Source organism: Rhopalosiphum padi, chromosome 3 (genome assembly GCF_020882245.1).
Source record: "Rhopalosiphum padi isolate XX-2018 chromosome 3, ASM2088224v1, whole genome shotgun sequence".
NCBI classification, from domain to species: Eukaryota; Metazoa; Arthropoda; class Insecta; order Hemiptera; family Aphididae; genus Rhopalosiphum; species Rhopalosiphum padi.
In genome coordinates this window covers 38,191,038-38,747,815 of record NC_083599.1, presented here as the reverse complement: position 1 = coordinate 38,747,815, position 556,778 = coordinate 38,191,038, and the positions used below count along the sequence as shown (strand labels likewise).

At 26.5% G+C, this 556,778-nt stretch overlaps 38 protein-coding genes and 3 long non-coding RNA genes across 99 annotated transcripts; 19 read left to right on the top strand and 22 right to left on the bottom strand.

Annotated features, from left to right (window-relative positions):
- The first annotated feature begins 5,735 nt into the window (after window positions 1-5,735).
- LOC132927286 (probable glucosamine 6-phosphate N-acetyltransferase) lies at window positions 5,736-7,758 on the top strand. Its single transcript, XM_060991798.1, has 5 exons — window positions 5,736-6,549; window positions 6,631-6,693; window positions 6,785-6,915; window positions 6,980-7,041; window positions 7,492-7,758. The coding sequence occupies exons 1-5, from the start codon at window positions 6,405-6,407 to the stop codon at window positions 7,652-7,654; spliced, it is 564 nt and encodes a 187-aa protein (XP_060847781.1). The 5' UTR covers window positions 5,736-6,404; the 3' UTR covers window positions 7,655-7,758.
- A 172-nt stretch (window positions 7,759-7,930) lies between these two features.
- LOC132927280 (serine/threonine-protein kinase phg2-like) lies at window positions 7,931-18,474 on the bottom strand. Of its 2 annotated transcripts, none has more exons than XM_060991785.1 (11): window positions 18,329-18,474; window positions 17,816-18,049; window positions 17,477-17,627; window positions 11,499-11,718; window positions 11,020-11,422; window positions 10,471-10,693; window positions 10,203-10,292; window positions 9,149-9,499; window positions 8,940-9,079; window positions 8,762-8,863; window positions 7,931-8,408 (listed from the first exon to the last, which is right to left on the bottom strand). In XM_060991785.1, the coding sequence occupies exons 3-11, from the start codon at window positions 17,622-17,624 to the stop codon at window positions 8,280-8,282; spliced, it is 1,806 nt and encodes a 601-aa protein (XP_060847768.1). In that variant the 5' UTR covers window positions 17,625-17,627; window positions 17,816-18,049; window positions 18,329-18,474; the 3' UTR covers window positions 7,931-8,279. The 2 variants fall into 2 exon arrangements, with proteins under 2 accessions (XP_060847768.1, XP_060847769.1); XM_060991786.1 differs by lacking the exon at window positions 18,329-18,474 and adding an exon at window positions 18,133-18,263.
- Window positions 18,475-20,427: 1,953 nt separating this feature from the next.
- Window positions 20,428-26,545, bottom strand: LOC132927281 (legumain-like). Of its 3 annotated transcripts, XM_060991787.1 has the most exons (12): window positions 26,178-26,545; window positions 25,915-26,102; window positions 25,723-25,820; window positions 23,418-23,499; window positions 23,217-23,302; window positions 23,006-23,144; window positions 22,869-22,938; window positions 22,669-22,796; window positions 22,377-22,601; window positions 22,188-22,304; window positions 21,922-22,104; window positions 20,428-21,144 (listed from the first exon to the last, which is right to left on the bottom strand). In XM_060991787.1, the coding sequence occupies exons 1-12, from the start codon at window positions 26,203-26,205 to the stop codon at window positions 20,971-20,973; spliced, it is 1,518 nt and encodes a 505-aa protein (XP_060847770.1). In that variant the 5' UTR covers window positions 26,206-26,545; the 3' UTR covers window positions 20,428-20,970. The 3 variants fall into 3 exon arrangements, with proteins under 3 accessions (XP_060847770.1, XP_060847772.1, XP_060847771.1); XM_060991789.1 differs by lacking the exon at window positions 26,178-26,545 and having other exon boundaries at window positions 25,723-25,833; window positions 25,915-26,053; XM_060991788.1 differs by lacking the exon at window positions 26,178-26,545 and having other exon boundaries at window positions 25,723-25,827; window positions 25,915-26,046.
- A 541-nt stretch (window positions 26,546-27,086) lies between these two features.
- Window positions 27,087-36,270, bottom strand: LOC132927285 (uncharacterized). Its single transcript, XM_060991797.1, has 8 exons — window positions 36,095-36,270; window positions 32,507-32,674; window positions 31,276-31,478; window positions 30,528-30,672; window positions 29,494-29,723; window positions 29,305-29,427; window positions 27,541-27,606; window positions 27,087-27,470 (listed from the first exon to the last, which is right to left on the bottom strand). The coding sequence occupies exons 1-8, from the start codon at window positions 36,171-36,173 to the stop codon at window positions 27,297-27,299; spliced, it is 1,188 nt and encodes a 395-aa protein (XP_060847780.1). The 5' UTR covers window positions 36,174-36,270; the 3' UTR covers window positions 27,087-27,296.
- Window positions 36,271-39,535: 3,265 nt separating this feature from the next.
- On the bottom strand, window positions 39,536-49,561 carry LOC132927284 (uncharacterized). Of its 3 annotated transcripts, none has more exons than XM_060991796.1 (8): window positions 49,243-49,561; window positions 45,693-45,863; window positions 44,267-44,469; window positions 42,763-42,907; window positions 41,018-41,247; window positions 40,829-40,951; window positions 39,990-40,055; window positions 39,536-39,919 (listed from the first exon to the last, which is right to left on the bottom strand). In XM_060991796.1, exons 2-8 carry the CDS (start codon window positions 45,742-45,744, stop codon window positions 39,746-39,748), a joined length of 993 nt encoding a protein of 330 aa, XP_060847779.1. In that variant the 5' UTR covers window positions 45,745-45,863; window positions 49,243-49,561; the 3' UTR covers window positions 39,536-39,745. The 3 variants fall into 3 exon arrangements, with proteins under 3 accessions (XP_060847779.1, XP_060847778.1, XP_060847777.1); XM_060991795.1 differs by lacking the exon at window positions 49,243-49,561 and adding an exon at window positions 47,638-48,356; XM_060991794.1 differs by lacking the exon at window positions 49,243-49,561 and adding an exon at window positions 46,595-46,739.
- Window positions 49,562-51,458: 1,897 nt separating this feature from the next.
- Window positions 51,459-63,602, bottom strand: LOC132927283 (uncharacterized). 3 transcript variants are annotated; one of them, XM_060991791.1, is made up of 8 exons: window positions 63,506-63,602; window positions 57,285-57,455; window positions 56,093-56,295; window positions 55,599-55,743; window positions 54,032-54,261; window positions 53,843-53,965; window positions 51,912-51,977; window positions 51,459-51,843 (listed from the first exon to the last, which is right to left on the bottom strand). In XM_060991791.1, exons 1-8 carry the CDS (start codon window positions 63,582-63,584, stop codon window positions 51,670-51,672), a joined length of 1,191 nt encoding a protein of 396 aa, XP_060847774.1. In that variant the 5' UTR covers window positions 63,585-63,602; the 3' UTR covers window positions 51,459-51,669. The 3 variants fall into 3 exon arrangements, with proteins under 3 accessions (XP_060847774.1, XP_060847775.1, XP_060847773.1); XM_060991792.1 differs by lacking the exon at window positions 63,506-63,602 and adding an exon at window positions 60,075-60,191; XM_060991790.1 differs by lacking the exon at window positions 63,506-63,602 and adding an exon at window positions 58,080-58,231.
- A 2,057-nt stretch (window positions 63,603-65,659) lies between these two features.
- Window positions 65,660-73,832, bottom strand: LOC132927138 (uncharacterized). The gene is made up of 8 exons (XM_060991600.1): window positions 73,672-73,832; window positions 70,818-70,988; window positions 69,399-69,601; window positions 68,892-69,036; window positions 67,307-67,560; window positions 67,118-67,240; window positions 66,113-66,178; window positions 65,660-66,044 (listed from the first exon to the last, which is right to left on the bottom strand). The coding sequence occupies exons 1-8, from the start codon at window positions 73,748-73,750 to the stop codon at window positions 65,871-65,873; spliced, it is 1,215 nt and encodes a 404-aa protein (XP_060847583.1). The 5' UTR covers window positions 73,751-73,832; the 3' UTR covers window positions 65,660-65,870.
- Window positions 73,833-78,023: 4,191 nt separating this feature from the next.
- Window positions 78,024-80,329, bottom strand: LOC132927785 (uncharacterized). Its single transcript, XR_009661845.1, has 3 exons — window positions 79,713-80,329; window positions 79,484-79,568; window positions 78,024-79,105 (listed from the first exon to the last, which is right to left on the bottom strand). It is a non-coding gene; the product is annotated as an uncharacterized LOC132927785 (long non-coding RNA).
- A 71-nt stretch (window positions 80,330-80,400) lies between these two features.
- On the bottom strand, window positions 80,401-88,211 carry LOC132927784 (uncharacterized). Of its 4 annotated transcripts, none has more exons than XR_009661842.1 (7): window positions 88,046-88,211; window positions 85,727-85,873; window positions 84,878-85,057; window positions 83,718-83,914; window positions 82,966-83,110; window positions 80,866-80,931; window positions 80,401-80,797 (listed from the first exon to the last, which is right to left on the bottom strand). It is a non-coding gene; the product is annotated as an uncharacterized LOC132927784 (long non-coding RNA). The 4 variants fall into 4 exon arrangements; XR_009661843.1 differs by having other exon boundaries at window positions 85,727-85,867; XR_009661844.1 differs by lacking the exon at window positions 85,727-85,873.
- Window positions 88,212-94,219: 6,008 nt separating this feature from the next.
- LOC132927287 (uncharacterized) lies at window positions 94,220-97,901 on the top strand. 4 transcript variants are annotated; one of them, XR_009661688.1, is made up of 5 exons: window positions 94,220-94,349; window positions 95,654-95,791; window positions 95,891-96,041; window positions 96,627-96,945; window positions 97,692-97,901. It is a non-coding gene; the product is annotated as an uncharacterized LOC132927287 (long non-coding RNA). The 4 variants fall into 4 exon arrangements; XR_009661690.1 differs by having other exon boundaries at window positions 94,224-94,349; window positions 96,627-96,861; XR_009661689.1 differs by lacking the exon at window positions 96,627-96,945 and having other exon boundaries at window positions 94,235-94,349; window positions 95,891-96,134.
- Window positions 97,902-99,541: 1,640 nt separating this feature from the next.
- Window positions 99,542-132,736, top strand: LOC132923698 (AMP deaminase 2). Of its 10 annotated transcripts, none has more exons than XM_060987626.1 (15): window positions 99,542-99,676; window positions 115,103-115,337; window positions 116,778-116,976; window positions 121,506-121,773; window positions 125,049-125,349; window positions 125,681-125,827; window positions 126,837-127,050; window positions 127,744-127,873; window positions 127,988-128,173; window positions 129,782-130,077; window positions 130,276-130,389; window positions 131,081-131,257; window positions 131,526-131,820; window positions 131,993-132,103; window positions 132,166-132,736. In XM_060987626.1, exons 2-15 carry the CDS (start codon window positions 115,142-115,144, stop codon window positions 132,367-132,369), a joined length of 2,838 nt encoding a protein of 945 aa, XP_060843609.1. In that variant the 5' UTR covers window positions 99,542-99,676; window positions 115,103-115,141; the 3' UTR covers window positions 132,370-132,736. The 10 variants fall into 10 exon arrangements, with proteins under 10 accessions (XP_060843609.1, XP_060843606.1, XP_060843607.1 ...); XM_060987623.1 differs by lacking the exon at window positions 99,542-99,676 and adding an exon at window positions 100,312-100,797; XM_060987624.1 differs by lacking the exon at window positions 99,542-99,676 and adding an exon at window positions 114,892-115,018.
- LOC132923700 (uncharacterized) lies at window positions 100,868-106,563 on the bottom strand. The gene is made up of 9 exons (XM_060987631.1): window positions 106,134-106,563; window positions 104,899-105,068; window positions 102,851-103,274; window positions 102,558-102,789; window positions 102,305-102,495; window positions 102,109-102,239; window positions 101,871-102,023; window positions 101,622-101,796; window positions 100,868-101,561 (listed from the first exon to the last, which is right to left on the bottom strand). The coding sequence occupies exons 1-9, from the start codon at window positions 106,147-106,149 to the stop codon at window positions 101,338-101,340; spliced, it is 1,716 nt and encodes a 571-aa protein (XP_060843614.1). The 5' UTR covers window positions 106,150-106,563; the 3' UTR covers window positions 100,868-101,337.
- A 5,020-nt stretch (window positions 132,737-137,756) lies between the features above and the next one.
- Window positions 137,757-154,481, top strand: LOC132927327 (uncharacterized). 2 transcript variants are annotated; one of them, XR_009661694.1, is made up of 8 exons: window positions 137,757-138,081; window positions 138,799-139,099; window positions 144,129-144,583; window positions 146,928-147,076; window positions 148,330-148,648; window positions 151,678-151,971; window positions 152,745-152,891; window positions 153,589-153,726. XR_009661694.1 is itself a non-coding variant. In XM_060991844.1 (8 exons), the coding sequence occupies exons 1-8, from the start codon at window positions 137,950-137,952 to the stop codon at window positions 153,837-153,839; spliced, it is 2,025 nt and encodes a 674-aa protein (XP_060847827.1). In that variant the 5' UTR covers window positions 137,757-137,949; the 3' UTR covers window positions 153,840-154,481. The 2 variants fall into 2 exon arrangements, 1 of the variants encoding a protein (XP_060847827.1); XM_060991844.1 differs by having other exon boundaries at window positions 151,678-151,948; window positions 153,589-154,481.
- Window positions 154,482-179,728: 25,247 nt separating this feature from the next.
- On the top strand, window positions 179,729-202,613 carry LOC132924342 (protein kinase C-binding protein NELL1-like). 9 transcript variants are annotated; one of them, XM_060988580.1, is made up of 18 exons: window positions 179,729-180,307; window positions 181,025-181,243; window positions 183,241-183,524; window positions 190,792-191,043; window positions 191,135-191,285; window positions 191,372-191,654; window positions 191,715-191,870; window positions 191,930-192,076; window positions 192,169-192,262; window positions 192,366-192,560; window positions 194,101-194,226; window positions 194,355-194,618; window positions 194,921-195,226; window positions 196,291-196,422; window positions 196,515-196,783; window positions 197,427-197,915; window positions 199,361-199,413; window positions 200,133-202,613. In XM_060988580.1, the coding sequence occupies exons 3-18, from the start codon at window positions 183,374-183,376 to the stop codon at window positions 200,644-200,646; spliced, it is 3,582 nt and encodes a 1,193-aa protein (XP_060844563.1). In that variant the 5' UTR covers window positions 179,729-180,307; window positions 181,025-181,243; window positions 183,241-183,373; the 3' UTR covers window positions 200,647-202,613. The 9 variants fall into 9 exon arrangements, with proteins under 9 accessions (XP_060844563.1, XP_060844564.1, XP_060844567.1 ...); XM_060988581.1 differs by having other exon boundaries at window positions 180,903-181,243; window positions 183,246-183,524; XM_060988584.1 differs by having other exon boundaries at window positions 180,903-181,243; window positions 199,361-199,384.
- A 6,752-nt stretch (window positions 202,614-209,365) lies between these two features.
- On the bottom strand, window positions 209,366-212,073 carry LOC132927212 (tubulin beta chain-like). 5 transcript variants are annotated; one of them, XM_060991696.1, is made up of 6 exons: window positions 212,017-212,073; window positions 211,799-211,907; window positions 211,011-211,025; window positions 210,541-210,736; window positions 210,316-210,475; window positions 209,366-210,229 (listed from the first exon to the last, which is right to left on the bottom strand). In XM_060991696.1, the coding sequence occupies exons 1-6, from the start codon at window positions 212,071-212,073 to the stop codon at window positions 209,414-209,416; spliced, it is 1,353 nt and encodes a 450-aa protein (XP_060847679.1). In that variant the 3' UTR covers window positions 209,366-209,413. The 5 variants fall into 5 exon arrangements, with proteins under 5 accessions (XP_060847679.1, XP_060847681.1, XP_060847677.1 ...); XM_060991698.1 differs by having other exon boundaries at window positions 211,011-211,013; XM_060991694.1 differs by lacking the exon at window positions 211,011-211,025 and having other exon boundaries at window positions 210,541-210,751; window positions 211,790-211,907.
- Window positions 212,074-225,181: 13,108 nt separating this feature from the next.
- On the top strand, window positions 225,182-251,364 carry LOC132926993 (bestrophin-4-like). Its single transcript, XM_060991431.1, has 10 exons — window positions 225,182-225,760; window positions 240,988-241,098; window positions 242,847-243,018; window positions 243,122-243,251; window positions 243,429-243,670; window positions 245,027-245,299; window positions 245,390-245,605; window positions 246,633-246,867; window positions 250,353-250,480; window positions 250,547-251,364. Exons 1-10 carry the CDS (start codon window positions 225,690-225,692, stop codon window positions 250,937-250,939), a joined length of 1,971 nt encoding a protein of 656 aa, XP_060847414.1. The 5' UTR covers window positions 225,182-225,689; the 3' UTR covers window positions 250,940-251,364.
- Window positions 251,365-252,583: 1,219 nt separating this feature from the next.
- On the bottom strand, window positions 252,584-263,956 carry LOC132926994 (zinc finger protein 507-like). Of its 2 annotated transcripts, none has more exons than XM_060991432.1 (6): window positions 263,743-263,956; window positions 259,587-259,885; window positions 259,246-259,520; window positions 259,110-259,191; window positions 258,669-258,794; window positions 252,584-258,606 (listed from the first exon to the last, which is right to left on the bottom strand). In XM_060991432.1, exons 2-6 carry the CDS (start codon window positions 259,878-259,880, stop codon window positions 258,079-258,081), a joined length of 1,305 nt encoding a protein of 434 aa, XP_060847415.1. In that variant the 5' UTR covers window positions 259,881-259,885; window positions 263,743-263,956; the 3' UTR covers window positions 252,584-258,078. The 2 variants fall into 2 exon arrangements, with proteins under 2 accessions (XP_060847415.1, XP_060847416.1); XM_060991433.1 differs by lacking the exon at window positions 263,743-263,956 and adding an exon at window positions 262,535-262,830.
- A 298-nt stretch (window positions 263,957-264,254) lies between these two features.
- On the top strand, window positions 264,255-269,419 carry LOC132926995 (protein YIF1B). Of its 3 annotated transcripts, none has more exons than XM_060991437.1 (7): window positions 264,255-264,463; window positions 264,676-264,960; window positions 267,304-267,560; window positions 267,958-268,070; window positions 268,135-268,332; window positions 268,449-268,542; window positions 268,612-269,419. In XM_060991437.1, exons 2-7 carry the CDS (start codon window positions 264,678-264,680, stop codon window positions 268,786-268,788), a joined length of 1,122 nt encoding a protein of 373 aa, XP_060847420.1. In that variant the 5' UTR covers window positions 264,255-264,463; window positions 264,676-264,677; the 3' UTR covers window positions 268,789-269,419. The 3 variants fall into 3 exon arrangements, with proteins under 3 accessions (XP_060847420.1, XP_060847418.1, XP_060847419.1); XM_060991435.1 differs by having other exon boundaries at window positions 264,255-264,620; XM_060991436.1 differs by having other exon boundaries at window positions 264,256-264,605.
- Window positions 269,420-271,796: 2,377 nt separating this feature from the next.
- LOC132927460 (probable cleavage and polyadenylation specificity factor subunit 2) lies at window positions 271,797-279,460 on the bottom strand. 2 transcript variants are annotated; one of them, XM_060991999.1, is made up of 14 exons: window positions 279,309-279,460; window positions 277,140-277,299; window positions 276,950-277,055; window positions 275,688-275,933; window positions 275,438-275,625; window positions 275,252-275,374; window positions 274,492-274,592; window positions 274,277-274,429; window positions 273,997-274,170; window positions 273,571-273,937; window positions 273,361-273,499; window positions 273,235-273,284; window positions 273,013-273,153; window positions 271,797-272,117 (listed from the first exon to the last, which is right to left on the bottom strand). In XM_060991999.1, the coding sequence occupies exons 2-14, from the start codon at window positions 277,170-277,172 to the stop codon at window positions 272,025-272,027; spliced, it is 1,914 nt and encodes a 637-aa protein (XP_060847982.1). In that variant the 5' UTR covers window positions 277,173-277,299; window positions 279,309-279,460; the 3' UTR covers window positions 271,797-272,024. The 2 variants fall into 2 exon arrangements, with proteins under 2 accessions (XP_060847982.1, XP_060847981.1); XM_060991998.1 differs by lacking the exon at window positions 279,309-279,460 and adding an exon at window positions 277,358-277,878.
- A 2,224-nt stretch (window positions 279,461-281,684) lies between these two features.
- Window positions 281,685-287,855, top strand: LOC132927114 (mediator of RNA polymerase II transcription subunit 13). 2 transcript variants are annotated; one of them, XM_060991576.1, is made up of 7 exons: window positions 281,685-281,858; window positions 281,949-282,111; window positions 282,190-282,385; window positions 283,691-283,938; window positions 284,009-284,300; window positions 285,066-285,354; window positions 286,975-287,855. In XM_060991576.1, the coding sequence occupies exons 2-7, from the start codon at window positions 282,010-282,012 to the stop codon at window positions 287,195-287,197; spliced, it is 1,350 nt and encodes a 449-aa protein (XP_060847559.1). In that variant the 5' UTR covers window positions 281,685-281,858; window positions 281,949-282,009; the 3' UTR covers window positions 287,198-287,855. The 2 variants fall into 2 exon arrangements, with proteins under 2 accessions (XP_060847559.1, XP_060847557.1); XM_060991574.1 differs by having other exon boundaries at window positions 281,685-282,111.
- A 2,654-nt stretch (window positions 287,856-290,509) lies between these two features.
- LOC132924621 (transcription factor kayak) lies at window positions 290,510-306,314 on the top strand. Of its 3 annotated transcripts, none has more exons than XM_060989031.1 (6): window positions 290,510-290,772; window positions 291,373-291,569; window positions 304,019-304,463; window positions 304,550-304,911; window positions 305,067-305,174; window positions 305,659-306,314. In XM_060989031.1, exons 2-6 carry the CDS (start codon window positions 291,396-291,398, stop codon window positions 306,304-306,306), a joined length of 1,737 nt encoding a protein of 578 aa, XP_060845014.1. In that variant the 5' UTR covers window positions 290,510-290,772; window positions 291,373-291,395; the 3' UTR covers window positions 306,307-306,314. The 3 variants fall into 3 exon arrangements, with proteins under 3 accessions (XP_060845014.1, XP_060845015.1, XP_060845013.1); XM_060989032.1 differs by lacking the exon at window positions 290,510-290,772 and adding an exon at window positions 291,041-291,195; XM_060989030.1 differs by lacking the exons at window positions 290,510-290,772; window positions 291,373-291,569 and adding an exon at window positions 301,642-302,330.
- Window positions 306,315-309,672: 3,358 nt separating this feature from the next.
- On the bottom strand, window positions 309,673-327,173 carry LOC132924587 (neuroendocrine convertase 2). The gene is made up of 13 exons (XM_060988983.1): window positions 327,016-327,173; window positions 326,405-326,793; window positions 319,854-319,958; window positions 317,183-317,495; window positions 316,484-316,521; window positions 316,055-316,220; window positions 315,650-315,825; window positions 314,763-314,975; window positions 314,333-314,433; window positions 313,934-314,167; window positions 313,234-313,398; window positions 312,399-312,516; window positions 309,673-311,288 (listed from the first exon to the last, which is right to left on the bottom strand). The coding sequence occupies exons 2-13, from the start codon at window positions 326,729-326,731 to the stop codon at window positions 310,923-310,925; spliced, it is 2,322 nt and encodes a 773-aa protein (XP_060844966.1). The 5' UTR covers window positions 326,732-326,793; window positions 327,016-327,173; the 3' UTR covers window positions 309,673-310,922.
- Window positions 327,174-337,343: 10,170 nt separating this feature from the next.
- On the bottom strand, window positions 337,344-341,839 carry LOC132926467 (putative RNA polymerase II subunit B1 CTD phosphatase RPAP2 homolog). 2 transcript variants are annotated; one of them, XM_060990827.1, is made up of 6 exons: window positions 341,516-341,839; window positions 341,339-341,456; window positions 340,588-340,752; window positions 339,896-340,005; window positions 338,435-338,543; window positions 337,344-337,536 (listed from the first exon to the last, which is right to left on the bottom strand). In XM_060990827.1, the coding sequence occupies exons 1-6, from the start codon at window positions 341,566-341,568 to the stop codon at window positions 337,483-337,485; spliced, it is 609 nt and encodes a 202-aa protein (XP_060846810.1). In that variant the 5' UTR covers window positions 341,569-341,839; the 3' UTR covers window positions 337,344-337,482. The 2 variants fall into 2 exon arrangements, with proteins under 2 accessions (XP_060846810.1, XP_060846809.1); XM_060990826.1 differs by having other exon boundaries at window positions 339,896-340,008; window positions 341,516-341,835.
- A 6,625-nt stretch (window positions 341,840-348,464) lies between these two features.
- On the top strand, window positions 348,465-354,115 carry LOC132924551 (putative fatty acyl-CoA reductase CG8306). 3 transcript variants are annotated; one of them, XM_060988931.1, is made up of 10 exons: window positions 348,465-348,704; window positions 349,408-349,503; window positions 349,667-349,911; window positions 349,987-350,241; window positions 350,317-350,462; window positions 350,947-351,056; window positions 352,315-352,513; window positions 352,636-352,887; window positions 353,047-353,304; window positions 353,366-354,115. In XM_060988931.1, the coding sequence occupies exons 3-10, from the start codon at window positions 349,717-349,719 to the stop codon at window positions 353,502-353,504; spliced, it is 1,554 nt and encodes a 517-aa protein (XP_060844914.1). In that variant the 5' UTR covers window positions 348,465-348,704; window positions 349,408-349,503; window positions 349,667-349,716; the 3' UTR covers window positions 353,505-354,115. The 3 variants fall into 3 exon arrangements, with proteins under 3 accessions (XP_060844914.1, XP_060844913.1, XP_060844912.1); XM_060988930.1 differs by lacking the exon at window positions 349,408-349,503; XM_060988929.1 differs by lacking the exon at window positions 348,465-348,704 and having other exon boundaries at window positions 349,217-349,503.
- Window positions 354,116-354,776: 661 nt separating this feature from the next.
- Window positions 354,777-356,670, bottom strand: LOC132924552 (riboflavin kinase). Its single transcript, XM_060988932.1, has 4 exons — window positions 356,215-356,670; window positions 355,739-355,890; window positions 355,464-355,566; window positions 354,777-355,394 (listed from the first exon to the last, which is right to left on the bottom strand). Exons 1-4 carry the CDS (start codon window positions 356,318-356,320, stop codon window positions 355,303-355,305), a joined length of 453 nt encoding a protein of 150 aa, XP_060844915.1. The 5' UTR covers window positions 356,321-356,670; the 3' UTR covers window positions 354,777-355,302.
- Window positions 356,671-356,899: 229 nt separating this feature from the next.
- LOC132927315 (protoporphyrinogen oxidase) lies at window positions 356,900-358,866 on the top strand. The gene is given in 2 exon segments (XM_060991828.1): window positions 356,900-357,645; window positions 357,647-358,866. Coding segments are annotated over 2 exon segments (1,464 nt in total). The 5' UTR covers window positions 356,900-357,168; the 3' UTR covers window positions 358,634-358,866.
- Window positions 358,867-364,517: 5,651 nt separating this feature from the next.
- LOC132928077 (uncharacterized) lies at window positions 364,518-370,021 on the top strand. The gene is made up of 2 exons (XM_060992643.1): window positions 364,518-364,678; window positions 368,911-370,021. Exons 1-2 carry the CDS (start codon window positions 364,619-364,621, stop codon window positions 369,679-369,681), a joined length of 831 nt encoding a protein of 276 aa, XP_060848626.1. The 5' UTR covers window positions 364,518-364,618; the 3' UTR covers window positions 369,682-370,021.
- Window positions 370,022-373,379: 3,358 nt separating this feature from the next.
- On the bottom strand, window positions 373,380-384,950 carry LOC132928078 (synaptosomal-associated protein 25). Of its 5 annotated transcripts, none has more exons than XM_060992644.1 (8): window positions 384,698-384,950; window positions 380,194-380,355; window positions 380,063-380,104; window positions 378,260-378,308; window positions 375,494-375,611; window positions 375,288-375,416; window positions 374,930-375,074; window positions 373,380-374,579 (listed from the first exon to the last, which is right to left on the bottom strand). In XM_060992644.1, exons 2-8 carry the CDS (start codon window positions 380,311-380,313, stop codon window positions 374,517-374,519), a joined length of 666 nt encoding a protein of 221 aa, XP_060848627.1. In that variant the 5' UTR covers window positions 380,314-380,355; window positions 384,698-384,950; the 3' UTR covers window positions 373,380-374,516. The 5 variants fall into 5 exon arrangements, with proteins under 5 accessions (XP_060848627.1, XP_060848629.1, XP_060848630.1 ...); XM_060992646.1 differs by lacking the exon at window positions 378,260-378,308 and adding an exon at window positions 377,395-377,443; XM_060992647.1 differs by lacking the exon at window positions 378,260-378,308 and adding an exon at window positions 376,643-376,691.
- A 1,447-nt stretch (window positions 384,951-386,397) lies between these two features.
- On the top strand, window positions 386,398-390,318 carry LOC132928076 (uncharacterized). Its single transcript, XM_060992642.1, has 6 exons — window positions 386,398-386,765; window positions 387,394-387,588; window positions 388,081-388,257; window positions 388,393-389,040; window positions 389,483-389,636; window positions 389,704-390,318. Exons 1-6 carry the CDS (start codon window positions 386,687-386,689, stop codon window positions 389,840-389,842), a joined length of 1,392 nt encoding a protein of 463 aa, XP_060848625.1. The 5' UTR covers window positions 386,398-386,686; the 3' UTR covers window positions 389,843-390,318.
- Window positions 390,319-392,226: 1,908 nt separating this feature from the next.
- Window positions 392,227-405,626, bottom strand: LOC132926682 (modifier of mdg4). Of its 4 annotated transcripts, none has more exons than XM_060991077.1 (8): window positions 405,528-405,626; window positions 397,871-398,127; window positions 397,659-397,808; window positions 397,387-397,590; window positions 397,206-397,325; window positions 396,246-396,348; window positions 395,958-396,177; window positions 392,227-395,899 (listed from the first exon to the last, which is right to left on the bottom strand). In XM_060991077.1, exons 2-8 carry the CDS (start codon window positions 398,039-398,041, stop codon window positions 395,515-395,517), a joined length of 1,353 nt encoding a protein of 450 aa, XP_060847060.1. In that variant the 5' UTR covers window positions 398,042-398,127; window positions 405,528-405,626; the 3' UTR covers window positions 392,227-395,514. The 4 variants fall into 4 exon arrangements, with proteins under 4 accessions (XP_060847060.1, XP_060847061.1, XP_060847063.1 ...); XM_060991078.1 differs by lacking the exon at window positions 405,528-405,626 and adding an exon at window positions 404,830-405,141; XM_060991080.1 differs by lacking the exon at window positions 405,528-405,626 and adding an exon at window positions 404,881-405,141.
- A 5,058-nt stretch (window positions 405,627-410,684) lies between these two features.
- Window positions 410,685-425,013, top strand: LOC132926651 (serine/threonine-protein kinase D1). The gene is given in 18 exon segments (XM_060991025.1): window positions 410,685-410,838; window positions 414,313-414,475; window positions 415,231-415,369; window positions 415,489-415,629; window positions 415,814-415,977; window positions 416,063-416,312; window positions 418,390-418,538; window positions 418,635-418,699; window positions 418,790-418,916; window positions 418,987-419,122; window positions 419,181-419,363; window positions 421,464-421,583; window positions 421,685-421,953; window positions 422,289-422,429; window positions 422,431-422,473; window positions 422,542-422,724; window positions 422,825-422,910; window positions 424,162-425,013. Coding segments are annotated over 17 exon segments (2,448 nt in total). The 5' UTR covers window positions 410,685-410,838; window positions 414,313-414,349; the 3' UTR covers window positions 424,288-425,013.
- A 1,612-nt stretch (window positions 425,014-426,625) lies between these two features.
- Window positions 426,626-433,221, bottom strand: LOC132927162 (WD repeat-containing protein 13-like). Of its 3 annotated transcripts, XM_060991629.1 has the most exons (10): window positions 432,647-433,221; window positions 431,163-431,218; window positions 430,980-431,099; window positions 429,902-430,072; window positions 429,693-429,846; window positions 427,651-427,817; window positions 427,442-427,585; window positions 427,190-427,371; window positions 427,002-427,129; window positions 426,626-426,939 (listed from the first exon to the last, which is right to left on the bottom strand). In XM_060991629.1, the coding sequence occupies exons 1-10, from the start codon at window positions 432,717-432,719 to the stop codon at window positions 426,740-426,742; spliced, it is 1,395 nt and encodes a 464-aa protein (XP_060847612.1). In that variant the 5' UTR covers window positions 432,720-433,221; the 3' UTR covers window positions 426,626-426,739. The 3 variants fall into 3 exon arrangements, with proteins under 3 accessions (XP_060847612.1, XP_060847614.1, XP_060847615.1); XM_060991631.1 differs by lacking the exon at window positions 432,647-433,221 and having other exon boundaries at window positions 431,074-431,099; window positions 431,163-431,215; XM_060991632.1 differs by lacking the exons at window positions 430,980-431,099; window positions 431,163-431,218 and having other exon boundaries at window positions 432,647-433,220.
- A 2,006-nt stretch (window positions 433,222-435,227) lies between these two features.
- Window positions 435,228-441,597, top strand: LOC132926740 (saccharopine dehydrogenase-like oxidoreductase). 2 transcript variants are annotated; one of them, XM_060991129.1, is made up of 10 exons: window positions 435,228-435,421; window positions 436,555-436,826; window positions 437,181-437,371; window positions 437,623-437,752; window positions 437,969-438,030; window positions 438,725-438,855; window positions 439,425-439,677; window positions 440,642-440,779; window positions 440,892-440,986; window positions 441,048-441,597. In XM_060991129.1, exons 2-10 carry the CDS (start codon window positions 436,583-436,585, stop codon window positions 441,154-441,156), a joined length of 1,353 nt encoding a protein of 450 aa, XP_060847112.1. In that variant the 5' UTR covers window positions 435,228-435,421; window positions 436,555-436,582; the 3' UTR covers window positions 441,157-441,597. The 2 variants fall into 2 exon arrangements, with proteins under 2 accessions (XP_060847112.1, XP_060847113.1); XM_060991130.1 differs by lacking the exon at window positions 435,228-435,421 and adding an exon at window positions 435,513-435,646.
- A 2,381-nt stretch (window positions 441,598-443,978) lies between these two features.
- On the top strand, window positions 443,979-485,616 carry LOC132927810 (uncharacterized). 3 transcript variants are annotated; one of them, XM_060992398.1, is made up of 15 exons: window positions 443,979-444,582; window positions 444,709-444,850; window positions 447,523-448,058; window positions 448,155-448,331; window positions 448,447-448,565; window positions 448,626-448,824; window positions 448,963-449,095; window positions 449,958-450,334; window positions 450,423-450,623; window positions 451,414-452,018; window positions 481,177-481,432; window positions 481,528-482,034; window positions 482,114-483,198; window positions 483,489-483,774; window positions 483,865-485,616. In XM_060992398.1, the coding sequence occupies exons 1-15, from the start codon at window positions 444,502-444,504 to the stop codon at window positions 484,012-484,014; spliced, it is 4,854 nt and encodes a 1,617-aa protein (XP_060848381.1). In that variant the 5' UTR covers window positions 443,979-444,501; the 3' UTR covers window positions 484,015-485,616. The 3 variants fall into 3 exon arrangements, with proteins under 3 accessions (XP_060848381.1, XP_060848380.1, XP_060848379.1); XM_060992397.1 differs by having other exon boundaries at window positions 448,617-448,824; XM_060992396.1 differs by having other exon boundaries at window positions 448,447-448,824.
- An 11,117-nt stretch (window positions 485,617-496,733) lies between these two features.
- On the bottom strand, window positions 496,734-499,848 carry LOC132927027 (uncharacterized). 2 transcript variants are annotated; one of them, XM_060991480.1, is made up of 5 exons: window positions 499,669-499,848; window positions 499,300-499,568; window positions 498,891-499,161; window positions 497,243-497,568; window positions 496,734-497,179 (listed from the first exon to the last, which is right to left on the bottom strand). In XM_060991480.1, the coding sequence occupies exons 2-4, from the start codon at window positions 499,533-499,535 to the stop codon at window positions 497,278-497,280; spliced, it is 798 nt and encodes a 265-aa protein (XP_060847463.1). In that variant the 5' UTR covers window positions 499,536-499,568; window positions 499,669-499,848; the 3' UTR covers window positions 496,734-497,179; window positions 497,243-497,277. The 2 variants fall into 2 exon arrangements, with proteins under 2 accessions (XP_060847463.1, XP_060847464.1); XM_060991481.1 differs by having other exon boundaries at window positions 496,734-497,175.
- Window positions 499,849-501,894: 2,046 nt separating this feature from the next.
- Window positions 501,895-503,099, top strand: LOC132927548 (THAP domain-containing protein 2-like). Its single transcript, XM_060992092.1, has 3 exons — window positions 501,895-502,098; window positions 502,183-502,453; window positions 502,582-503,099. The coding sequence occupies exons 1-3, from the start codon at window positions 501,998-502,000 to the stop codon at window positions 502,882-502,884; spliced, it is 675 nt and encodes a 224-aa protein (XP_060848075.1). The 5' UTR covers window positions 501,895-501,997; the 3' UTR covers window positions 502,885-503,099.
- A 3,667-nt stretch (window positions 503,100-506,766) lies between these two features.
- On the bottom strand, window positions 506,767-509,067 carry LOC132926287 (methyltransferase N6AMT1). The gene is made up of 5 exons (XM_060990631.1): window positions 508,925-509,067; window positions 508,774-508,831; window positions 508,320-508,682; window positions 507,979-508,250; window positions 506,767-507,892 (listed from the first exon to the last, which is right to left on the bottom strand). Exons 2-5 carry the CDS (start codon window positions 508,789-508,791, stop codon window positions 507,613-507,615), a joined length of 933 nt encoding a protein of 310 aa, XP_060846614.1. The 5' UTR covers window positions 508,792-508,831; window positions 508,925-509,067; the 3' UTR covers window positions 506,767-507,612.
- On the bottom strand, window positions 508,973-509,251 carry LOC132925034 (antifreeze protein Maxi-like). The gene has a single exon (XM_060989465.1). It carries the CDS (start codon window positions 509,249-509,251, stop codon window positions 508,973-508,975), a length of 279 nt encoding a protein of 92 aa, XP_060845448.1.
- Window positions 509,252-509,831: 580 nt separating this feature from the next.
- Window positions 509,832-511,632, top strand: LOC132926288 (DNA-directed RNA polymerases I, II, and III subunit RPABC5). The gene is made up of 2 exons (XM_060990633.1): window positions 509,832-510,079; window positions 511,454-511,632. Exons 1-2 carry the CDS (start codon window positions 509,985-509,987, stop codon window positions 511,560-511,562), a joined length of 204 nt encoding a protein of 67 aa, XP_060846616.1. The 5' UTR covers window positions 509,832-509,984; the 3' UTR covers window positions 511,563-511,632.
- A 1,768-nt stretch (window positions 511,633-513,400) lies between these two features.
- Window positions 513,401-538,130, bottom strand: LOC132924143 (dedicator of cytokinesis protein 9). Its single transcript, XM_060988268.1, has 34 exons — window positions 538,020-538,130; window positions 536,176-536,292; window positions 535,313-535,429; window positions 535,000-535,175; window positions 534,845-534,914; window positions 534,626-534,771; window positions 534,394-534,496; window positions 534,145-534,313; window positions 532,420-532,610; window positions 532,177-532,335; window positions 531,413-531,610; window positions 530,794-530,963; window positions 530,550-530,711; window positions 530,406-530,485; window positions 529,838-530,082; window positions 529,520-529,761; window positions 529,318-529,405; window positions 528,666-528,854; window positions 527,528-527,713; window positions 526,559-526,756; window positions 525,249-525,767; window positions 524,482-524,612; window positions 524,313-524,398; window positions 523,044-523,452; window positions 521,740-522,008; window positions 521,202-521,477; window positions 520,843-521,127; window positions 518,317-518,525; window positions 517,654-518,073; window positions 516,649-516,795; window positions 516,279-516,501; window positions 516,018-516,190; window positions 514,595-514,713; window positions 513,401-513,917 (listed from the first exon to the last, which is right to left on the bottom strand). The coding sequence occupies exons 2-34, from the start codon at window positions 536,272-536,274 to the stop codon at window positions 513,674-513,676; spliced, it is 6,498 nt and encodes a 2,165-aa protein (XP_060844251.1). The 5' UTR covers window positions 536,275-536,292; window positions 538,020-538,130; the 3' UTR covers window positions 513,401-513,673.
- Window positions 538,131-539,593: 1,463 nt separating this feature from the next.
- On the top strand, window positions 539,594-547,889 carry LOC132927233 (acyl-coenzyme A thioesterase 13-like). Its single transcript, XM_060991727.1, has 3 exons — window positions 539,594-540,010; window positions 541,066-541,274; window positions 542,189-547,889. The coding sequence occupies exons 1-3, from the start codon at window positions 539,924-539,926 to the stop codon at window positions 542,340-542,342; spliced, it is 450 nt and encodes a 149-aa protein (XP_060847710.1). The 5' UTR covers window positions 539,594-539,923; the 3' UTR covers window positions 542,343-547,889.
- The last annotated feature ends 8,889 nt before the right edge of the window (window positions 547,890-556,778 follow it).

Here is a 556,778-nt window from a genome sequence, read left to right as displayed (position 1 = left end):
TATTGGAATAAAAATTGAAAATCCCAAACCAGATCTTATGTTACTAATGTTAAATTAACCTTTTATTAGAATCACCAAGTACCACCGGATAATTGAATTATTTTTAAGAACATTTTTATCGTTTTGATGGTATTTCAAACTTTCACTAAAAAAAAAAAAGAATTGTTTTGAAAAATGTTATATTCAAAAATATATCGAAAACGATACTTTTCAGTTGATCCAAAAGTTATAGGTACAATAAACATATACATTATTATTTATTTATTTTTAAACAATTAAAAATCATGTATAATATACATTATATTAACTGAATATGGATTTTAATTTCAGACTAATATTAAAATGAAATTAGTAGGTTTTCAAGAAAAATTAAAAATAGATAGTTTCTTTACTTTATTTTTAATTTATTTTAATTTAATTTTAAACATACATATAAAATATAAACTCATAAATAAAAAAAATGTTTTATAGAATCAACTACCAGTTAATAGAATCAAAATATGTAATCTGAACCAATGTGGTCACATTAAGCGAATAATTGTAATGATTTTACAATGACATGTTTGTGTGTGTTTCGAGTGTCACAGTACGATAAAAACGTAGTTAGAAAAATGCTTCGATCTTAAACTTTGAAAAATTTATCGCTGGATAAAAATATTTTAAAATTGAACACAAGGTTTCTCATAGCTTATCCATTTATTTATTAAAACATATCATAATAATACGTGATTATAAAAACTTTTTTAAGCATTTAAATTTAAAATCTTTACAACAATTCGTAGAAATCATAAAAATAAATAAATTTAAAAATGTTTTTTTTTATATATTACCTATTGAAGATTTAAAAACGTAACGTAATGTCGTTACTCATATAGGCCGTAACCCATCGCACATCAACCTATTTCATTTCGATCGTAATATATAATAATAATATTATTTGCGTATATAATATAACCATCATTGACGTATTTTAACATGATGTAATTGCTTTAGTGTTAGCACACTCTATGCTGGTACTCTATTTAACATCATTATTCATTGTTTACTTATTTATTAGAAAGTACATCTTTAAAAATTTTAAATGTTCTCTGTAGCATTTACTAATTTGTAGTCTCGTTAAATTATGTCGAAATGGACATAGAGGTCAAGAAAAAACTTGCAGCTAAAAAGAAAATATCAGTTTACTACCTTTTTTTTTTCATTTAGAGAAACTAACAGACACACCGATTCCAAAGATGTTAGTGTTTCGAGTTAGTCATTAACACATTAACGAGCTTAAATCAAAATGCTTTCGTTTAAGGTAGTACTTGAAAAATCTTCCCCATGAATCCATGGACTTGAGTATATCAACCTTACATACTCTAATAAAGGTAGACAAGTTGGAATTTTCTCGAATGTGGAAGTTACTACAAGGATATTCCTTTGCTTAATGGCCACCAATTACAAGGAAGACTGGGGAGAGCGTTCATTTTCACAGCTAAAAAGAATAAAAAATGTATACCATAACGACTATATTACAAAAAAACTAACTAATTTGTCAATCATGTGCATAAAAAGCAATATCCTTTTAAAATTGGACTTTTAGGGCATAAATAAAGATTTTAGAAAATCAGAAATCTCGAAAGAAACATTTAAAATCATCAAAGAAAATAGTTTTACCAATCATTTATAGTTTACATTGCAGTTTAAAAAATAATATTTAAATTAATAACAAAACAATTACACAACTCTAACGGGCTACGTAATAATTTGATTGTGATTTTATTATATGTAAATAAATAAATAATAACAATGTAATAGACAAATATTTTTTTAGATTCTGAGCGGAACCATAAATGTATTGATTTGACAATGATATGTGGTTTTTATTTTGTGTTTGGTATATTTTGAGGGGTAAAAAACTCAAAAGTAAAAATAATTGGGAAAACCAAAAAAACAACCAAGGAAAAAAGGAGATTATTTGCAAATATAATTTTCAACAAAATCGATTTTGTTTTTATGGTGTGACTCAAAAACGAATAACTATAGGTGCTTAAAATGTTCACTAAATGTTTATATTATCAATTTTATTTATGTTAAAATTTAAAAATTATTTCAACTATTTTTGAACTATTTATCTATAATCATGAGACATTTTCAATTTTTTCTAGTTGTTTTTTCAGAAATGTTGATTAAAAATATTCATTGGGTAAAAATATAAAGCTCACAGTAAGTTGTTTATTTCTCAAAAAACTATAATATCAACATTTTGAAAACTTAAAATTAGAATTTTGACAAAATTCATAAAATTGTGAAAATTAGCAAATTATTTTGTTGTTTAAAGATAAATAACGATGTTAATTATTTTTTTAGAATTTAATTTATTTTAAAATGTTGAGTTATATAAATAATAAGTTGATATACTGCAGCTATGGTGTAAATATTTTATTGTTATAATGTTTTTGCAATAATTAAATACATATAATATAATAAACGCAACATTTTCGAAAAACATTTTATTAACCTACTTTATCTAACTCTAAAAACAAAATAAATGACTTACGGCTTTAATAGGTATACATTAAAAAACATATTATTACAAAATAAACTTAGTGATGTAGGCTGACAGATCGTCTCTACTCAGGATCGTTTTTCGTATACTAAATTTATCATCGAATTTAAATCTAACACGTTTTAAGTAACTTTTATAGTATTTTTGTAAAAAATAAAAAAGAAAGTTATGTATAAAAACATGTTTATTTAGATTGATATAAACAATTAATCCTGTCAGTTAAATGGGTCACATATAATATTATGATAATATTATGGAAGCATAAAGCAAATGTTATTTAATATGACCTGTCGAAAACTCGTATAAACACGAACACGAGGGAATATAATATAATATATACATTTATGTACCGGAATGCCGTCGATCAGGTCGTATTATTGCCCTAATATAATATAATAATAATAATATGCCTAATAGAAATTATCTATATTGCATCGGCGTATTTGAATTTTGAATTCGGTCCGAATGACCGTAGCTGCAAATTACTAGAATGTAGATTGTAATTATTTTAATAATTTAAATTATGACTTGAGTTAACAAAACTGTTCCAATTTATAAACGTTTTCGTATATAAGTGTATAATATATAGAATGTAATTCGCCAAACATCTCATAGTCCCGCTTTTCATTTTATTTCTATTAATGTCGATAAAAATGTTTTTTTTGGTCATAACACTCATAACGATTTACAATATTTAATATAAAATCCTACATAAGCTGTTCTTATAGATATAGCTATTTACAAATAATTCAATATTAAAATATAAAAATAAAAATATTATACATTTTTTTTTACACAGTCTATATTTTTATAGACATTTGAGGTTCATATTCATATTTTGATAAAATTCATCGGTATCATTAAGAAAATTTATAATTTATCGTTGAAAATTATGATCATTTTTATATTTTAGTATTAGGTATGTACTATTTACTGATTATTCGATTAAGAATCAACATACCTGTCCTATCGTAAAAAACCGACAAGAGATAACAGATATTTTTCTTACTTTTAAGTTTGATTATAATTTATAAGTTAATTCGCTCTAATGTCTCTAATATTAAAATTCAATACGGAGTCAATTTTACTGAAACCAAATTTATAATACTATGTTGTATTTTTGTTGTACTTTGTAAAACGGAGACAACAAGTCAACACATGCGAATTTAGCATCTTGAATGAGCACTGAGCACCGAATGACCGAATATATTATACATATCACATATCCCTATAATAGAATGTACAATTAAATTTATAAATAGGTACTTGGTACTTGTATTTTAGTTGTATATACCTATTTATTTAATTTATGACACATTCATTTTGAAGTTTTTGAACAGTACCTATATACCAGGGGCGGCTAAACGGTCGATCGCAAATTATTTCAAAGTCGATCGTGTTAGAATTTATTTTGAAGCTACGCACACGAAAATTAATCATTGTGGTAGTTAACAACATTATCGATAAATTCAGGAAGTTGATCTTCAAAGGTGAAGTATATTTTTAGTAGATCGCTGCCAAAACAAGTCCGCCCCTGCTATATACTAATATACTATATTATACGACTTTTTACGTGTATTATTACCTATAACAGTTAAATAGTACCAGTTGTGCAATTAAATACGTTTTACTAACCGATAAAGGCAAGAATATACAATTTTTTACTGGTTTTTTTTTTTATATAATAATTTATACACAGATACATTTATTTACAAAAACATAATTGTGTCAAGTATTATACGTTAGTGAAATAAAATCGATTCAACTTACATGACGTTTTATTCTTTACAGGCTTACAGCACTTGTTAACGCAATTCGCCTTTTTAAATAATGCATGGACATTGGTCAAGCTTTGAACTGATGATCAGATAATTGGACGTAATACTTAGCTTGTTTTAACTTATTATCTATTTAAGAACGCAACTGTACTCAACTAGGTAGTTACTCATGTATAGAGCGACATTTGATGATAGCTAAAGGTTAATATGGAGAAAAATATTAACTTAACTCAGTTTGAAAAAAATTAATCTATTTTTTTAATTAGTATGTAAATCACATAAAGAGTGAATGTGTCTTTCTAGTTTCTTATTTATAAATTATAAAAAACAATTTTATTGAACTTTTATCATAATGTACACTGATATACCCTTTTACTTTTACTTTACTAATACTTACTAATTAAAACTATACAAAATTATGTTATCAAGAAAAAGAACGGAAATGTTTCTGTTATTGTAGTATTGGATTATTTTTATTTTATACTTATATAGTAATATTTACATATAAATGAAAAAATTCAAAATATTTTTAACTTGATGGATTTTTTTTAAATCAACTGAGAAAAGCTAAGTTACTTCAACTGTAAATTAAACTAGTTAAGCTCATAAGTTGATTAGAAAATAAACTAACTAGTTAATGCCCACCTTTGATGATAGCTGTATATAAATACATAATGGACTTAGATCGGAACCGAAGGAAATGTTTCAATCGAAATTCGAAACCGGAACGAATTTTGTACATATAGGTATATCAGAATAATTTGAACTTAAGTTTAATGGATTTACTAGGAAGTTTTAGTTTTTGGTTTGTTGTTGTATTGTGTAATTGTGTGATTCGTGTACGTAGAGTGGTACCGCAAAGGTACTCCAGTATAGAGGGTAGCTAAAGTATCCACTTACCAATGTCTTATAATTTATAATTTATATTATAACTTCTATCAGTTAGTAATGTAAACGAAAACATTTAAAAAAAGTGTTTTTTTTTAACAATCACAACTTTAAATTTAAATTATTTTTGCATAACGAGTGAATCACTATTCACAGTGAGCGGGTGAATATCATCTAAAACTTTAACTACAGATTAGAACCATCAGGTGCATAAAAAACGTACGATTGTCTTAGAATTCGTTAAAATATTGTCCGAGTGTCCGACATTAAATTCGATTCGATTTCGAAGTCCCTACAGGCCACAAACAATACCTATACGCTGTACATTTTTGACATTCGTTTTCATTCCGAACTAGTATGCGTGTGCGCGTGCGTAACTACTGGTGAAGTGGTTACAAACGTGCGACAATAATAATAATATTATGAATTAATATCGATCACTGTTATCAATATTGTATGATTACAGACGAGTAATAAGTCAGCTTAGTCAGCGCAAGTTGCTGCTGACGGGACGTGACGACCACAAACCAACTAATCATAAGAATCGCCGCCGCGAGGCTGGTCTGAGCTGTACGCTGTTTCTGTGCTGCAGCCGTAGTTGTCATGCGGGAGCACGCGCAAGCGCAGCTCTGTGAACAAATCACTGCGACTCGCGGCCCAATAAATTGACGCGTACGCGTTTCCGAACCACTTTGCCACATCGCACCGCCAATAATCTGTACACAATTGCATCAGCAGCAGAGCAGGCTGCACCGCCGCCAAGCCCGCCCCTGACAGAACATAATCATTATTATTATCATTATCATTATGTTCTAAATGTTCGTGATAACTGATAACCTGTTAGTATTAGTGGTGAAAGCAAAACACGGCCTCCAAGACATGAAATATAGTTATAATAAAACATACGAATATGAGGCCGAGTTTCGAGGAATGCGCCGCTCGCATAGCGATTTCGCGTTCGAGTAGTGTTGGTGTGGAGGTACAAGAGCCGTTTCTCGCGCGCGTTTCATCACAGACAATCCGTCATCATCGTCGTCGTCGATCTCCGTCAACGACGGGACGAACGATTGTTGTCACTGATCAGGTCTAAACGCGATACGTTCACGTCTCGCAACGAACACGTGTTGCCTAGGTAGCCCGAGGCCACCGTTTTTTTTTTTCCTATTGCTCATCTCGTCCCCACAACGATGGCCGTCGACTACTTGTTCGATCCACGCACGTTGGCCGCCGCCACAGCCGCCGACGACGCGACCAGAGCCGACCAACTGTCGGTCGACGACGCTGGCTGTAAATACCGATTGCGACCCCTGTGCTTGACGGACTACGGGCGCGGTACATGACTAGTGTTTTCTAATTGAACACCACGTTCTGCTTTCAAGCATACTTATTTTTTTTTTCTTCATTCTGTCATAGGATACTTGGACCTGTTGTCTCAACTGACTGTGACAGGAAACGTCACTCAGCAGATGTATTTGAGTCAGTATGATTGTTAATTATCAATACTTTATTTGTTGTGTTCTTCTCTCACTATTAACCATTGACATTTCATTGTTTTTTTTTTTTTTAGATACTTTCGATGCGATGAAGAACAACAGCGGTACATATTACATAATCGTTGTTGAAGATACTGAAGAAAACTGCATTGTTGCTTCTGGTTCGCTGACTATCGAAAAAAAATTCATACACCTCTGTGGACAAGTTAGACATAATTGTGGTATCTGACTTATAAGATATGTTATTAATCTATGTATTTAAATTGCAGCGCGGTAGAATTGAAGACATTGTTGTCGACTCTAACTGCAGAGGAAAACGTTTTGGAAAAATGTAAGTAGTTTTAACAATTTTTTCATCCGATAAATATTTGAATCAACTAGAACTTTTATACTAATATTAGAATAAATCTAGATATATTATGATTAATAGGTTACAAACATTTAGACCGAGTTGTCAGATTTTATCTTGATAAGGCTCAACTTATTTAACTATTTATTTATACTTGGGAGACGTTTGAATAATAACATAAATAGATAACACACTGTCGTTTATGAATTTAGACTTAATATATTTCATACACCAATCCCATACTTCACATAACATGTAACGATATTTTTTTCTAAATTGCCATCCAAATTCAGAATTAATGTCAGCTGTAAAAGCTCATAAGATATGTTTATTAAATAATGCAAATATTTCATGTATGAGACTCTATATATTATATCATGTCTAAACTTTTAAATTACCTGGTTGCTAACTTTAATAAACTGTTTATTACAGTGTTGTTCAACGTCTGATTGCTCTGTCACGCGTCCTAAATTGTTACAAGATTTCATTGGAATGCAAAGATAGTAACGTGAATTGGTATAGCTCAATGGGTTTTGTAAGAGAACCGGGAAATTCAAATTATATGCAGATAAGGTTTGAGCAATCATCGCATTAAACTTTGTTATTTATTTTAAACTGAAATGATTGTGTTTAATGTATGATGTGTAATGTTAATTTTTGAAAAATACAATTTACAAAATGTTTTACAATATTTAAAAAGCATGAATTTACAATTAATTTATTTTATAGATCTTACCTATTCCAATTGATTACATTTTGTTATTCCTGTATTCCAACATGCAATGTAAATTAATATATGTACTTTCTAAATTTGAATGTTTTTAAGAATGTATTAGATTTTAATCCAAATAAAAATAAAAATAGTGTCATATAACCAAATTAAACAATGAGTTTATTAAATAATTTAATCAGTTTTACAATTGAAATATTTAAACTATATCAAGAGTTATAATTAAAAATCATTTTTATACATACAAATGTCAATATTATAATTGAATACCCTCGCGTATATAAAACAACTTAAAAAAGTATGTGTCATTAAATTTACAAAGTACAAAAAAATATATATATAATTGTAATAATATTGTATAACACCGCAGTATTATTCATACATAGTGTTTAAAAAAGTATTAAAACTAAGCAATACATTAATGTACACTAAATTTCATTTAATATAGGTACTTCTCGTCAACTATCAAGATTTAATTTTGATACAAATATTATTCATGTCTAGACATTGGTGTTTGTGATGGTTGTTGATATCTAGGAATGTCGGCAGTTGAAGCAGCAGTGGCAGGCGGTTTATTTGAATACCCTGTGACTGAACTTGTCGGAACAGTATATGAGGCCTGTAAATAACAAAACAAATGTCATTTGACATTTTATCCATGGCATAGAAAAACATTGAACCACACACACACACATATATATATATATGTTTATAAAATTATAATTTAAAAATAACATATCAAAGAAGTCGCGATGTTAATGTAATTTAATTTATCGTCAGTTGCTACAAACAAAAATTCGGATTAAAAAATAATAATAATAATAATAAAACAGAGTACGCGGTCTAGTGCAAAATTGATACAGCAAAATCATAAGAAAAATTAATTTATATCGAGCCTAAAAACATACTATGTATAAAATTATAGAATAAATAGTATAGTATTTTTAGTATAAAATATATTGATTAACTCACGTGTTGAGACGACTGAATGATTGCTGGAGATAGTTGGGAAGCTGGAGATGCAGCTGTTGGATGTCGCATAGGATAACCAATATTGTGCGGTTTTTGATTTTGCTTAAAAATAATAATACTATAAAAACCAGAATTCTTGCGTGTTTATTTTAGGATGAACTAAATTAAAACTACATACCATCTGATGTGGTTGTGACGTGACAGTCGTGGTATTTGACAAATGAATATTTCTACTGCCTTGTTGTTGATAAAAATTAGATTGCGGAGGAGGTCCCAATTTATCGTCTGGGTAGACACTATGAGGTGGTTTTGGGTGATCTGATAAAAACAAAACAACCATTAGAATGCCCGTCTACTTAAACAAATTTATGTTCACAATAAACATACATGTGTGATTACTAGTTTGGTTTCGAATGCCTGGGCTCATGTACATAGGTGGATGGGAGTGTGCATGGTGATGAGGTTGATGGTGTTGATGAGAAGAAAGAGGCTTTGGTATTTGCTGAGCTCCATGATCACCAGCTGTACTCACAATTAAATTGCCACTATTAGACGATTCTGTTCGTGGTGGTGGTGGAGGCGGTGGCGGTGGTGGCCCAGAATAACTATATACTGTATTTACTGAAGATAATGATGGAGCTGAAGACAACATGCCATTATTGACACAATAATTAACTGCAGTAGTAGAATTAGGTTGGTAGAATGATCCATAATTACTGACATTTGGTTGTGTGTTTTCTATAAACAAAAAATTGTTACACCTAATTTATTTATTTTTAATATAGTAAGAATATTAATGGGATTGGTACACATGTCGTTTGCTATGTATGCATTATCTCATTCTATTTTCTATATGAGATCTTGTTACAATTGTATTTTCAAATGATAGCACTTCGTCGACTAGTATATGTTTTCAAATTGGTTCAATCTATGTAAAAATGTTGTGGTTCAAGAACTTCATAAATCTACATACAGGTGCTTAAACAATTGGGTTTATGGTCATGTAAAATTAAAATGTAATATAAAGTCTCGTGGAGCAACAAACCGTTTTAAAAGGTAATTCAGTCAATCTGATCAGATCAATGTCTTAGAAAGTTTTTAACGGTATATCAGACACATTTGTGAAAGATGATTATATTTTCAATGAATGAAAAACAATTATAAAACAATAATATCCAATAAAACTACGGAAAAGAATATTTTTTTTGTCCATAGATAGCATGTAACACAAGTTCTGTAGAGTTAACATACATAAACATACAGCTCAAAACCAAAAATTTAATTGTGACAAAAAAATAAAGAAAAAGAATAGCAACAAATATGGAAAGGCAAATAAAATATACCTAAATTAAATAGTTTAAACATTAAACTAAAAAAAATAATTGCATAAACTAAAATAGGAAACTACGAGGTAAATATATGTAATATAATATCTTCTTACTGTTAGTATTGTTGCTGTTGTTTATCCAAACATTTCTATTAAATGACTGTGTAGTGTCTTCTCTGTTCCCACGTCTATTTGAGTTTTCAACTAAATTAAAGTATATTAAAAAAATTATAATAAAACATATAGGTATCATACAGTTTTAGATTTTCTTCAAATGGCGAATATGGTAGAATTAGTATTACATCATATAGAAAAAGATGGATATAAAAACATCTACATAGTATAATGTATACAAAAATGTTTTTATTTCATAAAAACTTACTAGGATAATTGCTATTGGTTCCAGAAGCTAACGATTGATTTATGCTATTTACTACAGAAGCTGGAGCAGTAGAATTTAAATTATTTGTAGTGCTACCACTATTATTCATTGACTTATATGGAGGGAAAGGTACAACAATTTGTGGCTGTTGATAGTTTTGCTGCTGCATAGTTTGGGGTTGTGGCGATGGCGTTCTACCCATTTTGTTACTGGTTCCAACGTTCTAAAAAAATAAAAAAATAAATTTGAATTTAAATTACACTGATAATAAGTATAAACCATAAATTTTTAATATTAAAAGTGAAATATTAAAGAGGAAGTTAGTAGGTAGTTTTTAAAATTTATTTTGTAGTAATTCGAGTTAATGTCAGCCATAAAGTAAGTAGTGAATAGAGAGGAAAAATAGTTTGGAAATATAATATGTAATACAATCAATAACACAATGCTTGAATTGTGTGCCAAGAAGTCTGTTAGGGTTATAATGTAGTAGTTTAGAAAGAAACTTACATTGTTAATATATTTAAATGAAATTCAATTTTTTTAATTTACCGGCGCTAATAAATGAGTGGTACTACTGCTATACAGCGGCGGAAATTTTGTAAAACTCATTGTGCTAGATAAAGAAGCTGGTAATGGCATAGTAGAACGAGTCACATTATTGTTCTGATTGTTTGCAGCATTTATTGTGGCTGGCGAACAAACCAATAATGTTTGGTTACTACCTCCAGTGTTACTGGTACTGGAATTGTGCATCATCAAAGACTGTTGTGCCAATGGACTTAATCCGCTACCTGCAGCAGGAGATCCTGCACCAGACTGTGAATTTACTACTGTAGTTTGTTGTCTATATATATGTTGTTGTTGTTGTTGAAGTAAAGGGGTTGGCCGATGATTTGTAACAACAGCATTATTGATATTGTTAGTCACTACAGTCTTATTGTTGATAGGTTCACTGCAAAACACAAATAAATAAACAAATATAATTAAATTAAAAAAAAAAAAAAAACACATTTGATTGTTATTAATACCAATTAGATTCAGATTTAGGCACTACTAAAGCAGTTGCCATACTATCATCAGTAGCTTGTGACTGATTCAAGAGTGCACGTTTTTCTTCTTCAAGTTCATCACGTTTATCTCGTAGTTGAGTTAAACGGCCATTGATCTGTGCTAATGACAATTTGTTTTCTTGCATTTTTTGATATTCCACACATTTTTTTTTTCTTAGCACCTCAGCATCAACTTCAGCTATTAATTAAAATATATTTTAAATACTGATAAATAAATTGTATGTAATAAGTTATTACTAATAAGTAATAACTATTAATTTGTAATACATATCATGTTTGCAATGCTGTGTTCTTTTAGTATTTTCAGTACAGATTTTATTTTTATCATATATAATTCAAGGCAGTGGAAAGTGTTATAAATGTTATAATATATATTATTCATTGTCTCATTGATTAAATATATCTAAACTAGAGAACTTTTTTTTTCTTACCATATGTTTTATTATTTTATTTTTGTCCATCCCTTCAGTCACATACCCATGTATCAATAATGACTTTCAACAACTATTCAAAGTTATGAATATTAGTTCCCATTATTGGATTGCAAAATTACTGACTAGCACTAGCAAATCTCTTAACATTAATAATAATCATGAACAATATTGGGAAATAATCTCAAATATTGTATTTAAAAAAAATCTATAAATGTATAATTAATAATTAATACATGATAAATTTAAAATATAAGATAATAATATAATTAAAGAAATAATATAAGAAATTGTATACATTTTCTAATATATGTGATGTTTACTTTTTCAATATTTCAACTTGTTTAAAATTGTCAAACTTGATTGATGGAATATATAAAAATGTTTATAAACGTTTATAGAAAAATATGAAAGTTATATCATGTCTTGGAAATACTAATGTATGGTAAATATCTCAAGTCTCTACAGTTATTCATTTTTTAATTAAAAAATTTGTCAATTTATTGAAACCTGACTATTTACAATACAAGACAATTTTTCAGATTATACAAGTATTTGAATTATTAACGTATTAATGTATTCTTACATCCTTAAATACTCGTAATACATTTTTTGATTATTTTCCAAAAGATTAACTATTTTTTATATTCCATAATAATAGTAAATATTATTTCATTTATTGAATTAGCATATTTTTTCTGTCACCGGTAGTTTTAAAAAAATCGATTAAAAAATATAGAAAATTAAAATTAAAAAAATCCCAAAAATTTACGTAAAATCGATGTTTTTTATGCAATTTCTAATTTAAGAACTGTAGAGACCGGCATTTTTCACCCAATATCATAATTACTTTTTATAAATATAACATAAATTTATTATGGCTCATATATAGTGCTATTTATAGACATTTGAATGTTTCAATTCATTTTAAAGTTGTTTTTCAATTTATGTATTTTTGTTTGTGAGTAAAAAAAGGTAAATATAGGTTAAATATATTAAAAATCCATTTTAAATTTCTTATAAAAGCGTTTAAAATTAAATATATCTTTATAATCTTTACAAAATTCGACGTAATCACGAAAATATGTAAATAATTTTGTAATTAAAAATTCATTAATTATTTTACTATGACAACATTTTAAATCAAGATTCTATATGTTATTATATTGAAATTAAAAAAAAAAGTTCAGCATAAAATTATTTACAATTTGTAAAACCGATTAAACTTTAAATTTTGATTATAAAATTATTTGTAAAAATAACGTCAAACGTTTTTTGTTAAATATTAATCATAGAATCAATAGAAACACGAAACATCCCACTGTTACTTCAGTTATTATTTTTGATATCTACTCAATGCAATTTTTAAATTTAAATTTTCCAATAATTTTTAAGTTATTTTTTTCAACTTTGTATTATTTGGCCAAGAACCATACAAGTTTTTCTTAAAACGATATCAAATTATTAAAAAAAAGGTACCTTTTTAATGAGCGTTATATTTGATAAAATTGGATACTTATTTATTATTTAAATTGAAAAATACGATTTTTATATTATAGTTAAGTTGTAATAATCTAACACATATAATACTGCCGGATTATAAAAAAAAATTAGAAATTTTAAAAGAAATCGAGTAAAATATTATATATTTATGTTCACATTCTGTTATTACTTATTTGTACATACAATTAAAAATATTAACACTCAAATTATAAAATATGAATGTACGACAAAATTTTTTTCTAAAACACGCATATAAGAAGACTAAAAATATTAACTTAATCGAAGTATGTACATACATAATATAAAACTATATATGTAAGGTTCTATCGATAAATAATTTCATGAAAAGGTCTAATTTATTGGGGTAGATAAATTATTATCAACGACAAGCTTAAAATTTTATCGTTATTGAAATTCCAATATTTATCATCTAAAAATAAAAATATAGCATCACAATATGCTGGATTATTAAGAATCTACTGTAATATAAAAATAAGTAACTGATTATAATGTATATAAGTATAAATTATATTTAATATCATAATTCCTAAGATTATAACAGGCTGATAGATCGCATCCACTAAGAATTTATTATTTATTTATTGTTAATTTATTTTCCGGTTTTTTTTTTTGCAGTTTTAACTTGTGACCTATTCAGTAATTACATATGTAGTATTGAACTCTTGATTATCCATGATTTTCCGTAGAATTATGGATGTACAAAAATAGTGTTTGATATGAAATCATTAGTTCCCACAATCGGTTTAATTGGGATGCGATAACCCGATACCATGATTTGTACGTCAATTGCATTTGATTATCAATCGTTAATCGTGTAACAGAATAATATAAAATTTATCAAGTGTCGAAAATACATTGAACGAGTAGCTTTTGATTTGGCTAATATTGTAAAATCTATTTTTGATGGAGAGAATGTTGATGAAGATAAAATCGAATGGTGGATTAATTGTAATATCTATGATCCAGGCATAAAGCATCTTATTTATGAACAAATAGTTAATAATGGTTTCAGAAAGTGAAAAATTATGAGATACGATATGAAACATTAAACAGCTCCAAGACATATTATTGAATTCATTAAATATTTTGAAAACAAGGCGATGCAACGCTTTAGTTAAAAAAATACTTCAATCATAAGACATAAAGACAGTGTTGTGAAACAAAACAAGTCACTGATTTTTTTTAAATACTATTTAATATTACATACTGTATTTTTTTTTTAATATAATAAAAGCATTTTTGATTGATTTGTATTTTGTGGATTAACTGCAGAATTTGCTTATTCATAGTTAACGAGTAACCCTATTCCAAGGACAATCGGATAATCAAGAGTTAACTGTATTATACCTAAAGTGAAATATAACAAACAATTATTTTTAGAAAATAAAATGTTGGTATTAAACAAGTAAAAATTGTTTTAATAGGTATAGATGAGGGATCTGGTACAATAAAATAATATTGTGTTTAACAGCTTAAATTTAAACGAACACGTGATTAATGTTTTATGGCTACACAGCCTATGTGACTGAATATTAATTATAATAATCTGTTTATACTGTAAATGTAAAATAAGGCTCCAAGTTCTATAGGAAAAAATTACTACTATCAATCTTATGATTTTATTTTTAAAACCTAATTGTTACAAAAATAACGGATACAAAAGTATTTTTTATTTGTATTATCTTGTAAAAAAATTAATTAAATAAATTATAAAAACAATCATATGTAGGTGCCACCAATAAAATTGTAAGGAACAACATTTGAATAACCCTACTAAAATAAAAACATTAAACCAATCTATTAACTAAAAAAAAAAAAATTAAAATATTCAAGAAAAGAAAGCTAAGTTAAAAACATAATAAAAATTATAATTAGAGTAACAGTGGCCTCTTTCCGTAAATATGTCTAAAAGAATAAAAAAGAAAAATAATTTAATTTAGTCAATAATGAACAGAATAATTAAAATTAATTCTAAAAATATATTTTTTTACAACTTGCAGGTAATAAATTATTAGTCAAAATAGATAAAATGTTTATTAAATAATATGTCCATTATCTAGTTTATCTGCATTTATATTTTGAATGAGGAATATAATATAAATGATATGTTTAGGTATAATAGCTATGCACTTAATAACATTTAATATTACATTTTTTCTTCGCATTATTTTGTGTGAATGGAACTAGTAAACATAGTTACAGTTATCATATTTTTAAATATTCTATAAATCAAAATACTGCTATTATTTATAAGTTCACTTTATCAAAATAATGTATTAAACAAATTGATCATGATAATTATTGACATATAATTAAATTATTTATACCACTTTATAACATTTTTGTAATTGTTCGCCATGAACTCCTGCCCTTTAATTATTATTTTTAATCTCGGGAATAGAGTTAACACCAATTTGTAGATGGTTGATTGATTGTATATATTTTTAAGTTACAATTTGATAACCAGCTTAGCAACAGTTTTTTTATACCCTTATATTGTAGAAGATTTTTACAGAATTCAATATTCATCAGGTAAAATAATAATAACCTTATTAATCCAGAAATCATTAGACCAAACTTGGCTTAATCCAAATAGCTGATTAAGGCTGTTTTCACACTTATTTCATTTTAAAATACAAGTTATAGCAAGTTCCACAAGTTTTCTGCATGTTATTGTAATTAAATACCAATTAAATATTGTCATTCATGTTTACCTTTATTCGTCTAATACTATGTATATCTTGTTGATAATAATAGGTACATATACGTATTTTGGTTAATTTGTTTAATTTGGACTTTTATGAAAACAGATCATCTAGAGCCTTAATAATTAGTCCGATCGAATGAGGCTTTACTCTTTTACTGTACTTTATTCATTAAATAGATTAAATAAATTTAAAAAGAGTTTCAGTCAAAAATTCGGATTAAGTGAAGATAATGGAAAAAAAAAATATTATAATTGATGTTAAACCATGAAGAAATAAATCAGCACTATTCTGAAGCAAAAACTAATTTTATGAAAAATAAATACAAGGGCAATTTTATTTAATTCAGGAACATTTTATTAATATCTACAGTGAGTTCCGCTTAATGTGATCACAATGGTTCAGATAATTGTGATTCTATTAACTGGTTGATTCCATAAAACATTTTTTTTTTATTGACAAGTTAATATTTATATGTATGTTTAAAATTAGATTTGAAAAAAAATTAATTTAAAATAAAGTGAAGAAACTATTTATTTTTGATTGTATTTGAGAATCTACTAATTTTGTTTTCATATCAACTTGAAAATCCATATTCAGTTAATATAATATATACATGATTTTTAATTATTTAAAAATAAATAAATAATAATGTACCTATAACTTTTGGAACAACTGAAAAGTATCGTTTTAGACATATTTTTGAATAGCTCTTTTTAACTTTTTCAAAACAATACTTGTTTCTTTTTAGTGAAAGTTTGAAACACCATTAAAACAATAAGAATGTTATTAAAAATGATTCAATTATACGGCACTTGGTGATTCTAATAAAAGGTTAATTTAACATTAGTAAGATAAGAACTGGTTTGGGATTTTGAATTTTGATTCTATAAACCAGTGATCACGTTGAGCGGAACTCACTGTATTTAAAAAAAATAAGCTAGGAAATGAATGCTTTTTTTGTCCATCGAATTTAATCGCATTATCATACAAAACAATAATTCACTCAGGCAACTGATTTTATGCCATACATAGGTTAGGTTATAGGGTATAGGGTATTTTGAATGTTTTATGTTCGTCGCTAGTTTTGGACAGATTTTGATTTTTTTCATTTGCCGTCATCGTCTACAAACTAGGCTGTGCAGTGGGATTTTGTTTGCACGGCATGCACGCGCCCACCAGAAAACACCTACCCGACTGACAATAAAAAGCCTACCTACCGAACACAACGCAGAATAATAACATGGTGTATGGACAAAAGCCGCGGAAAACGTACCTTGTTTGTTCTTCTCGCGGCGAGACAAAATGTGTGTCCGCAACGATTTCCATATAATTTTATCTTGAACTTTGCAGTTGTGTTTGTTCGACATGTTGCCGGCGACTTCTTCTTCTATCAACATGATTGCGTTGTTGATATATGTCATGCTCTGAAAGATTATTATTATTATTATTATTATTATTATTACTATTACTATTATTATTATTATTCGTCAGCGAGTCGTCGTAGATAAAACACACGAACACGTTTGGGCGATTAGGAAACCGGGATAGTGGGATAATCCCCACATTCCCCGGTAACCGACGGCCCGGGTGCAAACAAACGTCAAACACTCACATGCAAACACACGCACACACCAGCGGTGTTCGACGCGCCACACTCGTCTCGTTGGGCCCGGCGACGATTAACGCGTTCGGGCTTGGGCCATTTTTACTCGGCCGTACTTTGACGGGCGGGCGGTCGCGCGTCCGCCGGCGCGGACACGACTGTGACGTTGTACTTAGACGTTCAACATCAACGACGACAACGGCGCGGACAGAGACGACGACGACAACGACAACGACGATAATACTGTGGAAAAATTATTCGAGTTTACAATCGATTATGGAAATATGAACACACACGCGCGCGCGCGCGCATTAACACACACTCACACATTTTAATATTTCATATACGATAATATGTAATGTGTATGTGTGTATATATATAATATGCCATATATATATATACACACATATTCATACATATAATCCACGTCTACGTAGGTGCAACGTTACGAAATCACATAGGTGTACGTGTGTGTGTGTGTTTATCACATCGTTGCGATTAATAATAATAACTGTTATGAACCGAAATTGTCATGATTTGGTGGTGGGGCGGTGGCGTGGAGTTCTTTGATTCCCGTGTTGGCGTGTAGCTCCGACCATGGAAGAAGAAACGATTACGGCGGGCGGTGTCGGTGTGCAGTCGGCCTCGTCGAACGTAACGCACCGGCCGACCACTCGTCGTTTTGAGCAGCTGCTGCTCTCGGCACGACCGTGATTCCGGATTTTTAGAGATCGCAGCGATAGCCGATAGCTGATTCCTTCTCGCTTTCGTCATACGCCGTCGACCGCGGGTCTCGGCCGATCGAACTCGGAAATAATAATAATAATAATAACGATAATGTTATGTATTCATGACGATCGAAAGGGGTTCCGAAATCGTCGACGTTCGAGATAATGAATGGACCATTGTTGTGTCTTGTGTGTATGATGTATGTATGTGTATGTGTGACGTGTGCGGAAGAAAGTAAATTCCCAATTAGCCACGATAAGCGTTGGTTATACAGTGTCGCCACACGCGTAATCATTATCACCGTTTATTATCCATTATGACTGATAATCGGTGGAATGCAGTTCAATGCACAGAAGCACAGGGTTGAGGCCGGTGTAGACCATAGACATTATAGACGTAATGTCTATGGTGTAGACTAATAGATTATACTAAATAGAAATTAGAATAGTCAATAGTATTAATTTCTATTTAATTTTCTATTTTATGATTTTCCATACCGTCTTACAGTCTATACTTTTTATTACTTATAAAGTTATAAATAAAGTAGTGTACATTTATATGAGTATAACATTACGTTTTATATATACATGGTTATTTGTTACTTTGTCGGTTTGTCAGTTATTAGACTATGTGTGTTATGTAAGTAATATTGATCAACGCCATAAATATTGTAGTATTTAAGCAAACTGCAAACTTAAAAGACTAACATGATAAATTTAAAGATAAATTGGAAATTTATAACTAATTTCACACAGTTGAATTCAGTACATTAAATAATCTAATCATATTAATAAAAATGATAAATTAATTTTAAAGATTTTTTTTTTATCACAAAAATCTCTATGTTTTGTAATTTAATGTTAAACTGTGATGACAATTGTATGACTGTCTACCTGTTCAATTAATATTTAGTCTTTTTGATGATAGATTGGTATATCTTTTATAATATTATTTCCTATCAATTTTTGTAGTATGTGGTTTAAACCTTGGCTATATATTATTATATATTTATATAATATATAAATTTAGTTAGTATCTAATTATACGTTTAATTAATGAAACACTTTACATTTGAACAAATGGGTTTTTAAATTTGTATTTTTAACTTAAAAAAAACTAGCATCTAACATCAGTTATTATTTTTTCCAACCAACTTTTAAAAAAAATTACTTACTAGCCCAGTTTTGCATATAAGTCTGTGTTGTATGAGTATTACTTTATTTGTTATAATTATGTATATTACAAAATGTTAATCTACTTTTAATGTCTAATGGTATTTATTAATTGACATTTGATGTATACAATTTACAAGTAATAATGTTACAAACTCTAGTAACTGATAGTATAAATATAAGTATGAGCATCATCAACTATAATTTCTAATATATATTATTAATTATTAATCAACCGAATACTAACAGACAATCAATAGTTTTATATATTTTCAATTGTGTGTTTTATATTTGTTATTTACTTATTTACGTATATATGTCTGATTAGTAATTACATCACATCATTGATTAATTTTCATTCTGAATCCTAATTTTCATGTATAAGTACCTACAAATCTTCAATAGTTGTAATTTTCTGAGACATGAAAAATTTGGTTGAATACTGTAATAGCCCAAATGTGTATCCAATAAATATTGTTGACACAAAAATCAATTTATATTAATAGGTATCTCAAAATTGGCTAATTTCATTTTAATAACAATTAATTTGTATATTGTTGTTAAGTATTTTGTCGTTACACGGGATATTTTGTTTTAGTCCTTTAAGTTATTTTTTAATTAATTAAATAATATAATTTAATTTGATAATAAAATTATCTCTTATACACTATCATGATTAATAGTAAAATACATTAATTAAAGACAGTATACTGCTTAATATAAATTTTTTTATTTTTTTACTAAAAAATGTATTGATTTTCTAAAAACTTAATGAGTTACAAAAATTGTACTTATTTCACTCAATAAAATTATTTAAAAAAATTAATGGTAATAAATTAACACAATGTCAAGATATTGACAAAAATTACAACATTATAGTATTATTTAATTTACTAATAGTCTTCAGCGAGTTAATTAAAATTATATGATATAACAATTCAAATTTAACTTAATTAGTTTGAATTTACCTCTAAATAGTAAATTGTATTAAAACAATTATAACAAATAAGTCATTGTGTATTATTCTAATCTAGGTCTAAGCTGTTCTGCGGTTCATTTATTACTAGATACATAACTCAAAACCTATTAATAATATCTACATTTATAATATTATGTTACATAGTAATACTTTCATGAAATACAATATAATGTTAAACAGTAAAATATAATTAGAATTGTATGTACATTTAAATTAAAAATCTAATATTTATACTATCTCAATGTATTGTGATTTCATATTGAGTATTGACTAAAACAATTTTATTAATAAATATCAATCATTTTAAGTAAATTGGAAAATGTTGATGAATTTTTTGAACAGACATTATGCACAACTTGTTCAAATAAAACATAAAACTCTTCAGATTTCCATTCGCTGTCTATAACTCTTGTACATAGATTGAAAAATACGTGCACTTCATTAAGTGAGTATGTATTCTACATATTTCAAACAATATAAATATTAGTAAGTAAAAACAATTATTTTAGCATAAAATAACGGTAGCTATTTCTGAAAAGTTTTAAATAAATTTAAATTGTTTGAAATGTTCAAAAGTTCTAGAATATAAGTCATATATTTTTATTTGTTATAAATTAGTTATCAAAATAAAACCTTTAATTTTGAAAGAAATATTATTTTTTGTGTACTATTTCTTCTCAAATATTTGTATATTTAATGCATTTATGAATATTATTAATTAATTAAATGTTAAAATAATTTATATAGTGAAACTTCCGTATAATGAAGTCGCATTAGGAATAAAAAAAATTTGTAATATAGAGGAATTCGTTAAATAGAATCACATTTTTTTTTTTTACATAATTACATATTTCATATTCTATAGGTATTGTATTAAAAAAAAAAAAAATAATAATAATAAAAATTATTAAAAAATAAACATCATCATATTATAAATCGTATTATCTTATTACATATTTATCTATTTAATTTAATATTAAGTAATAATTAGTGAGTTTCGTTTATTTATTATTTTTATAAATTGTACTTTATATTTATACTTTGTACGCATAATTAACAATGAAGGTCATAGTTCTCAAAAATAATTCGTTATATCATGGAAGTTATACTGTATAAAATGTATTCATAGTATTTTCCACTATCTCAGTAAAATACATTTTTATCTTAAAAATATTTAAACTTTTGTAGCTAGACCTAAATAATTGAATTATAGAAATAATTATGTTTAATTTTACCTTGGGTAGGGAAAAACAGTTTGTTGTGATGTAATCTAAAGTTTGTCTGTAACATGGAAATACATTTAATTGCAAATTACTAGGGAGATCTTTAAGATCATCAACATGTTCAACAAATCCCGGTAATTGTTTTATAACATTTTGTAGAATTGTACTGAATACTCTATCCATAATTTTTCTCATCTATAAAATGTTTCATAAAATTAAAAAATATGTGTTTTCAATAATTATTAGTTATTACCTTAATATAAATTAGAAATACATACAATACTATTGTAAATAGTGCTTTGTTTCTTTGAATTATTTTTTCCATTATATTGTTGCTTTATATGATATGGCTTATATGTATTTTTTAAAAATTTAGAACTTGACATAATTGTATCCTATTAAAAAGTAAAGTATATACATACAGGAAGATAATATTTAATTTGATTATGCAAGTATAATACACATACATTATGTTTAATAAATGATAAACCACCATTATTATGATATGGATTTTTGGAAAATACTTCAGGTGATTTGCCAATATATGCTGATAATTTGTTTTGACCAACACTGAAGTCTCCGTAGGGCATCACATTACTTAGTTTAACTGAAGTTCTGATGTAATTAAAATGATTGAGAACAGTTCTTTTTTCAACCAATTCATTCACTTGTAATGGATATAATTTACCCAGCTTTGTAAAAATAATACATTAAGTATTAATGTTATTAAAATGGTATAGATAATAAAATAAAAATTACATTTGCTTGATCTTCAATCCATGTACAGCTGAATTCATCACCCAAGCAAACATCAGGTATTTCATCTTCTCCAATGCAATATATGGACCATGAACTTTCTCTAGGTCCAGCTGCAGTTACAGCAAATACTAATACAATGAAAGATAATTAAAGTTAAATTGTTAAGACTATTACAGTAGTAATTTTCTTAGAATACTTACTACTGTTAGATTCACTTAATATTCCATCAAATAAGGAACCTGCTCTACATGATTCTATATATAAGAGCATCTAAAAGTAATATTGTAAAAATTAAACATATTGTTTATTCATTGATAAATATAATTTTAAACCATACACTATAAAATTTACGGTCACTATACATTGATTGTAATGTATTATTTAGTTCATCAGCATATAAGTAATTTTCTGGAAATGCTAATATGCCAGTTGTTCCATGACCAACAAAATACACAAAAATATTATCTCTATGTTTACTATAAAATAATATAAATACATAGTTTACTAAAATTTGAAAATTGATTAAGCCTCACTTAAAAATATCTTACCTTTCAATAACACGACCTGATCCAAGGTTTGTCATAGCTGCTTTATTACCATTTAAAACATTCAGAAAATGTTCACTGCTTACCTCCTTAAAAAAAGAATCATAAATAATTATTATAGTTTATTTATTTTTCTTATACTTTATACAAACAATTATTATTGAATAATAACTTTATCCTAATAACTTATGAGTAATTACTTACCTCACCTTTATAGTCAACTTGTACGCCTTGATAAACATCCGAGCCATTAGGATGATTAAATAATTCACCACGATATGGATTTCTATGTGTTAAAGATTAAAATCAATAAAAAGTATAATTATTTATTGTTTTTATATATAAATAGTAATATTAGTTTGGTATTGAAAAATATATTTTGATAGTATTTTATATTTTTATGATTTAATAAATTAATTATTATAGTATTTAAGAAAAATTTTATTTTTTGAAAAAAATTTTAGGATAATTTTATCTAACAATAATCTTAACTTAAATAAATTGTCAAGTATGTCGATAAAATTGAAATTTATGATTTTTTTAAATTCATAATAATTATATTCTGAGACAGGTGCTTTTGGTAAAAATATCCTAACCTGTATTCTTTAGATATTATTACTTGGTACTTGTAAATCCTTTACTACTTTTAATTTTTAATAAATCTTTAAGACAAGAGATTACTTTCCCGATATTGTAGAAAAATTATTTGTTATGTCAATTCATAAAATTGGTAATAAACATATTGTTTATAATCTTAGGCTAATTTAAAAATGTCTTATTCCTAAAATGTTTTAAAATAATTAAAATTTATTTCATCTAATTATATCTTTGATATTTGTTATAAATCATAACAAGGGCGGATACAGTGGTTCTAAATGGGGGAGGGGGAAAATTTGTTAGTTATCAACTAAAAAAAGGTCATCATCTATTTAAAAAAAACTTTGTAGTTTGTTGGAATATATGATACTTTTTTTGTGAACGGAAGGATGGGAGGGTAATTGCCTCTCTTTGTATCCCCACTTTTGAATCATAAAAAATATAGATTTAAAACAAGAATATTGATTTTTACTAGGTATTTAAAAATACTCTAAAACATTTAAGTTAGCATCAACTCAATTTCTAAAAACTTTAAATCAATTTTCTATAAAGTTAATATTCCTCATGAAATTAGCTTCTTTCAACATAAATCTGGGTTTATTGTTTATTGTTTATTTTATAAATGAATAAAGCCTTATTTAACTTTTTGTACTCAAGAAATAAAGTTATATTGTAGTCTTTCTAAAGATTTTATTGTATTATCAAATGCACTAAAATATTAACTATTTCTAATTTATTTTGTTTATTAACATTTTACTTATTATATATTATGATTAGTGATTACTCAGTAAACATAAGTACTATTATTTTCAGTAATTGAATCACTAATCAAATCTGCACAAATTTGTAATCTACAGACCGAATAATCAAAATTAATTGCCATTTCCAATTAAATATTATTATGTGTATCTACATAAATACATAAACCTGTTATTACTTATTCATCTTTAATAATAATATTTTTTTTAAATAGTTAATACTTTAAAATGTAGTACTATATTACTATTGATTTGATAAATGATAATTTCTTTTATTTGAGATTTTATTTAAATATAAGATGTGTTTTTCATTAATTACAAATAAATAAATTGTTCAAAATCTTGGTATTCATTAACATATATACTAGTATTTTAATTTTTTTTAAATATTTTTCACTTGTTTGGTTTTACCTAAAATTCAAATCAATAGTCACCAAGTTATGCTGCATTTCGAAAATATTTAGTACAAAATATTCAAATAAATTGTTTTAACAAAAGTTAAGTCTGAGGCTCACAAGTTTTCTCTGTTGGTAATATTGGGATTGAATAATAAATTGATGAGGAAAGTTGCTATTATCATGTTCTTGTAGGACGTACTTAAAACAACTTAAAAAGTGATAGGTTCCCCTTTGTTACTCTCAAACTAATCAATTTTTAATGTTTTAATATAACTGTAGAGAATTTGTTCCAGATTTAATTTTACAATAATAACAATAGTTTAACATAATTTTCCACCATAATTCTTTCATTAGCAAGTACAATTTCTAACATTATTATTATTTTATTTTAATTTGTTTGCCTTTTTCATAAATTTTTAAATATTTTCATCAGGTTAAACATAAATTAAATAATAAATCATTTGTTGATGTTCAATTAATATATTATATATTTATTTATTTAAAAACAAGACAACACATACCTCTATAATTATTTAAATAGTAGCAAGTACCTATAAATTATTTCTGATTGTTATTAATCAAATAATAATAAACATATGATTTGTATAAAATAAAAGGATGTTTTAAATTATTTATATTTGTGCAAATTTGGTGAGATTCATCATTTAAAAATATTAAGATATATTTTTTTTAGGCCACAATTATTACTTTTTATTGTTTTGAAACTGTATTAATAATATATATAATAAATCTTACTTTGAATCAAAGGCTACGTCGTCTGTCATCATTACAATTATACGATCAACTGGTATACCATTATTCAACAATGTTTGGTATGCATGTGAAACATCAGCCTAAAAACTAGTACTACAATTAGTTTAATTATTTTTCATATTGAAAAAAATAAAATATTTGTATTAATGTATGGTTTTTATAAAATTTTTATACCTGATGTCTATAATTATCCCATCCTTTTGAACCAGCTACTAGGAACACCCAGGTTTGTTTTGTGCCACCACCAACGAGTTCTAGACATTCATCGATAAAATCACTAGGACCAACAATAATTACTTTTACCGTGGCAAATATAATTAGCACACACAGTACACATAACAAACAGTAAACCCATACGCTTTCTATAAATGTTTATCAATTATTTTTTATTAATGCATTATTATAGGTATATTATGAAAAATTAATATTAAACTTACTTTTTTTAAACAGATTGTTGTTCAACATTTTTGTAAAAAAAAAAGTGCAAAATGTTCTTAAATGACCAAAAACAAATAGCTTAACCCTCAGAATAGCTAACTTCTATATCATTACTTATGCTACTACCATTTATTAAATATTTATAATGCTACTACATAATTTAAGATAAAACATTTTAAGTGCCTCTTGACGTTATATTATGACATAATTTTTTAAAACTACTTTCATATCTATTAAGATGTTTGATGTTTACACATCTTATCGTAGGTAAGTTCCCATTAAAAATGATTCACTAAATATTTATTAATAAAACTAATTGTTTAACCAACATAGGTATATTATTTAATATTTATACAGCTTTGTGTAGCATACCAATAAGCTTTATAAAAAAACCCAAGATACCTATCTATATAAATCAATGATCAACTAAATTAATTTTTTAAGTCTTATTAACACGAATAATTCAAAAGGCTTATAACACATTGCGGGAGGAGGGTTCCAAAATGTCCTTAAACGACTCAGCCAAAGTAAAAAAATTCCCAGACATACTGTAAATTTAGTTTAAAAATAAATCTCAAAATGTGTTGTCAAATATGATGTCCAAAGTGATTTGAAAAAATTAATTTCATATTTGTAAATTTGATAAAAACATTAAAATAACTACAATTAAAATACTAAAACAGTGGGCTATTTTTTTTAAGTCAAAGGATGTTAAAACATGGAAGATATACTTCCCCAACATTATAAAATTTAAAATTGGTAGGTACCTACCTACCTGGCAAAAATATGATTTCTATATAAACGATAATAGTTTTTGAGGTAGTTACTATAATGGTAATCACTGTTCAAATAATTGTAGTTTATCTTATCTTATAGTATTATTATAAGAGAATTAATAAAAACGAACGTTTAGTAAATTATTAAATATTTATTTTTTTTAATTTTTTAATAATAAAATTGATTAAATTTAGTAAACAAAATGTGAACAATGTTAAATAATATCATCATAATCTAAACCAAGACTGTAACTGAAAATTAAAAATCATTTTAGTTAAACAATACTAAATGATCTAATATGAGGTAATGCATATTGTCCAAAACTTGTTTAGCTATATTTTCTAAGATCTATTTAATAAAGCACATTCCTTTGTGGTATTAACACTTTTACCATTAAAACCATCTAGAATAGCGTTAAACCAAGGATATGGTTTACACTTACAATTATTTTCAGGATCATTTAATTCTATAAAAGTAACCATAAATCCTGCACCATTATCTTTTGCAAATTGACCCTAAAAAATTTAATTATTTAAAATAGTTAGGTAAATACATCAAATATTTTTGTTTATTAAAAAATATTACTTTGGCATTAAACGAGTCTAAATTTTCGTAACACCAAGAACTTGAATCAGTTTCATTTGAACAAATCTATAAAAACGTTTAGTTAGATAAAATAAATACTTTTTTAATGCAAAAAGTTTTCGACATATTCGTCTAGTTTATTGTATTTCATTTTTCAAACTGATACTGCACATACCATATAAAAACACATAATTTTTAAAATATGATAGTACCTACAAGTTACAACATTCTTTCTTATATTGTTTTATATCTGAACCTGTTTTCTTAATCGTAAAATTGCTAAATAGTAAATTTTTTATTCGGCAAAACCAGTCTTAGCTAATAACGATCAATATTAAAATTAAATAACAATATTAAACCTAACAGTCACGACATTATCCGGCTATTAAGCCATTAAGGTTTGGGTTTTACAATACTTTAATTTAAAAACGAGTTTTGTGTATTTTTTTAAATATTAACTAGTTATAATAAGTACTCGTGACTTGATTAATAATTACTAAATTAGTATACCTACCGTAAAAAACGAACGAAAGAACACCGATATTCATACTTTTAAGCATAATAATTTTGGTCTAAAAATTTTAATCTTAAATTTTAGACTAACACATCTTAGAACTGAATGTAAATAATTTTAATGTTTTATCTATTAGTAATATAAAAACAACATTAGATGAATACATTAATTCCAATAAAAATAATAATGCTTTAAAATGCGAATCGTATCTACAGGCTAGGTGCGAAAATGAACAAAGAAACTGTTTTATGAACCTCTTATTCGTTAATTATTTTAATATTTTAATCATGATGACAATCCGTAATGTTATTTGATCGGTTAAGTGTTATAAATTTACAATAGTTCGTTCATAAGAGTTGGTAATGTTTTCTTGCGCACAACCTAATACATGTCCTTAGCTAGTTGTTAATAGGCAATAGCAACATTCTTAACTATTATTCTCATGCGACATACCTAGTGTATGATCATTGATCATATTAATAACTTAAATTATTAACTAATCATATATATATATACGGGGTGTCACACGAAGATCTGACAAATGAAATAACTTTTGTTCTATTCAATGTTTTAAAAAAAAATTATTTTAAATATAATTCATAGACACTTGCACTACATTTTTAGTATACATTTTTTATTTTTTAATACTGCAAATAAAAAACTAAAAATTGATAAAAAAAATTCCAAAATATTCGTAAAATAGCCAATTTAATATAAAAAAAAATTTAGATGGTAAAAACATTTATTTAAGTCCAGTGGCTGATTTTTTACAATTTTTTTAAATATCATTATTCTCGTTAAGTAAATCACGATCCAGTTTATGTAAAACAATAAAAATATAGTTAGATTTTAACATGCACCTATTTAAAAATGTTTGTATAAAATTATATTTTTTGAAATTATACTGTTTCTAACATAAACTAGATCGTAATTTACCTGACAAGAATATTGATATTTAAATAAATTTTAAAAAATCAGCCACTGGACTTAAATAAATATTTTTACCATCTAAATTTTATTTGGCTATTTTGAATATTTTCGTAATTTTTTTAATCAATTTTTAAGTTTTTTATTTTCTTTTTTAAAAAATAAAAAATGTTTACTAAAAATTTAGCGCAAGTGCCTAAGAATTATATTTAAAAGAAATTTTATAAAAATATTGATTAGAACAAAAGTTATTTCATTATTTAATTTGACAGATCTTCGTGGGACACTATGTATATTTATATATTGATGTTGAATTTGTATACCTGGGCAAGAGTCGAGTTACACGTTGATATTGAGTCATCTGGTGTTAATGGGTGCATTCTATATCTATAATATGTTTTATTTTGTGGAATAGATAGGTCCGCTAAAATATCTTTTAAATTACTCTAGAAAAATACAATTATTTAGGAGATCCAACTCAGCAAAATTTGTTAATAATAATGTTTCAATACCAATGTATAATTTGTAACTGGCATTGTTAAATTCGTTGAACCTGTACTTGATGAATTCGTTGAAACTGTACTTGACGAATTTGAATGTCCTAAACTTGTAGTATTTAATGAATTCGATAATCCTATTGGAGCTGTTCCAAGAAGTCTGAATTCATCAGTACAATCATTAAAGGTTACTACAGAAATAACGTAGGAATCTACGGACTGATCTATTATTGTGAAATTCAACCCTATATAAAAAAATTGAAATAAGTATAACATTTTAAATAACGATAACTTATATCTGTGAACAAAACACTATATTAGTCTTTTTATGTTTCGTTGTTTTTTAAAGATTGATAATTTATTATAATGGATATTACTCAAAACAAAATATTAATAATATCCGTCTTTTTTTTATTTACTTACTCTTTTTTCATGCCAATTAAAAATTTCTTAGAATTAAAGTTGTGATACGAACAAAATCGATTTTATCTTTTTTATTTTTTCAGCTATTTTTTTTAATAAATTATGATATTGTTTATTTTTCTGAAAATATTGATGCTCATCAACCTATACAATTATGAATTATGGTGAGTTAATATTACCTAATACCTTTCCTAACCAAAAATCTTTTATTATTATGATATAATTTATCATACCCTGCTGTATAATTTTAAAGGTACTCAAGATTCTGAAGCATGTTTGCAATCAATTTAAATTGTTAGCGACTTTAGACTTAGGAACTCTAACAGTCTAATGTTGCCTACTTCGCAATTGGAGTTTGCTACAATGTTAGAAACTTTTGTAAAATAAAAAAACTATGTTAAATATAATATGGTCCTTTCTTTTTGAATTTTATCAGATTTTCGCTATACGTTTTAAAACAATATGAAATTAAATTTAGCTATTGTAAATGGTATTTATTTCAAATATTTGAGTATAACAATAAAAATACACTTTGTTTTTGAACGTATCAATACCTCTCAAATTATTTTAAATATATAAACATTGAACATAGGTACATAGATAAAGATCATAAATAATATACTCACAAGTTAATTTTGGGTTGGTATACTGATCTACTATAAATTTTCCGATTAAAAAAAGACCAATAGCCAAATCAGGAAAATTCGACCTCATCGTATCAAGATAAACTTTGAAATTTTCAGAGTATTCGGGAAAATCTACGGAGTTTTCCTTTCAAAACAAAATAGGTTTTATTAAAATATTGTTAAATATTTATATGAACTATTATACATTTTAATAATTTGAAAAAGTGAACTGGTTCTAATCATTTCATATTAAATATATAAATAATGAAAAATAAAGTATACAAAATTAACATAAGTTAAATTTCTTAAGTACATCCAAATTAAAATCAAAAAAATGTATACAAGAATTTTAAGTTGTTAGTTACAAAATGTTTACTGTATTAACTATAAATATCGAATGTAAAAAAAAAAAATATAATAATCAAAATATAATTCTGTTATATGATAAACTAACAAAAAACCTACATTGAAATAAATGATATAATAGTTTTGTAAATATAATTTAAAAATACATTTTTTTATCATATATTTGTAAATGGAATTCTATCCAAGTTTAAATCATTTATAATAATATTATAGGATTAATTTTATTTAAATTAATGCGTATAATTTGTAACAATTGTGAAATTAAACTTAATTATTCAATTAAATATACATTTAAATACATTTCTAGGTTGATCAGCCTACTAGAACCATTTAAAAATAATGATTTTATTAATTTAAAAATTAAAAGTAAATTAGTCCTTACATCAAGTTCTAAATTTGTAATAAGTAGACCTTTTATCCCCGGACGCTGGTCCAAAAAATATTTTAAGCCTTTCATTTCATTCTGTGAGTTTGTTCCATTATTACATGCTTCACAAGCAAGTACTTGAGTCCATTCTTCTTGAGTTGCGTGACCATACACTACAAATACATCCTTAGAACTTTTCAATATTACGTCTAATTTATCTATATAAATTATAAAACATATAATTACATGTTATATTAAAATGTTTAATAATAAGAAATAGAATTATTTTAATTCTATTATTTATATTCTGTATTCTAGAGCAGGGATCACCAACTGGCCTACCTCGGCCAGTTGGGTAAGTTTCAAAACGGACATCCATAGAAGTTAGTTTGTGACCTTCGCTCTAGAGTCTAATTCAGTGACTATACATCAAGTTATTTAAATCTGATTAACTATTAACTATACGTATGCTTACGTTACTATACAAAAGTAAGTACTGCACATTTTGAACTAAATTAATGTTTTAGATATTTAGTTAATTGATAATAACGTATAAACAGTGCTTTGCCGTAACCACTTAAGCTGTTGAAGCTTTAATACAGCCTAAAAGTTATAACTCTTAATGAAAAATTTTGAAAATTTTGTAAAAGAAAATTTGCCTAATATTAATATATTATCCAATATAAACATGAGATTAGGGTTCTAAATTTGAAATATTTCACTTAAATGTTTCAATGAAATTTTGAATAATATTTTCTTCTTTTTTTAAACGTGTTAGATTATAAATTATAATTGATTAGAAATAATACATTGATTATACACAGAAAATATTGATAGTAAATAATATGCACTATAAATGTTTGCTATTTTTTTCGTAGTGACTGGGAAAAGATTTTTAGCTTACTAAGCAATAAATCAAATAGTCAAATAAATAAATAATGAAAAAATATAGAGATTCGCAACCACTTATGAACAAAAATATCTTGTGATGGATTGTTTTATTTGAGTTCATTTTTAAAACCAAATTTACATAATATCAATATGTATCATAATTAATTATAAATTGATTTTGTGAAATCAATATTTTGTATTTACAACTTAAGTGTATTTAAATAAATAAAGTTATAAATATATAATTTTAATTATAATTTATGTATATTTTAAATATTATACTATAATTTTATTTATTATGATTATTATTTATTAATATTAATTTATGGATTAATATAAACATATTAAATATTACCAAATGAATCATCTCCGCTAGCTTTATTAACATTGTTGGTTAAATCCATATAAAGTCCATCAAAAATTATAGCTGTGCACCCATATGGTATATCCGCAATACTGACATCCGGTATACCGCACTCTGCTTGGAGACCACCAATATAACTACATGATGATATTCCAAGGCCTGAAAACCAATTAATAAATTAATATTTTCATTTTCATTTATAACACGATGATGCATTGTCTAAAAATAAATTAAACATAAAAAACTGTATCCAAATAAAAACCTAACCTTTTCTGGTTTTCTGCCACGGTAATGTGACAGTAAATTTTATGTGAAACACTCGTTAGTCGTCCAACATCCATTGAGTACCTCCTTCTAGTTTTTTTTCTAAATCAAACACTGTCTATACCTATTGACTCTTTTTGCGTTATTTATAGACAATATACATTTTCAACATTTATAATTTGTTATTCTAATTATTTATGAAAATATTTTCGTTTAAAATTAAATAATTTGATAATTTAATACACTAACTGCAGGAATTAAAAAATATCAAAAACACAAAATTATATTAGGTATACCTATACAAACATTCGAATTTCAACTTTTGATAGGTGTTCAAATTTTCACGATATAGATATTTGTTGAATGTATAACCATAGATTAATACAAATAAACTATGGAAAGCCAACGTAAATGCAATTATTTACTGTAAATTATTTTAATTTGGGTTCGTTTTCACTAGAGGCTCGTTTTGTTAAGAAGCAGTGGGAAACTACTCGCGTCTTGCTATCATACACTCACTTGTAAGTGGAATCCAAATTAAAATAATGTGTTTTATTGTTTTATGGTTTAATGTATAAACGCAATAATTGTATAATGTACTCAAAGTCTCAAACAATATTTGTTATTTTGATATAATTTAAATACATATACTGTAGAAATTTGAAACATTCCTGCACCGTTATCTTACTTGAATAATTAGCAATTCTTATTAGTAATTAGTAATTACTAAGGCACGAACACATTTTAAAAGTAATTTTTACGAGTTATAAAATATGTCATCAATCAAAAAGGTTGAAAATTTAATACGAAATTACGAAATCACCTACAAAGAATTTTTTGGCAATAACTTACAATTTATTTTATATTATATAATATAAATATGGGAGTATAAAAGTATTAAGAGGATGTAGTACCCGCGTGTATTATCTCCGTCTTACACACGCCCGACATATCAAATTTTCGTTCACCAGTTTCAATATTGTGCTATTAGATTTGATATTAGAGTGAATTGACCTATTATAAAATTCAAATATAAGATTATTATCCAGGGCCCCTCGTAGCCTTTTATTAATATTGTTATTTTTAATTAAATTATGATCATTTTAAAATGTACAGTTTCAAAAAGATCATAACTTACTTAACGGTGTTAAGTGGTGAACGAAAATTTGCTATGTCGCACGTGTGTAAGACAGAGACAACATAATATTATGCGAGTTCTACGTCCTCTTTAGTTAATTTACTAAAACTAATGAAATCCTACATTAAATATCGACTAATGTATGTTAGGTATAGTATAATACTTACATTTTCGTAAATATTTAATCATTATTATTATTATTTTCGAATAATTTGTTCTATTTGAGTAAACCATGTAAAAGGTTTTTATAATAAACTAATTTGTTATATATTCCGGCATTTATTTATTATTAATTAAATAATATACATTTTATTGATGTATATTATGTTTACATTAAAGCTGTTTGCAAAGTAAATATCGAAAAATAAATTTGTTTGCATATATTTAATCAATTAAAAAAATAGTGTTATGGACCATAATGTTGTGGGTTTTGTGGGAAACCTACATTTTGAAAACTAAGCGTATATGCGCCGTCGAGCTCTGTTGTTGAGTAATATAAGACTAGGATAATTGCAAAAGGGAATGATCGAATATTCGGTATTGATTTTGATGACAGATTTAGTCCCATAGTAGATTCATATTAGCTACCTATATCAACCTTAGAAAAATTATAACTTTTAAAATTTAACAGTATAACATTTTTCGTATATAATGGAGATATTTGAACGGAGAAATTTGTTTGAGACAACCCGAACGATGATACAAAAAAAGTATGGAGATTCCATTTTAGTTTGTATGTTATAAATCAATCACAAACGATCTTGTAATATAAAGTTCAAAACTTTTTTAGCATATTCTGGTGTTATACAAATGTAGGAGAAAATAATTTGTTACTATATACTTTATTATTGATCGACAGTCTGGTAGCTACATCAAATAAGGATTTAAATGCAATGATTAAACATTTAACAGAACGTTTTTGACAGTCGATCGTGTAGAACATGTTTACCTTTTCGCGAGTGCGCATTTTATAGTTTCTGATTGGCGTCTGTGAAGTTGCTCCCTCACTTTAACCCAGGAAATTCAAACCTCTTTAGAAAAATTGATATTAATTTTGCTAGAATTTGCAATGGAATTTTTAGAATTTGCAAGATTTCGGTTTTCCCAGAAAAATAATTTTTCCTGATAGCACACCACTGCTGGACACACACGTACATTACATGGGTAATATAATTGTATTATATAATTACCCACCTTATTACATAATGAGAAACGTTAATAAGACGGTCAGACCGTCTTTTATTGTCGGTCATTAGAATACCGATATAGACTGAACTTTCAAATAAAACAAATTCAATACAAATTACCAAGCCTAAAAAACATCTACTACACAATCCACTCTACCTCGTCATACAAATAATACGTCCATAACTACTTCCTCTACCTACACTCCTCACGCACCTACTCCGTCTTCATCAGCACCATCACCTTCGGTGACTTTCACGAGTATAGATGTCAAATAATACCACACAAAACACTACTCGTAATTGCGCCTCCACGGCAGCTATTGATAACTCTCTCAGTCGCGAACAGCCACTTGTATTCAATTCAATAGACGGTATACCTCAAAGAGACAATATCCTCGCCATAAGAAAAATAATATCACCAAAAAACATTGTTTTCGTCTCCCGTATTTCAAATAATCGTTTTTGTACTTTCCTATCAAGGAAGAAAATACTTGACTCATTTTAAGAATTTAATCAAATTATTACAATTATAATATATATAATATATAATTATACCTATAATATAATTACTGAACGTACCACCAAAGCTCAACTCACCAGACTATACCCAACTTTTTATTCCAAGCTTTACCACCAACTCAAGACAACTAAGTTTTCCTACAACCATATGTAGCTAAACCATAACACTTCTATCACCAAATGAACTGTTCACAATCTATCAATAAATAAATACAAATTTGTAAATAAAAATAAATATGACAGCTACCATTATACAATGGAATATAAATGGCCTACAAAATTACAAGTTAAAATACAGTTATTGCTGTCTCTATACACCTTAAAACTTCCTTATGATGTCCTTACAGAATACAGCACCAGCGACCATTGGCCATAAAAATCTTCAACCAACCAACCAACCAAAATTCACTCACCTAATTGAGTGAAAATTCAAATTTATTTTAAGATAATTTTTTTTTAATAAAAACTCACTTGATCGATTTTCTGATTGTGTGTGTACTGTTACAATTAAAATATTACTAAGTAAAAGTAAAGATTCGTAAAAGAACATTTTTTTAGTTTTATGTAATACTAAGTAGATCTTTATTCACACGAATCACCGGTTTATTAATTTTTATTTGAGTAAACTATATAAAAATGTTTTTATAATAAACTAATTTATGTTATATATTTTGATTAAATAATAAAATAATATAGACTGTATTGATGTTTAATATTTACATTAAAGCCTTTTGTAAAATACATGTCAAGTGTATTTTAAAACAATTGCGCATACATAAATATATGTTACACGTATAACCTTTTTTTTTTAATATAAACCTGACTTTTTGTAATTTTTAGTTTGTAATTAATAACTATAGTTTGAATATTTATGACTCAAAAGCAGCATGCATTTAGTGGAATTTTTGAATTATTCGTGATTAATGTTTTATACATCTAATTAAAATAAATAAAATTGCTACCATCTAACCGCTCGAATAGTAATAATAAAAATCGATTTCGTCTGTGTTTTATACCAAAATCGTTTACCATATTCCAATTTTATTGTATGATATATGTTTATGTTCTATCCATCATCGCTCATCACATTTTGTGCAATCTACTGTTTTGATTTTTAACTTTGGATGTGATTTAGTAATTGACAAAATCGATTAGTTTTTGTTGTTGTGTGAGGTGTGACTAAAAACAAATTGCTATAGATACTTTAAATGTTCTAAAGAAATTAAATTTTTTTTTTACACTAGTTCCTATAATAATTTGTTTAATATTTTTACCATTAATGCCAGTGCCGCAACTACCGGGTGTGCAAGGTGTGCATTGCACATCGGCCCCAAACCAATGTGGTATATATAGGCCCCCAAATCGATTTGTTAAAATTAGTTTGTAGATTATAGATGTAATAATAATTCTTAGAACAAAAAAACAGTTCAAATATAATAAAATATCATTGTTTACCATGTAAAATAAAAATACTTGCAGGTCCGTGGTCTACGCGATCGGGAGACGAACCACTAGGAACACATTTAATCGTACATTTATAAAAATAGATTATTGATAAACATACAAATGTGAAATGTTCCTTGGGTTTTTACTTTTTGTATGTACGAATCGTACGATATTGGAATATTCAATTACGTATTACGTAATTTTATGATTTTATTGTTGATTTTTGTACGTTATTCGTCTGTCCGTGGCTTCATTGGTTATTTCTATTTAGTGTAAATACTGAATACTAATAGTATACCGTATACTTTGTAGTTTGTACGAATTGTTAATAACCATTTCAGGAATTATTTTTTTTTATTTTGAAAGTGATTTGTGGATTTATTTTTTTCTGATATAATATTTTCAATACTTATTAATTATTATAATAATTTGTTAAAAATGTCAAAACGTATATGCATGAGTGGTTGGGATAAGCACAAAAAAAAAATGAAACAACAGAACGAAAATCAAAATGCAGCAAATGCTATGAAATTGTGGATTAAAAAATCAGGTTAATATTTTTAAATTATATCTATCTTAATGATTTTTTAGATTTGTTCAATTGTACTGTATTTCATATTTAGAAATAAAAGAACCATATAGTCAGGGATGTTGTCACACGATATCCAGTTATAACTTAGATATTTTGATTTATTCATAAATTATTTATATAAAAAAAATAAAAATGTAATTACGTTATTAGAACATAATTAAATTAAATAATTTTCAGTTGTATCCAATACTTCAACTATTATTGAAAATCATCAAGAAAATGCAACTATAAAAAAGAATGATAGCTCAGAAGGTACATTTGTTATTAATCTTAAATTTTAAATTAAAAAATTAATTTAACATTAATTTAATGCTATACATTTTATATTTTCGTTGTAATATAAAACCAAAACATACTATTGAAATTCCAAACTACAATCTTCTAAATATTTTGACTCTTTTGGGGTACTTATTTATAAATATTTTCAATATTTTTAATTTTTTCTAAGATTGGTCATAAAAGTGATCAACCACTGGGCCAATGTTCTTGAAAAGTTAATACAAGAGCCCACATAGGTTAATCTTGTATCTATATAAAAATATTAAAAATACATCACCAAGATTTTTATATTAAGTTCACATTCTTCAAAATTTCTAACATTTGTTTGAATTATACTCTAATCTTTCAAAATCCTATCTTTAAATTTTAATAATATTGAAATAAACGTGTTTAAGAATGTAAGATAAACATTATCGACTTAATTTTATAACGAGTTCAAATATATTTTCATATATTCTATTGGATACATAGATTAGTTAATGCGATTGACGATATACTAATACTTCGGAAAAAGCTAATCATTTTTTTAATGTAGTGCGTTGTTGACATGTATATGCATGTGGGGGATTATTCCGTTGTTTTTAAAATCAGTTTTAACTAATAACGCTCAATATTAAAATGAAATAACAATATTAAACCTAAAAGTCACGACATTATCCAGTTATTAGGCCATTAAGGTTTGGGTTTTACAATACTTTAATTTAAAAACGAGTTTTGAGTATTTTTTTAAATATTAACTAGTTATAATAAGTACTCGTGACTTGATTAATAATTACTAAATTAGTATACTTACCGTAAAAAACGAACGAAAGAACACAGATATTCATACTTTTAAGTATAATAATTTCGGTCTAAAAATTTTAATCTTAAATTTTAAGCTAACACATCGTGGAACTGAATGCAAATAATTTTAATGTTTTATGCGTTAGTTATATAAAAACAATATTAGATGAATACATTATGAATACATTAATTTCAATAAAAATAATAATACTTTAAAATGCGAATCGTATCTACAGGCTAGGTGCGAAAATAAACAAAGAAACTGTTTTATGAACCTCTAATTCGTTATTTATATTTATATTTTAATCATGATAACAATCCGTAATGTTATTTGATCGGTTAAATATTATAAATATACAATAGTTCGTTCATAAGAGCGACATTCATAACTATTATTCTCATGCGACATACCTGGTGTATGATCATTGTTTATATTAATAACTTAAATTATAAACTAGTCATAAATATATACTGGGTGTCAGACGAAGATCTGACAAATGAAATAACTTTTGTGTTATTTAATATTAAAAAAAAAAGTTCTTTTAAATATAATTCATAGACACTTGTGCTACATTTTTAGTATACCTACATTTTTTATTGGGTTATTTTTTTTTTTTTGAAATCGGAGAATGCAATGATGTGGATGATATACCTACCGCCTCCATCATACAATTTAATGTTGGTATCTGATAAAAGTATAATTTCTAGTAGTTTCTGAGGTAATTATAATATATTAGCAGCAATCCCTGTTAATATAATCGTACTTTATCTTATATTATATTGTATTATAAGAGAATCAATAAAAACAAAAATGTAGTAAATTATTAAATATATATTTTTGAAATTTTCTAATATAACAAAATTGATTAAATTTAATAAACAAAATGTGAACAATGTTAAATAATACCATAATAGTCTAAATCAAGACCCTAAATGAAAATTATAAAATCATTTTAGTTAAACAATACAAAATCACCATATTAGGTGATGCATATCGTCCAAAAATTGTTTAACTATATCTTCTAAGATCTCTTTAATAAAGCACATTCTTTTGTGGTATTAGCACTATTACCATTATAACCATTCAGAATAGCGTTAAACGAAGGGTATGGTCCACACTTACAAACATTATCAGGATCATTTATTTCTATATAATTAACTATAAATCCTGCTCCATTTTCTTTGGCAAATTGACCCTAAAAAATATAAATATTTAAAATAGTTAGGTAAATACATAAAATATATTTGTTTATTAAAAAATATTACTTTTTCATTAAACGATTCTATAGTTTCGTAACACCAAGAACTTGAATCAGTTCCATTTGAGCACATCTATAAAAACGTTTAGTTAGACAAAATTATACATTTTAATGCAAATAGTTTTCGATAAATTCGTCTAGTTCGTTATTGTACTTCATTTTTCAAACTGGAATTTCACGTCTGCACCTACCATATATGAAGACATATTCTTAAAATGCTATAATTCCTACAACATTCTTTCTCATATTGTTTTATATCTAAACCTGTTTTCTTAAACGTACAATTACTAAATAGTAATCTTTTTATTCGGCAGAACCAATTTTAGCTTATAACACTCAATATTAAAATTAATTAACAATATCAAACCTAAAAGTCACGACATTATCCGGCAAGTGCTTTGATTTTTGATATCAGCCCCTCTTTGAAAAGGAAAATAATTCTAGTTGTGTACTTCGGTGGGACGAATGTAAAAAGTTTAAAATTCATAAATTTCCTTTCGATTGCCCAAGCCTTCCTTATGTGACCACCCAGCTTCTCTATCGCGATAAAATGCTACTAGCCTAATCCAATCAACAGGGACCTACTTGTTTTCCATAAGTTTTGCTTCAAATAAATGTAAAAGAAAATTCTAGCGTCTATATAGAAATCTTATGAGTGTATGAAATTTATTTTTTTATTTTTTTACGAACTGGCGTAAAATAACGATACATCCAATTTCAATAATAATATAATATATCATAGGCTAAAAAATCGTCTTCGTTCAGAATCCTCTTTCGTATACGATGATACCAGTCTTTGCTTAACTAATCATAAGTCATTTATTAATAAATGTTGAATTTGTATACCTCGGCAACGGTCGTGTTACACAGTAATAATGAAACATCCTGTGGCAATGGGTTCAATCTATATCTATAATATGTTTTATTTTGTGGAATAGATAGGTCCGCTAAAATATCTTTTAAATTACTCTAGAAAAATACAATTATTTAGGAGATCAAACTCAGCAAACTTTGTTAATAATATTGTTTCAATACCAATGTATAATTTGTAACTGGCATCGTTACATTTGTTGAACCTGTACTTGATGAATTCGATGAACCTGTACATGACGAATTTGAATGTCCTAAACTTGTAGTATTTAATGATTTCGATAATCCTATTGGAGCTGTTCCAAGGAGTTTGAATTCATCAGTACAATCATTAAAAGTCACTACAGAAATACTGTAGAAATCTACGGATGAATCTATTATTGTGAAATTCAACCCTATTTAAAAAAATTAAAATAAGTATTACATTTTTAATAACGATAACTCTTAAAACTTATATGCGTGAACAAGACACTATATTAGTCTTTACTATGTTTCGTTGTTTTTTTAAAGATTTATAATTTAATATAATGGATATTACCTAAAACAAAATATTAATTTTATCCGTTTCCTTTTTTTCACGTACCCTTTTTTCATGCCAATTAAAAATCTCTTAGAAAAAAAGTTGTGTTACCAACAAAATCAACTTAAGCTTTTTTATTTTTTCTGTTTTATTTTTATAATATATTCTAATACTTATTTTTCTGAAAATATTGATACTCATTGACCCATAAAATTACTAATTATGTTGAGATAATATTACCTAATACCTTTTTAATCAAAAATCTTTTATTATTTAGAAATAATTTACCCGATCCTATTGTAAAATTTTAAAGGCACTCTAGATTCAGAAGCAGATTAGCAGCGAATTTAAATTGCTAGCGGCCCTAAAAGTCTTATGTTGCCTAATTCGATTTTAAAGTTTGCTATCGTAATATAGGACCCACATGACCCACAAAGTAGAAATGATAAAAAAAAAGGCTTGTATGAGTTTAATGAAAGTTTTTTAGTTTTACCGATTTACTGCTTAAGCTTACTGCTACTTAAGTATAGCTGACCTCATGACTTTATTGATCAGTATTGAATAGATTAAGTTTAATTCATTTACAATATTTGATATTATGATATTTAATTCTAGTGTAACTTTAAGATTGTTATTTAATTTACAAAGTTTTAGAATGCTGGAAACTTTTGTAAACAGAAAAACTATGATGATATGGTTCTTTCTTTTTGTATTTTATCGGGTTTCCATTGTAATACGTTTTAAAAAGATGACATTTGCTATAGCTGTAGTAAATGGTATTAATTTCAAGTATTTAAAATATAACTAGATTGACTAATATACCGAGTTAAATGATCTATATAACACCACTATAGGTGTACCCAGTGGCGTAACAGGAAAAAAAATCTAGGGGGGGCAATGTATAATGAATGTAATATATTTATTATTATCAAAACCCTGGCACCCCTCCCCCCGGTTAAAATATATACCATAAGCTTTCAAAAAATTGTTAGGGGGGGGAGCAAGTGCCCCTCTTGACCCTCCTCCACAATTACGCCACCTGGTGTATCAATATTGATGATTACAACATATTTCAGAAATATACAATTTACCAACAACAATATATTAGCCGTTAACATTTTACAAAAAAAGTCGATTTTGTTGTTACAACTGCAATCTTAATAAATTTGACATCACTATAAAAGAATATCACTTGAAAAATTTACTATTACCTAATGTAATTTTTCATTCTATAGTAACAATATTCTATCGGCTAGTAAGAATAAGTATCTTCGAGTATAACAACAAAAATACTACCTGTTTCTGAAAATATTAATATTTCTCAAATACTTATTAATACATAAACAATAAACATTGGTACATAGATAAAGATAGTACATAAAATACTCACAAGTTAATTTTGGGTTGGTATGCTGATCTACTATAAATTTTCCCTCTAAAAAAAGACCAATAGTCAAATCAGGAAAATTCGATCTCATCGTATCAAGATAAACCTTGAAATTTTCAGAGTATTCGGGAAAATCTACGGAGTTTTCCTTTAAAAACAAAATAGGTTTTATTAAAATATTGTTAAATATTTATATGAATTATTATACATTTTAATAATTGGAAAAGTGAACTGGTTCAAATCATTTCATATTAAAAATATTAATAATGAAAAATAAAGTATACATAATTAACATAAGTTAAAAATTGTTAAGTACGTCCAAATTAAAATCAATAAAATGTATATAAGAATTTTAAGTTGTTAGTTTTTTCCGTTTTCACTGTATTAACTATAAATATCGAATGTAATAAAAAAAAAAGTGGGCAAGTGGGTATCGCTTTGCTGTATAGTAGAGATGGAGAGTAGGTCACTGGTCGTGTGGATGTGTTAAATTTGAATGCAATGACGGGTATCATTGTATACGAAAAACGATTCTGAACGGAGATGATTTGTCACTTTGTCAGTCAATGATAATTAGTTAGATATATTATATTTTTATTACTTATATTTAAATTGTAATATATCGTTATTTTACGCAATTTCGTAAAAAATTAAATTTCATACGCTCATAAAATGTTTTCTATATTGACGCTGGAATTTTTTTTTAAAATTACTTAAAGGAAAACTTATGGATAACCTTGTATTGGATTTTTGAGCTTTAAGTATAAATCACAAAAATTTTATGAATTTTCAACTTCAAAATTCCTTGCAAATTTTCGCGATTTTGATATATTTCGTAAATATTTTAACTTAAATGCTTATAAACAAAAATTGTGAATAACGATTTTTGATTTTTTTTTTACTACGATAATTACAACTTATAATAAATTTTGTATTAAATTTTAAAGATTTTTAAATAGCCAAATATTTTTAATTGACATTTTAAGAAAAAAAACTTAGAAAAGTTTCAATTGTCTATAAGTAGTTTAAAAAAGGTCAAAATATTTTGAAAATTTAATCGTAAATAGATAACCATTATATAAACATTTGTTGAAAATTTCATGTATTTACAATAATTCGTTTTTGAGTTACAGCAAAATCAAAAATTCGATTTTGTCTAAAAGTGGTTATGCGTAAAAATTACCATTTTTCCGTAACTTTTTCAGGGTTTTTTCCGACGATTTTGAAAACAGTGGAAAAATCTTTACTTTTGACACCCCAATGTATCAACTAGATGAATTTTCCTTTTCAAAGAGGGGCTGAAGTCAAAAATCGAAGCATTATTACTACTCCAAAAAGTGATGACAGACACGAAAAATAAAAATAAAAAACACACATCTTTGTAAAATCGATACATTCATCACTCCGTTCAGAATCTAAAATGAGTTATGTTCTTTTAATCATTGTGACCTCAATGATATAATAAATATAATATAATTCTGTTTTATGATAGCAAATTAGTCCTTACATCAAGTTCTAAATTTGTAATTAGTAGACCTTTTATCCCCGGATGTTGATCCAAAAATGATTTTAAGCCTTTCATTTCATTCTGTGAGTTTGTTCCATTATTACATGCTTCACAAGCAAGTACTTGAGTCCATCTTTCTTGAGTTGTGTGACCATACAATATAAATACATTCTTAGAACTTTTCAATATTACGTCTAATGTAGCTATATAAATTATAAAACATATAATTACATGTTATATTATAATGTTTAATAATAAGGAATAGAATTTTTTAATTCTATTATTTATATTCCATATTCTTGAGCAGGGGTCACCATGTTAGTTATATATAAATTATAAAACATATAATTACATTTACCTATTACATTAAAAGGTATAGTATTAATTATTTTTATTCAATTATTTATATTCTATATTCTAGAGCAAAGGTCACCAACTGGCGAACCGCGAATACTTTTTTTACGTACCCTTATCCGCGTAGTAGAATTTAACATTTTTATAAATAAAAACTATAAGTATGTCATACAAAGTTTATATAATGATAAAAAATTATTTGAATAATGGAAATTAGTCTGTATTTCACTAATCATTAAATGTTATGGACCGCGACCATTTTGGTAAGTTTCAAAACGGACATCCATAGAAGTTAGTTTATGAGCGCTGCCTTAGAGTCTAATTTAGTGACTATACATCAGGTTGTTTAAATCTGATTAACTATTAACTATACGTGCTTACGGTACTATACAAAAGGAAGTACTGCACATTTTGAACTAAGTTAATTTTTAAGATGTTTAATAAATTAATAATAACGTATAAACAATGCTTTGCCATAACCACTTAAGCTATTGAAGGGCTTAAAAAAGGATAAGAGCTATAACTCTTGATGGCAAACTTTCGAAAGTTTGTAGAAAAATATTGTTCGAAATTATCTAATATAAACATAGGATTATAGGAGATATTTAAATGGTCGCGACTAGTAATAGGATACGTAACAATAGTTTTAATTATTAATATTTTACTATGTATTTCTTTGGCTGTAATATTTTTATTTATGGAATCAAATACAATATAGATACATAATTAAAATATATAATACAAAATACAAACATTTTAAACTTCCCTATAAGCAAATATATCTTGTGATGGAGAGTTTTATTTGAGTTTATATTTAAAACTAAATTTACATAGTATGCATAATAATTAATAATAAATTGATTTTATGAAATCAATATTTTGTATTTACAACTAAAGTGTATTTATAATTTAAGTAAATAAAGTTATAACTATATTATTTTAGTTATCATTTATATATATATATAAAACATTATACTTATATACTTTAATTATATTCAATATGATTATTATTTATTAATATTAAATTATGGATTAATATACATATATTAAATATTAATTTTACTAATATTACCTAATACATAATCTGCATCGGAAGGTACTACAACATTGTTTGTTAATGCCATATAAAATCCATCAAAAATTATAGCCGTGCACCCATATGGTATATCCGCAATACTGACATCCTTTAAACCACATTGTGATAGGAGTTCACCATCATAACTACATGATGATATTCCAAGGCCTGAAAACGAATTAATAAATTCAAATTTTCATTTTCATTTATAACATGATTTTGCATTGTCTAAAACAAAAATTAAACTAATAAAAGTAGGAGTTTTAGCAAAATCAGTTTTTGAAAAAATCAACATATTTTTTTTTTTTTTTTTTTCGTTATTAAAATATTAATAATGTTGTGCTTTATTTAAAATTGTTTTAAGGTGATAATTGAGTTTCATACAGTACATTCAGATCAACATCCCAATTATATCAAAAAGTTAAAATTTAAAATGATGCTCTTATGAACACTGTATACGCATTAACGTTACTCTAATATGAGACTATGAAACTTTAATTTTTCTTCAAATATATGTGTATAAAAATTGTTTATACCTATTCACTCTTTTGCGTTATTTATTGACAATAAACATTTTCAACATTTATAATTTGTTTTTTTAATTCTTTATAAAACTATTTTAGTTTGCAAGGAAATAATTTGAGAAATTAATACAGGTATTAACTGCAGGAATTAAAAAAAATATCAATAAAACATGTAGTCAAAATTATATTTTATACCTACAAACATTTGAATTTTAACTTTTGATAGGTGTTCAAATTTTTACGATATAGATATTTGTTGAATGTATAACCATAGATTAGTACAAATAAACTATGTATATATAGTATTAATATATTACACTATGAGTGAAAATTCAAATTTATTTTTAGATAATTTTTTTTTTAATAAAAACTCACTTGCTCGACTTTCAGATTGAGTGTGTACTGCTACAATTAAAATATTACTAAGTAAAAGTAATGAATCGTAAAAGAACATTTTTTTAGTTTTATGTAATACTAAGTAGATCTTTATTCACACGAATCACCGAAGTTATTAATTTTTATTTGAGTAAACTATATAAAAATGTTATTATAATAAACTAATTTATGTTGTATATTTTGATATTTATTTGTTTTTGATTAAATAATATAAACTGTATTGATGTTTAATATTTACATTAAGCTGTTTGTAAAATACATGTCAAGTGTGTTTTAAAACAATTGCGCATACATAAATATATGTTACAGGTATAACAATTTTTTTTTTAATATAAACCTGCCATTTTGTAAACTTTAGTTCGTAATTAATAACTATAGTTATATAATATTTATGATTCAAAAGCAGCACGAATTAAGTGGAATTTTTGAATTATTCGTGATTTATGTTTTATGCATCAAATTAAAATAAATAAAATAGCTACCATCTAACCGCACGAATAGTAATAATAAAAATCGATTTTGTCTGTGTTTTATACCAAAATCGTTATACCATATTCCAATTTTATTGTATGATATATGTTTCTATCTGTCATCGCTAATCACATTTTGTGCAATCTACTGTTTAGAATTTTAACTTTGGATGTGATTTCTGGTGAAAAATTACATTTAGTTGTTGTTATTTAAGAGGATCAAAAAGGAAAAATCCTAGTATTTTTCAAAATAATTAGGATAAAAAAAAAAATAAACATTGAATTTTAATATTAAATAAATAAAAATGTTATGCAAAATTAGTAATTGACAAAATCGATTATAAGTATTATTAAGATATTACGGTCGGTAACCGTTTGGTATAATATATATATCAAATATTACAATATGCGGGCGCCCAAAACAATAATAAAATACACGCAAATAATATTTACATATATATATATAAACAAATTACTTGGTATCACCAAATTTAAATATAATAAACAGTAGGCATAAAAAAAAAATAATAAATAATAATAGATGCTACTGGCCTGGGAGCAGAGCTCGTTGGTGTAGTCTACAAATGAATGACACTGCAGACTGTAGACGTTGGACGGCAGCACACTGGACACGTCTGGTACGGATATCAGAGTATGTGTAGATCTCTGGAGCCGGTGGGTCGACAAAGCGGCCACACAGGACACGAAAAGCTGAGGAGCTTAAACACGTGGTTTATATAATAACGAAAGGGCACGCACACGCGAAAAATTACCGTTTTACGGCTCAACAAAAAAAAAACGGCACGCCCGGCAAGAATTGTGATGACCACAACAACACAAAACGCACAGCGATAATAGTTACAAGCTTAAAAGCTACGAGTGAAGAAAAACCACGAGGTTTACAATGGCGGGCGGCACAAGACGGACGCCTGTCCGGTTCGACCGTTGGAAAAAGAAGACAACGTAGACTTGCGAAAGCCGGGCTGGCCATCGGCTAGCGAATTGTCACCGGACAGTGGAGAGGGGAGCTTTGTCGGACACTTTATCTCCTTGCCGGACATCTTATCTCCACCACACCTGTGCTAACCCGAGCACATAAAAATAGGTGGCCAGAAAAACCGTTCAGCGATCGAACAGTAATATAAAACCAAAACATACTATTGAAATTACAAACTACAATCTTCTAAATATTTTGACTGTTTTGGGGTACTTATTTATAAATATTTTCATTTTTTTCAATTTTTTCTAAGATTGGTCATAATAGAGATCATCCACTGGGCCAATGTTCTTGAAAAGTTAATACAAGAGCCCACATAGGTTAATCTTGTATCTATATAAAAATATTAAAAATACATCGCCACGATTTTTATATTAAGTTCACATTCTTCAAAATTTCTCACATTTGTTTAAATTATACTCTAACCTTTCAAAATCCTATCTTTAAATTTTAATAATATTGAAACAAATCTGTTTAAGAATGTAAGTTAAACATTATCGACTTAATTTTATAACGATTTCAAATATATTTTCATACATTCTATTGGATAAATAGATTAGTTAGCGATTGACGATATACTGATACTTTGGAAAAAGAAAATCATTTTTTTAATGTAGTGCGTTGTTGACATGTGTATGCATGTGGGGGATTATTCCGCTGTTTTTTTTACACACAGTCACAGTCACACATTGATAATTTGTTATTTCGATCATATTTGCATGATCCAAACGCACACACCCCTAGAATATTAAACTGGTATTAACTCTTTAAAAATGGTCATTGGCGATAATCCTCACAATTTTTCTTTTAAATTTACATCGAAATTTGATTTTTAAAGAGTTTATAGTTATATATAATTTGATATAGTCTGAGGCTCATAGGTTTGCAAGTTTTTTTATTGGATATATTAGGATCGACTAATAAACTGATGTTGTAAGTTGCTATTATTATGTTCTTTTAAGACTTATTTAAATCAACTTAAAAAGAAATAGATTCCCTTTAGTTACACTCAAAATAATCAAGTTTAATGTTTTAATATAATTGTACAATTTGTTCCACGTTACATTTTACAATGATAACTAAGATATATTCTTTTAGGCCACAATTATTACTTTTTATTGTTTTGAATTTGTATTAATAATAAGTACAATATATCTTACTTTGAATTGAAAGCTACGTCGTCTGTCATCATACAATTATACGATCATCTTGTATACCATTATTCAACAATGTTTGGTATGCATGTGAAACATCAGCCTAAAAACTAGTACTACAATTAGTTTAACTATTTTTCACATTGAAAAAGATAAAATATAAATTTGATAAACACATTATAATAGCTACAATTAAAATACTAGTACATTGGCCTAATTTTTATTTTTGAAATCGGATAATGCTAAGATGTGGTGGATATACTTCTCCCAACATCATAAAATTTAAAATTGGTAGGTACCTACCTAATAAAAATATAATTTCTATATAAACGTTAATAGTTTTTGAGGTAATTATCATAATAGCAAACACTGTTCAAATAATTGTAGTTTATTTTATCTTATAGTATATTATTACAGAATTAATAAAAACGAACGTTTAGTAAATTATTAAATATTTATTTTTTTAAATTTTTTAATAATAATATTCATTAAATTTAGTAAACAAAATGTGAACAATGTTAAATAATATCCTCATAATCTAAAAAAAGACCGTAACGGAAAATTAAAAATCATTTTAGTTAAACAATACAAAATAATCTAATATGAGGTACCTAACGCATATCGTCCAAAACTTGTATAGCTATATTTTCTAAGATTTATTTAATAAAGCACATACCTTTGTGCTATTAGCACTATAACAATTAAAACCATCTAGAATAGCGTTAAACCAAGGGTATTGTTTACACTTACAATAATCAGGATCATTTAATTCTATTAAAGTAACCATAAATCCTGCTCCATTGTCTTTGGCAAATTGACCCTAAAAAAATTTAATTATTTAAAATAGTTAGGTAAATACATCAAATATTTTTGTTTATTAAAAAAATTACTTTTGCATTAAACGAGTCTATAATAGTTTCGAAACACCAAGAACTTGAATTAGTAGTTGAATTTAAACAAATCTATAAAAACGTTTAGTTAGACAAAATAAATACTTTTTTAATGCAAAAAGCTTTCAACATATTCGTCTAGTTTATTGTATTTCATTTTTCAAACTGATACTGCACATACCATATAAAAACACATAATTTTTAAAATATGATAGTACCTACAAGTTACAACATTCTTTCTTATATTGTTTTATATCTGAACCTGTTTTTTTAATCGTACAATTTCTAAATAGTAAATTTTTTATTCGGCAAAACCAGTCTTAGCTATAATAACGATCGATATTAAAATTAAATAACAATATTAAACCTAATAGTCACGACATTAACCGGCTATTAAGCTATTGAGGTTTGGGTTTTACAATACTTTTTAAATATTAACTAGTTAAAATATAAGTACTCGTGACTTGATTAATAATTACTAAATTAGTATACCTACCGTAAAAAACGAACGAAAGAACACCGATATTCATACTTTTAAGCATAATAATTTTGGTCTAAAAATTTTAATCTTAAATTTTAGACTAACACATCTTAGAACTGAATGTAAATAATTTTAATGTTTTATCTATTAGTAATATAAAAACAACATTAGATGAATACATTAATTCCAATAAAAATAATAATGCTTTAAAATGCGAATCGTATCTACAGGCTAGGTGCGAAAATGAACAAAGAAACTGTTTTATGAACCTCTAATTCGTTAATTATTTTAATATTTTAATTATGATGACAATCCGTAATGTTATTTGATCGGTTAAGTGTTATAAATTTACAATAGTTCGTTCATAAGAGTTGGTAATGGTTTGTTGCGCACAACCTAATACATGTCCTTAGCTAGTTGTTAATAGGCAATAGCAACATTCTTAACTATTATTCTCATGCGACATACCTAGTGTATGATCATTGATCATATTAATAACTTAAATTATTAACTAATCATATATATATATACGGGGTGTCACACGAAGTTCTGACAAATGAAATAACTTTTGTTCTATTCAATGTTTAAAAAAAAAATTCTTTTAAATATAATTCATAGACACTTGCGCTACATTTTTTATTGGGCTATTTTTTTTTTTTGAAATCGAACAATGCTAAGATGTGGATGATATACCTACCGCCTCGATCATACAATTTAATGTTGGTATCTGATAAAAGTATAATTTCTAGTAGTTTCTGAGGTAATTAATATATTAGCAGCAATCCCTGTTAAAATAATCGTAGTTTATCTTATATTATATTGTATTATAAGAGAATCAATAAAAACAAAAATGTAGTAAATTATTAAATATATATTTTTGAAATTTTCTAGTATAACAAAATTGATTAAATTTAATAAACAAAATGTGAACAATGTTAAATAATATCATCATAATCTAAACAAAGACCGTAACGGAAAATTAAAAATCATTTTAGTTAAACAATACAAAATGATCTAATATGAGGTGATGCATATCTTCCAAAAATTGTTTAGCTATATCTTCTAAGATCTCTTTAATAAAGCACATTCTTTTGAGGTATTAGCACTAATACCATTATAACCATCTAAAATAGCGTTAAACGAAGGGTATGGTCCACACTTACAAACATTTTCAGGATCATTTAATTCGATATAATTAACTATAAATCCTGCTCCATTTTCTTTGGAAAATTGACCCTAAAAATTAATTATTTAAAATAGTTAGGTAAATACATCAAATATTTTTGTTTATTAAAAACTATTACTTTGGCATTAAACGAGTCTAAATTTTCATAACACCAAGAACTTGAATCAGTTCCATTTGAACAAATCTATAAAAACGTTTAGTTAGACAAAATTAATACATTTTTAATGCAAATAGTTTTCGATAAAGTAACTGTCATAATGTTTTTTTAAGTAGTAATAGTGCTTTGATTTTTGATATCAGCCCCTCTTTGAAAAGGAAAATAAATCTAGTTGGTACTTTGGTGGGTCGAATGTAAAAAGTTTAAAATTCATAAATTTCCTTTCGATTACTCAAGCCTTCCATATGTGACCATCAACCTCCTCTATTTGCTCGTCCGACAATAACATGATACTTTAAATATATACCAAAATTAATTATTATGAAGCCACTCTAACTACGCTCTGCTACCAATTGATATCGACTGCAGCCAATTTTATATTATTAAAATATAATAATATTATATATAAATATATATTGTTCTATTGTAACATATAATATTATACACTTGTTTATATTTCGTTTCGATACGTTTGAAATAATATAAAAAATGACTATGATCCTGACACTGTTGTCCCGGTTGTAGTTAAACGGGTGATACGATCACTGGAGTCTTCATTATAATATGTATAATAATACAATAATACGACGAAACAGAAAGAAAGATAAATTAACCAAAAGGGCGAACATTATAATATGCATAATATATATCACCTATGACATTGTAATAGCATACCGACTGGCCTTGGACTTGTCGCGATAAAATGCTACTAGCCTAATGCAATCAACAGGGACCTACTCGTTTTTCATAAGTTTTGCTTCAAATAAATGTAAAAGAAAATTCTAGCGTCTATATAGAAGAAATCTTATGAGTGTATGAAATTTATTTTTTTACGAACTCGCGTAAAATAACGATACATACACTTTAAATATAGCTAATAATATAATATATCATAGGCTAACAAATCATCTCCGTTCAAAATCCTCTTTCGTATAATATGATAACAGTCTTTGCATTCAAATTTAACACATGCATTAAAGTGAGCTACTCTCCATTTCTACTATACAGCAGAGCATACCCACTTACCTCCCCAACATATTAACTAATTTGGCTGGAACACGATTGAGCACGATTGACCTTTTTCACAACACGATTGAGCACGGTTACGATAAAACAATAGGAACCCCAAAAAACCCCAAAAACAACACGATTGAGCATGAAAATAGGCGCGACGTTGCCATCTTGATACCGTAGAATATTATTATTAAAAAATAAAATACATTTTAATAAAAAATAGTTGCAAAGTTTCACTCATATACATATAAAAAAAAAAGTAAAAATTCAAATTTCTTTCCCTAAATACTTATTTCCGACTTTTAATAAGTATTTAAGTAGATTGTCAGCATTTTTAGATTTAGAATACTCCTGATAAGCCTTTATAGTGAAGTTAATTTTTTGGTTTTCGAATACTAAGTCGTAACCGATATTTTCACGTATTTTATTAAAACCACCGTTTATTCCTACAAAGTACCTATACCTATTAATTCATTTATAATATAATATAATATACCCAGTAATTCATTTATAATATAATATAATCGAAACTATAAAAACAATGAAAATATAATATATACATTAAATCATACGATCAATAAAAAAGTGAAAATCTGACAACGTTCTACACAATATTTATATTTTTTATCGTGCTCAATCGGGTCGTCAAAAAGGTCGGCCAAAAACAACCGTGCTCAATCGGGTATCACCGACTAATTTCGTTTATAGTAGTAAACGGTTTGTTGCGCACAACGTAATATAAGTCCTTAGTAAGTCTCTAATAGCAACATTCATTACTATTAAGCTCATGACACATACTTAGTGTATGATCATATTAATAACTTAAATTATTAACTAATCATAAGTCATTTATTATAATTGATGTTGAATTTTTTTACCTCGGCAACGGTATCGTTACACTGTGATAATGAATCATCCTGTGACAATGGGCTCAATCTATATCTATAATATATTTTATTTAGTGGAACAGAAAGGTCCGCTAAAATATCTTTTAAATTACTCTAGAAAAATACAATTATTTAGGAGATTCAACTCAGCAAACTTTGTAAATAATAATGTTTCAATACCAATGTATAATTTGTATCTGGCATCGTTAAATTCGTTAAACCTGTACTTGATGAATTCGTTGAATTTGTACTTGACGAATTTGAATGTCCTAAACTTGTAGTATTTAATGAATTCGATAATCCTATTGGAGCTGTTCCAAGGAGTTTGAATTCATCAGTACAATCATTAAAAGTCACTACAGAAATACTGTAGAAATCTACGGATGAATCTATTATTGTGAAATTCAACCCTATTTAAAAAAATTAAAATAAGTATTAAATTTTTAATAACGATAACTCATAAAACTGATATGCGTGAACAAGACACTATATTAGTCTTTACTATGTTTCGTTGTTTTTTTAAAGATTTATAATTTAATATAATGGATATTACCTAAAACAAAATATTAATTTTATCCGTTTCCTTTTTTTCACGTACCCTTTTTTCATGCCAATTAAAAATCTCTTAGAAATAAAGTTGTGTTACCAACAAAATCAACTTAAGCTTTTTTATTTTTTCTGTTTTTTTTTTTATAATATATTCTAATACTTATTTTTCTAAAAATATTGATACTCATTGACCCATAAAATTACTAATTATGTTGAGATAATATTACCTGATACCTTTTTAATCAAAAATCTTTTATTATTTAGAAATAATTTACCCGATCCTATTGTAAAATTTTAAAGGCACTCTAGATTCAGAAGCAGGTTAGCAGCGAATTTAAATTGCTAGCGGCCCTAAAAGTCTTATGTTGCCTAATTCGATTTTAAAGTTTGCTATCGTAATATAGGACCCACATGACCCACAAAGTAGAAATGATAAAAAAAAAGGCTTGAATGAGTTTAATGAAAGTTTTTTAGTTTTACCGATTTACTGCTTAAGCTTACTGCTAATTAGGTATAGCTGACCTCATGACTATATTGATCAGTATTGAATTGATTGAGTTTAATTAATTTATAACATTTGATATTATGATATTTAATTCCAGTGTAACTTTAAACTTGTTATTTAATTTATAAAGTTTTAGAATGCTGGAAACTTTTGTAAACAGAAAAACTATGATGATATGGTTCTTTCTTTTTGTATTTTATCGGGTTTCCATTGTAATACGTTTTAAAAAGATGACATTTGCTATAGCTGTAGTAAATGGTATTAATTTCAAGTATTTAAAATATAAGTAATTTGACTAATATACCGAATGAGATGATCTATATAACACCACTATAGGTGTACCAATATTAATGATTACAACATAATGTTTTCAGAAATATATAATTTACCAACATCAATATATTAGCCATTAACATTTAACAAAGTCGATTTTGTTGTTACAACTGCAATCTTAATAAATTTGACATCACTATAAAAGAATATCACTTGAAAAATTTACTATTACCTAATTTAATTTTTCATTCTATAGTAACAATATTCTATCGGCTAGTAAGAATAACTAATAAGTATCTACGAATATAAAAACAAAAATACTACCTGTTCCTGAAAATATCCATACTTCTCAAATTCTTATTAATACATAAACATTAAACATATAGATAAATAGATAAATATAATACATAATATACTAACAAGTTGATTTTGGGTTGGTATGCTGATCTACTATAAATGTTCCTATTAAATAAAGGCCAATAGCCAAATCTGGAAAATTCGATCTCATTGTATCAAGATACACTTTGAAATTTTCAGAGTATTCGGGAAAATCTACGGAGTTGTCCTTTAAAAACAAAATAAATTTTATTAAAATATTGTTAAATATTTATATGAACTATTATACATTTTAATAATTTGGAAAAGTTAACTGGTTCTAATCATTTCATATTAAAAATATAAATAATGAAAAATAAAGAATACAAAATTAACATAAGTTAAATTTGTTAAGTACATCCAAATTAAAATGTGTACAAGAATTTTAAGTTGTTATAGCTACAACGCTATCACTGTATGAACTATAAAAATCAAATGTAATACAAATAAATGAGTTATTATGTTTTTTAATCATTGTGACCTCAATGATATAATAAATATAATATAATTCTGTTTTATGATAGTAAATTAGTTCTTACATCAAGTTCTAAATTTGTAATTAGTAGACCTTTTATCCCCGGATGTTGATCCAAAAATGATTTTAAGCCTTTCATTTCATTCTGTGAGTTTGTTCCATTATTACATGCTTCACAAGCAAGTACTTGAGTCCATTCTTGTTGAGTTGCGTGACCATACAATACAAATACATCCTTAGAATCTTTCAATATTTCGTCTAATTTAGCTATATAAATTATAAAAATTATAATTAAATTTACCTGTTACGTTAAAAGGTTTAGTATTAATTATTTTTATTCTATTATTTATATTCTATATTCTAGAGCAAAGGTCACCAACTGGTGAACCGCGAATACTTTTTTTACTTACCCTTTTCCGCGTAGTAGAATTTAACATTTTTATAAATAAAAACTATAAGTATGTCATATAAAGTTTATATAATGATAAAAAATTATTTGAATAATGGAAATTAGTCTGTATTTCACTAATCATTAAATGTTAGGGACCGCGACCATTTTGGTAAGTTTCAAAACGGACATCCATAGAAGTTAGTTTATGAGCGCTGCCTTAGAGTCTAATTTAGTGACTATACATAAGGTTGTTTAAATCTGATTAACTATTAACTATACGTGCTTACGGTACTATACAAAAGGAAGTACTGCACATTTTGAACTAAGTTAATTATTAAGATATTTAATAAATTAATAATAACGTATAAACAATACTTTGCCATGACCACTTAAGCTATTGAAGGGCTTAATAAAATATAGGTAAGAGCTATAACTCTTGATCTAAATTTTTCGAAAGTTGGTAGAAAAATATTGTTCGAAATTATCTAATATAAACATATGATTATAGGAGATATTTAAAACGGTAGCGACTAGTAAATACAAAGATTTGAAACTTCCCTATAAACAATTATAGGTACCTTGTGACCGAGAATTTTAGTTGTGTTTGTATTAAAAATTTACATAGTATGCATCATAATTAATTCTAAATTGATATTGTGAAATCAATATTTTGTAATTACAACTAATGTGTATTTAAAATTTCAATAAATAAAGTTATAAATATATAATTTTAATTATAATTTATGTATATTTTAAATATTATTCTTATATATTATAATTTTATTCATAATGAATATTATTTATTAATTTTAATTTATGGATTAATATATACATATTGAATATTCTTTTTAGTAATATTACCTACCTAAATAATCATCTCCTCCGCACGATACATAAACATTGTTTGTTAAATCCATATAAATTCCATCAAAAATTATAGCTGTGCACCCATGTGGTATATCCGCAATACTGACATCCTCTAAACCACATTCTGCTTTGAGATTACCAGCATAACTACATGATGATATTCCAGGGCCTGAAAACGAATTAATATATTCATATTTTTATTTTCATTTTCATTTATAACATGATTTTGCATTTTCTAAAAATAAATTAAACATGACTAATGCACGAAGACATTTTAAAAGTATTTTTTACGAGTTACAAAATATATCATCGATCAAAAAGGTTGAAAATTTAATACGAAATTATGAAATCACCTACAAAAAATTTAATGGCAATAACCTATAATTTCCTTTGATTATATAATATAAATATGGGAGTATAATATGAGAGATATTGATTTTAATATTTTATTCATTTTATTTATCTTGACCTCCCCTATCCATGTCCGTATTTGTCAGGTTGTTAGTGTAGTTGAAAGAACTTATATTTTGTAAAACGGCTCTGACTACTGTTATTTCCTGTAAGGCGTGTTCTGATATTGTGTAGTCCTGATAAGAACTTTTTTTAGTGAGTGATGTACTGTTACAATCGATAGTCTGGTAGCTACATAAATAAGGATTTAAATGCACTAATTATATATTTAAGAACGCATGTCAATATGACTAAAGAAGAATCGAATCAGATTACACAGGAACAGTAATTGAGTGAAAATTAAAATTTATTTTTAGATAATTTTTTTTTAATAAAAACTCACTTGCTCGACTTTCAGATTGTGTGTGTACTGCTACAATTACAATATTACTAAGTAAAAGTAATGAATCGTAAAAGAACATTTTTTTAGTTTTATGTAATACTAAGTAGATCTTTATTCACACGAATCACCGAAGTTATTAATTTTTATTTGACTAAACTATATAAAAAAGTTATTTAAATAAACTAATTTATGTTGTATATTTTGATATTTATTTGTTTTTGATTAAATAATATAAACTGTAATATTTACATTAAAGCTGTTTGTAAAATACATGTCAAGTGTGTTTTAAAACAATTGCGCATACATAAATATATGTTACAGGTATAACATTTTTTTTTTTAATATAAACCTGCCATTTTGTAAACTTTAGTTCGTAATTAATAACTATAGTTATATAATATTTATGATTCAAAAGCAGCACGAATTAAGTGGAATTTTTGAATTATTCGTGATTTATGTTTTATGCATCAAATTAAAATAAATAAAATAGCTACCATCTAACCGCTCGAATAGTAATAATAAAAATCGATTTTGTCTGTGTATTATACCAAAATCGTTATACCATATTCCAATTTTATTGTATGATATATGTTTCTATCTGTCATCGCTAATCACATTTTGTGCAATCTACTGTTTAGAATTTTAACTTTGGATGTGATTTCTGGTGAAAAATTACATTTAGTTGTTGTTATTTAAGAGGATCAAAAAGGAAAAATCCTAGTATTTTTCAAAATAATTGGGATAAAAAAAAAAAACATTGAATCTTAATATTAAATAAATAAAAATGTTATGCAAAATTAGTAATTGACAATTACTATATATATATATATAGTTTATATATCTATTAGTTTTTTTGGTTGTGTGACTAAAATCAAATTGCTATAGATACTTCATATTCAAAAGGAATATAAGGTTTTTTACACTAGTTCTTATAATAATATGTTGAATATTTTTATATTAATGTTACACATTTTATATTTTCGTTGTTATAAAAAACCAAAACATACTATTGAGATTACAAACTACAATTTTCTAAATATTTTGACTCTTTTGGGGTACTTATTTATAAATATTTTCAATTTCTTTTATTTTTTTCTAAGATTTGTCATAAAAGAGATCATCCACTGGGCCAATGTTCTTGAAAAGTTAATACAAGAGCCAACATATGTATCTATATAAAAATATAAAAAATACATCGTTACGATTTTTATATTAAGTTCACATTCTTCAAAATATCTGACATTTGTTTATATTATACTCTAACCTTTCAAAATCCTATCTTTAAATTTTAATAATATTGAAACAAATGTGTTTAAGAATGTAAAAAAACATTATCGACTTACATAACCAATTCAAATATAGTTTCATACATTCTATTGGATAAATAGATTAGTTAATGCGATTGAAGATATACTGATACTTTTGAAAAAGAAAATCATTTTTTTAATGTAGTGCGTTGTTGACATGTGTATGCATGTGGGGGATTATTCCGCTGTTTTTTTTACACACAGTCACAGTCACACATTGATAATTTGTTATTTCGATCACATTTACATGATCCAAACGCACACACCCCTAGAATATTAAACTGGTATTAACTTTTTAAAAATGGTCAGTGGCGATTATCCTCACAATTTTTCTTTAAAATTTACATCGAAATTTGATTTTTAAATAGTTTATAGTTATATATAATTTGATATAGTCTTAGGCTCATAGGTTTGCAAGTTTTTGTAATGGTTATATTAGGACTGACTAATAAATTGATGCGGTGAGTTGCTATTATTATGTTCTTTTAAGACTTATTTAAATCAACTTAAAAAGAAATAGATTCCCTTTAGTTACACTCAAAATAATCAAGTTTAATGTTTTAATATAATTGTACAATTTGTTCCACGTTACATTTTACAATGATAACTAAGATATATTCTTTTATGCCACAATTATTACTTTTTATTATTTTGAATTTGTATTAATAATAAGTACAATATATCTTACTTTGAATTGCAGGTTACGTCGTCTGTCATCATACAATTATACGATCATCTTGTATACCATTATTCAACAATGTTTGTTATGCATGTGAAACATCAGCTTAAAAACTAGTACTACAATTAGTTTAACTATTTTTCATATTGAAAAAGATAAAATATTTGTATTAATGTATGGTTTTTTATAAATTTTCTATACCTGATGTTTATAATTATCCCAGACTTTTGAAGCAGCCATCAGTTCATCGATAAAGTCACTTGGAGCAACAATCATTACCTTTACTATGGCATATGCTTTAAAACTTTTTAAATTAAGAAATTTGTTTGAGACATTCCGAATGATGGTACAAAAAAAGTATGAAGATTCAATTTTAGTTTGTATGTTATAAATCAATCACAAACGATCTTGTAACATAAAGTTCAAAACTTTTTTAGCATATTCTGGTGTTATAAAATTGTAGAAGAAAATAACAATGTATTATTTGTTACTATATACTTTATTATTGATTGATAATTTTATATAATTGATTGAATTTTTAGAATTTGCAAGATTTCGGTTTTCCCAGAAAAATAATTTTTCCTGATAGCACACCACTGCTGGACACACACGTACATTACATGGGTAATATAATTGTATTATTTAATTACCCACCTTATCACATAATGAGAAACGTTAATAGACGGGCAGACCGTCTTTTATTGTCGATCATTAGAATACCGATATCGACTGAACTTTCAAATAAAACAAATTCAATACAAATTACCAAGCCTAAAAACATCTACTACACAATCCACTCTACCTCGTCATACAAATAATACATCTATAACCACTTCCTCTACTTAAGCTTCCGCCGCCAATTTTTTATCAAACATGTAGACACACCAAATCTTCCAGAATGTTTATCACTACTTCACAACCAGACCGATTTCAGAGTATTCTTAACCGATGACAGAATCACATGTGTAAATCCCCCGCCACACCTCTAACAATACGCAACCTCTTTCTGTGGAAGACCCCTCTGTGAAAAAACTTTAATAGAAGAACCTTCCGTACACTTCCTCGCAGACATCGACACCAAAGATATGGCCATACACACCCCTACAATAAAAACCCCAATCTTACATTCACATTCCCTCAAATAATGAAAGGGATCACAGAAGATTATCAGATCAACCAAATTCTCCAGTCTCTGTCTCCAAACCAAATTCATAAAAACCTTGAATCATTACACCTCACTTAATGAACTACATCAAAGGCCTCTTTCTGACGCCACATATCTAGTAACATTATCATCACCGCCTCCGGTAAACCTATCAACCAACGAAGCTAACGATATACTAACATTGATAGAAGTAGAAATACCGCAAAAAACGCTAAAGAACACTATATCCAGATCTAACTCCTCATCTAAGACAGGTGATAAATTATCTGCTGGTCTCAAACCAGCCGAGGACCTCTTCTCTTACAACCCATCCATCTCTCTATGCCAATTCAAATATGTAATAGAAAACTATACCAAAAAAAATATAAACACCACCTTTCCCATGCAAGGATATAATGGATTTTTCAAAAATCGCTAATCATACCACCGTGCAAGCGGTGGAGTTGCTATTACCTCTTTGAAAGCACTGAAATTCATATTCATTCCCCACTTGAAGTTATTGCTGTCTCTATACACCTTAAAACTTCCTTATGTGTCTGTAACATTTACCTACCGAATAGCACCAATCTGTTACCTAATGACCTTAATGATATCATTAAACAACTACCCTAGCCTTTTATTTTTCTCGGCGATTTTAACAGCTGAAACTAAATTTGGGGATTTGACTACACCGATGCCAGAGGCAGAACGATGGAAAAATTATTAGAAAATAGTCAAATAACATTACTAAACTCCGGGGAATACATACACCACAATGTGGCTCACAACTTTTTCTCGGCCATTGATCTCACAATATTAAATAGTGCTTTCGCTCCTATAACCGAATGAAATGTCCTTACAGAATACAGCACCAGCGACCATTGGCCATAAAAATCTTCTACCAACCAACCAAAACTCACTCATTTTCCCGATGGCGCTTTAAAAATCCAAATTGGAATCTATACAGCGATATTATTACACAAAATCTTAATGACAAAACAATGAATCTTGAACTCATAACGAATCAAATTAAAATCATTTTAATTATTGATCATTTTTGTAACATTATATTAGAAGTTGTCAATAAGACCATTGACAGAACTAATACTCAATTAGAAAGAAAAACAGTTCCCTGGTGGAATAAAGATTCTAATGATGCAATAAAATTATATAAAAAAGCATTAAACAGATTTAAAAAAAACAAACTAGCTGACGAGCATTTAAACCTAAATAAAGCACGTGCTCAAGCAAGATTCATAACAAAAAAAAGCAAAACAGAATCATGTACAAAAATGTACCAGCTTAATAAAACCCAACATATCCCCAACGAAAATGTGGAATAAGATAAAATCTATTAAGGGGATAAACTACCAACCACTTCCCCTTAATCTACATTATGATAACAATAACCTCTCACTGCCTTCAGAATATTCGAAGCTTTTGCGCAAAATTTAAAAAAAAAAAAACAGTAACTGCTCACCTAGATTTTATAAATTTCAAAAATACTGTTAAAGATAATATCAGAAACGAACTAGTAACCAATTTCCACCAAGATGATAACCACCTGAATACGCCTTTTAGCCTAAATTAATTATATAAGCCCTTATCCAGATGCAAATGTAAAAGCTCTGGCCCTGATGGGATATCGTTTTCTTTTATTCAAAACCTACCCACATGGGCTATGATATTGTCCTACAAATATTCAACATAATTTGGGACAATGGCATATACCCTGATCAGTGGCACAATGCGATTATAATACCAATCCCTAAACCCAATAAAAACAAATTCAATATTATTAACTATTGACCTATTTCACTTATTAATACTCTAAAAAAAATCGTAGAAAAAATGATCAATTAACGATTTATTTGGCACTTAGAAACATTAACCTTTCAGTCCAACACATCTTCCTTGATTGCACCAAAAACCCAGGACATAAGAAAAAACTTATCAATACCACCGAATATGGATGAGGCACTCAACAAAACAACATTCCCAAAACTATTTCATTTTTAACCAAAATTAATCTCATAAACAAACCGTAGTCTTTAAGTCAAAATAAATTTTGTATATTTACCTTTTTTCTATTACTATTTCTAATCTAATTGTAATTTAAACTAGGCTAACGACCTGTGATGTTGAAGCCTTACTTTTAATAATAAAAAAAATATATATAAATTTAAGAAGGCATGTCAAAATGACTAAAAGAGAATTTAATTAATTTACACAGAAACAGTAATTCAGTGAAAATTCAAATTTATTTTTAGATAATTTTTTTTTAATAAAAACTCACTTGATCGACTTTCAGATTGTGTGTGTACTGCTACAATTACAATATTACTAAGTAAAAGTAATGAATCGTAAAAGAACATTTTTTTAGTTTTATGTAATACTAAGTAGATCTTTATTCACAGGAATCACCGAAGTTATTAATTTTTATTTGACTAAACTATATAAAAATGTTATTATAATAAACTAATTTATGTTGTATATTTTGATATTTATTTGTTATATAAATAATATAAACTGTATTGATGTTTAATATTTACATTAAAGATGTTTGTAAAATACATGTCAGGTGTGTTTTAAACAATTGCGCATACGCCATACATAAATATATGTTACAGGTATAACAATTTTTTTTTAGAATAAAAAAAAAACATTGAATTTTAATATTAAATAAATAAAAATGTTATGCAAAATTAGTAATTGACAAATCGATTAGTTGTTGTTGTTGTGTGACTAAAATCAAATTGCTATAGATATTTGAAATGTTCAAAAGGAATATAAGGTTTTTTACACTAGTTCTTATAATAATATGTTGAATATTTTTACCATTAATGCTATACATTTTATATTTTCGTTGTAATAAAAAACCAAAATATACTATTGAGATTACAAACTACAATTTTCTAAATATTTTGACTCTTTTGGGGTACTTATTTATAAATATTTTCAATTTATTTTATTTTTTTCTAAGATTGGTCATAAAAGAGATCATCCACTGGGCCAATGTTCTTGAAAAGTTAATACAAGAGCCCACATATGTATCTATATAAAAATATAAAAAATACATCGTCACGATTTTTATATTAAGTTCACATTCTTCAAAATATCTGACATTTGTTTAAATTATACTCTAACCTTTCAAAATCTTATCTTTAAATTTTAATAATATTGAAACAAATGTGTTTAATAATGTAAAAAAACATTATCGACTTACATAACCAAATCATATATAGTTTCATACATTCTATTGGATAAATAGATTAGTTAATGCGATTGAAGATATACTGATACTTTTGAAAAAGAAAATCATTTTTTTAATTTAGTGCGTTGTTGACATGTGTATGCATGTGGGGATTATTTCGCTGTTTTTAAAATCAGTTTTAATTAATAACGCTCAATATTAAAATTAAATAACAATATTAAACCTAACAGTCACGACATTATCCGGCTATTAAGCCATTAAGGTTTGGGTTTTACAATACTTTAATTTAAAAACGAGTTTTGTGTATTTTTTTAAATATTAACTAGTTATAATAAGTACTCGTGACTTGATTAATAATTACTAAATTAGTATACCTACCGTAAAAAACGAACGAATGAACACAGATATTCATACTTTTATGTATAATAATTTCGGTCTAAAAATTTCAATCTTAAACTTTAAGCTAACACATATTGGAACTGATAATAAAAATTTTTAACGTGTTATGCGTTAGTTATATAAAAACAACATTAGATGAATACATCATGAATACATTAATTCCAATAAAAATAATAATACTTTAAAATGCGAATCGTATCCACAGGCTAGGTACGAAAATAAACAAAGAAACTGTTTTATGAACCTCTAATTCGTTAATTATATTTATATTTTAATCATGATGACAATCCGGTATGTTATTTGATCGGTAAAGTATTATAGATTTACAATAGTTTTTTCATAAGAGTTGGTATTGGTTTTTTGCGCACAACCTAATGCATGTCCTTATCCAGTTGCTAATAGCATCATTCTTAACTATTATTCTCATGCGACATAGGTACCTGGTGTATGATTATATTAATAACATAAATTATTAACTAATCATAAATATATACGGGTTGTTAAACGAAGATCTGACAAATGAAATAACTTATGTTCTATTCAATATTTAAACAAAAAATTCTTTTAAATATAATTCAGACACTTGCGCTACATTTTTAGTATACATTTTTTATTGGGCTATTTTTTTTTTTTGAAATCGAAGAATGCTAAAATGTGGATGATATGCCAACCGCATCCATCATACGAGTACAATTTAAAGTTGGTAATTGGTATCTGATAAAGTATAATTTCTAGTCATTTTAGAGGTAATTAATATATTAGTAGCAATCCCTGTTAAAATAATCCTACTTTATCTTATAGTATATTGTAGTATAACACAATCAATAAAAACAAAAATTTAGTAAATTGTTAAATATATATTTTTTAAATTTTCTAATATAACAAAATTATTTAAATTTAATAAACATAATGTGAACAATCTTAAATAATATCATAATAGTCTAAATCAAGACCGTAACTGAAAATTAAAAATCATTTTAGTTAAACAATACAAAATGATCTAAAATGAGGTGATGCATATCCTCCAAAAATTGTTTAGCTATATCTTCTAAGATCTCTTTAATAAAGCACATTCTTTTGAGGTATTAGCACTAATACCATTATAACCATCTAAAATAGCGTTAAACGATGGATATGGTCCACACTTACAAACATTATCAGGATCATTTAAATCGATAATATTAACTATAAATCCTGCTCCATTTTCTTTGGCAAATTGACCCTAAAAATTAATTATTTAAAATAGTTAGGTAAATACATCAAATATTTTTGTTTATTAAAAAATATTACTTTTTCATTAAACGATTCTATAGTATCGAAACACCAAGAACTTGAACCAGTTGCATTTGAACAAAACTATAAAAACGTTTAGTTAGACAAAATTAATATTTTTTTAATGCAAATAGTTTTCGATAAATTCGTCTAGTTCATTATTGTACTTCATTTTTCAAACTGGAACTTCACGTCTGCACCTACCATATATGAAGACATATTCTTAAAATACTATAGTTCCTACAACATTCTTTCTTATATCGTTTTATGTCTGAACCTGTTTTCTTAATCGTACAATTGGTAAATAGTAAACTTTTTATTCGGCAGAACCAATTTTAGCTAATAACACTTAATATTAAAATTAATTAACAATATCAAACCTAAAAGTCACGACATTATCCGGCTATTAAGATTTGGGTTATGTAATACTTATTTTTGTAAACGAGTTATGATTTTTTTTTAGATTCTGGACGGAGTGATGAATATATTGATTTTACAATGATGTATTATTATTTTTTTATTTTTTATTTTTGTAAATGTCATAATGTTTTTTTGAGTAGTAATAGTGCTTTGATTTTTGATATCAGCCCCTCTTTGAAAAGGAAAATAAATCTAGTTGAGTACTTCGGTGGGTCGAATGTAAAAAGTTTAAAATTCATAAATTTCCTTTCGATTGCCCAAGCCTTTCTTATGTGACCACCCAGCTCCTCTATTTGCTTGTGCAATAATAACATGATACTTTAAATATATACCAAAAATAACTATAATAAAGCCACTATAAATACGCTTTGCTACCAATTTATGTTGACCGCAGCCAATTTTGTATTATTAAAATATAATAATATTATATACATAAATATATAAATATATTCTATTCTATTCTAACATATGTTATTATCTATTATACATAATATATATCACCTATGACATTGTGATAGCATACCTAGTGTATGATCATATTAATAACTTAAATTATTAACTAATCATAAGTCATTTATTATAATTGATGTTGAATTTTTTTACCTCGGCAACGGTATCGTTACACAGTGATAATGTATCATCCGATGACAAAGGGCTCAATCTATATCTATAATATGTTTTATTTTGTGGAATAGATATGTCTGCTAAAATATCTTTTAAATTACTCTAGAAAAATACAATTATTTAGGAGATCCAACTCAGCAAACTTTGTTAATAATATTGTTTCAATACCAATGTATAATTTGTAACTGGCATCGTTACATTTGTTGAACCTGTACTTGATGAATTCGATGAACCTGTACTTGATGAATTCGATGAACCTGTACTTGACGAATTTGAATGTCCTAAACTTGTAGTATTTAATGATTTCGATAATCCTATTGGAGCTGTTCCAAGAAGTTTGAATTCATCAGTACAATCATTAAAAGTCACTACAGAAATACTGTAGAAATCTACGGATGAATCTATTATTGTGAAATTCAACCCTATTTAAAAAAATTAAAATAAGTATTACATTTTTAATAACGATAACTCTTAAAACTTATATGCGTGAACAAGACACTATATTAGTCTTTACTATGTTTCGTTGTTTTTTTAAAGATTTATAATTTAATATAATGGGTATTACCTAAAACAAAATATTAATTTTATCGGTTTCCTTTTTTTCACATACCCTTTTTTCATGCCAATTAAAAATCTCTTAGAAAAAAAGTTGTGTTACCAACAAAATCAACTTAAGCTTTTTTATTTTTTCTGTTTTTTTTTTTTATAATATATTCTAATACTTATTTTTCTGAAAATATTGATACTCATTGACCCATAAAATTACTAATTATGTTGAGATAATATTACCTAATACCTTTTTAATCAAAAATCTTTTATTATTTAGAAATAATTTACCCGATCCTATTGTAAAATTTTAAAGGCACTCTAGATTCAGAAGCAGGTTAGCAGCGAATTTAAATTGCTAGCGGCCCTAAAAGTCTTATATTGCCTAATTCGATTTTAAAGTTTGCTATCGTAATATAGGACCCACATGACCCACAAAGTAGAAATGATAAAAAAAAAGGCTTGAATGAGTTTAATGAAAGTTTTTTAGTTTTACCGATTTACTGCTTAAGCTTACTGCTAATTAGATATAGCTGACCTCATGACTATATTGATCAGTATTGAATTGATTGAGTTTAATTAATTTATAACATTTGATATTATGATATTTAATTCCAGTGTAACTTTAAACTTGTTATTTAATTTATAAAGTTTTCGCATGCTAGAAACTTTTGTAAACAGATATGATGATATGGTTCTTTCTTTTTGTATTTTATCGGGTTTCCATTGTAATACGTTTTAAAAAGATGACATTTGCTATAGCTATAGTAAATGGTATTAATTTCAAATATTTAAAATATAACTAATTTGACTAATATACCGAATGAGATGATCTATATAACACCACTATAGGTGTACCAATATTAATGATTACAACATAATGTTTTCAGAAATATATAATTTACCAACATCAATATATTAGCCGTTAACATTTAACAAAGTCGATTTTGTTGTTACAACTGCAATCTTAATAAATTTGACATCACTATAAAAGAATATCACTTGAAAAATTTACTATTACCTAATGTAATTTTTCATTCTATAGTAACAATATTCTATCGGCTAGTAAGAATAAGTATCTTCGAGTATAACAACAAAAATACTACCTGTTTCTGAAAATATTAATACTTCTCAAATTCTTATTTATACATAAAGAATAAACATAGGTACATAGATAAAGAATAAAGATAATACATAATATACTCACAAGTTGATTTTGGGTGGGTATACTGATCTACTATAAATTTTCCGACTAAATAAAGGCCAATAGCCAAATCAGGAAAAGTCGATCTCATTGTATCAAGATAAACTTTTAAATTTTCAGAGTATTCGGGAAAATCTACGGAGTTGTCCTTTAAAAACAAAATAAATTTTATTAAAATATTGTTAAATATTTATATGAACTATTATACATTTTAATAATTTGGAAAAGTTAACTGGTTCTAATCATTTCTTATTAAAAATATAAATAATGAAAAATAAAGAATACAAAATTAACATAAGTTAAATTTGTTAAGTACATCCAAATTAAAATCAATAAAATGTGTACAAGGATTTTAAGTTGTTATAGCTACAACGCTTCCACTGTATGAACTATAAATACGAGTATCAAATGTAATAAAAATAAATGAGTTATGTTCTTTTAATCATTGTGACCTCAATGATATAATAAATATAATATAATTCTGTTTTATGATAGTAAATTAGTTCTTACATCAAGTTCTAAATTTGTAATTAGTAGACCTTTTATCCCCGGATGTTGATCCAAAAATGATTTTAAGCCTTTCATTTCATCCTGTGAGTTTGTTCCATTATTACATACTTCACAAGCAAGTACTTGAGACCATTCTTCTTGAGTTGAGTGACCATACAATACAAATACATTCTTAGAACTTTTCAACATCATGTCTAATTTAGCTATATAAATTATAAAACATATAATTACATGTTATATTATAATGTTTAATAATAAGGAATAGAATTTTTTAATTCTATTATTTATATTCCATATTCTTGAGCAGAGGTCACAATGTTAGTTATGTATAAATTATAAAACATATAATTACATTTACCTATTACATTAAAAGGTATAGTATTAATTATTTTTATTCAATTATTTATATTCTATATTCTAGAGCAAAGGTCACCAACTGGCGAACCTCGAATAATTTTTTTACGTACCCCTATCCGCGTAGTAGAATTTAACATTTTTATAAATAAAAACTATAAGTATGTCATATTAAGTTTATATTATGATAAAAAATTATTTGAGTAATGGAAATTAGTTGGTATTTCACTAATCATTAAATGTTAGGGACCGCGACCATTTTGGTAAGTTTCAAAACGGACATCCATAGAAGTTAGTTTATGAGCGCTGCCTTAGAGTCTAATTTAGTGACTATACATCAGGTTGTTTAAATCTGATTAACTATTAACTATACGTGCTTACGGTACTATACAAAAGGAAGTACTGCACATTTTGAACTAAGTTAATTTTTAAGATATTTAATAAATTAATAATAACATATAAACAATGCTTTTCCATAACCACTTAAGCTATTGAAGGGCTTAAAAAAGGATAAGAGCTATAACTCTTGATGGCAAACTTTCGAAAGTTTTTAGAAAAATATTGTTCGAAATTATCTAATATAAACATAGGATTATAGGAGATATTTAAAACGGTAGCGACTAGTAATAGGATAAGTATTATATATATTATATATAGTAATTATTAACATAATACTATGTAATTATTTGGCTGTAATAATTTTATTTAGCAAATCAAATACAATATAAATACATAATTAAAATAAATAATAAGATTTGAAACTTTCCTCTAAACAATTATTACTTGTGACGAAGAGTTTTGATTGAGTTCATATTAAAAAGTTACATAGTATGCATCATAATGAATTATAAACTGATCTTGTTAAATCAATATTTTCTAATTACAACTAATGTGTATTTAAAATTTCAATAAATAAAGTTATAAATACATAATTTTAATTATAATTTATGTATATTTTAAATATTATTCTTATATACTATAATTTTATTCATAATGATTATTATTTATTAATTTTAATTTATGGATTAATATATACATATTAAATATTCATTTTAGTAATATTACCCAATAAATCATCTCCTCCGCAAGGTGCATAAGCATTGTATGCTAAATCCATATAAATTCCATCAAAGATTACAGCCGTGCACGCTAATGGTATATCCGCAATACTGACATCCTCTAAATCACATTCTGCTTTGAGATTACCAGAATAACTACATGATGAATTTCCAAGGCCTGAAAACCAATTAATAAATTCATATTTTCATTTTCATTTATAACATGATTTTGCATTTTCTAAAAATAAATTAAACATAAAAAACTTTAACAAACTAAAAAGTTATAACAATTATGTGAACAACTTTATACTATTTTATTTCCGGGGTTAATAAAAATAAAAATTACATTTTTGTGTTAGTAAGAATTTAAAAATATGTTCTTGTTTAATAAGAACCTATAATATTATATAAAAAGTGACAATAGAATACAAATTATTTTTCCAATTGTCAAATGATATTCGTTATTCGTTTTAAGTATGGTATAAGGTAAACAAAGAGCAATGCGTTCATTATAGGTTTTCCCGACCCAAGTGCAACTCTAAGAATATTAATAAAATTTGAGGTTTCACAGTAAATTGGCATCGCTGTAAATTGTTTTAAAAAGTAAATATTAAAAAGAAAAATCGAGAAAAACAAAAAATAAACTAAAAAAAGGAGTTTTAGCCAAATCAGTTTTTGAAAAAACCAACGTATTTTTATTTATTTTTTGTTGTTATTCAAATATTAATAATGTTGTGTTTCTTTTAAAATTGTTTTAAGGTGATAATCGAGTTTCGTACAGTACATTCAGATCAACATCCTAATTAAGTATATCAAAAAGTTAAAATTTAAAATGATGCTCTTGTGAACACTGTGCACGCATTAGCGTTACTCTAATATGAAACAATGAAACTTTAATTTTTCTTCAAATATATGACGTGTATAAAAATTGTTTATACCTATCCACTCTTTTGCGTTATTTATTGACAATATACATTTTCAACATTTATAATTTGTTTTTCTAACTATTTATAAAACTATTTTTGTTTGCAAGTAGCTAAATAATTTGATAAATTAATGCGGGTACTAACTGCAGGAATTAAAAAAAATATCCAAAAAACACTCGTGTCTTGCTAACATACACCCACTTGTAAGTTGAATCCAAATTAAAATAATGTGTTTTATTGTTTTATGGTTTAATGTATAAACGCAATAATTGTATAATGTACTAAAAATCTCAAACAATATTTGTTATTTTGCAGTTATAATTTAAATACATATACTGTCGAAATTTGAAACATTCCTGCACCATTATCTTACTTGAATAATTAGAAATTCTAATTACAATGCACAGAGACATTTTAAAAGTATTTTTTACGAGTTATTAAATATATCATCGATCAAAAAGTTTGACAATTTAATACGAAATTATTAAATCACCTATAAAGAATTTTTTGGCAATAATTTATAATTTCCTTTGATTATATAATATAAATATTATAAATATGAGAGTATAAAAAGGATAAAGTAAATTTACTAAAACTAATGAAATCCTAAATTATATATCGGCTAATGTATGTCAGGAATAGTATATAATACTTACATATTCGTAAATATTTAAGAGGATGCTATACCTGCATGTTTCGTCTCTGTCTATGTACATCATAACAAAATTTCGTTCAGCAGAATACATTTTGTGATGTTAACTTTAATATTTCAATAAATTTAAATGTATGATTATTATTTAGACAATGACATATGCTTTTAATGATATTATTATTTTAAAATGAGTTACAGCTATGTAAAATATTGCAATTTTAAAATGTTCATAACTCACTTTAAAATAATAATATCAATAAAATCATGAATCATTGTCCAGATAAAATTCTTAACTTTAAATTTTATGATAGGTAAATTTACTATAATATTAAAGCTAACATCGCAAAATGTATTCTGCTGAACTAAATGTTGCTATGATGTATGTCACTATGTCAATAAAACAGAGACAACACACGCGGGTATGGCGTCCTCTTAATCTTTATTATTATTTTCGAATAATTTTTATTATTTGAGTAAACCATATAAAATGTTTTTATAATAAACTAATTTATGTTACATATTCCGGCATTTATTTATTATTAATTAAATAATATACATTTTATTGATGTATATTATGTTTACATTAAAGCTGTTTGCAAAGCAAATATCGAAAAATAAATTTGTTTGCATATATTTAATCAATTAAAACAATAGTGTCATGGACCATAATGTTGTGGGTTTTGTGGGGAGCCTACATTTTGAAAACTAAGCGTATATGCGCTGTCGAACTCTGTTGTTGAGTAATATAAGACTAAGATAATTGCAAAAGGGAATGATCGAACATTCGGTATTGATTTTGATGATAGATTTATAGTCCCATAGGCCATAGTAGATTCATATTAGCTACATATATCAACCTTAGAAAAATTATAACTTTTAAAATTTGACAGTATAAAATTTTTTGTATATAATGGAGATATTTGAATGGAGAAATTTATTTGAGACAACCCGAATGATGGCACAAAAAAAGTATGGAGATTCCATTTTAGTTTGTATGTTATAAATCAATCAAAAACGATCTTGTAACATAAAGTTCAAAACTTTTTTAACAAATTCTTGTGTTATAACAATGTAGGAGAAAATAACAATGTATTAATTGTTACTATATACTTTATTGATCGATAGTCTGGTAGCTACATCGATAAGGATTTAAATGCATTAATTATATATTTAAGAACGCATGTCAATATGACTAAAAGAGAATTGAATGAATTTACACAGAAAAGTAATTCAGTGAAAATTCAAATTAATTTTTAGATAATTTTTTTTTAATAAAAACTCACTTGCTCGACTTTCAGATTGAGTGTGTACTGCTACAATTAAAATATTACTAAGTAAAAGTAATGAATTGTAAAAGAACATTTTTTTAGTTTTATGTAATACTAAGTAGATCTTTATTCACACGAATCACCGAAGTTATTAATTTTTATTTGACTAAACTATATAAAAATGTTATTATAATAAACTAATTTATGTTGTATATTTTGATATTTATTTGTTTTTGATTAAATAATATAAACTGTATTGATGTTTAATATTTACATTAAAGCTGTTTGTAAAATACATGTCAGGTGTGTTTTAAACAATTGCGCATACATAAATATATGTTACAGGTATATCCATTTTTTTTTTTAATATAAACCTGCCATTTTGTAAACTTTAGTTCGTAATTAATAACTATAGTTATATAATATTTATGACTCAAAAGCAGCATGAATTAAGTGGAATTTTTGAATTATTCGTGATTTATGTTTTATGCATCAAATTAAAATAAATAAAATAGCTATAGATTTTGTCTGTGTTTTTTACCAAAATCGTTTTACCATATTCCAATGTTATTGTATGATATATGTTTATGTCCTATCTATCATCGCTCATCACATTTTGTGCAATCTACTGTTTTGAATTTTAATTTTGGATGTGATTTCTGGTGAAAAATTACATTTAGTTGTTATTTAAGTGGATCAAAAAGGAAAAATCCCTAGTATTTTTCAATATAATTTGGATAAAAAAAATAAACTTTGAATTTTAATATTAAATAAATAAAAATTTTATGCAAAATTAATAATTGACAAAATCAATTATTTTTTTTTTGTGTGACTAAAAACAATAAATTGCTATAGATACTTGAAATTTAATGTTTTTTACACTAGTTCCTAATGTTCCTATAATAATTTGTTGAATATTTTTATGCAATTTTTTTAACATTAATGCTATACATTTTATATTTTCGTTGTAATATAAAACCAAAACATACTATTGAAATTACAAACTACAATCTTCTAAATATTTTGACTCTTTTGGGGTACTTATTTATAAATATTTTCATTTTTTTTCTATTTTTTTCTAAGATTGGTCATAAAAGAGATCATCCACTGGGCCAATGTTCTTGAAAAGTTAATACAAGGGCCCACATATGTATGTATATAAAAATATTAAAAATACATCGCCACGATTTTTATATTAAATTCACTTTCTTCAAAATTCCTCACATTTGTTTAAATTATACTCTAACCTTTCAAAATCTTATCTTTAAATTTTTATAATATTGAAACAAATATGTTTAAGAATGTAAGATAAACATTATCGACATAATTTTATAACGATTTCAAATATATTTTCATACATTCTATTGGATAAATGGATTAGTTAATGCGATTGACGATATACTGATACTTTTGAAAAAGAAAATCATTTTTTTAATGTAGTGCGTTGTTGACATGTGTATGCATGTGAGGGATTATTCCGCTTTTTTTTTACACACAGTCACAGTGACACATTGATAATTTGTTATTTCGATCACATTTACATGATGCAAACGCACACACCCCTAGAATATTAAACTGGTATTAACTTTTTAAAAATGGTCAGTGGCGATTATCCTCACAATTTTTCTTTTAAATTTACATCGAAATTTGATTTTTAAATAGTTTATAGTTATATATAATTTGATATATTCTGAGGCTCATTGGTTTGCAAATTTTTTTATTGGATATATTAGGACCGACTAATAAATTGATGTTGTAAGTTGCTTTTATTATGTTCTTTTAAGACTTATTTAAATCAACTTAAAAAGAAATGATTTCCTTAAGTTACACTCAAAATAATTAAGTTTTAATGTTTTAATTTAACTGTACAATTTGTTCCACGATAAATTTTACAATGATGACAATAGTTCCACATAATTTTTCATCATAATTCTTTCATTAGAAAATACAATTTTTAATATTATTATTATTTTATTTTAATTTGTTTACCTTTTTTTATAAATTTGTACGCATTTTCAGCAGGTTAAACATAAATTATTAAAAACCAGCAATATAAATAATAAATTATTTGTTGATTTTTAATATATATATTTTACATTTATTTATTTAAAAACAAAACATTCACATACCTATATAATTATTCAAATAGTAGCGAGTATCTATAAATAATTTAATAGTCATTAATCAAATAATACTGATCATTTGATTTGTATTAAATAAAAAGATGTTTAAAAATATTTATATCAGTGCAAATTTGATAGGATTCACCATTTAAAGATATTAAAATATATTTTTTTTAGGCCACAATTATTACTTTTTATTATTTTGAAATTGTATTAATAATATAATATATAATATATCTTACTTTGAATCAAAGGATACTTCGTCTGTCATCATTACAATTATACGATCAACTGGTATACCATTATTCAACAATGTTTGGTATGCATGTGAAACATCAGCCTAAAAACTAGTACTACAATTAGTTTAATTATTTTTCATATTGAAAAAAATAAAATATTTGTATTAATGTATGGTTTTTATAAAATTTTTATACCTGATGTCTATAATTATCCCATCCTTTTGAACCAGCAACTAGGAACACCCAGGTTTGTTTTGTGCCACCACCAACGAGTTCTAGACATTCATTGATAAAATCACTTGTACCACCAATAATTACCTTTACTATGGTAAATGCTTACAACTAATTTCGTGGGTGGGGGGCAGTGGCGGATCCAGAGTTGAATTTTGGGGGGGCCTCCTAAAAAATTGCATCTGAGGCATACCTATATAGTACATAAAAATGTTTGTTGTTTCTAAAAATACAAAAGAAATGGTAAAGTGAACGTTATTAATTTGATTATGGTTGGATTAGGAATCATTTATGTTAATTAATAATTAGGCACTTATAATAATTATACTATTATAAATTTTAATTATTTCATTTTAAAAATAACTACAGTACAAAATCTAATTTTTTTTTTTAGAAGCAAAATTGTTAATAATCGTTTCACTTATATTACATAAATTTAAATCTCTATGTACATTTAAAAGACATAAATCATTTAATCTTTCCTGACTTATGGTAGTATAGAGCCATGTTTTGACTCGCTTCAAAGTAGAAAAACTTCTCTCAGCAGTAGCAGTACTAACAGGCAATGTTGCTAATATTTTTAATAATGAAAAAATTATAAGAACATATCTTTAGAACAAACTATCAGTGAAGATATAGCAGTGCTTGGTATTTTTATTTCTATGTTGTCGGATTGATTTTGCCACATGTTTAACCATAAGTCATATTCTCCTAAAATTAAATCATAGATATATTATAAGTTATAACATAAAACATTTTAATATAAATATTTTACAAACTAATACATCTTTGGTATAGTCATCATTTTGCCATAAGTAATTAAACTTAGGCACAGTTTTTAGTATCCTTTGTTGCAATATTTGTTTTGTGATATTTTTGTCTGAAGCCATAATAGTCAAAAGTACTTTTGGTATTAGTAACCGCAAATCAAATAACTCCAATGTATTGGGGTTTAAACGAGTCTTGAGATCTATATAAATTCCATCAAGTAATGCTATATGTATGGAACAATGATAGTAATTTTCTATTGCTTTATTTCCTTCTCCTTCAGTAGGATAATTTGCTCTGTGATTCATTGTTTTAACTAAACGAGGTAATTTAATTTCAAAGCCTAATTAAGTCGCCATTTTTTGTGCTTCAGAAAATATATGTTTAAATTCTTGATTACAACTATTTCTTTTTTCTCCTCCCAATAACTCTAAAATACTTTGAGTAGCTTGTGTTGCATTTTATAGATCAAGTGAATCTGATTGTAGAAGACGACTGACAACTAGTGAATGTTTTAATACATCAATCAGAGAGTATAAAGAAATCAAAAATTCACTAGTACAAATAGTAGAAACAAGCAAAAGTTCTTTTGATGATGATGCTTTATCTATCCAACTCTTAATTTCAACTAACAATTCTACAATCTGAAATAAATGTAAAAAAATTATAGGTAATATCAATTCTAACTAAATGTATAATTGTTTGTTTATATTTACCTTTGAAAGAGATGATTTAAATTGTAACACACCATCATGCATTTCAATCCAACGTGTTTGACATAGTTTTTTTAAATTGTGTTTCAAAATATTTTTGAAAACAACTTGTCGCTTGTGGCAGAACTATTAAAAATGCAATTACTTCTTTTAGTATACTAACAGTATTTCTAATAGAAACCACTTTTGATGACTGAGAAAGAGAAATGTTTAATGCATGGTTGAAACATGGACATCGAACAGCCATAGGACAAGTTTTCAAAATAGTAGTAACAGCACCAATATCATTTGAAGTCATCACGCTGCATCCATCAGTACCAACACCTACACATAGTTTTGAATCTAATCGAGGTTTTCTAATATATATTGAATACAATATGACCAATTGCATGACCAGTTAATTTTAATTCTCCTGATACAATATCATTGTCATTTATACATTTATATGCATCAACAAATTGAATAAAGCGCTCATCATACACATATCGAAATGATAAACTGAGTTGTTCGATATGCGACATGTCTGTTGTTTCATCGAATATAATAGCATAAATTCCAACTTTTTTAATTTGATCAACAATCAAAGACTTAAATTCATCACCTATACAATGCAATAATTTATTTTGGGTTTCTTTGCTTATGTATGTAGCACTTGACGATGAACTTTCTAAATGTTTCTTTAAAATCATATCTCCTGATTGCACTCTATATCTTAAAAGTTAAAATTTCATGAAAATTGCCATCATTTTTTAAAATTTGGGGATTTGAATTTAGAAGTTCTCCATCATCATCGTCCTTTCAAAGGTATGTTTTGTTTTCCACATAAAATCAAAGTTTCAATTATTGGTTTTAATCGTTCACGATTTCCTGTTACTTGTTTGAATCGAAATGAATTAACTTGGTTTATGACACTATTATTTCGATTTTCATAAGCAAGCAAAAACTGTTGGTCTGATTGAAGTGTATCACGGTGATATTTGTTTCTATTATGAACTTCAAGATATCCATTTTTTCCAGTAAGCTTACAGAAATTAAGCAATGGCTTTTTCACAAGAGTTTTAAGCTCAACATTACTAACATTAGTTGATGCAAATAGAAAGCAATATTTACAAAAAAGTCCTTTACAAACATTTGATAAAACTAACCAAGTATAGTTGTCTAAATGTTTCTTTGAAGGCTTTCTTTTTTTAGTTCCACCTGCTCGTATGTGTTCAGATCATGGATACTCATAATTGGGAGGAGGAATCCAATGATTTCTAAGAATTGAATATTTTATGTAGGCATCCAAATTAAGTTTATCAACAAAATTTCCAATATCCATACAGCCAATATAACTCTTTATTGCAACAGGTTTTGTCTGATTTGATGTCAAATTCTGTAAAAGTTAAATAAATAATATAAGTTATTACAGGTGAAAATTATAATATTAATATTTAAAAAATTCCTTCTTAAATAAATAAAAATAGACACCAAATACAAATTTTTAAATGTAAAATATTTGTATCACCATATTACTATAAAAATTAAACAGTAAAATACTATTTTCAATAATTTTCAAAAAATGATAAGTTTTTTCCCAAATAACATTCAACATAATAATAACTGCTATATATTAATAATCATTATAACTGAAAATATTAAGATATTACATATAATATGGAAATATATGATAATAATTCATATTTAAAAATGTCAATAAATAATAATTATATAATGTCTATGTAATGATACTATATAGAATATATGTAGATACATACATTGTCTTTAATTGAAGTAGTTGTTGGTACAGTTTCCCTGATTTCTTGGTCATAAATTGCATTATTAGTATTATGAGGTACCTAAAATATAAAATACTTTCAATAAGTAAATTTAATTGAAAATTATGTTATGCATAATTGCATTATTGCATTCATTTTAAATAATTATTTATCTATTCAAACACTTAAACAAAATATTTTAAATAAATAAATGTAGATACTTACATTAATTTCAGATCTGAAGGTGTAATTGTTAAGTTTTTGTTTCACTCTGGTAATAAAATCCATAATTATAAAGTTAATACATTAAAAAGTAAAAACACAAAATACCAACATGGTTTCAAGATTTAATGAAACGCGTTCACACTGTTCACAGTGACACGGTCCCGAAAATAATAACCCGATAAGGCGATAACGTGTTTTTAGTCGAATCTCGAAAACAACCAAATAAGTTCTAAAAATAGTAATTTTATCTGTTTTCATTCCAGTAACGGCAATAACGCCAATAACATTCCCACTTCCCAGTGGTTTCAAAAATATATATTATGTAATCAATTATAATGTGTTATTACCACAGTCTAAAATATTTATATTAGTAAAACGACAGTTGTAGTGGTCTGGTCTGGGGGGGGGGGATGTACCCAAAATATTTTTAAATGACACAGCAAAAGTAAAACAATTCCTAGATATACTGTAAATTTAGTTTAAAAATAAATTATGTCAAAAGTGATTTGAAAAAATTTATTTCATATTTGTAAATTTGATAAAAACATTAAAATAGCTACAATTAAAATACTAATACAGTGGGCTATTTTTTTTTTAAGTCAGAGGATGTTAAGACATGGAAGATATACTTCCCCCAACATCATAAAATTTTAAGTTGGTATCTGATAAAAGTATAATTTCTATTATAGTAGTTTTTGAGGTAATTAATATATTAGTAGCATTCCCTAAAAAATAATCGTACTTTATCTTATATTACATTAGAGAATCAATAAAAACAAACACTTAGTAAATTATTAAATATTTATTTTTGAATTTTTTTATTAATAAAATTGATTAAATTTTAGTTAAACAATACAAAATGATCTAATAGTTTAATACGAAGTAATGCATATAGTCCAAAACTGGTTTAGCTATATCCTCTACGATCTGTTGAATGAAGCACATTCCTTTGAGGTATTAGCATTAAAACCATCTAAAATAGCGTTAAACGATGGATATGGTTCACACTCACAATGATTTTGAGGATCATCTAAATCGATAATATTAGCTATAAATCCTGCTCCATTTTCTTTGGCAAATTGACCCTAAAAATTAATTATTTAAAATAGTTAGGTAAATACATCAAATATTTTTGTTTATTAAAAAATATTACTTTTTCATTAAACGATTCTATAGTATCGAAACACCAAGAACTTGAACCAGTTGCATTTGAACAAAACTATAAAAACGTTTAGTTAGACAAAATTAATATTTTTTTAATGCAAATAGTTTTCGATAAATTCGTCTAGTTCGTTATTGTATTTCATTTTTTAAACTGGAACTTCACGTCTGCACCTACCATATATGAAGACATATTCTTAAAATACTATAGTTCCTACAACATTATTTCTTATATTGTTTTATGTCTGAACCTGTTTTCTTAATCGTACAATTAGTAAATAGTAAACTTTTTATTCGGCAGAACCAATTTTAGCTAATAATACTCAATATTAATGATGAATATATTGATTTTATAATAATATGTATTATGTATTTATTTTTTTTATTTTTGTAACTGTCATCACGTTTTTGATTAGTAATAGTGCTTTGATTTTTGATATCAGCCCCTCTTTGAACTTTGAAAAGGAAAATAAATCTAGTTGGTACTTCGGTGGGTCGAAAGTATAAAATTTCCAGTTTTCAAAAGCGTCAAGAAAAACCCTAAAAAAGTAACGGAAAACAAGAATTTTTACTCATAACCAGTTTTTGACAAAATCGATTTTTTCATTTTGCTATAACTCAAAAACGGATCAACCAAATTTTTATTTTAGTGTTATCTATTTGTGATTAAATTTTTAAAATATTTTAATTTTTCTAAGTTTTTTTTTTTGAAATGCCGATAAAAAAAATTTTGCAATCCAAAAAATCTTTAAAATTTAATACAACCCTATTTAAAAAAATTAAAATAAGTATTACATTTTTAATAACGATAACTCATAAAACTTTTATGTGTGAACAAGACACTTTATTAGTCGTTACTATGTTTCGTTGTTTTTTAAAGATTGATAATTTAATATAATGGATATAACCAAAAACAAAATATTAATAATATCCGTTTCTTTTTTTTTACGTACCCTTTTTTCATGCCAAATAAAAATCTCTTAGAAATAAAGTTGTGTTTAACTTTCAACTTTAGATTTTTATTTTTCAGCTATTTTTTTTATAATATATGCTAATGTTTATTTTTCTGAAAATAGTGATACTCATCGACCCATAAAATTACGAATTATGTTGAGATAATATTACATAATACCTTATTAACCAAAAATCTTCTATTATTTAGAAATAATTCACCCGATCATATTGTAAAATTTTAAAGGCACTCTGGGTTCAGAAGCGGGTTAGCAATGAATTTAAATTGCCAGCGTCCCTAAAGTCTTATGTTACCTAATTCGATTTTGGAGTTAGCTATCATTGTCTAGGACCCACATGACCCACATAGTAGGAATGATAAAAAACAGCTTGAAAAAGTTAAATGAAAGTTTTTAGTTTTGCAGCTTTACTGCTTAAGATTACTGAAAATTAAGTATAGCTGACTTCATGACTATATTGATCAGTATTAAATAGATTAAGTTTATAATTAATTTATAACATTTGATGTTATAATATTTAATTCTAGTGTAACTTTAAGATTGTTATTTAATTTATAAAGTTTTAGAATGTTGGAAACTTTTGTAAAAAGAAAAACTATGATGATATGATTCTTTCATTTTGTATTTTATCAGGTTTCCATTGTAATATGTTTTAAAATGATAAAATTTGCTATAGCTATAGTAAATGGTATTAATTTCAAATATTTAAAATATAACTAATTTGACTAATATACCGAATGAGATGATCTATATAACACCACTATAGGTGTACCAATATTAATGATTACAACATAATGTTTTCAGAAATATATAATTTACCAACATCAATATATTAGCCGTTAACATTTAACAAAGTCGATTTTGTTGTTACAACTGCAATCTTAATAAATTTGACATCACTATAAAAGAATATCACTTGAAAAATTTACTATTACCTAATGTAATTTTTCATTCTATAGTAACAATATTCTATCGGCTAGTAAGAATAAGTATCTTCGAGTATAACAACAAAAATACTACCTGTTTCTGAAAATATTAATACTTCTCAAATTCTTATTTATACATAAACAATAAACATAGGTACATAGATAAAGAATAAAGATAATACATAATATACTCACAAGTTGATTTTGGGTGGGTATACTGATCTACTATAAATTTTCCGACTAAATAAAGGCCAATAGCCAAATCAGGAAAAGTCGATCTCATTGTATCAAGATAAACTTTTAAATTTTCAGAGTATTCGGGAAAATCTACGGAGTTGTCCTTTAAAAACAAAATAAATTTTATTAAAATATTGTTAAATATTTATATGAACTATTATACATTTTAATAATTTGGAAAAGTTAACTGGTTCTAATCATTTCTTATTAAAAATATAAATAATGAAAAATAAAGAATACAAAATTAACATAAGTTAAATTTGTTAAGTACATCCAAATTAAAATCAATAAAATGTGTACAAGGATTTTAAGTTGTTATAGCTACAACGCTTCCACTGTATGAACTATAAATACGAGTATCAAATGTAATAAAAATAAATGAGTTGTACATTTTTAACCATTGTGATATCAAAGCTTACACTAAAATAAATGTCACCATATCGAAAATATAATTTAAAAATGCTTTTTTTTTATCATACATTTGTAAATGGAATTCTATCCAAGTTTGAAACATTTATAATAATGCTATTCAATTAATTTTATTTAAAATGCAAAAGAATCTGTCACAATTGTGAAATTAAACTTAATTATACAATTAAATCAATTAAATATAAATTTAAATACATTTCTCGGCTTGAATAGCCCATTAGAACTATTTTAAAATAATAATTTTATTCATTTATAAATTAAAAGTAAATTATAGTCCTTACATCAAATTCTAAATTTGTTATAAGTAGACCTTTATTCCTTGATGTTTGTCAAAAAAAGATTTTTAATCCATTCATTTCGTCCTGTGAGTTTTTTGCAATATCGTCACAAGCAAGTACTTAATTCCATTCTTCTTGAGTTACGTGACCATACAATACAAATACATTCTCAGCATTTTTCAATATTTCCTCTAAATTATCTATATAAATTATAATATACAAAAATGCATTATATGTTAAAATCTGTAATGTTGAGTAATAGAATCATTTTCATTCTATTATCTATATATTCTATAGTCTAGACTCTAGAGCATGGGTCACCAACTTGTGAACCACGAACACTTTTTTTACTGACTCTTATCCGCGTAGTAGAATTTAAAATTGTTATAATATAAATAAATATAAACTATAAGTATGTCATATAAAATTAATGTTACGACAAAAATATTATTTGAGTGACTGTTAGGGACCGCGTCCAGTTTGGTAAGTTTCAAAACGTACCTCCATAGAAAATAGTAAATGGCCCTTGCTCTAGATTTTTACTCTAATTCAGTGACCATTTATCAAGTTGTTCAAAGCTAGATAACCACCAAGCACGTACTTACGGTACTATAAAAAGAAAGTACTGCAAATTTTGAGCTAAATTAATTTTTTAGAAATTTAATAAATTGATAATAACGTATAAACTGTTTTGGCTTAACCACTTAAGTTATTGAAGGGCTTAAAAAGGATAAGAGCTATAACTCTTGATAGCAAATTTTGAAACTACAATTTTGTAGAACAATATTTCTCGAAATTATCTAATATAAACATAGGATTATAGAAATATTTAAAGCTGTAACGACCAGTGATAAGATACGTAATAATAGTAATAATAGTTTTAATTTTAAACATTTTACTTCATAATTTTTCGGCTGTAATAATTTTATTTATCGAATCAAATACAATATAGATAGGTACATAGTTAAAATAAATACTGAAAAAAATACAATGATTTGCAACTTATTTAATTATATATTTATTTATATTTTTATATTTATATTATATTTATATATTTTAAATATAATACAAAAATTATAATCATTATGATTATGATTACTACTTATTTATATTAAATTATAAATTTATATTTAAATATTACACATTTATTTTAGTAATATTACCAATTGTATTATGATTTGTATCACAAGAAAGCTGATTAACATTATTGTGATTTGAATCCACATAAAATCCATCAACAATTATAGCCGTGCACGTCTTTGGTATATCTTTAATATTGACATCCGGTAAACCATAATCTTTTTTGACATCACCAATAAAACTACATGATGATATTCCAAGACCTGAAAACCAATCAATAAATTCATATTTTCATTCATTTATAATATGATAAATGATGTCGTATTGTTTTAAAAAAAATTAAACATAAAAATTGTAGCAAACTAAAAAGTTATAACCAGGGCTCGAGACTTAAAGCATTTGCTTATTTTTATGGTTTGACTTAAATTGTAGCAGAGTGCTATGGAAGTGTATGTCATGTTACAAAACGTTCAATTATGAAATTTGAGTGCTTTTTTCAACAATTTTTTAAAAAGATTATTTCCAGTTTTCTGATTATTTTTGCTTTTTTAACCAGTTTTTCTACTTTTTATAGTTTTTTCAGAAAATCCCTCGGGAAATCTATAATGTCTCGAAAGTGAAGTTTGATTTTTTTATAATATAAAGATTTATTTTTTTTTCATTTTTTAGTAATATTTAATTATATTATTTTTAGCACAGTTACAAATTATGTATATTACCTACTTTATCATGTAAAAAATTGAATTCAATATTTTTGCTCAAATTTAAGTTTTTTAAATGCTTATTTAAGTGATTATAATGATGTTTTAAGCGCCCATTTTAATGATTTTAAGTACTATAAGTTCCAAGCCCAGGTTATAACAATCTGCAGGTGTAATATTTAATGTTTATTTAGAATTTGATAGTATCTATGTTTTTTGTTTAATAAATACCTATATTATGCAAAAGGTGACAATAGTATACTAATTATTTTTCCGATTGTCGACTGACTTTTGTCATTCGTTTTTTTTAAATTTAGGTATAAACATAAACAGAGAGGAATCCGTTCATCGTTCATTATACGTTTTTCTGACCTGCAACTATAAAATATTAGCAAAATTTGACGTTACACAGTAATTTGGTGTCATTTTAAATCGTTTTCAAAAGTAAATATTCAAAAAACTCGAGTAAACAGTAAAACAAAAAAAAAATAATGTTGTGCTTCATTTAAAATTTTTTTTTAGGTGATAATCGAGTTTCATCCAGTATATTCAGATCAACATCTTGATTATTATATCAAAAAATTAATTTACTGTTTAAAATGTTCGACGATAACTTACGAATACAGATGATAAAAATATATTTGACGCTTTATTGTGCTAAAATGCTTTAATTTTAGTACAATACAAGCTTTGTAGTTGTTTGGAATGTTTGAATACTAATGACGCTCTTGCGAACACTGGGCACACATTAACGTTAGGTACTATAGAATATGAGATTAATTAATGATTTTAATTTTTCATAAAAAATTTATACAAAAATTGTCTATTTTGACACTTTTTGCGCTATTTATAGACAATATACGTTTTCAACATTTATATTTTGTTTTTCTAATTATTTATTAAATTATTTTTGTTTGCAAGTAAATAATTTGAATTAAAAAAATATCGAAAAAACATAGTCAAAATTATATTTTACACCTACAAACATTTGAATTTCAAATTTTAACTAAAGTCGTAAAAATCATGAAAATGTACAAATTATTTTGTATTTTAAAATGAATAATCTATTAATCTTAATAACCAACATTTGAAATTTAATACAAGGTCCATCATAATTTTTTTTTACTGAAATATTAAGCGTTAAGCCTTTACACATTTTTTATGATTTAGATATTTGTTTAAAGTATAACCATAGATTAATAGAAATAAACTATAGAAAGGCAACGTAAATGTAATTATTTATTGTTAATAATTTTAATTTGAGTTCGTTTTCACTAATTCACACTTCATTTTATTTTGGCAGTAGGCATAGACAGTGGGAAACCAATCGTATTTTTCTATCATACACTTGTAAGTTGAATCCAAATTAAAATAATGAAAAATTATTATATTGACGTATCGTACTATATGATAATATTTAAAATTAGGTAAGTTTAGACCACGGTTGTACATTTAACTACTAATAATTATTACAAATTAAAATTATGATTTGAAGATATACAGGATATTGGTAAACAGATAATATTAAAATAGAATTTATTCTATAAATAGAATTCGGCAGTCCAAATTGATAGGGTTGTGATTTACGAGTATGTACGGTATAAACTATAAACACAGAATAGATTAAATTTAATATGTTAAATATATTAAATTGTGGTTCAGACATTAGACGTTTATATTATTTCGAAAAATGTGGCACCATCTCTACCTATCGTGGTTCGGATCGGCGGTTTAAAGTTTCGAGTCGGACTTGTCGTACTGATGGCTCGGTCGAACGTCGTGATCAAAGAGGCCGAGCTTTACGTCGCGATCGGCGTCGTAGCCTTCGTTGGACGATTTGAGCGCGGAGTGGGGGACGCGATCGCTGCGTCGCGTCGATATATACATTTATAAAATTCACAAAATGAAAAAGTTGTGCACTACTGGTCTTCAGAAACAAAATGTATTACAAAAACAAAACCGAAAACCACCCAACTGAAAAGCTATATCTCGATAACGAATTGACGATAAAAAGTAATTTGAATATTAAAATCCATAAAAAATATAGCTTTACTATTTTGTGACATCTTAAACATAAGTTGCCATCTGAAAATCAAAAGTTGGTAGTGATTTAACTATAAAATATAAAGATGAAAAAAATATTATATAGTTTTAGTAAAGCATGAAACTAAATATTTTGAAAAAAAAAGTCAACACTTTTTGAAATAATGAGTGTACAATGAAAAAGAATCACCCTAAATAATGTTTACATTAAAGCTGTTTGCAAAGTAAATATCGGAAAATAAATTTGTTTGCATATATTTAAACAATTAAAAACCATAGTGTCATGGACCAATGTAATGTTGTAGGTTTTGTGACCTTGTGGGTACTCTATACATTTTGAAAGCTTGTTGTATATGTTTCACCAAGCTTTGCTATTGATTCATATAAAACTAGTATAGTGGCAAAAGGGTATTGATATTTTGATTACAAATTTACTCCCTTTGTAGATTCATATTAGCTACCTATAATAACTTTAGAAAAAATAAAATTTTTTTAACAAAAACTCACTTGGTCGACTTTGAGATTCTTTGTGGTGTGCTGCTAACATTAAAATATTACCAAGTAAAACAAAATAACCGTAAAAATACATTTTTTTTAGTTTTATGTAATACTACTATGTCGATCTTTATTTACACGTGCAGCTGAAGTTACTAATATAGTAATATGTATTTGAGTAAACTGTATAAATGGGTTTTATAATAAACTAACTTAATATGATACATATTTTGATATTTATTTGTTTTTGATTATATAATATAAATTGTATTAATATTTAATATTTACATTAAAGTTGTTTGTAAAATACATGTCAAGTGTGTTTTTAAACAACTGTGCATACATAAATACACGTTATACAGGTACAAAAATATTTTTTTCAATATAAACCTGATTTTTTGTAAACTGTAGTTCGTAATTAATAACTATAGTTAGAAATTAGAATATTTATTACTCAAAAACAGCATGAATTTAGTGGAAGTTTTGAATTATACGCGATTATTTTTTTTTTTTCATCAAATTAAAATATATAAAAAAATTACTCTTGAACCTCTCGAATATTTATAATAATAATAATTATTATTATTATTATTTTCGAGAGGTTATTGATCACGTCTGTCATTTACATCAAGATTGATTAACCATATTCAAATTGTGTCGACTATATACATCCAATCTGTAAAAATAGCTTATGGAAAAATATTTTAATTATTCTTCAGTTTACAAGAAAACAATTTTTAGATTTTGAGTAGTAAGATGAATGATAAACTGATTGTAAAATATATTGCATGTTTTTTTCTGTCTGTCATCGCTAATTACATTTTGTGTAATCCAATCTTTTAATTTTTACTTTGGATGTGTTTTCTGGTAAAAAAAATTAGATTTAGTTGTTATTTTGGTAGATTAAAGGGAAAAATTCTTAGTACTTTTCAAAATAATTGGGAAAAAAACACATACGGACATTTATTAAATTATATTATAAAAATACATAAGAATTTTATACAAAATTAGTAATAGAAAAAATCGGTTTATTATTTTTTTTTCGTAACAAGACGAATTGCTATTGGTAAATGGTAATTATACCAATATATATTAAAATGGTTTGAGCGGGAAACTCCTCCTTAAACTTTTAAAATCTCCCTGTCCAAAAGTGCTCAGAACATACAAATACATACGACTACTATCTAGTCAGAGCAAAGGAATGGGATTGGTTTTTTTCTATTAATATATCGGCAGGGCTTCGCGCATGATAACGCGCGGCGTCGACGGACTAAGCTAGGACACGCTAGGATTATTCATTATACTTATTTAATATGAATCTTACGTTACATGTTTTTACATTTTAAGATAATATATAAAATGTACAAATAACTATTTGTAAATAAATAAATAAATAAATAGGTAAATATTAATATGAAAATTGTATAAATTAATTTACAACATTTTATTATAATAATGTCAATTTTGTTTTTGTTAAGGTATTTAAACCATTAAACCTAAAAAAACATTGTGGACTGGACTTTCGCATTCGTATATTAATCAGTTTCATCTACTAGTAGGTATACTGAAATTAAAATTAATATATAGACAGTAAAATTATTAAAAACTAGTGGGCGTTACCAGATCTTTATCTGAGCAATTTAGTTTTTTGCAAGGGGTAATCCACTAGTCAATTTTTTGTACACCAGACTGTCCAGACTTCCAACTATGTATACTTCCACGTACTTCCACGTAATTCCATGTACTTCCTTTTACTTCCATGTACTTCTACGTACTTCCTTGTACTTCCATGTACTTCCTCATATTTGTACACCTACTTCCGCTTGTGGTTTACCCCCCAGTTTTTTGTTTATTTTTTTTCGATAAAAAAAAATATTTTTATTCATTTATATTCAGGATGTATACTTAAATTGTCTAATATTTTGATTCAATATTAAGATTGTAATACCATATTATAATAATTTCCATTTGAATTGTGAAAAAAAAAAAAAATTTTCAACAGGAAATATATTACCAATAATGAAAGAAAAAAAGATCAGCTATAATTCTGTTCAAAATAACCACAGAAAAAAATTAAAAATCCAAAAAGTTTTTCTAGAACTCTTGGTTTTCTAAGGAGTCAGCTGAGAACTGTGAGCATTGTAACTTTGTAAGTTTAGTATGATACGATTTCAGCTAAGCACTGATATATTAATACATCGAATTTTAAATTAATCAGTTGAGTTCAAGAGAACATTATTCTTTTCCATCAAAAATCGATCACTCAATTTTATTATATTATAGATATATTTTTATCCATGTGTATATCGTTATATAGAAATCAACATTAAGTTGAAATTCTATTCCTAATGATAACAATAATAATGTACCTAAAGTTAATTGGATTTTTTTTATGATTGTTCATAGTTTTTAGGGCAACCTCAACATTGACTGTTTGACTCATAAATATCATAACTATATAGTAATTAATTATGAACTACAGTTTACAAAAAGTTAGGTTTATATTGAAAAAAAAATGTTAATATTTGTATACGAGTATTCTCAGTGGGGCCCAGTATTTCATTATATGAAATTAAAATTAAATAAATATCGCATATGTATTTACATATGCATAGTTGTATAAAAAACACACTTGATATTTATTTTACAAGCAGCTTTAAACATTAAAAATAAATAAAATTTATACTATTTAATTAAAAACAAAAAAATTGTCGAAATAGGTATAATATAAATTACAATTTATTATAAAAATCTTTTATATAGTTTAAGCTTGCTGTTTAAAAAAAACTACAAGGATTGGAGAGGACAATGGAATAATTAAAAAAAGTGAATTGTGCCAATCCCTTTATTAAAACCTGATGGTAGCATACGATTATGTGCAGATAACAAAGCAACTTTAAACCGTTGTATCAAAGATATCCACTACCCATTTCCAAGGATAGAGCAATAGTACATGAAGGACAAACATTTTCTAAACTATATTTCAGTAACCCTTTATAATTAGTTGAAAGTTAACAGTGAAACTAGAAAGTTATTAAACTGGAGAACTCATAAAGGTATTTATGAAATTTCAAGACTTCCGTATAGCATTAAACACGCCACAGCTATAATTAATTGCGAAGTAGAAAACATTTCTAAGTATTGTGCTTTTTGCTGCAAATTTATTAGATAACATTGTAGTAAATGGCAGGAAGGATTAGGAACACTTTAAAAATATTACTGAAGTTTTTAAAAGATGTAAAAAGCTGGTTTCCAATTTAATCGTATTAAATGTCAGTTTTTTTAGTCAAGTATGATATATTTGGGACACATTAAAGATAAAAATTGTCTAAGAAAACTGAAAAGGTCCAGAAAAATAAAATTGTATTTCCAAAATTTCCAGACCTCAAATTGTAACTGAATTAAAATCTTTCTTGGAGATGATAAATTACTATGGTAAGTTTAAAAAGGCTCTTGCAAAAATGTTAGGATCACTCTATGACCTATTCAAAAAAAAAAAAAAATACATTTATATAGTTTAAGATATGTAATAAAGCAATTAATAGAATAAAAACCATTTTGAATGAAAAATGGCTTGAGCGGGAAACTCCTCCTTAAACTTTTAAAATCTCCCTGCCCAAAAGTGCTCAGAACATACAAATACATACTACTGATATAGTCATCAAGAACGCCTATCCTCAAATTCAAATCTATGATTGTACGCCATCATCGCATGGAGTAGAGCGCCCATGATTGTTCCCCCGGCTGATACGCCGAGTGGGCAGAGACGATGAGTGACGTGGTGTTCGTGTTTTTTGTTCTTGTAAATATATGTAATTTTATATCCGGCTGGTATGAAAGTACTATACTTTTCTACATTATTATAATGATTATACATGATGAATTATGGTAGTAATGTGTACCCTCGACGTCTACGAGATAAAAGATGAAAATATACTTATCTAAATAAATTTATTTAATTAAAACACAATACTAAAAATGATATAACAACGATAAATATGGGACGTATATTAATTTTAATTATTACCTATACATTTTGTTTCGTAATTATCAGGCTATGATAATTTTATTCGCTGAATCCAATACAATATAGATACAGTTAAAATAAATAATGAAAAAATACAAAGGTTCACAACTCTCCTGCAGGCATACCTTGTGATGGGGAGTTTTATTTGAGAACATTTTTTAAGAAAATAAAACTAAATTTACATACCTATTAAGTATACATTATAATTTATAAAAATTAAATATTATATTAATATTAAATTATGTACCTATTTAATATTTTAATATACATATAAATTTTAGTAATATTACCTAATAATTCATCTTCTCCACAATATTACCAACTTTGTAACTTAAATCCACAAAAAATCTATCAAAAATTATAGACGTGCACAAATGAAGTGCGTTCGAAACTTCGGCATCCGGTAAACCACAATCGTCTGCGATACTACCGATATAACTACATGATGATATTCCAGGGCCTAAAAACTAATCATTAAATTAATATTTTATTTTTCATTTATAACATTATCTAGAATATAAATTAAACATAAAGAACAACACCAAACTAAAAAGTTATAACAATTGGGTGTAAAAACTTTATCTTATTTTATTTTCTTAATTAATAAGAATTAATAATACATATTTGTGTTAGTAAGAACTTAAAATTGTGTTTCTTGTTAAATAAATACGTATAATATACTTATATATGTATAAGACAATAGCTAGTATACTCATTACTTTTCCAATCGTCGACTGACATTCATCATTATTATAGATATAAGGTATTAATATATATAATACATATTATAAAGGTATTAATCGGAAAATCGGAATGAGTGAGATTATTCGAATATTACCTTTTTTTAAATTGAGAGAGCAATTCGATCATTATACCTTAAATATTAATTAGAATTAAACTAAATATTAGTGTAATTGACGATCACAGTAAATTGCTATCGGTGTAAATCTTTTTTAAAAGTAAATATTAATGACAGATAATCATTTCGATAATTCTAAATACCAGTTAATGTATGTCAGGAATTGAGGAATAGCATAATATAATACTTACAAAAATTTGATCGTAAATATTTAATCGTTAATTGACGTTATCATTATTATTATTTTTAAATTATTTATTTTATAAAAAAAAACTCACGTGTTGCATTTTGAGATTTTGTATGTACCTACTTCATATTTATCTACACAATCGTATTAATTATTATTATCCTCAACATACGACACTATCGATATCCAAAACTATTTTAATTTATCCTCATAATTTAGGTAAAAATTTGTAACAGAGCCGTTTATTTGGTCAAATTAAAAAAAAAGGATTAAATTAATACAGTAAAATGTAATAATGTAAATATATAAAAAAAAATACAAACAGTATAGAAAAAAATATAATCATCTATATATCTATCAAATTAATCTGATCAATTCATCAATCGAATATACTCTTTGAAAATTGAAAAAGTTAATATCTGTGAAAATGTCAGCATAATAGTAACAATATTGAATATTATCATGAATAACTTTAGCGACGTCTATAATAAAAATAAAATTATATACAGGTTTTAATTTTATGTATGAGTGGGTAGCTTCAATATTTGCCCTTGTTTTTCTAACTAATAACTACTGCGTTATACATTATTTTGATATAGTTAATTCTGTAATACAATTGGTAAAAAAAAAACTTTATTTATAGTAGGTATACAATATAGGTAGGTACATAAATATGTATAGTATAATACTCATATTAGTCATATTAAATGTAACAACAAATAGGTATCTTATAATAAATTAATCTTATTTAATTACTAGAATTATTAGAAAAATTACTAAGCTACAATAAATAACAACTGTCAATAAATTACAATACTATTATAAAAAATATATTTAAATATACTTGTGTAAAACATACTAGGTATTATTAATGTTAATAATTGATCTGTATACACTTAGATCATAATATTATGATAATATGATCTAAGAGTACACACTAGTACACTACAATCCACAGCGTCCATAGCAATAGAAACTATAATACAATATACATATATCATTGACTTATTAACAAGTTAATGGATAGTATGTGGTCTATAATATGGCAGATTATGCTACAGTCGTTACCGTGGTAATCACTATCATCACAGATTATCTGTACTATCATTATCAAGGGCCCAGTGGTAGGATGTGATGATTGATAACATAAACAGTTTCAGCCATGGGTTTCAGATAATCAGATTCAAGCGTTTTAGGTCGGACGTGTGATTAATTAATTGTTGGTAAATATGACAAATAATATGTAAGTACTAAATAACTAGCCACTGCGCATATGCGCAATTAGACTAATATTATGGGAGAGTGCACAATAAGAGAAAAGCTCACAGATGGTTGGGAACATAATAAGTACTTATTTTTCTCAGTTGTTATACAGTACAGTAAAAATATTTTAATTAATGATAATTCGTTAGAAATTCCACACTTTGTGCAATGGCCAATGAATACAAAATGTATGTTTTGTATTTTAAAATGAGCTGACAGAAGTGTTTTTATTGTTTTACCTCATTCAAAAATGAGTTATCTAAAATAACTACTTGAAAGTATTTTTTATATATTATATAATATTACCTACAGCTATATATATATATATATATATATTTATGTTGAATTAATAGTGAGAAAATATTTATTAATGTGTCATATTATACTTATATGTTTAAAATTAAAACTTATTTTTTTATTATCATAAACTCATAATTTAATGATTGTATTATTTTTGGAAATTGAATTACTATGATTTGGTTAGTTTATTCATAATATATTTAATAAATATTTCAATTTTAAATTAGTTTTATTATTAAATTAATATAATGTAAATAGTAGGTAGGTACCTATAATAATGGACAATCGAGTGTCCTACAATATCATGAACTTTTAGCTATATAATTCATTGCGATTGCAACATACAGTTACCATATTTCTATTATTAGCATGATTAGGCTCCTACAAAAACTATTTTAAATGAATCTATTAGTCATTCTTATTAATTGTATAATTAGTAAATATTTTAGTAATGATACTACTTTGGTTTTGAAATAATTTAGGAAATTAAAAATAATAATTTTAAAATACACTAGGTATTGTAAAAAAACGAGTATTATGTTTATGATGATGATGTCATGTACTATACTTACTATTTGTTAGAGGATTTTTTTTTAATTTATTAGTACATTATTTTCCTGATATTTGGATGGTTCTACAGAACAATTCAAATAAGTTTTCTCATTTCTAAAAAAGTTAAATTATTATAAAAAATTAACTTAGTTTATTAAAAAAATAAACAATATTTTGTACAAATACTATTTATTTTATTTTTGAACTGAAAGCTAATTAAAAAAATATAAATGCTTGTTTCTTCTAAATGGTGGATAGTGTAGATATCCACACACACCCTCTAACTATTGTCTATTTTTTATGCAAATGTTCATTAATTATGAAATAAAATTAAAAATAGATTAACAAAAAGAAAAAAAAGAAATATTAAGTATTTAAAAACATTTTTCATGACTAGATAATATTAATTTCATGATTATTAATTTTTTTTAGACTGGTCAATTTGCTACTGACTAGCTTGTAGTTGATAGTCATCAAGGTCCAGTTTGATATCCTGATAATAATAATCTAGCAGTTCTGAAGAAAGTATTATAAAAAGGTTTAGAACATTTCAGATGGTGGAGTCATACAGTATGTGTTTATTTTATTTTATAAAATCGTAGAATGGTATGTGGGCCACCTTTTGCCCATCCCTGGTATAATGTATTGTTATTATTTATCTGTTTATAGGAACCAATAATTAAGTAATAATCTGGAGCATTGATGATTACTAAACATTTATTATTATAAACAGCCATTATTGATCTTTATCCAGGTACAGATTTTAGCGCTTTCTGGATTTGTTATGGAACTCAATAATTGACTACATTTTAAGATAAAAGTTTGTATATTAAATAACACAATTATTAAGTTTATCCAAGAGAACAAGGGCGTAATTGAGGGGCATGAAGAGGGAATTCACTCTCCCATCGCTGTAATTTTTTCTTTATAATACATTAATTATTAATTTATTTAAAAAATTTTACGTTTGATAAAAATCATAAATCTTAATGATATCATATTGAACATAATAAAAATTTTATGCCTATTTAGGTAATCAACTTTAAATTATTGTTAGTTTGTATAGAAGAAAAATTAATTCCCCTCCGCCCTATGGTCACAACTCAAATACGCCCTTGCAAGAGAAAGTAAATTAATAAACTTAAAAACAAAATTTTGAGAGAAAATATTCATTGATATTCAAAATAAATCATTTAGTAATTTTGAACATTTTTAGATTTAATTTAAGCTATTGCCTATTTACATGCTATATTAATATATTCACGCTGTTTTATGCTGTCTGTATTGACTTAACTGAAGATTTAATAATAATAATAATATACGATACAAATATCATATACTTAAATGATAAATAGACATTAATTATTTGATAAATTCAATGTATTCTTATTTCTTAATAATTTAGGCTGATGAGTGATGAACTTGCTGCACATTAAGCGCATAACCAGACAGCCGCCGATTTTGCATTTAGTTCATTACACGCAGTCAGTTTCTGATTGGTTTTCCAAATTCTTATCCACCGTCTACTATGCCGTGTGGCACAGTTAATTGATTATGATGATATTAAAGTTGAAAAAATGTTGGTTCAGAATTTGGATCAGGAGCAATTATACCAGTATCATCTGAAAAAGTGTGAAGAGGTGTGGTGCCGTTGAGTGGGATATCTAAAGTATAAATGCTATACATGCAAGGATATTTTTAGAAACTCCATCATTAATAGGATGGTATTTAAAATGAGCATCACTACATAATACTTAAAAGATTGAATGATTTTTTCCAGAATAAGGGAAAATACAAGTCTCAGAGTAATGTTATAAAATTGTGTTAAAATAATATTGCTTTTTTGGAAGGGTTTTTATCATATTATTATCCCCAGATGCTATTTTTTTAATTTCATAAGGGTTAGGAGAAAAATATTGGAAGAGAATGGTTTACCAAATGTCATCATGGCCTTATATGCCTTTATGGCTTGAGAACGTTAATACTGTTTATGTTGGTGTGTAGTCAGAAGTTTTCTTCTAGTTATACATTTATAAGATTAGTTTTTTCTTGATTGGATATAGCAAAAAATTATCTATATTTCCTAATGTGAGAATAGTTTGACAATAGTCTAAAATTCTAAAGAGTATTAGGTAATTGATTAATTTTTTTTTTTTCACTTGGCATTCTTGTTCTTTGTCAATAATGTTGTTTTTGTTTAGAGCATTTTTATTTTTAATACTTAATAGATATGATGAGAATGGTTTTTTCTTAATGGCTAGGGTAGATTCTAGAAATAAATAATGCAGCATTTAGAATTATTTCTATGAATGAATGTTTGCATTATCAATTTCAACATTAGATTTATTTTAGTTACCAGTAATTTGTTTAAATAAATTCATGTTAGGATATTATATTATATTATTTTATGGGATATTTTACATTTAAATTATAATTGTATTGTTATACATTAAAACATTTATATTTTTAGGTATTTTAAGAAGATTTCTAATCAGTAACTGGATTGTAAAATATACTGGATGATTGGAATTGGATGCATCAACAGTAACTAATATAATATAGTAAAGTTCTAGAAATTAATGAAACTGAATTTAATTTTAAAACAAACCAAAATTTCTCAAGAGTAAAATAATTATGTATTTCAATTTTACTTTTTGAATAAAGAATAAAAGTAAATGAAGTTTATTTAATAATTTGAAAAATTTGTATTGTTCATTTGTATAGGACTAGATTAAAAAATTAAACCTAGATTAAGCTTTTATTAATAACTGAGATGTGTTATCTCAAATTTTATAATTTTATAGAACTAAATATTGTCTATAAACTTTAAAAATAAGAAACTATTATCAGTTATCACATTTTAGTGATATGAAATGAAACATTTTATTATTATCATTAAAATTTCAAAAAAACATTCCTCAACAATCAACATTATAATGTATGATAAATGTAGAAATATTATTTTCTGATGAAGAACACAGTACCTAATACCATTGATTATAAACACAATTTATAATCAATGCTAATACTACCTATATTTAATATTTATTCTGTGCATAGTGAGAATTTTTTATACAGATTTAAACTATATAAAATAGCTTCCCTAATAGAAATTATATCAAATGAAATTTAGAATAATAGGGCAACAAGCATTAAATATGATGGTTTAGGACTATGGTCCCTAGATTCCTAGACCTGTGATAATAAGCTCAGTACCTACCTATGACTGGAAATTGCACTAACGTGTTTTAGTAATTACTGTACCTACTTAATCCACACAATGCAGTTTATCAAATGTATAGTCACTTAAAAAACCATTATCTGCCGTTACTCATTAATCATTATAAATCTAAATTCAAATTAAGTATGTGAATTTATTCCTAAATTACATTTTTAATAAAAACATTTTTGTTATATTTGAAGTAAATTATTTGGTTATAATTTGGTACCTAGAATCTAGATACATGATCTATTTAGCAATTTACCTATAATCCTGAAAATTATCAAAATATACTATGTGTTTATGTATGATTTACCTACTACCTACCTATATATTTTGATGGCCCAATTTATATGATAAAACAATATTAATTATCAATCAATTCAATTAAAATAGATGTTGAGCGTACCACCGTGTTTGTATTTTTTCAAACTATATGAAAATATTACTTATTCTAAATTGATTATAATAAACTCAAAACTTGGACATTTTTATCGAATAAAAAGATTAATTTTTAGACAATTTATATTATTTATGATGAAGTGATACAAAAGTTGTTTACTACAAATTTATCAATGATACGAACGTAGGGTTAAAACTTAAAAGCACTTAGTATACTTGCAGTCTTGCAGACAGTCCTCTGATAAACTAAAGGGATTTGAAAACTGATAAAATGGTGAGGTACCTATCTACCTAAGAAAGTCATGGTCCACGGTTAATATGCATATAAGTTGATGCGATTGTTCGACGAACTAAGACAACTCAACTGATTATTTGATTTTACATTAAGTTTTAAGTCGATAAAATGAATTAGGTAGTGGTCAGCAGTAGCGCAACTATAGTTCTGTGGAGGTATTAGTGTATAGTAAGCACGAAGCACCTCCAAAAATCAATATTGAATTTAGCATTTTCCAGTCACATAAATTAAAATTACATAAAGAAATGTACTTATATTTATAATAATTTATCAGTTTACGTTTTGTTCTTATCCTATATTCCGCTCACATATCTATCATAATCATATTGGTTAAAAATTGTTCGTACGATCGTACGTCTGTGCATTATTATTTATTAGTGTTATTACGTATTATATTTTTAATAGGTAGTGTATTACAGACTCATTTCGTCATTTGAAAAAATGAGATTAGAATAGTACTTCCGGGATTACTGTTGAAAATTTTACAATTTTGTGAAAAATGATAATTATCAACCCTTTTTATTAACCATTATATAAGGTAAGTACAGCATAACGTTACATAAATAATTAAATAATATGACGTATCTATCAAATGAACAAAATGTGTTTTGATCATTTGTAAATTAATGCATTTTCTTTGTATTTGCTAATATTCGTAATTACGCCTAAAAATTAAACTCAAGAGAGTGATTCTTGATCGTCAACCACGATTCGGTCGATCACAGTTCATTCGCAGTTCTATACTTTTCAGTGAATATAATAATAAAATCATCAGCATTCGATATGTTAATTTTTTTTTAAACGTGAAAATCCACGTATTCGAGAAAGTATCGACCGGTTTTGTGTTTACGACAAAAATAATATAATCATATCGCATAGCAATAATATTATCACATTGTTATAACATATTATTATATTATATTTCTTGTCGTCTCGTCGTGATCAAAATATTTTCGCGACACCTAAGCCGCCGCCGCCGCCGCCGCAACAAGCCGACAGAGACAGTAACGATTTTATCATCTACGGCAACGGCAGCTGCAGCTGTATCGCTCGAAAACACTCGACGCTGCTTGCACACGAGTGGTAGTGGTGCACAACCGCTGTCGTACTCGATAAAAATATATTATTGGCGGATTCGCTCGGACAAGGAATTGAATAGTATTGAACGTAAAATTGCCGCGGTGTGTGCGAACGGCATTATACACATATCTCGTAGCCGTCGGCGCCGCAGTGGTTGTACCGTTGTAGTAGTAGTAGTAGTTGTTGTCGTCAACTTGTCGCGACAGGACGTCTGTAGTTCCGCTCACCAGTGTAGTAAGTTGTGGTCCCGCGAACGTTCGGTATATAATATCAACGACCGATACGGCAACGACAACGACAGCCGCACTATCAACATATTATTATTATTATTATTATTATGACGTCCCGTTGATTATCGTAGTCGAACCATCGGAACAGGCGCGTCGACAACACCATCACATTGTGTACGGGGACGGAATCCTATTCTAGTGGCTACGCGTTAAACAAAAGATTATAAGCGTACGACGGAAAAAGGTCTTATCTGTATGGTTATTATTGTCTCGGTCATAACGTTTGTTCACGTTGTCGAACAGTAATTAGTAGGTACCCATACCACAGACCAAGACCATTGTCTCGAAGGTAAATTTTAAAAATAAAATTTAACAGCTAAATGCTAAATATTATAATGTGTACATATTTTATATTGCATCGGGTATGATGTATAAAAAAAAAAAAAAGGAAAGTTTTAATGGAAAAATCTTTTTTTTAATAACATAAAATTATTATAACTACAATACCTAGTGCTCTATTATGTTGTTATTATTTATGATTCAATATTATTTGTTCAATGAATTAAATGGCGAGACCATCAAACAAGTATATTGGGTTAAACATCATATCATTAAGTACTTACATAATTTGTGTAACATAATATCGGTACAACAAAAAGATGATCATACCCTATGGTATTTCAAATATAAATTGATAGAACAAAAGTAAAAAAAAAAACTAAAAATCTCTAGACTCTAGTATAAGTAAAAAAATTTATAAAATTATTTCAGATTACTATTACTTTTTTAAATTATCAGGACAATTTGTTAACTATAAATAAATAAATGTTTTAAATAATTTTCATATAACTAATATAAATTTTCAATTACAACTGCTTAATTTAAATGTTTACAATACATTTACAATTTTCTCTTCCTCATTATTATTTAAATTTATGGTGGCTGGTTTAGTAAAGAGCAACATTGCTTTAAATGTCTGTAGTATAGATTTAGCAGCTTCTTCTGCTGCTATATCTGCAGTGGCTCCATATCCAGTTGTAACGGTCACTGGTAAAGAAGTTACTTGTACCAATACAGCATACTTTTCATCTTGGCCGATACTATTATTAATATCTGTCAACAATGATTTTTTATTTATTTTAATTCTAAATAAAAAATATGTTTAAAATATACCTTCTTTTTTTTGAACTCCTAGACACACATAAATTGCCTGGAACCCTAGTTCCTTGCATAAAGTATCTAATTTATTAACATTGCTTGCATTTGGATCATAATTTTCAATATATTGTTCGATTTCCGTTGTATATAGTTCTAGCTGTTGATCCATTTGTGTTGGATTATCCTTATTCTAAAAATGTTATAATTTATTATTCACATTTAAGTTAATTATATTTTAATATATTTTTGTTTTGTAATATGAACCTCAATTAAAGGAATTATTGTTCCATCGTTCTTTTTTGTTCTGGCAGCGATTGCTTCTGTAAAATATGATCGAAAACAATATGCTGAAAACCATTTATTTGATAGATTTTGATTTTCTTCATTATATATATTGCTTTTATTTTGTTCATCATCCTTAAAATCACATACATTATTAATTTAATTTTCTTTTTTATTTAAATTAGATACCAAATAGGTAAAAACATTTAAATCACGTTACTTCAGTTGGTAACAGTGTTATTGGATATGAAGATTTTAATTCATTTAATTTGTCTGCGCCAATATCGAAAATCTTTTCAAACATTAAACGTGCAGCTTTACGTTTAGCTTCTTTTTTGACACTAGCAGTTCCTAAAAGTATTGTATATAAAAATTGTGACAAAAAAATTAATTTAACTTTAATGATTATTAAGTACCCATTGTTTGTAAATGAAAAACTTCACAAATAACTTTATATAATACTGTTTTATATTCCCTTTGATTTTTGTTTAATATGTCAAAACAGTAAGATGGAGGTATCCATTTATAGGTAGTGCATAACTCTTGCAAGGCTCCAACAGGGTTCATATCACAATATGCAATTTGTACTTCTTCATTTTTAAATTGTCTAAAAATAAATAAATAAAATATTTAAAAAAATTAGTTTTTTAAGTAGATAATTTATCTTACAATTCTTCATCGCCCATATCTGAATCAGTTTCATCTATAATTTGTGATCCTTCATTACTACTTAAAAATGTAACATTTTCATTAACTTCAAAGTTATCTGTAGTAGTAGTAGTAGATGTTATAATTTTATCATTGTCGTTCAAAAAGTCAATTTTAAAATCAAAATATTTTTCACACATCTGGGCAGCAGCATTTTGTTTTGCTTCCTTTTTAGATTTCCCTTCTCCTAAAGCTTACTCAACAAAACAATAATACATATTTATTTAAATTAGATAAAACAAATATAAAACTACCTTTAATATTGTCTATTTGACACATATATGTAAATATTGGCTTATGTGCATGTCCAGTAATAGCCATGAGCGCATACGATACAACAAATGGTTTTGTTCCATCACCTCGCATAGCCCATTCATTTAATAAAGAAATAGCTGTTTTATTTTTTTGTGTTTTGGCAATCATTGTTTTAGACTCATGTTCACTATCATCAATGTTTGTATTTTCTAAATTGTATATATTATTTTTTATTTGGTCCTCATTTTTAGGCATATCATATTTTGGCGATGATTGTTCTGATACTAAATTATTATCACAAATATATTTTGTATTAAAATAGTATTGATCATTTGTGTGTTTTCTATATTTATAGCCTTTAACTAGTGTTGGTTTACTTTGATGGTATTGCTGGGGTGATAATTGTGTATCCAATTTATTTATCTATAAGAAAAGTAAATTAATTTTCATAATAGGTAATTCACAAAACAATAGTATATAATAATATATACTTAGTTTTTAATCTAGCAAGCTTCTAAAAACCTATGTATTTTATAAAATATAAAACATGTATAAAAAATGATGGTGTGTAAATACTAAATATATATAATGACTAATGACTAATGTTTGATTGAATACCTTAGAAAATCTATTATGTACAAAATAGTTAAACAAAATGTTTTTACTCTAGTAATTATATTAAATGTTAAATACATTATATATTAAATCAAAGAAATTTCAGTTTAATTCAATTCATTCTGATACAAAAAAATAATATAATTGTTTTTAGACACAAACAATATTGAAGTAAAATATTAATGTTTATAAATTTACCATTTTAATAAAATATCGTTTACTTTTTCGAAACATAAGGTTGGCAATAAACTAACATATATTAATAGGGATATATAATTTATATAAATTATAATATTTAAAAATATATATTATATATTAATATATAAGTTTAGGTAAATTAATTTTATATTTAATAAAAATATAAATATATTTGTTGCTGTGTTGGTTGACAAGGTTTACATTGTTTATATTATCTTTTAATTTTTTATTGAATAATATTATATTTATAATTTCTGATACTATTATAATATTTTACTTATTAAGCAATAAACAAAAATTATTTATACATTTATTAATTATCATGTTTAATGTTTTGCTAGTAATCAAATTATTTTTTAAAAATTATTTATTACTCATCAATAATATTATCATTAGTTTAAATAATATATCATATCTATCAATGTACTACAAAAGGTTTCAATATAGATATTTAACATTTAGTCAAATAATAGGAAAATATTATTGGAGATGATTGCATTGGTTTTATAATGATATTTATAGATATTATAGAATGCTTACATTTTTACTTTTACATGGTTTTGGATAGAAAATTGAGTATTACCAGGTTATCTCGACTACCGAAATAATTAAATAAAAATGTACATAGATATTTGTATTATATTGTTGATATTTAATTAAAATTAAGCTATTCCAGGGGTATTAGGTTATTAGGTAGTAAAAAATCAGGTATAAATAATTTATAAGCAAAAAAAAACATTTGAAAATTTTCAAAAAAAGGTTGATGATCTAATGGCCATGTATGTGGATAGCAAATTGTACAAAACAAAATTAAATTAATGATACAAATTACAAAAATGAATGTAAAGTTATAAATAGATTCATAATTTTATTATTTGTTATCGGTTTCTTTAAACAAAAAAGTCAATATAACCAGGAAGTACTGAAAATTGAATCTAGTTTCTACTTCAGAAAGATCAAAATTAAAAATTCCCAATACTTTTTTTTTATATTAAGGAAAAACAAGAATTTTTATGTAAATTCAATATTATTAGTAAAATAATTGTTTTGTTACAATCATCAAGCAAGACCCACTTCCTTATCTTTTTTATTTTTTATAAACATTTGCAGATTATCCCACAGAGAACCTGGTAGATACTAAAATAATTAGGAATTTCATGTTTTCTTTAATTTAATAAGTATTTAAGTTACTTAATATGCACAATAGATATATTATTAACATTTAGATATTTACATTTGTATTCACTTCATTCATTGTAATGGAATTTTGATTTTCATAATTTTGTTTATTTGATACAACTCTTCTCCATTTATTAGTTATTATTATTTCTTTATTGTCATGATGATCATTACAGCTTTTCTTTATAATACATTCAACATCTTCAGTGACTGGAATTATGGTATCTAAATAATTAAATATTCATATAATTTATTATTGTAAAATTTAATTCTGTAGTAGTAAATTATTTTTTTGTAAATAGCTCAGTCAATAAATATATTTAGTATAAGCATATTATATTTAAACCCGGATAATTTGGTGAGGTGTTAATTTTATTATACAATATTAGTTATTCTAAAAATAATAGTTTTAGTCTTATGTATTTAAAATCTTAACAAGTTTAAAATTATAAACATAATATTCTATAGCTAAAAATAAATGACGACATATCAGAAATTTGAGTACCTTAATTTATGTTGCTTATTTTGTTGTTATTAAAAAAGAATGATTCTCAGAGAACTAATATATTTTTTAAATTTGTATTATTGTGTAATGTATTTCAAATAACGAAATGTATTTCAACTAAAATTGACCTTTTCAAATTGAATACAGAATTGTAAAAATTTATTATTCTTTTTCAGTTTGGATCTAGTGGATCTCTATTACTCAATTTAAAAATTTTACTTTTTAGACTTAAAAATGTATATTTGGTTAACTACATATTATATTATTAGTTATTTTAAATATTACTATGAAAATCTTAAAAATGTAGTTTTTATTATAGCTTATTAAGAAAAAAAATAATACATTTAAACTACTGACTGGTACTAATAAATCTAAAAATGAATATTATGAATAAATGATAAACAAAATATATTACAACAGTTATGATGATAAGAAATTAAGAAATTTTTTTTTTTTGGCATTAAATATGTAATTTCTTTTACTACAGAATTTTTAGCTTTGATATTTTAGTATAAGATTAGCCATACTTTATTACTATATTCAATAGTTTTTGTAATTCTTTAATATTTAAACTGAATTGAATTTCCTAGTAAAAATTTTTAAGATTAAATAAAATAGTAATGATTAAAATATATTAAGTAAATAATAGAATTAGATGCAAAACAAGTATTTACTTATAAGTTATAATATGTTATATTGACTGTACTTATTACTTATAAGTGTTTGTCTTCTTTATAGTTAAACGTAATATAAATTACTATAGTATAATCTCATTAGGTACCTACCTTTATTCTTTATCATTTTGAATATTAATTCGATACTTATTAATCAAGAAAAATCATTACTATACTTTCGAACAAAAATTAAATCATACAAATCACACTACACTACTACGAACATTTAATAGTTAATACTCTGATCGAATAGATAATTAATAAAATGAATCAGTTCAATTCAGTTCCGTGCATTAGAATTCCGCGTTCATACTCGGGCGCGTGTTTCCTGTTATACCTACAACCTACCTAACCTGTCCTATTAGATATCTCAATACCTAATAAAACTCAATTGTATACAATTTTTCGGTGGATATTGAAGATAACGGCGGGAGCGACACACATCCAAACATAGCATATTATATACACATAGGTATTTTATGTTTATTTATAAATTATCCAAATAATATTATGATAAAAGCGACAGTCAAACAGCCGATCGATTTATTTATATTTTGCCGGTGCCTCGGATCCTAGAACATGTTTTAAGAGGCCGTTCTGGTAGCGAAAAATCGACCGTAAAAACATGCTTTCGTACTTCCCATTTTCCTCAGCTCTCAATAGTCGTAGAAACATGATTTATACACCAAAATAAACTTGAGAAGTTCCTCTAGATGATCTCGTTCCAGATTTTTGAATTTTTTTTTCAAACCGGAGATATTTGCATTTGAAATTTTCAAAATTTTTAACATTTTTAAAAAATCATATAAAATAGAAAAAAAAAGATATCAAAAATCTGGAACGAGATCATCTAGAAGAACTTCTCAAGTTTATTTTGGTGTATAAATCATGTTTCTAAGATTTCTGAGAGCTGAGGAAAATGGGAAGTACGAAAACATGTTTTTGGTTAAAAAATCATAAATTTACAGTCGTCATGTGCTGCTCTGCTAAGTATAGCGGCAGCGTTCGAGAACAGTGTTCATGCCACCACCCCGCGCGCGACTGCAGCCGTACCGCACCATAGGTTTAAACTGGTTTTCATATCGCAGTTTATAAATAAATATTGTCAATACGATAACAATTATGTTGGTGACCGAATAATATTTTAACCGATATTGAATTTTATATTTCGTGTATTATTATTCTGCACGCCGTATTAAAGATCTCACGTTATCATAAAATTATTATAATTTGTTTAATAAAAGTACGATTTGAATAATTATTTTTTTAATCTTGAAGAGAATTTGATGATTTAGTTAATATTATTTACGCTGAACCACATATGAAAAAAAAAATATGAAATTTAAATCGATATAACAAAAAAACACCTTAGGTACCTACAATCTGCACGGTTACATATGAATAAATAATAGCCTGTTGAATAAAGTGACAAATGTAATTAATGTACTTACGATATAACTCGATAACTTATAATAGTCTAAATAATAAGTGATTTAAATCCCTAATTATATTAATTATTTACATAAATCAGTCAAATACTGTAATTATTTTTAATTAGTAGGTACGTCTATTACAGATTATTTATTTATTAAATTTAATAATAACAAATAAACAAATTTAAGCCAATTCAAAATATGACAAAACTAGTTGACACCAATATACATTTTTTTTTTAAAATTATTAATTAAATAAATATATTTACAACCAATATAATATACTATAAGTACATTTGATACGAGAATGAGAAGCACTCGAGTACAAAATAAATCGTCAAATCGTATAAAATATTAAAATAATAAAGCTATGTAGTTATAATATATCAGAATATTATATGTATATCATAATATGATAATATATAGTAGTAATTACTAATTATTGTTATAATATATTTTTTTTTTTAAATATTAGAAACGGTTTTATTTATTTTTCATTTATTACTTTCATTTTTTAATTTTCTTTTTTTTTGTTTTTATATTTCCAAAATATGTTGAGGATCTAAAATTTTGAAAATTACCAAAAAATGTGTATTTAGATATTACCTATCTCCTCCCAAAAACTCCATACCAATCTGAAGTCACTGGACTTATAAAAAGAAACACAATGTCATATTGTAATTCACATTGACTTATTTTATTGGCTTTTGGTAATTTTTTTTTAGAGTAATAATAGGTATCACATATGAAAATTTAGTTAGGTACAAACTAAAAATTCTTCGAAAACCAAATACAATATACAAATTAAACTTCATAGAAAAAATAAACAAGTTAATTTGGCATATTTAACTGTGCAATCAATATAAATTGATTAAATTAAAATTGAATTACTTTTTACAAAATATTAATAATCATACAATTTATTATAAAAAAATACTTAGACACAATTTTTTTTTTAATATGTATTTGAAGTTAAGCTCTACACAGGGCCGTTTTCAGCCTTTTTGAGGCCCTGGTCAGTGAATTTATTTAATTTAATTTAAAACAATGCTCTTTATAAGTTATTTATTTCTCAATTACGAAATATCGAAAAATGTATTTTCAGAATTTTTTTACTAGTGTTTTAAGTTAGTATTTTGATAAAATTCATTAAAATCTCAAAAATATATAAACTATATAATAAGAAATTTATAAAAATGTCTTCACAAACAATTTTGATATTTTGTAATACTCATTTTTTAAAATAAATAATACTCGTAAATAAATAAAATAACAGTAGGTACCTATTATATGTATACTTGAAATTTTCACCAAATGTTTATATTATTATTTTTATTATAAAATACAATTTTCAAAATTCTTTAACTCTTTTTGAACTACTTATATAGGCGTGACAAATATTCATCTATTTAATTTTTTTTCTTCCATAAATGGTTCAACATTTTTAAACATTTAATACAAGATCCTAAATAACTTAATTTTTTATGTGTATAAAAATATAAAATACATAAGCGCAATTTTTTATAAATGCATTTGAAGTTTAAGCTTCATTTTAGTCCCTTTAATTGTGTTTATGCATTTAATCGACTTAAATACTAAATAATCCTAAAAATATTTAAAGTTTACCTAATTGTTTCCCATGATGAACGCACGATAGTTAATTATTAGCACCAGTCACTATTTTTTTGTAAATTTTGCTACTACACACTTTTTTTTTTTTATTTGCTTATCTAGACAATATCAGGGTTATCACTAGTAAAGATAAACTTTTTTTCGTCTATTTGTCATTTGTTATTGCACACAAAGATAAGGGCTGATCAGCACCTAAGAAAAAGGTTCTACAACAGGTTTGATTATACCACAGAAAATTCTTTAATCTATTCTGTGATTATACCTTGGAATTGTGCCTTGAGGATTGAATTAAAATAAAAACGAATTAAATTATATAATCCTTATTTAATTATTAAAAAAAATATTCGTGTTTTATAAAAATATTGTTTTGGATACGAATTGCTAAAATGTCCTCATTCAAGAACTCTGATTTTTTTTTTTGATATCGGTTTTTGTTTTTAATATATTCATTTTACGTACGGAGATGATTTGTCAGTCTATAGGATAATTAGTATAGGATATATTATATGATAACTTATATTTAAATAATTGTGATGTACAATATTTTACTTGATTTCGTAAACAAATTAATTTCATATGCTCATAAAAATTTTTCTATATTGATGCTGGAATTTTTTTATAGTCATTTGAAAAAAAAGTTATGGATAACCTTTTGTTGTGTTTTTTAACCTTAGATATAAATTATTACAAAAATTTTATGAATTTTCAACTTCAAAATGCCTTGCAAATGTTCGCAATTTTGATATATTTTGTAAACATTTGAACTTTTAATGCTTATAAGCAAAAAATGTGACTAACGATTTTTGATTTTTTTTTTTTACTACCATAAGAACAACTTATAATAAACCTTATATTAAATTTTAAAGATTTTTTGAAAGCCGAATTTGTTTTATCGATATTTCAAGAAAAAAATTCCCGTTTTTTCCGTTACTTTTTCAAGGTTTTTCCTGACGCTTTTGAAAACTACTACACAGCATATTTTACTTTTGACCACAAAGTACCAACTAGATTCAATTTCCTTTTCAAAGAGGGACTGAAGTCAAAAATCAAAGCACTATTACTACTCTAAAACGTGATGACAGACACAAAAATAAAAATAATAAAAACATTCATATACGTACGTAAACATAATAAAATAAAAATTTAATGAGAAAATAAGTGTGACAAAATTAAATTAGTATACCTAACAGTGGTTCGTGTTTACTTGCTTACACGTACATACCTACTTAGATTTATAACTGTAAATAAATAAAACGACAAACATAATCGTAATACGACATTTTATTTTGAATTTTTTGCATATTTTTCAATAATTTTATCGTTTAGTGTATATAATAGGTAATCTATTTTTCAGCAATTACAATAAATTTTTGTTACCAAATTTCGATAGATAATGAAAAAATAAATATTTTTTTTTAAATAGGATTTGATATATTCTAAATACACACCAATTTCGTCTATTGGTATCTAATATTTGAGATAAATTTATGAATACATATAGTACATTCATTTATATTATTTTATACATTTTTTATTCAACTATAATATGTTTAGTTTTTTTTTTAAATGTACGAGGTAAAAAGTATAAAATTGTCAAATGTGTATATTATTATATTGCATTTTAAATAAACATAAATTGAAAGTAAAATCGTATTATTTAAAAGGTATTTTTTTTTTAATTCGATTCGATATCTATATTTATTAAAGACATATTATCTACATGTTTTGACGATTTTAAGTGTGTATTAGTGCATGCTTTTTTAACTAATTTTTAATACATGAATTTCCGGGTCATATATTTATAAATAAAATGTATTTTCTTAGGTTAGTATCAGAGAATACCAAGGTATTCAATTTAAATATTTGATAGACAAAAACATTTTTGGAAAAATGGTGGAAGACAAATTTTTTAAATTATGGGGTTGATTTACGGCGTGTTGGGGCTAATGATGGGGATATTCTTCGTTGCAATAGTTATATTAACTATACTTGTGGACACATTTATGTATCAAACTTTTTGGCAAGACTTTTTTCTAGCATTACCTACCCATATAATTTAATACTTCGGTCTCATAAACACAGCTATAGGTACTTGTACATTAAAAATCAAGAGTTTGATGCGTTGGAAATAATAAACTTTCAGTGTCATAAAAAAAAAAAACAATAATTATCCGAATTTGTAGTATGAAATGGTTTAAAACCATCAAAATTAATAATGTATGTATTTATTTATATGAATGAATGTAGTGATTAATATATTGATTTGTTTAATTTGTATGTACATTTATTATATTTATAACTATAAATTAAATTGTAATTATATTTTATTCATAACGTTATATTAATCGATGGCAATAATTTATAAATTATTAGTATTATTAAATTGTTACTGATAGTTTTTTAAATAATAACTATATGTTGTAAAATAGCTTTTATAATTTAATTTAAGTATTTCCATACATATTTAGGAAACAGAAACTTCAATCAATAATACGATAAATAATATCGTAAAATTAGTTTATGAACGCGCAAGCGAGCGCGCGCTTATCAAATTCAAATTTCAAATTACCCCAGTAATATAAATACAAAATAGCATTGACGCGAAACGTTCTAGACGGCGGTCCGAGAAATAATAATGTGCCGCTCCTGAGACTATTGCGCGTAGCCCCTCTTTGGTAAAAGTGGGCGTGGTTACGGGTGACCGCCGCCGCGGCGATATGAAATTCAACGCCATCTCTTGAGCGTTGTATACGTTTCACTTTTACCAGAACGGCCTCTTAATACGGATTTTAAATTACGATAGTGCGATACAGTTACATCATTATGCCGAGCCTATGTTCTATGAAATTATCTGAATAACTAAAATAAGCTAAACCGATTATTGGTCGGCGAGTTTTGTTACGTAACCTTTATCCAAAGGTATCTGCTACTATAGTTTAACCTATGGAATAATAAAGGTAATTAATTAATACTCGGTTTCCTATGATTTTCGTATAAACCATAAGGCCTTTCCGAGTTGTATCTTAATAAAAATATCGTCGCAAGAGCATCAAATAGTTCACAACACGAAAGTTAAGTTCTTGATACGTATTGAATACCTACGTATTTCTCCTTTTTAAATTATGAGTAAAAGTCGTTTATATTCTTTTTATAACTAATTCATTAATTTCTATGAACCACTAACTAGTTAGACGGATTTCACCACATCCTACTCTATATTTATAATAATATTGTAATTGACTAAAACAGTACAAACTCAATCAAAATTTATAAATTTAATCATAATTATTAATAAATAATAATAATTTAGTATATCAAAATTGTCATAGTAAAAAATTATATTTTCATTTGACGTATGTACGTATAAGACTTTAAACTAGCTGGAATCACTAGTGCACTACACAATAGATTTCGTGAATCGTGATGATCAAATTTTATATTTATCTTACGAATTACATTTTAATTACTAATTAGTATAATATTTTATATGTACAATATAAATAGTTAAAATAGAAAATATATTTATAGAGTTTAGATCAAACCAATAGGTATCCCATTAAATTTCAAATTTAAAAATAAGTAGGTACTTCATTGTAATCCATACTATATCAAATTAATTAATTTTCATTTTCATTTGCTGGCTTGCGCAAATTAGAGACTTAAAATAAAAACAACATTCGTATTATTGCTTTACATGTAAGTTACAAATAACTACAACAATTATTCTAAGCAAGAAACTAGATCCCTATTTTAAAATAAATAAAAAAATTACTTGTAGAGTACATCTACAGAGTAGTTGTTTAATAATATATTTGTAATTATTCATTTAACCAATGGAATATTAATTAAAATAAAAGTTACATTTAAATCAGATTTAAAAATTGTTTAGGTGTTTTTACACGGCCATTATTAATAAAAATAAACAATAGGCTTAGCCCCCTCCCCCAAGTATTTCAATAGACCCCCCAAAGAAAATCGAATATAATATGTTATACTTGTGTATAGAAAAGGGGTACGGGGTCACTTTACATTGGATTATTATAGCCCCCCTAATTTAACTAAATGTCCGTCCATGGGCGCATTTCGTTTTCTTAGCGACAGAAAGTTTTTCCACCGCGCGACATTATACCATATTAAATTCGATAAGACGTGTACATTTGTACATAAACATATAGTATAGGTAAGTAAGCATAGTATTCAAATATATTCCATAGTTCACCTAGATATTTTTATATTGTTTTTTTATTTAAAAAAGTCACACACACACACACACACAGACAGATATATATATATATATATGAGTAAATTCAGATTAATATTAAATTAATAAGAGTTAGTTTAATACCTACTAAATTATTATTTAAAATAACGTATATTTGTTAGCAATGCATATACTAATTTTACATAATATTTTTGAATTTATAAATTATAATAATATGTTGTTTTATACTTCTTCATTTCTTCAATAAACATTTATTTAGTTTTTACCGTTAGCTACTTATTCGTGAAGTGATAAACTTTGTGTGTTAATAACTTACTATCGATCGATTCAATCGTACAAATACAAATTAGTGACTCGGCATATTAGATGCCAACTAAGTAATAAATAATAATTTACATTTTGACCTAAAATAGACAAGGATAAGGTGATCAAGAAAGTGATCAGGTTTGTTTGTCTCATATAATTGTTTATCTTTATTTATTCCTGTATATATTTTTAGTATTTATTTAAAATTTTAAATACGTATGATATATTAATCATATATTCTTATACATTATGGTGTACCTAATATTGATTGAGGAGTAGTGTTCACATCATTTTAAAAATAGGTATTCTCGATTTCCAAGACAATATTTGTATGATGTGATATTCATATTTTTTGCCTAATTTAATATACGAATACATACCTGAATAAAATATTATTTTTATAATACATTTTTTTATTTTTTCAACCGTTTGCTTTGTTCGAAACGAAATTTAATTATAGAGCTGCAACAATGAAGTATAATTTATTGGACATTATAAAATATACAATCTAATAAGACATTGAACGATTTTTCCATTTTATTTATTCGTATTATTTTTTTTTTATCGGCAGTTTTAACTATTATTCCAATTCTTTGTTATGATTGTCCACCACTTAACTTCATGTGACAGTAGCATGATGCATTAGTATTAAATAGCGATCTATTGTTAGTGTAGGGTTGCATAATGATCGTGCCATGTGTTTTTAGAGTTCAGGGTTACGTGCGTATAATATGTAACGTATATACCTTCATAATCTCATGATAAATTAAGTTTAATTTCAAATATTAGTGCTGGTATACTTATTATTTAATCGATAATATCTTTAATACCTATATATAAAGTGATTATTTTTATTGTGATTATTGACCAAAGTAAATACGATATAATTTTTTATCTTTTAAAGACACTATATTCTACATATTTTCAAAATTTAAATATATTTACCTTAAAAGTAAAATAAAATAGTATAAATGCCCAATTCATGGTAAAAAAAAATAACAGCTTGAATATTAATTATGAATTATGATTGTTTATTAAATCGATAGTATTAACTTTTAATTTATACTAATATGTTCTTAGTTATTAATACTATTTCAATAATTTATTGTATTCATTTCCAATTAAAATGCGTGTCATTTGTGTCAAACATTTTTTCTATAGCCTAATGGTGTAATCTCTACGCATAGTTTATAATTGTTATCGTTATCTTAAAAACAATTATTAATATCTTAATTGATAAAAGAAAATAATATGTGTGGCATATTGTTAACTGTTCAGCATAAAGTATTATAGATTAGTTCAAGTTGTATGGTGTACATTACATACACTTGAATATTTGAACTGTATTCGACTTTAAAACTATAACACTGCATTATAGTAAGTGATACGACACAAAAATTACGGTATTATTTTTAATTGTATTAATATGTATTTCCAATTTTGTTTTTCCTCTATAAATTATTTATTTTCAATTTAATTTTGTTTAGAAATTACTTCTGTTGTGGTCGTGCGCCGTTTTAATTAAAATGTCCATGTTAACTGCGACCAAGAAGACGAATATAGAAGATGATTCTGCACTTCTATCTACAGTAACTACCAACATCATGTTAAATCAATTAAGAACAGATTCCGATTACGACGAAGAAGATGACGAATTAACAACAAGACCTACACCTACTGGTAGTCCTCCTCCAGTATCTGTGACGACTGCTAATTCTGCTGGTATAAATAAATTATTTTTAATATACAATGAATCAATCGTATTTAATTTTACACAATTGAAAAAAAATGTATGGTTAATATTATATTATTTTTGTTGGTATTGTATAATATAGTGTAACGATTAATCACAATTTTAATTATTAAATTACCGTGTCGACGCATATAGTTGGTTATGCGCCCACGTAGGTACAAAAAGTAATAAATTTACGCTATAGTGTAGGTACTTAACAGAAGTGTCTTCTGTGTGATATTAGCGGGTAGGTTACGAAAAAATACTACGATGAGCCTTTGGTAGTTCTATTTTTAAAAACCATGACAAAATATTGTTTTTTTGCCAACTATTAAAATGGTGGTCGGTGACATGAATAAATAACAATTACTGTATAGTCTGTTCTCGTTTGTGATGTTGGTATTTGTAATATTAGTGCTACCGTAACCATACTATTTAACTTTTAAGTATATTTATCGTGTATTTTTTATAAATATACATTATAAATAAATCTGTTTTTTCTTTTATAAAATATTATTTTGTACTTTTTATAAAAGTAAAGTTATCTTTTAATGAGTAATGATGGATTAGACAATACGGCCCAGGCCGCTACGTCAATTATAATCGATTCACTATCTTCTTCCAACATTTCATCAAATACCGCAGTTTACTTGAAACCTAATAAGCCTTTAAGGCGTTTAAAATATTGCAAATCTCCTACAACTGTTATGGCGTGTTCAGATTCAGATTCAGATCAAGAATATCCACGCAGGTGGAAGGACCTTACAGATTATTCGGACGATGGTGAAATATAAAAATTAATCAACAATTTTAAATTATATTGGTTTAACTAATTTAAAACGCCTTGATAGTGTTTAATTAATCGTTCTAAACAAATTATGTTTATATTATGTACTATGTACGATTATTTATTTTCGTATCTTAGATTAGGTAAATTTGTTTATCGTTATTCTTTAATATACACATGTACCTGCAATCTACACATTATTATGTGTTTCAAGTATAATGTACTTATTGTGGAACGTGTGTACGTACACGTGATGATGGTACAAGGTGACCCAGTACCGTACGTAAGCCTTCAACAGGTTCAACTGATAGATACCCATTTTACATTTACACAATCATATAAAGTAACCTACGTTATCGCGTATAAACACCAGTTATCACACATATTTGAATCGATGTGTATTGTACACATTTGCTAGTATACGTTTGATGTCATATTTTTATCATATTTGTTGTATATGTATTTTTTTAATATTATTTTTTTTTCTATAAAAGTAAGCACTTTTTAAATATATATAATACGTATATGTCTGCTCATTGACATAGGTATAGAATAGGTATGTTACTAATGTAGCAATTTAAATTATATCAAAATATATTATGTGTAGGTATAGAATTATCTAATAATTTTTATCTGCCCTCAGACAGTGACGACGATGAAATAATGGCTTCATCTCCGCCTCCACAATCTTCCTCTGCAGGTTTACCTGGCGGTAATATGACTCCAGCAACTGGTGCACCACCAGCGGCTGATCTAGCATCTGGCGGTGGTACGTCGTCGTATCATATACCACAGTTTCCCATCGAACGCATAGAAAGCAAAATGGCAGCCATTAGTAGCAGGTTAGAATTGAGTGACTTAATTAATTATTTTTAAACACAACACTAGTTTACTGAATTTATATTTGAACGTTCTTATTATAGTATAAGCGTTATATTATAGTGAATCTACTATTAATAATATGGTATTTGCTTATGAGGATTTCAGTGTGCACTAATAAAAATGTGCATAGTTGCTTTCTCTCTCTAACTCAAGCATAATATGGTAAATTTTTGTTCAGCAAAACCAACCTTGTGTTATTATTAATATTACAGTGAACTGATTTGTCATCAAATTTAAAGGTAAGAACATTTGCTGTGTTCTTGAGTGGCTTTTTTACGATATTTAAATTTTAAAACATGATTGTCGAATTTTAAATTGTAACATTTTACCATTCTCATAACTTTTAGGAGAATGTGTTGTCTCCGTCATACAAATATACAATACACAAAATTTGTATTCAGCAGAATCCATTTTGTGCTGTTAGTTTTAATACTACAGTAAATGTTAGAATGTAACTGTTATACAATTAAGAGGTAAAAATCTTTTCTGTGGTTTCTCGTCACTTTTTTTTAAAAATATATTTAAAGCGAGTTATATTTAACTAAATATTATGATTTAAAAATTCTCTTTATAATTTAATTAAAAAAAGTATCAATGATAAAACACGGATTTTAGCTTTAAATTTGATGATAGGGAAATAACTGTAAAATCAAAACTGACATTTAAAAAAAATTATTTCTAATGAATATAAATTTTCTATGTGTATAGAAGTTTATAAGACGAAGACTACACATCGGGTATTAATACACGACACACGTCCTCGATTTAAGTTGGAATTAAAAATAGTTTCAAATATTATACATGGTTATTATAGTTTTTAAATACCTTTTTCCTATTTCAATTGACATACCCTTTCTGTTTGACTTAATAACCAATCGTTTCAATGTCATCTTTGTTTCCAAAATTATTTTCGTCGTTGTAGGTAATTTATTTTTTATTATTGTTGTTGTATATTGATACTAAGGTATCGCGCACTAGTATTAGTAAGTGCAGTGGTGCATTTGTAAGTTTTCTTTTCATACAACGCCACGCCAATGTATACCGCACCGTTTAATATAATTACGATTTAAGGTGCCACGTTGGTAACTGCCTTGAAAATTGAATCAGTATTGGGAGACGGTTGTCGCATAAGTTCACTGTGTACAGTAGCCTTCCAATCGCCATATCGTAGCATAACGTTTATACTTACACGTCTCAGCGTCTCCAGTGTTGCTGGTGCAAATACTTTCCGTTCGTTTTCAGTTTAGTACAATGGCATTTTTGTAGTTCAAAACGTTTGTGCAAAACAATATTTAGACTCGAGTATTGATTGGGCTTAATAATATGTTTGCTAATACGGACCAACAGCAAATTTGGTGCCAGGAACGATTATTTTATGTCGGGTAGGTTTTTTAGAATCATTAATACGATTTTGTAGTATTATTATTGTTTCGTCTCTACAGAATTAAAGGTTAATTGTACTTAGTTTTTAGTGATAGTTTTCTTAAGTAAGATGCTATTAGATAGTTATATAATTCTCATTTGGTTTTTTAACGTATATGCACATCATTTACAACAAATTTAAATTATTGTAAGCTACGGTTGTATCGGAACTACGTTATATCAGTTAAAGTGTATATGAATACTGATAAAATCAGAATATTAAATAGCTTGTTAAGAACTTTTCTTCGACTATATTGATCATTAGGACTCATATTATGTTATTTTATATATTTTCGAAACAGCTAATTTTTTTTTTAATACGACATGTACACTGATTATAATATAAAATGATTTATATTATAATTGTTAATATTAGCTAATGCTAAAAATGTATTTTAAATAAATAATTAATAAAGTTATTTTATGTTTAATTAATCAATGGTCAAATGTATGAAAAAAAATGGTATACATTTTTTGTCAAAGTGTTATACTTATTTTTATTCTCTTTAGACTTCAATAGCGTTTAATGTTATTTAAAATAACGATAAGCAAATAAATATTTTAATCGCCAATAACTACTAATTATAAACATAAAAATGTATGTAATTGTAATATGTCTACAAAATGTAATTTAAATATTTGATTTTTTCGATTCATGTAAAATGTATTTAGGTATTTAATGTTGACACATAGGTAGTGCTTATTTTAATGCATTTAATTTCGATTAAATATCTTTGTTATGTATTGTATATTAATTGTATAATTTTATGTTTAGTGATTTTCGAAAACCTCTTTTTGAAGTATATAAATAATAAAAAAAAATACGATTTGCCATATAATTATTTATGTAGGTATCATGATAATACTTGCAGCATCTGTATGAATCTAACATGGGTAGATATGAAAAAATGATCTAAGTGACCAATAAATGTACCTAATCGATGTAAAAATAATTTATCTTATTTTTAAATATTGTTTTATTAGTTGTCTTATTTCACATAACTTATTAGTTTTCACAGCTAATGATACAATTGTGTATTTGTCTAAATTGTATACCAATAGAATTAAGTAATTATTTATGTCTTTCTTATATTCTTAAATTTTTATAAACAATTAAATAATAATTTAAATTTTCTTTGTCAGTTTTATTTTTTGAATTGAACTTTTAAAGTTTTTATTTAACTTCTTGGATGTTATTATTTAATATTTATTATATTATTGTCATGTTAGTAATATTAGGTTCCAATTCATTTTTAATTTTTTTTTGCAGTAGAAAAACCAATTTATACATAATGATTTTCATGTAGTATAAGTTATAAGCAATAGTTGGTTATTAGTATGTATTATTAATTATTTATTAAACTAATTTTAGATTGTAAAAATTGTATTAAAAAAAAATTGAAATTATACAGGTTAGCTGGTTTTATATATTAATATTCTTATAAATTGTTTCCAATAATAACAGTAATAAATTTTAACTGCCATTGCTATTGCCAATAAATATTTAAAAACTTGAAAGAACTTAAAATACATTTAAACGTCATACAAAGAAGGTGGTACAGGAGGGGATGTTTATTTATTTAAATTTCTTATTTTATCCTTGAATTGCTGTTACATCGACATACGTGCCGATTTATTTGCCATTATACCACATTCTTTTATACTAGAATACAGAATAACTCTAACTTCCTATTATCAGCTTGTTTTCAATTATTTTATCGTGATTAATGAACACGTGTTATGTAGTATACTTGTCTATCTTATTATCTTATATATAACTAGTGGCAAACCTACAGATTTGTAGCAATCATGCAGTTATAAATAGTTTTAATAAAGATCTGAAAAATACGGTTTAATTTTAAATTTAATATTTGGAAAATATAATAGATACGAATATACGATAAGTCGATAACTTAATTTACGACATATTATGTATAACTGCATTGGTATATTATAATTTTATCATTATTATGACTTATTGATGTAAATAATTCAAAAAGTATACAATATTATATTGTAATATAATTCAAAACATGTATATTATAGTATAGGTATGCATTATTTTGCTTTGTTACATATTTAAAATAATCTATTCCATAATAAGTATAATATTTTTCTTAGGGTTAGTTAAACAATGTAACTTTTAAGTATCTACATTATTATTTTTTAGTAATATTTCTATTCTAACACTACAATAAGCCGTTCAGCCGTGGGCTCAGTCTCCAATAATGAGAGGAGTTAATTAAAAAATCTTTAATGTACAGAGTGATTTATCATTAACCAACTTTTAAAACATGCTCACCCCCTTATATATATATATATATATATATATATATATATTAAATTTTGGTTTTGCGGGTTTTTAAGATAACTAAGGTCTAATACCATATTTTCTAATATTAAGATTTTTTCATCATTTAAGTACTGTGATATATTCTTTTTCTTGATATTGATGAATATTCATTTCTTCTGTAAATTGATAAACAGATGAGTTTTGAAAATGTTGATACATATAAATCGAAATTTGAATGAGTAATTTTTGATTTATTAATCTGAATGTACAAGGACAAAGAGAATTTATTTATTGTTTTCATCAAATGACTAGACCATTAAATACAAAATGGTACTTTAGAGTAAGAGTGATTATTGATTTTGTTATTTTATATTATGTTTAATCACTAATCACATAAATTATTATTTAACAAAATACAAAAATAAGTGTTGTTTTAAAGAATATTGAAATTAGGTATCGAATGTAAATGACTATCGGATAATAATTTATTTATTGTGGTCTTTGACCGCCAGCTTATAATTATTATGTTTTATTGTCATCTTAATACTCGAGTTCGATGGTTCAATCAGATAAAATTAATTATGGTTTAGAAAATAACTTTTCATAATACATATGTTAATGTTTCCTTTTTGAGTTCGTTTTTGTTGCTAAACTTCTGTAATCGTCGATACTGCCAGAATTGGCTATATTTATTTATTTTTAAACAGTGTTAAAAAAAAATTCAACAAATAATTAATTATGTTTTAATTTTTTCAATTACTTTGAACTATATAGTCTGGCAAAAGAAATGGACGAAAAACGAGCTGCTGCGGCAGCTTTAGGATACCCACAGTCAACTATGAACAAAGACGACCGGCAATTGTATGGAGATGGTACAACAGTTTCATCAGCGCCATCGTCAACCACTGCAGGAATCGAGAAACAACTACCATCATCCGCTGGTGGACAGTGGCCACAAAATCTAACAGAAGACAACGAAGGGCAATACGATTTCGTGCCACATTTTCAACGAGTTAGCATTGGTGGAGAAGATAACAATGGGGTAATTATTTAACGGACAAATCGTATGTACTTGATATATTAAGTTGAACAATTTTACTGTATAGTTGATTATTAACTTTATTAACTTACATATAAATAATATACAACATAATGTATATTATTATTTTTCAAACACTAGTATCTATTCGATAATATCGTATGCGTTTGAAGACAATATTTTCTTTCAAAATATACACTAAAAATATTATAAATTACAGGTGACATTGATAGCTCTCCTTTATTTTTTAAAACTATCATTAATTGTAAACTAATATAATATAATTTAAATACTATTACATTATTTATCCATTTAAAAAAATTAATAATATGTTATCATATACCTTGAGTTGTTTTAAATTGAGTAGGTAGTTTAATTAGTTTATATATAACTGAAAGTATTTCAACATAAAAAAGATTATTTAGCATTGTGGTGTTTAGTTTTTATTATTCATTTTATTTCTTCCTTTTTTCCTTAAATTTTTATTTTATTTTACCATTTTAATTAGCAATTTAAATTTATTAAAATAGCTTATATAATTTCTTCTACTAAGAATAAAAATCTTGAATAAGAAATTGTCATTTGTATCACACATAACACTATTCATTGCATTTTTTAAGATAAATAAAATATTATACAATGGTTGTACATAATACGATCTATGTAATTTAAAATAGCTAAATAAGTATGTTACCATATAAACAAAAACCAACGATTTGAAACACACTTCTTTTTCAAACGTCTGTAAAAACTGTAATAACTAAACTTATATTTACACACAAAAATGGTTTTGTAATCAGTTAATTACAATTGTAAATTATAAAAACAATTTACAGTTAATAATTAAAAATTAACATGATGATTATTGATTAATACTTAGGAAAGTAATTTTTGGTTTTAGTAAAATAATAATAAAATATTAACTTGTATTCTTACTTAAAATAACATACTTTTTACTTACACCTACCTACTGTTTATAATGTTTAGGACGTTTAGGTATATTATATTATTAGCTATATTAATTACATTATATATTTATATCACGTTAATACAATATTGGTATAACTATATCTATAGATAAACATTAAATTACGTCATATTATAATATCAATAAAATATAATACCTATATTAATTCCACAGGGAAACGAATTAAACTATTTTTTGAAAATTAAACGATTAAAAGATCCATTGTAGTATTAACTAGCTTTAGTGGACAGTTAATTTAAAGAAGACTTAAAACAATAAAAAATAAACCTCTTTGAACCTATATATACGGTTCCTGAACGATATTGATTATTATTATTATAATAATTGGTAATTAATAGTTATGAATCATAACAATTATAATATAAATTATTTTATTATTTTATGAGATGTTTAGCAAATCTTTTATTCTTTAATAACAAAAATGGTCTTAATACGATAATATAATCATAACTGTTATAATCATATGATACGTAATTTTATGAACTCTCTTTTATAGAATTTATTTATAATAATAAATTGATACCTGTCAATAAGTATATGTATTTCGTGTTATATTATTTTTATATAGCTATTGAAGTCATTTATTTTACTTTTAATATTACAGTAGGTTGATAACTGTTCATAAAATAAACATTAGTCATTTTCAGAGTAAATACCTATTATAATATGTTAGACCAGTGCTCAAAATGTATAATTGTTTAATTGTAAATGTATAATTTTACGAACCGGCACATTCGTAAAATGAATATGACATATGCCTATTGTACATTGTCAGTTATAACAATCAAAATTATTAGTCATTTATAATATGTAAATATTGTAAATACAAATACTCGATGGACAAAGTTTTCTGAATATGTTATCGATAGCTATTGTGATAAAGGGTTTAATTGTTGGTATGTGCTTGCATTTTCGAAAATTTTATTTTCTATAAAAATAATTATTAATAATTTTAATTCTCTTGATTGTGAACCTACCAGAAACGTATTATTTTTTTTTAAATATTTACTTGATATTTTTCCAATCCGGAACCTTTAAATTATAATTCCAGAACTGACGCAAAAGCTAATATTACGAATCGGAACGCCGTTCTAGAGCGTTTTTGTCTATTTCGAGCACTACTGTGTTCAATTCAAATAATAAAATTATAAAATAAAACGCGAGAATATAAAATATTATATTAGTAAATACTTCCAAAGATCAAAAATAAATTAATCAGTTATGTATTTATTATTTTAAATTTAAATCATAAAACATTTACGTGAGATGATCTATATACCTAATTGTTTGTACAATAGATTTTTGCTTATAGCTTACTTTTCTGGAAACTGCTATTTCCACATGCATATTATTGTCTTTTCATCAGTCACCGACAAAAAGAGAATTTTGACTCCTTTATCCCAGCAGTGTATAGTACTATAATATAATATATAATGTATATTATAATATTTGTTTGTCGTAATGCATAGTGAAATTTATTCTAAAAAACAATGATTGATTATTCGAACAGTTGTATATAGCTGTAAAAAATCTACCGACAAAAAATAATAACTGTTTTAATAACATGGTGACGTTAGGTAATTTGATTATAATAATATGATGGCAACGACTGTGCCACGTACAATGCAATGTCCCGTGAGGATTTACCCATTGCAATATCTCCTGAAATAGTGGAGATATCATAATTATGTTTTTTTTAAAGACTAACAAGGATAATGACTACAAACATTTCATAGTTCAATTTAATTTAATGTTTTGGTAAAAAGTTAAAAAAATAACGTTTTAACATTTTATTTTCATTAGCATCATGGGTTATAATATTTTTTTTTTAAGAATATTTTTGTATTATTATATACGGTCACGATCCGCGGGACACATGTTTGATAACACTGGCACTTGTATGGTGTTAAATAATTCACAAATTTTCTCAAAACTAGAAAAAATATTAAAAATCATGAGATTAATGAAAATAAAATGTTGAAACGTCAACATTTTCAGAAAAATAAACTCTACAAAATGTCTATTTTCGATTTTTTTTTAACTTTTTTACCAAAATATTAAATTTAATTGAAATATGAAATATTTGTAGCCCTTGCCTCCGCGAGTATCGTAAAAGGAACAAAATTATTATATCTCCATTACTTCAGGGGATATCGCAATGCGTAAATCCTCACAGGACACTGTATATTTATGATTTTAATTAAAGTATTTTTTTACCCTTATCGTAACCAATCTTATTCCGGTGTCATTGTTGTTTCTAAGATTGTGTCCTTTAAATTTTCTTACGCAGGTCCCTTTAGAAGATTTGCACTGGTCATCGCAACAACTCATGGAAGCGTTACACATTAGAGAACGTTATATGCGAGTGTCTCATCAATCTTTCCCAAACATTACGTCGAAGTTTTTCCACAAAAAGCACCCCAAGACGCAAGGAGATCCATCATCACCGTCGTCGGGCAACGCTTCAGCGCTTCATTCGGCAGACAGCGTTACTGACATGTCCGCTGGCGGCGATTCGAACAAATCGGAAATCAGACAGCCTTATCCCAGCGCCCGAGTGATCAAGCACGAAGACCGTCAATCTATCGCCGGTAGGTTCTGTGACCACTGTGAAATTTAGCATAGTGGAAATTTATTTAATATCAACTGCAATTAATATACCTAATCAATGTCTGTAGGTATCTATTTACAACAGAATAAAATATTATACATATACCTAGGTGCCGTCGGGCGTGTGAGAAAGTGAGATTACCATACTACCAGTTATAAATATTTATATTATATTAGAATATTATTTACTACGGTTTTCCAATTGCGCGTACCTATGCACACATTGACACATTACCAGCTATATGTGCATATGATAATTTATTACAATTTAAATATTATGTGTGTTTGTGTTGTGTGTGTATATGTGTACAGATATCCGGAAACGAGACTCTGTTTCTGATCTAGGAACGACACAATCTAGGAAATCGTCGTATAACCCGTGGGCTGACCGACGAAGTTCGACCATGGACGACGCGTTTACCGACCAACTATTATTCGACATTGCGTACGGCCAATACGGTGCGTGCGTGCGTGTTTGATGGACGATCTGATATTATATAATAATATACATATATTATACATATATATATTGTAAAGAATCGTCCTATTTGTGTATTATGTGTGTTGGTGTGCTTGTGCAACAATTTGTTTATTATACCTACTCTGATGCATTAACATAATATAAACGCGATTAAAAAAAAAAAAAAAAAAATCATAATGGCTCTAATTAAAAAAATTGTAAGACGAGTAGTATTAGTAATTTTTGTTTTTGTATTTTTTTTTTTTTTTTATTGAACACTAGAATATTATACATGTCGCCGCCTATAATACATAGATCAGTAATACTAAATTATGTTTTTTTTTTTTACTTAAGCATATCACACTGCCACCGCGTGTAGTGAAAACATAGTTTCGTGTATAATATATTACATAACACCGCAGCCGCCGCATAATTATTTTGTATATCAACAAAATACATGCGAATAATTTCCGCACGCTCGTAGTAATTAAACTGTTCGTTAATAGTTCAAAATTATTGTTTTTAACGAAACTTCATATTTAATACATGTACAATGATAATAGAATAATGAGGTGAGGACTGCTCTTCGAATTTTTTTCTAACAATGTATGTTTTTATTTAAAGTAACATCATCAGTAATCAGTGTATTATATGTATGCATATATAATAGTATATGTATATTATATATATCAACGAACCAACAGCATACATTGTCTAGTGGTATATATAATATACCATAGAAATTATACTAAATTGGTTTGTCTTAGAGTCTAAGACTTAGACTTTTGTGGCTTAGTATAAGGTCTATGATATTATATACATACGTATACATATACGTGTATCTCGCACGCTCTAAATTACAATTTATTGTTTGTTTTGTTCACCGAATAATTTTTATTTTGTCTACAACTACTTTATATACAGGACATTGTTAATAACTGCATACCTATATTATCTCTATTCAATTTAATTTGCAAAACATATACGAGCGTTTATTTTGTGTAACAGACCATCCGGTACATCCGCCAGCTAGCGTTGGCGACCCGTGGCAGTGCGATTTTCCTCCATCGCTAGGCTTTACAATCCGCGCGCGGGACGGAGTATTTCAAATGTACAGCAGTCCCGACTCTGAAATTCCAGTTCAAGGATTCCCGTATCCTAATTTGGAGACATTTTGTCGGGACATGCAACGGCTTTGCACAATGATATCTGACGGACCACTGTAAGTAACAACAACGATATGTTCCAACTACTCCAAACCCGACTTATAGACGACGCATTAGTGAATATATATATTTTGTTTAACACGCGTAGAAAATATTAATAAAAGCCACTTTTTGTATTTCACTTATTGTGATTATAATACAAACAGTCAAAACATAATTTTGCACTCTACATGCTAGTATATTGGCCGCGAGACAATATAATTTAATAACATTAGTTAAGCATTTTGTTCAGTATAAGACTTAATTGTTTGAACTTAATTCATATTTAGTCCGCAAATCATTTTAGCTTTTATATTTACATTATTCTTTTAATTCACTACTTAAAATATATATTTTATATTTTATAAATTATAATTATTATCAAATAAAAATAAAATAAAAAATCATAATTGACGTCTAACAGAACTGAGATAACGTTTTTATCATTATAAATTCAAAATATAAACTAAATAAATTAGACATAATATGACCATTGACCAATCTATACGATATATAATCTATGGAATACGGAAATATATTTTTAAAAATAAGAAAACCGATAAATGATAATAATTTAATATATGTATGAGATAATTTATAAATTTAAAAAATAATGTAGTTAAAATATTTTTAGTTTTTTGATTTTTATATTTTACTTCCTAGAAATCGTTATCATTGCATTCCCTTAATACGTATTTTTTTAACTATAGAAAATCATTTTGTTATCGTCGGTTGTCTTATTTGTCATCGAAATTCCAATTGCATGTGCTACTAAACGAATTGAGAGAACTTGCTTCACAGAAAGCTATTCCGCATCGTGATTTCTACAATATCAGAAAGGTACTTATTAAACAAACATTTGATCATATAAAATTTGTTTTAAAATCTATTTTCAATATAAATGTATTTATTCATTTTTTAAAATATTTATAAATATTGTTAATTTTATAAAAGGTCGATACTCATATACATGCTGCATCGTGCATGAATCAAAAACATTTATTAAGATTCATTAAGAAAACTTTAAAAAATCATTCTGATGAAGTGGTATCTGCTGGTGGTATGACACTTAAACAGGTTTTTGAATCAATGAAATTGACATCGTATGATTTGACCGTCGATATGTTGGATGTACATGCTGTGAGTAAATTATAATATAAAAAGAAAAATATAATTAATTTTTTGGTAAGAATACTATAAAATGAACAAATTAGTTAACTTCTAAAACGCTCTTAAAATATTTTAATGGAAACAAATCAAGAGATTGCGTTATATAGCATTTTCTAGTTAACGCTAGTCATTACAAAATAATATGTATAATATGTTACATAGTAATGACTCATTCTAATTTTTAAACCATTATAAATTTACAATCTATTTATTTTTGTTGTATTATTTTATCACAAGATTATAATATAATGCTTTAACTTATTACATTTGTTTTAAATAATGTTTTAATTATATCCGATAATTATCTATTTTTTTCCGATTAAAATTATTGTTATTTATTATTAATTATTATCAAAATAATAATTTAGTTACAAATGTTACAATATAAATTTCAGCTTAATATATATATATATAGTATAATTAATAAAAATATAAAATAGAACTGATATTAAATAAAGAATTAAAGTATAATATTAAATTACAAACTTATTTATTTAGTAAAAACTAAGAAGTTTTAACAAAAATATAGGGTTTTAATTTTTTTTTTTAGTTTTAGCGCATGCACAAAAAGCTATAAGTTGATAGATATTATTATGATAAAGAAATAATATATATGCTTATTTTTTATTGGAATCTCTTGAATTAGTAAAATTAAAAAACTGCATCTAGTTTTTATGATTTATGTTCAGTAATTTTTAAGAAAATATTTGATTTTTTAAACTTTATTTCTGTTGAATTCGTCATAAAATCTTAAATCCTAAAACATTTTTTTTTTTATGAACCAACTATTAACCAATCATGGAAAATATCATTTTATTGGAAATTTTTACTATCTACGCAAACTGTAGAATATAGATTGTAGTAGATAGCTTATAAGAACTAATGCAATAGTCTTATGTATAAATGTTATCGCTGGCGTAACTAGAGATGAAATGTAAAATGTGTTAAAAAAATATCATTGTTAAAAAGCTATCAGAAAGTAAATAATAATTATTTAGTTTTATTATTTGTGTAATATCTCGACGTTTTAAATTATTTATGTATTATGTATACGTAAAGTTATGTTAACTGGGTCCAAAATCTTTTTATTTTGAACAATCGCTTAGCAATATCAAGTTGACATATCGAAGTTAACCATTACCACTACCTTGCAAAAATATTTTGTTTTAAATATTTTACAAAATTATTTATGAGAATTTCTATTACAATTAAGTAATTAGTATTTTTTTTTTTCGAAATAATAAATGTAACTAAAAAATTATATATTTTGTGACATTACTTTATCCTAGTTTAATTTATATAAGTAAGCAATACTTACTAGGTTCATTTATGAATATTTTAACTATCATATTTTTCTTTAGTTTTGTAACTTGCTATTCCTTCAACTTTTGACTCTGTAGTTTGTACACGATATGATACATTTTGTTTTTTCTATAGGTTAAATTGAATCATATAGTCATATAATATTAAATACGTATATGCTATTATAAAAATTATCATTAAATTACACAGAAAAAAATTCTAGTTTACTTTGTCTTTGGTAATAATTGATTATTTTTTTATAAATTTATTTTACAGGACCGCAACACGTTTCATAGGTTTGATAAATTTAATTCCAAATATAACCCTATTGGAGAATCTCGTCTTAGAGAAGTATTCTTGAAAACGGATAATTATACTGGTGGTAAATATTTTGCTCGGGTAATTAATGAAGTGGCGTCTGACTTAGAAGAGTCAAAATATCAAAATGCCGAACTCCGTTTGTCAATTTACGGAAAGAGTCGTGATGAATGGGACAAACTAGCCAAATGGGCTATTTCTAATAGAGTATATTCTGACAACGTTCGATGGCTAGTTCAGATTCCACGATTGTTGTGAGTATATATAAATAATTATGTATTTTATTTTTATTTTTTTACGCACAGATTTGACTATTTAGGTCATTAATTTATTTTTACTTTTAAATATTTAGTATTTGTACATTATTTTATTAGTATAACCTATAAATATTTTTGAATTATTATTATTGAAATAATAAAAATATAAATTATAAAAATTGATTTTTGTTACAGTGACATATTTAAATCAAACAATATTTTAGATAATTTCCAGCAGTTGTTGGACAACGTATTTTTGCCACTTTTTGAAGCAACTAATGATCCTAATTCACATCCAGATCTCCATAGGTAACAGATTTTTTACTTATTAATGTATTAAAGTATTAATATATTTTAAATTAGAAAAGTTATTTAAAATATAAAATTAGAATATATTTTTTTATAATATACTTATTTTGTGGCTTTATAATCACAAGCATACTTTTTTTATTAAATTGTATAGGGACTTATTTGTTAACTTTATTTTCAATCAGCTTATAAAATATTTAATTATCATATTTATTTAATATTTATATTCTAAAAATCTAGACAAATAATGATAGGTACTGAAGATCTTTATAAAAAAAGTATCTATCTAAAAGTATTTGAATTTTTTTTATTTATTTATTTATTTTTGAATTGCTACATTTTAAAATAATTTTGTTTGTGGTTCAATATGTTATTTACGATCATGTATTTAGTTATTTATGTTGTTTATAACTGCATTTATTTTTAAAATTAATCTAATATAACATAATAATAAAATACAAGATATTTAGTTCTCTAAAAATAATTGGCATCTCAATAAAAAATTTAAAATAACACTACTATTATATTTATTTAGTAGGTATATTAATAATTCAAGTAATAATTTTAAATATTTAAAATATATTATCCATAACATATTTTTATTTGTATAGAACAAATGACATAAGTTTTTAGCAAATATTATAAATATATACAATAGCTACTATTTTTTTATTCATTTTTTTTTTTTTAGATTTTTACAACATGTAGTTGGGTTTGATAGTGTTGATGATGAGTCAAAACCAGAAAATCCATTTGTTGATCGAGATGTTCCCAAACCAGCACAATGGAGAGAAACTGATAATCCACCTTATGCATATTATCAGTACTATATGTATGCTAACATGACTGTACTCAATCATCTCAGAATGTAAGCTATAAAAAAATCAAATATATAATAATGTAAACAAAAAATGGAATTTAATAAAAAAAATCATAAAACGTATGAATAAGAAATTATCTTTCATTTAAATTTTTAATTTTATAAATTATATTGTAAAGTATGTATTACTTTTAAAAGTAATTCAGATATTACTGTTTTAACAACATACTAAAGATTTATTTTATATTTGTTGCAATTTTACTTTTATAAATATTTATATATATGCAATAATATTGTCTGTTTTTGTTTTTATTAGCAAACAAGGTTTCAACACATTTGTGCTAAGACCCCATTGTGGTGAAGCAGGAGCTGTACAACATTTGGTATGTGGTTTTATGATGGCTGAAAATATATCACACGGACTGCTCTTAAGAAAAGTGCCTGTACTTCAATATTTGTATTACGTTGCCCAAATTGGTATAGCCATGTCACCTTTGTCAAACAATTCGTTGTTTTTGAATTATCATCGGAATCCATTACCAGAATATTTGGCTCGTGGTTTGGTTATCAGTCTGTCGACAGATGACCCGCTGCAGTTTCATTTTACCAAGGTTAAAATAATTTATTTTTCAATTGCATTTACATTTACTTGAAGTTTTATTTTTAAAACAATGGATATCAACACAATATTATAATGTTTAAAATGATTTTATTTTACGATCTAGTCTACCCTGTATTTTATTTGATAATATGCATCATACATAAATTACTTTGTTGTTTTAGGAACCATTAATGGAAGAATACTCGATTGCTGCGCAAGTATGGAAATTATCAGCGTGTGACATGAGCGAGTTGGCTCGAAACTCTGTATTGATGTCTGGATTCCCTCATAGGGTTCGTTGCTTATCAGTACATATAAAAAATAATTTATTAACATTTATGTGATTACCATGCAGATCAAGCAATACTGGTTGGGACCCAATTACACGAAAGAGGGTGTGGCAGGAAATGACATATCGAGAACCAACGTCCCGGACATACGAGTAGCATACCGCAATGAAACCCTATTAGACGAGTTAGCAGTTATATTTGGTTCCATTCCGACAAATTCGACAGCGAATTCAAATAACAGTGCAACATCTCCAGTGGCTAGTTCATAGATCTATATACATGTTAGTTGTATTAGATAGAAATGACATACATTATATTCTATATTCTAAGACATTGTATTCCATGATTTGTTTGTATTAACAGACTTAAATCATATTATTTTTATTATTATTATCTTTATATTATTAATTTTTTTTTTTGTGACTATTGAATTTAAATTTATTAGGCAAGTCTAGCTATATTTACATTTTTATGATCCAGGCAGATCATTTTTATTATTCAATTATTTTATTGTGTGTTACAATTATTTACGAATATACTTTATTTCAATGAGTACCAATAATAATTCTATTCTATCTGTATCCGTAAAGTATGACTATAATATTTACAAATAATAAAGGGCTATATATATAAATATTAATTGTTAAATGCAATTTATCCCTACTTAGTTATTTTGTCCTTTAGTCTTTTGTAAAAAAAATAATAATAATAAATTATTCTTAGTTTTCTTTGTAATATTGTGAATATAATACATACTTATAAAACACAGTAGCACACATACAATATGACTATAACTACTACTCGAAATTGTACCTTTTAAAAATTCTTCATTTAATCAGAATAAATGTTATTTATACATTTTGATAATGTATACATATTTGATTTAAGCTGTCTAGAGATTTATAATACATCAACACATCTTATGTTTCTTTGATTCTTCCAACTTGTAGATAATTATTAATAAAATCGAGAGTTATAACATATACGAGTAAATAGAATATTTATTATGAAAATTAAAAATACTGTCAAGTATCCTTTTAAACTAACACGACAATTGGTCAAATTTAAACTATGAATCGGTAAGTATATTGGTTGAAAACAACAATAATTATCGTCCTTCTCATTCCCTGAAATAGTACAAATCATTCGTCAACTCTTTAATGAAATATGCAGGAGTTCTACCTCTTCAAATAATAAACAATTATAACATGCATCCCTGTTGCTGAGTGAATTCCCATAACGCGAGTGTAAATTTTTCACATTTTATTTCAACATAATATAATATTATTATCATACTTATTGGTTTCGCATTCGCATATAATGTAAATACGAATAATAAACGCTATTTTTAAAACAAAGTGTTTTAATTAATTATTCGTTCAACGCGTCTTGCCTAGTGTTCAGGGCATTATATTTATTTATAATAATTGCCAACAATTATAGTTTAAAACAATTTATTGTATTATTATCATAATAATATAATAATATATAGTAGGATTTTATTCACACGGCGTCCTAGATATGCTATTTGGCTACACCAATGCCATGAATTAATTTTTCGAGTATTTATAAGTTATTATTTTATAATTTATTTTAGGTGTAGTACCTACACTGACACTATTATTATGCTCAAATTTTCATTAAAATGCATACTATTAATTGCGCCGATTTATAGCAAAAATGTTTACGGAAAATCCGAATTTAATTAATGGGGGCCTGAAAACGTTTACCCACCACACGGCATAACATAAATTTAATTATTATTATAGTAACTATTTTATTTTTATTTTTAAATTTAAATATACCATTAATTATACTCGTACCATATTTTGTAGTATATATCTTGCCACCTTGGTTTTGTTATCGTATTTTCTTATAGGATTTTGTGGAATTATGTTCATTGCTGATTTATATCTTCGCTTTATTCAATAAAGTATGTGTTCATTTAATATGTTTACTGACAAGTGGTAGGTAAGTACTCGAGTACCTATATATTCAAATTTTTCAACTATTAAAAAATAAATGTTAAAAATTATTTAATTTTTTAAATACTTGCCATGTATACTAAATATATGTATGTATTAAAATGTTATAATTTATATAAATATTTAAAGAATAGATGTAGGAATTATTAGACAATCAAATACAATAACTGTTTACTCTGTTTTAGTTCGTTAACTTATTAGGTACCTATTTAATATTTTTTTTATTTATCTCATTTAATAGCTTATTTGATTTAAAATAAAACATAATAAATTAAAAGTATTCATATCAATTATTATAACATTTTGACATAAACAGATTTATTGAAACTTTAATAAAAACTTTTTTATGTTTAAGCACCTGTATAGGCGAATTAAAGTACTAAAATAATGGAAGATTACATTTATATGTTATTTTTTTTTTTAAACGACAGGTAGTGTAGGTGCTCATCAAAAAAAGGTATGAAGTTTACGTAATAATAAGTAAAGATAAATAATAAAGTAGTATAAAAAGTAATATTATAATATTATCTTTTACACCGTTGAATTAATAATGAAAGTTAAAGCATTAAACTAAAAGTTCCAATTCGGCAATATACAGTATAGGTACAATCGTAAGAAATAATGATCCTATTAATAAATATAATTTGCTATAAAATTAAAATATACGTTATACGTCGATGAATAAATTGACCATAATTGATTCATAAAATATGTGTAATTTATATAAAATGTTTTGAAATTATTTATAAAAATATATTTTAATAGATAATAATAAATTATGTTATTATGCTATTTACAAACAATTTACAATTTAAATGAGATAAAAGGATAATAAAAAAAGGAAAAAATTCAAAGTATTTTTAAAAATAAACGTTGGGAAAAAATTAGAATTTTTATGCAAAACCAGTACTTGAAAAAAGCGATTTTTTATAACTCAAAAATTAACCTTAAATAATTTAAATTTTATCCGAATTTTGTATTAGCATTTTCTGTTTATGATTATATTTTCAAAATATTTTGATATTCTTTTTTTGTTAATTAAAATTGACACTTTTATTTTTTTTTTAAATGTTTGATATGTAAAAAAGCTTGAACATTTAATACTCAAATAAAGTTTTTCATAATTTTTTATTAATGGAAATAGAAAAAAATTGGCCGTAAATTTAGAATAATTTTTATAAGCATTTACAAAATTGGATATTCACTAGTAAAATAACGATTTTTTATAAAATGATTTTTTTCATTTTGTTGTAATTGATAAACGAATAACCATAAATTGAAATATTTATCACATTTTTATATTATCATTTTTATACATAATAAATGGTTTTATTATAATCATACAAACAAAAAGTAATATAGATTTATTAAAAACTGGGTTTGTGTAAAAATTCCGGTTTTTACAATTTTTTTTCTCCCAATTTTAATGTACTGGAATTTTTTTGAAAGTTCATACCAATTATATTTTAATAAATACTTGATCAAATTTTATATAATTAAAACAATCACTCTTGAATTTTAAAATCGAAACATTTCTGCTATAATAAGGTCAATAAGGATCTTTAATCATTAAAGTCTAAATCAATAATAATAAAAATAAACTCTTACATCATTGTAAAACTAATAAATGCATCGCTCATCCGCCCAGAATTTTAAATGTAACAAATTGTACATAAAATTAACTATTAAGTATATAATTTTTTTGCTAACTATAATATGTACTTAAATTATATTTCAAAAATCAATTAACATTATTACTTTTGATATAATATAAATAATTTTCCATAAAGGATTTCAAAATTAAAAAATGCCAACAACTTTTCATATACATAGTAAAAACTAAAAAAAAAATATACAGAAAACGGGAATATTTACGAAATCATTTAAAATATTTCTTAAAAATGTATATTTCTTATTATTTATTAGCAAATTAATTTTAATTATAAGTTTTATAAGATTTAGTTTTAAATATAAGTTGAAACATCTTGGAATTTTATACTTCTATATATTTTATAGGTATTTTTAAAATATTTGTTTCATATTTGTTTAATGTTTATATGCCATAAAACTTGACAATTTAATAAATGGTTTATCATAAGTATTTTTACAGAAATGTATAATATACACTATTTTTATACTAAAAAGGCGCTTCAGAATAAATTTCAATTTCAATTTCAATTAATGTAATTTTATCGCATAAATCTAACAAATTTAGGTTAATATTTATAAATTATAAGTTTTTGTTCTATATTATTAAAAACGGGCAAGTGGTAATCATTCTTCTGTATTGCAGGTATCGAATGTATACGTTTGCATTGAGTTTAACACTGTTACATAATGGATGTGTTAAATTTGAATTAAAATCGAATACAAACGTTGTATACAAAAAATGATTCTGAGCAGACGATATTAATTGAAAAAAAAATTTCAAATTTCAAATAATACTATATTTATGTTGTAGCCACTTCGTGAAATCGATCTTAAAATACTAATATAAATATTTGATAAAATAATTAAATAAGTATTTATCAATACGATTATTGATTTTTGACTTTTTGAGTTACAACGAAATAAGAAAATTGTTTAATAAGAAATTGTTATTTTACTCGTAAATATCCAATTTTGACAAAATGAATAGGTAGATACTTCAGACGCTCGTAAAAAATATTTACACTCAACTACACTCAAATTTTCATTATAGAAAATATTGTGTGCATTATTATAGATTTTAAACTTTAGACATCGTTGAAGTCGACGTCGCTTATTATTCTATATCATCACAGTACTATAAAATTATTATTTATCATAACATTTATAACATAATAATATGATATTATGTGTGTATTACTTTTTACTAAGCACAGCGCAGGATTAGTCGGCTGTCTAGTTGTAATACTCGTATTGTACATATGTGGTATATTTTAATCGGCTGCATAATATTAATTATTAATATATTATACCTAATGATAATATGTTTAATATGTATCCAATGAGTTACCATTGGCTATTGCGCAACTGAAAATCCCTATGTAGGTATTTCGATATTCGTATAATTATCATCGCGTTTATCCACGAAATCCAACATTCCGTCTTACGGTTGAACGTGTAATTATATGATTACGAAAAGTTTCACGGGCCTGTTAATGTAAAATATCGTTACCGTCCGATAATAGACATAGATAAATACGACGCTTTAAAGCCGATATTAATGACGACTGTAATTAATGAGCAACGATATTATTCCTATTATATGCACACCGTTATCATTGTTTTTATGACCATTAAAGATATTATATATTATTATTAATCGTATTGTAAAATGCACACACACACTAACCAGCGTGCCCGCGCGGGTCTTTATCGGACGTGCAGTAAGTCGAAACATATGATATAGTTTAACGATCTGAATACAATTTGAATACCGCACGTCGTTAATAATGTTTTCAATAGGGTAAACCGTATTCTAATCTCACGATTATCGGGTCCCCTCCTCGCAGCGTGCCCGTATACGGATACAGATGTAGCCATATATATTAATATGTACACGCGTTTGTGTATACGAGTGGTGGTAATATACGTAATGATATAACGACGTCATGATAATAATAATAATAATAATAATAATAATAGCAATATGCACTAATATATTTATTAAAAATATTTTTCCCGTAGTAATGTTTACGCCGACGACGTGAATACAAACCCAATAAACTGTCGCTAGTCCGTACGCTATAACCACCGCGCAGTCTATAGTATATTATTGCCCGTCCTCTATATTATACTGTGTGTGGCGCACGTCAAACATTACATGTCTATCGACGACTATTCATTATAATTATTATTTTTAATATTTTTTTTGGCGTCATGTTCAAATACAGCCAAGGCAGAGACCGATTCGTGCCCGATCGACATCGCAGCCCGTATTCGTTTTATTCTCTACACCACATCACCGTAGATCACCAATACGATTGCGTGTCCAACTGCGGCGAAGAATCCGTAAGTATTAATTATACACCTGCCGGCTCGTCGTCGTACGTAGATACCTAATATTACCTATATGCGCGTGTTTTTGTTTTCGATTATACAGACATTTTAAAGCCGACACAAAGACACCGCGAGTGATGTACATATATTTTATACGTTGCTATCTATACCTTTAAATACCGATAAATTGATAACGACCGTGTTAATAATTAACAACTTCATCACGTCTGACGAACGTCGAGTCCGTTTCCTGATTGTTGGTCGCCATAATATACTCATATTATTGCAACGTTCCACGATGACAGTATACGCCCACGGAGTCTATAGAATGATATTATTAATATCTGCGACACCTTCTAATTATTGTCCATCAGCCAGTACGCTCCAGTATATTATATTATTATAGGGCAGAGATATATAGTACATATAATGCGCACTAACCCGATATGGTATAAAAATCACGGCGATTGCGGGCATTTTGTATATCTCGACGATCTGCAGCTGTCGAACGCCGCCGTTTATTTGTCTTGTTAACCCGCTACTTTGGGCGTAATAATGGGGCACAGCGGTTTAATATGGTTTCGGAAAAGTAAATACTGTACACGACCGTGACGGGAATACGTTTGTTTGGATTTGTGTTTTCATTCGATCGATATAGGTGCTCGAAATCGTAAGCGACAAAAACGCTTACTATATGATTATATTGATATTGGCCCAATGTTTGGATAGGATTTCCTGGAGCCGTTCGAGTGCGAACGGCAGCAAGAACAACAGCACCGAGCTTTCCGCCAACTTCAGTCACACATGTCACTGGAGTCCATTGGCGGACACTTGTTGCGGCACGTGCTCAACCAACGTAACAACGGTTCGGATAAGATAGACCTTTCCACCGTATACCGGGACGTTGACTTGACGTGGCCCATTCGGATGGTTGGCCAGAGACGTTTGGCCCGGAAATCCAATCACGCTACCAACAAATCACTGGTAGCCGATCTGCTGTTGGACATGCCGAATCTGTCCAACGACTGGAGTAAGTATAACCATTAACAATCTAAACGCATATATCAGCGTGTCATATAAATATATAATATAGTTTACCCAGAAGAGTGTTGATGATTTTTTTTTTTTTTTTAGAACGGCCACAGTGCCAAAATTATAAGGTCGAGTGTTCAATAATTGAACAATATATTCAATAATTATATGTGTACTAATTTTCTAAGACTAGCGAGACCAGAGATATATTTTATATTGTAATATTAAAATAATTGCATGATTAAAGTTTTTTTTTTAAAGTTAGACGAAAATTGGAATACGTAATAATTAATTATATTAGTTAAAATATAATATTACTATAACACGTAAAATATATTATATGAACACGTTCTCTAATGACCATGATGGACGTACATAAGCGCTGTGCTACGAGATCGTTATCTATGACTACATTGACTGCATATTATTGTGTATTTGTGAATGTGCGAAGGGGGGTACTATGCGAGCAAAGCGAACGATTTTGGTAAATAGATACATTTAAATCTTACTAAACTTGAGTGGTATGTTCAAATCTTCGCTCCTCGAGTAAACTAGTTCAACACACCAAAGAGTTTATCTATTAACACTAAAACTCAATTTTAGATTATTATATGCGTGTTTAAGAATATTAATATAAGAACTACATATAATTATACAATCATAAGGGATTTACAATAATATACGATGTATAATAATTATTAATCAATAGATGGGCACTAATTAAACTGAAATATGTAGTAAAAATGACAAAATATACGTAAAAAACACCTTATTATAATTTGAGATTAATTTTTGTGTATACTTTTATCTACAAAAATACTAAGAAGAGATAATTCCGCGAGTTAAGTGTAGGTATACCCACCACGTATATCTAATACGCGATTATTAATTAATATAAGACATCGTTGGTGATTAAGATAAATAAATATCAACGAATAAAACGTATAAAAAGTTAATTTTAAAGCTTGGTATTGTACAATGTACTATGTACATATCTTATTATAAGATTACAAATTTACAAATTTACACGCGAATGACTAATCGTTAAGATAAAAAAAAATACATCGAAAAAAACCAAATAATGTAAACATTAAAAAAAACCACTAAATTTAATAAGGAATGCAAAATGAAATGTAAAATTTCTCTTATTTTTTATAACAAACTATATTTTTAACTTATTCTACAATATTTCTTTTTATTTTAATAAAATATACGAATACTAGAAAATCCGTTTTTCAAATAATACATAATAAAAACGAATATAATACTGATTATAATAATTTATTGCCTAGTATACATATTATCAATAGTTTTGAAAATTTTACTTCAAGGATACGGTACCTATTATTATGGTATAATAAATATATTATATTAGTGATAGACACATTTATAATCTGCTTAAATGTCTTCCAATTTACATAAATTCATAATTTTTATTTTGAATGATCTTTTAAATGTTATCGAATGTATGTATGATAGTTGATAAGATATAGACAGGGTGAAGTATACTATATGAATATAATAAATTATGTATACAAAGTAAGTAAGTACTTAATTTAATTTATATAGTAATACACTATAAGATGGTAGATTTACTAATATATTTTATACTATTATATACATAATATGTGTGTTGTATTATGACTTTTCACTTTTAGGTAATTATGTAGAAATGATCACATGCGTGAACTGGGCATTTTATATTTTTATACAACTATAAATTACCAAGATAGCAGGAAATATAATTGATATGAAAATATGAAATTAATCAATTATTTTTATTTTTAATGATTAATAAAAATATATTACCAATATAATCCTCATAGGTTAGCTAACGTAACCTATACTTTACCTTTTTGAATATACGTATCATAAATAATATTGTATTTGTATAAAAATAGTTTCTGTTTGATAAATAAAAATCTAACACCAAATAATAATAATAATACGTTTTTTATAAAAAAAATATGATATAAACATAAAACAAACATTTATTTAAATATAAGAATTCATATAATTAGAATTTATGAAGTTATTAAAATATTTAATACAAATAATGAAGACATTATCACTAAATAAATCGTAAATAAAATAAAATAAAATATAAAAACAATGATATTATGTCATATTAACGCTATGCCACTATAATATATCAATAATTTCTAATAAAAAAATATCTAAATGACCACGATAAAGTATGTATTCTAATATATTCCAATTGAATTTTTAAACTTTGTTGAAAATTTCAAATTTATATGATAATATGTAAATTCTGAACGGAGTGATTTTACAGGTATACCGCAACAGATAAAAATCAATCGATAGCGCGGCAATTGTAGATAGTGTACCTACGGCATTTTCAAATTATTTTATTCTTATTGAATATTGAGTTATAATTTATTTGGTTTAACAATTTATAAAAAGTAAATGAGACATCGATTTTTTTTGCCGATGCCAAAAACTTGTACATCAACGTACAATGATGTGTGTTTTATTTCTGTCAGTCGTCAGTACGTTTTGGAGCAGTAACAAATATTTCGATTTTCAAATTTGATATTTGAAAATGATTTATGGTATCAAATTGGATCTTCTTGGACTAATTACCAGTATTTTACTGAAAAGGAACAATATTATGATTTAAATATAGATAAAAATATTATATTATATTATCCTACTAATTATCTTAGACTGACAAATCATCTCCGTTCAGAATCGTTTTTCATATACAATGATACCTGTCATTGCAGCATTCAAATTTAACACATCCATTATAGTCACTAGCTACTCTCCATCTCTAGAGCGACACCCACTTGCCCACCATTTTTATAATTTATAAACGATTAACGAATAGTCGTAAATACTTGAATTTTTACTAAATGTTTGTATTAGTGTATATTTTAAATATTTACCGTTTTTGTACTGTTTATAGACACACATTTGGATGTAATTAGATAGTCAAACTAGGGCTCTCGGTTTGGTACACGTGTACACGTAGTTCGTACATTAAAAAAATAATAAAATACACGAATACCCGTGTGGCCGTGTATTTAATTACACGTGTTTTTAAAGTCCGTTAGGTTAGGTTTGGGAAAATACTTCCGTCTTATTTTGACGTATGCTATTAACCTTTTATGGTTCACTATCGTCCGAAAACTTTTATTTAGTATTTACAGATAGGTAAACCCAATATGGAAAACCTATGGTATAAGGTCTACGGAAAAACCGGACATAATCTAAAGATGATTTTCAATTATTTTATTTATTGTTTGTTTCTAAATCATTGTTTATGTTTTAAAGTCTGAGAAATTATTTTTGTAATTATTTTGCAATTAACATTTAAAGAAAAACATTTATAATTCGTTTTGTGTATGAACTATAAATGTAATTTAACATTAAAATAATTGATTTAGTTTTGTAGTGTTTATCGAAAATTTTGTTTTACATGTAGATTGATATTGGTCATATAGAATATTTGAAATCTATAAACCTGCAGATAACTCAGATACCTAAACACATATTAATAGTTTTTTTTGAAAAAAAGTTACAGATATAAAAAATAAAACTATAGGATTATAAGTATTCGTTTTTATAACAAATTTATAGTACATGCTCCTTTACCCCATTCTTGTATGTGCCACTGATCACGGTGTACGGACTTCTATTACACTTGTACACGGGTACTCGGACTCTAAATACACGTATGTATACGAATTGGTGGGGTGCGTAGGAGGACGGAGCTCCCTACTATTTATTTATTTTTTTGCGTACCCCAACTTGATTTTTTTCACAGGAACCCCCCTGACGGCAAAAACTTATGCCCAAAATAATTTTTATTAAAATGTGGATTTCAATTTATAATATAATGAATTTTACAATTTTTAGTATCAAAATTATATTTGATAATGGTTTATTTATTTATTGTTATTATTATCACTTCTATGGCCCTATTTATTTTTCTTGCAGTTTGTTTATTAATTAATTATAATATCACACTGTTCTTTGCCTATAATTTATTGGACATATCTATTCTGTGGACTAGTATGAAGGTAGAATTAAAATATTTGTGTATTTGAAAAGTGGTATTCAAAATATAAGTAAGGTTGATAAGGGGGTGTGGGGGCAAAGTCCCCCACGGGTCAGTGTTAAGTAATTGTGCACTTGGAAAGCATGTTTTTAAATCGTTAGATTGAGTTCCTCTACTTAATTTTTCCCAATTCGGGCACTGCGTATACACGTGTATTTAATTACACGCACTTTAGCACTGTTTTCATATTAACACGTACGTCCGTGTTCTCAAATAGAAGCACATGAAATAGAGACCACTCATACAAACGAAAAATTAAAATTATAATTATTTTTTTATAATACAAAAACATTATTTTTATATAGACTTATATTGTACGCGTATTATTATATTTTATTTATGTACAGAAATATGCGATATTTTCGGTAAAAAATAATTGAACCTACTGTATTACTTATAATAAAATAAATTACTATATTATTGTATAATGACAGAAATATCAATATATATATCATAAAATATTCTTATTACTAGAAACACACGCAGTATCCGTTCAGAATCGTTGTTGGTGTTCAATTATTTTATATATACGTTTGAATTCAAATTTGACCCATCCGTTAAAGTTATCTACTCAATAATTAGGCACACTCACACCTATAATGTGTACAGCAGAACGATTATCTATAGATTTTTTTTTCGTTTTTACCAATTATTTTTTATACATTTCCATCTTTGACCCTTCATTTAGTTTTTCTGAAAACGTGAATTGTCGAATCATTACTTTATTAACTATATCTACGGCTTAGTGCAGTATGTCCACCAATAGCTCGGTTAAAACAACACTCTATTAAGTCTATTATACTTATTCGCGCGTTGGGTCAAAAAAACATCACGTTTTTATTTTTATCTTTTTTTTTTGAAATTCCATCTCTATAACTGCAGCGCAGCAGAATGTAATAACCACGACGATGTAAATAATGATATTTTTTATTAAACCGTGCAGTGACCAAGATACTGGACTGGAGTTCGACGGGCTACTTGACGGCGGCCATACAATCGTCGATACACTTGTGGTCGTGCCAAACCCAGAGCGTCCGGTACACGATCGTTGCGGTGATGGACACCGACGGCCCGACGGAGGCCGACGACGGGGCTGCGGTGAAAACGGTCATCGGCTGTCTGAAATGGGACGCACAGGGTGAAAAACTGGGATATTCGTTCACGGTGGAACGGGGCGAAGTGCCGTCGTCCGACACGTCGGGCGAAGCGTGGGACGACGGCGGTGGCGGCGGCGGCCCGTTTCCGTACACTCTCTTGGAACGGATGAACGCGTTCGCGGCACGTGATCGGCGATCCGCGGAGAGTGATGACGCGGACGTGACGTACCGGTCTCCGTCCATGAACGCGTCAGTCGACGAAACGTCGCGAAACGCGGCGAAGAGCACCGGGTACATAAAGGTGCGTGGCCTTTTTCAGTTCAATTCCGGGTCGATTGTTAAAAAGACCCCTTTTTAAAAATTACATACATATTGTGACAGAAATGCGGAAGGTCACGCGTTGACGGGGTGAGTGGGGGATCGTTCACCCCCAGGGTTACTTAACCTAAGGGTATGGAAACAAATAGGCGCAGTAGATTATTATGATGTCATCGTTAGTATAATATATATTACTACTTCCCAGCATTTTTTATATCATAACAAACTGTTGTCAAGAGCAGTATTAGCAAAGCTGAATATTTTTAGAGATGAAAAAACGCTAGCGATTTCCCCTTGAGTTAGCACAGCGTTTATTATGAGTTACGACTTCTGAAAATTGAGTGTTTTTTCAATTGAAGTCAAACGTGACATGCACAAACTCTTTATCGTTTTTAAATATAATACAATTTTACATTTCAGTATCTTTATAATTATAAATATGTAACTGTATTTTTTGCATTATTTTTGTTAGATTTTCTTATACATATACAACTCACATGTCAAAGCTTAGCGTTGAGTGCAAATACAAAGAGGGCATTTTATAACTGTTCTGTCATTTTATATTTTTAGTTAATTTCAAAATAAAAATTATGTCTGTCATTACGTTTTGCCCGTTTTGGAGTAGAAAATTCGAATCAGTTTTTAACTTTGGGGGTAGATTCTGGTAGAAACGTTGGTATCGTTGGAAAAGCCTAGTACTCTTAATAATTCAGAAAATACACAGAAACCTACGAGAGAACGAGAATTTTTACGCAACTCAAGTTTTTAATAAAATCAATTTAGTATTATAGATTCAGAGCGAAGAGATTTATTGATTTTACAATTATATGTGATTTTATTTTATATTTTTGTGTCTGCAGTCATCAATTTTGAAGCAATAAAAATACTTGGATTTTCAGCTTCAATCATTTTTCTGGTAGTAAAGTAATTTTAGACCTTAGTTAGTATTTAAGGGGGTAAAAAATATAAAAATGTTTAGTGATTTTATTAATAATTGGGAAAAGCAAACAAAAAACAAATAGAAAACTAAATTTTCACGTAAAATCAATTTTCTTATTTTGTTCTAATTAAAAACATATAATCGTATATAGATATTTTAAATTTTAAACAAATGTTTAAATTATTATTTACTATACATGGTAAATTTTTAAAATGTTTCAATCGAAATATTGTTTCAAAAAATCTGAAATATATTAGCAAACTTTTTTTAGACATTTAGAGTTTAAATTTGGTTATTTAAACAAAGAGCAACGTTTTACAAGTGACTCAAAAGTATTATCCATGGTGACTTTTATGTATATTATTATATTTTATGTACATAATGACATTTTCAAAACATTTGAATAAAATTAATCAAAGATTAGTTTTATTCTATTACCTATTTTTTCCACGAACCTATTCGATCATAATTTATACATTTATAGCAATTAGCAGTAATAAATTATAAATAATAATAGATAATTATGGTATGTATAGTATAGTTATTAATAAAGGCTAAGGCTAAACAGGTGAACAGTGTTCACTCAGGATCGTTTTTTGTGTTTTGTATGCAATGATTTATCATAGAATCCAAATTTAACACATGAATTATAGAGAATTACTCAATGATGATATTATATAATATTACAATAATTGATACATTATACGACTTATTACTGTACATCACATATTGTACGAGTGGTTGCGTACTTTCGTACTTTCCCTCTTTTTTTGTTTTAAATCAGAAAAGAATATTTATTTATAGCTCATAATTCGTGATCATTAGATATTATTTATATTAGCATTTTCTAAACGTGTTATAATTTTAAAAGTATTTTACTTTATTTGTCCTATTTATAAAAATTTGAATATTTCTAATTTTTTTGATTTATTTTTATAAAATTTTTGTTTCTGAGTAGAAAGACTTGAATTTAATACGAGGTTACTTACAAATTGTTCTTACAGCAATTAAAATTATTGAAAATACATAATCACATTTGCTTATAACTGTTTAAACTGAAAATATAAAATAGCGACTTACTCAAACATATTGTAGTATTATAATATATCACTGTAATTAAAAAATAGATAATAAAGAGAAACACTATTCAAAAATCAAAACCTACTGTACTGTAAAGCAAATTCCCTGTTTTTTAACATCAGTTTTTATTATTACCATTATACACCACATATTATGTGTTTTATGTTTCATATAATATTACCAACATGACGAATGATTATGATAAAGTTGTAATAATAATTATTAATTTCTTTTTTATTATTATTATATTCCTATGATTATACAATTTTAAATTTATCATAATATTGTTATCATATTTTGCCCACAGGTTTGGTTATTAAACGCACCGAATGACAACTCAAATTATGAACAAAAATCATCTAATTGTGGTTGTATAACCGATGATACATGCCAACGGTTCAATGGATGCAAAATTATTGTCATGGATTGGTTAGCCAACGGTCGTGTTTTAGTGACGTTAGTTATAATATGATAAATATATAATATATGATTTGAAATAGTAAACTGATGTCAGAAATAAAATGTATTGTAGAATAGCGCAGATAACATTACCTGTATAGACTTAACATAAATATAAATGTTAGCCAATTATCAATATTACTATGAGTCTATATAATTTTTTCTTTATATTATGTTATGCCTTTATGGAAATGTTAAGTTTTAACAAAATTCATATGTTAAATTACAAGTAGTATTAAATTACACGTTATAACAATAATTTAAAATTTTCATATTTTTATCATGGAATCAATTTAAATCTATGTCAATTTTTTTTAAAAATATTTTCATCGTCTAATTTGACTGTTGTACAGTATGTCGATTTGTATACTAGTGTATATTTATACCCACTAGTTGCTACCCACTTGGCTTAATATAATATCATTATCATACAATTTTATTCTAAATATACGTGACCTATACATGATATAATTATTTTATTAAATATACGTTTCTATAGCATTATAACAACTTAAAATATTATCCACGTGTAATTTAATAAGAAATTGTTTTATAATAAATTATTTTAAATTATAGCTCTACCTACACACATGTATAAAAAAATAAAGTTTTAAGGGGATTTGATACCGACTGTTTTTAAGGAGTTAAATATAGGCAATTGTATGCGTGCATGCTGATTATGTAAATGTGTACGTAGTGAGTGATGTTTAGCGTGTGTAAAAGAAATAGCTCCCGCACATGACACTAATGCACTAATGTTAATATTATTTTGTTTATTTTTTACAAAAGTATCAATCTAAACCTAACCTATTTATTCTATGCAATTTCTAAAATGTATTAGTATTCTACATGAAATTGCATGAAAAAAGTATTTCTTATATATTTTTTTAATTTAATTTTTTAGTCCAATATAATTAACATTTTAAAATTCTTAATATTCAAAATTTTAAATCTAATTTCAAAGGTTTTAAGAGTTCAATTTAAAAAAAAAAATAGAAAGTTTTTAAGTTAACTTCATAACGAATCCAAACACTTTACCTGATGACTACGATAGTCTGTACAACTGGTATAACATAATAATAATATGTAGACCTATTTTAATATATAACGTAGACGGGATCGAATTTTCTCCGATGTAATTATTTAATACTATACTTCGTTGTACACTGACACTGTGTTAGGTTAGTGATACTTTGTTAACTCGAGTTATAAAACAATCATCTTATTTCTATATGTTGTGTGTATTTCAGAGGATGTACGAGGGCCACAGTGACATTTTTCAGATACGATTTCGCCCAAAAGAAATTGATCACTACGCGCATTATACACAAGATGAACCAAAATACGCTAATTACCTGTCTGCACGTGTCGCAGGACAAATGGAGTCGTCACTTGGCCGTGGCCACCTATTCGCAACGAGTGTGTGTGTTGAAAGTTTGGCGTATTGAAGACCCGCTGGAGTTATGCCCACATCGCGATCGGTGTTCTGATTCGAGTATCAACGTGACCCAAACCTTGACCGACCGATACAACAGTAAACAGCGTGGCGATTCTAACTGGCTGATAAAGGTTTAAATTATAATATTATTATTGCATGACGTTTGTGATTTGTCGTATGCGTACTTTATTTTAACACTATTATCCATTATTATACGTTAGCGAATCCGAAACTTTATTTTTTTGTGCGTTTATGGTATTTTTAAAGGAATAGTAAATTATTGTTTAACTATATATGAAACTTTCAAATACCGGCCAAATAGGGTGACTTAGGATTTAATTTGAAAAGATGCTGACGGTATTATACTATTTTTGAAACATTATAATCAGAAATTCAAGTTTCATGCATTTGTATATCGATTGCGATAATCTGTATTGAATTAAAACGACTTTGAAATAAATTAATACAGGATTAAATATTTTATTTTAATTTGACATATTCATTCGTTTTTTAAATTTAAAGCATCTTATTTTGGGCGCATACTATAGTTGCACAACGAACTCAAAAAACTTAATTATTTTTATACCAAACGCTCTCCAATTTTATGTAAATTGCATATCGACTACTCCATTACATACGAGTGGCCTACCAATAAATATTTTAAAGTAAACGAAAACGGTTTATAGTACTAGTTACCTCTCAATGGGAAAGTAATAAATATATAAGTGGTTCATAAACGATTAAAACAGCATATATTCCTATATTATAATATATTTATATTAATAATATTGAATATTAATATCATAATATATATATATAATTATAATTTTACTTATATTATCAAAATATGTTTTTTTTTTTAATAGTAAGTTGTTCATTACTATATCTTATACCTCAGACTGATGTACTTAATCGTACTATACAATTCTTAATATCTAAAAACGTGTTTAAGAAGTTTAGTATGAAGTTCTTTCTTGACTTAAAATAAGCTACGATGTTGACTATAATAAAATAGAAAATCATCTACATAACTACATATTTTAATGGAGATTTTGAACCACCGGGTACTATGTTTTTAACCTACTTATAGATTTTGGCACAAATAGTACATAGTTTGTTTAATAAGAGTACCTATTATAGAAACATAAAAACAAAATTTATTTGTTCAAGTGGTTAACAACTAACGTAAATTTAATAAGGTACAACAATGTGGGTTACAACTTATATTATGTGGTTTTAGAATTTGATAAGAGCGATGAATGTATTGATTTTACAATGAGGTATTTTTTTACATTACATATTATATTATACTTTATAGTACACAATAATTTTTCGATTTTTAATTTTGACAGTAGTTTTAAATTGAAAATTGGATTTAATTTGTAGGTAATTTAAAGAAATCAAAACTAAAAATTCTCAGTATTTTATTTTTATTTTTTATAATTGATAAAAACAAACAAAAAAATAAGGAAAATGGGAATTTTTGCGTTAAAACTGATTTTGACTAAATTGATTTCATTATTTTGTTATAGTTCAAAAACGAATAACCATAGAAACTTAAAATTTACGCCAAATATTTATATTATTATTTAAATATGGTATAATTTTTAAAATATGTTGACCAATTACCAATTCCAAAAAGGAAATATACGTGAACAAGTTCTTTTATAGAAATAGTTTAAAAATATAATAATATTGTTCATATTCGTAACAAAAAAAAAAGTAGTTATTACATTAAATATTTTATATAATTAAAATAATAATTATATATTATAATATACATAGTGACAATATATGAATTTGATATTGTACAATTATAATAGGTATTCTATCTATATAGCATTATAATATATTATATTATTATTATACGCAAGATCAAAGATATAGAAAATATTACATATAATAATAATAAATTATATATTATATTTAATCTCATTATTACTTATTAAACCGAGTGCATACAAAAATAGTAAAACTCGACAGTTTAAATGGTAACAGATAATATAAATTTATGTTGAAGAGACTGTTAATGCTAGAAGCCAAGGACAATGTAATAGTTTCTGTTATAATGGCATGAATCGTGATAGGTATATCTATCACAGTATCGCACTATCAGACGTGCATGTTAGTTAACAGTAAAGTTAGAGTGCTTTAGTCTCACCTAAAATTATTTTTTCATTCATTAATGACTTCTTCTTTTTAAGGTGTTATACCTTAAAATAACTTTTATTGTACATTTAATTATATGAATTAAGCGTCTTCCACTGGTTCCCCTTTCTATACAAAAGTATGAATACGCTATATGCCCTTGGCCTAAAGAAGAAACCAATATTTTTTCAAATAAATTCATCTAAAAGGTTATAATCGAACTATTTGTTTTCTCTATCTGGCTCTCCCTCAATTTGTTATCTAATTATTTACTTTCTGTTATTTGTTAAACGTTTACACTTTATTATTGACTGTCATTTTTTGTTAAAATTGTATATACCAATATCCTTAATCTATGCTATTATCTACCTATAAATTAATTTTTATATGTTTTCAATAACCTCCCAAATTACCGTATTTCGTTAGTAAATTTAATTCAATTAAACATAGGTAAAATTCATAACGCAAAATAATTTATTTTTCTTATGTTTTTTATAGTGAGTTAAACCATACATTACAATATTGATAAAGAAAAATATTTTTGAAGGTATGACATATCGATTGTCTGAGAATTGTCATTAAAAAATTTAATATAAATTTATATTTATAACAATTTAATTTATTTTTTAAGTCAAATTAAAAAAAAAATAAAAAGCCAATATGTCAAGCACTTAAACATATCATTCTTTATAATTTAAGTGATATGTAACTTTATTCTAAGTTCATTTAAAAATCGCGAAAGACGATTTGCACGAATGCGTTTTTTCGTATATTATAATGCGCCTGAGAGAAAAAAAATACTGCACTGACATCTTCTTAACTATAATAGATGATTGGGAGGTTCATCCTTGCAGCGCTTGCCCCTATAAGTATTACGTCCTGTCTCCCATATGGCCGATAATCGATTATCGCTATTTATATACTATATAACCGTTACAATCCTCGAACACATTACATTATATATAACATGAGTCTATATAATCGTTACACAGTATTATGTTCAAATAAATAGGCCTTCGCTTGGCACCCGTGGAAACACGCTTTGATGTGTTACGCTGTCACATCGACCCCACAAGACGGGATGCAGATGTACGTCAATCGCAAGTGTCCGTCGTGGTTGGTGTTGGCGAATGCGTGCAAGGGACAAGTGTTGAAGCGCATCGAACAGACCGCAAGCAACTGCTGCCCGACGATGAACATACTGCACGTGAACACGCACTCGATGACGTTCAGCCGACTGACTGGCGAACTTCTGTTGTCGGCCACGACCGTGTATAGTGTCAGTGAGTACATCGAGATAACAATAGTTAGTATACAACATAATTCGAACGCATGTCGCCCTCGTGCAGTCGTGCGCAAGTATGGGTTATGTTAGATTGAGTAATCGAATTTTTACTTTTTTCAATTCCGAATTTAACATTTTTAAGATGTTTTGTATCAAGCAATTTTTAGAAGATTTTAAGAAAAATATAAATTTTAATTATATTTAAATACCTAATAGATGCTATATATACTTTTAATACTAGTTCAAAGTAACTTATAAGTAACTCAATAGTGGCCATATTCTACTGGCCACTGTTGATACTTGATAGTCATTATGCAATTATTACGAAATCGGAAATTATACTGAAAAACATGTTCACACGGTAAAAAACCAAGAAACAGTGGTATTAACGATACTATTGATACATGAATCTTATAGGTATCTAGGTACTTTATTGTATTTATAATAGACATCCGTATCTAAATACAATGTTATATCATGTTTCTTAATTGAAGTATTTAAGATATTTTTTAACGTACGATGAACTCCATATTTTTTTAATAAAAATTAACTTAGAATATGAATTTTTCAGGTAGTCGGGCGAATAATACTCATTATCTTCTTTATATTTACCTATTAAAATTAAACCTATAATTTTATTTTATTTTGTCAAACTATATGATGTTATATAACATATAGACTCATCGTATGTAATTTCCGTATATTTTATTCGACGTTTCGATTTTTTTATAAATTGTTCGATAAATTTCTTAATTTATACCATGATTCTAATTGATTTTTTTTCTGTTGAACAGGAGATAATGCATATTCCAGTCCCATTTTAATAGAAAAACACAGCGTCGTAGTGATGCATGCCCTAGACCGAATCGTCGAGACATTGAGTAGTAGCCATACGGATCGAGGACTGTTTTTCGCGTGGAGCCCAGACGGAAAACGTATAGGTATATGATACATTTTGTGTTAATTACATCGCATAATCACGTTCACTGACCTCACGTTAAATAAAATTAAAAATCAACAGTTATATTAATAGAGTAAGAAGTTTAAAATAACCTGTAAGCAACTAAAAATATACCCAACCATAAGAAAAAAAATGTTGTTAAATCTTAATTCGATGACATTTTCATAATTTTTTTTAATAAGTAAACATTTTTAGTTATTTAAATTTACAAGTACTAATATTTTGTTTTTGTTTTACACTATTATACTGAGCGCCAAATAATAATAAAAAAAATAATTATCCACCTCTAAATCTAAAAAAAAATCCATGTATAGTTGAATTGTCTTTGACCGTTTATTTCACAGTATCTAAATACATTTCTGTTCGTAATTAACTGTTGATAATCGTCAACAGATTCCGAGATAATAGAATTTCTTTGTAATATGAATAATATGATAAACAGATTGGACTAGAATAGCATACTATTTATGAGTTTTGTTTTGAGACTGATTTAATAAATAAACAATAATATATGAGTAGGTATACACAACGACCACATACTATATTATATTATGGTCATCGAACGCTGTGGGTTGTAGTAATATATATTATATATACAATGCAGGGTCATACACTTCGTCGATTTCTTTGATAGATACATAAAAAAAAATCGTAAACATTTTCGTTTTGATGTGTAGCATTGACGAGTTCCGACGAGTCATTGAGAATATGGAACTTCTGGCCGTCCGGTAACTTCCAACAAAAAACCAACAACTGTCCGCCGCACGTTTACACCGCGAGTTCGACTTCCACGGTTACTTCGGGCCGTCTCACGGAAGACGGAGGCCTAAACAACAACAACTACCGATTTATGCACAATCAGAGCTCTCAAAACAGCCATTCGGCGATGTCTGAGCTATCGTTGGATGCGGCTCGCATAATAAAATGATAGCCGTTAAGACGTGCGTTTTGTTTGAATTATGCGTCACGCGATGATAAGCGTGACAATAATAATTAAGCATTTTATAAAAGATTTTCGATTCAATTAATATTAAGCAACTATAAGAGGTTACATTTTGTTAACCGTTACACTTGGCCCAAGGTTAGAAAACACCTACTTAACTTGTGGCAACTTTTGTACTAATATCACGGATATATTACAATTGTATCGTTGCTTTCTTTATCTTTCTCTATACATATTTATATATATATATTTATATTATAACTTCGACTTCCGTAATCTATAATTCTATTTTTCTTTTTTCAGTAATTATTTTACGAATTTTTACACGGTGGTTACGTTTTTCTCGGTTTTATTATATAAATTTAATTTTAATTTTGTATTTTTATACTTTTTTTATTACTTATTATTATTGTTAAACATATAATTACCATTATCATTAGTATAGAGTTTTATGGGTGGTATTCGAGATTTGCAAATGCTGTACAATTTAATTTTTACACACTCTGCATTATGTGTTATATTATAGTACGTCTTATTATTATTATATTAAGTTTACTACAGTGTACTAATGGCCATGATGCTGAACAATAAATTTAAATACCATGTAGTCGTATTATGCTACCTAAATCTTTATTATTATTACTACGCTACAAATAATTAATATAGTAGTTGGACGATCAGTATACGTTATACAGAGTGATTCTATAAGCATGCTCATCCTCCCTGTTCTTAATTCTTTTATCGTTTGATAATGCGTTTATTAAAATTCTATTTTTTGGAATTTTTAAGCATACCTTCCTTAGACGTTTCAATGAAACACTCCATTTTTCGCAAATCATTCTATTTAATCTTGACTATTCCCAATCCTCCTGCAGCCGGTCTCAATGCTGCATGGTATTAGTTATTACTTATTAATTATATAGTGTTATTTATAATATTACTTAATACTTTTCTTTTAGTTTCCTAGGTTTTGAAAATTTAATATAAGATTCCTCATAAATATAGTTCATACTGAAACTATAAAATCTAAACAATGTATAAAGACAAAAATTCTTTTTTTTTTTTAGACATTTTTAGTTGACATTTGGACGAAATTACTTATTTAAACAATAAATATGCGAATTATTTTATTATAATTTAACATTATTCGTGGGTGTTTAATATTTTTATATATGTTAAATTATTATGAATTTTACTATATAAAATGACATTTTTAATTTATTTCAAGACATTATTCAATTATACTATGCATTTATTTTTACTTTTTTTATGGTATTTACAGAAAGATCAAAGATGTCATTTCATTTTGAATTAAAATCATCAACCTACTGTAGTACTAAAAGTAAGATAAACTAACTAACTTGACTTTAATAACTATATCAAAAAACAAACATATCATGATATATATTTAGTGATATAGGCTGACAGATCGTCTCCGTTCAAAATTGTTTTTTCATACATGCAATGATATATCATCATTGGATTGAAATTGAATACACCAATATTAGTGTCACACCCGACGTCCATAAAACTCAATGATATTATGTTGAATTTAACGTACTGATCTGTTTTTTTTTTAAAAAAAACAAACATATTTACATATACCAAATGGAGCATATAGTATCTATATAATATACAATTAAATTGTAAGAAATATATCATCATTTTTCTAGTTTATTAATATTTTTATAAAATAAAGTGTTGAAAATATTAGTTTATTTTTTAAATATTACATAATTAGAAACGTTTAGTTACATTTAGGGGAATGTTCAACGATCAGAGAACTTAAAAGTTTCTATCCAAGTGTCAAAACCATTTTTCAACTACAACCGCACTTTCGTTACCCTTCACATCCCATTAGCTTTCAAATATAAAAAATATAAAATATTAAGTTTAAATCGTATTTTATATGTTTATAATATATTTTTGTATTCAAAAAATAAAATCTCAGTGACTTCGAAACGTTGCATATTGTTAAAAACATTTAGGAGGTCAAAATATAGAATATACAGAGCGATTATTTTAATAGTATACATTCAGTATTTCAAAAAGTATTAAGTAATGTTTTTATTGCTTTTTTTAAACATACTCTGAACTTTAAAGTGACTCAGGTTATAATGAAACAAAATTTTAAAAAATTATATTAAATTTTTTTTTGTCGTTATCTTCCTTATGCTTGTTATTTTAGAAGACAATACTAATTTTCATTCTATATTCTGAAGCAAAATACTTCTCTTAAATTTGTAAGTGTATCTATAAACAATGAATATTGAACACTCAATCAATTAGTTATAAGTTATAATTTATAAAAATTCAACTTTTTAATAGCGTATAGCATAGTTGAACAGTATTTTAAAAGTGAAAGATTTCTGCATTTTTCAAAATAATCGTGAAAAAAAATTCCATTCTACCTTTCGTCGGTATTCATTTATAAGTTAATAACAATAATATATTATATAATATTCTATATGTGATGATTTAAATAAATATTAACTGAACATACTACTAATAATAATATACCTAGATAAATTATAAAATATCCTTTTGAAATGAGACATACTCGTACATACTATCTCCGCTCAGAATCGTTTTTCTGTTTTCAATGATTATTAGTTTATTACTTATTAGCATTGAATAAAATTTAACACGTCATCCAGTGACTTTTTCAATGACGAAATACACTCGAAATTTACGTACAAACAAATACTACCAACATAGTCACTTTCTCGTTGTTTTATATTTACGATTAAATAGTTATTGTGTTTTTATACGACCATTAAAGAATTTTAATTTAAACGTACGTACACCCTCATATACAAAAAATATTACTTTTAGTTTTTACCTTTTAGTATTCTTAAGTTTTTAATATAGAACTTACTGTTTTGTTTATTATTTCCCATAGTTCTACATTAAAGTAACTAACATATAGTGTAGGTACGTATTTTTTTTTTAATATACGGTTTTTATTACAATATTTTATAGCTAAAATTAATTAGTATTCGGGGTTATTTTTTTTAATTTACGGTAGTAAAATAAACTGATAAAAAATAATCAAAACAATTTTAAGATTGAAAAATAAATATTAAATAATAAATAATGTCTTTGTTTAAAATACCTCGATGTTGAAGTAGAAAATTTGACAAACTTTGAATGCTTGCATATTACATATCAGTTATCAGCTTTTATAAACCAAAAACAATGACCCTAGATATAACATTTCAACTCTTATTTAATATTAAAAATCAAGGTTTGAAAAAAACTAAATATATTGTCATTTTATAAATCAATTATCATTATCATAATGATGACATATTTAATTGAAATTTACGCTTACTGCATTATTTTACTCAAAATTATAATTTAATTATTTTATTTTGTTTAATTCACTATCACTTTATTTTTAAATGTTCAATAAACTGGGTGTGTAATAAGTATTTTACAATCGATATGGAAATAAAAAAAGCGTATGATTTTAAATCTTTTTAATCGTTATCAGCCATTAGTAAAAATTAAATCAAGTTCATAATATTATAATATATTTAATATTGTCTGCGTAAATTACAATTTTAAATAAATAAAAAAAAAAGAATACTTCAAAAATATAAGAGCATCTCGATTTCAGTATTTAAGGCCATAATAATTATGGTTGTAATTAGAAAAAAGATAAATCTTCAAAGCCTCTATAAACAGTTTTAATAAATATTATCAACACGAGTGTTGCTATAAGTGGTTTTGATACTTTAATATAATGCATAGACAGGACTCTGGTATTTATCATCTTCTGAGAGTTGAATTATGTGTATAAATATATAAGCATTAAAAATACTAAAGTAAACACTTCTTAATTTTGTATAGGTATTTGGTACAACAAAATCTAAATACGCATTATAAACAGCTATTATATGAGCGAGAAAATGAGTTTGTTTTTGACTAAATATGTGAAACATACTTATTATTTTTTCCCATGAAAATACACAATCATTAAACTTACTAAATAATTAACCTATGTTGAAAATTATTTAGAAAAAATAATTTAAACAATTGAACAACTAACAATGATTAATCCTTATTTTTGAGGATTTTAAAATTTGATTGATTTTTGAATTTATACAAAAACATTTTTAATGAATTTTCATTTTTTTAAGAATAATTATATAATTGAATATATATTATTATATACATGCAAGTATATTATAATTATTTATCATTAATAATACATTAATAATTCCTCATTTTTGATATTTTTACTATTTTTATTCTTGTGTGTATACAAAAAAGCTTTTAATAATTATCTATTCTTTAAAAATAAAGAAAAGCACTCATTTTCAATATATATTTTAAATATTTTAACTCATCATGGTTGTAATTAAAATCTAATAATGATCACGAACTATTTTTTGTTGAATCAGATTTTGTATGTAATTATAATAATCACTTTTATATTATGCAAACACATGTTGTACTAATCATCGCCAAAACCTGCAATAGGCCATTAGCAAAACCATGTACTTACATATTGTTATGTTAATATTAATAATAAATCAAATATCAATCATGGTTATATTAAATATAATCGAGTAAGTAGATTATAGGTATATCAGTGTTTTTAATATTTAATTGTATTAATCGGCATCATTTTAAAAGTGATATTTTTTTCGTCTTTATTAATATTACTTAGTAATAAATTGAATACTTAAAAGAAAAAAAAAGAAAACCAATTCATAAAATATTTCATTATTTATACAAATTAAATTTTTTTTTTTTTACATTTAATAATGTTCTATACGGATACATAGTTTTTGTTTTTGTCTTCGTCGTAAATGTTCAGAATAACTAAATAATTTAATACAAAATTAATTAAAACAATTTTTAACTTAAAGTTAATTACAGAAACGATCGTGATGAATTAGAATTTTAGAACGCAGACAAAATTCTCGTAACCACGGTCGGTATAAAATATATTGATTAATCATCGTTAATAAATTATGTATACTAATTACTAGTTTACTATTAAGTTTATAAAATGTATTTTATAAGGAACCAAATTGTTATGATTTCAAATGTGTATGATCAATAATACTAGTAATACAATTATAAAATGAAACTAATTTACTATTTTATTTAATATTAAGTTTTTATACCTTATAGCATTATACAAATTTTTATAGGTAATCTGTATAAAATTTCCCGCGATTTACATTGCAGGTATTGAGTCATATTCAAAAGCACATATTTCACACGAATTTATAGATTCATAAGTTCGAGAAAAAAAAATGACTTTCTTTAAAAGTAAAAGCACTTTAATTTCACTTAAACTTCACATTAATTTCGATAATTTACCACGTCCAATGACTTGCGCCGGTTTACACGCAATGGCGGTACGCAAATTACTCGTCTGCAATGCAAATTGCCTATAGTCTACTCATCGCGGCGGCGAATAATAATTCAAAATATAATAATAATAATAATTTTCGAAATATACTAAAGCTAATTTATTAATTGCCGCGAACGACTTATTTACGGCAGCATAATTAATTTACGGTTCCCCCATATTCAATGCTACCGATGGTATCTCCGTCAATACGTCATATCCATTATAGGCGTGCGCAAGATTGTTCAGCGGAATGCCCGGAATCATTTTAATAATAAGGGTTAACTCATCCTTGATTTACCAGCCATACACGATGGTGATTGATGAGTTATTGGTTTAAAATGTATAAAAAAATAATATACATATTTTTATATTACATATATTTTACACGCAATTAAAAATTAATTATAACATTTTTTTTTTTAAACAAATCAAATATTTAAAGATTTTATGAATTTTGCACGATATGCATCTGCGCACCATGTTAATTAACCTGTACACACGTCTTATAGTTATATCTTATGTATATAGGTGTATGCGTTTTTCGGTGATTTTTTAATGATAATATTATTGTAATTTAGATTGTATGTTGTATAACTGGCCAAAACAACGCTATTGTACGTATAATAATAAATACCGAGCAGAGGTTATACAAGATCGGAATTTACCCCGATGATTTCATTTAATTATAATAGATATTATAAAAAAATACTCGATAATTTTTGAACTACTTTAAATTGTTCATGATTTCATTTGTTTTTAAAATATTTCTGAAGACCAGCTCTGAATATAGGGATTTACTTCTTACTGTACAATAATTTTTTATAACTTAATGAACGGTTAACCAATATTTTTATAAATACAAAACTCATAGTTCAAATACACACACACAATAGGTATATTATGTCTAATTCTCGTTTTTATTTTCTTACAGAATTCATACATCAACAAGATTCGCATAAAATTATAAATAAAAAGGAGATTCGTTATTTTTAAAACAACCGTGTCCATTCATTTCGGGGACTGTTGCGTCTACTATTAATAAATGTGATCCTTGCAGCTTTATCTAGAAAGGGGGTTTTTCGATTAGGTAGATAGAAAGGGTGTTCACTGCTTAGATTACATCTATTTTTGGGGCACATCCATCAAGTAAGGTTAGGGGGGGAGAGGAGATTGACATTTTTAGAAAAACGGAGACCTTACACTGTAATAAAAGACATTATAATATAACATTACCGTTAAATCAAATGTGTTTTCACTTTTAAGTGGAACGTTTAAAACCATTTATTCAGTCGGAAAAATTATAATTAGAAACTTTGTACGTCGTTTATCTGCACGTGACAACTGACAAGCACTTAAAACGCTTAAAACCCTGGGTTATGGGATTTGTATTTCTCTGAGAAGTACAGCATTACGTAGATATATAATTTGCCAGTATAGTTTTAGCTTATATATTATTTGTAAGTCCAACTGCAGAAACAAAATGTCGTTTTCCATTAGTTTTTATTCCAGATTAAAACATTAAAGTAGTTTAGCGATTTCACTGTTGGGCTATTATATTGTATATGATTGCAATATAGCATATGATTGTTAAAAATAATATGTACAAATATTATATATACGTATATACAAATACATATTTTTATAGGTAAGACGTATTTTTTTCCACGTACTTGCACCACGCGCATCATAATGTTCATGGACGTTTTTGTGTATTATGTTATGTCATAGGTACACAATATCATCATGTTTGTATACATTATCCAGTATCCACGCTCTTATTCTGCACATACGAATATATTATAATAGAGTAGAGTCGCGTATAATTTCTGCTTTTGTTCCAAAGTTAAATTCGACATCGTCAGCTCCGCGTTGTTTACAACACGACGCATTATCATCATATGGATACACCCCTACTATATTTATTCTTAGTGTATACATACATCAATGAGTCGTGAAAAATACTGTGCGTAAAATATAAAATTTACCGCGTAAAAAAAAAAATCGACATATATTTTATATTCTCTATTGGTCAACCGACACGACTCGTTTTACTGGTTAAATAAGCAATTGGCGATAACGTGGCATAAGCGAAAATCTGCAGGTGTTACGGAGCTTGCAGGGTCAGAGTTTATAAATTATATATTGGAACAATGCCAAATACACGTCGGATATAGACCCTCCTCTCGCCGCAAGAAATTCAATCAAAATATTCACTAGAAAAAAATAACCGTTTGTGTAGTCTTTGATCGCACGACGAAAAATATGGATTTTTATATAGGTACTTGTAGTTAATAACTATACTAACAACAGGTCTGTGACATCGCCAGATTTACGCCGAACTAATGTCGCTAAAGTCAGTAAAACCCACGTATGTGGTAACTGGTAAGTACGTATACCTAATATATTAATTAGATTTGTCGAGGCTAAAAATATATTATAAAATGTATTTGTATTATATACTGTATACTATGAATAGTATGATATCGCCCATCATTTGAGCATATAATTGTTTTATTCAGTTTAACGGAGAGGTCGAAGATTAAACTCTGTCATCTGTTAATAAACACCACTGCATTGTGCCGTTGTCAATGTAATATTACTACAAATATAATAGCAATAACGAACGATCGACTACTATATATAAGCGAAAAATATGACGACTTATATTCGGTCGACGGTTTTCAATCTATAATACAAACGAGTTTGTATTCCCTTTCAATGTATCAATTTTTCAAACCGAATTATTTGCATAGTTGATTTTTTTAACGACAAACATTCGAGACGTATAATAACTATTGTGATATTGTCTGTCAACATGCGCGCACTTCATCAGTCTTCAGTCAGTCGAGTGTGATGTATACATAATACAGCATATTATTATAAATAATCTGATAGATATATAGAACTGTATACTTCCGGATGAATTACATAATCTTTGACTTGGATCGCCCTGATTCGACAATATTTGACGTGGACGCATTTGGCATGATTCAAAAACCAATAATATGCGTTTTGATAAGTAAGACAAACAATTATTGACGCAGGCGTGTTCACTATTTAGAAACCTACAATAGCAGCGCAGACGCGCGGTATATAATATGTTATTTAAATATTTAATAGGTAGTTCCCTTTTATAATTAATTTAAAAATAAATAATAAGGTTAGGTCATCACTCATCAGATACGAAGAAGAATACATTAAGAAGTTGTAAGCAAAGAGATGACGAATATTATAACATATACAAGACTGCGGTTAAAATGCGCAAATCGTCAGCGATAACTGAGCTCAGTTTATTTATTTATATATATGTGTACACTTTACAGGTACAACTACGTCAATCGCCATGTATACACACTGCGATTTTCGAACCATTATAAGCTTGAACAATAGGTACCTATATATGTTTGCCCATTGCATAAACGTAGTATTATACGTTTATATGCATTTATATATTATAGAAGAAAAATACGTCAATTTGATTGTGGACGCACAGCGATGTACTGTAAATATCATAATATTATATTATATTGGAGTTACACAAGTCGTAAAAAGTTGCGTGCACAGGATGGGTACTTGAAGCGAAAACCATTTGATAAAAAACCTATTGCAGAGGGTTTTGTGAGAAGACGTCCTTATAATGTTAAGAATGGCGCAGTCGTATATTATACATAATAAAAATATGTACGTATAATATAACACAACTATGTTTGATAGTAACTAAATCCTGAGATTTAGTTAGTTTTATAGTGATAATAAAACATCTTAATATGTAGTACTGTAGCTAGTAATATAATATACCTATATATATAATATATATAATGTATATAATATATATTATACGTTATATTAAATATTTTTTTTAAATATTTAAAATGTACTTTAGTATCTCACTTTTCTAACTGATATAGCTAGTAGCTAAACTGATAAAATCTTATTTTGATTAAATTTTTATCAAATAAGTATTTATTTTGTTAACTTTTTATTTTTTTATTATGTTTATTATGTACTAAATAATAATATTATACCTATATTTTGTTATTATATAGATATAAATTTGTATTATGTATCGTTTTATATACAATTTAAATGTTAAAAGTATATGTTGCATTATTTTTAAGTATATAAATCATAATAAAAGAAGCTCATGATTTATGAAGAAAATTAATTTGAAAAATTAAATTTTACGTCTGTCAGAGTATAAAGATTTTTTATACTCAGTCATTTTTCAATATTTTTATAAATCACTAAAAATACAATATGCAGTTACATCAATGAAATATAAATACACAATATTTTAATATATTATTTTGATGGAAATTTCATTTTTCAATTATAGCTAATAAATTGTTATAATATGTATTTGATATTTTATTGACGTTTAATTTCAAGTGGAAAATTCAATTTATCTAATAGAATTCGATAAAGGAAAACTGTTTGTGCATTTAAATTTTAATAAATATAATAATGTAAGAAAACGTAAAGATGGGTAGATTAATTATACAGTAAAAACGTGTCACTAGCGCTTATATAATTTCAGTTATAATTATATTTCAAATATTCTTGTCTGAATAAATTCGAATTTAAATAGATTTTTAATTTATTAGTGTTTGCCGTCTGGTGACGCATATACCGAATTTTGATGTAAAAAATGAACAACAGTTATTGCGGAGAAATTCTAAAAACCAAACAGTGGACAGACTTTAAAGGCAACTAATCAAAATGATTAGTAAAGAACTAAAAGATCTATGAATAATGTTAGTTAAGATTTAGAAATAAAATGCATTATTTCCATTCGAAAAGCGTTCAAAAGTTTATGAAAAGAAAAAAAACTTATTTATTAATTCCAAGTTCTTTAAATTATACCATGATATGTCAGTTACAATTTTACAAAATATAAATTTGTATTAAAATTTGTATTTTAAAAACTTTATTAAAAAAAAATGATTTTTTTAATTTTATAATTATTTATTCTTATTATATTTATTAATATATTATCATTGATAATATTTTAATTTTTCTAATTTTGAAAGAAATTATTGTAATTGATATTTATAAAGTATATAGAGTAATTATTAAATTTGACAACGTTGCATGAACGATTTCATACACAACCTATTGGTTATATTTTATTCTTTGATCCGCCGACCAACTAACTGTTTTACCAAATAAATAAAAAATATAACCAATCGTACTATTTCTTTTAATATTTTTTTAAATTATAAAATAAATAAAATCGTTTGTGAAAAACTCGTTATTTATTAATTTAAACATGAAATTTGTCGAAATTAGAACTTTGACTTTGAAAAAAAAGTTTTTCGTAATAATATTATATGTATTGGCGAATTCTGTCAAAATATAAAAAAAATATTATTCCCATTCCTACTTCCGATATTTTTGAAATTTCTATAAAAACAACAACTTATAAGGAACTTTGTACTTAATGAATTTTTAAGCTTTTTGACCGAGAAAAATAAATTATTTATGAAATAAATTATAGAAAAGTTCAAATAACTTTTATATATAAAAATTAATAACATAATAATATAATATTTTAAAATGTATTGGACATTCAAAGCTCCAATAAGAATTTAAAACAATGACAAAGGTTTTAGAAATTTTAAATTAATTGTAATTTTAATATAATTTTATGAATGAAAGAAAGTATTACAATTACAGTTTCTATAATTGAAATAGTCAAATTTCGGTTTTTTTAAAATACATGGAAATGTAATACAACGTTTTTTATAATTTATAGTTGTTCAGTGTTCTTGTAGTTCTTAGTTGAAAAAATACTGTGTATTTACATTACTTACTACTTAGTAATGTTTGTGTGCTCAACATATAAGAAGGTAACTAATTGATTTGTAGAACTAAGTGTCAAACTCAGATCGACGCTTTTAGAATAAAATAAACATTGTTGATTTTAAAATATAACAGTTATGTAAATTCTAATAAAAGTACCTAGTGGTGTTCCAATTGAATTTTTTAAGAGTATACTCCGCACAATTTTAACAATTTTTAACTGAAATTTTTAAAATGTTAAAAAAATGATTTTCATTATATACCATTATACGTAATATACAAAATAATAATAATTTTATGATAAAAATATATTTGGTCTTCAGTTCAACGTCGTCACTACAACATTGAATATACATTTTTATAATTATTACTATCGCGGTATATCCAGTTAATTAATATTATGTTATTGTCGATTCTATTCGACGAAAAACAACGAAGCCTTCATAGTGCACACATTTTACCAGCGGAAAATAATTTCTATATCCTAAAAATATATTTTATTTGGTTTTCAATAAGGAATTAAATCGTATACTATAGAAACAATAACTATTTTTTTGCATATTCGTGAGACTTAGAGTAAACGCGATTTACCTACTCATGATTTTGTAGAAAAAAAATCTTGAGTAAACCCTACGGGAATACCACTGTTAGGACCAATAGTACTTATATAAATTATAATCAATGATTCTATATAGTAAATGATATTAATATTAAATAATATACTAATATAAGTTTATTTTTAGGAATGTTGATAAAATGCTTTCATTCACTGTTTATCTATGTTATTCTCACCTTAAATTAACAATGTTTACACCTTATGTACATTTATTGATCTGTATTCATAATGATTCGATAGAAAGAAAAATAAGGATTCCATGTACCATATAATGTAATTTATACAAAATAATAATTTTGTGAAAAAAATTCATTTCCATCACTCATTTCCTATTTTTAGTCCACTACAATAATATAATTACACCATATTATTACAGATTCAATTACTTTAATAAAAATAAGAATAATATTTATTGTTTTTATTTTTAATACGCAAAAATAGCGTTGTGTTATTCACGGAGAAAGTTATTAAATTGATGTAAATATATATAATTTATTTTTATAGGTGCCATTATAAACTTTTATACCAACAACTTTAATTTTCTTGTAATTTAATGATGCTAATAGAGACTATGTTCCTGCTGAATGTGCAGATACAACCAACTGATAACAACCGTTAATTTAATGGGGGTAGTGGTGTATTCATAGTTTTAAGTCAGTTTTTATACCCCTCATAAACATATATTGTTTGTATCTATAGGACTAACGGTAGAACTATAGAGGGTTTTTCGTGTAATGAAAAATATTTAAAGTTTAAAAATAATAAACATATTATTTTTATCTTGAAAAGGAAAATTAAAAATTTCAGTATAATATCAGCCCAACATCAGTCCTTATTAACTATACATTTATTTAAATTAAAACGAAAATAAACTTAAATTATATAGGTACTGGTTATTTTTTTTTTTTTTAAATTAAAATAATGAATTTCATTGTGTAGCGTGTGAAATAGCATCGAACACGAACTGTTTTGGAAAAGAGGATAATCTCAAGCTAATTCATTGTGGGCATGTGGACTGTGTTAAATTGATAAACATTTAATTCAATTTCTTCCTCCGATAAATTTTGTTAGAATCATATTATGTTGGTATGCCATTAATAAATTAATGGACTTTGTTTCAATATGGTTAATACAATTTTTTAAAATAGCATTTGTACTCTCTTAAAAGTAGAGTATTTAACTTAAAATTAATAACTAAGCAATTTAATAAAAGATTATAAAATTTGTAATTTCAGATATTTTTATTTTAACAAACTTATATTGAATTGGAATAATTTAAAATTTATAGACAAAACATAATTATTTTTAATATTTAAACAAACTATATTTAAAAAAAAAAACCACCAATAATAGACCCGTTGATTTAATAAAAAATTCGTATCTTTTGTATGGAAATATTATATTTTTTTTTTATTTTAATTTTAATATCGTTCCAAAACCGACCATTTTGATTACACAGAACGTATTATACGTTTGATATATTACGGTTACCCGCCGCGCACCACATATATGATGAACGAAAACAACAAATCTGTGCTGTATTGCGGTCTCTTAATGTTGTAAACAGACTTAAACACTATACCTACTTGACATATGTATATGGCCATTTAAATGATTATTTTAGATAGATAAGTAACGAAGATAAGAAGAATAAATAACATTATTTTCAATAGAATAATAATATTATATTGTATAACTACCATCGTGTGTTAAACATTTTTTTTGCTGTCGTATACAGAGGTAATGATTGTTTATCGACTGAATTCAAATAGTTGTACTCTAATGGAGTCCAGAAATGACCCAAAAATCGTATATGTTTACAACAAATAAAGTAACTTATTGAAATACGCGCGTTTTGTATCCTGCGAAGAGACGGAGATTTAATAATATATAATATATCGGTACAAATAAAAAGCAACCTTGAACGATTTTGTCCTTTTTGAATATGTTTCAATAGAGATATATGTATATTATATAGGATGTAGGCATGTCAACCATTAGTGGTGTTATGTGTAAATATATTTAGGTTATTTTTTTTTTATGGATGTATTGTGTCAACGAAATATATTATATATATATATATGGTTTCAGACTTCTAAACTTACAATATACGTGTGAAACTGTAAATGTGTTTCTGTACGATTCTCCAGGATAAAACGGAATAGTACCAGGCACCATATGTGTCACGTACTCGCACTATTGTGTTTAATGCAGTCATTTCTTTTTTCACGAGTCTTTTATTGAACGGTGCTTACTTTACGATGCTCTTATAAAAAACTAGTTTGCTATAGAAAGTTACATAATACTCAATTCAAATTTTCGCATTTTTAAAATTGTTATATATTTATCTTTCTTTTTTTTTTTTTTTAATATAAATAAATTTGTAATTACGTAAGTAATACTAAGTATAGACAGTATAGTGTATATAAATAGTTATTTATTTTTAAATATTAATTAGTCTTTGTGAAATATATCCCAAAATAAATTTAATTACATTTGACTGCATATATAATTGACTTTATCACGAAGGACAAATTAATGCTATTTTGTTTTTAAAGTAAATAAATCAATCATAAAATATTTTCATTTACCGAATATGTCTAACGTCATTCATTCTATAATAATAAATATAACCAAATTCTGATTTTATGTAAATAGGTACATACAGTTATTTTTATTTGATTATAACAATTCAGTTGAAAAGGGTTGTTTTAAATTTAAAAAAAAGAAATCTTGTACTATCATAGGATTGAAAAGACACTATTATTAAATGATAATAAAAATGTTAAGTATTTGAAAATATTAACTCTCAATGTATTATTTAAAAAAAATCCCTTAAATCAAAATTTTAAATGTATTTTTAAATGAATCGTGGATGAGTCATTCAGTATATTACATTTATAATAATTGTTAATATACATTTAAAACGATTTATTAATTTATTACTATATCTGTATACTAATGCAATTCTATTCAGATTTCATATAGATAATTCAATGATCCAAACCTTCTAAATCAAAGGTTTCATTTATTTTTATTTTACCCTCTAAAGAACAAATATTATTTATATTTTTAAAATGTAGCTTGTTAGTTTTAAATATTTATTTTTAATATATTTTATAATTATAATTCATATCTTGTATCGATATATGGTTTTGTAACTGTCCAATCCTTATCCTATAACTGTATTATAATTAAAAATGATTAAGAACAATTTGAATTGTATAGAGACCACATGTACATGGATTTGTCGTTGAAAGAAGATTAACATTTTTTTAATTTAAAATAATCTTTTCAAATTTAATTGAAATTTAATAGAAATAAACTATATTATATACAATATACTACAATAGTAACTATATATTATAGTCTATAGTATTGTAAAATATAATATAAAATTTATTGTATTTTTTTTTTCAATGGACCTATTATGGTTAAAATTAAATTTTATGTATAACAAGCCTTTTTATATTAAGATTTAAAATTCATATATTATATCATATATAATATGCAAAATTTATCACCACGTTTATTCTCATATGTAGATACATACCACCAGACTTTTATAGTTTTATATTTTATCCGTTAATTCTTCTCCTATCTATCTTTTCAAACTTATATTAATACTTTGTAAGTATTCACATAAATCAATAATTTTTTCACGAGCTTTTATGGAACATTAATCTTTATAATGCCATCAGATATTATATTTTAATTATCTTGTGAGGTCTGGCTCACTATTATTTATTATGATAATATTATTTATTTTAGTTTTTTATCGCTCATTATTGACCACAAATAATTTTTTATCCTTTTCAAAGCAATAAGCACTATTTTCGGTGTATAATATGGGATTAATAACATAAAAAAGTTCACTAACAAAGTTAGTAAATTAATTAAAAAAATTAGTAACAATTAAACAAAGATTAATTTAATATGTTTTATAACTTACAAAGCAAATATACCTATATAAAAAAATACCACCCAAGGCGATCACCACTTCACCCGCTCCCTATTTATACGTCTTGCCTAGGTAAATAATTTTATGCTACTCCAATAACAGTGCAAGACCGTTTCGTAAATAAGATGAGTGTAATGATTAATGCGGTTGAAGATAAATTATTTTAATAATCGTGAACAATTTAATCAAAAAATACAATTTGTATTTTACTTAATTGTTATTTCGACAAATTATGTATGCTACATTAAACCGAAAACCCAGTGATGGGTAAAATGTGTCAAGTTTCCGGTTTCCATCGACTACATCCGTAATTTGAGTACAAAAACGATATACCAATAATAATTTACTAACGTTAATATTTCCTATAATTGAATTTGATGCGTTCATATTATTATAATATAACACGTATGTCGTATAATAATACATGTATCACTATATAAAGTGTTGCGTGCAAAACACGTCCAAATGACACGCGCGATATCTAAATATACTGGCTGCTATACATGATAATGCGATCATCTATATAATAATAATATAATGGTATAGACGGGTACGAAATATAGTCGTAGACGGTTTAATTAAATATTCAATATCATCGATGGAACAACATGCGTTTAATTATATACATTACAAATATTATATAATAGTATAATACCACCCCTCTGTATATATATACAGGGTGATTCAAAATTTATTGTACAGCCATTTTATCATAATTATTATTATAAAACCTATACTTTTTATTTAAAAGGGTAGGTTTCTATTTGGATTTCCAAATAAAGTTGACCCACAAAACCCTCCCAAAAATACTGTAAAAAAATATAAAAATTAATAATCATTTTAGGTATTTTTAAATAAAAAAAACTTTTGTATTAAATATTTCTCTCTATTATGAATATTTTTAATTTATATAATAAAATAGCTGTATATTACATTTCGAATCACCTTGCATATATTATTGTAGTATGTTAAAATCGATATTATTAATTTCGTTTATGAATACGAGTTGGTATGCGCCAACCTCGATCGTCGCGATATTATAAATTGCGCTGCAGCAAACAAGAGTAGCTATAGGGTTGCAACAGAAGTGGAGACGGTCACAACTAGCACACATATAAGGCGTTCAACAAACGTATATAATATTATTATTATTTATTATTATAAAATGTATACGAATATGTAAAGTTGAAAATGGCACATTTATTAAAGACGGTGGCGCCATACTACATTATATATATGTACAGAGTGATCAAGTCTGTTCACTCCTCATTTTTTCAATATAGCAGTATTCCACATCTAATTTTTTTAATTATTTAATGTATTTTAAGACCACATTTTAAAATTCTTGATTTTTTTCTGTACTATAGTGTCCTGTGGAGAATGGAGATACAAATTTATGTTTATCAAATTAGTATATACTATACTATATTTAAATATAATTATATAGTAAGCTATAGATATTGACTATTGGATAACTTTTTTGAAAATTTTGGCTATAGAAATTAAAATTCGAATAAGTAGTTTTTGAGTTATTTAACTTAGTATTCTACATAAAAATTATAGATCCGCGATAATAGGTTTGAAAGATATAGTAGTGGCTATGGTAAATTGAACATTTTAGTATAATTAATAATAATTAATCATTATTTATTTTTGTAATATAAAACAAATATTTGTAATTTTTTAGGTCATTTTTTAAGGACATTTTTTGTCATTTTTATGTCATATTTGTATTTTATAAGGTCATCAACTTCCGAGCACTATAATAAATAATAAATCATATATTACATCTATTCTATATTGTTGTAAAACCATTTTTAAGAAAATGTTTTAATAATAAAGAAACAACTCATTCGAATTTTGAATTAGGTAACTTTTTAAAAAAAAAAACATATTCACCAAATAATTTACAGTAAAGAAGCAGAAGTTTGTATTGCCACAGGACACCAGAATTAAGCAATAAAAAATATCTATAATCTCAAGAATTTGAAAATATAGTGTTGTTTAAAAGTGTATTCAAAAATTCCAAAAATAAGAATTTGAATAAACTCATTAAGTATTAAATGAGAAATGGGGGATGAACCTGCTTGGTGCATCACTTTGTATATAATATGTATACCTAACGCAGTGTCTGCGGTTAAAATATCTCATTGCATCTGTGTGCACACCTGTATAATGACCGATAAATGATAATAGGTTTAATTAATGACTTGTTAAGACGTATACATATATATATATAATACATTTAATATTATATTCGTTTTCCGCGTCCATGATACGACCGTGTAACTTTTATGAAATGTACGTTTGAAATCCATCGGTTATCGATGTATAATGAAAAATTAGGTACTTGCCAACGGGAAGAATGTTAGCAACTTACACAGTTTGTCAAAATTTTGATTATTTAGTATTACCTATTAATTTATTATTTTTTTCTTTATTGTCTCTCCCGTTTGGAATATATACCTATATGTGTATAGTAAAAATGAGTTCACCTGCAGTAATAGAATTATAATGAATTTATAGATAACTATACGTATTATTATAACGTAAACTATGAATTTATATAAAAATAATATTTTCGAGGACATTGCATAGCGTCATTCGTATAAGTCCTTCCTGTTTGAATGTAATAAGCAAGGAATAGGTAGTGCATAAAACGATTAATGTTGTGAGATAGCTACATGTTTTGATATAATGAAATGTCTCGTAATATACGGTATCATAATAATATTATAGTATTGAAAGAGATAAACATCGTTTTCAATTAAATGAAATAAATGATTTATCTCTAAAATTATTATATTTGTCCAATTGCGATAAACTTGTTTGTATTATAATTCATAACCCACGAGTGCAGAGAAACGGAGATAATACCAGCTTATAGGTGCGGCATCATCCCTTATTAAATACGCTCCGGTTTTCAAAACCCGTGTTCACAGTTCTAAGAAATATGTTACAAATTATAAAATAAAAATAACAACATAAGGAAAAACATAAAAGGATTATTTTGTATCATATCTGAAAGATATTTCTCAAAATCGTGAAATATAATGTAAAGTATACAAAGACAGTAAATACTAATGTATAGCGCCACACAACGCCCAACATTCGAATGTTATTTTTTTATTTTCCAACCTTACTTAACACAACACCCATTGTGTAGGTACCAATTTATAATGCAATATTATGTACTTAGTTACTATTTTCTAATTAAATACGAGTAATAAAAGCGCAATAACTGCAGTGTTTATATACGTAATATTATGTAACAATATAAAAATATAAAGTAGATATCGCCGTATAATTTTTACACTTTGAGTCTAGAGATTTCGATCCTTTATAACCAATTATATATCATAAATAGTATTAAAAATTACACGATAATTTCATGAACGAGTTATATCTTAAACAACAATTGTTAACAATCTATATCTATAACAATACACACGCATCTAATATGTTTAATATTGCGGCATTATCATTAAATACATAATATTTTAACATTTAATATGTAAGTAATATAATTACCTTGGTTAATTAAATGCTACATCTAAAAAAAATCCGACTATATGCATTGATTTGTCGGTGATGGTTCTCGAGAATTCATTTTTTAGTACTTAGATAATGATTATTCGCCGAAAATAGTGTCGACACTTTCCATTGCCACACTAACACGACCCAATACGATCTGTACAAACGTATAAAATGTCATAACTCATAGCATATGTATGTCAAGGGGGTAAGTGCTACACATTCTTTTAAAAACTTATAGAGATTTTTTTGGTCAAACTATAATCAATATTTTTTTCAAAATAGTGCCTACTATAACATATTATGGGCAATTGAAAATCGTCTATTATGATTTATATTGCGGTTTATTGGTGACAAGACTATCATCGGGATCACAATTGTTTAAATAACCGACAGTGATAGTAGTGATACCTGGACTCATTTTATATTATGAATTTATGAATTTAATTAATTATTTAATTCGATAAACGCTTGTCCTATTTTAACCTGTATGCGGTTTAATTCCGTGCGTTTTTCCGTCATTTGTGCGGCAATGAGCGATGCCACCATTGCGTTTTGTCTTCCTTAAAATGAATAGAAACATATACAATACATGGGTAACAGTGGATACCCATAATATTACACTACTATTTGTTATTATACTAATCTACATTGAAATGTATATAATTATTCACTTATAACTGTTTACTTGAAATTAAATACATGATAAAAGTATATGAAAAATATGAATATAATAGTGTAGGCTGTAGATTAAGATAATAATAATTTATTAATTTACAACAGAGGTTCACGGCAAACAGAAAATTCAAATATAAGGTGCGATAATATTATTATATCTAAATTTAAAAAAACCATTTATTGTTTTACGACTTGTAAAAATAAAAATACTGCAACATATACTGTAGATATCACTATGCGTATATACAGCGTTAATCAAACTACATAATATACATTATATATGTATTATTCGATTAATCAGTATATTTATTTCTAGTTTCTTTCATGAATACAATTTATGAATGACGTTTTATTAAGGCATGTAAGTTATATTGTTTTTCACTCCCCACTAGCTGTGCTTTGTGTTTACTGAATCGTAACAGAATAAAACAACAACAGCAGGTGACAACAAACTGTCATATAGATGTTTTAGGGGGGTTACAATGATTATTAGCTGGTTGCTAATGTACACAGATAGAAAAAAATAGGTTTACACTAAAGCAATATTTTATAGGTACTCGAGAGATATACCTGTAAAACAAAAATGTACAAAAAAAAAAAAAATATTTTTCGAGTGCTTGAAAATACAATGGTTAATAAATGAATATAATAAGTACTAAATTGATATTACAAAAAAATTAATACTATATTGTTAATGAAGATTGTATATCATCTACTACAATAGTGCAATTTAAAATTCGTTAAATGAAGATGATAATGTGATTATACTGTATGTGGGTAGTGTGTTGTGTTGTTATATTATAATTTATAATTTATCATTTAATATGTTTATGTTGCTAAATTGCTTATGTGTACGTGTGTGCGTGTGTGTGGCTCGTGCCCCATAACGTTGATATAAATGTATTCTAAGAAACTTGAAAAATAAAACGTGGCAACATTTCTTTATTATTTTCTATAATACACAAACATTTTTAATACATTTATATGAATTTATTTTAGTCGGACAATTTTTATTGATATTTTTACGAAAAAAGCTGGTTGGATTTGTTCGGAATAATAAATATAAAAACAATTTTTTTTATTTATCTAAAATTAAAAATGTTTAGTTATTACAGTAGTCAGTAATACGCGTATATTAATATAGTCAGGAACAAAAAGGACGTATTCATCGAGTACAAATTGTATTTGAGCCAGCAACACAGTTTTTTATTTAACATTTATGTCGTTGGTTTTTATATTAAAAGAGGGATCATGTGTGGTATAATATACTGAGACTCTGGGGAAGAGAGAAAACCATAAATGTAAATACGCCTCTGCTTATTATTATATAATCTCATTGAATAATTTAAAATCGAGTCTCAGTAATTTAAAATAGCACAATTTTGGTACTAATATAACGCGTTTATAAATAAATGAGTATACGCGCTTATTCAAATGGGCCTTTTATTCGAATTTCGTATCCAAGCTTAAAATGAAAGGGACGATCACCATAATATTTTTCGCTTTCCAACATGAATAACAAATAGCAAAACGAGAAAACAGAAGGGCCCCGACCACTATAATTATTTATACCTTTAACAATTTGTCATTTATTATCTTTTGTTCATTCATATTATTCTTAATATTGTTGAAAATGAATACAATACATGACAAAGATAAGAAATTTTAAAAGTAATTTATTTTATAAAATTAATTACATATTCAAAATTTATATAATATATCATATCTTAATGTTTCAATAAAGCCTTTTAAAAGCATTTTTCCTAAATAAATGTTGATTTTGTTTTTACTTTTGGATATTATTTCCCCGCGTATATTTTATACTGGACATTTTTGCTCAAAGTATTATAATTTTTACCTAGGTATTTTTATCGTGTAATGTTGAGAATGTCTACGAAAATAATAAGTATATTGGTTTACTATAAAATATACAAGATTTTAGGCACCCCTAGTCAATTGAACTCGTGGCATTTGCATTTTTTCATAATTTGATAAAATATTATACACGGCAGTACAATAATAACGCCACTCATTAGTAATTATTATATGTTATTAACTTAAAATAAACTCTATACAGTAATCTTCGTGTTTATATTATAACGTCTCGTAAACAAATATTAGACATTTTAGTTTTTATTTTTCAAAACTATTTGAACAATATATTCCACTGTGAGTAGTTGTGCTTGTGACCCATAAATCTGTTGAAGTGGAAATAGAATATTAATTTCTTTGCCTGGGCATTAAGATGTTCAAAGTAACGATAAATGTTGAAGAAAAATAAAATATAAAGTAACGTTTTTTGTAAAAAATATAATAGTCCATCATTCATCAGATAGTATGTATATACTATATATATTATATACATTATACATAATGGGCCTTTTAAAACATAAATTACGTGTTTATTCTAAACATTATACAACAATCGAGGCGTAATATTAATAATACAATTTATAACACACACCCTTAGTAAACGCTGGATTCGAAATGGTCGCACATGATAAATGATAATGATATATTTTATATATATATATATTATATATGCATCGCGCAGAAATAATGTAGGTATAATGCAATTTCGAAATAGGATTTCACTAAGGTTTAGCTTATTTTACGTCACGTACGAGATAATGACCCACATAATAAATATGTTTGTGCTATAGAGATGTAACTATATTGTATATATACAATGTACATATATTGTAGGTATATATTATGCAAATGTATATATACTATACACGCACACATATCATATCGGTACTGTAATACGCGCATTATTATTTACGTTTCAAGACGTAATAAAAAATAAAAACCACTATAAACCGTAAAACTGTTATAAAATTATAAAATATAATAATATACTGTGTATCGACAAACGCATCATCATACATGTCGTATGATGATAAATTATGTCAATTTCATAATAGCGTGTCTTGGTCACCGCCGCTATACAATGATAACGATTATTGTCATTTTATCGGCTAAAATACCGAGGATGTTGTATACAATATAATAATATAAAGAAGACTGATGTAGTGATGTACAACAGCTATGGCTCTATGTGACCACGCGTGGCTCGTGCTCGTCCCAAAACGTCATCTGCCCCGGGTATTAGTGACGACGTGTGGGTTCAATGTGTAAACAATATCATCATCAAATTAATGAAATCGGAAATGCACGCACACACAGAAATGTATTATTCGGACGATTACAATATCAATCGCGTCTCGAGCGTGGGCGCTAACGGCAATCGGTTTTAAACAATAACGCCAAATCATCACATTATTATAATATATAGCTGTATTTATCGGTCTGACGGTCTACGCAATACACGTGCGTCAAGTGCCTAAAACATCAAAAATTGCACACGACACATAATATTTGGCTGTACAGTGTACACCCACTTCCAGGAGCGGATTAACACCTTGCCACCCCTATGCCAAATAAAATTCACCACCCCTATTCTGAAAAAATTACTTTTATATTAATAAATCCGTGAATAAATTTATTTTCATCGTAATAATGTGTAATTATTTTTTCATTTAAATTGAGTTAAAAAAAAAAACGTCCTGATTCAAGTATAATATCTGCTAATGGTTTTTATAAATTAAAAATGTATACAAGAAAAACATAATTTAATAAATATAATAAATAATGATACTACTAACAATATAGGTGTTTAATGCCAACTATTCATAGATTTTATTTTTTTACAGATTTCATTCTTAAAAGTCATCAATAATATCTTCATATACTCTAATGATGACGTTAAGTCACTTTCTATAGTTATTAATATGGCTAAGGAATTTAATCTTTCTTACAAAATAGTCGATCGTAAATAATTATCATTCTTTTTAAATCGAAAAACGAACGTTCAGTGGTACATGTAAGTTTATTACATATAAAAACAAAATAAATATTCAATACGATTTTGTCGCCCTATGCGGCTGTAAGGTTCGTAGTGCCTTAAATCCGCCCCTGCCTACTCCTCCAAGTATTACTCATATTTCATAACAATTCGATCAAACCATACACATGGTTAATACTTCCAAGCCAGGTTACTAAACTTATATTAATAAAATTTACTAGAATTAAAATCATAATTTTCATAAATTAATAATTATTGTAATAAGCATAATTTATTTATTTATTATTAATTAACACCCGTTAGGGAAATTTTACAAAGGTAGATTTACGAAAGAAACATACATAATATTATTATTATTACAATACAGTTTACACATAATTGTTTACAAAATAATACACAGAATATAGTATAATTTGGATTAACAATGTCGGTGCTTTGGGGTTAAATTATGAATAATATGAATAATATTTTAAAACGACTGTACTTTTTAATCATATAAGAAGAAAGATTAGATTTTTTACCCAAACGCCGTGAAAAAAATCATTACTGTGTTTTACATTCAGCTTCAGAACAACAATACAGCATATACAATTATTATACCTACAATTTTAAACTGTGAACTGCATACGTATGTAACATACTACGTGCAATTTATGCTCTAAAACAGAGCATTTTAAGTACCGGGCGCGTTTATATAACACAATATTATAATATATTAATATATCGAGTGCGTTGATAAACAGCTAGGATTTTTGTTTTTGTTTTTCGTCCAAGCAAAAGGGGTATAGGTGCGCATTGCAGGCATCCGCCTGCAACTTATTTCCGGAACTTTTTTTGGGGGATGGCCGACCCGCCAAGTTCGCAGCGGGGTGATTCGAATTTTTTCCAATACAATTTATTTTTAATATTACTATAGCCTGGAGACGTCGCCATAAGTTATATGTTGGGCATTAAAAATCAATGGTATTTAAATTGTCCGCATAGCCCGCACGACCGCCGACGCAATCGATACACAATCGAAAATGTATCACGAATCGCCCTATGCGCCACGGTAAATGTACGAAAAACGTTTGCAAAAGGTCCTCCGGCCACCGCCGCAGGCCGGTCACAAATCACAATATTATAATAATAATACGCGCGGTGACCGCGTGCATATAATATATTATGTATTGTGTGTGTATGTGTGGCGGTGGGCTCTCTCTACACTATATATACAAAACATATATATATATGCAAAGACTGAAGCGCATGCGAGACGGTCGCCGATAACGGCGGCGTACAGAGACAAGCCGCCGCCGCCACCACTCGCCTCCACCAGCACCACCGTCACCACTGCTCCCTCTGTGCGTGGAAAACGTGAGGTGGCGGTGGCGACAGCGGCGGCGGCGAGAGTGAGTTTGTCCCTGCAGCGGGGCGCGCATGTGTTTTGTAACGATTTAGGGGGGAGGGTGGTGGACGGGTAGGTGTCGCGCGCACCGTGCGCGGTGGCGGCGGCGGCAGCGGCGGCGGTAGAAGAGCGTGGACGGACGGACGGACGGACGGATGGATGGACGATAGCGCGTATGGTGTATATACGCGCGAGCGACAAAGCGGGGCGGACTGGCGGCGGCGGTGTCGGTGTGGTGGCGGTGGTGGTGTCAACGGTCCGTGTCGATGGCAGAGCGGAGGGATTATACACCATCCCCACCTCCCCTACGTAACCTCGCCGCCCCTTACCGCCGTAGACGTCGTTGGCAGCCGCCGTCGGACGGGTGCGCGCGTATGTACAGCTGTGCGCGCGACCGCCGGCTCCGGGTCGGCCGGTACGGTGGCGGGGGTGGCGGTGGCGGTGGTGGAGATGACGGTGTGTGTGTGTGAGTGTGTGACGGGGAAGGGGAGGGACAACCGTGGCGGGGGTGTGACGGGGTGGTGGAGGGATCCCCGCCGCACAATAATCGTTTCAGTTTTTTTTTCCTTTTTTTCTCTCTTTTTTATTTTTTTTTTTTATTTTTTTTTATTTTTTTTTTTTTGGCACACGCCGCCGGTGTACGAACCAAGTCGAGTAGCCTGACGGTGGTGGCGGCGACGGCAGTGTCGTCTCGACCACGATCACGATCACGACCACGGCGACGATCACGGCGACCACGACGACGACAGCGACAGCGACGACGACGACGACAGCGGCGACGGCAGCACCCAACACCGGCACCACACACCGGCGACGGCACGCAACGCGCGCACACATACGAACACACGCGCGCATAGACGCAGCAGACATCGGAGAGTCGAGAGAGTGAAAAAATTATTATTTAAATTTTTTTTTTTCATCTAAACGAGTCGCGTAAGCGTTTTCATTTTTCGCACACACACTCACAAGTACACACGTATATATAAACATATATTAATTTTTGTGCGTGTGCGTATCTCTTCCTCGGCACTACGACGACGATATATTATTGAGTCCACCACCGCGGCGGCAAAATAATTACACGCGCATATAGGCGTTCGCGCGCGTGCCACACTCGTTTTCCATTCGGCTCGGTCGGTCACAGTCAGTCAGTCAGTCAGTCAGTCAGTCAGTCCGCCGACCACTGCTCGCGAGCACGGGTGCAGTATCGCGACGTCGACCTGAAGCAACGGGGTGACTATATTAAATTATAATATCATAATAATATCATATCATATTATACGCGTATATGTATACATTTTTTTCTACGTAAATAAAATATTATATACGACGACGGACGGCCGTGTCGTGCGGTCATTGTATAATATTATTAAATTGCATTTACTGCGTCTCGTTTTCCGTTTTTCTCGGCCACATTAAAATCGTTATTTTTAAATTGGACATTACACGCGAATTAATAGCGTACGCGCACAATTGATATACGGCTGCTTTACCGTGTCTACGGCTGTTTCTACTGCTCCTGTACCGCAGTTGTCCGTCCGAACCATATAGCACCGCAGTCGCGCTAAATACTGCTGCAGCTAATTATTGTACGGACCGAGTATTCTACGCGCGCGTGTGTGTGTAAATTATATGCGCTTTGGTCGCGACAGTAATAATCATCAAGACGTGGCCGCGTCATCTCGCGTCTTTACGAATTTTATTTTTTTATGCCATTCGAAATCGCCGCAGTTCATTTCGTCGGGTCTCGTTGTGTATCTACCTATACAAAATCCACAATACAATAATAATATACGCATATCTATAATATTATAATATTATATTGTAGCGAATAGCGAATTATCGGTTTGTTCGTGTGAAAAGTTCGCGAGCGGCGGCAGCGGCAGCGGCGGCGGCGGTGCATCGCCGAAAGGTGTAACACAGCGCGATATATAACGCATATATATATAGATCGCGTGCACCACTGCGGCCTGCATTCTCGATTGGTGCTATGTGTACGGCAATACGCATGGACTGCTCGGATCGGGTCGGACGGTTAAGACGGCATTGGCTGCAGCACGTGGTGTCTTCCGGATCGATAGTTACGGCGGTGATAAAAATGCGCCAGCACCAGCAACACCACCCGATGCATCAGTCGTTATCGTGCAGTTGCTGATAACAACAGAAAAAGTAATTATTGCATCCGATTCCGTTTTTCGCCCGTACGTATACACGATATCATAATATTATGTTGTTGTTATTCATTGTTATTGTGTATACCTACCTACCGATTTTATATTGTTTTGGATATTATATTATTATTATTATTATTATTATAACGACATGATAATATTATGTTACGCTGTATGATGTATAATAAAACACCTATAATGTCACTCGTCGTCGACCACTTCGGCGGTGCGCTAAAAAATATTACAACATCACGTTATAGTAGTATTATTATGTCGTCGGTACCCGCGCGTTTCATATATCGTTTCTCCGACAAAATACTTCGATACGGCTCTCTCGATGTGTAGGTACACGCGATTACCATATATACACACGACTAATCCAATATTATGTATATATATATATATATATATATAACGACGGTGGCCAGGTATATAATAATATAATAATATATATGTATATTATTACACAGTTGTTGTTTGTAATGCCCGCCGGGACGACTGTGTCGCCGCTCGCCGTAATACGCATAATACTCGTACATCGCGCGTACTAAACTCCGCTCTGATATAATATTATAACATACGCGCGTCCCCCTGTGCCAATATTATAATTCCACCGCCCGACACGCACACACATGTTATTATTATTAATATTACACAGGTGCCCGCGGTGGGTGAAAATCACATAACCCGGTGTTTGTGGGTACACTTTTGTGTTCGGTGTCGACTGTTATAGTATTTTGACACCGTGTTTAGGCGTGATGTTTACGGATTATTATGACGGTCGAGGGTACCTTTTATAATATTTCGATCGTGCAGCCTGCCGCAGGGACAAGAGCGTAATGTGAAATTGCGTTTTGTATACTTTTTTACCGTTTTATTCAATCGCCACCATGTACGTATACTGAAAGATGGAGTTACACCAAAACCCTATTCAAAATGTTAAAATTTGAAAATATTCATCGCTATCACCATTTTTGTTTTCTATAATTCCAAAAGTTCATAGCAGGTATAATATTCGATTTATTTTTATTATCATTATTCCATACGTCTATTAAATGCATTATAATATAATACACAATATAATACACATAATATATTACATTTTCATTGTAGCACTTCCAATGATTTTCATTAAACTCGTTTATACTAGGTATGCAGTAATAAAAAGTTACCGCCGATAAAATAATTAAATGGGTTCCATTTCTGACAGAGTTTAGTCGTTATTATTCAATAACAATTTGCAAATTAAATTTTTTTTAATATTTATTACAAGTTTGAATTAGATAGTTTATTCGCATATATAATTTATTCACGAATTCGTAATGCATTTGTTAAAGTTTTTAGGCTATTGGTTTTCTATATTAGTTATACGATGGTTTTCGATTCCTGAAAGCTGTATTTATGGCCCATGAACATGCAATGAAAACATTAATCGCAAGTAGATACGTTATTACATATTTGTTTCTAATAAGCTAGTATACGTCCCACCGTGATTTATGAACCCAAAAACCAATAATATTTCAGAGTGCTCGTTTGATATAATATATTGGATATGAAAAAATACTAGAAAACCCCTGCAAACAACATTCTAGTTTAAACGTAATTAATGAAAAAAAAAATCAATTACTCCTGTAAAATTATTTTTATATACGAAATTGTTTAGAGGGTATCTTAAGGGGTAGAAGGTGATGTCGCGGAACGGTCGCCGGTCGGTCGTTAAGCTATATAACGACGGTGGCGGTAATGGCCTACCCGAATCGATGTGGCGGCTGCGGTCGTCGAGCATTAATATCATATTTTATTTGGAAATTAGCCGTTACTTCCGACTGTCGTCCATTAACCGAAAAGTTAATATAACACAATTATTACAGTTATAGCATTTGTTGCACAGTTGTGCGGTTGCGCGATATTGTTACGAAAATTTATAGTATTATGTAAAAACGAAAAAAGAACACCTGATATTGACGGTGGAAATTTGTTTTTGTGTTTTTCCAGTACAGATTGCTGTCAAAGAATCAAAACTCAGTGGTAGCCACCCACTATCACTCTCAATCAATGATTGATCGTTAGTAGCATAAAAAAACATACACACACAAAACAGCAACATTTTTGCGGCCGCTGCGATATTATGCTATATACCTGCAGACGGGTGCAGTGGCGACGGCGGCCTACTACGGTAGTGGCGGCTGTGTTGTTGGCGCTCGCGGTATTAACACCACGGATATCGACAGCACAGAAGCTATTACAAGCACCAATGAAAGGCGGATTATCTCCTTCAGGTAATCTTTTATTTGAGTGAATAGTATGAGAGCGAAAAAAATCAAAATTATCGTGTTTGAATTGTCGAATTAACGTTAATTATTTGGAACCATATGCAATCGATTATTACTGTACGGCCGAGTGCTAAAATGTGTATTTAGGTATCACATTTACGATTAATGTGAATTAAATATTATATTTAGTTAAACGAAAAAAATTTGCGTCACCATTTGCCAAGGCATGTATATTTCAATAAGCCACTATGTCGTCCGCAGACGTCACTGTTTATTTTTTTTTACACGATACAAACGTTGAATTAAAAAAATACATAAATAAAAGAAATACTCCACCATCATTATCATAAAATTAACGTGTATCTACAATTAATCTACAATCCATTCTCGTTTTCTATTGCATATTTTACAATAAGTACATGTGTGGATTTTTAGTTTATATCTTTCATCATGGTTATTTTCATAAAATATTGTTTGGGTAGTAAGAAAGTCCTAAAATGTTTTATATTTCAACTCTACGAGTATATAGATTGAAAATCCAATAGATACGGATGATACTCGTAGTTTGTTTAAAGAGGTCGTAAAAGCCATAACTTTTACAGAAAGCATCAAGCGTTTTGGAGAAAATTGTGACTAAAATAAAATAATAATGAAAAAGTATAAACTATCGCATTTTGGTAAAACTGTTTAGAGACGTTTTTTATTTAAACTTCATTTTCTAAAGACTCACATTACAGCGACCCCCCCTAACTCAGCTTCTATATTATTTTTAATTTATTTTTCTTAATCTCGATAATCTTTAAGAATGATAACTAATACCGTTTTATTTACAATAATTTAAGTAAAACACTTCTCATTTTTTCATTTTTTCTTATATAACAGAAGTATCCTAAACTACTCAGAGGATGAGGTCAAACCAAAATGTATACATATTTTATGTTAATTTGTCTTGATTTTACTCAGCGACCATCTGATACTAATTATTACTGCTACGTCTGTAATATAATTTTTACTATGAGTACGAGCGATGGCAGTGAATAATATAACCGCTGACACATTACTGTAGTGGTACATGTATTATAACATATTAGCATCGTCTGTCGCCGTAATAATATAAAATTTAATGTCTCACACTTACATGCACTACGTAGGATACGTATACTATTCTTTTTTGTTTTTGTGTCCTTTATATTTTTAATTTTAAACAAACGGAAAATGAAAATGTTTTTTAAAAGATAAATCCTACGTTAGACATATTATACAACCATGTTATCGAAATAGAAATGTCATTTATAAACATCCTTGTAGACGTAATAAATTTCATAAATAAATAACGTTTAACGTTTCAAAAATTACTTTATTATCTTAATATTGGTGAGTATTTGGTTCGTTGCCATTACTGATCGTTATGAACACACACACTATCGTGTGTCACCGACTGACCAGCTGTTAATTTACCGTGTCTCTTCGCACCATCATAATATCACATCTCAATGCACATGAATGCACACACATTGCCTTCTTTTCTTTATACCTCTCACAGACCATTTCTTCTACGCCACTTGACGGTAATAATAATTAAAGACACGTGCTGTACTGCTGTCAACGTTGGTCAGCCGTGTGAAACCCCCCAAAAGTACATATTTAATGTTATTTTCCCGTTTTTGGTAACGCGATACGAGTATGTGTGTGTCTAGTGCCTGAAGTATCATTAATTGTCATTATATAGTACACATGTCGTCGTTATTATACACCAACAGTTGTGCTGTGGTGTGGTTGTGGTACATGTGGCACGCGAACAAGACATAGAAATATATATTTTTGTTTAACAGATAATAAACTATTTTTAAGTAGTGTGGATTATACAATTTGGCTGTAACTTGGCGTCGATGATGTCGCGCGATAGAATTTATTGATGAATGAGATATTAATAATTTAAAAAATTTCATAAAGATAAAATATTATTTATTTTAAGATTATAACCAAAAGCATTTTATTTATTTTTAATTATAATATATAATAACTTTGGTAAAATATTAGTCAAAAAAAGTTCTTGGCCTGCCAATCAGTATTATTTCATTTAATCGTCACTGAAATTACAATTACGTTTTAGCTTGTTTTTTAAAAAAAAATAAATTGATTTATCATCAGGCTCTCCGATATAGATACATTTAAAATTATTTGCATAAAAATCAAAATAATGTATACCTATCCTATATATTCATTTATACCAATATTTTATTGATTATTCAGTATTATATATATTAATATATATTATAATTAATAATGATACTTAAATATTCACTAAAATTAGGTTAATTTTTTATTAATCACCACTTACGTGTCAAAAACTCTACATTTATTACGTAACATCTATGACATATTTAAGTGAGTGTGAGAAAAGGTGAGAGCCTAAAATTGAGCCACGCGCCGTTTTATATAATATTTACAAATGCTGCGATTTTGACTGGGCTAAACGCTGCTGATGACGACATTCATTTCTCGAAAACATAATATAAATTAATAATCGACTGCGATTTTTTTCACTATAGGATAATACTGCGAATTATTCAATCCTAATAAAAAAAAAAATATGCGTAGCTCATCATGAGTTCGATAAACTTTTATATAATGACAACAATGACGATATACACGTGCGTTATTACTAATTATTATTATACTTGTACCCACTTTTAAGAATTATTTTCATGTTTTACACATGTTCATATCTCACGTATAGTAAAAATAAAAATAAAAGTTGGTTCCTCCGAGACAATATAATATAGAAAAAAAGGGGTGTATTTGAAGAATACGAGGGTGCAAGGATTGATTAATAGCTAAAATAATACTCGACAAAATGGTACCGAATGGTACGATATTTTATATCTGATGGCCAATAAATTATTATAATACCATTAAAGTGATAGTGATGATAGAACATGCGGGTTATCTAAATATTAAGTCGTACTAGTGATGATGTTTTACTCAGTTTTAGTGCTTTCTTGCGTGTATCTTTCAGAGCTTCTTAGCGATGCATATAACAGATATTAGTATTTTTCTTTATAGGTTAGTACCTCGAATTTCCTAAATCGTAAAAATTCTACTGACAATTAACATAATTAATTTTGAGAAAATGGTTTCCATGATAAAAAAAAAAATTAAAGACATGACTTGTATTTTTAAAGATTTAGAGTACTATATACACTTTTATATTATTAAAATATAATAAGTATTTAAGTATATGTATAACACACATAAGGAGAGTTTTTTTTAAAAATATAGGTACCTAACTATAAATCATATAATAAGGGACATTGAACCCAAAATATTCCGCTGATTCCTAAGTACGATCAATGTTCATATATTATATTAAAATGCATTTACCACATTTTGGATTCAATCACAAACAATAAAACCATTAGTCTGTAATGTAATATTACGATTACTTTGTTAATAAATAATGATGATGATCGTACAACAGATTGAACAGAATTAGAATATATATTACCTTTAATAAATATTAAAACTGTACATATTATGTATAATATATTTATTATACATATATACTGTATATATACTGTGTATATATATATATATATATATTTATTTATCTTAACCCATATTATATTTATTAGGTACTCATACACAAAGGTGATGTTATAAACTAAATATGCTTACTAATTCAATTAAAATTAACAACCAAAATTAATTATCAATTACTATTAAACAAAATTAATATATTTTATTAATATGTCATAATTTTTAAATTTATGACCAGCCTACCGCATGTAACAATTATTTATGTTTATCGTACAGCGGTGGTGCTATAGGGTGTAATCTCCTGCTTCCATTACTAACTCATCCCTACATATATATTATAATATTATTATTGCTTTTAAAGATGGCATAGACCATTTTCAAATTATACGGATTTATACTGTGTACTTAATGTTTTATTCATTATAATCAATACATATTTGTCGTATAAAATATTAGTTATTTAGTTAAGGTTCTTATACAATAGAAAATAATATGTTTTAATTATTTCTTTTTGACGTAAGGTTTTTTTTATTTATACAACACAGTATAATAATGTCTACTGCTATAAAAAACAGATTTTTAATTTGTGCATTCGTGTGATCAAATCGTAGAAATAATACATAGAAAACAATTTTATTATTGAGTAGTTAGTCTTAAAAACTGAAAATTGATATCAGTACCTACTCAATAAACAATAGATAAACGAAATTATTTTGTAAGGACTAAGTGTAAAAGATAACACACATTAGTCAATAACTTATTATTTTATTTGTATATAATATTCTTGTTATGTAAGCTAATAAGCTTCAATGATATAATAGTCATAAACAATACTATACTATATACTAGTTTATTTCCATATGTTTAATAAAATGCCACATTAAAATTAAAAATAAAATTATTTGTCTTAGTCTAACATCCTTATAACTTCCATATAATTGTAGATTTGTAATTTATTTGAAAATGATCTACTATACATATACTATTAAATCATAGCTATATAATATAGCTTATTATGGTTTTTTTATTTGACTAGGTTCAAAAATATTTATAATCGCTAATAACTACGTAGCTAGAGCTGAAAAATAAATAGTAACACTGATAAAAAATTGATAATATTGTACTATTTTCAATAGGTATTATCTGTTTGCAAGATAAGAAATTGTGGACTATAATGCAATACCTTCTTGAAATAAATAATTTACTTAATGTTACATTTAGTGTATTATGCATTTACACATTTATGAACTAATTAGTTTATATTATTCATATATATATTAGGTGTATTATATTGTGGTATACCACAATATATATATATATATATATATATATATAAACACCATATCCGCAGGTGTTGTCGTCTTCTTATAAACGTAAAAATATTTTGTCTTCGATGTAGCCAATTTTGTTTTGTTAGCTTGAGATTAAAGTGAACTGACCTGTAGTTAAACGAATTAGGTATGTCAAATTTCAAAATATAAAAATTATCATAACTCCCTTAAAAATTAAAATATCCTGAAAAATCAAAAAATAATATTCTTACTTTTAAGCTGCAGTAATTTATGAATTCGCTCTAATATTAATAAAGCTAACAGCACAAGATTGGTTCTTTGTTTATTTCGTATAATATGTTCTACGTTTATACGAAGGATATAACACATGCTGTGGGTATAGTGTATTTTTAATGACTAGATGAAACTTATAACACCTACTACAATTACTACAATTGTCTATTAGGAACCTAATGAAGTACTATTTTAATTGTATTACACTTTATAAAATTTACACTAAATAATAATAGGAAAAATATTATTACAGATAGATAAAGCTAAATTTTACAGTAGATACTGAAGTCATACTATCAGTATATTATTTTTATATTTATTGTTTTTTTGTATTTATATGTTATAGTTAAATATGTAGTGGAGTATAAATTGTATTGGAAATCCAACTTTTCTTTGAATTATTTGTCTTACTGTTTATTTTAATTTATTATTATACACATTTTGACATTTTGTATGAAATATAAATACCAAAATCTAATAGCATTTTAAAAAAAACCATAAACTCTATTAAAATTTTATTTTTATTTATTTATTCAGCATAAAATTAAATATATTGCTTTAAATAATATGGTATTACTATAAATATTAACTATTCAATGATGTCTATAAATAACTATATAGATTATCTTATCTGAAGAGTATAATTTTGAATCATAACAGTTTCTATACATAAGAACTTTTAATTTGTAATAAAATGTATTAGAAAACACACGTAAAGACAAAAACTGAACTTAAAACTTTAACTTTAAAAAAATTTAAATTTATTTAAAAATAGTTTTTATGTTTAAAATAGAACTAGGAAACTATATATTTCGCAATAATGTAGTTTTGAATACATTTTAGAATAGTAAAAATGTTCTTAAAGTTTTTTGTATAGTTATTCTTTTATTACTAAAGTTATATATTATACAGTTTATGTATACATGAATTTTAGATTTTTATGTATTCCAAACTACATTATACATCCATTAAATACATAAATTTACTAAAGAATAGTCACTAATTAATTTATTGATCATAATAATTTATACTTTACTGAACTATTAATAAAACTAAAATAAAACTATAATTATGAAGATTAGAATTTTCTATAAAATTTACTTTATCCAAACTATAAAAAAACATAATGATAATAAAATAAATACGTTTATATTTTTAAATTTACAAATTCCTATCCATTTTTTTTTTTAAAAACTTTATATATTAAATAAATAAGTATAAAAATATATTTTAACGCTATTATGCTTGCAATTGTTTTTAAGATTAAATGAAGATTATTAATTCCGTTAAAATGTGTGATAATTATATATCGTCAAAATCCATTCAAGCAAATCTCTATTTAACACTAAGAAAATACTTTTATGTTCATAAAATTATTGTTTTTATCATACATGTTAAATAATTAATTAATTATATTTTTGTAGAACACATTCAGCATATCAAATTTATTTTTATTTTTTTCGACTTTAAAAAGCACAATTAACATTTGGACACTTTTTTTTTTTGATTATACATATTACCCTTTTTTATCATTATTTGTCTAAAATCAAATATAGAGTTATACATACATATTAATTATACAGTAGAAACAATATTTAATTTTTATTTATCTCAACAGTAAATTTATCAGCAAATGTTAATATATTTGTAATATTAACAAGCTTTATTTAGACCAATCATAACTTTAAATTCCCATGTTAGACTCTAACTTTGACTAAAGGTCTTTTATTTTCTGAATTTTTAAGATATTTTCGATTAAAAATATCTATTTTAAATACATACTTATCAAATAACTATATAAGAATAGTATTTTTAACTTACCTTATTATATAACTAATAATTTTACATACAAAATGGTATTGCTATACATTGCATAAAGAAACATTTTAAATTTAAATATTATGTTTCACCTTCACTTAAGTGAAGTTTATGGTATCAACATTCCAGACATAATAGTATTAATTATAATCCAAACCAAACTTTAACTTGAAGTTACTTTGAGTATCCGGGTAAGCGAGTTTAGGAACTATGAGTATAACGATTGCAAACCTTATAAATTAAATTGACAGAATAATTATATCATATACGTTATGTGTTATGTCCATTGTCCATTATATATGCTATACATATTATTTATTATGGTTTTTTTTTTTTTTTTATAAAAATAGCTTCAACACTTACCCAAAATAATATCAATTATTTCGCCGTGAACGAAGTTAATTCACCGTTGGCCATTTTGGATTTGCTTGAAGCTACTATGCAAATATACCACAATTATCAACATCATTATAGCGGTAGTAATAAAAGTGATACTACTAGTTTTACATTGGGAGTCCTACTTGTGACTGTATCAGAAGATGAATTTTCTAATCCCTATGTTTTTCCTCCTAACCGGTTAAGACCAGCATATAGTATGCAAGGTATATCTATAATAAATTGATTAAAAATTAAATAATAAATCAACAAACTATTTGAGCTATTTAAATGATTCATACTATTTAAACAAATTAGGTGCACTGAGACAGTTAAAAGTTCCTGACATTGTTTACAAACGTGCAATTCAATTGTTACGAGGTGCGGACGAATTGACTATAGCGGCAGTAGTACGGCAAGAACGTGCAAATACTGGTTCTATAGTATCTTTTTCTCTCGACTCCAACAGGTATCACCAATACAAATATTAAAAATAATTAATAAATAGAATGAAAAAAATCAATATTGACATTAATTACGCTGGTGTGGTTAAAGATACTTGGAATTAGAATCGAGCGGACGTAAAGACGAGGTGAGATTACACTATGTTTCTCAAAGTAGCCGTCGTGTTCATACTGAAGTGTTTGCATATGCCCTGGCTGATGGCCATTGGCATGCTGTGGCCGTAACACTGAGCGGTACCCAAGCACGCCTGTTCATAGACTGCCGGCTCGTATACACGCGAACTTTGGCCGCCGGACCAGCTGACACTAGTTTTCTAGGATCGCCAGATCTGTACGTAGGCCAACGCAACAGAGGAGTACATTCAATTTTCAAGGTATTGTAAAATAATTAAAAATGTTTGAAAATGAACACGAGATAAACCTATCGTTAATAGGGAATTTTACAAGACGTCCGGTTGATTAGAGGGGCAGATGGACAACGTGTGCAGTGCCCTAACCTGGATACATCATGTCCAACGTGCGGTCAATTCATCGCCATGCAAAAAACAATGGAAAACTTGAACAAAATTGTACATTTGTTGAGTGACAAAGTACGTAAAAGTCAAAAGTTAAAAGTTGGAAAAAACTTATCAATGTGTTTTACATATAGCTTGAAGCGGCCGAAACGAGAATCGCCGAATTGGAAACGTGTGAATGTCGAAAACCATGCGTACAGTACGACGAACGAAGTAATAATACAGTAATGAAAGTCGACGGATCAGTGTGGCAACATGAATGCGAAACGTGTACATGTGTGGTAAGTACCAACTACCAATGTGGTGCCATTAACATGATCCATATGAAATAATAAATCAGTTAAAGAATAAAATGTACACATCATATTTTCAGCGTGGTCAAGTAGAATGTTCACCGGTTAGATGTCCCAATGTTAATTGCAAATTTCCAATACGAAATTCTGGTGAATGTTGCGACACTTGTCAAAGTATGTTAGCACAATATTTATTATTTATAAAATTATTACAATTTATACGTGTATCATAAGTCATAAGTATTACACTATAATGTAATGTAACTATTATTTTTAGAATCATGCCGAACCAAAGGTAATATTCTATTCGAACATGGTGAAACTGTCAATTTGGAACCATGCTTGACCTGCATTTGTCTCAATGGAGTTGTTAAGTGTGACAAAGTAGACGCACAAACTCAATGTCCAGTCTTAGAATGTGATATATCTGAACAATTTTCCGTACCTGATCAATGTTGCAAATTTTGTCCAGGTAAGATTGTATAACAATATCATTCAGTTTTTATCGAGTGTTGTTAAATATTGACAAATTTTCCTTAATCAATGTCCAAACAAATTCAATATCTTCATAAATGTTTGTTAAAAAAACATGGCTATAAAATGATACTTATACTGACTACTTACTATTTTACTTCATTGTAAAAAATAGTCAAAACAATAAAATTTAAAATCAATTATATACCTATAGAATAGTAGAATCACTAGAAATTTAAATTAATTCATAAAATACAATATGATAGTTGAATAGTTAGGTATTCAAATAATTATATAAGAGAGAATGATATATAAATAATATATTAAGGTTTATTTCTTTTTGATTGTATCAATTATATGCTGACTCAAAATTAAATGCAATTTAAACAGTATATTTAAATTTTATGCCTTTTACATTAGAACAATAAAAAATAATAGAAAATATAAGTTTATAAAAATAAAATTATTAGAAAGGGATAAAGATAATTAGATAATTTAAAGAATATACCATATTGTTGTGGTAAAATGTCAATATTCTATTTTATACGTATACCTATGTATAAACCTACTATAATATACGTAATATAACTTTTAACTATTACAAAATACTTTTCCCCTATATTCGTGACTTACAAAGAAATAAGATACGTTTAAGTATATAACCTTCTTAGTAACACATGTCTTAAAACATGTGCATTTAATCTTACACATATGTCACATATGCCAACAGTTTAAAATTATTAGGGGTTCGGAAGTAAATATTGCTTTCAATACGTTGCCAACTTGAGTATGAAGTACCCATTAACTGAAGTTATCTATGCACACTATTAATAGGCAATAACTAAATAATAACCACTGGTTGTTAAAAAATATTTTTCTTAAAAAAATTATTTTAAACATGGACATTATAATAAGTTTATAAGTTATAACAGTGTTTGTCTCGATATGTTTTCAAAACCCTCAATATTTTACCGTAATTCTGTAACCATGTGTAAAAATTAACAACACATGTTGTAATAAAATAATAAATACTTTTTGAAAATGTAAACAAGACATTGATAAAAAAATCATCGAAATGTTACTGTTACTAAGTATTAGTATTATTTTAGTATGAAATAATAGATATTATTATTTACTAAGTACTAACAGTTACAATTTAACAAACATTTAAACTCGCATGTTACTTTTTGAATGTTGTTTTTATTATAACAATTTGTATTTAAATAATTATTTACAATAGTCAATGAGAGTTTAGACCATTTGGAAATCTTAATCTTCCAGGTGGTTTACGAGTACAATTGTAAATAATGTGTTTGTTGTATTAATTAATCATTTTTAAAATACTAAAAAAAAAAAAATAACAAAAAATACAATTACTATATTATAGTAAATTTTAAGGAAAAATGTTTTCAAAAAATGGGGGAAATGTGTCCTGGGGATTGGAAAATGACCTTGATCAATTATTGTATTTATAACGCCTTTTATTAATTTGATTTTAATCTTGTATGTGTGTGTATTGTATGCAAACGCTTATGCAGGCGTCGATTATTGTGCACGAGGTGGACGTGACTCGTGTGATCCGAACGCTATTTGTATCAATCTAAAAACCACACACAAATGTGCGTGCGCTGTTGGGTACGCCGGTACCGGTTTACAGTGTGATGGTAACTAACAGTATTAATAAATTCAGCTTGTTAACTTGCGTTATTACATTAATAATAACGCGTCTTAATAGCGTTATGTGCATATAATTAGATTTGATACTAACATGAATCGAATTCATAATATTCAGATGTGGACGAATGCTCGAGCGTCGGCGGCCAAAACGGACATCACTGCGACGTGAACACGACGATTTGCGTAAACACACCTGGATCGTATTCGTGCAAGTGTAACGCCGGATATGCACATCTCAATAGGTTCGAATGTGTGGACATCGACGAGTGCAGCAGTGCAGAACCACCGTGTCACGTACATGCTATTTGTGCCAACTCTCCGGGCAGTTACAGCTGCAAGTGCGCGGACGGTTACGAAGGGGATGGATACACTTGCAGACGTGAGTGTACATAGTTTTAATAACATAGTGGTCCGTATTTTATTAATTAGTTTCTCTTATATAACGTAAACCCTTCATTGGTTCAGCTTATACTGATAATAGACATTTTTATGAATAATTATTGTTGTTAGCGTTACTTACGAAAGTTATAAAGAAGTATTTACTTAAAGTATTCAATATAAAACTTATATTTATAATATATATATTTAAACTTATTTTTTCTAATAATATTATACGGATCTAACCAATTGGTCACATTTTATATTAAATCCAACTATTTGTATGATATACGTATTTTACAGCTGTGTGCCAGCAAAAGTGCTTAAACGGCGGCGTATGCTCACGGCCGGACGTGTGCTCGTGCCCAAACGCGTTTGAAGGGCCTGCTTGCGAGTTGGACGTAGATGAGTGTACCACCGGGGCGCATGGATGTCTAGGCCCTTCGTCCCGTTGTGTCAATATGGCTGGGTGGTATTACTGTGCATGTAGCCCGGGCTATCAAAACGTGGTTATGTATCCTACTTCGGCCGACATCGCCACCACAGCTACTAGTGATTTAAATGCCATGGAATCGACCTGGTCGTCTTCGTTAGGCACAATGTGTCAAGGTAAGAGCATTATTTATAGTTAATATATGAAAACGGTGCTCGTAGGGTAAACATGAGAGTATCAAATAACTAAAATTGTCATAGGAAAAATCGTTTTTTCTTTTAAATGCCTATTTTTAACTAAAACAAAAATAAAGATCGAAAACATCCAATGTCTATAAACTATAAAATATTTGGTAAAAGTTTAAGTTTATGGTTATTCTTTTTTGAATTCCAACAAAATAATAAAATTGATTATGTTTAAAACTGGTGACACGTAAATATTTCCGATTTCCACTGTTAGTTAACATTTAGTTAGTTTTTCCCAATTATTCAATTATTATAAAAGTACTAGCATTTTATAATTTGACACTCTCCTTCTCAAGAACCAATTAGGTACAATTTGATATCAAAAATCATCCTCCAAGTTAAAAATGTTTATGGAATTTAATTTTAAAAATAACTAAATTTTTAATCTTATTTTTTTAAATAAATAAAAATATATCGAAATATGTTAAATATAACAAAAAACTAATTGTATTTGTCTGAATCACTTTTGATTATTATTCGTAATTTTTATGATAATCCATAAAAACATCGATAAAAACAAATCAATCTATCAGCAGTGCTTTCGATTTTATTTTAAGTTATTTAATTTTTTAAAAACCAGTAGATTTATTTATCTCTGTCGTAAAACATTTTGAAGTAATTTTTTTTTTCATTACAATGACTTACATTGCTTTACTAAATTTAATTTTTTTTTAATTGTTAGAAAAAATATATATACCTAGTCGTGTATTGTTTTTTTATCCATTCTATTAAAATTAAATTGGATTATAGAAAACTTTTGAAAAACCCTATTAAAAATCTACATAAAATTACTTATTAATTAAATAGATTTATTTATTTTGGTGATGCTTACTCGTACATTAGTTATTGGTGCGCCATAACATGTTATACTTTAGGATATACCTAACCTACTGTACATACTTTTCATAGTCCTATGACTATGATGTATATAAGAAATAATTAGTATACCTATATTTTAATGTATGATATCTTTTTGATTTGTTAATAATGTTTAGACATCGACGAATGCGCGATTAATAACCATACTTGTCATTCAACGGCTACATGCGTGAATACCATAGGTTCTTATGAATGCAAATGTCCAACAACCAACACCAATGTCGGTTTATCTTCGGAATGTAAATCAAGTAAGTTGATATAATATCATAACATGTGCGATTAACCGCATTGTCGAATTAAAACTCAGGTGTTGTTATATATTTTTTTCTACGTTGTGTAGGCTGTTTGTATAAGGACGGCAGTAATGTGGTGACAGAAGTGAATGACGGCGCCTGGTTCATACCAAAAGAATGCACTAACTGCACGTGCACAAGTGGACGCTTACATTGCGCACGAATTGAGTGCGATTGCACAAATAACGATCATGTACAATCGATTTGTTGCGCCCATTGTAACGCACAAGCGTCATGTGTTCATCAGGAATTGACAAACGTAAGGTTCCGGAGTGGCCAACAATGGATATACCAATGTCAGACGTGCGAGTGTTTAGTGAGTAAATAAAAAAATTAAATGATGTTTTTATTATAATTATGTACCTGTGTATGTGTGTACATATGAGGGCTCGGATATAATATATGTAAAATACATGTTATAAAATGTTTTCCATAGTAGGTAGAAAGGTAAAAAAAGGTACAATTGAATCAAATCAGCAATAATTATTATTTGTTTTTTTTTTAATGAAATTATTCCATATATGTAGTATATTTTATTCAATATAATACATTGAATGAATTTTTGAATGTTTATGAAATATACAAATGTATACCCCATCTCCACAGAAAGTATTAAAACATTTTTAAACAGAAAAGTTAGATGCAACGATTACAAGTATGTCAGGAAGGTTCCAATCACAACATTAAAAAAAAAAAGTATCCAGATGATATTGATCCGTCAGTAGAGTCAATAAAATAATCAAATTACCACAAATATCATAATATGGCTAAACTAGGATACATAAATTATGGTATATTTATATATATTATTATATTATATGGGTACCTATATGGGTTTTTCAAACACACATTTAAAATCTGATACCCATGCCATGGCACACATCATAATTAATGTATGATAATATCTTAATTACATAATATAATGTTGATAACCGCCATAAACCGTTCTTGTTGTATAGATGGGACAAGTAGATTGCTGGCCAATGCAGTGTCCACCGATGTTGCCCGCTGGCGCGGGCAGCTGTAAAGACTCCGCGGCAGCAACGTTTGCTGAATATAACAACCCAGTAGCCGATTGCTGCGCACCGAGATGCGATTCCAAACCCACTTTGTCGGCTTCATCGGCAGCGACGACTATGACTGCGATAACCGCTGCTGATCCATGTCTTCACCAGCAGCAGCAACAGCTACAGCAACTAGACTGGCACCGCGGTGGTGAAGTAAACGACGACGACAATGACGACGACGACGACGACAACGGCGGCGAATACCACTATCACAGCGATAAGGGCAACAATAACAGCAAAAACAACGACGACAACAGAAATAACAACAATAGCACTACGCCGCCGTCCGCGGGCCAACCGTGTTTTTACGGTGAACGAGCCTATCAGTCTGGAGCCCGTTGGGATGATCCGGTGGATATGTGCACAACGTGCGATTGTAAGGTAAAAGAAAACGAAAAAACGAAACGCTATTCTTAGTCATAAAATCAATTTACATATTATTATATTAATATAATATATGCATATATATACTTATTGTACAAAACGTGTAACAACTGTAATATAATATAGGTATTAGCGAGTATTATAATATTGTCATTGGTTCGATTTTTTTAACTCGGGACATGATTCATAATGTTTTGACGGGCAATAAACTCATTTATAAAATATCATAGTACATGCCTACCATACAATATTAGGGTATCCATTTAATGTAAGACACTCTTTGTTTAAAAAATTATTATTGTTTTTTAAAATATGAATTGCATTATATTATTTTAGGTTTAAATCGTTATTATGTTGTACATTTTTTTTTTAAAACAACATGCATTATTAATTTCTTATTCAAAAAATACGATATGTTTTGAGTACTCGATACATAAAAATCAAATTTTGGAAAAGTATCTTAAAATGAGTCATAAGTATTTAAGGTTTAGATAACTGATTACTCCAATGGTTTTGTGCGGTGGTATCTCACAAAAAATAGTCTTTATATTCGCTTGTCAAGACTTTAAATATTTATAAATATTATAAATAACTAAGCAACTACTAGTCGAAAATTTGATTTTTTAGATCGAAATACTCAGAACAATATTTTGTTTCAAAATATTAAATTAAAAATGTATGTTGGCATTCAAATAAGTAAAAAAAAATATAACTTTTTTCCAAAAATGTTATTTTTTAACGTTTAAAATTAAACAAATAAATGTTTTCAAAAACTGATAAGTGTCTTCGTTAAATGAATCACTCCGTATAGGTAGATAACATTTCTGAGAAAATCATTCATGCTATATGGTGTAAACATACATTATACATATACGTACTGTTAAAGTAATGCAAAAAAAATAATACAAAATATATACATTTTATGTACGCGCACGGCTCGTATTTTGAATATACAATATTAATATTGTTATTATCTATTTTATAGCCGACGCGTGTTAGGCCGCTTAGAAATCTTATTATATTATGTATATATATATGCCTCTAAATATATATATTTGTAATTCGGTATCTTTGTCGTGCATGCATATAGTGTGTGTATATTGTATAATGTATATGAATGTGTGCGCGTGTTAATAACGCTGACTGGCTGATTTACATAATAATATTAATATAAATTGTTATTACGTTCAATAAAATTAGTAAATAATATTATAGATGCGTCGCGCAATAACATTTTTTTGCAATTAATACCTTTGGAGATCTTAACAAAATATGTTGTTTTTACAAGTCCAATATTTAATTTAAGAACCAAATCTGTAACGGAAAACAAAGTACTTTTGTTTTACACAACTAACTATATATTTCTTATCATATATTTTCGATTTTATTTTCTCTATTAGATTGTGTGTGTGTTAATATACATTTTGTGTGTTTCCATTCAGGTGCCGCCGTACTGCGCCCAATCGGTGAGCAATATCGCGTGTTGTGTGCATCGGTAAACTCTCACATCTTTTTTTTATCCAATATAACCTTTATATATTTCGGCTTTCTCTACTGCTATTATAATGTATTACATCAATTTATTACCTTTTCTACTGTACGATATTTATCAGCTTTTTATAGATTTTTTTCTTAACCCTTTCATCGTAAATCATATTTCCGATGTCGATCTACAGTTCGATGTTTCAGCGTTTAAGCGCGTTGCAATCGTTGCATATTATATCGACCATCAAAAACACCGCCACCACGCATGCACATCTAAAAATTTAGTTTGCACGAATTTATCTGGTAGCACGTAATATAGTCTTGAGTAATTTGTTACTCTCGTTTAAGTTTTTACACTCATGAATAATTGTTGTAATGTTCATAAAATCACGCACGCATGCACTCACATTCACTCTCTTGTTTTTTTTATTAATCATTCGTGGTTACTAAGTGGGATAAAAATAAAACCTTGCAGTAAAAAATAGTTGTGTATGATGCTCCTTGCAAACATTACTAGACAGCGCACAATTTTTTTTTTATTATACATACCTATATATATATATATATATATATATAAATATAATATATATATACTTAGTTTCCGCCGACAGAAGATTTTTATTTTGGTTGCATACGGTGTCATCCATGACGACAAAATAACGAGCATCTGTCGGCGACGTCCAACTTGCATTTTGTCGTTTGTGAATAATAAACAATGTTTATTTTTAGGACGGAGTACTATGTTGTTCTTACAACGTGCATCACTGCAATAATAGTGCTCTTGCCAGTGCATCAAATCAATCATCAAGTACAGACGTCAACTATAATGTGTCTACTTATCAGCCTCATCATATTTCTAACGAAAACATCAGTGGTCAATCTACCGATACGAAATTACGGCAAGATGTTACTAAACGGAGTCTTAGGCGTCGAAGACAAGCAAAAGTGGTTAACAATGATGACAATAATAATAGGGATACTGTGGATATTACTTCTCTTGAATATAGTAATAATAACAATAATAGCTTTAACAAAAAAGACTGGTGGTGGAGGAAAACAAGACGACGAAAAAGAAGAAGGACTCAAGATACGAGTAGCCGTCAGAACCAAATTAATAGTGTTAGTAGTGAAAAACATTTTAACAGTAATAATAAGTTTATCAATAATCTTGGCATTAATAGTAAAAATGAAGACAATAATATTAATAATAATAACGATAACCACCACGATAGAATTGTTGTAAAGACTGTTGTTGTTACTTAAAGTAGATTTTATTTATTGTGTTTGATGAGTGATGACGAGTCGAGAGAAAGATAACTGCAAGCAACACCGGCGGCGACAATATAAAATTTAACTTAAATAACACAATTTAAGTATTTATTAAGAATAGAAACCAAATTTACTAAACATAGGTAACATAAAATAGGTAGATGACATTAATATATTACCTACTTTCTTGATTTTAATTTAAAAATCAGTTTTATACTCGTTAAAAATCGTTGCCACCGCTGTTTGCTATTTCCGCTGTGATAATATATAATACAAATAATTTTAATGCTATTAGTATAATATGTATAGTGTATACAATATACATATATTATCATATAATACATGTGTTTGTAATATGTATGTATATATAAAATACATTATAGACAAACAGCCTATATCTACCCTCCCTCCTCTCCGCTATCTATTTGTTATATTTTGTAATTTTAAAATGTACTATTATAATTATTAGATAAGTTTTATTATTATTATTTATTTATTTATTTATTTTATTATTATTATTATTATTATTTTTTTTTTTTTTTTGATTGAATTACTAATAAATTAGATAATCAGCTGTGCAGGGTGTATTCAACAAACGATAATAATATTATATAATAATTATTATAAATCTATATAATCTTGCAAATTGTTGAAGTGTTGGCTTTGTTGGTATTAAGAAATATACTACTATTATTAGAAATTTATTATGTTATGAATAATGTTCATTTTGAACTAAAATACAAGACTGCTGGTCAACAAATGTAAAATATAGATGCGTTTAAAATATAAATAAATATAATATATACAATAATAATAAGTGTGTGTATTATAATTAATATTTAAATTATTTAAAATAATTAATATACCAACACCGCCGCACTAACGAATGCTCTTTTCCTATAAATTTAATTGGCAGCAGACAATAAACATATTAAACGATGATAATAATAATTATATATATATATTATAAAGTTAATAACCATGTCTATGTATATATATACATTACTATTAATATTATAGAATAATTTTTCATTGTTAAATTAGTTATACTATTGTTTTGTTGTAACTCATAAGTTACGACATGGATTTGCTCTCTTTCTTTCTGTCTTGTTAAAAGGTGTTGTAATTAATTAAAACATTTTGCAAATCAATTATAACGATACTGATTTTTAAAATAAGATAAAATAATCAGTGCTCGGAAAAGACACATATCCACTCCGAAACGCTGTTTTGGTGAATCATTATAATATTATATTTGAATGTTTTTTTTCTTATAAATGTATGAAATACTATCAATTTTTATTCTATAAACTGAAAATGAAATTATTTTACCATAATGAATAACATTGTAAATTATTGAATTCAATTTTATTATATTTATTTTAAAAAGTATTAACTAATATTTGTTGTAACATATCTACTCAATATTTAATAATAATTAATAAATAATAATTATTAATCATTAAAATTATTAAGTAAGATATTTGGTTAAAAAATTAAACTACTTTTCTCTTTCATGAACTCATTTTTATTTTTTAGTTATATATTTAAAGCGTTTCGGTATAGAATTATTTGTTATTTCGAGCACTGAAAATGAAAAGCCTATACTGTTCCTATAAAAACCAAGTCGTATTAATTATTTATTTGTTTAAAATAGAAGTTTAATACTATTATGTTGAATATGTATGGATGTTTAACACTACCGTATACTACGATATACTATATGATATGTAATACACATAAAACATATATTTTTCAGTGTAAACAAAATAATTAATCACTGTGACAATGCGTAACATACAGTCACAAATACACATGTATACACTTATTCACTCACATACATATACGATATACACCTACTGTATAACAATTGTATAATAATAATTGATAATGACAATGTTGATAATGATAAATATAGAGATGAAAATTTTAAAAATGTGATGAGGATTTATTTTTTATAATCCTAATATTTTTAATGAGAATCTTTAAAACTATTAACGCACAAAATATATAATATTATCTGCATTATTTGAATTGTTCACCTATTATTTTCAGTTTCTTTTGAAGAGCAGCTTCATAAGTATAAAAGTAAAGGTAAGATAAACTTTTACCGGACTCTCACCAAGTAATAAAATGTTTTAAAAATATTTGAGTTAATTTCCAAAATACTAGATAGGTAGTCAAATAAGTACACAGATATAAATATAGGTTATTAGGCTTAATGAAAAAATAAAATAATACTGTCATATTATGAAAAGGACTATAGAGACGCATACGTTTTAATTATTGAAGATGATATTAGCGTAACTTTTATGAATATGAATTATCATTATTTATTATACCTAATAATCAATTCAACGTGATTAAGGATGAGCCCTATACTTTGTATTTAAAATCATATGTAATAGCAAAGTAGAAGCATTTTGTAATTTTTAATGGATATTCTTCATTAGCTTTCAACTTAGATGTATCGTAATTCCTAGATAGCCTAGCCATAGGTATGTAGTGTTATAAATAAACATTTAAGGATGAAAATAATTTTAAAATTTTAATTATAATAGTATAAATAATTTTGAGTTTAAAAAAAGTAGGAAATTTTGTACCACTCTGTTGTAAAATTTGAATTAAATAATATATCATTGTATACGAAAAACAATTCTGAGCGCAGACGATCCGTCAGCTTGTATCATTAAGTAAATTTTATTATATATTTTTTAATATTATACTATTACAGTAGTTTATTTTACAATTAGTATAACAGTAAGTTGATTACATTTTTGGCGAAAACATTTTAGGTATTTATTGTATTATTAGTAGGTATTTAATTATTATAATAAAATATATTTAATATTTTTACCATATTATATTATTATATTAATTGAAAGTCTACTGTAAATACCATAAAACAGTTTTGAAAATATTATATTCATAATATTATAAATAGACAAAATCTTTAAATTAATTAATATACATGATAAACATAAGTATCTAAACGTAAAAGTTTAACGCAATTGAATTATGTTTTTCATTTAGGTATAACAAAATAATTAATATCGATATTTTTTGTTAAAATACGTAATCTCGTCCAATTGTCCAAATGTATGTTAAAAATAATTGATTTTGTGTATTTTTTAGTTTCAATATCAACATTACTTAAACTAGTGTTACTCAATCTTTTTTAAGTTACCACCCCTTTGAGTGTCAATCAATTTTTAACGCCCCCCCTCCCATATGTGAGAATTTTATAATTAAAGGTATGGGGAGAGAGATAGGAAAGGAGTTGATGATTTGGAAAATTTAAAAAAAAAATTGAAATTGAAAACTAATATAACTCATGTTTTCATTTATGTTTTATATTTTTATTTATAGTAAGTACTAGTAATAAGCAAATGAATTAAATTAAACATTTGAAAAAAAACTTAATAATATTATCAATTTATAATAATAAAATACATTTTTTAGTTTATTAAAAAAAATATCGCTATGCTTATTTGCTTTTGTAGACATGATTTTTGATTGTTGTATAAAAAATTAACTTTAGTGAGATAATTGAACTTGATGGTTTTTTAGCAAGTTTTTTGACATTAAGTTCGATATTAATAAAGATAATATTTTTGTCAACAATCAAAGATAAGTTATTGTGCATTGCTCAACATAGTACCCTATTAGTGACTGATACTTATGGCTATAATAGAATATATATAATTATAGAAGTATACTCGTATATATATACCCATCCTTTTTTATGTATATTAAATATAAGTTTATAAGTTAGAAATCATATATTATAAACGTGAGTTAAAATTAAAAAGCTATAATACTGTTTACGTGAATTTGTGAACTTTAACAATGTTGTAAATCGAAAAACTTTGTATGCTTACCTAATTTACACGTGAATGTAATATGAGACTTCCTACGATAATAATGTGGACTATAATCTGCAATAAAATGGGACTACAGAGAATATCAAAAATCTATACGAAATGTTCAAACTTTTTTTTAATTTTTATAATAATACTTTATTATTAATTTTATTGGTTACCAAATAAATTTTGTAAACCTAATACATTTTTCACGTTTTTTGAATAAATTGTCAATAGTATTATTTCACTTTTTAGAAATTATATGATGTTTTAATATTTTTTAAGTTGTAAGCGAAGAAAATATTTCAATACATTTTAAATTAATATTATGGTACAAAATATATTCTTTTACTTCTAACTTATTGATCTCCAAGCTTAAACACAATATTAATTTATTTTATGAGACTTAACATAAACTCTATTAAATGTTCAATGTTATTAAGTAGATATATTAGAGATTCAAACAGTGTCGTATCCAGGGGGGCTTTTACTAAAAGCCTTTTAGGCTTAAGCCCACCCCGAAAACTTTTGTTTTAAATAGTATGAGAATATATATGTTTTTAAATTATTTCCTATTTTCTTATAAAGTTAAGTATGAATGTTTAAGATCCCCCCCCCTCGAAAACAAATCCTGGGTACGGCACTAGATTCAAATATTATAGTCCTTTTAAAAAAGTCTTGGTTTTAACTCAGCTAATAAACATGCTACGTCACTAACTAAATAATATGTGACATTTCACATTATGCATAATGTACTACACAGCACTCACTAAACAATGCATAATAAATAATAATATATAAAATACAAAAATAATATAGTTAATAATTTAATATATTTAATATATTAAATATTATGTTATAGCTAGGTACTAAAAAAAATCGTTATACGTCACAACGCAACTATTTAACAAGTTTTTTTTATCGGTATTGGCGGTATTAAATACTTTTGTACACACATATGACGCATCAATACATTATATAATATGTAAATGCAATAGTCAATAATGAATCATATTTGTAAGTTATATGTTTTATTACGATTAAGCTAAAACTCTGCAGTAGGTATATTAGCTCTATTTCTACAAGAAACAAAATGTGCATCTTACCTTGACACAATGACACCTCACCAGGCACGCAATCCTCTTAAAACAGAAGTTGAGGTGATAAAGCTCGCAAATATACGTATAGCTCGTAGGTACAAGTAATCGGTCTGAGGTTTTGCGACGATTAAAGTAGACATTGCATTGATCACCATTATTATAATATTACATACAGACATACAGTATACACTCTTTCGAAAACAGTCTGATGAAGAACTGTTGTAAATCGGACATTGATATACAACGAAAATAACCCGCCCGTCAGCTTATGGTGCAAATATTGGTTACCAGTCGTTACCGCTGTACTATTTTTACGAGGCGCTTGCACCATGGTTGTATTTTGCTGGCTGGTAAACCGTGATTTCAAACCTTACCGTAACCAGAGTCCTAAAGTTGTTACCACGAGTGTAGAAGTTTATACAGTAACAGATTGATCGCCGTCAATACCTAACATCATAGTGCGCTCTCAGTGGATTTATATAATAACTAATCAAATGTAAATTACTTTTTAGTAGATAATATTATATAGATTTCGATTTTCGATATTGCATTAAGTATATTAAAACTGAAAAGTTTAATAAATAAACTGATTTATGACGCTACATTAATTCAAGCAAAATCAGCTGGTTTCCGGAAAACATTGGTAAGTCCAAAAAGTCCTAATATAAATGTTATACACAGTACGGCTTACCATACTTTTTCTCATTTTTAACGGATAGAACGTGCATGACGTAGAGTTATCATAACAAAATAATATTCAGCGAAAATATATCATATTTTATTATTAATGTTATTATACTATTAATTATTTTACGTATGATTGTATGATGCACGTCCGCGTGTTCCGTTCTCTGAGAATGTTATTCATAATTAATTCTGACTATGGTTTGACAACAGTAGTTTAAAATGTTTGATATTCATAGATTATAAAATAATACCTTCAAGTTTAACGATAAACCTTTGATTTAAAAACTAGGTAAACACTCGATTTAATTAATTAATATTTAAAGCATATAATGAAACACTAAACTATTTTTTAATTTTTATCCTAAACCTAGAGTAGTAGGTAATACTTATGATTTATTCGTAATGATTTTTATGAACAATAAAAATAATACTTAATATATCATTTTAAAAACAGATTGTTGTTAATAGAATTAATTCATTTTGAAAATGTATTATATTAATTGTAAATCAAGTTTCAATAAAAACGATTACAAATTTTAACCGAAAAAAACCTTTTTTTATTATTATTAATAAATAACTATTTTGTATTATATGAGTAGTTCACATACAAAGAATCAACAATAAATATTTATTGTCCAAGTTCTGTAAGTCACAGACAATCAAAAACTAATCTATTATATGAAAGAAAATATTTAAATATTATTTTAGATTCCGGACGAAATGAGGAATGTATTAATTTTACAGTGATATATGTTTTTTTTATTTTTGTGTCTGTCATCACGTTTTGGAGTAGAAATAATGATTTAATTTTTGACTTCAGACCCTCTTTGAAAGGGAAAATTAATCTATAATTGGTACTTTGTGGGGTCAAAAGTAAACAATTCCCAGTACATTTCAAAAACTTTATCTATTTACGATTAAATTTTCAAAATATTTTGACCTTTTTTAAGCTACTTATAGACAATTGAAATTTTCGACTTTTCTAATTTTTTTTACTTGAAATGCCTGTAAAAAAAAATTCTAGCGTTAAACTTTATGAGCGTATAAAATTTAATTTTTTACGAAATTGCGTAAAATAATGATATATTACAATTTAAATATAGGTAATAATATAATATATCTTACTAATTATCTTAGACTGACAAATTAACTCCGTTCAGAATCGTTTTTCGTATACAACAATACCTGTCATTGCATTCAAATTTAACACATTCATTATGGTAACCTTAAACCTACTCTCCATCTCTACTATACGCAGCAGAGCGATACCCACTTGCCCACCCTTTTTTTACAATTAAATTATCTAGGTACTAGTTTAATACTTTTTCCAAGTTGTTCCGTTTAAAATTGAAGACAAAACCCCTTCATTATTTTATTATGTTTGTTTTAAAACTGCATCCAGTTTTTGTGTTTATATATATTAATACATTTTTTTTTTTTTGAACAAATTGTAGGTTCTGAATAATTGATATTATTTGCATTTCTTTCGCTATTTTTGTGATTTAAGAATAATTTGAAGCCAACTACATTTTGTAATTTTGCAATTCTTTCATTAAATCTAATATATAATCGAGTTCTCCATGTAAAAAAAAATCCATACGTTATATTTTATAATGTATATTTATTAATTTAAAAAATTATACTACTTTCAAATTAAATTCATATAATTAGGCAGGCTCACAAATTAACTGAGCCTCTATATAATACTCTATTCTGTGGATCCAAAGAACCACTGCTCTCATAATAATTTATAATGTATCTACATTAATATTATATAATAATATTTAAATATCATAATTTTTTGACAATATGTAGTTTGATATTTAAAATATATAGGTTAATATTTAATACACGTATACTATATAAAAACATTAGAAACCTATAGATTTTACACAATTTCAACTGTAAATAGTGTTATATTGATATTTTTCTTAAAGCAAGCTATTAACTACTATATTAGTCATTTTAAATATCATATATCTATGTAGTATGTTATGTATACTGCAGTATAGTAGATTAAAATAAATTATTAGTTATTACTATTAAGTAATAAGTAGTAAGTAACGACTAGTTAGTGTAGTATTATCATTGATTTTAGAATATACTATATATTAAAACCAATGGTATTATTCATAACTACTGCGTAGTAATAAAAAACAATAATAATAATAATATAAAATTTAAAAAAATATATTTACATTTGATTTGTATGTTTATTATTTTATAAAAATCATGCATTGTTAAAATTAAATTATTATTGTATCAAATTATGTTATGATTTTTGTTGAATTACGTCATACATGACATATATTTAAAAATAGCTGAATTAATATTATTATTATATTATATTAATATGTTAGTTTACTATACTAAATATTTAGTATTTATTTATAACTTATTTATTTTGATATGTAATAATTTATAGTTATACTTTAAGCTAAACAAAATAGCATTGCTACTAACTTTATACAATTAACTTAAAATACGCTAAAATATTTTTTTTAAGAATTTGAATATATCTACTAGCTAGGTATAATAAATATAATGCCCCCTTTTCTATGTACAAAAAAATTTTTTTTATGAATTGGATCATTATTGGGTCACTTTTTAAATATTTTGCAATTTTAACAGATCTTAATTAGGTTAGGTTAGGTTAGTAGTTGTAGCTATATATATGACAACTTAATCCTTTTTCCAATGTTACTCCACTACAAGGGCGGATACAAGGGGGCAATAACCCCCCCTCCCCGTTCACTAAAAAGTATCATAATATATTCTAACAAATTTTTTTTTTAAATAGATGATGACCTTTTTTTAGTTGTTAACTAACAAATTGCCCCCCCCTCCCTGCTTAGGACCACTGTATCCGCCCTTGCTCCACTAAAATATTCAGTGCTCATTATGTTCTTCAAGAATTAATAAAAATAGGAATACACCTGTACTGCAGCGATAACTAGTTTTCCTATTAATACATGTCAAAGAACAAAACTTGAAATGTTCAAATTAGTTAATTTATAAACATAAATTTGATGTATTATAAATATCGTTTTATTTCTCAAATTATATGTTATTGAATATAAACGAATAGGATTTACGCTTCGGCGTCCTCATCCTCGTCATCTCCTTCGCCATCCTCGTCTACAGTCGCGTCCTGATACTGTTGGTATTCGGATACTAAATCGTTCATGTTTGACTCAGCCTCGGTGAATTCCATCTCATCCATGCCCTCTCCGGTGTACCAATGCAAAAACGCCTTACGTCGAAACATTGATGTGAACTGTTCGGACACGCGCTTGAACATTTCCTGGATAGCTGTTGTGTTTCCTATGAATGTGGCCGACATCTTAAGGCCCCTGGGTGGGATATCACACACCGCTGTCTTTGTGTTGTTTGGTATCCACTCAACGAAGTAGCTGGAGTTCTTGGTCTGTATATTAAGCATCTGCTCGTCGACCTCTTTCATGGACATACGTCCCCGAAATATGCTCGCAGCCGTCAGGTACCGACCGTGCCGAGGGTCGCATGCAGCCATCATGTTCTTGGCGTCAAACATCTGTTGCACCAATTCAGGGACAGTGAGCGCACGGTACTGCTGGCTTCCACGGGACGTAAGCGGCGCGAAGCCAGTGATGAAGAAATGCAGCCGTGGGAATGGTACCATGTTCACAGCCAGCTTACGGAGGTCTGAGTTGAGCTGCCCGGGAAACCGAAAACACGTAGTCACGCCGCAAATCGCCGCTGACACCAAGTGGTTCAGGTCACCGTACGTAGGAGTGGTGAGCTTTAACGTCCGGAAGCATATGTCATACAACGCTTCGTTGTCAATACAAAATGTTTTATCGGTGTTTTCTACCAACTGATGTACGGATAACGTGGAATTGTATGGTTCCACGACTGTGTCAGATACCTGTACCGGATAAGATAGATTAGGTTAGGAGAACTAATATATTTATGCAGTTCAAAAGCTTTAAAGGCTTTAAATGATGATTATACCTTCGGTGAAGGGACAATACTGTATGTAGTCATAATTCTGTCCGGGTATTCTTCGCGAATTTTCGATATCAAAAGTGTACCCATACCGGAGCCAGTTCCACCACCCAGCGAATGGGTCAATTGAAATCCTTGTAGACAATCACAACTCTCTGCCTCTTTCCTGAAATATTATATGGTTTACGTTATAATAAGTTAAATAATATAATTTTTATTATATTTATATACCTGACAACGTCTAGCACTGAATCCACTAATTCAGCACCTTCCGTATAATGTCCTTTAGCCCAATTATTTCCTGCGCCAGATTGTCCAAAAACAAAGTTATCTGGTCGGAATATTTGACCAAAAGGTCCAGATCTTACAGAATCCATAGTTCCTGGTTCCAAATCCACAAGCACTGCTCGAGGTACGTACTTACCACCTAATATATTAAAATGTTAAATTTAAATATATATATATATATTTTTTAATCTACGTTTTAATTTATTAAAATATTAGATCATAAAAATTATTCTTAAGTCGGGTTGCATGAAAAAATTGGTTAATTTAATTGTTCATTAAAATTTAATGAACTGATCACATACCACTAAATAATATTTAAAAGACCATTAGCTCACTATTGTTTCATTAAATGTCTATTGATTGATCATGTGACCAAACATTACAATTATATTCAACTTAAACATTTAATATACCACCTATACGATATGCTTAAATTAATTAAATTTTATTTATTGTGTCAAGTATAAATACAACCATTATTAATTTTGCGTATGTATCTATCTAGTTTTTTTAGTACATACATAATAATTATTATTATAAAACAAATTATATTAATTTAATAATTATAGTTATAAATAATAAAGTTGTATAATTAAATAACGATGTACTAAAAATAATTAAAAATAATAAACTAGGTGTATAGTTTTTTTTTACAATTATTATTCTTGCAAACAAAAATATAATATGAAATTTTTCTAAAATGTCAATATAATGTTACTATATTTAAAAACCAAAGAGCTTATATATAATCAAAAATAATATTTTATCATATATAATATGTTTTTGGCTGGATACATTTTTTTCTGGCTATTACTGTTACCATCTCAATCTAACAACAACTACAATTATATCGATTAATCGTTCTTAGGTTATATCGACTAATGGTTGTTTGATTAATTTCTTAACGATTTCACGTAACCTATTTCGCATTATAGTTGCAAATGCAACCAAATATTAACAAATAAATACATAGTATTTTGTTAATCGATTTTGCATTACGCAGTCTGCAACCGTATTTATCATTATATTAGAACTTGTTTACACTAAATTTATTACATTATTTGAACAGCAACCACCAAAAACATTTAATATAATTCAACATTATTCCGTGTAGTAGAAAAATATAATTTTTATCATTAAATTAATCAAAATTTAATGCAAATTTTTATAAAAATTGTATTAGGTTATTAAATATTTTTACCAAGTGCTTCGGTATAATAGACATTGATTCTTTCCAACTGTAGATCGGAATCTCCGTGATATGATCCAGTTGGATCAATGCCATGTTCATCGGATATTACTTCCCAAAACTAAACAGTTATTTAAATTAGTAGTCGTAGCATAAAATAATTATGCAATTCTTCATATTTATGGTAATATATACAACTCGAGTTGCATAATATAATACGAGTATATTACCTTTGCGCCAATCTGATTTCCACATTGGCCAGCTTGCAAGTGACAAATTTCACGCATGATTATTAATTATTCAAATTCAAATTAATAAATAAGTAATAATAAGTTATTTAATAACTCAAATAAGAACGTCAAATAGCACAGACGAAAACTACACAACAATATAATACAATTATCTATGTGTTTGAATGTAAACAAAATATTAACTGTAATAAAATTAAAATAGCCAGCACTACTTAGGAAATTCAATAACACAATTTGTAATAAAAATTAAAGTTTATTATAAATATATTATTATATGGTAATAATGATGTGATTTAACTGACGAAAACTGATGAGAGTAAAATAGTGAATATATTATATGAATTAAATTTAAAAGATGGAAAACTGGGAACTGGATGGTAAAGTGGTAAGAGTGGCTTTTTATAAAGGTAGAGAGTGTAGTGTAAAGATTCTAGTATTTAGGTATAAGAAAATTAAATTTAAAAACTGGTTTAATTAACTATCATAAATTAATGAAGGGGCAACGCGGATACAAATGGTGGTTGTGGCTTGTGGTCTGTTCAAAGATGCCACGAAGTGTGTTGTAGCTAATGTGTAACACGTATTAATCAATGTGAATATATGTAGAATATTATATAATATATATATATATATATATATAAGACATAACAAGATTATAGACTGTAGAATAGGGGGCATCAGATAATTACCCTTGGACGACCTTTATCCTGCCCTAAGACAAACAATTTAGTTTTTCTTTATTTAGACACACAATTAATTACTATTATTAAATTTAATTTATCTCTGGACTTTTCGTATAATTAAACCGTATATACATATGTATCTACAAGATTTACCTAATTTTTTAATTTTTTTTTATAACTGATTATTTTTAATTCGTTTCAAAATCAAAAATATTCAAAGCCACTTAAGAAAGTGATGAAAAGGAGCCTTTATGTACTAAATGATACTCGAAGCATACTTAATAGTGAAACTACAGTCAACGATTTTTGAATTAAACATTTATGCCTAGCTCAAAACATTTATATGACCTACCCAACCCTTTTATAAGACAATTTTTTAAGACATTTACAGGTAATTGTTTTTGTTTTTGCAATTAAAAATAATAAATATTAAAATTAATTATAGGTATTTCAATAAATATAAATATATTTATATTATGTATATATTATAATATATGTAATATTTTTTTCTATTTAACTTGTAACTTTTACAAAAAGTTGTTAAATTTTATTGAACAAAATATTAAAATATTTTAAATAATTAACTATATAGAAAAATAAATAACCGATTAGTTCATTATTGATTATAAAGTTTAACCCTTGTAAAATTTTTCCAATTTAAACTATGCCCATCATGCGAATGAGAATGTATTTTGGTATGTATAAATTATTTTTATGGAATATATAAATAACTTAATCTACCTTATTATTACTACAACTTCTTTCGAAAAATAATAGTACTAAATAAGGTCGTTAGTCGTTTTTACTGTATATTTTGCTCAATTGGATTTATTAATGAAAGATTTGTGAAATCAAATAATCTGAGATTGTCATGTATAATATATCAATAAAAAAGTATTCGAGTATATATTAATGCATGTACGATTAAATTAGGCTTATAAACTTGTAAACTTCGGAACCAATTATAACAAGTTTTGCACACATATTCCTTGAGATTTTGGGAGTGCTTATAGATTCGTTTTTTAATCCCTATAAGTTTCCATAGTGTAAAACACATGAATGTATTTTTTTTATATGTGTGGCTGTTATTGGTTGCAGATCTATAATTTTGAAAAAAAATTGGTATAGACCGACCCACCGTATGATTTATTTTCATTATGAAGAAATAATAATTACATATTATGTAATTTGCTATTTATTGTTATTTGTTATTCAAAGTCAATGTTTATATATTTGTAGCTTATATCAAACACTAATAAACCAGACTTAGACAGAAATTTCAGATACTTTTTTTAAATTAGTTAAATTAATTTGAACCACATTCATACAATTTACGATAACAAAGTCCATGTATTTTTTGACAGTACTCAGGTGGACTATAGTATTAGGATTAATATTGTTTCCCCTTATATCAACTAGGATAATTTTATGCTCTTACAAATTGACCAGCCATCTAATTATTTTATTAGATATATTATAATGATAATCATTAATAAAAGCTTTTTTACTTACTTGAATACGCTGTCCATCTACTATAAAAAATACAGAATACTTTTGAATTTTGGTTTTTCTTTTCCTTCTTTTGTTTCTATTCATTTTCGTTTTCTTATAATTAATTTTATTTCTATTGTTCTTTGAGATAAATGTCTTGTTTATTTTTAGAATGCAGCTCATAAAACATTTTCATTATATCTTCAAGTATTTCTAGTTGAATGTTTTTGAGACATTTTTTTGAACAGCTTAAAATAGAAAAAATGAATGTAATAATATAAAACAGGCCTAGTTATTAAAAGTGAACAAAACTAACTAAATATGACTTAATAATAACTCACCATTCTTTTAGGATTACTAAAAGATCATTCTTTGCAGCTACTATTTTTCCAATCCAATTTAAATATTTTTCCTTCAATTTTTTCTTGCTTTTTAACATTTCTTTTATATTTTTCATTATTAGTAACACCTTTTCTTCTTTTAAGAAGACTAATACACTCGTCATCTGAACTCATATTAGTCATATTTTAAAAGTTATACACGTTATGAATGTTTATACACAACTACTGTAATGATTCCACCAATATAATCTTTACTTACTGATGAACAATTTTACAACTTTAAATCTATAAAAAGAACAATATCTTGTGTCATATAATAATAAAATCATATTTAATGCAGAAAAGGCACTTGTCCCAGACATAGGTATGCCTTTTCAGTTTTCTGCAACTAACGAAATTTTAAATTATTTTTAACAAGGATCTATTTAATAGGACATATTAATGTCTGCACAAAACCATGCATTTATCAATATTTTCTATTCGATTATGTAATAAAGTTATTTTTGTAAAATACTGGATATGTGCCCTTTCTGCATTTAGCGATTCAAATATACCAAGTACATATATACATTCTACAACCACACGTGGATTGCTCATTTCGGTCAAATTAATTTGCAACACGAGGAACTATGATGCTAATTTATCATAAAAACGAGATACATCAATACAGTATCTATCATATTTTATATTTGTACATTATTTCCAGGACAAAGTCAGTATATAAAACTAGTCTTATATAAAATGATTTTGATTAAGCTATCGTATTTCCATAACTAATATAAGTACATAGTAAATATCTAGTTTTACATCGAATTTATGGGAAAAAAAGTACTGAAATAATAGGTACTTGACAACCTCACAAATAATTTTAGATAAATTCTCAGTATTTTTATTAATAATTTGGAAAAGCAAAAAATTAAATTATGAAAAAGCGAGAATTTTTATACAAGATCAGATTTTAACTAAATACCTATATAGAAATTCAATTAATAATTACGTATTAGGTTTTAATATAATATTAATAAATGTATAAATTCACTGATATATTATTAAATAACTAACTTTTTTTTATCTACATATTAAACATTTCTTCAGTTTTCTAAATAATAACCCATTGCACGATACATAATATGTGTAATAACATTGAGTACATAATACATATTATTGTATTATTATATATATTTTTTTTTTACAATTCATACTCAATGTTAATAAGGTATTAGGTAAATGTTTGTACATATGTATGCGATTATTTAAATATATAATATTATGTATATTATGTAACAGAACTCTATTCTCAATTTGTTCATAGAAGATGTGCTATATATAAAATGTTCTTAAATTATATTATTATGTAATCGTAGTTTATGAATACAGTTAATAATTATGATTGTATATTTGTATCTACTATTTTAATACTTAATTAGTTGAAAACGTACACTAAATAAAACTATACATAAATTAATTATTTAGACAAATGTAGGCTCTATCACTTATTTCAAACAATGTTCAAAAATATTAAAATTTCATTTTTAGTTATTTACATCTATATTAAATTTTTTCAGTTTGTTTGAAATCGAGGGAGCAACTATGTAACTATATCTACATATTTACTATTTAGTATTTAGAATTTATTGTTTATTTTATTTTCAGTTTTAAGGCTAGTACAATATAAGTAAATTAAAATGTTAACACGTAACTCGTTAGTGTGACATAGTGTATGGCAACTGACAAGACAAGTTAAATACACATCAGTGTTTGTCAAGCAGATCTGTCATCATTATCATTCAACGATTTCCATAAAGTGTACAATGTTTTAACTAATTATAAGCTATTTATAGGCGTAAGACAATATTTTTTTGTAGATCTACTGCCATTTATTCGCTGGAGATAATTATAATAGTATATTTATAATAAATTAATATTATATTATCGTTAAAAAAAATAAAAAATATTATGAATTAGTTTTTCGTCCATTATAATAAAATATTTTTATGAAGATTACGAAGCAAATTCACGCTTATTTTAGTATTCTTCAGGTGGTTACAAATAATAAATGCCTACAATGTATTCCTAAAAGCATAACTTGATACTTGAAATTTAAGAGGAAAAATAACGAATCAATATTGTAAAACAGTTGTAATATAATGGTGTAAGGATATAGCACAGCCAGTTGTATCAGCCGTTGGCGCCTACCTGTTGGTCGGTGGAACGAGAATCTGGTATTAGGGGTTCAGAAGTTGTTTGTCAGAGAAAACGAAAAATTGAAAAACTATTGAATCGTCTGTTTGAAGTCAAAATTATTCTTATTTCTACAACCCAGTTTTTCAGATTAATTCGACCTCCCAAAAAATATATTACACAATATCACAATACGTACTAGTAATACTAGCTATATAGCAATATTAGGTTAGGTTAGCAGGACAGGTATACTATTATATTACATGATATTTATGTACCTACATACTACATATAGTAAATGTATTAGTACCACATTATATTATCACATACGCGTCTAACAACTACAATGTACCTAAGTATACTCTATTATTTTTATATATATATTTATATATATACCATTTTAATATCACCATATAAACCATATAGGTTTATCATCTACTTGAGCGTTAAAATAATTATTTATTATTATAATTGTATAAGTAACGACTGTTACAAGTTACAACCTTCAAATCATTCTATAACGCTAATAGTTTTAATTATTGTTTACTGTAAAACACAGATTGACTTATAAGTAGAAATTTAATTGTAAAAAAAGGGTGGGCAAGTGGGAATCGCTCTGCTGTATAGCAGAGATGGAGAGTATAAGTTTTTTTTTTTTTTTGTTTTTTTCATCAATTGGTTTAAGGTTACCATAATGAATGTGTTAAATTTGAATGCAATGACAGGTATTGTTGTATACGAAAAACGATTCTGAACGGAGTTAATTTGTCAGTCTAGGATAATTAGTAAGATATATTATATTATTACCTATATTTAAATTGTAATATATCATTATTTTACGCATTTCGTAAAAAATTAAATTTTATATGCCCATAAAGTTTAACGCTAAAATTTTTTTTTACAGTTAATTGAAGTAAAACTTATGGATATAACCTTGTATTGGGTTTTTTAACTTTAGGTATAAATCACAAAAATGTTTTCAATTTAATAAATTTTCATGTCTTTGCATATTTTTATATACGAGTATTTAATTGGTTAAGGCTTATAAATGAACGATTTCATTAATTCTTTTTTTCTTATTTTAATAATATAATTTTCTAATGTTTGAAATGTCTTAATCCTTTAAATAAAACATTCCGTAAAAAAACTATATGAAGTAACATAAAAACAAATTTAATTTAAGAATTGTATAATAGTACCTAATTAGTGATACCTATAAAATACCCACATTAAATAATTATATAATATAATATTTTACGTTTTTAAATTAATATTTAAATTTGAATTTGTATAGTAGTTTAGAACATAAATCATAATTGTTTAAAATTAGTTAGGTACATTATTTTCTTTATTAATTTTATATATTATAATAGAACAAACCATATTTATATATTCTATGGCATTAATAAATTAAATATAATATATATATATATATATTATATTATATAATTAAATAAAAGTGTCACTACTTATTATAATTAATATAATAATAGAGGTACATTTTAAACAATAATTATTATGTTTTCCCTAATACTATAAACTATTATTATTATGTTCATTACACATATTATGACTTTAAAGTTATTTAATTTCTGAAAAACATTTTTAGTAAATCTGTATCTATAAACTTAATAAGTTGTATTATTAAAATTATTAAAATTATTTATTTATTTTTAAATTTATTATTAAGTAATAGTTTAAAATAATTTATAACGTAATACAAATATATATATAGGTTTTGTTTTATTTTTCTTATACACCATAATGTTTGGTTTATAGTTGTGCAGTTGTTCTCTAACGATTTTAATAGGCTGGTTTATTATTATGCTGTACCTGGTGGCTGGTATTATTAAATTTTGCATACACTTATTTTCAACAAAGTGAACAAATACATTCTTTACTGGGTACTTGCAACGGCTGTCGACCATAAGCACAAAATATGATTCAAGGTCAATCTAATAAGGCGCACAAAAATTACCTTTTTAACAACCCGCATATTATACGTAAATAAATTATTACCTACAAATGTTTAATGATGTGATCTGAACAATTAGTTCCAAAATAATAATAAAAAAAATTAAGTATAGTCTAAAAACAAATTGTAATTTTACAACAATCTCAATATAAAAAATAGAAATAGAAATAATCATGTAATATTATTTAGAAATGATAGATTGACCTTGAGAGTTGATTGACTGACTACCTAATAAATATCATTACACGTAACAATAAATTAAATTTTAAATCATTTTAATGAATGCCCACAAATAACATACGCCATCAACTATAGAGTAGTACGAAAACATCAAGTAATACATAAGTACTAAAGCATTTCTAACTGTAAGTCTGTAAATATAAGTAAGTACCTCAAGTTCCCAATTCTCAAGGATAAAAGAAAAAATACTGTTCTAAATTGTTCAGTACCATTTTGGTCCGAGGTGTGTGTGACCTGTATGTTTAAAAAAAATACATATTTTTTTATATAATTAATATAACTAGCCTGCATTACTAAACAAGTATTAAAACGTTATCGGAAAAACCGAAATCACGCGTAAATTGTTCTCCGAACTCCAAAACCCAAAAAGTCTGTTACGCTGGAAGGTTATATTTTTCTAAAATATTAAAGAAATAATAATATATTGTAGACCGACTAATCATCGTCGTACACTCGTACTAAATAAAACTGGTTATGTTACTGATGTGTGTGTGTGTGTGCATATATCGTAGTATTCATAATGCGTATTTAAATGGTTCAACGCTCCTCGGCATGTTGGAGGGGAGATTTGTGCACGGTACCGCAGAACAACCTAACGACAGATCAAACACGATAGACAACTACTGATCGCCCAGTATCGACCGCAGTCCACGGCCAACAGGCGTCTCGAAAGTCTGAAATTAATAACTTAATTTCATTTAGAGCATAATGACTTTCAATTTTTTAATATACCGATTCAAATGTTGAGAACAAATTTAATAGCGTTACGGCTCCTGACAGGATTTAATTCCACGTCCGAATTCTGATAAAGTTTATTTTTATTTTTATCACTGTTAAAATTATATTTTTCTATTTTATTTATAATATAATTCTTTCTATATTTATTGAGACAATAAAATTATTGTGATAAGCATAAGCCTTAATTTTGCCAAAAAAGGTTTTTGTTGGATTTAAATCATTATTAACTATAAATACAGCAGATATAATATTAATATAAAATAAAATCGAGATGAGGATAATACAGAAATTTGGTTGTCTACCGGCAAAAAATAAACAGCTCTAAATCCCTGTTATTTTCAAAATAATGATGAGTAACTCAATCTAAAAAATTGATGTAATAAACTTATACCCTAGCCCTAGATACTTATTACTATCAATATTATAATATTACGATTAACTCAGTGGCGTAGCCATAAGGGGCAGTGATCCACGCCCCCCTCCCATCGGCTGTATCAACTTAATATAAGAATGAACTGTTATTGTTAATTTTTGATTATGTTTTTATAGTATTTTGGGTTCCTCCCCCCATTTTAAAATCCTGGCTACGGCACTGGATTAACTGACTAATGAATTAATCATAAGTTAGTTACTTTGTCAAATCGTAGTTTAAAGACTAAAATAAGAAATTATGTGATACTGGTTTATGACGAATTTCCAATATTTATTTTGTAACTTCCTGGAACAAAAATCTCAAACAACTTCATTAAAATGCAATTTGTGTTAAATTTCCAATTGTTTTATATTATTGCAACATGTAATTATTATAGAAGCGATATTCAATAATTCATAATAAAATGTATGGATATTTCATAATTGAATTTTTAAAAGACAAATAGTTTTGTTACTTAAAAATAATAAATAAATAATAATGTAAGTCTAAGAATATATTCACCCAATATAAATATTATTTAATACATTAATTCAATATTGTCTTTTAATAAACAGACATTTCTAATATTAATATAAAATTGTCAAATCACATCATATTATATTATTATATAATTATCTACACACTCTAAGATGAGACATACTCACACTTTACACTATGCAATGATACATCGACATAAGAATTACATATTGTGATCTATCATCTACCTCTTAACTGTTAATTGCATCTTCAGATCTTCCATTTATTAATCATAAATTAAATCATACAAATAAATAATGACTAATTATAAATATGAGCTAATAGAGCATTTTCAGTGGATCATAGTAAAAAAGGTGCGTATTTTTAGAACCCCGCCCTCTCTCAAAAAAAAGTGGAAACTTGACATCCAAAAATGGTATCGAAAAAGTATTTGGTACAATTAGGCTAGTTATAATTACTAACTACCAATTACAATAATTGTATTATATTATGTTTAATACATAATTGTATTAGTATCACATATTCTCCATAATGAATAATTTTAATTATAATGATATTTTATAAAGAACACAGTACATCACTAAAACTTATTTAATTTGTTTGTACTTAAATAAAAATCGAATTTAGAATTGATATAGTAGGAACTAGGAAGGTATTTAAAATTAAAATAAGTACTCAATTTAACTGGCGACAGAAAAAATGTTTTGATTATATTTAAAAATACTGTTAAACAATCATAATATGTTGCGTTTATGTAAAATTAATAGGTATAGTTTTAAATTAATATAATATAGGTACTTCAGATAATGGAAAACAAACTATTTTACTGTTTTACTATTTTTGTATTTCACAAACATACGTTTTTTCAACCAATCCTTTATTTATTATAATATTTATTATTTAATACATACTCCATAGCTTCATGACTTGTTAAGTACTCTATATAGTCTATAATACAGTATAAAATTAACAATTCATAGTTATTGTAGTTGTCGTATGTATTATTATATATCCGATATTTATACTGACGTACAAGTTTTATGTCAATGACATATTTTATTAGCTGACATGTAACAATTGATCGTGTATCAATATGTTATTTACTTGGTAACGAGTAGTTATAACGACCATCACTATTTAGTGATAATAATAATAAATGTTAACGTATTATTATTTTTAAATAACAATATTAAAACTTTGTTTCTCGCAATTATACGATCGCACCTATAATATGACCATGAAACAATATCCATGTCCTTATTATCGTAGTCCACGGCCTGTGTAGGTTCGAACGTTCGGCTTACCTCCTTCAAAGATTTTATTAACGAATAAATGATTTAGAGAACGTCACTTGAAACTCGTATAATATGTATTATATATTACCATTTTAATGCACAATATGCTTAAACTAAATGTCAAATTTCCCTTCGTAACCAAAACTGTATAAACTTGAAACCAGTGGCACCGAAGTTATATATTATACATGTTCTATATAGATATATGTTACGCCGAATTTATGAAATTGCCGATTTCATGAAATCAGCAACGTTGTCACCGAATACGTGAAATCGGCAACTTAAAAAGCATAATACTGTCGATTGCGTGAAATCGGCAAGACCCTCCTTAAAAAATTATAAAACATAATTTAATTTAAATAAATGTATAAAACGCCAGAAATATAATAAAATCAAATTGTAATAATAAATATTATATGTATATAAAAAATAGTTTAAAAGTTAAAAAAAAGTTAAAAAAGTTAAGTTAACAAATCTTGTTAAGTTATTGAATGTTAAATGTAATATTATTAGTTTATATTCATAAAAAATAATATTCTTTATTGATTAAAAAATTCCAAATAAATAGAAAATACTAATTTCCATAAATAATATCCTATTTTAACCAAAAAATATTGATACCAGTTACCACCTAACAAACGTTGCTAATTGGCTGCTAAATGATGGTTCAAGAAAAATTTGAAAATATGATTTCAATGATATTGGTGGGGCTGGGGAAATGTGTCTCCAGCCCCACCCTACGTTTTTTTATTTTTTCCATGATTTAGGACATGTACGTGCAATAAAAAGACCTCAATGACCAAGATAAAATGCTTGTACGTATCATAGCATCTATCATCATAGGTAATAAAGATTACGGCGTGGTAATGCCGATCAGCACGCGTGCAATTATTGTTTATTTATAATCCACTATTGATAATTATGTCATAATAATATGTTACCGAATTCATGCAATCGGCAGAAAAAAGTCTGCCTAATTTACGAAATCGGCAATCAAAATTTGCCGATTACGTGAATTTGGTAGCCAAATTGCCGATTTCACGTATTCGGCGACAACGTTGCTGATTTCATGAATTCGGCGTAACATATATATATATATATTAAAAACGAACTGATAAAGCGATTATTGCTTCATGTACCTAATAATTTTAGTCATAGCATAAAACCTGGATAGATTGATAAACCAATATATATATTTAAAGTTACAATATCGTTAAAATTAAACTAAACTACCATTGATTACAATTAATGATATTGGGTTGTGAATGGTGACATATATTGATGGTTTAACAAATAAATAATATAAATAAATAGTTTAGAAGTCATTAGAATAACTAGGTGTGATTTAAATTTTTAATAATTTTAATTTATAGCATTTATTTTTTAATATTATTCATTAAATTTTTACATATTTCATGCGATGCACAGTATATGTAGTATATTTATTTAATAAATTCATACTTATAATTGTCTTATTATTATAAGTTATAATAGAAAAATTCAAATATTTCTTTCATTAGACATTTTGATCGATTTTTAAAATCAACAAAATAATAGAAAAAAATATTAGATAATATTAACTGTGTAGGTATAATTGGTATAAAGACATTATAATATATTCTTAATAGCTGCAGACGATTAATGTATAAATGATGTATAAATTGATAAAACCCAACTTGTTGATCGAAACTAAAAAATAATAATAATAAGTTTATTTTTCCAATACCACATTATAGTTTAACAAAAACAAAAAGTACATAGGAAAGTAATAATTTAAAACAAGTAAAATAGTATAATATAACAGATAGATTTAAACTATATTGGCTAACTTCTAAAAAGCTAAAAGCTTGTGCTAAGAAGTGAGAGTTTCTTATAACATTTAGTATATAAACGATAAACTTAGAATTGTATAACAACATAATAAAAACTAATTAAATAGGAAAAATAAAACAAAAGAATAAAAGAAAGGGAAAGATTTATAAATCATAATTAAGTGTAACATTATCAAACTGGTTAAGCTTAATATATAATTTTAATGAGTTAATATTATAAAAGTTAAAAAGATTTAAATTTAATTTACGCCACAACAATGTACATTTGTAAATAGGACTCTGAGATGTTACAGTCTTATAAAATTGAATAGAATTTAGATTAGAATGACATTTATTTCTAGTATTATAATTATGATCTATGGTATTATTGGTATTCAAACAATATCTGTATTAATACAATTATATACAAGTAAAAGTAAAGATTTATAATATAATATTGAGAAGCGTTGTACATTGAAGTCAATATATAACTGATTTGTTGGGTATAAAAATGGCTTCGAGTTAATAATTTTTATTAAACTGTTAATAGTTGTATTTAACGGAGTCAAATAATCTTTATACTCTTCTAGGGACCACCCCAAAAAGGCAATCCTTAGTAAACTAAAGACTAAACTAAAGATATATATATAATTCTCAGATATTTAATATCTAAAACATATTTTAAGCTTTTAAAATTATAAAATAGTTTTCTGATAGTATACTTACCAATTTATCTACATGATAATTCCATTTTAGTTTTTCATCGAATATTAATCCTAAATATTTAATATGATTTACTCTTTGTAAATGTTTAAATGTATTTATAAAAAACAATATTCTAACTTAAAACAGTTAAAACTTAGTCAAATCAACCCATTCTTAATTTATAAATTGAAACTACATAATATGTACTTGATTGGTTTAGTTGATTATTATAAACATAACGCACACATAATCTCTTCAATACTCAACAATTTGGATGTTTTCTTAATCATAAAACGTCATTTACGTTTACAAAAATTATACAATCGGCAACCGCAACGTTACGTGTTAATGCCAATCGTAAACAACAACGATGACGTGATTCGAAACAAAACGTATTTTCCAAATATACATGTCGAACCCGTGGTTATAGGTGTACCAATTTACCCGTGAGTAGTATGATAGCCGTGTATAATGTATAATATGCGGATAAATTTGGTGTACCTATGTGATTAACCCACCCGTACACTGTTATTACATAGGTTTTTTTTTGTTACTGTACGGCATGATAAAAACACCACGCGATGTATTATTATTGTTATTATTATATGTTTATGATTTTAAAGTTCATTTGCGTGTGGAATCGTGAGTAAAAACCAAAGTCGCAAGTCGCCCGGCTGGCGCGTCGACCTCGTGGATATAGGTATACTTGGTGGCGACGGTGGTGGCGGCGACTCGTAGTCAATGCGCGCTATATAATACTAAATATGAATTAGTTTGTGCACATGCCGCCGCAGTGTCGTGCCGACGTTCGCGCGAACAACTGCAATGGTGATCGCTACGCGTTGGGATGTCGTCGGACACCGGCGCCAGTAGATTAGTCGCTCTCGCGTCCGAGTAATTTTTTTTTCGTTTTACTCAGCGCCCCCCCGTGTGCCGGCGGTCAGAAATTCAACCACTATATTGGTTAAAAATAAGTGCATTTATCATGTTTTGCGCTTTATCGTGACGATGTCATAAACTATTATAAATACGTATATAGCTTACGCGCGCGCGTTACGATAACGATTATACCGTCAAATTTCCGTCCGTCTGCTAACGTATCGCGAAATCGGTGACAAAATTATTAGAGTTATTAGTTAATACACTATAGTTGGGAATTTTTTTCTCGCGCGTCGTCAGCTACAGCGGTATCCTTAGCGCAGTATTACACCGGTGTTGTAATAATACATAATAATTGTACATAATATCGACGACGACGGCGTGACGACAATATCGTACAACAATGACTGTTACTTATACAGCAGAGGTGGCCACGTGCAGAGGTTTTGGATGTTTTCTCAAACTACTCTTGAGGTAAGGTTATAATTTACAACACATTTAATATGTTCAGATATTGTATAGGTACCCGCAAACACGCGACCATTATTGGATAACTCCAATAAATCGTCACGTTAGGTTAGGTTAATCGTAATATTATAGATTGTCGTGTATATTAATATTATTAATTACCTGTGATTAATTGGTTTGTATTAATAAAACGCCATACAATACACTATTGTTTTATACCCACTACCCTTCATTATGTACTAATTTGTTGTATAATAGGCACATTTATAGTATGTTTGTATTTGTTCAATGCTATACATATGCGGTTAGGTCTTATTGGTATATATACTCGCTGTTATGCAGTGCACCACCGTCGTTTGTTATAAACGTCTCATTTTCTAATTTATTGCTATATTTGTTAAGTATAAGTGACCTATGGTTGGTCAAATACTACCAACCATTTAACTCATTACGCATATATTATATGTGTGACCGTCATAGACATTTGCATTTCTTACATAGTTACTTTTAACATCTTACTTATCGTATCAAACAATATTATATTAATTTTAAGAAGAAACCATATCCGATATAAAAAATTTGCATTCAGCAGATCCAATTATAAGTTGATAGTTTTAATATAAGAAATTGACCTAAGACTTAGTAAAAATACTATTAGTTTTTATTTGTTATTTTAATTTGTTTAAGCAATCGTATAGAATAAACTCATTATAGTCATAATACGACAAATAGGACAATTCAAAATGCTTATGTTTCACTTAAAAGTTAAAAAAAATTGATATTAAGTCAATTCATTCTAATATTTAAATTAAAAACTTTAAATTGGAATTGCTAAATGAAAAATTGCTTCATTGCATGTTTATGTAAAACAAACATCCTTTTAAAATTCTCCGTATTTTACTTATTATGATAACATTATTGAAATTCAAATACAATTACCTATTATATTATAGCAATAATAAAGGATAATGTTATCTGTTTTTTTAAGATTTTTAGTATAATAATTTTTAGAAAAATTTTAGTATTTAATTAAATTTAGATTCTTAACGGATGATTTTACAATGATGTGTACTTTTTTGTGAATTTTGTTTGTCATCATACTTGGGATGATTTTTGGTAAAAATTTGGATCTAGTTGGCACTTTAGGGAAGTCAAAAGTAAAAATTTATCAGTACGTTTCTTATAATAATCGAGTAAAAAAAAAATAAGGGAAATGAAAATTTCCACGCTAAACCAGTTTTTAACAAAATTGATTTTTTTTATTTCGTTATTATTTAAAAACAAATAACCATAGAAACTTGAAACATTTTTCGGTGTTTATATAATCATTTCCTATACATGATATAATTTTCAATATAGTTTGACTCCTTTATAACTATAAATAAATAATTAAAACTTTAGCGGTTTTCTATAAAATTGTATCAATAAAACATTTTTCACTTGGTCTAAAACCTTGAAAAATTAATATGTTCTTCATAAGTACTTTATACTGGAACCAAAAAATCTAAAAACACAATTATTTTTTATAGATATTTGAAATTCAGATTTAGAGAAAATTACATATTTAAATGATAAATTAATTAATTATTGATGTTTATTATTTTGTTATAATTCAAAATTACAAAAAAAAATATTTGTGATGACTAAAGTTTTACTTTTACGTATATCAAAAATTTATTACACACTATGATAACTTTCAAGATATTACGTATTTATACCTATTTACGCTGTTTTACAGTAATGTATAATATTGACTCAATATTTTAAACCAATAATACAATTTTTTTGCATTAAGTCTGCCGTATTACTATTGCCAAAAAAATTATTCCAATATCACACATCCATTACAGTGACCCACTCGACATCTAATGTACATCAGAGTGGTACCCACTTATTGTCTACCTTTTTTAGTTTTTTTTTTTTATATTAATACACTTGTAAAAAATAAAAATATTAAGTAAGACTTTTAACAAAACACAGATAATATTATCCTTTATAGTAGGTATTATAAAACCTTAATTTTAACAACGTAATTACAAAGAGTGGAAATAAATACGGAGAAAGGTTTTAACAATATTTTTTCATTGTAGACAAAAAAAAATATACTTTTAGGCCTCTTAAGTAGATAGTTAATTATACATTTATAATACAACGTTATAGAATCGTATAACTCTAATAGAATGTATTATTCCTATTTATGTTTTTTTTTTACATAAATTTTAATAGAAGAAAATGAAAAAGAAAAAATTAAATCCGTATACTGTATGTCTGTATAGGTTAGGTATCTACTCCTCCACAATAATAGCTCTCAAATATACTAATGGTTTTTCATAATTTTATAAAATACCATAGTAAAATCAATAATTGTGATTTGCTTTAAAAACTGGAAAAGTCCAATATAGGTACAATTAATAGATACACAAAATATACTTTATAAAGTATAGTATACTCTATAAATTATGACACGTGGATAAGTTTTTACTTGGACCGTTAAGTGCAGGAAATAATCCAAAAACGAACTATTCATAGGTATATTATCATTTTGACTATTTTTTCTTATTTAAATATTTTATGAATTACAATGTTTTTATTATAGTTCTATATTCAATATATAAAACATTAACTACTACAATAAATTATTTGGAGTATGTCCATACACGATTAAAATATATACGTTAGTCAATAAATTTAAATATCTTAATACTTTTCTAAACAACAGTATGCCGTAACAACGATCAACTTGCACTTATTTATTATTTTTATAAGTTCATTGCATTTCTATAACACTAAAAATTCTAAATGTTTTTACACATGTTTTGTCCCGTAAAAAGTTTTGCTATTCCATAATGACTGCCAAATAACAATTTTGGAGACCCATGATATGGCCATATATTAGAGTATTAGACTATACTATTCTCTAAGGTATAGACTATAGCCAGTTGTGCCCTGTTTACGGGCCTCTCTATATAAAAAAAAAAATACTGTATCACAAATTATTATTATTATTTTACTCGATCATTGGCCGATACGAAGGACCATGTGATTTAATGTAATAATATAATGATAATAGCTTTGTTCGAGCCGCATTTTTTGTTAGTATGCGTGTTCGACCTTGTACTGGGGAAGTGACTGATCAAACACCGGTTTTTAAATATTTTTGCTATAGTTACTATTATCAAAAACATCGAATGTTTTATTTTGTAAATTTCAAAATACTGACATTAAAATAAATTAAATTATCTTGAGTTCAATTCATGATTGTGCACAATCACAGTACATATAAACAAAGCACTTGCAGTTTTCAATTATAATACTGAAAAATATTCATAATTTTTTACGTACCTATATATTGGCTATATTACATTTTTAATTATTATTATTTCTTTTTTTTTATTAGACTTTATCTAAACCAATAGTCTCAACAATTATATATAAATATATATATAAGTATAGTTAGTTTTCAATATAAAATTTAAGTCAACAATTAAAATAATTAGATAAATATAGCTAGGTAATTGCACAAGTGCCGTTTTAACAAATTTGTTTACTGGACAAATTTAATTATTTATACAACAAATACTTAATCAATTTATCACAAGACGTTAGTAGACAGTAATATATCAAATATGCATTGTCTCTGACAATTATTAATTGGTTTCTGTGATTTTTTTTATTTAACAAATATGATAAATATATAATAAATATAATGTAAATATTTAAAATTGTAGATTATTGTATTTTCTTATAGAATTTGAACCTTTTTTTTACACACAAATATAATAATTACAAACTTTATACTTCAATGTTTGAAACTTGTAACTTCAAATTGTTATGATGGAGCTTTGATATCATTATCTTTAAAAAAAAAAATAATAATCAAGGTCGGTTAAATCATTAAGATGGATAGGAGAACATGTATTTAATTTTCTCAATCATAAATCATAACACTTCCCTATGATGACTACTATTGTCTATTATTGATTAAATATATTGTTTATGTTTTGAGGATCATGTTATTTTTATATGAGTTCATGATACGAATTCATAATATAAAATATTGTATCATAGTTATTAACTTATGAACAAAGACAATAATTGTAAATGTGCTAATAATAATAATAGTACATGTATATAGATAGCTAAAACTTGTAATACAGTAAAAGATAAAAAAAAAGTTTAAAAATAATTGCAGAATGTAATGTTATTGTTGTAACTTTTAAGGTATGTTAGTTAATAATTAGATACATACTTTAAAACATTTTATGAATAGAATCGTTAATATAATATTAACTACGTATTTATCGTAATTTGTGATAGTCATAAATATGTAGATATAGAATTATCAAATCATTATTAGGTACATCTACACTATTTTAAAAAGTAAACTTTAATTAAGTTATTATGTATATATAATGTATTTATTATTCTCTAAAAGATTAGGTAAGTGTTTAAAATAAAAAATATGTTGATAAAAGCTTATAATGTATTATATACAATATACTTGACAATAATTATTTACCACATAAGTCTAAAGATGTTAAAAATAAAATGAACTAATTATCTATTGTATGATGACAAAAATGTACAGACATTTTTTTCTTAATTATAATTAAATATGTTTGTGTTGTATAATTATGCTGTAACTTTTTTGAACACAATGTAGTTCCACACTTCACGACGTTTATTGCATTGAAATTCTAACTGTGCATCGTTTGCGCATTACTATTGGTAATTTCAATATTCTTGTAACTTGTAAGCCAATTACGCATCTTTTAATAATTGAGTTATGCTTCATTTGCGTATCAGCATAATATACACACAATATAACTGTGAAAATTTAAAACGTCAAAAATTCAAGTTATTCACTAATTTTCAACGAAAAATTTTACATTCGAGATACTCAATTTTCAATTATTCACTAGTTATTTTTGTTTAAAAATATAAACGGATAGTTCAAAAACATTAATTAGTAACTACAACTAACCTACAGATTTTTATAGTAATATGAACCTATATTTTGAATTTTCTATTATAATCATAACTATTATTTAGAATTTAATTGAATTAGTCAATTTTTTTTTTAATTATACATGTTCATATAGACAGGTATTTGTTATATTACCAATGTGAATTTATAAAAATAATTGTTGAATTTTCAAGTTTAATCAGAATTTATTATTAAATATTTTTTTTAATATGTGATAACATTGATAAACGACTTAAATACTTAATTACTTTTTAAATTACTTTTATACCTTTCTGGCTTCTATATATTGTTCAATATTATTTTGATGCGCAAACATGTACCCACGATATTTTGGCACAGATAGAAAGACGATGCGCAAACGATAACCGACAAAGATTTTATATTTCGAATTCCGACTTCAATTTTTGTTTTAAGCTATTGACCCAATATTTTTCTTTTCTTTTCAATTAATTTGATGATAATCTAAAATAATTTTTTGCAAATCATATCGTATAAAATACAATTTTAAGAGCAAATATACTATAAAATATTTCACTCAGTGTAGTGTATGAGATTATTGTCCAATGTCAATTACGTACAACAACGATCACTTTCTAAGTGATTTACTAAAATCAAAATTATTATTACTTAGTGATAATCGGCTGCTACGTATAATGAACCACCAAATTCAATAATTTATTTTTATTTATAATAAGAATTAGAGATGTACAAGTTAATCGATTAATTTTTACGAATTATATTAAAAGTGACGAGATGCTATAATTTAAAAATCTGTAACTGGTTACAGATATAGTAGGTAGTTACTTAATTACGTTTAAAGTTAAAGTTATAGTTGATTTTTTTTTTTAAATACCTACTAAATATTTGCGTGTATGCGAGGTTAATAAGAAAAAGTATTATGTACGTAAGTTTGAACTAAAAATTAAAAATATTAATATTTAAACTTATTACCTATTAAAAGATTGGCTACAAAATATTACAAAATGTAACTATGTTACACAGGTAACTAGGATGTATGGTAAGTGAGAGAATATTGCACAATATATAAAATTATAAACATTAAAATGATTAAAACTATAATACCTATAGGCTATATTATTATGTTGGCATGAAATATGGATGTAGATATACACATATATGGATAGTAACTTATACACCTGAAATACTACAAATCATCTATATGTAATATAAAAATGATTTAATTTAACAACGTTAAAATTGAGCATGCTCAATTAAAAATATTGCACTAATAAGAATCGTGCTCAATCGTAATTTACATTTTTACCCCAATTTATTTTACAAATTACAGCAATATACTAGATTTATTAAATAAAATATGATAAATGTTTGTATATTATTAAGTAGGTACCTATATCATTTTACAAATTTCCGTCTTTACATAATTAACGAATTTTGAAAAAATCCGAAAGTAGGAGTTCGTAATGTTCGTATATTTACATGCATACCTATCATTAAATAATAATAGATTAGATATAATATTAATCCGTCCTTCCCAAATAGATAGGTGCAGCATTAATATTATTTCTATTTCCTTGTTATTTATAACTTAAGTTACCATAATTTTTGTACATTAATTGAACAAATATATTGTTAATTTTATTACTAACTAATATCATTTTGGGCTTTTCAATAATTTTTTTTTTTAAATCGAGGTATTTTTTCTTATTAAAAATAACCGTACCTATGTACAAATAATTATATCTTATTATTAATAGGTATTATTTTTGCTATTCATATTTATTTGCCACCCTGCCCATCCTAACTCAATATATTGTTAAATTAAACTCAATATCATTAGTAATAAATAATAATAGTATATCATTATTATACATAGCACGTTGATTAATAAAATTAGAAAAATAATTTTAAAAAATAGGTACAGTTGTTAACATTTTTTAATTTTCACAAATAATAGTAATTTTTTAATACGTTGCATATTATTGCGATGTTAACATTTTAAATATTTATCAATGATAAATTATCATTGAGTGAATTAAATTTTGTATGTTAATGGTATACATGACTTAAAACGAAGGATAAAAAAATGTATTTGTCATAAAAACTAATCTAAATTTTACCGTGTATCTACTATCATAGTATATTTTTGGTGTTTGATTGCATATTATAAATTAATTGTGGTATATGATACTTTTAGTCAAGGACGGATTTAGCGAGGCCCTTAAATTAAAAAAAAAGTGTAATCAATCTCGTATGAGTGATAGTTAAACCTAATGATATTTAGACGTTAAAAATTAAAATTAAATACTTATAAATATAATGTTCAAATTAAATAATAATATAAGTATAAATGAATATTTTTATACTACAATAATTACTAAAAAAGGTACTTCATTAATTTCTTTGAATAAAATAATACACTATATATTTATAAAATCAATAAAAAATTTAATATTTTGACTGAATTAAATTGTAATTTAATTATTGAATGAAATATCAGCTATCCAATATCAATTAATTTGTTCACCTAATTAAACAATTTAACTTCAGTATCATACTATCATAGCCCTTAAGTCAAATATAGTTGTACATATTGCTTTGTTTAAAAATGTAATTTCCTCAAAAATTTAAACTAAACAAACTGTCTACAAGAAAATAAATTGATTTTATGCATCTTTGATATTTCATTTATATTTATAGAAAAGAATTAAAAAATTCAAATGTCTATAAACAACTTAAATATAAAGTCAAAATAATTAGGAAATCATGTATGAAACTAGGAAATTATAGCATAAAAATATTTAATGAAAATTTCAAAGGTCTACGCTTATTTGTTTTTGAATTATAAAAAATATCAAAATCGATTGAGGATAAATAGTTAATTTACGGGTTAAATATTAAATGTCATGAAAATTGTATTTTCAAATGTCCATGTCACTTCCCGGGAGGCCGAGAAATTTTTTTTTTTTATCATACAAAGAAAAACTTATGAGGAATCTTGTTTTAAATATTCAAATCTTAAATATAAAAATACAAATTTATAAATTTCTAACTAAAAAATAATTTGTAAATTTTTATCAAAATTCTAACTTAAACACTAATAGAAATTAAATATTAAGACTATGTATTTCATTTTATATTTTATTTAATTGATAAATGAACAACTTATGAGGATTGTATCAATTTTTTTACACTTTTTAATCTAGCTAAGACAACTTTATAGATTATACAACTTTCGAAATATTTTATAGAAAAGAAAAATTAAAAATTTCAAATACCTATACATAGTTTAAAAACAATCAAAATATTTTGATAATTTTTTCATCTATAAAAATTCAAATGTAAACATTGAATAAAAATTTCAAATATCACAAGTAACATCATATTAGTGATATATACAGTTAGTTTTTGAGTTACAAAAAAAAAAAAAACAAAATCAGTTTTGTCAAATACTATAGTTTTGAGTAAGAAACCCCATTTTTATTTGATTATTTATTTAATTTTTGTTTTTTTTTTCCCAGTTTTTAAAAAGTGCTGGAATTTTTCACTTTTGATCCCTCTAAGTACCAACTAGATCCAATTTACTACTTTAAATCACTCTCAAACGTGAAGCATTTTTGGTGTTTTGTAATGTAGTTACAAATATAAAAACAAAGAAATAAAAAAATACACATCATTGTTATATCAGTATGTCATCACTCGTTACACAACTTAAAATATCATATTTTATCAAAGAAAAATTATAACTTTAAAATTATGCATAGTATAATAATCGATGAATTATAAATTCAATATATATTACCAATGTTTAGATACATATAATACCTACTAAATATTTTAATATTTTTAGATTTTCTGTAAGTTGTCTATTTCAGATTTAGTAAATGTATAATTGGTTGAGTCAGAAATAAATATTATAAATTATATAGTGTTTTCAAACGTCCTAATAAACCATGAACATACTTATGAAGTTAAAACAATTAGTTTGTATAAATTAAATTTTTTAATAATATGCACTATGCAGCCATAACAACATTTCCTAGTTCTGTATTATGATATAGGAAATATTAAAATACATAAGTCTGACACTATAAGCTTCATAATAGTACTAGGTATTCAATACTCAATAACTTTTTTTACCATTTATGGAATTGTATACAAAAGATGATCCATTTGAAAGTCAACACTCGTTATTTCAAATAGTTAGTTCTAGTAAGTAATGAGTTAAGAAGTTAAGATACTTAAAATGTAAATGAATCACCTTATAGATACTTTATATTTTCTATAAAGTAAAAATGGTAAAAGTGTATCAAGTAAAAGTAAAGTATTATTAGCTGCAAAATAAATATATTTTAATTAGAATTAAAATTTTATTTTTAAAGAAAAATATAAGAAACTATAACAAAGTCGTCGTCATAGTAATAAAAAACCTTCAATACTTCCGAAGATAATGATTAATTGCATTTAAGGTTATTCGCTACAATTGTATGATAATAATAAATCATAAAACAAATCAACACCTAAATAACACCAACATATTATTACGTGTTTACTATAGTACGCCTACTTACAAGTATTTTGTTTGTATAAAATATCATAATAGCATCTTACAATAAATTAATTGTTTTGAAACGAATACTGTTGTGTTCAAATAATGTTCAATACCGACAATCAAATCACCGATATTTTTTAATTTGTGTGTAACTATAATAGGCTGTTATAGTACATTAAAATGGTATAATATGGGTTTTATACTTTCATATTACAATTTCAGTGAGAATTTTTAGTTTATATTATAATATCTAGTAGTTCTAGTTATCTCCCGCGAAAATTAAAAATAATATTTTTTTTTTAATTTCCATGCTATAGATCCCCGTCTCATAAAAATGATTAGGTATATTCAAACACAACAATTATTTTTTGTTTTATTGTTTATACCTAGTGATTAGTATATTATATTATTAATATCTAAATTACATAATATATTATAAGTTTATTTATTGTTTATCATTGGTCTACTGATACGAGTACATTAATTTCAATATGTATACGTCAACTGACAACATTATCTGGTTTCTCCCACTTGTCATGCGTCTGTCACAATTGAGTGTTAAACCTAAATTCCACAAAAACAAAAAAAATTATTATGTCCCTCTTCTACTAATAAGTTAATTAATATTAAGTAAAAGGCGTAGTCACACGGAAGAGTATCATATAAACATTTTAAAATTATTTAAAAAAAACTTTACTTGAAAATGGATTGAAACAAATATAAGTCTCTTTAATATCTGTACAATCTAATCTAATCTAATATGTAATCTATAGTGATATAATCTAAAACCCAACAGTAATAACTATTATAAATGTATAAATACACTAATTAAATATAAAGGTGACCAGTAATTACAGAAAATTATAAAAAAAATACACATTTCAAGATTTTCAATATCATACCAAATATTAAAATACAAAACTTTAGTTTTATTTTTGTTTAATTAAAAATAAATAATAGTAAATATGTTAAATTAAACCAAATTAAACTACGAACCAAATAAAATAACTTAATTAAATACTTAACTATTAACTGTAAACTATAATTTTTATTAATTGCCCATTATTTGTGGAAACAATATCGACTTTTGATTTTAAAATACTAACAATCATTAAATCATTTTAGTTTATTAAATCAGAGTTTATTAATGTTATCAAAACATAAATAATAAAAAAATGAAAATCTATAATTTTTTTTATTTTTTAAGGCCAAAATGTAGCTCACTGAACATATTCCTGGAGGCGTCAGTTGACAGTCACAATTGTCAATTTGTAATAAAATATTTAAAATGTATGTTACATAAGATGATAATTATATTGAAAACTATTCAAAGTACGATCCAAAATACGATCCAAACTCAAAAGTATATATTTTTTTTTACATCGATTAGATAACAAAATTATAATATTTGTATTAACTTACACATCTAGAAATATCAAAAAAATATTTATAGAATTGGTCAAATAATGCGAAACTAAGCTAATAAAATTGAAGTAATAATTATTAAATTTATAATTATATACAGTTAATGGTTTATTATATAGCTATATTTATTGATCTTACGGCTTACATTACCTAGGAATAATTTTATTTTCATAAATCTTTAAAGGACAAAATATGAGCCCATAGGCTAGTTGCACCTACAATATCATATATTATATTTTGGGACCAAGTGTTGCGCTCTATATATTTTATGGCAAGTAAACCAATATTTGCTCTCACGTCTCAATTTTACCTTCAGGTATAAAAAAATTGTTTTTATCCAATCTAATTCCATCGAAATTAAAATATTATGCGTTATACATCAACTAAGTATGTTTATTAAAATAGTTTAAAATTAAAAAATTAAATTGATAATTTGATAACTGAATGATTGGTTAAAAATTTTTTGTTTTTGAAAAAAAGTATTCTTACACTTAAAATATTATTAGTTGATTTGCAGCTAATATTCTATAACGTCTTTAAAATCAACATACACAAGTAGGAATTTGAGTACTTAATATACACTGATATATGAATAATGTATATATATATATACAAAATCAAGTTTTCATTGTTGCAAGTTACTTATAAGTTCGTTGCACTGCATAATACTGTTTGATTTATACTATGGAGTAATTATGATAAATGATAATTATTGATAGTTTTAAATACTTTTATAATTATTATACAATTTTATTACATTTATAATAAGTAGATACCTATAAGTGTTAATTATTCTATTATTTCTATTATTTTGTTTAAGTATAGTCACTAAAGTTTTACTGAATATAAATAATTTTTATTTTATTTAGTGCAATAATTAATTTATTAATCTTGAAAATGACTATGGGCGCAATTGATACATAAAAGTTATTTTAAACGCAATTGGTAAAATCCCTTTTGGAAAAATTACTGTGTTTAATGACAACACATATAATTGATACATTATAGATTTTTTTAACCTAAACAGTGTGTAGACTATATTATGTTAATTTTCTATGCATGGTTAATACAATGATATTTGATAATTTTCTAGAATTGTATGTGTATCAATTACTTAATTTTAAAACTGAAATTATTTTTGATAATGTTAAGTACCTAAAGAAGCTTTGTAGAATATTTTTTTAGTGATACAGTGATCTATTCATTTTGATGTACAAGTTTATTTTGTGTGAGATTTTGAATCATGTTTTAGAATCTAAAATTTAGATAATAATCTATCTTAATATAATGATTATAATAGCTACTTATTAATTTAGTTATAGTTTATAATAATTTTAAAATGGTGACTTATAGTAAAAATAGTAGGTACTTATATAGTAGTATTACTTAACACTTAAACACATTATTGATACCTATTTATAATTATGAATTTGTAATTACACTATTCCAATCTAATCTAAAATAATTTTAATTATTAAGCCAACATTCAACTTACATAATTGAATAGTTTTCACTCTATTATTGCACGTAGGTGTCACGATTTTTCTAAGAATCTTAAGTGAATAATTGCCTCTGAAAAAAGAGAACATTAGGTATTTTTAAATTAAATGTTTGTATTTGATAAAATAATATTATTGCAACTTGGTGATTAATTACATACTTATTAGACCGTTTTTTTCGATGATGTGTGCTTAATATTTGATTACACCTGATATATACTTTGTAAAACCGTTATTGTTCGTCGGGTAACTTGTGTGGTCTCACTTGTCTGTGTCTTAGGTATATAAAGTATATACGTGTAGCACAACAAATACCAAATTCTTACTGTTACTATAATTTATATTTTATAATTAATATTAAAACAAATTTATTATTATTATCGAATTTTTAGAGACTATAAACTGTGTTCGAGAAATTAATTTTTCCATGTTTATTTTTTTGAATGGTTTACATTTTTAACTATTTGCCTTATTTTTTACGCATGTGCAAGACAAAAATGAAACATACGGGTACAACGCCCTCTTAATCAGTCTTAAACAACAACATTCTTTTTATTTTTTTTAATGTGCTCTGTTATATACCTCATTATTTGTATTAATCTTGTTTAAATATTTGTTAAAATAATAAGTATTAAATATAATAGTAGTACCTAGTATAGAACTTTTAATAGAAGTAGAACTATCCACTAATACACTAATTTTTGTCTTTCATGTAGTAGTTCTTTAAGCAATTGATTATTCAGTAAATAAATTTTTAGAAATCTATAAGACCTGCATAGCAAGGTCAATTTGTGAGCCTGTACAATATACTGTATTTTTTTGAGTTTATCAATGACTATGTAAAAAAAAAAAAATGTTTTATAAAATCAATATAGATGTACAATAGTTGTCGCCAAATAACTTGGCTTAGTGGCCATTGCACAACAATGGTTCTCAAATTTTTTTTAAGTTTAAAATATCTTTATAGGAAGTCGTGGTCGTTTGCAAACTGATTAATTTTATATTTTAAATAATGCACGACATATTATCGATTTACGTCGTCTAAATATGTGATTGAAAACCATAGTTCATTATTTTTTGTTAAATTATAGTTCTCGTCTGTATCACGTGTATTCATTCTAAATTCAATAATTCGTTATATTAATATAAGCGTTCCGGTATTTCTGAAAGTGATAATTTTTCAATCATATTAGGACTATTAGGTATACTAAATTTTTGTATAAATAAAAATAAACCAAATTTTATACCACTTGACATAAACGACTGTGTACAATAGATTTTCGTCTATCGATTTCACCAAAATAATAACATTTGATAGTTGCTACCCGACCGAGCACATTTTAAATTGTTGTAACTTTTCTACAAACACGGCGTGAGCCAGATGGGATCCAGTTTGAGAACAATTGCCGCCAAAAAAAAAAAAAAGGCGCAAACGCTCTGCCAAATTAACCGCACTGCAGTCCCTCCGATTGAATTGTACGCATACCTACACTATTGTAACGCATTGGATATAAAATATTAGGTACGATTATAAAAAATATAACAATCTCTCGTTGAACATAATCAAACAGCGTGTTTCGACCATCTATTCAACTATTTAAATCAGATATAAACGAAATGTATACGCACATTTCACACTCCGACAACCCACAAGTCAATTACAATAATCAACAAACCGATGAAATAAGTCAACAAGTGTTTACGTCAATAGGTCAGTCATTCCATTTCGGCCGGCTGATTATATCCACGTTTATCATTGATTTTATGTATAAATAAAAACCAATATATCTTTATATAAATTATTCATTTTATCAAATAATGCTGTGAACTATTTTCAAAACAATTTTCTCATTCTTAATACCTACACGGGTCCTCTTTTTACAGATATATCGTAATTGTCTAAACGTATATATAAATGTAATGTTTTATCTTCGTTGTTACTAATACATTTTTTTCATTAAGAAAATATACCTACATTGCATAATAGCTTTATTTAATAACACCAGTGGTTACTTACCACAGTACTTTTTTTTTTTTGACTAAATTCGGCCATGATGCCCTGTCATGAAAACCAAGATAACACTATTAATAACAAATCAATCCCAATTTTCATTGATAATCAGTTTTTATACCTAATTTTACTAAATAAAATACAATACATATAAGTATTGTATAAGCATACAGTCGATTAAAAATCAATACACTTTTATATTTGAAAAAATAATGAAAAATATTAAAAAAAGAAAAATAATTATAAACATAAATATAATAATATTACTAATGAGAAGTGTGTAGCTGCTAAAGATGGCAAAGTTTGATTTTATTTTTGACAACTGGAAACTGAAGTCGAAGGAACTTTACCCATATATGGCTGTATCTACGTATATTAATATTATAATAATTAACGCTGAATTTAAGAAATCATGTGTATAATGTTATCTGAATTTATGTGGCTATTATAGGGTCCGAATGGGAATACACAAAATAATTTTTTTTTTTATTAGATTCGATTTTAAATTAAAAAAGATTTCAATAAATTATAAATATATTTTTATAATAGGTCTCATACGAACCACGGTTCCTCTGGAAAGTGCTCGCGGTGCACAATTTACAGGAAACTGCTGAATAAGATATATCTAATTTAAAATTTGGGATTTTAATTTGTATGTAGCCACAAAACAAATAAAATACTAATATCAATACCTGTAAAATACCAGCGTGGCTTTTTTTAAATGAGTTATACCTTTATTGGTTTTTTAAAAGTAAAATATTGGTTTTTATTGTTTTTTAGGTGGCGAGGAAGTATATACAAGTTAGTGTGGCCTGACTTGGCTGCATTCCTTTTTTGTTATTATACTCTGAATTTGACTTATCGCTTTGTGTTAAATCAACAGCAAAAAAGGTAAGTGTTCTTTGTTTATAATATTTTTAAATTGTTTAGGGCCAATAAAATATTAAAGAAATTTAAATTGTACGTCTAAAACAAATAGAAAGTTACTAAAAATAAAGTTTACAACATATTTTTGTTTACTTTACAAAAAAAACAGCTCGTATAACATTACAATATAAATCAGATAGGTGTACTTTTATTTCTACTTTTAAATTTACATTTAATAAGTTAAACGACTATTTAATACCAAATATATTAAAAATGTTTTTATCTTATTTCAAAAATTATATAATAATTTTAAAATAATGAATTCTTTACTTGCATCTACTTAATAAACTATTGGACACAGTGAATTAGTAACTATTGATTGCTTACAGAATATAATTGATGAATTGATCGATAAATAACAACTTTTTTAAAATTTTTTTTGTTATTACATTATACTATTTTATTATTTCGTATATAAATTACACACTGCACAAATATAAAAAATGAGTCTGTTCAGCAATTTTTTTCTATACAAATTATTTAAAATATAAAATTATATAAATATTACAATCAATTAAATTTAAAAATATAAGATATTAATTAAAGTTGAAGTTGGAAATTATCAGTTATCTCTTTTAAACAGCTAGTCTACTTTATTTATCTTATTATCATGGACGACATAGACATCACATACTTTAGTACTTAATTAATTTTTTGTACTATTGTATCTCTGTAACCGCATAATAAGACTTCCTCATTTTTTAATAAGTTTATTAATCTCCGCATAGTTAAGAAGGATGCATATAAAGTACAAAGCTATTATGGCATATCCTTCAAAACGGAGTTGTCGATAGTACCCATATATAGACATAGATTAAATTATATATTATGATGATCATATTAAAGTTATTACCTACCATGCTATCACTATTCAGTAGTGCTTAGTTATATATTATTAATGACTACTTTGTAATCATCATTTATACATATATATATCATAATTATTATATTAAGATAAATACAGAATTTAAATAGCTTACTGTGAAATTCAGAGAAGTCCGTTTTTTTAAACCTTTCAGAATGATCAAAAACATCTTTTATGATGTGAATTATTTTTGAAAATTATACAATTATACTTGTTTACAATTTTGAGCATGGGTGGATATTGGGGGGTGCTTGGGAGTACTTAGCTCCCCTCCCCTAAAAAAAAGATCGAAAGCCAAGTCACGTGGCCGGCCGGACGTCGTACTTATTTTACAAAAATTGCCAAAATCTTGGAACTTCACAAAATATTTTTTTTCCCCGAAATGTTGTCAATATAATAAAAAAAACCCAATACAAAGTTCTCCATAACTTTATCTTCAAATAACTGTAAAAATAAATTCTAGCGTTAATACAGAAAAAATTTTATGAGCGTATGAAATTTAATTTTTACGAAATAGCATAAAATAACGATATATTAAAATGTAAATATAGGCAATAATATAATATATCCTAGACTGACAAATCGTCTCTGTTCAGAATCGTTTTTCGTATACAATACCGGTCATTGAGTCATTGCATTTAAATTTAACATATCCATATAGTGACCTACTCTCCACCTCTACTATACAGCAGCAGAGCAATTCCCATTTGCCCACCCTTTTTTTAAACTCTTTTTTTGGTTTAATGTTGAACTTTTTTTAAAAATAAAATTATACAAATAGGCATAGGCAGGGTTGCATTAACAATCACTTAACATTTAAAACCGTGTGAATTATATTTTATTCAAGAATATTTGAAAGCATATCGGAGTATTGCGAAACATACAGCGACTTGATACCGTTGTCTTTTGTGCTGGGATTTTACATATCCATAATAATGCAACGGTGGTGGGACCAATATTGTTCGATTCCGTGGCCTGATCCTATAGCAGTTTACGTCAGTTCGCATATTCACGGACAGGTATGAACAATTTTTACAACAACACTGCGTGTATAAATCACGCTACATCCATCTGCATACCGGTATACTTACTGTTAAACTAATATCCGTTAAAAACCCGTAGGACGAAAGAGGGAGATTGATGAGACGAACAATCATGCGGTACGTCTGTCTGGGTCTGACTATGGTGTTCTCTAATATCAGCCCTAGAGTAAAGAAGCGTTTTCCTACACTGGATCATTTCGTTGAAGCGGGTACGTATAATTGGACTCGTTACTACCTATATGGTATATTGCCTTTGTCTAGTATCCAAGTAATAGTTTTTAAAAGTGACAAATATATTCTAATAATTATTACCTATATAATAATATAATGTACGTTTTATAATATTCAAAATACACAATGATGGATCGCTATTGTTTGTTGTATAGGATTATTGTTGGAAAACGAAAAAACGATCGTATTGGATTTAAATGACAAATTTCCTAGACACTCCAAACACTGGTTGCCGGTCGTGTGGGCGGCGAGTATAGTGACTCGCGCCAGAAAAGAAGGTCGTATCCGCGATGACTTTGCGGTAAAAACGATTATTGACGAGTTGAATAAATTTCGCGGTCAATGTGGTTTGTTGCTCAATTACGATTCAATAAGCGTACCACTGGTTTATACGCAGGTAAATTTGATATTATAATGAATTATTCATTGTATTATCGATTTAAACCATTTTAATACCACGTAAAAATCTGCAAAAAGTTTACTTTTTGATTTCTCGTTTTGTGAAATGTATATAATCTGAGTTTATATAGTAACACAATTGTGTAATACCTAACCCTAATGTGAGGAAAAAAATTTTATTAACACGACTTCCTTTCATTTTCGAACATATTATTTATTACGCCTATTAGATATATATCTATGTATTTCAAATTCGACATTTTTTTCGCATAATGAATTTATAGTTCATCCTTTAATTTTTATAATCATTGTAAAATTATTTGTATTTAATCGGTATATCTATAATTGTCCTACTAAAATTGACCTACTATATTGACCATTACTCATTACATATTTATAATAGTGACTGACAATTGTTTTTAATTTATAATTTTAGTATCAAGTCTATATATTTAAATAGATATAGTTATAAACTAGATTATAGGGAAAATACTAAATTGTATAGTAAATTTTATTAAAATTTTACATTCTATCAATTGATAATTATTTTTTTTTAATTGCGTGATTTTTATCACTCGCCACTCGGGAAATCTTCTAATAAATATTCAGCAAAAAATTTAAACAAAAGAACAGTAAATTTAATGGAACAAAAATAATCATTACACTTATGAAAATAAAAATTTATATTTTATTTTAAATTAAAAATAATTTTGTTATAATTACATACAATTAATAATTTTTAAATTATTGATATTATGGCCTTATATGTTTAGATATTTATCATTAGTTTTTAATTTCAAAAAAATTGTAATGGCTAATAAACAATATTTATTCTGCAGTTTCATTTAACCACTTATGGCTGCTATAGTAAGTATAGTCACTAAGTATTAAATATCATGTATCCAGAATTACTTGTAAGAGTTTTAAAGCCCGCCTGGGACTATTTTCTATTACATTCCTACATTTTCCGATAGTAATCTTAATTTAATTTAGAATTAATATTTTTTTTAAAAATCTAAAAGACCAGCGTCCTTATTTTAACGTTCTAATAATGCGCACCCAGGGCTATAATTTCTTCAGCCTCTATAATGTTAAGTCAGAGCTGAATATAACTTATGGATCTATAAATAATATTAAATAATATTATAAAATATTTAATAAAATAGTACCTAAGGAAATTACTTAACGAAACTATAAAAAAAAAATGTACAGTTTTACATAAATTCTACATTTCTATGTTAACGTAATATTTTATTTTTATTTTTACCAAACATTTAATCACGAATAAATAATATATACCTACCTACTCATAATGACTATTTATTTATTAATGAATGTTTATTATTTCTTATAGGTTGTGACTTTGGCCGTATATTCATTTTTCATTACAACTGTAATGGGAAGACAATGGCTAGATAAACCAGTGGCGCCATTAGCAAATCTTAAACATCAAACGGAATCTAATCCGGCAAATTATAACTATATCGATTTGTATTTTCCGGTATTTACTACTTTACAGTTCTTCTTTTACATGGGGTGGCTAAAAGTGGCTGAATCGTTGATAAATCCATTTGGAGAGGACGATGATGATTTTGAAGTCAATTGGATCATTGATCGTAATGTCCAAGTATATATAACGATTAAAAATATATCAATAACCCATCGGAATTTTCATCGAAGCCTATATTATTAAATTATATATAATTTGACCTCTTAGGTTTCATATCTTATAGTGGACGAAATGCATCACGAACATCCGGAGTTAATCAGAGATCAGTATTGGGATCAGGTGTTCCCAACAGAGTTGCCATATACCGTAGCTGCCGGAGAACGTGAACGGCATCCCGAACCATCGACAGCCAATATAGCTGTATCAGATGCAGACGCGGAATATTCAATGCCACCCAAGTGCTGTGATGACGGACAAACCATAGTAAATATAATATAATTTGTATCATACCCATATATCATGTTGTAGACACATTTTTATTTAAGCCCTAAAATTATTCTCATTTAATGAATTAGGTATACATTTTTCTAATTATAAGTTCGTATAATAAAAATTAATTCCGATTGTTTGTAAATTTTTTTTTTATGAACAGTTTTTAATTATGAACATTTTTAACTTTATTTCTTAGTTTTTCTTGTTAACCTCGTATAGTATTGAATAGTATCCCGGGAATCGACAAATTACTTACTACTTATTCAATTGTATAGCCTTTATTAGGTTTCTAGAGAATTAAACATTTTTAACGACATTATTGCGCAACTATTTTAAAGCAGTGATTTTTCGATTTCTTTTTGAAACTATAGCACATTTTATCCTTCACAATTTTGTCACGGCAACCAAGTCACACTGGCGTACAACGACGTTGTACTAAGGATACCTCATAATATAGTAAAATGCTTATCTTAATATAATTCGTCACCTACTGCTGATAGATTTTACAATTCGAACAAATACTACGCACAGTGGACACGTATACCTATCAAGTTAAACACAAACACGATGCGGTCGTGCCGGGTCCACCAACTGCCAGGTATCGATAAGTCAAAACGGCGTATATAGTGTGGCGGGCATAATGTCGTTTATTCGCATAACTCTTATTTTCCCGTACATATACATTACCCACATATTATAGGTATAACTGGTATAAGTATAACGCGCGTATAAGTGTATAACAAATAATAATATGAAATTGTAACAACACGATAGTCGTTAATCATATGCGATAGTCAGTCAGTCAGTGGCGCATATAGAAATTAATTTCAAGGGGGGTTAAAAAATATTTCCATTCTTAAATTCCAATTAATTATACAATCAAAATCAATGCCTGTACCAACCATACATTTTGGAAGGGGTTTGAACCTCTAAACCTCCCTATATACGCCACTGGATATAGTTCGTAACGCATTTCGACAACGAACCAACACGTTTTGATCTCACGTTCTTGCTGCAGGACGACGACGACGCGAACAGCGGCATACATTTCGTGGCGACAGGAGGCAGCTACAAGAGATCAAACAGTCAACTGCGCGGCCGTCCCATATCGTCGCACAGCTCCAACGATCACCATCACCATCTTAACAACCAGAGCGTGGCCAGTTCGCTAAACCGCGTCGGTTCGGTCACTTCCATATTGAAAAATCTGTTCAAGCGCACTGGCGGTACTTCCGCCCAGTTGTCTGGCGACGGTGAGTGACGTTATATTTCTTCGTGGATGCGCCATGTTATAATTTATTCCTGGCGGTGAGGTGGAGAGGTGCACGGGCACAACAATGATTTACACAAGTTTCAGCCAAGTGGCCTGAACCAGTCAAAAGCCATTATTTAAAGGTTCCAAGAACCCGGGCTACCTTCATTTCGTCCCTGATTTATACTATAATATATATATTTATACTATACGGCATTAAAATTTAAAATGTTAGTTCCAATAGAAGCGTATAGGTTAGTAAGAAGATAAAGGTTCTCCCAAATAATAAATATATATTGAATAATAAATCACGGAAACAGTTGAAGTACGCAAAAAAAGTAGTAGTTCTCTATCCCCCTATACGTATCTATATTTTTACGAATAGATAGTACTTATTCCCTATATAATGATAAACATAAAAATAAAATCTCTAATATATGGTATAATAATATTTTATAATAATCATTTAAATTTATAATTAAAATTTGATATTTTGGTATAGTTATCAAATTAATTACAACTACTGCCTATGCTATTATTGCATTCTGTTCACTCTGATTGATTCCGATACGAAATCAACACATAACATTTTTGACAATCATCGTAGTAAACCATCACTAAACCATTAAAATTATAAATTTGTCGTTTTTTTCATTCCCCCCCTCCTTATTGTAGACATATATTTTTCATTATTTATCTTTATAAAGTTAACTGGATACGTCCCTACATTCTACAGTTTATGTGCTAGATCAAATTTAAGACGTGGGTGCAACAACCAGACATCTCCATATTATGAAAATATTCGGCGCAACAACTAGTCATCTCCGGAGAAGTCTTATTATTGCAGAAAAAAAAATAAAACAGAAATTTCCATTCGTACCATGTCTCCGTATCTAACGATCAGATTTGTCTGATTGTTGCACCAATTAACGGACATTTTTTTTCTATTGGAATATACAAAAAAATAATTTTTGAAATAAAATGGAATCAATTATTTTATTTTGACGAGATTCGATCCTGTATGTGTTAACTGCCAAAATAGAACTATAGCTGTATACATAAATACATTATCTTATGCCAATATTATACCTAACTATCGTACTCATCAAATAAAAGTTTTGGAAATATGTTTGAATTCGTCATTAAACCTAGTTTTAAAATGAAAATTCCATTTATGTGAAATTAAACTCAGGAAATTCTTCAAAATAGATTTTTTAATTTTTAATATTAAGAATTTTAAAGCTTTATAATAATATTGAAGTGAAAAAATAAATTAAAAATATGAGGAGGTTGTTTTAAAATACATTTTTTGACGAATACAAAAATTGTATTGGATAAATATAGGTTAATTTAGTCAATAAAATTGTTAAAAAAATAGGTATATTTACAAAAACATAAAAAAAATGTAATTTAATACTCTGTTAATGCGTTCACGTACGGCGAGAGCGCTCAGCTATTTATTTTCAACACGAATGATCAATTACTACACACATATTTGCACAACTCATATATTTACATGCACGCAATTATAAAATTGCCTTAATTGAACTCCTTCAGTACAGTCTATATTATATCCCAAATAATTATAACAATCGTCAATCATTAAAATAAAAAACTGTAATGTAGCGATTGTTGCGAATCTGAGGTAAGCAACTTATTTTATACGTGAATGTCTATATTATGTGCAGCAGCCTGCAGTTACAAAACTCAGCGCCACAACAATACTACACCTGTAACAATATGATATAAAAATAAATAATAGAGTGACCAGCAAAAGTTTGAATGAACAACAACTAAAATAGAAAATATTTTAATGGACAATATTTGGAATGCATTTGTTAAAATTTCGTTTCAATTGAAACTAATTTTTTTTTTTTTTTACGCACTTATGTCAGAGGTATCACTAAACTGTTAAATTGAGCCTACTGTATTCTTAATAATAAAATACCTAATTACTAATAGTAAAAATATATTTGGTACTAATATAGGATATCTCCGCTCCAAATCATTTTTTGTATGTAATTTATTGCAATTAGAAATAGTTTCCGATGGTATTTTAATAATTACAGTGAATTGTCATTATTCTATTAAGTAGAAAAATGATTTAAGGACTAAGAGACCGCGTATTATTTTTTTATATTTTAATTTTGAAATAAATTATGAGCATTTTAAAATGTACAAAACATGATTCTTTTTTTTAAATGCTCATTTAATTTTACTTCAAAATCAAAAAAAGCTTCTAGTAGCCTAGATAAATATAATTTATTTATTATGTACCTATATTATGATATTAAATTCTGCACTGTTTTATAAATGCTCTATAAAGGTACCTTTATTTCGTTATTATATATTTACTAATAATACTTATACAAATGATTAAGTACCAACATTTTAATTTTTAAACTCTACTACATTTAATTATTTTCTGTTCTGTGTAAATTAATCTATAATGTTGAACCTTGAAATATGTATGTACCTTGGGCTTCACAAGTCTTAAGAAATTAACCCCATCCCATTGATAAATAACAGATTTAATTCTTAGTATTTATCAGACTTCAAGCGCAGTTTAAAAAAAATTATCTACTATACATAGGTACTTATTTTAGAAATAAATCTACTATCAATCTAATTTTCATCTCTGTTATCAATACTTAAACTTTGGATATATCAAAGTATATACCCCTCCCCCCATAAAAAAATTCTTAACATACAAGTTTTCTTTTTCTATGCTTAATCTAAACTAAAACAATTAAAAATGTTTACTAATTATATGAAGTAAACATTATTTTGGAGTCATTGCTAGTTTTCTTTTATTGAAAAATAAGATTTATTATGTGTAATACACTTACACAATTCTTAAACCAAAAATTACAAGTATTTTAAATTAAATAATAGACATAATAGGTAAGTTAGGTATTCAGTGTACTTACTTTTTATGATTTTGATCTTTAGTAGAGAGTACTTAATATTTTGTAAAATCAAGATTTTTTACTTGCCCATACCGGTTTTTATAGTGCCTAATTTATGTAAATCACCAGGCCCACATAAAATAAAAAAATATAATGGTCTAATTTAGAAACTTTATAGAAATAACAAGTAAATAAAAAATAAAAAAATATTTACTATTTTTTAGAAACTAAATAATTTAATGTCATTAAATTATTATAACAGTTTCTAATGATCTTTGAGTACTGGCTACACCATTACGTTATCAAGATATAATCTTTACTACCTTAAAAACACATTAATAATGACCAACACTTTGCCGGTGGGCTGAAAACAAACCAAGTTTTCGCTCCACTTAAAATCTAAAATTATCGTCTGTACAAATCTGTACAAGTCTATAGGCAAGCAATCAAGACAAAAAAAACATATTTAAATAATTTTAATATTAATAACCATACTACCAGCCCAACATTTTCATAATTTGGTAATTAATATAATATATTGTTTTTTATTTTGAAATTGTTAACTCATTTCGTACAGGACTTTTATCAAGAGTATCAAGCAGCAACAGATTGCCAGGCAGTAGCTGGCAGAGTCAAGATAGTTTACAAAGTAGCAGTAGTAAATTACTACAGCAACAGTTTGGCAGTGTACGAATCGCCGATCAGGTATTGTTAAAAAAATAAATAACAATCACAACAATAATTTAAAATATATTTTATTGTTTTGATTAGGTGATCGAGGAACTAGATGAACAAATGACGATCACAGCGGGGGGTCGGCTAGAGAGGCGTAGCGAGAAACCAAACGTGCGCACCGTATTTCCACCTCAACCACCATTGCCGAACGACTCTGCATCATCAAATTTATCAAATATTACTTACACAGAAGTATTATCAGCTAACGACGATTTTGGCTATCAAGATGGAAAACAAGAAGATACATTGATGCGCAGTGATAGTGACAGCAGTAACCACCACACGCCTAGTACATCTAGTTTGTTGTTTGTTGTCGAACCAGTGGTAGACCAATCTGCTGCTATAAACAACGATGCACCTAACAGTAGGACTTCGTCAGTCACTTATGATTATGAAACATCTAGACGGACACCCGACCATCATGACTAGAATTTTATTGATTATGTTAATTTAAATTTTATTTAGGATGTATACACTATTTTAAACCAATAAACAGATAATTTCAAAAGGTTAGAGTAAAGTATTTTTAAGAAATGTAATAAGATGTATAATACAATATTACAAGCTACCTAATATTATTTGTCAACTAGTTACAAACTAGATTACTAACAATATATACTTTAAAATTTGCTTAATGATAAAAAAGGTTTTACAACTAAGTAAAAACTGAAAATGGGCAAATTGTTATTGTTACCAAACACTTGAAACTAACTGATTTATGTACCATAATAAGCTCATAATCATCAAAATGTAAAAATATAATAATAACCATTTGCAATGTATTTACAAATCTAAAGACTTAAACAGTAAGTTATATATTGAATTTTACAAATATATTTTTCTTTTTCACACTACTAATGAAAATTTCTTAATTATTAATTTTATTTATAAAATTACAAACTTCATCTATTATATTGTAGGGAAACATAAATAAAAAAAAAGATTATAAACACCATGATCAAGACTCATGCATAAAACTAGGGCTAGGATTTCTATGCAATAAAAATTTGTAAAATATGCAAAAAAATTTTTTTTATTAGTTACTATTATATTACATGCTATTAAATAGAAAATTTATATTAGCTGAAATTCCTTTCCACATCACACGATATTGACGGAGCATTTTTGAATGACGTGATTTGTCCTGGATTTAAAGTAATATTAACATATTTTTCTTCCGTTTTATATTCACCGTTTATAATGTTACACATTTTGAGAAATGTTTTAAATCCCTTATTCTTCTTTAATATTAAGCCCATTTTAGTTTGATAGATAGTATATTTACGACAATTCGATAAATAAACCAATAATTATAGTCGTTCCTTAAATGAATACCATTTAAAATGAACAAGATTCTCAACAATTTATATAATATATATATATATATATATATATATATATATATGCAATTATATACATTATGTTTAAAATATGCATAAAAAAATTGTACTATTTAATCAAGAATAAGCCAATATTCGGGATATGTCTGACAACCAATCAATTTGGACTTAAAAAAAAAAACATACAAATGCATAGAAATCCTAGCCCTACATAAAACTTACTATGAACTTGACTTATATATAATTATGAGTTTAAATCAGATATACTTACATACAAAGAATCTTATATTAGCATATGAATGTAACAGTAAGTGGCTAATTTCTTTTTATACGAAATATATACTTATTTTATTGAAATATATTATACTTTTATTGCAGCGTATAAATTTTGATTAATTACCACAGTTCATAAAAGTAAAATTATAAACTATACCCAAAAAATTCATGTTTAGATACTAATTAACTAATTCTTTAAAAATATTACTAGTATATTAAATCATTATCATGAATATAATTATCCATTATTAAGTTACACATTTCAAATATCATAACTTTCAAATGTTGTAAAAAGATAATTAATAACTAGCTACTAATAAATATAGTTTTTATTTGAACTACCATTTTTTTTTTTTTATGATACTACAACTATTGATTTGGCTGATGCTACAAAAATATATGACAACAAATCATACATATTTATATACTTCTAAAAGGAAAAGTAAAATAAAAGAACTTTACACCAAAATATTTTTTTTATTATTAAATATAGACACTATTTTATAAATTTAGAATACAATATCTTAAAAAATAATAATAATAAATGAATAACTACTACTTACAATACAATAAACTAGTCCATACAATAATGTTTTGGTTTTTGTGAGTACAATCAACAACTGAATATTATTATGTTATATTCACTTATACATTTAGAATTTCATAAATTACAAAAAATAAACTAAAATTAAAAACTTATGAAGGTACTTCAAAAAAAAATTTTTTTTGGATTTTACTTTTTAAATTTATTTTTCTATTTTAAGATATACTAAGTTAGTCTAATGTTAATATTATAATTGATTAAACAAAAATACTTAAAACTATGACAGAGATTCTGGCAATAAATGCCCCTGAACTTGTCCTTAAAATAATGAGTAAAGTCAACAACTGCATATTACAATGTAATAGTCACTTATGGATTTAGGATTTCATAAATTACAAAATATAAACTAAAATTAATAACTTATGAGGGTACTACAAAATAATTATATTTTTGAATTTTACTTTTTAAATTTTTTTTTTAGATACTTTTTGAAATTTATTTTTCTATTTTAAGATATACTAAGTTAGTCTAATGTTAATATTATAATTGATTAAACAAAAATACTTAAAACTACGACAGAGATTCTGGCAATAAATGCCCCTGAACTTGTCCTTAAAATAATGAGTAAAGTCAACAACTGCATATTACAATGTAATATTCACTTATACATGTAGGATTTCATAAATTACAAAATATAAACTAAAATTAATAACTTATGAGGGTACTACAAAATAATTATATTTTTGAATTTTACTTTTTAAAATTTTTTTTAGATACTTTTTGAAATTTATTTTTCTATTTTAAGATATACTAAGTTAGTCTTATGTTAATATTATAATTGATTAAACAAAAATACTTAAAACTATGACAGAGATTCTGGCAATAAATGCCCCTGAACTTGTCCTTAAAATAATGAACATAATCAACAACCACATATTACAATGTAATATTCACTTATACATTTAGGAATTCATATATTACAAAAAATAAACTAAAATTAAAAACTTATGAAGATACTACAATATAATTTTTTTTATAGTTTCTTTTTGAATTTTCTTTTTCTATTTTACAGTATGTTAAGTTAGTCTAATATTAACATAATTATTAATTAAACAAAAATAATTAAAGTATGACAGAGATTCTGGCAATAAAGGCCTCTGAACTTGTCCTTAAAATAATAATTTGTTAATTGTTAACATGTCTGCATATTACTTTGTAATAGTCACTTAATCCAGGATTTCATAAAATATAAAAATAAACTAAAACTAATAACCTATGAAGGTACTACAGAATAATTATTTTTTTGGATTTTACTTTTTAAAATTTTTTTAAAGACTTTTTGATTTGATTTTTCTATTTTACGATATATCAAGTTAGTCTAATGTTTATATTAATATTGGTTAAACAAAAATAATTAAAACTATGACAGAGATTCTGGCATTAAATGCCTCTGAACTTGTCCTTAAAATAATAATTTGTTAATTGTTTAAACCTCTGCATATTACTATGTAATAGTCACTTATGGCTTTAGGATTTTAAAAATTACAAAACTAAACTAAAATTAATAACCTATAAAGGTACTACAAAATAATTATTTTTTTTGAATTTAATTTTTATATTTTTCGATATACTAAGTTAATTTAATGTTAATATTATTATTAATTAAAAAATAATAATTAAAACTATGACAGAGATTCTGGCATTAAATGCCTCTGAACTTGTCCTTAAAATAATGATTTGAATATAATAAACAACTGAATATTACTATGTAATATTCACCTATGGATTTAGGATTTCATAAAATATAAAAATAAACTAGAATTAATAACCTATGAAGGTAATACAAAATAATAATTTTTTTGGGTTTTACTTTTTAAATTTTTTTTAAAGATTAATTTTGAATTTTATTTTTCTATTTTACGATATACTAAGTTAGTCTAATGTTAATATTAATATTGATTAAACAAAAATAATTAAAACTATGACAGAGATTCTGGCTTTAAATGCTTCTGAACTTGTCCTTAAAATAATGATTTGAATATAATAAACAACTGAATATTACCATGTAATATTCACCTATGGATTTAGGATTTCATAAAATATAAAAATAAACTAGAATTAATAACCTATGAAGGTACTACAAAATAATAATTTTTTTGGGTTTTACTTTTTAAATTTTTTTTAAAGATTAATTTTGAATTTTATTTTTCTATTTTACGATATACTAAGTTAGTCTAATGTTAATATTAATATTGATTAAACAAAAATAATTAAAACTATGACAGAGATTCTGGCTTTAAATGCCTCTGAACTTGTCCTTAAAATAATGATTGTTGAATTGTTAACATCTCTGCATATTACTATGTAATATTCACCTATGAATTTAGGATTTCATAAAATATAAAAATAAACTAGAATTAATAACCTATGAAGGTACTACAAAATAATAATTTTTTTGGGTTTTACTTTTTAAATTTTTTTTAAAGATTAATTTTGAATTTTATTTTTCTATTTTACGATATACTAAGTTAGTCTAATGTTAATATTAATATTGATTAAACAAAAATAATTAAAACTATGACAGAGATTCTGGCTTTAAATGCCTCTGAACTTGTCCTTAAAATAATGATTGTTGAATTGTTAACATCTCTGCATATTACTATGTAATATTCACCTATGGATTTAGGATTTCATAAAATATAAAAATAAACTAGAATTAATAACCTATGAAGGTACTACAAAATAATAATTTTTTTGGGTTTTACTTTTTAAATTTTTTTTAAAGATTAATTTTGAATTTTATTTTTCTATTTTACGATATACTAAGTTAGTCTAATGTTAATATTAATATTGATTAAACAAAAATAATTAAAACTATGACAGAGATTCTGGCTTTAAATGCCTCTGAACTTGTCCTTAAAATAATAATTTGTTAATTGTTTAAATCTCCGCATATTACTATGTAATATTCACCTATGGATTTAGGATTTCATAAAATATAAAAATAAACTAGAATTAATAACCTATGAAGGTACTACAAAATAATAATTTTTTTGGGTTTTACTTTTTAAATTTTTTTTAAAGATTAGTTTTGAATTTTATTTTTCTATTTTACGATATACTAAGTTAGTCTAATGTTAATATTAATATTGATTAAACAAAAATAATTAAAACTATGACAGAGATTCTGGCTTTAAATGCCTCTGAACTTGTCCTTAAAATAATAATTTGTTAATTGTTTAAATCTCCGCATATTACTATGTAATAGTCACTTATGGCTTTAGGATTTTATAAATTACAAAAATAAACTAAAATTAATAACCTATGAAGGTACTACAAAATAATAATTTTTTTTTTAATTTAATTTTTATATTTTTCGATATACTAAGTTAATTTAATGTTAATATTATTATTAATTAAAAAATAATAATTAAAACTATGACAGAGATTCTGGCATTAAATGCCTCTGAACTTGTCCTTAAAATAATGATTTGAATATAATAAACAACTGAATATTACTATGTAATATTCACCTATGGATTTAGGATTTCATAAAATATAAAAATAAACTAGAATTAATAACCTATGAAGGTACTACAAAATAATAATTTTTTTGGGTTTTACTTTTTAAATTTTTTTTTAAAGATTAATTTTGAATTTTATTTTTCTATTTTACGATATACTAAGTTAGTCTAATGTTAATATTAATATTGATTAAACAAAAATAATTAAAACTATGACAGAGATTCTGGCTTTAAATGCCTCTGAACTTGTCCTTAAAATAATAATTTGTTAATTGTTTAAATCTCCGCATATTACTATGTAATAGTCACTTATGGCTTTAGGATTTTATAAATTACAAAAATAAACTAAAATTAATAACCTATGAAGGTACTACAAAATAATTATTTTTTTTTGAATTTAATTTTTATATTTTTCGATATACTAAGTTAATTTAATGTTAATATTATTATTAATTAAAACAAAAATAATTAAAACTATGACAGAGATTCTGGCACTAAATGCCTCTGAACTTGTCCTTAAAATAATGATAGTTGAATTGTTAACATCTCTGCATATTACTATGTAATATTCACTTATACATTTAGGATTTCATAAAATATAAAAATAAACTAGAATTAATAACCTATGAAGGTACTACAAAATAATAATTTTTTTGGGTTTTACTTTTTAAATTTTTTTTAAAGATTAATTTTGAATTTTATTTTTCTATTTTACGATATACTAAGTTAGTCTAATGTTAATATTAATATTGATTAAACAAAAATAATTAAAACTATGACAGAGATTCTGGCTTTAAATGCCTCTGAACTTGTCCTTAAAATTATAATTGTGAATTGTTAACATCTCTGCATATTACTATGTAATAGTCACTTATACATTTAGGAGTTCATATATTACAAAAAATAAACTAAAATTAATACCTTTGAAAATACTACAAACTAATAATTACTTTTTAAAATTTCTTTATAGATTCTTTTTTAATTTTATTTTTTATTTTACAGTATGCTAAGTTAGTCTAATATTAATATAATTATTGATTTTAACATAAATTATTAAAACTATCACAAGGAATCTTTTATGTTTAAATGCCAGCCAATGAGCTTGTCCTAAAAATAATTTTTGGGTTTTGTGTGTAACGTTTAAAATTGAATATTGTTATGTAATATTAACTTATACATTGAGGATTTAATTGATTAGAAATAATTAAGTAAAATGTATAACTACTATAGATTCTAATAAATAAATATTATTTTTTATATACTATTATTTCAGTTTGTTTTGTTTTTTGTTTCATAGAATGATAAACATTTGTCCTATTATTGATTTAGGTAATGTTATTAAAACTATTACAAATATTCATACATAATTATATGCTTTTGAACTTATCTTAAAAGTAAAACGAGGGTTGGTGTCCATATTAGTATTTACTATTTTACCTATTGAGGGTAACTCAATAATTTCTTTTAAAAATAACCTTAATCACAAATATCAGACAATAATACTTGTTATAGTAATAGAAACCAGTGGTTTTTGAAATTTTATTTTATAATTAAGCAGCACAAGATTTAAATTTTAATAGTTATTGTTTTATCTGCAAATGAAATTGATTTTTATTCAAAAGCTATGAATCATTTTTGAGTGTTTTTTTTTTTAATTGTACTTCTTATTTTAGTCATTTCAGTATATATATATATATATGTGCATATATATAAAATTAATTTGGTTAAGTCTATTAATAAAATAAATAGTATAGTCTCCTAAACTAAGTTCCTTAAAAATAGTTATTGTAAAAATATAATAAAACCCTAAGAGAATAATAAATTATTAATTTAATCCTTTATATTCAAAACTGATTTCTAACTTTTAAATAAGTTGTAAAAACCTTAAACTTTGTTTTCTGAATCCTCGCTGTTTGTAGGATTATCATTATGAATTGCGGCTAACATGGATTCTATGTCTAAGTCTCCTGTCTTGTTCTCTGCATTCGCACTGTCTTCATCAACATCTTTCTCAACACTGTCCGGAATTTCTTGATCTGGTTCTTCTTGTTCAGGCACAGCTGTATCTTCTTCATCCCCTTCTTCTTCTCCTGTGGCTTCTTCTTGCCCAGATTCAGATTTTTTTATGGATTTACCTTCTTTTACTGTCTTATTGTCCTGAGAGTTTTCAGTTTCTTCTTCTTCGCCTGCATTTTCAGTTTCTTCTTCTTGTTCGTTATCTGCAGATCCTTCAGTAGGGACATTGTCATTCAACATCATATCCGTATCTACAGTTCCTTGTTTGTGACCTCTTTGATTATCGTCTACATCCATAGGAGTCTCCGCTTGTTGATTATTTTCTTGAGTCTTGGATGGTTCCGGCTTGGTTGCTTTAGTTGTAGTAACCGGACGAGAATCTTCAGTTTCTCTTTCCTAAAAATAAGATAAATTAGTTAAAATATGAGAAGATTTGTTGAAATTTAATTTTTCATTACCCCATTAGACGTTGATGCAGTTGGTTGATTATGGTCTTTCTGAATGTGATCAAGACAATTCATTCGACTGTCAAATGATTTGGAACATACTTGACACCTATAGAGTCGTTTTTTTTGTTGTGGTACCTAAATTAAATTTAAATATTTAATATATTTAAATTTATATCAACTAAGGAATCAAATTGTATTTCAAATTATTAACTGTAGTCTTTCACTGCAATAATAGTCAATGAGATATATTATAGTACCATAATAAATATTTTAAAACTATTATTGCATGAAACAAAATACAATTTAAGTTATGTAATTAAGTAAATATATGCAAATGAATGAGTTGTAAATGTCAAATAAAGGTGTTCTAACAGCAAAATTAAAACGTGGACTACAAAAGCATTAATTGATTTTAAACTAAATTTATATAGTAATAGCATATTTTCTTACCGGAGTTAATGCTTTAGCCGCTGATTGATTAAGAATAGGTTTTTCGGGTTCTTTTTTATTCATATGAGTGCGCATATGAAATCTATAATAAAAGCATAAATAAAATCTTTAAAACAATATTAAATAATGTACATACCTAACATGTCCAAGTTCTTTTGATTGAAATGTACAAAAACCGCATTTGTATATTTTCATTTTGTTAGCACCATCTTGTTGTGGTGATTGTTGTTGATGATGTTGTGGTTGGTGTTGCTGCTGCTGCTGTGGTGTTTTTAACATTTTTAATGGGGTTTGAACTGAACTAGCGGCAGCAGTAGTCACAGTGGGAGAAACTCCTACTGTTAGACCACTAGGTACTTTACGCTGACCCTGTTCTAGTTGCTCTTCTGCCTTTAAGTGTCCATTGACAATCTAAATAAAAGATAAAAATATGTTTTCCATAAAAATGTAACTTGTTTAAGTAGGCAATATTCTTACCTCAACACCCTTAACAGCCTGATCAGGAGGCAATATTCCATATTTCTTCTGTATATATGACAACATTGCATTTTTAACAAGTTTCAAATCATTTTCCAACTTGTCCATATGAGTCAAAAGTGATGTGCATTTTTTGCACATGTGATCAGCAGGGGTAACAATAACAACAAATTCATCTCCAAGAAGTTCAACTATCTTTTCTGGATACGGTACATTACTATGAGGTGTAATGCTTGAACAGACTCGTGTACGTTCACCAAACAATTTTGCATCACAAAGAAAACAGAGACCCATTTTATCTATAAAAAAAATTTTTTCTAATTTATAACTATACATAACTATAAAGTTTAATTTATAATAGATATTTGCTATGTTAAATTATACATTAAAAATCTACTATCAAAGTAATGACTAAGGCAGAGGACTTGTAGCATTTGTATATTTGTTTTGCAATCACAAAATTAGTAGAGTGCAAAATAAATGCATTTCATACTTTCACAAAGCTAGTTTTAAAATTTTATTTTGGATATAAATGCATATTTTTTCCATTTTATTCCTTTGAAGACATATTTTAACTCAATTAATAATTTTATCAATATTTCTATACCAATGTTTTCATTTTAACAATACAACCAAAACATAAATTTATATTTAATTTTTGTCATATAATATGATTTTTAACTGTTTGGGGAGCACACATTTTTCTTAGAAGTGCTTGAAGATCGTTAATAAGATGATATAATTAATTTGCAATATATTACTTTTATTAATATATACTAGATAGTATAGACCAGGGGTCAGGTCACCAACTAATTTCTATGGAGGTCCATTTTGAAACTTACTATACTGGCTGCGGACCCTAACCAGTTTTAATAATTTGTACACGTTAAGAAATACATTTTTTTAGTATTTATATTGATTTATTTATGCATTTGTTCAATAAAAATTAATTTAATTTTTTTGTCGTAATAATATAAATTTTATATGACATACTTATAATTTTTATTTATTTATATTATGCAAATTTTAAAATCTATTCCACGGATAAGGGTCCGTAAAAAAGTGTTTTCGGTCTGTCAGTTGGTGACCTCTGGTAGGTATAGATAATCATTGACGATATGATGTCGTATTACTGGTAATTTAATACTTAAAGTTGTAACATGTATTACAACTAAATTTTAACTAAAATAATTAATTCAGTTAACCAATTAAATAAAATACAAAAATAAATAAAAAATATTCTTGTTTTAATCTTAAAAACGCATATTTTAGAAATATTTTTTATTTTACATATAAATGAATATTTTGGGTATTCACATTTGATGATTTATAATGGCTACAAGTCCTCTACCTAGTAACGACTGAGGAATAAACAAAATTATAAACCTAAATAGAAACAACTAGGTAGATACTTTAATATAAGATAGATTGTTACAAATAGAGTTGTTGAAATCAGTACTTGATTAAAATTTAAATAGTATCAAAAAATTAAAGATTTAGTGGAAATTAATTTCTAAAAATGCCTTAGAACTTTAAGAAATTCAATAGGTCAAAGTTATATGGAAATTAATAACTATACAAATCTATAAGTAATCTATACAAACATTTCAAGCAAAATTAAAATCAACAATATATACATAAACCATGTAATTTACAATGTTATCAATACTTGTCAATAGACTACACATTTTTATGTATAAGAGTATTGTAATTGACTATAGTTATGCAAAAAAAAGTATATAATTATTAATTACAGTATTAGATAAAAATTAATTAAACTTAAATAAGTACTGAATGCAAAAAAAAAAAATTGTTTTAATGAAATTGCTTAATAAACCTATGGACAAGAAGTTTACTTCCTTTAAAAAACAATAAATTTGTTGTAAACAAAATGTATTATTACAATTTCCTACTCATGCAAAATACTATGTTATACCTTTATTAGATTTTGAAAGCCATCTGAAATTTAATTAAAAACCAATAGGTATGCATACAATTTATATAGGTAAAAATAATCCAAAAAATAAAAAGGAAAAAAATGTATTGTTACATAAAAATGTGTAATCTACTCATTAACAGTATTAACTGAAGAAGATACTACACCAGCATTTGTTGTGTCCGTCTTACAAGTGCTGAGCATACCAAATCTATTCAATAGTTCACATTTAACTTTGTTATTTTTAACCCGTCATTAGTCGGGTCTTTTTTTTGTACTTCTTTGGTCGCGCGGTGAGAGATTCTCTCAGCTTCTTTAAATGTCATATAATATGTTTTAAACTACCAAAACACATTTATTATATAAATGAGCATTTAAAAATATATACATTACACATAACAATTTAAATAATCGTGCATTAACATATTATTGTTAATACTAAAAAAAAGGGAAAAAAATATTTTATTCTTGAATTTGCTTATTACATATACAGGAGTCGCAGTTTTAGCATATTTTGCTACTGTTTTTATACCAAATTTTAGTATTACAAAATTTCTTTATGGAGTTCTAACATTACGAGGAGTATTTGATAAGGTATAGTATAACTAATAGTCAATAAACTAATATCAAAGACAGTGGTAAAAAAAAATGATAGATATAAGAGAATATGATAGAATATGAGAGATTTTCTCACCATGTGACTAATGACGGGTTAATATTAGAGTAAATTTACTTAGTATGAAATTTATCTATATTTGAATGATGTTATTTTATGATAATTCAAATTTTAATATTGTATATACCTATACCTACTAGGAATTATTTAATGTAGAAAATAAACAGATATTACATTTTAATTTATAATAGTTAAACAATAAATGGACAGAGCTAGTCGATATATTTTATCACTTAATACTATGATAAATGCTTATTAAAACCATCACTATGAATAAATAAATGTGAATGTATCAAATAATATAAAATATAATTAATAAAAAAAACGAATAATTACTTGTGAAGTAAAGAAAATTTGAGTTTTAAACAAAACGATGATGCACTACTCAAAACAATTCAGTTACAGATAACAAAAAAAAAAAAATAAAAAACGCGCGCAGTCAAATTACATGAACAAGCGGATCGTGAGACGGCGGCCATTGCGTAACAAACAAATGAACGACGCCGTTGCGACTGCGACCGCTGTTAAAAATTAAAATATTAACAAATAACGACACACACTACAGAGGGGAAAACATTAATAAAAAACAACACCGGAAGACAAACAAACGCGGGACTGGCTTGACTACAATAGTACAACTGACGAACCGGAGTTATTAGTTATTACTTGGTAGTTTGTACCCCACACTTGGCAAAATATGGCGTCCGGTCGTTACTGGTGTACCTATATACCACACCGGGTGGTACTCGTGTATCGACCGACGCCGCGTTACCGGTGAACAGCGCCGCGTACTCTACTCCTCTGAGCTGTTTGTGCGACGAATTTTTGAGTGACGAAAAACCGGCGTCGGCACATCGCCGACAACCGTGCGCGGGAATTTACTAATACTTTCGACTAGGCGCGGGCTGTTTAAAATAATATATCGAAACGAAAGATCCCATGTCCAAAAACAAAAAACAATTTATTCATGATGAATTGAATAACGACGGCAAAAAATCGAATATTTAACGACGATAGGGAGATAGTCAATAGATAGATAGTATAGCTCTGACATTCGACCAAGTCAATCTGTAGTCGACGCCATAATAATAGTAATCACGGTGAAGTGAATACGACTTGCCCGAAAATACAACACTTTCTGAGCAATGGCTTAAAAGTCTGTCCCAAACGCTAAATTTGCAACAAATACTGATAAAACCACGAAGGATGTTAAATGTATTTACAATGAATAAAATAACGACGGAAAATGATCGAGTATTGCACGATGGTAGATATATTGTACAAGACGCGAATAAAAATGGCGTCATTACATTCCTCGTGTAGCCTCAACGAATATGATTTACCAAAGAACACAACACTTTGGTATAGCCGATTAGCGATCGTCGCTTCCTATTTACTACAATTTTAAATCAAAATAAAACAATTCTATTTCGAACGGGTCCGCAATTTATAAATTGTCGCGAGAACGAATAACCAAGGATGAGAACGCGTTAATTAAATTTCACAATTGTCAGCGATTAGAAATTATATAAATTAATGCTTACCTTTTGGTTCGACGGCGTGTACGTCGTACGAACCAAAAAACGAATCCTCTTTTGCTAGAACCAGCTCTCTTTACTGAAGGAACACTTCAACAGTTTAATGAGTAGTTACAACTTAAAACGGAAAAATTGAGAATGGTAAACACAAAACAATAATGACTGTCGAGCCGTGTGACTCGTATGAGTGTGACTCGCGTAGTCGTGTGAGTGAGCCACTGTGCTGATGCTGAGACGCCGTGTAGAAGCGAGGGGTGAAGGGAATAGGCTAATATAGGTGATCAAGCCGACAACCGATCGAAATGACTGGTACTTGGTCACTAATGTCTAATATACTGAGGAACAAGTAACGTATTGAAGTACGATACGAGTGAGATGAGAGACGCCCGTTGGCTGTAAAACATAACCGATGATTACTCCATGTAGTGGTAAGTGCGGCACCACAATATACCAATACCCTGGTTCACATCTCTACAATATCAAAGATGACAATTTATTCTTCATTATCAGTTTATTTGTCGTTTACGCGGCCACTGGTCTGGAATCTGGAATCTGGAACGAGTGTAACGTGTTTAGTGATAATGAATAGCGATACTGCGATAATGCTATAGAAAATTATAGTATTATACCTTAATTTAATATTTCATTCGTGAACCGAACTAAAATGTATATGACGAGACTTTATTTGTAAGTCGTTTTACTTGCATTTTTCAGATTATTTTCATTGGTACGGTATTTGTTTTGAATATTATTTAATTATTCATAATCGCATGCGCTTCGTATCATATCCTCTGCCATTTTATAAAGTAATTCAATATTGCTAACTTTAATTGATAGTATAATGAATTATAACGACAGCACATTCAACAGTGAGTCATATATATGTTAGTATTCTATATTATAGTAAGCTCTTTTGTATACTTTTTTTTTCTTGATTAGCTATGCCTGGTAACAGCGGCAACAAACGTCTAACACGACGACCTATGGAAACACCGGGTTTAGATGTGAATAGTATACCTGCACAACAAGTACAGTACAACTATGCCCAACCAATGTACTCTCCATCACAAGAACCTCAAACTATGCCATCTCAACAACAATTCTATTACAACGATTTTACATCAATTCCATCACAACCACAACAAGGATATGGAAATAATGATTTTGGATATATGGGATCAATGCCAACAGATAATATAAATCATCGACAACACTATACACCAAGTAATTAGTAGCTATCATTAATGATTTGTATCGATAAAAATATAGCCATTTTAAAGTTTGTTATGTCTGGTTATATTTGAGAATAGTAATATGAAGCTATTCATGGTAGAAATTGTATGCGAATAAATAAAGATATAGAGATTATCCATACTATAAAATATAAATGATTACAAATATAATATTTGCAGCTAATAATAATAATATGTTTATAGAATAGATATAATATATATTATGAGTAACTGCTCGTATTAAATATTAATACAATCTCATAAAATGATATTTACCCGCCTAATTAAAAATTTAGTTTTAAATTGAATTATAAATATTTTATTGATAACATTGATCATTTACTTAAATTTCATAAATCCTCAAAAATTAATTTTTATTAACATCAGCAGCATATTGTGTTACAATTGTCTATCAAGCTTTTTATATTCATTATTTCCACCAGTAACAGTTTTTCATATCTAACTATAAAAAAAATTAGGAACTATCAGTGCCAGATCTAGGGGGGAAATGAGTATCCCTGCCCCTAGCATTGTTGGTATAAGAGCGTTTTTAAGTATATGAAAAATATTGACCCCTGTAGCTAATATGTGTATTATGTTAGGTTAGGTTAGTTATGAATTTTAATTTCTTGCTTCTTATTGTTTCTTTATAATTATATTTTATTTTTCATATTTTCCTTATAAAATACTGTACTATTTATTAGTGTTATGTGTATTTTCCTATAAATAACCGTTCTTCCGTCTAATGCTTTATTATCAAAATTAATATAATTTAAGTTTAATATGGAATCAAATGTATAATGCACTAATTGTGTCATGATTTATTGAGACAATAATATTTCCTAAATTAAAACTTTCCTAAAAAATAGGATCATGGTTATTATTTTACTGTTTCATTCTTTCCCAAGTTAATAATATTATAAAATATGACTTAATGTAATTTACAAACATTTTAATCCGGTACAATACCATTTCTTCTTCTTTTAAATTATTATTTTTAAATACATTACCTTCGTAGGACTTAAATTCTATTTTATTGAAAAATGCAATCTAACTAAACCTAACCTATCTTGAATAGCTTAATATAGTTATGCAATTTCAAAATACAATAAAACTTTATCAAGTATATTATTTATTTTACAACTGAATGCAATTGCTAATTATATATTATGTAATGTATAAAATAAAAGTATGATATGCATACAACTCACGCTCCTCAGATTATAACAATTATGTTATTGATCCGAATGTAGCTATGTAGGTTTTAACTAAAATGACTACTAATTGTGGCCATAATAAAATCTATGAATCACTTTAATGAATTATATTAGAATTATTTATTGGACATCAGTCTCAGGTTACCCTACAAGCAAAGTAATCAAGTGATTATAGCGGCAAATTTGACGCACTTAAAAAATAAAATGTATTTATATTATATTATAATTTGATACAGCAGCAAATGTCCTGCTTGTAGGTGGCAAATTGGCATGTTTTTGTACGGTATTTTCGCTGGTGTGGCGTCCTCTTAATTAATATATGTTCATTACTTAGATATTTAATGTTAAAATCTTTTAAACGAGCAATTACAGTGAAATCTCCCTTAACCGACAACTCTCATTAATAAATGATTTCTTGGAGACAGGGACTTTTTCATTACTTTTCAATATAAAAACCTCCAAATAGTAGACATTTATTTTTAAAAAGAAATTAAAAATAATGGAAATTTTTATATTTTCATATTTTATTTGACTAATTTGTCAATTATTAAAATATTATACTAAAATGTAACATAGTGCATATTTTTTCCTTTAAAACATTTACTTTAATATGAATTTCAAAAATGTACCCTCTCTGAATAGTAGACAAAATTTTGGTGACCGAGAGTGTCTGCTATTCAGAAGTTTCACTGCATTAGGTTTCATTTATTCAAATTTAAAATATTATATTATTGTTTTTATCATGTTATAAATTATATTTCTGAAAATTCTACCTACATTATGATACTTATAAATAGATCCTAGAACTTGTTTTATTCACATTTATGTTTTTAACTTAAGTATGAAAGATAGCTAATTTTCATTTCATACTTCATAGTTATTAATTTGTAAAGATATTTAACATTTAAACTTTTTTAAGAATTAAATAATTTTTATCTATAAGTTGTTATTATCTTTTTTTGTGCTTTAATAATTATTGTTAATATTATATAGGTTATTTTAAAACAATAATTTTTTACAAATTATATATAATCCACATGATTTCTCTTACCATTTAAATATTATTATTTGTATTATGTTTTTAATTAGATACTTAATAATTAAATTTATAATTTTAGGTCCTGGTCCAAATCCTCAACAAACTCAACCAACAATGTTTAACCCTTCAAATAATTTAGTTGATGCATTTGGAAGTAATCCTCTTTTAGCAGGAGTTACTGTGCGATATGGTCAGAAAATTTTGGGACAAGTAGTTGATGAAAATGTCGGAAAATATACAAGCGGAATAAGTTCAGAAATAAAACGTTATTTTGCTGTAGACACCCGTTATGTGATCACTAAACTTGGTTTATTATTATTTCCATTTGCTCATACAGTAAGTTAACAAGTTAACCGTTGTGTGTACCAATTTTTGGTATAAGGTTTATCTGCCATTTGAGCTAACTTAAAAAGCAGCCTTGTTTTCTAATACATTATTTAAAATTATTGTTGTTTTTTTTATAAATTTTTTTTACATAAAAAATTATAAAATATCAAAAGGCTGATTAAAAATGTATTTGCCTGGTTGGCTACGAAATATTTTCTTGTGTTTAAATTGTATTTACGTGTACTATAGTAGGTACACATAACACTTTTTTGTAAAGACCCGTGTACCAACAATGGTACATGTAGCTCTCCAGGCATTGTACCAAAAAATTAAATATTCAAAAAAAATAAGTCATTGATTTTAAATGTATTGAATAATAAAGTTAACTTATTTTATTGCTTTTAAGGATTGGTCAATTATGTTGGAATCAACAGGACAAACTGATGATCGTCGACGAGCAAGACCAAAAACAGATGTCAATGCACCAGATCTTTATATTCCTACTGTAGCTTTTGTAACGTAAGACTAACATAACTATTTTATTTATTTTTCTATCATAAATAAATTATTGATTATTTTACAGATATTTACTGTTTTTGGGTCTCATACTTGGTAAACATGGACAATTTAGCCCAGAACTTTTAAGTGTACAAGCTTCTCGTGTTCTTGCCTGGGAAGTAATAGTGGTTTTAGTAGAAATATTGGCTCTATATGTTACAAATATACAAAGTTCACTACGTGCTTTTGATCTAACAGCTTATTCAGGATACAAATATTTTGGGTATGTTTTTGAAATATATACCTTCTTACTATTTTTATAAAAACTATCTTTATTATACTTTCTATTTAATATATTTTAACTCAAATAATATATTAATATTTTTTTATTATTTACAGAATTATAAGCTGTATTCCAATTGGGTTACTTTTAGGTGAAACTGCATTTTATTTTGCCTTACTATACATTGGAATTGCATTTATATATTTTTTGGTAATATATTTTTAAATTACTCTTAAGACAAACTATTGAAATAACATGTATAAATGTTTTCATCTTTAGTTATTTTCAATGAGATGGCAGTTGAATTCAATTGCAACAGTTGCTAATGTTGGTCAACCAGTAGTAATGGTTGAGTATAAGCGCAAGAGGACATTATACTTCCTGATTTTAGCAGTGGCTATTCAACCAATAACTACATGGTACCTAATATCATATTTAACATTTACTATGAGATGAATACAAATGGAATACTTAACAATAAAATTATTTTTTCCATGAAGCAATTCAATATATGTTATTAAAAACTGTATATATAATATTATACATATTTTTGTTTATATGTTTTAATCGTCTTTGTTGGTATGATACCTTTTAAAACTACATTTTTAGCAATGTATCACGCTACACATTCTGAAATATGTATAGACAGTTAATTTTTATTTATTTAATAGTATAATCAATATAACTTTGTGCTTCTTAAATAAAAAATGTAATCCATACATATAAATTGTATTAATAGATAAAAAATATCACATAATATACAGTTTGTGTAATATTTTTACTAATTTATATTGTTAAAATTCATCTTAGTAACATGCATTTTTGTAAAGCTGGATATGTATTTTCTATGTAATAGCTCGTATAAATTATTATTTATAATTAACGTGCATTTAATTTAAATTGAATCTTAATATAAATTTGAATTGTATTTTTAAAGTTACAATTACTTATTTATTTATCATTTCATTAAATGTACTAGAGAATTAAATAAAATATCTAATCTAGTGCTTCTTTAAAAGTTGTATTATGGATAAATTGTGATAATTATTTAAAATTATACCTTAAATTATATTTTTCAAACATGTAATCATTGTTATAGCTTTTATTTCTCCCTTGTTATTATCTTTAATTAGAGAATGATATATTTAGTGCCTAAACTTAAAAATTATTTCAAATTAATTAATTATAATTTTAGGATATTTTATGTAACATAACTAGGGCTTGGAAGACCTTATAAACATTAAAAAATGGCCTAAAAAAATTATAAATATTTGTTTTAAATTAATAAAAATATATTATTTTTAATTTGTATTCTATTTTACTATAAAAATCTATTTACTTTTATCAAAGCTTACAAATTACTCAAAATATGACATAAAATGTCCTTAAGAATTAAATTAAAAAATACAAATATAGTAGACGTTTTATATATGTTATTGGCTTAATGGTCGACAAAGAAACAATAAGAAGTGAAATAAAGTGAAATTAGTAAAAGTGACTAAAAATGTGAGAAAATGACCAAAAAAGTAATAAATACCAAAAAATGCAAAATAAAAATTAGTTGTTCAAATTTACATACTAATGAAACACATTTTTGGCCAAGAGAACATCGTCTAAAAAGTTCCAAAAAAAAATGCAAAATGCATCAACTTCCAAGCCCTAAACATAACTGTAAATTAATTGAAGTTAAAATTTTATTCTACATCATGGTAATACTAATTTTTAGGGTAATATTATTATACTTTTATTTATTTATAATTTTTATAATATATGTTACATGTTTGAGGTGTACAAATCATGATGATCCAAATTTTCCATTTAATCTAATTGTCATTGGAATTTTAAATTTTATCAAAATTGAATTAGATTAATCAAAATATGCAATCTGTGGCATGATAAACATGTTTCAAATCCTAAGAAAAGTATTCAAACAATGACCTACCTATTACTCCCCAACAACATAATTTATAAAACTATATGCTAATTTAGAATTGTTGTTATCGAACATAGGCCATCGACAATTAAATATAAAAAAGAAATACTGTGATAATTAATTTTACACAATATCCAAACAAATCTTAATTTTTAAATTCAAGATATATTTTGGGGCTAAACAATTGCATTAGTCGTTCACCATACCACTGTATGCAATTGGTAATTGTCAATGATACGTAAAATGATTTACTTTAAAATACATTTTATATTAATAATTAATATTTTTTAATTAACAAAATTTTTATATTTTAAAGATTAATGTATTAATGTATAACTCCCAATTATCTTGCAAACATGTTTTTTTTTTAAACCCTGGTAGAGTAATGCATTATCTCTGACAAACTTACCTCAAATTAATATTAATCTTAATTTCGCATTTTTATAATATTAAATATGTAAATTAGTAATTATAATGCTATTTTTAAGAACAATGAGTTAGTTTTAAATTGAATTACATTATCTATTATCTATATTATATTACATAGACATTTTGAGTAATGTATGCTATACCCTCAAATCAAACTGTTGTAAACAAATGTAATATTATGATGTTTAATATGAAATAATTATTGCAGTTTAAAATATTATTTTAAGTTTACTAAGATGAAATAATTATTAATATATGTGTGTTTTTGTTTTTTAACAAATACGTGTCAACACAGCATAAAAAAACTCTTTAGATAAAAGAATAAAAACTGATAATTTTACAAATATAGTACTATATGTCATATTACTACATTATCTTTATCAAGAAGAATTGAAAGTTTTTAAAACCACATACATTTGAACAATTGAAAAATTATGAAAATATGAAAATCTCGGTGTTTGTGTTGGAGAAAGGGAGAGGATAAAAGTCTATACAAGCCAACTAATGTAACATTTTATAATATGAAATTTTGAATTTTAAATCCAGACAATTTAATAATTTTAAAAAGATTAAATATTTATATCCTTACATAAAAGTTTTGAATTTAACAATTTGTTATATCTCTTATAAATTCATATTTGTTATTTTTTTAGTAAAATAGTATACATATTAAGTTATAACTTCATAATCAATTTTAATAGTGGTATATTAAATACAATTTAATTGTCTCTTAATGTTAAGGCTAATTTTTTTTTAAATTGGTTTGTTTTAAATTTTTTTAGAAGTGGTTTACCTACCAGCAACTAGTAACATAAAAAAATAGTGAATGAACATTCTCAAACTTTAAAATAATAAAAAATATTTAAGATGCATTCAAAAACAAAAATGTCTCATTGACTTTGTAATTGCGACCATCAAAGCCAATAACGCAGAAAAGTATACATAAAAAAACTTATAGAAATGTTTGCTAAAAAAAAAAGGAAATGAAGGAATGTAATGAGAAAATGTAAATGATAAACAGGACATATAATTAAAAATAATACATTGTCACTAAATAATACATTAAATCTTAAGTTGTGTTCTATGAAAAAATGAAGTACAATTATTATATTATGTGTATTTATATTTATAAACTATACAAACATTAGACCATTCTAAAAAATAGCTCAATTATGAATAAAATAAACATAGAATTTAAAAAAAGTAACAAGATATACATAAAAATAAATACATAGTAAATTTAAATATTAATCAAATAAGAATAAATAATATTAAGAAGTACAATATTATATTCATAATACTAATTTCAGCATTAATTGTGAGAGTTATGTTAAATTATAATAAACTGGTTGTATAATAAACTACGTATGTAATAGTATTGACGACTAATAATTCCTTCCATCAAAACTTTTCCAGAAGAATTCTACAAGAACAAAAATATTAAAATAAATACACATTAACCTAAATCGTTTAACATATATATAATATTTATAATTAATAATATAAACATTAAATTTAAATAATTGGAAAGAAATAATTACTAATTTAATTTAAATTAAAACTCAATAACTCAATAGCATTATTGAGCTCATTTTCAAAAAATAATTTTTTCTCCATAATAATAGCTTTTGTATCAACCATGCATAATGAGTTGTCTCTGTCTACTAATGTATTACACAGTATATTTTCATTCAGCACAAACAATTTTGAGTTGTTAGCTATATTATTAGAATTAATTGGTCAATTATTAAACTTAAATGTAGGATTTTATTGATATTTAAGTGAATTATAACTATGCAAAGTATTAAAAGTTTAAAATGTTCATAATTATTTACAATTTAAATATCAATAAAAATGCATGACATGCTCTAGACAATATTATTCCCTTTAAGTTTGATAACAAGTCAATTGATTCTAATTTTAAATAAAGAAAAGTTATATTTGAAACTATGAACATAAAATTGGTTTTGCTGAACACAAATTTGTTGAATATTGAAATAAGACAGAGATAACAAATGAGGCTAAAAATATGAAAAATTAATATCGTACTATTGTAAAATGAGAATTAGTGGTGTCATTTCAATGTTTTATTTTAATACGCATGACGTATAGAACAGGCCATTTTAAGCGCAAGCAACTACCAATTATTCAGGCCAATCAATTTATAAAGTGGGCCAAATAACTATAATATTGGATTTTAAATATGCAAATGTATACCCTGTGTGGTCCAAATAACACCACTGATGAGAATAAGAAATTTATGTTAATAAGAATATAATTTAATACATAATATAATATACAATATACATTTAACTCACTCTACGAACACAAACTGTACGATTACAGCACCACAGAACACCTTTGGAAAGTTCACAAGGTATATTATGTTTGGATAAAATTTGTTTAAAATCTGATAGTTTTAATCGATTAATAAATACAGTTTTGCGAGGACGAATTTCCTACAATTCAAATATTGATATTATATTATTATACTCCAATAATTATTTTTAAAAATATAAATTATTGTTTGTATAACTTACATGATCTGCTAAAGGTTCTAGTGTAAACATTTGATCATCTATTCTTTGTGCTATAAATACATATAGAAAATAATAGAAAAATGTCCTAATTTGTATATTTAAATAAATAAAAAAACAAATAATTACTCTTTTCAGGTACAACATTGTCAATTTTCATAGCATGATCACAATTTATTAATTTTAACTTAGCATTCAAGTAAGCTAAATCACCATTTGGTCCTTTTTTTAAATTAATCGTGGAAAGAAGTGCATCTGTTAAACGTACCTAAAATCATAATTTTATTAAATTGTATATAAAAAAAAAAAACATCTTATACGATAAAGATTTATTTATACTTGGTAAATATGAGATTCTGTTGTTACGTTCAAGCATTGTCCAATTCTAGGTGTAAAAACTTTACTATCTATAAATACTTTAGCAAAGTTGTAAACAACTTTAGTACTATATGGGTTGCCTCTTACTAATATTAAACGTCTAGGTTTTAATGCAAGTATAATTTGTTTTATTGACTCTCCGTCTGAGCGACCTTCAAAATCAATATGTACAATTTTTGCTGCCACATAAATGGTCTGCTCATACTCCACACACTTTGATGGAAGATCATATAAATCTGCTTCTTCGCCTTCGTCACTTATTTGATTTTGTTCGCTTGCACTTAGTTCATCTCCTGAGGTTGTTTCAAATTTAATAAAATTGTCTTGTCTAAAATTAAATATAAATTTAAATAATCATTTTTTAATAAATATAACAAAAAACTATACTTTATTATTTCACCATATGGATCAAATTTAAATTTTTCTTCATAATAAGGAAACATAGGCGGCAATTCTTTTTTTGAAGATTTTTTGGAGCTTGATAAATCAGCATCTACTAGTAAATCATGCATGCCTCTCATAGCCTCTTGTTCTTCTTCAGAATCAGAACTTTCTGGATCACTAATAACATTTAAACATTTTAAATATACTTTAATGTAAGTAATTATTATATACTAATACATGCATATATAAAATACATATTTAGAATTTGTAAAAGAAAAATTACATTTTACTGGCTTCCGTTTTTTCTGCATTATGTTTGTAATTATATTCTTCCAACTCATTTTCGTCTAATGGTACGCGTTTCTTAATTATCAATTTAATATTTCTATCACCCCCTTCATCAATTAAATCGCGGGCTAATGTACCTGGAGCAGTTCTGTAATAATGATGAAAGAATTAACATGGTAATTTATAATAAATAGTATACTTTTAAAGTACCTATCTGCAAGAATAATACTGTTTTTTGGTTTTGAAGCCCACATAATAAAAATTTCTCTTGAAAATCCACTTTCAAGATCTCCATTGCTAGCTAATACAACCTTAATTTTTAAAAATTAAATAATTATGTGTTTATTTACTAAATTACAATATCAGAAAAATATTTAATTTTTTATAGAAAAAACTCTAATATCTCATTTTTAAATACAAATGATCCATTGTTAAAAGAATACTTTTTATGCCTAATAATTTTAAATCAGTAAGATAACTTTGTTGACATCATAAAATCAATTAACAAACTTGTTTAATAAAATATGATAAAATCAGTGAATAAGTTGTATGAAGTGTTTCAAAATAAAATAAATGCATAAAAAAATTAAAAAAAATTAATATTCTGTTTTAAATTGTTTAAAATATTAATTTTTTTTATAATTATAACAAAAAAATCTAATGACACCAGGTTAAGTATGCAAAATTTTATCCTAAAATCATGTCATAATTGTGCTCAGTACTGCTGAAAAATATCAAAAAAATATTAGATTTAATATTTCTAGTAATTCGCATATTGTTATTATTTTCTTTATATTCAGTGTTTAAAGTTATTACAATTATTTTTTTTATAGAAGTATTTAATGCCTAAATTTCTTTTAAATACAATCAAAATAGCTATATTATATAATTATTTACTTAATTTCTTTATCGTTATATATATTATTGTAATTTATACTTAATGTATAATATAACATGAAATATGACATACTTTTGGTTCGGAGACTTTGTTAAAATCATTCATGTTATGACATAATTTTACATGCTTGAAAAAAAATGGATTATTCCTCGCACCTTCAAAACTTTTCATTAACTTATCACTCATCCACTCAATCTATAAATTAATTTTATCAAAATCAGATTAAAATTATAAAAACCAATTCAAGTGGAAATTTACTTGAGACTTTGCGAATTCCACTGTATTGTAGCTAACATTAGTTAAAAATACTAATGAGTATACAGCAAGACCAGATTCTTTATTATGCCATAATTGGTCCAGCATATGCATTAGTTCTAAAACACGTCCTGCTGTATCAATTGCTAATAAAACATTACCTTTGACACGAAGTGTTGTCAATATACAAGCTGTAAAAACAAACATATTTTTAATATTTTGTGCATTATAATAGGTTAAGCATTGAACTAACTCATTAAAGCTTCATCACGAGATCTACGCCTGGGCTGCGAATAAGCAGCATTAAAACAATCCAATATTAATAATGACGGTCTTCCAAGTCTTTCCAAGTCACTGCCATTCAAATGTCTTTCTTTTTTATGATTAAAATCTACAGCATACACAATATCCTCTTCTCCGACCTTAGATATTCTCCAAATTGTACCACCAACCATATGGCCAGCAGGCAATGCTACTATTCTTAAACCAATTCCTTTACCTAAATTAAATAATATAAAAAATCATAATAAAAAGTAAGAAACCACTCTGTTGTACAGAAGAAGACGTGTATACCTAATCATTAAGCACTACTGCAAGGCCGTAACTGGAAATTAATTTCGGGGGGGGGGGGGGGGGGTTAAGCTAAGAATATTGTGTTTTGATTAAAACAGAGATTGAAATAGTTATTTTACTACCATATAATAAAACACGAAAAACTTTTGGGGGGGGGATTGAACTACTGCGATGGATGTTTAAAATTTGAATCAAATGTAAAACATTATTTGTCTTCAAAATGCTAATTATATACAATTAAAAAACGATTTTGAGAGTAATAAAGTCTAATGTTTTGGTAACGAAGAGAATTAACAATTATTTCAATATTAATATTAAAATTTTCAAAAATTCTCATATTTTTTTTTAGTTTTTTCTAATTATTTTAAAAAGAACTGAGAATTTACAATAATAATAACCTTAATAAAGTACCAATTAACTACAAGAAACTTGTATACAAGTTGATGAAAAGAGTAATTTTTCTAATAGAAAAAGAGTTTTCAGACACAAAGATAAAAAAAAATAAAAATGCATCATTGTAAAATCAATACATTTATTGTTACTCAAAATCCAATACATATAATTGATGTAACTAACTTTATTAACAATATACAAAAAATAAAATAGTAGTATACTATTTATTAAGATTTTATTTTATAATATAAAAAAATTTAAAAAATATAAATATTAAGTCAAATTATTAAATTTAATAAATTTTCAAATATAAAATAGCCAATGGGTAAAAATTTCCATGCAAGTACCTAGTATATTTAAATATTAATTTAAATTATTATTATTAAAATATAATAATCTAAATGTATAAAATCTTGGGTTTGGTTATAAGTAAATTGATTATCTAATGTGATGTGTACATTCAAAGGACTACCTGGCCCTTTTGTTTTTATCTACAGGCCATTTTATACTTAGATATTTCTATCTATAAGCCAATTTAAATGTACATACCTTTTAATGAAACAATTTGATTATATTTCACTTGTATGACTTTATCAAAAGCAGCATCTATATCATCTAAGTTAAATAGATTAAAATCTTCTACATTGCATAAAGACTATAAGACAAAAAATTCATGATTACATTGAAATGTTTAATACATAACAACAATATTATTAGAAAGACCAATTTAAAACCGTACTTGATGTAAATCATACATAAACATTTGGCCCATTTGGTAAACAGGTATGGTAGCATAGACAGGGCAGTTTAAACCACATTTTCCAACGAGGTACGGTAAAATTCCAAGATGAAAACGGTCTGGATGAGATAATAAAACCGCATCTATTTGATGAATATACCTACAAACAGATGATACATTACACATTTTTAAATTTTAAAAAAAACGGTTTAATCAACCTTTTTAACTTATTCACAACACCCATGTTAAAATTTTCATCCCATCCACAATCCAACAAGAATTTAAACTCATCGATTTGTAATAAATAGCAGGGTGGCGATTCATCATGCGCACCCGACAAAGTATAAAACTTTATTATTGACGTCATTTTATTGAAGGCATAAAAATCAATGGAATATTAATATAATTCGATTTTCAATTCGGTAATTAAAAATGGCTGCGCCAGGCAACGAATAGCGACTACTGAATAATGAATAGTGAGTAGTGACTCAGAAGTCGGTTATAAGTTGTCAGTGTCCAAGTAGTTACTTAACGCTGTCTACAGACATGGTTAAAAGAATAGATAATTAAGAAAATAATAAGTAAGGGAAATCAGCACATCGCTATCGGCATTCGGCATACAATAGAAATAATAGAATAGATATCTTATATTGTTAAAATGTTAATTGATATAGGATTTATACACGTTATCAAAAACTCAAAGCTAATACAAAATAATATGTACACGCACAATCACAGATCACAGTCCACTACGCCCACGAGATGTTGAACAAGTCTGTGTAGTCGTAGTGTGTAATATAATTTTAGGAAATAATGAGCGAAATGAGAAATATAATAATATAGAAATGTAAAATTATAAAAAAATATTAATATTAATTTCAATACCATAAAGTTACGTGGGCACACAAATTTGTCGTTTCCACTATACCTACTGCTAGAAAGCAGACGCGGGTAGGCAACCGCTATTTTTTGTAATTGCCATGACAAAATATATTTATATTTGAGACGATAAATACCTACTTATTAAATAATCAATATTGACAATATTCGTTATAATAAATAATAAGATGTGGATTTCGATGAAGACGTGATTTCCAAGTCTCACATCTCACTGCAGATATACAATGCAATTAGTTTAATAAGAACTTCATACATTATAGTGTATATAATGTCCAAATATTCCAAGTGATTATTAAAATTTTTAATATGTTTTATTTTAGATTGCTGATAAAAATATCACCAGACATATTTCGTGCTATTTAGTAATATAGATGGTTCATATAAATAAATAGAGTTCGGATTTGATGGTAATATTAAAAAAATATATTTGTAATTTGTAAACTTATCTATATATAAAAATCAATTGAGAAATAGGTTTAAACATTATTTATCATTTAATTTGTTTTAAAAAAATTTAACAAACGCATTAACTTCATCACTGTATTCTGTAAAACGTTGTAGATTTTGACATAAGATATTTTTATAAATAGATAATGACTTCTAAACGTCCACCGAAGTTATTGGGAGTTTGGGACGAGTATTGAATATATAAATATTTGTCTAGTGCAGCCCCCTAACTAGTTTTTAAACTATAATTTTCATCAAATACGTCGTGTCTTTGTATTTTTAATTAATATTTGTTCATGGTTGATACGTTTGATATTTTCTTATTCTTTATTTATGGTATTATGGATATAACTTGATAATTATTGTGCTCAATTTATAATTAAACAGTAAACGCAAAATATAAAAAAAGAGTAGAAATAAAACATGTACCTAATTTTATAGAAAAGAAATCATTTTTCTATCTTCATTCAAAATAAAAAGAAACAAATCCAAATCCTAGCTATAAGTATAAGGAAATCCCTTTATAAAATTCAATCTATATAGTACCTATATATATCAGTATTCAATAGACATCATAATTACTACTCTATTATTCTTTAAAATATTTATGATGCTCAAAAAAATATATTGATCTTTTCATTAGTGTCGCTGGTAAAATGCAATGTGGCTTACCCTTTGGAAAAGTAATATTAAACGGTATTAAACGTTTAAATATTATAGTTATCTTATTAGTTATTTCTTGTCGGACGTCGGTAAAATAGCTTTAATAAAAATCATTCCAACACAAGAGTTATAGAAAACACTTTTGCTTGTTTTACTCACCTTAAAAGTTGTTTCTTGCGATTCGCATTAACAAAAAAGATATCAAATTTTTACTGGCTTCTTGTAAGTTACCCACTGGTCATCATAATTCATAGTTTTATAAAATTTCCCAATGATTCTGGTGACCGTGATCCACTAAAAACGGATATTAATTTTTTAGTTACCTATATAAAAAAAAACAATAGTTGGGATTTTTTATTTTTGACCTCCCAAGACCCAAATTACCAACTAATTCTATAGAACCAACTTGGAACCAGTTATCATACTCTAAGATAAAAAATAATCTATTTACTAAAAAAACACACACACACACACACACACGTTTTTTATGGTAAAATGTATATTATAACATTTTAAATGCATTTTAACCGTCTATAACATTTTGCTTCAATTTGATTATTTTTTTTATATTATATACATTTTTTAATTACCGAGGCTAGGCACTATAAAATAACAAAATTTGTTTCAGAAGAAATTATTATTTTACAAGTAAAAATACAATAATGTAAAATTGCAATCGCCCATACAATATGTAGGTACTTGAATTAATGCTAAACTTTTGAAGAATTTATATTCATTATTCAAGCCTTTTTTTCTTGATTTTTTTCTTAAAATAGTGTTGTGAATTATTATTTTATAACTAATATTTTTTAGATTTTCTTGTTTGTAAAAATTACGTAGGTAGATATGGAAAATATTAAAAAGTACCAACTAGATTCAATATATGTCACCAGAAACCTAAGAAACTATAGTAAATACTCTTAAAGTTGATATTTTAAGCATCTTCACTATTTTTATAGTATACCTTTAAGTGACGTTAGACACAAAAGTAAATAAAAAACGCTTTTTAATTATCATCGTAAATTTGTAAATAGCCAATATATAATTTATCGACCCCCATATATTACTATCTCACTTGTCTTACCCAGTTACCCACAAAGGCACAAAACCGCTATTTACTGCTATAGATATATAATTTTCAAAATGTTCTAGCTATTTTTGTACTGTTTATAAATATTTTAATTATTTAGAAAATTTTTTTTAAATGTATATATTATATAATTTAATTTTGTTTTTGATAAAATAACCTCGACAAGTTGATAGGTATAAGATTTCCAATAAGAAGTATTCTCAACTCTCAGCAAATACAATCTTTTGAAAATACTAGTTGCGGAGTTATACAATTGAGAACGATTTTTTGAGCGACGTTGTCATTTATCTAAATTTTATCAAGCATTTTCCTACATATATATGTAGTTATTTCTGTTTTGAATGAAACTGAAACAAAAAACCGTATTATATACTACAATCGTTTTATTTCTTCATTTAATTCTTACTAAAAGCTTAAATAAACTAAAGATATCATGCGGTATCTAAAATTAACTGGAAATAAGTACTTGGAAAAAAAATTTAAATTGTATCTTAAACTGACAAATAATTGATATTTGTATATTTTTTAAATTTCAAAAACATCTATATTAAATATTAATAATATACCTAATATACATAAAATCTCATGCCTATAAACGTATTTTTAATATTTTTAAATTTTTAGAAGAATGACTATAGTTACCAAAAGTATTAGTACTTTTATACTAATTATATATATAATTTAATAACAGTAGTCAGCAACCAATAACCGTTCTCAAAGCTGTAGTATTTTCTCTTATATAGTTATATATAAGTATGTAAACAAGTACACAACTCAGACAAAATAATACATATACATACACTATGAGAGATATATTTTAAGGATGCTGCTACATCATCGCTCCGCTTAGAATCATAAATTCAAAATACTAGTCCGAAAATACAATTATTCAATAAGGTATTCAATTCAAAAAATTAAAATATTGGTTTTATGTGCTTATTAAATATTAATGATTAATTATAATATTATAAATTATACTTAATAGTATTAATTATAATTATGTAACAAAATTAAATACCTATTTATTTTAATTACCTAGGTAGGTAGGTATTATTAAATTAAAATTTTTTTAAATTGAATAATTTGCCGATTAATTCCTGAACTTTTTGTCCAACTTGAAAATTGAAATACGTGCTCGGTTTTTTTTCTGACAATAAAAACACGGATCTGCACTTTTTGTCCAACTTTATTAAAAGTAGATATTTTGTCATTTTGACCGACTACTCTATAGTCTATGGTGCAAATGGTGCACTACTAAACTATGCAACATAAAATATTTATCATATTATTATTTTGTCTGTTATCGGTTTGGATTTCAGCAAAAAATTGATATGTTGTTATCATCGTTATTGAGCCGAACCCATTTACATGAGTGTACACTGACTACACTGTACAAAAGTATAAAACGCCTAAACAGTAATCTTTTAGTATACTTGTCAATAGTAATCACTAATCATAGTAATCAATAATCATATTTCATTACATTTTACATCATTAATTAATAATTATAATAATAAATACTATGACTATCTCTTAAAAATATTTAATTCAATTTCTATTTCTTTACGTTTAATGTTATATTGATTTCGTTTCGTCCCAATCTCCCGATTACATTTCAGGTTTTATCATTGTTATTATAAATTCGTACAGATCATTTAATTTATTAATTAATTATATGTATTTTTCCGTAAAATATTATGTGCATTTAGGTGAGATTTACTAATTTAATATTAACATTCAACCGCTTTCATAGTAGTATTATCTTAAGAAATGGGTCTTTGCAAATGTCCAAAGCGCAAAACTACGAGTCATTTTTGTTTTCATCATTGTGTCAATGTTTGTGAGCATTGCATCGTTAACAACCATACTACAGTAATTAATCATAAAAAATATAATCATGATTTTTCTGGTTATTTCACGTCATAATTTTTAATAACAACCATGTTTTAGTGTACAGTTAAATCATATACCACCTGGTTGAAAGAAGCCAGTGGTGGCATATCGTCATCATCAGCTACAGCGGCTGCATTATGTGCGGTTTGCCAAAAACAATTTGTTTTAACATCAAAAGAAATTGACAGTTCAACAGTTCATTTCAATGGTTCTAGAAGTAATACAAAAACTCCTATACGTCTTTTATGTTATCGTAAGTATACAATAAGAATATTAAAGGCATATAACTTTTCATGTCATAAATAGTGCATATTATAATCTAAGTCAACAGATCCCCAGTTTCCCCACCCATGGGCTACAGGTAATGCAGTACTGGTTCGTGGTCCAAGGGTAGGCAAATTTTATATTGTATTAGAAAAATATATATATATCCATATTTATTTTTATTAAGTTTGTCTATATTGCCACAATTAATACCCCAATTAATTTTTACCTGTATATTACTGCAATAAGTTAATTTTCAACACTTTTTTACAAAATTAGTAATCTGCACAACAAAAAAGTTTTAGAATCATTGATATATATTTTTTTTTTTTTTTTTTTTATTTAGAACTTTCAGTATATAACTATTATAGTTCGACAGTTATTACAATATATAATATATATATAAAAGATTTACAATAAATAGAATCTTAATTATAGCATAATTTAGATAATTTGGTGATAAGATAACAATATAAAATGAAATGATACAATATATTATTGATATATATTAAAATGTATTATTAAATTCTTAGAATAATCCTATGTCATTTGATTATTGAAAAATATATCATTTTTAAATTAAAACTATCCTAAGACCTCATTCATTTGGACTTGTTTAATCTGGACAGCCAATAAAACTTATTATTAGTATTATTGTAAATGAACCTCAAAAATCGGCAATTTCTTCAAACTAGTAAGCTTGTCAAGTGTAAAAATGTGCCTTAATTTCCATGTTCTAAGTTCGTACTGTACTAGTTATTCTATTTTTTTATAGGACTTCATACTGTTTTGCATTAGATTTTTTTTATTTTAACATGTTCATATAAATGTAATATGGGTGGTTCTTAAGATAGATTGATCACGTGTATAAGACATGGTTATTATTATTTTCATACTGGATTTATTGAAATTAATTAATATTAATAAATATTCAGTTCCTATGATTTATGTTAACATTATTTGTTATATTTGGCTTAAATTTTGGCTAGCAGAAAGAATTATTATAGGTATATTATCGGTTATTTATTGTATCCCATGGTTTATTCAAAATTATTTGTGTTTCTTAAATTTAAAATACATATTCTTTTTACTAAACAAAGTATTCAAGTACCTATCTTGGCTCATTTCATAGGTTATTTTGTTTAATCTGAACTTTTAATTATTTAGACAACACAGAGCCCCAATTAATCTAGATTAATGAGATTGTTCTACTGCTTTGACAATAATACAAAAATTATTTATGATAAACTAACAATTATTTTATAAATGATTTTATTCAATTTATAATCAACAGATGTAGTGCATACACGTTGTTTATCATCTTATGTTAAGAAGCAATTTAAAGAAAGAAACATTTTGAAATGTCCATCATGTGATCGGGAATTATGGATACAACAACAAGAGCAACAAGAGCAATCACAAGTTACTAATGATAACTCAGGAGTTGATTCCAATGATTTAACACCTGTTGCATCACTGTTGTACAAACATTTATTGGATAATGGCAGTTGGTGGGGCCAGGCAATAATTACAAATGAAAATGTACGTAATAAATAATAATGTGACATTTAAATGTAAATTAAATAAAAAAATTATAATTGTTTTTTAAAAGGTGAATAATATTGAAAAATATTTACTCGAAAATGAACTTCATGAACCTGAAGAAGAATCTGATGAAGAAATACAACAATTTGAAGACTATACATCTCAAACAAATATTATTTCAGACAATAAATCTCCAATCACACTAGCTGAAAAAATGCATTTAGCTGATAGTAACATTGATTATTACAATCATTATGAACTAGCTCATACAGTACCAGATGTAACAACTATAAACTACCGTAATAATACAAATCAAATATATCAGCCAATCCATCATCGGCACTTTAACAATAACTATGGTAAATAATATAAAATAATAAAATGAAACACATAATTTTGAAGTTTATGTTATATCTATTATAATTATATAATGTTTCTGAATTATGATAAGCTAGCTAACTTTTTTTTTTATTAGGAGTAAATAAAACGTATTATTTTCTTATGGAATGTTAAAGATAATAATAGGTTATGAATTAATAAAATATGTTTTTATTTTGTTTTAATTATGAAGTATTATTTTATTACAAAAATAATAATCTAATGCATAATAATCTTTTATAATGTGAAAGCATTAACTTAATTTTTAAGAAACAAATATTGCTGTAGATGACACATTAAAAATATAAAATTGTTATTGTTTTGTCCAGACAACCACAAAAATGTTTCTTGATGTTAAGGTGGTAATAAAAATTATTATATCCCTACCATAATTTTTTTGTTTTAATAATTTTAATTTCAAGTTATGATTTATGATATTATAAAATAAAAAATGTTATGTTGAAAATATTGGTATATTTATTTTTGGATTAAATATAAGTATAAAAAATGTTAGTTTAAGATATAATCTTAAATTTAAAATATTTAACAATAGACATAAGTAAAACATAATAATTAGACTTAACATGCACTATTATATAATATAGATGTGCAAAACTTAAAACTTTAATTCAATAAAACTTTGGTTTGAATATTGCCAATAGGAATTTATTTGCGATTAAAATTATGTAATTTTAAAGGTTCTTAAAAATGTTTATATTAAAAAATAAGTAATCAATTTTTTTTAGGTCAAGATTCAGCATTAACATTACAGCAGCTGCAACATCATCAACAACAACAACAACAACAACAGCTACTACAGCAAAAACAATGTTCATCTGTTAATATGACAACAATTGCACAAAGTTCTGATTTGAATAATAGACATGTAATAACGTCCATTACTCCATTATTAAATAATGAAAATAATTTGAATCATGATGAACACCAGGATCCTAGTGGCAAATATAGACCTAAAAAGTTTAATAATCAGTCTTGGTCTTTAAGTTACCAACGGCTATTGCAATATTTTCGTGGGTAAGATAAATAAGGAACTTTTTTTACAGTAGTCAGTACAAATGTCTGACTTTTAATTTTATACAAAAGTTATAGTAAATAATATTTTAATATTTTATATCCTGAATTCTCTTAAAAGGACGTAACATCCACATGTGTTGTCTCCATCTTACAAATGTACAATATGGCAAATCTATGCTCAGCAGATCACGTTTGGCTCTATTAGTTTAAAAATTAGAGTGGATTGCCCTATTATGAAACTTGATGGTAAGAACATTATCGGTGTTTGTATGTTGTTTTTTTACAATTATTCAGTTTTTAAGTGAGTTATGAGCATTTTTAATTTACGCTATATTTTATACGCATAACTTGCTTAAAAATTTAACTTTCGTAAAAAACCAACATACAAACTCAAAATATGTTCTTACCATCAAGTTTCATAGTAGATCAATTTACTAATGTTTAAACTAACAAAGCTAAATGTGATCTACTGAGCGTAAATTTTCCATGTTACGTACTTGTAAGACGGAGACAACACATGCGGGTGTGACACCCTCTTAATTGTGATTATCTTAGGAATTTAAGTGTAATAATTGTTGACTAAATAAAAAAAAACGATAAATTAAAAATAAATATATAATATTTCAATTTTTAGATTACTCTAATATTTCTTTTGTGATTTAAAAATCTATGTAACATTTAATTGATATATAGTAGTTTATGAAATTAAATGTTCAAAGGTAATAATTAACATAAGTAATAATATTAATAAAAAATTATTTAGAAATTCAAAACATTAAAGTAAGGAATAAAGAAGAAAATGATTAAGTAATATATTTATTGTTTTATACATAAAAAAAAAGATATTTAATAACAAACAAATTATCCAAGAATAATATTCAGTGCTTAAGCAAGTTGAAAAAACAATAATTTTATTAATGTTGAAATTCAAAAGTACTTTTCCTTACGATTATTTTTACATTACTATTAATATTTCATATGTTTAATGACAAAAAAGATTGAATGTTTTATTACAGTAGAAACACATTAATTGTCATCATTATAATTTTATTAAACAAACATATCTGGGTAGTTAAATATTAAAAAAAAAAAAATATTTTATTGTCTATACTGATTTATCTAACAATTTGTATGATTTATACAATTTAGTATTACATGTATTATTGTATGCCCCGATCTATGAATTACAGTTAAAAAGAAGGTACTAATACTTTTAAGTATTTATAATTAACCTACCTTAATAAGAAACGTTAATTTATTACTTCATTCCCAATATTTATTTAAATTATTTATGAACATTTTGTCCAATTACAGTAATTTAATTTATTCTGGATCAAAATATTTCTCATAACATATAACTTGTCATGTATATGCATACATAGTACAGCATATACCCATGATTATAATTCATTAATTTATTAGCTTTTTATTAAGCAAATTTATTAATCTATGAAAAATAAAATAATATACTAGTTTACATGTTTAAACATTTAAAAATCTACATTAATAATTAATATATAAAACATAAGTGCTACTATACATTATTATTCTATTAATAAATTTTAGCTTGTATATTATAATAAATTATTAAAAATACTATTATATATTTTTTGTTTTTAGTACAAACAACAAAGCAGAAGATAATAGTACTACAAGAATTGTCACAGTAATTCTTTTTTGTTTATTAATCATTGTGGTTTTACTAGTAGCTATTACTAGTTATACACGTTCCAATAATGAGCCATTTGATAATAATAGCATAGATTATGCCGGAGATGATATTGAGAACAATGTCGGTAGTGCAGCAACAAATTTAAAAAGTTTCAATGTCAACAACTTGTAACACTTGTAATTTTATCAATTTTACTAAAAACCTTGATGTATTGTTTCAGATTAGACTAAAAGTTAAATATGTTATTGTTAAAGTTGTGAATTATTTTAAAATCACATCAATCATGATATTTTATTTTGAGGTTTTCACTCAATTATTTTATTAATTACAAAAATATTACATTCAAATTGTATCAAGTATAGTATTTTCCACATAAACCTAGAATTTAAATGAAAAGTTTATTTTTATATTATACTTATTTTATTTGTAAATCTGAAAGTAAAAAAATTGATTATTTTTTTTTCAATAAGTACATTTATTTGACATTTAAACACTTATTACACTGGCAATAATTTATTGTTAATGATTTTTTTAAACATTACTATTAAAGAACAGTGTTACAATATTATAAGTATATAATCCTTTCTTTAAAATAAATATTTTAATGGTGTTCAAAAGACTTATTGTAATATCTAAATCTCTTCTAATCTTTTTTTTTTTTTTTTTTTTGTGATATTACGTCTTGGTAATAAATTATTAAATTATATAGCTGTTTAAAGTCATATTTGTTTATATATTATATTATATATATGTGTGATTATATAAATGTGCAATTTGCTATTATTATTGAAATAAATATGTGATTTTATTAATTCCTTATTAAAATTGATTTTATGTATGTGTATGTTTTTAATTAAATAATAATGTTTAAAAATTCAAAAGTATTAACATACGTCCCATTGGCTTTCATTAAAATAAGTCTTAAAACAAGACATGATTCTCCAAACGCGGATTTTTTAAGAATTTGTATAAGAGCTTTAAGATATGATTTACTGAATCAAGAACTTTATTGAATTCAGCATATATTATACATAAACCTAAGATCAACACTATACTAAATCAAAAATATAATTTCAACAAGAGATTGCTTGTAGTACTATAATATGGGTTATATCTATATACATTATATATATTACATCTATACTTTACACAACAATGTAACTCATAAATTTTTTGTTATCCATAAGATACTTAAGAAATTCCTAAATTTGGCTGTTGCATAGTTAATATTTATGAATTTTATTGCTATGAAAAGTTTTATGAAAATAAATTGTTTTTTATAACAGTGTCTTTTATAATTTACTCTATATTATATATTCAAATATAAATAAATAATAGATTATAACTATGATCTGTTATTTTCTGAGTTCTGACTTCCTGCATTAACTATTAGTTATATTTTGGAATGTAAATTCCAATCAGATCCAATCCAAAAATAAATAAAACAGAAGATTTTGAAAATTTAAAACAAAGCATTATTTTGATTTCTCAACTAAAAATTATCAAAAAATGTCACAATATATTTTGTATGTAAGCGTTAAAATTAAAATTTTAACAAAATTTGTCAACATCTAAAAAATGTACAAATTATTTAGTAGTTAAAAATGCATGAAATTTTTTGTTTTTATACTTAACAAATTAAAATTCAACAAGATGTTCTTTTTTAGTATACATATTAGTAACCTATATATGAAAAAAAAATTCTACTGAAAAGCTTAATTAATTTTTTTGGGGAATTTGAAGTTTTGACGACATCAAACATTGTTTATCATTAAACAATTATTGATATTTTATTTATCAAAAAAATTTAATACAAGAATCCTCATAAGTAGTTCATCCTTAAATCATAAAATAAAAAAAAGGTGGGTTAGTGGGTATAGTTCTGCTGTATAGTAGAGATGGAGAGTATGTAATGGATACTATAATGGATGTGTTAAATTTGAATGCAATGACAGGTATCATTGTATATGAAAAACGATTCTGAACGGAGTTGATTTGTCAATCTAGGAAAATTAGCAAGATATATTATATTATTACCTATATTTAAATTGTGATATTATATCGTTGTTTTACACAATTTCGTTAAAAATTAAATTTTATACGCTCATAAAATTTTTTCTGTATTGACGCTAGAATTTTTTTTTACAGTTACTTGAAGGAAAACTTATGGGTAACCTTGTATTGGGTTTTTTAACCTTAAGTATAAATCACAAAAAATTTATGAATTTTCAACTTTTTGATATATTTCGTAAACATTTTATCTTTAAATGCTTATAAACAAAAATTGTGACTAACGATTTTTGATTTTTTTTTTACTACGATAAATACAACTTATAATAAGCCTTGTATTAAACTTGGAAAGCCAAATATTTTTTATAGTCATTTAAAAAAAAAAACTTAAAAAAATCGAAAATTTCAATCGTCTATAAATAGCTTAAGAAAGGTCAAAATATTTTGAAAATTTAATCGTAAATAGATAACGCTAATATAAACATTTGGTAAAAATTTCAAATATTTACAATGATTCGTAATTAAGTATATATATACTTAGACTTTGTCCGAAGGTAAAATAATGAGTCCGGATACCAGGAACTTCAGCAAATAAAACTAATGAGTAATGAGCTTTACTAACTTAAATGTTAAAAGTTTAGTTAGGTTAAATAAAATATTGAGTATGATAAGTACTAAGTGTCTAAGTTGATTATTACTTATTAGGTAGTTATTATAGATGTATCATGAATGTATCAAAAACACAAGTAAATCGTATAATCTTTATTATACAACAACTACAATAATTTATAATAACGGATTATTGTAATATTTTATATTGCAGATGTGAGACAAATATACATACACATGTACAATAGGTTCCTACTATATTATTATATATTTATACATGTTCAAAAGAAACAATAACAATATTAATAATATATTATTCATATAGGCCTATGATGGGCATACGTTTACATCATGTATGTAGAATTTAGACGGGTAAGTATAGTGATGTATACCCACGGGTTATTGAATGTTATACTTTAAAGTACCTACTAAATAAATTGTATTAAAAATTAAAATAATAGATATTATATTATTGACATATCACGTGTAGGTTAGGTTAGATATTATATACGTTTTAATTTTACGATATTTTGATTGTCGGCCACTCGACTCAGACTCGTTTAAGTAGTCGCCTACCTATTTTATTTTTCGTTTACAGCTAACAAGCTAACAAACGCGACTATACAATACTCTACTTTGTAGATTCGCGCGTCCCCTCTGGTCGTCATTTTATCGTCACTCCTCTCCGTCATATTATTGCGCGGGCCATGACGCATATAGCCATCAATACTACAACTACTACTACTACTACTACTACTACTACTACTACTACTACTACTACCACTATACTAGTACTGCTACTATACTATTTCTATTACTACTATATACAACAACAATACTCGTTGCCCGTTGTACCACTCCAACACGTCGCTCTCACCCCACTTATCCTAATGCCGTTCACAACAGCTGCCACCCAAAAAATCGTTGCCCCACTACGTAGTGCCGGGCAATGAGTCATCAGGAAAACATCTCGTACGCGCAATACTATTATCGCGTTTTCTGTTCGGTTCAGATTTTTTTTTTTTCATAAATTTTTGTGAACGTCAAATTTTTTTTACCACTGACTCGTTTGATTTTGTCGGCGCCTCAAAACGCGGTATCAAATCGCTGGGCACCAGAGTACGCCCGTAAGTCAACACTGTGCAATTATTTTTTTCAATTTTTTGACAAAAGTCGTACTTAAGTATAGTATACACTTATCTTATTATTTTGACGAATGAATCATTTTTCTTATCCGTGCATTCACAAGTGTTTGAACTTAATTTCTGATTAAATATTTGAGCCTATATTTTGTATCGGAGTTTATTTATATTAAATACGTAGGTACTTGCCACACGGTACATGATATACATGATATTATAATGTTATTATATTAGAGTAATGTAATTTGCTAGCCTTAACTCTGTTATTTATTTTTTTAAATTGATAATACTTATAAATACAATACATGTATAATAATTAAATAAACATTAAAATTTAAAATGTTATCGTGATAACACGATCGCCGTTCGTTATCAATTGAGAAATAACTCCAATAGTTCAATTATTAGGTAAATAGGTAAACGACAGACGTATAGTATACACTATCATTTTATTTTTATTTTTTAATATTTATCTATTGAAAAAATTATTATTCGAAGTTGTTTTATTAAAATTAATTAAGCATACTTTGTGTTCTATAAAATAATTTTATAAGTACTTATCTTACATATTTTTTTTTATTTTAGTTTAACTTACAAGGCCATCAACAATGTTTTCAAATCGACAACTACAAAATTCTTCAAATTTGTTACATCAAACAATTTCATCATCATCTGGTTCAATTGTTCTGCCTCCTCCACCACCTGCAATTCCTATTTCTTCAATTACGTTACACAGTAATAATAATTTAGCTGTTTCGTCAGTGGCTACCACCATTTTAGCCGTAAGTAATGTACTAAAATATTACTTATAAATATATTATCATATTAAAAAAAATAATTGTAATGCTAATAAACCTATTATGTTTATTATACAATAAGTTTTAGTTTATTATAATTTAATAAATATAAAATTTGTTAGGTATTTTTATTATTATTCCTATTATCAGTTAAATTAAGGAAATAGAGTTCTTATAGTCATATTCCAAAAATAAACTTAAGGAATGGAAATATACTTAATACCATTTATTTAAAACAGGGCCAGATTGGTTTAGCGAGTGACCGAGTAAAACTTGATAGGCTACTCCAAATTTAGGCTGGTTATGAGTGTTTGATTAATATTTTTTTTTTTATAATAATGATAAATTAATATTAGTAGAACATGTAATTGAATCGTAGTAATAAACTGTACAGTAGCTGTAGCTGTAATCAAACATTAGATATCCTAAAAATTGGTAAGCCTAACTGATTTAAAAAAGAAAATCAATGATGTTATATGACCATTGTCTAGTTTTGATACAGTATATCAGTGATTGATAAATATTAAATGGAGAACACAAAATTATTTTAAAATTTAACAAGATATTTATAGTGGTATAGATTATTTAACTTATATTAAAATAAACTAATAATATAATATTTAACTATACCAGCGGTTCCCAAGCTTTTTTTCCACGGTGCCTTTTTTTGGACCCAATTTAGCCATGGTGCCCTGCTGTGAATAATACAAAAGACAGAACAAAAAAAATACTCATTGATAACCAATTTTACGTAGACTGCAGTGCCCTTAAAAAGTGCTCACGGTGCACAGTTTGAGAACCGCTGAATTATACTATTATATGATGGCAGAAAACAATATATGAAACTAGAAATGAAACAAAACTACTTTATCGTTCATATTTGTCACAGCTTAATGAATTATTTGTATTATTATACTTTTAAAAAAGTTATCAAAAATAGTTTAATGTGGTAGGTAAGACTAAGTCATAATATAGTATAAAATAAATGTTAGGTAATATAATTTATCTTTATGTGTGTATTTATATCTACTTATTTTAAAATGGTGTAAAGTATCTGTTTTAGTGAATATACCTTTCAATAAATTGCATTTAATTTTAAAACTATTCATAAAAATATTGACACATAAACTGATTTGAGCAAATCTTAGCTTATTAAATTGTCTTACTTAAATAAAATGTCAACTTAAATCAAACATAAAAAAAAACTGGGTTTTCTTGAAGGATAACTTTTTTTATTGGTGTGTTCTTTATTCTATATATAATTTTTTATGATTTTTTCTTTGACTCTTTTCCTGGCCTTTTTTGTGATTTTAGAAAATCATATCAAGTACTAAATAGTATGATATAAATTCAAGTTTAGAAAAACAATATTTCAAATTATATAAGTATAATTATATATAGGTATGTTAAATTATTATTAATTATTATATAATATTGATAAAAACCAAATTCTCAATAAATTGTTAATAGGTAATTTTGAAATTAAATAACACTGCATTTTCATTTTTATTTTCTTAACTTCTATTTAATTATATATTAAAATAATAAATTTTATAAGTTCAATAAGCATAATTTATTTTATTGGTCACATATTCATCTTTATTCATAAAATTAAGTCTAAATAAATATATTGGGAAAATGAAATTAATCTCTATTTTTTTGTTTCTTCCAATTTCTAGGGTTTTTATTTGTGCTTAGAATTAAATTGTAGTTGTTATCAATTGATCATGAATAAATAAAACTGTTGAAAAGCTTACAAATATTCATTGTTTTAATTAAATATGTTTAGTGTTACTAGAAAGTATATTATTTTTTATTAATATTTCTTAAAAAAAAAAAACATAGGTACAAGTTAACTTATATTGAATGAATATATTATCCTAGAATAATTAGTTTACTTTTAATATTCTTTGTAGGGTGGTATTAAACATGTTGATTTATATTATCCTAAACTTGTTGCCAGTGTTGGTCTGGCTCATGACTGGACCTCTGGCTAACTAATTTCGAATGGGCCCCCCTACAAACTTAATTTTAACTTAAACGAAAAAAAATTTAACTTTCATTTAATAAAATATTAAGACTATTTTATATATAATTAATAATTAGGTCGTTTTTTTCAATGCCTTTGTCAATATAATTATAAATATAAAAATGTAAACCAACATTGTTACTTAACAATTTTACAAATAAAATACAAAATTTGAATTAAAAATTAACATTAAATAATTAAATTATTAAAAAGTAATTTTTTTAATTCATTGCTTGACAATCCTAACATATCAATAATTTTATCTTTGTTTATAAATTGAATTATATCATCTTCAACAAATAAACAAGTTAAAGGATCCAAATATTGCAGGCTTAATGAAGATCTAAGTTTTGTTTTTAAAATTTTTAGTTTTGAAAACACTCGTTCACACTTAACTCGTGTGCACGGGAGTATAAGAACATATTTTAATGCTATTTACAGTGCATTAAATAAACCCGTTTTGGTTGTAAGTTCAAAAAGAATTTATCCCGTAGACAAGTAATCAAGCTAAATACTGCGTTTATCCTTATCACCAGACCACAATAATTACCATTTATCTATATTCAATGTTTACATATTTATAAGAGTTGTATCCAATTAGAATTTTAAACACATACATATTTTTTTATTACGTTTACGATTGGCTATGGGCCCCTAATATTGAAAAATATCGAAGGGCCCCCAGCGATCACCGGGTAGCCAGGTGGTTCAGACCAACACTGCTTGTTGCTAATTAAATATCTTAAATCTTACTAATTTACTCTTATTTTATTCTTTAATATTTTTTTAAATATTTAATTTAATTAATAGCTATTTGTTGTATCATTTACAATATATATTTAAAACATTATAATGAAAATTTTTTTAATTAACAAGTCAACTTACTGTTAATATATTATTTTTTAAATGTGTAAATTGGAGGACTATTACTAAAAAAATTCAAGGTGAAAATTATTTGATCAGCCCTAAAAATGTATTTTTCCTTGTTATATTTTTAACTAAATAAAAACAGAATATAATATTAAATAAAAAAATTATGTATATTCATAACTATGTATACTATAAAATATGTATTAATACAAGGGTTTATCTAATAATATAAATATCTATAAATATACTTTTATTTTTAATATTATTAATAATGTCTTAAACATCAATATTATTTAATATATTTTTCTCTACGGCCATATGCAGAATTATACAACAATTATTATTTATATGAACATCCCATTGCCCACCAGCAGCAGTCTATTGGTCCAAATATCTTATCGATATAAACCACCACTGCTTGGGTTAACATGTATTTATTTAACACAATATTTGAAATAGAAGTTTTAAAATGATTATTTATAACATACCTAAAAATTTTAAAAATAAATAATAAATGTGTTAGAAAAAAAATTGCGTTTTAAAAGAAAATATTAAATTAGTCAAAAATGTTATTAATTATAATTTCTTAGTTGTATTACCTATCTTGCTATTGTTTTAAATAAACTTTGTGGTTTACTCAAAGCGGGCTTTAAGGTGGAGGTAAATTTTTTCAGACAAGACCTCAAAATTTCATTTTTATTAATGCGAAGTCGAGGGCAGGAGCTTCGCTGTCCCCTGCCTAAGGTTAGCTCTGGGCAGAGACACAGCCAGGATTTTTTTATGGGGGGGGGCTTAATACTTTTAACTTGAGTTATTGAAAATCAAAAAAAAAAGAAAACTAAAATACTGATAACATAATATTAACGTTGATTTGCCCTTAACGTAATTATTATTTTAAATAATTAAAATTTGTAAGACAATTTCTATATTTAAATTTAAATATTTCAAAAATAAATGTAAAATACCCGTTAAGGGGGCGGGTTATTTTAAATATGAATTAAAAAACAAAAATAATTAGTACATTTTAATTAATACCTATTATCTATTCATTTTTTTAGAAATCATATTTAGATAAAATGATAATGTGTCATTATATCAAAAATATTATTTTCTATACATTTTGTGTTTAAGGTGATTTCGCTCTAAGCTTATTCAAAACTTAAAAAAATATAAAAGTTTTTTCAATGCTATTGTGTTTGGGTCAGAGAGAAAAAACAAATAGTGTGCTGATATCCTCTTAAAAATAAACGCTATAATAATATAATCCGTAGTATTTTAAGTAATTTCTTAGTATTAAATAGTTGAATTTAATTTCAAAAATATGTGGTTAACTATTTTTTTGTTTATTAATTTAAAATTTAAATATTCTTTTAAAAACATAATACAAAGTTGACCCTGTAATGTTAATATAAGTAGTTATATTATTTAAATTTACGAAATACTGATATTGGTGGGAGAGAAGTCGCATGACGTCAATAATGAATTCGTCATAATGGTATTTCCCGTCACCAATGCCACTGGCTAATGGGTATCACAAAAACTTTCTCTATGAGTTTAACTGACCACTCTACTCTGACATAACTGTTTCTATCAAATTTATTTAGTAGATTTTATGTAAAACTTTAAAAATTAATTATACGTTGTATCTTATTTCGATTTATTGTTTTATTGTTATTGCAGAAAGACTGCTTGTAGTATTTTTAAATAAAAAATGTAATTTATTTTATCAAAAATTTCTTCTGAAACTAACTCGATATCTTAGACTTAAATTAAGTTAATTTTTTATTACTTATTATAATATATATGATTTATTTTATTGTTTTAATCTTAATATGAATTTAAAATAAATAAAAAGGACGTCTACTTAATTAACAAATATTTTCATTTTTTCATTATAGAATTACTATTAAAAAAGTGAACAAGTAGTTAACTGCTCTGTTGTAAAATAAGTATTGAGTGCGTCTCAACATTGATTTGGTCATTGTAATAATGGATATGTTAAATTTAAATTTTAAATTTGATAATATATCGTTGCGTACGAAAATCGATTCTGAGCAGAGACGGTTTGTCAGAATTATTAGTTATTACATACTACTATGGTATATATTTTACATTTATATCGCTACTATAGTAATTCATATCTCTACAATCAAAGTTGTATTACTTATTAATTCAGTAGGTTGAATTAATTATTGCCAAAAATATCACATTTATTAAATTATTAATTATTTTAATAGTATATATATTTAATACTAATATAAATTATGTGTAAACGTTTAAATTCTCAAGTCTCCCCACAAATAATATTTTTGAACCATAAGTTATTTTTTGTTTAATTATTTAATTTCGTCAAAAGAAATTAACATTTTAAATTAACGTCATTAGAAAAATATTTTTGGGTATCAGTAAGAACTATTTATGAGGATCCTCGAATTAAATTTTTAAGCTTTAACTATATAATAATATTTTATAAATTGTTATAGCTACAAAATAATTTGTACCTTTTTTAATAAATTGTTGGATTTTATCATAACTTTAATTTCAAATGCTTATAAAAAATCACATTGTGCCTATATTTTTTAATATTTTTAGGTTTCTCTAGAACGACTTGTGTAGGATTTTGTTTTCATTTTTCTAGCTTTTTAACAGAACATAAATATTTTTATCAGCACTTAAAAATAGACGAAATTCAGATAATTATAAATATCTCCGAGTCAAAATATTTTGTAATTGTACCTTGTACCTAGAAAATGAAAACACATAATTAAATATTGGAGAAATTCAGAAATGTCTAGTATGTATTCGTGTTTAAATCAATGCTATAAAAAAGAAAATCGATTTTGTCAAAAACCGAAAAAAAAATTTTAAATTTAAAATTTAATTTAATTATTCTATTATTTCTACCAATTGTTCGGAAAAATATCAGAAATGGTAAAATAATTTTTTTATACCCCCCCCCCCCCTCATACATTTACAAATAAAATTAAAAAAAGGGAAAAGGGGACTACTAGATTCACTTTCTTATCAGAAAAGATACTGAAGTTGAAATTTAAAAAATACACATTATCGCAGTCCTCATTTTTGTGTACAGTAGCAAATGACAAGTAGACGAAAAATTTTATATTTACTAGTTTTAACCCTTAGAAGATGTTTGTCTAGATATGCTAAAAAAAAAAAAAAAAAAATGGTAAAGTGTGTAATAGCGAAATTTACAAAAAATAGGGACTGCATTATTGTAATGCATGAGTCTTGTATTATATTTATATTTAACTATCACTAGTATATTGACAATTATCATAAATCATTATTCTGTCAGATATATGTTTAATATGTCGTTAATCGTATTAGAGTTAATGTTGTAATAAATTAGATAAGATTGGTAACAATTTTTGATATCACCATATAAGTTGTACAATATACTGCTCTAGTAACTAATAATTATTATTAGTTTATTTTTCTCTTCATGATTTTTGTTTTTTATAAAATTAAAATTTTAAAAATTAACATATTAAAAAAAACTTTTAGTTACATATTTTTTATTTTTATTCCTTAAAAATTTGCTCCCAAGTCATAAATTATCAAAGGAATTTTAAGGAAATCTTATTACTTATTTTGTTAATATAAATTTTATTGTTGGTTATTTCAACCAATTTGTGAATTTCCTGAATTGTTCGAATACCCGGAATACCTTATATTATTGATTATGGTACTTAGTTTTGTTAATTCATTACTAGTATGTTCATTGTTGACATAGTTAAAAAATCTGTGTTCTATTAAGCATTTATATTTCTTGTTTTTAATTACCCATGAGTAAACATTAACGTCACAAAATGCATTAAAATGTTTCTTTTTTGAGCGTTTTACCACCTAAAATTAAACACGCGCGTTTAGAAGTGTCGACCGCTGCCGAACACGTACCGTTCCGCAATAATGTAACGCTCGTATGCAAATCATATAGTTTTATTTTTCGGCGTTTAAAAGCATCGTTTTTAAAACGTATACGCAACGTCTAAGACGTGTAGTGTGTAAACAGCTTTATTTCGAAGACATAAATACTAAATAAAACATGATTTAGATTGGTAGATTAACGCTTTGTAATATCTGATGCTTTTACATGCCAGTAATTAAAACTTTGAAAATGTACCATAATTTTTTTTATTTACTCAAGTTGATTAAATAGTACAATCTTTAACTAAAAACATAATTCTTATATGTATTATAAGAAAGTATTTTTATGTCTTTTGTTATCTTTTGCTGAGAGTCTTAAGTTCTATATTAGTTGTGTTTTTCATAAATTTACAAAAAAGCGTTTAACTAAAATATAAAATTTAATTTAAAACATCATAATTTGGTACCCGGCTATATAAGCATACATAACACACCCGATATTAGTAATATAATATAATATGTAATTGCAAAATTAACGATAATTTGTTTATTATATTATTAAGTACTTATTTTAATTTTAATTTATTTTATTAGCTCTAAATTATTAAAAATATATTATATATATTTCACTACGTACATTTTATTATTACAATAATATTTAGTTTTAATTTATTTCATATTTGTTTGAAGATCAATACACAAAAGTTTATAGAACATTATTTTTGGCCAGAATATAAAAATGATTGATATTTAATTTTTACCACCTACCTATTTGTTGAACCTAGGAAAATTATAGTTATATGTTTAAATGTTTGAATATTTTCTTAACAAATTAATTTTGTGTGTTCATGTATATTACATTTTATTACTATTTTAACAATTAAGTCACGAGTTCATGATATTGTTTTAATATAAAAGTATATATATATATATATTCAGTAAATTGGTATTTTCACTGCGAAGAGATAACTTTATCATTGGTCATAAATTATGATAAACTAATTAACAAAATTACGATAATGTCTCACATTAAATAATCAACATAATACAAAAAAGCTATGGATTGGTAACTCTAATTAATTACATATATTTTGATAATATTTAAATATATTTTTAACTATGTTGAGCCGATACTGTTATATATCAAATAGGTACCCACAATTTATTATATTATTATTATATATTTATACTAGAAATTATTCGATAACATAATCCAAAGTATACAATGTACATGAAAATAATCAATTGTTGTTTTTAATTAATAGGTTTATATTAGTTTATAAGAACAAATTTACAATACAATTGATGTTTTTACATATTAAAAATAGTATTTTTGACTTAATTTTTGTTTTAAATGAAATCATAATTAAATATTCGTTTACTCGTTTTTAATTATTATATAACTATTACTTTTAAAATTTCAAGATGTTGATAAAAATCTTACCGTGATTATATCTTAGATTTTGAGCGAAGCGATAAATTTATTGATTTTACAATGAAGTGTATTTTTTTCATTGTTTTTTAACCTTATACGTCAGTAAAAAAACTTAAATTTTAAACTTTGGAGGTAATTTTTATATTAGAAATTTGTTCTAGTTGGAACTTTGGTTGGAGAGGGTATGTCAAACGTATGTAGAATTTTTTTACTACTTCATACTTGCTTTTCAAAATAACTGGGAAAAAAGACGTAACACCTGTTCTAGATAAAATTGATTTTTTTTTTTATTATAATTCAAAAATGATTAACTGTATAATTTAGATTTGAAATATTTATTAAATATTTTTGTTTAAGCATTTACTAGGAATAATATAATTTTCAAAATGTTTTAGCTTCTTTTTTTTGTTATTTATAGATGTTGAAATGATTGAAGTTTATTATATTTTGTTTAGTTGATATTTAGTTTCCTTCATACGTATTGATGATAGAAACCTCCAATAATTTTCGTTATTTTTTCCAGACACCCAAGAGTACCTACTCTCAATGTTTTATTACCTTTTAAATTTATGTCATAATTTGTATACTAATACTTACAAAGTTACAAGACGTTTAATTTTTCAAATACCTTATCTGCAGGACTTGTTTCCGAGATTCTGAGAGTAAGTCCTCCCAAAATCCCAAATATGAAATTAATCCTCCATATATTTAATTATAATTTTTAGTAAAAGTATAATATATACCTAAATATACTTTATTCATATAAATAATAAAGCTACTGCATCAACTTCTCTAATTAAGTTTATTAACCTCCACTCATGACTCTTGAGTCACTTCCAATATTCTATAGATAATCACTAAGTTAATAAGGTTAATCACATCATGTTTGAATGTTTCCTCCGGTATTTTTTTTTGTTCGTATATTTTAAACAAAATACTAACAAATAGGAAATATCAAAATATTTTTAATGACTGACTTATACTTATTGTCATATGATCCTAAATCCTTATATTTTATCCGAAATTACAGGCTCAACATTTTGAGTATAATAATTTAAATTTAAATAGATCGAAAGTCTATGTATGAACACGAATAAAAAAGTCTTAAACTATTGGTAACTATTGCACTATTGCAGTAATGTTAAACTTGATAAATATATATATTATTAAAAGACTTATCAAAATAGTGTATTGTCCCGTGTCCGTTAAAATTCGATCAGTCCTAACGATATTATAAAACGAACCATGTTATGAATTTTATAGGCACATACGAGTACCTATACGTATTTCGCGTACGTGATTTAAAAAAAACTGATCAAAAATAAAGTTACATATTGTTATGTAAGTATAAAATTAATAGTGTTGTGTAATCATTTAAAAAAATGTATGTATATAATATTATATTAATATTATGTACTTAAATTTTAAACTATTAAATTTATTGTTGATCGTGTTATTATCATTATTCTTACTACTGGTTTATCGTGTACGCTACTCGCGGTGGTATTGCATACGCATTACTATTATGTATACTCATATAATACTAATAATTATCTACCACTGAGGCATTGAGTACTGACTCATACACGATTCCGAGGATATTGGGGAAAAAAATATTGTTGCCGACTATGCGTGAGTTCGTGGCTTCGAATACCCGTATTTTAAAATAATAATAACAATATATATTATATATATAATATAATATATGTTAATGCGCGTATCTGCGGAACAAGATGACGAGCGATCGCGGATCGTGTCGTCGTGACGTAAATCCGTTTGCCGGTGAGTCATGCAGTTGCGGTTGTCCCGATTTACTGGGCGCGTCATCGGCGGCGGTACCGTTGAATATACATCGGTGTTATAGTGGTGGTAGTGTGTACGCAAAGTTCCATTCACCGGTACACCGCCACCACCTATATACTGTGCGTATGTGCCCCCTCAACGGTTCGTGAAATGTCGCCGTCGTACAAGCCCACTTTACGGTTTTCCCACTCCGTCCGAAGTATCTCGTTTTGCCTGCATCCGTCTTCTCCACCCGCCGCGTAGCAACGATAACACTATACTTATACTACGCGCGAAGTTTTCAGTCATTCAGTGTACTCTCATCTCAACAGTCGACCGCCGTAGCTTTATCGTCTTCCGCATCGACACTGGTGTGCGCGATCGTAACGCGGTTTCTCCGTCCGTCATATTTGACAGCGTTTGCCGATAATAATTTACCTTGCGACACGTGTGTGTTTGCGTACTGTGTTTACTTGACGATCGAAGAACGGACACGGATATCTGTCGATCAGTTTTTGACAATATTATGCTTCAACCCGCGCAAATGGTACCTTCGTCTGATATCTACAACGATTCGAGCTCGTCCGTTTGCCGCGATTGTCTGGACCCTGTAGGCTTGTGCACTTGTAGCTGGCAAATCATGCAGTTGGACGCCAGCTACAGCATTTATACTACGCTAAACGATGACACGACCAAACGGCCACCCTCCACGACGTCTTCATTCTTTAGCGACTTGCAAAAGGTTGATATAATAAGTTTTAAATGCTGAAATTATTTATTGTATTACTGTTAAAGCGGTTCACGTGTTCGCCAACAAAGACCGGGAACATAAAGCTGTAATAGTGTAATAGTCCCGCACACGGGGGGGGGGGGCATTAAGTTGAATAAAGTACAATTTATCGCGTATATTGAATTTGAATTCATAGTGACATTTCATATACATAGGCGTAACTAGTATTTTAAGTTAGGCTAGATTCCTAAAAATGTTTTATAGCAATTTTAATTTAATTAGATTATTATTTATTGTTTCTATTGATATTTACAACTGACTTGAATAATTATTCGTTTATATGAAACATTATATTTTTTTTATATTGTAGGTAAAAATAAATTTAATACTAATATGTTTATAAGTAAATACATTTACCTAAAAATTCTGGGGAGGCTGAACTGGCTGAAGCCCACCCAAGCCGCCCCCCTAGTTACGCCTATGCGTATATATAACTAAGAATAATTTAATAAAAACATTAAATACATTTTCCTACCCTCTCTAAGTTTCGTTAATTTATAGTAAACATGATATTATATCGATAGGTAGGTTACCTATCATAGTTAGTAACTAGTAGGTATATATATAATAAGTATAATATATTTGTTTATTATGATTTGTGACTAATAGTGTGTTTGGGTAATATATTTTTTCGAAAATTATAAGTGATTTAGGTGAGTAGGAATTTTACTATTTATCAGTAATATTAAATTCGAAAAATATACATTTTTCGGAAATTAAAAAATTAATAAATAGTATAATGTCCTTTATCAAAAAATCATGGTTAAAAAATGTCATGATTTTTAAATACTTATTTTAAAATGTCACCTATATATTTTATTAGTATAATATAGTTGTAAAACAAATAGATAACTGAAAACTCTAAATATTATCAACTTTTAATCATATTTGAATTATTTACACCGGTTGTTTTATATAATAGGGAAAAATATATTTTATCTATATATAGTATATCTGTAATTGCAGCACAGTATTAACTACGCAATTTTCATCTTATCAGAACCAGTAATCTATAAAATCTTTTTTTTTTAATGGATATACTTATTTTTATTTTCCTCCTTTTAAAACATATTTAACTATTTAAGTATAAATACTCAAAATTAACCTTAAATTTCAGTTGTTTAAAATTTTTAAAATGGTTAGATAAATAATTACTATATAATTAATTTAAAAAAAAACCCCCCATAATAATAAAAAGACTTAACAATATATATCTTTATATCCCCGTGCACAAACAATAAACATAATGAGTTTAAATCTTCTAAACTTCAAAATTGAGATATTAAATTATTGAGTAGGTACCTATTTGTATAATATTTTAATTACTTAAATAAATGATATTAATAAGGATAACAATACATTTAAATTGTAAATGATATTTTTTTAATGGAAATAAAGAAGTTTTATTTAATTAGATTTGGGTACAGAATTATTTAACAAAATTTGAATAAAACATTGCTTACCATGATTTTGTTAGAGTATAAAATTGTGGCTTAAATTTGATTTCTAAATTCAGTTGTGTATAATATAAATTAATTGCATTACACCAATAATTAGTAATTAGCATAAACAAACACATGTGTAATTTATACTACTTTTGTTATATTATCTTTTAAATAAAAATAATTTTTTTTTTCTAGTTGGATGGTCTCAATTGTGGTGGTATACCTACACGTACAACACCAACTTTAACACCAACTACACTTCGTACCATAGCTGCTGATATAGCTAGTTTGTCACCTGGTCCACCTGAAAATTTTGCAACAGCAGCATCCGACCTGCATCACCTTGTGTCGTCTTCGTGTTCTACTATAAACACATCAACTTTAGGAGCTTCAGATCGTACTGATTTACAAGAACATGTTACTATACAGAATTTAAGCAATCAAACAATTAGTCTTCAAAGCCTTAATAATCAACATATTAATCTAAATAATGTACAAAACCATCCAAATAGTTTAAACCAACAACAGCGTAATGAGTATAATAATTCTTTTTCAACGGCTGCATCAAGGCAGGCTGGTTTTGTGCCACCACTAGTATTGCAAATCAATTCCAGTAACCCTAGTGCTCAACAATCATCAGGTAAATGATCTCACAAAAATATTTTATTTATATTCGTTAATAATTACTTCATTTATTAGTGAACTAATACATTTTTCTTTACATAGGTTCAACAATTTTATTAAATAATAACAGTTCTGGTGCAAGCTCTATATTTAGTGCAAAAGGTTCATCTACTTCAGCATCATCTTCACACTGGCAAGGAGTTGTAGTTACCCAAAGGCCTCAGAATAGAGCCCGTAGTGTAACAAAACGACAATTTACAGATGATGAAGAAGGTGATGATGATTATGATTCTGCTGCTGATGATGGAACAGATAGTAGTGATACAACTTCTGGTAAAATGACACGCAAACAAAATACTAAAAATAACAAATCAAATTCAAAGAATAGTATTAAAAGTGAATTCAAGAATAATACAGCCAGTTCAGGAGGTGGCCGTCGTACAAATAATAAAGACAATAAAACGGTGAGTTAAAATTTTATTTATTTAATTTTTTAAATTATATTGCTTATATTATTTGGTTATAACATAATATTAGGTATTTTTTTTAAAAAACATTTCATAGCTTCATTTTATATTTTGTGCAATTAGATTATTTATTTTTGCTTTTTATTTTCTAGATGTCAGCTGAAGAAGAACAACGTCGCCAGGTCCGAAGAGAACGTAATAAGCTGGCGGCAGCTCGTTGTCGTAAACGCAGAATGGATCATACAAATGAACTTTTAGAGGTATACTTCAAAATATTATGTTTTAAATATGACAAATCTTGTTTATTTTTTATGTAAAGTTAAAATGGAAACAGTTTGGTTCTAAGTTAATATTGAAACTTAATTCATGTTTAAAATATTATAAAAACATAATTTAATATTCAACATTTTTCAATGTTTTTATTTTGAAAGTAATAAAATGGAAATACAACCATAGTTCCATCTAAAATGTTTAATTGTTTGAGTTTATTCGTTTTCATATTGACAAACTAGAAACATCAATAAGTAATATACGAGTATGTGTGATATCCCTGTTATTTATAAGAACATTTTTAATAGTGATTATTATGTTCATTTTCAGATTCCTAAAATATTTCTATTTCTATGATAGGTATATTTTCCACCGTCAACTATTTTTGGCTTAAAAATAACTTTTTCTATACATTTATAATGGTATTGTATTGTATACCCTTTATTAACTTTATCATATTTTATGTTTGTTTAGGAAACTGGACAGTTAGAAGATAAAAGGATGAGATTGCAAGTTGAAATTGAAGGCCTTCGTCAACAAAAAACAGATTTACAACAGATGTTAGCACAGCACAAATGTGCTGTAAATATGAACAATGTACAGTTGTCAAATTCCATTACATCTGTAAATCAAGCTACAATATTAGATTCAAATGAAATTTCTGAAACAAAACCCATTGTATTAAGTAATCATTTATCATCAATTAAGGGAATTCCATTACAACAAAATATTAGTACAAACATAGTGATCAGTGATAATGATAGTAATAATGTTGATGATATTATAATAAAGCATGAAGATAATTCTATTATACAAACTGAAATTGATTCAAAGGATTCCATAAATATTATTCCTACTTCTGTAATGCAACAGTCTCATAGAAGACGGCCCACTACTTTATTGCAACTTAACAATGGTAATTTTGGTAATAATAAAAAAATATCTGAAAATGGCTCAACTGGTGTAGTAGTATTGAATTTTGATTCACTCATGGATGGTGGCACGGGATTAACACCTGTCGCATCTAGTGGCGGAAGTGTTCAAAACCATCATCAACAAGTTCAACATAGTAGCACAGGGAATGGTGGTGTAAATACTGACAATAACAGTGTTTTATCATAAAAACAAAAGTCATCATTAGTCAATTAAATTAGTCAACTAGAATTAGTCAGTCAATAAAATATCATCAGAGTTGGGCATAAGGCATAGCAATACATTTTAAAAGTAATTTAAAAAATAAAATACAATTTTTTAGTAAATTTTAAGTACAGGGTAGTTTTTAATGAAATAAAATCATGATCATAATTTATCTAGTCAAATATATTTATTGTAACCATGATAATTTATAAATTATATGAAAATAATTATAATTATTTCTGTTAAAATAAAAATGTAAGTATTTATGGAACTACCAAAGAATATCAAAAAATGTAAGACCTGAGTTTAATTTTTCCTACATTCTTATGGAAAGCTTTTACTAACTTAAAATCTATTTTTATTTCGCCCTGGTTTTAATTTGTGCAAATTCTATTAAATTTAAAATCTTGATACATTTTAAACTTCATAGTTACTAAGACTTAGTTAACATGAATAATAATTACCATTCCAATGTAACACTAGTTCAAGTGAACCCTGATTTTTTGCCCTACATGCTGTTATATCTTTTTATGTAAATCAAATTTTAAAATTTTCTTGTATCTATTTTAATTGAGTAAAATATATTCTATTAATAATATTGATGACATTTTATAAGCATATATCTACCCAACTCTGAATACTAATTTTTATTTTTATTTTATTTAATGTTTATTTTATAAATATTTTATAGAGTATATTTGGTACATTTATTTATTTTAGTAAATCAAATTTTATTAAATTTTGTATGTTATGTACTTTTGTATATTTAAATATTTCCAAATTAATTAAAATCATGTCCAAAGAGGGAAACTTCAAAAGTAAATTAGTTATATTTTTAAATAATATCATTGTAAATTATTTTGTTTATTATGATTTGATTATTTGTTCTTTCTAACGCAATTTTATATAATATAAATGTAGATATACTTGTAATATCTGTATAGACATATAAGATATATTTTTATTTAATAATAATTTTACTCTTTAATTATTAAACTTTATGTATACTAAAGTGTATTTTAGTTTAAAGATGTGAGTAATCTAACATTGATAATACACTTAAAAATATTTAACATACAAAAACAAAGTGATATTTTTACATTCATTATTTTAAAGTGTCATAGTTGATTTTAAATACCTACTTAAGCATAATATTGTATACATTTAAATATTACATTGATTCCATAAATCAATTGTACATTTTAATTGTTTTTTTTTTAATCATTTATTGTAATCGATATTTAATTAACGAAGAAAAAATAAAGAAAAAAAGACAAATTAAATGTGTTTTCTGTCACTAATGTGTTTTAATGTATTTTATATTAGCAATAATTTAACAAAATTGATTTTAATTTCAATTTATTAGTACTCTGTATATTATTTTAAGATTTAGAATATACAGCTGGTCTTCTAAAAGTGCATTACCATTAAAAAACAATGAAAAACTTAAATATGTTATAAGTTAATAAATGGGTCAAAATTATTTGAATTTGTTAGAACAATAGAATTATTGTATGAATTGTAATGCTAAATGGTAAAAAAACAATTATTTATTGGTGAAACTGGTAACCTTGTATATTATTAACCAAATATTATAGTTTATTTGTTATTTCTTTTATTACTCCTACACCTGTACCTATACTCTATAGGCTATAGATTTCTATAGTTATGTTTTAACTGTTAACTTGCTTTGTAAGTGTATAGGTATTAGGCGATAATTTAAATGTGTATATTGTATAGTTATTATTAAATTTATTTATAATGGTCAATGGAGTTCATAATGATGAACAATTAAGGATAAAACATTCATAAATTGAAAACGGGGGAAATACATCAAAGTATACAATAAAAATACTCAATGGAATTCTGATTCAGCTTTTGCATATATAAAAAAAATTCTGAATTACATTCTGTTTAGTATTATATTAATTTAAAATTTCATAATTTTTTCGATTTGATATTGAATAATTCAAAAATATGATGTCAGGTAAACATTAAATTAATAAATATTTTCATATTAAATAATATAAGTAAGTAAGTAATAAGGTACCTGTAATACATATTATTGTATGTATAATTATATTTATATTTTGATTTTGATTATATAATACTTCTTTTAGGCCTGTAAAAATAATTATTTTATCAACTCCTGTCTGGGAGGTATTGAAATAAATAATTATTGAATAATATGGTAAATAGTATCTAATTAATGTAAATTGAAGGATGAACGTTTTCATAGGAAAACGTTCATCCTTCAATTATATATTAGTAATATAGATGGATATATAATATTATAAGATGGAGTACATTACAGCGTGAATCTCATATTGTACTTAGTCATATTTATATAGTTTTTGGTTATTGGGTTGTGGGTATAAATTGTAGGTAGGCACCTATGTATGTCTAGTGATCAGTGTTAAACCTTCCATATCCAAAGTTAGGTCTATTTTTATTATTTAAAAACACAAATTACTGTATTTGTGATTGAAGTGTTAATAATATAATTTTTGTTCTTAAAATTATAATAATTTTTTTTTTATGTCTAAATAGTAAAATATATTGATTTTATGAGCATATCAACTTTAAAATAAGCAATCATATACATTTATATGAGAATATGTGAAAAAAAATGTTTAATTGAGAATAAACCAAAATTTAAGCATAATTGATAAAGTAATAACTAAATAAGTTAAAATAAAAGAAAAAAACGTAGAAATCCTAGATTAGGGTTCAGGTATTTATGAAATTGCTTTTTTTATATCTATTTATGCAATTATATACTAATCTAGGTACTAATTTTATTCATGTTCTACTGAATAAAATTACATCATTTTGATATACTTTTGCATATTTTTATATTTTTAGAACATTTATGCATACTAAAGTGCATTTTAATATTTTTTACTTTAAAATATTAATAAAATATATAAAATTAAAACCAAATTTTTAACATACTTAAATAATAAAAGTTAATTTTTTGTTGTATTTATACACTTATAACTATTGTGTTTGTTCCAAATTTAGATAATAGTGTAGTCAATAGTCACTATAGGATTTTCTTGTTTAAAATGCATACCTACCATAATAAGTAATTACATATTTACATATATCTAAATATATAATATATCTTAGGTGTAATAATTACATGATTATTGTATTCTAATACTAGTAATACGGAATTTAAAATATTGAATTCTGATTTAATTTATCAAAAATTTGATCATTTAAAAAAGAGTACCCAGTTAGGTAATAATTTTAATTGTTTTAATTACAATTAAGTTTTTAAATTTTTTAAATACTTAACTAGTTTGGTGTTCATATTTTAGGGATAATTTTAGTTAAAAGTGCATATTTATCGTTTTAAATGTAAATAATGTATTCATAATATCCAAGTAATTTTAATCGAATTAACATCTGCCGAGTTCTATTCATCACTCATCAGAGTAGGTACCTTTACTATTTTTTTCCAAGTCAAGCGCTGACACTGCAATGTAATCGACCAATGAATCAACACGGCACAATTTTGTAATAATTACATAGTTCAACCATTTAAATCATTTTAAATTGTTGTTTTTACTAAAATTAAAAACTAATGATAAAATATAATAGGTAGGTACATATTATAGTGTTAAAGTGTTAATTATTTAGTTGAAAAATTGTCAAGATATTATTTAACAATAAATCTTTCGTAATCATATAGTGAAATACTGAAATAGATACAACAATGAATAATAATTATTAATTCTGCTATTGTGATAAGTACGTAGTATTAGTATAATAAATACTTCATATATGTATATATATAATACGAGTATACTTGTTTTTGAAATAAATGGAACTGGTGAAGTTGTTTACTTTATAAAATAAAAAGACTTAGACACTCGATTGGTCCAATGTCTATACTTAAAAGTAGGTATCTATAATATAATATATAATATAGTACCTAAAATATAAATATGTATAATACTATTATGAATGGGATAGTACCTATAAGGATAACAAAAACAAATATAATATACCGTGTATATTGATAGGCATTAGCTACCTATCTATAGGTAGGTACTTATAATAATACGATAATATTTACTTCCTAAAAATATATTCTAAATTATACATATATATATATTATTTATTATATATGTATAATTACATTAATACTTATTTGGCGTTATCTCAGACTAGAATTACTGAGGCTATAATATATACGTATATTTCGATGAAAATTATATAGTGTGATATAGTAGGACAATTGTTAATAATAATCTAATGATAAATATATATATATATTATTATTTTTTTTAAATCGGAGTAAATAATTTGAAGATAAAATCAAATATAATATAATATGGGAATAGATTCTTTGAAAAATATAACATAATATAATATATAATACGTCTACGCGTCACAGTGACAATATAATATAATATCGGGGACTGTGGTTGGGGGAGTCGTAATAATATAATATAATATAATATATATGTATGTATATATCATAGTAATAGATTAATAATTATAGGTATATTATGTTTGTAAACGACAATCGCGATAGTTCCATATAGTGATAATTATTCATTGGTGTTTTAATTTCCGCTTCTTTAAATCTAATATGCGCTCTGCTTCTGCGGAGATCCTGTAGTGTCAGGCCCAGCTATGGTGTGCGCTTTCTTGACGATTGCCAGTTTGGAATGTGGATCTCGGACGGACAGTTGGCTGTACGGCGGTTCCCGGGTACCATGCAGCATTAGGGTCCATTCCTTCAGGAAACCCGTGTGCACCGTTTCATAATCGTTGCCGTCTCCCTCTTCTTCGCCCGTATCACGATCTGCCGATGACCCGTCCCCGTTTGCTTCCGAATCATTAGCTGCCATCGTGGAATCCGTCTTAGACCCCTGTACAGAGTTCGTCTGTGTCCCGCCGCCGCCGTTAGCGGATTGCTGCGAAAACTGATTCGGTGTGTTGAATTTCGCCTGCAAATAGATACATCATAGCATACGTCATGATTAATTACATATTACTATGCGCGTTTGTCATAATAATATAAATCTTAATTTCGTATAGGTAATAGGTACACTTTAATAGACCGTCAGTGTTCCCAAATAATTTTTTGCCTGATCATTGATCAAAAATTTTGTAAATTTAATGTACAAGGATCCTCATGTATTTTCATAGCTATTTAAAAATATACATAGTCAATATTTTTTTTGATAAACATTTTAAATTCACAATTTGAAAAAATGTCGTCAAAATCATAAAAGTTTGGAAATTATTTTATAATTAAAAATGTATAAAAGATTTATTTTTGTAGCTTATAGGCTTAACAAGGTTCCGCTTAAGTATAGTTCATACTATAATCAAAAAAATTTAAACAATTTATAAGTATACATTTTTTTATTGACTATTTAAGTTTAAATTTAGATGAAATTAGATATTTAAACGAAGAATAACGATTTTAGTTATTTTGTTGTGATAATCTTATTCGTATTATCATTCTAAACTTTTAGTCACTTATTTAATTATACATAATGATATTTTCAAAATATTTAGACTATATTTTTATGCATATTTGTCTATATTTAGAGCTATATTATGTATCTTTAAAAATATTATTGGAAAAAGCCTAATAGCTAAAATAATGTTAACATTTGTAGTATGTGTAATGTGTATCTATACTTCATGGATACTGTTGTACAGAGTTAATAGTACCTTAGGTTTGATGGCACCAACATCCTCTTAATAAATATATTTACATTATTACTTCATGAAATAATATTATAAACATTCTTATTCTTTTTTAACATTGTACACATTTAGTAATTTACATATCTACTACAAAAGGCTTCTTTCATACTTTTATCAGTCGAAGAAAATAGTATTGAAAAATATTTTCATGAGTGCTTTTTCAATAACTAAGAAAATTCAGCTTTGACTTTGAAATACTTATTGCCTATTACTTTTAAAGTTTATAAAAGTATTACTGTAAATTATGTTAATAATAATTTTATATAAATTCCATATTTTTAAGAATTTAAGATCTATATAAAAGTATTTTAAGGTTTAATAATTTTAAATATAATTACCTCAAGTATCCATTCACCCCACGGATATTCACCCCATGTATGTGTTGTCATAAATGGCCATTTTGTAAATCCATCTCTACGGTCATCATCATTAGGCCTTCTACTTAATATCATCGACCTACAAACATACACATGTATTAAAAATGTATAGTAATTTCTTATATATATATGTACTATAATTGTAAATTAAAATTTTTCTACTTAATAAATTAATTGGGTACCTTGTAACTTTTTAAATATTTATAATTCATTATAAGTGTAAGTTCGTTTAATATTTCAGTAGCCTTAATTAGACAAGAACAGTATTTTTAAAATGGTACTTAAGTACTTTATTGTACTACTTAACCAGTCCCTATTCTTATGTGCATTAGCAGTCTAGCACACACAGTGTGCAGTTGCAGTGGCAATTGACAAATAGATGAAAAAAAATTCATGTTTACTAATTAAAAGTTAAAACCCTTTAAAGATATTTGTCTAAAAAAAAAATAGTAAAGTGTGTAGAAGCAAAATTTACAAAAAAAAAAATAGGAACTGTACTTAACTAACCTAATTATATAGGTTATATGTTATCATAGAAACGAAATATTTGATATTTTATACATTTTAGAAATGTATTTAATAATTATTATTATTCTACAGTCCAACGTAGATTATCAATGATATTATCATGATATATAAAATTATAAATATTAATTTTTTTATATTCAAAAATATAAATAATTTCAGATAGTTTTTTTTAAATTGGTATGTTAAATTATTCATAGGTCAGTTACCTAATTTAGTTTTAATTTTATAAATTTATTGATGAAAGATATTTGATTAATTAAATACTAACCTTGTACCCATTGGAGATGTCAAAAAAAGTTCAACATCACCACGTCTTGTAGAATTGAGTGTAATTACAGCCTGTACGTGTTCCAGGTATTTGACATGGGTATCGGTTCCACGGCATGCATCAGTGTTCAATTTCAATATAATGCCTGACTTAGATGTAAATTTCCTTTAATAAAAATACAATTTTAATTTTTGATTTGACCAAATATTTTAAAATAGTTAATTATTAATGTGCTAAATTAAAAATATCTTATACTAAATGAAATTTAAGTTAACTTATTAGTTATTTCTAATAAGTAATAAATAATACTTTCTTATATGTATCATACAAGTATATTAATCAATTATTTCATTCGTATATCATCATAGTACTTTAAATTTTAAAATATAGGTATTTTCAACTATAATCATATTTTTTATTTGTCAATTTGACATAATATTGTAATAATATCAATAACAGAAGGAAATTATTAATTAAAAAGTACTTATACCCACATATTAAATTCTATTTATTTTATAATTTAATATGTATATCAAGGTAATTGTATCTAAAATAATATTATATTATATTATATTATTTATTACTTCTAAGGTTCCAAACTAAATTATAAAACAATAGTATAGGTTGAGTCATTAATATTTAATATATTATATGACAAAATTTGTTATGCAATAACAATTTCAACAATTTTATTAGGTACCTGATTTTTGTATGTGATCCTCCTTGACAATGATATCTAGCGGGTACAGTATGCCACTGTCGAGCAAGGGAGACCATTCCTCCAGCGTCAAGAACTCCAAATCCAAACAAATGATTAAATTCTAAGCCAACACCGTTCATTGTCCATTGAAATCTATGCTTGGCATCAAATAAAGAATTTCGTTTTGAAGTCAATACGGTCAAATGTTGTATATCTCTCCAAGTCAAATCGGGGCTGTTAAATGTTCGTATAACAATGATGGTGTATATAATAAAATAAAATAAAAGTGTAAGTATAAATAAATGCAATAAGTATAATATTAATTGGATATATTATAATAATTGAGATAAAATTAGTACGTGAAATACTATATACTCTATGTCTATAGTATATACATACTTTGCTTCCAAGGCTAAAGCGAACACGCCTGCAGCTTCTGGTGCAGCAGCTGATGTGCCACTGTGAGATTTAGTACATTTGCCATACAAGTCTGTAGTTGCCTAAAAAAATATATTTAAAAGTATCAATTTAGTAGAATATAATAAGTATATTGTTTAATAACTTGATTTTAATTTTATAATTATTTATTGTGTATAATTTACATTACACACGCTGAAACACTGCAATAATAACATTTGATTTAAAATATTAATAAATAATATTACTAATTTTCTTTTTATGTATAAAAATTATTTATTTAATTTACCTATATATTTTAATAAACTTTAGACTTTAAGCGATACACATAATTATTGTGAACGTAACTTAACTTGTGGATTCATATCGAAGATTATTATTTAGTACGAGATGTGCATTGCAGAATACTTACTACTCCAGTATTAGGATCTTTTGCTCCATTGCTAAATGTTGAAGCCAGTGTGCTTGAACAACTTTCGTCATAATGAGCATTCTGTCCATCGTTTATAGCTGAATTTATTGATATCGTCCACATACTAGCAGCATATCCATCACAATTACAGTCATCAGCCTCTCCACCATCACCACTTGCCCATACGTATATATTACCCTTTCCACGACGACCCTTAAATACATATTTATCGTTAAATATGTATATCGGATAATTAATAAAAAATAATATAAGAGACTGTAGAATTGGTAAAAATATTTTAAGTTGTATATAATATTGTGATGTTAATTATAGTCTTTAAGACTTTAAATATTGACTATGGTAATCGTTTTATAAATGCAATGATTCGTCGTTATTTTAGATTTTTAATGCATTGATTTTACAATGATGTGTGCTATATTTTATTTTTGAATCTATGTATCATCACATTTTTGATGAAGAAAAATGTTAGGCGGGCTGCACACCAGAGAAATTATAAACACGAAACTTATAACATGAAACACGAAACTATAATTGCATGAAACCGTCAAATATATTTTTTATAGGGAATCACACATCGAGTTTCAAGCAAATATTTTAATTTTTAATTTTTATAAAATCAATAACACGAAATTTGTTGTTCTAGTTTCATTGTTTTAGTTTCTTGAAAATTTCGCACGGAAATTTAAGTCTTCAACTATTTAAGGATAATTTCTAGTAAAAAAATAGACATAGTTGGTATAAACATTTTTGAGGAGTGAAAGGTAAAAATATTTTTATAATATATCATATATTATGTTTTTAAAGTTTTTTTTTCACACTAATTTGTATAATTGTATATTATTTGATTTTATCCATGCATAACTCACTTCATTGACACCCCGGACTATAGCTCGCATAGTAGCGTTACGTGGCCCGTCAACTGTTCGTCCATCGTCTGTTGGTCCCCAAGAAGCACTATAAATATCAATTAAATCCGGTTCGTGTCCCATGCTATTCGCTTCTATAAGATCTGTCATGTATGGTTGGTCCAGCATCCGGATCCCTGCAATAGGATGTATGGCATAAGCAATTATTTTATTAAAAATAGAAATTCGTATCAGCAACTGTTTACTATATATATACAATAATCACGACGTCTATCATTAACTTGAAAATGTATAGATGTATCTACATTTTTCGTACACAATTAAAATTAGGAAGTAATATGAAGATGTTTATATAAAATACATATTGCGTGTTGTTTTATAAATCCAGCTAATCCAAACACTTACCGGCAATTTTTGAGTCATATGCCACACCGGTACCACAAACACCATTATCACGTGCAGCTGCCACTTCCCCGGCACAACGTGTACCATGGCTGTTGAACCAATCATCGGTATACCTCGGATATGGATATGGATCATTAGAACTGAAATCGTAACTAGCCCGTGCGTTCTAAACAATATAGTATTAAATATTAATAAATTAGAAGCAAAACCTGCAAAACATAAGATGTGATTTGTGATTGTTGAATGTATGAAAATACTAAAATAGGTGACAGATATAAATTGGACTATCGTTGTACCTACATACCAATGAGACTAAAAGTTGGTCATGTACAAGAAGATGTACAATTTTACATAAATCTCATTTTAATATAAAAATGTAGGTACTATAAAAAGGTACATGCAATGTAGATTATTTTTTATGTTACTCACGTAATTATATTTCAGATCTTCGTGTGTGTAATCCACTCCTGTACATAAATAAAAAAAAATTAATTAAGTGTTCATTCTAACATGATTTTTATTTTTTATAGTTTTATGACTATTAATTAACATTAAATTAATCTACACGTTTATATAAAACAGTATAGCATTAAAAAAATAAAATAGTATATTCTCTTTCAGTATAAATTTAGTAAAATAAATGTTTAAAATACAATAGAAATTATAAATTAAATCGAAATGAAATGTAAATTTATATTTGTTATAAGTTTTCAATCATATTAAATTTGACTATTGGCATTAGTACAACGCTGAAACTCTGTAAGTTTAATTTATTCCTAATTTTTATTAAACATATAAATATTATAAATTGACTTTAAAAGATAATACATTTTCCGGTTTTTCTGTGCTCATTTAAATTTTAAATTTTGGTTTGAAATAAATATACCTATATATATTATATATGTTGAATATGTATGTAATATTTATGAGAAACTAAGAATGTGTAAAAATGTTCAAGTATGAAATTCAATTTTTAGAAAAACTTACACATTTACTAGTCGATTTATATGTATCTATTTGTTTAAATAAAAGTTAAGTTGTTGCGGATATTATAGTATTTATATTATAATATTAATTTATATTTATATAAATATATCACATAATTTAGACATTTAGACATTTTCTCACCGTCGTCCATTATAGCCGTAGTTACGTTCTTGCCTGATACTCCTTGAGCCCAAGCGGCTCGTACATTCAAATCCAACTTTGGTTTACCACCATTTTGTCCTGTATTCCTTAGATACCATTGCTCCTTGAATAATGGATCCATTGGTAGTTTACCATAACGATCCAGATCATCATCAATTTCAATTGGTTTACCAGCATATTCTCTATATTGACTTGCAATAAATTCTTCTCTACTCAAGTATAAGGGTGGAATAAATGGTTTGTATCCACGTTTCACTCTCTTAAATCCTGGTTGTTGATGAACAGACTTAACCTGAAATTTTTTATATACTTGTTTAAATGTATAAGATATAAATGTATTTTCACTAGTTTATTTATTTAAAAATTAATGCCATTAAGAGTTTTTAAAATTTCATGTTAATTATATTATAATTGCGAAGAAATTAACAAGATTTTCTTTAAATTTAGTGAGAGCAAAAAAAACTGTTCGGTCTTTACATATTTTGATACTTTGTAATGCCAAATCTCAACTAAATTTTCAAATAAGGTTCTTTAGTATTTTATAGAAGTATTCTATAACGTGTATCTGATCATTATACGCTATATACCTAAAAACTATACAATAAGTTGTATATATTTATTAATTATGTTATATTTAGTAATAATTTGCTTACTTACAGCTACATAGTATTAATATAAGTAATTAATAACAAATTTATCATGGTTAGAAGAACTAAATTTTTTTTATTAATCTATATTTTTTTAAATTACTAAGATATAGTATACATTTATTATTTATACAGTTATCATTATAAAGACAATATAAGTTTAACAACTTGTTTAATTTTGATTTTTTTTTAAAGTTATTATCTACATATTTTATCCTGTTTTAATATGTTATTGGGTTATACATAAAGCACGAGTGATGAACAAGAGTAAATTGATTTTTAACTATTCTATTTAAATAAAATAAAAAGGCGATCATGCCCCCCTTGCCTCCCTTAATTCGGGCTTGGGACAGAAAGGTCATAGATAATAAAGAATACGGTTATCATATTCGTTTTGATTACTGGTCAATATTTGGTAAATCAATATTTGTTCTACGATTATTAAAGTTAGCACTTTTTAGAAGTTATAAAATATGATTCTATTATTATATATTTTTAAAAACATCGATGAATACAAAAATATTTGGATGAGCAACACTGCTGTACTTTGCATTAAAATGTTTTAGCTATTAGTAGTTGTTGTTATTTTTTAAATGAGCAGCGATTATATTATAGGTATTAATTTATATATGAAAGACATAGACACACCTTAAAATGATAAATTTTAATCAAACTTCAATTTGAGTATAACGTACAAAAGCCCGAGCGTACAAAAACCCACAATTAAGATTAAATATTTATTTGCGCATAAATATCTTTAGAACGCAACTAATATGAAATCTATGAAATAACACAAAATATGTGTAATCTGAATCAAATTAAGATTTATAATAGAAAATATTGGGGTGTTATAAAAAAAAGTCCCAGGACCCTAAAACTTTTGATCTGACTGTGACTGACACCTAATTAGGGAAATGTCAATAAACCTATGTATATCCAATATCCGACATCATGTTATTAATATATTAATGTATGAAATGGTAATGGTGGTTAATATTTAATAATATAAATTATTAATTAATCAGCATATTTAACAAATATTGATAATCAATAGTAGACATTAAAGATATAATATATCAATTTAATGTGTTTAAGTTGTAACTAAGTACGTATCATACGTAGAATATATTATTTTGTGTTTAATAACTAAAACGCAGTATTAAAAACATTAAAATGAAAACACTATTTTTTTCAGTTTTATCAAAAGGATATTAACTATATAAAATTATATCAACAGGTTAAATAATAAAAAAATCTTGATTATGAGTTAAGTTAAGATTGATAAATGAAAACTTAGAAGTACTAAAAAGAGTAATCCAGGATGACTTATTCATTATTACAGATATTTGTTGTACCTACACAAATTACAGAAAGCAAAAAAAATAAAAATATTTTTATTTTTATAAGACGGCGCCTTGTATATGCAATATGTATACAACATCTGTTAACGGTTTTAATTTTGTGTTTCAGTTTAAGAAAACTAAAAAATTATAAGTTATTATAATAAAATTGTGAATTTTTAATACATAATTAATTTTCTAACATCATTTTTCAAAGATTTTATTTGAAAAAAAGTTATAAATGAAAGTACTTGATATATTAATATGTTGTATGATCGATTTTTGTTAGAGTGGTTTTATATTATTCATAATACTCGTAGATATACTTAAATAGATATGTTTATATTATGTTATCATGTTTTTTTTATGTTTAAGTTTCATGATATGTTTATCGTGAAAACAAAAAAAATAGAATTGTATTTAATGTATTTAAATCATATTTGTATTAATATCCATTTTTGTTTATTGTTTTTTTTTTAATTTAAAAGAGTTTGGAAAACTCCCAAGAGCGATATAAATCATTTTATGTAGATTTTGTTTTAAATAATACACTAATAAATATTATACATTTTAGTTTCAAATGAAAATATAAAATAAACGCTATACAATATTATTAACATTGATTATTAATAGTAGGTATTAAAATTAAACTTATATACTTACAGATGGATCCTTCTTTAAAAGTAGAACTGAAGGTATAGAACGGCGGCCACGTATTTTTGGTAATCCATGATGCACGAATTGGAATTCGTCCTTAGTACCACGAATCTATAATATATTATTGAATAGATTTTTAACAAGTTTAGACAACATTTAATTTAAAATAACAATACTTATAAAAATAACCATCTCTATCAATCTATCAAATTTTCAACTTCAAATAAAGTATAAAATTATAAACTTTGAGTTTAAACGGTGACCATCATATATTTAAACTGTTTTAAATATTTTTTTGGATTAGATTGTATTAAATCAATACTATATTGAGAGCGTATGCGATTAAATTGCTCTCAGCCAAAATACGTAGAACCATAAATATTACAACAAAGATGGGTAAGTGGATACCACTCTGTTGTACAGTAAGTGTCGAGTAGGCCAATGATATGAATGAGTTAAATTTTAATTCAACGATAAACTGTTTACAAACTTGACACTGAGCAGAGACGATCAATTAGTCTATATCCCAAAGTATATTTCATGTCATGTTTTTAGATATTACTATTAAGTATTAGGTAAAGTAATTTATTTTATTATTAGTAATCCAGTAGTTTGAAATAATTGTTGAAAAAACATTGCATTTGAAAACATCATTGTGTGATTAAAATATAATAATATATGTAAACGTTTTATATTTGAGCTATCTCCATGAACAATATTTTTGAATATAATAAAATAAATTTATTTATTATTCTTCGTTTAAGTAACTAATTTAATCCAAATTTAAATTTAAAATGTCTATAAAAATAACTGTGATTATTTATTTTTAGACTTTATGGTTTCAGTATGAACTCTTATGAAAATGAGGAACTGTATTAAATTTTCAACTACAGAAGTATTACCAATTATTCGATATTTTAAATATCTATGTGAACAACTTATGTAAGATTTTAAATTAAATGTTCAATCATGTTTATCAGCAGTAACACTCAGAAACGATAAATTTATTTGGCTATTTTATGTAGTTTATGAGTTTATATTTTTATTTTCGTATCAGTAAGGATAACTAAGCCGAATCACGACACGAGCGCCTTTAAGTCTTCTTAACGGGTTTCCAGGAATGTTTACTGAGATAATTACAAGAATAAGTGGATCTGGTGGTTTGTAATACGAGTCAAACGCCCATAAAAAAATTAATTTGATGTTCTGGTAAAAATTTTTTTTTTAACATAGGTTAAAAAACTTGTGAGGAATTTTGTATTAAATTTTCAAATCTTCTAAAAAAAAAGTTTTTTATGAATTTAACTAAAACAAAAAATTCTTTAAAAATTGTCAATATTTATAAATTTCATTAAAATTCTAAATTTATTTATAAAAAATATTTTGACGATGTATTTTCAATATTTTTCAATTATCATAGAAATAACTTATAAATTGAAAATTATGAAAGACATTGTATTAAATTTTCAAACATTATTATTCAGAGAATAATTTTTTATTGACATTTATAAAATAATAGGAAATCTAAAATGAGTAAAATTTATCTAAATAACTCAAATAGAGTCAAAATATTTTGTAAATTATATTATGTATTTTTATGTATTTATGTACAAAAATTATTTTATAAACATTTATTGTAATTTTCAAGTGTACGGTTATTTGTTTTCGAGTTACGTCAAAAAAAAAATTGGTTTAATAGTACAGGATTTGTATAAAAATTGTCCTTAATTTTAAATTCTGAGTGGAGCGATGAATGTATTGATTTTATGAAAATGTGTATTTTGTTTCTGTGTATATGATAAGTAGTCGATTTTTAAACTTTGAGGGTGGTTTTAGATAACAAATTGGATTTAGAAAAATTTGTTCTTTAGAAAGATCAACATTAAAAATCCCCAGTAGTTTTTTTAAATTAGAAAAAACTGGAATATTTATGCAAATCCAATATTATTATAACGATTGTTATGTAACCATGGTTACCTTAAAACTTTTCAAATTTAATCTTTACCTAGCTTAATGTGGTTCGTATAGCCAAAGTTTTTGAATCATAAGAACAATAAAAACAACGATAGCAGTCATATGTATATGTATTTCCGTTTTACGCAGTATCTACCTACTTACAGTACTTATATGAATATAATTTACTTATTTAAAAAATTAAAGAGTGTAAGAGCACCAATTTTTAATAATTGTTTTTATATAATAAATAACATACATTTTATTATTATTCATATAAAATTATTAATTATTTTAATTAATGACTAACATACCATTTATAGCTACATTAAAAAAATATACTTATGAAAAATACTTAGTAATATAGCTATATAGGCTAACAGACCGTTTCCACAAAGTTTCGTTTTTCATAATATACAATTATATATCATTGAATTCGAATTTAATACACGCATAATAGTTGCCCACTGGTCACTTGACACTTAATGTACACCAGAGCAATACCCACTTGCCTACCTTTTTTATTTATCTTGATTAGGTAGTTATTTTGGAAATACTGAAAAATTTTAATTTAGATCTCTTTAAAATACAAGCTAGATCCAATTTGTGACCTTAAAAGTTGAAAATCGAAGATTTTTTTGACTACACAAATAAAAATAATAAAACACGTCATTGTAAACTCATTATATTTATCGGTTGGCTCAAAATTAAAAATAAAATATTTTTTATTAAAGTTGGTTTATAAAATAATTTAATAATTTAAATATTGTTTAATATTTCAATTTTTATATGGTAATATTTAAAATATTTAATAATAAATAAATATTTTCAATAAAAGGGTATTCGTTTAAATTGTTATTTGAAAAATCTTATATATAATATATTTAACAAATAATATAATAACCTAACCAAACCAGAAATGTTTTAAGAATAATTTCGGTACATGATAGTTTATATAATTAATTTTTAATCATCGTACGGTTTTCACATATGTTATCCTCACGAGCTGCCTGGGCCCCGCCCCTCTATTTTGAATTACTTTTTTTTGTGATTATTATTTGTACTCAATTTCTGTAAATTTCTATCCAGGATTTTAATATCCCAATTCTGTTCGTTTTCCAGAAAAGTCAAATTTCCACCAACTGCAGGGTGTGGTTTAATATGTTCATTCGCCTTACAGTTAAAATCAATTATTCACCTTATTTTTAAGTCCACAGAATTTGTAATATTTATTCTTTTATTCCTAATGATGGATTTTAAATTTTTAAGCTTTTACTGTATCAATTTTTAGCACTCCATCATCATTAATGGACGATTATCTGTTAAATTTGCTAACCTTTGTTCAACTAATTTAGATTTATATAATGTTTTATATGTAAGTATATAAATATAAGTAAGATACCTTCTACGTTTGGATGATTTTTATTTATGAATTTGATAAGAATATCAAAATAATGTATCATATTTTCCATGACAGACAAGTTAGAATAATTTTCACATAATATGAATATAAACACGATATCTGTAAATTTGTCTGATTGGTTCAAATAATGTACTAATATTTTTTAAATGAGCCTCAAATAATTGTAAATGATTTCTAAAATTCTAAAAACTTCCAACTCTAAACTTCTGACTATAATCTTAGACCTAAGTACATTTAGTACAAAGTTCAAAAACTCGAATTTAATTACATTAATATTTTCAAAAACTCATCTAATTAACAATTTATATGAAAAAAAAACGATTGTTATTTAAAAAAATAAGTTGCTTTTTTCCATATGTCGCTCATTAAATGGTTTAAAAATTCAAATTAGAAAATATAGCCCTTATAAATATAGGTACTTTAAATTTCAATACCTACATAAAATTATAATAAATTAGGGGTAAGCACGTTTGATGAATTACTCTGTGTATTGTATAATATACTATTATTAGTTATCATCATGATATATATTTTTATGTACATAATTCATGTGACACGGTATAGTGTAAGTGCTTATAACATTTAAAATTCCGGAGAAGACTAAAATATTCATACATTTGAATTTTAAATAGCTCGAAGGAGGTATATTGATTTTACATTACCCGTAATTTAAGTGTTTATTATTTTTCATTTGCATTTTTTTTTATTCGACAAGTTAAAAGAGTTAAAAATTTACATAACATTTAATTCTAAATTAGTATAAACTAAGATGAAAGGTTAGTTTTTAATAATACCAAGCCAACCGATTAATGGATTAACCAAAAAAGTCTGAAATTTAAGTGTTTTTTTTTTTAATGTTTTAACAAACTAAAACTTTTTAAATACGAAACTTGTTATTTAAAATCATTATAATATACAATAAATACTAACTACAAACATTATTTCACTACTAAATTTATATTATATTTTATTTTTTCATTTTATAAAGTTTAATCAATATCTTTATAGGCTATGAGTGCTATTACATAAGTACGGAAATTTTTCAAATGAAAATAATAATGACGTACCTATAATACGTATTTATAGCAAAATAGAAATAAACATAAAATTCTTTAAGTACAGATATGTATTTTCTTGACACTGATACTTTTGTAAAGTTTTAAAACCCCTTTTTTAATTGTTTTGTTACAATACAGTATAATAGTGTTTTTAATATGTATGTTAATTTCCAATCACACATCACGTTTGATATAAATATAACTTGTTGTAATTTCTGCATAATATTATATTTAGGTATAGTTCATGGCAATAAATAATATAAAATAATACTTCTAATGTTATAATATTATAAAGCTTGTACACATATAGTAAATATTGTATATATGTATAAATATATAATACAAGGAACAGAGGTTATTCTTCCGAAAAAGTTTAAAAATTTACATTTACTAATTACTTTTAAAAACACATTAAAAATAAATACCCTATTATATACCTATCCCGTACTTAAATCATGGAGTAATAGTTTTCTATAATATATTTTATATATAACAAAAAGTTTAAAAATTTACATTTACTAATTACTTTTAAAAACACATTAAAAATAAATACCCTATTATATACCTATCCCGTACTTAAATCATGGAGTAATAGTTTTCTATAATATATTTTATATATAACATAATACATTTTAGAATCGAGTGAATATTTAGTCGCAAACATTCAATTAATTTATGTCAACCCCTTTTCAACTAAACAACTTGAACCTTCTGTCATCTAATAAAAGCTTTCGCTACAGCCATTAAAATATATACCATCATCATCACTTATATTTGTTTTGACGTGTTCCGACCCACACGTCCATCAATCAATATCGTAAAACTCTGACCATCACCAGTACCCAACCGCCATCTAATATGTACACACGATGAGTGTGTGTGTACATAAAAATAATAAGGGTTGATATTTTGCTTTTCAAAAACCAACACTGATCCTATAATTGAATCAAATCTAAAACGCAGACCATGATATAAATTATATTGGATATAATTAATAATTATAGACGTATCGTGCATCTAAACATAAAAGTGTAGGAGTGTATAATGTATTTAATCGTAACGTAATAATATAGAAATTCCTATCTACAAATTGAACATGTCTGCCGTCTATAACGGGATTATACATTTATAAATAAAAAAAACACGATGCTTTGAAATTGAATAAAATATAAATCACATCGCGGGTGCAATGACGTCAGTAGGACTATAGCGTCAGCCGCGTTAAACTCCCAGTCCCTCTGCACCGCTATACACGGTCCCCGCCCTATCTACACCTACTCGTATAATTTTCCGAAAACTCTCGACCCACTCTGTGTTCCACTCAAACCACCTCAGCCACCAGCGGTCGATATATTATTATGATATATACCGCTATCTCTACACCCGCCCGCCCAAATGTTACCCTTAACCTCCACCACAGTATTTAATTAAAATACACCTGATGCTCGCCCAAAGCGGCAAAGCCGCGCGATATCGTCGTCGCAAGCAGATGGTACTGAAAATTTGATTCCCATCGGATTCAGATGGAAATATTGTATTTATATTATACCTATACCAACGATTATTGTGTGATTTCCTTCAATCGCGGCTTATTCTCGTGTGGTACCATGTGCTACAGCAAAATTCCTATATTTTCCGCCGAGCGCTAAAATATACAATAATTTTATCGACCGACGTGCACCCCCCCCCCCCCATATCTATACGGCAATATAATATAACTGTTTGATAATCCATAACCTAACGATTTAATAGCACTGTAACAGACGTCAGTTATTAACGGGGCGTAGGAGGTAGGTACCCGCAGCTACACATCGAGTCAGACAAAACCTATGCAGCCGCCGCCGTACACCCACCGCGGGGTGCCCATAACATACAACATTGCACCCACCTAAACCGCAAAGTACACATACACACACACACATACATATTGATGGTGATACCCGGCGAGCTGGTAGAGTACTCGTGTGTGTGTGTGTGTGTGTGAGTGTGTGGTGTTTAATTATATATAATATCAAAACACTGTACGACTGCACAATATTATATTTCATACCGTCTAGATAATGTTATAAGTGCATTATTATTGCTATATGTAAGTATACTTCCGTATATAATATGCGATATACCTTGCCGATGTTTTCGAATCCGCTGCCAGCCCTCTTAGCGACCCTGTGGGCCACCGCCTCGTCTACGTGCCCGTTACCGTCGCGGACGTCGCCGTGCAGCCTCACCGAGAACGTGTTGGTGTACAGCTGGGCGCCGGCCACGACGCGCGGCTGCGGCACGAAAGCGGCGAACATGGCACACCACAGCAGCGTCGCGGCCGCGGAGGTCAGCAACGCCCCGGCGGAGAGCTTGTCGCGGCGACGGACGACCCATCCGTCGCCGTCGTCGCTCACCCCGGCGCCGGCATTGTCAGAATCGCCGTTGTTGTCGTCCGACCCGGTCATCATGGTCGTGGCCGTCGCGATCTGGTCGCCGGTCGGCCTGATGATGCCGCGTGCCGTGGATATGCCTAAACATTGTCGTATCATATGGGTATATACAGTATTGCGACAGTGTATACGATAATATTATACATAATTATATACATCGCGGTAATATAATAATAATAATATGTGCGTTGCGTGCGGACGGACCGTGTACGTCATTCGCGACGAGCGGACCGCCGCCAAAGTAAAATAAACTTACAACACAACAATGTTATAATATGACAATAATATGGTATAATAATCACCTGTAGCGACGGTCTGTGTGTGTGCGAGTGCGAGCGCGCGTGTGTATTATATCACACTTCCTGGTCCACAGCGGTAGCGCGACACACTGGAGAGCCGCCGACTGCTGGAGCAGAATATCGCGGCGGTGCGATGAAAATAATATCGTTGTTCGCGTCGAGGACTTTGCGAGGTGGCGCTTGCGGCGGCCGTGGCGGCGGGTGTGGACGAGGCGGCTACGTCCGTCGCGCTGGCGGCAGGTGGGCTGGCTGTCGACGGGGGTAGCTTTTATCTGCGTGGGGCGCCGGCGCCGTGCAGAGCGTAGATACACGACAACCGCCGCCGCCGTCGACGACACGCGCGTGTCCAATATTCAATGATAATATTATTACATATTTTATAACATAAGATAAATGTACATTGTACATTACACACACACAAGACGTGTATTATCACAATATCATTTTAAAATCTATTATTATTGTTGCGAAAAACATAATACGATTGACGGTAGGTAGATGTACCTCGCAGATAACCTACATCTACTCGATCAAAATCGACTAATACTGTTTTCCACTGATATTTATTGATAGAACAGTGACAAATCGAATACTAGTAGTGTGCATTTCAGTGAATATTTGAAGGAAAATCATATATGTAGAAATTTAATTTTGTTTTTGGAAAAAAAAAATAACAAAATACTACATCATTTTAATTGATTTGTTCGAAATGTATACTTACAAAATACATGTTTTATTATAATCAATTTTCACAAAAGCTGCATAAATTAAATTTGATTAAAAATTAAAATAATATAATAGTGACACTTAAAAAATCAATTTGGCGTGGTTTTAGTTAATAATAAGTAATTATAAAACTAATTAAAATGTCGTAAACTATACAACCCAAAATACATTCATGTCCTCGTTGGCTTTAATATGTATTTTGTGTGCATTTTTAGTATTTTTAGTACTTTTTCGATTTATACATTGTTATAACAATATAAAAATAATTAATAGAGTACAGACCAAAGACAAATATATCTCTGGCTTGAACTTAATATTTCTTTAAAATCCATCAACAACTATAAACATTGCATAATAGCAAAAATGTCTTTAAAATGTTTTAAGTAAAAACATTTTTTTTCAAGTAAAAAGATTACTGATTAATATTAACTTATAAGTAAAAATATATAATATACTGTCATTATTATAATCTTATTTGGATCGTAAAATTTATAATTACTATGTTTATGCTAATTAAAAACTATCTATATAATAATAATAGGCCATGGATGTGGTATAGGCAGGTGTATATAAAAATATAATAGTATTCATCATACAATACGGGCTAGTAACAAGAATAATGATGAGGAATATGCACAACGTTAAATGAACATTTACAGTAAAATATATTTAACATGAACATCTATAACATGTATAATGTTATGTATGAATATCACAATATAATGTATTTATGTATCAAAACAAACATTAAATATTACATACGTACATTTTGTGTACTTATAATATAATATTATAATAAACACTATACTTACTCCTTAGTCCTTTATAATAAAATAATACTTATTTATACTTATTATTTTATAATTTATTGTTATTACTCATTAAATTCACTTATGTGATACTTATGAGGTATCATAAAAAAAATGAAACTACAGCAATAATGAAAATTATTTCTGGATGTAATTATAGTATTATAACATTTTAATAATGACATTTAGCGGGAAAAAATCTCATACTTAAGATACTGGAAATAGACCCAATATGGTTAACCAGTTCTGGTTCGAAAAACTTATTTTTATTGACTGATATATAAACCAGTTATAACTTATAAACCAAAACACCGAACAAAATTTATTCATATGAATCACTTCTTCTTCTTCTCTGGCTTTTTACAGGCCTTTTAGGTCCATTGCCGCAACAACATACTGTCTCCATTCTTCTCTGTTTTGTGCCGTTTCTTCAGCATTCCTTACTCCCAACATCTTTAGGTCTTCTTTTATTCTATCAACCCATCTCTGTCTAGGACGTCCTCTGGGCCTCTTTGCGTTTGGTTTCCATGCGGTTATTTGTCCGATTAGTCCTTTTGATCTCCATACATGCCCAGCCCATCCTATTCGTGCGCTTTTCAAGATCCCAGTAATATTGGGTTCGTTATATAATTCCTCTAAATTTTTATTGCTACGTATTTCATATTCTCCTTCACTGTTTTTGTTTGGGCCAAATATCTTTCTCAATATCTTTCTCTCAAATACTTCTAACTTTTTTTCATCTGACTTTGTCGTCGCCCAAGTACTGCTTGCATACAAAGCTATTGGTCTGACTAGAACTTTATATAATGTTACTTTGGATTTCCTTGATAATAGTTTTGATTTGAACAATGGTAATAGTCCATAGTAGCATCTGTTTGCTGCAATGAGCCGTCTTTTCACTTCTTCGTGGCTATTAGCATCCTCATTAATATCTGCACCTAAGTATTTAAAATTTCCTACCCTTTCAAATGTGTACTCATTTACTTTCAAGGAATCCGATCTGTGGTTTTGTCTAGATACTATCATGTATTTTGTCTTTGTCTCATTAATTTTCAGGCCAATTTTTTTCCCCTCCTTCAGCAATATATCTGTTGTGTACTTTAGGTCGTCAACTGTTTCGGCTAATAGTACTATATCATCCGCGTAAGCGACTGCCGTTAGATGTCGATTGTCTTTTATTTCTATGCCCTTAGATTGGGATATAACTGTCCTCATAACTGATTCTAGGGCGATGTTGAACAGTGCAGGTGATAAAGCGTCACCTTGTCTAAGGCCAGTCGTTACCTGAAACTCCTCTGATAATTCTCCTCCAAAACTAATTTTACTTTTTGAGTTATATGTACACGATATGAACGATACGTCATATGAATCACAGTTATACTAATCATATTATAAATAATACCTACTACCTATATCATGTATCTTATCAAATTATGATCATTGAAACTAAAACAACTGAGGAAATCACTCTGCTGTATAGAAGACATCGAGAGCATATTATCATTAGGTATATATAGTAGGGCACTATACAATTTAGGTTAAATAATTAAATGTGAATTTAAATAATTGAATGATCCTACGTAATATTTGTTTTGTATTAATTGTGACTCGGGTTTTTCTTGAGCACGTCTGATTTGCATCCCAATTACCTGTGATATCTAAAATGTTCAAAGATAAAATTATTTTAGTATTATCAAGATTTAGTATGAACGATTATGTTTAAACTTTAATCATTTTCTTTAGTGTTACGTTATGTAGACTACACTGTAAACAAATAATTATTATTGCAGTGCAGTGTTAACGATTCACTACCTTACGTGTATTACATTCTTTTAAACCAAGTTTTTAACTTTGATTATTACAAGTGAATGAAAAGTGAAAACCATGTACAGCGAAAAACAACTCAATTTATTAATGGGTACAAATTCTAATTTCATAAGTACTTAAAAAATAATATTTAACAGTGGTGTTGTTGTAAGAAAACTTAGATATAATAAATCTATATATAAATCTCTATAAATCTTATATTCAATTAAACTCTGATAATTATATAGTCAAAAAAGTTATTGAGCATAACCATGATGAAGAAAACGAAATATTATACCATCAATTCATAAAATATGCACTATGCACGAACGTCTAATTACCAAATTACCTGCAACAAATCAAACTTTTTGTTGGTAAATGATAAAGATTCGAATATTTTATTATTTTTTCTACTAAAAGTTACTTACATTTTTAAGCAATGTTGAAACAATTTTTATTGATAGAACTTTCAAAAGTTGATCTGTCGGGCGGTACTACTGAGTAGGTACCTTACCACTATATAATTCCCCGTTATTTTAAACTGTTATAAAAATTACTTATTACACAAACATTAATTTATAGATTGTAAAATTACACTTTTTAATAATAAATACCTAAATAAAAAATTTCAAAAGTTTAGTAAACCTTTTTACAGTATATGACTTATAAAATAGTAAATATATTCCACTATTATTTTAATATCGAAATCTAATTTCCTGTCATTATTATAGGCAGAATAATCGGCTACTACTTGCGAACTACTAATAGTTGTGACGTTTTTCAGTTTAAGCTCAACGCGATGTTTTATTATTCCCATACAGGCCATACAACATTTTTCAATCCATTAATTCTCCAAAGAGTTTAAAAACTAGTATTTATACAAAAAACAAAGCACTCACTTAAAGAACTATAACCACCCAAATTAATAAAGAACATTTTTTAAGATCGGCGAAGCGGACAAGCAATAACTGATTTTCTGTCAACACATATTAACAGATTATTAACAGCTATCTTTTAAATTTTTACTGGTACAGTATTATTTTTTATTAATTACAACTACAGAGTATATGCAATAAAACAATACTTATATAAAAAACAAAACAATATTTTTAACTTATTTGTAGGTAGTACTATAATAGTTATTACTACAGACAAATCTAAGTCTGTATAAAAATGGAAAGGGAAATATTGTTTAGTTTTTATATTTTACGAAACGCAATTGTATGCTTCCGCGATACTAGATACTTGATACTTAAATTTTACTTAGATTCGATACTCAATACATTAAAATAATCCAAGTCACAGCATTTTTAAAATGTATACATACCTATAATATATTTTAAAAATTCAAAATCTTTAATAATATATAATCATAGACATTATTCTACGACACAATTAATAATTATTCTTTTTATACATTTTTATATCTAAAAAAGTAGTAGTTATAAAACTATAAACTACAGTCAATAAATTAATAATAATAAATGCTGGACTATATGCAGGTATTACAAAAATAACTAGGTATTAGGTACTATTATTATAATATATTATATATATATATATATATATATAACTATTTTGAGTATTAAAACATATTTTGTTGTAAGTATTTTAGATCATTATTTAAAATACACTTGAATTATATAAAAATAGTAAAAACATATATAAATCTTTATATTAATTAAGTATTAACATATAATTATGTTAACATTTTTAATTTTTATTAAATTAAATGTAATAAAATTTGCTAACATAGTTTTGGTGAGATAAAAACCATATGATAATTAATTTTGCTATATTAAATTTAAGATTAGAATATCATTATTTACAAATCCTAAGTATTAGGGTACCATTCGTCCATTGACCATTGCCAATTACATTGATTACCGTTATCTCTCCTGTTCCTACTTCGTCATAAATCATAATTTACCGTAATATACGTATGTATGTGTTAAATTTTAAATCAATGATAAATTATTAGATGCAAAAACGATTATGAGCAAAGGCTGTCTGTCAGCCAATGTTAGTCTTAATGTTACATGAACAATGAACATCACTAAACATTTAAATATTTAATGGATCAATAGTGAGCTAGTGGTCCCTTTTACATAATCTAATGGCCCATGATTGGTCCATTATATGTTATTTATCCATTCAATTATTTAAGTTATTCAATTTTTCATGCAATCGAAATGTTTTGAAAATGTCATTGTTTATAATAAACATACAATTTTCAAGGCCCCGTAAATTTTTTTAAATTACAACAAAATAATTATAATAGTTTTTCGACGTATTTAAATATCTATTTTCATCCAAATCTGAATTTGAAATATCGATAAAAATAAATCGTGCTTTTGTATTTTTTAAATTTATTGCTTTAAGAATAAAATTAATACTAACAAAGAATATTGAATTAAATTTTTAAGAAAAATTATTTTTATAAAGTGCACGGGTACAGCTATAAAGGTATAAAAAGAACGCTTAGTTGCCATTAAATGGCAGTATTACCTAAATGACAAATTGAATAATGTTTGAACCACATGAGGGGTTTCGTTTTAATGGACAACAAAGTGCGCGTGGAAAGCTAGTGATTTATATATTATGTCATACATTACATATTTATAAGCTATTGTGAAATATTTTTAAAATTGTTTCTTGTCCAATTTTAAATTATAGGTTAATATAGGTACTAAACCACTAAGCTACTCCAATTATTAATCACAGACTATTCTCAGTATTTTATCCTCAAGTACTATTATAGTATTATAGTATGATAATTATAACAGTGAAAAACATAATTTCGGATTATTATAATTACAATAAATTACAACAAGATGTTATTTCTATATAAAAATGAAATAGTAGGTAACTATTTTTCAATAGTATTATTAGTTGTTTTAATTATATTTTCAATGTAATTGGTCACTTGTATACTAATAATGATCCCAGTGCTTTTTGCCAATCGTGCCACCCTATTGTAATGCCACTGTCGCCTGTCGCCACTAATATTATCATTTATCACTTAAGGGTTAAGAACCAATATTTATGCATTTGTAAAAACTAAATGTTTTTCTCAGTAAAAGTAATAGGGTAGAATGGAAATTTATTGTGTAATCTTTACAACACTAAGATAAATTTATATGTTGCATATTTCATATTCTATACTGCTTTAATTTAAAACCTCATTTTGTTATATTGATGCAAATTCAATGGAATTTTGCTTTAATTATTTCTTGCTACACAAAGGCGTATAACAAATACCAGGATCGAGTTACACTTCTTTACATTATCCTTTTTTTTTTGTAGTGCATATTTTTTAATTGTTTAATACATTTAGACCATCTATTGATCCATTGAAAATCACATATGAAAATTTTAATTTTGAATAACTGGACCATTATATTTTAAACTTATTATATAAAAAAAAACTTATGACTAAAATATATTATTAACATAATTTGTTATACATGCTATGCTGGATGATCTATTAACCTTAATGAAAATATTTTTATTCAATAATTGTAATTTGTTTCAATGCAACTTTTATCTTAATTATTTTTAAAATCATGCATTTTGAATTTCTTACTCTAAAGTAGAATATTTTTGACATTTTTCTACACAAATAGTAGAACAATTAATTTGTGAGTTATAAGTTATAACTGTTATAAGTATTTAAAGTTTAGATGAGTGAACTAGAGTCTATAATCGAATGACATAGTGGTAAAATTGTATACTCTGCAAAATGTTAATCTACTACTCTGAAAATTTTATTTTTAATGGTCAAAGATTCCAAATAATAATTTATGTTGAAATATGACATATGAAATATATGTTGTCATTCAAAATAGTAAAAACTTAAAAATTATTTATATTTAAAAAATAGAAAAAATAGAATTTATTCCCAAAAATGTTGTTATGTAACAACTTACAATTATGTAAAACAAAATCCTTAGTATTTTTTGAAATAAAATGTGTTAAATTAAATCAATCCATAAATACATTTATTTTTTATTCTTAAACTAAACAAGTTGATAATACAATTACAAAATTATTTATGAAAATGCAAAATATGAGACTTAATATTTTTACAATGTATGTTCAAAAAATATAGATTATAAAAAATTATTATTTTAGTATTGTTTTAGTTTTTATAAGTCAGATATTATATAACATTAATAAATGCTTATATTATTAATTCAAATAGTTTCTATTTATACATAATATACAAAAATAATAAATTATATTACATATCTAGGAAAAAAAATACTTAACTATTCTATAAATAGTAAAAATATTACATATTTAATGAGAAGTAATATCTGTTTTTAAATGTATGCAAGATTTTCTGATACTTTTGTACTTCTAGCTCTAATTTTGTTATTTTTTTTATGTTTGTATACTATCATTTTTTAGAAAGTACATTCATATTCTCTTTTTCTTTAATTTTTATACTGGAATGTTTAATTTACAAATTGAAACTTCAAAAGTGTATACAGGATGAATCTTTAATACTTATTAATTCAAGATCTATTAATGTTTTTGGAAATATCTTTCTTACATAATTTACAGTCAAGATAAAACAACATTTTGGGCGGGCAGTTTTTAAATTATAAGAATATACGGTTTAGGTGAGCAAAATAGTAGGCCAACATTTAGTGAGGTATCCTTGTAACACTCTACTCTGCTAACCTAAACTATAATTACTTATAACCCAAAAACTACTGATCCGAATTATTGATTTAAATGTATCGAAGTACTTAAAATAATATTCTGATAATATAATACAGTAAGTTCCCATACAACGAACTCCAAGGGACCGAATTTTTTTTCGTTATAACGAAAATTTCGAATAAACAAAATTTTAAAACATTATGTAATTCAAGTACAAATAAATAATTCAAATATAAATAATTTGTGAAAAAAAATGTATTACAGATAATCGACAATTTTTTTTTGAACAGGGTCTGCTGTTTTAATAGAAAGTAAATAATTTTGTAGTTTGTGAATGTTTGTAAATATGAAGTCCGGTACATCACTTTGTGATGTAATGAATGTTCGCATTACTTCCAAACTTGATAAGGCTTCTGATGAAGTGACATTGCGCACATCATCTAACATCACAGCTTCTTCATCTTCACTACTTTCGTCGGTGACATCGTCTTTACTGTCTTTAATAGATTGAATGATGTCTACTTCGGTTAGTTCATAACATGTTGAAACGTTGTAATCTGCACTGAGATAATCTTCTAAATTCACATCGTCAGGAAGCGACATTTTCTTTTTCGCAGTGATCCAAATTTGCTCTAACTCAGTTTGTTGGGTGTCATGCGTATTTGATTCATCATATTCGGCCACTTCTGAAACAGAAGTGGCGTCTTTGGTTGTGGTTGCATGTTTCCAACAATTAGTTATTGTTGATTTACTGATATCATCCCAAGCTCCGCATATCCATTCGATAGCTTCCTTCACATTGCATTTTCTTTGGATATTTTTCTCTAAATCACATAAAATTTGACGTAACAAAAAAGTTCTGTAGCGTGATTTTACAGCTCTGATGATACCTTGGTCAAGAGGTTGAAGTACAGCTGTGCAGTTAGGTGGGAAATATTCCACACGAATGTTATCCAATTTTGGTGGTTCATTATGTGGAGTACAGTTGTCGATAAGAAGAAGAATTGTCCTGTTCTTCTTTTTCATTTCTTTGTCAAAATCTATCAACCAGTCATTAAAAATTATTTGAGTCATCCATGCTTTGTTGTTAAATTTATAGATGCATGGCAATGATTTACAGTTTTTAAAACAACGAGGTTTTGCTGATTTTCCGATGATGAGAATTTTTCGTTTCTCCGTTCCCGATTTGTTACAACAGAACAGAGCGGTGATGCGTTGTTTGGAAGCTTCACCCCCTACACACTTGTCTCCTTTCTGGGCTAATGTCCTTTTTGGTTCAAGCTGAAAAAACACTCCAGCTTCATCCGCATTAAAGACATCGTTCGGGCTGTATTTATTAATGAGTGCTGCAACTTCTCCATTTCGCCATTCGTTAACAGTATTTATTGGCACGTCACTCGCCTCTCCAGAAATGCATTTGGTCACCACGCCATACCGCTCTCGGAAACGATTTAACCATCCGACACTTGCTCTGAAATTCTCAACTTCGAGCATTTTGGCAAATTCTAAGGCTTTTCCTCGAATTAAAGGACCTGTCAGAGGAACGTTTCTGGAACGAACATCTTGAAACCATTTGTAAACCGCCGTATCAACGTCTTCATATTGCGCCATACGCATCCTTTTTCTACTCGGGACAAAAACAGAAGTCTGCAGTTGTTTCAAGATGCTTTCTCGGTCCTTCAAAATGGTTGACAATGTTGATGGAGATATGCCATACTTTTTTGCCACCTCACCTTTCTTCAATCCTTTGTCTACTTCAGAAATTATGATTTTCTTCTCTTCCAACGAAAATTGCTTTCTTTTCGCTGTAGGACCCATCACTTGCATATGTACAATAAAGAACGAGCGTAAAATACGAAAAATGACTAACGAGTGAGCTTTATGAAGATATACACCCAACTAATTGTGTTACGTTATCGATTGACGCGGAATAACACGGTCACACATAACGATAATTTAATGGCATTATAATTTCATTAAATTGTATGCTTGTTATCTTTAGATTAAATTAAAAAGAAAAAATATATTTTAATCTGTAAAAATAGTTCGTTGTATTGGGATTTTTAAAAATCAAATATTTCGTTATATTGAGATTCATTTAACATTGTAAAAATAGCTTTTCGGTAGGGGACTTCTATGAATTTCGTTATAACGGGATTTTTTGTTGTAACGGTATTCGTTGTAACGAGAACTTACTGTATTATTCAATAACGTAAAAAACATTAGAAAAGAATTATAACAATAAAAAATTTGTTTTATTTGACTGTAATAAAATTATTTTCAAAAACATTAATAGATTTTGAAATAATGAATATTCAATGATAAAAAAATCACCTTTTATTGTATTTATAAGTTATTAAAATATATAATAAACAGAATTATATAATTTTTAATGTATACACTGATATAAATTTCTGATAGGTAGTATCTTCTTGATATTCTCTATATTAATTGAATTTCAATTATTAGTTTTCAACGTTAATACATTTTTAAATTGTTCTTCAAGTTCAGTCTGTAAATATAACAAAAACAGATACTTTATATATAATAAATATTTATTTTCTACATAATAAATTTTATTTAAGACATAACTTATTAAAATTAATAAATGTCAATAATTTTCAATTTTCATTCATTTATTATTTTTAATTTTGTTGTACAATAATTATTTATTTATTATAATAATAATAATTAATTATATTTTATTATAAATAAATTATTAACACTATACATATGTCTTATTATAACCATGGGCGGAACTATGGCTAATTGGCTTCGTATTAATGTATACATTTGCTAAGAACATATTATTTTAAATGTAATACAATAAATTACTTATGTTATACATTTGTATTATAATAAAAAAACATTGGTATTCACTATCGCCCTCCACCCTTTCCTTTGGATATGATAGGTGCAAAATGACTCTCATGAGTGACCCAGTTTAATGAAAATATCTAGTTCCACCTATGGTCATATCAATATCAAATAATATATTTAATACAAATTTTAAAATATGATATGACTATATTGTTTTCTAAAAGCATATATAATATTTGAATGAATTTTTCTAAAATATATTGATTTCTGTACATTTTGTTTATTTTTGAATCAAGATCAATATAAAATTGAATATTTTAATTAAAAAAACCAAAAATTTAGACCACATAAACATATTATTCTGACTTTAAAATAACTTAATCATTTTTTAATGAAATACTTTAAACGCACTATGATTTTTCATTAACCGTATTTTATTGTATTGTTAATTTATTAAAGTATTTGTAAAAGATAACTAAGAATTTAAATTACAAAAATAAAAAAATACATCATATAACATCAAAAACTTAATCCAAGTATAATGAAATATGAATAATTTTTTAAATCAATAAACATTTTGTTTTAATTACCTTGGTATCATTTGTGAAAATAGGTGAAGAAACAGTAGTTGTTGGTGTTGATAATTTTGTGTCCCCATCTAGTACTGAGTCTGATGTAGTTTCTTTTTCCGTACATATTCTACAAAGAATAGTTTTTGTATTTATAATTATAATTTGTAATTGTATATATTTGTGATTTACTAATTTACAAGCACTTAGTGTTCTTTTTCATCTAAGTTCATTCTAGGTTTCCATATTGTTCCTAAATTTGTATTTTGTTCCTTTAACCATCAGACTATTAAATTATAGGAATCAAAAATTATATAAAAATTGTAGAGGTTTTTACAATTCTTAAAGCTCATTTAAACTATTCTTATAACTAGGGAACAGATTTTAATTTAGTAAAAAATCAAAAATATTTAAGTATACATTTGTTTATTACTTCATAAATATTTATTTATAATATTGAAATATTTAAATTTGAAATAAGATAGAATTCACTATAATTTATAAATAATATATAATACAAATTTAAAATTTTTATTCTGAATCATCCAAATAATCTTCATGAGGGAATGGGGGAAACAGTTAGAAAAAAGATATAATTTGAGATTTTCAAATTTAATATTATGGCTTTTCGTTCTTAGTATTACTTCATAACGGCTAAATGACCTCTCCACATCAACAGAAGTGATAAGTGCATATTTCATAAACGTTAATTCTTTTGGATAGTATTCTATTTCTAAATTGTATTTTAGAGTTTTGTTTAATAGTATACCCCTTATCAATATTATGACGTTAAATCCTGGGTTTTTTTTCCATATAGAATTGGTTAAAACTACAATTTCTCCAGGAAATTCTAAATAATACAGATTACGTATATTTATTTGAAAATATTTAAAAAAAAATTAGCATCAGCTTATTCAAAATTAAATGAAACGTACACATATGTCAAAAACTTTCCGATATTAAAACGATATAAAAATATTTATTTAAAATAAAATCCATTCCCTACTTATAACAATAATAGAAAAATAAATTCAGCAAATATCGTCTTATTATAAAATTGGGTTTATGCTTGAAATCTAACATTAAAATATTTAACCTTAATCATGTTCTTAGTAACATTTAGGTTTTATTTTATGTTATGCAAGTTGAAAAAATGTACCACAATGGTTCTTTTTTGGCTCACTTTTTTAGTACTTTCCTTTCACTTTAGAGAATAAAGTATTTTTTATTTTTGTCGTAATAATATAACATCTAATTTACCAATTAATAAAATCAAGCGATATATTAGTTCTGTAGACCTATTTTTTATTTCTCCTTTTTCAAATCATACATTTAAACAAAGAACTTGATTTTTAACTAACTGTTATAATTTATTTTGTGTACAACCCGATACCACTACTATTGCAGTGACCACAGTACCACAGATATTATGTCCATGTACTTTGTCTGTTTACACCACAATAATATTGATTGTTTACATACTTCAATAATTTAAATGTTGGTACTGTATCTGTATCACGTAACCACAGTGGTGTGGTTAATAGTTGTTTTTGCAAATATTTTGAACTTTTATAGCATATATTGGAGCAAAACTTCTAAAACAAACAAAAATTATTACTTATAGTAAACTTATTTTAATAATTTTTAGTTAATCAGGGAATACAAAGATTTTTAACAGTTTCAACACCATTAACCAAATTAAAATTCAAATGCACATTACAAAACAATATTATTGGTTATTCCTATGTCACAATTATTACTTAAATCAATATATTCAAGCACAAAATTAATTGCACCATAAAATTTAAAATGGGATAAAATATATTCAATAAGAAAAAGAAACTGATGACTTATTTTTTAAATATCCTATAACATATATCATTGTATTATAGTATATATATTAATTCTACAATTAATACAATAACTACACATTAGTATAGATTTTAATATAAGTTTAATTATTTTATTATATTTAAACTCCATTTAATACTTAACTAATTATAGATACTAAAAATTAACTAATGTACCTACAAAGTACATTAAACAAAGGTTAAACAGAAAAATGTTGAAAATTACAAGTGTTTGTTTGTCAGAAACATGAGAATAACAAATAATAATAATAATAAAATAAAGCAACTATTAAAATTTAACATTAATTAATATTGTATAAATACCTTCCTTTCTGTGATGTCAAACACCTTTGTAAGGGCTAATGATATTTTATACTTTTGATTTGGTATGTCCGTCAACGTTTTATCACACATAACATATCCACATTGTTTTAAAATAAATCTTTCCTCTACTACATCTTCATAGTGACAAGCATTAATTGAATACAACTAGAAAAATAAAATAATAAGCAAATATATATTTAAGTTAAATTAATTTAAATTGTTATATCAGTAAAAGACATAAGTACATACTATATCTATGAAGTATTTAATTAAAAAATATGCAATTATATGAAATACAAAAATTAGTAGTTTTACTAAGTATCACAAATTTGTTAACAGTATTGTTTTCATTTATTTTAATAAACCATAGAGCATTAGATACCATTAAACTTGAAATTATGTGTAAAGAATAATCACAATACTTGTACTGTCCTGTTGAAAAAATGACGTAGTTAAAAAAAAAAAATAATAATAAAGATAATACATGTAATATTTAAAAATTTGCGCAATTTTCATTAGTAAATATGACGTAATTATAGTTTATTCAACAAAAATGTATCCTTATAAAAAAGAAAAATTGGAATTAAATATTATCGATACTTAGTAAAAACATAGTAATCACCATTGATTAAGAAAGGGTGTCGTAAGTTTTATTTTAAATTGAGATTAGATTACCTATATAAAATAACTTTTACAAACATTAGGTACAACATTAATTAATCATCAATTCTATATAATATCATAATTTTACCTTATTTAACAAGACATGTTCTTCCAATCCACCATCGATTAGCTCAACTACAATATCCAATGCTTTTTTCTCGCATTCCTTTTTTATTTTTAAAGTTTCGAGTAATTTTTTTGATGACCTATATACATGATAAAATATAGAATAATAAATCATTTAAATTAGTTTTAACAAACTTACTGCACTCTTTTCTTTTTTGAATTTGTAATATTTGGTTTTTTGAAATAATCCATATTGGAAAAGGTGTAGCGATACAGCGCGTTATCACCACTCACAAACAGTCCGTTATCAACACAAATTATTTTATTTTGTATTCTTCACGTCTATGATATTATGCTTAGTGCTTACTAATGTTTTAGTACATTCTATGCTTATGTATAATACACAAAAATGGTAAACACTATACACAGATATATAGTATATATTATATACAGATATATTTGAGGAAGTTTAATATAATAAGAATAGTTATACAACCGTTATCAAAAGTATAGAAATCTGTGGCGAAGAACAATAAATAAAGATAATATAATATGTTATTATCATTTGATAAGTCCATATAATCAAAAAGATAACAATATAAAATGAATTATAATATTCTAAAAAATTAGTTGTCATAAAATATAATATATATATATATATATCGTTAATATACGTTTTAATAACCAATGTCGTCTAAATTTGAACTTCAAATGTTTATAAAAATACATATGATTTTAAAGTAATCATTTTTTTAATTGCAATAAGAGGAATTTATGAGGAACCTTCAACCTTGTATTAAATTTCAAACTGTTTTAGATAAAATCAAAAATGATATAAACATAAATTGAAAAAAGTCACACTTCATAATATATGAGTAGGTCCTAGGTAAAACAATTTTACATAAATAACTAAAATATTTTTAAAACAATTCCATATTTATTAAAAGCTAATACAGTCGAGATAATTCGAACCGCGATAACTCGAAAAACTAGACAACTTGAATTTTTTTTTTATTCCCCTAGAAATATAAATTAATTCAAATTCGAGTTAGATAGCTCGAATAAATAATAATACATATCTTGAAGCGATTTTTTATCTCCCTTAACTTCGAGTTATCGCGACTCGGCTGTAAATATTTTGGACATTTTAAGTCTATACGGATATCTATTCATTTTTTCATTACCTACAAGGCTACAACAAAAAACAAATCAGTTTGGTCAAATATTTATTTTTGTTTTCCCAATTATTTTTAAAAATAGTGTGCATTTTTTATTTCGACTTTTTTGAGTAACGAAATCCAATTTAAGAAACACCCTCTAAACATTTTTTTCTATTTTCTATAAAAAGTCCTAAATCCTAATCATACATAAAAACAAATTATTATTGCATAAGCCCTATAGCATAAAACTTATGCATCGTTTCGATTAGAATTTAAATTATAAGGGAAAACATTAATATAATATATTAAATAGTATATGTATATTATATACTTTTTATAATAGGTATACTCATATTGTCATATTTTTATTTCTGAATTGTCAATTTTTAGAGGAAGACAAGTTTCCAATAAAATCAATTTTACTTTTTTATTGTAATTTAAAAATGAATAACCGTTGAGACTTCAATAATTCAATAATAGATATAAATTAATTTTCAAAATATTTTAGTTCTTTATTATAATAAGCTAAAGATAATAGAAATTATTTTTTATTTATTCATTCTAAAATTTTTGTTTATAAGTAAAAATCCTTGAAAATGTAATACAAGGTTCCTCATAAGTTATTCTTACAGCAAATAAAAAATACCGAATATATGTATACATAATTATTTTTATAAGCACGAAAAATTGCAAAATTATTTTGTAGTTTAAAATTCATATAATTTGTAATTTTTGTCATCTATTGTTTGAAAATGTTATAATACATTCTTCGTAATAATTGAAAATTGAAAAAATTAAATTAACGAAATATCATAATAATTTTTTTATAAGTGTGCGAAATTTGAAGTTTTAACGACATAGTATATTTAAATGTATAGGTAACAATGATTTATTTAAACCAATTTATGTTCAAAAACAATATGATTATTGAATTACAATTTATGTAATTACAGCAATAACATACTCTACTATTCTTCATTAACTAAAGAAACACTCCAGAAATTATACAGCAAGTAGCGGAGCCAAGATCAATGTAGGTAATTTTCTTAATACGTAAGTGCATGTGTACTGTTTGAATGTTTGTATAGTAAGTACCAAGTGGTTATTAGTGTGTGACATGTATTACTGTATTGTAAAAGAAAAGGTGCAGTTAAAAGTTTAAGACTTCTCAACACAGTCGCCCACAAAACGAATACCCAAAAGGTATTATACTATTATATTTATTTTGTTTTTTTATTATCCTAATGACGTATTAATCTTTTGTCAATTGTATTGACTAACTTGGTACTATTTCTAAAATTAAATTTTAATTTATCATGAACTTTATTTAAAAATAACATTTTACATTTTTAAGTTAATTTTATGTATATAATATTACTTATCAACATACTAAAATTCAATTTTGAAGGAATTAATCAAATCAAAAAAGGTTGAAAAGTAAACTTCATGACGTATTTTAATAAGTTTTCATTAGTTATTTAACTTATATCCGAATAATAAAATATGGTTACTAGTTAGTAGTTAGTAGGTACCTACAATAAGTAAGTATATACAATATACGTATAATTTAGTAGAAAGTACAGGCTGTTGGCTGTGTGAGTGTGATAACAGAATTGATATCACTTAAAAGACAAAGAAACATTATTTAGCATTATTAAATTGTAATATTTTACATAGGTACTCTTAACTTGATTAAAAATTAAAATATTGTAAAAAGTCAACGAAATAACACAGATAATGTTCTTACTTTTAAGTTTAATAATAAGTCAATTCATTCTAATATTTAAATTAACAAGTAGAACACAAAACTAAAACTGATGAATCTATATTCTATACACATATTTCATATTTTTATATTATTAAGATATGGAGACAATATATGTGGGTTGGGTATGACGTCCTTTTAAATAAATAAAAAATAACCAAATTATTTGAAAATATATAATATCTCAGAAATAATAAAATATATCGAAAATTTAAATATTTTGTAACAATGTCAAGTGTCTATGAATATTCAATTGATGATCACTTTTTGAGCAAAAAAAAAAATACAGTACCTGTATCTATTATACTTATAAATTATAATAGACACAGACCAGTGGCGTCAAAGTTCATTTCAAATCATTTTACGAAATTATACATTTTTATATGGACACCCACCACCTAAATTTGTTTTATAGATCTACATATATGTAACATCTTCAATCTTCATTATTTACTAATTATAGCTAGATGGACTACATTGCTAGAACTGTTGACCTTGGTTTGTATGGTATTGCTTTAGATTTTGGAGTATTAGCCATTTATATAAGTGTAATGTATTTATGTATTTATATTTTATGATAATTTGAATTCAACAAATATGTACTTTATTTGGACACTAGGTATTATCATTAAGTCCAGCATCAAAAATAAGCCAACGGAACCACCACCCACCCAAAAAGTACCGTAAAAATCGAGTGTACAGAGTGATGTGCACCGCACAAGGGCCACAGGCCTCATACTATATTGCAGGGTTTCAAAAAAATGTTTAATACGGCCACACAGGGCCTCAAGTAGTCTAGTTACGGCACTGCTAGAAACACTTGGATACTTGGGGCCACTGACACAGACACACAGTTGTCTGTTGATATCTTTTTTTCTAACACTGTACCTATACAAAATATACATTTTTTCAGTATTTTTATTACTTTATATATATGATATGTACAATATATCTAACGTATTCATTACTTTTTAGTTTTTACTAGCCAACTTCGCCCCATTATGAAAAATCACTCTTGATACCCTTTAGTATTCAGTCTAGACGTCTAGTTAAGTATTCGAATACTTGTATTTCTATACTTTTAGACTAATGTATTTTTGAAATACTCAAAATTATTTTTTATTTGTATTTTTATTCTAGAATACTAAATATTTTTTTTTCATTCTAGTTTTTACTCCAAATTCCAATTACCAATATTTAAAAAGCGTTGGACCACCCCAAAATTTTTTTTCAGTTACGGCCTTGTGAGAAATACTGCATTACTGCATAAGTAATAATCGAATATCTTGTACCTATTAATGTATTATATTTATTAACTTAAACATTTATAAATAAGTTTAAATACCTATCTATTTACAAATAATGTTAATTATTTATTAATTATTAATAAAAATAAATATTTAAATATAAAATTTATTTAACTAAAAAAAGAAGGTATTTGTAATGATGTATTTTAAATTTTTAAATACAAATAACACCAAGTATTTAAATATGTATTCTAAATACATTTGAAAAGTATTTCATAACAAGACTGTGAGTATTATTATTAGGTCTTATATACATATACTTATATCCATGTACAGTCTAACTAGTCTAAGTATTAAACACATATGTGTAAAATAATATAATATAAGAATAAAATCAAAATTTATAATAACTACATAAAACAGCAAAATCAAGTTTCCACATGTTTTGAGTATTATTTTAGAAATATTTAATTTTAACACCTGTATTTATTTAACAAATAATTTATCTGTCCTCGCATTTAAAAAAATTGAGTATCATATAATCGATGACTGAGAAGTAAGTAAACAATAGATTAGGTAATTATTGTCCTGACTTGTATATGAGTTATTAATTTATAGTTATATATATGCATTACCTAATGGCTAATTTAATTATAATAACATATTAACGTACCTAGACACGCGGTATGAGTAGGTATCTAAATCATTATGAAATAATTACTTGTATTTGAGAATAAATGATTTTATTAAATTGTTTTTGGGTTATATAAGTGAATCATAATTAATGTAATCTCATCATAATCAAAATAATGTACACATTTAAGTCAACGTGGTAGGGCGGAAGGTACCTACGACCTTCCTATAGAATTTGATGCATTGAGGCACGGTGAGAAATAGTAATTATAAGGTATAGGCCATTCAATTTGTTGAGCGTATATACTTAGCGTCAGCACTCAGCACAATTTAACAATTTAAATTGAAAACATTAGGATGCTAAAAAAAATAATTTAAATGTATCATATGACGTGATTTCTGTACCCAAAAAATAAATTTTATTCGGTTTTAAATAAAAATATAATAATCGCTCTTTACAAAAACAATAATTATTTTTTCTCAAATTTATCGAGATTTGAGTATTTGACAGTATACGTAGTATAGTGCGTCTACCCATGGTTTTATAAAAAAATCTTGATAGTAAATTGCGTATTATATGAAGTATAAGTACCTAAAGTACCTTATGAGTTATGGGGACACCACTGAGTATAAGTGAAGTTAGAAGGTAGCTGTAGAGGTTTAAATACGTCATACAAGAAAAACAAATTTAATAACTCGTACTTTTCAAATAATTTTAGTTAACTATTCGTTAATTTCTATGTAAAACAATTGATTATTATGATAAATTGATAAACAATCAATATTGACCAAGTACTGAAAGTCTAAAAACGGGAACAATCGTTGGCGGTGTTTTCCAATATGATTATATAAGTAGAAATATAGAATTGGTAGATAATAGAATAGAGTATAGACTAAGCCACTAAGGTATTTAATATTTTAAATGATTAGCTATATAAACACAATAATATAAATATATCTAACAATGTATCAAAACTATTTTGAATCTGCTGGGCTATAATTCTCTACTGGCGTCACCACTGCCCAGTGATATAGTGATATAAAATGTTATTAGATACCTACTTACCAATATTATCTTCAACGACTTCAACTACCTATCCACTACAACTTACAAGGCTGCGGCTGTAACAAGTAGTTAGTTACTAACTACGTGTCTACGTATTAGGAAAAACTGTGTTATATGATAATAATTATGACTTACGAAACTTATGTGCGAGTATGATAATTTGAGGTCATAATAATCAGCATTGAAATTACCTAATCATTTTTTATTCGTATATATATTAGGTAACACCTTGAAACCTAGTAAAAAGGAAATTTTCATATTTTTAATACCTATTAACAAATTATTGCAAAAAAAGAAAGAAATATAAAAGCACACAGTCAATATTCAGTGGCCAGTGCCCACTAAACGTACTTAATGTTTTTAATTATTGTCATACCTACTCGTATACCCACATTCCACGAACACAGCGTGTACTATGCTTATTACAAGATAGAAGTCGAAATATTTCAATAGAACGCCCATCATATAACGGGTACCTATAATACAGGCAGCTCTTTCCCATTGGGCACTTTGGACGCGTGCCCAAGACCCCGTGACCGAGGGGGCCCCTAGCTCCTGTCAGATCATCAACCGATAATCGATATTTATATTACCGATAAACAAATTTATTTCAAGAAAAATCAAAGAATAATCGCTAATGGATAATAATATGTACCTACCTAACAATAATGCTAATAATAAAAAAATAAAAATAATTTATAGTTAAATTAATCTGGACTTTTTGTTATCTCCCACCACCCTTCTGGGCCACTTACCCATTTCAATATAAACTGGTACTTTGTCCAAGTCGTAGGAGCCCCATTATACCACTGCCCAGGGCGTCAAAAAGGTTAGAGACTGCTCTGGGTGCCTAACATGCCGAACACCTTAGTCCTGTACCATAAAAATATCAGACATCATTACTATTCACTATTCATTACCTACACGCTACACAATATGTCAATATTTCTAAACTCCAGGTACATAATAATAATATACATTATATTGTACACGACTAATAGTACATCTATTCTGTAGTTCAGTTCTGTACGTATTTCCTACTGCTAGTGAACAGTTTGGTTCGCTAGGATATTGATATATAGCCTGCAAGAACGTATATTTGATAATAATATTAGGTACAGCACTACGGCTTATATAAATAAGGTTGTATGTGTGATCAAATAGGTGACTATGTGAGCAGCGCGCGCGCGCGTCACAGATTTCTATATCTATATAATATTATATAGAAGTCTGTGACGTGCGTACACGGTTTCACTTAATTTCTCCTGTGAAATTTGGCAGTGGCTTATCGATTCCGTTTTCGTTGTCGTTATCGTATAGGCATAGGCGTTATCATCGCGGAGTGCGGAGTGCGGACTGCGGACTCAGTCTCAGTGTATTGTTGATAGGGAGATTGACGTACGTATACGGCGGATACGGCACACACTTGCGGATTTACTTGTTACTTGTTAAATATTACTAGTAAACTTGCAATTCCGCATTTGACATTCGTTACTTTGCACGCAGCCCGCTGCCATGTAAGTATATTGTATATTACACCTTTCCGTCTGTTTCGACTCTCCAAATGTATTTGTACAAAATCATCTCACTCAATTCGGCGTTCGCTCGCAGTTAGACAGTCTACATTCCCCCCGCCGGAATTCGACCGGTCTACGCGATACAGAAATGTATGCGTGTCCGCGTGACTAAAAATCTCGGTACACAACAGTAGAATACTAGTTGTTATCAAAATAATAAATTGTATGTCATAAAATCGAACCCTTTGAAATCGAATTGCGATTACACCTTTTTGAAATTTACCAATGCTTTTGATGTTTTATGCTGCACAAATATTTGTGCGCCGGACTCGCTTCCATAAATGATAATAATCATAATAATAATGACAGCCGACAACGGGTGCCTGCCCGTCTAATTATTACAAACCAAGACCGCGGCTGACCTATACCGCTCTTCCAGCGCCCCACCACCACGCCCAACACTACACGCATTTTCTCGTAGCAGTAGGCAGATGAAAGTACGATTTATGTTTCGACGGTGATGTTCTTATTACACTAGAAATACCGGATACGAGTTGTCTTTATCCTATTGACCCTAAATTACACCGTAAAAACCGGTTTTATTTTTGTTTTTGTTTTTATCGTTGTTTTAGCCATAATAATAATATTCGTCTTTTTTTTTTGTCATATTTATTTGGTTAATGCTGTTAATGGTTCTACTCAGTATTAGTATATTGTAACATCTATTGCTGTTGGCTTTTATTCAATCATCTACCGTTGACATACCAGTGTCAAATTATTGATATTGTGCTATACATCCGTAAGTGGCTTAACAGTATATAGGTACAATACTTAATGACTTAAATCAGTTTAGAGTTTTATGTCTGATTATCGTAGAAATCATAACTAAATTTTTTACATAATTTAGTAATGACTTACACATTTAAAATATCCATGTTATTATCAGTATTATTTTTTTCTAGTAAATTTTGAACTTCATATTTGATTAGAAGAAACATTTCTATCTGACATAATGACATACCAAACAATTAAAACTTTTCATTCAAAAAAAAATATATTTCTAACGGGTGGTTCCGGATTTGTCGGAGTTTCTTACATGGAAAAAGTACTCAGAACCATGCCGGATGTTGGGAATATATATGTTTTACTTCGTCCAAGGAAAGCTCAAGGCATCCAAGAAAGATGGGAATCTATTAAACACAATTCGGTAAAATTGAATTGATAAATATAATTTTTTATTTATATCGAGTATATTTCACATTTTTTATTATTATGTTATTAGGTGTTTGATGTTATGAGAACTTCTGAGGATTTTGATGCATTATACGATAAAATAAAGCCTGTAAGTGGAGATATTTCTGAGGAAAAGTTGGGATTATCTGATGACGATTCTAAAATGTTATGTGACAATGTAAATATTGTAGTGCATTGTGCAGCCACATTAGATTTTGAAACTGATCTCAAAACAGCTGTAAATATCAACTTATTGGGTACCAAACGTGTAGTAGAACTATGCAAACAAATAAAAAACCTTCAAGTAAATATAACATTTTATTATTGAATACTAATAAATAATATTGAAAAAGATGTTTTACTGATTTTCTTTTTTTAGTGTTTATTGCATGTGTCTAGTGCCTATGTTAACAGTAATAAAAATTATGCAATGGAAAAAATTTATGATGCACCAGCAAACTATAATGATATCATTAATTATGCTCAAACTATGGACGACGAACAATTCAACAGTACTGCTGAAAAGTTAGTAATTAAGTTAATAATCTATAAAATTAAAGTCAAATATTATAAATTCAATATTTAACAGGTATATCATAAACTAAAGTTTTTTAACACCTTAATGCAAATCGTGATTTTTGAAAAAATTTAAAAGCTATAATGATTTATACTCTATTCAAAATGAGATCAGACCTCGGCAGCCAACTTATGTGCTTGGGCGTGGCTTTACTACACAGCAGGCATACAGATAGTTAACGCGGTACGGTTGACAAACAAGTGTCATCTGACTGCCAGCCGATAAAAACTAATCGTCTGATTTCATTCTGAATAGAGAGTATACAGTTATACATAATGGCTATAATATTTATTTTTTCACATAAATATGAATATCTTTCAGATTATGATTATGTGATTTTCTTGTGCACTAACTATTTATGCTAAGTATTATTTCAAGAAGATTTTTTTTTTTTCTTATTTTTTAACTTGTATTTAATTTTTATATGTTTAGGATCTTGGGAGATCATATCAATACTTATACATTCACTAAAGCTTTAGCTGAGCATGTTGTTAATGATGCTAAAAATATTATTCGTACCTGTATAGTACGGCCCAGCATGAGTAAGTAAAATTGTAAAATGCGGACAAATATGAAAATTTAGCTGAACAAAATTATATTATAGTTATTACACAGATTTAAGGGTTAATATTTTGTATTGTTATAAGAAAAGTGTTTAAAATCACAAGTTTATTGAAATTAAATAACTATTATTATTTAACTATAAGCACTTGAAAAACTCAACATTTTTTTTAAAATTCATTTAAATTCAATGATTTTTTTTTTTATTGATTTCAAATTAATGGTAAAAATAGTACTATGTTATCTGAAACATGGAGCATATTGGTAGTCAACTACTATAAAGATTTTATTATTTTATTTGTCTTTATTATGACCTTATGCACAATGATCTAAATTAGAAGTCAGCAACCTTTTTACCTACACGGGCCATAATTTTTTCAGTTTTTATTTGAGGGCCGCATACAAAATTAAAATATTAAAAAATATAAATTTAACATGTAACACTAATATATTTACAGATATTAACACAATCATATGATGAGTTTAACATTGTGGTTGTCCTTATTAATTAATTTTTAGTTAAATACATTAGTAGAGAAAATTTAAGCTTAAAAATAATTATTAATTAATTCTTGAGTACATAAAAGTGTATAAATATTTAGTTTCTAGTGTGATTTTTGAGGTTGAATTTTTTCAATTTGTTTATATCCTCTTTTATATTTGATGTTGATATCCTTACAACAGCATTCAAGTGTTCATCGCTTAATCATGAGCAATATTTATTTTATAATTTAAGTATTGAAAATGTCTACTCACAAATATAAGTCCTACCGAAAGCAGTCATCATTTTTTTAGCAAAACTTGTAATGCCTTTAAAATCTATTTCAGAAAGACTTGAATAAAATACTTTTAGGTCATTACTTTCTTTAACATATTGTTATATAATTAATAGTCATGATTAAATTTTATTTACATAAATTTAAGATATAAAATTAAAATTTTAAACACCATGAAATATATATTGAGAGCCGCGAGTTGGTGGTGCCTGATCTAAATGTTAATGTAAATTAAAATGACTTATTATTTCATAATTTCTTATCAAGATGTAATATTGTATGTTATGTTTATATAAAATGGAATTTTTAGTAAAATCTTTTTTAGGCTAATACTATTATAAAATGTCTAGTTATTAATTAAAGTATATTGTGACTGAAAAAAAGTACTATAATTGTGTGTATTATACTATATAAAATACTTACTAATTATTCATTTAAATAATAAAAATAATTTATTTCATAGTTGTTGCTGCATGGAAAGAACCTGTTGAAGGCTGGACAATATCAAAAAATGGCCCTCAAGGATTTATAATGGGTGCTTTAAAGGGTGTAGTTAGGCGTTTACCAGTAAGCCAGTCTTTAATATATGATTATATACCAGTAGATGTGGTAATAAATACAATTATTGCTGCTACATGGTTTAGTGCTCAATTGCCAGAGAGGTAATTATACATGACAACAATATAATATTTTAATATTTTATTGTACAAAATTATAATTTAATTATTTATTTAAAAAAAATGTAATTTCCACTAATATATGTTATTATCTTATTTGATTGTAGTACACCAACTGTAGATGGACAAACGCCGGTATTTCATTGCACAACTAGCACATGTAATCCATTCCATTGGAAAGATCTTTCATCAATATTATCAGATACTTTACATAAGTATCCCATTTATGGTTCTGTGTGGTATCCAAACATAAAATTTTTGCCCAATTTAAACATGTATTGGATTTCTTCAGCTATTTATCATTTCATTCCAGCTTATATATTAGATTCTATTACCAAATTAGCAGGTAGAAGACCAGTGTGAGTATATTCTATTCAATACAATTAAGTATATAATTAATATACTACCTATTTTATATTAATTTAAATGTGTGAATATTTATTTGTCTAATTTATTTTACATTTCACCATACATACTTCATAGTTTTAAATTGTTATATTTTGTTTTTAATTTATTAGCCTTATACGATTACATCAAAATGTGAACCGATCACTTAGTAAACTTTCACCGTTTATATTTAACGAATGGAAATTTGATAATGCTCGTACACTTCGTCTACAAGAAGAACTGAGTGTGGATGATAAATCTGTATTTAACATTGATCCTACATCCTTAAATTGGACTTCGTTTTTTATAAATCTGACAATGGGTGTACGAACATATTTACACAGAGAAGATGAAAGTACAATGGAGATAGCATTAAAGAAAGACTTCAAGTAAGTACTTAAGTTTTATATTTTATTTTATTTTATTTTCACTTAACATTTTATTATACAGATTATTTATAGCAAACAGCGGACTCAAGTTATTTTTAGTGATTGGAATATGGTATTTATCTTCATTCATAACTGGTACACCAATGTTAGCCAATTTTTGGGTTGCATTAATGGTTATTATTTTTGGATATTTTTTTTAAGTTCTCTAATTGAAATAATAGTAATTAATAGTTTTTAATATGAATTGGCATTGGTTTGTAATTTGAAAATTTTGCTATATAAGTATTTAATGAATTACTTTTTATATTTATTTATAGTTATTATATTAATTAATTCAGTATTATATTATTAATTTTTTTTTTTTTATAATACTAATATTTTAAATTATATTATTCTCCTTATATTCAGTATTCTTGAAGTATTAAATTTAAGCTGGTTTTTTTGTTATTTTTATTATTAAACTAAAATAAACATTTAATAAGAACAAGTTGTATGTTTTCCATCTATTTATATTTCATTTTAATGATATGTAATGAAGATATTTTCGCTATATTTAATAGTATGTTTAGATATTTAAATATTTTTTAGAAATGGAGAAGATACTTTAAAAACAATTCTTATCCTGTTCAAATACTTGACTACTAACTTTTTTTTAAATATCTAAAAGTGGTCCTGGTTAATGATGATGCTAATAGAGCAAGTCATTGGAAATCTGTCTGTATCCTATTAAGCTAGGCTCCATGGTATTTATCCTTGTATTAACTATTTTATTGAAAAAATAAATGTCTCGATTCCAATATGGTTTGGATTTTACAAAATCAGATTGAAAATAATGAGTACAATTTTTATTTAATTATTTCATTTTTCTCTGTATCTACTTGATAAATGAGCATGTAAATAATATATATATATTTATATTATGACAGTATTATGTCAATTTCCTTATGTATTAAACATTTTAAAATATGACTGGTGGTTAGGTTTAGTAAAATATTGAAGCTAAACTTGTTTTTCTGATAAAACAAATAGAAATTCACAAGTATATTATAATACTCTTATAAACTATATATATAAATAAATATGTTTGTGGCTTATAATTTCAAAAACTATTAGATGAATTTTGACAAAAAGTTTAGAGAAGAGTTTTAAACATAATTCTAATAATTATTTTATCTTGGTCAAATTAGTTTACAAAGCAAAGTATGTCGATAAAAACTTGTCTGTGAACTGAGGAATGCTACAGTTGAGATATTTATTCATTTTTTCAGGGCAAAGTCTTACCATACAGTTACTACTAATAATTAACAAATAATAACTAGTAATAATTTTTTGAATAAAAAAATAATATTTATATCCTTACTTAGTAAATGTGAATTTTTATTTCAACAAATAATATTATAATAAAGTTTATTGAGTGAGTACCAATATAATTGTATAATTTTAATCTTGTTACTAATAAAAAGATTGAACAATAATTATGTATTCTTTTATTTTACACATATCAACAAAATAATGTGATGGTACAATTTTATAAAACGCAAAGGAACATATTTTGTCATATACAGTTTACTCTCGATTATCCGCTGTCTTCCACGGAATCATCTACATACCTATATGTATACAAAAAAATATATACGTATTGTATCTTTCCATTATAAATCATTATAGGTATGTTATTTAAAAAACTTCAATCACAAGTTAAAAAGAAAAGTTTTCAAACAAAGAAACAACAACTTGTGACTGATTTTTTTGAACATAAATAATTTATAATTTTTTATTAAATTTTCATTATACATGTACATATATACATTCTTTTTCAATAATACATATGTAATAATAATTTTCAATTTCAATTTCTAATTTAGTTTTTATTATAAAATTTAATTTTGCGGATTATCCGTAGATGTCCTGCCACCCTATTCCACGGATAATCGGGAGTAAACTGTACTTATATTCATAAAATGGAATAATAAATTTTAATTGCCTTATAATTTTTAATTATAAATCAAAGTATTCATCCATTTTTTCATTTTCATCTAGATTTTGTTTAGCATATTCAATGTCAGAATGAATAGTATTGACTAGTTCATCTATAAAAAAATACAATATAACTTTAATGATATAAATTTATGTTGTATGATTTTAATAATTAAACTTACCGACGGAGTTGAAATTTAATTCTGGTCGAATAAAACCGACAACCTTAACTTTTAAATTAGATCCATAAAAATCTTCATCAAATTGTTTAAGAATATGGATTTCCTATAAAACAAAGTAATTCAATAGTATGACCTACTTTCAAAAAGATAAGTTTTGCTTACATTTACAAGTTATTAGCAATAAAACAGTTTAGTTTTATTTCCAAATATTATTTTATTTATGAAACTAAACTAGATAACTATATTAAGTAGTCTACAAATACATTTTAACTTACCATGGACTTTTCTATATTGTTATAGAACGGATTCCAACCAATACTCATAACCATCATGTAAACTGGTGATTTTTCAACTTGTGTCCATCCATAATATACTCCAGTGCTTATATTTTTAGGTAAATCTTGTATTACATCACGACTAAAATTAGCTATAAAACAAAAAAGGAACCTAATTAAAACTTAAAAATTACATTTAAAGTAATTATTAAATATTTAACAGTAATAATGTTTTCAAACTTATTATAATTTAAGTATGAATAATATTACATTTGATAAATATTTTGGAATTTTAAGTCATTTTCATAATTTTGTGTGCAACCAAATTTTTGTTTTTTAAAGAATTATTATATCATCATAAGACTACAAAAAATCCTTTGTGCAGATATTAAAATTAATAAATAAGATATTTTAAATTTATCATGAATATTGAATATTAACAATTTTTCTATTATGTTTCAATGTATTATACTAACCAGTAGGAATACCCAAATCCTTTGATCCTCGGCCAAATCCTTTAACAACTAGACCACTTGCATAAAATGGTAATCCATTTTCTTTTGTTGGTTCTGTATGACTCATGGCTTGAGAGTAAATTTATTAATTCAATTAATTTTGTCTTGGATATATTTCACTGTTTATAACTTATTACTTAAATATATTATAAAAATTAGCACGAAAACTATGCTATATAATAAATATGATGAAAAAATCAATTGTACACCTAAAGAAGTTTAGAAATAGGAATTATCTAATTGAATTAGGTTAATTAAAAGTATATAACGAGATAATATACCGAGTATAATAACTCAATAGTAAATTATCTAATATTGCATTACCTATCTACTTATTGCATAATATATTATATATAAATGATATGATGTTCACATAAACATTTTTCTAGTTAATTATGCATAGTATACAATTACACGCAATAGGTTTATTATAAAATTAAAAAACAAATTTATGATAATCAAAATTATATGAAAGGCTAGTAAAATGTTATTAATAATTCTAACATAATCTAATCGTAATAAATTAAGCATATAATAATTTATACACAAAATTATAGAGATACACGAAAAAGTGATAAGTGATAATAAATAAATAATCGTTATCATGTTATCTCGTTACTAAAAATTTGCTCACGTTATCTATGTAAAAAATCTAAATTTTTAATTATTAATTGTAAATATTAAGTATTAAATAACATTATTTAAATCAATAATCATGACAAATTTGTCATGATTAAAATGTAAGCTTTTAAAATCTAATTAAATTGTTTGAAGTTTGAAGTTTTTATGTCAATATAATAGTTCTCAAAATTATAATAGTAGTGTACTTGGTTGCTCATAATACTATTTCTAGGTACCTGCTGGTACTAATTGTAATTGATATTTATATTTGAGTAAATTCTTAATTCAATCATCATGACTATAGCCATTTTAGGCGGTGGTCTCGCTGGTCTAAGCGCTGCATATTATCTGAAACGAGAAGGAGGAATTAACAAAAATCAATCAATACAAATTATTGAAGCCGGCAATCAAACAGGTGGCTGGATCCAGTCGTGGAAAGATGAAAACACTAATGTTATTAGTGAGCTTGGACCGCGGACGATTAGAGGTCGTGGAAAATCTGCCAACAATACGTATAGTTTAATAAAAGATTTAGGTATTGAGAATTTAGTGCGGAATGTAGGTATTGATGCTTCTGCAAGATATATATTTGCAAATGGAAAGATACATCAATTACCCATGAGTGTCTGGAAAGCTTTGTTTACAGTAAATCAACCATTCACTAAACCATGGATTTATTATGTTTTACGTGAGTGTTTTTCATCAAATAATAGTAAAGCTAATTTACCAGACATTCAAAATAATGATGAAAGTGCATATGATTTTTTTTTGTCGTACATTCGGACAAGAATTTGCTGATTACTTGATTTCACCATTATTGTGTGGAGTATGTGGTGGAAACGCTAAGCAAATGAGTGTTAAGTTTATGTTTGGTGCCTTATATGAAGCAGAACGTAAACATGGGACCGTTGGATTAGGGTTATTAAAAGAGAAATTAAGTTCTATTTTGAATCGTGAAAAAATAAAAGATACAAAAGGGACCAATATTGATAAACCTCCACCACCAGTTTATTATTTGGATGGAGGCCTACAACGTTTAATCCATGCTTTAGATATTAATAATGAGTCTCAAGGAATTCATACAAATTTAAACACTCAGTGTACACAATTACATTTTCACGAAAACAGAAAAGGTGCCAGAATTGTGTTTTCTAATGGCAAAGAATTAGAATGTTCACATGTTATCAGTGCTTTACCTGCTTATAAGTTAGCTTCACTCTTTTGTGTTAAATCTCAACATTCAACATTGACACAGCTATTAAAATCTATACCCATGGTATCTATAGCAACAGTTAATTTAACATACAATGATCCTAAAGTGATGGGTCCTTACAAAGGTTTTGGAGTTCTTTCTTCACCACTTGAAAAATTGTCTCTGTTGGGTATAATATTTAATAACTATATTTATGGACATAGTGGTCGAGTTGATCTTACAGTTATGATGGGTGGATATGGTTTTAAAGAACATTTTGTCAAAAACTCTCAATGTCTGTCTGAAGAAAAACTTGCTGATACAGCTGTAGGTCATGTCAAACGTGTCCTTAATATTCAATCATTACCAAATACGTATAGTACACAAATATTAAATGATTGCATTCCACAATATACAGTTGGACATTATGAACGTGTAAACAAAATTCAAGAATATATTAATGTTAGACGTTTACCGTTGACATTGGTTGGTTCGTCATATGCTGGAATTAGTGTTAATGATGTTATATTTGCATCAATGACTGCAATGCGAAAATTATGCAAATAATAGCAAATCGAAAATATACGTTCTTAAATTATTCTAGAAACTTGTTCTCGGAAATCAAATATTATTATTTTTTGTTTTATTTTACACACATTTATTTGTGACAGTTGTTATTATTTTTACAGTATTAAATCTTGTTTCTAATCAAGTTTTGTTGATTAGATAATTCAATAACTACTTAAAAATATACATCAGCGAATATTTTGTGTTATAAATACAATTATTATTTAAACAAATTGTTGTTCATCAATTTATTTATATTGATAAAATACTTTTATGGTGACTTAAAGCAAAATGCTAATATATTTGTATTAAATATAACAAAAGTAAATTAAAAAAATATTAAATAATTATTACAATTAAAATATTTTTATATTTCTGATTGAATAAATATTCTTTTGTACTATTTTCAAAATTATACAAAATTGATAATTTCACGTTTTTCATACAAACCCAGAATACTTAGAGGATGACTAGTGATTACAAAATGACTAAAATGTTGAGGATAAATTGTTTAATTATTTTTTGATTTTGTAAGAAGATTATTATTTTCCTTTTAACTGACAGCAGTAGAAGATTTGTACAAACATTACTACTTTACTGCTGCCATCATTTATTATTAACATTAATTCATAATACACTTTAATGTGATGAGTAATAACTGATGGTGTTCAGTTAAGTTTTCCACTAAATCCCCTTACAAAATTCATAAATTAGTCATAAACAGTTAATAGCCAGCATACTGTCCTAGTTACCTACATCTCTGTCAATCAGAGTAGCTCCTATGCTCCAAAGAAAAATGTCCTGATGAGAATATTTAGTATCTCAATTACGCAAAGGTTATTATAGATCAAGAATAGTTCACTTATTCCTAAATATTGGAAATATATTATACTAATTCTTAAAAAATAAAACTGTTTAAGTCACACAACAGTTTCAAGTCAATCAGATGACTATGTTTACGGTGTAAATAAATAATAAATAACTATCTGATAAATTGTTTACAGAAAAAACAAAGTTATAATTTTAGTACTCACCTAATAGATTATAAATTATAATTAATATTATAGTTAATATTTGATAACAATATTAACAATTTGATTTATAGGTATTTTAAATTTATTGATTTTAAGACATAGTATGAACTATTAATTATTATTATTAAATAAATAAATTTATAAATTATAAAATTTCCAAAGGTTGAGAGGGTAAAGTTCCGAAATGTCCATAACAATATATTGTTATTTTAATATGTTCTTTACACTCATACAATTGGAATTATTAAATTTATAAAATAAGAAAGAACAAGTCCGTTTAAAATAATTAAATTAGTAACTAAATTTTTTATTATAGGGAAATTCGATGATTAGAAGTACTAAATAGGTACAACGTACATACATCAAACATATCAAATTCTTAGCGGATGATGTGTTTCTGTTTTTTTTGCGTATAAAAAAGATACCTACTTTGTCCTTTAACTTTGGTGGAAGTTTCTAAATTTCTAATAATTGATATCAAACTAGATAAGTTTTTACTATGGACAACATTTAAAATTCCTGCAATTGTTTTTCAAAATAATCGTGGAAAAAATGCGAGTGAGTACCGAGTACCGATGTAAAGCAAGTGTCCGGTGTCTATGATCGAGCGAAAACATTTTTATTAACATTTATAGATTATAAAAATAAATCTAAAAATAATTTCAAACTAAGTTTAAAAGATACTCAAATAGTTTAAATAACTATAAATAATTCAAATAGAATCGAAATATTTGGTCATGTATGGACGTATGTGATGATCATTAGATGAACATTTCAAGTATCTACTGGAAATTGTTTATTTTTTTATTTACAACAAAATATCAAAAATTGTTTGAGCATTTGAAGATCAATTTTATATGACATTGCATATTTACTGCCAATTTATACAAGTATAAATCTAATGTTCTACCGTAAGTTGGCGGTGACTAAAAAGTTAATTTATGAAATAAGAATTGAATATGTATACTTTTAATATATATACCTAATACATAATGGTTTCGGCAAAAATAATTCAACTACTATATTATTAGTAAAATAAATTACGTTAGTAGCAACTAGTAATATAAATTATAAATATTTCATACTAGTAGATACTAAGTATACTTACCTACCTACTTAGTAATTAGTAATTTAAGCCGACAGACGATTTTCGTGTGTAATGATTTACCATTAAATTTAAATTTAACACATATATTACAGTCACTTTACTCTTCAATGTCATTCGTACATCTCAACTACATTCGACATATATTACTGTACAACAGAATAATTATTTGTTTATTATCATATAGGTGTTATAATAATTACATTTTATTTAAACTAACTGTATTTGCTAATCTTCATTAAAAATTTAATTTTAATCAAAATAATTTGTTTTGTTTGCTTATAATTATTTTTTTTATTCGTAGTTTATTAAAAAAAATTCTATTTTATTAATTTTTATAAAAATATCATCGAGAATAATGGAATACCTATTTACTTGTTGCATTAATACAGGGTGTAACAGATAGACTAAAAAAAAAAAATTCTACTTAAACGTATGACAAAAATTGTAAATATTATATGATGAGTAAATAATTTAAGAAATATACTCAATACTCATGTCTGCAAATTCTCAGAAATCATATTTTTAAAAAAATTTTTACGTTCCAAATTAATTTAATCAAAAAATATTGATATTTTACATAATTTTCTCCAAGCTTTCGACACCTTAAAGTTTCAATTCCATAAATTAATTGTTATTTTATGTAACAATATTCGAAATAACTTTGTTTAAGATAAGATTTATCTAATACACTTTAGATCCTGGTCTATTGGTTTTGTAGCTTACTTGTACTCGGTCTCAGTCGAAAATCTATAAAGTATAGGCGCGATTTGAGTTTTAAATTTTTTTTTTTTTGGAGGGGGCTATTATAATTTGTATGTATGTACTTTAGTGTATGCTCTCTGAGATAATTGCGCTTATGCTATAAAGGTATCTACAAAACTACCTAATAGATTTTAACTTTGCAGATAATAAAGAAAATCTAGGATGTTCCCCCCCGTGCCTTTTCACTCCGATTCATTGTTCCGTTTCCCCCAAACGGAACAATTTTCCCCGGACTAATAATTAAAAGCAAAAATATTAAACAATAATATACAATGCAAATCAATAATTCGCCATAATAATACTATTGCCAATATAAAATTCACTAATATAAATATTTAAAATATTAGAGACCTAAAAGCAATATGTTTAGTTTAAATAAGTAATTTGTGTTGGGTTTATCAATCATTACCCATTAAAAATTAAAATATATTTATATAATAAATACACAACGCGAATGATGATAGTCGATAGATGTCCGGACATCGTGTCCGTATATTTCGGGTAAAACCTTAGATTTTAGAACCTATTTTCCAACCTATTATTATATGCAAAAAAAATATATATCGATTCAGGGGGGAACTGTCTCAGTCCCGGTATTGGGGGGGGGGGCTTCCAGAACCGCAAAAATCAACGGGGGGATTCACAGGGAGAAAACGTCAAAATACCTAATACAGTACGAAGGTGAGCAGTAAGTATAATTATTAACAATTATATTAATATCTTTTAACCTTTATCTGGTTAACTTTTCAAAATTGTTTAATTATGTCATCCATGCCTTTTTATTAAACTCATTATTTGTTTCAAGTAGGTATCTAAGAAATTTATTCCTATATGAGGCTCATCTGCAACACTTTAGTTTTTTCTTTTTTCAATGATGAGAAGTTTTTGTTTTTCTGTTCTAGTCATATTTTTAGAATTATTATTTGTTATTTTTTTACTAACATAGGCAAGTACTCAATAACCTCATCAATATTGGCATAATTTATTATTTAATATAGGTGCAAGTAATTAATTTAAGAATAACTATGTCAATTTCTTTATTAGTACATATTTTGAACTTTAAATCGTTTTTTATTTATGAGGGTATTATTTAATTCTACTTGCCTAAATTATATTTTCACAGTTTTTTGATATGGCTGAAAAACAGCTTATCGTAATACCATATACCCATAATACCTATCAACAATGTGTATACCTATATTATTTAATACCTTTATCGAACATAACAAAGATTAAATTTGTCAACAACTAAAGATTTATGTAATTTTTGACATTTTTTTATTTGAAAAATGAGAGATGTCAAGTCCACGTCAATATTCAAACTGCACTACTGCAGTAATACTATGTAGGTAGTTGGAATCTAATGTCTATTTATCTATCGACCTATCGTAGTAAAATTAACCAGTTTAATATTTCCACTTTCCTATAGGAACCGTTAGTAGGATACTGATGGTATCTTATCTATACATGACTACATAAAAATATTATGACTAAAGTTATATTTTTGAAACAATAATTATTTTTAATTAATTATGTAATACTTTATAATTATTATGATAAAAAGTAAAAAGTAAAGTAAAGTTTATTGTACAATTTAAGATTACATACAACTGTCAATTATTAATGATATATTATTAATAACTCTTGCGGGTAAATACAAGAATATATATATTTTTTTGTTCCAATATGGCGTGAAAATAGCAAAAAATGCATATCTCCCACCTCATTTAAAAAGCTGAGCACGCTTCTGAGTCATATTAGGAACGTTTATACTTGTTAATATTATTATTTATCTAAATATGCAATTAATAACAGATCTTTATTTAAACTGTTTTACTCAGAATCTAGAACAATAGTAGTATAAATATGTTATATTGTAGGTACTTTTTGGTATTTCAGTATATTGGTATATAGGTATTAAAATCATTTAAATAAGTAATTATGCATTTTTAAACAAATTATTAACATAATATGACGTTTAAAACGTCTACAACAGAGGTAAGTACCAATTCAACTGTATAATAAATTATTATATATATATAATAATTTATTATAATATTGGTATAATTATAGAATTAATCAATTTTCAAAACTAATTCAATAATGATAACAATTAAAATCCATTTAAAAAAATCTAAAATACAAAAATAAAAAACATTATGTAAACAAAATACATCCAAATTTAAATAGCATGTAAGTTATAAAATATATATTATACAAAGGAATTAATGCCTTTGTTGCTGAAGTTGTATCTTGGTCTTGGTTTGGATAAATACATATAATGATTTTTATTTTACATTATTGTTATCACCAATGAAATAAATTTGATTAAAACTTTTAATTTATTTTTATTTTAAATACCATTTAGATATTATTTTTATAATGTAGTTAAAATAAATTTTAATTTTAAATATATATACCATGTATTATTGTATTATAAATATTAATATACCTATATAAAATGTACCTACATAGATTGTTTTAATATTTTGTCTTAAAAGTGTTTATCATTTAAAGGAGAAACAACATTTAAATATAATAATTATAGGTCCCTCAATTTTTTAGAATTAGTAGAATTATAATTCATATAACTATCAATAATGAACATGTGAATATGTATAATATGATATTTGTTTAATCATTATCTACTCACATTGTATTTATTATTATGTAATTACAGACAAAAAGTGATGTACAGTTTTTAAAAATATACTTTTCTAGAGTATAAATTCATTTAGTTATTTGTATAATTGTCGTTAACAGGTGGCATTCAGTATTTTCTCTTAAAAAAACATTGGTAATTATTAGTGTATAACAAATGCCTATAGTAATGAGGTTATGCATTGAGTATGTCAATATGAATACTATTATTCAAATATACTAGGAAAAAAACAATGAACGTTTTATGTAAAAATAAGAGCATGCACATATTTTTTGGAACGTTTATTTCTATGCAATTATCTTCATATATGCGATACCATATAAAAGTATGTGTTGTTGATGAAACGAAAATATTGTATCAAGAGTTTTTATATTAGTGAGTAAAAATATTTATAACAAATTTACACCGGACTTGACAAGATGAAATTGAACACATCACTTTTTATATGTTTATTTTTTTCTGCTATAGTTGCCATTAAGGTAAATATTAATACGTTGTCATTGTTTATATGAAGATATGGACTTAAACATTATACATATAATTGGTATATTGCATATTATACATATCATATTTTAATCGTTTCTAAACTATATGGGCCATTAAAAAAAATAATAATAGGTACCTATTGAATCTTATTGTACAGGTGTGCAGGATATATAATATTATGTGTATCTACTGACTAGTGACTACATGTGTAGGTAGGTATATCAATATGTTACTACTAGGCGTAGATCCATTTTTGAAATTTGTAAAATCCACAAATTTCAAATATACATAAAGAATATTGTTAATATTGTTATCAAATCTTATATGTTATGTTACATATAATCTATTATAACTTATTAAAATATAGGTAGGTAATATAGCCAGGTAGGTATTAGTTATTAGTATTATTTCTGAAAAAATGTAGCCCTTTCCTCGTCGCAATTTCTGATTTCTAGATCCGTGCCTGGTTATTGCGAATGTCCGCAATTGGGGAATTTTGACATCCATCACCACTCACCAGTAACTAATAATAATTATGTCATCGTTTGCCAAAATTAATGTTGACAAATTATTGATTAAACATGTACTATTTGTGAGCTAATCACTAGTGATTAATGAATGTTGATATTTACGTAACGGTATTTGTGAATTTTGGTATAATGCTGATATTGTTCAATATTCAGGATATCGGGATAACGAGAAAGTCATAATAATAAATTAATAATATAATTCAACTTGTGACGGGTAAGGGTGTAGGTACGCGATACAAATATGCAAAAACAAAAATTAATGCAATTAGGTAGATAATACAACTGATTTCTATAAGACGTATAAGTTACAATTATATGGCTGTTTATATATTACGCCATATTTTCCATTTTTTTTTTAAATAATAATTTTTGTAAAATAAAATAGTTATAATTTAAATTAATAATAAAAATATATCCTGCAATTATTATTCTAATAATAATAATTCAATGATTAAATAAAAATTATTGTAGTATATATCATATATTATCTATAGTCTACTTTAATCGTCACATATGAATGTTAACATTAACCACAACCGTATTGTGTAATTGTGTATGTCTATAGTCTATACACATTGGTCAAGATCATCATATAAATTCAACATTCACTAGTACCTAAATGTCCAAATTTTTTAATTTGACAAAATGTACTAATTTAGGATGTGTATGTGATTGTCAACATTCACTAGCCACTGGATGACTGTTAGCATTCACAAGTTCAGACACTAGATAGTAGATATTCACAGTGACGGCACGTTTATATTTATACTGACATTGACCTAGATATCAAATTAATCAAACCACACTGCTTAAAAATTCAAAGTTAATGTCAAGGTGTTAGCAAGGTTAGGTAGATAATTTAATTTAAGAATAAATAGTTATAATTAATATTATCGTTTAATGAACCTAAGTACTTTCGAATACTAATTATATAATAATAATACTATAAAAGTATAGTATAAATATAAAAGATATCTTTAAGTAATAAATTAATTATGATACTGAAAAATAAATACAAGTGATTTTTTTGTTTTATTTATCACTTTAAAATTTATATTAAATATTAGGTCTTCTTTCTAACAAAGATCTTAGTAAAAAATTAATGTTTATGATAATTTAAAATACTATTGATAATTGCAATTTTTTGGCTGTAGTATTTTTTATTAAATTGTCATACGTATTGCTATGTTTTTGTTAAACAAAGATAACGTTAGGTTAGGTTACTACATTTCTGTAGTTTGCTTTGAAATAAAAATCGATGGTTGTAAATTATAATACCTACCTATGATAGTATGATCGGTACAACGTACAACTATTGATTATAAAAAGTTGTATAGTATATTTTACTGTGTTAAATATATAAGTATTTGGATCTTAGTGATACGATTTATTAGGTCAGTAGATTGGTACAGGTGTCTTTGACATTTTCAATGGCGGTGAAGCGTGCAGTTGGCGCTTTCCATTCCTTATAGCTTTTTTTGTTAATTTTTCTGTATTAAACAATTTCTGATTACATTAATATTAATAAAATTGTGTATGAAGATCAATTAATGTTTATTGATACTAATTAAGTACTAATAATAATGGTTACATTTTAATACATTTAGGTGCCTATATGGCTATATTATTATACTACGACCTATTGTTTCTATTATGCGATTAAAATTGTTTATCTATAATTTCTTGAGAACATCGCACCCATATTAAAAATAACAGAGTAAAATTGACTATTGAATTATTCTGAACCTAAAATTTGCAATGTTATACATTAGTAAAACAGTGACAACTCATGTGAGAACGCTGTTCTTAAAACATATTGGTTTATAAAAATAAATATTATATTTTGTAATATGCAATTTCAAATTATAGTATACAAAGATCGTGACCATACCCATAAGTTTTCGCCCCTCTTGTCAAATGGGTTTAGAAACGCACCTAAGTCTAAAGTGGGCAAATACTGAAACTCTTCAAATAAGAAGCCTTGAAAAAACAAGTTCATGTATGAGGAGTATTATTTTATTTTATGACATTATACTATGTAATAACTAATAGAATGTGATGTATAGGACACTGTTATAAGGCTTTTAAAATTACTTAGATGGGAATTAATTTTTATTTTGGTCTAATTTTTAAATCAATAGTTTTAACTTTTAATTATTGTCCTAGACCCATCTATTGTGATTTGTGGAAATTAAAACATTTTATTTTAAATAGATTTTTAATTTTTTACTGATATAGAAATATTCTAAAAGTCAATGTTTTCTTGACTTACCTACACTTATATGTACTTATATTATTACTATTATTTTAAGTGGAGTGACAAATTAATTTTAGAACAGTGTGTGTGAATTTTTTATTTATTTATTTTGAGTTTGTGTGTGAAGACTTTTTATAGTTGAAAAAAAGCTAAAATCTTCAACTTCTGTATCTTTTCTAATAGGAAAGTAAATAAAGTTTGCACTTTGAATAGTCAAAAGTAAAATAATCACTTTTTTTAAATTATTATAGGAAAATGAATAATACAAATATAGAAAAATAGAACTTTAGCGAAAACCAATTCTTGATTAAATCAATTTTCACATTTATTGTAGTTAAAAAGTGAATAACCGTTGGTAGATATATTAATTGTTCATTTTGAATTAGTGAAACTAATTTTAAACTATTGATATTATCGATTTTCTTTTTTTTAAATTTAAATGTTGATGAAAAATGTAATGCAAAGTACCTAATAAGTTTTTATTAATAGGAAAAAAAATTGAGAGGATTTCACGATAATTTTTATGAATTTAAATTTTTACAAAATTAGATATTCACTCGTTAAACAACGATTTATTTTAAACAATTTTAGTTGTAATTCAAAAAGCATTAATCATAAAAACTTGAAATATACCACTGTTAATTAAATTATAATAAATATATATTTTATATTTTATTATATTTTCATAAAAATTTGAAATTTTTGTTTTATTTTAAAAAATTTGGAAAAATGTATAAGTTCTAATAACAAGTTGAATATTTAAAACAATATCCTACAGAAGTTGTTCATATTAGAATTTTAAATTATTAAAAATGCATGTAGGTACAATTTTTTATTAGCTTTTAAAGTTTAAATTTTATTAAAATTTGGAAAAATTATGAAATTTTACAAATTCCTTTGTAGTAGTTCAAAATGTAATATGTATAATACATGTTCAATTTTTATAGCTAAGACTTGAAAATGTAACATAAGGTCCCTCAAAACTTATGAGTTATAAGAAGTTTATACTGAAATCTAAGTCTTAAAGATATATTAGTATACCTATATATTTTTTAAAATTTTAATTCCAGTTTTTCATGGAATTGAATATTTTAACGAAGAATAATAATTTTAGTTATTTTTTATTTTTAAATATTACTTTTGTGTACTTAAATATACTTTAAAATATTTATATTAATTTAAGCTATCATCTATTATTTATACTTTGAACTGTTTTGTAGAGTCAGTATTGACTAAATACTTAATTAAGAACATTAATATGTTTAATGTTATATATTAATACTATATACTATGTATACTATAAAGTATAGACACTTGTCTTTTTTTTTTTTGGGGGGGGGGGGGAAATAGCCCCCCAAGTCCCCTCAAATTGCGCTTATGAACCACATATGACGCTCCATGCACTTGATCAGTATAATCAATCGCTTATGATTTATAGGCAGCAAACGATTATGAAGAATACAATGAAGAGTACGAAAACAGCGAGAATACTGTTGACGGGATGCCCGAAGAGGAGTATTCATTAGCGGAGGAGGAGGAACAGGACGTCCAAGAAGAAGCCGACTACCAGCAGCAAGTGCCCCAAGAGATCGAATTTCAGTACATGCCCAGCAAGCGACTGGAAGAGATGGAGAATAATCTGCCGAGTAGTGCTCAGGCGTTCATCCCGGACGGCAAAGTGAAGGAGACCATTATCAACACGTTCAATAGCGCGATGGCCACGGATTTGGCTAGAACCGGATACGGCAATGTCCAAAGCCAGTGGCAGGAGCTCATAAATGGCCCGGAAGCGCCCCGAGTGGTCGGCACGTTCGGCCAGAACTTCAACAAAATCTTCACGTCCCCCGACGGCTCGGACATGATCAACATGCTGGCCACCACCACGCACGTGCTGCTGTCCAAGTCCGGCGAGGAGAAGATGAGCGCCGGACTCGCCGACCTCGTTTCGTTGACGTATTCGCTGTTGACGTCCGACTTGATGCCCGACATCATCAACAAGACCGGCGGGCTGGTCATCACGGCCGTGAACAAACCCAGGGCCACGTTGTTCGCCAGGACGTACTGGGACGGGATTAGGAGACTGTATAGCGAGAGGAACCTCATCGAAAAAATGAATAAGTATTTCACCAACATAATGTCTATGATGAAGTCTATGAGCGGAATCATGCAGGGCGGCAGGCAGCTGAGACGTAAACGCAGTTTCGCGTAATAATAAAATGATATAATACAATTATATATAATACATCATTCACACGCATGCAATTATAATATAGGTACGTTTACAAACGGTATATGCTTACTTACACACACATATATATATAGGCATATATAATTATAAATTTATAATACAGTGTGATGTATATATATATACATATATCATTTACACACACTGCAGTAAGTCATCGCCGTTTGTACTTTATTGTTATGTTAATAATATGAAATTATAATTATTGTTATTATTATTATTACTATTATTGTTATATGCTTTATAAAAAAAATATAACATAAGCTATTATACATATATTTATATATATGTATATAAATACATATTTATTTAATTATTTATTTAATGATTTTTACGACCGTGGGGAGCAAGATAGAGTACATATTATTATATACATTTAAATAGGTACCTACCTCATAATTCATATTAACAGATATATCTATATATATATTAAGTAATATTAAACGCACATCTGTGGTGTTACTACAGTTTTTTAATTATTGGTGCCAAAATAATGTCTTCAGACCATTTTTAAATCATCACCTGGCCATAATGTTATATCGTCTACTTATTATATTTCATTAACTAATTAAGTTTTACGAGATAAAAATCAACCTTATGTACCAAATCATGCTTTTATAAAATAAAACAATAACATTAGTACCTAATCAGAAAATAAGTTACTTAAAAGAGAATTATTATTGTACCTAACTTAAATTTCTTGTTTTGACTTGTTTGGATTTATATTAAGTCTATTCATTATGTTTCTTGTCACATGGTTGCAATAATTATATATAGTATAATTATGTATAGTATACAAACACTATAAAAATCACGGTTGTATAGACACAACAGCCAGTTCCTATAATCGTCATTATGGTTGTATCAACGTCACTGATAATAGTACTTACCCTATAGGCTATAAGGCTATAAACTAGGCCACTAGGGTATGTAGGTATCTGTTTAAAAGTAAAAAAAAATATAAATATATAATATTCAATATTAAATTTTAAAAGACATATCAGTGGGTACTTTCGTTTTATTTTGGCAAGAAAAAAATGCATTTTATAAAATAAATGGTGTGAATACCGGAATACACACCATCATGCCCCATAATATACTCCCTCATATTTTACGCACAAATAGATATTATATGGTACCTATATCACTATATGTATACTATGGACAATATGGTGCCTATATGTCTACGTGTATTGTTACTTTATACGATATACATACGTAGGTATATAAAATAAAATAACTATGGGCCTATGGCGTAAACGTAGACTGAATTACCGAGCCATTTAGGTTAAATAGTATTTTTAATTTTTTTTATAAATGATTCAGTTTTCAGAAATTAAACCAGAAGATGCTCAAAGTTTATACAATTTTTTTTTTATTTCTGCCTATTTTATTTATGTTCAAGATATAAGAAACGTCAATGGTTTTAATTATCCGTTATTCGTTAAATTGCCTATATTGTATTATTTGTATCAGATTTTAATGCATTATCCTCATTCCTCAATTATACACTATTTGCTCATTTATAGGCTGATAATAGTCAATATTTCCATATTATCTATTCTATGATTTATACACAAGTCACAAAGAATACATCAAGTCTAGGTTTTAATGAGATCATATTACCTACATTGACGCACAACCTTATAAAATATATGATGACCGACTAAATTAATTTTATACGTCATTTGATACCTATTGTACAGCTGAACTTAATATATTTTCACCCTTTTTTTTTATAGTTTTTGAAAATACAAATTAAATATCTAGATCTAAGTTGCTATTAAAAACCATCCTCAAAGTTGAAGCATTTTTACTAAGGTGTACAAAAAACAGAAAAAAAGTGTAGGTACATCATTCTTGAACCAATACATTCAACGCTCAATAAAACTTTCCATTTAGCTTGATCACATTAATTATGATAATGAATAATGATATACCAAGGTTTAGTTGCGATAATTAGTTGTCGCTGGAAGAAGAGGGGAAATATTTATACTCTTAAGGTACCTATTGATTATGAATAGGTAACATTTTTATGCCACCCAAATCTGCCTCCCGTAGGCCTGTCCCAAAAATGGCAAAAACGTATAATACACTTAAATTTTTAAGCAATAGTACAAGCTAAAGAAAAATATGTAAATGCTATACAAATAGATTGCTTTATAATTATGATAATAATGAAATATTACCTACATTTGTATTCATGCATACTATATGGGTTCATGGAAGTATGTTAATTCATTAATTGTGTGTATTTTTTTTTTTTATAAAAAAACCAACAAATTAAAATTTATAACACAATAAAATAATGTAATTAATTTAAGATTACATGCATACTGCATAGTATATGTAGATAATGAATATAAGATATTGAAGTTATTACACACTCAAAGATAAATAGATAATAGATATTAGTATATAGTTTACAAACGAAAGTTTCATAATAGTATAATAATATAATATTACACATCTAATAATAATTGTTTTAAATAATATTTTACAGGTGTATTTAGATAAAAAGATTATAATAATATTTGTTTTATAATATATACTTATTAAAAAATACAATCAAACATATCAGTGCCCTAACATTGATGATGAAAATTATATAATAATGTGTGAAATAAAATATTCTTTTGATATAAGTAAGTATATGTATATTTAATATAATATTAAATTACATTTGTAAACAATAGGTATACAACAACAATGCAAATAATACTAAATACTATTTATTTAAACTTTAATGCAATCAACTCATTTTATGAAATAATTTGTGAAATGATAACTTTTAAATACCAGTAGAAGAAAAATTGTGTACATAATAGTTATACATTCACAACTTGTACCAGAATTGTAATATTATAAGTTTTAGTCTACATTCACCACAAGTATCAAAAACTTTATTTTTCTAATAGAACTAATAAATACCTACATTTGTAACTATAAGTTGTTTTTGTAAAATGTAATTGATACTCATTTAAGTATATTCAGATTTTTTAATAAGTTGATTTACCACTTAAGACGTGAATAAATATTTTTAAATATGATATTATTTTAAGTTTTTATAAAGTGAGATATATATATATATATATATATATGTATGAATGTATATATAAGAATTTAAAAATAAATACTAACAAAAATATTAAAAGACTTTAACGTATAACGGTACAACAAAGCATGTTAAGTGTAAGGTACAACAACTAGTATCAATAGATACTATCAAAACATAGTATCAATAATACATGGGAAAATAATATTTTAAGCATATTAACTTTATTCTTACAGTAATATTTTGAAATTAGGGGGTAAAATGTACACTGCACTTAATATATACTAATATTAAAAACAAAATTAAATAACAGTACAAATAATAAAGAAGTAATACATGTTATTGAATGCCTATTGTTTTTTTTTAACTAATAGACATTAATTTCATGTAAATGAAGATATGTTCATGAATATATTTTATAAGGAATTTGATGTATATTAAATGTTTATTCTTAAAAGTTATGATAATCAGTTTTCATAAAATATAATCAACATTTTTAATAATATATATATATTGTAGATGAAATAATTGAAGAGAAAAGTTTGTAAAAATCAATAATTAATTTAATGGAAATTAATTAATAGGTTCAACAATAAAAAAAATTAAATTTAGTCTAATTTATTATCACTTTTATTGTAAAGAAAAATTACACTAACAATTATCAAATCTAATTAAATATTATTTATACAAAATAACAATGTTTTAAACCATATTATCATAACTGTGTTATAACAATCGCGCACACCAATAACCCAAAACTCAATAATTATTGAACTAAGAATTAATTTTAATAACAATGCACATTTAGCGCAATGTGGTAATATTTTGAGCTATGACAAAAGTATAAAATAAGTATTGCACTTTTCTAAGGTAATAGTTATAACGATAATACGCAAGTGCACTTTCATTATGCAGTCTAATGTAAACAATAAATATTATACTATATGTATTATTTTAGTAATAAAATACACAAAAATGTTATATAATATAAATATGCGAAAAAAATATTTCATTGTTTTAATAATATATCAATAATAATTTGGTGTATAATTATGTATTATATTATGTAGAGAATAGGCAACAAATATTACTGTTTTTTCCACAAATTAATTTTATATCACGCTATGAATTAATGGTTTGATATTTGCTTCAAGAATCAACAATATTAAATATTAAATTTATAAATATCATTAATAAAAAATAATAATAATATTTTGGTTAATTGTTTTAATACCTTAAAAATTTAAATGTTTACATATAATATGATGATAAGTTTAATGAGAATTACCAAGGTATTTTGGATCTTTCTAAATATTATTGCTGTATTTAATCCTAATAATAGTATTAATATCAATGATGGTTAAACTAAAAAAAATTTAACAGTAAATGAAAATTTAATTGTTGGACCACATAACACAGCTATTTATCTCTGTTACCAAAATTTGCTGCCAGCCTTTTATTCTTAAACAATATTAACAATAGTAAAAAAAAGCTAAAAATTATTAAACTAACTAATTTTATATTTATCAATAAGACATAAAAATGTATGTAAAATATTTATAGCTATAATAATACATAACAATAATTCACGATAAATAAATTATATATATTTTTTATAAATACAATTTAAAGAATTATCAAATAAAAAAAAAAAGTTATATTTCTGATAGCTGTAGCAATAAATTAAAACAAATAGCCGTAGTAGTATAATAGCTGTTGTCCTAGCCATATTTTGCATATCAAATTATTTGAGCAGTTCATGTGCTCGTTGATTTGCCACTGAAATTCTTGTTTCATTAGATCCAGCCTAAACAAATACAAATTGTAAAAATAAAATAAAATATTAATAACATGAATACTTTATATGATTTTATTTATAAATAAATCGTATTAGTTTGGAAAATTTTGAAGAAGGAAATTTAAAAATTGTATCTTAATAATTTATAAATTATTCTATAGTAGTGTTCTAACGTGTATCAATAATAAATTAATAAAATCTTATGTTAAAAATATTTTTTTCTAAGTATTAAGTAATTTTATATTAATTTAATTTAATATTCAATATGAATAATGAATGTGTACAAATATTTCCAGACTTCCAGTAGTTTTTAGTTTAAAAATTATGTTAATTCCAAATATTAAAAATCAAAAAAATACCTTCATGTTTATTCGTGAAACTTGTCTATTCTGATTCTCCAATTCGCTTCCCATATCCAATGCCATATTACGAAGATTTCCAATCATAGTATTAACTTGACCCATATTTTCTTCCATTTCATTTTCTCGAGCATCATTTGTTATTCTAAAAAATAGACCATAGAAACATAAAATATTTCCAGCCTAGTTACAGCCATTGGTAATTTATTTATTTATTTAAACTAAACATGTTTACATTTATAAACAACAAGCTAGTGTATTATAATTATATGGTTTAACGAAAGTAATTGTGCTAGTAAACAAATTAAAACTTAAAATTTTTTTTAATAATTTCCACCAATATTATAAAAATTCATACTTTGCTATATAACCTCCTTGGGCACCCATTCCATTACGTTCATCCATTACACGCTGTGGTTGGTTGTTAACCACTTTACCATCATCATTACCTCGCCACGTACCTTCATCTTCTTTAAATGAAGCTGATCTTTAAAGCATACATTTATATGATTATACAAATAAGTCAATATACACAAAAATATGAAATTTAATTGTTTAACATACTTGTTACAAGGCAGCACACATATTCCACAACATTTTTCCATGCCAGTCAGGTTCTTTTCTGCCTCTTTCATGTCAGCATTAATCTGATCCATACCTTCTTCAATCCTGTCCAATTGTTCTATGGTTTTTGAAATTTTCACACACACATACATACATGCGTAGCACACACACACAAATAAAAAAAATATATTAGATACAAAACATAATATTTAATTTGATTAATAGAGTTGTACTAAAGTGTATATATTTATTGTTTTTGTGTGTAGTGATTTCTCCTATAAATGTGATAATTAGACTCTGAACTAAACGCGCAATGCTTACATAAATAAAATGTTAAAGAATATTAAGTTGAAATTGTTATTAAAATTTATGAATAAATAATAATCGGTTATAAAAAAAATAGAATGTTCATATCAAAGAACATTACCGGCAGTATCATATCATTAGATAATTATTATTTTGTTTTAATTTTGCATTTAAAACGTTTCCTCAGATTCGCATTTGTATTTAGTTAATACATTTTTTTATTTTGTACAAATTATGTTGTTGTTTCGTTAATTTTTGACATCAATAGATTATAGTAGTAGCTCAGTGACGTACGTGATGTTTAATTTAATATATTTAATTTTATTGATTTTTAACAATAAACATTAATTACCTTCAAACTATTTATGTTAATTTTTTTTTATCTTACATTTAAACATAATAAAAGTACTGTTTTTAAGTTATAATATAATTTGCAAATCATGCTTTAGATTAATTAATTCTAAATTATTTTTAGCAATTTCCAAAATATATCCATGTCATAGGTCCTAATACGCCACTGAAAAAATTTAATTAAAGCTATTATACATTTAATTCTCAATAAAATAATGAAATCTAGTAGTGAAATGTAAATAGCCTTAAATGTTCTATTAGATATTAGCAATTAACTATTTATTAAAGTGTATCGTAAATTAAAATTGTTTATTATTTTTATTCCATCGGCTATATTTAATTATATTTAAGAATGATATGAAAATTACAAATATTTCTAGAATAATAAAATCCAACTCGATAGCATTTATCGCGTTTCAGATTTTAACATTAATATCATTGTTTTTATAATTTGTTTGTAACTCGTTTTTTTTTTTATTTCATAGCTCTTACCCCCTTGTTCATCCAACATCACAAGAGATTTCATCCCGACTTCATGGCTCTACACAAAAAAAAAAAACAACAACAACAATAATCACCGACAACAAAGCCTTTGTCGTAATGATCAAGATAGTGTGTCGATGTATATTTTATATTTAATGTCTTCTATCTAAATATATATATAAAAAATATGTATAAATATTAAATGTATTTTAAACTTCTACAGGGATTTATATCTATCTATTATTTTTATAATATTATGTCTAAGACGATTGAATTAAAATGATATACAATATGAATTAGGTAATTTAACTATAACAGGACAAATAATAATCAACATTAAACAGTTAAAGGTTTTATAAACAAACAAAAATAATTATGCCGAATTCATACAACAACAACAAGTCAACAATAATAACAACACAACAACTTAATTACTACTATGATATGCTATGCAAAACGAGGAAAAACGTTAAATATTTAAAATTTAAGGAATGAAATATACAGAGGTGAAATATTGAAAATAGTTGTTTGTAGTTCAAACTTCTACAAACAGTTAAATACATAACTTAGATTTATTGATTTATGATTTAAAAATCCCCGAATAATATTTTTATTTTCAAGTTACAAATGCTATCAAAGTATTATTTGCCTTTAAGGAATATTAAATATATTCTATCAACTATAATGTCACAATTAGGGGAATTTATGCAGGATAAAATTAAAAGCAATTTAATAAAATAACCTTAGGCAACATGTCTTACCGCCTTGTATGTGCAAAGTTTCTACGGTTTTTGTGCCAACATCTACACTCTACAAATAAAATATAAAAATCAAAATAATAATTATCAGTGCTAAATAAATATTGTGGAATAAAATAAAAATTAATAGTAGTGTATAGAAGCAAAATAAAAAAATGTTATTATAGCAACAAATAAATGACCATTTTTAATGTCTATTACTATCAATAATTATTAATCACCAAACAACATAAATATTACCATAGTATCTATGAAAACAAAAATTATTCTGTATCTAATAAAATCAAGCTTGTAAGACATAATTATAAAAGGTAACTTTATTAAGCAAATACACATTGTATTGAACTATACAAAAAAATCACTGATCAGCGCCCCTGCTTTTGTATATGATTAAAAGCCCATGAATGCAACATTTTTCCTTTCATCTTTTCATATATTGGTGTTATTACTTATTAGTGTTTGTGTAGTGATGTTGTGATTAATGATATATATATATATTAACAATTATAAATATATTAGTTATGTTATTTCATTAATATCTGTGAATCTGTGATTTTTGTGCTTAGTGAAACACGGACGGTGGATAGACAAAAATTACCACCGCCGGTAATGCTCATAATTATTTATCATCAATAAGTTTATTTTTAATAACTTAAAAATAAAAACAAGTTGACACACAATGTGAGTAGCGCGCGTGCACTTTGAAGTGAACCATTATGATATATGTATGTGTACACTGTATATTTAGGTGTATGGGTGTTTATATTGTATGTATATATGTATGTGAGTATATGAGTGTGTGTCCTTTAAAAGTAGACAAGATTCCGTAGTAACGGCAACGGCAGCAGCAACAAGAACATCAACTCACCTCCCTGGTCATCGAGTGCAACTAATGTCCTTATTCCAGCCTCCTTGCTCTATGATTGTAGTATTTGAAAGTAGAAGAGTGGTAGTAGTGATGGTGGTGGTAGGTGGTGGTGATCGTGTGGTGTGCGTGTGACAGAAAAAAAACCAATAATAATAACATTATATGAGAGATAGTGTAACCTATTCATTTATGTATACATAAATTCTGGTGTGTATTATTTTTAATAATATTTAAAATTTTAAAAGTATATTCATATACTTTTTATTTGCTTGTGTATAATTAAGTTTTTATTAGTTTATTTCTGTTAAATAATGTGTGTAAATTGGTTCTTACAATAATTATCTGTATTCATACTCGCTAATTGATAGTTTAGAAAACTAAATAGTCCAAAATGGAAAGTTGATACTTATTTTTCTTATAAATATACATAAAACAGTATATAATGAACATTATAACTTAGATAAACATTTATGATAAAAATATTATTTTTGTGTGCAATAATATTAGAAACAAAATATTAAATTTATAAGTACAAACTAAAATAACTTTTTTTTATACATTAATTTTAAGAATACATTTATTTTAATTTATTTATCTTTGAAACAATGTTTATTATATGACACTGTATAAAGTATCTAAATAAATGATTTTATACTATATATATATATATATATATACACAGGTGTCAGTCAAGTATCAATAACTCAGATTGCCGACATAAAGTGCTAACATAGTGGTCACTTATTAGTCTTGTCAAGTGTTATACAATTAACAATTGCTGCTGAAGAGAAGCCACTATTTAATAGCTGCTATTTTTCGTCATTTTTTTGGTACCTGTTGTATAGAATTTTTACCATACATCAAAGATATTTTAAATTGTATTTCAATCGAAAAACACTTGTTACAAATTATTTTTAAAAATAATAAATTGATCAATGTAACTTGTAAAGACGAATAAAAAAAAAAAAAATAAATAAATGTATTTGAATATGAAATTATTTAAATTATTTAATGATTAATTCATAAATAGTTTACAAAAATGTTTTTATATTTTATCCAAAAATGTGCACAAATTTTTTTTCTGTAGACTTCTGAGTTATTGAAACTTTGTATTATACTTGTTGAGAAATATATGTTTGTTTCAATAAACTTTTGAAGTAATATTATTTTACATTTTATATATTAGTATGTATTTGTATGAGTTGGCATTTTGTGAACTTGTATTTTACTGAATATTATTGTTTTATAAACAAATAATTCACATGTGTTTGAAAATTGAAGAACGAATCTTATCAATTTTTAATTTGAGAATGTAACAAGCAATTAATGCACAAGACAAACACACACCGACATGCAGCAGCAGCAGCAGTAAGCAGCACCAGTAGCTTTATTATTATACAATAATATAATATATGTTATATTTTACACTCACACCTATAAACATAATTTTATTTATAATTATGTTAATATCGGATTTAATGAAAGAAAATATACGAGAACAATATTTATCATACTACCCTCGTAATTTAGTCAACATATTGTTTATTATTAAAATATATTTTATTGCAGTACTATAAAATTCAAAAATAGTAAATATTTTTTGTCAAAAATATTTTTGTCTTGGACAATTAAGCATTATAATTCAATATAAATATTTACACTTCTGAATTTTTTAGGTTCCCACAAGTTAGAATTAAGAATAAAATAATGATAAATGCACAATATATATTTTAAATAATTATTAAGTTAAAATAAAGGTTCATTAAATATATTATACTGAATATTTTTTAAATAATATCTTACCTCTTCACATAGAGCTAACATTCTCCTGGTGCTTTCGAGTGACTAAAGTTATAAATGGTAAAAAAAAAAATTATTTAAGTATATTTCTAATGATATTAGACTTAGGAATAGACTAAAGAAACTTAACTCACTTCATCTGTTACTTCGCCAGCTTTCATTTGCAGTTCTTGAAGTTCAGTTTTTGGTACAGCAGGTTGTGGTGCTCCACCATCTGGTGACATCGCTGCGTTTGATTTTGTTGGAGCAGGCATGGTTGAATTTTTTGATATACTTCTTTTTTAGTTTTGCTTCAGCTATATAAACATACAATACATTTTGTCATACTACTTTCTATTTTAAATACAATTTATAGTTCCTTAATAAATTAAATTAAATGAGTATATATTATATTAAATATCTAAATGATTTCCCAAACTACAAGGTAATTGGTGAATTAGTACAATTGGATTCATTGTGATTTTTTTAAATAATAAAATGTATTGATAAATGTATAAATGTCACCATTTAAATATTTTAATTACCGTCATTAAATTTCTAGTTGGTAAATAAACACTGAAGTAATTTAGTAATTATTAATTAATATTAATACATCAATAATGGAAACGTCATCGTATAAACACGGCCATTATTCTGTGTTCTGACACAACCACTCACTCAGCACGGTCTTAGTACACAAAAAAAAAATAGGATAACTACCTACCTAGTATGATAGATTGATAGCTATCGCAGTATCGCTGATACCACTATTGTATGATAACGATATAACCGATTAATGAATAATAATTTTCAATTAGTAAATTTGTATAATGAAAATATCAGTTATAGTTTATATGGTTCGTATTGTTTGTAATAAAATGTAAATAAAATAATCGAAATGTAGAAAAAAGGCGACGTTTTAGATTTATACAATTCTATAATTTATATAATTTATAGTTATAAGTTACTTATAACATTATGTGGGGAATTATAGAAAGTTAGTACGTAAATATTAAATTTAAAACGTATGTTTTCAATTACTTTCATTTAAAAACTATGTAACTACGTAAGAATACCAAAGTGAAATAAGATAGACCTCATTCTCAGTTAAAATATACGTATGCAGTGTAAGAATTGCTTACGGATAAATACTCCAATAAAAAATACCTACGAGGATACGAATAAAACTTAATTGAATTAAAGTTTAAGTATACAATTAATTTTAACTATTATGGTATTCGAATTAATAGTACCTATTAAACATATCTGTAGACAATAAATGGAACAAAAATTTGTTTTCGTGTTTTAAGAATATAAATAAAAAATATAAACTCGAAGGTTGATTTGCAAAATCGTACTATACAAATATTTGGTAAAAAAATCTGTGCCGAATTTTTGTATCTGTTAGTCCCCTCCAAAAAAGTTACATTTGTTCTGGTCATATAACATTATGATGGTTGAAGGTTAACACTTGCACACATTGTTCAGCTTAGAACGCCAAAAAATATTTCGTTCTATTAGTTATGATTTATGAATAACATTCATTCCGAAATAAACTAATTTTTTGGCTGTTTTTATAATCGATAGCCATATTATAGTAATTGTGATTTTAATAGGTACATAATATATATTATATATCGTAACATTATATACTATAAGACGTAGGTAAAGTTATATTATTATTAGCAAAACAAATTTTATTTGAAATTTTTACATGACTAAAGGTCTATATAATTATTTGAATACTTTGATAATTCGATTAGGTAATTATTAATTAACTACTCCAGCAGATGAGCATAGGGATAGGATAAAAGTATATTGATGTATTTAATTTTAAATCAATTATTTTATAGATACCTACCTCTATAATTCAAGTAGGTACTTTACAGTCGGGAAGAACTCGTATTTAAATAGAGGAAGAGGAGGGTGGAAGAATAAATAAAATGGCAAAAATATCGGTCCACTTTAAAAACAAAATAATATTAGATCCGAGCTTTTGCCGTATTAAAAAAACGTCACAGTATACCTAGTTTAAGTGCAAGAAAATGTTTTATTAGCGGGATCGATTCCGATCTTCTTATAGTAGCTTAGTCCCTTGATAAAGCTATTATAAATGGCCGGTGTGCGAGGTATACTACGGTGTACACTAAGCGGTGGTGGCGGCGGGGGCGTCGCGCAACCTTGACCCATAACCGTCGCCGCACCCTTCTATGTTTGTAAGTATCTATATTGCACGTTATTGTTGCATTACGTCGTCTGGATAATGAAAACGGGAAATATAAACGAAAACAAATTGAGAGACATTCACAATAATTAATACAGACGCCTACTCCGATGTAATAATGAGAAATGACTAATGATTGCAGCTTTATCTTCAACGTTTCCGGATGAGTAGAATATCCACGCAGTTATACGCATAATATAGTAATAATATGAATACTTTACAGATTTAACTCAAATGATAGTGAAATCGGAGAAGAATATTTAGATAAAATTGTATTAATATTGGCCTCAGTGAAACTACAAAAAAATATTTATCTAATGCATATTAGTAGTATGTTTATATTGTTCAAAAAACATTTTTAAACTATAATTATTTGAGTATCATGTTGTTAGATATACGCATATTGTACATATCTAACTATTTATATCAGATAATTAAGTAAATAAAAAATTACAATTACAATTAAAAAACTCAATAATATACCATTTAAGATATTTGTAATTGTCATCATTATAATTTGTACTTATGACAACATTATAAGCAGTAAAAGTAAAACTAAAAAAAGTAAGTACCTACATAATATCTAATTTAATCGTTTGTTTATAAACATGAATAAATTCAAGATAATAAATATATGCACAATGTGACATCAGTATTGGTGTTTATTAATAACATTTAAATATCATTATAATCTATATTAAAAACTAAACAGACAATATAATAATAATACAGTGGGTATGTTTATTATAGAATTTTAAAATATAATGTCCTCAGTAAATAAATCGCAGATGACTACTCCATAGCTATGCGGGAGCGCTAATTAAAATTAATAAACCTAAATGAATTATGAGAATTGGCTGAAAAACCCAACGTATTCAACGGGCGTTTTTAACATGTCCAATAGCCTAACAAGGCCCAAAGATCTGGATTCTGAAGACGAAGATAAAGATATTGGTGAAGTTTTCTATATTATATTATATTATGCGCCTATGAGAGAAATAAAATGTGTTCGGTCGGATTCACGAAAATGCGAAACGGTAGTGGCTAGTCTGAAGCCATTGAGTCTGCTGCCACTAATGACATTTTTAGAAGATATACGTGTATAATATGAATAGCATGAACAATTTTACACGCTGGATGGCGGTTACGTCATAAGTTTACAACAATATGTTATCAATATTATACTTTCTCATTACCTGTCTATTTTGTATTCGGTATTTAATATTATTATAATATACCTACAATTTACACCGCACAGAGAAATTCATCACAGTTTACGCAATGCGTATCTATCTGGTAATTTTTTATAAACGCGACGGTGGCACGTAATCGAAAGAATAATTTGTTCGGTATCTACGTATATAGCACGTTTCGCCCGCCATCGAGATAATGCAGTATTCACCGAGGAACGGGAATAGAACAACAAAAGAAACAATAAACAGAAATTTCCATCCACGGACCGCTGCCTACGCGCGCCAGATGTATAAAATTAATAATGACAACGATAATAATATAATATTATCGTATACAGGACGTTACGGCGACGGTGATACATACTACAGGGTGTATTCGGAGGGTTCGACAATAATTTTTATAAATCAACAAATATAAAATAATACTACTGCTGTGTAACGACTAAAAGCAATCGTAAAAACGTACACTCTATATACTCTATATACTCTATATAACGCACAGTGCAGGACGCGCACGTGTACACCGAATAAACCATTTAAAACCATCGCTGTCGCATATTATTATATAATGTACAATATATTATATTTTTTACAGACTCGACGCAATTAACGGGGTCCGTACAATTAGGCACAATTGGCAATTGCGTAGGTATATCGTATGATACAATTATAGGTAGGTATTGTGGTGTAAACGACGCGTAATATACAATAATTTAATTATAATTACGAACGCGAGAACGCGGAAAAAACGAAACTACTAAAATAATAATAAAACGTACTTAACACGAAAGCCCCAAAATAGCATACATCGTTATTGATATTATGTTTACATTCCGTCCCCGCGCACGCGGATAGAGACTATACCTACGCTAACGCAGCGATATTTCGATGTTTATTAATTTCTTATGGCAACATTCTACCGCGAACCGCGTTACGCACCGTCGTGTACCAGCGGTACAACCTGTTCGCGGTAGAGTTTCGATGTATCGTATTACGATAAATGCACAACAATGTAAGTATTGTTACGCGTAAGTGGGCACAGAGTATTACAAAGACGGGTTGGCGTGCAAAAGGCCCTAAACGAATTTCCTTTAAAAGCGCTGAAACCGCGACGTCCGCTTCACGCGAATCAAATCTACACATTACAATATCAATACGTGTGCATCGCGAGAATGGACGAGGCGTTTGGCCGAATCAATTATTTAAAATCTACGAAATGTTTCTGCACAAAGTTTTTGTTACCTACGACGGCGACGACGTAGTTATCTGTCTTTCCGCTGCGACACCGCCGCTGACTGCTGCCCGAGTCGAGTAGACTTGAGTGTAGTGAGTACGACAGAGATGGGTACTAAAAACGTACGGACCGCCGAAACGATTTGACAGTATTTGCGTGCGCGAGAGATGTAAAAGTTACCGTCCGGCGCCCGTCTGAGTATAGCGAAAGACTACCTCGGTCGGTCGTCGCCCAATCGTACTGGCTGGTGGCTGGTGCCTCCCGCGCTAAGCTCATAAATCACGGGCGGCCGTCTGGCGCGTGCGCCGCCTCCAGCCGGCGGTGGCGGCGGCGTACGGCGTCGGCGGTTTATCGCCATGCGCCGCGGACGCGCATCAATATTCGGCCACCGCCGCCGCCGCCACCGCCACCGACGCCGTCTTCGTTCAATATTATCCCAGTATCCCACATTCCCAGTTCCCACGCCCGCCGGGCCGTGTCGTACGGCGTACGGTTGGCGTGGCGGTAACGTCGTTGTCCTTTCGCCACTCCACTTGCCCCCCCCCCCCCCCGGACACCGATGTTTTGCGCGTATTCCCACATCTGCGTGCCCTACCCGATTTCCCTCCGATAGTAGCACGACCGTACAATAATAATTGCCCGAACGTACCATAATAATCGCGCGCGCGCGCGTATACATAATAATATTGTACCGTTCACGGGCGTCGGGCACTCGGCAGTCAGCTGCAGTTTAGCACTTCAGGCACTTCAGCAAACGCACAGCAGACTTGCCAGATGGCAGTTTAGTTAATAGTTGCCAGTTGGCATTTGCTGATTAAGGGGTTCGGAACCGGTGATTTTCTGTCTTTGTCTAACTCGCTCGCAACATATAAAATTATAGACGTGTTCTATTTCCAATGTATTATGTATACATACCGATTGATATAATAATACGATAATAATTCTGAAAACAGATTCGAATTTATCGTCGTCAAGTCTACTTGAAATCGAATTTCCTACATTTTTGATTTTATCCCTCCAAAATCCAAAAAACGTTATATTAAAAAAAAAATAGTAATTAAAAAATTGACATATTTCAATTTTTGAAGAAGTAAAAAAAAAAAAAATGTAGGAAAGTCGATCTCTTGACGCCAAATTCAAATTATTTTCAGAATTCTTATTGCTTCACTAGATCAGATATTAAACGGTACGTTGAAAAATGAAAATTAGTTTTCGCATAACGTTTTAAACTGCAGAAGCAGTTCATACAGTGGCTTGTGCGTGGGCTCACTGCCCAAAGTGATTCTCACTTTCTACAATGATTGCCTCTAAATTCTAAGATCACTTACGTGCTAATAGCACGAATTAAGATTGCTATATTAATTCGTGTAACTAGTAAAATGTAATTTAAATATATACATGGAGATAGCGAAATAGCGGAGCAACTACGTGACATGAACTGGCGAATAAAAATATATTTAAAATATAGCATGCCCTAGCTTGCTCTCTTGTATATAGGTACTACACTATGCATTTTTACTAGCAGATAATTGTGATGCTTGATAAATTATTGCTTGTGTAGTTGTATAAAAGAGCATTATGTAAACGACCCTTCATATGCGTGGAGGTAGATGCGCGTGTGGAGTATTCGACCACCGCGTATCGCCGCATCGCTGAACGAGCGTCAGCGGTACATCCCACCTATGCACGCACACGCGCGTCCTCACCAACACATTTTTTATACGCTCACTGCTCAGTTTTGTAACGGACCGTTGTAGACGCCACCCGGCGTAGCCTGTACTGCCTGTAGGTTACCATAATATTGCTATGGCGGTCGATCCGTCAAACACGTTTTTTTTGTTACTTGTTCGTTTGTTTATGATTAAAAGTTTGAACGGCATTTTTTCCTTTCAAATCCTATAGATTTAAAGAGTCGTTGTTTCTATTGCTTTCATCATTATTAGAGTATTGTTATTTCTGGTTTTTCGGTATAAGCGTAACGCATTTACAAACAAGAAATGGAGACACCGAAAAAGTCGCAGCCGTCGCCCGACGTAAACGAAAAAAATGAGGCTACAACATCTAGCCCGCCGAGAGGTATGTTCTGAACGCATATTACTAAAGGCAACGTCCTTTTTTTGTCATCTCTGTTCACACCGACCAGTCTTGCGAGGCAAAAATTCAAATATTATATTTCTAGAAATGCAAACTTTTTTTATAGACTAATTATTAACAAATAAAATAAGTAATACTTAGATATTTTTTTCCTGAATTTAAAATAAATATACAAGTTTCTTTACAACTCGAGGTCCACTTCACTAAAGCCGGATTGGTGTGGCGAACTACCGAGTAAAATCGGTGGGCCGCTCAAAATATGGGCCGGTTTTGAGTGTTTGGTCGTATTTATTTTTAATTTTTGTGATAAATTAGTACAAACTTTGGTAAAAAATATAATTGATTTGAATTATTTAAACCGTACCCAGTAGCTATAGCTGTAATCAAACGTTAAAAATTCTAAAACTTTGTAAGCTGATATCTTACCAATCCGGCGCTACACTTCACCCAGAGCTAATTGTGCCTTGGTACACAATAACTGATTTCTGAGCATTACAAGAAAATATTTTATTGCTATTTTATGTCTGATGTCAGATAACTAAGATGGTCTTTTATTTTATTTATTGTACTTTTATCTAACATATGTCTTTTAATTTGCTGTGTTGATTAGCCTTACCCAGTCCAAGGACACCAGTCCGATCAACATTTTACAGTGATGACGACGATTCAGATGAAATGGAAAGCCCTAAATTTCCACATCTTATCCCAGTTTGTAGGAGGACTCCTGATGAATATGATTTGGGAGGTGTGCGTATTGGTTGGGACGACGGATATGGCAGTCCTTGTTTTCAAGACTATGATTATGGTAAGAATAATGTATAGGTAATATCTAATTTGAAATAACTTGTAGATATAAATAGTGTTATAGTCTATAAACAATACTCAACTTATTCTTTTTGAAACTTAAATTACATTTAATGATAGAATAAAAATAATAATAATATTTATTAAGTTATTATCTTTATTTTATTACACATAAGTGTTAATATAAAAACAGAATATACAAATTTGATACTGATGTTTTTATTATTAAATCAAACATCAATTAGTACACATTCAATCATTATGAATAAATACAATACTTTACATTTTAGATTTATACCTACCATATTTAAGCATAGCATGTGATAAAGCTAGAGTTAATATTATAACAACTTTAATTAACGATAATATAACATAATATTATTATCATTTTAGATTTCAAAACATTTTTTGAAATGCTATCTATTAAAATTTTATTTTTTTTATTTTAAAGGAATTATTTTATTTTAATTTTAAATCTAATTTAATTGTTTAGTTAATGAAAGGAGGTCAAGAAGGAGGAAACAAAGCCGATTATTCTCTGAACGCCATCATCGGTCTTTCTTTAGAACAAAGACTGATTCACCTTCTCCAAGGAGTTGCGCAAGCCCAAATAATACTGCTCTTCACGAAGAGCTGAATAATTATCTTGAGTGTATATTGAATTGTCTTAGTAAGTAATAAGGTAGTGACCTTAAGCTCTCATTAAGCTCTACATTTTGTCTGAATAAGTTATTTTTTTAATTCTTAAAATTGCATTAAATAGTAAATAATATATGATACAAATTCTGATTATGTTGTATTATAGGTGCTAAAAAGAAAAAACGACAGTTAATGAAAGCTAAAATGGAAGCTAGTTCTTCTGCAAATAGTTCAACAGAAAATAATAATGTTGGTTATTTATTAGATGACTCTGCTGATGACGAATTGATGATGTTGTGTAGTCAAGCTTTTGAACAAAAAATAGCAGCTGATGCTAGTATTAGTAATAGTACTATAAATAAACCTACTAAATTAATTGCATCAAATTCTCTGTCAATTAATGGTATAAGTCCATTGAAAGATACCAACAACTCAACAAATAATAATGTATATTACCATGCTTCCAAAAAGTTCAAACCAGTACAGAGCAAACTATTTGGCGAAGAACATGAAGACAATTGTAAACCACGTAAATCACCGTGTCACACAATAACTTCAAGTGCAGCAAGTAAATCAGAAAATAATTGTTCATCTTCGGCTTCTACATCTGTTGCGAATTGTAAGAAAGATGATTCCTCATCATCACTATTAGACAATTTTGCCAATGACGATGAATTTTTTATGGGTATCGATTTTTTGGAAATCGAGCAACAAATTATGGCTGATGCTAAAAAAGAAACTACTGTACCAGCAACTCAGAATTGTTATAAACAGCCAAACGCAAATGTTGATAAGCAATTGGAAAATAAACCAGGTATTATGTTTATTATACAAATTATTACAAACCATCATATATTTTTAAATTAAGGTTTTGAATCAATTCTTAAATTCAAATGTAAACAATAACTTAAACTATGTTATTAATTAAAAACTTGATTGTTATATTTTTGTTGGCTAGTTAGTATTTTAAGTTAATTACAAACTGACTTACCTCACTTTACCCTATTGAATGTTATTATAGTACCTTTATTAGCAACTAGAGTGAATATAATTTAGATGCATGCTAAAAATTAATCAAAAGTAGTTAAAATTTAGAGTTTGAGCTTGGAAGCTAATTAGTTAGTGCATGTCAAGTTTATAGTGATTAACTTGAATGTTAACTCATTTAGAATGAATATAAATAGTTCAATTTTCATCTTTTAAAATATATTAATGTATTATATAAATTGTAAACAATCTCATATTTTGTTTTTTAGCTATAAACAATCGTGCATCTACCAGTAATTTAAGTTCTAGCTCTGTACTTTGGCGTAGATCTACTTCAACATCATCAATTGTTAACAAGCAACAAAATTGTATACAACAACCTAAAAAATTCAGTGGTGTTATTGGAACAACAAATAATTCTAGGTAATAACTTTATGTCCATTTGGCTTAAATAAATTGTTTCATATTGTTTTTTTTATATATATTTTAGTGATAGTAGTGGCAATGCCAAAGCTACAACTACAACTACTACCAGATATTGCACACCAGCTGAAATAGAGGCAAAACGAGAACGCGCTCGACGTACACTTTTACTCAAGTTCAAATCAAAAAATAGAAGTGTTTCATAAATTACTATTACTATTAGAAAATGTACAGTACTTCTTATTGAGTTTATAATATCTTTTGATCTATGTATTAATTTAGTATTGAATAATAATATTTTTTTTCTTGTTTGTATATCAGATTCAATATTATTTTTATATTAATATCTGATTCATAAAAACTAAAATTATGTGAAATTGCTGATTTATTTCATGTTTACACTTTATACATACATTGTAACCATTGAAATCTCATATTTGTATTTTCACAAAAAATGTTGAATAGAAATAATATTAAAATTGACCAATTAACTTAATTGAAGTCCAAAAGAAAAACTTGTATAAGTTTAAAATACATTTTGATTATTGATGTAAGTTTTATTTTAGCATAATAAGTTTTAAGGAATACTTACTAAGTAAACATCAGTATTCAAAATATAGATTCATAAGAAAACAATTGTTTTTTTTTTCTACTTGTGATAATAAACAGTTAATTTTAACAAGTGTGTGGTATATTCAATGAGTTGAGTAGAATAAATCATTTTAGCACTAATTAATCTTTTTTTAACGCATTAGTATTGTGTTTATTCATGGGCCACATGAATGACATTATTTGAGTGACAACAATTTTTTGTTATCTGTAGAATAATTTAAAAATCTATTGGTTATCTGAAATTAATTTGAAATTCAGATTGACTCTCGTTCTAAGAGAACCTTTGTACTTCATAAAATATTTTATATTTTGCCTACATTTTAAGCAGTTATAATATAATACTTATGTACTTATTAAAACAGAGCATTAGTTTCAATCTTTATTTTTGACTATATTTTATGAGATCATCAAATTGACAATTACCTTTACACGGTTAGGTTAGATATAAACATAGACAACAAACCAAGATCTTAGTTTGTGATGTATAGTGAACTTGATTACAAGGTTTGTTGGTATAAGAATTAATTGTGGTTTATTTACTATAAATTAATAAATTTTTTGTTTTTGCAATTGCAACAACTCGTTTTAATGAGTTATTAAAATTTTCTATCCTCGAGTAATAAAACTAAATATATTAAAAATATGTACATAATTTTAGTTTTAAGAATGTTGGAGTCAAATTAACAAATATAGACTTTTTTTTATTAAAATTCATTCTCTGTTGGTCTTTACTATCGGCCAATATCCTGTAGGTTAGGTTAGGTTCTTATTATAGTTGGACTTATTTCAACAACTGTGTGTATAGTTTAAAAAACATAAACACGATATAGAGCTATATATTTCATTGTACAATTTATATTGAAGATGTAAAAAATATTTTACTAAGAATATTTTATCTCTCATTAGTACAACCGTATCAATATGGTATCATTTTGAGAATATACTCATTATTTATATTTTATTGTATATTATAATTTATAATTTAAATGATTTATTTAAACAAATGGAAAACAATTAATGTGTTATGTCGACGTCGACATATGGTTTTAAATGTATTGCAAAATTTATCACTAAAATCTCTCGTTTGATAGTTGCCGACTCACCATGCACTGTCAGAAATACACCACATTTTATAGTTGCGGCCAGAAGCTATATGATTTTTTGAACATATACAAACAATATTATGATACCATTCGTCATTTTTTATTTTTTAAATAATATGTTGACTGTAGATAGTTCAGAACTGTTTCACATAAAAATAATTCAACATTTTTTAATCCTGAATTGTTTAATAATTATGTAATATTTGTATTATTATGAAAATTACATATCTGCTCATTTGTATGTGTAAATATTTATTATTATATTTTATGTAATGCATAGCTTGAGCAGAAAATCAATAAGTTTTAAATTTATTTTAATTCCTAAATTAAATCTGTTATCCATGATTAGTTCAATTATTATTTCTTAATTTGTATACTTAATTTTAATTTTAAATAAATGTGTGTACAAGCCCAGAATAGGTAGGCAAAAGTAACCTAGAAAATCTCAGTGGGTGGTTTAATATAGAAGTTAATTGTGAATGATTGGTAATAATTTTTTTTTTGTGATCATAATAAATAAGTACAAGCATTATAATATTATAAGTATATAATTTAATCAAATTATTAAATCAGATAGCAGCTGTAACTAAATGTTAGTGCTAAAAATCAGTGGGGCAATAGTGCAATACCTATCTGATAATAATGAATAAAAATTGTTACAGAATTTTTTTTATACATAGCACTAGGGCTAAGAGTAGTTATAATGCCTACATTGGTTGCCCATTTCTCAAGATGCTTAATGCTTATTTAGACAGTTTAGGTTTCTACCATACCTAGTTGAAAAATAATCAACTAATATTCAAATATTATTATAAACTATTTTTGGAGTAATTTGATTTGGTCGATAGAATCAACCAGCATATATTACTAATAAATTATAATTTAATTCCGTTTATTTTTTAACTTCATAAGAACATATCAATAGATTTATAAAATTATAAATATCTTGCATACAAGTTACAGTTGAAAACGAGTTTCACATAACATTTTAATTTATAGGTACAAAAAAAATTCTTATACAATATCATTAAATGAAGTTGCAAATATTGAATTATAACTTAGATATATTATGCAGTATTCAAATATATAATGCATCTGTATTGTATTATAAATTTTTAATTTCAATTATTTCTGTTGAAGATGTGCGTAATAGAATAAGTTGTTGGTAAATTGTAATTTTATAATGTCATAAAAATTAATTTATGATTATGGTAATGTATAGCTTTGAAATAACATAATTAATTAAAAAAAAAAAATAAAATAACCAAAATATCTATTTTATAAGTAGTGAATTATAGACATGACAAATATAAACAAATATTTGAATACATTTAAAATATAAACAATTATAACATAGGTACATATAAAATTAGATGTTCAGACTATTCCACTGAAAAAAGTAATTATTATTATTTATTGAAAATTAATATAAAATAACCCAATTATTGAAATTAAATATTTTTAAATAAATAAAGAAAAAATGATTAAAACATACCTGACACTTACAAAAGTTGCTAAGTGTTGTCTTACTGTTTACTTGTCAGTTTAAAAAAAAAAGAATAAATAATAATAAAATAAAAATAAATAGTAAAAAAAAAATCACACCTTAAATAACAATATTTTTGAAACAATATAAAACATAAATAAGTTAACTAAAGAATGCAGCTGAATAAAATCTTTTTTCTCGATATAATAAATATTAAGTAATAGTCTGATAAAATTTGCATAGTTTTATGAAAATAGATTATTTATTTAGTGTGAAAATGTGATTATATTCAGCCACATAGTTAATTATTCCACAATAAGTTTATTTTAACAAAATAATAATAATTAAATTCTAGGAACGCGTAAAACAATAAAAAAAAATCTTTATATGCATGTATTGTGTATAATGTTGCAAATATGGTTGTGATTAATTAAAAATAAAAGTGCAAAAAGTAAAAGGCTTTGTTAAATTATGTAGTATGATTATTTATAACAAATTTAGGCGAACCCAAAGTCTATTATAAATAAGTAAATATATATACACAATATATTTAAATTGCTTAAATATGTATTTTATAGTACCATTGTACCATGGAACAGTATCAATAAAATAAGTAAATAAATTAGTGTATAAATATAGATATCTAGATAGTACATTTTCAGCTAGTCTTGGGGTTTCAAGTCTTCAATAAGATATATATTTCTTTAAATTACATATATTTTAATTAATATTAAATATAGTATTTTACGATAATAAACATTGATACTGTTAATATTACGGTAATAATTATAATTGTAATACATAATATATTTACAGTAATAATTGTAATAATAATAATTATTATAATTATAAAAAACATATATTAATATTCTCGCTAATATGTATATAATATATTTATATATTCTTGATCAGACTTAATAACTATTATTTAGGACTATGATTGATATTGCACAATAAAATTCCTAGAATATTTTTGTCCATTAATATTATGTTCTTTTCTATTAAGTTACATGTATAAAATTCTCGGCATTGATATATTCACTATAAATTAACATTACATAAAAAATTTAATTGATTTTTTTAAAAAAATGATATTTTTTATTGGACATCACAATGATAAAATCCAAATGATGAAACAATGTTAGCATAAATACAATCTATTAAATTATTTTAAAATAGCTTTATAAATTTTTATTTACAAATTTGAAAATATTTTAGTGTTAATAATTGCACAATTAAAAGCAATATCTAAGGTTAACTAAGGCTTAGTTTTGCAATAAATAAATATTTCATGTATAGAACAGTAAAAAAGAAAAATAATTAATATGTGTTAAATAAACATTATATGCAGAAAACAACACGACATATCAATTTTTTCAATGTAAATTACGATGTATATTTAACACATTATTATAAATTATTAAAATATTAAAACAAAATATTATGATATTATAATTCAAAACCGAGAATTTCATATCATTCATTCAATAATATAAACAATGTATCTTTTTGCCAATAAATACATAAAATATTCAATTTATTTATAGTTTTATAAACTATATATTCCAGTATTTTTTAAACATACTTGATTTTATTAGGAGTATTGATTTTAAAATTAATTATAAATAATAAATAAATAATTAATTTTCACAATTATAAACACTAAAGCCCACGTTACATTATATACGTTAACTAGTTTCTAATAAAACATCTTAAATGTTATTTCCGTGTTTGATCAATATTTATTGTAGTGTAAAAAAAATAATAATAATGTTACAAACATAGTTCGAAAATATTTTATCTAGGATGTATCTATGTATATTTTAATTTCTTATTGAATACTTGAATTATATCAGAACATAAATGATACATATACATAAAAAGAACTAACACATTTCATTTAGTTCTATAATAAACACCCAATAAAATCACAATATATATATAATAATAATATTAATATCAATAATATCAAATTTATAATTGCATATTTATAAAGATTTTAGTTAATATAATAACTACTATCTAATAGCTATTTGTTCAAACTTAAAATATTACTCTTAAACTCCAATCTTTTATTTAATTACACAAACAATAATATGTTTACTATAATAACATTCGTGAATATGACTAAAAATTGTAAGGATTGAATTATAATCGTGATTGGCAAATCACCCACCAGACATTAAAAACTAGTTTTTTGAAAATAAAGAAAATAAGGAATAAAATTGATATTTCTATAAACTTAAACATTTTTATAGGCAAACAACATAAATAAAATATTTAATAATAAAAATTTAAAAAAAAAAATTAATTTTAATAGAAAAGTTTGACACTAGAGAGCTAAATGGAAGAATGCATTATAGATTAGCACCAATTTGAGTAATATTGTAACTTATTTTCAGTAACAACAGTACTATTATCAGTAAATTTAGAGTAAATATTTTCTAACAGCGGTCCGAATGTTAAGAAAATAAATAAACTAATCATGTGTATATAAGTATTTATGAATAAAAACAATAGATAAATAATAAAAATAAAAATAATAAAATAAAACAAACAAAACAAAACAAAAACAAAAATAAAGAAAAAATTGTCAATAGAACCGCCGTTATAATTATAATTTAGAACAAGTTTAAGGATTTCTACTTCCTAACCAATAATTTATTTAGGTGTAGCATTAGTTACCATTTAGATTGTTCACTTTAGATATTGAACCTGGCGATGTTACAAAAGTGATGTCTGGTTTATTTTGTTGAGATTGAGTGGTACTACTTGTTATAATATTATCAATTTCATCATTGTCATCTTCATCTTCATCAGAACCTTCTTCTCTATCACTTTCAGACAAAACATCTACTCTAAATGTTGATTTATCAGTAGCACTTACAGTAGCATTGGCAACAGTAAGTGAATTATCTCCTTGTCTCATTGTTGACAAGTAGTTTGCCAATGTGGTTACTGTGACATTTAGTATTTCTGCTGCTCGAAATAGAGTTAATTCTTTTCTTTGCAATTTAGCTAATACATCGGCTGGACCTTGTTCCAACCAAAAATCTCGAACTCTGTAAAATATTATTCCATTCAATGACTTTAAATAAAAGAATAATATTACTACTATACCTGTACGGATGTTTTAAGCAACCATAAGCATCTCGATATCTACCATAAAGGGTTCCATAAGATACTCCCATTAACTCTGCGGCCACTTTCATTTCTAGTTCTTTATTTTTTATTGCTTCCATAAGTCTTTTAGTAAAAGGTTCTTCCCAAAATTGTGGACGGCGTCCACCTGATTCTAGATAGTCATTCATTTTCATAACATCAGAAAATTGGCTTAAATCTATTGACATAAAAATAATTAAGTATAAATATAAATAGTGTAACAACAATTATAATTGTGGATTATACCAGGAACATGTGCTGGTTGTTCACTAAATCCTTGGCTAACATTGGTGACACTACTTGCTCTTTCTTCTTCGGATGGAAAAGTTGTTACATTTACTGTACCAGTCTAAAAAAGTCATACATTTTAGGTGCTATTACATTTTATATATGTTATACATGTATTTATAAACATTTAAATATCAAAGACAAAATTTTACTTTTTTATTAGAAAAATGATGAACCTTTTATTACATATTGTATTGTATGTGACACATACGGGATTTTTATTATATGTCGAAACTAATAAATTGGATATTTTAAAACTGCATGTATGGCCAGATTTGGCACGAAGAGGTACATAAAAACTATATAAGGTGCTGCGCTCTAGGATTAAAATGGCACGCGTTATTACAAATTATTATATTGATATAAGAATTATCATGATGTTATCAGTTGTGTTGTTGATTTCAAATAATATTAAGTCATTTTTAAACGTACGAATTTCTTTAAAAAAACTTCCAATTCATTCAAAATGTCATGGTTTATATACTTATGGAAAGTACATAATCAAATATTTGTTAAGATACATTAAAATTTGTTTTAAGTGCCAATTTGGGAAATCATGCCTTTATGATTTTATAAATTATGTTATATCTACTATCTAGTATTCGAAATATTCATAAAGTTAAGTGAAAATTAATTTTGTCCTGTATTTATTATTGGTACCTACATAATTATAATATAAATTAATTTAAATTTTTCAAAAAAAATGTGTTACAAAAAAAAAATATATTTTAAAGGTTGATAATGTATGTGTCAAATATGGTACACAATAATTTTTTTCTTATAACTTCTAAATTTTTTACATCATTTTTTTTTTTATTATTTTTCTTTAATCTGTGAAATATTCTATTGAAGTACATTTGTTTCCAGACTAAAATTAAAATCATGCAGAAAAGAGTTTTAAACAAGACATTTACTCACTGTTGGTTTAGGTAATTCTACGTTATCAGTATCAACAACATGTTGCATTTCTGGTTCCCAGATGGACTGATCAGGTTCAGACTCATCTTCTACATCTGCTCCATCCATATCATCATTTTCCTAAAAATTATAATTATAATTAAATAACAATATTGAACACTCCTATCCCAATAACATTTACTTGGTGTTTATCTGTAAATTCTTTTTTTATATTAGCAGTAGTTGCCAAAGTTGAATCTAATTTTCTCTTCTTGCTAATATTTGATTCATCAGCAGTTACATTAAAACTTTGATTTTGCTGTTCTTGATCTGATCGCCAGGATACTTCAGCCAAGCCTTTAATCTTGAGTTCTTCTGCAGTTTTTAACAAAGAAGAAAGCTCAGTCTGAAAGACAAATGGGTAATATAAAATATGACTAATATTTATGATAAAATGTAAGCCTCAATACTTACATTTTCAACATTAATTTCTCCTTTATACATAAAACTGACTAGGGCTTGAATATCAGAGAACTTAACATCTTTGAGAATAACTATTGCTTTATTCTCATCATGCTGTGATAATATAGTATCAAAGTAAGTACTACAAGCAGAAAGCATAACCTGAAAATATATATAAGTATAATTTATGTAGACATGTTAAGTAAATTCTATATAATACATACCTTATGAGCTCTAAGGGTTTTTCCCTCGCAAGCCAATGTAACATCACAATAACTCTCCCGTTCTAAAAGTTGGGAAAACATTGCTTGTAAATTTGAGTGATGATACTTCCACCGTAAACAATATTGTTGTGGTGCTAATGAGTTCATATTGTCCTCAGTTGTGGGCCGCATTGATATTCTCAAAAATGTCTGGTTTGAGAACAACCTGACAAAATATTTTAATCTACCATAACCCTATAAATACAAAAGGTAGAAACCTGAAAAATTAAATATATATTTACTTATTATTGGTTGAATATTTTGATCAGTGGCGCCGAAGTCCAAAATTTTACCTATGACATTGGAAACCTCTACATAAAATGTTGATACCCGCCTAGGTTAGGTTAATGTAAATTTGTACACTCAATGACAGAGGTGATCCCCTACCAATTAAATTCACTTATAACAGTTTATTGTCATAGGTAAATATATATTTTGGCACCACTGATTTTGATTTAAATAAATCATTCATAAATTAAAATTTTATTTTTACATAAAGGCTGTGTCTATATTAATTATCAAAAAGATATAAACATATTATTAATTTTCTGACCTATATGTAACATGACAAAGTTTACTTTTATTTGAACCAATCTTGTGTTTTTAGTATAAATATAAATGACAATCAAATTGAGGTTAAAAAAACTATATGTATAGGCACATTAGCTTGTTTTACAATATTCCAATTTGTATCTAAGTTATGACTGTATAAAATATTAAGATTTAAAAATACATGATAAAAATTGAAATATCATAAAAAACAAACATGCAAATATAGATAATTATTAATGCACAAAAATATTAAATTAATTGAAATAAATAATAATCATAGCATATTGTACAATAACAGGGTTATAAAAATGTTTTATATTGTGTTATATTTATAAGATGATATAAAACGGATTATTCTTTTTTCATTGATATGAGTCGATACTTAATATACATATATTTACATTTTAATAATCCTAATTAGAAATAAAATGCTGTATCTTTAATATTGTTAAATGTATCAATTTATTCCAAGCCTAATTGGTTATATCTCAAGTAGATAAGATAATTTTTAAAATTAAAATATACATTTACTTATTAACCTTTTATTAAATAGGCAAATGGCTTATATCAAAACTCAAACATATTGGTCGTAAAGACCAAACTAAATAGTAAATAGTACGAAATAATGATAGATATCAACATATAGGGATTACAAATTATAACTTAAATAAAAAACATTTGTTACATATAGACATAGAGTATCTAATATTATACTAGTATTATAATGTAAAATGTTTAAACAACAATATAGATTCCTGATAATTTTGGTGAAAATCAATCTCAAAAATAAATATGTTAAATAATATAAAAATGAATTTATGTAATTAAAAAAAAAAATTAAAAATGTAATGAAGGAGACAAGAGTGCTAAAGGTATTAAATGTGTGAAAATATTACAAAAATTAATGCTATACAATTTTAACAGTAAAATAATTTATTTAATTTACTTTTTAATGAAAAAGAAAGACTGTAGTTTATGAACTAATGAGTCATAAGAATTTGCCTTACATAGTTACATAGCTCTTGCCTCTCATATTAATATGTATTAGATTAATTAATAATCTCATTGCAATGGTAAATTATCATATTGTAAAACTAATTAGGCAAAGATATATTTCTGATATACCAACCAACTCGAGCAAAGATTTATGACATCGAATTTAGTTACATTCTAACCTTATCTGATAAGATTTTATTGTGAAATGATTGATGGATAAATTAAGGTATTGAAAAATAAATATGAGTAGTGCATACTACTCATTTAAACAAAAAAAAAGAGATAAAGATTAACTAAAAAAATAATATAAAAATGTTTAAGATATCACTTATACCAATACTTGCATTGCATCAATCGGCAATTAAAAATCATATTATGAACAAACCTACCTTCAGTGCTGTAAAAAAATACTCTAAAAATACTCTGTAAATAATATTTTTGTATTAAATCTAAATTTTAAACATTATTCAAATACTTTTAAAAACACATTAGTTGTAAATTTTCATTAATTAGTAAGTTATAAAAATACAAACAGATTTTTTTATTATTTCCTAATTATAGATATCAATCAAGCTTTATTTGAAACTTTTTTTTTGACAACAAAACTTAAATTATTTACAAAATAATAATTAAATAAAATTATTAATTAACTAAAATAATCTTACAATATAAGTTATACTCAAATTTAAAATGATTATCAATATGAACATATTTTATTCAAGAAAGTTTTATTATTTAAGATGAATTAAAATTATTACATATCATAATATCAACTTTACAATATAATTAATGTTTGTTATAATTCAAAAACATTGTTCAACATTAGCAAGTTATATTAGTAGTGTATATAAATATAAGACTGGCGGTGGTTGTTAATTTTTACAATTTAAAATATTTTAAATTAAGTTTGAAAAAATTTATTTGAGGGAGTATTCAATACAGTTACATAATACTAGACATTTTTTGAATACTAATATTCAAGTACTTTACAAACGGTGATACTTTTAACAATTAAATAATAATTATTCCTAAAGATTAACTTAAGTTTGAGATAATACATAATATTATTACATTGCAAATAAATGTTTTTTTCTAATCTTTTATGATTACTAAAATATATATTTAAAAAGATTTCTAAAGATGTCAAATCATAAAATTCTCATATTATCTTCATTAATAATGTAATAAATTTTGTTTAATAGTTAAATAACAGTAAGCTTATCAATATTAGATTGTTTGTTAATGTGCACAGTATTTAAAAAAAATTATTAGTATTTGGAAACACTTACTTCAAGCAAATATTTAATAAGATATGAAATATAATATAACCATGATTTTATACTTGAGAGTAATAATCAGGAATATGAAAGAAAAATGACTTAATACATTTATTTGTAATTTTAGATATAAAATATGATTCTTCGATGATGATATAAGAAGATAGATTACGATAAAAAACTTTTTTGTCAATTTTCATTCAGTAGTTTGGTTCATGATTAATTTATCTTTCAAGAATGTCATTACAATGTATACAAAAATGATTATTAAAAAAACAAAAAAAATAATATAAAAATTATCAATTATAAAGTCCTATAAAGTCGATAAAGAAAATAGGATGGCCCACCTTGTATATAATAAAAATTATCATTAAGATAATTTAATTTTCAAAGATACCTAACGTTATATTAACAATATTTCAAAAAAAAAAAAAATGTGTGTTTTACTACCAGTATAAAATATTTATATCACAGCTTAAAAAGCTTACTAGGTACTAATAATAAAAATGTGTGTAATGTATACCTAGTAAATAAAATTTTTGTTTAATATGAGATATAAAGAAATAGCAGTTTCTAATATCAGCAACAAATAGTTCATAGTTTAAAAACTGTAATATACAATTATTTGTTTGTATTTAAATGTAACAAAATCATATTTAATCATTTTATAATAATTAATTATATCATTTTTCTAGTTACAAGATTATATTAAAACATTTAAAGGTTTTAACAAAAAACAAATATTAGTATTCACACGTCTTTGCAATTTTTCTTCTCATTTTACAAGCCTTGAAATCTGTTATCTTATTTATAGAAGTTCTGTTTACCATACAAATAATGTGTTTTACTAATCAACATATTATTACACAAACTTTAATTTATCAGCTGTGTCAACATTATGCTAGATACTTTGATTAAATATATACTGTGTAGTATATACTTAATCATAACTAACTATTTTACATTGATGCATCTTACATTTAAATTCCGTCTATTAACATCATAAATAGATAATATATCTGATCCATTTGTAAAATATGCATTACCTATCTATTTAATAGAGGGTAAAATACTAAATTAGTACAATTTTAACCTCAAAATAAAAAATACTCGTTTTTCTACATAGGTAGTTTTCCATACAATAATTAATTGATACATTGATATTAATAACACATATATTGAACAATGTGTATAATAATAAGTTAATGGTTATGCCACTAACACCTCTTGAAAAGCAACTTAAATAATAATAAAAAAATGTTTAGTTTCTTCAGCATCCCTAAATCTGTTGTTATAGATACATCTTATGATAAATACCTGCAAACTTAACCAGATTTCTCCAAATAATTAACTAAATTGTGTTTATAAATTAATTTATTTGAAAATGAAATTATTTTTCCTACAAATTGCCAAATTTAAAATGAACTTTTTTTGATAATACTCGGGAGGTTTGTTTAATTTTTTAATTGTTAAATAATGAATTGTATTTATAAAGGGAAAAACAATTAAAATTTGTAAAGCGAATAAAAAAAAGTTAAGTGCATTTATTAGTTATTTATTTATATTATCATATTAGTAGAAATATAAATTAATAAGACAGTAATGAATAGTTTTTATAATACACAAGTACTGTCATAATTAAGATTGTGATTGTTTAGAAAAATTACTATATTTACGATATAATATTAAAAACATACCTTTTTTACTACTAAATTATAAATCATACATAAATGTCTTCAATTTGTAATATTCTAGTCAATTGTTACTTTAATAGGTAATTGAGTATAATTGAACAAAATAAGATAAATGGCTTTATTAACTTTAAAAATTTGATTTTAATACAAATTTAATGATTAATTTTAAAGAATAATATATATTAATCATCAATATACATTTATAATATTTTTAAGGTGTTAAAATGTTTTAATTTCTTTGTATTACAATTTCATATCTAATTAAAGTTATTTTAAGTTTATTTATTGTTTTATTTAATTTTTCTTTTGAACACCAACAATAAATTACTGATTAACTGTCATAAATATTTCCAGTAACCACATTTATTCATAAAATTAATTTAATTATCTAATCCAAAAATATATCTACCTGATATAATGAATAAAATTTAATATTTTATACTTCTTTTACAATAATTTTTTTTTAACTAAAAAGTTCATGTTATTTAAATGTTTTTAATAAAATAAAAATGTATTATTAGCTGTATCCAATTTAAAATGAAAACAGCTTATAAACTATCCTAAACATTACAAAATGTTGAACAAAAATGCTGATATTATGTGTTTATAGTTCAAAAAAATTTCAAGATAGATAATTCAGATATTATTTTTAAGATCTAATAACTTTCATTTTCATACAAATATCTATATATAATTTGGCTGCAAAATATTTCATTCAAAGAGCTATACAATATTAAATTTTTGTATGTACATTTATATCTAAGTAATTTTGTAAAATACAAATTTTAATAATGTACACATTTTTATATACTAAGTTTACTAAGGAAAGTTATTAAATGTCTAAAATATTCATACCTACGTTCTATGAGTATTAAAAAATAAGTATACATTTATAATTTATAAAAAGTGTTATCTTAAAAGGGAAATTAAAAAAATATATACCTAACTACTGTTCTACTGTTCTATATTTTATGATTTTACATTATTAAAAATATTATATTTAATTAATTTGTAAGATTGAGTAGGCTTAGAACCTTCAAAGAATTAATTATTGTCTAATCAACTAAACTTTACAATAATTACCGCTAACAATATTCCATTAAACTTTCAAAATTAAGACAAATATGTAAAGTTCATTATGAATATTTTAATATTTCATACATTTTCCTGTTATGTTTTAGTATGCAATAATATACTTACAATTTAGAAATAAGAAAAATAATGCAAGGTTATTAAAACCAAATTGAATAACTGGTTATTAAAATATTCACACACGATACTTAAAAATTTAAATTTAATGTTTCTGTAAAATGCACATGGAATTTGATTTGAGTTATATTTCAAAAATAAAAGTAAATAAATAGTTTTCTGATGTTTGATTGGAAAATAAAATTATAATTTACTATCAATTATATCATTTAAGAAATAAGTGTATTAATTAAAATAAGTACAGCTATTAATATTAATGATATGATGTAATAGTTCTAACATTCAGGCTTTTAAATTTAGTGTATTATACAATAATTATTGGTTAAATTAATTAAATGAATACATATAAATTATAAATATAATTGACTCAACTATTAAAAACTTCCTAAGGTTTACCAAATATATTTTAATAAAATCTTATGAGATACCTATTAAGTCAAGAATATAATATTTTAATTGTGATTTAATATGTACAAAGAACTAAAGAATATAAATACTTAATATCTTTAGTTCTAATAGTAACCTATTGTAATATGTATAAATTTATTGTAATTATAGACATTTTTAGAATTTAATGAAATTACATTTAAAAGAAAAAATTTCAGAGAATATTAAAAATTAATTATCTAATATATTTGCACGCCTATTTTACATATAATTTATTTACTTTTTTTTATGGATATATGTCAAATTAAAAAAAGATATAAGAAAATTGTTATGTTAAATTTCATAAAATTGCATGATTTACTAGTAAAAATCAATAAGATCGAATACATTAATATAAATAATTTAGTAATTTCTAATGAAAAATCTTGTTAACATTTACAAATGCAGTCAATAAAAATGTCCATTTTAACAACAGATATGGGTAGCTTACCAGCTTTTTTCGGTTTTTAGTGGTTTGATGTTTCTTCGATGTCACTCCAATCACGAAATAACAATTAATAGTTAATGTAAGATGTAACAAACACAAAATTAAGAAAAACCCTCTATTAAAATGATAAATTGAGCGATAAGAATAATGCGGGGATAAGTAATTAATGACTACTCTATACTCAAAACTCGATACACACCACGGTAAATATTAGAAAAACAAAAAAAATAATAGAACATAGTTATCATAAAAAAAAAACAAATTGAAAATAGATATCAATAAGGTCATTAAACTGTAAAACGCAAAACGCTAGTGTACCGTGTTAATAACATTTATTCGGTATAATATACTTCTCCGCAATTTTCATACTATCATATTATTTGCAAGTGCAATTTGATTCTGATAACTGCAGACTGATTCATACGTTGAACAACGGGATAGAGTAATTTTTTTCAAAATTTTTTCGCTCAGAAAAAAAAACCAAAAAAAAATTGTAGAATCGCCAGAATGTGTAATAAAATAATAAATGTTAATTATCAAGACGAACGGGAATATTTCTGAACATCGTCCGAAAGAAAAACGTTTTGTATACCCATTCCCCGGAACATCGGCGAGTGCACCACCCAGTCCAAGGAACCAACAGTGGCAGCGGAATAGTGGGAAAAACTAAGACGTGCAGCAATTTGTCCCGATGTCAACTGCGTCAGTCGTCCGTTTTGTACACTGCGGTCTATTGTATACACAGACACACAGTCACACAGATATATATATTATATAATAACGTATATCTGTGAATGTATAAACTACCTATTAAATAGTCTATAGATAATATTATATTATATACGCGCGGTTACTGCATTAATGTATATTTAAATTATATTTTTGTCATTGTCATTACGAGTTATAACAACTGACAAGTTATAACTCGCGGCTTTACCTATTTCTATATAAATTAGAATTACTAAATATCAATTACAAAATTAGCTATATTATATATATATAATAATAATACATACAGTTTTCTCGGAACGAACAGGCTGGTGGCATCTTATTATTTATTATTACCTACTATATAGCTAAAATTATAATACCTATACCTAATGTCGTATGTTATATAACCAATGCCACACCACACATACCATTGGCGTACACGAACATTTTCAGTATGGAGGGGCAGTGGCGTAATTTGGAGTTATTTTATTTTTTGGGGGAGGGAGCAAAATATGAATAACATTTTTTAGTTATCGACTGAAAGTATAGTGGGAGTGAAGGTGACGCCCTTATACCCCTCATATAATTTACCAATAATAAACCTATATACGTGAATGTATCAAAGAGCGGTCCATAACATTTAGCAGAATTATAAAATTAGTGAAAATAAAATAAATAACAAGTTATAGGTAGGTATTACAGTTCAGCTATTTTCCTATTTACTAATCCGCATTATAATATGTTTAACTGGAAATAGATCTATTAGAAAAAATGGTATTTAACAATAGTTAAAAAGTTTAATTTTTTAATCTTTAAACCTAAGTAAGTTCTTAAATAAAACATGAACTGTTTATTATAATAACTGCTTTTTTCAGTTAATTTAAAAATAATAGGTTATTATTATATAGGTACCTCCTAACTTAAATATTAAAATATTTAATTAAAAACAAATCTAGGTGTAAAATTGATACCTAACTATAGTTGAAATAACATTGTATACTTTTTTGTGGAAAATTATTTTAAACAAAATAAGTAAACAAATAAAACATGTTTGATTCGATAATTTAGTAGGCATAAATTTTTAATTTTGCTTAAACCACTACACAGTAGGTTACATACTGTAAGAAAAAGGAATATTTGATTGAATTAATACGAAATGGTTAGATATAGTTATTTAAAAAAAAAAATGAATTTGTATAATTACTTTAATCATAAACAAAAATGTGGAGCTAGGAGAATATCTCAAAAAAAATTAATTTAGTCCCTGCAGTTGTTTATTATATTTATGTTTCACCTAATAATAGTTTCTAAAATATATACAGCTTCTGTGATCTTATGAATATATATATAAACATATCATGGTTATCTATTAAATATTTAGCGTTTAAAGTTTTCTCTTTGAATCACGCGTAATATACTAACAATGTAAATTTGAGTTCTTCAAAACCAATTTTCTGTTTTCAGCTTTAATATTATAGTTATTTGTTACATATTAAACATATAAGGTACGAGTATTATCTATGTTTGTACGTTGACTTTTTCCGATATTTCAATTTGTATGCTAACTATGACTTATAAGGTATGTAAAACATTACAATTTAAAAATTATCATTATATCGTACATTTATTTGCGATAGAAAAGTTCTAAAAATATAACGTATAAACACAGTTACCGTTCTTATCTTGAAGTTTGATATAGGTCAATTCACTCTAATATTAAAGCTTACAATACGAAATTGGTTCTGTTGAACATATATTTATTTGTTGTGATGCGTGTGTTAGACTGGTCAGAGTTATAAAATAAAATATAGTACCTATTCCAGTGACTCGGGTATTTTCTTGATATAATATTATCTTCATTCATGGTACCTATCATCCATTGTCGATTATTAACTTTTTGATTTTAGCTACCACTATTTCCTTATGGTGAATGATTTGGTAGGTAATTTCTGTTGTTGTGTGATAACAAAACCAATCACGGGAAATAAACACAAAAATAAAAACCAAAATATAAAAAACAAGAAACAGAAAAAAAGCCATGAAAATAAAAATCAAATTTGTATATTTAGCTATTATGTCATATTTTATTAGAAATATGTTAATATATGTATATACATAATACATTCAGTAATATTAAAATAAAAACAATTGAAATTTTTTAACAATTATATTGCAAAATATTATTTATTGGATCATTTTACTTTTTTATCGTTTTTTTATGTTAAAAGTGTAGTAAAATATAATTTTATTTGATAGTCAAAAGGAGCTTTGAACATTTTAGTAGCTATAGGTACCTACTAAAATATCATGCTGAATATTAAACAAATAAACAGTAAATTATATATCTTACAAGAAAACACAGTATACATTGTGTAATTATGGCATTATTTATCTTAAATATTATATTAAATTAACTGATTTAAAATTGAATGACAATATTTTTTAACTATTTTAGTTTAAAGTTTTATAATTCAATAAAATACACAGATTTCAATGAGGTTGTTCCAAACTTTGATGAAGTATAGTTTTGATTAGTCAGAATTGATATGAAAATATGTATATGATAAATACTGCCTTTTAAAATTGTAATTATAATCATTTTTGATCATCAAAAACGCAGTATCTTCAATATCTTAATATTTTCAAAAAAATAATTAATTTATCAAAAGGATGGATTTTAGGTATAATTTACTATAATAACGATTAATATAATATTATAGAATTATTTTTTCATCATGCAAAACCAATTTTTTCGATATTTAAATGTTTTAGATATTGCTTCCACTATGGCCGAATAATAAACGGGTAAGTAGTAGCTCGTAGATATGGTAGATTAAATGTGGAGGAGAAATTCAATTAACCTTATATTAGTTATATTTATATAATAAAATAAAAATGTATTTATTATTATAGGAGATAATGGATCGATTTAGGGTCAATTATACTTTTGTAAAACCGGTCGAAAAAATTTTGGAACGTAGTAATATTGACTATTTTTTTCCATATAAATTGTTGTTTTTACTTATGACGAAAACAAAAAAACATTAAAAATCATTAATCGTCGAATACCGCGTTCTCAATACCTTCTTACGTTTAAAATATATATTTTATATGATTATTTACGCAATCGCACTTATACATACGATTAAGGAATTATTTATTGTGTTAAATCTTAGTGTGTTACTTATAGTATAGTTATATTAATAAATAGGTAGTAATATACGTTTATATGTCATATTATAGCCGCCATATGTATGCCAATCGACTAAGTACCGTTATACATGTAAATAGGTGAAAAGTAGTAAAAAATAGAAACGTCTAATAGTACTTCGGTATTATTTACGATATTTTTATAAAGATTAACGAAACCAAATTTTTTAAGAAATAATATAGGTATAGCTTTGCATAAATGTAAATTAATCATTTTTCGAAAACGAACTGTAAATTATGTTAAATTAATCAGTTATATATTATAAGTTCTATAACTAATTACGTATGTATTAAGAATTGAGAATATAGGTATCTACTAGCTACTGCAGTATCGTTAAAACCAATAAATATTTGATTTTCTGTGTGATTGTTTATAATATTTAATTTTCGCCTTTTTTATTTATTAGCATAGGTATTATTATTTAAATATTTATGAGTCACCTATTTTAATCAATTCAATTTTATTAATTAATAATCTTAACAAAAACAAATATCTATTTACAATTTTAATTATTATGGTTAACCTTGTTGGTAAAAATTATGTAATGTTATGAACATTCGTTATTTCGTATAACTAGTTAATTTCGTTGCAGTTTGAAAAAATATTTATTTACATTTATTAGTATCAATATTAAATATACTAGACTAGTAGTATACTAAACTATAATATTATTATGGAAAAATAGATATAATTTTATTAATTGTACACACACCTCTGTGGCTCTGTCCCATCAACTAAGATATATATAAATATATCTTAGTTTTGCTGTTCTATCTGAGACTGAAGCTAAAAAAGAGGTATAATTATACTTTATTGGACACCTACTCTTTTGTGGCCATTTTTTTTTTTTTTTTGAAACATTTAGCTAAATATACCGAAAATGGTGGTGAAATCAAAATTTAGATAGACTTAGTTTCGAAGCCACAACACTATATGTTATTTAACCTAATACACCTTCGAGGAATAGTTGATTTTTAGTGAAAAAGAGCACGAATCTCGATTTTCAGCACGGTTCATTACTAAAATCTCTCAATATAATTTATTAAATATATATTTGTCATTTGTATGGGTTGTTAACGACAAAATACGTTTACGAATTGTGCATTTATATTTATAAATTAAATTTTCTTAGGTTTGTTTCCTTAGTTTATAGATATGACCTAAAATATAATTACAGTATACCAAAATATATTATTTACATACGGTTATTATTAGATAATATAATTAGATTTTTAATCTAACAAAAAAAATATTACATACCTATTAGTATATTTTTGGTGGTGCAAATCGAAAAATGCAGTTAGGTAGCAAATATTGAAATATAATACCAATGCATTTAATTGTTTGTTTAAATTTCGACGCAGACACGCAGTCAACAGTTGGTTAAATAGGGTATTGACGCGTACGCATAGGTATCTATATAAATGTAGTTCACATTTAAAAATTCGAATTTAGATATTCGGTAGGGCGCAATAGTTACACTGATCAAAAATCTCTCGCATACAGCTAGGCAATCATTATATTTTATCCACCTGCATGTTATATAATCACAAATTTCTCAACATTTTCTCAATGACCATACGCCGCGCTTCTGTTCTACAATAATTATTGTCTGACGCACGAAATTTATACGATAAATCGATGAATAAATTACCGTGTCGGTATCTACGGATAAACGTCGTATATGTATATATTTAAACGTATTAAACTACACTTGCGCCGCCGTGACAGACTGAAAATTATGAATCCGGGTTCATTTAAAAACGTTGGTTTTAAATTTTAAAACAGTACCGTGACGTGTTTGGTTGAGTCGGGCGTCCATCATGAGCATCACAATTAAAAGTTTTTGGACATTTTCATTTGTAATCTACGTTTAATAATGGGAAAATGTTTAAATATTAAGATTTGAAAATCGTTGCAGGACGAAAATATAATCGACACGATATAATTACGATATCGATGTATCGTTTATAGCGTCCTCGTCTTCGATTGTACGTAATTTTTATCCAGTTGCATCGGGCGACTGAGAATCGCTAAAATTAGTCCCGAATAGAAACATAGATGACGACGCCTTCCGGAATCATCCTGCCCCAACAAATAGCAAATTCAGATGGTCAAGAATAAATTTGACTTTACGGCCGTCCCGGGACGACGTCATCTCTTCCTATTATGTACAGACGTACAGTATATAGATATAGAAGATAAAAAGACCAAGTGATAAGATGATATTTGTCCTTATCATTTGTTTCGATTGAAATTGATTCATACTTGGGTGAAAGTTGTCCTTAATACTTCTATTTCTCTGTAAGAAATATGGCGAAACGAGTAAAATACAGTTTACGTTGTAATTATTGTGTTTGTGAATAATCGTATTGACACTATACATTAAGATTGTTGCTAACCAGGTACGTTAACTTTAAGAACAAGAATTATATAAGTATTTTCTTTTTGGTTTATGAAATTTAGTCAAATTGAAAATGGATACATTAATAAATACCTATTACCTATTTAATCGTCATTGATTTTATTGACTTAAACATATTAGGTACTGGGTACACATTTTACCTTGTATTACCAATATGCAACAGAAGCTATAAAAATGATAAATGATAATTTTTATTAATAAATTAATTTGTCTTATTCAAATGTAATTTATAAGAAATATTGTTAAAAATTCAATGCATTCAGCATTCAGCATTTTTTTTTTTGTACAATTTATTCATCATTTTTCTAAAAGTAAATTAATATGTTCACTTACTAAATTACACTTAGTATTTTAAGTCACAAATAAATATTAGTCAATAGGTTAAACATAAATTAAATTTAAAACATTGGTAAAATCTACATTATAATGTTCCAAAATAAACTATAAAGATAATCTTAGGTTAGTAGATACCTATCACAAGACAATTAAATCATTGATAGAGATATAAATGTAAACATTTATGTCATTTTTTAAAAATTTCATATAAAAATAGTATTCATTGGAAAAATCTTTTATAATTAATATTAATTTTTTAATAAATGGTAACATGTATTTTATTAAAACTGATTTAAATTTATAATTTATATTTATTTGCGTATTTAGATTATTTGCAATTCAAAAATAAAGACTACCTACTAGAAAAAGTATTTCATATACAACGGCTAAATATTTGTCAAATATTAAAAACTAAAAAAATAAATTTTACATAAGTACTGCTATCTTGTCGTATGCTCTCTACTGGCAACATTGTGACTGCAGTTGTGCTTTACTGTATTTTATCATTACCACTCAACAACTATATTTAGTTTTTAGACAATAATATATTCTCGTAATAAATGGGCGATGTAAAAGTGGTTTTAATGACAAACACCAGTTCTTATAAATTAGTAATATATTATTAAAAATAATTTTATATTATCATTATGTGTTGTCGTCTAGTCATTCATTTCATTATCATTGATAATTATAAATATTAAAATAAATATTAAAATACTTGTGCCATGTCTCTTAGAAATTTGTTAAATTTGTTCATAATAAAGATATAAATTGGATAGTAGAGCGCATATGACAAATGTTCCATAATTGTAGGTAGACTGTAATCTGTGGTAGAGCGTATATGACAAGATAGTCATAGGTACTTCTCATTTTCTTAATCACAATATACAAATTTGAAGTTTATTATTTGAATTTTTATTTTAATCTTTGGTTGTAGATTAATTTGCTTTCAATTTAGGAGTTTAAAATTTCAGTGGAAATAAATATAACAACATTGGCTATTACATTAGCATTGATAAAGTAACTCAAATATGTTAGTCTAGAATATTTTCCTACTATTTTAATGTTAATATATATAGTAATAGTGATTAAAATAAAATGGCAAAACAGATTAAATGTCTAATTACTATGGCTTAATAATATAATAATTATTTTTACGTGATAGGGTATAATTTATTAGTTATTCATTTGATAAAATTTAATTATTTAGGCAATAATAATTTAGATAATACGACTGATTTATCACTGTTTTTATTTGAAATTGGTTTAGTCCGTTTGTTGGCAAAAAATAAAGAGAAATTTATTAAAAATTAAAAGAAAAAAAATTCCATATTATATGATATTTATGTTTATTTTTTATTGTTATTGTACATACTTATTGTTGATCACTAATTTTTATTATTATATTCATTATGATATACGTTAATGTATAATTATCATTAAAATAAAATAAATGTTGATGTAACCAAAATATTGGTTCCTATTTTTTCAAAGCTAGTAATTTTTATTATAGGTACAGAATGTGCAATTATTTTATTAAATAATATAGATTATTTTGAATTCTATTAATGTTTTTTAAAAAAATTTTAAAAGAAATTTAATATTTTTTATCATTATAATTTCTAAGTTATTACTTTTTTGAATGACAACATATATTTTTAATTTCATATTCTAAAGTAAAATATTTTTTGGAGTTTTTTGATACATTAAAATCAAACTTCGGATATGTAGCCTATGAGTTATGAGAATTTAAAGTTTAGGTATATGGAGTAGTAGACCAATATTTGACCGAGTATCCACATATTTTACCATTCCGTTCAACTATATTTATCTATTTTAAATATTTCATTTGTTTATTTAGATTTTGAAATAAAAATTTGTATAATAAAATAATTGGCTTGTGTAATAAAAGTTACTAGAAAAAAGTTACTTGAAAAAATAGAAACTAACATTTTGGTTACATGATAATTATTTAAATCATAAATTACACATTTACATATCATAATGAATATTAGGTAATAAATGATAATAATTTATGTGTACACAATAACAATTTATTTATGTAATGTGGATTGTTTTTTTTATTTCGACATATTTTTCTTTTTTTATAATATTTTTAATTTTTTTTTATTTTGACTGGAAATTATGTAAAAAAATATTTTCAATACATTAATAGATTTTGAAATAATGAGCATTGTTTGATAAAAGAATCATACAGAACCTAACCAATATTTTTTGGTCCTTTTAAATTGTTAAAATCAATTTTTTCCATATTTTTTTATATTTATTTAGTAATCTTTTATGAAACTCTTATTATCTAACACAAACTATGTTTGACACAGTGAATTAGTTTAAGTATTTATAGATTTAAATTTTATTTAAACATTTGGTCAATCTAAGAAATTCTTTATCATTTTATTATTTTATTTTGAAGCCAATAAATTAAATGTTTAATGGTTAAATAGTTTTAGTACCAAAATATTCCTTTAAATTGACTTAAGTATTTCCTTGTTTCCTTACTCTTATTAAGTTAGCATTTATATATTCAGTATTAATTATAATAAGGAAGCAAATTAAAATCAAGGTTAATAAAATGTTTTTTTTTAATCATACTGTGTTTGAGTTCTGTCTTAATATATTATTTTTTATAATCTAATGAATTCATTTTTGTAAAAATCTAAAACTGTTATACTTTTAAAGAAATTCATTTTCAATGTTATATATTTCAACCTATTTAATCTTTAAGTGAAAAATTAATATTAAGTTACTGACAATAAATAATACCCAATTTTTAATAAGTGTCAGTAATATATCTATATAATAATAATAGGCAATGAAATAATGTTTTGTAAATTGTCCATTCATTTTTGTTTATTGTGCATGCTTAGTAATAATACTGCATACTTGTGATGAATATTAAAAATAATTTATGATATAAAATTAATATATTTATTCAATTGATTTTATTATTGCTATTTTTAGTCTTAATTTATGTTTAAAATTGAAAATAAATAATAATAATCATACAATATTGAATCTATTAATTTAATTTAATTATTATTATTTGCCCATTATTTAAATAAATAAAATTATATCTGATATATGCAATTTCTTTCAGTTTTAATGTTTGAACAATTTAATAAACATTCAGTGACATGGAAGAAAAAGATGTAACATTCATTTTGCAACTTGGGTTGATTCGTGACTCTGTAACATTGAATGCATCTTCTTTTACTTTAAGAACTTTAAAAGAAGCAGCATGTGATTTTGTAAACATAAAAGTAAGTAGTAATAATGTTTATTACAGTACTTAATAACGATAAATTATTTTAATATCCCACCACATAGAAAACATTTTTGAATAATATTATGTGTGTAAAACTATTTAAAATTATATTAAAAAGAACTGGATGTTAGACATCTCTAATATTTTCTTTAATTTGTTTTCTTCTCTCTCTATACATTTTTCTCTACTATATTTTAGTGGATTATTCTAGAATCTATTACCTAGATTTCAGATAGTATAATAAATATAAGGCATTGTTGTAAATAGATTCTGCATTTTGTTTATTATTTATTTGTAATGTAAATTAATAATTGCATTGATTTACATAGTAAGTTATGAGGACAATAGAGTTTGTTCTACATTTATGTAATTTTTATTATTAACAAAACATCTGAGCAATAAAAAAAACTCAACACTTTTGATGTAGCATTAGTTCTATTAACTAATAGTTTTACCATAGATTATTATTTAGATGGGTAAGATTTTAATGTAATTATTTAGAATTTTGTAAAAATTATAAAGACATTAACAATTTATAAAATATTAATGGTTCTTTAAAATGAATCAAGTATTAGAAATTGTCTATCAATTAAATAATTTTATATTTATCAAACTAGTATGATTCATATTCTATATCTTATCTCTTTGTTTGTAAATTGTAAAAATTGAAATTATGTCCACCTAGATAATTATTAATAATGTAAATAATGTTGTTTTATTAAAACTTTTTGATTTGTTATTTATTCATAGTGTCCTGATCATAGCCTTACTCGATTAGCAGAGAGGATTTTACTGTTCCGTCATAATTATTCATGTGATCAAATTCTTGTACCTGTCAATAATGTTATTGATATAAGTGATGAAACTATAATTGAAATAATTCTGTCAGGTAATTATACATTTATTATAGTTCTATAATATGTTTATATGTATTCAACAATTTATACATTAGTGTACTTATGTAATTTTGTACCTTTATTAATTAATATTTATTTAAATTATATTTAGGTCAATCATTATCCGAGGAATATGAGAGCTCAGTTATTAAACCACATTCTTTAGCAGTACATTCATATAAAACTCCGACATTTTGTGATTATTGTGGTCAAATGCTATTTGGGATAGTACGTCAAGGTTTAAAATGTTCAGGTATTTAACATAAAAAAATAATTGATTTAACTCAGACAATTATAGAGCAAGTAATAAAATATAAATTTTAATTTATTAAGTTTTTGCTCCATAACTGTATGCGTATATATTAATTTCCATGTTTTGTTATAAATATATTAAGTACACTTATACATATTTTTTTAATTGTTATTACTGTTATTAGGTTGTAATTTAAATTACCATAAAAGATGTGTAGTTAAACTGCTCAATGATTGCGGAGGTGGTAGCAGACATAAAAATAGACATAAAACAAGTTCTTCTAATTTAAGTGTTTCAACTCGTAGTCCATCAAATGTTTCATTGATATCTGCAGTATCAGATGAATCAGTATGTTAAACTTATAAGTTCAATTAATTTTGTAATTATTCTTAAAATCTTCAGTTATTATATTTAATTTCTTTTTCATTTTTAGGGAATTAGTGGAAATTTATTGAATGTACCCATGAAAAGCAAAAGCCGATCACCCTCTCCTGTCAAAATACCACACACATTTGTTATACATTCATATACTAGACCTACAATTTGTCAACATTGTAAAAAATTGCTTAAAGGAATTTATAAACAAGGAGTACAGTGCAAAGATTGCCATTATAATGTGCATAAAAAGTGTATGGACGATGTGCCAAAAGATTGCATTAGTGATTATCCAATTGATTTAAATGGTTAGTAGCAACCACTATTATTTATACCAGTATTATTTTTTTTATAATCTCATTTAAAAATTTTAAGTACATACTTTTATGAACAATATCACTTGGAATTTCAATTAAGCATTTCTATTCGTAAATTTAAAAAAAAAACAAAAAATGCGGGTTAAGGTTTAATATTAATTGTAGTTCTAAAATAAAAAAATAACCCAAAATAATTAACATTACTGTAATATAGACATATTTTAAACTTCAGAAGTATTGTAAAACCCTAACTACCAAGACGTGTACACTAGTTTGACAGTACCTTCAATTTTTTTTTTTAATAATGAAATATCCATTTGAATCATGTATAATATACTTTTCAATAAGTTGCAATTTCAACTTTGCATTGTTCAATTACCTAACAATTGATTACAATTTTAACATTTTGATTGGTTTGAAAAAAATACAGTTTATTTAGTTTATATTGTTGGGTAATAAGAGTATACTCAGTATACAAAATTGATTTATTATTTGTATTTTTTTTTTTTAAGAAAATCAAACATATTACAAAATAGATATTATTAAATTACAATTTATGATTGATTTATAACCTTTAAGCTTAGCTTCTGTTGGAGATAGGAAGTTATCAATTACTAATTAATAATTAAATATTAGAATAATAAAATAAATATAACATAAACAAATATAAGAGCATCAAATAAAGTATAAACTAGAATAAATTACATCAAAAAAATATGTGAGAGATGAAACCAAAAACAGAATAAATTGATTCAACATTTTTATTTAATTATGTCTAGCATAGAATATAGTTAACCAACTATTGTTTTCAATATTTTTTACATTTAATCCTTGGGTGTTTAAATTTAGAAAATACTTGTATAATTAAAATACAGTTTTATTTGTCTCTATACCTAATTTATTACTCTACTCAGAATTTCAATATACCACGTGTCTACAGAAACACAGTACACTTTATCACTCATTAACATGTAAATATTTTTCAATTCTGTTTGTGGAATGTTAAACTAAAGGGATCATAAATTCTTATAACTTACACAATTTATTTAACCCATGCATTTTGTGCAACACAAAACAACTTTATTTTTTTTTAATGGCAAACCTTATTTAATTGTAATTTCCGATTCGAATTAATCAATTTTTTAAGTGATTTTTATCTATCAACTTGTATTCTAAACCCAAAATTTGCTCTATTAGTTAAGTTTAATATCCCGCACACAAAATTGAAAAATATTTACTCTATTTTTCACGGACACGGTATAAGGTCATTCATATTTAAAAAATTATAAAAATTCTTTGATTAGTTTATTTTTGTATAACTATCATTGTGTTCATCTTATCTAACTAATTTTATTAATAATTTGAGTTAAAAATGTTTGTCTAACAAAAGTCTATAATTTTAAAACAATGTGACTATACCTTGATAGCGTGATCCAATATTGTTAAATAACTGTAGTATTTATACAACTAATGAGTATCATGTATTTTTTCAAAACTTATTATGTAAAGAGAATTATATTGTTAAAAATATTTATAAACTTTTTGCATATAATATGAAACTGTTATTAATTTAAATTTCACTATTTAACTTATTATTTATTGCAAAAATAAGAAAAGTGTTATACTTTACTAAAATGTATATCATTAAAATAATTTTAGGTTGGAATTGACTTAGATAATTACTTATCAGTAAATAAATATACATATTTACATAAGTTAAATGAAAAACCAATTAACACACATAAAATAATCAAAATGATAAGAATATTTCTTTGCTATTTATGACTCATACTCTTTATCTTTAATGATATAAAAGTTATTATGAGTCACTTATCAAGATATCCCTAATAATTTTTAAATTTATAAATGTAACAAATTTTAGATTATAACTATTTTGATATAATTAACAAAATCAACTGGAACAGTACAAATTATTTTATATAGTATTCACTTATTTATTTTAAATACTATTCACTTTATTATTGATTAAGATAAAATGTATTTTTATTTTTATTTTTTTACTTTTAAGTATTTTTATCTAAATAATAATATAACATTAATTATTTAGAAAGTGGCGTAGGCAGTGAATCCGAGCATGAAGGGTCTGGTAGCAAAGGTGAAGATGATAGTGATGGTGAAAATAATACACCATCACCTCCTTATGTTGTTCCATCAATGGTAACTAATTCTCAAAACGGACAAAGTTCTTGTAATCTGGTAAGAGAAATGAATTATTTCTACTGATTCCTTCAAAAATTAATTTTTGTTATATACATAGATATATTTATTCAGTGTGAATTATTATTGTCTTAGGAGACTGTTGGACATTTTACAGATAATATAAATCATACTCCTCAAGATGATTTAAATTTTGTTGGGTAAAGTATTAACCTTATTTTTTTTACTAATCTATAATAATTAATTAAATTAATTATGTTATAATTGTAAACAAAATTTTATTTTTTCAGTTCTACATCTAGTAATAATATCCCATTGATGCGAATAGTTCAATCTATCAAACATACTAAGAGACGATGTGGTTCAAAAGTCATAAAAGAGGGTTGGTTAGTTCATTTTACTAACAAAGACAAACAGGTATGTGTTTCCTAATAAATATTATTAAATATAATATTTATATGATAAGCATAAATCTTTCTTCCCATAGAGAAAAAGTCATTATTGGAGGTTGGATTCAAAAGCTATTACACTATTTGTTAATGACAAAACATCAAAGTATTACAAAGAAATTCCTTTGTCCGAAATACTTTACATTGATAGTGCAATTGTTCCTCGAGCTCCTGGTAATACTCAAATGTATTAAATTATATATTTTATTTTTATTTAAAATAATTGTTTCAGGTCCAATGCATTGTTTTGAACTTAAAACTACTAACCTTGAATATTATGTTGGTGGTGAAGAACAAAACTTATCTGGAGGGACAAATGTCGAAGATAAATGTAGTGATGCTTGGACCAAGGGAGAGAAAGACTGGGAGAGTATAATTCAACAGGCACTAATGCCTGTACCATCCAATTCTACAAGTTAGTAGTCTTATAATTAACCAGGGCTGTTCGCTAAGCTACTTGCCATATTTTTGCCTAACAATTTTTCTCCCTAATTAACAATAACTCTAAGAAATGTAATATTAATTAAAAATAATATTTTGTTTTATTCCTTGAATTGTACCGCCGATGTGCAATGTCTTATCTTGTTTATATTTTAGTGACTGCCCCGAAAGTATTATTTGTTTATAAAACTACTTAGCTTGTGTTCTCATATCATTATGTTTGTGTGTTTTGTGTTACATGTTATAGTAATAATAAACAATAATAACATAATAAGCTGCACTTGTGTATATTAAATCAATAAAATGAATTGTATATTATTTAGAAATAATTTACTCAAAACATGGTATATTTTAATTACACTTTTAATTCTAACACTATATTATAACACTGTCGGTATGCCACTGTATTTTTACACAAACGCATGAATGTGCTTAAATGAAAACATCATAATATCAACTGTATATTACCTTTTATTCTAAAAATAAGATTTATTTAAAACTAATCGTTACTTATAAACTATAATTTATGATTTATGTCATAAATATTTTATATTAAAAATAGAACCACATGTAGAAAAAAACAGCAAAAAAAATATTTTGACACAATATTTTTTATAGCTTACATAATATAATAGTTTTTAATCTACTTAATATATTTTATTAATATTGTTAATAGTATAATGATAATTAACATATAATACTTAAAAGAAGTTAGATTTATAACATATGGTAAGTTACAATTGACCTCACTGTTAACTGATATTTTCATGACAAAAAAAATGTAGTTAAGTTTTATAATTATTATTATGTTCAAATATATTTATTTTATGTGTTATTAACTATGATGGATAATAAAACCACCAGGAAATGGGATGGTTCAAAGAGGCCTAAATAAGTAGAATAAAGCGACTAGCACTATTTATATAAATTATTCAGTTTTTTGACTAATAGTTATTTGTGTTTTACCCTTTTTGTTTTTCAAAACTGATAATTATAGAAAATCTCATACTAATATCATATTCAGAAATGACAAAAGTGGAATGGACAATTAAAAAATAATGTTTACCTAACTGCCTGTATTACGCAGGTTTTCAAACTGCATGATACCAGTTTTCGTATTTCTGAATATTGTAAAATTATTCAATACATTTTTATTAAAATATTGTTAATACTTATGTGGGGGGGGGGGGATTATAACTCCTATCCATCCACCTCTAGATACTCTATTGCCTTATATATACATTATATTATGGAACATTTATATTCAAAATAACTTCACTTTATAATTTCAATGTTTGAAAGTTATTTTATAATGCTGTTCATTTATATTAATATTTCTATAATTGTTATGTATTTAGTGATGAATATGTTTGTCAAATAAGCATGTTTTATACTTTTTCACCATCATTCAGCTACTTAATTTACTTTTTTTTTTTATTAATTCTTATTGAGATAAACATATATATGCATTTAATTTAATTTTTATTTAAATATACCTAATACTTTAAATTAAGGCTTATTATTATTTTTTTTTTAAAGAAGTTTCATTAAATCATAATTATGTATTTGAAAATTGAATTAATTGTGCATACGATTATAAATTATAGATATCTAAAAATACCTTGTTGAATTAAACATAAACTAAAATGTATTATCATTTTTTTCTAGCAAAAAAAAAAAAAAATTATATAGTATTTCAAATAGAACACAACATCCAAAAAATTATCTGTGCTGCTTGATGAAAATTTATTTTGGACTTGTAAGTTATATTTGTGTTTGAATAACGAAAGTATTTATTTTGTATAGGTTTTCAAGTTGTTAAATTAAAATATAACCAATATTAATGTTGATTTAAATTAAATATTTACAATTATAACTAAAATATAACACACACACAAACATAATATTGGTACATTTGCTAGTAGATTATATTAGATAATAAATTAAACATACTTATAATAGTTGAATTTAATTATTTTTATAAATGTGTTCTATAATTTTAATCATTAAATAGAAGTTTGTGGGATTTGTAATTGTAATTGAACTTTTAAATAATATGTATATATTAATATAGTGTCACGTTCAGTTAATGAGACTAATGAGCAACAACAAAGTGTGACGGATATGAGCCAATTGTATCAAATATTTCCTGACGAAGTGTTGGGTTCTGGTCAATTTGGAATTGTGTATGGTGGTATGTCCTTGATCATTTCTATATTCTACTTATAGAATATTAACATTGTTTGTTTAATTTAATTTAAAGATATTTTGATGTATTTCATTGAATTATTTCAGGTAAACATAGAAAATCAGGTAAAACTGTTGCTATTAAAGTAATAGATAAACTAAGATTTCCTACTAAACAAGAAGCTGCTTTAAAGAATGAAGTAGCCATTCTTGGAAAATTAGAACACCCTGGTGTGGTGAACCTTGATTGTATGTTTGAGACAACAGAGCGTATTTTTGTAGTCATGGAAAAATTGAGAGGAGATATGTTGGAAATGATATTATCCAGTGAACGCAGACGATTATCAGAACGTATTACCAAGTTTTTGATTACCCAAGTGAGTTAAGTTATTATATAAATACATCTTAATATTATTTAGATAGTGATTGTATATATAAAAATATATTTAGAAAACTACTACTAAAAATAATGAATTACGTAATTTAAAAAAATTCATAACTTACGTATTCTATATTGTTGTTATACATAGGTAATGTATAATGTATATAATGTATATATATAAATGTAGATGCGTAATTGAGTTTTATTAATAAAATAATAGACTTATTGTTAAAAAAAGTTACAACTATTAATTAAATTATCAAATATCTCTCAAAAACACTATGCATTTTGTCAAAATAATAGAACATTGATGCAATTTTGTTTTTTTAGATATTAATAGCACTTAAGCATTTACATAGCAAAAACATAGTTCATTGTGATCTAAAACCAGAAAATGTTCTTCTTAGTTCAAATTCTGATTTCCCACAAGTCAAGTTGTGTGATTTTGGATTTGCTCGAATAATTGGTGAAAAAATCGTTTCGTCGATCAGTAGTTGGAACTCCTGCTTATCTTGGTTAGTATAAGTTCTTTAGTATAAGTTTCAACTTGTACCTTTTTTATGTATGAATAATATGATTTCAGCACCTGAAGTTTTACGAAATAAAGGATATAATAGATCTTTAGATATGTGGAGTGTTGGAGTTATAGTTTATGTCAGCCTAAGTGGAACGTTTCCTTTTAATGAAGATGAAGATATTAATGATCAAATACAAAATGCTGCTTTTATGTATCCAAGAAATCCATGGAAAGAAATTTCACATGATGGTATTATTATTTATAATTTAGTATAAGTTATATATTGATATAATAATTTTCTTATGTTTATGCTATTTTAATATATCTAAAATCTATTTTAATTTTCCAGCTATTGATCTTATAACTAATTTGTTACAAGTAAAGCAAAGAAAACGATTTACTGTTGACAAATCATTAGTACACGTTTGGTTACAGGTAAATATTTTGCATAATGTTTTTTTTATTTTGCTAGTACTTTCATAATACTTTTTTACATAATTTTGTTTACGAAATAAACAATTATTATTTGAATTTACATATTATTATATGTATATTTATTAGTTTATTACTAAGTTTAGGAACTTATAACATTTGCATATTGCTTTTGGATAGTAAAATAAAATTCTATTTGGGATATAAGGTATATGTTTTGGCTTATTAGTGACAAGGCACTATTTTTGCATATTTTTTAGTGTTTTTTTTATTAATAAAAAAAAATATAATCTAATAATTTAAATACCTATATTATACCAGCATTATATAATTATGTGTACTCTCCGTGTGATAAGTTTTACACTCCTCTCTATTAATGAACATTTTTATGTATTGATTTATAATTTTATTTTTTGTTTTTATAAAATTGTACGGCTTCGATTTTGAAGCTATACATTATAATTATCTGAAAAGAGAAATATTAAGAACATAAATAATTAAAATTCAGTTGACATTTTAAATTTTGAGCAAATGATTTTACAATAGTGTGTTATTTTATATGTATGTACAATATTTTATAGTAGAAAAATAATTTTATATTTCAACTTTAAGAGTGGTTTCTGGTGAAAAATTAATATTTAGGCTTTTACATTTTAGTTGTAATTTTAAAAGTATTAATTGTAGAAATTATATTGTTACTTTAATGTTAATAAAAAATGTTAAGCCTAGTCAAAAAGTTTGAAAAATGTATGTATGATCCCACATTAGTTGTTCTTTTAACTATATAAAAATATTAATAAGATATTGGTAAAATTATAGTATAAGTATAATATTTGGGTATAAATAGTAATACTTAAATACAATTAGTAATGATATCATTGAATTAACATTTTAAATATCCATTATATTGACTTCCAACACTTACTATACTGTGGAGTAATATCCACTTTCCCATTTTCTTGATCGTTTTAATATACATATATTTTATATTTTTTTACACAATGCTTCATTTTAATGCCTATTTGATAGTATTGTGGTACATATTTTTAATTTTTTAGGCCTTAAAAATCCTTAGCATATATTATTAAAATTATAAGAATTTAATAGTCAGCAGTTAGAATGACTTTAAATGTATTATTTGTGTAAATAAATTATATTGACGTTACGAAATAGCCATATTAACCTTATTTACAATGGTATTATTGTTCAAATTAATATGATTCTTAATTTACACATTTTTATTTAATTATTTAGGATTATCAAACATGGTGTGATTTAAGAGAACTCGAAAAATCAACAGGAAATGGTACTCGATTTTTAACACACGAATCTGATGATGCCCGTTGGGAAACGTTTCAAAGGCATTCAAGGTTTTTATGAAAATAATCGATTTAAATGCAAGAAGATTTCAGCTAAACATTCCTTCTATATGAATATATCTCTTTTTAATTCATTCAATTTTAAGTATAAAAAATAAAATATGCAATAGATGTTTTATTTTATAAAGCATATATTTCAGATGATTTCAATAACTTATATTATATTATAATTGTTTAATACATTTTTGGTTATCTACCAAAAATATACTATTTTTTAAGAAATTTGCTTGTTTTTTTATCTTAAAAATTAATCTTAGTTCTTAATTGTTAATATTCAGTATTGTCAAATAATTTTTCTATACGATTTTTTTAAATTCATAGGAACAGCTTTATAATTATAATTAACAAAACCTCTTGTTTTATATTTATAATAATATCTAGTATTATATAATTAAGTTTTTTTATACCTTTTATTTGATTACTATGTTTTAGTTATATATTTGTTAAATCATGTATAAAACATTAAAGTATTATTCTATTATTAATAATATTTTTCTTAAAATCTGACAGCTAATAATTTTAATAAAATGTTGGTGCTTTAATGTAATGCCAAATTTGTAATAATTAGTAATTACTAATTATTGAGTTAGCTTATATTTTAATTAAGACTTGATGAAGTGCTAAACATGTCAATTTAAATTAATAAATGCTTGATTTTTACTAAATTAGTGTGAAAACTATGTTTTATATACATAAAGTATTTCAATAGAAGTAACTAATATTTTAATTTTAATTTGTCAATTCGTTAATCTTGTAAAATATTAATAGTGTTTTTACTTAATTGTACGAGTATATTATAGTTTTTGACCATATAAAGTATTTATTTGATGAGATTTTAAGTATGATTTGTATACATTTTACGCATTTAATCTTTTCTTAAAGTAAAATATGACTAACAAAACAAAATGCTGTTGTGGTCATTTATTCTTGATACAATACTTAATTAATTTTAATATTTGTAAAATGGAACAGTTTTATTAGAAGTTAACATTTTAGGATACTGGTAATATTGTATATAAACTGCTACCTATATTATATAATAATTAACTAGACTTGAAATTGCATCTTCTGTATGGAAAATATATTTGTAATATAATTTTTTTTTTAATTTTTAAAATTTATATTTTTTCAAAAGTTAATTAATATTCTTAATTAATTGGGTTAAAAGCTGTTTTAGATTGTAAAATTTTTAAAATTTTAATTTCTTTCTAAATTGATATTTACTTCTATTTAAAACATTAAAGAGACTTCACGCATACATATTTATTTATTACTTTTTAATATGTTAATAGATTTTTCTATCTGGTAAATTGTTCATGCTTGTGTTTTTAATTTATTAAAATATTATATTTGTATTATTAAAACTCAAATATGATGTGACATGATACTATTATTTAAATTATTAAAAATATCTAGCCAAAATAAATTGTATATTTAATGAATAGAAGAAAGAGCACTTAAATATATAGTACAACAAAATATTTGAATGAAATATTATTCTTTTATATCCTATATTGGTATTTATTGTACATAAATATTTTGCTTTAAATGAAATTTTTTAAAAATAGATTTTACAAAATGTCCAACTTCTTTCTTTAAACTCCTAGGTTTTTTGAAGTTCTTTCCTTAATTTTTATTACAATTGATTTATTGAGCATGAGTAACTATTTCAGTATACATTAAATTGTATTTCCTTATTAACATAATTAGTGTCTTATCAAATTAAAATAGTAAATACTCTCGTATTTTATGGTTATTCTTGGTATTTATCTGCCATTGATATACTGTTTTAAAATTACTGCCACTTAATATTTATTAAGTTTATGTTTCAATTATATATGAGTAAAAATTTTTATTTTCAATAATTATTATTGAATTTGTAGACTTTTACATAAGAATATTAATTATGGTTTAACATTTTTTGTATTTTATGTTTTAAAACTATATATTTAATATTAATAATCAAAAATAATTATGTGTAAATGGATAAAGTGAAGAGAAGCACATTTTTTAGTACAAAAAGATGCTATAGAGATTAAAGTAGAATTTATAAATCAGTTGTAAGGCTAGTCATATTATACACATGATATATTTGAATATTGTGTAGTAAATGATAAAATAGAACACAGGTTCATTGTAGTGCAGAGATGAGAATGATAAGGTGAACATGTGAATTGACGGGAAGGATAAAATAAGAAAAGACAAAATGAGGGGAATAGGCTAAGATGGTTCACTCATGTTATCATAGGAGGTGACTTGGACACTAGAGGATAGCTATAGAAATTAATACAGAAGGAAAGAGAGATGGAGGAAGACTGAAGAAAAGAATAAAACTATACTTTACAAAAATACTGTTATTATTAGTTATAAACTTTTTCATACTGTTAAATCAGTTTCTAAATGTTGAATTTAAAATAAAAATAAAAATAAGTATATAATATTGTTCAAAATTATTACAATGGTTGTTGCTTTTGACATTGTCGAGACCAGATAATAATTATTCCTTGTACATCACTAGTCGCTAATATAGTCTCATCATAGTTAAATGTAACGCCTAAAGTCACACAAGCATGCCCTTGCAATTTATTGACTGCATAATTAGATTCCCTTTCTACGTCTACAAAATAAACGCAAGAATCTTCACTGCTTGTAACTGTAAAATTAAAATATTAAATTACTCATTTCTGACAATATAATATGAAAACTAACACATACCAACACAAGCACCCTGTCTAAATGACATAATAGGACAGAATGTCGAGCGTAATAAGTTATTACTAAGAGCGTGATGAACCAAAAACTTTCTTTTTAAATATAACGAACCACCATCATTTTCAGAAACTCTATAACATAATGATAATATTAATATTTAGTTAATTTCAAATTAATTTTATAAGACAAACTTGTAAAGACATAATATATTATTTGCACAATTTGCCAGCAACATTGGATCCCTAGCTTCTCGGCTAATCCATGATCTCCAGCTCAAACATGTAATTGCACCACGATTTGGAGATATTAAAATTCGATGACACTTAGTAAGAATACTATCACTGCTATTTAATTTGAGAGATACAATTTCACTCTATATGTAGATTAAATTAATATATTAATTACTTAATCAAACAGTAATATACTTTTATGAATATTATTACCTTATCATTTCCAACCCATATTATTTGTCCACTATTATTAACTGCAAGAGATAAAATTTGACCTCCAATTTTGTGTTTTCCGCCTTTTGGGTACATACCCGTTGATACATTTAATACACACACAAATCCAGCTTTGTTGCCAGTCTACAGTTATAAATTAAATTATAGTATATAACTCATATCTAATAATAAATATATAAATACCATACAATGAGAATATTGTTGTTGATAGGATTAAATAAACAGACCAAGACAGATGAATAAAAAGGATCACTAACACATCTTAGACAACAATGTCGAATTGCATCCCAAAAGCAAATAGTTGCATCAGTAGAACAACTAGCAATTAATTCATCCGAAGCAGACCAATCACAACCTAAAATATATAATTTTATTACTAATTCATATTGAACATATTTGAAATTGGAAATTATCATGAATAAATATAAGTATATATTAGGTTTAATATGCACTTTACTATAATTACAACATCTACTTTTGACCAGACATGTCCTGCCTATTGCCTATTTAATTCATTTACTCTTCATTATTACCACTATATCCAGTGGCGTGTCCAGAACTTTTTTTGTGGATGAGCCACACAAGTTAAGTTCAGAATGGTTTTACTCCCTCCTCATATTATAATTTGATCTATTTAAATTTAGTATTTTTAATTCTAAATGACTAATTTTTATATTTTTATAATAAATGGCAGCTTACCTTTTATTAAAACATAAACTCTTTAAATATTCAAATCTTTCATTTTTATTAAAATACCTAATCTAATCAAAACTAATTTTTTTTCTAACTATAAATAATATTTTCATTTTTCATTTAGCATCAAACTTATACTAGTCTAGTACTTATATAAAAATGTGGGTAGGCTCTTGCCTACCAGGCCCATTCCCTAAACACGCCACTGACTATATTTGATTGATTGTATAACCTATGGAGATCAATGGTCATTGGTTTTTAACTTATACTATTTGGCTTTTACAGCCAAAACTTTGTCTAAGCATTTTTCTATTTTTTTTATTGGCTTTTGTTTAAGGCCATGTTTCATGGGAATAAAATGCAATAGGTTTGAAAAGATTTTCATGTATTGTTATTTTAGATATTTTTAAAAAATAATACAATTCTAAATTCTACATTTCTATTTATTTTTAAATAATACAATTTTATACAAATAGAAAAGTGAACTCAACATTCTCAAAATATTTTCTGCATTTAATCTTCATTACATATCCTCATTAACAACACTACTGGTTATAATCCAACTGAAGATATCACCCTGTTAAATCTCATTTCTCCTACTATTAATTTCATTTTTTTGTAAGTGTATTTTCAATGATATTATGAACTTTGTTTTGATTTCATTAATTACTAATCCCATGTCTTTGTTGTTTTCTGTTAGATCCAATTTTGTTACTTAGGTTTACTTCTGTCTTCGTATGTCAAAATATATGTACTGATATAATAATTTATAATATTTTTTAAATTTTTACCTTGTTCAAAACTAACCTTTTCAATACCTCCTAAAAATAAAGTTTTTGATTACTCATATAACTACTTTAAATCAATTTGTCTTATTTTTTGCTATTATAAAGAGTACATAATTATTAGAGCTCAAATTTTTATATTATACCTATTTTTTTTAGAGTAATCAGAATTATACCAAAATTTGACTTAAATTTTATTCATTAAGTCTAAATTTCAAATTTAAATACCTATTTTACATTTAGTGATAATTTTTCGATTTAATAGAATATTTCTTATTTTCAAATTAGAAATAATTAAAATTGTTTAATTTTATCAATATTACTTTAAACATTTACAAGAAAAATTAATGATAATATTATTATCATTTAACGTGTAAATCAGTTATGCAAATTTATATTTAAGACATACACAGCCCAGCAGGTTTTACCAATTATTAAGTAGGTATGATGAGTAAAATAAATGCTCTTTAGTTATACAACATTTTCCCATTTTAATTTATTATATATTTTATATATTTATTTATATTATTTTAATCTAAAAAATACATTATTTTGAGTTTAAAATTATATTTATCCTTTTTTTACATAGACTTGTGGAAAAATAATCAATTATCATAAATCATATTTAATACATTTGATTTGAAGGCATATAATTGCAAATTAAAACATTTTTAAAGGCGTATTTTAATAAATTGATGGTCATTAAAATTCTAACACTAATAATAATAAATGCATAATATTATATGTCTCACCAGTTACTGGGCCCGTATGACATCTTAGTATAGCTTTTACACATGGCGGTGAAGTCAAAACATCACAAATACTAAGAGTTCCATCATTTGATGCACAACATAATTTTGATTTATCATTATTAGCAAACTTCAACATTGTTACTGCATCTGAATGCTAAATCCACAAAAAAATAATAAATAAAAAAAATTATATAAAATAAGATATGTACCTGATCATAGATGTGATGAACATTATTGAATGCATAATTTTCTTCCATAGTACTATTTCCAACAATAGCTTTGGAAGCTTGAGCATGAGTGGTTGGAATAGGTGATGATAAAAAATCATACTTTCGAGGTAATAAATCTATTTCTAATTGCTTGTCTTTATTTAAACTCATCTGTTAAAAGTTAAAACTAAGTAATAATTAAAATAGTTCAATTAATTTGAAATGTATTTTATACATCAGTGTATCTTAAACATATCCACTAAGAGACTACTTAGAAATACAAATATTACATTGTACAGGGCCGTATTCAGAGCCGGGCAAAAGGGCGTGGGCCAGAGACACAAATTTCAATAGTAGTTATAAGTTTTACATCAGTATATAATAATTTTTTCACGTAATATATATTTACTATAACAACTTACTACAGTAATCTTGCTCTATTTTTATTGTATAAAAATTATTTATGTTAAGGTTGTTAGAGCACAAAATTTTAAATATTGACAATTCATTATGTATGGAATATCTTAGTATCTATATATGATGCGTATAATTGATATGTGTGCTAATATTCTCGTAAAATATGTAGGCGTGTATGTATTTATAACATAACTGTATTTATACAAAATGTACATGACTTTTCATGCATATTTCCTACTGGGGGGGGAGGGCCAAAATTAAATGGTTCACCAGGGACGCCACCACATCTCAATACAGTCCTGCATTGGTATTATAATTTATATTTCAATTTTTAAATATAACAATATCTTTATCACTACATTTAGTAAGTTATTTGAAATTATTATTTAAATATATCAAGATTAATTTGCTGACCTCTTCAGATATACTTGGAGACTACAATTTAGAAAACGCTTCAATAGATTATGAGTTTCATATAAACTACAAAATTGATATAAACTATACTCTAAACCTATATTAACTATAAAAATGCCCAAATTGTGTTTAACTTTCAATTTATTGAAGCGCATTATGAAATTTGTTGTATTCTTTTATTGCCTTAAAATGTTATATAACATTTCATTGACAAACCAATATATTGTGTCTATATTTGTGTATTTACCAAACTAGTACTTTGACTACAGGCACTGTTAGACTGCATATCAAAATTTATATTGTATCTGTTTTGTAAAATTGCTGATCTAATACGTAAATACCTTCTTCTCATACCTGGAATCATATCCTTAAAAAGAAAAATCATAAATAGATATGTACTCAAAGCTATACTATTAATATTAAAATTTACATCTTGTTTAGATTTTTCTCTGAGAAGTTGACTTCTTCTTCTAATGTAAAGTGTTCCTAAACAAAAATGGACACATCAAAATTAAAAATATTTTTATTATTCCCTACTTGATAAAATCAGGTATAATATTATTATTTAAAATAGATAAAAGTAATAAGTTAAAAAAATAAAGGCTTTTACTAGGGAAAGAAAGAAATTGATGCATTTTTATTTATTTATTTTTTTGTTAAATTAAAGTCTGTAATTAAAAAAATACTGAATTTAAAATTATATTAACAATTTCAAAAATTCTAATTGGTGAAGAAGCTTTAAGTTAGTAGTGTTCTGATGACTTCAACGCTGAAGATTTGGCTCGTTTAAAATTTGCTCCAATCACTTCAGTAGACACAAAAAAAAGTTTTTCTAAATATAAATATTTACTATTCGATAATCATGGTTCATTTAATTTTTGCAACATAAAATATACTCTAATAGTACAACGCAATAAATTTAGTTTTTTGAAAGCTTTTTTAGGTCATATTTACAGTTTTTGGCCATTCTTTTTTCTATTTTAAGGTCATTAACTTCCGTACCTAAGTTATTACTAATAACTTAAGGTATTTAAAGTAATATTCATAGGATACTTATATTATTCTTGAATAATATTTTTTATGATTTAAATATTTATGTTATGGCTACTATATTTTGCAATGGAATTTTCATAAATTTAATAGATACATATTTTATTAATGCATATTTACATAAAAGTAAATTGTTTGTGAAAATTGTTTTGTTCAAATAAGAACAATTTAGGTTACAGTCATATTTAGAGAACCAAATGTATTCACAGTAACTTACAAGTAATCTCATGGCTATATCATTGTTGGTTTATAATTATTAGATTATCTTATACTAAAACCATTTTACATAAAAAAGAACTACTTATGGTTCAATCATATTTAAGGAACCAAATTTATATGTATTGCACTATTGTATCGTGGCAGTTTTATTTTTATTATCGATTATATGAAAATGTATTTGTTAAAAAAAAAACATAAAAAAAATGAGTTTTAAGAGAGTAGTAACATTTTTGTATAAATAATATAAATAAAATAAAAATACTACAACACGGTAAATATTATCTCCTGTATGTTGTACAAATTTAGTTCTTTATATTTAACTAAATCATAAGTGGTTCTCTTTTGTGCAAAATTATTTTATTATAACATCTCATAGGTGATGTGAAATTATTTTTAAGTTAGTTATTTTGAATAACCTAACATTTAATTAAATTTTTATCAAAATAATATTTTTATATTCTATATCAATTTTTAAAACATAAGTGTGAGTTGTCCTTATAATTATACAAATAATATGATTTTAAATTATGTAAAAAGTATTCATGATTACTAAATTTATTGCTAGAACTTAAAATTGAACTGATCCAATTTTATTTCATTATTATATACCTTATTCAATTTATTTAATTACAATGCTAAACTTACTAAAGTTTGGGTGATTTGAAGTTCTATAGGCGTTAAATTTGGAATCCAAAACAAAAGCTTGTTGTTGCCACATTTTGTTGTCAAAAATCCAAATTACTCAAATAACAATTGATGTAAACACACCAGAGTATATAAGGTTCGATTATGTAGTTGAGATTCAGATTAGGATGATTAATAAAATTATTTTCCTGCTATAGAGTACAGTCACAATGTGATGAAGTTCCATTTGATTAAATGCCTCATGAATATTGGAATCCTGTTTATTCAGAAGTCTACGTAAAAACATATAACACCATAGGGTGTTATTTAGGTAGAGAACTACAATTGTATAGGTAATAAGTTAATAAAGTGATCCACCATTAATCTGTGGACCGTTAAAATTAATATAAAAAATTAACTATTTTCATATAGTCTGTATAAATATATTGTATAATATATTACGCTAAGTTTAGGCGAATCTCCGAGAAAACCAAATAGTAATAGTAATTGTCTAATAAATAGTATTGAATAATAAATATCAATCAATAGCATCTAATGTATTATACTCATAGAAAAGAGATCATATTATTATAGAATTATGCTATTATCTATGCAACGACCGTGTTGTTATCGTAGCGATAAGACGTCAATATGGAATCAGCTGTAATGACAAATGACACGTCGTGATCATATTACTCTATGGTCATGATCGATGTTTTTGTTTGTGATGTCGAAATTAAAAACTATTATGGAAGAAAAGCAACACCTCGAAGAAAAGTTACAGAAAATGATTATTAATTTGTTTGAACGTCTTCAGTGGTTAAAATAGCTATTGTGCTGAAATATTTGCGACTGCCCATCTAAAGCAATGCTACCGGTTCTCTGCTTCTGCTGATGATATGTCAATCGAATATCATTCAGGATTAAGTCCAAATGTTAACTGCCTAATGAGCACACAATATTATTGATACATCATTTTACCGATTCAATAAACCATTAAATTGCTTTATCATTGATTAAATATTTAAATATATTGACTATATTTAAGCAATGCCCATTGGTATTATATAAAAGTAAAATCTGCATAGACTTTTCGACTTTATTTTTTACGACAAAAACCCAGCATATAGGTCAATAGTCGATAATTTCTATTACTGGTTTACACACTCGTATGAGTATAAGTAGGTATAAGGAAATCATTTCCCGATGACTACTGTTGAAACTTGCTTTAATCATTATTATCAATGCTATAGCTTCTGGATTATTATATTTAGATATCTAAAGAAATAATTAATTTTTTTTAAAAATTCAATAAAATATTGTAGAAAATATAGAATAATTAACGTTTTTTCGTACTTTTCGTTGGCAAGAATTGAACGAATTAAACATTTTAATTCTCAAGTGAGCTCATAAAACGTTGGAGTACCTACCTAAATAGGATCAATAAACATAAAATCAATCATATCTATTGAAAAAAAAACAATAAATGATGAGTAAATTAAGTTTTAACGAATAACGATTCTATGTCAAAATTTACCTATAAGTAGGTATTCGAAAATAGATATAAATTAGAATTTTGTACTCCCTAAGTGAAACAATAGCACAACGCGAAAAAGTATATTTTACAAAAAAAAAATTAAGCATATCGATTATCGATATTGGTTTAGACGATTTAGTAAAAAATTCAATAAATTAATAGAATAAATTGAATACTATTGAAACGGTTTACGGTGCTTAATAAGCAGTGCTTATAATGCACGAAATTATCGAAGAGAACAATACAAATTATGAAAATTGTTGAACAACTTACGTCAGATTTTAAATTAAAAATGTTTATAAACTATCCAATACGAATATTATCTACTTCTATCCTTGTATCTTAAAAATTTCCTCATTAAACAATTTTCAAAATATTTTGTAGTCAAATTTCTTACCATTTTTAATATTCATACCACGATTTGAAAACAAATTAGTATTATTCCTCAAATATTTTTTATGATTGTGAAGTTTAAATTTAGAAAAATATAAATTTATAATGAAAGCCGAGCCGACAAGTATAAGACTGACATACCGTTTGTTTATCGTATGATAATCATTTAATAATTTATGATTGAGTTATTTCCAAAATTTACATAAATGTAATATATAATGTATAAATTGTTAATGAAATTATGAACTTGAATGAATCTAAAGATATTAATATAAATAATTATTTACAAAACCGGATAGAATTAAACGGACATACAATTTTTACATAGTTTATATAATTTTTGTGAACATAATATAAAATAATAATAAATATTTTTTCGTTTTCCTTAAAATAATGTAGCTTAAATTTTTAATTATACTACATAATGAATAATAAATAATAAATTTAAGTTATTATTTAATACTTAAAATGATCTATTGTTCATAGACCATAGTTCATTAAAATTAAAATTAGTCAAATTAAATTAAAATTTCAAATAATACTTTCTGATATAACTACCTCCATAAGTTTCTTGTATTATCATTTATAGTACTTGATAACAGATTAGCTGGTTATTATTATTATTATTATTTATACTCGCCGATTGGTGTTAGTGAGCGGGAAGGGGGACGCCAACTAGCGTCATTTCCGTCAAAAACAACATGCGCAATATGCACTACTCAACAACTTGTAGTTTTTCTGCGTGTTGTTTCATTTTTTAACGTGTCGCTTTCGTTTGACATTTCAATTTCGATCGATTTCCCCTTAAGTCTTATATTGACGCAGACGTGTTCTATGATAGTTGTTTTTCTGACTTAGCATCTAAGGTGAGTACCACATGATTAGACCATTAGCCACTTAAAATGAGTTGTTCTGGTAAGATACGAATAGGTACGTCATCATACACGGTTTATCGAGAGCGTCCGGTCTTTGTGCGTGACTATTATTCACATAGAGAGATCCATGATGTTCTTGAACAATATGTACGAAATGACGAAGTAAAATGTCAGCATATCAGAATTAATTGTGTAACCAGTGTATCTTAAGCCGTGGTAATGATAAATAGATTATTTTTTATTTTTTTTGGACTCGTGCTAAATGTGGGTGATGAAATTCGTAGCAATCACCTCTCTCTCACCTGCTTGTGTGCAATCGTTGTAATTAAAAGTTATCCCTTCAATTTAATCTATGTGATCAATGTCTTACTATCCATTAAATTATATAAATATTGTTTAAATAAATTGATTTTAATGATAATTAACAACTACCTAGCCACACATTGAAATAGTTAAATAATTTAAATAATTTGGTATATTATAGTAATACATCTACTAACATGTTAATCACATGGTTAACATAGTAGGTAGCGGTATAGTACCTTAGACCTTTATATTCAACTATTGGTACTGGTTTGTCATAGCCCCACCGCAGTGAGTGAAAACTTTATTGTCCTACCACTTAGGTTTTTTATCTCTCTGCCATCCTATAAATACAAAATAATGAGTATTTATTAATATATATTAATCTAATAATTCTAATAATCTAATAATAAATTAAAAAATGTATAAAAATGTTTTTTTCGTGATTCCCAAAATTCTGCTACTTCTTTTAAAATCTTTTTCAAACGGATTACTATTATTTGTTTTTGATCGCCTCATAAATTCTACCATGTATGAGTAAAATATGTTCCTCTACGTTTTTTATCGTCCTATTTGGCTGAACCCCACATTCTCTCTACATTTTGTGTGGAAGCTCTTGAGTTTGCGTACACGAAATTGTACCCATGATTAAATTGATTATGTTTAAACCCATCTATTTATTATACAAACCTAAGTGATGGAGCTACAAGTTTTCATTCGCTACGGTGAGGCTATAACAAACCAGTACCCAACTATTATCAGAATCTCGGTATCTGCTTATAATATCGCTAATCTAAATAATAATTAATGTATATATTTAGATTACCAACATAGAACTTAGTAGCAAAAATGGAAAGTAAAATACTCGACCAGGAAACCATTGTTGAACACAATCTGGCCAATGAACAAATTGCTAATTTAAAATCAAAACGCAAATACGATATAATTGTTTTTGGCGCCTCAGGATTCACTGGACAATTTGTTGTTATGGAAATGGGTCACTTTTCTCAAATCTACAATTTGACTTGGGCTATTGCTGGGCGTAACACTGATAAATTACAAGATGTATTAGATAAAATGTATAAAACTATTGGTAAGTTCTTTGTTTTACTATAATAATTACTGTAAAATAATTAATTAATTTAGAATCTACAGATAACAGCTTTCATTTTTTAAGGAACGTTAAAAACCATTGTGTATATGTTTAAATTCTTAACTTTTAAAACAACAATGGTGTTTTTCGTTTCTATAAATGATGTTAAGCACTGTCTTCAGCAATAAAGTTATTTTAATGAAAATAAAAATCAATTGTATCCTTTTTTTAGTTTATATAAAATATTTTATTGTTCAAAGTAAGATTAACGATAAACAATAGGGTGTAGAAAGAACTATAGGTATTAATACTTATCTTTAGAAACTTTTAATATATTTATCAAATATTATATAGATGGTTATGAAGATAATAAAATTGATATTATTTATGCCGATGTACAAGATATTAAAACTATAATGAGAATGTCTCAAACAACTTCCGTGGTTATAAATTGTACTGGACCGTACTATATCTATGGAGAAGTTGTAGTCAAATCTTGTGTTTTGACATCTACTCATTATGTAGATGTAACTGGTGAATCATTAGTAAGTGATATATAGGTTGTTAAAATTTAGATTAATTGATGTTTTTATTTCGGGATCTTTAAGTATCTACAAATACATTATACCATAGTATTTTAAAAAGCATGTTAAATATTTATATTAGTTACAGATATATTGCATTTTTGTTTTATGATTATTGTATGATTGAGAACTGACAAATATAATGAAATTATGCTTGGAAAATGTTATTATTTTAATATCTATTCAATTATATAACACATTTCTAATTATAGTTTATGGAGAAAATGGTGTATATTTATAATAAACAAGCTGAAGAAAACAATTCAATAATTGTTAGTGCACTTGGTATGGAGAGTGTGCCTGCTGACCTCGGTGTGGAATATTTATACAAAAATTTTAGTGGTATTTCAACAGTTTATAGATATTGAGTAAATAATATTTACTCCGGCCCACGAGAGATCAGTATATTCACGCGCATGTAAAATGGCCGACAGCGTCACTGTCGGTGGATAAATGAGTGAGGTATGCGCGGAATCGGACGAGTTTTGGTCGAAATGCGGTACTGATCTCTCTTGGGCCGGAGTATAGTTGCCTGAATTAATTATGTTTTATTTTCAGGTGAATTGAAGAATGTTGACATATACATGAAACTTTATAGCAGTTCGTATGTATTAACTAATGTGAGTAATATATTTTTATTCGTATATTATTATAATAACTAATAAGTAGTATAAAGTATCACTAGTATGGCCAGACTAATAGATAACACAATCTCCATATTATGATAGTGATTTTAATTATACTATAGCCCATAATAGAATAAAACCATATTCCACGAATCGAATAGTTAGCGATAATGACAATCGTAAGTATTGGCAGGCTAATTTTCTCCTACCATAGTTCTATTCTTATACAAATGTTAACTTTTCATCTCAATGATTGTTTTGACCAGTTTAGATAATCAAGTTTTTATGGTTGTTCTCTCGTGGGTACTAGTATACACAAGTGCTAGAAAATGACACTATAAGTTTTAAAGGTGTGAAAAATGACAAAATACCGTGTACATCTGTGTGATATAATATTAATATCTGAATATATGGTACAATAATTAAATAATATTGATACATTTTGTAATAATTATTGATAAATAATACTATTGTATTTCCTTTATGTTTTATTACATAAAATGTAACTTAAAGTTTTATCAAGATCAATATACTAAGATTGTATGTGTATATTTTTATTTTTAAATTAGAAATATTAGTCATTGGTATGTTATTTTATTATATAATTTTAAAATTTTCCTAGATAAAGGCTTATATAATATATTGATTATTTTATTCCAAACCCTAATAACCTATGATTGTATTTTAGAGTGCATTGATACACGATGGTACTTGGATAAGTGCTATATTACATTTGGCTACTAAAAAACAACGATTATACTACCGAAATCTATTAGATGAATTAATGGGAATAACTAGAGTAAAACCGAATGTTTCCAAGTATGTATTATTCTATAATGCATTTGTTTTAAAATTACATCACTAAATTAAAAAAGAAATGCATCTAGGTTCTAGTTAATTATTCTAGCATAACATTATTTTCATATGTCAAAAATATAAAAATGAACCTTATTTTTACATTTTAAATGTTTTTTAAAAAAACAGTAGAATATACAAAATATTTTTTAATATAACTATTAACTTAGATAATATTTGTATTATATTGTATCCAAGTGTGGTCTTAGGTCATATTCTTATCATTTAATTTTATAATAGATCAATCAATATTTTATCAATAGATTAATCAAATTTATTTTGTTAAGTGTTTGTAATATGAAAATAATGTGTCATGGAGGTATATGACATCTTAAAAATTTCCCTTAATCATGGTACATAGACTATCGTAAAATATAATCATTCAAAGTTGTGATACTTTTTTAACGCTATCATAGAAATATGCATTGTCTCAATCAACTGTGAAAATATTATGTTCTCTATATATGAGAATAATTATTGAATAATAAATTTAAATTTATTATATTTAAAAACTAATTCATTTTAAATTTTAGGATATTACATAGACGGAAAATCAGTATGCAAGTTGACTCCAAAGAATGGTGTTTGGCTTTCCCAGAACCAGATCAAGCTGTTATTGCTAGATCAGTGCATCATGCCAAAACTATAGATAATTTGCCTTATAATTTTAATGTTCGAAACTATATGGTTTTTGGTAGTTTAATATCAGCTATTATTGGTTTATTCATATTTGTACTGTTATCAATCATGGCTGCATTTGAACCAATTAGAATTCTCCTTGTTCGGGTAGGATAATCCAGTCATTATTAGCAGAGCAGTCTTAAGGTTTTGTAAATCTAAAATATTTCTAAGCCTTCAACTTCAATATACAATTTTGATATCTTTATTTCTTAACACTTATTTATATTACACTTATTAATATTATATTAGTTATAATTAAATACTTATGGTAGTTTTTTTTTAACAAAAAGTGTAATACATAATATATTAAAAATTGTTAAACATTTATGTTCTATAAAAATCTATCATTTTAAAATTGATTATATAAAATGTATGTACTGCAGTGGCGCCAAAGTTTTTAAAATGTGGTGAGTAATTTAAAAACTTCACAGCGTAAAAAAAAAATAAATACTCAATTGGTGAGGCGGGGATGTAAAAATATAAAATTACTCATATTAAAGTTAGGAGGTTAATTTAATGTGGCCTACCTACCCTGTCATAAGGGTACTAAAACGTTTACTAGGGTTAGCAGGTTATAGATTACTGGTATTGGAGTACTTTAAATAGAATAGAACTATTTATATAAAATTAGTCTACTACATTCAATTAAAAACAATAAATAAATGATTAAATATATTTTAAAAATACTTAAATATGAATACCCTGTTAGGAATAAGAACCTACCCAGGCAATAGACCAAAAATCTTTGCTATTCTACATAGACCATAAATTTATTATTAATATTCTGAATAGATTGTAATTAGTTGATTATTTATAATTTAATAAAAAACGGGTTGATTAAAAATTAATTTACCTCCATTAAATTAATTAAATATTACACTTATATTGAATTGAAGATGAAATGTAAATTTATCAGTTCTATAAAATTAAAAATTAAATTTATAATATTATTTAATAAATTGGAATTTATTAGATTTCCTTAGAATTTCTGGGGTCATGCCTTAAGACTGCTTTAATAATTAATAGTAGTATTTTATAAAACCAATGAATATTATTTATACAAAATTAGTATCCAAAATGGTTTTCATTCGGGATTGCTACAAAAACAGGTCCAAATGAAAAACTCTTGGAAAATTCACGCATGTCATTAACTTTGATTGGTCAAGGAACAACATCTAATACTTCTACAAGACAAACTGTTATTAAGGTAATTTTTATTATTACTAATTGCTCACTATAAATTTGATATATCATAGACAAATCAATAATATATATTAACAATTTTGATTGACTTATCTTTGAAGTTTTTATGTTTATAGGTCAAAGCTAAAAACCCAGGTTATGGATTCACTAGTAAAGCTGTTGTCTTGGGAGCTATAACTATAATAAAAGATCAAATTAATATTCCTAAAGGGTATACAATATTTTTTTAAATGACACAGATTAAAATATTATTAAAATATTATGTTGTATAGGGGAGTTTTAACACCGGCTTCTGCATTCCGTAATACACAATTTGTGAAACGTTTAATGGATCACGATGCTGCAGATTTTGAAATTGAATCTGATTTAGTTACTCACTGAGAACAACAAGAATTATTTTAAGTCTAGTCTATTGTTACATCTAGCTGTTTTCTGTCTTTCATTATATTCAAAATTTATTCCATTAAAATTTTCTTTAGAAATGTTAAAATAAAATTGTTTTTGTTTTTTTTTATTTTATTTTAATATTTTATATTGTGATTGTTTAACCTAGTTTTCCATAATATTATGTAACTCTTTATCTAACAAAATTTAAAATGTTTTATTGTTTTTGTTATTTTATGTTTATAAATCATACTGTATCTTATGACATACGAGTACACCTACATTCCGAAAAAGATTATATACAGAAAGTAGTATAGTTTTATGACTGATTGTTATTTTATACAACTGATATAAATATTAACCGATTTACCAATTGGTTAATATGTAAATGTATAATCAAATAAAACCTAAAAAAATTAAGAATTGTATGTATTCATATTTTATGGTCTTTTCATAAGTATGACTTATGACATTTTATTTAAAAATATTATATTGTAAAAGATTTTTTAACATTGTCTGCAGCATTCCATAATCCTCAATTTTTAATTCATTTACAAATAACGTGATATTCTACTATCAAAAATAATTTCATTCTATTGTTATCTTGTTAATTGTATTTTTTTATGTCTCATAATATTCAAAAAATATTCAGTATAGTCTTTAATTAAACACTCAATTATAAAAAGTAATATAAATAAATTTTTACCAAAAAAAATTTAGTATTGTTAACATTAAGATTATTGTTAATTTTTCTCCTATAAACATAAATGTTAGGATATTATCTAGATCATTTATATAGACTTTTATTGAAATTTCAATTTATACCAATTCTAACTATGCACAATTTAAATTTAGATTTTATTTTATTGTAAGACAACACATACAGGTATTACACTCACTTATAATTATTAATTTTAAAACCCATTTCTATTTGTCAAATATACTTAAATCACATATTTTTAAATTTTATTTTGTTTTTACACATAAACACTGTATGACTTCTTAACAAGTTAAAATTAAATTAATACTTACCTAAATAAAAAAAATCATTTGTATTCGTGTTATTTTATAACAAATAATTCACAATTTAAAATTTTATAAAATAATTAGTTTGCTGTGATATAAATTTAAAAGTATAAAATTTATTTTTATACTTAAGCAAATATTATAAATGTACCTATATCAATCATACAGTCATACTTAATAATTGATTTGTATTCTTGTATGATGACTATTATACTTGAATTTTCTGATTTCAAGACACTTGGTGAAAACTGAATGAAACGTCAACTAAAATGGTTATAATTATAACATTTGAAATGCCTACATTGGCTATATTTTTACAATGATATAATAATGTAATGGTATGAGTTTGCATTATGGCAGTGTAGGTTAGTAATGTAGGTATCTGTGTACAACAACCACAACATTAGGTACTTTGTAAGAATTGTTTTTAAACTTCAAGTAACATAAATGTAATAAAAATATTTTTTTTGTCATGTCTGCCCAAAAAAGTTGATTTTACAATGTTGACAATGTTGACATGAAGAGTAAAACTTAAAAATAATTCTAGACGGAATACGTGGATATAATCTTAACCATGACTAGATAAACTAAATAATTATTTAGTCATGATCTTAACCTTAATATATGTAAATACATACTACACAATACATTGAAAATATTATATGTATATATTTTTGATTACTTAATATTATCCTAAGTAAGTCCTAACTTATAAACTTTCAATATTTATATTTTTAAAAAATTAATTTAGTTTAGAAGACACACGGACACACGTATAGCATTTGTTTGCTACAGGCTTCAGCAAATTACAAGCTTTGGTAAAAAATTACTAAATCAAAGAGGCCTTCAAGTCAATGACAATATTATGACCAAAAGGTATTGAACGTTATAAAAGAGTTGTCATTATTAAAATATTAAGTATTGATATAATAGATAACTGTTCCATTTTATAGCATATTCTTTTGATTAGCTGATGGTACTATTCAACTATTGGTATCACTTATTGCTAAGATCAAGTTGTGTAAGGTTAGTAATCTATAGCAGAAATTTTATTGTTTTATATATTTTTATAAAATGTTGAAAACGAATATTTTGGTTTTTAAAAATTCTTACGTGGAATGACGTTTCAAAAATCTAAAATAAACACTAGTAATTCGTTATAAAGATCAATTTTAACATTTTTTTTTAGTTTTGGGACTGATAATCGTAGGATAATCAATGTGGTACACATAAGCGGAAATTTGGTGAAATTACTTGGGGGGGGCTGTGCACTATAATATATGCTCATTACACCTATATAATGCTAAGACCTGTACTTTAAGCTTCTGGAGAGGCTTAGTCCCCTCGAGCACCCCCCCCCCCCCCCGATTCCCGCCTATAGTGGTACGCTTAAATTAAAATAATGATAATTTTTATTTGACAACTAAAAAATATTTACACAGATAATTAACTTATTATCTATATCTGTGAATATTATTATTTAATATCAACAATCATGATAATTGACAATTTTGAATTCAGTTATTTTACCGGACATATTTTAGTATTGAAGTTAGATTGGTGGGATTTTTTTCTTTTCTTATTTCATTTGGTACCTAATTGGGAATTTGAAAATTTCCGAATTTGATTTTTTTTTTTATATATTTTCATCTTTCATTACTTCAGTAGAATTAGGGTATCACTGCGGACAACCATCTGTTGTTGACACTGTTATGGTGAACACTGATACCGACAACGGCGACAACAGTATGATGATACGAGACCGTGTTCAAACAGCAACAGTATATTATATTCGATATATTACTATAACCCAATATTTTTCTTGTGTTGGTTGGCTATGGAGGTGCAAGATAGATAACATATACGTCCGCCGTCCGCCGTTCCATAGTTTTGACTTATATACAGTATAATACGCGTCTGTGCGTGCGCGATCGACTCTACTCAGCATAAGTTTTTGTTTTGCGCGCGCGTGTTTGTGTGCGTGTGCGTCTATGGGTGTGTGTGTGTGTGTTTTTCTCATCAAAACGTCTATTGATCTATGAGGCGAAGGCAATCATCGTAGTCGTCATTCGACAGCGGCGACAGGTGTTCCCTCAAACGACGGTGATTTCCATCTCGTTTACTGTTTAGTGTTAGATCGTTGTTGTGGTATCTGTTGATTTGCATATAACCGATGATTAGTGGATTACCGTTCGCTGATTGAAAATTTGTCGAACATTCGTTCGTTGCTGAACTGCTACAGTAAAGTAGCATGGTGGCTTGGACGGTAGCGAACAATTACGACATTCCCGGTGGTGTCTAATTTGAACTTTTGCGATGTCAGTAGTGTGCCCGACATTGTTGAATCTCGTAGGATCTCGTGTCATACGTGGTCCCAGCTGGAAATGGAACAAACAGGTAATTTCAAATCGAATTTTCGCTAATTTGCTTATTATTTGATTATAATAAAGGTTTTCATATGGATGGCTGGCAGTAACGATAAAGTTTTGCAATTTAATATTATTGTTGTATTGCTTATATTAGGATGGAGGAGAAGGCTTTTTAGGAACAGTCAGGAGTTTTGAATCTCATGAAGAAGTTGTTGTAGTCTGGGACAATGGAATAGCAGCCAATTACAGATGTTCCGGTCAATATGATTTGCGTGTTTACGACAGTGGACCAACCGGTAAGACATTGTGCTTATTAAATATACTTTAAATTTCAGACATCTGCTTGCTTTTTAGTCATTAATATCTATTAGAAATAATCAATATTAATATTGATAATATTCAGTTTGATTTAGGTAAAAGATAGTTTTACATTTTTTATGATAAAAACATTACATAGGTATGTAAATTTTAAGTAATTGTTATTATTAACTAATATTGTAAAAGTAATACAATTTAATAAATTAAAAACAAACTTGCTACTAACCTAATAATAATATATAGTTATATACTAAAAGAAATTTGCAGTTTTAGAAAAGTTATATTTAAATTGTTTTAACTTAGATTTTGATTTATTTCATTAGATTTTTCTGATTATATTCTCATACTATTTTAAAAATAAAATTATTTGTTATTTGTGTCTAATATAGGGTGATTTTTTTTTTATGAAACAATACTCATTATTTCAAAATCTATTAATATTTTTTATATAATTTCCTGTCAAAATAAAACAACTAATAAATAATTTTTTGAAAAGCATATTTTTATCATTATACATTTTAAATATTTTACTATTTTTAATTACAACATACACTTTTAATTTCATGTTTAGAATATTTTTGGGAGTATTTTGATACATGAAAATCTAAATTTGGATGAGTTATTAGTAGAGTTCTGGACTTCTAGCATTAAAAATACTAAAATATGTACTTACATATGACTCGGTCAACTTAAAATATGCACTTAAAAAATAAAGTATCAGAACCAAATTCTGTTATAACAATTTTAAATGACCACATACTGATTGTTTTCCCTTTGACATTTTTATTATTCAATTTTAAAATTAAAACAATGAAACGCACAGGCAAACTATGAACTGAACTCTTAAATAATAACAACAAGCTATAATTGTGGCAACAATTGTGACATATTAGTGCAGTTTATTGATCACTAGAGTCTGGATTTATATTCTGTTAAAACGTTTGAAATATGATGCTTATATGCAGCTAAAATTGATTAAATATTCCCAAAAATATTCTGAAAAATGTTGATAATACTAACTAATAAGTAAAAAAATAAAAAAGCAATATGATTATTGATTATGATTATGAATTTATAATTTATCATTATTTATATAATTATATCTTATGTTACATTATTGTCTTATATATGATGAATATTCTTCAATATAATCCAATATTATGGAAATATGCTAAAATATTCTATAATATGTACCATGTACTAAAATATTCTGAAATATTCTCTGAAGTCAAAATATGCACTAATATGCAAAAAAAACTTTTTTTGATAGATTCTACAGGTTATTAAATGCAAACATTTCTTACTCCCATCAAACAGCATATGCTTGTTAAAAATATGTTTTTGCATAAAAATCCAGACTCTATTGATCACACAATAAATTAGATTATTTTCTTCACTTCCCGAGTGTTAACAAATGTAGCCTGTTGATAAGTAGTACGCATATCCTACGTCTTTCAATAAACCAACTCAAATAAGTACGATGTGTATGTGTTTGATCGTTTCAAATTGCTTCTGCTGAGTATCTATAAATTATGTTAATGTGCAACATTGTTGTAACAGATATACAAATAATCGTACTATACTCAAAACAAAAATTTTGTAATTAATCGTTCAACATTTTTTAACTAATATATTTTGAGCAATAATATTTTCCATAAATTGTTAATAATCATTGAACATAAATAATAATAAATAATCATTGTGTCAATATAGCAAAAAAATTTTAAAAAGTGCAAAATAAAATTTTATACTTGAATTATCCCTACTCTAAAACATATTTGTATATCACCCTGTTATGTTTTACTCAGTGCCTCGACTTGGTGAGGGACCCAAAGGGATGGAGTACTCCAACTAATTTTTCAGAAATTTTAGCGTATCCCTACTATTATTTTTAAGGGAAAAGCACGGGACGCTTCATAATTTTTCTTTTTTATCAAAATGCACGAAATACCATCATAATTTTTCTTATGGATTATTTAAAAATCATGCATCTATAAAAATAAATAGTTAAAAATCTATTTTTTTTTTATAACATTTATGATGGATATGCAAATGCTATAAATCCTGAACCCGGGTTATAATTATTTATAGCTTGGGTAAGTGGTGTTATTTTCACTAAAATTTCCTCAAAATGTTGGTCTACTACTTTGTTCACCTAAATTTTAATAAAATATTTTCAAAAAGTTTATAGATTTTGAAATAATAAGTGTTGTTTGGTAAAAGAATCATTCAGTATAATATAGTATATCAAAATAACTACATATCTTATTTTATAGCTAAATTTTCAAGTTGTACATAGATGCTAATCATATGTTTTTAGTTAAACTCTTTCAGCATCTTTATTTATTTAGTATTTTTAAGTTTTATAATAAAAAAATTTAATGAATTAATAATTTATATATGAAAAAACCTATGTATGGTATTAGTTTAACATTTCCTTATTCATTTTTTAATTGGTTATGATTCATAACTTATGAATATTTTAGTTAGAAAATGAAACAAAGTTTAAACTAACATCATTAAGGTGTAATAATTATCTGGAACATATATTTAAAAACCAAATTTTGTTTACAATTTCTGTTTCTATTTTGTTTTTGTTTTTTATTGTTGTATCAAAAATATTCACGGTTTGAATTTTCATTTTTCATAGGACATAGTAAACATGAAGGAGTTGTTTGCAATTCATGTAAACAGTCACCTATCATTGGACATCGTTGGAAATGCATGAACTGTCCTGGAAATGAGGTTTCAAGTGATAGTTCTGTCGATTTGTGCTTTATGTGTTATCATAGTGATAAACACAATGTTCGACATAGGTTTATATTGATCCAACAGCCTGTGCCAAAAGAATTATTAAAAGACCCCCGTAGTCTTGGTGAAAATCCAGTTATATTAGACCAAAGGAAAAAATCTAAAAAAATAACATTGCGTGGTATATTCCCTGGTTCACGGGTTGTGCGTGGTGTTGACTGGCAATGGGATGATCAAGATGGAGGATCTGTTAACCAAAGGGGTTTGAACAATGCTGTTTCACAAACAATTGTTAAACGTGGTAAAGTGTGTGAAATTCAAGACTGGTCTGCTGTAACGGGTAGTGTTCGCTCAGCCGCCTATGTCCAATGGGATATTAATGGTAATACAGCTGGGTGCGTCAAGAACTTGTATCGTGTTGGATTTGAAGGAATGGTATGTAATTATTAGTTAATTACACATCATAAATTGTATCTGTTTTATAAACAGTATTTTGATAAATTCATATATTTCATGTTTTTTGTTCATTAGTCTGACTTGAAATGTGTATCTCCATCTAAAGGATCAACAACTGTATATCGAGACCATCTGCCATTGTTAGGCCAACACCAGCACCAACAGCGGAATGACCAGCATAAGCCAGGAGTGTTAAGTTTAAATCATCTACACAATCATCTACAATATCAACAATTAGAGATCGGTGATAGGGTAAGAAGAACTTTTTCCACCTTTCTTTTTTAGTATTTTTTTTTTTTCTGTACTTGTTTAATGTACAAAAAAGTTTAATTTATTATAATATGTAATAATAAATTGTTTTTATTAGGTAAGAGTGGATTTGGAATTGGACGTTGTACGAGCTATGCAACAAGATCATGGAGGCTGGACAGATGGCATGTATGATGAATGTTTGGGAGGCGGAGTTCTAGAAAATGCTTCTATTGGGTCAGTGGTTGGTATTGATGAAGATCATGACGTTGTTGTTTTATATCCAAGTGGCAACAGGTGGACGTTTAATGCGGCTGTACTTACAAAAGTGGCAGGACTTGGTGATCCAGTGGCAGGCAGTTCAAATTCAGCTGAAAGTACATCACATGATGGACAGATTATTAGAGTAGGATCAACTGTAAAGATTTCTAATGATGTGGAATATGTGCGTCGTTTGCAAAAAGGCCACGGTGAATGGGCTGATGCTATGTCTATGGTAAGATTTAGTAATGTAGTAAATTCTGTGTTTAATTAAATCAACTTATTTATTTTATGATACTTTGTTGAAGATGTCATCTAATTTTAATATTAATTTTCGTTTAACATAATTTAAAATAATTGTTTTATTTTTTAGACTTTGGGTGAAATTGGCTATGTGCAACAAGTATATGATGATGGTGATCTCAAGATAGTTGTATGCAATACATCTTGGACTTATAATCCACGAGCAGTTACCCTACTAAGTACAAATAATAATGGAGCGGAAGGTGTGTGTGATAATGGAATTGATAAATTTAAAATATATAGTGCAAAACCAAATTATAAAAATTTAACCAAAATACAATAAAAATAGTTTATGATATATTTTAATAAACATGAATACTATAAAAAAATTTATAAATATGGGGGTTAAACAAAATAAACTAAATAATTACTTTGTAACTAATATTCCTAATGCATAAAAGTTGGAATAAACCATAGTAAAATTATCATTAAATAATATTATCTGGTTTATTTAACTATTAGCTGTAAGTTATTATAATATATAAAAATATAAACTAATATAATATAATTTACGATACATATGAATTGTATTTTATTTTTTGGAAGATTAAATAAAAATAAAAAAAAATAATTAATTGTTAATATGACAGATAAAATGTGAAATATTAAAATTATAAATTTTATGGTTTGGATACTTTTTAAGTTAAACTTGAGATGATTAATAATTGATTTCAAACCTATATTTTTTTCTGATAAAATATATTTATTTATCAAAAGGTAGGATCACTATAGTCTTTCCAGCGAGAGAATGCGCCGATTCTGTGCTGCCCTCCAAGTCACCATGCTATCAAAACTGGTTCGCTTATGGCTGGGTATCATTTGGGAATGCGTGTTCTCTTGCTGGATAGTGTATAGTTGGCATTGGTTACATAATTTTGGTGTAGAAGCTTGATTTTATTTTTATTTTTGTATAATAATGATTAGTATTTTACATCAATCTAAAAATGTGTGCTTGTCTTCTTATTAAATAGTACCAGTTTTTAACTGTAATTGAAAATTAATTTAGTTAATTTATTCTTATATTTTTAATTAAAAAGTTTTTTTATTATTTAATATTTTAATTAGGGAATCGGGACGAAACTCAAAACGATAGACGGCTTAGATTAGCTCGTGAAAGGGATGTAATAGGACGTGAGCTGGTGACATCGGCAGCCAATGGTGATGCCCAAAATTGTCGTAGAATTTTGGAGAAAGAAAGACAAATTAAAATGAGTCAAATGAACCAAAAACCATCTGAAGAGCCGATGACAGTTAGTTATGTTCTCACGCCAAGACAAGCTGCAATGTGTTGTAATTACACACGTCCACCCACTGCTGAGGAGTTGATACTGACAAATTTTGTGAGTAGTGGCCATACGTCTCTGCAGGCTGCTGCTCAAAACGGCCATGTCAATGTTTGCCGGGTGTTAATAGGAGAGTTTAACGCTGATGTTGAATTTCAGGTACAGAAATTATTTAATTGTTATTTAATTTTAGCAATTAAAATATTCTTCCATAATACATAACATATTGTATTTAAATTTTTTGCAGGATAAAGATGGTGATCGTGCTATTCATCATGCTGCATTTGGCAACCAGCCACAAGTGGTGCATGTACTGTGTGCTGCTTTTGATGCTGATATAAATGCGCGCAATAAACGAGGACAAACTGCTCTGCACATTGCTGTTAATCGTGGGTATGCTGATGTATGCCGTATCCTGTTACGTCTCAATTGCTTACCAAACTTGCAGGTTATTATTAATTAATTTTAATATTATACAATTAACAATTATTTTATATTTGTATGGATAATAAATTAAAAGATAACTTACTTATAAGGAATTAGCTTTTTTTTTTTCATAATAGCCATAAAATAATACGTTTATTTTAAAGTTAAATAAATATGTTTAAATTGTTTAATATTACAGAAATTTTAAATGATAACCATGTCACACATTGTATAGGATTTAGTTTCATTATTTGTACCCACAGCCGGATTGACAAGCTATCAGCCTACCGAGTTTTAGTAATTTCTAACGTTTGATTACAGCTACAGCTACTGTACAGTTAAAATAATTCAAATCAATTATATTTTCTACCAATGTTTGTACTAATTTTTCACAAACATAAAAAATAAATAAGACCAAACACTTAAAACTAGCCCATATTTTGAGCAGTCCGTTGAGTTTTCCTTGGTAACTCGCCAGACCAATCCGGCCCAGCTTGTACCCTTTATGTTATAGGGTTCTATTGATACTCGTTTCATTTTAAAACTAAAATATGGAAAAGACTGTAGATTAGATTCAATTATTTTTCCACATTTAGACAAAATATATTATTGCTTAATCCCCCAGAAATACAGAAAATGTTTTTTATATTGCCCTTTAGAATAGACATTTATGATAAATCTTAGTGTAGTATTCTTTAAATTGTCTATTTAATAATGTGGAAATTATAAATCATTATTGTTTATTAAATGAAAACCAAGACTTCACAATGATATATTTTTATTAACTATATTTATTTCTGTTATGTCAAAAGGACAACGAGGGTGATACACCACTACATGATGCCATATCCCGTAGACGAGATGATATCGTAGCCATGTTAATGGAAGGAGGAGGTGGAAGCATTGTCACTAGTAATATACCTTCGAGTGCTGTTGCTGCCAATGTTTTGAGTGGATGCGAACGTGCATACGACCGCTTACCGCCTGTGCCAGTGTCTATAGGGCGAGCTATGACAAGTTCTGCCTTGAGGGATAATTCAAATGTATCAGATACTGTCTTAACAACCAATGTTGCTGCCAATGCTTGTGCAACACTTAAGGACGATAATGTTGCAAATGCTGCTATAACCGAAGTGCAAAACGAAAAAAGTGGATCTTCTGTAATTAGTAATCAAGAAGAGGGTGCTGCTGGATGTTCTACTGCCACTGCATGCTCTTCTGCCATTGCATGTTCTTCTGGGGAAACTGCAAAATCCATAGAAACAAGTGAAAATGCTGTAGCAGCAGTTGAAAATCAAGTTACTACTGCTACAGAACTCGGATTTCCTGCTATAGGATCACCATCAGCTGATCTCATGGTAGTTAACACAAATGGTTTCAACCCGTTGCAACATGCAGCACTACGTGGTAATCCAGGGTGAGTAATAAATTCATTTATACTACTAGCTTAAACTTTTACGGTTAATTATAATATTAAGAATTGAGTTAGAACAGAATAAGTGAAACACTTGAAGAATTGCATTTAATTTATGTTGTTAAATAAACTCTGTAGATTTTGCAATAGGGTAATAGGGGTCTAATATACGATTTACAAAACGAAGTTGTCTTCATAAAATCATCATATAAATGGTAGTGGTACAATTCATGTGATTTGACCGTTTATTATTATTTTTTATACCTTGTTTAACTCTGATAAAACTATTAAACATTGTAATAGTCGACTTCCTATAATTTTGAATAATTCGTGTTAATGTGTTTCAAGTATCCATGATTTTTGACTAAGTGGCAAACAATTAATTAATATTATATATTAGATAATATAAATAGTTTTTTTATATATTTTGTGGATCGTATGTTGGATTAAATAAGTTTTGGCATATTGAATATTAATCCGCTATCGGCAATAGGGATTTTTAGTTGTAGTTGGAATATTCACGAATTAATTGATTTTATTTTCCCAAGCTAGTTATTTTTTAACCAAACAATAATAAATTGTTTTTCCAATGCTATCAGATATCAACATAATGTCACTGACTGTCTAAGAGTATTTCTGACTATTCTCTATCTGACTTATTTTGTTATTTATTAATGTGATGAGTTCAAAATTATTTTTAGAAATTGAGAATATTTTAATGCATCATAGGAGTGATCCTAGTTAAACTTAAGCTTATAAATTAAAAATTTAAATCTTGATTAATGATCAAACGTTTTGAATTTAAAAATTTGATTGTAATGAAAATTAAATTTATTATACTAACAAAAAATAATAATTTTTTTAAAGTTCTGGATTAAATAAGTAATATAAATAGTCTTTTTTTTACAATATGTTAAGTTTTATTGGTTTTCTGTCCACTTAACAAACAAAATAAGTAAGTTGTTTTCCAAATTTACGTTTTTTTTTAATCTGCAATTCATATTATCGACTAAGCAGTTAAAATATGTTTTAAATTAGTACTTTTTATTAGATTTGGATTATAATTTGTATGGTTCTCAAGTATATATTTATAATTCACATTAACTTCAGTATATGTATGCGCAGTGGCGTATTTTCTAAATAACTTATTTGGGGGGGGGGGGGGTTAAAATTTTTAAAAATCATATGATAAAGCTTATTTGTTTCATCTTACTTTGAAATTAGGAGTAAATAAGAAATAAAATGAGTACAAACAATATTAATTTATAGCTGAAAAATGTTGCCGTGCCGTTACCGTATCGCCGTGACGAATTTCTGCCCGGTCGACTACGTGTTGACATCGGTCACCGGCGCTCTACTATTATGGTATATGTGGATTGTGGAAAATATTTTTATAATTTGTTTATCGATAACTCTGTACACAGATACTGGTTAGGTATTTTCTTGTAATTTATAAATAATATTTTACTTAAAAACCTATGGTGCGTTGGTACATAGATCCATGTTTTTTTTTGTTGTGGGGGGTTTGAACTCGGGAACATCCCTTTCCACCGTAAATACGCTACTGTGTATGCGTATTTTGTGTGTGTGTATATATATATATACATGTGGGACATTAGGAGTGGATAGTAGGTAGCAAAGAATAAAAATAAAAAAAATTCAACGGTAACGGGGAAGATTATATGGCTAGTGGTACATATAGCCTGGTGTTTCACTTCTATCAATTGTGTACAGACTGTGGTCAGCAGCAGTTTGTTCGATCACACTGCCGATGTGGGCATGGGTGTGGTCGTGGGGAACTCGGTGATCGTGCACATTTGATGTGATGGCATTGTTCGTGAACGGGTGCAGTGATTGGAGTACCCATGATTTGTGGTAGTGTGTCCCAAAACGGGACAAAACCAGAAAAAGAAGCCCCTCGGATATCATGTGCTACTTTCAACCACCATCGTATTGCACTAGTATTGGACTGAAGCGCTGACTCTATAATCATCCCCTTTTGTATAGTGGTTGAGGAGTATAGGGGGAGGCTTTACCGGACCATTGTGATACATACGTTTAGCATACCTCCCTATCAATAATGTCATAACTGTTCGCCAATTGTCATTCCGAATTTCCGACACTATATACTTATCAACACAACTTAAATTTTTTTATTTTAATTAAAATGGAGTTAGGTTATATAATTTTATGTCCATTTATGCGCAACAATAAAAATCAAACTGAATTATGCTCTCGATACACTGCGTTGCTGCGAATAATATGAGTGAACTAATAGCTAATAGCAGTGATTGCTGCGTCCACACGCGTGTTCTACGTGTACTTACGAAAAAGTATCTTTTATGTAATCATTTGTGTGTTTGGAGTTTGGAATTTCGAAAATGTCTATTATACACATGCAGTATATCAAGATTTTGATGCGTATACGCCTTGAATCACGAATATATTTACGTTTTATCGTCATTTAAAATTATTATGGTTCTCACGACTAAAGTTTTACAATACGCGCTAACGTTTTACATGTATGTGTTTGCGTATATTGCGTGTTACTACTACAGATTAAAAATGCTAGTTGAATTTGAAACGAAACAAATACATTTCTTTCGAGTTGTGAGTAAAGGTATACAAATTTAATTCCATTATTATTTATTATTTCAAACTAGTCACGTGATGTAGCGTCCGAGAAAAGGAATATTGTGGGTTGTTTCGCGTGTTGGAAGTTTTAGGTTGCGCAAATCCTGCACACCTTAAGATATTGTTTAAGGGTGGCGTCGTTTTGCGCGTTTTATGTGTATAAAAAAACTACCGCTAAACACTATCGTATATATTGACGGAGGTATAAACAGTTTATGTACATCTATAAATTAAAAATTACAATACATAAAACTGCGATTGATATACATTAAAATTAAATGCACATAAAATCGTTTTTATAAATTATTACAAGTATACGCGTGTATTATACAACATAATCATAATTTAAATATATAATATTCATTAATTTACAAATATTAAAGGATAATATAAACACATTAAAGGGTTTGAATTATAATACATACATTCAATTTAATCTTAAATAAGTAAAGCACGTTATTGAGATACGATGATTTTTGGTGGAAATTGTAGTTTTTCGCGTGCTGGCTACAGCTGGTTGAAGGGGACCAAATGTAATTGCGGCAGTAACAGCAAAGCATCGCAATCACAGCTCCAGAAAATTATGTGTGAGAATACACATAATAACCGGGAACGAAGTGAACCATATAAAAACTTTGTATTTGTCTTTACGCACGCTGCCGTTACCGCACACAATTCAATTAATATATGTGTATTTGGCCCAGATCCAACCAGCTACAGCTACACGCGTTTCTCAGTTGAAGTAGTGGTAGTAGTAGTTTAGTATCTCGACGCCGAAAAGTGATTGTCTCCATAAAGATGCTGCAAATGTACCGCTTTAATGACAAACGTAATTCTATTGGACTTAACTAATTAAAATGGACATATAATGACCATTAGAGCAATAATAATAAGGATGTGTATGACATATTTTATATATAACAATATTATCATATATATGAAAAAAAAATACAATATTTTGGTCCATAGCAATAACCACCGTTGTTGTCGTCGTAGGCGATCTATTTATACAACAATATAGCTACCTACTAACTATAACTATTACTGTCGTCGTAATACCCGTGCCAACAATTTATTTACGTATTATAATGCAAAAGACACTTACAACGATGTACATATTTTTAGTAATAAGTAAATCACAGCAGACACATTTCATACTTAAAAACTACTTATACAACTTATAAGTAATATAATTTTATTATAATTATTATATTGTATACTACGGACATTACGACGATTACAACAATATTCAGACCATTATACAGTGTAGATTTGATAGATTAACCTCTGTGTTGCCCCCTCGTACGTATTTAGTGGCGGTGCTCCATCGTCACGGGATCGTGTGTTTGCGATAATAAAATATATAAAAAAATAAAAACTTAAAAATTGAATTGATGCCGTTTCGTCTTAGGACAGAAGGGCCGAGTCTACGCGCGTGTTGTATTACTGTGAAAAAAAAATGTACTAAGACCGAGTGCTCACTATATAATATATAAATATATAGTGCTCATACACACATATACTATTATCTATAAACTATCGACTATGTTATAATTTTAATGTACGCGGCACGAGTGGCACGGTCGTCGCGATGGCCGGCCGCGGACTGAACGGACTACGGCGGAACCTCTGGCAGCAGCAGCAGCCGCCAGCAGCCAAGCAGCAGCTCGGCGGCGGTGGCGGTACGCTAACCAGCTAGCTAGCGTTATGCGCGGGTGGACGGGGGTGGGTGTAACTGGTGCAGCGTACTGCCGCCGCTGTGTAAAATACTGTCAGCGTATATTAGGAGGAGCGTCGTCGCTGAGCGGCGTCTGCGCAGCGGCCGCGGCACTCGCGCCGTCGAAAATATCCCCGGGACTCGGTCGCCGGCTTGCGTTGGCGCGGGGCGCGGGGCTGCAGCGGCGGCTATTCGGCTGCGGCCTGAGCCCGGGCCCCCGGGCCAGTCGGTCGACCGCCGCCGTCGCCGCGGAGCTGGCAGCCTGCGAGCGAGCCTTCGCGCGGCGTGACGCCGGAGCGGTGTTTTGGTGCGACGAGGGTGTGGCCCGCGCGCGGTTGCAGCCCTATTCCCCCGCTTCACCGTATCCGTTGTTTCCACTGCACCTCTTGTTCGGTTCCGCAGCACACAACGACAACAACAATTGTCGCCACCGTCTCTGTGTACGTGGTACACTTTTTGCCCGGCTTTAGTCTCCGATCGGGAGGAGGGAAGGGGTGATAGTCGCGGGGGGGGCGGAAGCGGGTTATTTGGTGATGAGTGGTGGGTGGGGAGGGCGTTTGGCCGGGTGAGCGACGGCGGTGGTATTTAAGCGCCGTGCCACCAGCTCGCTCAACGATGCGAGGGGTGATAATAGCGGCGGCTGCCTCTCCTCTGCCCGTCACGACGAGAGCAGAAACTGTCCTCCCCTCCGTCAGCCATCTGGTCGTAACTACCCCCTCCACGGATGCCTTTTTATCTGCAGTGAGGCAACATATATATATATATATATTTATATGCGTATGTGTGTGTGTGTGTGTGTGTGTATGTGTGTGTGTGTGTGTGTGTAGCGTTCACGTCAAGCGTATATAGTTTGCAATCTCGTCCCGTTATACTGCCGCCGTTATGGTTTGGTGGAGGCAGGGTGTTTTGCGCATCACCGGCGGCTCTCGGCGGCAGACGACCGACCGTCGGGCTGGCGGGTAGACGGGTGAGACGAGGCGCGAATAATAATAATAAATCGCGCGGTCTCCGCTTTCCCGTGACGGCCTTTGCCGCCGCCAGCCACTATATTCTCACTGAACTCGTTTTCTGCGTTGCAAACGACCACGTCCCCCGCTACCATTGACTTTCTCGATATAATACACGACGTTATTATTGTTATGGTTGTGTATTATATATTATTATCGTCGTTACATCACCACTACCTCCGCAGCCACCACCACCATGTCTACACACGTATATCCAACGCACCAATTATTAATATTATATATATTAATTGCGCACCCGCCAATTACCGCGTGTCACATAAATATAATGTTATTATTATGGTTATTATAATTGGACATTGAACTTCAACCCCCTCCTGTACAGTCAGTCCCTTTTAAAACGATATTTCCATTTGCCATTACTGCATTCACTACACGTCGAGGCCTAATGTATATAAATGCTATGGTGCAGCAGCCGCGCATGCTACGGAATTCAATTAACAGGAAATGTAAAAAAAAAAAAACCCGTCTACCAGTTTGATTCTAGACTAATTTGGTTTTTTACTAAAAAGTTTCTTTCGTTATACATTTATTGTTGTTCGTTAATATTTACTTTATACCTACGGAAAATCAGTATTCTAAATAAATATTAAAAACAATTTTTCTGCTTTTCCCTGATTTTGGTATACGAGATTAGAATTCGGAAAGGGTGAGACAATTTTATAAATCCATACGTGAGTATAGAATAGGATCTATACATAAACCATTTTAACATAACAATATTATACATTTGAACTGTCTTTATTTAAAAATTTTAAAAATATATCTCTACAAACTGGTACTTGTGGTTATAATATTATGTACCTACTAAACATAATTGTGTAACTAACATTTTATAATTTAATAATTTATATATTTGTGTGTGTGTGTGTGTGTGTGTGTGTGTGTGTGTGTGTGTGTGTGTGTGTGTGTGTGTGTGTGTGTGTGTGTGTGTATGGTAGTATTTAATCACAATTCCTTTCAACTAATTGTATATCATAGTTTTCCGGTGGCCATATATATCCATCCCTGATTATAAATGTGTAGTATGACAGTATTCAATTTGGGAAATTATTATTTAGACATTGTAGGGTTGTGCATCGTTTATCTTAATTTTGGGACGTCGAACTTTTGTTGAAATAAAATCAATCTAAAATTAATTTATCGCAGTAATTAGGTATTTTATTAGTTATAATTTATAACATAATATTATGATACTAATCGTAAAAAGTATAAAACTCATTTATTGAATTAAAATTTAGGTAATATTTATTCTAGTATATTGTGATGTAAATATTTAAAAAACAAAGCTTAACATGATTATTTTTTTTTCACAGTTAATAATGTGTGCGTTTATTATCATTTAAATCTTCCTAGCAATAATAGTACATTTCTTGATATTTTGCAACGATTCATATCGTATCTGAACATTTTATTTAAACTATTATTAACGAGCAACTGTTATTGTTTATTACAAATTAATACTACCGATTTATACATTATATTTTTACCAAACTAAAATATTCCTGTATGGTTTTTATAGAGGATTCCTGTTGTCCGTAGTTTATAATTATATTTCTTTAGTTGTCATCTGTATAGTATATTAGTAGGTATATACTTGAATTCTTAAGATTTTGTGTGGTTTTATATTGTAGTATTCATTATATAAAATAATAAGTACCATACTATAAAGAGTACTGAAAGTTGGATTAACCCAACCTTGAGTGCGTCTTTGCTATTTGAAAGCTTTGAATTAATATTAGAGATTATACACATAATTACATAACGATTATTTTTTTCTTTAAATTTTTTATTACTATAAGACCTAAAAATGCAGTACAGAGTATATACAGTGTATATTAAAAGTTTCAACTATCGTTTAAAATTATTTAAATTCGAAGTTTAGAGTATTTTAATATATACGCTTACAGATATATTTATGAATACGGATTAATTATTTACCATTTTATACTGACTATAATAATAATTATAAAATAGCTAACTTTTTAAACATAATTTAAAGTTTTAAAATAGCACATATTTTAATTTAATGAAGACGGTTTTAAATTCTGATGAGCGATATACTTTTACAATAACGTGTGTTGCTTTTTATTTTGTTTTGTGTTTGTCCTCACTAAACTTGGAGAGTTCTTTTTGGTAATATATTGGATCAAAAGTAAAAAATAATTGGAATAAAACTTTGAAAAAACAAGAATATTTAAGAGAACGTAGTTTTTGATGAAATATAGTTTATTTTAATTCCAAAATGATTTTCAAAATATTATTTGATTTTTTTGTTCTATTTACATTTATTTCGAATTATATTTATTTTTATTTTATTTTTTATGAACTGTTTGTAGATCAAATTTTATCGAAATTCGCAAAAACTAAAATATGTTAACACTATTTTTTTTAGTTTAAAAATATAGTTAATTTTTGTTTTATATGTAAGAATAAAAGAAGTTACTAGAAAATGTATAATAACTATAGTAAGTGTTATTTAGGTAGGTATCGAAATTAAAAAAAATAGTTTAGTGTAAAGCAATATTAATTTGTTTATTTGTTTTGTTCATTTGAAGCTCAAATTGTTATGATATTGGAACGATATTCAAACGTATCATAATATATAATATATTAGAATTCATAAGTATTTATTCTCAAACAATTTTTATAATTTTATTATTTAATTAATAAACTTATATTTTGAGCTATTCTCCACGAACTTATTCAAACCGTTTTACAATATGTGGTATTCACTTATATAAATTAATAACAAATAACAATACAGGGTGTAACAGGACTATTTAACAAATATAGTAACATTTGTGATGGACATTTGTCATATAGTCTTGTTACACCTTGTTTAATATGATATAATAATATCATATATTTATCAATATTTTTGTACAAAATAGTTTAATATAGATACTTTATTACTAATAAAAAAAATAGAAGTTGACACATTGTCTCCGCTCAGAATAATCATCATATTTTTCGTATGCAATGACTTATAAAATTTACAACATACTTTATAGTGACTTAAGTGCAGTACGAAATATAATTGAAACAGTCGAGAAACTTAATTCACAGCAAAACGTATCTCCATTTTATATTTTAAATTTAATTTGTAACTTTTGTAGGTTTTATACTTACATTTTTACACAAAATTAAAGTTAAATTACTATCTTATGTATTTATTATTATATTTAATTTAGCGTTACATTATATTGATACGAACTACTTAAAATATTCAGATTTTTATTGACATTGTTTATAAATTGATTGTCGAATTAACACCATGCCTATCAAACAACAATATAAGTTCAATAATATCATCTGATTTGGCTTTTAGGTTGGATTGTGTCACATAATTTTTAATATTATAAGCTATCGTTATAATATATACATAACGGCATAATATTAAATTATGATAGGTAATAATATTATTAATGTCCATAAAAATCGCTTAAACATTGCTATAATAATTATAATTATGCGTTATTAGATACATCATAAAATCACAATATTTTTATTTACTGCACAAAATTTAAATAATTATTGAAATATTGTATATAAACCCTGGACTCATCTACTTCAATTAAATTGTTAAATCGTTATTTCTTTTATGAATAACTTTTTGAATTTTTAATTACTCGTTTAACAGTAAAATATAATTAAAAACTTTGATCAAGTATAAGATTTTACGACGTGTATACTATTTTTAAATTTTAAATTTACAAATACCTTTTATGAAATGTTCAAGTATTTTTATCGTTCCAATAAATCTTCACACACCCACCTGTGTTTTTATCCGAATCTAAAGTTATTAAAAACAATCAAAATATGTTGATTTATTAGAATTATGAAAAAAAAAAATCATAAATAATCAATATTATTAATTATAATTAAAAATTATTACATTTTTAATTTTAATTGAGATAATATTTTATTAAAATACAGTTAAAAAACAAAATTCTAATTTATATGCGCTATACAAAGAAACACATTATAACTTATGAGCTCCTACACAAATATTTATTATTCTTGAAAATATTCCAGTTTATATTATTATTATTTATAAACATCATCATGTACATTCATAAATATTTAATATAAAAGAGTTTAAAATTTGATTCTCGACTTGTAATTTATATTATACATTATAATATCGAAACTATAAATGTCCAAGAAAATTGCTTTTTGTATTATAATTTCATAAGCGTTTAAAGTTTGATATTACCATACTCTATATAGCATATATATTTATAACTGCTTGGTATAGAATTTTTTTTCCCATTAGATTCAAAGTAGTTTTATATTGTATTTTTCACGGTACAATAGCTATATCGATGACCTGGACTCGTGGAGGTTTTTCTACGCTTCATCTATATCTGTATGTTGCAGCCACGATAAAATAAAGGTAATACTGTCCCACACCCCGTGCCGATTATGATTTGTGCGATATGAACGATCGTGTGATCGAGCGGTTTTCAAATTGCAAATATTTGAACTCTACATATTATATGTATATATAAACGCTATATAATTTGGTTTATATGGGTATTTTGATTTCTATATACGTGATAAAAGCTATTTATCGTGTAACGTAAAACACGCTCTATTTGATGGGACGAAAGTCATGAATTTTCCATATAATTTTGAAATAATGGTAAAAACGTAATCGCAAATCGCTTACTATATATAATAAAGTCATACCTTACGTGACGAACGCACTATCTACTTATATATATATATATATAATATACTTAGATGACTTACTTACACTAAATATTTTATACCTAAGGTTTATTATAATAGTATTAAATAATATTTAAACTACTAGGTCACTAGGGTACTTATATAGTTGTAAATTATAATAACTGAAAACAAAACTTTAACATTTTTGAATTTTCATTCAATTCAGCGCAAAAACTTCTATGACTGTCGTCTATCGAGCGGTTTAAAGGCCGCCGTCAGTAAATTAGTATACTTGCGTTGCGCGCCCTTTCATCTATTGCGGCTGTGGCTTTTCAGGTCTACTGACTATATACACTACTTAATGTACAAGGTGACTGGTGGGTCATTTTATTTTCGCATTTTACAAGTCAACTAGGAGTAGAAAAACACGGTGCCCCACTAGTATATATAGATTCAATTTTCATATGGAGGCAATAGCAAGCGATCCCTTTGATGATATGTATATAGTATTAGTATATATATTATGATATATATATACAATATATACATATTATGCGTGCAGTAATGACGTATATTTACAGTTGTCGCGTGATATTATATATACTGTTCGTTTAAAAATTTTGAACACATCATACCTAGCTCGTACGTACGCAATGAACGACATCGTCGATATCACATCTTTCGTAAACTTTGTAAACAATATTATTAACTGTGTAAATAATTTGCAAACGATGTATGTATTTTGGTAACGAGAATGTCTATGTTTTTTTATTCCCTCTTGCAAAATATAATTATTGATCTTGAAATTGAGGTTACAGTTATATTATAGAAACAAACAAACACACAATATCAATAGAGATTTTTGATTTTCTTTTTTCCTTAGCTAACGATATTATTTCATTCCTCGTCATCCATGCGTATACGACATCATCATCGTCACACATCATATTATGTGTGTGGGTGTATTTTTCTATACAGAAATCGTCATTGGTGCGCTAATAATAATTTATTGTATGTATAAAACATTATATAAATTTAAACCTACGCGGTTGAATTTGATGCTATAAAGGACAATCGATCTATCCTATGTATATTAATTTATATACTTATTTACTTTTTTTATTTCTATTTCGCTTTATGTTGCATTATTTTAGGTTAATTTGTTTTAAAAATATTGTAGGTATTATTAATAATTAATTTAAAACTATTTCATCGTATTAATATTAACGACTAGAAAAGAAGGAAATTAAAGCAAATAAAGAAGTAAATGCTTAGGATTTACGTAGATTATACATTTGGAATTTACCTATACGGGAATCAAAATATCTAAAACATAATAAAACAAATTTTTATAGATATTTAAAGTTCAAATTTTGCAAGAAATTAGATACATAAACGAAGAGTAAGAATTTAAGTTAGGGTTGAAATTTTTAATGAAATTATTATATACAAAATGTAATTTTTAAATGGTATGTCTTCGGCAAAAATTAATTCAAACTAGTTTTTCGTACGCAATGATTTATCATAGAACTCAAATTTAACACATATACATTACAGTAACTTACTCATTGACGAGCTACACTCGATACCTATTATATTCTAGATAATAGCGGTTACTTATTTTCCCCTTTTTATAAATGTAGTAGAGTCGATCGATTTCGTTTTATGTTAACGTTTTAAGTAGGTACTTAAACAATTTACCAAAATGAATTATCTTTGCTTGTAATAAGTATATATATATATATATCGATTGCTATCGAAAATTGTACTATTAGAGAAACTTAATGATATCTCCTAGATTCTATATTGTACAAAGAATTAAAAATCAGTACGTAGTCGGTCGTGTATTGCAGCGAATGTATTATTTCGTATCCTAGGTTCTCTTGGCGTCGCGTAATTAATAACTACTAACCTATATACATTTTTAACTATCTCTAACATATATAGTTACTTATTTTTTCCTTTTTTTTATGTATTAATATGACTTAAATATTTATGAATATTATTATGGATAACTACTATTTTTATAAATACAGTAAAACTTCTGTTAACGGTCACCTCTATGTAACGATTAGGTTTTTTGATCCCATAAAGTGTTATGCTATGTATTGTCACCTCTATAGGACGGCCACCTCTAAATAGCGGTCATTATTTATGGTCCATTCGGTGACCGTTAATTGGAAGTTTCACTGTACAATTTAGATTTATATTTGATGTAAAAGATCTTATATAGTTACATGGTATTAAATATGAAACATAAATAAATAATAATAAGATAAAATGAGATAAATGTTATTTATTTCACTAAGTGAATGACCATATTATGAAAAAAATACACAATTTCAAATTGGAGTGACTATTTCATGAAAAAATAATCGTTTCATAAAATATTAGTATTTAGTTATTAGTGTGTAAAATACGTGCCCATTTAATAAAAAGATAGATTTTACGAAGTAGCTACAATATATTATATAAGTGTTAAAAATAATTTTTTTAGTTATTAGATTGTGAAAAAATAGAGTAAAATAAAGAAGTATTAATACATTTAAACATTTATTACTTTCTTGTCAGAACTGTATCGCATATAGAAATAACAAATGAGTAATTACACTTGAAACTGACACTGTTAAAAAAAATGATTAATTCATATCGTGTTAAAAAAATAGGGACAGTAGTCATCAGTTACAATTGTCTAGACATTAATAATTGTGCGTGCCAGGGTATATTATATTCACGTAATAAATATATATATATTTATTTATTTATAAAAAAATATTTGTGACCAGAGTAGGCATAGACATTCATAAATCCAATATAATAAGTACTAATATGTAGCTTTTTATTATTTATTTCAATCCGCAGTTGATATATATATATGTCATAGTGGAGCAAAATAAACGCATTTTATTGGTCATATAGAATGTTTACCAACTTTAATAGACAATGTAATAATATCTATGTAAAGAATTATATGACATATTAGTATATCCTTCTATTTTCATTTTTCTGGCGTAAACTTTAAAAGTGAGTTTCATAGTGAATATTTATAATTATACTGTACATATTATGCAACCGATTTAATGAATTGTATTTAATTTACTAAGTTTTGTGTTTGAAATGAACAACTGAAAATTACCATAATAATTATGAAAATTGAGTTTTAGTTTTATTTCCAAGCCCCTAAAAACTTGTTTAGAAATTATTTTAGGTTATACGTTCGCCACCTGAGTATTGACAAGTACATTAGCCATCAAAGATGCGTGACTGTAGAGATCGGTGTAAAATATATACAACGAGTAGGTGTCGTTTGAAGGGACATTAAATTATAATATATTCTTCAAATACACGAGTATTGGTGGGGACCGGGCTTAAAAAAACGAAATGTTATCACAAACGTCGTATATAATAATATGTCGTGTTTACGTTTTGAAGTTTGTATTGTGATACAGCGAGTCTCATCGTGCCTGGTTGCTAGGGACACCGGGGCCCCACTGGACAATCGGTAGTCAAGAATAAAGATCATATTATTATGTTATAGTCTGACGACCCCGTTATTCATAAATATTTATATATCGGCGCGATGGCGCGGAAAAACGACGGACACCGTTGCTGCCTATGTGCTCTTCTCGTCACGCGGCGGCGTTGAAACAATACGACGGTTATTCGCCTCGAGTCTCAGACCCCGACGCCGCTCGAGTTTCTCTCCACCCACATATTATAGCGTTATAGCTTACACGGGCCCGGGCCGCCGACACTACACATCGCTGTTACGCTCGCGCCAGCTCTCTCACCCGCCTCGCCGCTCCATCCTCTTCCACCGCCAGCCAGCTAGTCGGTCCGCGTCGACGACCGTTTACTGCCGCCGCCGCCACCGTGCAATCGATACCACCGTTGGTGGTGTCGTCGTCGACGCCGTCGTCGCTCTATGGGATGGGCCTTGGTGCGCGCGCGTAACACCGTCGTGAACCGTCCTAACTCCTATAACTGCGCGCGCGCTCTCCTCATGTGTGTGCGTGGTGATGGTGGGAGGTGGGTAGTCGACGACGACGACGACGAAGGAGATGTGTATAAGCTCTGTGGCATTAACGATGCGCCGCCACCGCCACGGTCGATTTTCGCGCACGGAACGGATCGCTGCCGCTGTTCCGCATTTATCGTGCCGCCGTCCCTTCTCCACGACACCCCCTCCCACTAATCCCCTGCCCTTGGAACGCGCGCGCCGTACGCGTATACGGCGAAGACGCGCGTGGTTATAAATACTTCCGCCGCCAACTCCGGCACGCCTTATCCGTATCACAGAATTCTTCAATAAACTACAACACACACACACACGCGCGCGTATATTACATTATAGACATAAAGAGAGGGACCGAGAATGTTATATATAATAGTATATACACAGTAGTACGCATACACAAACAGTTGACGTTCGTGCGCCATCATTTCTGGTGGTTAGCGTAAAAATCCATAGCTCTTATGTATACAATGTTGAATGTATAATTAATGTACTACTATAATACTAATAAATCGTTTACAAATAATAATTATATTCGATTAGTTAATTTGTAATATGTACGTACAATATTATATCGTACTCGCCTGCGTGTCTGTTTGCCGACCGATAAATTGATCATAATCACCGAGTCAGTTCGTTTACTGTGATGTAGTTTATAGCCGTCATGTATGTACGTATAGTCAATACTACGCCGAATACGTTATACGCCTGTAAACGTGTAAATACCCGTATTATTTACACGTAATGCGTACTCGGTGTAAGTTGAACAGTAGAGAGCATAATAACAATACGAATCTCTGAAGTGTACATATACAAACATAGCTAGCTCGCGGTAGCTGGTAACTATGTGTCAATTTTGGCTCCCGCGCGCGTCTACCGGTGACGGGAGTTAATAATAACGCAATAATTATAATCGTAGTAACGTTATACGCGATGACAGCGTCGCTTGTTTCACGTGCCAACCATCCGAAAATTATTATCTGGTATTAAAAGTACGTCTATAAATAATAATCGGGGTAAATACCGTACAACAATTGTTTCGTAATAATAATAAATTACAAGCTTTAATCACGCGAGTAATATAATAGTATATTCACAAACATTTAATAAATCTAATTTTTGAAAAAAATTGTTACACGCCCTCGCGCGTATACCTGCAAAGTGCAAAAGAAACACCGGTTATTCATGACATATTACACTATACAATATATCATTATAATATTATTAAAGGGACACACGCGACATTATAAACGCAAAGTCGAAAACCGCGCGTTTTCGGTGGCCTGGGGTCGCGTTCGTATAATATATTATTATATCGCAATTGCCTTTTATACCTCTATAAATAAAACATAGTGAACTTATCTATTCATAGAGCGTCGTAGCGTAGACCATACCACCTTGTGATTGCATTAGAAAAAGCAGATAACTAAATGAAATAACTATATTTTAATTACGATAAATTACCAAAATAATATGATCTAAATTCTAAGTAAAAATATAAAATCTAAATCAGTAGTATCAATATTCTTTTCTGATCTTATAACTAATTTCTATGCTAATTAAAAATTAAAGCACTTATATAGTTATATGTATATATTAAAATATTAAATAATGCAAAAATTCAGTAAATAATACAATTTATTTGTGAAAATAATATTTTGACCCTTAAAAAATCAGTATGGACTAGGGGGTGTGGGGGACTCTTCTCCGCACGGCTTAGGTTTCATACCGTGAAGAGATAAGTGGTATAAATTAATGTCCATTGCCACACGCCCACACCTGAAAAAATTAGTTCGGCGCCACTGAATTCGCGTTATTACAGAGATACCCCGGAACACGCGTCGCGTCACATGTACCACCTTGTCGTTTACGCCGCGATACCTATTAATATAATAGTTTGATACAACGTTAAGACATTTCACACGGTAGATTATATACAGACATAGATTACAACAATATCCGGATCATATAGGTACACAAAATATTAGTATTATTACACATTATAATAGTATATAACGGTTGCTGGTGGGTGGCCGGTGATGTGTCGCCCGGCCCGCCGCTCCATACTTCTTTACATTCCATACGTCGTTAAATTCGGCCAAACGGCTCGTGCACACTATGCGAACATACAAGAAGTACGGAACTCTGGTGCCGGGGATGTCGCGGCGTGGTGCTGTGGTTCCGGTCCGCCGCCGGGTGATGAATCCGGTCAACCGTCGTGTCTCGTGATTTCGTGTACCGCAGTACTATACTCGCCATGTGTTTTTATAATAATTATTGCCATACTCCGCATTAAGCTCCGCCGCCACCGCCGCGGTTGTATGCAGAGAGCCCTTCACGCGACGGCGACGGCCACACCGCTTCCTACTCGACGCTTACGCGCGCCCGAGTGCACGGCGCGGTGCCAGCGGCCGCGGATCGTCGCTAAAAATAATGCGGCAGCTCGCTGTCGCTATTATTAGACCGACCACCATAACGATCCCTCGTCTCCTCCCCTCCCCATCGATCGTCCGCCGTTCCCGTTTATCCCGTCGGCGCCACGGCCGCCGCCGCCGCGTAGCTCGCCAAATCCGCGCCACATCGCCCATTATCTATTTATAACGTACGATCCAGTGGCAGCGACGCGTGTACGTATGTTTTTTTAATTGCATCTATACAGCGAGTTGTGGTCCTATCTATAGTGCATTGTAAATCGCAATGTCCGCAATACAAACGGCGTGTATATATTATGTACATAATATATTATTATTGTGTCGGTACATTATGGTAATGTAACGGCGATAATATCACGCTCGATTCGCGTATAAACCGGGAAACGTATTAATTATCGTTACACAGGTATTATTCGTACCGAATATAATATTACGATAATATTATAATCGTGTCGGGGGCGCTGTAAATTCGGGCCGCCGCCGCCGCTATAGTCACCGGGCTAAACTCCTCGTGCGTGGGTGTGTGTATGTTTGTGTGTGTGTGTGTTTGTGTGTGCTCCGTGTACCGAATAATCGAATCGACTACGCGCCGTCGTGTACCATTTGTGTGACGACGACGACGACGCGTATATAATCACGATTCGAAATTGCGTTATATTGTACGCGTGTGTGTGCTTACATGGTATTACATAGTATATGCGTTGTGTGTGTGTGCGTGTGTGTGAGTGTGTGATGACGATAGTACTATATATGATTCCGGTGAGACTATATACTGCGGCGCGCCGCGTACAGCAGCGTCCGACCGACTTTGTTATACCTAATCGATTACATTGTGTTCTATTATACAATTCGGCTGTGTTACAGCGTTCAAATATTATATTATATTATATTATAGAAGTATTTATTAAGTATAAAGATCGAAATTAAAAAAAAAAAAAATCTGTTAACTAATCCGAGATCAACGATTTGGGAAAAGTAATAGTAAACTATAGTTACACTCATTAGAACATACATTGTTAATGATCGAAGAGATGATATTACTTATTGTGGTCGAGTACGCCGTCTTCGCCGATCTTTTCTTTGCGTCCATCGTCGTCGCCGTGTTGGCCGATCCCGCCGTCCGTCCTCTGTCCAGTGACCGTGTTTATCGTGGCCAAAGGTGTCCGTTTTGCCTCTCCGGTCGCTGCTGGTGTTCGACTGACGCCAAAAGCCGGCCTGCCGTGGAACTTATACGAGCGGCCCGTCCGACTATTGGCACACGCACCAGGTTCTCGAATCTGCTGCTGTTGCTCGCCTGCCCGTACGGCCGTCGTCCCTCATCTTCTACCCCACTCCGTAAAGAACGGACCTCCACCGTTGCCGCTTCTGCCACGATGCATACGTTAACTGTTTCTCTCACTCTATCTCTCTCTCTCTCTCTTTCTATATATACATAAACACTAGCCTGAATGCGTGCGGCAGGAATGCGACGTCTGTATGTTTATAATAAGCGCGGTACACACATGGCACACGTGTGTGTCGCACCGGTGGTGGCGTGTTCTCCCGCTGCAGCCACCGGTCCCGTTCTATAATAAAAACTCTTGTGCCGGTGCCCCTTCCACACCCGCGATCCCAAAACCATCGGCGCGAACGGGGGGCCCTCCGCGTTGGTCGTTCTCGAGCACCGGCGGCGGCGGCGGCGGCGGCGGTTACTGCAGCTGCGGAACGTCGTCGTTCGTTCGTGTACCCCGCGCCGTAGATCCCTCCCGCACCGTCGCGTATCCCTCCCGCCGCTCGCCATTTACGGTCATCTCTCCGAAGCTGTTCAAGAAGAGTCCGCAAGTATATGTATATATATATATATATATATTATATATGTACGAGCAGGACGGCTGTATGCGTAACCCGCTTGCGTACAGAGTTTCTAAAAATAACCACCGCCGGTGCACCAGACTCCCGCGCATAAGTCGAATTACCGGCACTGTACGTGTGCGTTACTGTATTATTATCACCCTTGTCCCGAGTGTGTGTATATTTAAAACGCCCGTAGACGCATCACCGAACGAGGTGTGACGATTGGCATGGGGTGAGAGGAACCGTCGGTGACGGGGAGCGGGATAAGCACGCTCGCGGGCGCGCGTGTGTGTGTATACGTGTGTCTGCGCGCAGCAGCAGCAGCAACGGTGAAATACAACACCACCGCCGACGGTTGGTCGCGCGCACACCGCCACCTCACGTCGTCTGGTCGTCGTTACTACGTGTGCAGAGCGTTGTGTCGCTGTTGGTTGCACCAGTCCGGGGTTTCGGAAATGTGCGTTTTTTACCATGTATATATTATGTTCAATACAAAATCGACAAAACTGAAAGTTTAAAACATTTTACGGCCACGATGACAGTCGGACCGAGACGAATATTATTGTCAACCCGCCAAAGTTTCGTGAAGCAAACGTACCACACAAACACATACTTACTCGTATCATACACACACACGCGTACGCGTACTCGCTCGCACACTTGCACACAAACGATGGCGATTCGCCGATCCCATATCGTACGAGTATATAGTCATCGCATATAAGGGACGAGACTTAGGATTTTATTTTCTTTTTACAACCGTCGGATATCATTATTAAGCAGTAGATTTATGTGCTTTTAAGATATATGTTCGTATATCTGTACATTTAAAATGTCGCAATAAATACGCGCGCTAAATTATTATGTATAATGTAGCGCTCGTCAATATTATTAAAATAACCTATAGTAAATCGACTTACAATACAGATAATATTATATTATTTTTACGAGATCGGCATAAAGAAATACACACGACATTAGGAATCATTATTAATTTATCATTATGTTTTCATGTGTATTGGATATTTATTTTATAAATTACACGAATAAGGTAAGGTATGGTAAGGTAGGTAGGTATGTAATAAATTGTACTACGATGTGTAAAGAAATGTTTAGGATCTATTTATATATCATCCTGGTACGATGTAAAGGTACTAATTTATTTTGAAAATATATTTAATTGTATTCAAATATTCTGTGTATGATGTTCTATAATTAAATTGCACAACCTATTTATTGTTTAGGTACAACGAAATCATATTTTTATCCAACGGCTTCTAATAAAAAAATTAAAAAAGCATTTGCATATATAAATCGACTTTCTATTTATAGTTTACTAATAACACCATTGCCCATGTATCGTGCAGTGCAATTAAAAATATTTTGGTTACCAACGATATCGGATTAGAATTTAATATGCACTGAGTGAAATATCAGTAATCCTGGAAGTACACCATCACGATTACTGAAATGTAAAAAAAAGTAATTTATTAACATTTAGTTTAATATAATACAAATAAAAATATTTAATAAACATTATAATATGTAAGTATTATCGACAAATCTCTCTGTACTGGGGTTTTTTTTTTTTGTTAAAAGAAGCAATGTTTTTCGACCTCACGCAATTTTTAAATGTAAAAATATTGATTTTTTTGTTTAATTTCTAACCGCTTTACTGTAGTAGTAATAATATCACGTGTACGGTCACGATGCATTAATAAAATAATACTGGCACATGATATTGATATTTATTTGTATTACACTGTAATAATATAGGTATTGTTTATACGTTTATGTCGGAGTAGTTTTTAATTATAGAAATATTTTTTTTTACGGTCGCGTCCACAAAATTTCATCTAAAATAAATATAAAATTAAAGTACACACAATTTAAGCTTGACTGAACTTAAACATTTTTAAAATACATTTTTTTTTTAATAAGCACGTTTTTTAATGAGTTAATTTTATAAAGAATTTATTATCCCATTATATATTATAACGATACGATACGATTGTAACTGTAGAGTGTGTAATATAGAAATGTATATATTATAGTAATTCATAATATTATTGTATTTAAAGTGAACGTTTAATTTATTTTTAAATTGTTAATCAGCGTCTATTAGTGTACAATTTACTTTTTGATATGAAATTATCACTATAGAATATAGATTATGACGTAGTAGATATTTCTAATTTATTAATTAAATCTAACATCAGTGATGTTGAATTGCAATGTTATTGTTATAACACTTAAATATTTTATAACTGTGTATTATATTAATTATTATATTATATTTTGAATATTTTGATTATAATTGTTGGCTACAGTAATGAGTAATAATATGTTACATGTAACAACTACCAGTAAATACTACAAAAAGTCAAGAATATGCAATATTATTTTCTCTGGAAAAATTCTGATATCAAAAACTATAAATTATTCATGTATTCTCAAAATTATACATTCAGTACGTTTTGATTTTTAAATCTCATTTATTTTAAACTCTTTAATTTTATTCAACAAATATTAATAAATATTAATTTGGTGTGTAGACTCAGTAATAGAATTTTCATTTTCAATAATTACCTATAGGTATTTATTTTTTTTTACTTTTCGCTATTGATTTGATACTGAATATATTTATTTTTTAGTAGTATTAAATTAATTGCATATAATAATGCCATTTAAAATTACTTCTATTTACTTCTATACTTAATAGTTTCAAATCGTATTTTTGTAATTTTATATATTTAAGAGAAAAACTTGCATTAACTAGTATATGACCTAACTTTTATAACAGATGTGAAAAAATAGTAATCTTTATACTCTTTTTGAAATTGGAACTGGAAAGACTTTTAGACTTTTATGGGAAATAATGTTTCTCACTTTTGAAAATAGCATCTTGCAGGCCAAATGATACTAATAGTTTTCCTTCGTCTCTTGCAGCTGTTGACAATATATACGTAACGCACAGCCGTTGGTACCTAAATCACTGGTGTGGTATTTATTGCAAAGATTATATTGTAGAAAATATTGAAGTATAAACAAAACTCAAATATACGTTAAGTATTTAAAATAAACTGATTGAGCATTATTGTTGGCGTAAATGCGATGTAATCGAATAATCAAACAATACACGAATAAGTCTCCCTTGATTGGAAAAAAAACGTATTAAAAAAAACATCTATTTCGATAAAAATCTTTTTAAGTACTGAAACAGCCAAATATTATTAGAATTCTATACTTTTTTCTTTTCTTTTTCGATACTTGACTTTAATTTTAAAACAATGTAAAAGTTACAAGTAAATCAAACAAAATATGGAGTGTTTTATTTGTGTTAAAAACGCCGTAAAATCGTTTTTAAGAATACTTCAAACGATTTATATATATATATAAACTAAAAATCCTAACGAGCGAACACTCCATAAAGTATTTGTATTTGAACTTGTTTAACGCTATAACTCCACGCTGCACGCACCACACATGTATAACACGTTGGCTATATAAAATCGCTGCCGCCTTCGCGTGTTTATAATATTTTAATCGTCGTACGCTTAAATTAGTGATGTTGTTGGCTGTGTTTCGAATAGTGTACTATAATAATATTATGTAAAAAATTCCTGTAAAAAAAAATATTTTTATCGTGCCTCGGTGTTGCATATAAAATGAATTGAACATCCCTGAATTGACGGAGTACGATGGAAAAGCAAAAATAAATTAATTTCTTGTCTCTTAAATTTTAGTGTCGTGGCTAATTACAAAGAAAACAAAATTTAACGCCATATTTTACGTTATGTAGAGAGACCTTTTAGCCCGTGGCGTGGAACTTTTGAATCTTTTCCACTGTCATTGCTCGCGAAATAAATCAAAGTATATTCGTGACGATTTAGTATGAGGTACGGCTTTGGATTTTCGATTTTAGTTTATATATTTGCTATTGGCAACACGTCACTAGAGTTTATAGGGACTATTTGTCAAAAGTTGTTATCTCTCCCCCCCCCCTTTACCAAAAAACTCAAATTCGGCTGGTGGTTGTGTAAAATCGATTCGCTAATATGGTAAGTTATTCGACGGAACAAACCGCCGTCACTGCAAGTTTCCCACCTTCCCTATACTACTGCTGTATATCCAACAATCCGCGGTCACCTCATCTCGGCTGCGGTTTTGATCCAACCAAATCCTTTTTGACCGTTATAATGTCCTATATCTGGCTGGTTAGCCCACAAACTATATAGACTAGACTAGACGATATTTTATATTGCAGTGGTGACCGCGTCACTGCCACCATATTGTATAGTATGTTCTGATGTTCGTTCGTTTTATAAATAAAATGATAATATAAATATTTGGAAATAATTTCAAGTTTCTACGGTTACTCCTTTTTTATTTGTAACAATTGTGAAGAAATCAATATTTTCAATAACTAGTTTAGCGTACAAATTTGCATTTGTCTTTAATTTCTTTTTTTGTTTTTCTTAGTTATTAAGAAAAGTACTGAGGATTCTACCTTTGCCCTCCAACTCCTCTTAGTTAAAAATCCAAGTAATTTTACTGTAAGTATAAGATTAAAAAAAACATAATTGAAAGTTAATACATTTTTCATCGGATCATCACTGTTCTACTCAGAATCCAAAATAAATTATTTTTTATCTTTTATAGTTAAATGACAAAAAAAAATCCCAAAAACTCTTCTCTGTACTGTGTAATAGATTTATCTCGTCATTGATTAGATAACTACTGTAATTAATATGTTAAATTTGAATTAAATGATAAATCATTGCATAAGAAAAACTAATTCTGAGCGTATATGACGGTGTGTTTGAGACAGTCTCTGTTTTTAAGGATATTTTATAATTTATTATACTATTAGGGTACGTTAAACTAATTTATGTCAAAAACATCGCATATGTTATAATTTATAATATAATAATTATTAATATATTATATTATGATACATTTAATATTATATTGCTATTAACTCTATAGTCTATAAGCTAAAAAACGGTTAAAATATAGGTCGTAACTTACATTATCTTAAAGTGGGTCTAAATATTTTGAACATTTCATTGTATATAGAATATAATATAGTATAACATAATGGCAAAATGTTAAGGGAACGCCATGTATGTGATCTTTTCTTATACATAGGTACATACAACATAGCAAATTTGCTTTCCAAAAAATCCATCTTTTGTTATTAGGTAGTTTTAATATTAGAGTAAATTTAGTTAAACTTAAAGGTAAAAATATTTTAAAGTAAATTATAGCTACGCATTATACAAAATATTGAAAGTTTTAAAGTTTTAAATGCTTATAACTTTAAAATTATAATACTAATAAAGATCTATGTGATAACCTAGATAATATTCTAACCTTTAAGTTTGATAATATGTAAATTATTTACTCTAATATTAAAGCTAACAATATAAAATGAATTCTGCTGAACGAAAATTTTACTAAGTTGTATGTAAGACGGAGATAACACATCATGCAGGTGTGGAATCCTCTTAAGGTTAGTGTTATGGTAATATGGTTAATATTTTTTTTATTACAAAATAATAACTAAAATCGTTATTATTTAGAACTTAAAATATTTATAAAAATAATGACCATATCAATGAATTATCAGGACAACCTGGTAGACAAGGTCATATAAAAGCTTGTGGTTATGTAGTATAAAAATTACTTAAAACATATATTGTAATACCAGATCAAGTTGAATGACGAAAAATTACTTAAAAGTTAAAATCATCTTCAGATAGACTGAAAATATAAAATCAAACTTACCATTATCGTTATAAATTTGTTAACCACTCAGTTTCTGGTTTAATTACAATTTCGGGATCAATTTACTTTTATTTTTGCTCAATGTTTACGTTTACTAATTTATTTTATTACGGACTTAGGAACTATCCACAAGTTGTTAATTGAAGCTTATTTTGATCAGCTTTAAGAAGACGGGAGTTTTACGAACATAAAACATGGCAAATTGCGTTCAGCGGAAGCCATTTTATGCTGTTAGCTTTAATATTAGAGTCAATTTACCTATTATCAAACTTAAGGTAATAACATTATCTAGGGCATCTCATATTTTATTTTTTTTGAATTATAGCTATGTAAAATATTGAAACTTTAGAATACTCGTCACTCACTTTAAAATTGAAATATAAATAAAAGCTTTTGAGATGCCCTAGATAATATTATTACCTTAAGTTTGATAATAGGTAAATTGACTCTAATATTAAAGCTAACAGCATAAAATGTATTCCGCTTAACGCAAATTTGCTGTTTTACGTTCGTATTACTTTTATTTTACTTATCGTATTTTGATAAGCTTTAATTAACAACTTGTGGATAGTTCCTAAGTCTGTAATAGAATAAAATAGAAAACGTATAAAATTGAAGAAAATTTAAATGTTTTTATGAATAATATATAATGTTTCAACTATCTTATCAAAAAAGTCCGATTACAATAATAATCTAACGTAATCTGAATATCTGACTAATAAATAAAAATTTAGTGTTATTCAGCAGTCAGCACACTCACAGACATGTAGGGCAAAATTCAAGGATCATAAGAATGATTCGCTATAAAACTTTTGACTTCAATAAACAAAAACCTTTTATAGTATACTTTTTTTAATTACACAAAATTGTCGTATTGAAGGTATAATAATTCTCATTTGGTTACCGAATTTCCTGGATTTGACGTTAATAATACATTTAATTTATATGCAACCACCAACTTTACTGGTATTCTAAGTCGTGCGCGACTAATGCAACTGCATTAAAAAAAAAATGGTGCGTAACTGCAATGATCAGGAATTGTTCAAGCAAATTTGTAATATACTGAATTCCTGTATATTAATAATTATTACACCATCTGTTTATTTTATTTTTAATTATTTTAAAATAATAATCTTATAGTTTGTATATTATTTTCTATAATTTATCTGAAGTTACCTGCAACTGTAACTTAGTGACACGTTTAATATAATACTCGTGTTATTCCAACTTTATTATTACAATGTTCCTGGCGAGTATTTTCAGTTACTTTTTGAGAACAGGATCCTCGTAGGTCTGTAGGACGACAACGATGATGAGTCGGTAACTTGATACCGCCGCCGAATCCGTCACGCACCGCGGTCATTACCCCTGTCTCTGCTGTCAGCTTATTTTTGTATAAAATCCCGTGCGCGCGGTGATATATATACAGTCATACATTCATATATATATATATGATACATTGGTCGTACTACTCGTACTGCAGGAGATGTGTCTTCTTTTCAGTCCGAGATGATATCTTGTACACACAAGCAAAGTAAAAACGTATAAATACAATAGGTACATAGTAACGCTGAGTTTAGTTAAAATAAATGGTTGAGTTCTAACTTAAACCCACCATTGCTCGCACCTAATCGCGTGTGACCCGCGAACGGGGTATATCGATTTCGCCAATTTTGTATCGAGTCCGCTGTCTAGTTTTGCTGAGTTTTAAATGTATAAAAAAAAAAAGAAAGCCGCCTACAGTTTAATTTATATTTTAAATTAATATTGTTATAATAACCTTTAAGTTCAAAATTATGACTTTCGATTGATTGTCGAGATTAGAAAATAAAAACGTTACTTGTGTTAAAATTGTTTAATATACTTTAAAACGTATGGCTGCCTTTCTACCGTTTTTATTAATTTAAAGATCAGTAGAATCGCGGTAGATAAATATTATAAATTGTAGTTGTTGGTATAAATAGTCTCTAGAATTGATACATAATTCTTTTGGAAACAGAATGTTTCGTCGGAATCAATAAACCCGAAATAACAAAAATTGCTAAAATAATATTAACACATAACCATATAATGAATCAGGGTGGCGTTTTATATATTTTTCTGGTTACGTATGCTAACATTCTAATATCATTTTATTAATCATTTTTTTTTTTCTTACTAACTAATCAAGAATAAAAGATAGTGAGGTTTTTAAAAAAAATTACAAACATAAATATCTATAAAAGTATTTTTATTTTATGTCCATTTTATAATTAATAACCTAGCTTCCATACCCGCCTTCTTAAATTGTTGATATGATTATTGTTCCTTTATTTATCATTACCCACTGGTTTTAAATAAACAAATATTTTTAAATGAAATAACGAAAACATTAAAATTGAAAAAATATGTTATGCTTTTATTATTATTTTATTTTAATCGCTCATATCCAATAGGTCAACTGCACTTTTGGAAATTCTTACTGCCCAAATTAAGTTTTCATCACTTCAATTTTCAAAACTTTGAATTGTAGTAATTACAATGTATATAGTATAATATATTAGTATGAGTACTATCGTATATTCATTTCACCGTTAACATATTAATTTTTACCCATCTGCCCTCTTGTCATTTTAGGTGGTTTAAACTCATCACCTTTAAGTAAGTATCCTATATTGCTTTAGTTCATATTAAATAAATATATATAATATATAGGTACGTCGAATACGAAAGGTTGTGGTACTGCGCGTGTATAAAATAAATAGTAATTAATAGTTATGTCCGCACGCATAAAGGCCTCCGTCCCAATCCATCTGCGGGAGAGGGTCTCTTCTCAAAAGCCCAAAACATCAAACGAATAATATATATATTATATAAAAGCCAATTATAATATGCATAATATAATTCACGTATGATGTGATGATAATATGCTATATACATGTGTCGTACGCGTCGATCCAGTGATGGCGGTGGTGCAATTTATGATTACGATACGTTTTATTATACAATATTGCACGTACAACATGTATCATGTGTACACATAAATAATAGTATACTCGTATTTATATATTGACATAAAGAAAACGATAACCCCGAGGGGGTAGGAAGGATTACTCGGATTCAATAAACGTTTCCATAAAAAAATGTGTGTGTGTGTGTGTGTGTGTGTGCGTGTGTATTATACAGGGTGGTTCAAAATATATGTTACCGCTATTTTATCAAGTTATAAATATTCGTAATAAAAAAATGTGTTTTGTAAGAAAGTTAAATATCTAAAATAATTAGTAATTTTTATATTATTACTAGTATAAAATATGTTACAATATTTTAGGAAGGTTTTTGAAGTCAACTTAATAAATTCAAATGGGAACCTACTTTTTTTGCTATCTTAATGTGGATATTTTTTTTGGAATATTTCGATACATAAAAATTGAAATTGAGACGAGTAATTTATGAATTATAAGTACATTTAAGTGTATTTAAAGTTTAGTTGAACGGAGTGGTATAGTATAGAACTAATAGTACAGGAATACCTCGCAAAATGTTAGTCTACTACTCATCCACTCACCTAAACTTTAAATACTTATTAGGTACTCAAAAACTACTCGTCTGAATTTCAATTTTTATGTATCGAAAGACTAGGAAAAAATTCTTCTCGTGATGATTACTATATAGGTTCTCATTTGAATTTCTTAAGTTGACCCCGCAAAACTCCTATTAAAATATTGTAAAAAAAAATATAAAAATTAATTATCATTTTTGGTAGGTAGTTCTAAATACAAAAAACTTTCTTAATAAAAAATTGTTCTCTGTTATGAATAAACTGTATAATATGTATAATACAATGGTTGTAATATAAATGTAGTATCACCCTGTATATATTTTATTAATTTAAAAAAATACGATTTGTGTGCTTCGGTACTTTACTGGTAGTGGTGACGATAGCCCCTACCGTATGTGATCGCCCCCCCCCCACGCATCGTGTTTCTTTTTTTTCATCTAAGCGCAAATTGAAAACACTGCAAAGCTCTCGCAACCACATATAGGTATAATATAATAATGTACGCGCGCATGACCTGCGGCGTAAGCAGCTTTAATATATTTAATATTAGTACGCTATATATCACTATGCTATTAACGTACCTATAACTATTGAGTGGTATATCGTATATGTATTCCCGGCCATTATGCCACAGAGTAAAACAAATGTGTACAATACAAATTTTAGGGTCACAACAATAACGTCAATGGTCAATGGTTACATAACTTCGGAGTCATCCCAAAATGACCTTATCTACTCACATACATCTTCTCATACACCGCATCTACTCGACTTATGCTATATTATTTTATACATCTAATATAATACCATTATTACCTATATATTGATATCTCATTACACATATGTAATATTTATTAACATTTATGTTTAATAACATTAGAAAATATTTATAAATAGTTTCTTTTGTATCTTGGTTTTTACTTTTTTGTTAATTCTGTATACACTACGTATATAATAATTTATACTCATACAGATTATAAAAGTATTTGGGAACAAACATTTAAGAGTTTTGAATTGGGACGGACTATGTATACATTTTGAAGATTGCTTTTGGTATATATAACCGTGTGTGCATACCATTTATGCCATAAATATGTATATTTATGTCGAGGATTATTTATACATTAATAAAGCTCTCGTAGATGATGGCAAAGGCTCCGCCGAACCCTTCAAATTCGCTTGGATCGTATTATTCTGCGCAATAACTTCCAATACACACCGTCGCAAATTCAGTGTTAACACCTCGCCCCCTCGCTTTATTGACATCGATTCTAATACATTTTGATTTATTATAGCGAACCGGGGGGGGGGTCTCCACGTTTTCCCACGAACTTAACATGGAAAATGAGAAAATGCGGTGGCTCCTCATTCCTCAGCCTATAAACATATTACATATAACATTATTTGATCTCTGTGCTAATCTAATTTTTATATAAGTATCTCGTCATCATCAGTATTTTCAAATCATTGTTAACAATCTGTCTTATATTGTTACAGAGCTACAGCTATTATGTTGGACTGGATCGCCACAAACGGCGGCCGCGGCAACAACGCTGCCGGCCATCGCTATTGGGTCGTGGATGAGCCCAAAGACGACGGATACACCGCCTTACATTTGGCTGCTCTTAACAATCACCACCGTGTTGCGTCGTTACTGCTAGTTCGTGGCCGAGCCGACCCAAATAAACGAAATGTTAATAAACAGTCAGCCCTTCACTTGGCTGTGGAACGTCAGCATGCAGATATCGTCAAGGTATGTAGGGTCGTATACAACAATAATTGATTTATGTACACGTTTTACTTACTGTTACCATATTTATATGCGCTTTTGATAATATTTTTCTGTAGCTGCTTGTTAATCATGGCGCTGACCCAAACATCCCTGACAAGGACGGCGACACACCTATGCATGAAGCTTTGCGCCATCACACGTTACTGCAGCTTAAGACAGTCGGTACACCACCCGCACCTGGAGTGGGCTTGGGAAACAGTCCTAGGGATCCCAACACTAAGTTCCGGTCAGACGGCGGCGGTGGCATGTCGTTACGCAACCTTCTCGCCGGTAACAGGGTCATACGCGACTACCGGGAACTATCAGACGACAACGAAAACGTTTATTCAACAGTCAGCCGTACCGTTACTAGTCAACCATGTCCCGTTGAACAGGCGACGGAACTTTGGGCGGCAAAAGGTCCTGCGTACTTAGAAATGTTTGCTTCACCGGTGTCCGCGGTGCAGAGATTGATGGCCGAGTTACTTGGAGCGGCCGAAGAGTTTAGACGTTTACGCATAAGTGCCGTTGGCGTAGATTCTGATGAAGAGACAAAGAGCGATGTTACTACAACAGCTACTCCGGTAAGGATAGTTATTTTTATACATATAATTTACGGATGCCAAACGGACTAAACCATTTGTTTACGATTTTTTTTTGCAGCCTGTTCTGAACAACAAGCCAATTCCAATCAAAAATAATAAATCGAAAAAAGTGATCAACCGTCGTCGGATAAAGAAATCTCCAGTGCGTACTATACGTCAGCAGACCGTCGACGATCAAACCGGTCCTCGGTTAGCCGGAGAGGCACGTGCCGCTGCCTTGGCAGCTGCCATGGCGATTTCCGGTTCCAGAAGTCGGGATCTTGGAGAACGACCCATACGTGAACCGGGTCCAAGTTCTGATCAACAAGTAGCTGGAGAAGGGCGCATTCAGACTGCGGTTTCTGGACCAGGTAGCCGAGATATTTTCGGACGGCCCACGCGTGGTCCGGTATCCCGGTCTGCACCTGCTTCCCCAATCAATGGAAACGTGATTCCGCCACCACCAAATGCTACCGTAGTTGTTTGCGTGCTCGCTGGCACAGGTCGCGCTGATCTATGGTTGCGCAACAACCGAGGACAAACGCCTTTGGATCTTTGCCCGGCTGACGAGCCTTTGCGCTGCGCTCTGATAAAGTGCTGTGCTGCTGCTGCTCATGCTCGCATAGCTCAAGCTGAAAACACGACCACCGCCACTGTAGGAGAAACCAATGGTGGTTCCAGTGCACCGACTCTCTCAGAAGAATGGCCTCAGAAATCCCAATTGACGCTTAACAACATGCCCCCTGACTACTCAATTAAAGCGCCATATCACGATGCGTACGCTCCATTGCTATCGAGAGAACCAGACCCCCCAAAAGAATGCACCAAGACATTTGCGACTCGAAGTGACTCTGAATTCCTCAAACTATCGTCATCAGTGGCAAATCGTTTTTTGGGCATCGGTCTCCCTCCTCCGGCGCCTGGTATGATGATGTTAGAAGATAATACCCCAGCGGTACTTTTGGATGGGCCCTCGACCTCCAGAGCCACTATGCCAATGGGTGGCATGACTGGCGAAAGAGTGGATAACAACTTAACAAGAGAGGCAAATGATTATGTCGACAACAATGACTTGGAACCAGATTTTATGGATGACGACAGCATTTTAAGCATCACTACCAATGGTAGTGGAAGTATAGTGATTGAGAACCATAGTAATAACAGGTAAAATTTCAGTGTTAAAAACGTATAATTTTCAAATGCATATTCTGGTTTACGTCATCATTTATACCCGAAATTGTTGCTTCAGTAATACTATAATTTAAAATATCGTTACCTAATATAAATTATATGTTATGTCAAAATTACATTTTGAGTCATGCTTTAGAAATAAAAACGTCTTTAAAATTTAATTCAAAAACATCTTTTTATCATGCAGTATTTGTACTACATTATATTATTACTAGTATAATTATGATTTTGGTTAATCTTTATCTTCTTTCTACCCATTACAGTAGAGAACCTGCTACACGCAATCAGTTGGATATAGCCGCTGGTGGAAGCAACAATAGCAAACCTTCCACTTCATGTGATCTGTCGGTTATAAATAATACTATGTCCCGGTCTCGAGACAAGCGGACTAACGAGCTAGAACAGAAGCAGAATAACATTACGAACGCACAAGTACAAGAAGAACGGCAAAACTCTCCCATGGATGTGGCAGCGGCAAACCCACCTAATGTTCAGGAGCCAGGACTAGTTGAAAAGCTCATGCAGCAGTTGAGTGATCTCAAGGAAATGGTACGAGTATAGGATGCTAATATAATATAATTAATAACTATAACCATAATTTACAGAGATTTTTTTTCTAATTATAATTTTTTTTTTAAGAATATGTGCCCCGTGTGCTTGGATAGATTAAAGAATATGGTGTTTATGTGCGGACATGGAACTTGTCAACTGTGTGGTGATCGCATGGCCCCTGGCCAACCATGTCCTATTTGCCGTAAACCAGTTGCACACAAGATATTATTATACTAGACTCAGACAACAGAATCAACAATAATGATATGAATTGATCTTTTAGACATAGTACCATTTATTTTAAATTCATATTATACTTTCACTAGATATGATAAGATTTTGGAGATATCATATTAGTGTATTCTATCAATTCATAATTAATTCTTCAATTATTATTATTTTTTTTTTTATCGAATTTATTTTATTCTTATTTCATTATTTACTCTTTACTGTAAACTTAATATGCACTTTGATTTCTCCAACTAACCCAGAGCCATTATTAAACATGTGCAATAGTATTAGTATTATTATTGTATGACTAATGCACATGTTTTTTTATGATGTTTTTTCTCAGTCTTACATAAATTATAGATTAAATATACTTTACAAAATAGTAATGAATACTGTTTTAAAGTTATTATTAAATCCAAAAGATTAATAATTATTTTAATATATTATATTTTTTATAGTTTGTCCAATATTTACTTTTAATTTACAATTATACTATTTTATAAAATCTGGTTGTATGGCCAATCAATTAAATGTTTAACATCATTAACATTTAATCATATTAGTTTAGTTGAATAGTATTTATTTTTTAGTATTAATTTGCTGTAATTGTTTGTAGTCGACAAAATATGGTATACACAATAATATTATTAGTTCATAATTATTTAATTTTAGTTATGTATTACTGGTTTAGTTAACTAGCATTTATTTTTAATATTAATTTATATTAGTTATAATAGTTAATAGTATTTGACAAAAATAAAACTCTCAATTATTATTATTATTTATAGTAAACAATTTTTATTTTCTATTATAATAGGTAAACTTTATCATGATTTACTATTATTATTATTATTATTATTTATTATAATATATCACTACTACTCAGTTCAAATAAAATATATTTATAATATTAATCTTAGATGTTTAGTAATTATTATTAATATTAGTATTAGTATTCAATTATAATACATGATAAACAGTAGTATGTAGTATGTGTGCTATACTAGTAATATAGTTATGGTATGCACCACCAAATGTAGAAGTATTAGTTAAATTATAATCACTCATTTAAAATTTAAATTATATTATTCAATAGAATTTATTCCAATTTCATTATAATGGTAGTTTATAGTTTATATATAACAAAAATTAACATCTATGTATCATTTTTTTTTTTTTGAAAGTACAAAAAATTGATTGTGTACTAAAATTTTTTTTTTATTTTTTAGTCAAGTTTATTATTAATCATTATACTTAATATTATATCATTATATTCAGTTTTAGTAATTCTTTTACATGATTGTTTTCAATATTTTTTACTAATATTTATAGTTTAGTTAATTATTATTATACTTAAATATTTATAGTTTACAATACTCTTATTCATGGGCGTAGCTAGAATTTTAATCAGGAGGGGCAGTGGCATAGCCAATTTTAAATCATTAAAACTCAACTTATAAGGTGTAAGAAATATAATTTAGTTTGAAATGCAAGGAGAGGGCACTTGCCCCCCCCCCTGACCTACCCTCGCTACGCCCATGCTCTTATTCAAAATTTTATAATAAATATTATACATTAATCTAAAAATATATACCTTTAATCACTTAACTGCTGGTTATTTTTCAATCACACATTCTACCTTCTTATTAATGGCCGTTATATCAGCTTAGAACTTTTCATTAATGATTATCCATGATGGTTAAATTGTTTCTACATGGCACACTGTTGAGATATTAAAAGTAATAGAGTATAGGATTCTTTATTGATTGTTCATTGAATACAATCATAATAGTTGTTGGATTTTTGAAAATATATTGTCAAGATAATTGTTAAAATTATATGCTTGGATATATTAGTTATCATTTTTAAAATGTACTTAAGAGGACGTCACACCAAAAGCGAAACGTCTATAAGAACCGAGAGAAGGCGCTATTATAGATGTTCAACGCGCGGCGCATGCACGCGTTTTAGCCACGTCCCGTACGGCGCCGATCGACATAACCAGTCCGATGAATATTTTTACGGTAGCGCGCTTTATTATAATATCCTAAACGGCAGGCAGGTATAAAAAAAAAATTTCTGAGGTTTACAAAATTTAGCAATACAAATTGTGCCGCAATATAATAAAACAATTTTTTCCTCGTTAAATTATTTTTTGGGAGGAGGGGTGGACCCCAAACCCTCCCCCTGTATACGTGCCTACTAAACAGTCTTGGTGTGTGGATAGCGTAAACATGTACGTAATATACGTGTTTGTAATAATTGTGATTATACTATAATATCTACATGCGCCAACCAACCAATTTTTAATTAAGAGTGCTATTTATTAAAATGTTAATTGAAATTATTAAACTGAAAACTTTGTTTTTCTGTGCTGTAACCGTAATCGTTCTACAAATGTTTTTACTTTTTAAGTTAAAAATATTTTACACTGCATATCTGTCAATTTTGAAGAATATTTAAGGATAAACAACAATTTATTTATGTAGTTTTACTTTATTGATTTTTTTTTTTTTTTTTTGATCATTCAAAATATGTTCAGGCTCTCTTATGTTACTAATTAGCATCCTTTTCCCTTAAAGTGGATCTACAATTTCGGGCAACAAACATTCCAAATAAAATCTAAAATATAAAGATTATAATAAAATACATATATTTTATTTATACCTACCTGTATATGTCATATTATATTAGTATATAAAGTTTATATTATAGTCCATTTATTATCCATTGTTGATAAATAATTAGATTATGATATATTTCATTACTTATATCTTCAACTTGTTAAACATAGTACTTTCCCAAAATACATTATCAAAATGGATGATTAAATGATTTGTATGTCTGTCCAGTGTCCATTAGTGTGTATGAATTACAAAGCAACAAACATTTCGCCCCGTAACTCTTAGTTGTCCCATAATTTGGTAATAATAATTATGTTCCTTTTTGAAAACTATATTTTACCAAAATCATCTATTTTGCATTATTGTAACTGAATCGATATGTTTGTGATATTATATGAACGTAGATATACATTTTAAATGCAGTATGTTGAACATACTATTATACATATATAAATACATATTACCATACCATTTTATTTTGAACCACTTCAACTGCACTTAATAAATCTTTTGTCGCGTACAGACACTTAATCTCCACTATTGCATTTTCATCAATTACTCTGTCTATAAATTAGAATAGGTTAATTTCTCACATGGATTATTATCTACGTTTTCTATCAAACTATCGGCGTTTATAGTGAGCCTATAAACTATATTTCGCATATTATCAGTCATTATCCCCGTTCTCTCTGCTTCAGGTACCAAATTTGTTTCTCCATTTTTTGAACCAGAGCAGAAGTACTTAGCACAATTACTATGTTGTCCCAATCTATGATATATGCTATTGAAAATATCTCTTCTAAGTGCTAAAACAATAACAACAATTATAATCAACTACTGTAATAAAAAAATAAGTACCCTAATAATTGTTGTTTTATAGTATACTATAAAAATCAAATTTTAATAATATCTACCAATAAGCTTGTTATACTTCAACTCATGCATGTTTATACTACTTGAAAAGCCTTCAAGAATACCATCTGTTTCCATACCTGTGGGTGACTTTTCTAATTTATGACTGCGTGGCTCTTCATTTCTTTTCATAGCTCTCTGATATACTGAACAATAACTATTATTTGCGTATACGCACGAATAAAATTTTTCTTGTGTTAAATCCAATAACTGTACCATATATTATGTTAAAATGACATTCTGATTATTATTAGAAACATTTGGTCCTACTTAAAATAACGTTTACTATCGTTTCTCGGATATTGTATATTACTTATAAATGTGTGATCATTTAAAAAATTAAAATTAAGTTAACATAAAATTCTCACCGCTCCTGAAAATACATTAAACTTTGTTTTATAACTTCGCTTAGACCATTGGCCACCTGTGATTACCATGCACATCGGAATTCCGTCTTCATCTATATTACCACTTTCTATTATGGCCAGTTTCCGTTACTCATTTCCAGCTTTCAACATTTCGTCAATGGCCGTATCTTTAATAGCATCACTAACAATTGATAAATGTTTCAAGTACGCAGTGGAAGATAAAAATGGAAGCTCAGCTGATAAAGAAAATTCGCTCAACTGTGTATGACCAATTCCTATATTGTTCAGCATTTCATAATAATAAATTGTGTCATTTAGGTTATAAGTAGAGCGTGGATTTTTATGCACTAAAAAGTATCAAAATATGCCATAAAATATACAGTCAAAATCGTAAAAATATGCAAGAAAATTTTAATTATTTATATGACAAATTTTTACAATATTAATAGAAATATTAATATTGGTACTTATATATTTAAATAATGTAAAAAAGGTATTATACATTTTATTTATTATTAAAATGAAATCCGTGCTCTAGTAAATGCATTCGTTTTTGAGTTAGATTAAAAAAATAAAATCGATTCTATATCATATAAATACAGGTACATATACATATATTTATATTATATGCAGGTATATAAAAATAATATAATATTCTAAATATTCTGTTCTTACCAATAGCTATACCTACTGCCGTTTACTAATGCTTGATTTATTGACAAATAAGTTTTGTTAGAGTTTATACTTTCCGATTTCTGATCAATTTCTGATGATATATTTAATTTTGTACCGCACATTTTACAATTATATTTAAATATTGAACTGTATCCTCTTCTAATTTCACTTATGAATTCCTTATCTAATATCTAAAAAAGAACAATCGAAACGATCGTGCTGACTAATTTGAATTTGTTTAAATAAATGTTGTATACCAACGTCCGACAATGCTTTGGCCTTCAAGAGATCTATAATATATTTATAACCAATTGTATAATAATATAACATATAACATCACTCGTAATTACTTTGATTCAACAGCTGTATCATCTGAAATGTATTCCTCAGTGTATAAACTATGGTTTAAAATACTTGATGAATTGCATTCATTAAAACCAAAATCATTTTTTTGTTCTGGGTTAATATTAGAAGTGGAGGTACACGTTATTGATGGAGAAAAATCCCTAAATAGTTCATAAACCATAAGTGTTGAATCAAATTATTTTTAAATTATTTAAATAAAAAAAGCATAAAAATTTACTCAGTAATATTTGTATTATCAATAATTGCATTACGTTGAGGTAATAAACTATTTTCCGCACTAGTTTATGTTAGGTTTCTAAATAATTGTATATTACAAGACATTTATATATTATATAGTTAAAAGTTTTTATATTTATATTCACTTATTCAAATAGGTAATAATATTATAATAAGCAATACTTACATTTTTGTAAATTTTTCATTCGTTGCCTAAGAGATTTTATAGGTACCTACTTTTCTTCTTTCCTCTAAAGCTCTCTGCTTCTTTGAAACCATTTTGAATAATAAACAAAATTACAAATTTTAATGTCTATATATAATATATAATCACTAAATAGTATAAAATATATTAACTCAATGATAATTAGGTAAATTCTATAAGATGACAACAGACAACACGTTAGTCGTTACACTGATCAATGCAGAATAGATACAAATAACTAATAAGTATAGTGTCTGAGCTAAAATATTATACTTGTATACAAAAATAACTAATATAACCAAAATTATATAATTTTGTTTTCGATAATTTGTTTTTATTTAGTAGAAATATAAAATTATAATAATGCCCACCACTTTAGTCTTCAGTGATATCGATTTCCACATTTATTCATAGCTGCATAGCTATACTTAACAATAATAATACGCATAAGACTATTAGAGTACTAGTCTAATAATAACTAATAATATGTGCAAGTATATCATTGACTATTGTAATTATTAAAAAAAAATTACAACTGTTTATTGATGTTATGTAGTTACATTAGAATCTAGTGACTAGATGATTGCAAGTAGGTATATTACTTAGTTATACTTGTGTTTTTTAATTGTTTTTTTTTGTATGTATATCTATTTAGTGGCTTAGTGAGTAGGCAATTCATAGTAGCAAAAATGCTTCGATTTTTAACTTGATTGGTAGATGCTGGTAGCTAATTAGATCTATTTGATAGCTACCTTGAAAGATCAAAATTGAAAATTTCCTGTATTTTAAAAATAATCGAGAAAAATAAAATAAATATTTTTTTTAGCATCTGAAAATAAAATTTGTACAAAATTGGATATTGACGCATAAAATAACTTATTAAAAGTACGAACGCTACATCATAGATAAAATTCTCATTTATAAGGAAACTCTGAATGTTGACCATTCCACTTTAAATGTATACTGAATGGTATCTGTCCACGCGTAACGTGTTAACACTAGAAATATAGAAGTGCGGCGTCCTCTTAAGAAAAAAATTATTTGATTATTATTTTCTGAATTAAAACAGAATATTAGAATTTGTCATTTGTAGATGTATACATTTCAGTAATTGAATTACAACTGTCCATCGTTTCCTAATTTCCTATTTGTTTTTTTTTTAATTTTCTCATATAAATCTTTGTTCATATGTACGATTTTATTGTGACCAGGTGCCAACGCAGGGAGGGGGATTTAACCCCCCCCCCCACACACACACACATACACACGAAATGTCAGGAACAAAAAATAAATTGCCTGACGATTGACCTACAAATGAATAGTATGATATTTCATATTTATCAACATTTTTTTAAAAACTTCCCGTGAAATTTTTTCTTGCGTTTGTGCCTGCAGGCGATGATTGGGACTTATTAAATTACATCATATAGATGGATATTCAAGTTTTGTTATTTTTAACAAATGATCATCATTCATCACGTATTCCAACTTTATACACAAACTATGAACGACACCGATATTTATGGCATGTAATTAGTATGTATATGTATCTGCACGACTAGTGAAATTCTATAAAGTTACCTAGTTGTTGACTCGCGAAAATCATTTACCTAATATGCACACGTCCCTAGCTTCACTAATGTGAAGCATTTAGATTTCCGACATTTTTATTCCCACAAATGCGATGTGATTTGTGATCTGCGTTCGAGAATACCTAACTTTTTAAGTTTCTCTTCCTATAACTGAATAATATATTACATTTATTTCTTACGTACACTAATGGTCATTTAAGTATACTTAACTCGATAATGTAATGAATGACAAATGTCAATGACAATTATCAAACTATAACGCAATAAATAATAATAATAACATATAATGTATGGGTATTAATTGAAGTCGAATACGATTACTCCTTTACAGTAACAGCAGCTATGTAAGATGGAAAAAAAATACACCAAAAATCGGAGCAAAATTTTTTGGCGAGGCCGGGTATGGTTGCGGTTAGTCGATACACGTTTAAACTACTCCTGTGTCGTCGGGTGTTGGCCGCGACGCACAATGGAGCAATGGTGTTATTAGAATAATGTACTTATTTTTGTGAACGGACTTGGAGATGCACTGCGCAGAGCACAGGTCTGCCTTACGGCTGAGCTGACGGCGACTACCACGAGCGTCCTCGCATTCGTAGTGCATCGGTTCGGTTGCTTATATACATAGCAAGTCGGTTCCCGTGATGACAAGCGAGAGCGCAGGTTAATTTTTCTCTCAAACGTCATCGCACTCTGGCGGAAACTTATGTCGCCATTAACCAGTTCTCGGTTGTAACTACAGTCCGTGTAGAGCGCACTGCTCTTACCAAATACTTATTAAACATAATATTATTTTGTAATATAAACACAATAATAATAATAATAATCGTGATAATCGATATTCGTCGTTTTTGCGCGGGATTTATACAAGGTTTTATCACTGTACAATATACATGATTTTGCCGATTGGCCATTATCAACAAAAATCATTCATACATAACAATATATTATGTAAAATATATTTTTGTCGATAGATTTTAAATTGTCTAAACATAATATATTATTGACTGAGCAAAAATTTTTTAATTGAACATTTTAGGGAAAAAAATCAAAAATGTCAAAATAATTAAAATTTTAAATATTATCAATTCGTCTGCATAGAAAATGCTAATATAAAGATTTAGTGGAAATAAGGTAATAAGCCAATGATGTAAATCGTTTTTTTCAAATATTTTTTACGTAATATTTCAGTTTTTCCACCATTTCCCCGCCCAAAACACTACATAAAAATGTGTCCAATGTCCATATGTAAACGGTTAATTTTAAAGGTAAATGTTATAAGAGTAATAATTTTGGTAACAATGGTAACTAATAAAATTTATTGATTAATTATATTCTATATTTATTAGTAATCATTATGAAGGATGAACTATTATCACTAGGAAAATATGGAATGTTCATGACTCACAATGTAGTTAAATTGTATCTATATATTCTAAATTGTGGTCATGAGACTGGTAATTTTTTTTTCAAATGGTAGACACTATTTTTATTTTATTTTTTTAAGCTGGAGCCACCTTAAATCAGTGTTTCCTTCAAGGGAAATAGTCTTCGTTTGGTGTATTATAAATACGTATAATCTATGCCAGCGATTTCCAAACTTTTTTTCCGCGGTGCCTTTTTTTGGACCCAATTTAGCCACGGCCCACGGTGCCCTGCTGTGAATAACACGAAAGACAGAACAAAAAAAATACTTATTGATATAGCCAATTTTACATAGACCGCGGTGCACAGTTTGGGAATCGCTGATCTATACGAATATTATGCGTATATATAGGTAGGTACGTTATGTACAATAATATAATATTCGGAGATTTGTTTACATATAAAATATAGGTATCAACCTTTGGGTCTGTCACTATTTGATGTGAATAAAGTAACAGTCTTCTTTAATTCAGCCGTATAATCCATTATGACTTGTCAATTCATTTTTTCTCTTTTTATTTTTATACTTTTACCTGTACCTACTTCTTCATTAATCGCCATGTCTAACTTCTCTTACTTAGTTTTTGATATTCAATAAAAAATATTATTCAACTTTACTATTATAATTCTCTCGACTTATTTTAGATTCTGTACGGAGTGATGAATGTATTGATTTTAGTGATTTTACAATGATGTGTGTTTTTTATTTATTTATTTATTTATTTTGTGTCTGTCATCAAGTTTTGGAGTAGTATTGTAGTAATAATGCTTTGATTTTTGACTTCAGCCCCTCTTTGAAAAGGAAAATTCATCTAGTGGTTACTTGAGGGGATCAAAAGTAAAAAATGTTAAGTAGTTTTCAAAAGTGTCCGAAAAACCCTGAAAAAATAAGGGGGAAAACGGGAATTTTTACATATAACCACTTTTCGAAAAATCTATTTTTTGATTTTGCTGTAACTCAAAAACGAATCATTGTAAATACTTGAAAATTTCATCAAATATTTATATTGGCGTTATCTATTTACGATTAAATTTTCAAAATATTTTGACCTTTTTTAAGCTACTTATAGACAATTGAAATTTTCGAAATTTCTAATTTTTTTTTACTTGAAATGCCGATAAAAAAATTTGGCTATTCAAAAAATCTTTAAAATTTAATACAAGATTTATTATAAGTTGTACTTACCGTAGAAAAAAAAAATTAAAAATTGTTTGTCACAATTTTTGTTTATAAGCATTTAAAGTTTAAATATTTACGAAATATATCAAAATCGCGAAAATTTGCAAGGAATTTTGACGTTGAAAATTCATAAAATTTTTGTGATTTATACTTAAGGTTCAAAAATCCAATACAAAAGGTTATCCATAAGTTTTCCTTTAAGTAATTGTAAAATAAAATTCCAGCGTCAATATAGAAAACATTTTATGAGCGTATGAAATTTAATTTTTTACGAAATCGCGTAAAATAACGATTAACGATATATTACAATTTAAATATAGGTAATAATATAATATATCCTGCTAATTATCATTGACTGACAAATCATCTCCGTTCAGAATCGTTTTTCGTATACAATGATACCAGTCGTTGCATTCAAATTTAACACATCCATTATAGTAACCTACTCTCCATCTCTACTATACAGCAGAGCGATACCCACTTGCCCACTTTTTTACAATTATTTTAAGAAAAAGTTATGGAGAACGTTGTGTTGGGATTTTTAACCTTAGATATAAATCACAAAAATTTTGTTGACTTGCTTTTTGATCTGCAAATGATTTTATAATATCTTCGTATGATAATGAAATGAGAAGACTTGACTCAATTGTTAGAATTGCCATGGTGTTTAATCTTTCTTGCTTTATTTGTGAATGCAAGTAAATTTTTATTCGTTTTAAGCATGAAAGTGAACGTTTTGTTGAACAATTTGCTGCAGGTGTACACACGAATATCGAATATCAAATAACGATATATATATGATACCATACACGATATACAAAAACATAAAATATAAAAAAATACGCACATTATTAATTATTTTTCGTAAATATAAAATAATTAATCTTCCAATTTTTTTTTTTATACGTTTGATGTTTTTTAATAAAACACTTCAAAATTTGCCGCCTCCTCGAATTTTGCTGTCCTAGGCAGTTGCCTACAATAGTACAATGCCTAATGCGAAATCCGCCTCTGCCAATACTAAATACCTATTTCAATCTTAAAATGTAGGCCATAGGGATAATTTCTCAGCACAACAAAGCTTATTGTTCGGCCTAAGAGTATTTTCCAAGTTAACAAGAATAAAAAATAAATATAGAACAAGCCAAACTCAAGAAAAATTAACATCATTAATGATATTGTGTTTAGAAAATGATGTTTTGCAATTGATTGATTTTAATGAAACTATACAACAATTTGCAAAATAAAAAGCAAGGCAAAATGTAAGTTATAATTTTTTAGTAACAAATACAGCGTTTTTTATATGTATAATATGTGAAAGTATAATAAATTATTACATAATTATTAATTTATATAGCTTTATATATATTTTTTTTTGTATCGTACGAAATTATACGATAATATACTGTCTTTAAAATGTAGTGATACAATTTTTTTGAAGTTAAAGTTTTAAGGGGGCCCACTAAGTTTATGGTGTCTTGAGGCCTAATCGATCCTTAATATGGGCTTGGTATCCGTTCACATCAAACGCATGCGAAAAAAAAATAATCATGAAAATACAAATATACGAAGTATCTAATTATAAAATAAAAATATTTATCGCATCGCTAAAAATTTAAAATAAAAATATTACAGAAATTTAGTTTAAAGTAAGTATAATGTTGTTTGTTTTATTATTAAGTGTCTAGATACCTAATTTTTGTGTTTGCTTCAATAAATATTGTTTTGAAAATAAAAACTGCTATAACATAGCATAAATATATATTATATAACTTTCATATTATGTTGCAAACTGTTATAATAAAATAAAAGAATTTCATTGAAATTTTATTTTATCATTGATTTAAGCCTTTTTGATGTACATAAATCTGGACTTTAATTCTTAATTTTTATTATTACCTTTTAAACTGTAATGATTAACTACATTTCTTGGTCTAGCCTAAATTCGTATTGTTTTTGAAAAACAAAATAATGTTTTTTACAAATACATAATATGATAATTTCATTGTTTTAAATATTTTAGCATAAATTTAGGTGGAGTTTTATTTAAATACGCTTATACTTAATCAACAGTTTGTAATTTTTATTAGTATAAAAATAGTAATAGATGATGGATTATCTAGTCCTTGTATACTTGTATAGTAATTTACATCAGATAATGAGATAATTAGATAAATTAACTAGATATAATTTTTTGGCAATCTGCATTAACTTGATTTACACAATCAATTTTTTTTTTTTTTTTTAATTTCCAGAATCAATTAATTTTTTGTACATTATTTAATTAGATTTCAATGTAACATTCTCTATTTTCAAGTTATTATAATGAAAGTAGATACCAAACTATCTAATAAAAGGTTAGGTAAAACCTTAAAATTATAAAACTAATTTATTATTTATGTTTACCAATTTACTGCCATGCTTCTCTTCAATAGATTTAAGTAATTTTATGACTTATTGATTGAGTGTTCAGTGCAATAGAACTTGTAATTATTTTAATTGGTATATTGTTGTTTCAGCTTTTTAAAAATATATAAGTTATTGTTATTAAATAATGATATAACAACAAAACAAACCTGAATAGTGATCGGTAGTGAGTATAAATATACATGTGGTTCTTACATATAACAATTATCATATGATTTATTCATCATAAAAAAATTGTTATCTTTACTTACACTAAAATATTATATGAGTTCAGAACTATATTTAATATGATTGATAGGTCAGTATAAAATTGAGTAATTGTTCGGAATATTAAGTAAACAATTAACTAATAAACAAATAAAATAAAATAAATAAAACGGCAAAGTAGTAAAAATACGAGTATGATTAGTCACATAATATTATGATTTAAAACATAGGAGGTAACTTAGATAGGATTATTATTTATAATTGTAATGTTCTGTTTTCTCTTTAGCCCTATAATGGCTATAACCTTAACTAATTAATAGTTTCAACTGTTGATGCTAAATCTTAGATAAAATAAAAACTCTACATTGTCAATATAAATGTTAGTATGGTACTTTATAAGACACAAATTAGGTCAGTGAAGGAATGAATAAATAAATTTTGAATCTAATATAAATACGAGCCAAGGTTTCAAATGTAGCGGAGACTAATTCAGACACAATTGTATTCAATAAATCAAAATCAATGATGTTATAGTTGAATAAACAAATTTATATAATAACAAATATATTAAAAAAAAAAATATATCCAAGTAAAATTTAACATGTTATTTGTGCACATGGTACAACAATATACTATGTTTGTAATGAATTAATTATATTTTACATATTCTGATATTATGATTTATGTTAAGAACAATTATACATATTGGAATGATAATAAAACAAGTACTGCAATATATCTGTGCAGTTCTAGATGCTGGTTCACCTGGTAGATGGCTAATTAATCCGATGGATGGAGTGTTATGGTCCAAGAGCTAGCACCATGCCAAGGACCTGCTCACAGAGCTTCCACCAAACGAAATTATCAATAACAATTCATGATGTATTTAGAATGATGGTTTCTGATAGAATGATAGCAGCGATAAATTCAAGCTGCCACATCAACGTCAGCAGGTCACGAAGCACTATATCTGCCTATGCATAATATACAAATACATTTTCTGATTATAAAATTAAAGGAAAATTATACACACACACCTGGACACCATTGAGCCAGCATGACTAATGATTCATCATGACTTTTTTGGAATTTCTGATGCTGCTGGTGATATTGTAATCACTGTAGCATCTTCCCCAGGTTGTTCTTCCTCTTTGTTATCATCGTTGGAATTTGTGAGATGCTTATTTGGTTGATCTTCCTCATTGTTGTCGTTTATTTCCTCTTCCACATCATTATTTTTATCATTTTCTTCCTCCAATTCCAGTTCATCTTCCACACCAATTACTACAGCTTGGGGCTCTAAGAGTGATCGCCGATTATTGTGCTCACGACCTATTCGATGAGAGAGTGCTCGTAAGCGTTCCTGTCGTATTAATATTGTAAACAAACAAAAATACATAAATAAATAATTTTGTCTGGAAGTATACAACTTAACTTTAAGTTTAATGCACTAAGTGTTCTACATAATTACATATATTATATATATACTGTAATACTATAATGATATACACTGTAATAACTAATAGGTATTAGAATAGGCAAAAAAGAAAAAAAAAAATTAAAAAACAGTAGTAGATAATATAAATTATAATACATATTTTATACCTTTTAAGAGATGGCTATTTTCATAATAAAATTAATAAATCTATGTTATTTAACTTAAAAATAATACAAAATAGTGGTCAAATCTGGCATAGGGACATAGTTTCACTATATGACAGACATTTGGCATACAAGATGACTCTGTAGAGATGAAAGATGGTATTGCTTGACCACCACTAAACATCTATTTTACTGATAATTCAAGTTAAATACATAAACCTAAGAAAAAACTGTAATAAGCAATAATATATGCTAGATTCAGCTTCCTTAAAAGGTAATACAATTTAAAGTACATTCTTAAAATGTGTTATACATCAGTGCTTTTCAAACTTTTTTGTCATGGACCCTCCTAAATTTAATGTGAAACTTTCAAGGCCCCCTTAATCAAAATCATTAATTATTTTACGGCTTACTAGGATTAGGTTAAGTATATACTATTTACAGCCTACCACTACTAGTCATATTGCCATGGTCCCTAGTTTAGGAAGCACTGTTTTACATAACATGACTATAAGTCCCGCTTTGAGCTTTGTGTCCTGCTGTCCCCAAAGAAGTCTCGTTTTGAAAAAAAGTCACAACCAAAAACGTTATGTTAGTAGGTATACCGTATTACGTATATTGTACATTGATATACATATACATTTTATACTGTAAACAGTGTAAACCTTCATTGTCATAAGCAATAGTCTATAATCCATAGATAAAAAATATACAAAAATAAGTACCTAATTGAAGTTGTTATTTTGGATTTACCGATACAAAAAATATAAAAAAACTATCCAAATAATTTAAACTAATATAATATTTGTCTGTGTTTATGTTTCGTCATTTTTATACAAAAATTAATGTTTTTTTCTAATAAAAACACACTGTGTTTTACTATATCTCTAGTGTTATTATTTTACACAAATAATATTTTGGTTTTTCTTATTAAAATTTACAAGTGTCCCGCTTTGAGTAAAAAAAATTATGATCACATTAGTTATACATAGCTTCCACTTCACTAAGACAATAATGGTATAGTTATAGTCTATGGTAAACTAGAAATATTAGATATAAAACTACTAGCAGCAGCAATAATACCTGTGTAGACTCAAGTATATTTCCCACAACGGCTATCTTGGCACGTGCATCACACAATCTACGAGCATACCCATCTAGTAGGACACATGTGTCAGTAGTGGTCTTTGTTGTAGCAATCGCTGTAGATAAAGTGGTCTTGTCAGCAGAGACTGGCAACTGTGGTGATGATATTGATGTTGTAGCAAACAAGTAGTCTTGTTGTGCTAACGACAGGCGCTTGAGCTCTGTAGCTAACGAGTCAAGCTGTAGTTTCAAATCAAGTTGGCTCAGTCTAACATTAACATAAATAGTAGAAACAGTAATAAATTGTACTATAAAAATTATTAAGTCAGGATTAGTATTTACGGTAGTATATTCTTGTTAGTTATACATTAGTGTAGAATAAAAACATCATCATCTTATATTTTACCTAGTGCACTGGACGGACGCATCCAATCGGTCAACACACGGCCTGAGCAAACTGGCAACCAAGCCATCAGCCAAAGTGTCACGAGTTGCCTCTGACGCGGCGGCGGCAGCAGCGGCTGCTTCGTCCAGGTCCTCGTCATCTGGCGAGTAGTCCGTTGTGACTGCCTCCGATCGGTTCAATGGCAAGTCCAGAACAGTGGCACCGATGGAACCGGCTGTAGAAATGTCGTTATCCATGGACTGCAGAGATTCGGGTTGGATCAGGTACGGCTATTAAGTTAACAGGGTCGAAAGTTTTGTATACTCCAAACGTGTCAAATTACTACGTATTTAAATAATCAATTACATGATAATTTATGCTTATACTTACGGGATATAATACAGATATTAGAGCTAAGCTAAACTCGTATTGCGAACGATTACACAAGGCGTGGCAATAGGTAGTAAAACGAAGTTATAGTTAAACATAAGTAATTATATTAGAGTATCGCCAAATGTGTGTACACGACCAGCGTTTCTGTCAAATCGTCTGATTACTCTGATATAGTATAAATGATAACAGATCACAATAATGAAGTTGTTATCAGCGGGGCTTTGACCCTATGACAGAGTAATATTGCTCTATGCCCTATGAAGACGATCACGATGATATGTCATAACTCATAGCCCATAGGTATCAGTAGTAGGTACAACTACTACAATCTAATAAGTAGGGCTGGGATTTATCTTATGTAATAAAAAAATCAAAACTATGTAAATATATATGTAATAAAATGGCCAAAATATGTAGTATAAAATAAAAAATATGTAATAAGAAAAATTTTAAATTATGTTAATGAGTAAAATTAAAATAAAATTCTAAATAATTTTTGAATAATATACAATTAATGTTTTTAATTTCTAATCAATTTAATTTAAAAAATATAAAGTTATTTTCACAACCACGCGAACGCAAGTACTGACACATGACATTGTTTGAAAATTCATAAATATATTTTGTCTACTAATTGTTGAATATAAAATAGGTATATAATCTAAGATCATTAATGTATAGTTATAGAACAGAAACAAATAAGAATTGAACAATTTTTTTCAATTTTTCATGCATATTTTACAATCATTTCTAACATATTTGTATACATATTATGTTGCCTATTAGCTCAAATAACTCCAGAGCTCTACTCATGAGACATGATACATGATTTTTTTTTTTTTTTTTTTTTTTTTTATTAATCGAAAAAGACATAAATACATTAATTATTATTGAGTAACATTTTCGATTATCTTTCTCCTTTAAGCGAAGCTTGTGTTGGAGAAAGAGAGTTATTATATAATATAAGATACAATTATTATAATTATAGATTTACAAGGATAGAGTATAAGTATATGATATTTTAATATAACCATTAAACCATAGTCCACGGAACATAATAACTAATAAGACATAAGTAACTGAAGTAACTCATGACTAAATGTCTAATAATGATTTACATAATTAAATAAAAATATAAAATCATTACATTTATCTATGTACACTTCTTTAAAATATCTAAAAGTATAGCTGCAATCTGCATTTAATATTGTCAATAATTATTAATTATCATTTGTCATTTGTACCTACCTAGTACCTAAATAATTCAAAAAATGTTTAAGGTAAAAATTTAAAATAATTGTCATTTGTATCTTATTTAAAAAATTTAAATAATTTATATAATACAAATTATAAATGACAATTATTTAAAAAATTTTAAATTATACACAAATGACAATTATTTTATATTTTTACCTTAAAACATTTTTTAAATTATTTAGGTACCTACAAATGGCAATTATTGACAATGTTAAATGCAGATTGCAGCTATACTTTTAGATATGATAAAAGAAGTGAGCAGATAAATGTAATGATTTTATTTAATTATGTAAATCATAATTAAATAACGAATACTGTATTTAGTACACATATAGTATTATATTATGATCTAAGCCTCGACCTACATCAACTGAATTTTTTTATTTAATTACACGTAATATTTTATGATTTGGATGATAGTTATACATTTAAGTCATTTGACTATTTGAGTATTTCAACTAGTTGACATAATTGTCAAAAGTATAAGACTTTGTCTTGAAATTGGGAAGATTACGTATTAGAACTTTAATATTTTTGAAATAATTTAATGATTCCTGTGTCCTGTCTGTATAATGTGGTGCCTGGAGGTCTTAGTGTACAATTTTGTGGTTTAGTCTTGCACCAATTGTCACTGTGTCAGTGGTAAAATGTGTAAATGTGTGACATGTGACTCACATATATGAATGCATGATGCACTTTATACGTATTACGTTTATGATTACAGCCTCGTGAATTGTGGCTTTTAATCTTAATAATATTCTTCAAATATTGTAGATCATCTACGTCTAAGGTTAGTATACCTATTGGCTATTATAAACTATAAAGGTCGCTTAAACTTGCTTCACTTTTAAATTCATGAAAAAACAAGAGTGGGAATAATAATAATAATACGATCATGACATCATTGACGGAATACCGTCGATCGATATATTATACCGTACTGATAACATGTTTTATCGTTAAGCATAAGCTTTCTTTGATTACAGTTTTTTATCCAATTTTTTGTACGCAAATAATTGTATTACATATTATTTTAACGTAGCATTTATTTTTAATTTACATATTAACAATGAGTAATAGAGGTGGTGGTTCTAAATGTGCTGTTGCAACGTGCAATTTATATTCCGGAAAAACAAAAAAAACTGGAATTACTAATATTTCGTTTCACAGGTATCTATTTATTAATTTTTTTTGTATTTAATAATGAAGCCTTAACTTCTAGCCAGTTGTTTTATTAGTTTTGGTGACTTAAAGGTTTCCAAAAGATCCTGGTATCCTGAAAATATGGACAATCAAATGTAAACGAGGAGATGTCTGGAATCCCAGTAAATCTTACATTTGTTCCAAACATTTCAAATCAGAAGACTTTGTTCGTGATTTGAAAGCCGAACTTATGGGAACTGTTACTGTGAAGAGGTTAAAACCTGGTTCAGTACCAACACTGAATTTGCCCACATGTTTATCTAAGGAAACACAGTCAGCAGTAGAACGTAGAAATAGAATGAAAGCCAAATTAGCCAAACAGGTATTGTAAATAAAATATTAACAATATTTGTCATTCTTCTTCTTTTTATTTTTATTCATATCTATAATAGTATACAACACATATTTCTGTTATACATTATATTATATTGTTTATTTCTTTTGTTTCAGTGTCATGATCACTTAATTGCCACTTCTCTTAACACAGAACCAACAGTATCCAAAGTTAAATCAGATGAAGCTTTGACTCAAAATAATCATCTGTTCAATCCAAATTATGAAATAATGTATAAAAACTTGATCATTAAATATGAAATTATAAAAAGTGAAAATGAAAATTTAAAGACTGAACTTCTATTATTAAAAAAATCTGATTTGGATCATAAAAATATTAATGGAAATCTCAGACATACCATAAAAAAACTGCAAAAGCGCTTAAAAACTTTAAAGTCAATTCTAACACATACACAATAAACATGTCAAAGCAAATAAAAGATCTCACTCAAAATAAAACTATTTCTATTGAAAATAAATCAAAACCATACCTGTCTGGAATATTCACTCCAAATCAATTAAATCTTTCGACGAAGAAGAAAAAGCTAGTACATTGAACTTGAGATGAAATATCAAAGACCTCCTTACTTTAATAATAATATAAACTTGTAATAAATTGTATTCATAACATCTCATTTCTTTTATGTATGTATTTTATATATGGGTGTAATTAAGGCTTTGTCACTTGTTGTTTTGGTGGGTCTGGTCGATTCCACGTCTTACCAAAATGCATAGTGTGAATGTGTGATGTGACAAATGGAAGTATGAAACTATTTCATACCTAATTGAATTTATTCAATTAAGTACATAGGAAGGTCATTTGCTTATGCTATTGATCAAGCATTGAATAGTAATCTGATATTGTATGTTAAAAATAATGTATTTATAAGTTCAATACATTTATTTTCTTAAAATATTTAAAATTTAATAAGCATGATATTTTACAAATTTTAAATGTAAAGATTAAATACAATTAGTTAAATGTTTAAATCATAATTAAATTATAAGAATATTATTTATATTATATAATATCTATTTATATAACGAAAAATACACCAAAACACCAAATTCTGACTGTTAAAATATGACAATAACATAAAGCTAACAAATTGAATTATGCAGATCTGATTTAACATGTTTTGATAGTAATTTATATTATATAATTTAAAATATATCTCTACTAATTAACCAGGTTTTTACCAAAGTATAACCTTAAATAAATAATAAATAATAGAAAAAAAAATTGATAGTTTAAATTATCTTTATAATTATATTAGCCGATTTATCATCTATTTTTTTATTATTCTATTTTATTTCTATATCATGCTAGTAAGATGTGGTTAATACTTTATTTTAATTTTAATGACGTTGCTAAGTTATCCATCTATTATAGTGATAATTAATCCGTATTGAAATGCCACGCAAAAAATAAAAATATTATATCATATTATATTTTTAATAATTTATTATGAAATTATAATGCAAATACTCATTCATTATCATTTACATCTCCTAGAAAATTAAATTGGAGGTACTTTTTTCAACTTATTCATGTGAGTCAATTTTTTTGGAAATTAATTTGTTTAAATGTGATCCGAGAAACTGACTTATGGATGAATGCAATGTATTGTTAGTATAATGTTAAATACTAGTAAAAATTATATTAAATAACTTATTTGTTTACTAACAAAATGTCAAAATACAATGAATACATTTAATGGCATGTTAGAAAAATTTGCCATCCCTGGTTTATTATGTAGTAGATAATTTCTTACAGATAGTAGTGAACTTAAAAACTAAGGGTATATACTATATACACTATAGTTTAAAAATAAAGAATTATTCTGTTTTTTATAAAATTAAATTAAAATATGAGACACTTTAGTTACCCATCTAAATATAATAATTAAAAAATTTGCTATCATGTTTTGATGCAGCTGATGATGCCAATAAATGTTTTTTTTCACATTTTTGGTATGTTGTATTATATCTAAACGTCTACATCTACCATATTTTATAGAAAATACCGATCCACAATTGTACAAAATGTCCAACTTCATTAGCATCTTTTAAAAAAAGGAAATTCTTATTATAAACTTTGAGTGAAACACACAACAATTTATTAAATTATATTAAACATATTTTGCATTACCTACTTAACAAAGTATAAATACTTACAAAGTTACAAAACTATTTTAACTTAAAAATACGAAAAAAAATAACTTGCATTATTTAACAACTTTTAATTTTTAATTAATCAAAAACTACCCATAAAATAAGTTTATTTGTATGCATATAAATATATAATCTATACATTGGTATTGTATTTATATATTTGATTTATAAATAAAAAAAAAATGCTTGATTTAATGAGCAGCCTAGCTTGTGTAGGTAAAAATAAATAAAACAGAAACAAAATACAAAAATATTGAATGTGATAAAGTTTGGTAATATATGTAAATATTGATCTATACTGGTAATAACATTATATATTTTAAATGAAAAATAAATATATATAAATATTAATAAAATGTATGCACTGTGATGAATGGTTAATCTTACCACTTTGTGCAGTAATTAGTCTAATGTCAATAAATTTGGTATGTATAAATAATTTAACCATGTATTCATGCATATAATTCAGGTTCATTCATTCACCTTGTACTGTGTCTATACCTGCACATCGTAGTTTTATTCAATCATCAGCAAGATTTGAAATTTACAGAATTAAAAAAAATTTGAGTATTATGCGTTTATTTATGCCTCTATAAACTTAAGAATATATGCTCTAAAAATGTAAAAATATAAGCCCTTAAATAAATAAACAGATAACTTAATTTCATAATTTTATTTTAAAATTTATAATTTAGAAAATATGACAATAATATAAATATTGATTACTTATTAATTAAAAATTATTGACCAAAAGTGCCTAAAAAATTGGTTTTAAAATGTTTTGAAAAAATATATATATGTACTATGTGATTATTTTATAAAACGGCACTCATTATTTTAAAATCTATAAACGTTAATAAAATAATTTTTTTCATATAATTTTCAGACAAAATAAATCAATTTTTTATTTTGAATATTTTTGGAGTATTTCGATACATACTAATTGAAATTTGGACAAGTAGTTTATAAGTTATAAGTATTTAGTTATAGTAAGCGGAGTATAACATTGTTTAGGATTTCACCATTCTGTTCATACAAGTTTTAAATACTTATTATTCATAAACTACTCTTCCAAATGTTGATTATTATGTAACGAAACATTCCATAAATTATTTTCTTTAGAACAAGAAATTAATATATATTATCATTCAAAAAGAAAAAAGTATAATTTGTTAAATGAACCTGGTAATGGAACATTAATTTTAGTAACTTACACAATTATTATAACATTGTGTTTAGATTAATGAATGAAATACAATGAATTAAATTAACAGAACTTTAAGCTAAAAAAAATAATAACAATTAATAATAGGAATTAAGATTTGAAAGAGAATGGAATCAGGAGAAACATCCTCAGAAATTACTTAATGTAGTCTATTAGTTGAAGTTTACCTTCTGGTATTAAGGAAATAAAATAATATTTATAGCCCAGTAAATTTTCAAATAATATTAACAGGGGAAAACAGATTTATGATTGTAAATCAAAATAATTAAAAAATATCTTAACTTTATAACTACATTTTTTTTACTGCTCTTAAATTTGAAATATTTGTTTATATTTTATGTATTAATTTTTGTACAAAATTATTATATTAAAATACAAAAAACTATTTCATCAAAAATCAAAAAAAAAATATACATATTGATAAATATATCTGACTCAATTAAAAACCATGATTAAAAATACAATTGGGAAAGAAATTATACAATATTATATTCAAGGTTTATCTAATTTAAGAAGTTAAACTTTCATTTCCAATGTCAAACCTGAAATATTGAAATATATACTAACGAATTAACAAGAGCTAAAAATTAACAACAATATGTAATTTTGTTTTTACCATTAAAATATTAATAGAAACAAAACTAAAGAAACCTTATGACCATCAAAAACTATTTAACATAGGTAAAAAAAATTAGAGATGTAAAAAGTTTAAAAGATTGTAATAAATTATTAAACAGTATTAATATTTCAATTCTAAATAAGGGTTTAGTAGATATATGGAGAATATCCGCGATATGAGAGCTTTTTAAATAGATATAAGGAGTTGATAATTTATACATTTCAATTATAAATGCATGCATCTTATAAAGATCCAATTTTATCAAAAATAATTAACCAAATAATCACCATTTTTTCAAAGTAATTTATTAATATAAATAATGTATTAAAAAATAAACGTGCTAAGTACTTAAAGATTATTGTAATTTGAATAATGTTAGTTGTTTAACAAAAAAAACATAGTGAAATGCAGTAAAAAATATTTTAATTACTTAACGAAGTACAAAATACACCACAAAAATATTTCAACTTTCAAGATGAAAAAAAAAAATAATTATACCCATTGGTATTTGACAAAATTATAATTCTTACTAACTAAAATACATTTATTTTTCATTGGAAATAAAATGTAGCTACCCCACTTGGATTTTCAAATAGTTTCTCGAAAACTAAATGTTTATATTTTTAATATAAAATAAATAATTAAAAATGTTTAGAGTATAAATGAATATAAAATAAGTAATTAAAAATGTTTAGAGTATAAATGAATATAAATAATAATATGTTCATTAATCAATTGGATTCAAAGTTTAATACAGTATTTAATAAATAATAAAATTGATAAAAACTACAAAATAAGTGAGATTAAAAATATAAAACATAAATAAGTTAAAAAGTTTAATGAATGATGTTTTGCAGCACTGATCTTATATTTTACAATATTGTATAAAATAATATTTACTTATGCAAGTATTAAAATATAAACTCTGAATTAAAATAATTTAATTGAACTGACTTGTATAATACATGGTATTACAGAAATAACTTAAATGGGACATAGTAAGTGCCCATAATTAAATAAAATGATAACAATATGCCAATTAAAATAAATGAAACATAAATATAAAGGAATGTTAATAAAATCAATAACTATGTTAGTAGTCAGTCTGACATAAATTGGAATAAAAAAATCAATTAAAATCAATAGGCCTATAAATTCGGTATACAGCCAAGCGTTCACCAGGAACGTTTCGGGACAAGATACGGGTGCATATTAAAGGTCTGCTAGCAGGGGTGCTTCCAAAAGTTGTCAACTCTATATTATTTAAGTCATCATAATAAATATTTTGATCAGCTCGGTCATGCCGGGCTTGAATCTCATCTCGCACCAGCGCATTATAATTGTAATCAATCATCAGTGCATAAAATACTCCGTACTCTGAAAGAAGATCAGCTGCCTGATGCAGGGCTCTACATTAAATAAATAAAAAAGAAATAAAACAAAAATGGTTAAATATTGATAAAGTTATTAAGAATATTATAATAGTTATACTAACCTTTTAAGCACATCTACACCATCTGGACCACCACCCAGCCAAGCGGCATCTGCTATTATTGCTAGTTGTCGATCATGAGCTACCTGATCTTTAGTATCAATTTTTGCTATTCTAGGAGTTGGTGCTTGTTCACCCTCTGGGCCTCGAACATAGGGGGGATTGAATAAAAGTATATCAATAGGACCATACACTTCCTTGTTGGAGTCATTATTGGCATTTGATTTTTCAGGTTGTCGCATCCATGTGAGTAGATCACCGCGTATTGCATCCACCTGGATATAAAAATATAGGTGAGTCACAATGAAAAATACTTAATAATAGTTATATAACTATATACTCACTTCAACATCATTAAGTTTGCATGTCATAACGGTTTTGCGACAAGCAATTGGGTTCATGTCTACAGCTATACAGTGAGATCCAACAGCAATTGATGAAAGAGTATCATTTAGAGCCTTTGATATAGCGGCAGTAAGGATGCCAAAACCACTACCTAATTCAACGACCAGCAGTGGCCCACACTTGGCAGTCGAACCAACAACTGTGTTATTTTTTGACAATCGGGTATTTATCACTTGCTCTAGATCTAATTCCAAAACATCCAACATCAGAAAGGTATCTTCAGCTGGTTCATACACTGAAGGGGCGGTAGTAAATTCCTCATTGTTTTCATCCAAAGAGACATTTTCCAAAATAGAATAGGCCTAAATGAACAAATCATGCAAGTATGGTTAAATCATCGAGAACCAGAACTTGTTAGATGTTGGTTGAGAACGGGTACATTATAATACTTACGGGCGTGTTGATAATCATGTTTGATTTTATAGTAGTCCTCGTTTTATCGTTTCTGTCACTAGATATTAAACAAATACATAATTAAAATTAAATTAAACGGGATACTGGCCATGTAGCTGAACACGATTAAGAATTTTAATTAGTTGAATACCTGGTGCACTAGACGGAAAGACTGAGGAGACGGATGTAAGGGTCTGGATTATGCGGCAGCTGCCGTGCGATCGGCCAACAGCTCTTCTTCAATCAGTACTGCTTCAGCCACGATTTCCGCTAACGCTTCGGCAGCAGCTGCTGCTGTGGCGGCTGCGGTTACCGCTATCGAGGCCGATATATTGGCCGCTTTCGACGCGTCCGCGGCCTCAGCTAATGTGGCGGCGTTGGCTGCTACAGTGGCAGCGGCTGCTGCTTCTCTGGCCGCGGTTGCTGCAAATGTGGACGCTTCTGCAGCTGCAAAAGCGGCGAACGATATGTCTTCCATTTATATCACCGACCGGACGAGACCGGAAATGCGCTCATGTAATACTGGTGTTTGTCCGACCGGATTATGCAGTTCAAGTATTAATATTGTAACGCGATCAACGACGAAAATAAATAATAGGCGGTTACGGTACTCAAATAGGATATTTTATGTAGTGTTCGGCAACACAGCGGATTGTATCGTACCGATAGACGCGAAAAACATGAAATGTGAATGATGTAGTTGTTGACACTAATTCCTGTCCGTTAAAATGGCCGACCGATGGAAATACCGAACGGACTGGTGAGTCTTGATTCGCCCAATTGTTTAAAAACTCGTATTCCGCCGCCGACGGTCGGTAGATGAAATAAACACTATGCTCACGGCTTCTCGTATGATCTGTGGAGGGGCGCACGTGATAGGGAAATAGTTATTATTATTATTATTATTATTATTTTGATGCGCAATAGGCTTGGAGGCTCATTTCGGTGCGTTAGTTGTTGATGTGCGCATGCGCGTGTGTTCGTAAACCACGTTTTTATCGATACACCGCACTGTTGTTTGAAACGGAACGTATCGGTCGTAGCATTGTACATATTCTCCTGATTACATCTATAAGCCGCATTTGTAGTTCGACTAGTTTGTAGATAACGAATAACGATATTAACATCCGTAATATTTTACGATTGTGTATTTTGTGTTTATTCATTTCGTGTAACAAATTTGAAAAAGTTTTTGCTATAAATCGAACAAAATGATTATTCCGATCCGGTGCTTTACGTGTGGAAAAGTTATAGCAAACAAATGGGAGAGTTATCTGGGCTTACTACAAGCCGAATACACGGAAGGGTGAGTGTATAATATGTACTTAATATTTTATACTAAAATGTCTAATGTTTTGTATGAATATTGGTTGGATAGTTAGATTTATAATAGATGTGTGTTGGTTTAGAAATGAGCTAACTTCGCGTTGGAGCCCCGACATCAATATTAATTTCTTGTTTAATAAGCACTTACTGAATATGAAAATATAATAACATAAGTATACAATTTTAATTTTTGCATTCAAGTGAATGTGTTATATTATTAAACTGGTCTTGTCCATCTCATATTTGTAATAATCTTTTGTTATTAATCAAATTATGAAGATCTTGGCACCTTCGTTTATTTATTTTAAGTAAAACATTAACACATCATTGATAATTGCTGAACATGTGTTGTCATACATCCTGGCTTATTTGGAACTATGCCGGTCTTGTTATAGTGCCCATTGTCCAGAAAAGTGTTTCAGTACAGTGAATTTTTCTTGAATCAAACTTTAATAATTTATGTTACAATTTGTCTTATAGTAAATAATATTATTTTGATAATCGATAAAATAATCAAGTTGATTATTTGATTGACTGACAAAATCTATTTTAAAAGTAATTTCCCTGCTTGATGATGACAATTATTGATGAATAAGTTCATTGTTTTCCTGTTTCCCACAACCATTGTTATGCTTATGTTATTCTTTTTTTGATGATTTATACATTATTTATAATGCATATAATATACAGGAATGGATTGTTGATATTTTTCGGTCTAGAAAATTTATGTAGTCCATAATAGTCTGGTTTTTTTTTTTTAATGTTTTTCAGTGCTTATGTTAATGTTTACCAATAATCATTTTATTGTTATTCTAGCCTTCAATCATTAAGTAATAAATGCAGTACAAGTTTGTCTGACTATCAGTCATAAATTAATTTAACACTTAAAATTTCATAGTTTAAAAAAGCAATGCAATGCATAATGTTTAACAATTTAATTATATGATTATTATTTATTTCAAAACATCCAGCACTTAATATCTTAGCTGCTTGTAAAGCAACTTACTTTTAATAAGAAAAAAAAAGGTCTGTCATTAAGTATTAATAAATTGGTCTATTTGGTGGGCATTGGGTAAGTTTCTAATTTCCCGATTATCTTTCTTTCCTTATATAGATATTATACATCCTTTATGCATTATTTAATGCGTTTACATACTCAAATAACTATTAATTAAACACGTGAAAACTTGCAATAATTTCAAACATTCTAAAATTGTGTAGTTATGCCTTTTTTTTTGTAATATGAACAATTTTAAATTTGTTTAATTATAAATAATGAATATACTTTATTTTGATTATGGTTATTAATGTATTTTGATTTACCTATAAACTTTATATATTTTTATTTTTTCAGTGATGCTTTGGATGCACTTGGACTTAAGCGATATTGTTGTAGACGTATGTTACTTGGTCATGTTGATTTAATTGAAAAACTTCTCAATTATGCGCCGCTTGAAAAATGATTTCCCAAAAACAATTTTATACCAATTATATTTTTTTTTAAATAAAACAATCTTGATCAAGAAAATGTAATTTATTGTGTACTATTTATTCATGTATATTAATTAACAGTTTTTAATTAATAAAATTTAAACTATGAACATAATATTACCAGCATATGAAATTTTTTTTAAACTTCTTACAACATTATGGCACAACCAGAAAAACCAGTCTCAGAGAATGGATGTGAATTAACTATATAATTTACCTAAAATAAATTTAATTGATCGATATAAACAGTTAATTATGGAAATACTTAAAGCAAATACTTGTATTCAAATTTGTCCTTACTAACTATAGAGCTGTGGTTTTCAACTTATTTTGGATCGCGATCCCTCATTTTTTATTTTTTTGTAATGCAACTCCTTCAAACCCATTATTTGTTTTATTAATCAAAATTTGATTTAATTACTGATAAAATATTTTTATGGTATACAATTTTGATTAATTTACACATAAAAATGTAATTGATTTATAATATAACATTATTTTAAAACTTATTGTTAAGCATACATAATACATTTAAATATAAAAAAATACATAAATACAATTTTAAAAATGTACAATTTAACTTGTTATTCACATGTTAATGGGATACTTGAGCTTGAACTTTTGATAATATCGATTCCATAATATTAGTTTTTATATTAGAGACTGCTACTCTTAAGTCTTAAGTTGGATTCTACATTTAATTTTGTCCAATATTTATGTTATATTATTATAGATATAGAATAAAATAAAAATTACAACTTTATATTATTTTTAAATAATATGAAAAAATCATATCGCCTATTATTTTTGGTGACCTCCAGGTTGAAATTTTGATAGTACCTTTGTTTCATAATGTAAGTGCATACCAAGAAAGGATTTAGATGAATTCTCATTTTTATGGAGGAACTTACCATGGGTTTGCAGTTTGATGATTTTTGGCTCATATCAAGCGATTAATATGGGTTACCATTAGTTATGATGGATACATTTTAAATCTGCATTTTACATTTGGTCAAAACCACCCATTTAATGTCATATTTGTACAACTATTATTGCTTGGATTTGTTAGAATACAGATCTGTTGTTATTTTACACGTAATTTTATGAACGTCTTGGTTAATGATTTTCATCTTGACAATAAACTTGCCGCCATGGACAGATAAGACAGGTAAATGTCTGACTTTCTTCTACCGCTACAATTACAAATTAATATTTTTAATTTATTACTAAATGATATGCATTTCATTATTTGAATATAAATTATAAGATACTCAAATTTTTTTAAGTTATCAACATCCATTACACAGAGTATCAAACAATACATTGAATAAAGTTTAAATCAAAGTGTTATTTTTAACGGACAAGTCCAAAATATAGTATAATATCTAGATAGGTATCTTTATGAGTCATAATTTATGACTTAAAAGTCATGAAAAATATCAAATTTGTGTCTAACAATTTATGTTTTATTTATTTTTCAACAAACGTATTCCTTCTTAATAAGTTATAGATTTCAATATTTTATCATTAAAACTACTATATAACAATAATTATTAATGAAATCTAAAAAAAAAAAGCATACAAAATACAAATGTTATGTATATTAAAATGCCTATAATATATCCATAATACAATATAAAAATTAATTTTCATTGATTTTATTCTAAAATATTTGATAAAAATTGTAAACTTAGTGCAGAAGGATACTTGCATCCATAACTTTGATTAACTCAATATGATCGAACAAAATATTTAAACTTAATAAGTCTAATCTAACTTTGAGAAGTCTAAATAATTTACACCTTACAAATTACAGGTAAAATAGATTATCTATATTATATACTTAAAATAATAACAAAGCCTCAATGGCAAAAGTTGGAGAGGCGATAGTTATACAATGGCGGTAGTCATAATAATAATGATAATAATAATAATAATAATAATAATAGTCATATAGTAATAATTATAATTTATAATAATAATAACATGAAATAATTTAAATTAGGTTAGTAACAATTTGAAGAATAAAAATGAATCCTTATGTAAATTATATTTTGTTTAAATTAGAGCTTTATTATAAGTGTTATGCATTTGATGAATCTTGACTTGCACCACTAATTGCAGTAAATAGTGTCCGACTATCATTACCGGGAGATGTACAGGATTGCAACACGTCTCTCCACAATGAATCACTTTCAATGCATTCGGAAAGTTCCCGACACATTTTCAAAAAGTTTTCTTGCATCACATCTTGATATTCAATTTGATCGGAAGACACTAACATTCGATTCAACTTCAACGCATCAAAACATGCGCTGATAAATTCTCTAAATTAAAAAAAAAAAATAAATAACAATTAAAAATTATAATAATATATTTATTTTCAAACAAACTGGAAAATTTTTGTGCTTGATGTTAAGTAAAATGTAAAAACTAAATGGCTGAGAACAAAAGTCGGAAGTGATATTATATATTACAGGTGATAACTATAATTACACAATATAACTATAATCATCGTTAGAGGTAAGTAATTGTATTGATTTTATAGTTATTTTTGAAAAAATCTTTAACTTTCAGATTTTAAGTTTTAATAATTGTTTGAAGTAAACATTTGTGCAGTTTGTGCTCCGACTACTAGCTGCAGTTAATTTCATCATCATTTACCTACATAATTTGACCTATATACTCACAGCTAGTGTCTTCTATTGAGTCTGATAATTAAAAAATAAATTATAAAAATACAAATGTCAATAATCACAACTTTGACTACGTCTTTTACAGCAAAACGTTCACTTCACGTGAAGAAAACAACTTGCTTAAAATAAAATATGGTTTGGCACATCATATATCCACGTGAACTCCTTCTGCCCTTGGATCAGAATAATTTATACATTTATTCTTGTACCTTTTATACAGTATGGTTATAGAATATATTTGAATATATCATATTATATTATTTATTATACACGTGTATTGCTTAGGTGTGGGTATTTTATAAGCTCACCTAAACGTATCTTTGAGGTCTTGTACTTTGTCGGCCTGCAATTCAAGAACTGCTTGTGGTTCCAAAAACGCTCTAGCATATGCCAAAGGACCAGCATTGACTTGAACACAAACACTTCCCTGTAAAGTGACAAATCATTGAAAATTGTATAGTTATAAACATAATTTTTTATACTAAAACATTTAAACAACTATAAAAACAATACATAAAATAGGTAGCTAAGAAGTATCATAAAAATGCCTCGAATCTCTCAAAAAATAAATCCATTATGACATTGTTTAATATGCCCATATCTATAATATCTAAGACAAATACTTTTAACTAATATCCACAATGCATAAAATTATTATATTAATTTTATAAATAATTAGGTAGATGTGGTAAATGACTGAAAAAATTAAGTTTAAAACATATGTTTTTTAAGAAAACATTTAATATACCACATGTGCTATTAAATATTAATTAATTGTGAATATAAAATAAGTATTACATAATTTTTGTTTAAGTATATTACAGCATAGTTTAAACATAAGTATATACCTACCTATGCAATAAAAATAAAACTCATGCATGCACAAATATTTTAGATAATCTGAGTAGATGAATGTATTGGTTTTTATTTTAACACAAATTATAGTAGAAAATAAATTTTAATATTTAACTTAGAGAATGATTTCTGATAGAAAATAAGTGTTAGTTGGTAATTGTGGGAGACTAAAATTTAAAATATCCAGTACTTTGAAAAATAAATGGGAAAAACAACAACAAAAATGAGAGGGAAATAACCAATAGGTAACTACTTTGTTGTACATATTATATCATTGAGTCATTAAGGAGTTGATTAATAATGTATGTATTGAATTTTAGGTGTTTTAAGCTATTACCCATCAACATGAACTTATTTACACTGTTCTACAATAAGATGGTAATGATTCAGAAGTTAATAACAATAATATATTATAATATTTATTATTATGATAATTACAATGTTCTAGGGAAAAATCAACCTACTAAATGCTGTATAATGTAGAATACCTACTTCTCCCCCTTTTTTTAAAAAAACATTAATTTATGATGGATAATATATTTACATATTGTACATTGAATAATAGTAACTAGTAAGAATAAAAGTTATTGCAGGGTAATACATCGTTAAATTTAATATGGATATGGCATTGTATAAAAACTTGTAAGCCAACATAACTAATACTGTTATTAACTGCAATATCATTACACTTTCTTTCTTGTTTATATATACACGCTATTTTTTACTAATATTAGTGTTTAAATTTATCTGAAACCAACAAATTTAACAAAAACATTTGTATGTAAATACCTACTTAGTAATTAGTATTATTTAATTAATATGTTTTTAATTCAATTATATATTATGTATTAACACATTATTAATAAAATTGTGTACTTGTAAACGTAGCTGCAATTTTTTTACATCCGTTGGCTGAGCAGATACAGTTTGTCTTAATTCTCGAACTCGCTGACACATTTCATCGATGGCCACTTGTATAGGACATTGTTCTATTTCACGTCTAGCACATACCCGTAATCGTTTCTTGACATATGGAAATTTATACTCAGCTAGAGAATAATAATTTTGGATGATAAATTGTTTTGCTCTATTTCTATTTAATTTTTTTATATAAAATAATGCATATTGAAATATTACTTTTTATAATAGTCTGTCGTTTCCATTGATCGCGCGGACCACTTTGAGATTGACCGCCGCCAAGTGTAAACGGTGTTTCGAAAACAAAACTATCAATATCATGATTACGTTCAAACTCAGAAACTGAATCGTTATCGATTTCCATGTATTTTTCTCCGTGGTATGGCACGACGTGAGTAATTTGTATATAAGCAAATTTCGCGTCCAAATCAGATATGGAAATCTATACAGACAAGTATTATTATATTTTTTTATAGTAATACAAAAACAGTAAAATCAAATGAATTCAATACGGAAACTATTCGAATTATCGTCTATCAAACCCAAATGTTATACTTATGTTGAAAGATTTTTTTTGTATTATACTTACGGTACTTGAATCCATAATTATGCGTACATTGTCCCGGCCAAATTTGTCACCGTATTGACACAGTAACCGTTCAGATATGTCCGATAAAGGTGTTAGTTTTGGTTCCTTGTACACGAATTCAACGCCGTGTTGGTCACCAAAGTATGCCTTAACGAAAAAATGTAAGCAAAAAAGAAATAAGTTTTGTTATACTTATTTACAGTACATAATAGTACAATGACAATGATAGTATGATATTGAACTTCATGAAATATAAATAGATAATACATATTATATTATATTTTATATGATATACATATAGAAAGGCGTAGATGTTTATAATCTCTAGCTGTTATTTACTTAATAAATAATAATAATATTTATATCTATTGCTTATTAGAATAACTGAATGTCTGAAAAACTAATGAAGTAAAGAATAACTAAATAAGCTCGTTAATATATAAATATTAATAAAATAATATACCTATATAAATAATTGGTTTGGTTTTAGTTATTAACGTTTATAAAATATTAAAATATATTGAGAATATTGGTACCTAAGTAATTCTTTATTTTGATAAAAATAGATTTTTCGATACATTCTTACGAATTTGAAATCGACTTTGACTAAAAAAAAAAAAAATGTTTTTACATATTAATTCTTCAATTCAAAGAATACAATTTTAAATTTTAATAATTAAATTATTATTTTCAGAACTAATTTAAATTTAGTTTAAGTAGCCTAGATTCCCCTATTTTTTCTGTAATTAGGGTGAATCATATAATTCATAACCGTATGATCAATCTAGCAAGCTTAAGATCATTACTCAAGTCCAATTATGTTGCATAATAATAATGCATTTATTTTAAATTGTTTAGTACATAGATAATACCTGTATTCAAAACCAAAATATTTTATTAAATGTATAAACAAAAGGATATTTAACAGTGAATCATCCTGCTTTATACTATTAATAAAGTCGCATTATATTTCGGTAACACGGAATGTACATATATTCTATATACCTGTCCGAAAAGTGTGACCCTATAGTAACGGCCAAGCATCCGGCGGCCCGACTGGCGGGCTGACACGGCCGTGTCGTATGCATTACCCACAGTCCGGTAACAGTCGGCCAGCGCATGGTAATCCTTGCGGTGCTCGTACACAGGTATGACCAACTTGTACAGCTCGCCGAAGCACTCGTACAGCTCAGCCCGGCGTAGACTGACAGCGCACGCTTCCAACCGCTCCAGCAGGGCTTGCTCACCGTACAGCGTGTCGTTTGCCGCCACACTGCCGCCGCCGGAGTCCAACTGCAGGCCAGTCTCGTCTCTGGCAATATTCGACGATATTTTCCCGAACGCTTCGGCGCCCCATCCCTGCGTTCCCTTCAGTTTCCGGTACTGGGCTACGAGCGCCGCAATGTGGAGCCTACAACAGGCGGCCTGAAAACAATTCACATTAAATACATTCTACTGCTTATATTATATTATTATAAGCGGGGTTCGGTAATAATTTATATAAAAACACTATAAACCAAACCTAATTAGTAAATAGTAATTATTAAAATAAGATGGTTAAAAATGATTGAAAAAAATACAAGTATTTATCAAGATTACCGACGTTATAAGTAATACGCAAATGTTAAAAATCCCGAATACTATTAATCGTTATTATTGTGATCAAACCTCTGAAAAGTCTCCGTTGTCATCATGATTTCGAGCCATGGTTTGTAACCAAGTTAAACGCAATTCAGGCGTTGACGCATACGAGTTCGCCAAACTGTGTTGGAGATCGGCCAACATTTCGGGGTCGTGGTTCAGGTCTTTCATACGAGCAGTCGCCATCAACACGGTCCTCACGCGTCTTGTTAAGTCCTTCACTTGCATTGGAAACCCTAAAGACCCAAACTCGCCTGATTACAGTTACTAGTAAAAATGGTATACATGAATATACTTTTAAAAAGTTTTAACAAACATACGCATTTTAGTATAAATACATAATGCAATTGAAAAATAATTTTAAAATACAATTCATCAATCAACAAATACCAACTCAACTTGTTCATATTATAATTAATCATTTCAATATTGTTTTTCTACAAGCAATATTTAATAAAACACAAAATGTTAACAAAATAATTAGTACTTATTGAAGTTTAATTCTGGTATAATTGGCCGTTGACCGTTTCGAAACACTTTATTAAGATACCAATTACCAATACGCTATATTATTCAAAACTGATATTATATCAGTTTTGAATAATATATTATATATACTATATATCAATGATATAGTCTATTATTCGCAGCCAAACTTGGACTTATGCATGTAAATTGTAAATTATACCTATATGAATAATAATTAGGACAAATATTTAATATAAGGTTATGCATCTTTTTTATTATTTGGAAAAAAATACCATGTTTTTCCAAAACGTATTCTATGATTTAAGATTTTACAATTCTTTATATAAAATTTATTTAGCATATTTTTGAATTTTTAATATTTTTTATAATTACAGTTGTAATGTGAATAGGTTCATGTTTATGGTAAAACGGCTTAAAATAAATCTACATAATTTGAAAATATCATTGTGTAAATAGTAAAATTCATAATAAATGTAAAGTTGTAAGTTCCCATAAATAATGTGATATGAATTAAAACAAAATAATTGTTGTCAAATTTGAATTAAAAATGTATAAAAAAAAGTTTTACTCATATACCTATTTATTAGATTTTTTACTTTGAAATGAAATGCTTGTGTCAACATTTGTATTAAATTTATAAACCTTAGCTATAAAATCAAATATTTTATAAATATTCGTGATTTTGACAAAATTTTAACTTTAAATGCTTTTAAAAATAAATTGGACCTTTCTATTTAAAATGTTTTTATATAGCTAAAATAACTTATTTGAGATCTTTTTTTAAATATTTTCAATCTTTTTGGCTGAGCGAAAACATTTTTATCGACATTTATACGAGAAATAAATATATTTCGTAGAAACAAAACTAAAAGCTTATGTATAAAAATATCTCAGTCATCATTTTTTGAAAACTGTATTATGTTAGAAAATGCTATTATAAATGTTGAATATTTATGGTTGTTAATTTTTCAATTTATCAAAAAACCAAACATTTCTTTTATCAAAAACTAGTTTTACATAAAAATTCCCGTTTTCTAAAGTTTTTGTTTCTTTTTTCCGATTATTTTGAAAACTATTGGATTTTTTTATTTTGATCTCTCTCAAATATAAATACTAGATCCAATTTGCTATTAGAAATCACCATGAATGTTGAAGATCGAAGCATATATTTTCAATTACTTATTTACACAGGCACACATCATTATAAAATCAATACATTTATCGCTCTGCTCGAAATCTAAAATTTACATTATACTATATTATATAGGTATAAACACAAAAATATCTCATATTACTGCCCCGAAATTTCAATCAGGACCCCCCCACCCCCCTTGGCTATAATCCTATTTACGGGCCTGGTTAAAATTAAATAATATAAATAAGAACTATTTTTAAGTTTATAATTAAAAAATTGTCAAAGGAAGATGTTAGCACATTGTTGTTTCTCTTCCTGGATTACGCACAATAATGGCAAAACGTGTTCACCTAATCATTTGTTTTTTGTTTTTAAGTAATCTAATAATAAAATCAATCATTACAAAATTAAAGGAAATAATACTGATGATTGATTTGTCTAAATATTGTATGAAGACAATTTAATATCCATTTAAATTTACGTATATATATATTATGTTTAAAAACTAATAATAATTAACTATAAAATATATAACCGATATAATAAACCTTAAAAAAAATATACTCTACAATTATTGAAATAGATGATTTTATTATTAGATTACTCAAAAATCATAAATAATGATTTTATATAAATGCGTTTTTATGATTATTTTTTTTACATAGAAAAAAACGAATATTGCGCTAACATCCTCTTAAATAATAAATTAAGTGTAAAATAACCTGAGTAATTGCTGACTTAAAAATCGAGTTTTGGACCGATTTTCAAATAAAATAATAATTATTCGATTAATTATAATATTATTGAACTAAACATTAAAATGTTATTTAAAGTTTAAAAATTTAATTTTAAGATTGTAAGGGTTTTTTATAGAAAAAAACACATTTTTTTAAATTTTTTTTTTATTAAAACTATTAATTTGTACTTACCAGTATTTTTCATTACTTTATCACTATTGGCGTAGCTGTTGATTAATGAGAGACTTTCTTGAAAACGTGAGTTATTGAGACCTGCAGACGTCAAGTCACCTAACAACTGTGACACGGCAATGACAGTTTGCAAATGAACTCTGGTAATGTTTGATGAAGAAAGTTCAAAATTACTACGCATTAATAGATAAAGAGCAGCACAGGATTCTTGTCGTACTTTAGAAGACCGACTATTACATCCATTTAATAATTGAGAGCAAAGTTTACCAACTAAATGTGCAGTACCTTAACATATAATAGTTACAAATACAGTTTATAATAGTTTTAAATTAGTTAGATAAATTATTAATTTTGAATACCTTTAAATAATACACAAGAAAAGTTATTAATGAACGATCTTAGAGTAGCAAACACATGTCCACAGACTAATGTAGACTGTGGAATGCATAAAAATGCTATGAGAGTGGAAAAAACACTCTCCATTATGTCATTTTCACCATTGTACGCCATTAAAGTATCCTTAAAATGTACACAATAAGATGAAAGAGCATCGAGGACAACTAAACCCACTTCTGCAGTAAGATTGGCTTCACTCTGTACTCGAAATGCCATGTTATCATCACTAGTCGAATTATCTAAAAAAATATAAACATTATACATAAATATCAAATAATTATGTACTCATATGCTCAAAAAGTAATAATTTCATAATGTATATAAATTATAAATATAATAAGTAATAACTAACATAAACACCTAGGTGGTAGGTACCTAATAATATTATAAGGTGATTTAATAAAGGGTTCTCAAATATTAACATAAATATTTTACAAATACTTAACAAAAATTTTAAACTGATTAGGTAAAAAAAAAAATTAAATACTTAATAATAAGAACCTTTTTTTGAATTTTCCACTCGCCCAATGCTGCCTGTACCATTGCTACTTAATATGGGAGGTGTTAATTGAGATATTTGTGTTTGGCAATTTAAATTAGCTGTTGAATCCACATTAAATTCAGATGGTGGTTGCATTCGGGCAGGTAATGTCATAGATTTCTTTGTGGTAGTAGTAGAAGTTGGTTGTACATTATCTCGGTTATTTGCAGCTAATGTTTCTTCCACTATGTATCGACGTCCCATATATCGAAACTCTTGTAAACTTAACCTATACATTAAAACATATAAAACATATACATTATTATAGATTTATATGTCTTATACTTACTTATAAGTTAACAATATAAATATATACCCCTTACAGTATATCACGTATTATTGTGAATAGTAGTGTTTTACTTTGTTGATTTTTAATCAAGTAAGTATGGTAATTGAAATGAAAAAAGTCTCAATTTTTAAAACTTCAAGAATTTTTATTAAATAGGAAAATGATAACTCAGTTGTAATGAGTAGATGGATAATTAAGTTAGCTTTAACATAAAATATTAATGAGAGAGATCCGATATCACAACCAAGCGGTATAACGATTTGAATCCACAAAAACGACGGTGTAAACAGTTCCAAAATTTCTATTTTTTAACTTTTTTCCAAAACTATTATAGCTAAAAAGTTGGTTGATAGCTTATTAAAAGAGATTATTAAGTAGATACAAAATGTGAGATTAAAAATTTTTAAAAAAAATTATTTAATTTTTCACAGTTAAAAAAATAGTTATTTTTTACTAGATTTTCATTTAATGTGGTAGATTACTGAAACTGGAGAACGGATTTTGTTATTTGGGGTCTTGTTAGTCACACATTAACTAGAAGAAGTGCTGTGAAGATTTTCAGAACTTTATCTTCAATCGTTAACTCACTACAAAGCTATAAAGCTGATAAACATAAAAAAACACCCAATAAAATGTGTTTTCATTTTTTTTGAAACTCTGTAATAAATTAACTATAAAAGATACTATAAAGTTCTGAAAATCTTCACTGCACTTTTCCTAGCTAATGTGAATTTAACAAGACCTCAAACAACAAAATCCGTTTTCTAGTTTCAGAGGCCTATTTCACTAAATGAAAATGAAAATAAAATCACATCATTTAATTTTACATAAAACAATAAGCCGTACAAAATGAAAAAATATGCGTTTTATATTCCAAAACATTTAAAAACCATCTTATATAATAAAAATTAAGCAGACATGTACTATATAAAATATTAATCAAATCAAATCTTATAAATTAAAAGTTTCACTTACTCAATAATTTTAAAAAATGCCACAATCTCTGGTTCCGTACAATAACGCCACCAGGATATTAATTGATCTTGGGATGAATATTTCAAAACAAACAAAAAACACACAATGACATCTTTGACTTCGGCAGGTTCCAATTTGCTTACTACATTTACTGAAGTGTCTGTAGTAATGTGATACGTCTGTGTGCCACTAACAGATCTAGAATGACGATTTCTATTTGGAACATCCGATTCAGACACGTAAGAATTTCTTCTAACAGCTGTTTCTTGCGAAAACATTGACAAAGAATTTGTTCGATCGGGAGAAGATAAATTAGAAGCACAGGAATTTATACTTAAATTAGAATCTGTTTTAATCAGTTTATCTTGTTGCTGATGATCCAGGCTGATTAACTTTTTAGACGGCGTTACTAAAAATATAATAATATATTATTGCTATTCATCCTATATAGATATAAAATATATATTACAAGCAAAATAGAAAACTTGGAATTTTATAAAAACATGTCTAGAAAATAGGATGACCATTGTTCAATGTAGGTGAGAAATGTAAAAATTATTACATATGACCCAGGAATTGTATATAATGACCAAGATCCGGAAATAATACATAAATTGTAGTTCCATTATTCCAATAATTTTGTTCAATTCAACAATATAATTTATTTGGAAAAATACTTATTATATGCAGTAATATACTAAATAAAATACCTATAATATAGTACCTGTATGGAAATTATGAATAATTTTTAAAACTTATATTTCCTATAATATAACAAACATTCTTTAAACTATTGGGTATTTTATTAAGATATTCAGGCACTAAAAAATATTCAAATAATTTTTCAAAAATTCCAGGTATTTTATAACATACTCAGGCATTGGGTAATGTATAGAATGCTTAGATTTTCCACATTACTGTAATATAATGTATAGTAATATAAATAATATTTAAATAACAAAAATATGTTTTAATTTAAATTTTTATATGTTATAGAAAAAAATATGATTAATGAAAAAATTAATACCTATTATAGTTACACAATAATTATATAATATTGAGTTAAGATAGAAACTTAATACTTTAAACAAATATACAAAATAATATATATATAAATGTTTCTAGTTTTTTTTTTTTTTTAATACATTAAGTATATTACATGATTATTATTTAAAGTCATATTTAATTAAATTATTGTATACTTATTCCTACTTATAACACTTTTTTAATATTTCTAATATATTTAAAATTATAATAAGAAAAACTTACGGTGACTAGCAATAGCTGCAAAGTATGTAGAATCTCTCAAGTTCAAAGACATTCTTGGACCAATATCATTAGTAAGGTTTTTGGGTCTAAAATTCAAGTTTTAAAATTATTGTATTAATTATGTAATTGTATATATACATATAAATAATCAAATTCTTTCTAAAAATACCTCGGTGAAGATAAATGTACAGGACGTTTGACTTGATTAATTATTCGTTTTCTATAATCTAAACGTCCAATGTTTTCTATAACAACTCCAAGCCAGGGTAAATATAGTGACGCAATTCGGGCCATTTGTCCCTATAAAATAAATAATATACTATTAATTAATCATTTTACTAAGAATTATAATTACAAAAAAATAATAGGCAGTAATGATTATATATATTAAATAAACCTTAAATGAATATAAATAACAAATTATTTATAAATATACACAATAAATTGTAAATAATTTGTGAAAATATGGTTCTAGTTTAGAGATGATATAACAAAGTCAGAGTGATAATTTAAACTTATGAGAGTGAAGTTACAGATCTGATTAATCTTAGGTAAGAATAACCCTGCTAAAATCCTGCATACACTAATGATAAGATCTAATATTAAAGTTAATTGACAAATTGTCAAAACTAAAATGTAGAACATTATCTGTGTGTGCATTGGTCTCTATACAATATTTTATTTTTTCCTCAATATGAGTGTCAGATTGAAAAAAAATATAATAGGTGACATTATCATATTCTAAATACACTGCTCGTGATTTATAAATATATTTTAATAACCATATTTAATTTAAAATCAATATATTTAGACTCAAATCTAAAAAAAAAAATGTATTATAATACTCATTATATGTGTCTTTCATAAAGCTAACAAATACCTACTAGTACAAATAATTCTAAAATAATAAAAAAATACAAGAATTTTACTACATACCTTCGATTGATATCGATCATCAAGTTCATGTTTGGCGAGTAAATCGCGAAAACACGCGATAGCTGAATGACGGTATTCGTACGGCAAGCAAAACGAATTTGAAACTTCACGCAACAATATTGCTGTCAAGAAATGATGGCGACAATATTCATCCGACATATAGTATTGAGAATGTGGTGACCATCCTTGGGGCGTTTGTCCGTTTTGGACAGGTAAATTAAATGAGACGTAATGTTCGTGTGATATAACTATCTTCATGAATAATAACTTTGCACTTCTAACAAAAGTTGAATCACAAGTCGACAAGCTGTTAATATATAAATTTATTAGACGAAATACGAATCCTCGGTCCATAAACGTCAAACATTTCTTTAAGAAATGAGCTGCAGCCATATTCAACTTGGCGACTTGTGACGGCATTTCTTTGTGTTTAAGCGTGACATACGGCAATAGTACGTCTATTAACATATGATGAACACGAGACTGATATTCTGAAGAAAACCTTTCATTACGACGCATCTGTGAAAATATTTTTGCAATTTTTAAAATTATACAGTTATATTGGTATCACACTTTTAAGTATACTTTTTTTTTTAAAGTTAAGAAAATATTTATTTTATTTATAAAAGAATAATTTTTTTCTGTTTATAATTTTTAAATTATAACAATTCTATCATAGTTGGACCAGTTAGTTTGTAAATATTAAGATTACTAAGGAAAAATTCTAAAAAGAAATACTTTTATTTATCATCCTGATATGTTTAAGATTTATGAGGAAGGAGGGCTGAAGTCTAGGTTACTTAATAAAGCATCTGTAGAAGTAAAGAGATCTAAAAAAATTTAAAAAAAACCTTTCTGATAGGTTTTTTATTTAAATTTGATGAAAAATATACAGGTTAGAAGCAATTTGATTTAAAAATATTGTACTCGTACACAACATATACTATTAAATACATATGAGTTATATATTACTATGTTATTTGTGAATAAAAATAAGTAAAATAATTATTATTATTTTGGTAAAATAAGTACCATAAGTATTAAGTATTAATGTGTTATTATTATTATAATAATAGAAGCATCATTATGTAGTAACCACTTAAACAATCACAATAATAATTTTAAATATAGTGACTTTTCATGAAACAGTCATTTTTAATTAATAATCATGTATGTATATTGTTCAATTATTTACATTTAAGTTTCTTGTTTATTTTGTTATTTTTCTTTAACAATATTAACATACTGTCATACTCTAAGAATAGAGGAATTTGAAAAAAAAACTATTTTTAATAAAATTATAATTGTACCTTAATTCTGTTTGATGTCAATAAATATTGTCCCATACTCTTTATCACAATTTGAAAGAAAAAGTTTGAGTTGATTAGAAATTTATTGATTAATAAAAAATCTGTGTTATCTGGGTTGAGTAAACTTGGTAAATGAGCAAGGAGTTGATCATGCACAGTGTTATTAGGTGTATTTGTGGCTGGAGTAGTAAAAACATACTGAAATACATAAGAAAAATTTAAATAACAAAGATTTACATTATTATTACACACTATATTTATCAGTTAAAATAATTATCTTATAAACTATCTAACTAACATTTAACATTTTAACTTTAAATACATTTTATAAAGTATTCCTGAAAAGTTAGAAAAACAAGAAATTATTATAATATAACTTTTTCATAGACTATGATATATTAATTATATATTATTGATTAGATTTTTTCGCATTTTTCTCTAAAACTTCTAGTTAAATGGTTAAGTCTAAAAAACTTCTCAAAAATTCTATACCTTATAAAATCTAAAATTTAATTTAATTTTGGCATTTTTATAACATATTTCAAAAAGCTAAGATTTCCAATTTAAATAAAATATGTAGTTTTATATAATGATTACTAATACATTTAAACATCTTTAAAAATTAAAAGAAATACCGTATTTAACTCATATATTTTGTTTATTTAGAAGTGTCTATCTAATTTAATTTTACTTTCTATAAACTAGTCTATGGATCAATAGATACACTGACAAAGATACATCTTAGTAAGCCTAAATTTATGTAACACTTGTACAATTAAAGACCTAGTTTATTTAAAATTATCAATTTATAAAATTTACTAAGAATTTGATTATATAATTCAATTTAAGTTATAACATAGATGTTGTTTTTATATAATAGAGAGGTAATTTATTATATGCATTAAATGAATCATTTATTGTCTAACAATAATTGATAAAATAATATAAATAAAGTAATAAACCACATACCTTAATATAAATGTTTAATGTGTCACATCTACCAGATTCTTGAATTGAATCTACTATATGAACCAATAACCTAATTATATTGCTTGCAATATTGGTACAAGATGTAAATGCCAGCAAATTAAATAACTGATTGAATAATGTTGGTAAAAAGTTGATTACAGAAATCAAATCAATTGCGTGCGATGCCTAAGAAATACAATATAAAAATAACTTATACATGTTACTAGAAATGTTGACAGTTTAGGAAATGATGACAATTCCAATAAAAGAATTAGGTCTAAGAAAACCTAGGAATTGTTCTACTTTTAATTTAAAAATGTATACTGAAAAAATAAAAATTTCGTAATGACTACCTATACTTAGTTACTGAGTTACTAATTTCCGCATAACTATCACTTAAATTTATGAGTTTTATTGGTCCGTCCTATGTTTAATTATCCAGTTTGTTTAAGTGTAGCATTAGCATTAACTATAAACGATAGATGAAGTTTGATTTTTGCAATTAGAGGAAGATATTGAATGTATTTTAAAATAAAAAGATAAAAAAACTGAAGAAAATGGTGTACATTGTGTACTTGTGACTTAGAATTTGGTAAAAAAAAGTTTATTAGTTTAATATTTAAAAATAACTATAATTAACATTTTTATTTAGTTAATAACGAAAATATAATAAATTTTTATATATATATATCAATCATCTGCACAAAATAAAAAAAAAATAGGTTCAAAAATAAATTTAGTGTGAAAATATTACAGTATCTGAGTATTCCTAATACCGATCGTGTGCTTATGGAAAAAATGTATTAGCGGTTTTAACAGAAGTCAACAACGATTTATACAAGGTATGTAAATATGACACTAATATTTATACTAATTCATTTTGGTATTTAAACATAGTATAACATACACAAATTAAATTGAAATATTTAAAACAATAAATTAAACTAACAGTTTTTATATTATATTTAAATATTTTTTTCTGCCTGTTTTAAATATATAATTTTACTGTGTAATGTGGATCATTGTCGGATATCATTAGGAAATGATAACAAATACAATGATATAATTTACTTTCTTTTATAGGCATTGTCATCAATTCCAGTTGCACGTATTTAATTTTAATAGAAGTATATATTACTTTTAATATTTTACATGTTTCTGTTTCGGGAGGTATAATGGTGGTTATTTTACTATGTTCCAGACGTTCTGCATGTGCAAAAAGATTTTGCATATGGTTATCTGATGAATAAACACTGGATAACAAATGGCACTTGAATGAAAATAAAGGCTTTTGTCCGTCTATCCAACACACTTCTGGTCCACAATACTAAATGAATTAAAAAATTTTTAAAAAAATTAAAAAGTATCATTTATAATATTTTAATTATGTATATATTTAGTTACGATTATTAGATAAAAAAGATAATAACATAACATAAAATTAGATTAATGTTTAGAATGGAAAACTATCGACTATTAACGATTTTTAGATTACATACAGGGAAAAAATGTGCCTTGACATAAATAATAACTACTTAATTATTATATAATTAAAGGGCAAATGTATATAATAAATAATAGGCAACAGTATAAATAAATAAATAATTAAGTATTCATTCAGATGTTTATATTAAATGTATTTTATCATATTACTAATTATTAATATGTAATTATTAATTACATATACCTATAACAGGGTGATTGATTTAAGGTAAGACATTCATTATTCAAGTTACATTATAATATGAACAAATAACAATTAACTGTATTAAAGAAAATAAATGGCTTACTCCTTTTCCAAGACCAAATGGCTGTACTGATAAATACCCTGCTGGTAATCCTACAGATACAGGTAAAAATTTGGCATCCACGTTGATTCTAAATAAATGAAATATAATTGAGATTATGAGACAATGTAAAATACTAATAATTTATTAGTATTTTATTTATTAGTAATAAATATATTAATTAATTTAATAAATTTATTATTACTTGGATTTGAAGATAAGAGGTAGCCATGAGTATCCTACTATTGTTTCTACTGAAATATTTGATTGTTTTTTACGTGAACCATCTACCGAAATATGCTTAAAAGTAAACAATAGATGGTGTTTTGGAGTTATGTGCACTGGTAGTCTTATTTTAATTTCATCATACCAAATTGGGTTTGTACTATGGTATAAAACATTAGTACACATAGAACTCAATAATTGACCATGTGTCCCATAAATGCACTATAATATTTTGAAGTAATATTTAAAAACATTTTATAAATTAACTTTAAGAGAAACATATTAAATATAAAATTACCTTAATAGGCTTAGAGTCAATATTATCACTATCAAATAGTTGAACCATACACGTAATGTTTCGAGCTCGAGGAATATGCTTTTGTGTATCGAATGCCAAAGACAGTGGATACACATATATGTGATTAATATAAGTCGTTTGTGGATGTGCGTCTGGATATAATTCTGTAATTTCAATGATTGGATGATCTCGACTAGGAGGAATAGGAAAAGGTTTAACTGCAGTCCAACATGTAGTCAATACATCTAAACAATAAAAAATAATTAGTACAAATAATATAGAGCAAACATAAAATAAAACCAGATGAGGAATTTATAAAATTTATTAAATCAGCCATTGTAATGATAAATTTAGTTAAATAATTATATAATATTTTTATTAACACACCATTAGATATTATAATATCAAAATATTATATGCTAATTTGTTTAATAATCATATCATAATTATAGAAAAAAAGTAGAAATCAAAGACATAATAAATGTCTACCACCACCTACCTTAAACTTTAAAAGATGCCAATAATTATATGTTAAAAAAAATATATATGATTAATTGTTGACTCTTACTTTCTGGAGTACTGGTCAACTGTTGAATTTTTATTTGGACATGACCAGGAATTATAATACATTTGTTCATTTTTTCAGGTCTAAAAAAAAGTTTTTTTTATAAAACCATCAAAAAACAAAACTATAATAAACTACTAAACTCACTTGCGATATTCCATTAGTATTTTCACCATATCATCATCTCCTAGCTTAGAAAGCTCCTGCCTATACAATGTCATGTAATCGGAAGATGTATCTAGTTCACAACTATATAATCGAAACAAAGGTCGAGCAGACCAAGCGAATGGCATTCGGTAATTACCTAACCTAAAAAAATAAAAACAAATTAATAATTTATTTTTATTTTAACTATACTTAGATTCACCATTTTTTTTTTTTTTTGGTTTACCTATGACAAATATTTTTAACGGCTTTGAATACTTTTAGACCATTATCTTTATTATTCGTTGTTGCTTTAATATATGGTTCAGAAACACGTACTATACCACCCTGAAGTACTTTATCTATTCTTAAAACTAAGAATATATCTGAATGGGGTTTTGATATACACATTATTGCCTAAAAATATAATAAAAATTCTTTTAAATAATGTATAAATATATTATAATAGTATGAATAAATAAGTGGTAATTCATTAATAATTTGTATAATATTATATATTCATCCATTATTCATTCTAAAAAAATCATTTTATTTAAATTTAATTATTTATAATTTATATTTTTGTAATATCTGAAACAATCCATACCATAAATTTGATTTAATATAATGGGATTGCTTAGTTACCCTTTTCAAAAACTAAATTAAATTTCAATTGTATCAATATATATTATAGTTATATAACCTATAGAAGATTTATTTTTAATGAACCATTAATTCCAGAATAGCAATTCAAGTAAAAATTAAAAAACCATAAAACGATAAATACAGATTTTTTATCATTATAAAGAAATAACTCTGCATTAACCTTAAAGGCTTAGGTGTTTATAGTTATATAAAATAATTACTTGTTTTTGCTTAAATAACCAATTCTTGGTCACTTTACAATTTTTTGATATCTCGATAAACTTATGACCATCAATTTGATTATCATGATTAAGTAGATTTTTCATACTGTCGTGGTTAATATCAAAATGAAAATCCTCCGATATTTTTTTACCAGCGCGTATATCAAACAATGCCATTGTTGTAAAATATGGTTCAACCTATACAAAAGAAAACAAAACTAAATTAAAAAGTTATTGTAAATAACATTAATAATACTTTAATAAATAATGATTGATAAGGGATGCAATTGTATATTATTTAAATATTTACATAGTATTTACATACTTTAAAGAAATATATTATAGAAAATAATAATAAAGAAGTAAGTATCTACATTTTACTGAGAATTGTTACTTAAAAATGTAAAGTACAATAATATAATTATTATATTACCAATATTGTTCATGATTAAGATTTTTGTCTAATTTTTTATCTATTTAGTTCAATTAAATTTGGAAACTTAAGATCCAAACTTATAAGATCTATTAGTATTTTATTAAAATTGTTTATTAATTTTTAAAAAACAAACTACAAGTAATTTCAAAAAATTATCACGATTAGTATTCAATCTTCAATTTAAGATTATATCATAAATTATGCTAAATGACACATTTTTAGATTTTTTACTAGGTACTTAAAAAAATATTTTTTAAATAAATTTCAACACTAAAATAAGTCAAAAATGATTATATGCAACTATTTTATAATAAAAAACAATTATTACTTGATTTGCGGAACTATCATTTTCCTCATTGCTTATTTGTAATCGAAAACTCAATGCTTGGCATTCAATTAGAACTCTCTGACCAAACTTTTCTTTGTATGGCTCTGATATACTATCAGCTGGTTGATTTAAAACATCTTGTCTAATATAACTACTAGGCTGAAAAATTAAAAGATTTTAAAAACATTAATAAAAATTTTTGATAAATAATAAAAAAAATTGTATAATAAGAATACTATTTACTTGTTGTAAAAATGGATAAACAGCAAAAAGTCTTCTTCTATTTTCTTGACGTGCATGTGCATTTAACGAATCAGTTTCTCTAGCGTATCTCATCAATTGAGGATTTACACTATGTTCTAAGCCTTTTAATGTACCAAAACTATCATTAGGTGGTATACTTGGTATGTTCTTGTCACTAGAAGTGATTTCTTCTAAATAATTCAGTAATGTAAAGTCAATACATGTTACATTATAAAAATTTTTTAATAAGGTTCCTACTTAATATTAAGAAAGATATTTTTAATTGGAAATTATATCATTCAAATATATTTGGATAAGATGGTATAAAATAAAGCAACTAAAATTAATTTCAAAATATAAAATAATGAATTCATAAAATATATATTTATAACTGATAGACTTTTCAACAAATTTCAAACATAAATTAAATCAAAACACCTAATCATTGTTAGAAATGTGTGAATACAATAACATATATTCCCGGTTAGCTTCATTATTTTATACCTGGACCATTGGTTTTCTTTTTAACCGTACTAAGATAGAAAAAATTATGATTCTGCAGTTCACGTTCAAAAAAATGCTACTTTTGAAATTCTAATTAAATATAATGCGCCCTTTAACAGTAGGTCATACAATCTACTCTCAATTATCCGTCACCTTTCACTGAACCAAAGAATTATGTTTATGTATATATAATAAAATAAATCATTAGAAAACTATTCAAAACTAACCCAAAAAAGCTGTAATTCTGATAGCAATGCCCCATCCTACCCAGGGGTTATGAAATCAGAAAATAGAAATACTTTTTTTGTCAAGTTTTTGACTCCTGATGTGGGAATTTGCTTATCCATGATTGCTGCACCACATTATTCTACAGATAATCGAGAGTTTACTGTATTTTCTACTAAATAAAGTAAATCAACTTCTGAATAAAATGTAAGCATAGCTTTTTCTATCTGATTTTGATATAAAATGTATTGTTTATAAAAAGTTTGATGTTGTTATTGTAACAATCAAATTATAAATGTTAACTTTAAAATTAAACTATATTTTTAATTTTCTTATTTTAAAATTCTAAATTACAATACTGAACAAGATTTTTTTCAAAATGTATATTCTAGTTTAGAGTTAAAAGCAGAAAGTTTAAAAATTTAATTTAATCTTAATATCAGGGATTCTATTTCAGTATTATACTATTGCATAAGGATTGCAACCATTTTATCAAAAAAATTGCATAGTAAGAAATGCCCATATTTTTAATTAACATTTTTTTTTTTTTGAAATTTAAGGTATTTATACCTATGTATAAAACAGGAATGCATTCAAATTATGCCTAATATCTAATTAAAAATATTATTAACAATATGAAAAAAAATTGTCAGAATCAGGCAAAGCTAGATAGTAGAGATATTATATAATATATATTAATATGCAATATACATAAAATAACATTTAAGCCTAAAATAGCACCACTGTCTGATATCTTAAAATAATATAATTATACTGTTTAAAGTTTAAGATGACGTTATACCCGCATGTGTTGTCTCTGTCTTACTAATGTAGATCATAACAAATTTTTGTTCAGCAGAACACATTTTATGATGTTAGCTTTAATATTTAGCTTTAACTGGTGAACGAAAATTTGCTATGTTGTACGTTAGTAAGACAGAAACAACACATGTGAGTACTATATCTTCTTAATGATTAAATTAAATTTTTTCGTACTATTATTTTCTGTTATTTTGTCTTCCCGTTTGTCACTATTGTGCTGCAATGCTAATTGTAATTTGGTCATCCAATCCATAAGTTCAGGCTCTGTATCTGTAGCTAAACAATAGCTTTTATCGGTATCAGCCATCCGTAATTCAAAACAAAAACGGCCTTTTTTACTATTCTAAAAATGTAAAGACATTATACTATAAAAAAACTATCACGTATAAGTAAAATATAAAGTAAATAATCAAAAATATTTACCCGAATTACTTTGTCGCACAAATCCATAACAATTGTTGCTTTAGTATCACCTTTTTTATCATCCTTATAAACCTCTAATATATATGTTCCATCCACTTGTTGTCTAAAAATAAATAATAGATTATAAACAAATATATTATATATTTATATTTATAGCAATTAAGAAATATTTTAGTTTTAATTAAAACAGTATTACTTTAAAAAAACCTAGTAATGATGTATATAAATTTACTTCAATATACAAAAACGTCGTTTGAATGATTTTGAACCAGCTAAATTAGCAAACATTCGTTCTGAAGCACCTCCACCACCATCAGGACCTTTATATAAATACCCTTGTTTGAATAAAGCACTATCATTTTTTATTGTTTTCCATTCCTTTTGAATAAAAATTAGTTTAATAGTTTATATAATATAATAATATTACACCACATAACAATAATTGTATTACTTTATCCAATCCATCTAGGTCTGTATCAATCTCATAAATTTCTTCTTTGAAATCGTCATTTTTGAATACCCTAAAAAATTTGAATAAGTATTGAGTATACATGAGTGATAAATACTGTTTAAATTTATACGAAACAATTATATAAACATAATTACTCTGATGGAAATTGAATATATGATCCTGAATATGCACTATATTTATAGTGTATAACATTCCAGTTAGCTAAGTAACTTTCTATACATCTTTTTGTTAAAAGTGAGCAATCTGTTGTGTCTGCGTTAGAAGGAATACTGGGATCCATAGTACGATATCTTCTTGGTAAAACCACTTGCTATATAAAAAAAAAGTTTTGTTTTATTAAAAAAATATATATTAACCATCAAACAAATATTACATAATTAATAAATTAATTAATTAATGTACTTTAAATTTTTAAATTTGAAATATTTGATTTAGTTTTAGACTTACTGAAACATCGTCAGAAGGATAAAGTAATAATTCTCTTTGAGGATCATTTTGAAAAACTGTATGGTTCTTAGCAATATAGTCTTCAAAGTCTAATGGATCTACTTGAAAACATTTTTGCTGTCAAAAATAAAATAATATTATTTATACATTATTTATAAATAATTTATAAACAAAATAATTAAAATTTATAACATTTTTTAAAAAATTAACTATAAGATAACAATATAAGTTACATATTTATTTTATTTTATTAATAATTTTAATAGATAAGAATTTGTTAGAATTTGTTTAATTAGGTACACATTATATTTTCTAAATCAAAGTAAACTCTAAAACTGAACTTTTTAACCTAAACTTTGGAAATTACTTAAATTAACTTTCAAATACAAAATCAGAATTTTATATTTTAATTGTATGTTTAATTAACCATTGTACAGCTATCATAAAATATCAGTAGAGAAAATAATTATATTAGATAAATAGAAATTAATGATATAATAATATGTGAAATTAGGACAGTTATGGCCCGGGGTAGAGAAATTTTTATTTAACAGTTTAATTATTTTATATTCTATTATCTAGTTAAAGAGGTGAAGTTAAGAAATAATTACCTTTAATACTTATATTAGGTTAGGTTTAAAAAAAGTCTTGTTAAAAGTATATTCAAAATATTGAATAAAAAGCAGTATTATGCAATATGTCTAAAGTTATTAAATAAAACAACCTAATAGATTCAGCAATAATTGATCAAAAATTAGTTCTATAACTATATTAACATTATTAAATTATAAAAATGTTTTGTACTAAGAAATTAAAAAAAAATATTTTACAAAAATGAAGTAGATTTACTAATTAAGACTTACGTTATTTGAACTATCACGGACAACTTGAGATACAGTTTCTCGAAGTTGAGCTGCCATTCCTGGCCGCCCTAAGCCTTTGGTGAATTTTCTTTCTCCCATACTCAACTCTGAACTCAACTTATGTTAAAAATTAAATATAAATTACAAATAACATAAAAATACATTTTTAAATGCATAATAAATAATAATTTATTTTAATAATGAATATGGAAATTGTAAACGTTAGTAATGCAGTTATTTTGAAACTTAATGTAAAATTATTGTAATATTGAAGTCTATGAGCAATAAAAAATGGTTTTCAACTAGTTTTAATTTAAAATGTTACTGAAATTCGGCTGTCGTCTCTAAGCCTTTTATAATTGCATAATTCATTAATATATGCCGCGTACCGATAATGATAACGATAATGATATTTGATAATATATGATAACTGATAAGGTGCTAAGACCATTTTGAGTTTTGAATGTTGTTTTTTTAGACAACAATTCCTGCCTACTTGAAGATAAACGAAAACGATTAAAGATAAAAATTGTTTGGTAATAACTGATAACTTATAAGTATTAGTGCCAAATGCCAATTGCCAATTAAGTGGTAACAGGTGGACTGCCATACTGATGTCGTAAACTCGTAACCAAAAAAAATAATTATACCTATCCACATAACAATAGGTAATCAAAAAAATGTTCGTAAATCCCTATTCTAATCCGTGTTATCGTACTGTTGGTTTGTAATTTGCATTTATATTGATTTTTTACGTACCAACAATTTTGTTATTTAAAATACATCGTGTTTTATTATTTAGGATTTGGCCCTTCTTGTATTTACATATTTTTTAAATATTTCAATAGACCCCCAGAAAATCGAAGATACCTACCTAATATGTCAAGTATACTTGTGTATAGAAAGGGGGTGCGGGGACGAAGCCCCTGCGGGTCACTTTACATTGGATTATTGGAATCCACCTAAAAAATAAACTAAATGTCCACTTATGTTTTTATGGTGTTCGTAAATGAGGTATAATTGGCAAGATATAGGTAAATTTGTTTTGTGAAATGTTAAAATTATATACAAGGTTTGGCTGCATATTTTTACATATTTGGTACCTAATATTTTTAGAAAAGTACTTAGGTATTTAAAATTTGTCAACATATTAGTGCATTTTTTGCACTTTATTATTTTTATAAACATAATTTTACGATCGATCAATATCACATTTTTGAATAAAATTGGATAATTATAGTGAAAATTGGTTAAATTAAATTTAAATTTTATACAATTTTTAGTTTTTATAGCTAAAGCTTGATAAATTAATACGAGGTTTCTTAGTAGTAAATCTTATTGAAACCTAAAAATCTTTAGAATTATTAAACCTAGTTTTTTTATAGACATTTGACATTTAAATAAACAAAAAAAAGATGTTTTAAAATAAAGAATTATGATTTTAGTTATCTTTGTTTAATTTAATAATATTATTTCTGGAGACTCAATTTAGACGTTATTAATATAATTTACTAAATGCACAATGACATTTTCAAAGTATTTAGGTATTGCTTATAAAATTGTAAGTACCTATACGACTATACTACGAATATTTTCACACCATTTTATGGTAAGTCTTGCCGTCTCGGTTAAAAGTTAGATAATAACCATGATAATATAATATTAGGTATGTAAATTAGAAATACTAGGTATTATACATTACTAATTTTAGTAATTTATAAATATCAAATAATAGATCTTATGTTTTCGGAAAAAATTAAACCAATCTACAATATTAATACATATAATAGTAAAATAAATTACTATAATAGCGATATAATTGTATACCTAATACAAATACATACTTAGTAATATAGGTTAACTGATCATCTCCACTTAAAATAATTCATCATTGAATTTAAATTTAACACATTTAGTACAACAGTACCTACGCAGTGATCTACTCAATGACAAGGTCCACTCGACACCTACGACTGAACAGGCGAACAGCACGTCAGCAGTTCAGCACAGCGATAGCTATTTGCCCACTTTTTAATACTTTTAGATTTTAACAAAGGGTAGGTAGCAAGTATACTAGTATCATAAATGGGTAGTGGTTAATGGCTAATAAGGTATGTGAATACTACAATTATTATTTGTTGATAACTCATTCATCAAATATATTGTTTTAAATCATGGAAACTAAAAATATTCTAATTCAACAACCATTTAAAAGCTTATTAAAAATACTAGGTTGATAGAAAATATTAAATAGGTAAGAAAATATAATTAATTTAACAATCCATCGGGAAATATCTCAAATATCAGTATTTTGTTTACTCTTACCTCTCAGTAATAGACCATGTCGAAGTAGTATTCTTTGAACTTTATACTGTTAAACTGTTTGTAGTGACTAGTGTTTGTACCTAACTATTGTTTCTCGGCTTTTTACCTTTTGGAAAGATGCCTCAGTTTAAATATTACAGTTTTTTAAATATTCAATTGTAACTCGTAGGTATTTTGTTTTTTTCATTGGCGTGAGAAAACTAAAAGTTAGTAGTGGTGTAATGCCCATATATATATTAATTTTATTTTATTAAAAATTTTTTATTTTATTATAATAGGTATATTATTAAAAGTATTGGACTTATTTGAACTTAATGTGCTTTTAATTTTTAATGTACCTAGTAGACCTAATAGAAAAATACAAGTTGCACACATTAAACATCGTTTCAGAGAACTATATTTACTACTAAGTCGTGGCGGATTGACATTAAAGTTAAAATACAATCAACAAAGTAAAAAATATAAATAATGTTGTCAATAATAGATAATTACAACTCAAATAAACCACTGAACAATTGGTTTCTCAATGCACAATCACAAATAGCTCATAACAATTTTTAATATATAATATTAGCCATTACACGTTTATACGATTAACTGTTTACAAACTTTCAACTACAGAGCGCACACAGTGAATTATTCTAATTTTTCAAATTTGCTGTAAAATTATAATCTAAAATTGATTGGTTATTTAGGTATTATAAATCAATATAAGGGCAATTAGATGGGCATATTGCATGCTTCGGTTCGTAAAAATTCGTAGGGCACGTCTGAGCACACCTTGCGCGCCCTGTACGTACGTCTATGAATTGATAGACTGCCTAAAATTACCATTAACAATAAATAATATATTATGGGATAATTGGATAAAGTATAATATTATATATACATTAAATTAGTATTAAAGTCATAAACCCCACTCTGAGAAGTGTGACTAGTGACTACTTAGTACTTTTCATGCAATAGGTTGCAGAGTTTGCTCCATTATCATTAGTCTTCATGGTCTCACTCACTATCGTAACATACTATAACATGCGCAGAACACGGTGTATTTATGCTGTGATAAATACGATTACTTATCATATTTTTGTTCATATACATTGACTTTATATAGTTATAACAAATCCATAACAAATTAGTTCTAATTTATAATAATAAATAATAATAATATTAATATATGATAATCATAGAGTTCAATGAATTTGTCATGGTGTTAATATTGATCAATGACTACAGGAAATCAGAAAATCAACGAAGTGCGAAAGATTAAAATTTTTAAACATAACTTTCTAAATTGCTAAAAATATTTAATGTTTGGCATTTGCTTAAGCTGTTTTTTGTAACAATGTTATGTATAGAATGTTAATCAGAATTTATTATTGAATGCGCATATATATATATATATGTATATATATAAATCATAATGAACAACAACAAAGTATTAGAATCAGTACGAAAAATTTTGAATTTTTCAATCAAACGTAAAGGATATGATAGCATTTTAGATAAGGTATGATTAATTTTGTTAAATATATATTTATTAGTGACTAACTTTCTTATTAATTATTGTATGTTATATTATTATTTATAATACACTGAGTATAATTAAATATTTTAACTTGTTAATATATATTGATATTATTTTAATTTTGGCTATGATAGGAGCTATAATAAATAAATATATGTAATTGATGTATTAAGCATTTAATATCTATTTAATAGTGAAACTGTAGGTACTCGAAGGTTGGATCTTTGAATGATAATTTGTGACACTAAATATGTACCTATTCATTTACATACATCCAGGCCCGGCTCAAGGGATAGGCGACATAGGCCCACGGGTCCTAGGGGGCATTTAACATTTTCGTATTAAAGATTTGATGTAATATTTACATGTAAGGGGCGGCTAAACTCAAGTTTGCCTAGGTGTTTAAACACTTTAGCCGGCCTGTATACATCATACAAAAATAGGTTCAATACATAAACTTATAGTTTCAAAAATTGATGAGCCATAATCTATAAACATAATAACTAATAAGTATTGTAAGCATTTACTATAGAAACTATAAAGTGCCTATCATATATTTCAGTAAATGAACTAGGTATCTAATAAAAATTAATTTTTTTTTTTTTGAAATTCAAAGAGTAAAGCATCATTTCATTCATCCCTCATAACTACCCTTGTATTTTTTACTATAAGTTTTTAACAACTTTTCAACACTCAAAAAAATAAGCTATTTTAAATTATCGATATAATTTTGTGTGAGATAACAATATAATCTTAACATGTATATATATTAATATATTATCCAATTATAAAATGTATAAGATAATATCCAACTATATCTTAATAGTAATCGATTAATTGAATCATCTAATTTTATTGGATGTAAAAAATATTAATATTAATAAGGTATACATGGTTTTCTTAATTATAGGTGTAGATACCTATATTTAATGGCATTAGTTAAATTGAAAATAAAATATATATTTAAAATATTATATTTTTAAGCCTAATAAAATAATAAACTAAAGATAAATTATATTTATTCTATACTTATAAAGGTGAATATAATATCAGCTGGAAATGGCCAATGTATTGCTGAGATGGTTGTTGAAAAACAACATACTAATTCATATGGTACACTTCATGGAGGTTTTACAGCTACCGCTGTAGATGTTTTGTCTAGTATGGCTATATTGACTCATCCACGAGTTGTTGAAGACATTGATTCGGCACCTAACAGTGGTGTTTCAGTTGATATTCATATTTCGTATGTATATTCTTAATGTTACAATTTATTCTTTTAATATATTTAAAGTAAAAATATTTATTATTTATTCTAAGTTTATAAGTCTTAATTTTTTTGGTGTTTGAACTATGATTAATATATATTTATAAATATTAGTATATATTAGTGCCCTTGTACAAGCTGGTTCGGTGAAGCTTCCATTATCTTCTTGTGGGAGTAACAAAAAATAATATATAAAATCATAATTAAATTGTTTGAAACTATTACATTTTTGTTTTCAATCAATATAATAATTACTAAGGAACGAATGTTTATGCCCTAAAAAATTTAAAAATATGCATGCAATTATGCACTATAAAGTATAAAAATATGCTTAGAATTTATTAAAAATATGCATCAATACCTAACATTTTTATTTATTAAAAATTAAAAATAATAAATTATTAATAATTTAAAAAATAAAATAAAATTTATTATTATTAAAATTAAAGATTAAAAAAGATGTTTGCAAACTGTTGTTGAATTTTTTGTTAATCTGAAAATAATATATATGGATTATGGGTATATTTTAGAAACCAAGTACCGATAACAGCGAAAACCGGCTATTCGCGGTTGGCGCGAATATTACTTATAGGCCTACAGCCGCAGGACATAAATATGCACTAAAAGCATGATGAATATAGGAATATGATCAAACAAGTAAAAATCGAACAAATGTGCAAAAATATGCAAAATGAAATTGATAAGTTTGAATTCTTTGAGTGATGAAACAAATTTCTATCTTACTCCACATTAATTTAGATGTTATTAAAAAATATGATAAATGCATAAACATCCGCTCCTTAATAATTAAATTTATTATAAGCTTTTAGTTATAAATAAGTTATAATTAATATTACGTAACTTTTATTAATTGTATTATTATTTGTTTTTAGGTATTTAAATTCAGCAAAAATTGGTGACCGAGTAGTTATTGATTCTGAAACTGTTAAGCTTGGAAGAACTTTAGCATTTTTAAAAGTGACATTGTTTAGGAAAGATGATAATGTTATCTTAGCTCAAGGTTCACATACTAAGTTTGTAGGATGATATTAAATATTTGGTACATTATGTAAAACTAAATGTTATTGTTGTTATTTATTAATAATATCAAAAAAAATATTTATTTTAATTTCACTCATAGTCAAAAATCAAAATTGTTTCTTTGTTATACTTACTTTTTAGTTTTTGTTTCGTTTATTATTAGATACTAATAAGATAGTTTTTACCATTTACATTTTTTGCATTAAATCTTTTCTGGTATTTTTAATTAACTATATAAATGTGTTATTTTTTTAAGAAGTATAAAGATGCTTTATTTTATTTGCAAATTTTAAGTTGGGAACAGGCGCGGTTCTAGGACTACATTTTCGTATGGGCAACAGTAGGTTGATAATTAGGTTTTAACTGCAAATAATATTCCTCATTTCTTCCCCCCTCTCCACAAATTTTTTTTAATAAAATATTTATGCTTATAGCTTTCACTAATACCTTATATATTAGCAGTAGGTACATGGTAGGTAGCTTAAAATCTTTATAATAATAATAATAGGTAGGTTATAAATATTTTAAATCTAAAAAATAGAGTAATCCTTAGTTTTTAAGTAACTAAGTATAATTCTATTTAAATTTAACTGACAAAAAAATAATTTAGACTAATTTTTAAAAAAAATAGTAAAAACTAAATTTTAAATTGGAGTTTTCTGTTTTTCATATTTATAAATACTTCAAGGACAGCAGTTGGATCTCTTAATAATTTGTCTGAGTTTTCTGTATCAATTGATAATATTGTAAGGCTGCTTAATCTTGAACTCTTCATTGTAGATATTAAATATGTATCAGTGCATGGTAGAAAAACTGTTAGGTTAGGTCAAATAATAAAACATCTTATTTTTGTATAATAAAAATTACATTTTTAAAATAAACGGCATCAGACAATTTGGTATGGGCAGCTGCCCACCTTGCCCATACGTTAGAACCGCCACTGGTTGGAAAATTTTGGATTTTTAAAAATATGCAACCAAAACAAAGTAGTATAATTTTATAAAAAAATGTTTATAACTTCTTAATAAAATACTGTTTAGTTTTGAATTATTTAAATGTGTTTACCAACATATAGTACAGCAGTCAGTAATTGGTTCATATTTTTTTAGGTTTAAAACTAAGAAAATTCTATACAATCTGTGTTTATTACATAAAAATATGTTAAGTGATAGATCACAATTATCTTAAAATCATGTAGCTTAGTACTAGCTTTCATTATTCCTTTGTTCTGCATAAAATATAAAAATTGGTTTCATAATTAATTACCTTATAACTTCTGCAGACAAATTATTTAATTAGGTCCTTATTTTTAAAATTTATAAGTTACTAAGATTCTTTCTTAATTGTTTGATTTAACAATAATTATTACAGGTTTATAATGTATATTGTATACATTAATCATAAGTTAACATAGTCTGTGTATTTGAATGATATCAATATGTCTCCATATTTTTTTTAATAATTTATTTAGTAATTGAAAGTCTAAAATAATAAAGGTAAAAAGTTTAATTTTTTAAAATATCTACAGTTGATATACACATTTAAGAGGATGCCAGCGTAGTATTTGTTATCTCTCTCTAACTCACGCGCAACATAGCAAATTTTACGTTCACAAAAATGACTCTAACCATATTAATTTCTCAATATACAGTGAAATGACTTATAAAAAATTTTAAGTTAAGAACATTAACTAGGGCATTTCATAAGTGTTTTATTATATTTTTTATTTTAAAGCAAGTTATGAGTATTTTAAAATTGTAAATTGTTTATACATCTTAAAAAACTCATAACTCGCTTTAAAATAAAAATATAATAAAATGCTTATAAGATGCCTTAGATAATGTTCTTAACTTTAAATTTTGTAATAGGTCATTTCACTCTAATTTGAGAAATTAATATGGTTATAGTCATTTTTGTGAACGTACAATTTTCTATGTTGCGCGTGGGTTAGAGAGAGATAACAAATATTACGCTGACATCCTCTTAACATTCAAATGTTAATATAAATCGTAGCATTTAAAAAATAATTTAAAGCGAAGCTTGGCTTTGCAATAAATTGTTGTTTATCAAAGTTAAGTTATAACTTATAACTTGTTTGTTTACATATTTTCTATACAATGTTATATGATTTTTCAAACTATTTGGAAAATGAAATAATGTTTAATTTCCATAAAATTTTTCATGTGTAACTAAAGTACCTATAACTACATAAAACCTTTTTTTAGCATTTTTAAAACCTCAATGACAGACATAAAATATTATATAAATATAAGTAGATATATGTAGCATTTATGAATAATACAGTTATAGTTATATAAACAAAGCCAAGTAAAACCAATTTTTATTTATTAGCACTACCGTACAAAATACAAATAGTATATAATGCCTATCCGGAGCAGTTAAAGGCGTATAGTTAATGTAAAGAAATAGTTTTATTTCTATAAATATTAAATAGCATAATCTTTATTCTTTACTATGCGCTGTCTATTTGTTGGTAGGAACTCACTTATTTTTTAGGTATTGTAAATTAATAATAAAAAAAATAATAATAATTGATGAGTGTGGACCAATTCAGAAGAATATGTTTTTTTTTGTGTTTTTAAATGAAACACGAAATGTTATAATTTGTATAGATAGGCATTATATAAATGCATGATTTCATGAATTCTTTATGTTAGGAAATTCTACTTTTATTTAATATATAATAATATTTTAATATGTTATATGATTTTAGAATGTATTGATTTTACAATGATGTGTGTTTTTATTATTATTTTTGTGTCTGTCATCACTTTTTGGAGTAGTAATAATGCTTCGATTTTTGACTTCAGCCCCTCTTTGAAAAGGAAAATTCATCTAGTTGGTACTTTGGGGGGCCAAAAGTAAAAAATTTCCAATAGTTTTCAAAAGTGTCGGGAAAACCCTGAAAAAATTACGGAAATACGGGAATTTTTACGCATAACCACTTTTTGACAAAATCGATTTTTGATTTTGCTGTAACTCAACAACGAATTATTGTAAATACTTGAAATTTTCACCAAATGTTTATATTAACGTTATCTATTTCCGATTAAATTTTCAAAATAATTAGAATTTTTTTAAGCTAGTTATAGATAATTGAATTTTTTGAATTTTTTAAGTTTTTTTTCTTAAAATGCCGATAAAAAAAATTTGGCTATCCAAAAAATCTATAAAATTTAATACAAGGTTCATTATAAGTTTAACTAATCGTAGTAAAAAAAAATCAAAAATCGTTAATCACAATTTTTGTTTATAAGCATTTAAAGTTCAGATATTTACGAAATATATCAAAATCGCGAAAATTTGCAAGGAATTTTGACGTTGAAAATTCATAAAATGTTTGAGATTTATACTTAAGGTTCAAAAATCCAATACAAGGTTATCCATAAGTTTTCCTTTAAGTAATTGTAAAAAAAAATTCCAGCGTCAATATAGAAAACATTTTATGAGCGTATGAAATTAAATTTTTTACGAAATCTCGTAAAATAACGATATATTACAATTTAAATATAGGTGTAATAATATAATATGTCCAACTAATTATCATTAACTGACAAATCATCTCCGTTCAGAATCGTTTTTCGTATACAATGCTACCCGCCATTGCATTCAAATTTAACACATCCATAGTGACCAGTGACCTACTCTCCATCTCTACTGACTACTTTACAGCAGAGCGATACTCACTTGCCCACTTTTTTTTTTAAATATGACTTACAGTTTTGATAAAAATGTTACTTTTAATGTGAAGAAAATTCAAAATTTTTACGCTTGTAAAAATAACTGTTTTTGTATTTCCGATTTTAAAATTGATATAAAACAATTTATATGGGTTCTTAAATTAAATTTCAATACTTTGAATATTTCAAAAATTTCGTGCATTTGAACATTTTAAATATAAATAGATACATTAACATTTTAAATATGTCATTGAATAATGAAAGCAACTGATAATTTAATTAGAAATAGAATATTTCAAGTTTCCATGTTTCATATTTTTTTTAAATTTCATAAAAATAACTAAGAAGTCTTCATTTTTCCTACACATTTTCAAATAAACCAAAATTATTTTAGAGCTCTTAAAAATATAATGTGGCTTTAAGCTAAACTTTTTTTTAAATTAAATATGTAAAATTTATTAGAAAGTTGTTTTACACATTACGCTTGGTAGTGATTGGTGAACCTTAACTAAATGTCAACCTTTTTGAACTAAATATAAAAAAATTGTTAACATAAATCGAAAAAGTTCAAAAATTTCAAATGTCTATATAAATCATAAAAAAACTAAAATATTTTGAAAATTATTGTGTAACTAGAAAATACTTTTTATAAATATTTAGTAAAAAGTTCGAAACTACATGTTAATTCATTTTTTGTATAATAAAAAAAAAACAATTTTGATCGAAAACGAGTGTTTCGTAAATATTATTATATATTTAAACCTATTCCCATTTATCGTAATTTTATATTTATTCTCAGTTAAAGGAAATTAATTTAAAAAAAAAAAATCATTGTAAAAACATTGCAATCATTATTCACCCGAGAATTTAAAACAAAGTCTTACTTGTATAATTATTTTATTACTATTTCTTAAGAGGACGTCATACTCGCATGTGTTGTCTGTCTTACTAACGTACATCATAACAAATTTTCGTTCAGCAGAATACATTTTGTGATATTAGCTTTAATATTAGAGTAAATTTACTTATTATCAAACTTAAAGGTAATAATGTTATCTGGGGCATCTCAGACTTTTATTGGTATTTAATTTTTAAGCGAGTTACGAGCATTTTAAAGTTTTAATATTTTATATAACCATAACTCACTTAAAAATTAAGATATCAATAAAAGCCTATGAGATGCCCTAGATAATATTTTTACCTTTAAATTTGGTAATAGGTAAATTTACTCTAATATTAAAGCTTACATCATAAAATGTGTTCTGCTGAACGAAAATTTGTTATGATGTACGTTAGTATAACAGACAACACATGCGGGTATGGCGTACTCTTAATTCGCATTTTCTATCGGTATCTCACTATCTGAATAAATATTTTTGAAGAGTTTTGAATGTTTTTAGACTTCCAAACATCCATGCATTTTAGTAACTCAACATTTGAATTGAATTGCTTGTGGATAGGTACTATACCTATAATATATACCTACTATTTACTAAATCACGTTAATTTTCCCATTTTGTTGTTGTTCAGTTGTTGTCAATATCATCTATTGAATGTAAGTATAGTTGCTTAAGATTTGTTATGTATAATGTATGTATTATATTATTGTCTCAACTCTCTACTCTCAAGTTTTGTAATTATTGCCATCTATAAGAATTAATGTAATATTCAATGCGTTTAGTGGGTAGGTACCTACCCACAGATATCAATATAACAATATTTATTAATATTTATTACACATTCATTAGTCATAATTAATTAATATTGTCTAATGTATATTTGTAAATAATATGCAAATGAGACCGTGTTTGTTTGATTATATATATAATTAATAATAATATTTTGTCGTATATTTATGTTGTATTTTTTTTGATTAAAAATATGGTGTTAAATTATTATTTAACCTATCCTATATGGATTGATACAATTAATTAAATATAAATGTGTACTTATGATGGTATACCTACGAGTTACGAGTAAACATATCATATAATCAGAAAATACACGGATATAATATTTTTAATGCGTTTTTAGAGATATACACCCTACACTCTATACAAGTTCAATTTTGAAGTATCATAATTCATTTTTTATTAATAGATAGGCGTACGAACATTATTATATAGGTATTTAATACCTATTTAAACCAATATTTCAATACTATATAAATATATACATTATATTAATAATAACACAAAATAACAAAAAGGTGTACATCGCGTATATTATGTGCAAACAATATGAGGTGGAAATTAATAACAGTAAACAATACAGATTATTTAATTAAAAGGTATGTAGTAGGTACATAGTAAAACATTCTAAATATACTTCCAAGGGGTAGTTGTGAACGTCTGAAGTTACTTTATTTTCGTTTTCGCTTAACCGACATATCCATTAGCAAACGAAGGACGAGTCTTTTATGTGTACTCGACTAGACGGAAACATGATACCGAACTCCCATCTTTGTTTTTCATACGAAACGGAAATGGCTACTATTATCCGCTTTGCAAGTAAGTAAATATTACCAGGTTTCTGTTTGATTGGCTATTGGCGTGGTCGATTATATATTAGTTGTATTATGAATGACCCTTTTTCAATGTATGTAGAAGATAAAAGCTTGCAAATAGAGTACCACGTTATTGACAAACTCCCTTCCTCTATCTATATATATTATAAATGTTTTTTAAATTTTTATTTCAAGGCATTTATTTAATTCGAAATATTTATTATAATATCAATGTTAAAATAGGTAACTTGATATACATATATTATTTATATATATATTAAAAAAGGAATTTTTAAGAACAAAGTGCGTTCGGTGTTGGGCGTGCAGATAGTATAGATATGAATTAATACAACTGAAAAATCGTGTGATGCGCGCCAACGGTCATAATTTAATAAAAAGCATAAAGTACTAAGGAAGGGGTGTCCCGTTTCGAGTTTTATTGTTATTAGTGAGGTATAGAGAAGTGTAGAGTGACTGTGTAAATAATTTTTGAGTGCCCGAGTGTCCAAACAAAACCACATCCTCGGACTAGGCACCTGGGACCTCACACGACGTTGCGCCGGCTTCTTGGATTCAGTCCGTTCATGTATAATGATAATAATAATAATATAATATATAAGGCGAACCATTATAAACCTATTTCATTCATAGTTTTTATAACGTGTACCTGAATTAACGTCTCAGAGCTCTCCCACCTTTTCGATGACATTTGAAAAAAAATATTCATGTCTCAAGAAAGAAATTTCTCTGTATTTCTATAGCTCTTATATATATAAGCACATAAATAATATGTAAATATATTATAGTCATCGTCGTTTAATATATAAAGAACGTTAGAGTGTAAATATAAGGCGTATATTCAATTTATATACCTACCTACAGAAGCATATAAGAAAATGAAAACACTCAAAATTATAATTCATTTAATTATAATACAATTTAGCTACTGTCTACTGTCGTTACTTAATTGACAAAATATTGGACTCTTTTCAAATGTAGTTTAAGTCATTGTTATAGACATGCTTGTGCTAATTAAACAATAGTATGTACTCACAAGTTTTAATAAATTTCGATGGCATTTATAAATAAAATAATAACAATTTTATAGATTTTTTAATAGTTTGTATCTATATTTTAATCAATTACATAACCAAAATTAAATTGTTCCGTGATTCACGAATATATATATAGGTATTATATCATATTATATTTTCATTTCATTTGGGAAAAATAAGTTTGTATCGCACAGGACATTCCTTGAATAGTTAAATGGTATACAAAAAAACCACTAGTATATTTAGATATATTATGGTCCTTAAATATATTAATATTTCAAGTATTAAAATTTGAGTACAATTATTATTAAAAGAAAAATGAGGATGGGCATATATACTTGGTGAATCACCCTGTATATGAATACAAGCATCAGCGTTTTTCCATTCGATAGATAAGAATAAACAATAATAGCACGCACTTAAAAATACAAATAGATATAATAATAATATAATATATAATATATATATATTATGTTCTCTCACACTCACACCACTTCTTACATGCCTACACATCTTATAATGACAGGCTCACGCGTCTGTGTAAGATGTAACTATCTGTTCAACTATTAATTTATTATTATTGCGTCAATAATTTACCAGTACCTACACAATATTATATTTCCTTAAAATTATAAAAAAATACCTAACTATTGTCAGTTGAATGGCAAAATCCGATAAAAATGAGATAATAAGGAAATATCCCCCCTAACATACAAAATTATTTTATTGCAAGTGTAGTCTAAGAATATGTAAATTAAATACAGAAAAATATTTAACTTATATTAATATATACAAAGGTTTAAGTTATCTCTTATTTTGGAGATCACTTATAGGTACAATAAATAATTACCTATATATAATTACATTTTTTCTTAACTAACTTATAATATTTGTTTTCAAAATTCTTTTTACAAAATGTAGTTAAAATAAGTACCTACTTTTCTTTTATAGCGATTTTATTACTTTAATAGCCACGTTCATATGTTTTATTAGTGGTTTACTGCATACATATGTCAAAATGTAATATTTATAATTTCTATTTATTTTTATAAACACTTAAAATAATTCAGATAGAAATTAATACCTGTAAGTATAAATGTATAATAATATGTTTCTGTTTTAATTTAGAAGGTAAACCATATTTCTTTTATTGATTAATGATAAATATTATATACACACGTAATTGTTCACTAACAATAACACTATGTGACATTTATGAGACGAGTGGGCATTTTATACTTTTTAATATCCGGTACTTACGCAAATGCACGTGACTGACACGTGACCCAATGCCACCACGCTATTGCATCCACCCTATACAGTTTGCATAAAATAATAGATACTTTATTAATATAATTATATTGCATAAACCTTCAATTATTATAACTCAAAATTTTTTTACGTACAAACATTATTTTAAAATATATTGAATATTATTATTTTTTGATATTCTATTACTAACAAATGACTGATTATTTCTAATATAATTAAAGTACTTTATTTAGTAAAATATACATTTTTAAAAATGCATTCATCTGTGGAAATTATCCTAAAATCGCTTATGTAGTAGTTATACACTATACAATTAATATAATATACATAAACAAAATCGAATATATCTTTAGTAAATATACCACTATAACGATTAACAGGTATAACTTAGCAATAATAATTAGTAATTTATTATACTGACATAATTATAAAATAAGAAAAAATCATTAAATAATAGATACTGTTTCGTTTAAATCAACTTGAGAAATTAAAAAACGCGACTATTGGATACTTATAATTATTTTTATATTTATCTATAAGCAAAGTGTAAACTCTTATAAAAACGTTTTAATAATTGAGATATATTAGTATAGGAACCTATGTTTTGGTATACTTAATATAACCAATAAAGTTATAAGTAGGTACAGCACCAGTTCAATTACAATGGTATTGATTATACTTTCTAGGAATTATAATAGGTACATATCTATTTAATAAATTCTAAAATTTTGTTCATATCGTGCATTACAGTGTAAACAATAGTTTAATTAGTATTTTGTTTCTGTATCAATAACCTATTGATTAAATTAATCATGATATTGCTCTCTACATAAATTGTGTACGTGTTTAAGCTTTTTTAAATCACAAATATATTATATTTTTAGAAATGGCAGAAATGCTTTAAAATGAGAATATAAAAAATAAACTATATATAAACAGTTAACTGTCATACACCTTATATGATTTTATAAAAATATATGGAAAAATTAATTATTTTTGAGTAAATGTGATAGACGAATTAAAAAAAATCTACTTAGTTTAAATTACACTAAAATAGCCCATATTAATATATAAATATATTTTTATTGACTTTAATAAGTATCATATAATTCATAATAAGATCGACGTTACAATAACAAGATTAATTTAGAAAAATGCAGACTTTTAGTTTTTACTAATAACTAATAAGTAGCAACTATTATTCTTGAAATTACAATTTCAATCAATTTTTTTTTAAATAGATAGGTTAAAAAAGCTATTTAAAAAATAAATTGAACATTTTTTTTAATCAATAATACTATAATCGGATTTATCTAATTATCTTATTTATTACCGATGTATAAAACCGAAGTTAAAATAAGTTGTTATTAATATTGAAATTTTGGAACATGTTGGTTATCTACTGATACTATTAGCTAGTGTGCCTATACATCCTATACCTACTTATATTTATAGCTCATACCTTCGAGATAAGTTTTCAAAAGTAATAATTTTTTATTTTTGTTCTTAAGTAGGTAATATGTTTTGTGCTGAAATGAGCTACAATAATAAATTTCAATCGTAATGTCAGATTTAAAAAAAATTAAATTGCATAGTTTTAACTTTAGAACAAACCATTTTATAAGTATAACTTTTGTACAATGTTTGAAATATAATAATATAACATTTTAACACTTAAACAATGAAAATTATGCTTACCGGATATTAGAGTGTAGACATTAGGTACACATTTGTTCGTATCAAAGGTCAATATTAATGTTCACCTTTAGTTTTAAAATTAATTAGAATTCAATGACAACTATATTTAAAATAACGGTTGTCAATACCTGATAACTAAAGGTTAAAATACCTATCTGGTGTTGATTTAAACTTGGGACAAGGCAGTTATAAATAATTATATTTATATACGCATTTATTTAATTGTTTTTCTTTAATCATATTCATTAAAAAAAGATAACATTTTAAGAGTGAAATTAATTACAAATAATTTGCTTCTAGTATAAACAATAGAAATATCCTTTCGAGGTCAAACCGTCAAATAGAGAGACATTTAGTAAAATGAGAACAATTTTAGAACTAATAACTTATAATTTATATAGGTACATACTACATAAAATACAAATTTAACAATAACCAGTGGAATATTCTGAATTTTATTTAAAAAAATGGGAAAGTACATAATAAGTATACGACCTAATTATTTTAAGTAATACCTAATGTTGATATTTATTTAGGAATATAATAATAATAATAATAATAATAATAATATATACAATTCGTTAGGTATTATTCTGTTTCGGTACCCATTATAAAATAAATAAAAGATAGTAGTTATACCTACGTCATTATATTTTATTTTCAACAATTAATTATCCTCTTTCTCGAATTATTAATGGCGAATACGATGATCATGTTTTTTATATATTAAGTTATTAAATTTAAAATCACAGTTTTTTATTCAAAAAACCTTTTCCCATTTTGTATTTTTATTAGCAATTATAATTATTTAAACAAACATTCTATTGTCAGAATAATTGATCTGGTTAATGATATGGGTCCATTATTCCCTAGTTTTTTGTGTAAGATCAGAAACATTAGAAATATTTAAAAAATGTTAAATGTTTATATTCTATATTTCTATGATTATGAACCTATAATGTTATAAATGTATTCGAAATTTATTTAGGTACTATACGCAACATTTTGCTTGGTATCATCCGCTTAATTTGTTCATGACATTTTTTTCATTATAAAGCAATATAAATTCAGCGCTCTTGAATTCATATACTCGATTGTAAGAAAATTTACGTTAGATACAGACCGGATGTTGAAAAAAAAATAACGATCGAGCCTGGTCGATAAATAGAAAAAACAGGAAAAATTGTCAATGAATAATGGTCAATCCAGATTTTCCATGTATATGGTTTGCGTTATCGTCGAGTCTACACTTGACTATAAAAATAAAAGTCTGATACTGTTGTAGAATGCCAACATATAAATATATATACATATATCTACTAAATGACAATATTAACTGTATATATTATATAATAATATAATATATATTCCAGCACTTAACGACCATATAAGAAGTTAAAAAGCTAAATAATTATTTAAAAAGACAATTATTGATTAAAGTTTGTAGGTACCGGCTACCTTTTAAAATAAATATTACCAATTACTAATTAGTATAACCAAAAAAAAACTTAGATCATCTCTAAAGATATTTAGATAATTAGATATATAAATCACGAGGAATAAACATGATCAAAAACTCTGATTAAATGTATACATTTATATGATTATTACATATTTCTTTATTACTACTTATATAAGTTAAAGATATTTTGGATTATACGAATACGACACTTGTAAGTTATAAAGAATATACTATAACTTATAAGTATGTTTGAAATATTTAATTGAAATAATTATACGTTTTAATTTCAATGTCATTATAAATTTAATTTAGTATACTTAATAGGAATTATTATAGGTTAGGTAACATTTTTAGCAAAAATGAAAATCAACGAATTCAATTATATAACAAAATTGTCAAAAAACAATTATTAACATGAAACTGACACGTTAAATAATCGTAATAAGTATGTAATTGTGTGAATCGTTTGAAACATATTGTTTAATAGAAAAGATATAAGAATTTGAATAAAATAAATAAACATATAATACCAGTCATTAGTTATTATTAATCACAGTATAGCACTTATCACGAATGTTTAGTTAACGTTCTTTTTAAATCACTCATTAAATAAACAATTTTAAAGAATAAACCAAATAACAACGCAAATATACCATAAAAAATATTAAATAATGTAAAGTGATGATTATATTGAAATGCATCAAGTTGTTCAACATAAACTGTATATCTATACTATAATATTTAATTATGACTTACACAATAAATACAATCAATGGTTAGTATGAAACTATGAAATACTATATAGTAGACCAATGATAGAACTAATAAGAACGATATAATAATTGAATCAATTAAATTAAACAAAACTTGTTCTGTATATATAATTTATTATTCTACTATGATTAGTTTTATATTTTTAAATCTTATATTGTGTAATAAAATTTAAATGATAAAAATTCAAATCAATTTGAAATAATTTAATAGGTATTAGATACCTTTAAAACCATTTCTATGTAAAAGATATAACCACTACGTTGAAAATGTGATAAATTTATATTTATTGTTTTAGGTAATCACTAATCATCATAAATATAATGAAATCATATCATAATAATCTATAATAAATAATATAAATGTGTATGTTTATGTTTATTTGTGATTTAAAATGTCCATTATTATTTATTATAGTGATTTGATTTATCAGACTATATATACTGAATATATAGGAAATACACAGTTATAATATATTTAAACTAAATCCTAAAAGTAATGAACTAATGATCCGATTTTAAACAAATAAAATATTATGTAAGTATACTATATTGTAATATAGATTATAAGAATTACCCTTTAAAAAATGAATTAGGTACCTAATTATTAAGAATACCTCATACCATAAACACAATATGGTATCTATCATATTATACGTAGGACGTATAGCCGTATAGGGTATTTACCTACTGAAAATATATGTATCTTTTCTTTCGTTATTGTAGGTTTTCGAAAAATAATAAACGTTATTATAATGTTATTTATGTATATTGCAGCGTTTAAAAGAAAACACCTGGTATGTTGTATGTGAGACCAACACTTTTTATATGCATCAGTTTTGTTCCTGTTGTATTTTTCTGTCAATATGATGTATAGTCGGATTTTCAACATGCACGCTAAAGTTAATCTGGTTACAAAACACGGGTAGCAATAATGTATTATTGTAGTCAAATGACAAATAATGGAACGGTGTGCGTTTCCCGTTTGATATTGTTATATAATAATGTGTCAGTATAACGACGCGTGGAGATGACTTCTTGTTGCTAAACTGATATAACTAGCCTATTACATGTACGCCGATTATAAACGCAGCTTAGCGACACAATGGGTACGAATTTTACGGCCAATTGTAGATCGCCACCCTACTTTTGTACGCGAAACCCCGCAATAGTAATAATAATAATAATAATAATAATAATAATAATACATGTTGGACATACAATATGTATAAGTAATGACAATGCCGGATGCAAAGAGAGCACAATGAGATCATAAATTCCTGTCAGCCGTGTTTGGAATACCGGAGATACAAAAGTAAACGGATGCATTAAACCACAATAATAGCCGTATACGATGTTCGGAGAAAAAGTAATAATAATAATAAAAAAAAAAACCGTAAGATTGAAATCGAAATTTGCATAAATTTTATAATTTTGTTAATTTAATTTGTATTATTTACTAGATGATGCGTGCATGTGACGATGTCTATTATTATCAGAGAATACCTCAGCTAACTACACATAAAATTACGTTATAGTATTTGAGGACTTAACATCGGTAAATATATATTATCGTTATATAAATATTTGTATTTATTCAACACAATATTTACGAATTATAACTTCGGTTATTTCAGATTCTGTGTGTGAACATTTTTTGATACATTGGATTTATCGCGATAGAGTTTTATTTGAATGCGTTGAAGTGTTTGTGTACAATTTTTTCAGACCTGCAAAGGCATTGGTTAATAAACCAATAAACCATCCAAGCTATTAAAAATTAGATAGGTATATAAAGAATAAGTAGGTATACAGCCATACAGGTACCGATGGAATTTACATGCGCCCTAACATGTGATTATTGATTTTGTTTACGGTCATATACTTATGGTCACTTGAAAACACACGTAATACTACTTTTGGAAATCTACGCCAAAAAGAGAATGAAAAATACCGTTAAAAAGAGCACGGTACACTT

What these genes read in the sequence shown, in the direction of transcription:
- LOC132927286 (XM_060991798.1), top strand. Translation starts at nt 6,405, where the DNA reads ATGGCCGTCGACTACTTGTTCGATCCACGCACGTTGGCCGCCGCCACA. An exon ending in CACTCAGCAGATGTATTTGA is followed by an intron (nt 6,694 to 6,784) that starts GTCAGTATGATT and finishes TTTTTTTTTTAG; the next exon opens with ATACTTTCGATGCGATGAAG. An exon ending in GGAAAACGTTTTGGAAAAAT is followed by an intron (nt 7,042 to 7,491) that starts GTAAGTAGTTTT and finishes TGTTTATTACAG; the next exon opens with TGTTGTTCAACGTCTGATTG.
- LOC132927212 (XM_060991694.1), bottom strand. Translation starts at nt 212,073, where the DNA reads ATGCGTGAAATTTGTCACTTGCAAGCTGGCCAATGTGGAAATCAGATT. An exon ending in GAAATCAGATTGGCGCAAAG is followed by an intron (nt 211,908 to 212,016) that starts GTAATATACTCG and finishes ATAACTGTTTAG; the next exon opens with TTTTGGGAAGTAATATCCGA. An exon ending in CGAAGCACTTGGTAAAAATA is followed by an intron (nt 210,752 to 211,789) that starts TTTAATAACCTA and finishes TTTAAATTTAAC; the next exon opens with ATTTTAATATATTAGGTGGT.
- LOC132928078 (XM_060992644.1), bottom strand. Translation starts at nt 380,313, where the DNA reads ATGCCTGCTCCAACAAAATCAAACGCAGCGATGTCACCAGATGGTGGA. An exon ending in CAAGGAGGTTATATAGCAAA is followed by an intron (nt 375,075 to 375,287) that starts GTATGAATTTTT and finishes TCTATTTTTTAG; the next exon opens with AATAACAAATGATGCTCGAG. An exon ending in TTTCACGAATAAACATGAAG is followed by an intron (nt 374,580 to 374,929) that starts GTATTTTTTTGA and finishes GTATTTGTTTAG; the next exon opens with GCTGGATCTAATGAAACAAG.
- LOC132927027 (XM_060991480.1), bottom strand. Translation starts at nt 499,535, where the DNA reads ATGGATAACGACATTTCTACAGCCGGTTCCATCGGTGCCACTGTTCTG. An exon ending in GCGTCCGTCCAGTGCACTAG is followed by an intron (nt 499,162 to 499,299) that starts GTAAAATATAAG and finishes TGTTAATGTTAG; the next exon opens with ACTGAGCCAACTTGATTTGA. An exon ending in ATATACTTGAGTCTACACAG is followed by an intron (nt 497,569 to 498,890) that starts GTATTATTGCTG and finishes TTAATACGACAG; the next exon opens with GAACGCTTACGAGCACTCTC.
- LOC132923700 (XM_060987631.1), bottom strand. An exon ending in TGAATGAAGTGAATACAAAT is followed by an intron (nt 103,275 to 104,898) that starts GTAAATATCTAA and finishes CTTTTCTTATAG; the next exon opens with ATAAATAAATTGGATACACA. An exon ending in TCAAATAGACAATATTAAAG is followed by an intron (nt 102,790 to 102,850) that starts GTAGTTTTATAT and finishes TTGTTGAGTAAG; the next exon opens with CTTTAGGAGAAGGGAAATCT.
- LOC132925034 (XM_060989465.1), bottom strand. Translation starts at nt 509,251, where the DNA reads ATGGAAGACATATCGTTCGCCGCTTTTGCAGCTGCAGAAGCGTCCACA.
- LOC132924552 (XM_060988932.1), bottom strand. Translation starts at nt 356,320, where the DNA reads ATGAGTCATACAGAACCAACAAAAGAAAATGGATTACCATTTTATGCA. An exon ending in ACAATATAGAAAAGTCCATG is followed by an intron (nt 355,567 to 355,738) that starts GTAAGTTAAAAT and finishes TTTGTTTTATAG; the next exon opens with GAAATCCATATTCTTAAACA. An exon ending in ATTAAATTTCAACTCCGTCG is followed by an intron (nt 355,395 to 355,463) that starts GTAAGTTTAATT and finishes ATTTTTTTATAG; the next exon opens with ATGAACTAGTCAATACTATT.
- LOC132926993 (XM_060991431.1), top strand. Translation starts at nt 225,690, where the DNA reads ATGACTGTTACTTATACAGCAGAGGTGGCCACGTGCAGAGGTTTTGGA. An exon ending in GGATCATTTCGTTGAAGCGG is followed by an intron (nt 243,252 to 243,428) that starts GTACGTATAATT and finishes TTTGTTGTATAG; the next exon opens with GATTATTGTTGGAAAACGAA. An exon ending in TACCACTGGTTTATACGCAG is followed by an intron (nt 243,671 to 245,026) that starts GTAAATTTGATA and finishes TATTTCTTATAG; the next exon opens with GTTGTGACTTTGGCCGTATA.
- LOC132926287 (XM_060990631.1), bottom strand. An exon ending in GCAAACTTAATGATGTTGAA is followed by an intron (nt 508,251 to 508,319) that starts GTGAGTATATAG and finishes TTTTATATCCAG; the next exon opens with GTGGATGCAATACGCGGTGA. An exon ending in GGTGTAGATGTGCTTAAAAG is followed by an intron (nt 507,893 to 507,978) that starts GTTAGTATAACT and finishes TATTTAATGTAG; the next exon opens with AGCCCTGCATCAGGCAGCTG.
- LOC132927162 (XM_060991629.1), bottom strand. Translation starts at nt 432,719, where the DNA reads ATGTGGCAACAACAAGCTTTTGTTTTGGATTCCAAATTTAACGCCTAT. An exon ending in TTCAAATCACCCAAACTTTA is followed by an intron (nt 431,219 to 432,646) that starts GTAAGTTTAGCA and finishes ATTTTTGTTTAG; the next exon opens with GAACACTTTACATTAGAAGA. An exon ending in GAGAAAAATCTAAACAAGAT is followed by an intron (nt 431,100 to 431,162) that starts GTAAATTTTAAT and finishes TTTCTTTTTAAG; the next exon opens with GATATGATTCCAGGTATGAG.
- LOC132928077 (XM_060992643.1), top strand. Translation starts at nt 364,619, where the DNA reads ATGAAATTGAACACATCACTTTTTATATGTTTATTTTTTTCTGCTATA. An exon ending in CTGCTATAGTTGCCATTAAG is followed by an intron (nt 364,679 to 368,910) that starts GTAAATATTAAT and finishes TATGATTTATAG; the next exon opens with GCAGCAAACGATTATGAAGA.
- LOC132927810 (XM_060992396.1), top strand. Translation starts at nt 444,502, where the DNA reads ATGTCAGTAGTGTGCCCGACATTGTTGAATCTCGTAGGATCTCGTGTC. An exon ending in GCTGGAAATGGAACAAACAG is followed by an intron (nt 444,583 to 444,708) that starts GTAATTTCAAAT and finishes TGCTTATATTAG; the next exon opens with GATGGAGGAGAAGGCTTTTT. An exon ending in ATTGCTTACCAAACTTGCAG is followed by an intron (nt 450,624 to 451,413) that starts GTTATTATTAAT and finishes TTATGTCAAAAG; the next exon opens with GACAACGAGGGTGATACACC.
- LOC132927327 (XM_060991844.1), top strand. Translation starts at nt 137,950, where the DNA reads ATGTTCAAATACAGCCAAGGCAGAGACCGATTCGTGCCCGATCGACAT. An exon ending in AGAGCACCGGGTACATAAAG is followed by an intron (nt 144,584 to 146,927) that starts GTGCGTGGCCTT and finishes TTTTGCCCACAG; the next exon opens with GTTTGGTTATTAAACGCACC. An exon ending in AACGGTCGTGTTTTAGTGAC is followed by an intron (nt 147,077 to 148,329) that starts GTTAGTTATAAT and finishes TGTGTATTTCAG; the next exon opens with AGGATGTACGAGGGCCACAG.
- LOC132924342 (XM_060988583.1), top strand. Translation starts at nt 183,374, where the DNA reads ATGCTATATACCTGCAGACGGGTGCAGTGGCGACGGCGGCCTACTACG. An exon ending in ACCAGCATATAGTATGCAAG is followed by an intron (nt 191,044 to 191,134) that starts GTATATCTATAA and finishes TAAACAAATTAG; the next exon opens with GTGCACTGAGACAGTTAAAA. An exon ending in ATCGCGTGTTGTGTGCATCG is followed by an intron (nt 199,414 to 200,132) that starts GTAAACTCTCAC and finishes GTTTATTTTTAG; the next exon opens with GACGGAGTACTATGTTGTTC.
- LOC132927114 (XM_060991576.1), top strand. Translation starts at nt 282,010, where the DNA reads ATGGGTCTTTGCAAATGTCCAAAGCGCAAAACTACGAGTCATTTTTGT. An exon ending in CAATAATTACAAATGAAAAT is followed by an intron (nt 283,939 to 284,008) that starts GTACGTAATAAA and finishes GTTTTTTAAAAG; the next exon opens with GTGAATAATATTGAAAAATA. An exon ending in CTATTGCAATATTTTCGTGG is followed by an intron (nt 285,355 to 286,974) that starts GTAAGATAAATA and finishes TTTTGTTTTTAG; the next exon opens with TACAAACAACAAAGCAGAAG.
- LOC132926994 (XM_060991432.1), bottom strand. Translation starts at nt 259,880, where the DNA reads ATGGGTCTCTGTTTTCTTTGTGATGCAAAATTGTTTGGTGAACGTACA. An exon ending in AGGCTGTTAAGGGTGTTGAG is followed by an intron (nt 259,521 to 259,586) that starts GTAAGAATATTG and finishes TCTTTTATTTAG; the next exon opens with ATTGTCAATGGACACTTAAA. An exon ending in AAAGAACTTGGACATGTTAG is followed by an intron (nt 259,192 to 259,245) that starts GTATGTACATTA and finishes CTTTTATTATAG; the next exon opens with ATTTCATATGCGCACTCATA.
- LOC132924621 (XM_060989030.1), top strand. Translation starts at nt 302,115, where the DNA reads ATGCTTCAACCCGCGCAAATGGTACCTTCGTCTGATATCTACAACGAT. An exon ending in TCTTTAGCGACTTGCAAAAG is followed by an intron (nt 302,331 to 304,018) that starts GTTGATATAATA and finishes TTTTTTTTCTAG; the next exon opens with TTGGATGGTCTCAATTGTGG. An exon ending in ATAATAAAGACAATAAAACG is followed by an intron (nt 304,912 to 305,066) that starts GTGAGTTAAAAT and finishes TTTATTTTCTAG; the next exon opens with ATGTCAGCTGAAGAAGAACA.
- LOC132923698 (XM_060987621.1), top strand. Translation starts at nt 115,899, where the DNA reads ATGAGTAATGATGGATTAGACAATACGGCCCAGGCCGCTACGTCAATT. An exon ending in TACAGATTATTCGGACGATG is followed by an intron (nt 116,131 to 116,777) that starts GTGAAATATAAA and finishes ATCTGCCCTCAG; the next exon opens with ACAGTGACGACGATGAAATA. An exon ending in GTTCAGATTCCACGATTGTT is followed by an intron (nt 130,078 to 130,275) that starts GTGAGTATATAT and finishes TTTTTGTTACAG; the next exon opens with TGACATATTTAAATCAAACA.
- LOC132926288 (XM_060990633.1), top strand. Translation starts at nt 509,985, where the DNA reads ATGATTATTCCGATCCGGTGCTTTACGTGTGGAAAAGTTATAGCAAAC. An exon ending in CAAGCCGAATACACGGAAGG is followed by an intron (nt 510,080 to 511,453) that starts GTGAGTGTATAA and finishes TTATTTTTTCAG; the next exon opens with TGATGCTTTGGATGCACTTG.
- LOC132927233 (XM_060991727.1), top strand. Translation starts at nt 539,924, where the DNA reads ATGAACAACAACAAAGTATTAGAATCAGTACGAAAAATTTTGAATTTT. An exon ending in ATGATAGCATTTTAGATAAG is followed by an intron (nt 540,011 to 541,065) that starts GTATGATTAATT and finishes ATACTTATAAAG; the next exon opens with GTGAATATAATATCAGCTGG. An exon ending in TCAGTTGATATTCATATTTC is followed by an intron (nt 541,275 to 542,188) that starts GTATGTATATTC and finishes ATTTGTTTTTAG; the next exon opens with GTATTTAAATTCAGCAAAAA.
- LOC132926740 (XM_060991129.1), top strand. Translation starts at nt 436,583, where the DNA reads ATGGAAAGTAAAATACTCGACCAGGAAACCATTGTTGAACACAATCTG. An exon ending in ATGTAACTGGTGAATCATTA is followed by an intron (nt 437,372 to 437,622) that starts GTAAGTGATATA and finishes TTCTAATTATAG; the next exon opens with TTTATGGAGAAAATGGTGTA. An exon ending in GTTCGTATGTATTAACTAAT is followed by an intron (nt 438,031 to 438,724) that starts GTGAGTAATATA and finishes ATTGTATTTTAG; the next exon opens with AGTGCATTGATACACGATGG.
- LOC132926995 (XM_060991435.1), top strand. Translation starts at nt 264,578, where the DNA reads ATGAATTATAACGACAGCACATTCAACAGTGAGTCATATATAT. An exon ending in CAACAGTGAGTCATATATAT is followed by an intron (nt 264,621 to 264,675) that starts GTTAGTATTCTA and finishes TTTCTTGATTAG; the next exon opens with CTATGCCTGGTAACAGCGGC. An exon ending in TCGACAACACTATACACCAA is followed by an intron (nt 264,961 to 267,303) that starts GTAATTAGTAGC and finishes TTATAATTTTAG; the next exon opens with GTCCTGGTCCAAATCCTCAA.
- LOC132924551 (XM_060988930.1), top strand. Translation starts at nt 349,717, where the DNA reads ATGACATACCAAACAATTAAAACTTTTCATTCAAAAAAAAATATATTT. An exon ending in AACAAATAAAAAACCTTCAA is followed by an intron (nt 350,242 to 350,316) that starts GTAAATATAACA and finishes TTCTTTTTTTAG; the next exon opens with TGTTTATTGCATGTGTCTAG. An exon ending in TTCAACAGTACTGCTGAAAA is followed by an intron (nt 350,463 to 350,946) that starts GTTAGTAATTAA and finishes TTATATGTTTAG; the next exon opens with GATCTTGGGAGATCATATCA.
- LOC132924587 (XM_060988983.1), bottom strand. Translation starts at nt 326,731, where the DNA reads ATGATGACCGGGTCGGACGACAACAACGGCGATTCTGACAATGCCGGC. An exon ending in TACGGCTATAATGGACGACG is followed by an intron (nt 316,522 to 317,182) that starts GTGAGAAAATGT and finishes ATTTATGTACAG; the next exon opens with GAGTGGATTACACACACGAA. An exon ending in ACATCTCCAATGGGTACAAG is followed by an intron (nt 312,517 to 313,233) that starts GTTAGTATTTAA and finishes GTATGTTTGTAG; the next exon opens with GTCGATGATATTAAGTAGAA.
- LOC132927284 (XM_060991794.1), bottom strand. Translation starts at nt 46,673, where the DNA reads ATGTTCTTTTACGATTCATTACTTTTACTTAGTAATATTTTAATTGTA. An exon ending in TACCAACCCAAAATTAACTT is followed by an intron (nt 41,248 to 42,762) that starts GTGAGTATTTTA and finishes TTTTTTAAATAG; the next exon opens with GGTTGAATTTCACAATAATA. An exon ending in TAGAATCGTTTAATGAAAAA is followed by an intron (nt 39,920 to 39,989) that starts GTAATATTTTTT and finishes TATATTTTTTAG; the next exon opens with GGTCAATTTGCCAAAGAAAA.
- LOC132924143 (XM_060988268.1), bottom strand. Translation starts at nt 536,274, where the DNA reads ATGGGAGAAAGAAAATTCACCAAAGGCTTAGGGCGGCCAGGAATGGCA. An exon ending in CATTAAACATTTATATTAAG is followed by an intron (nt 526,757 to 527,527) that starts GTATGTGGTTTA and finishes TATGTATTTCAG; the next exon opens with TATGTTTTTACTACTCCAGC. An exon ending in TGACATCAAACAGAATTAAG is followed by an intron (nt 525,768 to 526,558) that starts GTACAATTATAA and finishes ATATTTTCACAG; the next exon opens with ATGCGTCGTAATGAAAGGTT.
- LOC132927285 (XM_060991797.1), bottom strand. Translation starts at nt 36,173, where the DNA reads ATGTTCTTTTACGAATCTTTACTTTTACTTAGTAATATTTTAATTGTA. An exon ending in ACAATCAGAAAATCGATCAA is followed by an intron (nt 32,675 to 36,094) that starts GTGAGTTTTTAT and finishes ATTGGTTTTCAG; the next exon opens with GCCTTGGAATATCATCATGT. An exon ending in TACCAACCCAAAATTAACTT is followed by an intron (nt 29,724 to 30,527) that starts GTGAGTATATTA and finishes TTTTTTATATAG; the next exon opens with GGTTGAATTTCACAATAATA.
- LOC132926682 (XM_060991077.1), bottom strand. Translation starts at nt 398,041, where the DNA reads ATGCGGCCCACAACTGAGGACAATATGAACTCATTAGCACCACAACAA. An exon ending in ACAACCAGCACATGTTCCTG is followed by an intron (nt 396,178 to 396,245) that starts GTATAATCCACA and finishes TTATGTCAATAG; the next exon opens with ATTTAAGCCAATTTTCTGAT. An exon ending in TGCTTAAAACATCCGTACAG is followed by an intron (nt 395,900 to 395,957) that starts GTATAGTAGTAA and finishes AATATTTTACAG; the next exon opens with AGTTCGAGATTTTTGGTTGG.
- LOC132927283 (XM_060991791.1), bottom strand. Translation starts at nt 63,584, where the DNA reads ATGTTCTTTTACGATTCATTACTTTTACTTAGTAATATTGTAATTGTA. An exon ending in ACAATCTGAAAGTCGATCAA is followed by an intron (nt 57,456 to 63,505) that starts GTGAGTTTTTAT and finishes ATTCGTTTTCAG; the next exon opens with GCCCTGGAATATCATCATGT. An exon ending in CGGAGGAGATGATTATTTAG is followed by an intron (nt 56,296 to 57,284) that starts GTAGGTAATATT and finishes TAATTTATATAG; the next exon opens with CTAAATTAGACGAAATATTG.
- LOC132927281 (XM_060991787.1), bottom strand. Translation starts at nt 26,205, where the DNA reads ATGTTGAACAACAATCTGTTTAAAAAAA. An exon ending in AAGTTGACTATAAAGGTGAG is followed by an intron (nt 23,303 to 23,417) that starts GTAAGTAATTAC and finishes TCTTTTTTTAAG; the next exon opens with GAGGTAAGCAGTGAACATTT. An exon ending in GGATTGAAGATCAAGCAAAT is followed by an intron (nt 22,602 to 22,668) that starts GTAATTTTTATT and finishes ATTTTTACAAAG; the next exon opens with CTGGGTAAATTATATCCATT.
- LOC132927138 (XM_060991600.1), bottom strand. Translation starts at nt 73,750, where the DNA reads ATGTTCTTTTACAATTCATTACTTTTACTTAGTAATATTTTAATTGTA. An exon ending in TTACAAATTTAGAACTTGAT is followed by an intron (nt 69,037 to 69,398) that starts GTAAGAACTAAT and finishes TTGTTTTTAAAG; the next exon opens with GACAACTCCGTAGATTTTCC. An exon ending in CAGTTACAAATTATACATTG is followed by an intron (nt 67,241 to 67,306) that starts GTATTGAAACAA and finishes GTATTTTTCTAG; the next exon opens with AGTAATTTAAAAGATATTTT.
- LOC132928076 (XM_060992642.1), top strand. Translation starts at nt 386,687, where the DNA reads ATGGAGACACCGAAAAAGTCGCAGCCGTCGCCCGACGTAAACGAAAAA. An exon ending in GCAATTGGAAAATAAACCAG is followed by an intron (nt 389,041 to 389,482) that starts GTATTATGTTTA and finishes TTTGTTTTTTAG; the next exon opens with CTATAAACAATCGTGCATCT. An exon ending in GGAACAACAAATAATTCTAG is followed by an intron (nt 389,637 to 389,703) that starts GTAATAACTTTA and finishes TATATATTTTAG; the next exon opens with TGATAGTAGTGGCAATGCCA.
- LOC132926467 (XM_060990826.1), bottom strand. Translation starts at nt 341,568, where the DNA reads ATGGATTATTTCAAAAAACCAAATATTACAAATTCAAAAAAGAAAAGA. An exon ending in TCAAAAAAGAAAAGAGTGCA is followed by an intron (nt 341,457 to 341,515) that starts GTAAGTTTGTTA and finishes TCATGTATATAG; the next exon opens with GTCATCAAAAAAATTACTCG. An exon ending in TTTTCACAAATGATACCAAG is followed by an intron (nt 337,537 to 338,434) that starts GTAATTAAAACA and finishes TTATATTTACAG; the next exon opens with ACTGAACTTGAAGAACAATT.
- LOC132927548 (XM_060992092.1), top strand. Translation starts at nt 501,998, where the DNA reads ATGAGTAATAGAGGTGGTGGTTCTAAATGTGCTGTTGCAACGTGCAAT. An exon ending in ACTAATATTTCGTTTCACAG is followed by an intron (nt 502,099 to 502,182) that starts GTATCTATTTAT and finishes GGTGACTTAAAG; the next exon opens with GTTTCCAAAAGATCCTGGTA. An exon ending in AAGCCAAATTAGCCAAACAG is followed by an intron (nt 502,454 to 502,581) that starts GTATTGTAAATA and finishes CTTTTGTTTCAG; the next exon opens with TGTCATGATCACTTAATTGC.
- LOC132927460 (XM_060991998.1), bottom strand. Translation starts at nt 277,506, where the DNA reads ATGACGTCAATAATAAAGTTTTATACTTTGTCGGGTGCGCATGATGAA. An exon ending in TCAAATTGTTTCATTAAAAG is followed by an intron (nt 275,934 to 276,949) that starts GTATGTACATTT and finishes TATTTAATTTAG; the next exon opens with GTAAAGGAATTGGTTTAAGA. An exon ending in ACAAAGTCTCCGAACCAAAA is followed by an intron (nt 274,593 to 275,251) that starts GTATGTCATATT and finishes TTAAAAATTAAG; the next exon opens with GTTGTATTAGCTAGCAATGG.
- LOC132927280 (XM_060991785.1), bottom strand. Translation starts at nt 17,624, where the DNA reads ATGACATATATCAACAACGCAATCATGTTGATAGAAGAAGAAGTCGCC. An exon ending in CCGCGAGAAGAACAAACAAG is followed by an intron (nt 11,719 to 17,476) that starts GTACGTTTTCCG and finishes TTTAATTAATAG; the next exon opens with CTGAAGTTGATGCTGAGGTG. An exon ending in CAACAGCAACAATACTAACA is followed by an intron (nt 9,500 to 10,202) that starts GTAAGAAGATAT and finishes TTTTGTTTATAG; the next exon opens with AAAACACACAACCAAATGTC.